Consider the following 487,587-nt stretch of genomic DNA (forward strand, 5'->3'; position numbering starts at 1 on the left):
TTTTGATGCTGAATTTTTTCCAGATTTGACCAAGTGGAAGCCCTATAAGTTGGTTCTTGTGTTTTATTGGTAAGACCTCATAATACTTTTAGTAAGTGCTTCCTTGCTTTCTGGCAAGATATCCCATTATATACTTTCCCTTCCCCAGATTTGCAGTCATATCTGTCACAGAGAAACTCTGGTTCCTTTTATTAGCGAGTGGTATTTAGATGCCAAGATCCAGATGTGAGGAGTGATAATTGCTACTGCAGTTTCCTTGCTTCCAGATGCTTTCAATGGATAGAATTAGGAAACATATTTCAAAAAAAATCATGAGTTTATAATATTTCTAATTCAAATTTAACACTATAGTTTACTTTTTATTCTCTTTGATTTTATATATACATCTCTTCCTTTTTACAGTAACAATTTTAGTTCCTAATAACATTAACAAATTTACTTATTTGCTTTACTCTGCAGTCTTTTAAACAATAGTGCCAATATTACTACTACAAAAAATGAAGTGAAGACTTCTTTACCTTTATACCTTTTTTTTGGCCTTTATAACATATCTAACTAAGATGGATAGCAGTGTACTTAGCTTAAAAATCACTTGAGAAATTTTGTCCTCTGTGTGATTATGTTAAAAATTTGATAAATGTATTTCAATTTGCTCCATTTCGTTTTAAATCCAGCATTCAGTTCCTTTCCTTCTTCAGTTAATTTTATTTTTGTATTAAAGTGAATACTTATATGAGTCAAAGTCAAAATTAGTAAATATGTAAATTCAGAGAAGTCTTACTTCCATTTTTCTTGTCCTTTTTAAAAATTAGTTTCTGTTTTATTATTCCATGTTTATTTTTTCCGTAACAGGTAAGTATGTATTATCCTCTTGTTTTTCCTTCACAAAAAGTAGAATACTATAAACTCTGTTCCATAATTTGTTTTTTGTTTCATTTAACTCCATATTGGTATATAGAAGTCTTTTTCATCCTGTTTTTGTGGTTGCGTGATTCTCCATTGTGTGGATATTTCATAGTTGATTTATTCATTTCTTTATTGACAGACAGGTGGACCTGTGGAAATATTTTTAAATTTTTGATATTTTTAGATGGAAATTTTTAAAAATGTGTCTTAGTCTTTTTTAGAGTGATTTTTTTCTTGATGCCTCATGTTCTGATTTGTTTTTCTTTGAACTGCTTCAGAGAATAAATCTTGTATGTCTTTGGGGGGTAGTTAAATGTTGCTGCCTGGCTGCTTAGAGAGGAGGAAACTGCGCTCTAATTATTTTCCATACAAAATATTCAGCCAGTCTTTTACCACTTGCTTCTCTCCCACTGCAACTGAGACGACTGATTCTGAGCCTTCCAGGGACTTTGGGTGGGGGTGAATCAGCATTTTCTCATTGTTTTCTGTTCCACACGCATTTGGATTTCAGCTTCCTTCAATTCTGCCAGTCAATTTTGACTTCTTTATCTGCTTTCCACTTCCAGAAATTTTATTGACTTAACACACTGTCTTCTCTGGTTCTTTGTCCTTTGTCTTTAACCCTTTATGGTCATTTTAGTGGGCTTTTAAAAGTAAGCAAAAATAATGCATAACTGAAAGCCCCCTCAAGCAATTTAAATCTTCACTATTTACGGAGAAATATTTTATTTTTGAAATGTTTGAAGATCCTCTAAAGCCCCACCATGAATCCTAATATGTATTATACTATAATTACCTAATTGTTACCCTGGTGTTGGACACTTAGATGGATTCCAATTTGTTATTACAGTAATGACACAATATGAGCACATTTGTACATCAATTATCACCCACAATTATGGCTATTTTTCTATTTAAGTTGTTTAAATTTGCATTTCTTCAAGTATATATTTTTTCTCATACATGTATGAGGATCTGCATTTGTTCTTTTGTGAATTACCTATTATGTATCATAAAATTTATGTTATATATTATTATAATGTTTAGATATGTTAAATCATTGTACTTATTGCATTTTTTCTGGTTTATTGTTTGTCTCTTCATTTTTGCTTACTTTTGTAAGTGCAGACAATTCTTATTTTGCATAAGCACACCAGAATTTTCTTATTTCTTCTATCACTTTGAAGCTTAAAAATATATTTGCTTATAGATATTTAGTAAATATTTTCATAGATTTTCATAGATAAAGATGTGAGAATCATTAGCATAGAGGTCAGAACTGAGATTGCACAGCTCAATATGGGGAAATATGGCAAGAGAAGATTTGGGGTTGATGAGAAGTGAGGTTTGGGAAATACCCACAGTAAGGGAGAGGAAGAGAAAGTGGACTTGGTGGAGAACTAGGCGAAGAGGTGCCTGAGAGAGCTGTGTTGTGATTTAAGTACTCTGAAGAGCGTTAAAGCCTTATGAAGCCTAAGAGGATCCTTCCTGAGTGTTACTCTTTCTTGCCAACATGCCCCAAAACCACTCCTGCAAACGCTTAGGTGCATCTGACGACAAACATGTTGAAATGGAGAAAAGAAGTGGCAAGTTTCTGTGTGATGTAAGAGCATTATACCAGGCCCTTTTGTGTAAATTTACCAGACCCTTCTTAGCAATTACAATCACTGTCTTCTCAAGCACATCTAGTGCTGCAGATGAAAAATGTCAGGGAACCCAGTCCTCAACTATTTCTTTTCCTCTTCCTATTCAAGAAGAGTTATTAAGTAGCTGAATGCCAAGGCTGTTGTTTCTTTGTTTTTGTTAATTTTTAAAAATTTTAATTTAATTAAAAAATTTTATTGGAGTATAGTCGATTTACAGTGTTGTATTAGTTCTCTGTACAGCAAAGTGAGTCAGTTATACGTATATTCAGTCTTTTTTAGATTGTATCTCCATATGAGTCATTACGGAGTAGTGAATAGAGTTCCCTGCATAGTTTTGTTCTGTTTTAAATTGAAGTATAGTTGAAGATGACTGTTTCTCAAATAGAAAGTTTGGCTTCCCAGAGCATTGGTGTGTACCTTCCCTTAGGAAACGTGAATAAGAGCTACAGAACTTGCCACAGTTGATGGAGAGCTATGATTCTCCAAATAGGATATATATATTTTTAAATTTTATTGAAATACAGTTGATTTACAATGTTGTGTTTAATTTCTGCTGTATAGCAAAGTGACTCAGTTATACATATATGTGTATTCTTTTTCATATTCTTTTCTACTATGGTTTATCACAGGATTTGAATATAGTTCCCTGTGCTATTATAGTATACCTTCTTGTTTATTTATCCTCTAAATAATAGCTTAAATCTGCTAACCCAAGCTCCCAGTCCTTCAGTTCTCTGTCCCTTCTTCCCCTTGGAAACCACGAGTCTGTTCTCTTTGTCTGCAAGTCTGTTTTTGCTTTGTAGATATATTCATTTGTATCATATGTTAGACTCCACATATAAGAGATATCGTATGGTATTTCTCTTTCTGACTTACTTTGCTTAATATGGTGATGTCTAGGTCCATCCATGTTGCTAAAAATGACACCATGTCATTCTTTTTTATGTTTAATATTCCATTGTATATATGTACCACACGTTCTTTATACATTCATCTGTTGATTGGCATTTAGATTCTTTCTATGCCTTAACTATTGTGAATAGCGCTGCTGTGAGCACAGGGTTGCATGTATCTTTTTGAATAGCTTTGTCTGGATATATACCCAGAAGTAGGATTGCAGGATCGTGTGGCAACAATATGTTTAGTTTTTAAAGGAACTTCCAATACTGTTTTCCATAATGGCTACACCAATTTACATTCCTACCAACAGTGTAGGAAGGCTCCCTTTTTTCCACACCCTCTCCAGCACCGAATGGGATATTTTGACCTTGCTTCTTCCAATTCTTGGACCCATTCTTGGTATTTTCCTCTATTTCCCAATCTTTACCATCACGACTCTAATGAGAAGAACTCTATACCACTGTTTTGCAATAACAGCAGCTGGAAAAAAGCCATCTGTATTTTTATGGGATTGCTTAGACTGGAAAGTGATGCTGGATTTATGAGGTTGTGGGATTTCCCAAAAGGGCAGAGCAGATAAGGGCGGGATCACAGGAAGCAAAAGCTGTGAATCTATTTTTGTTGAAGGTAATAATTGGCCCACCATTTGTCAAGTAAACTAGTTATTTTGTAGATAACTTCAGTGTAAACTATATTCACAGTGAGAGATCAGAGATCACTTAGGCTGTTGACGACATTTTTTAATAGCATCACTGCTTAGTTCTGTTCAGTCAGGTCAGTCGCTCAGTTGTGTCTGACTCTTTGCAACCCAATGGACTGCAGCACACCAGGCTTCCCTGTCCATCACCAGCTCCCAGAGCTTGCTCAAATTCATTGTCCATCGAATTGATGATGCTATCCAACCATCTCATCCTTTGTCATCCCCTCCTCCTCCTGCCTTCAGTCTTTTCCGGTGAGTCAGCTCTTTGCATCAGGTGGCCAAAGTATTGGAGCTTCAGCATCAGTCCTTCCAATGAATATTTAGGACTGATTTCCCTTAGGATTGACTGGTTTCATCTCCTTTCAGTCCAAGGGACTCTCAAGAGTCTTCTCCAACACAACAGTTCAAAGGCATCAATACTTTGGTGCTCAGCTTTCTTTATGGTCCAACTCTCACATTCATACATGACCACTGGAAAAACCACAGCTTTGACTAGACAGACCTTTGTCGGCAAAGTAATGTCTCTGCTTTTTAATATGATGTCTAGGTTGATCATAGCTTTTCTTCCAAGGACCAAGTGCCTTTTAATTTCATGGCTGCAGTCACCGTCTGCAGTGACTTTGGAGCCCCAAAAAGTAAAGTCTGTCACTGTTTCCATTGTTTCCCCATGTTTGCCATGAGGTGATGGGACCAGATAACATGATCTTAGTTTTCTGAATGTTGAGCTTTAAGCCAACTTTTTCACTCTCATCTTTCACTTTCATCTAGAGGCTTTTTAGTTCTTCTTCACTTTCTGCCATAAGGGTGGTGTCATCTGCCTATCTGAGGTTATTGATATTTCTCCCGGCAATCTTGATTCCAGCTTGTGCTTCATCCAGCCCGGCATTTTGAATGATGTACTCTGCATATAAGTTAAATAATCAGGGTAACAGTATACAGCCTTGACATACTCCTTTCCTCATTTGGAACCAGTCCGTTCCATTGTTCCATGTCTGGTTCTAACTGTTGCTTCTTGACTTGCATACAGATTTCTCAGGAGGCAGGTAAGGTGATCTGGTATTCCCATCTCTTTAAGAGTTTTCCACAGTTTGTTGTGATCCACACAGCCAAAGGCTTTGGCAGAGTCAATTAAGCAGAAATACATATTTTTGTGGAATTCCCTTGCTTTTTCTATGATCCATCTGATGTTGGCAATTTGATCTCTCATTTCTCTGCCATTTCTAAATCCAGCTTGAACATCTAGAAGTTCTTGGTTCACATACTGTTGGAAGCCTAGCTTGGGGAATTTTGCGCATTACTTTTCTAGCCTAACAGAGTAATGACTAGTTCTGTTGGTGGTGGTGATTTAGTCACTAAGTCTTGTCCAACTCTTGCGATCTCATGGACTATAGCCTGTTAGGCTCCTCTGTCCATGGGATTCTCCAGGCAAGAATACTGGAGTGGGTTGCCATTTCCTTCTCCAGGGATCTTCCTGACCCAGGAATTGAACCCAGGTCTCCTGCACTGCAGGCAGATGATTTACCAATTGAGCTATGAGGGAAGCCCTCACAGCTAGTTCTGTTAGTTTCCACTAATTTCATTTAGATTAGTGACGTATTAATGGTATAGCCTACCATCTTTCAGGGGCTAAATGCAAAGTATTCCCAACAAATTACCCCTGTGATGATTCTTTGGGTGTTCTAAAGATTGCCTTTTAGTAACAACTTGAACATTTGGGTTTCCATGGCCTTAAAAACCAATGCTGGTTAAGGTGACCCAGGCCTAAACCTTGGCTCTTAGTTTTCCGTTCTTATGAGAATGACTGTGATGAAGGAGCAGTGATTTGAATAAGCAAACATTTACTGAGTACCAACTGTGTGCAAGAGCTAGTCATGCCATTCTTGTTGCACTTTTTGAGGCGAACACCGTGTGTGCACTGATGCAGGAAACAGGCAGGGAGGGTACAGGAAAACTTGGAAAGTTTTCAAGATTAATTAGCATGAAGGTGGGGCTTTTGGGATATCTGGCACCAGATAGTAATCAACAGTACTAATTATACCCTCATATTAAATCAGTTATGGTGGGTGAATTGGAGTTATTCAGGCAGTATGGTTAAGGATGCTGCAGCTGTTGTAAGCTTCTCTTTAAAATGTGTTTGCATGTTTCTATAGCTCAGGTAGTAGTGTACTGCATTTTACTTTGCTCAGTTTTTCTTAGTGAAAATGATCCCCATTTTTTCAGTTGTAATAGAAAATTGAAATGTGAGTGTAAGATGGACTAACATAAAAATCACCTGGAATGATACATTCTCCATCAAATCACTGCTACATAGTCAACACTTTTCATTACAGTTTCGTGAGGGTGCTCACAGTGCTGTAAGGGGCATATAGTGGATCTTGGGGCATAAATTCTAAATTGTATGGCTTCATTATTAGAGGGGAGAAGACTCTGTAATGTGTTCTTTTCATTAGTGTTTCTGTTGGGAGATTAGATGGCCTTTGAGGCTGTGTAGTGCTGGCTGGTGGGTAAAGAATGGCTGTTTCACTCTTTGAGCACATGCATTCTTCAGTAACATCTTTCTGTCAGGTTCAGGTGAATGGCATGTACAGCCTGGTGTGACCTTTCTTTAACTGGAGTTGGTTTTTAATAGACTATAATTGGGCTTTAGTCTTTGGGCACTGATTTCTGTGCCATTTTCATGAAATTTAATTCAATTCGCCTAAATGTGTTAAGTGCACAGGATAGGCATTTAATGCATTTAGTATGCTCACATAGCACATAAAAATGAAAAAAAATATCCTGTTCTCTTGTTTTTTAAGAAAAAAAAACCCTGTGATTAAGAATGTTTATGGTCAGTGGTGACATATACTCACATAGGATTCCTCTGAAGAGGGAGAATATTCTGTCCTCTGTATTTTCTGTAAACTGGTAGTTATATCTAGAGTCTGTTAACTCTAGAGGATTGATCAGGTTTGAACTGAGTCATTTTTGGCAAGAACACATCCATCGGTGGTAGTGAGCATATGTGCATTAAGTCATAAATTCCTGGTTGTCTTTTTTCTGTCCTGTTAGCAGTCCTTGATGCTATTTGCCTAGATTCCTTAATTCATTAGAGGTTGCAAAGTGTTGGAATTTTAATTCTATCTCTCCTGCTTCATTTATTAACTGGTATACTCTAGAAAGAGAAATGTCTCATCAACCATTTGATTACCACGAGATAATAGTTTTTATAGGGACGTCAGGATAAATACTTAATTTGGGGGCTGAATGGCATTATTATTTTTGCTTGAAATAGTCAATAGTATTTTCAGAAATTTATAAAAGGTCAAATATATAATATATATTATATATAATATAAATTTATAATATAAAAGGTCAAAACTCTTTTATATCTATCTAGGTAGTTACTTTTCCTAGTGCTCTTAATCTCTTCTTGCAGATCAAGGTTTCTATTCCATAGTATTTGCCTCTAACTTTTGGAATTTCTTATAGTGCAGATGTTTGCAATGAATTCTTTCAGTTTTCGTGTATTAGAACGTCTTTACAATTTTTGAAAAATATTCTTGTGGGTTATAGAGTTTTGGGTAGGTAGTTTTTTTTTTTCTTTCAATTTAATAATGTCATTCCATTGTCTGTTGTCCTTCATTGTTTCTGACGAAAAGTCAGGTCTCCTGTGTGTAATATGTCAGTTTTCTCTCACTGCTTTATTTTTATCTGTGGTTTTTAGCTGTTTGATTGTGGTATGCTTAGGTGTTGTTGCTGTTCTAATCTTGCTTAGGGTTCTAGTTTTAATTTGTTTTAATTTTGCTCCAAGTTGATATATTTAGTCAATTTTGGAAAATTCTTGACTATTATCTAGTTAAATATTTCTTGTGTCCCCATTTTCTCTCTTTTTCTGTCACTCTAATAACACATGTATTAGAATATTTAATATTGCTTCTCAGATCTCAGAGGCTTTATACCACATTTTTACATTGTTTTTCCCTTTTGAATTTCCTTTTGCATAGTTTCTTTAGACCTCTTTTCAAGTTGCTAGTTACTTCCTACTGCAGTGCCCAATCTGTTCTTAAGCCCTTTAAGTGACTTCTTCATTTACGGTATAATTTTTACTTCCAGCATTTCCGTTTGTTTCTTTTTATAGGTTGCTTTAATCTGCTGAAACCCTCCATGTGTTGTCCACACTGTTCTCTAGATGCTTTGACACATTTATCTTAAAGTCCCAATGTAGTAATTCCTCCATCTGGGTATGTTTCCAATGATGGTTTTCTCTCTTGACTTCTCATGGGTCACATTTTCTTTTTACTTCATGTTACTTGTAATTTTTTATGCTATACCAGCTACTTTCTTTAAAATAACAGTAGAGATCGAGATCAAGAACATTTACTCCCATAAAAGAATATACCCATTCTTTCAGGCAGCTAAGTAGGGAGCGCTAATCTGTAAATCAGTGGGATCTGGGCTTTGTTGTGGCTTTCTCTGGATTCAGTTCTCCACTGGCTTTGGATATTTCAAATGTAGGACTAGAACTTTCTCTTCAGTGAGGATTAGGACTGAACCCTGGTGGGATTCCAGGAATCTCTTTTTACTTTACAGGTGAATTACCTGACTTTTGAGCTATGGGAGAGTTCTCTGTGCATTATTGGTTGGCTGTCAGCTTTTTCGGTCTTTGCGGAGTTCTCTTTGTTTTTCCAGTTCTGATCTTGCCTGAAGACAAAGCAACTTTTGGAAGGCTGCTTCAGAATACTCACACAGGCTGGAGGGCCTCAGAGGCATTTCTTTTGGCTCTTCTGTCCCACCCCCAGCCTTTGGAAACTTCCCTAGCATATTTAATCTTCTAGAACAATTAAGACAATAACTTTGTTTAAATAAGAGTGATGCAGAAATGTGCTTTGACTGTTGAAATATAGAATCTGACTCTGAAGGGTACACATCACGCTACATGGAGATGAAACTCCATGAGAAGGCTGCCCCCTTCCTTAAGAACACCTGTTTTCCCCTGGGGAATGTCTCCTCCACTGTGAATGGACGAAGTCTGACACCTAGAGGTGCTGTGCTGGTGGATTTCCTGCTACCTGGAAGGAAGCATCAGGAGAGAAAAGCATTACTCTGAACACTGCTTTCTGCCCTTTGCTTTCACTGCTCCATTTCCCCTAAGGTGCCAAGCTCGTTCCAACTTCTGAGTCTTTGCCTTTGCTGTTCTCCTTGCCTGGAGTGCTGCTTCTCTAAATGGTCTGGAATGGGGTCCCCAAGCCCCTGGCTGCAGACCAGTAGGAACTGGGCTGCACAGCAGGAGATGAGTGGCAGGAAATGAGCAAAGCTTCATCTGCTGCTCCCCATCGCTCACATTACCCCCTGAATAGCAGCCCCCCATCTGTGGAAAGTTGTCTTCCATGGAACTGGTCCCTGGTGCCAAGAAGGTTGGGGACCACTAGTCTAGAATGTAAGCACCACAAGAGCAGAGACTTCATCTGTTTTTTTCACAGCTGTCTCCCTAGTGCCCAGAACAGTGCCTAGCCTGTGGTACAAACTCAAAAAGTGATAGGACTATGTAGATCACAATAAACTGTGGAAAATTCTGAAAGAGATGGGAATACCAGACCACCTGACCTGCCTCTGGAGAAATCTATATGCAGGTAAAGAAGCAATAGTTAGAACTGGACATGGAACAACAGACTGGTTCCCAATAGGAAAAGGAGTATCTCAAGGCTGTATTTGTCACCCTGCTTGTTTAACTTATATGCAGAGTACATCATGAGGAACGCTGGGCTGGAAGAAGTACAAGCTGGAATCAAGATTGCTGGGAGAAATATCAATAAAATCAGATATGCGGGTGACATCACCCTTATAGCAGAAAGTGAAGAAAAACTAAAAAGCCTCTTGATGAAAGTGAAAGAGGAGAGTGAAAAAGTTGGCTTAAAGCTCAACATTCAGAAAACTAAGATCATGGCATCTGGTCCCATCACTTCATTGGAAATAGATGGGGAGACAGTGGAAACAGTGTCAGACTTTATTTTTCTGGGCTCCAAAATCACTGCAGATGGTGATTGCAGCCATGAAATTAAAAGACGCTTACTCCTTGGAAGGAAAGTTATGACCAACCTATTAAAAAGCATATTGAAAAGCAGAGACATTACTTTGCCAACAAAGGTCCATTTAGTCAAGGCTATGGTTTTTCCAGTGGTCATGTATGGATGTGAGAGTTGGACTGTGAAGAAAGCTGAGTGCCTAAGAATTGATGCTTTTGAACTGTGGTGTTGGAGAAGACTCTTGAGAGTTCCTTGGAGTGCAAGGAGCTCCAACCAGTGCTTCCTAAAGGAGATCAGTCCTGGGTGTTCATTGGAAGGACTGATGCTGAAGCTGAAACTCCAGTACTTTGGTCACTTCATGAGAAGAGTTGACTCATTGGAAAAGACCCTGATGCTGGAAGGGATTGGGGGCAGGAGGAGAAGGGGATGACAGAGGATGAGATGGTTGGATGGCATCACCGACTCGATGGACATGAGTTTGAGTAGATTCCGGGAGCTGGTGATGGACAGGAAGGCCTGGCATGCTGCGATTCATGGGGTCACAAAGAGTCGGACACGACTGAGCGACTGAACTGAATTGAAAGGAATAAGCCTTTTTCTCCCCTTCCCCAGTACAACCAAGTTGACCTGGGTGATTAGCAATGGATGACTTACAGTTGACGTATCAGGCCCTTTCCTGGGATTCTCACTCTTGAGCAAAGGTGTTGGAATGATGAGTGGAAGTGGGGGACATTGGAGATCATTCACTGCTGCACCTGTAAGGTGCCAGGAGAACATATTGAAACTGGTCCTTATCTGTGACTTATGGAACCAGCCTCGTTACTCTGTAGCCTACACTTAATATTTTCCCTTTACAAGTACCACCTGAATATAGCTGGACTATTTAAGTATAGGAAGCTTTCATCATTCTGTTTGCTTTTTGATTTTGTTTTTCCTCTTCCTGGCTTGTTACATACAGTTACCCAATCCCTACTCTTTGACATTTTAGCCCATGCTTGTTTTTGCTAGGTACCTTTTATTCTTTCCTTCAGAGAAACTCCGTTTAACACGAAATGTCTTTCCTAATAACTAGATTTTTGTATGATCATTTACAGCTAATGGTGACCCTCAATGTCTTGCAGAAATAAAGGTTGAGAATGGCTAGTGTAGAAGCCCAGTTTTGGAAATTTTCTAGGACTTGTGACCATTGGAAGAAACGGCGGTCAACCTTCCTTCCAACCTGAATATTGTCTATAGGCTGAAGAAAAACCATTATTCTGGAATAGCCATAAGCTAAAAACTCTGAATTGGCTTTTGAGGAATGTATACCATGGATGTTAGACAGTTTTCTTAGTAATGCTCCCCAGGACCACCAGACTTTCTCCCCTATATTCAATACATATGAAAATGTGCACTACCAGTAAACACTAAGTGTTTTGTTTAGATATTAAACTTTAAAGTGTTGCATCAATTTTTAATGTGCAAGCTATCCTTTAAAGGCTCTTCTAGGTTGCTGTTCTCTCTCAGAGAAACACTCTTAGCCAAGCTCTCGGGTTACAAGGAAAAGGCCTACTTCAATGTGAACCCTCTTCAGAGTGGCTCCTGAAAGCCGACATGTAAGCAGAGGGCAGGCTGGCTCCGAATCACTTAAAGCCTCCATTTCTAAAACTGCGTTCGTCCGCTGGAAAGTTGCAACCCCAGGAATTTCTTCAGTCAACAGAACTTAGGGCTCGTTTCTTGCAAGCAATTGTAACTGGAGGAGAATCGTCTAGAACATGCCTGCACAGCAGTTTTTATTGGTGGAATTAGGGGCCCAGGGGAGGAGTGTCTCTGGAGTGAGGCTCATACCCTTGTTCCCCTCCCAAACATGTCATCTGATGAGTTTCTGCAATATTTGAGTGAGGAGCCGTGTCTTGACTAACTGGGTTTCTATGGTAAGTGTGGCCATAGATGGACATTCCCCACTGTTTATCCTTAAGTGGACGGTGGGTTTGTAAAGAATGGGTGCCAGACAAAGTCAGGACCACAGTACCTGACTTGGAATCAGGAGTAATGGTGGAGAGGAGCACCTATTATGAACTTAGTTTACTTCATCCATTTGTCTGTTCATCTGATCCGTCACTTACTATAGTATTTATTCAGTGCCTTGAGGCCAGAAAGCCCTTCTGCTGTGCTTTAGGAATGTCAGGCAGCTAGGGTGTTTGAGACTTAGTGGGATGTGGGCAGAGGGGTGCAAGTTGAAGTTGGGTAGTCAGCCCGTGGTCTCCTATGGAGGTTACTCTGTCATTGGCTTATGACCCATTAGAATAGCCTCCGCCTCTTCAGCTGCATCCTGAGAATAGGTAGGTTCATCTGAGCCTCAGAAAGTTCTGGAAAGCACATATATGGTACAGTTTCAGACTTTGGAGGCTGTGCTTTAATAAGACTTTGCTGCCAAGTTGTTTGGAATATGAACGTGACAAAGGATTTGAAAGGCAGGAATAAGAGAGGATGGGATTTCTTGAAAGCTGCCTATTGAGACTTTGAGAACTTTGTGAATCAAAGGTTTCCTACTGATTTGCCGCTTTGGTACAAACTGAATATAAGTAACACAGAAATGAAAGAAAAGTTTATGCTTTGGCTGTTCGGTCTGGATCTTCACTAACCACCCAAGCGGATGGGACTGTGGTTGAAAATTTATGACTCCTATATTATGTGCCTCCATTAGCTTCACTGTCTAATAGGGTAGCCACTAACCACATGTGGCTACTTAAATTAAAACTAAATACAAGTAGAAATTACTGTCTCTGTCACAGTACCCACATTTCAAGGGCCCAGTGGCTACATGTGGCCGGTGGCTATTGCATTGAAAAGCATGGTTAAGACCATGTCTGTTACTGCAGAGTGCTACTAGACAGCACTGTGAACAATCATGTGAGGTTAAGAAACGGAGATGATGCAGTGTTTCTTTGAAATGCCCTCTCCTGTTCCCTTAGGGGTTATTCCAAAACTTCAGCTCACACAAGCTTTGTACCTCACCTCTTCCTCCTCTCTTTTAGCAGCTGGTTGTGACTCCTGCTATGGAAAATAGACAACATTTGGCTTAGACCTTTTATCTCTTGGCCGTCTATCCGTACCATCTGCTTCATTGCATCTATACCTATATCCTTATCCTTTCTCAGGAAGGAAGCAAATCCCTCCATCTGTGGACTAGAATCACTTCTTTTGTCATCTATATATATAAGTATATATGTGCATATATGTATATATATACACACACAGACACACATAGTTTTTATTCTTTTTTAAAATTTATTTTACTTGACTGTGTTGTTTCTTAGTTTCCACATGTGGGATCTATTGTTTACACATAGCTTTTTATTTTGAAATAATTATAGATTCACAGGAAGTTTGAAAAAATGTAAAGTGGAGTCCTGTGTATCTTTCACCTAGTTTTCTCCCATGGTAACATCTTTCATAATGCTAATAAAATAATAAAATAAAAATAAAGCAAAAATTCATCGACGTTGATACAATCCACAGAACTTGTTCAAATCTCAGCACTTTCACATGCACTCATTTGTATGTGTATGTGTATGTGTGCCTATGTATTTAAAACATTCAGGAAAGTTAATAATGTATTAATAATATAATAGCCTTTTGAAACTGGCTTTTTTTCACTCAGCATAATTCCCATGAAATCCATTCCAGCTTTTTGTATCAATAGATGTTTTTGCTGAATAGTATTCCATAGTGTGGAAATGCCAGTTTCACCCTTTACCCATGGAAAGACATCTGTTTGTATTTTTGTTTTCCCAGTTTTCCAGGCTATTACAAATAAAGCTGCTATAAACATTCATGGTTTTGTTATGTGGTTTTGTAACTGACATGGGAATATGAGTTTTTATTTCTTTGGGATGAATGCCTAAGTATTCATTTGCTGGGCTGAATGGTAAGTCTAGAGTAGTTCTGTTTAAGAAAGTACTTCCCAGAGTGGCTGTACCAATTCACATTTCCACAGCAATGGATGAGTGATCCAGTTTCTCTGTATCACCACCAGCATTTGGTGTTATAACTGTTTTTAATTTTAGCCATTTTAATCGGTGTATAGTGATACCTTATTGTGGTCTTAATTTTAATTTCTCTTTAATTTCTGTAAATGTGGCTAATGATATTGAATAACTTTTCATGTGGTTATTTGCCATATATCCTCTTCGATGAAGTATCTTTTCATGTCTTTGATGAAACGCCTCGCCCAGTCTCTATTTGGATTATTTGTTGACTACTGAATTTCAGGAGTTCTTTGTAAGATAGAAGGCATGCCTTTGCATACTCTTCACAGTTTGGTGGAGCAAAAGTTTTGAATTTTGATAAAAGTCTCTCTCCTATATATTTAACTTAAATGTTTAATCTAGCCTTTTCTTTTCTTTTTTTTAATCTAGCCTTTTCTATTGCACTTTTCCCCTTAGTGCATCATGGTACATCTATCTTGAGAAATGCATCTACCCTGAAGCATGTTTTTTCCCCCTGTTGTTATATCAGCTAACAATGCCACAGTTTAGCCCCAGAGAGACACCTGAAAGTCATCCCTGGCTCCTCCTATGCTTTAATTTCTATTCTAACCACCCACCCAAATCCTGTCTAAACTTACCAAGCATTCTCAGTTTAACTCTATATCGTATTTTTATCCTCAGTGCTGTTGTCTTGATTCAGTGCTGTTGTCTTAAATCCTTATTATTTCTTGTCAGAATCATTGCACTGAGTTTCTAATTATATTGCTGGCTTCCAGTCTTGCCTAAACTAAAGCCATTTCTATATTGCTGCAGAATGATCTATCCCAAATGCAGCCCAATCATGTTATTCTCCTGCTCAGAAAATTCCTTAAACACCCTTAAATAGCTTACTATCATATCCAGAGTAAATTTAAATTTTTACACATGATGTACCGTGGCTCTGTGGTAACGAATTTGCCTGAAATGCAGGAGATGTGGGTTTGAATCCTGGGGTGGGAAGATCCCTTGGAAAAGGATTCCGTTATTCAGTTGCCGGGCCAAATGGTAAGTCTAGAGTAGCTCTGTTAAGTCACTATTTCCTGGAGTGGCTGAACCACTTCACATTTCCACAGCAGTGGAGGAGTGGTCCAGTTTCTCTGTATCCTGGCCAGCATTTGGTGTTACTCCTGTTTTTAATTTGGAGGACGAAACAGCAACCCACCCCAGTATTCTTGCCTGGAAAATCCCATGGACAGAGGAGACTGGTGGGCTGTAGTTCATTCATAGGGTCGCACAGAGTCGGACACAGCTGAGCACCTGAACACTGTACCTGCCTCATATCTCACTGCTCCCTCACATCTAGACATTGGCTCCAACCATTCTGGTTTATTTAAGTTTCTTTCCTTTTTAAAATTTTTTAAAAATTATTATTGTTTTTTTATTTCAGTTTCTTAAATGCATTGTGATTTCTTGATTCTGATGCTCAGAATGTTTTTCCATGCTTCTTTGCTTGCGGCCTCTGATCTATATTCAAGATTCAGCAGATGGGCAGGTCCTCCAAGGAGACTTCCCTGATGACCCTGGGTAGGTTTACCTCCTCTTTGCTTATCTAATGACTCAATCAGGGCAGGCACTGTATTTGTACATATGTATTTATTCCTAGGGTTTAACAACGTACTTGGCATATAGCCTACAAAATTATGGAAGAAATGAGTGAATCTTAGTCATTAGATCTCAATTTTGAAAGTACCTGTTTCTCTATCCTCACTGGATAGTAATCACTCGAGGGCTGGGACTGTCCCTAGTCTCTATTCAGAGTATGTGCAGAATGCCCAGCTCACAGGAAATTCTCAGTATTTGTTGGATAAATCGATGAAGGGCAACGTGGTAGACTCTAAGTTAATTTTTTTCCCTTTGCTTATCCTCAGAGGTGGGCACTGAGGCTAATAGTAAAAAAACAAGTGTGGGAAAAAACAGCAATTATTGATGGCTTAATTTACTCATATGTCTGAGTGAGTGCTTCTGGTTCAGGTACAGTTGTATCTGCCCTGAACAGCTACAGGAAGGCAGAAAGCTACTTTTGTTGTTCATAATTTAACAAGTACATACTGACCTTTCTGCCATTGGACAGCCACTGAGTAACAACAAGAATCCGTTCTCATATAACTTGAAGTCAGATCCTGTTTTGAGCTATTGATGGTACTAAAAGAGATGTTAACCTTTTGTATAATTCTTTCTGAAATAGATAAGGTTCTTTGTGGTCTTATTAAAAGAACTGATGATGCTAAAATCAAATTTATCTGACTAATTTTAGATTACACTCTCTCTTTGATGCATGCTGAGATTCAGTGTACAGTATGTAAAAGTCAGGGCTGATCCTAAGAGAATACTTAGAAGGCCTCCCTCATTTCCCTCATCCATCCATTTCTTCTATAAACCCTCTTACTCCTCTTGCAGAAGGGCCCCTTACCACCTTCTCACTCCCCAGGTTCCCACTGCCAGACCTCAGCAGCCCACCTAACCCAGGCATCCTGGGTTAAATGGGACCTGTTATGCATTTATATGCTGTAGGGGTGTCATCTCATGTCCTAAAAACAGTTCAGTTCAGTTCAGTTGCTCAGTCATGTCTGACTCTTTGTGACTCTATGGACTGCAGCATGCCAGGCCTCCCTGTCCATCACCAACTCCCAGAGTTTACTCAAACTAATGTCCATTAAGTCAATGATGCCATCTAACCATCTCATCCTCTGTCATCCCCTTCTCCCACCTTCAATCTTTCCCAGCATCATGGTCTTTTTAAATGAGTCAGTTCTTTGCATCAGGTGGCCAAAGTGTTGCATCAGTCCTTCCAATGAATATTCAGGAGTGATTTCCATTAGGATGGATTGGTTTGATCGCCTTTCAGTCCAAGGGACTCTCAAGAGTCTTCTCTTAACACCACAGTTTAAAAGCATCAATTCTTTGGCACTCAGCTTTCTTTATAGTCCAACTCTCACATCTATACATGACTACTGGAAAAACCATAGCTTTGACTAGATGGACCTTTGTTGGCAAAGTAACATCTCTGCTTTTTAATATGTTATCTATGTTGGTCATAGCTTTTCTTCCAAGGACCAAGAGCCTTTTAATTTCATGGCTGCAATCACCATCTGCAGTGATTTTGGAGCACAAAAAAATAAAGTCTGACACTGTTTCCATTGTTTCCCCATCTATTTGCCATGAAGTGATGGGACCAGATGCCATGATCTTAGTTTTCTGAATGTTGAGTTTTAAACCAACTTTTTCACTCTCCTCTTTCACTTTCATCAAGAGGCTCTTTAGTTTTTCTTCACTTTCTGCCATAAGGGTGGTGTCATCAACATAATTGAGGCTATTGCTATTTCTCCCGGAAATATTGATTCCAGCCTGTGCTTCCTCCAGCCCAGCGTTTCTCATGATGTACTCTGCATATAAGGTAAATAAGCAGGGTGACAATATACAGCCTTGATGTACTCCTTTTCCTATTTGGAACCAGTCTGATGTTCCATGTCCAGTTCTAACTGGTGTGTCCTGACCTGCACACAGATTTCTCCAGAGGCAGGTCACGTGGTCTGGTATTCCCATCTCTTTAAGAATTTTCCACAGTTTGTTGTGATTCACACAGTCAAAGGCTTTGGCATAGTCAATAAAGCAGAAATAGATGTTTTTCTGGAACTCTCTCACTTTTTTGATGATCCAGCGGATGTTGGCAATTTGATTCCTGGTTCCTCTGCCTTTTCTAAAACCAGCTTGAACATCTGGAAGTTCACAGTTAATGTACTGTTGAAGCCGGGCTTGGAGAATTTTGAGCATTACTTTAGTAGCATGTGAAATGAGTGTAATTGTGTGATAGTTTGAGCATTCTTTGACATTGCCTTTCTTTGGGTTTGAAATGAAAACTGACCTTTTCCAGTCCTGTGGCCACTGCTGAGTTTTCCAAATTTGCTAGCATATTGAGTGTAGCACTTTCACAGCATCATCTTTTAGGATTTGAAATAGCTTAAGTGGTATTCCATCACCTCCACTAGCTTTGTTTGTAGTGATGCTTCCTAAGGCCCACTTGACTTCACATTCCAGGATGTCTGGCTCTAGCTGAGTGATCACACCTTCGTGATTATCTGGGTCATGAATATCTTTTTTGTACAGTTCTTGTATTCTTGCCACCTCTTCTTAATATCTTCTGTTTCTGTTAGGTCCATACTGTTTCTGTCCTTTATTGTGCCCATCTTTGCATGAAATGTTCCCTTGCTATCTCTAATTTTCTTGAAGTGATCTCTAGTCTTTCCCATTCTATTGTTTTCCTCTATCTCTTTGCATTGATCACTGAGGAAGGCTTTCTTACCTTCCTTGCTATTCTTTGGAACTCTGCATTCAAATGGGTATATCTTTCCTTTTCTCCTTTTCTTTTGGGTTCTCTTCTTTTCACAGCTCTTTGTAAGGCCTCCTTAGACAACCATTTTGCTTGTTTGCATTTCTTTTCCATGGGCATGGTCTTGATCCCTGACTCCTGTACAATGTCACGAACCTCCGTCCATAGTTCATCAGGCACTCTGTCTATCAGATCTAATCCCTTAAATCTATTTCTCACTTCCACTGTATAATCATAAAGGATTTGATTTAGGTCATACCTGAATGGTATAGTGGTCTTCCCTACTTTCTTCAATTTAAGTCTGAATTTGGCAGTAAGGAGTTCATGATCTGAGCCACAGTCAGCTCCCAGTCTTGTATTTTGCTGACTGTGTAGAGCTTCTCCATGTTTGGCTGCAAAGAATATAATCAATCTGATTATATTCAAAGATTATAATCAATCTGATTTCAGTGTTTACCATCTGGTGATGTCCATGTGTAGACTCTTCTTTTGTGTTGTTGGAAGACGGTGTTTGCTCTGACCAGTGCGTTCTCTTCGCAAAACTCTATTAGCCTTTGCCCTGCTTCATTTCGTATTCCAAGACCAAATTTGCCTGTTACTCCACGTGTTTCCTGACTTCCTACTTTTGCATTCCCGTCCCTTATAATAAAATGGACATCTTTTTTGGGTGTTAGTTCTAGAAGGTCTTGTAGGTCTTCATAGAACTGTTCAACTTCAGCTTCTTCATCATTACTGGTAGGGACATAGACTTGGATTACCATGATGCTAAATGGTTTGCCTTGGAAACAGAACAGAGATCATTCTGTCGTTTTTGAGATTGCATCCAAGTACTGCATTTCAGACTCTTTTGTTTGCTATGAAGGCTACTCCATTTCTTCTAAGGGATTCCTGCCCACAATAGTAGATATAATGGTCATCTGAGTTAAATTCACCCGTTCCAGTCCATTTTAGTTCGCTGATTCCTAAAATGTCAACTTTCACTCTTGCCATCTCCTGTTTGACCACTTCCAATTTGCCTTGATTCATGGACCTAACATTCCAGGTTCCTATTCGATATTGCTCTTTACAACATCAGACCTTGCTTCCATCACCAGTTCCATCCACAACTGGGTGTTGTTTTCACTTTGGCTCCGTCTCTTCATTCTTTCTGGAGTTATTTCTCTATTGATCTCCAGTAGCATATTGGGCACCTACTGACCTGGGGAGTTCACCTTTCAGTGTCCTATTCTTTTGCCTTTTCATACTGTTCATGGGTTTCTCAAGGCAAGAATACTGAAGTGGTTTGCCATTCCCTTCTCCAGTGGACCTCATTTTGTCAGAACTCTCCACCATGACCCGTCTGTCTTGGTTGGCCCTACGCGGCATGGCTCATAGTTTCATTGAGTTAGACAAAGCTGTGGTCCGTGTGATGAGATTGGCTAGTTTTCTGTGACTGTGGTTTCAGTCTGCCTGCCCTCTGATGCCCTCTCTCAGTGCTTACCGTCTTACTGGGATTGCTCTGACCTTGGACGTGGGGAATCTCCTCTTGGCCACTCGCCGCTCCAGTGTTGCGCAGCTCCTAAGGACAATGTGGAAAAATAAATAAGCTAGAATTATTAGCACAATTTCTGGAAAAGAGTAATGGAATGTATTTGTCGTTTTCCCCCAAACTTTAACAAGAAAAAATGACACATATAAATGTGTATATTTAATGTGCACAATGAAATGATTATATATACATGTACACTGCGAAATGACTACCAAGATCGAGATAATTAACACATCCAACAACTCGCATATTTAAGTCTGTGTGTGTGTGTGTGTGTGTGTGTGGTGAGAATGCTTAAGATGTGCTCTCAGGGACTTTCAAGTATATAATACTTTATTATTAACTGTAGTCATGCTGTGCCTTACAGCCTTCAAATTTACTCTTCTTATAACTGAAAGTTTGTATTCTTTGTCCTGTATCTCCCCATTTTCCCCTTCCCAGCCCCTTGCAAGGGAGGCATTTTTCTTGGTAAGCCTTAAAACACACAAGAACACCAAAAGGATAAGATATGGCTCTTGAATATATACAGTCATTTGATATGTGGTAAAGATGACATTACAGATCATTGGGAAGTTATAGAATTGCTCTTTTGATTGGCAAAGATTAAAGATTACTAATATTCAATGGTGGAGAAGATGTGGAGAAATGTATAGATATGTAAATAGGCATGAGGTTTATGGGGAACATTTTCTTAGTATCTCTTTTGGAAATATATGCATGCCTTAACTCAATAATTCCACCTTTAGAGATTAATCCCAAATAAACCTTTACATTTGTTCACAGAGGCCTTAGAGAGTTGTTTTTAATAGGAGAAAATAGATTATGAGTATCCTTATAAGTAAAGAACTGTGTATCTAAGGGGGCTTCCCTGGTGGCTCAGTGGTAAAAGAGGAGACACAGTGGTAAATGCAGGAGACATGGGTTCAGGCCCTGGGCTGGGAAGATCCCCTGGAGAAGGAAATGACCACCTGCTGCAGCATTCTTGCCTGGGAAATCCCATGGACAGAGGAGCCTGGAGGGCCACAGTCCATATGATTGTGAAAGAGTCAGACATGACTTAGTGACTAAGCAACAAAATATATCTTTACTGTACAATATAATGCAGCAGTCAAAACAAATGGGGCAAAAATGAGAAAGTTCACATAAAGTGATATGTGGCATTTCAAAGACTAAAATGTTATCCCTCCCCTGACCCCTTTCATCTCTGGTAACCATAAGTTTGTTTTTTATGTCTGTAAGACTTTCTGTTTTGTGAATAAATTCATTTGTATCATATTTTAGGCTCTACATATAAGCGATATCATATGGTATTTGTCTCTCTTTCTGTAACTTACTTCCCTTAGTATGACAATCTGTAGGTCCATCCACGTTGCTGAAAATGGCATTATTTCATTCTTTTTATGGCTGAGTAGTATTCCAGTGTGTGTGTGTGTGTGTGTGTGTGTATTTCAGGCTTCCCAGGTGGCACTAGTGGTAAAGAATCCACCTGCCAATGCAGGAGACCCTGGAGATGCATGTTTGATCCCTGGGTGGGGAAAATCCTGTGGAGCAAGAAATGGCAGCCCACTCCCATATTCTTGCCTGAAAAATTCCATAGACAGAAGAGCCGGGCAGGCTGTAGTCCATAGAGTCACAAAGAAATGGACATGACTGAGCACACACAGATATATATATGTGTATATATATTTATTTATGTGTGTGTGAATGTACACACACATATATACACACACACATATATATGGGCTTCCCAAGTGGCTCAGCAGTAAGGAATCTGCCTCCAAAGCAGGAAACACAGGTTTGATCCTTGGTGGGAAAGATCCCCTGGAGGAGTGCATGGTGAATTTCTTTCCTGGAGTATTCTTTCCTGGAGATCCCTGGCAAGGGACAGGTGAGCCTGGCAGGATAGTCCCTAGGGTTGCAAAGAGTTGGACATGACTGAAGTGACTGAGCATACATACATGCACGTACATACACACACAACCCCCCCCCCGCCACGTCTTCTTTATCCGTTCATCTGTCCATGGACATTTGGGTTGCTTCCATGTTTTGGCTATTGTAAATAGTGCTTCTATGAACACAGGGGTGCATGTATTATTTCAAATTAGAGTTTTCTCCAGATATATTCCCAGTAGTGGGATTGCTAGATCATATGGTAACTCTGTTTTAGGTTTTCAAAGGAAAGTCTGCACCGTTTCCTGTATACATTGGCAATTTATGAAGCTACTCATCTCTTGCCGTTTGTGGAGCTTAGTGGAGAACTCTGGTCCTGGAAGGCCTCTGTAAGCCCTCTCTCCACAGCTGTATAAAGATTAAGACAGCCTGAGAACTAGGGGAAGGACTGCCTGAGACTCCTGGGGTTGAGTCTTTACTTGATTCTTCTCACTTTGAAAAGCCTTTGCATGTTTGTATGCTAGTTTTTATTCATTCCTGCCCCGACTCTCCATGACAGTTTTACAAAATAATTATGTATTTTAAAAAATAGATCATTTTATTAGATTGAAATAAAGGATCCCTGGATGGCAGTGGGTATGCAAAGCCTATCTCAACATCCATCTGTTGAGATATCAAATCTCTGTGGCCAGTCAAAGCAGGCACTCCATCAAGCTGCTGTCTTCTTTCTTAAGGCCCAGGCTCCTGGGATATCCCAAATCTCAAACTAAATAAGACACAGAATGAAGACATCTCTTGGCTATTAGAAGGCAAATGTATGTATGAAGGTTAGCTCTAACTGATTATAAAAAAGCATAGCTAGTTCTCTTCAGAGGATGTGCTTCTGTGAGAATGAATGGAATTGCCTAAACTGTATGGAAATATTTCTTGGAGCAAAGTTGTCTTCTCTAGAGGAACTGGAGGAGGGATATTTGGTTGACAATGAAGCATAGATCTCAAAAGATGGAGATGGCATTCTGAGGTTCCTGGCATCCTTGGAGCATCCTGGCAGGTCCTGGATATGTACACAGGCTCCCTGGGGGCATGGAAGGAGGATGACATGGCTACAGTTTTTAATTTTGGGTTTTAAAGATTTTCCTGGGATGTCTGTCTCTCTGTTTAGGAAATTCGCAATTTGACTTAAAAAAAAATGACATGCATTTCTCTGATAAAAGGTGAGAATTAATGTAAAATTATAATCAAGAAAAAAAGAGCACATTTATCACAGGCTTCATTGTAAAGCTGCAAGTAATTCTAATACAGAGTCCAGTTTTAAAAACAGATTTTATGAGATTTTCATTTCTATGATTTTAACAACTGGCTGCTTTGAAAGGCTCCACAAAACACCTAAATGATGAATACATTAGAACAAATATAGTTTAAGCTCAGTAATAAACTCGATAAGTCCTAAATTTTAAAACACAAAAACAGATAAAATAGAGCCGACACTAGAGTGTGAACAGCACAGTTGCTTACTCCAGCGCTGATCTGGGGGTTGGAATCTGGCAGCAATCCATGCTGTTCCACCGTCTTTCAAGAAGAGAAGCTTCTTTTAGTTCTTTTGTGTTTCATTCAACCTGCTGCATATACATGAAAGTACAATCAATGGTCTTTACTATTATTAGCAACAAAATGTTTTATAAATGTATTTCTTTTCAAGGACATCATTCCACTGTATGGGGATTTCATGTTTCTTAAATGCCTAGTGTAGAAGTTCTAGCAGCTGTCTGGCATTATTTTTTCTTGTGGATAAATAAGGCCATCTGAGTAAATATTGTAATTAGGACCATAATGGCTCGTTTTGATTGCTTTTAATAAATAACACCAACCAGAACTGTCTCTTAGATGTGACACTAATGATCATTAATGGACAAGCGGTTAGATTTACATTAGAATTTCTTGGCTGAAAATCTTTCTGAATGCAAACTACAGTGCTGTTAAAGGAAACAATATGCAAAACTTTCTGCAAATGTTTGATTATCTTATAATAATCTGCAGGAACTCAGAATAGAAAAATGCAAGAGACTAAGACCTGGTGTAACTCAGCAGGTGTTTTGTGAAGAAAATATAAGTAAAACTGAGATAAAGAGAGCAGGATTGGACCATTGCAAGCAGGTCTAGGATCGGTTCAGTCTTCATTTTTAGAAAAGGTTGGTAAAATTTGGTTAAAAATAAAAAATCATTTGGTTAAAAATAAAAAGTCATTTGGTTAAAAATTTGGTTGAAAATAAAGTGTTTGTACAGTGTTAGAATCTGAAACGTTCTAGCCCACTTGAAACCTTAAGATGATAGAATTTTACTTTCTGATTCCCTAAATGGTCAGATAAAGATGGCTCATGGTGACATCACAAGCCTGTGACTCTTTTTGCAGTTACATCAAGTTACAATTATATCTTTATGAAATTTAAAAAAGATGACAACACCTTCATTTATTTGAAATTTGCCCTTCCACTCTCCTTCCTAAAAATTAATCTTTCCATTTCTCTCACCTTCTTAAGAGTCATTTTAAACAGATTCTTTAGAGACTTAAAGTTTATTTTAGCTTTCTTTGGAAAAGTAAAGAAAAAGGAATTGGGGTTTTTAAAATTAAAAATGGCAAAAGTGAGCTCTGTAGGAGTTCCCAAGAAATCCCCGTGGTGACACTGGTAAGCATGTTCCAAGCAGAAGGTGAGTCTGAGCTACAGACAGCAGCCAGCAGTAGCACACGCCCGGTAGCATCAGAATCTGGGATCTGTCCTTTCTAGTGAGCCAAACTGCTGCCATTCCTTTGGGCAAAGTAGGCTTTGGAAATATTGAGAAGGAAACTGTTTGTCGTCAGTACCCTCTCCTTGTCACCCCATTTCTGTCGCCATCTCTTTGCAGATGGAGCGCCTTATCCTATGTCATAACTCTCTGAAGCCCCCTTTCCACCATCCAGGACACCCTACCTGGGTCTGTGCATTCATTCACCCTATTGTATGCAGGTTGACTGTGTACCATGAAATTAAAAGACACTCCGACATAAATCACAGCAGGATCCTCTATGACCCACATCCCAGAATATTAGAAACAAAAGCAAAAATAAACAAATGGGACCTAATGAAACTTAAAAGCTTTTGCACAACAAAGGAAACTATAAGCAAGGTGAATAGACAGCCCTCAGATTGGGAGAAAATAATAGCAAACGAAGCAACAAACAAAGGATTAATCTCAAAAATATACAAGCAACTCCTCCAGCTCAACTCCAGAAAAATAAATGACCCAATCAAAAAATGGGCCAAAGAACTAAACAGACATTTCTCCAAGGAAGACATACAGATGGCTAAAAAACACATGAAAAGATGCTCAACATCACTCATTATCAGAGAAATGCAAATCAAAACCACAATGAGGTACCATTACACGCCAGTCAGGATGGCTGCTATCCAAAAGTCTACAAGCAGTAAATGCTGGAGAGGGTGTGGAGAAAAGGGAACCCTCTTACACTGTTGGTGGGAATGCAAACTAGTACAGCCGCTATGGAAAACAGTGTGGAGATTTCTTAAAAAACTGGAAATAGAACTGCCATATGAACCAGCAATCCCACTTCTGGGCATACACACCAAGGAAACCAGATCTGAAAGAGACACGTGCACCCCAATGTTCATCGCAGCACTGTTTATAATAGCCAGGACATGGAAGCAACCTAGATGCCCATCAGCAGACAAATGGATAAGGAAGCTGTGGTACATATATACCATGGAATATTACTCAGCCATTAAAAAGAATTCATTTGAATCAGTTCTAATGAGATGGATGAAACTGGAGCCCATTATACAGAGTGAAGTAAGCCAGAAAGATAAAGACCATTACAGTATACTAACATATATATATGGAATTTAGAAGGATGGTAATGATAACCCTATATGCAAAACAGAAAAAGAGACTCAGATGTATAGAACAGACTTTTGGGCTCTGTGGGAGAAGGCAAGGGTGGGATGTTTCAAGAGAACAGCATCGAAACATGTATATTATCTAGGGTGAAACAGATCACCAGCCCAGGTTGGATGCATGAGACAAGTGCTCGGGCCTGGTACACTGGGAAGACCCAGAGGGATCGGGTGGAGAGGGAGGTGGGAGGGGGGATCAGGATGGGGAATACATGTATATCCATGGCTGATTCATGTCAATGTATGACAAGAACCACTACAATATTGTAAAGTAGTTAGCCTCCAACTAATAAAAAATAAAAAAAAAGATTTGTTTTTTAGAAGCGGTGTTTAAAATAAATTACTGAATTAGTAAAAAAAATAAAAGACACTCCTTGGAAGGAAAGTTACGACCAACCTAGACAGCATATTAGAAATCAGAGACATTACTTTGCCAACAAAGGTCCATCTAGTCAAGGCTATGGTTTTCCCAGTGGTCGTGTATGGATGTGAGATTTGGACTATATAGAAAGCTGAGCTCCCAAGAATTGATGCTTTTGAACTGTGGTGTTGGAGAAGACTCTTTGAGAGTCCCCTGAACTGCAAGGAGATCCGACCAGTCCATCCTAAAACAGATCAGTCCTGGGTGTTCATTGGAAGGACTGATGTTGAAGCTGAAACTCCAGTACTTTGACCACCTGATGTGGAGAGCTGATTCATTTAAAAAGACCCTGATGCTGGGAAAGACTGGGGGCAGGAGGAGAAGGGGACTACAGAGGATGAGATGGTTGGATAGCATCACCGACTCAATGGACATGGTTTGGGTGGACTCTGGGAGTTGGTGATGAACAGAGAGGCCTGGCGTGCTACGGTTCATGGGGTCGCAAAGAGTTGGACACGACTGAGCGACTGAACTGAACTGAACTGACTGTGTACCAGTCATTGTCCTCACTTCACAATGAAAATGTGATATTGAACTGGGTCTTGAGGAACAGTTAAAAAAAAAAACAAAATCCTATGAGATAGAAATGCAGACAAGGTTGTTCTAGTTGGAGAGAAGAGTGTGAACAAAGTCGTGGAGGTTTACAGCTACCTGACTTATTGAGAGAAAGGCAGGTAGTCCGATGTAACTAGAAGCAGGTTGTGTGGCACGTGGAAGCTGGTTTGGGGGTAGCAGGAGGAAGAGGTGGATCTGGAAGGGTAAATGGCTGCTAGACTATGAAGGGGTTGAGCACTAGGTAGAGAAGACAAAAGAAAATCATTCCTTCTCTCCCCAGGAAACTGGGCTTTGAGAGCCAACATCTCCATCAAGGCTTTGTCACCAAGCTGTTAGCCTGGTGAGAATTTTAGGGTAAGTTGGAGTGGTGAGGTTTGCAGCAGGGTTTGGCAAACCAGAGCCTGTGGACCAAATTCAACCTACTGCCTGCTTTTGTACAATCCAGGAACATTTAGGAATAGTGTTACATTTTAAAATCAAAAGTCAGGCATTGGGAGTTTATAAAAACTCATTTGTTGCTCATTGACTGCTTTTGTGCTACAAGGATGGGATTGAGTAGTTGGGATAGAAATCATATGACTCACCAAGCCTGTGACATTTGCTTGCTGGCTCTGTTTAGAAAGGGCTTCCCTGATAGCTCAGTCGGTAAAGAATCCGCCTGCAATGCAGGAGACCCCGGTTTGATTCCTGGGTTGGGAATATCCGCTGGAGAAGGGATAGGCTAATCACTCCAGTATTCTTGGGTTTCCCTGGTGGCTCAGCTGGTAAAGAATCCATCTGCAATGTGGGAGACCTGGGTTCAATCCCTGGGTTGGGAAGATCCCTTGGAGAAGGGAACAGCTACCCACTCCACTATTCTGGTCTGGAGAATTCCATGAACTGTATAGTCCATGGGGTCCCAAAGAGTTGGACATGACTGAGCAACTTGCACTTTCTTCTGCTTAGGAGTTACATTGAGTCCTGTCCTAAGCCTTTCCAAAACAAAAGAGTAGAATATGAGTGAGGAAACCAGAGCAAGATGAGCCCGGACAGATAGTGGAGGTTTTCTGGAACTTGGTTTAACTCATTTATTAATTCCAGTGATGTGATTTCCCCAGCATTTATTCTCTTGTAACATGGTTGGAAGTTGTAGCATATCATGTTTTCTTTAGTATGAGATACATGGGTTAAATTTTGGAAGAGGAGGTTTAATTTTTTAAAAAAAATTCAATATGATTTCTGGGAAATCTGGAAGCCTATGTTGACAGTTGTGGGTGACACACATTTTCAGAAGCATTCACATGGTTGAAAAGTCATGAAAAAGTATCTTCAAGAATCGGGTATCTAAATCAATATAAGGAAATTGCTGAAAGCTTTTCTAACCTTTAAAAAATCCATCTCTCTTTGTGAGAGCAGTAATGCCAATCATATTTCTCCTCCAGTGTGGGTAATTTTAAAATTCTTTTCATAAGGCTAAGAGACATTACTTTATACAATGTCTTTAAATTTTTTTAAAGCAATCCTTACTTGCCAGACCCTCCAAAATTATAATGACATATTGTTCCAGTTAGAGGAAAAACCATAATTGAGAAGGTCCAGTTAAAGAAAGGAGAGTAAAGCAGCCATGGGAGAGATAAATTGGTAGGTTGTGAGACCAAGGTCAAGCTGCCTGTGGGCTGTTGTACCTGATCTCAGAGCATCCACTGCTCCCAGCTGGGAACTTCTGCCTCCTCTGGGGTGGTAAGAATAGAGGTTGTATCAACCAGAGATCAATTATAGTAAAGGAGAAACATTTCTAGTTCTTTTAAGCAGAACGAGTTTTAATAGCAAGACTTCTTAGGAAATCAATGGAAAGCCTGAGGAGCAGGGTCTAATGGGCCTTTGGGAATAACTCTCAGGCACAGAAGAATTTAGCAGCCAGGGGAACAACTATTTCTTCCACAAAGGTGGGGAGTCAGTAGCCTAAAGTTGGATCAGAAATCTTCAGTTGCTTCCTCTGCTACCAACTCTGATGCCTAGTGCTTTATTTTCTTGGGCTCCAAAATCCCTGCAGATGGTGACTGCAGCCATGAAATTAAAAGACACTTGCTCCTTGGAAGAAAAGCCACGACAAACCGACAGTGTATTTAAAAAACAGAGACATCACTTTGCCAACAAAGGTCTGTTTAGTCAAAGCAATGGTTTTTCCAGTAGTCATGTATGGATGTGAGAGTTGGACCATAAAGAAAGCTGAGCACCGAAGAATTGATGCTTTTGAACTGTGGTGTTGGAGAAGACTCTTGAGGGTCTCTTGCATGGCAAGGAGATCGAACCAGTCAATCCTAAAGGAAGTCAACCCTAAGTATTCATTGGAAAGACTGATGCTGAAGCTGAAGCTCCAATATTTTGGCCATCTGATGCAAAGAGCTGACTCGTTGGAAAAGACCCTGATGCTGGGAAAGATTGAGGGCAGGAGAAGGGGGTGATAGAGGATGGGATGGTTGGATGGCATCACCTACTCAATGAACATGAGCTTGAGCGAACTCTGGGAAATAGTAAAGGATGGGGAAGTCTGGCGTGCTGCAGTCCCTGGGGTTGCAAAGAGTCGGATATGACTGAGCAACTGAACAACAAGCCTAGTGCTGCTGTAGACATACATCTCCACAATGGTCTTCCAGTGACATTCAGCCAAAGCAGCCCAAAGCCTCACTTTCGTGTTCCGAAGTGTGCACATTTTGACTTAATGTTTGACTTAAATATTTTGGATTAAGTATGTGATCAGTACCCCAGCTGCAAGGAATTCTGGGAAATGTAGGTTTCAGGTTTCTAGCCTCTGTGTAGGGAGGCATACTGGAAGCAAGTGAAAGAGAAAGTGGAGGCTCATCATCTGTGTTTATTTCCTATTGCTGCTGTAGCAAATTATAGCCGAACAACATACATTTATTATCATACAGTTCTGGAGGTCAGAAGTCCGATGTGGGTTTTCTAGGGCTGAGATCAAGGCATCAGTAGAGCTGTGTTCCTTCTGGAGGCTCTGGGGATAATCCATCCATTCCTTGCCATTCTCAGGTTCTAGAGGCTGCTCACCTAGAGGCTCAGCGATAAAGAATCTGCCTGCCAGTGCAGGAGATGTGGGTTTGATCCCTGGGATCCCTGGGTTGGGAAGATATCCTGGAAAAGGAAATTGCAACCCACTCCAGTATTCTTGCCTGGGAAATCCTTTGGACAGAGGAGCCTGGTGTGTTGCAGTCCACGTGGTCACAAAGACTTGGACGCGACTTTGCAACTAAACAACAGCAAGAGGCTGCCCTTACATCTTGCTCATGGCCTTTTCACGCCATTATCTGCTTTCATCATCTCCTTCTCAGTCTCTAACCTGCATGTATCCTTCTTACAAGGACTCTTGTGAGTACATTGGGCCCACCAGATAATCCAGGATGATCTATTTTAACAGTCTTAATTTAGTCACATCTGCAAAATCCCTTTTTCCATATAAGGTAACGTATTCACAGGAATTAGGATGTCGCTATCTTCTAGAGGGGAGAGAGAATTATTCAACCTAATTATCCAAATTAGTGAGGAAGGAAAATGATGTTTATTGAGTATCTGCTATGTTCCAGGAATGTTATATATTATACATTATCTCATCAAACATTCGCAACAACCGTTCAAGGTAGGCACTATTATTCCCACTACAGATGAGAAAATGATATTAATAGAATTTCAGTAACTGGCCCACCATTTAGTTATAAAAAGAAGTGGGCTATGAAAAGACATTGAGGACTTCCAAGTGAATATTACTAATTGAGAGGAGCTAGTCTGAAAATGCTGCATACTATATGATTTCAAGTATATGACATTCTGTAAAAGACAAAATTATGGAGATAATCAAAAGATCAGTAGTTGCCTGGAGTTAGAGGAAGAAATGGATGAATAGGCCGAGCACAGATAATTTTTAGGGCAGTGAAACTATTATGTGTGATACTATAATGGTAGATACATGTCATGATGCATGTGGAAAAGCCCATAGAACTGTACTATACCAAGAGTGAACTCTATCTACATGATAAATTCATTAATAATAATTTATCAGTGTTGATTCATCAACTGTAACAAATATACCAGACTAATGCAAAAATGTTAATAATAGGGGACGCTTTGGAACTGGGGAGGGAGTATGTAGAACTGTGTTTTCTGTTCCATTTTTATGTAAACCTAAATTGCTCTAAGAAATCAAACATATTAATTAAATTAACAACAACAAAAATTAGCCCAGCTGGTATGTGGCAGAGCTAATAGTTAATCTCAGAAATGTTTGGTTCTAAGAATGCATGTGATTCAAGTGATCCTGTGAATTTTGGAGGTTCTGGTGCCCTCAGAATTTCATAACGAGAATCTGGAGGCTGACAGTGATGCTTCATCACAGGAGTCACAGTGTGCTTCTTCTTTGTCACCAGAGGTTCTCCTTAAGTATTCACTGTCGATAGTTTTGACAGTATTTGAGAGGGTAACAGGCAGGAAGGCCGAATCCTGTGAATTTTGGAGGTTCTGGTGCCCTCAGAATTTCATAACGAGAATCTGGAGGCTGACAGTGATGCTTCATCACAGGAGTCACAGTGTGCTTCTTCTTTGTCACCAGAGGTTCTCCTTAAGTATTCACTGTCGATAGTTTTGACAGTATTGAGAGTGTCAGTGGGGTCTAGTGTGTTTACTGCCTGGTCTTGGCTTACTGATAGGAGACTGTTAATTCCATCGTCTTTAAGTAGACAGTTACAGGTTTCCCATGGGTGTCATACACCGTCTACCCATGAAATCTGCTTCTTCCAGAAGTGAATGAAGTGCTTTCCGCATAGACTGGTCCTACTTGCCTGATGACAGCTTAATAACAAAAAAGCATCATTTTAGGTCTGGACTTTGGGGGAAGCCTTTGTTGGTAAGAATAAAAATGTGGCCAGTGTTTAAACTAAGAACTACCCTTTTCATTATTCACTCTTCACCTTCTCTTTGAGAGGAGAGAATGGTGTTGATGCACTGAAGCACTTGAAACTCTAGTTTTTCTGCCCTTTGTATAAGTCATGCCCTTTGTATTTATGTCTTCAGTGAGATTCTTTTATCAAAAGTCTTAACTACGAATTCTCTCCCTTCCTTTGTGTGTGCGTGCATGCTAAGTCGCCTCAGTCATATCAGACTCTGTGACCCCATGGACTTTAACCTGCCAGGCGCCTCTGTCCACGGGATTCTCCAGGCAAGAGTACTGGAGTGCGTTGCTGTGACCTCCTACAGGGGATCTTTCTGACTCCGGAAGTGAACCCGTGTCTCCTACATCTCCTGCATTGGCAGGCGAATTCTTTACCAGCTGAGCCCCCTGAGAAGTCCTCTATCCCTTCACCTTGTACCAAGTGAAATATATATTTTGGTAGAGCATATAGGTTAGAAAATATAGGTGAATAAAAAGACAATAAGTAAAAACCACAGAACTATTATCTCTAGTTAGAGATAACTGTCAACTTAGGTGTACATCCTTCTAGATTTATTCAATGCAAAAATATGCATATATATCATAATTAGGTTTATCTCATAAACTAATTCTGAAGAGAAACTGTCCAGGGACCCAGGATCCCCTGATTTTGTTGTTCCTTTATTCTGTATGCAGGTTTCCAACTAAGTCTATGAAGAATACCTGCTCTCAAACTATAATATCTATTCCAGCCTGCAGCAATGGGGAAGGGGATGGGGTGAAAAAACACACCACTCCCTTTAGCGGCACTTAAGAATCTGCCTACAATGCAGGAGCAGCAGGAGATGCGGGTTCAATACCTCAGTTAGGAAGATCCCCGGGAGGAGGGCATGGCAACCCACTCCAGTATTCTTGCCTGGAGAATCCCATGGACAGAGGAGCCTGGCAGTCTACAGTCCATGGGGTCCCAAAGAGTTGGACATGACTGAATCGACTTAGAACACACACCACAACCTGTTGGTCACAATTTAGTCATGTTAGCTACAAGGGAGGTAGGGAAATATTTTCTTTATGTGGCCCTTAGCCCAATTAGCCTTCAGAGATAGCATTAACTAAGAAGGAAAGAGAAAATAGATACTGGTAGATGACGATTTTTGCCAAACACTCATTTATGAAAAAACCAAATAAAAAATAGAATCATAACATTTTTAAAAATTAGATTAAATTATTTTTGGCTGTGCTGTATCCCTGTCGCTTCTCTGGCTCTCCTCTAGCTGGGGAGAGGGGCGGCTGCTCTCTAACTGTGGTGCACGGGCTTCTCCTCTTGTGGAGCACGGGCTCTAGAACACAGGCTCAAGAGCTGTGCACAGGCTTAGTGGCTCTGTGGCATGTGGGAATCTTCCCAGACCAGGGATCAAACCCCTGTCTCCTGCATTGGCTGGGGGAAGATCAGGTTTTTCCTATATTCCTAACATAATTTTTTCCTTATCACAGTATAATGTTCATGTCTTCCAGAGTTCTATGTGTGCATATATGCATGTGTGTAGATATGCATGTGTGTCCTTGCTAAGTCGCTTCAGCCATGTGCAACTCTATGAGACCCTATGGACAGTAACCTGCCCCCAATGGGATTCTCCAGGCAAGAATACTGGAGTGGGTTGCCATGCCCTTCTCCAGGGGATCTTCCAGACCCAGGGATTGAACCTGTCTCTCATATATACCTGTAAATGTTTTTTTAATGATATTATTTTTTATAGTGATCCATTATCTATGAGCAATGAGTTTCTTCAAATTTTTGATGTTATAAACAAGTTTGTAGCAAATATTCCTGCATATACCTCTCTTCAGATTTCTTTTACTGTTTCTGAGAATACATTCCTAAGAGTAGACTTTCTGAGTCCGATAGAAGGCACATTGTAAACATCTTTTATGTACATTTTTAGAAAAGGTTGGTGACTGGAGCCAGCATGTAGCAACTCCTGAGCGTCAACTGTCTGCATTTCTTTCCAACTTCCTGTTCATTGATGTCATGTTGGTATCTTGAAATTAGCCGCAGTGGGAGCATTTACACCATGGAAAATATCAAGTACTGCACATAAGAGCTTTTTTTTTTTTTTTTTCTTTTGGAGAACCGATTTTTAAACATTTACTAACACACTACTGGAAAGTAGGAATACAAATCTCCAGTCCTCACAGTTTATAAGGATCCATTATTTTCTCCTCAAAATCCATACTAGTGCTTAAACAGTAATTATTCTAATTGTAGTATGTATATTCTAATATTGATAATTCAGGATATCTGTTGTTATCTCTGGCTTTTCTTTTTATAAGTTGTTTAGAGAACGAAAACAACTTGGGGTATATTTGGGTAAATTTTGTATTCAGCCTGATCGGTATGGTCCATTAAGGGCAACCAAGTTTTGCAGAGACTTGGCGTGATTATGTGATAACTCCAGAAATTGTCTGTACTTTAGAAAGTTGTTATTTATAAAACCCTTTTAAATAATTGCTTTGGCACACATTGTCGATTTGTAAGGAACATTAAACTTGGTGACTCATAGAGAAAAAAAGAGGAGAAAGTGGTTGGAATTCCAGGAGGGCATTCTCTAACTCTCCATGGCCCTCCCCTCCCCTCTATTTAAGCCCACAGGTGGGGTTCATCCAGACCTTGACCCCTGCCCACCTGAGTAGATGGCAAGCCACTGTACTGATGAGGTTATATAACTTACGTTGCAGTGGAATAAAAGTTTGAGTCACTGGGTAGTCTAGTCCTAAGAAGCTACTATAATTCTATGAGAAATTATAAATGAAGGGGAGGGAGCCTAGCATAATGAAAATAGCACCAATTTGAGAGTCAAGGTCTCCAGGATTCTAGGCTCTACTCTGCCATTGGGCCATGCAAAGAGTCTGATGACGTTATCACGTTTCTGCTTCACAGATTTCACTTACTGATCTCGCCAACTAGATTGGTGCTTCATTTTTCCCCACCACTTCTACATGTTTCCTGTGCTGTGCTGTGCTGAGTCGCTCAGTGCTGTCCGACTCTTTGTGGCCCTATGGACTGTAGCCCGCCAGGCTCCTCTGTCCACAGGAATTCTCCAGGCAAAAGTACTGGAGTGGGTTGCCATGCCCTCCTCCAGGGGATCTTCCCAACCCAGGGATCGAACCCAGGTCTCCTGCATTGCAGGTGGATTCTTTACCATCTGATCTACTAGGGAATCCCTCATGTTTCCGACAAGCACCTACAAGGAGCTACTCAAGAAATCCCCGTGTATAAGCAGAGTAGTTTTCCACCTCATACATGCATGGGGTAATGACTTAACCTCTAGCTCACCATATGCTTTTAGACAAGCCTCAGTTTTCTCATCAGTAGAATGGGAATGTAGGAGGATTGGATTCAATTTGTGAGCCCTGAAGTTTAATGATTCTATGAAACCAATTCATCTGCATAACGAATGTAGGGGAATCAAAGCCTCGCCAATAGAAACTAAACTCCCTTGGAAAGTCATTTGATCTAGCTTCCACAGAGTGTTCTATGATGCTAAGATTGTATTTTATATATGCTATAATTTGGTTCTCACTGGAAGAGTGCAGCAGTGATGCAAGAGGCTGTTTGTAAACTTATGCCATTGGGGAACGCTTGTGCCTTGTGATTGTAAGGCCTATAACTCATTTACACACAGACATCAATATTGCTTCAAAGTCTTTGGGGAAATTCCAATTATCTTAAAGCCATCTGTAAGATATGTATCTTTTACTAAGTAATTTGAATATGAGGTAAGGTCATGTTCTGGATGTAAGCTGCCCTCCATAGTGATCACCTATGGAGCATTTCAAATGGTATTCTCTCTGCAATTATTTTCTCTTATCAGAGGCAGTTGCCCGTCCAGTCCAAGTCGGATGGTGCAACTGAAATCATCACACACTGCCAAATATTTCTTCCACCACTACTTTTGAAATGTTTGTCATCTGAGATGGTATTTTGGGTTTCTATCTCTACCATCTCCTTGGTAAGAACACTGCAATATAAATTGATCACTAACACTTGCCTGAGATGGACAACACAGTTGCCGAGTGTGTCAGTTTTCTAGGGTTAGTGTAAAAAACTACCGCAAATCTGGTGGCTTAAAACTACAGAAGTGTAGTCTGTCACACTTCGGGAGGCCAGAAGTTCAAAACCAAGATGGAGGCAGGATTGCTCCCTTCTGAAGGTTCTAAGGGAGTATCCGTTCCATGCCTTTCTCCTAGCTTCTGGTGGTGCCAGAATTTCTTGGTGTTCCTTGACTTGGAGATGCTTCACTTCGTTCTCTGTCTCTGTCTTCACATTGCCTTCTTTCTGCCTCTGTGTCTCAAATCCTCCTCTGCTTTTCTCTTACAAGGACACCTGGTATTAGATTTAGAGCCCACCCTTAAATCCAGAATGATCTCATCTCAAAATCCTTAACATAATTACATCTGCAGAAACCCTATTCTCAAATAAACTCTCCTTCATAGGTTCCAGGGATTAGGACATGAACATACATTTTGGAGGGAGAGGGGGCACCATTTATCCCACTTTACCAGAGGAAACCCTGACAAAAAAGCACCTAGGATAATAAATTTTGACTGGAAAAGATGGCTAAAAGATTTAAATGGTGACATTAAGATATTAGGTTGAAATTGGGGATAACGTTGGGGATGGGAGAAGGAGATGGAGTTTGGCTCTCACGCTGCTGGTACCAACTGTGAACCTGGAGATGTGAATAGAACTGAACCATTATGTGCGTGTTGTTTTTTGGCTCTTTGTCTATTTATAAATTTGTTTATCATTCATCCATTTAGCAAACCTTTAATGAGCACTTACTATGTTGCAGGACATGGTAGCCTATCTCCTTCCCAAGTGCACTGTTGGCATCTTCTGTCTCTATCTGTTGACTGGATTCAGGGTTCTGTGGAGTTGCAAATGTCAGATCAGCCACTAACATTACAGTCAAATACAGTTAAAATTACCCTAAAAAATTCCTTAAGACATCTAGGAAGTACACTCACATGGTTCTCTCTATGTCTGATTAACTGGTTCAGACATAACAAGCAATCATAATAGGGAGATGAGCTTTCTTCCTCATTATTTCAATTGGTTTATTTTTTCCTTTGCCAAGCTTACAGAATAAAATTTGTGAAAATTATACAGGTGTTTCATGTGACTGTAGCTAAAACCACATGAGTAAGCTGGTGGAGATGTAATAACGGAAACTTTCAAAACTGTGTGAACCAGAGAAAACCGTAGGGATATTTTATTTGCTTATTTAGAAGTCGGTATTGTATGGTTGAAAGAGACATGGACTTGGGGGGTCGGATAGGTCTGTGTTTGAGTCCAGGTTTGATTACTCTCTTCTGTGTGAAACAGAATTCCACAAGAGAGTTATGAAACCTACAAAAAGCTGAATTGCCTCATGTTTATTTAATGGTGCCTCAGAAAGGGAACACCAGTCAGGTATCCCCCCAAACACAGAAAGCAGTTGACATCTTTACTGAAGATGTTCCACAGTAGAAGTTTGTCTAGGCACATAGTATACTTACTTAAAATTCCTTCTCTCACATCCCTTTTTCAGTATTTCACACATCACAAATGGCACTTAACTAAAATTCCCACTTTTCATTCACTTAAATTTTGCAGATTTCTCCCCCAATTCTCTACTCTGGCTTCTCTCTCTTCCCTTCATCTGGTTTTCCTGATCTCAACTTCCTGTCCTTCTAAAGGTTTATCTATGAGGTGGTTTTAGGTTTTTTTCAGTTCTCTTGACCACAGTTTTCTCCCATACTGCTGCTAAGTCACTAAAGTCGTGTCCGACTCTGTGCGACCCCGTCCCTGGGATTCTCCAGGCAAGAACACTGGAGTGGGCTGCCATTTCCTTCTCCAAAGCATAAAAGTGAAAAGTGAAAGTGAAGTCGCTCAGTCATGTTCGCCTCTTCATGACCCCATGGACTGCAGGCTACCAGACTCCTCCGTCCATGGGATTTTCCAAGCAAGAGTACTGGAGTGGGCTGCCATTGCCTTCTCCGTTTTTCTCCCCAGTTAGATCCAAAAAAACACAAAGCAAACCTACACAGAAAATTTTGGATTAAGTAGGATTTGAACCCAGTAGTCTAATTTTGCTACTTTCTAACTATGTGACCTTGGACAACTCAACCTGATCATTCTGATCCTCCATTTTTTTTTCTCTCAATTTTTAAAGTAAAGATTTACCAACTCGGTAAAGGTGATTTGAAGATGAAATGAAATAAAATAATTTATTTTAGATTTTCTATCACAAAACTATTTCAAATCCTAAAAGACGATGCTGTTAAAGTGCTGCACTCAATATGCCAGCAAAGTTATAAAACTCAGCAATGGCCACAGGTCTGGAAAAGGTCAGTGTTCATTCTAATCCCAAAGAAAGGCAATGCCAAAGAATGTTAAAACTTCTGTACAATTGCGCTCATTTCACATGCTAGCAAAGTAATGCTCAAAACCCTTCAAGCTAGACTTTAACAGTACATGAACCAAGAACTTCAAGATGTACAAGCTGGATTTAGAAAAGGCAGAGGAACCAGAGCTTAAATTGCCAACATCCGTTGAATCATAGAAAAAGCAAGGGAATTCCACAAAAACATCTACTTCTGCTTCATTGACTACGCTAAAGCCTTTGACTGTGTGGATCACAACAAACTGGGAAAATTCTTAAAGAGATGAGAATACCAGACCACCTTACCTGTCTCCTGAGAAATCTGTATGCAGGTCAAGAAGCAAAAGTTAGAACTGGACATGGAACAGTGAACTGGTTCAAAATCAGGAAAGGAGTATGTCAAGACTGTATATTGCATTAACTTATATACAGAGTACCTCATGTGAAATGCTGGGCTGGATGGATCACAAGCTGGAATCAAGATTGCTGGGAGAAATCTCAACAACCTCAGATACACAGATGATACCACTCTAATGGCAGAAAGTGAAGAGGAACTAAAGAGTGTCTTGATGAGGGTGAAAGAAGAGAGTGAAAAAGCTGGCTTAAAACTCAACATTCAAAAAACGAAGATCACAGCATCTGGTCCCATCACTTCATGGCAAATAGATGGGGGAAAATTGGAAACAGTGGCAGATTTTATTTTCTTGGTTTCCCAAATCACTGTGGATGGTTACTGCAGCCATGAAATTAAAAGATGCTTGCTCCTTGGAAGAAAAACTATGACAAACCTAGATAGCATCTTATAAAGCAGAGACCACTTTGCTGACAAAGGTCAGCTTCATCAAAGCTATATCTTTTCCAGTAGTCATGTATGGATCTGAGAGTTAGACCATATGGAAGGCTGAGCACTGAAGAATTGATGCTTTTGAATTGTGGTGCTGAAGAAGATTCTTGAGAATCCCTTGAACAGCAAGGAGATTAAGCCAGTCAATCCTAAAAGAAATCAACCCTGAATGTTTATTGGAAGGACTGATGCTAAAGCTGAAGATCCAATACTTTGGCCACCTGATGCCAAGAGTCGACTCATTGGAAAAGACCCTGATGCTGGGAAAGATTAAGGGCAGGACGAGAAGGGGGCGACAGAGGACAAGATGGTTGGATGGTATTATCAACTCAATGGACATGAGTTTGAGCAAATTCCATGAGATATTGAAGGACAGGGAAGCTGGGTGCTGTAGTCCATGGGGTCACAAAGAGTTGGATACGAGTTAGTGACTAAACAATAAATCACAATGTTAGCTGGTCTTCGGCAATCAAGAATATGCCGTCTTCTTTCTCTTTACTCTATAGACAGACCTCTGTGAAGAGACAAATCATAGTCAAAGGCTGCCTGGTCAGTGTGGAATCAGATCCCATGAATGAAAGCTCTGTGCATGCTATACTAATTAACTGATAAATCCATGCCACCACTAGAATTGTTTTGCAATGGCAACTACAGGCCACGGGTCTACTTCCCACCAATAATTTGTTTTTGAATAAATTCCCAAAATAAAGGAAGACTGTTCAAATACTAGCCCATCAAGATATTTCCAATGTCTGCTACATTAAATCATTTTTATTTGGTCTTTTTCATCTCTTTCTGTAGATTCTTTTTTGTGAAATTAGTTGTAATTACTCTCACTGTTGGTAAGTTTCACAAGACTGGAAAATGCTCTATTAGTACAATGTATTAGAGTGGTACTAATGTCATATTAAAAAGCAGAGACATTACTGTGCTAACAAAGGTCCGTCTAGTCAAGGCCATGGTTTCTCCAGTAGTCATGTATGGATGTGACAGTTGGACTGTGAAGAAAGCTGAGCACCGAAGAATTGATGCTTTTGAACTGTGGTGCTGGAGAAGATTCTTGAGAGTCCCTTGGACTGCAGGGAGATCCAACCAGTCCATCCTAAAGGAGATCAGTCCTGGGTGTTCATTGGAAGGACTGATGCTGAAGCTGAAGCTCCAATACTTTGGCCACCTGATGCGAAGAGCTGACTCATTTGAAAAAACCCTGATGCTGGGAAGGATTGGGGGCAGGAGGAGAAGGGGACAACAGAAGATGAGATGGCTGGATGGCATCACCGACTCAATGAACATGAGTTTGAGTAAACTCCGGGAGTTGGTGATGGACAGGGAGGCCTGGCGTGCTGCGGTTCATGGGGTTGCAAAGAGTCGGACACAACTGAGCGACTGAACTGAACTGAACTGAATGTCATAGTAAAGCATTAGAAGTATTTAGTCACTTAATAGGTTTTGGATTTATTCTACTTTCATGTTGACTTCACCTTCAAAATCTATTATTACTGTATTGCTATTGTTGCTGTTATGATCTCCTTTTCTCCTTCCCCATTGGTACATCTCTTGATATAAGCCATCACTGTCTTCTGTGTAGATGACAGGCTTGATCACTAAGAGGTCTGTAACTCTTCCTAGATAGCAGGATTGCTACCGCATAGCAGTTGGAGTGGCCATGAGGCCATGTTACTCCTCTGATAGTTATCCACCTGCTATTTTATCTGGAACCAAACTTTAACCTCCTACAGTGACCTCCAGTGGCCTAATGCAATGGTTTTGCCTCTCTAAGTCATCTCTTGCTTCTCTGTTGATGCTGGTGTTGGAGCCATGCTGGCCTGACATCTGCTAACAAATTGTCCCTCAGGTTCCCTCTGCCTAGAGGCCTTCCCTCCGTCTTTACGTGGCAGCTTCTTGTCATTCGGGTCTCTGTAGAAACTCCTTGGTCACTTAATTTGAGTTGACCTGGCCCTCCCCCAATCATTATCATATCATTCTGCTTTTCCTTCATGCCATCCACTACCCTCTGATATTTTGAATTGGTTATATAATCACTTATTGTCTGTCTTCCTACAACTGAAGTCTCTAAGAGATCACATGCCTATATGTATCTCCAGTGCCTAAAATAGTGCCTGGAACATGATAGGAGCTTGATAAACACTGTCCCTATAAACAGAGATTTACCATGGACATATGTGTGAAAACCAAACAAATCCTTGGTTCTTTTTCCCTCCTTATCAGAGCCTTGTCCTTATTTGGGAGTGTCCCTTTCCAGAGCTGCGGGGGGCTCTGGGTCTTCACTAGGCTTCCTTATCACGAAGGGAAGAAATCCAGGTTTTCTGCATCCTCCTCCTCCCCCAGTCAGTTTTCTTTCTCCAGGCTGCTTCCGCTGTGTGCAGAGTTCAACTCTCTGCCTCAATTTTAATTATTCAGTGTTGAATGGGCATATTTGCATACGCAAATATTTGAGAAATTGAAAGGGCAATTAACAGATGTATATTCGAGATTATTTAAAAGTATCTTTGAGTCTTCTGCTTTCTTTACTTCGGTGGCCCAGTCGTAATTCTGTTTTTAGTGATTCTGAGTTTCTCCATCCATCATGTTTTCAGACCTATGCTAATCTGAGTCAGAGTTCTGGAGGATATTGTCTTAGAGTACAATTGAAAACTACCATTTCAATTCCTTTACAGAACCTAATAAAATATTTCAGAAGTACTTCCATTTTTTCCTATTTCTTACCTGGTTAATGACCCTCTCTTCCTTAAGGCTTCAGTTATAGAGAAACTGATCAATAATTATTACTTTAATTATTTAAGGACCTATATAAATGGGCACTATGTTGGATGCAGTGGCAGATACAGAGAGGAATAAGACCAAAGCCCAGCCCTTTGGCACCTTATAGCCCCACAGGAGGCAGGTGATGTGGAGACTAATTACCTTCAAGTTGGTATTTGGAGGATGACACAGCATTTAGCGTAAAACATTTGCTATCCCCCAAAGCTACCAATTGAGACTGGTTTTGGTGATTTCCATGACATTTCCCGGAAAACAATGACTTCCCTCTTGTGGTTTGTACACAAATTTTTTTCAACTAACTACACCATTGAAGGAAAATGGATCTATATCATTTTATTGTTAAAATAAGCAAATGACCAAATGAAGTTCTTATTTCCATTTCAGACTCATTAATAGAGCAGGCTTGCCCCAGCTGCTGACTCCACATTCTAAAAAATTTTTTAGAGATTTTTTTCCCTTTTATTCACAGAAAATAAAGTGTTGGAGGGTAGGGGCATGGGAGAAGGAATCTAGAATCCAGAAAAGGTAGTGTCTGTTCCTGACTGCAATTTCTGAGCTAAGTGCAGTGGAATATTCCCCTGAATCCTTGAGAGGAGACGAGCACTTAGATGGCAGCAGTTCCCAAGGGTACTTAATTGCCCGTGGTGTAACCTAGGGAATGGGTGAAGGAGACCTTGAGAGTGTCTGTTGGGAAGCAAGTCCTTTGCTGCGGTGCTCAGGCTGAAGAAAATATAGCCAAGAAGTTGATGCTGCAGCTGGGCACTAGGGCTCCATGTTAATGGAATTGAATTTTCTTCTTCCTTTCCTTTTGGAACTCCAGTAGTCTTGTGATGCAGAGATTTAGAGTAGGCAATTGCAGAGTGAATAACTTTTTGCCCTCATTTAAACTGACAGTTTGTAGGACTTCTTAAAATACCAATTTTTATTTTTCTACTTTCTATACATTATTTCTAGAAACACATCAAATACTGAATTTCTTTTTTCTGAGTGAAATATCCCCACTGTATAAGAAGAACAATCAATAGTCTTTGTTAAACAACAATTTAGCAGCATCCTTTAACCTGAAATTTGAGTCTTTTTCAGGCTTTGTGTCATGAATAGATAATTCTGCTGATATCTGACTTTGAAGTGTAAGAAACCAGATAACTTTAATCAATCCTGATATTTAATGTTTCTTTTTTCAATCCTTTTGGTTTACATTTCTTCATTACTGAGCTATAAATTTGATATTCTTTAAAGCACATTATTATTATTTTTTTTTGCAGGTAAACCTTTTAATGCAATATTAACATAATTCATCTGAGTTTTACACAAACAAATGAAGCTACAAAAATATTCAAAGACTTTTTATTGAGAGTAACACTTAGGTTTTCCTCATGTTTTTTCATGTTCCTAATGGATATATAATGATTCTTTGATTTAGTTTTATAACTAGAATTTTAAGGTTGGAGGCATCTACTCAAATCTTTCAATTTTCCTAAGAAACAAAAACCTGGAGATGCTAAAATCACTATCCAAAGGACTAAACCTCAAGCCTTTGGCCATCAGTACATAGTGTTTTCCATTCAATTGAGGGGGGCTGGGTAAAAAAGAAATGACTGTTTAGCTGAGTCATAATCCATGGTAGAAATTTTTAATAACTTATGATTCCCAAGCTTTTGCAACATTTACTGCTTTCCTTCTGGTGAATTTGCTAGTGTATCTGCGAAGAGCAGGTGTGAGAGCTATGTGGTCAAGGGTATTGGGTGGGTGAGACCATGACTAATCTCATTCTTAAGTGCAGTGGAAGAGCAATTGAAATAATAGCAGATGAGAACTTATTTCTTGCCCAGGCTCCACGTTAGGTTAGTATTTTCAGGTGTACATTTTTGGATGTTGTCACTTGAATTGGAGTCCTGGTTTGGCCATGTCCGAATTGGATGACTTTAACCAGATTACATCTTTGTACCACAGTTGGCACATCTTTAGAATGAGTATAATAATCATTCCTACTTTATACTGTATCCTTCCCCCTAGTCTCCCCACCTGCCCACGTCCCTCCCCCATAACCATAAGTTCACTCTGTAAGCCTGTGAATCTGTTAATATTTTATAAGGTCATTTGTATCATTTTTTAAGATTGTACATATAAGCAATATCATATGATATTCATCTTTCTCTGACTTATTTCACTTAGTATGATAATCTCCACATCCATCCATGTTGCTGCAAATGTCATTATTTTCTCCTTTTTAATGGAAACGGTATGTGTATACATCAGTGGAATATTATATCTATATCCATTCATCTGTCGATAGACATTTAGGTTGCTTCCATGTCTTGGCTATTGTAAACTGTGCTGCAATGAACATTGGGATACATTTGTTAATGAAAAGTAAAATGCTATTAATATTAGTATAAGATTAAAGTGATATTTCATGCTTGTAAACATTGGCCTTTTAATAAAAAGTGTTTGGAATTTTTAAAATCTGTTTTTTTATTCCCTATGGTGTACAGTAAAGTTTGGAAATTTTAATTCAGTGTCGGGATTTTGTTGGACACGTTGATAAACAACGTGAGCCTCAGTTTTACTATCTCTAAAATAGAGTCAGTTGTAGTCTCTGTTTATCTGGACCTTGTAGGATGTTGCAAGGATGACAGATCATATGGGTAGGTGCTCAGCACTTGGAAATGGTTATTATTCATTCCCCTTGCCAAATGCTTTCCCGGTGGAAAGGCATGATCCATCATGCCTAAGTTAAAATTTATATTGTAACCCTGAAACATAAAGGATTGTTTTGAAGGGAACTGAGATATCTATGTGCAGGAGGAGAGTGGGTAAACCTTGAACCACTGCCCTGAATAGTGTAGGTTGGGAAGAAGTGATGACAGGAGGACCATCACCCCACATCTTGCAGCAGACTACAGATCCAAAAGCTCGGCCACTGCCTCATTATCCTGATGACTCACAGAGCCAGAGTACTTTCCCTCTCTTCTGCTGTCCTTTTAAATTAAATTCATTGTTCTACAAGATGTCTGCAGTTCCCAGAAATGACGCAAGCTGTATGTGCCCTATTCAAAGTCCTGACATTTGACTCTCAGGACGCTCTCCCAAGAGACCTGGATTCTGCCACTCACCACTCCAGCTGCTGCCATTTCCAGTAACTGCTCATCTCCCTTCACAGAAGCTTAGAGAGGATTGTGAATAGATGGATTCCTTTTTAAAAAGTCTTGCAAAGCCTACCTTTAAATTTGGGGGTATCTTTGCTAAAATAGAAAGAAAAAAGTCAATTCCTTTGATATTATTTACCCAAATGGGTACTATTTGACTGCCTAGAGAGCGCAAAGCAGGCATTTTACAGTAGTTTAAAAGCTAAAGGAGAGGCACTAATTAACGCATTAATTAACCAGTTAAGGCACATTGGTCCTTCTTCAGCCTCTCGTCTTTGAAACAGGCTCAAAAAGCTTTTAAGTCTTGTAAAAATGGGAGGCACACTTTCTTGAGCATCTTTTGTAACATGGGATAATTTAAAAACAGCAAGCATAACACATCCGCTCCGAGACCACACTTATCGGAAGTGTGGTTGGTCAGTAGGGAAGCTGTCCTGGAGATGTGCCCAAAGAGTGAGTCAGCAGCTGCCATTCCAGCCGCATCCCATCTTTAAAAGGATGGCATTTGTCATATAGTTTTTTTTGGTTTGTTTTTAATTTACTTATTTTTAATTGAATGATAATTGTTTTTCAATATTGTGTTGGTTTCTGCTGTACATCCGCATGAAAGCCATAGGTGTACATACATATGTCCCCTCCCTCTTACCTCCCACCCACTAGGCTGTCACAGGGAACCGGTTTGAGCTCCCTCAGTCATATAGCAAATTCCCACTGGCTATCTATTTTACATATGGTAGTGTGTATGTTTCCATGTTGGGCTTCCCCTGGTGGTTCAGATTGTTAAGAATCTGCCTGCAATGCAGGAGACCTGGGTTCGATTCCTGGGTTGGGAAGATCCCCTGGAGAAGGGAATGGCTACCCACTCCAGTATTCTTGCCTGGGAAAACATGGACAGAGAAGCCTGGTGGGCTACAGTCCATGGATCACAGAAGAGTTGGACATGACTGAGTGACTAACATTCTCACTTCACTTTCCACTCCATTGCTGCCCTGCTAATCGGTTCATTAGTACCATCTTTTTCTAACCAAACAAAAAGATTGCCTTGTTATTCTCCCTTCCATTGTTAGTATTTTCCAATATAAGTAGGGATGTTAGCATTTGACATTGTACAACAGTCCTGTTATACAGTAATAAGGGCAGGCATGATTTTCCCCATTTCACAGATGATCAGAGGGGTCAATGACTTTGACCAAAAGCACACAGCCAGCACGCAGAGCTGGCTGTGACGTGGAGGACTTCAGATGCCCTCACTGTGGCACCGAATGCATTCAGAGCCCCTTGAGGTGGATGCACAACTGTGGTGAGAGCCTGTCAAGGCAAGACCCAGAGCTCTGCGGGGTGGAGAGTGGTAATTTGGGAATGTTAAAACGTACAGACTGCTGTAAGGACCTCCCATTGCGTCAGTGAGCAGTGCAGGTGGATGTGTTACTGCAGAGAAGCGTCACTGTACCTGGAGCATCTGCAGTGTCTGTCTCTGAAACAGACAGCTCGCTGCGTGAAGACTAGGTTTCCTAAAGAGTGTAACGTTTAGAAGGTGGTGCTGGGTGTAGGATATACACAAACTGTAATACAAATTATATCATAAAATATATAGTAAGTATACATAATAGATATATTATGCTTATATAATATAATAATGTCACATTTTTAGTGACTGCTGATCCATCCACAGTTGATCCCTCTTTTGAGTTCTCTTCATAGAGGTCTCTGCTTTCTGCTTCAAGCTAGTGGATTAAGTTTTTCTTTTTTTTGTTAGACCCTTTGTAAAGACCAGTGGCCCTGCTACAGGCCAGGAATAGGGCACTTTGCCTGTATTATTGTGTTTAACTTTCACAATAATTCTACTTTTTAAATCTATTTTATGGATGAAGACACTGAAGCTTAAAAAGATAACTTGCCCAAAGTTATGTATGATGTTACTGGTCAGATGTTCTGGTCATCTATTGCTGTATGACACATTGCCCAGGGATTTGATGGCTTATCATAACAATTGTTCTATTGTGGGTCAAGAATTTGGGCAGGGCTTAACAGAGAGAGCTTAACTCTGTTGCACGTGGCATTGGCTGGGTGGTTTGAGTGGGGCGAGAAAGTCTTATTTCCAGGATGGTTGACCACATGACTGTGCTGTTAGTCAGGGTCCTTAGTTCTTCTCCATGTGGCTGCTATGTGGTTAGGTTCCAAGAGTCTGTACTCCGTAAGACAGAAAATGGAAGCTGTCAGTCTCTTAAAGCCACATCATAGAAACTGTCATGATGATACTTCTGCTGTATTTTATTGCTGAGAAAGTCATGGAGCTGTCCAAGACTCACAGAAAGGGAACATAGACCCAACTTCTTATTGGGAGGAATCTCAAAGAATTTGCATATTCAGTCAACCACAGCAAGGATGAGACTCCAGACTGTAGTCACTAGACCATGTAGCATCTCAATTAGTACATTACCCTATGCTTTTCTCAGTCACTGCATCTCTTTGTATTACAGTGACTAGACTGTGAACTCTTTGAGGGCAGGGATCTTGCCTTATACATTTCAGTTTGGGCATAATATCTACCTGAGCATAGTTAATGATCCATAGATGCTGAAGGAGTGAACAACGGAGAACTGAGCTTCAATCCTGGCTCTGCTTCTATGTAGCTCTGTTAGCCCAGGAGGATACTGAATACTCTGGGACTTGGCTACCTGCTCAGTTAAATAAGGGTATGGCATTAGATGATCCTGAAAGCCTTCCTTTTCCCAGCACTGCTGCTGTATTAGTCCGTTTGTGCTTTTATACAAAATACCATCAACCGGCAACTTACACATCAGATGGTGAGTTTTCACAGTTCTGGAGGCTGGGGACCCCAATATCAAGATGCTGTTCCATTTGGTTCCTGGTGGGAGCCCTCTTGTTCCTGGTGGGAGCCCTCTTGGCTTGCAGGTGGTCACTTCTTACTGTATTCTCACATGGTGGGGAGAGAGAGAGGGAGAGAGTGAGCACTCTGGTCTCTTATATAGGCTGCTAATCCTGGCAGGAAGGCTCTACTCTCGTGACCTCATCTAAACCTCGTTAACTCCCCAAGGCCCCACCTCTTAATGCCTTCACTTTGGGGGTTAAAGCTTCAATATGTGAAAGGCATGCCGTCCATAACAACCATTCTACTAATCTACTCAGATAATTTCAAAATGAAGAGTGCTCAGAAACCTGAGCAGGAATCAAGAAACCTGAGAGCAGCGAAGGGTAGAGGAAGTGGGAATGTTCTACAGCCAAGAGCAGAGGCCTTCAGAGCGAAGGGGAGCTGGCCTTTGGGCTCAGATCTGATACCTGAGTTACAATAATGGCACTTGGGATAGAAAGAAAGTTGGAGGAGGCTTCTTCAAAGGTTGAAGACACTGGACTTGGGAATTAATTGGCAACAAGGGGTAGGAGAAAGTTGTAAATCAAACTGAACCCTGGATTTTGTACTTGGGTGACTGGGGGAATACAAATTTATCTAACAGCAGTGGTCCCCACTGAAGTATTCTTGGGCTTCCATTGTAGCGTGGCTCAGCTGGTAAAGAACCCGCCTGCAATATGGGAGACCTGGGTTTGATCCCTATGTTGGGAAGATCCCCTGGAGAAGGGAAAGGCTACCTACTCCAGTATTCTGGCCTGGAGAATTCCATGGATTGTACAGTCCATGGGATTGCAAAGAGTCAGACACAACTGAGCAGCTTTCACTTTCAGTGGTCCCCAACTTTGAATATACAGAGGATTACCTGATGTGCCTGGATCCCTCTCAAGACTACTCACATCAGAATTTCTAGAGATGGGCTGGAACATCAATATTTTTTCAAAGTCCCTCAGATGGTACCATTGTGTAGCCAGGGTGGATGATTTCTAATTTAGAGTTAAAGGCACTAGATTTCTAGATGCTATGGAATAATAAGAAACTGAGGATCAAAGACTAATAACTCCCAAATAATTTGGGGAATGAGTTGTACAGTATGTAGAATAATGGCTTCCCAAAGATGACTGGTGGCTCAGTGGCAAAGAATCTGCCTGCCAATGCAGGAGACACAGGTTCAATCCCTGGGTCAGGAAGATCTCCTGGAGGAGGGCATGGAAATCCAGTCCAGTATTTTGGCCTGGAGAATCTTATGGACGGAGGGGCCTGGCGGGCTATAGTCCCTGGGGTCACAAAAGAGTCAGACATGACTTAGTGACTCAACAACAAAAGATGACTACATCCTAATCCTCAGAACCTGTTAATATGTTTTTACACAGTAAAGGGGGATTAAGGTTGCTAATCAACTGACCTTAACATGGGGAAATTTTTTTTTTTAGGTTATACTCTTAGCTTTTTTTTTTTAATTTTTTTCCATTTATTTTTATTAGTTGGAGGCTAATTACTTTACAGTATTGTAGTAGTTTTTGTCATACATTGACATGAATCAGCCATGGATTTACATGTATTCCCCATCCCCATCCCCTCTCCCACCTCCCTCTCTACCCGATCCCTCTGGGTCTTCCCAGTGCACCAGGCCCGAGTACTTGCCTCATGCATCCAACCTGGGCTGGTGATCTGTTTCACCCTAGATAATATACATGTTTCGATGCTGTTATCTTGAAACATCCCACCCTTGCCTTCTCCCACAGAGTCCAAAAGTTTGTTCTGGAAATTATCCTGGATTATCTAGGTAGATCCAATGTAATAATAAGAGTTCTTTAAAAAGTGGTGGAGAGAGAGAGAAGGAGAGAGACAGAGAGGCATATGTGCTATGGAAAGATAACCAGGGAGATGCAACATTATTGTTTTTGCACATAGAGGAAGGCAACCATGAATCAATGAATGTGAGCTGCTGCTAAAAGCTGGAGAAGGAAAAAAAAAAAATAGAGGATATTCTAGAAACTTCAGAAAGGAATGAAATCTGTTGACACCTTGAATTCTTGAATTTGACCTGATGAGACCCGTGTCAAACTAATGACCCACAGAACTGTAAGATAATAAATTCGTGTTGCTTTGTGCTTTGCACTCAGTCGTGTCTGACTCTTTGTGACCCTATGGACTGTAGCCTGCCAGGCTCCTCTGTCCACGGGAATTCTCTGTGCGAGAATATTGGAGTGGGTTGCCATGCCCTCCTCCAGGGGATCTTCCCAACCTAGAGATCAGACCCAGGTCTCCTGCATTGCAGACAGATTCTTTATTATCTGAGCCACCAGGGTTGTTTTAAGCCACTGAATTTGTGGTAATTTGTTTCATCAGCCTCAGGAAACTAATATAAGTGGTCAGTTCAAGAAGGCTTCCTGGAGGAGGTAAATCTTGATAAACCTTTTTTGCAGAAACATTGTTGGTGGAGAAAAACTCAGGCAGATAGGTGTTATACATTGAGTCCATAAGAAGAAAAAGTCAAGAAAACTCAAGGCTGTGTAAAACCAAAGGGTTTAAAATAAAAATTCAGAGGAACAGAGTGATTGTCACTAAATTCCCCAATGGAGTCAGAGGCAAAGCATTCTCAGGAATTTTTCTCAGTAATGTTACTTGAATTGTGATTAACTTCACAGATTTAAAGGCTGACAAGACACTTGTTTTACCTGGATGGTTTTAAATTACTTAAGTCAGCAAAGAAAGCTGATAGAATCTGCAGCTTCAATATAGCTCATCGCCTGAATGTAAATCAGAGCTTAACATTCCCATCACTCTCTCTTAATCAGATCTGTAGACTCAACTGATTTCTTTTTATTGGGTCCTCCTGAATAAAAAAACAGTTGGATAATTACATACACACACAAGATGAGAGAGAGAAAGAGAGAAACCTTTCATATGTACATTTATTCATTAAGATATATTTATTGAAATTTGTGTATGAAATGAACTGTGTTAGGGATACATCAATGAATGAGACAGGCAATGTCCTTGTTCTCATAGAACTCACAGCCTGGTGGAGAACAGACAAATAATCAGGCAATTTATAGTATAGCAGGCATTGTAGGTTACTGGGAGAGAACATGAAAGGGGCAACTGACTCAGTATGGGGGTGGAAAGGGAGAAGTAGATCAGAGGAGGCTTCCTGGAGGAAGATAACTTCTAAGCAGCATCAGCAAATCCTGGGAGATAGTTAAGAATGGAAACTCTCAGGCCCTTTAAACAGACCTATGAAGCCTGAAATTCTCTGGGTGAGGCACAAAAATCTGTGTTTCAGTACATCTCTGGGTGGTTCAGGTACACACTAAAGTTTGTGTATCAGATGCTCATACCTGGGCTGCATGTAGGAATCCCTTGGAGCATTTTTATACCAGACTGATGCAGTCTCCCTGCTCGCAGGCAACTGATTCTATTGGTCTGGAATATAGCCTGGGAAGCAGTATTTTTTTCCAAGCCCTGGGTGATAGTAATGTGATTTTGAAGCGTAGTCAGTGTTGAGGTCACTGCTCTGGCAGCTGACGCAGGAGCTAGCCCGGCTGCGGGGCTGGTGGGAGGGCAGCAAGGGCATTACAGGCACGTGTGCCAAAGCCCAGGTATATGTGGGCCCCTGATAAGGCAGGCTAGAGAGTCCACATGACATATCCTGTGGCTTGAAATAAGGTTCATGGCTATGAGTTTAAGTGTTTATTGCAGTACTTCTTAAACTTTAATGTACAGAGAAACGATCAGAAGATCTTGTACAAACACAGACCCTTATGCAGGAAGGAGGTTCTGTCGCCCTCACTGTTGCTGAGCAAACATGTCAGAGTGGATGGGGACTGCGACTGCAGAAGGATGTAAGGATCCGTAGCCCCAGGGTCAACATAAGGGCACCCAATTAGGGTGAACTGCAGAGGTCTGTTGCTGGGCAGGTATGTTTTGAGAGCAAGGAGGAAAGATGCAACCTACCGCAACCTCCTAGCCTGCTCTTCCTATTATTTCCCATCAAGGTCGTACTGCTTTTAGCTGAGCAGTGACCCCTCCGCCCCGCAATCTAGCTGAGTGTCCCCTGGCCAGGCCAGCAGAACCGGCTCCTTAAGTGGCCGCTGGAGCTCTCTGTAACTTGCCAGCCAGCCAGGAAGGCGCTGGCCGAGGAGGGGAGTTCTCTGGGGGCCTCTCTCCCCTCTCTCCACCTCCCCTGGCTGACAGCGGCGGTGCCTGCGGCAGAGCCTCCCTCTGCAGCAGCCCCTTGCACTTGGCGCGTACTTCTGGGCGCTGTCCATGGTTGCAGCATCTTTCGGCGCGCCACGTCAGGAGGCCGCGGCGGGGCCCTGCGATTGGCGGAGGAGCCCCTCGCCATCCGCCAACACGCCCGCCCCCGCGCCCCAGCCCCTGAGCTCCGGCCCCACAGGCGCGTGCCAGCCCGCGTGCCAGGCGCGCCCTGGGGCTCCCGGGCGTCACACCCACTTTCCTTATTAGGGGAGAGTCGGACGCTCCGAGCGGGCGGCGGGGCTCGGGGTGGGGTGGGGAGCCCTGGGAGGCGACAGCCGAGAGCTCAGCCACAACCTCAGCCGCCTCCGAGCGGTAGGAGGGAGCAGCCGGTCGCTGCGTCCCGGGCGGCCACTTTCCGGGCACCCGGCTCCTCTCGCCCGGGAGGAGATAATCCTCTGCGCCCTCCGGGTATCTCCGGTCCATACCTTTCTCAACAACATGGAAGAATTTTTGCAGCGCGCCAAGTCTAAATTGGTAAGTTGAGGGAGCAAAAAGCTGTGTGCGTTGGTTCGCGCGCGCGCGCGCCTTGATGGATGGGCATTACGGCAGAGGAGGAAGAAACAACTTTGCCGGTTAGTTGTCAGGGAGTGCGGGCTGTCCTCTGGAAAGAATCTCTGCGACTCTGGGGCTTACGCCAGGCAGTCTGTCTCCATAATCCGCGCCCCGGAGCCAAAGCGGCGGCTGCGGTGGTGGTGACCTGGTCGAAGTTGGGCGCTGTGTATCCAGCTCGTAGCTGGAGAGACGCAGATCCAGCCAAACCTACAGTTTGCCCCTGCAGGCTAGAGAATAAATGGGTGTGGTGTTCCTTGCGATAAAAGAGCCCAGACTTGTGCAGATGCGGTATGCTTAAGTGTAAAAGGAAAAGAAGCTGTACTTTAGCTGGAGGGGATGACAAAACCTAAATGAGGGAGTGGTAACACCGACCTAGAGGAATGTGTGAGAATAGCAGTTTACCGGAACGTCACTTACGAGGGGCTTGCTCCTTCCTGGGAGGGAGTCAGGGGTATTCTAGCGTGAATCGAGTCTCTCTAGGCCCTATTCAGATCTGTCTCTTGTGGCAGAGGCAGAAGGGGAAAACCTCAACTGTTGCTGTTGCTTTGGGGTTTGCAGATTGTCTTTCTCCTGGAAGCTGACCAGCTTGTGGCGGACTCCGTTTTACTGTACTGCTGTCCAAACAGTGAGGGTAGTTTCTCACTGTGGATATTGACAGTTGCTATACATTCTGGAACAACAGATTCTAGCAGTTTCCTGATTCCAAATTGTTTTGGCTCTCCAGCATTGCAGTAATGAGCATAATGGAAATGTTTCTCTTTTGGCACTTAACAAAAAAGCTTTTGCCCATTTGGAAGCAATATCTTTAATGAACACTGAAAGCACCTTTTACAGGCCTGGCATAGGAGGAATCGCATAATTTATGTTGCCTTTAACCTTTAAACCTTCATAAAAGCCAAAATACAAAGTCTGCATTAAGATGACGTCTTAATCACAAGGCACGGTATTTGCAGGGTTTTTTTTTTTTCTGTAACTCATTTACCCTTGCACAACAAAGGGAGTGGAGACGAATGCGTGATTCTTACAGAGATTTAACTGTAAGTATCCTTTAAAAGATTATTAAAGTTGATTCTTACAGAGATTTAACTGTAAGTATCCTTTTAGAGGCCTTTAAAGTTGACTAATGCTAATATAAATACTTTGTTTTCTACCTTAAGCCTCCCAGAGAGTTGATAATCTGTGGGGATTTCAGAATTGAGGAGGTTTGCGATTGTTTCTGTGTTTACTGCTGACCCTCTTATAGGTTTACTTGAGCACATGAAGGAAAAAACTGAAATACTTGCGTTTCTTTTTTTCTTTTTTGCATTTCTGATAGCATAACTGTGCTCTTTGTTCTTTTTCTAACATTGAGTGAGAAATGATCAAAAAAGACCAATTTTGGCAACTTATTTTTTTCATGGATTAAAAAAGTGGTGACCAACCATCACGCAATTGTAAACTGCACCTGTTTTCCACTCCTGTAGCATTTATTTTAATAATAAGCATTTAGATTGTGGGGTCTGATGTGAGCAAGAGGTTTGTCTCATTTCTGAAGAGCAATTGCTGAGGTGAAAAATTCCCTGTTTCAGATTAATTAGGTAGAAGTCATGCTTAAGTTTATTTACTGAGTCCTTTCATTAGAGGAACAGTTGCTCTTCATCATTAAAAAAAATGACAGGAAAAAGAAGTGATTGTTTGTAATACTATTCCCAGTTTCCTGCTTTATCTGGAAGAATAATTACTGCTAATTTTATCTTTTTTCTTGTAATAGCCTTTTTGTTAGCAATCACAAGTAGCCTTTCATCTTTAGCCATAGTAAAGGTGGTTTGGTCACTTTTAATGTCACATTTCCCCTGACAAATTATATTTTCTAGGTAAATAAAAATTTTACTTAATATACAACATTCAACTATAGTAGTAGGTAAACCTTTTACTTTAGAGGATATATATATATACACACTCTTTGCTTAGGAGAAAAAATTAAGTCAGTAATTATGGCATTCATTTGTGAGAAGTTTATTCACAATAGAATGGTAGGGTTTTTAAAAATTAGGTTAATTCTTTGGGAAACACTTTAGGGAAAAGAAAATTATCATACTGGTTCTCACCTAGACTTTATTAGATCAGAACTAGATTGAATTTAGGTGTTATCTTTAAGTCATTTTGCATCAGAAGTTGATATAGATTTATCTTTATGAAGCCTAAAAAAATGTCTAATGGGCAGGGATTATTTCCTGTCTACTTGACTTCTTTCTTTGATATTCTGTACATATGATATATATCTTTTAATGATTTGAAATAACCAATTCCCTTTCAAAGTCTTAATGTTACCAAACCAAACTTGGGTTGGCTTGCCTGCGCTCAGTAAAGCCGATCTACTGACACTGGGTTATGGTACAAGAAAATGCAATGTTTACTTCAGGTTCCAAACAAGGAGTCCAGTATTTAGTACTCAAAAGGCCTGAACTCCCCAATAACTTTTAGGGAAAGGTTTTAAAAGTCATGGTGAGGGACAGGGGTGTTGTGGGGTACATGATCAACTCATGAGCCTTCTTCTGATTGGTTGGTGATGAGGTAATTGGGATCTCGTCAGTTTCAGACCTTCTCTGGTTCCAACCACTCTGAGACCTATGTGCTTGTGGGCAGCATATAGTTAACTTCTACCTGATGGGGGTTTCAGTGTCTGAAAAACAGCTCAAAGTATATAGCTCAGAATATTATCTATAACTCTGAAGAAGGAGCTAAAGGTCCTTGACTTTTTTGAATGGCTAAATTCTTATTATTTTGTCTTGTTTGTTTTTCTTTCTTTCTGCATTTTTTTCCCACTTCTAAATTTATTCCCACAATAATTTATTTATTAATTAATTTATTATTATTATTATTTATTTATTTAATTATTTATTAATAATTTATTTCCCACAAACTAAATTTATTCTTTGGAACTCCAGGAAGGCCTAGGAGGCTAAAGTTTTTCTACAGAGGCAGATGGAGAACATGGGCAGGGGAGGAGTCTGTTCCAGGTTGGCCCTGCTGTAGGGTCTTGTTCTGTTACATGAACATAACCTCTTCATCACTGGAGCTAGCTAATTTCAAAGACCAAAGAAATTTTAAATTGTAAAATGGAATTACTATTAGCCATAGATGAAATCTCCAATAACCGAAACTTTGGAGAAATTGTGTGTATGCCCTTTCTTCTGACTAGGAGCATTTATTATTCATCTGTCATTGTGAGGAGCGCTCTGCTGTTCTAGGCCAGGCCCTTGGGTGGAGCAGAAATCTTTGAAGTAGAAGGAAGGTTTTTCATTTTTAATCAGGTAGCTCGAAGCTTATTTCTGTTCAAATTGGGAGAGTGGTCTCCTAGTTCTTTTTTTCACCTCAGTTCTGCTAGTCCTCAATCTGAGGCAGATTCAGTTACTTAATCCCATCCGACTTTTCCTTAAATTTCCCCTTCGGATACTTCCCCTTCATTTGTGAGAATATGTGGCATTTATGAGAAATGTCAAAAGTAAACCTCAAGTGTGGTCTAAGAAGGATCACCCTCTTCTGGACCTCAAATGCTTCTCAGGGGGCCTGCCTCCCGTCTGGTAAGAACAGGCTTAGGTACCTGCAGTTTCTCTGTAAAACACCTTAGCTGAAGGCGGAGACAGCAAGGGAAGTACTCACTCCTTCCAAGCACAGTCTCTAGAAGTGGTGCCTTCCTGACAACTAGGGGACTGATTCAGTTATTTTTAAAACAATCAAGACAATAGACTAAACACCAGGAGAGCAAGACCCGCCAAGGCAGTAGGGATGGAAATCAAAGAATGATGCTTGTTACCTGGGTTCCCTTCCCTTTATGAGAACCCAACTATGTTTCTTTTTCTTTTTTAAAAAAACTAGTATTTATTTTATTATACAGGAGGATGAATATATCTTCCTGTTTTTACTGACCACTTAGAATTTTTTCCCAGTCTATTGAGAATTGTTTTGCAAAGCAAAAGATGATTGTTTTGCAGAGAATTAGTTTTCAAAGTGATCCTTCAGTTGCTATGGTTTATACCTTTCTAAGTTTTGGTCATCACAGATCAGTCTGAACAAGTCATTTCTGAGGGATAAAAACACATAGGTAACCCTTATTTTGAAAAAGTCATTATTTGATCCTCCAGCTATGTTTCTCATCTAAATACTCACTGCTCAAACTAGAAATAAGAGCAAAAACAACTTTTCTTTTTCTCCTGCCAGTGTCCACTTGACTTTTCCACCTGCTCATTTTGAGCTGAAATAGGGACAGAGATCAAATCCCATGGTGCCAGATCTATCCTTAAATTTTAGCCGTACTTTCCATTTTCAGTTATACCATTTCTGTAGTGGTGTCTTAGTCATTCTCAGACTTTTTCTGTGGTAAGAGAAATTGAAGATGGGGAGGGAACGAGGGCTTTGAGCCCTAGCCTGTGATTTGGCAAATGTCCTCCAATGTCATAGTGGTTAGCTCAAAAAAGTGTTCAGGCCAAGACAGCCTTATGATGTCAGTTAATGGTCCAAGTTCCCATGAACTTTGGAGAAAAAGAGGAGCTAAGTGACGAATGAGACCCCTGGAATTCTGAATGGCAGGAAGCCAGGGTCTCTACACAGGGCAGCCTGGCCACTGAGCCTCTCCCACTGCCAGACTGCACCAGCTGATACAAGTCAAGAGGTGCTCAGGGCTGGGGGTTGCTGCAGCCCTTTGACCTCAGAGCTGGGTCATGAGCCAGCATTGGGGGAAGTGTCAACTGCCAGCAGAAGGATACAGGGCACATCAATATCCCAGGAATTCTGTGGGGAGAGGGTCACCGTTACCACCAGAGTCTGGGGAATGCATCTGCCTTCGAGCAGTGCCGGCTGCAGACGAAGGGCTCGTTTCTGCAGTGGGAACTGGTCCATATGTGGACTTCTGTAGTAGAAAAATCCTGGGTGACCTTAAATGTCAACTGACACTCTGCTATGTGGCATAGGGACAAGGAAGCACATTAAAAACTCCAAGGGACCAACCACATCAGAATTGATAGAGGAGATGAGCTTTCAAAAAAAAGAAAAACACTGCAGTGTGTCTGCAGAGGAATCATCTTGATTGGAAATTGAGAAATATATCCTTCCTGACTTCCTTTATAGAAACAAGGTAATATGTATCAATAAAGAGCATCTTTAAAATGAATGTTCTATACCTTTTAAAGAGCCACAGTGGTAAGGACTGAGAAGGATGGAGATGCTGGTAGAGCAGTTTCATTTGGAAAGCTGAGCTCATTCTGATCACAGACCGCAGGATCAGCTCCCTCGCCATCATAAGTCAGGGCTGGCGCACTTGAGACTGTGCCTCTTGTCAGAGCATTCCCAAGCAAAAAACTCAGGAATCCAAAGCACTTCTGCGAATGTGGTGTCACTGCCTTAGGGGCTGATGAGAAAAGAGCCCTTGATTGCTTTAGTCCTAGAGTCAGCTCCATTTCTCACTGCCTGAACTTTTAAATTGGAGAGCTGTGGTTTGTCCTGGCCCCTGGGCCAGAGAACGAGACTTTTTCAGGGTAAATCACAGAGTGGATTGGTCTTCCTCAAAGATAAAGAATTGGTGACTGCTGTTTGGACAGCATCTCGGGCCTGGGAAGATGCAATCAGGTGAGCAAGGACACTCTGTAATCAGATATTTGGGGAATATTTTATAACTAGATAAAAAAAGTGACAGCTTTTATATAACTTGTTTGTTCCTCTGTAGCATTAATTTGGGCAGATATTAGCAATGTTTTAGATTTGGTATATCCCCCTGGGGAGCTCTTGTATGCAATAGCGGTCTAATGATGGACCGGTCACTCTTCCCTTACATCTACTTCTCCCTAGGGTACTAGATGAGCAGAGAAAAGGGTGAGGGGTAAACACCTGGGTCTGAATGAAGGTTGCAAAAGAGGAAAGAAGCTCTGGGATCAGAGAGGTCAAGTGCATGGTGTTGCCTTGGTCACTGATTCTTTTTGAACCCTAGAGTTATGGAGCTTGGAGTCTTTCTTTGAAAAGAAACTGGGGAGGGGCAGGGCTGATGTATTTATTCAGGAGGCAGCATCCACAGAAACTTTGCTATGACTGGTGCCCTCTGGGTTTGTGCAGCATGCAATCACACATTGCATTATGATTGTAATTGTAATATTACAATATTACATTTGTGCACATTGTAATTATGCACAATCACACATGGCCGCCCTGCCACGGGTCCCAGAGTAACCTACTCAAAGTCTCTGGCATCGTTCCAAATCCATTTCTATCTGAGCTCTGTGGCTTTGGGCTTTGGTTTCTAAGGAAAAGTCATCTTTCTTCTTAAGAGCTCTTGGGAGGCTAATTGGGCACTAGATCGCCCTGAAAAATTAGATCCATAAAGGTTGGGTCAGAAAAACTAAACTGATGTTACAGCTTTGGGTTTTTAATCTGAAAAATGAGATAATGATACCAACTTTGCAGCCTTGTCAGAAAGCCAAAATAATGTACCTACAGCCCTCGGCACAGAGCTTGAAACAATGGCTACTTCTGTCCCTTTGCAGCAAGGTGTCCTTTCCTGCAGCTCCTTGTCTCAGTGAATGACATGAGTATTCATCTGCTTTCTCCAACTGGGGACTTCCTTTTCCTCTATCCCTTCCCCACCCACTGTATCTCAGACATCCAGATGACTCCAATGGCCAGCTAGCCAGTTGATCCCCTGCAGACCACTCTCCTTCCCACTGCTGCCAGCCATTGTGAAAGTATCTTTTATTTCTGTCACATCACTCCCTTAAATCCTTCTTATCACTTCCCTTTGCTCATAGGAGAACAGACAAGTCTCTTACCCTGACCCTAGGATCTGACTCATCTGCTGCCCAGCTTCTGCTGGCTCCTTCTCCTGGTTTAATAACCCCTCCCTCTTCTTCAGATCAGGGGAAGATGAAGGGAAAACTTTGCTAAATGACCCCTTTCTCCCCAACCTCCCAGTTCATGAGTCTAAGTCAAGGTTTTGGGTGATGTTTTTAGATCATTTATCTCAGCTTGTTGTTATATCCTTATTGGGCATGCTGGTTTGATTAATGAGAGTAGGGATCAAGGTCTCTCTGTGTGGATTTGCTCCAGAACCTGGTTCAGTGCCTGAAGCTCAGTAAATGGCTTTTGTTTGTTTGTGAGAGGCTTTTTTGGGCAATTAATCATTCCTCATTATCTTTAATTAAGCCCTATGTGAGTGCTAAGTTGCTTCAGTCATGTCCAACTCTTTGCGACCCCGTGGACTGTAGCTCACCAGGCTCCTCTGTCCATGGGATTCTCCAGGCAAGAATACTAGAGTGGGTTGACATGCCCTCCTCCAGGGGATCTTCCTGACCCAGGGACTGAATCCATGTCTCTTACATCTCCTTCATTGGCAGATGGATTCTTTACCAATACCACCACCTTGGAAGCCCAATTAAGCCCAAAGACCCTTCCAGTCATGTCTCATAGAGATCATTTGACTCAATGCTCTCTTTAGCTGCCAATCTCTTGTCTCTTTGTTCAGCAATGGTTAGCCAGATACTTTTTTCTCAGAGAAAAGAAATCCATGGTTTGTTGCCTTTGCAATAACAAAAATGTTGGAGAATGGGGAGGCAGCGATGCTGCTGTTGGCGTCTTTCACGTGAACCACACCAAGAGGACCAGGTTGTCTCTTTCTGTTGGTGATCGCAGCAGAAGATTGTTCAGTTCTTCCCACAGTAGTGACTCTGGTCATCATATACAGGTTACCAGTATCAAACTTGTTGAAATCAGTCATCTTGCCAGATCTGAAATCAATCTCAGTGGAGTCATTCATTTTGAAAGGGAATCGGGATAGTGGATGATATGAGCATCATGGGTCACCAGATGAGGGGTTCTTTTGTGCCACAAAGATCTTTCTTACTTTGCGCAAATTGTACTTGGCTCCTTAGGTGTCATTCAGTGAACAACAAAGCCACCCTTGTGTCACAGATCAGACAGAAATTCTCCCCTTTCTTGCCAATGCTGGTGACGTCCTTAAAGCGAGCCAGTGCGCTGTATCAATTTGGACCTTGCCATCAGTCTTAGTGAACCACTGCATGCAGATCTTCTTTACTTCACACCCTGTCAGTGAATACTTAAATCTGTTCCTTAGTAAAAGATGAGGGGAAGATACCCTCTCAGTTTGTGGGGACCAGTTGATGGATGAGGAGCGAACACACTGGTCAGTTTGCTCAGCATCGGATGCTTTGGAGCCGCTATAGCCTTCAGGGGCTTCTGGGGACCATGAGTCATGACTGCAGTGTACTCAGTTGCCCAGTTATGTCCCAGTCTTTGAGACCTCATGGACTGTAGCCCATGAGGCTCTTCTGTCCATGGAGTTTTCCAGGCAAGAATACTGGAGTGGGTTGCCATTTCCTACTTCAGGGGATCTTCCTGACCCAAGGATCAAATCCTTGTCTCCTGCGTCTCCTGCATTGGCAGGCAGATTCTTTACCACTGAGCCAGCAGGGAAGCCCTGAGCCATGACTGTGCTAAGCACAAAAAGGTGGAAATGTTTTAGAATGAATGGAGCCATAAGATAAAAGGCTTGCAGAACTCATAAGACACTGTAGTGGCCAAAAAATGAATAAATGGGTGAGCAGGTGCAGACGTTTAGAGATTTGAATCTGCAGAAGGACCGGCCATAGTGTATGGGAATTCGGGTTGGTTTTCGAGAAGGAGATGAGAAATGTTAAGGTCAAGGAGTGCGATACAGTGATTTTATGTGGTACACACTTTGTACAAAATGTTACTGTAAAATAATGAGCCTAGTTTTTATTCATGATTGCTTGGAATCTGTAAGAATTGGTGGATTAAAGCATGTATGGATTGGAGAGAGGCAGGGAAGGGTATGGGCACTCTGCAAAACCACACTGGGCATCAGTAGGCAGAGTGGAACTATTGGAGCCTTAGATCTTCCACTATGTGATCCAAAGGGGAAAAATTAGACTCCCCCAATCCCAGCCATTTCACCAAGCTGGCCCAGCTTGTTCTGCTGCTTCTGGGCCAGCACTAATGTCATGAGACTAGCAGGGAAGATTTTTCAGTCCTTGATAGGAAAGTTGAAGGCCTTCCAGACTGGCCTCATCAGTCAAATGATATTAAGACTATTGCAGGTGTCTATGTACTAAGACAAGAATAGATCTTTCACCCCCAGTAATAAAAACATGAAAATGATCACGGTGAACAAGAGAGCCAGGAAGCCCTATTTACATTTTATAGAAACAGGGATGATTTTAACTTGACTGAAATTTGTTGACTATCTGTCTTATCTCTAAGAAACATATTTTTCCACTTAATACTCAAAACAGCCTTGTGAGGTAGCTATTATTTCCCTTTGCAGTTGAGGAAACTGAGGTTCAGGTGGGCAAGAATTTTACCCAAGTTTTCAGGTCAGTAGAGGACAGAGCCAGTGGTTGCTCCCAGGCCATCTGACTCCCATTCCAGGACCCACTCCCACATCTGTGTCTTCTCACCAGATATCCTGGAACATTTCATTCTCTTTAAATAAAATGCGAGCAACTTGGCAGGTTTACGGGAGGGTTGGGTAGTGAGTTCAGTTTGACCCAAGAGAGGTTCATTTCTCTGTTTTTGACTATTTTATATTAAAATATCCTTGGATAATTGACTCATAAATCAATATTATTGAGAACCTCCTATGAGTTATGGTGTGGGACGATCTATGATTTGGTTGAATAAATTGGGAGACTGTTTCACTGTATGCCCAAGTGAAAGAAAAATAAAAGACTGATAAACTACTTGGAAGATAGGGTCTGTGACTAGCTTTTAGAGTGATGAGGAATATTGTGGGTATTTAGTGAATTTTTGATAATGAGAATGGTCGTTTTAAAAAGTTAGAAGTTGCCCCTTAGTTTCCATCAAAGTTGTGAGTACAACTTTTGGTTTTCCAGATTCCTTCTTTTTTTTTTTTTTAACAAACAACTGAGTTTTTAATGTCCTATAGTAAGCTTCCTTCTGCTCTTTAGATTTCTTATGTTAAGAACTGATACATGAAAATATGTACAAACATTATTTCAATTTAGAAACTTATTTAGATTTAGTAGTATTATGTATAATATTAAAAGGTGCTTGCTCCTTGGAAGGAAAGCTATGACAAACCTAGACAGAGTATTAAAAAGCAGAGACATCACTTTGCTGACAAAGGTCCATGTAGTCAAAGCTCTGGCTTTTCTATCAGTCATGTATGGATGTGCCGTAAAGAAGGCCGAGTGCCAAAGAATTGATGCTCTCAAACTGTGGCATTGGTGAAGACTCTTGAGAGTCCCTTGGACAGCAAGGAGATCAAGTCAGTTAATCCTAAAAATCAAATCAGAAATCAACCCTGAATATTCATTGGAAGGACTGATGCTGAAGCTGAGGCTCCAATACTTTAGCCACCCAATGGGAAGAGCTGACTAATTGCAAAAGACCCTGATGCTGAGAAAGATTGAGGACAGGAGAAGGGGGTGACAGAGCATGAGATGTTTGAATGGCATCACCGACTCAATGGACATGAGTTTGAGTGAACTTCAGGGGATAGTGAAGGACAGGGAAGCCTGGCGTGCTGCAGTCCATGGGGTCACAAAGAGTTGGACATGACTGAGTGACTGAGCAACAACGACAGCAATATAGTGAAGTTCTCAAAACTGCATTTTTAGCCAAACCTTTTCTCTCTGTAATTTCATCATTACCATTTTATTTATGAATAATGTACAATTAAATGTGAGCTCCAGTTCAAATTCCAGATTCTGAATATAGTCAAAAGAATTCTTTTAAACTCACTATTAATAATTTCCATATGATTGCTAAACATATTCACATACATTATCTTTTTAATTGGAGTGTAGTTGATTCACAGATATTCACAACTTAGCGTTGTGTTCGTTTCAGGTGTATAGCATAGTGATTCAATTTCATAGATATGTATATATATATTCTTTTTCAGATTCTTTTCCCTTATTGGTTATCAAAAATTATTGAGTATAGTTCCCTGTGCTATACAGTAGGTCCTTGCTGGTTATCTATTTTATATATAGTGCTGTGTATATGTTAATCCCAAACTCCTTATTTGTTTTTCCCCTCCTTTCACCTTTGGTCACCCCAAGTGTGTTTTCCATATTCTATGGATTTATTTCTGATTTGTAAATAAGTTTATTTGTACATTTTTCCCCTTCATTATTGTCACTCTCTTGCTGGAGACAGAAAAGTTGAGTTTGACTGAGTGAGTGAGTGTAGATAGAGTGAACACAGCCTGGAAGGCGCAGCTGGCAAGAGCTGAGATTAGGAGTCAAGATTTCTGCTATTTGCTTCACATCTGCTCTCCAGACTGCCAGCTTAGCAATGGTGCAGAAGACTACTGGTTGTAGGAGGGACACACACATTGGAAGTAAAGGAGAAGAAGGAGAAAGGAAAGAAGAAAGGTGGGGATGGAATTGGAAGGAAAGTAGGAGAAAAGCAAAGAAAACCAGGATTCGAGGGGAGGAAAGTTTGAAAAGTGGTGAGACAGAAGAAAATCTTTCCAAAAGCTCAGGATGAATGATCTGCAAGAGTAAGAGCTCATGTGTCTGGAGTTCAGAGTTTCCAGAAAACTGAAAATTACACAAAGGCAGCCTTCCTTCAGACAACTGCCATTGAATACTAAAAACCTGCTTGGAGAATCAGTTCTTATCTCATAGGAAAATCCCCTAAACTGTCTTTCTGAGCCGATTGGTATGAAGCTATCTGAAAGTCATTCAGAGAATGGTGGGAGCGCAACAAAGACACAAATGCTGGCACCGATTTTATGTCATCTTCATTACTTAACTTGGGCTTTGATAGGATTTGTTTCTCTGAGCTGGCTGGTGGGAGTAGTTTTAGCCAGAGGTTGCTACAGCTGGTAACGTACAATAGGGGAACTGCACGTAAACAAAACCATAGGCAAACAAACTTCCAAGAAGTGGACCCAGATGCTCAGCAAGTGTCATTCCATCTGATGTGGGATAAACAGTCCTAAACACCTGCACAGACTCTGGAGGCCGTAACATCAATGGCAGAAAGTTCACAGTAATGACCCGGAATAATCAAGAAAGAAACATGATTTAAGCTTGGTGTCCTGTTTAAGAGAAGGTGGGGGTATGTAAGCAATTTCAGAAAAAAAATCCAACTCAGATAATTAATGTTAAAAAAAAAATAGAACAGCAGTTGTTACATGGAGGGAAAGCTTCAGTTGTCTGGAAAAGTCCCTTGCATGGCTGAGTTCGTTCTTAAGTGAAGCCAGATGTGTGAAATGTCATGGTTTATAGCAAGTGATCCTGAGTCAGGACGGAGTGTGATGAGGTACTATAAATGTGAGCCTGATGTGGGGAAGCATAAATAGGCCCGTGGCACGTATGAGATGTGAGAAGCCCCACTCTCCACTCCCATTGTGAACCAAGAACTTTACTCTGGTTCTGGGCTCCATAAAGAAGTTGCAGCAATGACCTTGGGCCTGTAAAATCAGATCCCTCAGAACAACTGGAGAGGGAGGGGCTGCCTGCTGATGGATTTTATTTTATTTGGAAAGTTTTAATGAGATTTTCCCCATTGTAGGACCCATTTCTTTCTTTCAGTTGGAAACAATAGGACTTTAAGAATTAAAGTGGCTTTTTCGGTTTACTGTATAGTAAAAGGAACTGTATAGACAGGGACCTGTACTCAATATTTTGTAATATTGGGAAAATAATTTGAAAAAAATTTATATGTAACTGAGTCACTTTGCCGTACAGCTGAAAATAACACATTATAAATCAACTATATTTCAATAAAAATTAAAAAAATAAAAAAGAATAAGTGGCTTATTTTCAAAGCAGCCCAACAATCCAATTAGGTCTTTTTTTGCTGTGAACAAATGATCTGTTGGAGCTTCCCTGGTGGCTCAGTGGTAAAGAATCTGCCTGCCAATGTAGGAGACACAGGTTTGATTCTTGATCCAGGAAGATCCCATGTGCTTTGCAGCGACTAAGATCATTCGCCATGACTATTGAGCCAGCGCTCTAGAGCCCAGGAGCTGCAACTACTGAACCCATGTGCCACAACTACTAAAGCCCCGGTGCCCTAGAGCCAAGGCTCTGCAATGAGGGAAGCCACCCCAAGGAGAAGCCTTTGCACCCCAAAGAGAGAGTAGCCCCACTCACTGCAACTGGAGAAAAGCCTGCATCGTGAGACCCAGCGCAGCCATAAATAAAGACATAAAATTATCTATTAATTGAAGGGTACAAAAAAGAGATGTACATGTTTGCTTCTTGCTCTCCAAAATGGAAAAGAAGGAAGGGCCCCGGGAAGAAGCTCAGCCTGATGGAGGAGCGTTTTGCTTGTCTTGCACTCTTCATATGCATTTTCTCTAGCAAGTGGCCCATGTTGCTGGCCAGACCAGTACCTTTCCTTGAGAGGACAGGAGTATCGTGACAGGTGGGTAGGTTAGCTGCCCCCTGCCACTGGTATGTCTGAGAGCTCACGGGCCCAGTTGCTTCTCCAGGACAGCAGCGTCCCCAAGTCCCTCTCCAGGGAGGCTGAGGGCAGGTCGCTTTCTGGCCTCCATCCTCTGTTTTGTTAACACTTTCATCTCTTCTCTGCCCTTAGCAACCTGGCTTGGTTTGCATGCAGCATCTACCAGCTGAAACATCAGGTAGAATTCTCTCACCCTTCGGCAGCTACCATATAAGCAGACTCCCAAAGCCATTGACTTTGGGAGGTCTGGATTCTTTCAAAGAAAGGTGAGCAGAATTTTGACCAATCCTTGTGGTTTAAGATCAAACGAGTCAATCCTAAAGGAAATCAGTCCTGAATTGGAAGGACTGATGCTGAAGCTGAAGCTCCAATACTTTGGTCACCTGATGTGAAGAACTGACTCATTGGAAAAGACCCTGATGCTGGGAAAGATTGAAGGCAGGAGGAGAAGGGGACAACAGAGGATGAGATGGTTGGATGGCACCACCGACTTGATGGACATGAGTTTGAGCAAGCTCTGGGAGTTGGTGATAGACAGGGAGGCCTGGTGTGCTGCAGTCCATGGGGTCACAGAGAGTCAGACATGACTGAGTGACTGAACTGAACTGACTGTGGTTTAATATAATACAAACTTCATTTTCAATTTTTACCATGATCATCGGGATAACTTTTTTTTTCTTTTTAGATTGTAGGCAAATTGAAAACATGGTCTTAGGAAATGTATACAGGTCATATGTAAAGTCTTGGTCACTCAACTGGTATCCGACTCTTGGCAACCCCATAGACTGTAGCCCACCAGGCTCCTCTGTCTATGAATCTCCCACGTAAGAATACTGGAGTGGGTTGCCATTTCCTTCTCCAGGGGATCTTCCTAACCCAGGAATCAAACTCGAGTCTCCTGCTTGGCAGGTGGATTCTTTTCTCTGAGCCACCAGGGAACAGGTCACAGAAAAAGATAAACCAGAGGGAGAATTTTATCCTGTAGCTGAATTTTTGTGAATCTGACATAAAGCCATGCAGAAAGCAGAGCAACCTCATTGGTGTGCAACTCGTCATGAGCTTGTCACTTCGCTGCTTACCCTTGGACATCGGCCTGAAGCTCCATCACTCTTTTTTCCAGTCTTCAAAAAATCCAGACATAAACTCACTGTGGTGGATGCAGATCAAAATGCCATTCCAGAACTGGCTTTTAAAACATTTTGAAAAGTTCATTAGCTCTCCATAGTCTTATATCACTCTGAGCCTTGTGATGGGGAAATGTATTTCTCATCTGTGGGATTATTCCATGCCAAAATAGCCTGCTGACCAAGCATGACATCGCTGTAAAAATCAGTTCACACACACCGGGTTTCATAGACTGGCATTTACATAGACTGCTCTGATGTATCTCAGAAACATGGAGTCATGCTTCTGACTACTGGCTTCTTCATTGGACTTTTGCTCTCAGAAAGGTTTATATGCATCCACCCTGATTGCTGTGTTACACTGGGCACACCCTGGCCCATCACTTCTGGGAGTGCTATGGGAACAGGCACTGAGATTCTGTGTGTTTAAACACAGCATTCTGTAGCTGTAAACTTTTATTAGTGATTTCTTGGCTTGACACTGTGGGTTATTTTAATCACATACCTTTACATTTGAGACTATGATACAAGGATAGATCCTTAACATTGAAATAGGTGACTTTAGACTGTCTATTTTAACCTCCTAGTATGATGTTTTAGACTTTGTTTATTTATAAAATTATAAACATTAAAGCAAATTTGGGAAATGGAGGAAAGCTGAAAATGAACTGTAAACAATAGAAAAAAGCCTATAAATGACTCATTTTCATTGGAGCATGGCTATTGGCAATATTATGGCAAGGAGTTTTCTTATTCTTTCCTGCGTGTAGGATTAAAATAGGATATTGATACATTTTGGACTTCCCTAGCGGCTCAGCAGTAAAGAGGGTAAAGAACCACGCCCTCCACCACCCTGCTCCCCTCCGGCCCCCCCAATGCAGGAGACACAGGTTGGATCCCTGGGTCGGAAAGATCCCCTGGAGTAGGAAACAGCAACCCACTCCAGTATTCTTGCCTGGGAATTTCCATGGACAGAGGAGCCTGGTGGGCTACAGTCCACTTTTAGCTCATTCATACATTCATACATTTGGGTTCCCTGATTTTTATTTTACTTAACATAGTTTATTAAATATTTCCCTATGTAATAACATAGCATTCTGAGTCAACATTTTAAATGATAGCATATATTTTTGTAAATAAAGATATACTGTGGTTAAACATTTTGATTGTCCTTTTTCTGCTATTAATAATACTATAACAAATATCTTTGCACCTAAACATGTTGTCCTATTTAGGATTAGGTTCTTAACATAGTTTTTCAAATATGTAATTATTGGAGCAAAAGATATAAATAGTCTCCAGTTTCTTGCTAAATCTTTCCAAATTGATTTCTGAATGAAACCCACCAAATTTTAAGACTTAGAGAGACTCAGAAAGGTGAAATTGTTCCACAGAACATTGTGAAAGAGGCAAATAAAATTTTCAGGTCTCTTGACACCTAGGTCTGTGCTCTTGACAAATATGAGAGACTGTGCAGTACTACACTAATTTAAAAAACATGAATCTGATCAAATATTCTGAAGCTGCCACGCTGTGAAATTAAGACAATCATAATACAATCTATGTCACGTCAGTTACAAATGTTGCTTGGGACTAAGAAGCAGAATCTGCGTCTTTCTCTTTTTCTTTTGACTTCCTCTCTGAATTATTAAAAAAAAAAAAAAAAACAAAACAAGCCTGAGCTTTTTTGAGCAATCAAGCTAGTTGCTATTATACTTGGTATGGTAATTCAAGCCATAGTATTACACTTCATAACTGCCTCCACCTATGTGATCTTGTTTGATCAACCTTTGGTAGGACATGTTATTATATCTACATCACAGAGGAGAAGAAAAAGGCCAGAGGTGAACTCCAGCCTTGCCCAAGGACATGCAGCTGGTAAGTGGCAGAACTGGGCAGAGAGTGTCTTCTGAGTCCCATGCCTTTGCTTCCAATCTTATCAGGAGGTATAAAAGCTGGTCTACACTTTCAAAATGTAGTTTGAAGGTTTCAGCTGGAGTTTGCTTGCTTGGTTCCATCTCCATAAGAGAAAATGACTGAATAAAAACGTAGAGCCCGTGTCTAAGAGGAGAATATCCAACGATGAAGCACATTCAAACTGAAGTCATGTTGCAGGAAACACACAGCAAAGCAAGTCAGTTGAGCTTTGCAGTATTGTGAGATGGCCTCTGATGAACAGCTTGCAAATATGAAATTCGTGGATGTGTCATTGGTGGAAGCATGCTGAGCCCCCCAGGCTCTGGAGACCAGGTGTCACCTGTGGCAGAAGAGAGGCACCTGAGAGGCAGGTCTCTGGAGATCATGTGGACAGCATCCTTCATACCTGCGGTGGGGCACCAGGTACCTGGATATCACTTATGTCAATTTTGGCTGAGAGATCTTTGTAATGAGGGGAAGGGAATTTAATTGACTGAAACAGGAGCTCTTTCCTTCTTATGAAGGAGGTGTCAGTCTGTCAAATTCTCTCTCTCCATCCACCTTACACTGTTTCCCCATTTGGATCATATTCGTTAACTGGCCAAAAACCTAAGTGCACTCCCATATTGATGCAATAGAGTAATTTTAGTTTAGTGCAATTTAATGTAGTTTAAGCTGAATTCTTCTCTTTCAAAAGACTTGCACTAATAAACACATAGATCTCAAGACTAACATTTCTTATCTCCATTGCATGACAGAGGCCACATGGTTGCTGAATTTAATATGCACAAAGATTAAGATGCATTGGACACATTAGCCCTTGAATAGAGGGCCTGGGTTGCCCGTATCTTTCTTAAGAGTTTGATTCATTCATAGTGGTGAAAAAAATGAAACATCCAAACAGAACTGAAAGGAAATTTAGGGAGACAGAGCTCAAAGTTAGTCTGGGCTTGAAATTCTGTAATTAATGAAATTTTCAGGATTATAGGCCACCAGTTTTCCTAAAAACCTAATATGACTTTTTAAAAAGGAGGAATCTATTCTCTAACAGGATGAGTCATATACAGTACAGTACTTTATTTATAGATATTGTGTTGGGAAGCTTTAATATATGCTGAGGGAAATGTACTTGGGTTGATACTTTCCTGTAAGTGTTGGGGTGTGAGTGGAAATCACTGACTCTGAGAGACTTGGCTGTGTAGTTGTTAAATTATGCACATCTGCTAAATAATTAGCATGCCTGTGGGGGAGGAGGTGCTTGAAGTAAATCCTTGTGTGCCATGACTTCTAGCATCCAGCTTCTTTCTGAATACACTACTGTTTTTCTGAAGACAGAGGGCAGAGAACAAGGAGGACCAGATAAGAGTATTCAAGTTAAGCTAGTGTCTTCCCATCAACAGTATCCGTAGCCTGGCCTTCTCTTTGCCCTCCTTTCCTCAAAACATCTTTTGGCTGCTTCTTACCCTCACCACTCACCCCTCAGCAAAACCTGCTCATGGCCATCAAGTAATAGAACTGACATCTATCAGTATTTACTCTGCAGCTTACATATGTTCTTTAATTTGGTCTTCACATCAGTCCTTTAAGAAAGGTATCATTGTGCTCAGTCTATAGGGGGAAACTGAGGCTCAGGGGAAGTCAAGTGACTTGTTTAAGGGCACATAACTAATGAATGTTGGAGCTAAATTTCTGGCATGCTCTACCTGAGAGTCTTAACCTATATTCCCAATTTAACATACATCAGGGGCATAATACACTTACTTTGGGAAGAGTGATCATTATGGCAGCACTTACTAGGCTTTCCCGTGTTGGAAAGTCATCCTGGAATTGTATTACAGTGCAGATTCTGCGTCATTGCAGTTTGGGGTGGGACCTGGGGTTCTCCTCTTGTCACGAGCTCTCAGGTGATGCTGATGCTGCCAGCACCCCACCTCCTCCCCACCATAATTTCAGCAGTGAGGGCCCAGGGCATTGATTCCCCGGAGGCAGAAGGCACCATTCATGGCCCCTTTCAAGTGTGTGTCAACCCTGAATAATCATTGGAAGGATGGATGCTGAAACTGAAGCTCCAATACTTTGGCTACCTGATGCGAAGAGCCGGCTTGTTGGAAAAGACCCTGATGCTGGGAAAGACTGAGGGCAGGAGGAGAAGGGGACGACAGAGGATGAGATGGTTAGATGGCAGCACCAATGGACATGGGTTTGAACAAACTCAGGGAGATAGTGAAGGACAGGGAAGCCTGGCAGGCTGCAGTCCATGGGGTCCCAGAAAGCTGGACACAACTGAGGGACTGAACGACGACAGAAGCTGGAGGTGCCTGCCCCGAGTTGGAATGGAAATGTTTCCCAGAGGACGGGCTGCCTTACTGAACTTTCCCTTCCAGCAGGGGACTTGATGCAGCAAACGCAATGTTGGGGTCCAACTTTGTTTTCTCTTAAAGCTGTTCACACTTCTTCTCACCGCTGTTCGGTCCCTCTCTTTTCTAGTCTTTATCTGATACGCCTTTCAGGCAGCTCTTTGCTTGTTTCCTTTCCCTCCCCCCTGGTGTTAGTGGGCCAGTGTGCATGCACCACTTTGTTATGGAAGCAGTTCCTTTATTATTTACGCCCTTTTGTTGTTGGCTTTGCTTTGTCACTCTGCTTCTCCGATGTGTCCTTTGTTCACACAGTTTCCTACAGCCCACTCTGCCCTCGCCAATGCCTTTTCTCTTAACCAGAATTCTGTTTCTCTCGACACTGTGGGAAGCCCAGAAAGGCTTTCAGGATGTCACTGCCCTGCGGATGACCGGCCGCCATCTTGGAATTTTTAGGAGTCATCTTAGACACTGCTTTGCATCTGTCAGCTTTCACTAGGTTGCGTTCTGGTGGCACAAATCCTCAGGGTCAGTGACTTTCAACAGATAAGGCATATTTCTCACTTGTGTTACAAGTTGCTGAGGGTCAGCTGTGACTTCAGCCCGTCTTCATTCTGGGATGTAGGCTAAAGGAGCAACGATGGCTTGGAATTGGCTGCTCTTGGGGCAGAAGAAAAGTAAGATTGCTGGTAGGTTCAGCAATGGTTCTGAGAGCTTCCGCTCAGAACTGAAATAAAGTCCTGCTTCTGTTCCATTTATCACATGACGCTTTCTTTCTCTGTTGCCCCCCTGAATCACACCAGCCTGGAAGATAATATGCCATCTCGTAAAAGAAGCTCCAAGTTACAAGAATGGTGGCACAAATCAGCATTCTTCCCACTGCATCATTGTATCCCCTTATGGAAATCCTTAATCCCAGTCATTTTTACGGGAATCATTTTTACGTATACTTTAAAAACTACTTTGAATGTCATCTGTCTTTAAATAGTTCTTAATATTTTCCCCCTTTATGTGGTGTCAGAACCTTCTCTTGGAGTAAATTAATCACTTAGACAAAAGGTGTGGCGCTTACAGAGCAGCTGCCGTGAAGATTTTAAATACATGGTAAACCTCTATGATTGTTGCCTTGATTCTGTCTCCTACTGGTGACTGGTTCCAAAGTGTCCCTGTAGCTAGGGCATGTTCTAGAGGCAGAATTTTGTCATGGAAAACAAAATGGTTACAGGGAATGAGAAGACCTGAATTTTAGTGATTTTCCTTTTACATGGGAACAGTATGGCTTTGGCAAATCCTTGATTCTGAGTTTCTGTTTCTTCAGTTGCAAATGAGGAGCTGGGACTAGTTCAACAGTTCCAAACCAGGAGCTCTAGTACTTTGAGTTCTCCTAAGTCAAGGATTCATTTTAGCATTTCAAAACTAATAATACTATTACATGATAAATGAAAACTCTCAAAACATGGAGTCTACAAAGGAAAGAGGAAGTTAAAGGGATTCTATTATTAAAAGATTGAGGAACAAGAATCAGTACTTATTTAACTTTCTTATAGCACCTTCCACAAAATTGGGCAAATTATTCATATCTTCAAGCCTCAGTTTTCTCATCTGTAAAATGGGGACAATTTAAAGTCTGTCTCAGGGAGTTCAGAGGGTTGCTGTGAAGATTAAATGAGATTGTGCATGTGAAGCACTTCGACAATGACACTCAATAAATTGTTTCTGTTTTCCTGTTTCTTCAATGTAGGTTCAAAATTACCCAATGAGAATATTTTTGATTAAACTAGCACCAACTAGTTTATGTTGTAAATGTCTTTATCTCCAGGGTGCACCTGGAGTTGTAGTGAACCCAAGGTTGGCTGGATTGATTACTTTCTTGGAAACTGTAACCTGTATGTATTTTGTGTGAGCTCTTTATCTGGTTATGCCACCTATCAACTGGTCCAATAGCATCTGGGCCCAGCCAGAAGATGAGTGGGGAGAGGAGGAAAGACATGAGGGAAACATATGAAGACCAAAATTCCTGAAACAGAGAGCAGCATGCCTATTATATGCTGTTTATGCTATATGTACTCTAAATGATAATTGTTACCACTTAACTATGACTTATATGCCTGGCCCTGAGCTAAGTACATTGCACACACTGTCTCTTTTAACTTTCTTTTTTTTTTTTTTAACTTTTTAATTTATTTTTAATTGAAGGATAATTGCTTTACAGTATTGCATTGGTTTCTTTTTTTTTTAATTTTATTTATTTATTTATTTATTTTTTCATTCAGTTTTAGTAGCTTTTTTTTTTTCCATTTATTTTTATTAGTTGCAGGCTAATTACTTTACATCATTACAGTAGTTTTTGTCATACATTGAAATGAATTAGCCATGGATTTACATGTATTCCCCATCCCAGTCCCCCCTCCCATCTTTTAACTTTCTTACCCACCCTATGAGCTCTTTCATTTTCTGTCTAAAGCAAGTCACAAGGCCAGTCCAGATTCAAGGGGTGGAGAGATAGACTCACCTCTCTTCTTGATGGGAGAAGCTGCAAAGTTATTCTGTAGGTGTATGGATAAAGAGAGGTACCATTTTTGCAATCAGTTTGCAACAGCCTTTGTAGTATAAATAGTACAGAAGATCATGCATTTCCCTATAGTAAGATGTGTGCCCAAGAAAAGGGGAGTCAGGTGCCAAGGGCCTCCTAGCATCATTCCCTTCATTACAGACAGAATCCAAGAGGCAAATGAAACTGAAATGTGACCCAATTGTTTTGTGCATTCTGGAGCCTGGGAAGTCAGAGATCATAAATATACCCTTAAAAGAATATGTGATGATGAATGATTAATTAAAAGTAAATATATATGGAGTAAAGCACCCACAATCCATGTTACAGTGAAACTTTGAAAACACTGTGTGAAGTAAAAGAAGGCTGTCACAAAAGGTCACATATTATTGATTCCATCTATATTAAGTGTCTAGGATATGTAAATCCCTAGACACAGACTGCAGATTGGTGGTTGCCAGGGGCTGGGAATACAAGTGGACAAAGAGAAGGATCTGTTTAACGTGTGCTGGGTTTCTCATCATCTGTTGGGATGATGAGAGTGTTTTGGAACTAGGTAGTGTGATGGTTGCCCAACGTTCTGAATGTACTAAATGCCACTGAATTGTTCACCTAAAAATAGTTAATGTGTTATATGAACCTCAATGAAAAAAATCCCAAATGTAAAGCTCCCCTGGTGGCTCAGTGGTAGAGAATCCGCCTGCCGATGCAGGAGACATGGGTTCGATCCCCGATCTGGGAAGATCCCATATGCCACAGAGCAAATGAGCCTGTGCCCCACAACTATGGAGCCTGTGCTGCAGGGCCCCCGAGTGCCGCAACTACGGAAGCCCGAAAGCTCTGTGGAGCCTGTGCTCCCAAACAACTGAAACTGCTGCAGTGAGAAGCTCACGCACCACAGCTAGAGAGCAGCCTCCACTTGCCACATCTAGAGAAAAGCCCATGCAGCAACAAAGACCCAGAAAAGCCCCCCCAAAACCCTCAAATATATAATAAGTGTATGTATTTACTCATATATGTGCCCATGCATGGTATTTTTGCTCTTCTATTAGTATAATGTTTCTCAGACTTCTTAGTCTAAGGACACTTTACACTCTTAAAAATGATTGAACATGGCATAAGCTTCTGTGTATGTATGTTACATTTATCAATATTTACCATATCAGCAAGTGAACTGGAAAAAATTTAACATTAATTTATTAATTCCTTAAAAATAACATAAATGTATTACATGTTAACAAAATAACATGTTTTATTAGAAATAACTATATTTTCCCAGACAAAAACATATAGTGAGAAGTAGCTAGTCAGCTACTTATTTGCAGAGTACATCATGCAAAATGCCAGGCTGGTTGAAGCACAAGCTGGAATCAAGATTGCTGGGAGAAATACCAATAACCTCAGATATGTAGATGACGCCACCCTTATGGCAAAAAGCAAAGAAGAACTAAAATAAAGAACCTATTGGTGAAAGTGAAACAGGAGAGTGAAAAAGCTGGCTTAAAACTCAACATTCAGGAACTAAGATCATGGCATCCAGTCCCATCACTTCATGGCAAATAGATGGGGAAACAATGGAAACAGTGGCAGACTATTTTCTTGGGCTCCAAAATCACTGCAGATGGTGACTACACCCATGAAATTAAATGACACTTGCTCCTTAGAAGAAAAGCTATGACCCGTCTAGACAGCTTATTAAAAAGCAGAGACATTACTTTGCCCACAAAGGTCCTTCTAGTCGAAGCTATGGTTTTTCCAGTAGTCATGTGTGGATGTGAGTTGGACTATAAAGAAAGCTGAGCACTGAAGAACTGATGCTTTTGAACTGTGGTGTTGGAGAAGACTTTTGAGAGTCCCTTGGACTGCAAGGAGATCAATCCTAAGGGAAATCAGTCCTGAATATTCATTGGAAGGACTGATGCTGAAGCTGAAGCTCCAATACTTTGGTCACCTGATGCGAAGAACTGACTCCTTAGAAATGACCCTGATGCTGAGAAAGATTGAAGGCAGGAGGAGAAGGGGATGACAGAGGATGAGATGGTTGGATGGCATCACCAACTCAATGGACATGAGTTTGAGCAAGCTCCAAGAGTTGGTGAAGGACAGGGAAGCCTGGCATGCTGCAGTCCATGGGGTCACAAAGAGTCAGACATGACTGAGCAACTGAACTGAACTGAGTTAATCAGCTCATAATTTAATTGCACAACTCCTTTGCCTTCTGGACAACCATTGGTCTTCAGAAGGCATCAGAAATATTTTATGCATATGCCTTATTTCATCACAGAGTATTAAAAGATGTGTTTACTCCAGGTTTGAGATTTAACTAAGTGTTTTCTTTAACAGTTTCATTAAGGACACTTGTTAATTAAACCAGCATCAATTGTCCTGCAGGGTCATGGTGGGGAAGAATGCAGGGTCTACTGGTCTACCTTAGTGCCACTGCTTTGATTCTTGCCAAGGTCCTGGCAGTTTTATCCACTATTGCTTTTGTTCCACTGTGCACATGTCTACTCAGCTAAAAGGGCCAGTAATGTCTTCTCATTAATGAAAATAGATTTGACTTCACAGACTCTCCTGAAAGTGTCCCAGGAATCCCTAGGGAAAGTGTCTGAAAAACCACAAATGCAAGACTCTGAGTCCTTACAGGAAAGTACAAGACTCATGAATTTTGTGTACTTAAAACATGCATGGCTTCTATTTTTTTTTATTATTATTATTTTTAATTGGAGGATAGTTGCTTTACAATGTTGTCTTGGTGTCTGCCAAACAGCAATGAGAATCAGTCATAATTATACATATATCTCCTCCCTCTTGAGACCCCCTCCCTCTGACCCACCCCCCATCCCACCCCTTTGAGTCATCACAGAGTGTAAGGCTGGGATCCCTGTCTTATAGAGCGGCTTTTCACTAGCTGTACACAACAGTGTATATATATCAATGCTACTTTCTCAATTCATCCCACCCTCTTCTTCCCCTACATGTGTGGCCTTTAAAAATGTTAGACTTGTTTTTTAAAAGACTGACTCATCTCTATAGTAGAGATAAAAGCGGGGCCATGTTTTAATCAAATTTGAACCTTTCTTTCTGATACAGTCCCACCTATGGGCTTTTGCTGTGTTCTTTGCTCAGACTGCTTCTTTTCCAGATATGTGATAATTCCTCTCTCACCTCCTTTGGGGCTTTACTTAGCTATCACCTCAGAAACCTTCTTTGGCCACTGCCTCCAAAACATTGTCCCTTCCCCAGCATGCAGACGGACAGACAGACACACACAGAGTTATTAATACATTTCCTATTTTTTTTCCTTCTTAATATTTATCCCTATTTTATTTATTATTAATTTTTAAATTTTATTTTCCCCATCAAAATTGTAGGCTACATAAAAGCAAGGATTTTCTTCTTTGTTAATTGCTCCTAGAGCAGTGTCTGGCACATTGAGGATCAGTTAACATTTGTCAGATGTTGTTGAATATAGCATAGCTAAAATGCAACTGTGGATATTTATCATGTCTTAGCAAAATGATAATACAGGGGCAGTCCCAACATGAATGCCATAAGATGTGCAATGGGAAAAGGGTTTTGTGATACAATAAATTTGTGAAATATTCTCTCACTCTCTCTCTCCCCTCCCCTACATGGAGATTTGTAATGAAATGAACTAACATGAAGAGTCTGAAGGGCCTTGTGGTACATATGTTTAAACATTGTTAAACTCAGAGTTTTCCAGACTTTTTGCTAGTGTTCTCTGTAGCTCTAGTTCCCTGGGGAATACTTTCCAATACACAGTCAGCATGACTGTGATGGTCAATGGGAATTAAAGCTAGGGATTTGCCTAATATACCTTGAGAAGTGATTTCAATGTAAGATACTGTCATTAGATCATCCATGTGAAAAATAAAATGTTTCATTTCATAATTCTTGATTTTATGTGCTGGTAAAACATTTAGGTGATACAGAAGACTGAAAGAGAATCTGTATGTATCCATGTATTTTAAAATGTATACTTTCAGATAAGAGTAATGCCTGGTAGTTCAGATTGCTTTTGGGTGGGTGAGAAGGTGGGGTTAATCAGAACAAGTAGTTGGACTTTTTTATAATTTTAGAAAAGAACTTGAGAAATGCTCTATTCTAATGACACCTGTCATGGAATCAATTAAATTGCTCAGAGAAATAAATACTAAAGGGAGAAAAATCCCTGCAGTCTATTTAATAATCTTTTTCCTCATAAGTCCTTACTGTGCACCTTACCGCTTTTCTTTTTAAACTTTTCTAAAGTCTTTTTATTGAATTTGTTACAACATTGTTTCTGTCTTATGTTTAGATTTTTTGGCCACAAGGCATGTGGGATCCTAGCTCCCCTACCAAGGAATCAAACTGGCACTGTCTGCTTTGGAAAGTGAAGTCTTAACCACTGGATTGCCAGGGAAGCCCCATGCCTTCTAACTTTTCTGAAGTGGGTGATCTAGTCAACAAAGTGTTGTTCTAGGGGTTCAAGAACTCTAGATACTGGCTCACTTATGGTCCTCTCTAAGTAACTTTTCATTATGCAGCCAGAAGCTCAACTTGACTGTGAATGAGAAAAACCAAGCCGAGGGGGCAGTAGCTTCTTCTTAAGAATGGTGTGGTTTACATTCTTGCTCAGGACCATCTTGCTTGTTGTTATTTTTTGGTCACTGAGTTGTGTCTGAGTCTTTGCTACCCCATGGACTACAGCACAACAGGCTTCTCTGTCCCTTCACTATCTCCCAGAGTTTGCTCAATCTCATGTCCATTGATTCGGCCATGCCATCCAACCATCTCATCCTCTGTCACCCCCTTCTCCTCCTCTCCTCAATCTTGCTCCTGTCCTCCGAAAGATTCCCACCTTCAAATCTCTTCCACTGCCATGTGCTTTAAGAGTAGAGACTGCTCCACTGACCTTACCTTTCCCGTCTTCTCTTCTTCAATAGAATTTAAAGAGGAAATTCAGTGCTCTAACTGGCTGCACTGTCCTTGAGGTCAGTCTGCATTCTTGCACTCAGAGTCATTGATGTCTTGCATCTCCAGTGGCCTTGGGGACCGTCTGATTGACCATAGTGCTGACCTTTCTTTTGTGGAAAGGTTTTTCTGAGAAATCAGCAGGACCCGCCTCGTCTTGCTGATGTGGCTATTGATCCCTACCCCTGCCTTGCTGAATAGCTTGATCAGCCTCAGAATCTGTCAATAACAGCACCACTCCAAAACCCTCTGTTCCTGCTGGGTCTGGATCATACTAAGGGTCATAGTATATCTTTATACTACACCTGAGTGGATTTTATTTTCTGTCTTGAGCAAGTGTATCCTCTAGACAGATATTCTTTCCAAGTCCCAGTGGTTGGAAGTGATATTATAAGAGGTAGCAGTTGCTTGTCCCTTTAAAAGCCTTTAATTGTGCATTATTTATAAACAAAAATTTCCTTCCCTAAATACTAGATTGATTATTCATTTGCCCATACTTGGTTTCTGTACCCTACTGTACATTAAAGCATTAATCAAACAAACTCAAGAGAAAGTCACCAACCAAAGGAGATCTCTTTTGAGTGGTATGATTGGAGGGATCCCTAAAAGGTCACCTTAAAGTCTTGAGTGCAACCATACTTGGAATTCCCCCATTAGAAAGTCATTCCTTTGATTTTTTAAAATGAAAAATGTGTAAGTTCTCTTTTAAATTGCAAGTGCCCTGGGATCCCTCTTTTACATCTACCTTCTTTTGTAGACTTGTTCTAGATCATTAAAACTGAAAGGAATCTTAGCAATCATGTGCTCCAACCTTCTTATGTTGTTGTTGTGGTTCAATCAGTAAGTTGTGTCCGACTCTCTGTGGCCCCATGAATGGCCACGTTCCTTATGTTAGAGATGAAAAATCAGAAGCAGAGAAGACAGGAGTTCTGGAACGAGAATTCCCAGCTAATTAGTAGTAAAGTTAGAATCAGAACCCTGTGTCTCTTGCCTTTTTGCCTGGAAGCATGTTGTATCCTATGGTATCCTGAGAAGACAAGTTTCTTTTATGTGTCAACCTATATTAAATTCCATTCCTAAAATAATTTCATATAATGCAGTTTGATTAGCATTTCTGTGGAGGTCACCACAATTCTAGAGATGGTAGGCATTGGGGTAACCATATATAAAACTTCCTCTTGGGTTTAAGTCACTTCTGAGATCCACTGGTCCCCCTCCCCCCACTGGTTATTTTTAAATAACGTATAAAGTGGCATGTTTGGGTTGCAGTGATATTCGAAAGGGAAGTGCTGGAAAGATGGGCAGGCACTGAAGGTCTGTTTGTCAATTTCACTCAAGATGGGATGGCCTCTGGCCCCACCCCCACCCTCCACCACCAAGTGTAATTGGTGGTGTCTGTAGGTGAGGGGAGGAGCCCTGGTTAACACAGAAAGCGGAGATAGAGCAAATGAAGGTGAGTGAAACTTTAAAAGGCAGTTGTTCATGTAGGTGGGTCCATGGAATCAGCATCACCCATTGTCTACTGTGGAAAAATTCTGAAAAATCCTGTGGAAAAATACCGTGGAAAAATCCTGAAAGTTCAAAGGAAACTGGCCCCAAAGAGGGGCAGTGATGTGTCCAGGAGGAACTCTACCCCTAGTCCCTCTGGCAGTGTGAGTCAGGGGCATGGAGGGTTCATATTCCTCAGCAGAATAAGCTATCCCTTGCATTTATGAACTGTCTTTAACTGTTTTCTGTAATTCACCTCAGTCAAATCCAAATGAGATTTTGAGTTCTGAGTATTAATTGTATATTTTTATTTCTGTTTAACCATTTAAATCGTTTATTTCTAAAGCCCAAGACTGCCGCTCTGTGTCCATTGAAACAGGTTTTGCAAGGAGACTTTTGGAAGTAATTTCTTCTACTTCAGGGAAAGAGGAATTTCTAGTAGTAACATGTCATAGAGCCATGGTTCTTAAATTTCAACGGGCATCATCTTCACTTGGAGAGCTTGCTGAAAACACAGGCACCTAGGCCCCATTTCAGATCTCCCTGATGAGAATATAGCAGATGGGACCAAGACTGTGTGTTATTAAAAGTCCTTCTTCGTGCCTCTTGCCCCGCCCTGTGATTTTGATGTTCTCCCATTTAGGTATTTGTCAAAGGGATGTGGGGCTTCCCAGGAGGCTCATTGGTAAAGAATCTGCCTGCAATGCAGGAGTTGCAGGAGACACAGGTTTGATCCCTGGGTCAGGAAGATCCCCTGGAGGAGGGCATGGCCACCCACTCCTGTGTTCTTGCTTGGAGAGTCATATGGACAGAGGAACCTGGAGTTCATGGGGTTGCAAAGAGTCGGACATGACTGAAGCGACTTAGCACGCATGCATGCACAGAGGGACATAGATAGGAAAGAAGGATGGTTGGCGGTGATACAGTTTTAACTGTTGGGAGAATCCCTGTGCCAAAGTTTCTAATTCATTCATTTATAAATATTTATTAAGCACCTATTCACTGTGTGCCCAGAATGTGCACACATTTGGGGCTTACCCAGATCATAAAAATAAATTGCATGCACGCAGAATTAATGTTTTTAAATTGGTTACTAACCCTTTGGTGTTAATTTATTATTAATTAATGCAGCCCCCAGACACTCCAGTGCTCCCCCGGCCCCTTTCTAATCTCATTTTGTGAGAAGAGTTAATATGCTCCTTCATCTATAAGCTCTTTCTACTGTTTTCCTTTATCTCTTCTTTTATATTTCTCGTATATACTGATTCTGAGGTATTGCTTGAGTCTGCAGTTCTAGCATTATTCCTGTGATGTTTGAGCCAGTTTATTAGAGTTTATATGTCTGGTACCTTTATACGTTAATTCTAAATTAAGCAGTAATGCCAAATGAAGCTCCAGTGACAGGATGGAAAATGTCAACTGTATTTTACCAATTAGATTGACCTAGGAGTGTAACTCACATTTAAAAAATCATTTTCATTTCTCTTTAATGTCAGGAAAACTTAATAAAGCCCTCTCTAGATTTTTAAAGTAATGACCAGCAGAGTCAGTCTTGATAATTGCTTATTTTGTGTTATGTTCATGTCTTCAGTAACAATAAAAAAATACTTCCCCTGGTTCAACACTTTATACTTCCCAATATTCTTTTTATTAATTTACTTTGAAATTTCGGCTGCACTGGGTCTTCATTGCAGCCTGTGGACTTTCTCTAGTTGCGGCATGCAAACTTACTTGCCCTGTGGCTTGTGGGATCTTAATTCCATGACCAGGGATCAAACCTTCATTCCTTGCATCAGAAGGCAGATTCTTAGCCACTGGGCCACCAGGAAAGTACCCCCCAATGTTCTTTTGCCTTCACCCCTGCACTTTTTAAATGGTTTTGCTTGGAATCCTGTGAATTTCAAAGAACATTATTGTTCTTTTCCTAGTGTAACAGGTGAGACAACTGAGACCCAGCCTGACGAACAATTTGCTGTAGTGATTCAATTTTTGATGTTTAATGTAATTCTTACTTCATGTGATTCTGGAGGCAGTAAACTCTCCTTCCATTTAAAACTCCAAATAATGCCACAACCAAATGAGAAGCTTTCTATGCTGGTGTTGCCTTTTGGTAGTCATAATTAAGATAGCATTTATTGGTGCTAATAATTCAGGATTACGTCTCCCTAATAGATGTACTGAGCAAGCACCACGGTGACAAGATAAGTTGCCCTGTTTTGTTCCATATGTCTGTGTTCTAAGTGTTCCATAGTTTTAATTGGTTCCCTGCAGAATAACACTTACAAGCATATGGTATGGAAAATGCTGACTGCTTTTGTTATCATGTATTTTAGTATTTGTGGTGGCCCTGGTTCACTGGGCCTTTAAATGTAATTATGAGGTTATTTAATTCATTTCCTGGTATACTTTTTCTTAACCTGTGTACCATGTGTTAAATGCCATCAAAATAGTATATCCGGTAGTCTGTAAACATTGGGCAGAAAACTAATTCACAAAAGCTTTCTCTGTGGATCTGTGCTGTAAGACGCCTTCTCCCATCTCGCCTCATGTACGGTTTATAAAGGCACCTCAAGGCTGCCTGCAATTATGCTTCAGCAGAGGATGCGCTGTTTGGAGCCCAGAAGAGCCAAGAGCTCTCTGGCGCCTTGTTTGGGAGATTTACCGGCGATTCCTTGAAAAGGGATTGCAGATGTGAAATTAGACTCAAGGATTGAAGAGGGGACCAGCTGTATTTTTGGATATCTGAGCTCCTTTGGTACTCGGGTGTTTTCCTTAGGGGGTGCTGTAGCAGAGTGCAGCTGAATTATTAATGTTTCTGAGACTATATACAAGCCATCTTTTTTTCAACCTTTGTATTATGGAAAATTTCAAACATATACGAAAATGGAAAGCATCGCATAATGAACCCTCAGTGGATGCAGGATTTAGTGTGTTTCCCAGGCTGCCAGCACAGATTACCTACAACTGAGTGGCTTAAACAATAGAAATGTATTGCCTTACAGTTCTGGAGGTTGGAAGTTTGAGATCTAAGTGTCCCAGGGCCATGTTCCCTCTGAGGGACAAGGGAAGGGTCTGTCTCAGGCCTCTCTTCTAACGTCTGGAGGACTCAGATGTTCTTTGACTCATAGATGGCCTTCTCCCTGTGTCTTCATATTGTCTTCCTTCTATACGTGACTCTGTGCCCAGATTCCCGCTTTGTACAAGGAGCAGTCATCTTGGATTAGGGCCCACCCGAATGACCTCATCCAACTTAACTAATTACATCTGCAACAACTCCGTTTCCAAATAAGTTTAGAGACACTGGAGTTTTAGAACCCCAACATAGGGATTTTGAGTGGGTGAAACTCAACCCATAACACTTATCATCAGTAATTACCAGTGCTCTGCTGATCTGTTTCATCTCTTTCCACAGCATCTTCTCTTGCTTCTCCCTCAGTTGCTTCAGTTGTGTCTGACTCTTAGCAACCCTATGGACCGTGGCCCACCAGGTTCCTCTGGCCGTGGGATTTCCCAGGCAAGAGTACTGGAGTGGGTTTCCAGTCTTCCAGGGCAGCTTCCCGACCCAGGGATTGAACCCAAGACTCTTATGTCTCCTGCATTGGCAGGCAGGTTCTTTACCACTAGCGTCACTGTACATTTTTGCTTCCTGGGGGATTTGAAAGCAAATCACAGACATCGTGCCATTTCACCTGTAAACTCTCATTTTACTTGAATCTCCAGCTAGTAAGGAGTTTGTAGGAGTATGTGTGTGTGTGTGTGTGTGGGTTTCCCATAAACTTTGTGTCCAGTGGGGTTTTTGACTTAATGAGAAGCATGGAAAGAAAGTAGAGGCTCCTGCTGCTTCTCGGTCTGGGAGTGTCTCACCTCTCTTTTCTGGAAGAAAGATTTTCTCAAGAAGCTTCTTGACATTTTAGGGCAGTTAATGCTCCTGTCCTCTGTGCCCCATATTCTTTTTCAGTGACCTGTGACATATGAATAATCTTACTGTTTTTGTAGCAGGGTGTACAAGAAATGAAAACAGACTGTTTTCTCATACCTCATTGCTCCCCTCTCCTATTCTCTAGAAAGAGGGATTTTCCTTAGAGCTCATGGGGGATCAAAGAGCGGAGAAGAAACCCATGGAGGGTGGGCCGAGAGAAGGGTCTGGAATGCGCCGCTGAAGCTGTGTTATGGCGGGGCTGGCTGATGCTGTGTTCCCAGTGGAGATGACTGCACGTAAGCATCAGTTCTCCAAAGGACCGATCTTCCAGTTGACAAGGGCTCTAGTGGGTATGACATGGTGTCCGTTGTTGCCAGGTGGGGCCAAACAATGGAAACTTTCTAAATATGCCATTGTCTGTGCTAATCTGTATAATGGTTTATAGCTTTTATTTATTACAGTGGAATTACCTATCATAATTGTTGTTGTTCAGTCGCTAAGTCATGTCCGACTCTGTGACCCCACGAACTGCAGCACACCAGGTTTCCCTGTCCTTCGCTATCTCCTGGAGTTTGCTCAAACTCATGTCCATCGAGTCAGTGATGCCATCCAACCATCTCATCCTCTGTTGTCCCCTTCTCCTCCCGCCTTCAGTCTTTCCCAGCATCAGGGTCTTTTCCAATGAGTCAGCTCTTCACATCAGGTGGCCAAAGAATTGGAGCTTCAGGTTCAGCATCAGTCCTTCCAATGAATATTCAGGGTTGGTTTCCTTTAGGATGGACTGGTTTGACCTCCTGTATCGTAATTACCAAATACCATAGTAATTCATGTTTGTTGCGTTTGCCCGAGATAATAAAAAGTTGACCATGATCATTTTAAAACTTAAATGAAACAACCTAGGAGGCAGAGGGAGATAGGACTGTGCAGAGCCTTGGAGGCACCACATTACTAGAGACAGTCCCCACTGCCATCGGCCCATGGGCAGGGAAGCTGTCAAATGCACGGCTTTGGAAATCCCCACCCTGGGGCAATTACCTCCTGTGATCTCTGCTCACCAGATTTAACATGGGAATACTAAAGGATCTTCCACCCAGGAATTCTGAGAATTTTGTAAAATGATGCCAGGATCAGAGAAACTGAAGCAGTGGCTCTGGAATTGTCCTGTAGGCACCATCACCTTGAATGCATGTGAATGGCGTCCTGTGGGCACAGTTCCATGAGATGCAAATGGTGCTCCCTGGAGTTGTGAGACAGTGAGGTGCTCTCTGCTGTCACTGTTGTTACTAACTGGTTGTTGCCTCTCGAGTTTTTCTCTCTGGTTAGCTGGGGTTTGCTTACTAAGCAAGTGGAAAGAGAGGACCATCTCCCCCATCCAGTGGTCCCACATTCTCTCCATCTTTTCTTGCTCCCATCCCACGTACTACCGGCACCTTCCTACCACCTCAGCCAGAAGCTTAAAAATATTTTCTCCCCTTTTTTCCAACCTGAGATTTTAAAGATCTTAAGACATGGCTGAATTAAGAAGTCACACCACACACACACACACACACACACACACACCCACACCCCACATTGAGGAGTCTTGCTCGCTTTTTCCTTTGATGAAAATTTCTGTTACATGATCTAAGGGCTCTTAGTTGCTATAGCCTTCTGAAATACAGTCAACCAACAACAATACAACAAACCAACAACAAAAAAGCTTGGGAGGGGCGCGTGTGGCAGGACTGATTTGTGAAGATAAACAATACCCTCTTAAACAGTTGAAGGTCACTGCTAAGATGCAGTGACTCCTTCAGGTCTCCAAACCAGAGTCATTTCTCTAGTTGTTGTTGGGTGAATAATTGACAAGTATTCCTAATAAGACTATTTACTTCTACATTAGGACCTATACTCAGGGCAGTAGGGTTGCAGTTGTCATAAGGCAGAAGTATTAGCTTATAGTTTCAAATATTTGGAATTTTCAGAGCAGATACCACAGTATTAAGAAACTAAGATGTCATATTCAGATTGTTATTGGAATTTTAAACTTCTGCTAAAGACATTACTCAGAAAAGAAAATTCTATTAAGGAAAATAAAATGGTAAGAAAATTCAAGACTTTAATTAAAAGTTTTACATAATTCATCATTGAATATAACCAGTAGCCCAAAATGAACAAAGTTATATTTTACAGGATGAGTGAAAAAATTTAAAAGCTGATGTCGTCCATTTTACAACTATTTATTATGGTGAAAAATTTGGTGGTCTGATACATTTTTATTATGCATTGTTAAGGTTGCCAAATATTTTTAAACCTTCATTTGTCATTCTTTGATATGTATTTTTTGTATTGAAAGTTCAATGTGACACCTATTTAAAAATTAAAATAACAAAAGAAGCTTTCTTTTATATGACTAATTTATTTAAAACATCAAGGCAGAAAGCTTTGTTCAGATATTTTATATTAAAGGTAACTTTTTCATAATCAATTTAATTGATGATGCCCCTTAAAATGACAAAAATAAAATTCAAATGAACATATTGAAAATTTTCCATATTGAGGGGCTATGTCTGGACACGCCAAGCAATTCTCTCAACAGAAGAGAGTTGTTTACTATGGGCAAAATGTATGGGCAAGTGAAAAACAGGTCATTTTGTACTTAGTATCATAAAATCATATTATCCTAGGGTGGGAAGGAGCTGATGCTTAGAAAACTGGAAACTTTTCATTGGAAAAGCTTGTTCTTCTCAGAGGGTGATACTTCATTTGTTTCTGCTTTGAAAACATATGAAACAGTACGTATGCACATGTTTCTATATCTATCTCTTCTGTATCTATATCCTATGGCAGTATTCTGGGTCACCAGACAGGTATTTTAATAAATCTTTATTAAATACCCAACTACTGTGTGCCGGCTGCAGTTTAGTTTTAAAATGAGTTTTGTATTTTGAAAATATTGAAAGAAAGAGTGAATGAGAGGTCACCGGGAAGCTGAGAGTTCTTCTTTCAATGAAAAACACACAGTGTAATAAATAATGGCATCATTAAAACTGTCATCTTTGCAAAGTACAGTCATTGCCCTGCATATCCCTTGCACGTGGTCCCCCCAACCTGCATCACCACCTCTTGCTGGAAATGCAGCTTCTCCTCCTGCTTCTCCCAGCTGCTTGTCAGTTCATTACCGTCATCTCTGAGAGGTTTTCAGACATTCCAGGTGTGAGGTGTCACCTGCCCGACGTCCCTTCCAAACGCAGACATTCACTCGCGTGAGTATTAAAGCAATAGATCTTTCTGATGACAACAAAAAGCTGACTGCAGCAAAGCAAAGCTTCTGGGAAAAGCCTTCCGAGCACATCTTGGCTTGTTCACGGGGAGAGAAAACCTGACTAATTAGCTTCAGCCCTCCCAACCTGAGGAAGGAGAAATAATGAACAGATCAGAGCAGCCTGTGCCACACAGCGCGCGGCTGGCTTTGGAAGAGGCAGCAGGTTAAGAGGACTTGATCTGAGGAAAGACTCATCAAAAGGAAGTTCTGAGGACTTAGTGTAGTGAACAGAAGCCTTTTGTTCTTTTCCCTGAGGACCAACTAAAGAAAAGTTAAAATACTTATGAATGACAATTTTTCTGGTGAAAAAGGAAATACTCCCCCCACCCCCACCCCCCCACGTAGCACAGTGTGTGGGATCCTAGTTCCCTGACCAGGGATTGAGCTCACGTCCCCTGCACTGGAAATGTGGAGTCTTAACCACCGGACCACCAGGGAAGTCCCAAAGGAAATACTTTTAATTGAGGAAGAAAAGTAAATTCCTATAACTTATAAAAACTTTAAAGATGGGAAAAGTAGCAACAAAAATTAGGGCTGTTACTTATTAAATATTACTCTTCAGGGCAAATTTGAGAAGCAGCAGCAGAAGAACAGCTTTCTAGTCTTGTCTTTTCTAACTAATAATGTGTTTTGAAGCTCATTGGGTTGGGTGTTGCCTCCCCATCCCTGGGGAAAGTACTTTGTCCTAGAGATGCTTCTTCGAGTTGCTCCAGCTTGTGTGAATGACCCCGATGGGCAGGCTTTCATTTTATAGAATCCCCTTGGTCCCTGTCCCTCCTCTGGAGCAGCTATTGGGAAAGAGGGTGGTTAAACTAAAAGGATTTTTAGCTTCTCAATTTCTACATAGGTGTTAACAGGAATGTCACTTCCTCATTATTCCCATATGCTCCTCATTCAAGGGGTTACTCATAACGATGGACTTGATCAAACTGAACAGCCCTGGGAGTGTGTATGTGTGGATATATGCTACAGAACCATCAATACCTGTCTGCACCCAGATATACATCCTATTTTCAGAAGGCTCTGTATTCTTAGCAGAGAGCCTTGAAACTGTTTAGATGGGTAGAAAATGACAGGTAAAGTGAAATAGTTCAAAAGTCACCATACTTTTTGTTATTTTGGATCTTTTCCCTCTGTTATTCATATAAAGTATTTACTACAAAAATTTTGCAGAAGCATTTAGTAAATGTCATATATTTACTGAGTCATCCTAAGTTTCCCATGATATATTGATTAAAAAAAACAGTTTATAAAGACCCCCACCCTCTTGGCACCCACCTCACGTTCAAAGTGCGTTTCTTCCTTCCGTAGATGAGAAAAGTAAAAAGGAGGGAAGCAAATCTGAATGCTTTAGTGAATCATGATTGAAATCAATTGGGGGCTATTTCCCCACCTCTTAAAAATTATTTTGACTTATTTCAGGCAGGATAAACATTCAGATACATGCACATAGGAGTATAGGAATAACATTAGACTGCCAAGATGAAGAGGGAAGAAAAGCAAGCCTGCAGAAGTAAAGCAAAGTGAAGGCTCTCAGTTCTTTATTTTCCTCCAGTAATTTTCCTGATGCAGATTTAACCTGACAGCCCTTGAAAAAGTCTCACTGGTTCAGCTCTCTAAATCCTAGTTCCACTGCAAACATTTTCTTTGTTCAATGACATCACAGAAGATTCCATCGGAATCAGGTCAGGATCTGTGGATTGGCTTTCTCAGGTCTAAGACAGTTTGGTTTTCCAGTGTTGTGTGTGGATAGTATCATAAAGGCTGCTGTTCTTCTCTACCTCTACCTATACAACAAAGATAAAAAAGAAAGTCCAAAAGGGCATAGGGTGTGTGTGAGGGCTTGTGAGCGTGAACGGGCCGAGGAAGGTGAAGGGCTGAGGACCAGGCAGACACATCACCTTCCTGGTTTGCTGTGCTGGTCTCAGTCTAGACTTCAGCTGCCTGTGAGCTCAGAATTTGGGGTTCTTATTTATTGCTTCAGGCAGTCCTTTCAACTGATATTTAGTCGAATGTTTTTACCGAGTACAAGTCTAAGTGCTGAGTCACCCCTAAGGATGCAAACCAAGACATACTCTGACTAGCTGCGCAGAGTGTGAACGGCCCAGGCTTTCTCCAAGACCTGGTGAAAAGGGCTTTCTCTCCCTGCTCCCCTTCCTTCTCTTTCCCTTCCTCCCTCCCTCTCTTTTCGCTTTCCTTTCTCTTCCTTCTTTCTTGAAAACCTCTTTGCTCTCTTGCCTCAGTGTCTCATTTACTTTTAACTATGTTTTTGAACACACACCACAGAGAGGCCAGAGAAAACACAGAGTCTTCATCCAGCTTGAGAAATTATCAACATTTTGTGAAAAGGGCATTCTGAACTTGAACACTTAATTTCCTGCTTTGGGGAAAGCAGGTATATGTCTTATTATCCTATTTACGAGTAGACAGTAGGAAGTAATTTGCACTTTATGACACATTTGCCACATTTTGTCAACCAAAAGAAATAGGACATAACTGCAAAATAGATAGAAGTGCACCACGTGAAGTTTTGAAATTCCTTGGAAAAATAGTGCCTTGGGGCAACAACCTCACTATCTCTGATTGTTAATGCGATAAATACCCCTTTTGTCTTGAAATCGTGCAAACTGGAGTTTTAAAATTACTCTGCACTGGACATCCATTAACCACTTAAGTGCTGGAGCCACATCTGAGTAACACCTGGTAACTAATTACAGTGAAACCTGTCTGTGGGGGTTAATGGATCAGGGCCCAGTATTGGGCCTGCTTCACACACACACACACACACACACACACACAGATAGCAAGTCATGTTTTCATAGAATTCCACAGTGTGTTATTCTCCCCCGCTTGAGACATTTAAAAACAAAATTATTACAACAGTTATATCATCAGAATAATGAATAAATTAGAATGTATAATAGAGTCAGAAGTCAAGTGTTTAAAATCATAAGAGGAAAAGGGAAATTTGTGATAATATATGATAAATAATAGTCATAAAATCTGTTACTATATACAAAATCACTTTAAAGCATTTTTTGAACATAACCCATGAAGTAGACAGAATGAATATGTCATCACACTCTGGAGTGTGTGTGTGTGTGTGTGTGTGTGTGTGTGTGTTGGCGGGGAGAGATTCAGAGAGAGACCTCACTGTGAAATGAGAGTCTTAATGCTTGAGAGAAGTATGATTATTTGCAGTCTGTAATGTAATTTTTAACTTTGGGGCTATTAACAAAGTATTAGTCCATACTACTGTTGTTTTACAAGGACATGATAGATATAAAAATTAAAAACCCTCTTCTGCCCAGCTGTTATATCCAACCATTGTTTTCACTAACAAATGCTGCTTCAAGCATCTGCTGTGTGCAGAACACTCACTGCTTTAGGAACTCTGGGGGATACCAAGTTCAAGATGTGTCCAGGGCTTGCAAGGAGCTATTGATCTAGTAGAAGTGAATCTCTGATATTTGAATAGCTGACCCCTCGATGCATGGATGACTAGGAACTAAAGATTGCACACACCAACAAATGAAGAGATGTACTGTTTATTTTAATTTGTGTTGTTGACTTTTATTTCTCTGTACTCCACAGCAGAAGTAGAATATTGCACCAAAGAGGAAGCCTGGTGGACTTTAGATGGAGGATGAAGTTATTACTTCCTCTGCTCTTTATTTCTCAGTTCTTAGTTTCTGCTCAATAAAAAATGGTCTCATATTGTTTTTCTTATACAATAGCATTAGTAGAAGTCTTTTGAGTTCATTCTCTCAAGATGTATATTTATTTCTGAATTCTGTGCATGTATTACTAGACTAGGATATAACACATCATAAAATGTAGTTTTTTAAAAAACAAAACTTCAAAGGATGAGATAAATAGGAGTTTATGTGGTTTGTTTTTCCTCACTTTGGAAACTATTGATGGGTTTCAACTGGGTGAACCCAAGTCCTTTTCTAACTGTAGACCTGAGTAAATCTAACTTTAGTAAATCTAACACCAGTAGTTTCCTTTGAAACTGTATTTAATCTAGGGTAACTCTAGCAGTCCTTTTCAAAACCCAAATGCAGATTTGTTCTGCTGTTGACAAAAGCCAGATGGTCCTTGGGAGCTTAATCTTGGGTCCTCTTTAAGGCCATGGCTCCCAAACATGCATGTCACATTATTCTTAGACTTTACTGAAGACCTACTAATTCTGAGTATCAGGGATGGGCTCAGTAATCTTCATTACAAATAATGTCCTAGTAGGTAATCCTAGTGCAGTCAGCAAGATGTTACTGTCACCCAAGCGGAAACCACAGCAGCATTCTTTTCTTCTGAGAAGCAGGACCCAGAAAGAAAGAGACAGCCATGTGAAGTAGTGGGAAAAATATTGGAATACATCTTTCCAGGTCTGTATAGTGATCTAATTCATTTGTCTGATAATAGGTGCTTTGATTGTACTTTATGGATAGTCTATAATTTATCAAATGATTCCTTGATTGTTTTACATTGATGTTTCTTATTTGTTTTTTCCTTTTGCTTCTGTTACAAATATCTGCTTCAACAAACGTTTCTCAGGATTTTGTTGAATATCCGTATTTAACAATGGATTTTTAATTACAATGAGGAATTTAAAATACCCATATTTATTGGTGATTTTATTTTTATAGAATAGATACCTAGAAGTGAAATAAATGTTGGATCAAGAAGTGTCAACATTCTGCATCTTAAAGGGTACTGTCAAATTATCCCACATTGGTTGTAATATTCCTTACTACTGCCTGTAGTCTAACCAGCAGTGGGTGTGAGCATTCCCAATTTTTTTGCCAATTTGATGGGCAAAAAAATAAATAAAATTATTGTTGGTCTAATTTGCATTTCTATGACTATTAATGAGGCTGAATTTCTTTTCATTTCTTTGTTTTTTTCTTCTATTAATTGCCTATTCACACTTCTACTGATGATTTCATTGGTTGTTTGTCTTTTTCTCAATGTGTAGAAACTTTTTTGTGTTAGAAATATTGCCCTTTTAATAGCAAGATGGTACAAATATGCAAATATTATCTCCTACTCTTTATTATTTATCATTTCCCCCACAGAATTGAAGTAGCTAAATCACGTTATATCTATGTATTTTTATTGGGATGTACATGTAATACTGTATTATATTATATTTTATTATACTATATTCTCAGAAGTATAACAGTGATTCAATATTTGTATGTGTGGGGAAATGATCACTACAATAAATCTAATTAACATCCATCACCATAATAATTATAATTTTTTTCTTTGTGATGAGAACTTTTAAGATCTAGTCTCTTAGTTCTGTCATACTTTTTGGCCTATCAGAATTTCACTCCTTTTAAAGATACTTAATAGTGAATGATCTATTCAACACTTTAGATTTAAATTTAAATTGCATCATCATTTTTATATGAGTTTAATTGTAAGAAAAGTAAATGCATTCCAGTCAAAGCTAGAAACTAAGGCAGAGTCTGACCTGTATTATTGCAACAATTTTCAGTAAACATAGTAGGTAGATTGAGAATAAGATGGTCAGATGGTACAAAGTGTATCATTGCTCTTTGGTGCTTGAAAAGATAATGTCATATTAAATAATGTATGCTTATTGCATACTTAATGCAACTTATTGAACAAGCTGTTCCATAGATGCCTGAGGCCAGAGGACAAAGTAATATTGATGTTTCCAGAGTTGAATTTGTTAATAATACAGTATTTTAATTCAGCAGTGAGGATAGAATAAACATCCTAAAATGATATGCAGTGAAAAATTCACAAAAAATATGTCCATATGTAGACACCAGTGTCCACAGGAAAAAAATGACCTAAAGCACTTATAAGTATAATAAATACAATATTAAGGTACTATTTTACCTAGCAATAAGATATGCTTAAACAGAGCTGAAGATTTGAAAATCAGTTATTTCTGTAGGTGAAAATGTAAATGTCTACTTTTCTGGTAGGCATTAAAATATTTACATTTTACATTACCTACATTACCCAGAAATATAAAATTCAGAAGTATATCTTGAAGAAATAACTAGAGATGGGCATAAGAATACTACGTTCCTAATATTCCTTGCAGTCTTACTTATATTATCAAAAAATCAACTTAAATCTTAAGTTAATTTAAGGTTAACTTAAAGCCACCCATCAACTGGGTGACTTAAACGCCATAAATGTATTTCTCACAGTTCTGAAGACTGGAAGTCCAAGATCAGGGAACTGGCATGGTTGGGTCCTGGTGAGAACCGCCTTCTGGTCTTATAGAAAGCCTCCTCCTGATCTCACATGGTGGAGAAAGAGAGAAATAGCACAAGCACTCTGCTGTTTTATGAGCTCTAATTTCATCTTGAGAGCCCCACGCTCATGACTGAGTCTATAACCAATTCTTTTTCAAAGATCCCGTCTCCAAATACCACCACACTGGGGATGAGGGCTTTGACATTTGAGTTTTGAGGTCCACAATTCAGTTCCCAGCAAGATCTCAGCATAGCAAGAGGGTTAAAGACAGCAGGAGGTCAGAAAGCTGTGTGGACCCAGATGTACATCTCCATGAGGCTGGATGGAAAAGACTACAGTTCTCAAGTCTGAAAAGAGGAAGGTTGAGAGATTATTAAAATCTGTGAAACCATGGAGGACAGACTTCTGGGATAGGGCATCTCTTTAAGCTGGAAGGAAGCAGTACTGAAAGGAAATTAAAAGGCTACCCCACCAAGTTGGTAATAAATGTATGGACACAGTTCCCCCCAAAGTGGCATGGCTGAAAATGATAATATGTAGGACAGTTCGTAAAGGGGCTCTTCAGAAAAGGTAAGGATTTGTGGGGGATCATCCTTGACCGTTTCTGGTTGAAGCTGTGGGGAAAAAATAATGTTGTTGTCCCCCAAAACTGTCCTTTAGGACATTGTCAGTAAGAGGATCTTGAACAAAAATATAAAAAATTAAATGTTTTAAGTAAAGTAACAATTCCAGCCCAAATCATTATTATGATTGAGGAAGTATGAAAACAATATATGAAGTCATTCCTTTTGAGAGCATTGTATTTTCAAGATGGGTAGCAAACAGGTTGAGGAAGATGGATTCAGCTGAGAAGAACAATGAATGTTTGAGTCCGTGTCAAATGCCCCAGCTAAAGGGATCCTGACCCCAGGGGCTCTGGGGACCGAGATGCCCACCCAAGAAGAAGGGCCTTGGGCAGTAATAGCTGAGTGTAGCTTTTGGCTCCCCGACTGCCTTCTCACAATGGCCTCTACTTTGGACCATCTAGAAGGGGTACAGATGCGCAATCTGAGCCACTTATAGCTGAATTTGCTCAGATTGTCCCTTATCTTTCCCAAATGAGAGATACTTAAACAGGGCCTCAAGCGTGTCAAAGAGAGGCTGAAGGAAAATGTTATTGAGGTCAGGTGGGAGGGCGGTGAGCAGGGAGGTTATAGACTATGCTTCTCTGACTTGATTAAGTTTCAATTTTCTCAGTACTGACTGAGACAATTAAATTATGACAAAATCATTTGGGTTTCGTCATTGAAAGCTTTTTGCCTTTTCCTAATTTGTTTGTTTATATTCATCCAGTACGTCACCAATTAAATTTGGACATCTATGAGAAAATTACATATAAAATGTCTATATCCTGAATTTGTAGATTCTGGTAAACGTTTTTGTTTTTACATATAACCTGAGGTACAGCTCTCAGAAGAAATCAGTTACAGCCTCCCAGTCACTTATTATTATTTATTAACTAAACGTTAGAATGAAACTGGACTAAATGAGGTAGCCAGTGGGCCAGAGTATTCTATTTGGCAATAGCATAGCGATTTTAAAAAAAGCACGTATGTTGATGCAAGGAATTCTATATACATATACCAACTCCCACACCCCTCCTTCATACATATAGATGTATCCTCACAATTGATACCATTAAGCCAGCAAGAGTGATGAGTATCTATAGTTTGGATCATGGAAAAAGGTCCATAGTATACTGTTAAGTGAAAACAGGAAGTCTTTAAAGACTGGGAATAGAAGCTCTCCATTTTAAAAAAAGAAAATATTTTTACTTGAAGGATAATTGCTTTATAATACTGGGTTGGTTTCTGCCACACATCCACAGGAACCAGTTATAAATATGCATATATCCCCTCCCTCTTGAACTTGCCTCCCATCTCCCACCCCATCCCACCCCTTTAAGTTATTACAGAGCCCTGGTTTGAGGGTTTTATTTTTGTCTTTCTGACTCACTTCACTCTGTATAATAGGCTGTAGGTTCATTCACCTCATTAGAACTGATGCAAATGCATTCCTTTTTACGGCTGAGTAATATTCCATTGTATATATGTACCACAGTTTCTTTATCCATTCATCTGTTGACGGACATCTAAGTTGCTTTCATGTCCTACCTATTGTAAATAGAGAAGAACCCTGTTTTCGTAAAGTATATGTGTCAGTATACTTGTGTAAATTTAAAATGTGGAATATTCAACAATATGTTAACAGTGGTTATCTTTGTTTTATTCCTTTTTGTTGTGTCTGACTTTTTATAATGACATGTCTTTCTTTCCTTACCAGAAAAAGAAACAAAAATAAAGAATAAAATACAAAATTTTCAGTTGGTGGAGGAAATTCCTGTGTTCTGGGAACTTTGCATAGAGTGATAAGTTTTCCTCTTTGCTTTTTTAAACTTTTAATTAATGTCATGCTGTTCCCTCCAGCCCGTGCTCCCTCTGAGTCCCAACCTTTTCTCAGATAGTGATAAGATTATGAGATGTTCAGGAGGTCAGAAGTTCTAGACATCATCTTAAACCCAAGGCCAGTAACGAAAGGCATCTCGCTCATTTGCCAGATGAACAAAGAATGTGACTTTATCCATATCCGGTAGAGGTGATGGGGCTTTTGTCCTGGGCTTTGGAGGACCAGGCTGCTCTGGGCACGCCACAGCTCCCTTGGTCCCTGCTGCTCGTTTGGCTGTGGTTCCTCATGCATCCCTCCCTCCTGGCTTTCCTGGTGACTGTGACTGGCCTGGAGATAGGGACCGAAGGGACATTAGTGGCATGCAAGATTTCCTCTTGCCCATCTGTGAGTCTCCTGATTTAGAACCATGGCAGCCTTCAGTACACAGGGCTCCTCTGGGGAGGAACTGAGCCCTTTTCTGTGCCACCCAGAGCCAGCCTCCAGGAAGGAAGACCCCTCATTCTGACCCCTCATTGACTTGGAGTTAGAGTAGTCAACTGCCAGCTGTTTCTGTTCCTGGATTCCCTTGGCGATACCATCCAGTAAATTCAAATGACTTCTTTTTCTCTGGCATCTTCACTTGCTGGTTAAAGATGAGGGACTAAGAAATAGGCTCTGCATCAGTGTGCGATGAAGGAGACTCTCCAACATCTGCAGGCTTTGTCTATAATGATCATTCAGTTCATTATTTTTGAAAACGTTTGCCTAGAATTTTTAAGAAAAGAGAGTTGAGTAGAATGGGTATGGAAAAACCATGGTATAACTGTGTCGCAAGGGCTTCTTGACTCAGGTTAGTTGTGGGACTTTGGATGTAAAGTTCCAGGTGGAACAGGTCTGTTTCTCAGAGGGTAGAGTTATTAAAAAAAAAAATGATGGAGCAGCCTGGGCTTATGACGGGGCTCTGGAAACCCTCTCTCTGATCAATTCTGTTCAGAGTGTGTTTGAAAGTGCTTTTCCCTGACAAGTACAGTTTGCTTTCATGGGTGGTTGAATCTTAATGCTTAGATATTTCTCTGCTTTTAAAAAGAGGTAAGAAACGTCATGAAGAAATCTCATTTTAGTGATGTATAGGATTATCCTTCAAAAGCATATGAAGATTGTGATCTGGAATACTGGTGTATTCAATATATTTTCTTTTATATGTTGATTATGGAGAGATTCTGTCCATCTATTCAGAAGTTCAAGGTATAGTACAAGTTGAGTACAGTATCTATTTCAACCCATTATGAAGATTCTATTTTGTTTTGGGCTTGCTCAGCACTGGATGTAGATAGGAGATGATAAATCTCTGTCTCCTGAGATTCCTTAATGCTTGGTGTGCTTATCAAGATCAGGGGATGACTGTTTTCCTGCCAAATCTATTCTCTCCTAGCTGGGAGTTTATAAAGTCACATTTTGAAAATGTATATGCTAGGCAATAACTATTTGTTGGAACATTCTGGGCATTGTCTCACTTTGCCCCTTGGCCTGAGATAACTGGAGGTCCCTTTTCTTCACTTTAGATCTTTATTAATGTCACCTTCTCAATGACCCTCATCCCAGGGCACCCTAGCCTTCTGTTCATCCTTATCTAATTATTGGCTCTTTTTATTTCTTTGAACTAAAATGCAAGTGCCATGGGGGCTGGGATTTTTGTCTGCTTGGTTCGTGCTGTATCCTTACAGATTAGTATAGTGCCTGGCACACAAACAGGATTTTATTAGTTGAACGACAGTGATTAATTGAATTGATAAAATTGTACATATGTCACTTTTATTTGGGCATAATTCGTCTGTTTGCAAATACTCTAGACCCCAATTTGAATTGTGTCAGGGACATAGACTTTAAGATTGAGCATCTATGAGTCTATGAATATATGGGGACATGACACAGGAAGGGCCCGCAGGCCTGCAGTGAGAAGCGCAGGGTGTCACTGCGGTCAGGAGTCTCTTCTCAGTTCTGTGAGCCAGTTTCACTGTTGTCCCTGCAGGTGGAGCCATGCGGAGCGGACCAGGTGCCTCAAGGATACCCTGTTACCAGCCCCACACCCCCGAGCTCAGTGCCAGACTTTTCTGACTCTCTTTGACCCCTGTTTTTACTTTGATCATATGGCCATGGTCATTTGTGATAGGAAGTTTGAAAGTGGGACCTGTATTCTTTGGCTGTTGACCTCTGTTTTGAAAAGCCAAATCCTGCACGTTCCTTGAGTTCACCTACTGGTTGAGTTTGTGTAACTAATTTCATGTTTTATTCCTCTAAGCACGCAGATATCTGTCTAAGCCTGATTACTATGATACTTGACTTTTTCTACCTTTTAATTATATCTTAGTGGGTTTGGGTAGGAATCAGGCTCTTAGGAACATCTGGAATGTTTTTTGAGGTTGAATCTACCATTTTAAGGGTCACCAAAGGAACCTTCTGATTGTGATGTCCCTTTTGTTTAATCTTAACAATTTTAGCCAGCCTGAAATTTCTAGTCATCTTTTTGGATTGTGGCATAATTCCTGGAAGGTCTCTTTAGAATGAAAGTATGTTACCTTGGTGAGTAACACATTAACCTGGGAGTACTCATTGGCGTGGATTCATTATGGAATTGCTAGTGAAGAGGCAGATAGATCCCTGAGAGGATGGCCACCAGAATGATGGAGATGGGAAGATAGTGTTGGAGCCTGGGAACTGGGGCATTGACTGGAGATGGCAGACGTAGTAAATGATGCTGGAAGATGCCATGACTCTGAAGAAACTTGATATATGGGAAGAAGGGGATTCAGGAAATAAGAGAACATGAAAACAGAGGGATGTGGGCACCAAAAAAAAAAAAAAAACCTCTTGAAGGTTTGTGTTGGGATCTTCTACAGCCTGACCTGCAAGTTTATACATGCTTTTTTCTCTTTAAATGAAGGATGAATAAATCCTAATCGTAGAAGATTCCCCAGTTGTGAGAATTGGCTCATCATGTTTGGGCTCACAATTTTATTTAGCTCCTTTCTCTTTCTAATTAATAATTGGTTTGGGCTTAGAAATGCATTGACTCCCAAGTCTTCTTATTTTCCCCCATGTCTTCTTTGTTGCAAGTTGAGTGTTGAATGCAGAGCTGTGCTGAGGAATTACTGAACCTAAACAAGGAGGCAGATAGATCAGCTTTGGAGTAATTTTAATGCTTTACTTTTATGAAGCCTTGCTCTATTTAATAGGCATATTTAACATTCTCTTTGCCCCCTCAATCCCCATGCCTGCTCATTTTGTAGATACTGAAGTCATTATGACATTATGGTGTGATCAGTGCAGGGCAGAAGAGACAGAGCTCTTTGTACTGGGTCATGGGCTCTGGGAACAATCCTAGTCCTCTAACAGCCTCTACTGACCTACAAAAAGTGTTGTGAATCTTCTTACTGTCTGCCTTCAAAGAGATATGGGAGGAGAAATGACGTAATGTCTACTTAGATCTTCAAGCTTCTCGGAAGAACAGTCTACAGTAATATGATTTCTTAATGCATTTGTTTGTGTTGTAATGGAGTATAATTGCATTTATCCCAATTTCTTTCTATACCTCTAAATATGACAGTCTTGCGCAGGGGAAGCAGTCTAGCTTTGGGAGTAAGAACTGGGTCTAGACTAGAATCTTCAAAAAGTACAAGTGGACTAGCTATAAAGTTACGAGGTTGAGGGAAGGAAGGTGGGAGAGGAAGGAGTGGGAGCTACAGGTGGTGATGGCGGGGGGCAGTGGTTATAATTATCTTCAGAGTGTTTATAACATTTAAAAATCCTATTATTTTACTAAAGCTCAACATATCAATATATTTTAAAATATACATATTTGTTTTAATTTACAATATTGCACACTGGACAATTTATATGCAATATTGACCCTGCCATCATTCTCTATGTTGATAGGCTCTTTGAGCCTCCTCCAAGATTTACCCTATTATGTTCCTCGGGCCTCAGTTTGGTTGTTGAATAACTAGTTTCTGAGTCTGATATGGTAGTTCTCTACAAACACCAACACATTTGTAGATTCAGTTGTAAGAGGCCTAGTAAGTTACTAAATAATCCTTTTTCTTTGTTCTGTAGAAAAAGGAATAGCAAGTTTTTTTTTTTTTAATTGAAATAATCATGAGCAGTGGATTTTTTGAGTAGCTTTTTGAGCAGTATTACAATCGAGTTGGCTTTCTAGTAAGTCATGAAAAGAGAAATTAAAACAAAGGATAAAAAGCTGAGGAAGTATACATAAGTGTCATCCCTGACATTCCATAAATATGTTAATTTGGGTTATGCTTATCATTATTGGACAGTTTTGTTGTGGAATTTTCTGGTTGTGATCGGTTCTTTAGCACTTCTAATCCAGTGTTTTATAAGGAGGTTAGCTTTCTGTAAAGAATTTTAAGCAACTGTTGAGTTAACCAGTAAAGAAAACAGTGTGTATGTCTTCTCTTTCAGAGAGGTGACAATATACACTCTTTAATAGCAACTGATTTGTATTTTTGGAGCAATAATACTGATCATATTACTTTCTCTGGAGAGAAGAAAAGCATTACAACCACTTTTATTTGTTAAATTATAGAATATAATGCAGAGAGAGCATATCCTGTCACTCAAAATGTGGCATGAAAAAAATAAATTTCTACCAAATAGTGTTGCATACCAGGGACATATGAAAAAAATCATTTTTTCTCTCAAAGTGAGAAGAACATCTTGTGTAAAGAAATGATATAAAATACTCTGGAACTGTTCTTTAGACCAAAATAATCTTTTACGAAAAAGTGTTGACTTGGAGATATAGTTCATATCAAATTACTTTGTGGATGATCTTAATACAACCACGTTTTTGTTGTAGGAGGTCATTGAGAACATGTGACTACAAGTTGACCTGAGAGCTAGACTCGGGCAATTGGAGGTTCCTCTTCCCCTCCCCTGTCCTTGAAATGTACAATCTGCCCATCAATCCCACAGCAGGACCTATCTTTATGGACACAGCCTTGAGTGAACAATGTGTTGTTGAGACCATGTGTCATGGAGGCCAGTTAAGGCCTCTAGGTAAACTTTTAAGGTTCTGGTGGGCAGGTGTGGAGACACACCTGTCTTGTGGCTGCCCAAGACAAGCCTTGTAAGTAGGTTCCCTTGCTTGTTGAACCTGCCACCCACCCATCTGGAGTGGGCTGCGTCTTCTTCAGTCTCCCCTTGTTCTGTGTGCATGGGGACCAGTTTCAGGTTTCACCCAGGAAAGCTCGCAAGGTTGTAAACCAATAATTTTCTGTTCTTGACAACTAACTAAAATCTGAATGAGCATTTCTGAATGTTAAACATATTGTACCATTTTAGGCCCTTATATAAAACCTCAAGATACATTTATGGATTTTTGCAATTGTGTCTGAATATAGCTAAGGCATACATACTTTTAAAAGTTGAAAAAATCCACTTTACGTTAATCTGTTGTTAAGTTGTGATGTTTTATTTGCATTTGTTTCAGAATCGAAGCAAACGCTTGGAGAAGGTCCATGTGGTTATTGGACATAAGTCCTGTGATTTGGATTCTCTCATTTCTGCCTTCACATATGCTTACTTTCTAGACAAGGTGAGTGGAAAGAAGATCATGTATTTTTTTAAGAAATTACTCATTTATTTATTTTTATTTTCGGCTGCGCTGTGTCTTCATTGCTGCTCTGGTCTCTAGTTGCAGCGAGCAGCGGCTTCTCTAGTTGCGGTGCGTGGGCTTCTTACCACGTGGTGGCGTCTCTAGTGGAGCACAGGCTCTCGGGTACTTGGGCTTCAGTAGCTGCAGCTCCTGGACTCGAGAGAACAGGCTTACTAGTTGTGGTGCACAAGCTTAGCTGCTCCATGGTATCTTCCCAGATCAGGGATCGAACCTCTGTCCCCTGCCCTGGTGGGTGGATTCTTTGCTACTGAGCCACCAGGGAACCCCGAGATTATGCTTTTTATATTTATGATGTAACTTTTATAAACCGATGTTTTCCAGAAAAACAAGGAAGCTACTAACTTAATTTTTCATGTTCTGGCTTATTGTTGCAAAGAATAAGGTATTATAACTCATTAATCAACAAATATCTATTGGTCACTTACTACATGTTAGGCATTGTTCTAATTATTTCTTACTGAGTCTCTGCATAAATATTTATTTCAATAGGATCGATTTTTTCAACTAAAAAATTTTAAAAATTTACAATTGTTGATTACTTTTGTGGAAATTCAGAGAACTGACAAAAGTAAGTGTCAGAATTTCTTGTTTGCCTTTATCATTCTTGTTAGATAATCTTGCCCTTGGGAGTAGAAAAATATGTGCAGAATAGTCTGTGATCATTACATGAAGAATAGTGCACACTGGCTGGAATTTTCAGTAATAGAGGTGTTACCTTCCACATCTATATTCTGTTTTTGCCTCTTAGCCTGACTTTGTACATCAAGGTCATTCTCAGTTAACAATAATTTCCCTTGAGTCAGAGTCTTTGTACTCTGTGAAGCCATACTATAACATGCCAGTGGAGGTGGAAAAGACTTTTCTTTCAATAATTTGTTTAAAAATATCCATTCCATAAATTTATCAACCCACATTAAAGCATCACTTTAAAGCCTAAAAAAGTATATTATGAGTGTCTTGGTGCTATGTCTAATTTCACACAGTTTTTAGTTTTCTGGAGTACAATTTGTTTGACTCCAATTCTGTTTGAATCCTTGACTCTGACAGTGTGCATAGCTGATCTACAGTGATTTACATTCATGTGAAACCCAGCCTTCCAGAATGAGCTGTAGGTGGCAAGAATGGTTTTAGGGTGGCAGCTCAGAAGTGCCAGGTAAAATATTCTGATGTCAGCATATGACTTTCTATCAGATTTATCTTAAAATTTGCTAAATTTCACAAGGGAGATTAATTGGTATGAAGAGAGGAATATGCCTGTGTCAAGACATGTATTTAAATACTAATCTTATTAATGGGATTTTTTTCTTATTTATTTTGTATTGATCTATAGTTAGTTTTCAGTATTGTGTTCATTTCAGAGTACAGCAAAGTGGTTCAGTTATTTTGCTGTACACTTGATTTTCAGATTGTTTTCCATTATGTCACAAGATATTAAGTATAATCCCCTGTGCTATACAGTAGGTCCTTGTTGATTACCTATTATATATATATAGTAATGTGTATCTGTTAATCCCAAACTCCTAATTTATCTCCCCCACGTCCTGCCCACCCTTAAGTGGGTTTTTTGACTTCTAGGAAAAAAGCATTGCTTGTCTTGAGAACATTAGAGTTGCTTGAACTAGACTGGTTTTTAGACTGATCGTGGCATGGATTCTTTTTTTTCCTTAATGGGATCGGAGAGGTTGCCTTAAGTTGTGGAGTTGTTGCTCAAAATCTCACAACTTTGTCTAGAGGAAAGTTTCTTTCTCATTTTCCACGCCACGGTGAACCAGATACCCTTGTACGGTCATTAGAATGCGTGTGCATACACACACACCTACCCACTCACTCCCCCCACATATAGAATCCTTCACAGGGACAGTTCTTAAGTCTTCAAGGAAGTACAGTTTACACCTACTTAAAGGAGGAAAATTTTTTTCCTAAATTCATCCTTCTCTCTACGAAATGAACATGTCAGATTACCATGTCATGGACTCTTAGGAAGTCATACAATAATAATGACAGTACTGCCACTAACTTTGACATCTTGAATGAATATAATAACATCCAGCAAAAGGAGTGGGCAAGGTAGTTGTCATAGTAAAATAAAGAGATGTGTGGCCTCTCTTCTCCTTCTTGCAAGACTCACGACTAAGCATAGGGACAAATACGGAATTATTGAAGGGTCACATACTGGGAACTTGTTAAGTTCTGTGTCTTCCTCTTAGTTTGCTGCACCCTGCTCCCATCATGGGTCTGCATCTTCATTTTAATTTTTCCTGAGAATCTGGCTACTCCCTCTCAAAGTATGAACACATAGAAGGACAGGGTTTGCAGCTTCACATGTCTGACTCTGTTTAATTACTTTCCATCCTGGTAGGTAAGCCCCATTCTATGGATGGGGAAAACTGAGGCTCAGAGAGGAAAATGGCTTTCTCAAAGTCAGACAGCAGAGTCAGGACCAGAACATAGTTTTTCCGACCACCACTCCAGAATAGGTCCTGCCAGAATAGGCTCAGACTGCATGGCTCTTGACTTAAGTTTCAGTATCAGGAGTAAGGTATAACTCTAGCAAGTAATAAGGAAAAACATCTTGTTGTGTATAAACTGGTTATGATTATTACATGGTTGTGATTCTGTATTAGCCTAATAGGTGAGATAAAAACCATCTTGTTGGGATGGCTTTGTATACCATAATAGTAGGTGATTCATTTATTTCACTCGAAAAATATGTATTAAATATCTGTTTTGTGCCAGACCATTTTATGCACTTAGAAACATGAACAAAACTGACAAAAATCCCTGCTAGGAAGGGGAGATGGATGATAAAGATGTTAAGACTGTGTAATAAACACTATGCTTGTGAAAGAGCTAGTGATGATGTGAGAACAAAGGCCATTTAGTTCACGCAAAAATCCAGTCTTTCCAAACCCCACATTCTCTCAGTGATATTTGAGTTTATTGCTATAGCGTTATAGTAATTTTTAAATTACTTCATTTTTAAAATTCTCATGGAAAAATAAGTTTATTATTGTGAATCTGAAATTCTCTAACATCTACCCATCTCCAGTTTTCCCCATCATTACAGTTTTTTTAAAAAGAGGTTTGTTAACATAATTTTTTTTTAAAGATATAAAACATTAACAGAAATCATAGTCTGGTAGTCTGTGAGCCAAATCTGGAGTTTTCAGTAACCTACACAGTATTTTTAATTAAAAGGCTTATTGTGACATTGTAACAATTAAACATTACAGATAACACCCCCCAAATCTAGATTTCTAGCTTCTCTTAAGTAAAGGATTTGCCTATCCTGGACTGGGAATTTTTTGCGTGGAATCAGTCGACTGGAGTTAAGTGGGAGGCATCCCATATAGATGTGACATCCGGGTCTTTCTGTGTCAGTGGGGTTTCTACCTGGAGCTCCTCTATTGGCTCAGCTGGTAAAGACGCCTCCTGCCAAAGAAGAAGACACAAGAGACACCAATTTGATCCCTGGGTTAGGAAGCTCCCCTGGAGAAGGAAATGGCAACCCACTTTAGTATTCTTGCCTGGAAATTTCCATGGACAGGAGAGCCTGGCAGGCTATATAGTCCATAGGGTCACAAAGAGTCGAACATGATGGAGCGCACACACGCGCACAACACACCGTCTTCCCCTGCCCTGACGTCATCATTCTAATTTTTTGCTGATTCCATAAAGATGGGCAGATGTGTTTCCTATGAAGAGAATGTGTGTATTTTAAAATTGTAGAGAGGGTGAAATGAGACATAAAAAGTTTCAAGAAAGGCAAGAGAAGTTTCATGTGGAGTCACAAGAGATGAACAAAAATTAGGGACCACTTAATCCGTGGAAAATGCTCTGCTCATTGGGTTCAGGAAAAACTGGTACTGAATGTGAAGTGGTTTAGCGAGACCAAAGGACCTTCATTCCCTTTGCAGTTACCCTCTGGCTTGAGAAAATGTAATTGTGTTTTATCCTCCCGCTGCTGTCAGTGACTCCGTCAACTTTTTTCTTGGTAGGTCAGCCCTCCAGGGGTTCTCTGCTTGCCGGTGCTGAACATACCGAGGACTGAATTCAGTTACTTCACCGAAACAAGGTTTATTTTAGAAGAGCTAAATATCTCTGAATCATTCCACATATTCCGAGATGAAATCAATCTGCATCAGCTAAATGATGAAGGGAAGTTATCTCTAACACTTGTTGGCAGCAACGTACTGGCAAGGTAAGGCTCTGGAGGGAGGTTTGATATTTTAAAAAAGATTTTTCTGGGCCAAGTATTACCTTGTTCATGTTTTTTGTGGTTTGGGAAGATGTATTAAAGGCAGAGAACATTTCGAAGAAAGGGAATGTATTTTTTCTCTTACAGCAAAATTTGGGCTATGCCAAGCCTCTGTTTTTACTTTGGCATTCCAGATATGACATCTTTGAGTGGAAAATACTTATAAAATAGGCCCAAATTTTAATTTTAAATCATATCAAACACTTTCTATATAACAATGCAACTTTATACTGCTGCTGGAAATGTATAATGAAGATTGAAATTAACACTAAATAAAACTGAAAAATTCTTAAGAAAGAAATCTTGGTAGTGAAATGGAAAATTATGTACATGGGCTAGGAAAGCCATTCAGTCATTGGCTCCTTTAGTCATAGCATTTACTATAAAAGCAAGATGGATTCTGTAAAGTTCATGTAATTTGAACTCCTTATTTTATGGACAAGAAACCCAAAACCCATTCGCAAATGACTTGCCCAAAGTACAACATGCAGTTAATAGAAGGGTTTTGATGAGAACACAGATCTTCTGTTTCCTTCAGTAAGTACTTAGGAGTTGCTAACTGGTGCATGAATCTACAGATATTGTACATAAAGAGGAATAAGACAAATTTCTTGCCTTCACAGTTCTTACAACCCATCACAAAGAGTTGCATTTGGTAAGTTCTCTGTTGCTAGTGAGTGAAGAGTCCCCAGTTAAACATCTCAGCCATCTGAGGTGATAGTTTTTTGCAAACTTTGCCCATTTTCTCATCATTGATATGGCATTCACCCATGGACATTTACCTTAGTATACATGAAATAAAATGTAAAAGTATCTGATTTTTTATCTACCTTTCTTAAGGAAGCATATTTAGGTATGAATACATTATATTGTCAGTTGTGAAGCTCATTCAGTTATAAAGAGTTTGGAAAATGATCTGCCTCTGTAGGGTTGTTTTTATCCCCATGATACTCAAAACACTCAAAATTCTTTTGAATAATACTTATTAATTAGTTGTTAACTGGCTGAGAGTTATTCATAGGTTATTTGACTGAATTCCATTATCATTGTTCAGGTTGATCATGTGCTTGTCTAAATTTGTGTGTTAACTTTTTCAAACTAACTATAGCACAAGGAGACGTGGAAAGAGGCAATGCAAGATGCCGAAGAAGGGAACTATGAAATTTGTGTCAGTTAAGATTTTAGGAAGAGTTTTGTTACCAATTAAAATGGAAACATTTATTCTGATTTTGAGACTGAAGTTGTGGAGCCTTGCTTTGGGATTGTTTACAAAACAGAATGTTTTTCAAAAATAAACTGCAATTTTCATTTCCTTCATTGCCATTCTTTGAGTTTTGGCAGACAGAATCCAGTCAGTTTTATCCACCTCTTTCTTCCTGCCTTTGATAAAAGCCAACTATATCTCATATAAAAAGAATGATGCAGAAATAAATAAGCTAGAAGTATTTTTTTTCCAGCAACATAACTGAATGTGTAAGTTTTGGATCCAGATAGTTAAGAGTTTAAATATAAGTAGTCTACTTACTAGGGCTTCCCAGGTGGCTCAGTGGTAAAGAGTCTACACGCCAAGCAGGAGATGTGGGTTTGATCCCTGGGTTGGGAAGGTCCCCTGGAGAAGGAAATGGCAACCCCCTCCAGTTCTTGCCTGAAAGATACCATGGACGGAAGAGCCTGGCTGGCTATAGTCCATAGGGTTGCAAAGCATCAGACATGACTTAGGGACTAAATAGCAATGGCGGCAGCAGCAGTCTTACTGGCTGTGTGGTCTTGGTCACTGTTATTTAATTTTATTTTTACACAATATTTAAAGGTTACACTCCATTTACAGTTTTTACGAAGTATTGGCCATATTTCCTGTGTTTGTAATGGTCACATTTCTTAACCTTTCCATGCTTTTTTTCCCCACCTGTAAAAATAAGAATTTTAATAGAACCCACTGAGTAGAGTCAGTTTATATTATAAAATGTAATAATACTGAGAAAGTATTTATTACAGTGTCCAGCCTGTAGTGGAAAGTCAATAAATGTTAGCTATAGCAATGATTATTATCGTTGTTATTATTATTTTCCAACAGCCAAACAAGAGATGGAAGTGCCAAGGTGTGAAGGTCTTCAAAGACTCTTGGGGATGTAATTAATTAAAATGAAATGTGAAAACACATAAAGAATAAGTCATGTGAACTTATTTTTGGTTATTAAGAGGAAGTCATTTGTGTGGAAACAAGAGATTAAATAATTCCAGAAAGTAAGAAAATATGCCCTCTTTCTTTTCCTCTCCTCCATTTGCTTTCCAGTGAGGACAAAACTTTAGAATCAGCAGTCGTCAAGGTTATTAATCCGGTGGAGCAGGGTGACGCCGGCTTTGAGTTCCGAGAGCCGTCGTCGTCTCTGGTGGCGAAAGAGATCCTCCAGGAGGCTCCCGAGGTCATCACCGAGCAGCTGGCTCATCTGCTCAGAGGTGAGAGATGCCTCTTCCCATTAAATACTGGAAGGCTTAATGGAGTGTCTCTAGACTCACTCATGCACAAAGAGTGCGACCCATTCTTGGGTTAACAGTCCCCTTCAAGACCACGGGAAGCTTCAGCAGAGAGGCAGGGAGTAAAGAGTTTGTTAAAGAGTAGCATTATATTGAATATTAAAAATGTGCATTTAGAAATAGGCATGAAGGATCTTTGCTGTTTCACCAGACAGCAATATTAAACGTTCCCACTCCACAGCAGCATGGATATGGGCCAGAATTCCACGTTCCTCACTGAAATGTCTCCTGGTACTGATCCACGCTCGTTTATGTAACACTACTCGGATGGGACCGTCAGCTGCCTTCCTTTTGATGATACTGTGCAGGAGTTATATGGTTAAACTGCCACCTCCTTCTCTCCCCATCACGTCGTGTTTCCATCTTCACCCAGTTAGCTTTAAGTACTGTGTTCTCAGCGCGCTGTCATCAGTTACCCTCCTCATCTCTTTTTCATCTTCCTCAGCGGGGTCTATCACTTCTAAACGGTGGTTTCTAAGCTGGAAATTGTCCACTGACTTTGGTGCCACAAAATTACCACAAAAATTCCGTATTGTCTCATGTAGGACAGTTTTGGGTTTTATAGAAAGCTGTTTTTCCTCCTTTCAACCATCTATCTTGAACATGATAGACCAAGTTTTTCTCAGGAGTATTTGACACAAGGAAGTGAAAAACAGTGATTAACAGGCTGAAAGAATTAAAAAAGGAAAGAGAGGTCCAAGAATATGGTGACTACTCCTTTAAGGCTTATTTTTTTTTTTCCTTTTTCTTTTTCTTCCTCTGCCTCTACCAGAATTTGGAGGGAAAAGGGTCCAGGACTCCTATAGTTACTATAAATGTCTTAGAACCAGTGGCCGCAGTCAACCTGTTTTAAATACTTTTCTGGCTATGGACATCTGTAAAACTGCTCTCTGGAAAACTGTGCCTTCAACTAAACTAAGTAACCACAACCATTTATCTCTGACAGAACAGAAGGGAAATAAAGGCAATTGGGGATCTCGGCCAAAAGGGAAGTTGTTTGACAGTGCAAATATGTGGTGCAGGCAAACACTAGAGAATATGTTGTTTAATTATTTTGAAACTAAGAAGTTTGGTTTATTGTTCAAAAAGATACATGTGTCATTTAGTAGGGAAAAATGTAGTCAATGAACAGTTCAGCATGATTTTCCCTAAGTAATAAGGTAATACCAAGCTGTAGTACTTGGAACAAAGATATGATTTTGTTGCTGATGATGACAGTGACAACGGTGATAATAATGGTGATATTCAGATTTAGGGAATTAGAATATTGTGGCTCAGATAGCAAAGAATCTGCCTGCAATGCAGGAGACACAGGTTCGATCTTTGGGTCAGGACGAGCCCCTGGAGAAGGGAACAGCTACCCACTCTAGTATTCTTGCCTGGAGAATTCCACAGACAGAGGAGTGTGGCAGGCTACAGTCTGTGGGGTTGCCAAGAATTGGACGTGACATGTCCAGTTGGACATGAGGAACCAACCCTTTGATGGATATTACACTTTAGACCCTCTTGTTAGTTCCCTTAGTTTTAGTTTGCAGAGTTGCCAAGAATTAGAACTGTGGTAAAGGACCTTGGTTTTTTTTTTTTTTCCATCATCAGAGATTTTTCATAACTTTGGGTTTGAAGTGGCCTTGGGAAGCTGGCAGAATAAGACTGTCACTTCCTTGTTGCTTGGAAATTGGAGTTTGGACAGACACAGTCCGTTTACCTATGAAGACTGCCCACACAGACACTGTCAGGAGAAAGCTAAGGTTGCTGAAGCCTGGCCGTAGAAGACATGGGTGGTTTAACGTAGTAGAAAGAGAGCTCTGGAGACCTTTGACCGAGGTGTGACACGTGCATATGCATGTGTACGGTATGTGGAGGGGAGATGGAGCATTTTGGAACAGTTTGGCCAAGATGAACTGAAGAATGATGATCCTGGGAGTTTAACTTTAAAAAGGTAACTTAAGTGTTTGGAGCAAGAAGGGCAATGGCCACTTTGTAAAATCTCCTGACTTTAATAAATATAAGAAGGGAATCAAGTTGAATTTTGCTGTACTCACTAAACTGAAAATTAGATTTTATGGCTTTCTAATCATGTATTAACACCAAACCTAAAGGAGTGTTTTAAAGGGAAGTTTTTTTTATATGCCTATACATAATTTTAGGATTTATTATTTTCATAATGTCATTCTTTCTGAAGGGTTTTCTGTAGAAACAGCTATGATTTATTTTGCATTTTGGGGTGCTCAAAATGATCATTAATTTGACACACATTTCTAGACCATGTATTATGCATTCTTCTAGGTCTTGAAGGGATGCAAATTTCTACACACACCTTTGCCATAAAGAATTCTGAGAAGTGTCTGTTTCCAGATGACATGAAATTAAATATTTAGTCAAGATTTGACTTGCTATACATTGAAGCAAATACATTGCTGATTTGGAGACTTGCATGTCATCCATGCCTTCTTAGGGACAACATGTTTGTATAATATTAGAGGTTCTTTTCTACTGTTTTCATGAGGAAAGTGCCGAGTAACCAAAATACTTTTGCAAATTCTTAAAGTAATCATGAGGCAAAAAAAAAAAAAAAAAAAATTTAGTCAAGACTTGAAATAGTCCTTGAAAGCATCATAATTGGACCTCTATGGAAGATATGTTATTATAAACTTTGTGCCAAAAAACCTGAATATACTCCAAACTAAGGACTTTGTCAGTCTAACTGTTCTTTGCCTTTCATTCCCATGGTCACACCCTAAAATCCATCATGCTGAGGCTGGTGTGCTGTAAATGGATTTCTTGAGCCAAGATATTGATCCCCTCAGTCCTTGGAGAGGACCGTTAGTATGCCTCTTAGCATGGTACACTGAATAAAAATACCTGTAATTTTCAGTTTGTTCCTTAATGTGCAAAAAGGTTGGGCCTATTCTTTTTTAGTATTGCTTGTTGGTACCTTCTCTTCTGCTCAACTTCTAAATATTGCAGTACCCTAGAACTTTGTCCTGGGGGCATTTTTTATCTGTACAGTACTTAGATGGCCTCATTTAGTTCCAAAATCTTAAATGTAACACACAGGCTGTGACTCCTGTATCTCTAACCATAACCTCTCTTTAGAATTTGCCCACTTGACACCCTCACGTGCATGTCTAATTAGCACCACTACTTCAACAGGGCTGTCGTGGAACCCTTTGGTTCCCTGTACCTCCAAACCTACTTTTATCCCAGTTCACTAATAGTAGTGAAAGGTACTGACAGCCACGCAGTTGTTCAAGCCATTCAAGCTAAAAGTGATTCTTAATTCTTTTACCTTTCCTCCCTCGTTGATGCGTCGACATGTCCTGCTGACTCTACATCTAAAACCTAACCTGCATCCATCCACCTTTCTCATGATAACTACTAGTATTTCAATCCAAGTCACTCTCTTTGACTAATGCCATAGCTGCCTGACTGTTGCCCTATTTTCTTCATAAAATCTATTGCTTACAAAGTGATCATAAAAGTTTAAACCAGTCAAGTCAATCCCCTGCATAAAATCCATCATACTCAAGATCCAAGCATTACAATCCACAATCCACAACACAACCTTGCCTCTGCCAATTCCAACATCATCTCATGCCTTTTTCCCGTTTTCCCATTGTGTGTTCTAGGAAGAGAGGCCTTTCATCCTTTCAAATATGCCACACTCTTCCACTCTTAAGGATTGACATAAACTATACCTTCCTTCTGAAATGCTTGTTTCTACCCATCTACTTAGCTTTATCACTGTATCTTCTTCTCCCTCTTGGTCCTTTATTGCAGAATATAAGCTTCATGAGATAAGAGACCATACATGTTTTGTTCATTGCTCCACTGTAGAAGAAATGGAGTAGCCATCATAGTCAACAAAAGAGTCCAAAACGCAGTACTTGGATGCAATCTCAAAAACGACAGAATGATCTCTGTTCATTTCCAAGGCAAACCATTCAATGTGACAGTAATCCAAATCTATTCCCCTACCAGTAATGCTGAAGAAGCTGAAATTGAACGGTTCTATGAAGACCTACAAGACCTTTTAGAACTAACACCCAAAAAAGATGTCCTTTTCATTATAGGGGACTGGAATGCAAAAGTAGGAAGTCAAGAAATACCTGGAGTAACAGGCAAATTAGGCGTTGGAGTACAGAATGAAGCAGGGCAAAGGCTAATAGAGTTTTGCCAAGAGAACTCACTGGTCATAGCAAACACTCTCTTCCAGCAACACAAGAGAAGACTCTACACATGGACATCACCAGATGGCCAACACCAAAATCAGATTGATTATATTCTTTGCAGCCAAAGATGGAGAAGCTCTAAACAGTCAACAAAAACAAGAATGGGAGCTGACTGTGGCTCAGATCATGAACTCCTTATTGCCAAATTCAGACTTAAATTGAAGAAAGTAGGGAAAACCACTAGACCATTCAGGTATGACCTAAATCAAATCCCTTATGACTGTACAGTGGAAGTGAGAAATAGATTTAAGGGACTAGATCTGATAGACAGAGTGGCTGATGAACTATAAATGGAGGTTTGTGACATTGTACAGGAGACAGGGATCAAGACCATCCCCAAGAAAAAGAAATGCAAAAAAGCAAAATGACTGTCTGAGGAGGCCTTACAAATAGCTGTGAAAAGAAGGGAAGCGAAAAGCAATGGAGAAAAGGAAAGATATTCCCATTTGAATGTAGAGTTTCAAAGAATAGCAAGGAAAGATAAGAAAGCCTTCCTCAGTGATCAGTGCAAAGATAGAGGAAAACAATAGAACAGGAAAGACTAGAGATCTCTTCAAGAAAGTTAGAGATACCAAGGTAACATTTCATGCAAAGATGGGCTCAATAAAGGACAGAAATGATATGGACCTAACAGAAGCATAAGATACTAAGAAGAGGTGGCAAGAATACACAGAAGAACTATCCAAAAAAGATATTCACAACCCAGATAATCACGATGGCATGATCACTCACCTAGAGCCTGACATCCTGGAATGTGAAGTCAAATGGGCCTTAGGAAGCATCACTATGAACAAAACTAGTGGAGGTGATGGAATTCTAGTTGAGCTATTTCAAATCCTAAAAGATGATGCTGTGAAAGTGTTGCACTCAGTATGCCAGCAAATTTGGAAAACTCAGCAGCGGCCACAGGACTGGAAAAGGTCAGTTATCATTCCAATCCCAAAGAAAGGCAATGCCAAAGAATGCTCAAACTTCCGCACAATTGCACTCATCTTGCATGCTAGTAAAGTAATGCTCAAAATTCCCCAAGCCAGGCTTCAGCAATACGTGAACTGTGAATTTGCAGATGTTCAAGCTGGTTTTAGAAAGGGCAGGGGAACCAGAGATCAAATTGCCAACATTTGCTGGATTATCAGAAAAGCAAGAGAGTTCCAGAAAAACATCTATTTCTGCTCTATTGACTATGCCAAAGGCTTTTACTGTGTGGATCACAATAAACTGGAAAATTCTGAAAGAGATGGGAATACCAGACCACCTGACCTGCCTGTTGAGAAATCTGTATGCAGGTCAGGAAGCAACAGTTAGAACTGGACATGGACCAACAGACTGGTTCCAAATAGGAAAAGGAGTACGTCAAGGCTGTATATTGTCACCCTGCTTATTTACCTTATATGCAGAGTACATCATGAGAAACGCTGGGCTGGAAGAAGCACAAGGTGGAATCAAGATTGCCGGGAGGAGTATTAATAACCTCAGATATGCAGATGACACCACCCTTATGGTAGAAAGTGAAGAACTAAAGCCTCTGATGAAAGTGAAAGAGGAGAGTGAAAAAGTTGGCTTAAAGCTTAACATTCAGAAAACTAAGATCATGGCATCCGGTCCCACCACTTCATGGCAAATAGATGAGGAAACAGTGGAAACAGTGGCTGACTTTATTTTGGAGGGGGTCCAAAATCACTGCAGATGGTGATTGCAGCCATGAAATTAAAAGATGCTTACTCCTTGGAAGAAAAGCTATGACCAACCTAGACAGCATATTAAAAAGCAGAGACATTACTTTGACAACAACGGTCCATCTAGTCAAAGCTATGGTTTTTCCAGTGGTCATGTACAGATGTGAGAGTTGGACTATAAGGAAAACTGAGCAGAGAAGAATTGATCCTTTTGAACTGTGGTGTTGGAGAAGACTCTTGAGAGTCCCTTGGACTGCAAGAAGATCCAACCAGTCCTTCCTAAAGGAGATCAGTCCTGGGTGTTCATTGGAAGGACTGATGCTGAAGCTGAAACTCCAGTACTTTGGCCACCTGATGCAAAGAGCTGAGTCATTTGAAAAGACTCTGATGTTGGGAAAGATTGAAGGCAGGAGAAGAAGGGGATGACAGAGGATGAGGTGGTTAGATGGCATCACTGACTCAAAGGACATGAGTTTGGGTAAACTCCGGGAGTTGGTGATGGACAGGGAGGCTTGGAGTCCTGTGGTTCATGCGGTCACAAAGAGTTGGACATGACTGAGCGACTGAACTGAACTGAACCACTATTCTTTTCTCTTGTGCCTGCAACAGTGTCTGTCATGTAAAAGACCCTCAATAAATCCTGCCGTGAAATGAATTTTGCAAGAGTTTTTTATATCCTTTTTGTTTTATGACTATATTGATTTAGTTGATACTATGATATTATATTAATAATTTCCATTTCATTCCAGCCCATCCCTCCAATATTCTTTATGTCCAGAATTTGAACATTATTCCTTCCAATAATATCCTCCCCCCTTTTTTTGCTTTTAGAAATCTTTGTTTTGGTATTTTTCAACTGTTTATTTCTATTATCATCTTTATATATGTATCTTATATATATACATATATATATATTTAATTTTAGCCTTTCATGGAATATAATACATGTACAGAAAAGAATACAAAACATGAATAGAAAAATTTAAATATACAGCTCAGTGAAATATCACAAAAGAGACATCTTTTTAACAATTAATCAGGTAAAATATGGAACAAGATAACGTCCTTGTGCCTCTCCCCATCACAACTCTGTCCCTCTTTAAAGATAACCAATATTTTGATCTTTACAGCACACAGCTTCCTGATTTTCTTTAAATTTTACCACCCCAGTGTGTTCCCCATAACACTAGAGATTGGTTTTTGTCTCTTTGGCATATTATATAAATTGGATCATATAGTGTAACTATTTTTATTATATCCCTGCTTTTATATTAAATGTAATATCTGTTTGCAAAGGCCAGTCATCTGTCTATCCATTTATTTATTTTTTGTGTCCTTTCTTTTTCCATAGAATATTTGAGGTGGCTACAAAAATGCATGTAAATATAATAAAACAGAAAAAAAGAGTCAGGGTCAGGAAACATACCAATAAATAAATTTGGAGGAGTAAAAGTGATGTTCTGTTTGAAAGTTTGAATGTGAGCCTCCTGGAGACAAGAAATAAATAGAAATATAATTAACTGTGAAATTCATATTATTAGTGAAACAAACACATATACCAGTTCCTTATTAAAAGAGTATCTAGGTCTGAAGGTTTTTTCATTGCATCATCCTTATTGAAAGGACACCTAATAACATCATAGATATTCTCCAACTCTTACATATGTAATAGCGTTTTATATAGGTACTGGGCAGTGTATCACACACTTTTCTGCTCCTCAATCAGCATGTGGGGATTGTTCTAATCAGCTTGATGTTTAGTAAAGACTAGACTGTTCCTGTTCCAAGTCTCTTTTTCTATACAGGCTGGTGTTTATTCTAAATATAGGAAATTAATACTTAAAATTAGTCATATTGGAATCTTTTGTAGTCTTAGTCTTATACTCACTGCTCTAGCTATGTGTCAGAATGTTTGCATGATGGGATAATATTATATTCAAATATGGGGGTAGAACCTGATTAATATGGATGCTGTTAAAAGATCATTTGTATGCCAATTAAAAGTAGATATCAAGCTGCCAGTGAAGAGATAACCTGCTGTGTTTATCTAATCATCTGCCCTGTCACTCTGTCATCTGGACCTTGGCAGGACAGTTATGGATAAATGCCAACAGGTGACACAGCCATGGCTAATGTGTGTTCAGGCTCTTTAGGGCATTTGAGGAAGTTGACATAATTTGCATTTTCTTGAATTAATACTTCTTACAATAGTTAGATCTTGCTGTTGTCTTTTAGTAGGACATATGTCAAACTTAGAAATTTCAGGATGCAGCTCATGAGCATCAGCTTCATCTGAAAGGCATAGATTGACTTATGGAGACTGCTTTCTAATTATTTGTGTAAGAAATTATCTGAAAAGAGAATGTGCTCATTCAGATGAGATCACAAATGACCTTGATTTTTGGAGATCTGTCTTTTCACTTCTTCATCCCCTCCCCGTCTATATTTTTGCTATTGTGGTTCTTGTTCTTTGTTTTATTTCTTTTCTCCTAACTTTTCATCTCCTCTTCCTCTTCTTATTTTCTTCCTCCTACTATTTGCTTCTAAGGCTTATTATTATTTTCAAACAAGTTACCGTCTGTTCTAAAAGTCACATACAGTCATTGTGGCCTAAAGTTGGTGTTTGGTTACACCCTGAGTTTGTACCAAAAGTAAACAATTATAGACCTGTCAGACTCCTCAACCTGTATTCGTTTTCTGCAGAAATGTTTACTAGAGGGCTATTGTCAAACATAAGGTCCATTAAATTGCTGAATCATCGCACTGAGGATTTGTGTGCCCACATGTGTATTTGTGTGTGTGTGTGCGCGTGCTTTCCAGAACTAACTGGCAATGATGAGACTGCAATCACCGATTACCAGGCAGGTTTCCATCAAAACCACAGCTCACTGGACCTTTCATGTTTCTTTTCTTTGTACAAGGCCTTGACAGAGCCATAACTTGAATAGTGAAACAAGTAACAGCAATTGTTCTTAGCTGAGGAAGTGGAAAAAATATGCCCTAGCTTTTAAAGAAATAATTCTCTCCTTCTGTTGGTTCCATTTGAACGTTAATAAAGAATTGTTGCTTGCTATTTTCATAGCCTGGATTAACAGCTTCAAAAAGATCCTTTTAAGGAGGTCTAATAGGAAAGGAACAGAGCCAGACCATTTTTTTCCCTCTCTTGCCCAAAGAGTGAATCATTCATCTCCCAAAATGGTTACAAAGTCCAGAAGGAATTACAGGGCTGTTTTCCTTTGGCCTGAGTTGGGGGAAGGGGAGAGAAATTATTTTTTCTGCTAGATACAAAACCAGAACAATTCCTCAATCTTAGTGTGTTAATTATTTCTCTTGCTTTATAAAGATGAATTTTATTCTTAAATTCAGGCATTTTAAATTTATAAGATTATTAAGCACTTGAATAACTTGCTCCCTTTTTAGCCCTTGGCAGGCAAAAATACAAGTTGTAGTTTCCATTTTTTTTCTCCTTCTTTCTCCCTCCCCACTTCCTCCCTCTCTCCATTATTTGGCCCTTAATTTTTTTGTTTCAGTATGAAAAAATGATCCCAGGTGAAACAGGAAAGAGGTTTAAATCCCTTCTTTTCTGCCAAGAATTTATCATGCAGAATATGCCTTGACTGTGGTGAATGTTTTCCCCAAACAACTTCTGACTTCATTAGTTCATGTTTAATATTAATGCACTGCAATTGCTTTTGGGAAGAGGTCCTTCACTTCTCCATCTTTTGAACAAAGAATATGTGGTTGATTATTTTTCTAATGGAATGAAATATTTACTATTTTATTATAATTGCTTTCTTTGTTACTTGTTGGTAATTTCTCATATACATATACATGTATATGAATTTAAGGATTTTTTTAGTTCTGCAGATTTAACTGGAAGTTAAGTCAACTCCTATGTCAAAAATAGGTTTGATTTTGCTAAGAGGTGCTTTTGGCTACTCTACATCCTGCTACTGATACTTAACTTAAGTATGTTACTAAATGGGCCTCTAGAGTGAAGTAGAAAAATTTGCTATAGATGAATCCCTTGAATAAAGTTGGGCCATAGCCCAACAGTAAAACAACTCAGAGTGTGGTGAGCATCTTTTTGACTTATTTTTTTCCTACTTACATCAGAACTTCATTTCTTTCTTAATTGTCAAGTCAAAATGATAATGTCAGAAGTTCCTTTTCATTGAATTATTCTGTTGGATTCTGTTTAGTGCAATACCTATTAGATTAATTTCTGAATACTGTCTTTTTGTGTATTTTAAAATTAAAATCATTAAACCGAAAAAATTGGAATCTAGGTTTGACTGTAAGCCAGGCATATTTTTGTCAAATTTATTACTAAATATTTATATTTTGATGCTATTACAGTTTAATTTAAATTTGATTTTCTAATTGCTCGTGATTGTTTATAGAAATAGAAGAGTTTGTATTACTGACATTATACCCAGCAGCCTTGCTAAATTTATTTACTGTCTTAAGTTAATTTGTGTTATTAATTAGTTAATTCATTTGTTACTGAATAATTAATTTATTTGCATTTTCATTTTTAAGTTGATACACATATCGTCTATGAAGAAGTCAGTTTTTATTTCTCCTTTTTCTTTACACTTTAACCTTTTTTTGTTTTTACACTTCTACTTCTTTTACTGTCTATTTCTCTGGTTAGGACTCACACTGCAGTGTTCAGTAGAAATAGCATGCATCTTTGTCTAATTCCTGATTTGAGGTGGAAGTCTTTCATAATTCATAGTTAAGGGTAATGTTTGTTTTTCTTATTTTTTTTTCCTCTTTCTTTTAAAATTGTTTTGTTTTTTAAATGTTTATAATATTGTGTTGGTTTCTGCCATACAACAATGTGAATTAGCCATAACCTTACTTAGTTTTTATAAATGACCTTCATCAAATTAAGGAAGTTGTCTTTTATTTATACTTGGCTGAGATTTAATATGATTAAATCTTGGATTGTATCAAGTAGTTGATAGACAACTAGACCTTTACTGAGGTGACCATTTGATATTTCTCTTCTACTAGGGTGCTAAATTATGTTAACTTTGGAATGTTAACTTGACCTTTAATTCCTAAAAAGTCCCTATTTGGTGACAATTCAATATCTTATTATATATTGCTATCTTGATTTGGGGCTAGCTTAAAACATTTTTTTGCAACTATACTTATGAGAAAGATCTGCCTCTGCTTCTTCTTTCTTGTACTGTCTCTACTGAGTGTTGGTATAAAGATTATGCTGGATTCAGAAAATAAGATGGGAAATATTTTCTCTTTCTAATCTTTGGGAGAATTTGTGTATAATTACTGTATTGTTTTCTTAGATGTGTGGAACTATGGATATTAAACTATGGATTAAAATAAATACAAAACCATCCCAATTTTAAATTTCTTTTCCTATCAGTTTGGCAAGTTGAGTTTTTCCAGAAATGCCCATTTCCTCTAAAATTTAAAATCTATTAAGATTATATTTATCTTTTAAAAAATATTTATTTATTTGGCTGAGCCAGGTCTTAGTTGGTGCATGCAGGATCTTTAGTTGTGGCATGTGGGACCTAGTTCCCTGACCAGGGATTGAACCGTGGCCCCATGCACTGGGAGTGTGGAGTCTTAGCCACTGGATCACTAGGGAAGTCCCCTATACTTATCTTTATAGTCATTAGAATCTGTAGTATGTCACTGTTTCATTTTTAATGTTGGAAAATTCTACCTGCTGTCATTTTGTTTTTTAATCATTTTCAAAAACCATATTAGTCTTTTCCAAGAATCAGTATTTTGTTTTATTTTCCTTATATGTGTTTCTTTTTCATGTTTTTAAGTTTTGCTCTTATCTTTATTATATCCTTCCTTCTACATTTTTTTAGTTGAGGTGTCTTTTTTTTTAACATCTCATGCTTTTGAGGTTATAAAATTTCCTCAGCACATCTCTAGTTGCATCTTACAAGTTTAAATGTAGTATTTTCATATCATTCAATTAAAATGTATTCTAATTTATGTTGTGATTTTTCCTTTTACCATGATTTGGAAGTGCATTGTTTATGTTTCAAACATTTGGAAATATTCTAGTTTTGTTTTATTATCGATTTTTGGACTATTTTCATGATGGCTATAGAATATAACTCACTGTAATCCTCTGAAATTTGTTGAAGTTTGTCTCAACAAGTGGCCAATTTTGGTTAATGTCTCATTTGTGTTAGAAGATAAAGTATAGTCTGATGTTGTTGATAATGATAAATTTATGTCAGATCAACTTTGTTACTCATGTTGCTCGCATATTCTATATATTTACTGATTTTTTTTTCCTGCTGGTTCTTAGAGTTGCTGAGAGATGTGTGCTAAAATTTCCCACTGAGATTGTATATTTATTCTTCATTCAGTTATGTCAATTTTTGCTTTAGATATTGGGAAGCTATTAGATAATGTTATTAGTAATGTTATTAGTTCATGTAACATTAGGATTGACGTATCTACCTGAAGGTTGATTCTTTAATAATAAGCACATATTTGTCTTAAGCTCAAGTAATTCTTCTTGTCTTTGAGTATCTAATATTGGTATATTATACCAGTGTTACATCTTTTTCTACTTTTTTACTTTCAGTCTTTCAATATCGTTATATCTAAGGTGTACTCATGTAAAAAGTATATTGCTGTTGTAGATTTTAAAAGAGTTTGATAATTTTTGTCTTTTAATTGAAGTAGCTCAGCTGGTAAAGAATCTGTCTGCAATGCAGGAGACCCCAGTTCAATTCCTGGGTCGGAAAGATCCGCTGGAGAAGGGATAGGCTTCCCACTCCGGTATTCTTGGGCTTCTCTGGTAGCTCAGCTGGGAAAGAACCTGCCTGCAATGTGGGAGACCTGGGTTTGATCCCTGGGTTGGGAAGATCCCCTGGAGAAGGGAACAGCTACCCACTCCACTATTCTGGCCTGGAGAATTCCATGGGCTGTATAGTCCATGGGGTCACAAAGAGTCAAGCACAACTTAGCGAGTGAACAACGAGCAACAACAAAAAACACATAACATTAAATTTACCAACTTAAACATCTTTAAGTGTACAGTTCAATAAAGTATACCCACATTGTTGTACAACAGAGCTCTAGAACTTGTTCGTCTTGCAGTACTGAAACTATATCCACTGAACAGTCATTGTCTCTTTATATTAATGTAATTGCTCTTACGTTTGGGCTTAATATGTCATTTTGCTATTTGTTTTCTACTTGTCTCAGATTTTCCCCTTTTTACTATTATTACACTAAATAAGAATTTTTACTACTACATTTTCCTTCATTAGCGTATTAGTTATGAATTCCTTTTTAGAAAATTATTTTAGTAGTTACAATTAAGATTTAAAATACCATTAATTTATCTTATAAATCAATATTTTTACCAGTTGCCTGATCATCCAAGAACCTTAGAGAAATTTGTCTCTGCTTAGTTCAATCTGCTATTTGTTACTGTTGAAATGCATTTTAATTACACATCTATTTTAAACTCCATATTATAAATGTTTTATACAGTGGACACTGATTTATTCTCACTCATATATTTATATTCTCCAATACTTTTTCCTTGCTGTTGTTTTTTTTGCTACAATCTATAATAACTTTCTTCTCCCTTTACTGTTTTTTGAGTGTGAATTCTTCTTATGACAAATACTTCCAATTTATATTTCTGAAAACATCTTTATTTTGCCTTCATTTTTCTTATATTTCAGTATGTATGTATGTGAAAGTCATTCAGTCATGTCCAATTCTTTGCAACCCCATGGACTGTAGAGTCCATGGGATTCTCTAGGCCAGAATACTGGAGTGGGTAGCCTATCTCTTCTCCAGCGGATCTTCCTGACCTAGGAATTGAACCAAAGTGTCTTGCATTACAGGCAGATTCTTTACCACCTGAGCTATCAGGGAAGAATTCAATGTCGGCAATATTTTTGTATCAGCACTTTGAAGCTGTAATTTCAGTATATTTTGACTTTCATCGTTTTAGATGAGATTAGGGCTCAGTTTTATTGTAGTTCCTTTGACAGTAATATATTTCTTTTTCTCTGATATATAATTTACTTTTCCTCTGTGAGTTAGCAGTTTTACTGTCACGTGCCTAGAGGTAGTTTCTTTGTATTTATTGTTTTGGATTCATAATTTACTTCGAATATTTGAATAATCTCTTTAATTACTTTTGAAAAATGATTGGCTACTCTTTTCAAATATTGTTCCATCCCCTTTTCTCTCTCCTTTCCAAGGGGAACCCTGTTACATATATCTTAGACCTTTTATCGATGTCATCTATGTTTCTTATGATCATCTCGGTCTTTTGATAATTTTATTATTGGTTAGTTCTAGTTAGTTACCTTCCATCCTTGCACTGGCCAAATCTCCCACCTGAGTGCCTGTACGCATGCTCTGCCTGGGTCAGCATCTCCCGGTACCTTGCCTTTGCCGTAAGTCACTTGTTATTCAAGTCTCGGCTTAGCTTAACTCTCTCTAGGAAAACTTTTATGACCTCTAGATTCTTGCCTCGATTCAGAGTACTGTGTTTTTCCGCAGTGATATTTCTCAACCCCCTCATATTCAAAATGTATGTGGGACTTCCCTCGTGGCCCAGTGGATAGGAGCCCACCTGCCAATGCAGTGGACGCGAGTCCGCATCCTGGTTTGGGAAGATGCCACGTGCCTCAGGGCAGCTGAGCTCGTGCACCACCGCCACTGACCCTGCGCTGCAGAGTCTGTGAGCCGCGACTGCCGAGCCTGCGTGTCGGAACTGCTGAAGCTCAGGCATCTCGAGCCTGTGGTCTGCAATGGGGGGAGCCTCCACAGCGAGACGTTCTCGCACCGCAGCTAGAGAGTAGCCCTTGCTTGCCGCAGCTAGAGAAAAGTTCGAGCAGCAGCGAAGATCCGGCACAGCCAAAAACAAACAAAATAGATACATTTTCAAAAAGCAAAAGAACATGGATGTTTTACTTATTTGTAGCGCCTGAACAACGATAAGCTTCAACCGGCAAGGCTAGCATTATTCCAGTCATGAATCGCTGGCATCTAGTATAGCACTTGGCTCATAATAGGTGCTCAGCAGTTCTTTGCTAAAGGGATGAATGAATGAATAAGATGCTTTAAATGTATTTGGCAGTATTTATTTCTCATGATGATGTTTACATTTATTGATTTTTTGGTATGTAACCTTATAAGCTGGTAAAATAGCATTATTTCTGTTTTTAAAATAGGCAAATAGAAACAGAGAGGCCAGATGACTTGCTTGGGGCTTTTCCAGGACTTTTAATGGTGAATGTGTATCTAATCTCTATGTACTGTAGATTTCCAGGTTGATGTCAAGATTATGTACCAAAGTTTTCTCTCACTCACTACTTCATTTCTCCTTTTACATTTTTACCACTGTAATTGTCATTTAGGATGCCCTGAAAGCTAGAGAGATGCATCACCCTGATTAATCAATAATTTTGAGGATTTTTAGAGAGTTTAATCATTTATCACTAAGCAAAGCCTCCTTTCCCCCCGTGACTCTGTTAGTCTGGGCCCAGGTTACAGGGAAAGGGCATGTGACAGGTGGTAGCTCTTCCCTTTTAAGGTGAGATTATGTATAGAAATTCTAGGAGATTGTGAGAAGTTAGTCATTCATATCATCGAAGTGCTTTGTAATTGAAACCTGTGAGTTAAGATCCAGCTTATGAATCATTATAATTAGATGTTAGTAAACAACTTCAAAACTGTGTGTCGTACCTGGGAGACTGGGGATGGATTCAAGGTTCACTGCCTTATCAGATTCTTCTGCTGCTGACACTTTGGCTAGGAAATCATTTCATTGTTAAGAGGAGAGAGTTTTTATATAAAATCAGTAACGTGTTTCATTGTTAAGAGGAGAGAGTTCTTATATAAAATCAGTAACGTGATGAATGAAATGATCTTCTCTGTGATCTCTTAAAAGTATTCTTAAACAGAAATATTAAGTCATATTTAATATTTTTAAATAGTTTATCGTTAACTTCCATCCTGAGAATGTTTAAAACTAATGTGTATCATTTTTGTGTATTTGTGTGGGATGGGGAAACATTTTATTTCTTTATCTGTAACTGTGCCTTACTCACTTCAGTTGTTGAGATTACTACTGGAAGAACAGTGAGGCAAGACAGACAGTATCTGAAGGGTTTTCTAAAAGTTGCCTCTTGAATGTCACACAATGGGGGCCCCTGGTTTAGACAGGAATCTGAAAGTGGAAGCAGAGTTCGAGAGACTAGAAAGCATTGACTTTCCTGAGCCCCATCCTAGCTTGACTAGAAAGCTTAAGGGTGGTTTTATTCATGCCTTTCAGGTAGCATCCTTTTTAAGTGGATGGCCATGGAGCCCAAGAAGATCTCAGAAAAGCAGGAGGAAATTCTTTCTATCCTGGAAGAAAAATTCCCCAGCTTACCTCCAAGAGAGGACATCACCAGTATCCTGCAGGAGACCCAGTCCAGTGCTCAGGGTGAGTGAATGCTCCCCAGCTGTGTCGTAGCAGCCACGGAGGCATAGTTTGGGGTGTGGATTGTTGCTGGGCCCCGGGAGGTGGACTTGTGTGTGCCTTCGCTTTCTTCCCTAATATTCATGCTCGGGCAGAGTTTTCAGGAGCATTGTGTTGGCTCATCTGGAACCAGACAGTTCACGCTGCACGCTTTCCCCTGAGGCCTTTGTACCTGGGTGTGTGGTTAATTCATGTGTCTAATAGGCACCCCGGATGCATCATTACAGGATCCTTGTGCTGGGAGGGCTGTATTTTGAGAATATGGCATGAACAATGTCAAGCGCAATGGGATATCATAAATTAATTTGAGAAAAAAATGAGAAGATTCTTAAGCAGATAAAATTATTCTGTAAGTCTGGGCTTTATCAGGAGAGTGGATTCCCTGGTTCAGTTGTTTAACAATAGTAATAATAACAGCAGCAGTTCATTAGGTTTCTAATATACACGAGGTTCTGATGATACAACTTTGTATGAATTTTCATAAGGAGTCCTCACGACAACCCTGCCAGGTGGAATTATTATCCCCAATTTTCAGATGAAAACTCTGAAGCACAGAAAAGCATCTTTGCTTTCGCATCATCACACACTCAGCCGGCAGGTGGCCAGGCCAGGATTTAAACCCAGACAGTCAGTCTGACTTAAGGTGTACAGCTTTCTCCCTTAGTTTAGAATCCTGTAGGGGCAGAGTCTGAGGCAAAGCGATATATTTGGGAGGTGATCCCAGGAAACACTGATAGGGCCTGGAGCACTTTAACCAGCAAGTTATCTTTGTGGGAAATCAGGCCTTTTATCCCACTAAGGACCTCTGGAAAAGAGTGTAAAATTGCACTGCAGTGTTTTCCTACCCAAGGGGTACAGTGGCACGTTGGAACTTGTTTATCGGAGCTCCAAGAGCTGACGCCTAAATTTTCAGGAATTTTGTGGTGGGTTGATGTTGGGTTGGCAGGTTGGAATCGGCCATGGTATGAGTATTGACAGCACAGAAATTCATGCCATGAATCAGGTTTTGTTAGGAGTATACCACTGGAATGTTGAGGGTTACTTAGTTCCAGGGACTGTTAATTTTCCTGGGGTGGGCTTTGATGGCCAGAGAAAGCCCTCAGGAAAAGAGATGCAGGTGCCGGCGGTTGAGCGACTTGCTAGGGCATGAAAGTCAGAGGAAATGTGGGCGGGCCACTGACACATCTGTTACACATACACATGTGCAGATATATGTGGATGTGTAGCCGCATGGTGATGTGCATTTTGTCATTCATTTTCAAAACTAGGTCAAACTTTTCATGTCACTATATATTCTATAAATCATTTTATGCTGTTGTATGATAGATGGCAGCTTTTCAACCTTTGAGTGGAAAAGAAATATTTAGTAGCTGTTTCCCCCTGCTGCTTTGATTGATAGTGTTATAAGTTGAGAGGGCAAATATTAATAATTGGCAAATAATGATTGACTCTGCTGTCTTAATGTACATCTGAGAAGGAGATACATGCTTTACTGGGCTTTAATATAGGTCTTCTCAAGAGTTTAGACCTGCTCTGATGTAAAAATGTAGAGTGAGAATTTAGTATTAAGCCAGACCCTTTCCTGTTTTCCATGATAGATTTTATTGAAGCACATTGATCTGCTGGCTAAAACTATGCAGTTTTAGATAATCTATCCCTTCTGGATTATTCTCCCATCATTTAAGAAATCCCATAGCTCCTATTGCCAGAGCTTATTACAAGGGTGGCCAACTTAATTACGATAGTTTTATGGGCCATATTTATAAAGTGCATTGTGAGTAAAATTACAATTGAAAACATGAGGCTTTTCTAAATGCATTCTGAAAGCAAATTTTCACTTTCCTAGGTATTATTTGGTTGTTTGCATGGTTATGTTGGTTTTTCTTACCTACTGCACTTTTCTACTCTGCTTCTGTCTGCTGTGGGTTTCCAGAGTCTGACCTCTGAGTGTTTAATCTTCTGGGCTCCCCTGAAGATTACTGGTTTCAGTTGAATTTGGTCCACAGAAGAGTTAGAAATATATGGGGCGTAGGAGTCAAAGGAAGGGGAAGAGACTGTTGTATTTCTTCCCTGCTCCCTTCCTGCTTGGTGCTTAGTCCCTGGCAACCCCTCTCTGCTACTCCAGATATCTGTTTCCTTCACCCAAACTTCTGCTAGTATCTGGATGCCTCTTTTATTAATTTTCTCAGTCCCACCCACATCTCTGCAAGTGTCTTACCATTAAAGAATCTTCTTCAGCATCCTGAGAGGTGAATTCTGTTTCCTGCTGGGATCCTCACTGATGCAAATATTATCACTATGTCATTTTTTGCCTTCATGTGTGTTTATTATGGTTAAAAGAGATATGAGAGGGGAAATACTGAAATTAACAGGGTGACATCTTCAAATAATCCCTTAATATTACCAAAAATCTTCAAATGTAACGTAATGTTTTTTCTCTCACCCACAGGTTTAGGTATTGAACAGACAATGCTGAAGAATCTAAAGGAGCTTTCAGATGGAGAAATAAAAGTGGCCATTAGCACTGTGAACATGACCCTGGAGGTAAGGGTGGGAAAGCTTTTTTGGCAATGATGGATTTCATACAGCTGCATCTTAAGCAACTGGAACAGTTCTCTCTATTGCATAGTTAGTGTTAGTCTTTTGCTACGAATGCTTCTTTATGGTATATTTGACTAGAAATGTGCCTTATTATTTTGGATGAAAACACTGTGCTAAACCAATGAAAGATGCCAGAAAACCTGGATTCCCAAAATGAGTGCTATTTCATTCATCTCAGAATGAAACAAAACAAACATCTTAGAAAAACAAAACAGACTCACATGTGTATACATGTATGTGTATTTATATGTATGTAACCTGTTTAGCAACAGTGATTATCTATGTGTTTAGAGAAGGAAATTTAGATTCACTTCCTTTTTCTGTGCCCCACCCTGCATTGTCCGTAGATCTTTGCTAAGAAACTAAGTTGTTCTTTGGATTCTGTAAGCTCTTTGGATGCATGTCATTTTGATAATCAATGATGAGAACTCTAGAATTAATAAGACCCTCCTTCCAATCTGTTAAATGAATGATCCAGAGTGAATATAGCTCTTGATTTTGTGTATTTCCTTGGTAAATTGTCTTTTGTCTACTTTGGGGCTTTTCAGTGACTTGCATGTTAATCCTAACTAGCCTAACTAATGGAATTATATTTTACAGAGGCACAGTTGTGTGGTGTAGAAGTCTGAGTTTTTTGGGGTTTTTTTACTGTTACATTGCCTTGATCAAGTGATCCATCTTTAATTGAGGCACTGAACTCTCAAGTCAAGTTTATGGGAATAAAAATTGCTGAATAGGACTTGGCGTTTTAGGTTTTAGAACTGTATATTGCTGTTCTTTTTATTTGTTTCATGGTAGTGATTACCATATCACTGTATATTTCTAGGGCATGTGTAAAGGTTCCATGCCTCAGGAAACCCAAGCGCATACCAGGCTCTTTTTTTGTGAGTTCTTTGTCAAATTGTTTCTATTGTTTTTTGATAATGCAGTTTGACTTGTAGATCCATATGAATACCAGGAGGTTGAGTGTTGTCACTAAAGACTCTCACATGTAGTGGTGATATAGTGCCTCACAGTATATAGTACACATTCTTGTTGCATGTAGAAGCTCAACTGTTTCTATGGACTTCTGCATTGATAAATGCTCCATATAATTAGACGAAGATGTGATTCAATGCAGGAAATACATGCAATTTGGGATGTAGTAACCAGATAATCACCTTCAATTAGAAATCTGCTTTGTGTCTAGAAATGCAAGGAAGACATGGATCTTGCAAGGGTCAGTAGCTCTGAGAATCATTTCTCCCAGTTCAACCCTTAGGGTTTTCTTTCTCTTTCCCTCCTCCCCTGTCTCCCTTCATTTAATGGCAACTTATTAGGTTTTAAATGCCTTGTTTGGAATTCCTTTCTAAATTAACTTAGAGCATCTTCTAATTGCTTAGGGAACTGTCTGTAGTTGGCAAATTATTTTAAGGCTATTATTATTATTATAGACTTACTGTAGCTTTAAGGTACCTTCATTTATAATTTAGGTGTATACAAATAGCTTTGTCAGATATGTTAAACTGTAAATGTTTGTCAAGGTGAATAAGTGATAAAAAGATCATCTTAATCTTGAGAGTAATTTACATAGAGGTCCAGTAATTAATCAGGCCTCTAAATAATCTCTGGAAGAGCTATATGATCTTCTGGGAGGAGGGAGAAGGATATTTATACATATAAGAAGGGTATGCAGATTAAACTCTAATCTACTGAAAGAGAGCTTTTCACTTTTGCGTGGATATTAAGGATGACTGAGCAATGGAAAAGGAACTCCTTAGTAACATTGTGTATCTTCTTTGAAAGGGAAAATGTACACTGTTTATTTAAGCTTTTAGTTGGAAAAATCCCCAAGCTAAGGGCAGAGTTTGGTTTTCTCCATAGATCAAGCTGTGATACAGTGGCATTTTCACAATCTCTGTCTGTATTTGATTATATTTCAACATTCCTTTCCCATCCGCATTTAAAAAATCATGATAGAATCCCACCATCTTATTTTGTGTATTTTGGAACAGCTGTCTAATTGCCCTTTAAATCTAGATATAATCTCAAAGAAATGTCCTTAGTTGCTATGGCTTTCTAAATCTTGCTTGTCCTCCAAAGCATGGTTGAGACCTAGCTACTTCCTGATGACTCCTAGAAATTCTCCATTTCCTATTACCACTTGAAAAATTGACCAACTTAGGACTTAAATATATATTGTATCTTCCATTAATTTTGAACTTGTTTTAAATATTTAGTCATAGTTAAACAATATTTTAAGTTAACAGGGGATAAAGATGGTATCGTTGAGTTCTCTCTCTCTTTAATTTCCTGGCACAATGCTGGAGACAAAGTAGGTACTTGGTAAACACAAATCCATGTTGGTGTCTGCCCTTTGTTCCTTTGATATCTGATTTTTATTTCCTTTTAAATTTAAGTAAGTCAGCTAGGAAAGCAAAGCTATCTATCTCTGCATCGAAAACAACTTACTTTGTTTCCTTCCAGTCAGTTTCAACTATAGCTGAAGGCTCAAATCAGATAGGTAAAATATAGCCCATATATTTGTCAGTAGAACTGCTTCTCCACCTGTCCAAAAATGGAATTGGTTACTTGTCCCTGGAAAGGATCACCTAGAAGTTCCGTGTGATACCAGGGCAATAAAAAAAGAGGATTCCTTACATTTTCAATGTCCCTTTGCAATGCTGCAGCTCCATAGTTGTATGTATCATGACCTTTATCTGCCTGGTGACCCAGTTAATTTTGGGGGGTGGAAATATTGAGAAAATGAAAAGAATTTGTCTCCTTGTGACACATATAGCATGTTCATTTGAGGGAAGTACTGGTTTAGGCTGTAGAAACCACTGCCTTTAACAGATGGGTTAATTCTACCATATAAAGAGAAGGCTGCTAAACCTTTTGTCTCTTATTTGTATTGCACTACATCTCACAAATGATAGTTGTTCTTATTAAGGTTATCTCGGTTACTGAAAGGGCTTCCCTGGTAGCTTAGCTGGTAAAGAATCTGCCTGCAATACAGGAGACCCCAGTTTGGTTCCTGGGTCAGAAAGATCCACTAGAGAAGGGATAGGCTCCCCACTTCAGTGTTCTTGGGCTTTCCTGGTGGCTCAGATGGTGAAGAATCTGCCTGCAATGCAGGAGACCTGAGTTCAACCCCTGGGTTGGGAAGATCCCCTGGAGGCGGGCATGGCAACCCACTCCAGTATTCTTGCCTGGTGAATCCCCATGGACGGGGGAGCCTGGCGAGCCACAATCCATGGGGTCACAAAGCGTCAGATGCGACTGAGTGACTAAGCACAGCACAGCACAGAAAAATCTACCCTGAAAAGTAAATAATTACAATAATATTCTTTCAGTGCTTTGTTCAATGTATGAGGTCAGAATGAGTATGACTTTGAAAAGCAGTAGATAAAATGGTCTCATCACAAGCATGACCAGAGTGCTGGTTCTTGCAAAGTGTACTGAAAGCTGGACTGTGGAAAAGATACTGCCATCCCATTTCACATGGTTTCCAGTTCATTATGAGTCTGAATACAATGCACATCCTGTAGGGTGTATACTCCACATATTGGAATCTATTTCATTCATTATGGTTGTGCCTGATCCTTTGTGACCTTTTCATTGTTTGTCAACTAGATTATCAGAAAAGAGACATGGATGGGTTTTATTTTGTTCCAATACTTCATTTTAGTGGAGGAACTAGTAGAGAGAAATGAAGGTTATCAAAAACAAAAATCTATGTTGAAAACTTTAAATAATAAATCTTAGGGGAAAAAAGAAGAGAATTTATGGATATTAAAGCATGTGCTTACCTGGGAGAAACTTGGCCTTTATGCTGTTGTCAGCAGAATGGAGTGATTGTAAATCTTGGACCTACTTTACTCCTAGTAAAGCAGTACATTTAGATGTTAAGGGAAGGGGACAACATTTTCCAGTCCAGTCCAGTGCCACTGAAGCAAATGAGATCGCTTATGGCAGTACCACATGAATAGTTCCCTTGCCAACACCAAATATTATTACATCTCCATTAAGCATCTCCCAAAAGGCTGTGAGTAATTACCATCTTTCTTCAGGAAGAACAATAACCAGGCACTGACTTGATCCCTTTTGCTATAACTAATCACATTATGAACTATCCCATAAATATAGTATATCAGTCTGCTGCCATAACAAAGCACCACAAACTGCATAACTTTATAACTTTATTATGTCATGGTCTGCAGACTGGAAGTCCAAGATCTGCTATTGGCAGAATAGGTTCCTTCTGAAAGCTGAGAGAGACCCTGATCCATGCTGTCCTCTAGCTTCTGGTGGTTTGCTGGCAGTCTTTGGTGTCCCTCGGCTTGTAGAGGCATCTCCTTGGTCTCTGCCTTTGTTGTCACATTATCTTCCCTCTATGTATATCTCCAGATTTTACCTTTTTTAGGCGTATTGGATTAGGGCCCAAGTGTAATGACCTTGTCTTAACTATTATATCAACAATAACTCTATTTCCAAATAAGGTCACGTTCTAAGGTGCTGAAGGTCAGGAGTTCAACACATAATAAGACTGTGAATGAACCTACTGTCTGTTAAGCATGTTTCATCTGTCACTCACACATGTTTTTATTTTAAATCAGTTTCCTTTAAATGAGAAACAGTGGGAATTTCCAACTCTTGAAGTTTTGTCTCCTTTATTTGGAGCTGGAGTCCAAGGGAATAGCTCCAACTTGTTTTCTCTCTGGGGCCCCCTCATGACCAGACACTATGCTATTTGAAACCTGGAATAGAACACATGGGATGCATTCTGGTAAAGTGACTCAGACCTCTGACTCATTCTGCCCTGCATAGAGATTACCAGACGAGCTGCACCTTGGAACACTGCAGAGGGAAAAATACCAGCCTTTTCCCTTAGCATTCAGAGCACAAACCAGAAATTATTCCCAATTCCCAATAAACTCCTTCCTAGTAAAAGTTGAACATCTACTCTGACTGCAGTGAAGTATCTCTGCACCATTGTCACTGGTGATTTCAGACCGAAAGAACCAGTCTGAAACCTGGTTTACCAATTTTAAGCATCAAATATGATTTTTCATTGTTTGAGCTTGGAGTTTTTTGGAGTTTGGGATGAAAGTACCTCGAGTAGTTACCTATCTTATTCTGTCATAAAATGCATAGTGATATTTGAGGAAGTAGATATTACTTTTGATTAGCATATTCTTTAAAATGCCAAACACTTATGCTGGAGGTGATTTTTCGAACCTGTTCAGCTTATCAGTGGAACTATGTGTAACCACCCTCTGTTTCCTTTTGGGTCCGGGGCTGCCAACTCCTACTTGTTGAGAAGGAGTTGACATTTGATGATGCCTGCTCACCATATATCAAGGCAGTGAACTTGCAAGCATTGTCTTATTTAATCCTCACAGCAGCCCCATGTGCTAGAGGGGCTATGATTACCTCTGTATCGGTTAAGGTAACTTTAACAACAGCAACAGATGAACCCCAAATCTCAAAGACTCAGTATATAGCTTATTCATTTTTGGTTATGCAGCAAAATCCAGTTTAGTGTTTCCGGTTGGGTGGCCAGGGGTGATTCAGAGACCATCTTTTAACACGTGGCTCCCAAGGTTGCCTGAGACATCTCCATCCTATCTCTCAAGATGGAGAAGAACTTGGAGGGCCAAAATTGGAAGGTTTTATGGGTCTTGTCAGAACATAGCATCTGTCACTTCTCATGTTTCATTGGCCCAGTCACATGGTTACATCTGACTGCAGGGAGGCTGAGAAATGCAGTCTAGTTATGTGCCAAGAAGGAGAACCAGTTTGATGAACAATTAGCCAGTCTCTGCCACAGTCTCCATCTTGGACGTGAGGGTGTTGGAGTCTGGGAAGGTTAAATCATTTGTCTAATGCAGAGCTGGGATGAAAATCTGGGTCTGTTCTGTCCAAACACTGTGTCCATTATGTGGGATATGGTGCCCACTAGGGTTCACTGGTAAGTCACCAGGTGTCAACCATTGTCCGAACTCCAGGTGTCAGACAGCCTAGACAGACATCCTCAAGCAATCCTCGGTTGGAACCCTTGTTCTCCATACTCTTGGGTACCAAGCCTCTTCCTCTTTATGTTCATATCTTTGCTTCTTTTAAAAATCATTTTAATTTTTGCCATGTAAATACCATGTGAAGTGAAGTGAAAGTTGCATAGTTGCTTCCAACTCTTTGACGACCCCATGGACTACATAGTCCATGCAATTCTCCAGGCCAGAATACTGGAGTGGGTAGCCTTTCCCTTCTCCAGGGGATCTTCCCAACCCAGGGATCAAACCCAGGTCTCCTGCATTGCAGGTGGATTTTTTTTTACCAACTGAGCTATCAGGGAATCCGTGTAACTTCTAAGAATTAATCGTAAATATAATTATCAGCTCCTCAGATAGAGGAGATTTGGACAAATAAGTCAAATAGGTAAAAATAATAATAATAAATAGTACTATGAGGTGAGGGATAGGACATGATGTAGGAAGGAAGGAATTCTGATGTTTTTTTCTCTGCCTGCCTCTAGAATTCAAGGACATGGGTATTCTGATTTACCTGCTTGTGATATTACTTTTTCAAATCTGTGTTCAGAATAGAGAGCAGCCCAATCAGTGGAAATTTTTAGTGATAGAGATTAAAAAGAAAATGAAACAGTGTTTCTTTTGAGCATTATTGTTACTCCTAATAAGGAAATTCTGAGCAGTTGAGGTGTTAGGAGTTCTCAGTTCAAACCTGACTGAGGAGTCCAAAGGAGTTTAAAGCAAATGACAAGCACAGTTAGGTGGCTTTCATTGTGTGAATTTAACAATCAGTGTGTGTGAGTCATCTGAAGTGTAAATTACAATATGAAACTAATTTAGAGCTAATAATTCATAGCTTCTTGAGGACAATGGCATAATGAAAAAGCGATACCTGAAATTAAGAGTGTAGACTTGTGTTCCTACTCTGAGCTATGCGCAGTTCTTGGTAACCAGACATAACTGAAATGAGGGACTCGAAATTCCCTATTTATGAAATAGTTTATCGTATCAGTGGCTACAGCACTTTGTCTGAAAAAATGTCAGCACCAGAAGTGTTTAATATTTAGAATCCTTACAATTTGTAGGTAGGTAGCTCCTTTTGCAGATGACCAAAAATATTTCAAGACACTACATGAAGTCTACAAACTAGTCTCTCTAGAGTACGATACAATGAAATTCCTGTTTTATACTTACAGTAAACTGAAGTTAGAGGCAACTTGATGTTTTCGTTGTTTTTACCTATTGGCCACTTTCAGATGGATTCTCGAAACTTGACCCAGCTAACCATACTTCTCTATATTTCCTTCATTGGTACAGAATAACGTAATACTTAACATTTAGAGATCATAAATTTCCTCATTATGTGCTGTGCTTTCTTTGCTATGGGATGGTGTCCTGGACCTTTCTCCTTCTCCTCGGAAATGCTATAGAAATGTATGCACATGGAGGGGGCGGAAAAGGAGGAACATAGAAAACGTGGATCCTGGGGACTTCTCTGGTGGTTCAGTGGTTAAGACTATGCCTTCAAATGTGGGGGATTCAGGTTTGACCCCTGGTCAGGTAACTAAGATCCCACATGCCATGAGGCAGCTAAGTCTGTTCCTATGTGCTGCAACGAAGAGCCAGAGCAGCCAAAAATAATTTTAAAAAAAGAAAGAAACACAGAGCCTGCTCCAGGCATACACTGTTTTCAGGACCCAGGAGTTCCCACTGACTTCCTGGGCAACTGTGCAGGGGAATGAGATAATGAGATCAGATGCTCTGAGGACACTGCTGTGTCCAAGAGGCTGTGTGAATTTAAGGGATGTGAACCTCAAACATGACTGTTGGACGTGGGTGCAGAGGCAGAGAGAAAGGAGGCAGTGGGAGGAACTTCATGCCACTCCAGGAAGCCCAGGTAAGTGGATGGCTGGTGAATGAACAGGGTAGAATCAGTGTCCCATTTTACTTGCTGCATCTCTGGTGGACACTTTGATTCAAATCTGTATGAGAATATGTATTATTCATAGCCATTCTTTCTTTTTATTACATCCCACTCCCAACATGTCCATACATCTACTTTGCACCAAGGCCATGGAAGAGAATAGGATTGGATATTCCAGTCCACCTGGCTCCCCACTCACTGGCTTCTTCTTCTTCTTAAAATAAAATGGTGTTCCAATTATTTGCTGCTCTTTAACAAGCCATCACCAGAACCTTGAGACTTAAAATATTATTATCTCTCATAGTTCTTTGGGTTTGGGGGGTTCAGATGGGTAGTGTTTACTCAGGGTTTCTCATGCAGTTGTAGTCAGATGGGAATTACCTGTGAGGTTGTTTAGGACTCACCCGGCTTGGGCTTCTCATAGCCTGACACGAAGATTCCAAGAGAGAGCCACAAGAATAAGCTTTCTAAGATGCAGACGGAAGCTTCAATTCTTGTTACATAATTTGAAATATCTCAGAATATCACTTCCGTCATATTTTATTGGTCATGCAGCTCCCTAAGGTCAGCCAAGATGGATGATAAAATAGAATTAGCAGTGGTGTGCTGGCAAATGTTTAACAGTGGGCTCTTGGGAGGGGGGGTATATCTGTGTGTATATGTATATCCACATATATTACTGGTATGCAGGATATATGGCACACAATTTACAAATGATATACTCTTTATTGTAAACTCTATAGTATTAGTTGATTCTTACAGTATGAATTAATTGATTTTAATGCAACTCTTGTATTACCAATTGATAAACCAGTATAGTTCCAACAAGAATGTGGTTGATGTTTTTGGCTTTTTAACAAAAAGAGTGAAACAATGAAGATTTTTTTTCTGAACTGTGCCTGTAACAACATGAATGACCTCTTCGCCGACTTAAAGAATAGTTTTCAAATACTGGAATAACATGTCCTCAGAATTTTTTTTTTTTTTGGGTGCTATTCACAATGTGATGGCTAGAAACACAATCCATTTTTAAGTGTGTAATTATTAATAACTTTTCCTCCATTACTTTCTTAAGACAGGCACAGTTTTTCTGAAAATAGCTAGATAGTAAATATTTTAAATTTTGCCAAAAAGAAAAATTGAGGATTTTATGTGGGAACTTATATAGTAACAATTGAAGAGCGTTTAGCTCATCGGCATACGGAAACAAGCAGTGGGCTGAATTTGGCCTGTGGGCTATAATTTGCCAACATCTGCTGTAGAAAATCAATAAAACAATTAAGCTAGCTTTGATTTGTAGTGTTTGCCAATTTTCATAACATAAATACTCTTACCGTGGGCAATTTCAAGGTACCAATGTGATATCATCAAAACACGATTAGAGGGGACTTCCTTGGTGGTCCAGTGGCTAAGACTCTGACCACCCAGTGCTGGGGGCCTGGGTTTGATCCCTGGTCAGGGAACTAGATTCCGCATGCCGAAACTGAAAGAGGCCATGTGCTGCAACTAAGACCCAGCACAGCCAAATAAATAAATAAATATTAAAAAAAAACACGGTTGGCTAAAAGAGTAGATCTGAGGTAGTATCACAAAAAAGAAAAGAAGACTAGATCATCATCATGTTATACACTTCCCAATCTGTTTTTTTTTTTTTTACAAATAAAATGGTAATGCAGTTAGAGTGTATAACAGATGCAATAGATGTAAATAATCTCAAGAACATAGATAATGTAGTAGAATAATTAGGAAGCGATGAGTTTTGAGAATTTATGATTTGTTTTTAATATGATTTATCTAATGTGTAATATTTAATTTTTATAATGGCTGTGTTTAATTTATAAATGTTTGCAAATATCCTGAAAATTTTACAGTTAGCTGTTACCAACCTGTACAAGTCAGTGCAAGCACACCCACTGGGAATTAGACCCCAATTCTTTTTTTGTATTTTTTTTCATTTATTTTATTGAAGTGTAATTGATTTAAAATATTGTGTTAATTTCTACTGTACAGCAAAGTGATTCAGTTTTATATATTTATACATTCTTTTTCATATAATTTTCCATTATGGTTTATCATATGATTTATTATTATGGGACTTCCCTGATGCCTCAGATGGTAAAGAGTCTGCCTTCAATGCAGGAGACCAGGGTTTGATCCCTGGATTGGGAAGATCCCTTAAAGAAGGGAATGGCAATCCACTCCAGTACTCTTGCCTGGAGAATTCCATGGACAGAGGAGCCCACCAGTGCTACAGTCCATGGGGTCACAAAGAGCTGGGCATGACTGAGTGACTAAACCAATACATTGAATATACCTCACTGTGCTACACAGTAGGAAATTGTTGTTTATCCATTCTGTATATACCAGTGTGCATCTGCTAATCCCAGACTCCCAATCCACCCCTCTCCCTTGCCCCTTCCTCCTCGGTAACCACAAGTCTGGTCTCTATGTCTGTGAGTCTGTGTTACTTTCATAGATAATTTCATTTGTGTCATATTTTAGATTCCACATATAAATGATATCATATGGTATTTGTCTTTCTCTGTCTGGCCTACCGCACTTAGTATGATAATCTCTAGGTGCATCCATGTTGCAGCAAATGACATCATGCCATTATTTTTTATGGTTAAGTAATATTTCATTGTATATTTGTACGACATCTTCTTTATCCATTCATCTGTTGGTGGACATTCGTTTGCTTCCGTGGCCCAGCTGTTGTAAATAGTACTGCAGTGAACATTGGGAACATGTAACTTTTGGAAATTGTTTTCTCTGAATGCATTCTGAGGAATTGAATTCCAGGATTATATGACAACTCTGGTTTTAGTTTTCTGAGGAACCTCTATACTGTTTTCCACAGTAGGTGTACCAACTTACATTCTAACTGACACTCTAGGAGTGTTCCCTTTTCTGCACACCCTTTCCAGCACTTATTTGTAGACAGAATGATGGCCATTCTGACTGGTGTAGCTGCTACCTCATTGTAGTTTTGATTTACATTTCTCTAATTAGTGATGTTGAGCATATTTTCATATGCTTTTTGGCCATCTCTATGTCTTCTTTGGAGACATGTCTGTTTAGATCTTCTGCCCATTTTGGGGCTTTCCAGGTGGCTCTAGTGGTAAAGAACCCACCTGTCAATGCAGGAGACATAATAGACATGGGTTCAATCCCTGGGGTGGGAAGATCCCCTGGAGGATGGCATGGCAACCCACGCCAGTCTTCTTGCCTGGAGAATCCCATGGACAGAGGAGCCTGGCAGGTTACAGTCCATAGGGTCGCGAGAGTCACACACGACTGAAATGACCTAGCATGCATGCCCATTTTTGATCATGTTGTTTATTTTTTTTATTTTGAACTATATGAGCTGTTTGTATATTTTGGAGATTAAGCCCTTGTAGTTATTTGCTATTATTTTCTCCCAATCTGAGGGCTGTCTTTTCACCTTGCTTATAGTTTCCTTTGTTGTGCAAAAGCTTTTAAGTTTCATTAGGTCCCATTTGTTTATTTTTGCTTTTATTTCTGAAATACTGGGATGTGGGTCATAGAGGATCCTGCTGTGATTTATGTCGGAGAGTGTTTTGCCTATGTTTCTACTCTGGAGTCTCTATAGTCCTTCTGGTTCTTACATTTAGATCTTTAATCCATTTGAGTTTATTTTTGTGTATGGTGTTAGAAAGTGTTCTAGTTTCATTCTTTTACAGGTGGTTGATCAGTTTTCCCAGCACCACTTGTTAAAGAGGTTATCTTTTTTCCATTGTATATCCTTGCCTCCTTTGTCGAAGATAAGGTGACCATAGGTTCGTGGACTTATCTCTGGGCTTTCTATTCTGTTCCATTGATCTATATAGATTCCACATATAAATGATATCATATGGTATTTGTCTTTCTCTGTCTGGCCTACCGCACTTAGTATGATAATCTCTAGGTGCATCCATGTTGCGGCAAATGACATCATGCCATTATTTTTTATGGTTAAGTAATATTTCGTTGTATATATGTACGACATCTTCTTTATCCATTCATCTGTTGGTGGGCATTTCGTAGTGTTCGTGGCCACTTTGTAATGTACTTCAGTGACTTGGAAATGTACTTTTGGTTATTAGTTTTCTCTGAATGTATTTGAGAGGAATTGAATTACAGGATTATATGACAATCGTTAGTTTTTGAGAACAAGTTTTTCAACATTCTAAGTGCCTAAGGTGTTTTTCCTTCAACTTATTTAGAAAAGAGTTGATGGGACTTAATTTATTTTGATTACATTTCTTAATTTGATTTAGCATTTCATATGTTTTTGGCATCTTATGCTTCTTTGGACTGGTTAGATCTTCTGCCATTGCCATGCTATGGTAAGAACTGTAATGGGACATATAGACATGGGTCAACCCAAGTCCTGGGGGCTACCCCTCAGTCTCTTTGAGTCCCTGGCAGGAGCCTGCAGGTGTCAGGTCGAGAGTCACTCACACTGAATGCAGATGCAGCTTTTGTCATTGTATGAACTTAGAGCTTTTTTTGGGTTAAGCCCTCGTAGGTATTCAACAAATAATTCCTCTGAGTTCTTTTTGTTTCTTTCTTGTGGCTCTTTGGGAGACTGACTGAAACATTGGTAAGTTTATGTCAGAGAATATGCAGTCACTTCTAAGAAATAGTTCAGTTATTTTTTGGGATCGCACTGAGCTTTAGTGACAATTCCTTGCAGCAATGGCTCTCAGAGAGTAAAAATTCTCACCAGGGACCAGCCAGAGTTTGAACAAGCTATCAATCTTGAGTGTAATCTTACATGTGAACCTATATTTTCTACATTGGCTGGCAGATTCTTATCCATTGTACTACCAGGGAAGTCCTTCTTAGAGTTTTGCGGTGTCAAATCCTATATTTAAGTCTTTAAGCCATGTAGAGTTTATTTTGTGTGTAATGTGAGGGTTTGTTCTAATTTCATTGATATACATGCCATTATCCAACTTTCCCAACACCACCTGCTGAAGAGACTGTATTTTCTCCAATGTATACTCTTGCTTCCTTTGCCAAAGATTAGTTAACTTAGGTGTGTGAGTTTATTTCTGGGTTCTCTGTTCTATTCTGTTGATCCATATGTCTGTTTTTGTGCCAATGCCATGCTGTTTTGATTACTATAGCTCTGTAGTATGGTCTGACATCCAGGAGGCTTATGCCTCCTGCTTTGTTCTTTTTCCTCAGGTTTGTTTTAGCAATTTTGGGTCTTCTGTGTTTCCATCTAAATTTTAGGATTATTTGTTCTTGTTCTGTGAAAAATGTCATGGGTAATTTGATAGGGATCACTTTGGGTAGTATAACCATTTTAACCATGCTAACTATCCCAATTCAGGAGCATTGGACCCCAGTTCTTGATATGAGGAGGAGTGTATGCTCTTAGGGAGGAAGGAATTGAAGGTGCCCAACTTTGGAGACCATTACCAAAGAAAGGGATTGCTCCTGGTACCCAAGACTGTGTCATCAGTTTCTAGGCTTTCTTCTGTGAAACAGGAAAAAGTAGGATCTCTAGATGGGTAAGATGGGGAGGGAGGGGGGAGGGATGTTCAAGTGGAAGGGGACATGCATAAAACTATGGCCAATTCATGGTGATGTTTGGTAGAAACCAAAACTGTAAGGTGATTATCCTTCAATTAAAAATAAAAAAAAAAGAAAAAGTAGGATCTTAATTTATGATTCCTAATTTACTTATCTGATTTTATGCACTTCAGTGAGTGATAGCATATTTCTGACAGTTAATAATCTTGGCCTGGATTAAGAGTGGGTAGGGCCATGCTGCCGCTAGAGATAATGGGTCATTTGCACAGTACTGAACAGCACTGGGTAATTAGTCTTTTGAGTCCTCGGTTCAGTTCCATTTAGTTCAGTTGCTCAGTGATGTCCAACTCTTTGCAACCACATGGACTGCAGAATGCCAGGCTTCCCTGTCCATCACCAACTCCCAGAGCTTGCTCAAACTCATGTCCATCGAGTTGGTGATGCCATCCAACCATCTCATCCTCTGTCATCCCCTTCTCCTCCTGCCTTCAATCTTTCCCAGCATCAGGGTCTTTTCCAGTGAGTCAGTTCTTCGAATTAGGTGGCCAAAGTGTTGGAGTTTCAGCTTCATCATCAGTCCTTCTAATGAATATTCAGGACTGATTTCCTTTAGGATTGACTGGTTTGATTTCCTTGCAGTCCAAAGGACTCTCAAGAGTCTTCTCCAACACCACAGTTCAAAAGCATCAATTCTTCAGCACTCAACTTTCTTTACAGTCAAACTCACATCCATACATGACTACTGGAAAAACCATAGCTTTGACTAGACAGACCTTTGTAGGCAAAGTAATGTCTCTGCTTTTTAATATGCTGTCTAGGCTGGTCATAACTTTCCTTCCAAGGAGTAAGCATCTTTTAATTTCATGGCTTCAATCACCATCCACAGTGATTTTGGAGCCCAGAAAAATAAAGTCAGCCACTGTTTGCACTGTTTCCCCATCTATTTGCCATGAAGTGATGGGACCAGATGCCATGATCTTAGTTTTCTGAATGTTGAGCTTTAAGCCAACTTTTTCACTCTCCTCTTTCACTTTCATCAAGAGGCTCTTTAGTTCTTCTTCACTTTCTGCCATAAGGCTGGTGTCATCTGAATAGCATTGATCTTGATTCCAGTTTATGCTTCATCCAGCCTGGTATTTTGTATGATGTACTCTGCGTAGAAGATAAATAAGCAGGGTGACAACATACAGCCTTGACATACTCCTTTCCTGATTTGGAACCAGTCTGTTGTTCCATTTCTGGTTCTGCTGTTGCTTCTTGACCTGCACACAGATATCTCAGGAAACAGGTAAAGTGGTCTGGTATTCCCATCTCTTGAAGAAGTTTCCACAGTTTGTTTAGACTCCTACTTGGATACAAACATCACAGCTATCCCCGCCTCTACTCATTAGTCACCTCGCATGCTGGGGACCAAGGCTCTTGTCCCAGAAGCCTCGTCTTCCCCCTCTGGTCTCTTCTGTTCTGCTAAAGACATTCAGTAATGTATCCTGGTTTGTCACCAGTGTCCTCCCAGCTTTTACCATCATGGGCTGAGCTAGTGAGATCTCATAACTTTCTTTGAACCACATTTTCCACAAATCTTTTTTTCCTAGTCACTTCCCGTCTTTCCTTTTCTTTGTAGGTTTCATGCTTTTTCCTTTTCCATATGACCCCTGCTCCTTTTCAGAAACCCTGATCCATTCTTCACTGCCACTTCTCTTGCCTAGGTATCACCACACTTTCTTCCCGTAACTTCTTAATTATTTGTAATTAAAAAGCCAATAAAAAAAATCTTTCTATATGTCATCAAAATGTCTAAGGCTCTTCACTTAGATGTGATATTTCTGGTAGTTCTGTCACCTTATTTGGGAACCTCTCTTGTAAGTTCACAATCACTTTGGGAAATGGGAATATTATGAGAAGGCATTTTGAATAAATTAATGTATCACTGCAACTTATGATAAATAAAAATTATACATTGCTAGACCTTCAAAAGTAATAAGCAGGCAATTCTGTTTTACTGAAATCCTTCAGTAGGAGCAGTAAGCTGACCCTTGCCTTGTGAAGAAAATGGAGCATCTATGCCCACCTTCCAGAGAAATGAGCTCCATTATACAGTAGAATTCGACACCTGTCTTCTTAAGACCTTTTAATAAATGTTGGTGTTTGGAGAGCTAATAGGTGTGCTTTGGTTCTAGTCATTGCAACTATCCCATAAAATGACAAAGAAACCAGAACATAGCCTGTTAAATTAGTTCATTCTCAACTTCAGCACTGCTGAGGGAATTAAGAAATAGCATTTCACAAAATATGTTGGTGACAATTTGAGCTTTTTATAGCATAATATCTAATTCTCTTCTGCATCTTTCTTAACAAGAAGGGAAACCCTCAGGACATAGCAATATGCTAGGATGACTGCTCCTTCACTCTGTAAATATATTTTTAAAGTGTACTGTAATGTCATTTTGATGGTTTAGTTTCTGGAAGGATTTGGCTAATTACATTTTTAGGAATGTAATTCCTCAGACCAGTTTTAGCTGCCCAGAGTTACTTTTAATAGCTGCTGTTACTTACCTTTTCTCTCACTTATTTTCCTCCCTCACCTGCTTTTGAAGTTATTTTGCTGATTTGGAGACCTGACCTTGGTTTAAATTAGTTTGTCTGTAACACTCCTGTGAATCATCTGCAATATTTTAATGGTTAATTACTGCCTTGCAACAACTTGTCAGAGAAAAGCAGGCAGTAAAATTGTTCCTTTTTTATGTGACAAAAGAAACATGTTCAAAAGAGAAGCAGTGAAGTGGACTGGTGGATGCCCCTTTCCCATCCGTGTAGGTAAATGCTGAATTGGTTCCTTAAATAACAAAGACTCTTAGTACATACTGAGCTGAAGTAATAAATTTACACCAAATAGCCAGTGGCAATTTAAATAAGAAGACTCAAACAAAAGAATAATTTAGGATTCTTTCCAGAATAGACATCTTGTTCCTTAATCAACAGTAATTGCAAAGACTGGTTGTGTGGATTTTGTGGGAAAGAGTGGGTTATGGTAGGTTAGTGGTGTCACCTAGTGGTAGAAAAGGTAAAACAGAATAAGGTGCTAGAACTAGAATATGGTAATTCTTTTTTAGCCCTTCAAAAGAATAATTTAATGTTCCTTGTATTCATAGGGTGGCACTAGTCAATACCTCAAATATTTCAAATTTTGAAAATAGATGTAGCAGTATCCAGCATTTGTTGAATGTTTCAGTTCAGTTCAGTTGCTCAGTGTTGTCCAAATCTTTGCAACCCCATGGATTGCAGCACTCCAGGCTTCCCTGTCCATCACCAACTCCCAGAGCTTGCTCAAACTCATGTCCATTGAGTTGGTGATGCCATCCAACCATCTCATCCTCTGTCATCCCCTTCTCCTCCTGCCTTCAGTCTTTCCCAGCATCAGGGTCTTTTCTAGTGAGTCAGTTCTTCACATCAGATGGTCGAAGTATTGGAGCTTCACCTTCAGCATCAGTCCTTCCAATGAATATTCAGGACTGGTTTCCTTTAGGATTGACTGGTTTGATCTCCTAGCTGTCCAAGGGATTCTCAAGAGTCTTCTCCAACACCACAGTTCAAAAGCGTCAATTCTTCGACACTCAACTTTCTTTACAGTCAAACTCTCACATCCATACTTGACTACTGGAAAAACCATAGCTTTGACTAGACAGACCTTTGTTGGCAAAGTAATGTCTCTGCTTTTCAATATGGTGTCTAGTCTGGTCATAGCTTTTCTTCCAATGAGCAAGTGTCTTTTAATTTCAGATGGCTGCAGTCACCATCTGCAGTGACTTTGGAGCCCAAGAAAATAAAGTCCGTCACTGTTTCCATTGTTTCCCCATCTATTTGCTATGAAGTGATGGGACTGGATGCCATGATCTTCGTTTTTTGAATGTTGAGTTTTAAGCCAGCTTTTTCACTCTCCTCTTTCACTTTCATCAAGAGGCTGTTTACTTCCTCTTTGCTTTCTGCCATAAGGGTGGTGTCACCTGCATATCTGAGGTTATTGATATTTCTCCCAGCAATCTTGATTCCAGCTTGTGCTTCATCCAGTCCGGCATTTCTCATGATGTACTCTGCATAGAAGTTAAATAAGCAGGGTGACAATATACAGCCTTGACGTACTCCTTTCCCCATTTGGAACCAATCTGTTGTTCCTTGTCTGGTTCTAATTGTTGCTTCTTGGCCTGCATACAGATTTCTCAGGAGGTAGGTAAGGTGGTCTGGTATTCCCATCTCTTTAAGAATTTTCCACAGTTTGTTGTGATCCACACAGTCAAAGGCTTTGGCATAGTCAATAAAGCATAAGTAGATGTTTTTCTGGAACTCTCTTGATTTTTCGATGATCCAGAGAATGTTGGCAATTTGACCTCTGGTTCCTCTGCCTCTTCTAAATCCAGCTTGAACATCTGGAAGTTCACGGTTCACATACTGTTGAAGCCTAGCTTGGAGAATTTTTAACATTACTTTATTAGCATGTGAGATGAGTGCAATTGTGTGGTAGTTTTAACATTCTTTGGCATTGCCTTTCTTTGGGATTGGAATGAAAACTGACCTTTTCCAGTCCTGTGGCTGCTGCTGAGTTTTCCAAATTTGCTGGAATATTGAGTGCAGCACTTTCACAGCATCATCTTTTAGGATTTGAAAGAGCTCAACTGGAATTCCATCACCTCCTCTAGCTTTGTTCATAGTGATGCTTCCTAAGGCCCACTTGATTTTGCCTTCCAAGATGTCTGGCTCTAGGTGAGTTATCACACCATTGTGGTTATCTGGATCATTAAGATATTTTTTGTACAGTTCTTCTGTGTATTTTTGCCACTTCTTCTTAATAATCTTCTGCTTCTGTTAGGTCTATAACATTTCTGTCCTTTTTTGTGCCCATCTTTGCATGAAATGTTCCCTTGGTATCTCTAATTTTCTTGAAGAGATCTCTAGTCTTTCCCATTCTATTGATTTCCTCTGTTTCTCTGCACTGATCACTGAGGAAGGCTTTCTTTTTTTTTTAATATAAATTTATTTAGTTTAATTGGAGGCTAATTACTTTACAATATTGTAGTGGTTTTGCCATACATTGACATGAATCTTCTGCCACAGGTGTACATGTGTTCCCCATCCTGAACCCCCCTCCTACCTCCCTCCCCATCCCATCCCTCTGGGTCATCCCAGTGCACCAGCCCTGAGACCCTGTCTCATGCATCAACCCTGGACTGGTGATTCTTTTCATATATGATATTATACATGTTTCAATGCCATTCTCCCAAATCATCCCCCCCTCGCCCTCTCCCACAGAGTCCAAAAGACTGTTCTATACATCTGTGTCTCTTTTGCTGTCTCACATATAGGGTTATTGTTACCATCTTTCTAAATTCCATATACATGCGTTAGTATACTGTATTGGTGTTTTTCTTTCTGGTTTACTTCACTCTGTATGATAGGCTCCAGTTTCATTTGCTCATTAGAACTGATTAAAATGCATTCTTTTTAATGGCTGAGTAATATTCCATCGTGTATATGTACCACAGCTTTCTTATCCATTCATCTGCTGATGGACATCTAGGTTGCTTCCATGTCCTGGCTATTATAAACAGTGCTGCCATGAACAGTGGGGTACACATGTCTCTTTCAGATCTGGTTTCCTCGGTGTGTATGCCCAGGAGTGAGATTGCTGGGTCATATGTCAGTTCTATTTCCAGTTTTTTAAGGAATCTCCACACTGTTCTCCATAGTGGCTGTACTAGTTTGCATTCCCACCAACAGTGTAAGAGGGTTCCCTTTTCTCCACACCCTCTCCAGCATTTATTGCTTGTAGACTTTTGGATAGCAGCCATCCTGACTGGCATGAAATGGTACCTCATTGTGGTTTTGATTTGCATTTCTCTGATAATGAGTGATGTTGAGCATCTTTTCATGTGTTTGTTAGCCATCTGTATGTCTTCTTTGGAGAAATGTCTGTTTAGATATTTGGCCCATTTTTTGACTGGGTCATTTATTTTTCTGGAATTGAGCTGTAGGAGTCGCTTGTATATTTTTGAGATTAATTCTTTGTCAGTAGCTTCATTTGCTATTATTTTCTCCCATTCTGAAGGCTGTCTTTTCACCTTGCTTATAGTTTCCTTTGTTGTGCAAAAGCTTTTAAGTTTCATTAGGTCCCATTTGTTTATTTTTGCTTTTATTTCCAACATTCTGGGAGGTAGGTCATAGAGGATCCTGCTGTGATTTATGTCAAAGAGTGTTTGCCTATGTTTTCCTCTAGGAGTTTTATAGTTTCTGGTCTTGAGGAAGGCTCTCTTATCTCTCGTTGCTATTCTTTGGAACTCTGCATTCATATGGGTATATCTTTCCTTTTCTCCTTTGCCTCTAGCTGTACCATACCTTTTATTTTTATTTTCTCATTGAACCCCCATGACTGCCCTTTGAAATATGTCCATTATTATCTTCAGTTTGTAAATTAACTATAAAAGACTATTCTAGAAATGGTAATTCATGACATGAAGTATTTGTGGCTATGTTTTGCCTTCCAACATTTAGACTAGCATTCTTTTCATGATGCCATTATGAAATCTAATTTTCAGTGTCTTTATAAAGCCTATTCCAAGAGCATCTGTTGGTGACTCTCCGTTGTTTTGGTCTCTAAGTGTGCTTTCATTTTAACCAAAACCAAATAGGTCATCTTGTACCTACCTGTCCATGGAACCCTAACAGTGAGGCTCCCAACCTACACTACAGTAATTAACATCCCAGCTCAGCTTGCAACATGTCAGGCTAGCTGATCTGGGTTGAAGAGGAGAGTTTGAAAGCATGTATTCATCTCATCCATTCACTTAATCACCCATTAACATAGTTGTTTGTCATCAAACAGTTTTATTGAGTAGCTAGTATATGATGAAATATGGACTAAATACTATAGTACAAGCTTATGAATGATTGGTCATTTTAGTTGGCTTTAATGGGCCAATACAGACACCGGAGTTTCTGACTCAGTAGTTCTGGATTGAGTCTGATAACTTGTGTGTCCAATAAGTTCCCTAAGACGCTGATGTTGGCTGGTCCAGAGACCACATTTTGAGTACCGTTGGCTTAGAGCCATTTGACTCAGGTTCCAACTTTTGGACACATATACACAGATACTGAGGAAGAAGAGTGGCATTCATCAGATTTCTAGCACTGTTAGCCGCTTTATATTAGTTGTCTTTTAAAATCCTGATGCCTTCCTTATGATGTACATTGGTTGTTATTATATTTATTTTACAGGTGATTAAACTGAGACTCAGAAAAGGGAAATAAACTACAGAGTTGGCATTCCAATTCAGGGACATCTGATTCCAAAGTTCTCAGTCTTTCCTAATTATTCTTTGTTGGGTCACAGAGGAGGAAGCTAATTGTTACTATCAATGATCACCTTGTCTGTATCTTTCTGGAACTGTGTTACTGAATTAGCTGGCTGTGGACATAATTCATAAGAGATAAGTTCTGGTATGAGAGATAAGAAAGTTCATGTATCCCCAAAACTTAGTGGCTTGAAAGAGCAACAGTTTATCATTTCACATAATTCTACTGGTCTTGTCTGAACTTGCTCCTGTGGTTACAGTCAGCTGATGGCTCTGCTGAACTGGTTGATCTAAGGTTGTCTCATTCACATGGGTGGAGCCTCAGCTGGGAAGGTTGGCTAGGTGGCTGAACCTCTCTCTAAATGTGGTTGTTCAGATTGGATTTCTTCACTTGAGAGCTGAAGCTTTCCAACATGGTAGAAGCAAGAACTTTGGGCTCTTGAAGTTCCACAAGGTCCTGCCACATCCTCTTGGTCAAAACAAGTCATGATATGGGGCCAGCCCACACAGAGTGAGGAAAGAGACTCCACCTCCAAATGGGAGAAGCTGGAAATAATCTAATCACTTAAAATCCACCGACTCTCTTATGTTTCTCAAGTAACATTATTGTGGTTTTGATTGTCTTAGATTTTATTCAGAAGAAGGCCATCCTATCAGATGTTCTTAATAAGCCCATTGGAAGAGTCAAGTTACCAATGAACATTGGGTGAGGACAGTCAGGAAGTGACGTTCTTGCTTTATAACTGGTCTAGCTGATAAATCTGCTTCCTACAATGTGACTAGGCTTCAGGGCTTCCAGATTTCTTTTCAGACTTAAAGGTCTCCAGTAGTAGAAAAGGTTTTATGAACTTCTTTTTTTTCAAGTTTATAAAGACCTGCTTTGAATTTGCAAGAGTTCATAAACACAGGAAATTTTAAAGAGTAAAAAGACAGGATGATCAGGTTAGAAATGTTTATTCAAAACTCTTCAGCTTAACACAGGAACCCAGCTTGGCACTCTGCGAAGACCTAGAGGGATGGAACAATGTGGGGAGGGGAAAAAGGGTCAAGAAGGAGGTGATAAGGCTTATTTGCATTGTTGTACAGCAGAAAACAGTACAACATTATAAAGCAATTTTCCTCCAATTAAAAATAAATAAATACCTGGGGGGAAAAATCCTAAGCAATATGAAACTGGACAAGTTCATATTTGTCTATGGCATAATTTAGTTTGAAAAATATGTTTACAAAATAAAGAATAAATAAAAATTAAAAAAAGAGAAATATGTTTGCACATCTCAAGCTTCATACTTGTAACAAAATAGTATCAGGCCCAGCAGAAACAGGTGGCCCATTCAATTAGTATAATTTGAGGTCTAATAAAGTGAGCTGTTTTATTAGGTGAAGGCAGAGTGAGGGATACTGCTAGGAAGAGGTTAGTGTCCCAGGGGCTGTTACCCTAAGCTTGAAGGGAAAGGGAAGGGAGAAGTTTCTAGAGCCTGAAAGGAGAAGGTTGACAAGATAGGGCTATCTCAGGAAGAGCCGTTGGTCAAGGAGTGCCCAAGTTCAGAGTGACCCCAAACGAAAGGAAATGGAGGACTAAACTCGCTGCCATCACTCTTCTCCCTCCTGCCCAGCACCTGTTCGGGTTTTCTATTGGCTGAAGCCAGCAGGAAACCAGAGTCTAGAGGAGACTCTTGATGTTGTCCAGAAGGTCATGGTGCCAGCGCTGGCAGAGAGCAGAGTGGACGAGGAGGGAGACCCGCTCTGCAGGGACCAAAGGAAGACGACTTGCAGGGAAACATTCAATTAAATGTGCAGTTGATGGATGGAGACAATAGATAACCCTCTCCAAAGTCATCTGTGAGACCTGTTACAAAATTTTCAAAAGTAGATGAAATCTGATTTTGAGGCTTTTTGGGCTTTTGAGGTTCTTACCATCTTAGAAGGGATAAAAGGACTTGAATTTGGAAATATAAAAGAGGAGACATTTGAGATGGGTGTGTCCCATGTGACTGGTGGGGAGTCATTGGTCCCTCCCTTGGAGCCTGGGCAGTATGTTCTGAAAGGCCACCCAGAGAGACTCATAGGTACCCCTTTCAGTTTGGGAGACACGGTGGGCATCTTCTCCTGCTTGCCTGGAAAATCTAAAGGACAGAAATGTGCTGATGGCTGTGTTGACAGTGGGACATAGAATAGGTGGCTGCATGCGTCACCTTCACCCCAAGAAAATTGTTGGGAGATGTGGGAACAGAGCTATTTATGCTAGGCCAGATCTGGGCTGTGCGTGCAAGAGAGCCAGCATGTGTTATTTTTAATAGCTATTGCACAAGTGGGCTGGCTGGAAGTGAAAACAAAGCAGATCTCACCTGAGATAAGCTGGAGTCAGAGCGAGCTTCTTAAGGGCTGGGGGACGTGAGAAGTGGATTCTACCCATCCAGGAGCACAGGGAGATTGGAGATGAGAGCAAGTGCAGACCCACAGGGAGCCCGTGAAGGGGACCCACCTGTGAAGTGCAGAGGACTCTAAAATTTAGGTACACGGAAAATAGTATTAGTTTCTCAGTCACATCTGACTCTTTGCGACCCTATAGACTGTAAACTTCCAGGCTCCTTTAGGTCCATGGAATTCTCCAGACAAGATTACTGGAGTGGGTGGCCATTCCCTTCTCCAGGGGAATCTTCCTGACCCAGGGATTGAACCCTGGCCTCCTGCGTTGCAGGCAGATTCTTTACCATCTGAGCCACCAGGGAAGCCCACACTAGAAAGTAACAGCCAAGTAATAACTTTCCTGCTTATCTGACTTCATCTTCCTTTCTTCACGTTCCAGTTCCAAAGTGGTCAGAAACTACAGTTGGCAAGATGAATGAGGAGTGGAAGGAAAGGTGGGGAATGAACTGATCACGCCCCCTCCCACCAGTACCTGGCCTTGCTGGGGGAGGTAGAAATTTAACTCTACTAAAGATTGCAATTTTGGCCACTCAGCTTGGGCTTCATCTTGCAAATGAAATGCCTGAGAAGCTTTGTTACCTAAGACCATGTGGAAAAATCATGAGGTTTGCCTGTTTTGTTTTTTTTTTACATAGGATCAAGGCAAGAACTAACCCCACAGCATGAACTAACTGCATATTTTTAGTTCTGCTTGCACTGCGTATTTGTACATATAGAGAAAGCCGAGCTACTGTTTCCTCTAAGATGAGGTGGTCTTGTCCCCGCTCCCCCATTTCATACATTCCTTTATGCCAGGTATTCATTCCTTTGTGAGTTCTTTCTTCTTAAAAAACCACCTCAGTTTTAACTATATAAGAATCTGTTGGAAGTTAGATGGAGAAAGCAGTGAAGGAGATGGCAAGCTGTGTGTTTTTGCTTATCTTCTAAGGATATCCCTGGGCTTCCCTGGGGGCTCCGCTGGTGAAGAATCTGCCTGCAATGCAGGAGACTCCGATTCTATTCTTGGGTTGGGAAGATATCCTGGAGAAGGGAACGGCTACGCGCTCCAGTATTCTGGCTTGGAGAATCTCAGGGACTGTATAGTCCATGGGGTTGCAAAGAGTCAGACATGACTGAGAGACTTTCACTAAGGATATCCCTGGGCCTGCAACATTTTGTGCATATGAACCTGATGCGAAGTGATTCAAAACTGAACCCTACTTGATAGGAAAGTGTATTGATGTCAAGATGAATATTAAAAGCTAATATGTGCAGGGCCAAGTTTGGGGTCATATTTAACGAAGTGACATAAAGAGAAGGAAAAAAGCTTTTCTTTGAAAGAGTAAGAATCCACTGTTAGAACTTTCCAATTATGAGTGTATATATTTGCAGACAAGTTTAAAATATATGATGCTTTCTCTTTTGTATTTAATTAAGGTTTATTTACAAGTGTGAACTTTTGATAGTCATCCTTTGTTTGATTTTAGGTTTAGTTGTTTGCCAACTCTCCTCCATTTTATATTCATGTGTGTGTCAGGCACCACAATGGTACATGAATTTGTTTTTGTTGCTAAAGAAGCAAGTAAACATGTTAACATTTAATCTTCCAGTAATGGAATCGGAAACAAAAATCTCAGCAACTTATAATGCTGTTCAGAGATATTTTTCCGCTGCCTGTTGTGAGAAGTTAGGGTATGTAAAATAAATGATGTATGGAACTGTAGGAATGCGACTTTTCCAGACTACCTTATGTCTAAGGAACATTAAACATAGGGTTCTCGTTTAGCAAATAAATAACCATTCATTTCAATGGCTGCATAGTCTGGACTTTCGTGCATATTTTTGCAAAGATAAGGAGAGGCCATTAGGGGCTTAATATAAAATAAATCGCCACGGGGTCTTCTTGTAGTCCTAGTCTGCCTGCCCCATGGTGTGTTACTAATGTGCACAAATGGGCTTAAATGAATGTGTTATCTGTATTGCATTTGCAGTATGTATATATTTATATATTATTTTTTAATTGTGTTTAAAAATAAAACATTAAATACATCATTTTGGAGAGTTGAAAACGTAGAATAACGTAAATCAATCAGCTTCAATTAGTATTAAAAATGTCAGTCTATTAGATTTGCCTATGGGTGTATTTACCCCACAGAGTTTAATGTATCTTAGTTTTGTCATCCATGAGGTAGTCATATGGTTAATTTGTCACCTTATAAGAATAGACTGTTACAATCCAAGCTCGATTAATGACATAACATTTATGCACCACTGAAAGGGTCCTTGTCTTGGTTGTTTTATTGATGCCCTAGGTCAGATTCTGAACATCGACTCTACCGGCTTCTGAAGGCTTTGACTAACTGAGGAGCTTTGCTGGTTTAATCTTATTTCCAGTACCACATTTACAGAAAGAAGGTGGCAGGATATGTTTTGTATCATACTAACTGGTTTGATCATATTTATTATTGGATCCATCTGGTAGCTCACTCCAGTATTCTTGGCTGGAGAATACCATGGATAGAGAAGCCTGGCAGGCCAGTCCATCAGGTCGCAAAGAGTCGGACACAACTGAAACAACTTAGCAGGCAGGCATCCATCTGGTAGTTACTGCAAGAGTTTACCTTTAGACTTTCTCTGTTTTTTACATTGATAAGAGGAAATTGCATTTTAAAGTGATAAATGGAAATTATTTCCATTATGATTAATAACTTATAATCTGGTAAGATTTAAAAGATAGATATGGTCTTCTTTATATTAGATTCTGGAATGCTTCCAGTTCATTTAAATATTACATGTTTTAAAATACAGTAACTCATCTCATAAGGAAAGCTTTGATGTCTGCTCAGTAGAAATAGCTCTGATTAAAGAAATCATCATTTTAAGAAATTAGTTACTTACTGATGCCAATTAATTTTTATTACTTTTCATTAATAACCTGCTAAGTCATGGTGAGTTGTATCCATGCTAAAATTTCTATATCTGTTTCATATTATTGCAAATGTAGACTCTGGTATAAGTATATTCTAATGTCTTCTGCTAATCAATTTTGTTTGTGACTACTTTTTTCAAAGAAAGCAAAAACTTTCTGAAAGGTATGCAGTTAGTGTTTTATTTTTAAGCAGTCTTAATGTAATATTATCATATGTAGAAATGTTCAATTAAAATATTTGTTAGATAACTATTAGACCTTGGTTAATATCTTTTACTCATGTTTGTTTCTGAATACAAATGAAATCACTGTTTTATAATCTACTACACGAAGAAAGGAAGTTGGGAGCATGTGCATGTAACCTTTGCATTTGCTTCTTGAGGAAAATGCTGCTTATTTTGACTTCTCTAAATTTGACCAATTTATCATGTGAAGATTGTTATTCTTGCTTTTATCACTGCTTTACTGATGATGTTTATGGGGCATGGGCTTTAACAGCAGGAGGTGTTTTTTGAAAAATGTTAAGTGTAAAATATATTTTCTAATTTATTCATATGTTATCCAGTGTTGGTTTCCACTCTATGACAATGTATGCACACAATCCAACATTACGAGTAATCTTAAATAGATTAAAATTGCTCTTGGTCCTCTATCAATCCAGGTGAATAAACAGAGGGCCTGAGGCTCAGTGCAGGGATGAAGTCTGTGTCCAGAAGACTCAGGTTCAGTGTCCTCCTTTTTCTGAAGCACTAACGGATACAAAAGTTATTTAACCTCACAGAGATTAGCAATTCATTGCCAAAAATATGCTACAGCGCTTTGGGCTAACAATTAAAGGTTAAAAAGATGAATTGGAATTTGGATATTTTAAATTTAAAATAATAACACCCATAAATGACAGTAAAAACAAAAGAACCTCATATGCATTTTGCTCTGCTATTTCCAAATAAATGATCAATTACGTCTCTGATAGTTCTAATCTAAATTGATCTCTTAGCTATTGCTGTTGCACATTTCAGGGGGCTATTTGCCACATAGGGGACATTTCAAGAAAATAAACTTTAGGGCAATGGTTCTCATCTCTTTTTTGGTCATTAACTGCTTTCTAGGTTTTTTGGTAGCTGTCACATGTGAGAATCAATAAATTACAAAATACTCTAAGTCAATATTGATTTCAACACAATTGTTACTGCACAAAACAGAGTTTATGCTATCAATGAAGGGGTCCAGAGTGATCACACAATTCCTGTTTGCCCTTGCAATTGTGGACCAGGACTTTCACCATCCTGGCCATTCTGGCTGAATGTGCTCATGGGCCAAAGTTCTTTAATGTTCTGATAGTCTGATACCAGGGGTGCTTTGTCTAGTGCCAGCGTGTTGCAACATGACTCCTCCTATTTTTAACTTAGAAAAAGTTACACCGACCCCTACCCCTACTCTGAACCTTATAGCCTCCCTGCTCACTATTCCATTAAGACTCTGTTGTAACAATCTGTATGCCCAATTGAGGCAAAAATAAATTTTACACATGGATCAAAATTTGGCAGCACGCCTCTGGCTTGCTCCTGGCACAGTCATTGAAAGTACTGATCTTAAGTTTGGATATCAGTGTCCTGCATATGAAGTCTTCTACCCTGGTGACCTGAACTGGATCCTGTGTGACTCTCTAAGGAGTTCTTTTGTCGAAGTTAGCAACAGGCAGGACAATAGATTGGGGAAGTACCTTTCCTCGGTGCCTCTCCTGACAGTGGCCTGAATCTTACGATTTTCAGCTTGCAGGAGTCAGAGAAAGTCAAGTTCGAGGAAAGAGAGATTTTCACACCATCCATTTATTACAAAAACCTTCCACTCCTAGATCTGTAGCCTAGTTGTGTGCCTGAGGACTCTCTCAGGATGATAGAGATAAAGAGGAAGCCTTGAACTTTCTGTGACTGTTTGGGGTGCCTGGTGTAGGTTCCTGAGAACTTTCAGATGCTTAATCTTTAGCCTTTTTCTTCCTGGTAAACACTTCATACTTAAAAATATACAATTATTCACCCATGTTCATACTAGCACTATTCACAGTAGCCAAGAGGTAGAAGCAATCCATGTCCATCCACACAAGCAAAATTGATATCTGCATACAATGGAATATTTTTCAACTTTAAAAAATAGGACATTCTGACACCGTTCTTTCCCAGAATCCTTTCAGCCGCCTGCCCTCTTGCGATGCTTGCTTCTTTGCATATCCTTCACGAGGGTCCCTGTTCTCTGTGGCCACTTCTCCCTGCTGAGGACCCTGGCACTTGCGTCCTTCTCTGCCCTTTATCTCTGACCCTCTTCACCTTCTACCAAGTTCTTTTCGAGCATCCATAAAGTCCTGTCACCTCTTATCGCCCAAAGACTCACAAAGCCCTCACCTCCTCCCAGGCTCAGTGCTTCTACCTTAGTTCACGTTCTCACTCTTCCTCCTTGGAACTGTATTGCAGACATTCCTTTCTGCTCTGCACCCCCAACCTTAGATGCGCCCCTCTCTAATTCTTCCTCTTCACTTTCTAGATTTCAAGTTGGGTCGTATTGTTCATTTGCTCAAAACCCTTCTGTACCTCTCCGTCGCCTGCTGAATCAAGTCCCACTTCCATTTTACTCTGGCAGCGTCTCCTGCCTTCCTTCCTGGGCTTCATTCCCACCATGGGAGTGACGCGCAGGTGATGAGGATTCTGTGTCCTCTCAGTGGCCTGTGCTCCTACCAGGACACATCTCTCACCACCACTGCCTTTCCTCCTCCTGCCTCTCTACGGGGCTTGCCAGGTGGCGCTAGTGGGAATTGCCACTAGCAGGAGACCTAAGAGACACGGGTTCCATCCCTCTGTCCGAAAGATCCCCTGGAGAATGGCACGGCTGTCCACTTCGTTATTCTTGGCTGGAGAATCCCATGAACAGAGGATCCTGGCGGGCTACAGTCTATAGAATCGCAAAGAGTCAGACATGACTCAAGGCGTGTAAAGCATATATGCCTGCCTACTGACTCCTAAGCCCTCGAGACTCAGAACCTGCTTCTCTCGAGATACTTGAGCAAGAATTGAGCTCTGCCTCTTTGCTCTTCTAGTTCTGTTTATATTATCCTATCAGAGTGTTTATCCCTTTATTGTAAAACTTCCGGTTTGCTTCACTTCTGGTTGCTCCTCTAGACTGAGACTCTGAGTAGGGAAATTGTGTCTACTTGCTCTCCTGTGAATTCCCAGCCCATAGCACAGTACCCGCGCTGAGTTGTCCCCTGTGAATTCAGCCCTAGTGAATCCATCAATCTCTTAATCCTCTGCCAGCTCCAGTTCTGTCTTCTAAGTTTCCTTATTTTCCTCATTCAGATCCTTTTTCCTCCACTTATTTCTATCATTTTCACCATTCCTTTCTTGCTTTTCCTGTGTGTAAGGGGAGCCATTATAGAGAAGTTTTATTTTATTAATAATAGTCCTTGTCATTCAATGATATTGTTCTTACTTTTGGTCTTTGAGCCAATTAGTTTCCTGACACCTTCTGCAGACCCTCTTCTTAGTTATTTAAAAAATTCTTTGGGAGTTGGCAGGATTTGTCGCTTGGGTCACTGTTAAAAGAGTATCATGCTTTCTTTGTCAATGTGTGTGGCACAATTTTATTAATGACCCCCATATCTTTTGAGTAGGATTTTTACACAAATTATACACATAATATTAGAACCTGGATTAAACAAAATGAGGCATCTATGAAGTGTTGGAATAATCAGTAAGTTCCCTTTGATTTATAAGATTCTGCAATTGTTTTACAATAGTCTCTTCATCTCAATATCGATTTATTTGAGAAATTCTCTCAATATGAAAAGTCAGAGTCCAGACAGAAGTGAGTAATTCAATACCAAATTAGTTCTGGTCATTTAATTACAAAGTTATATATGATTTTTATGTACTCCTGAGATTTTGAATTAATGGGATATAATCATCAAGTTATAAAAGATGGGATATATGACTCACTAAAAGTCCCGTATTTGGATGGTGTTAATGAAAGTCTGGTTTTTAACATGAATGAAATATTTATACTTCTTTCTCTTTCCTTCATCTGCCCTTTTTTGTCCTTCCTCATGCCGTCTCTCTTTCTCAAACTTGTTTACAGGAAATCATAAGGTAGAGATAATGTGGGCACATCACTTCTGGAGAACTTACCCTGGCTCTCTCAGGAACCATCACAACTCAAAATTAGGCTGGATTACAAACCAAGACAGGTTGAGTCCTGCACTCCCTGTGGACTGAGGATTGTCTTGTCTGTTTCAAGATCCAGTGGTATCTGATAAGATGTAACTTACAGGATGACCTCGGAGGGACCAGTAAGGCAGAATTTTTTCCAAAGGCAGGAATTTGTGTCAAGTGCTTGATTCCTCTCAACATGTGTCTGGGTCTTACCAGTTTGGTGACTGTAAAGTTAGGGTGCTTTGATAGTATGCAAATGTCCTTGAAGACCCCCACCATTGATGGTGGCGTTATCCAGGAGAAGGTAGACTTGATTTTAGGACACCTGTGTGCCCGTGGCTGAGTCCTACACTGAATAGGTAAATATTATTTACACAGTTTATGTAAATTCATCATGTAGGTTGGACAGTGCTCCTTCTCTGCATCCAGCAGCTAGAGCCCAGCCACCTGGCCAGTATTGTTCACTCACACCCCCATTCACAGGTGAGGACTGTCTGCTGGCCCTGGCCATATTTTAGAGCAGCCAGGGTCCATAACCTCCTCCTCCTTACTTCATGGCAGGCAGAAGAGCATTAGGGGGATTTTTTCTTTCTGTTAGGTCTAGATCAACATACCAGTCATTTGGAGAATAGTAATAGTAATTGGTATAATGTATCAAGTGATGTGTTTGTTCCAGACACTGTGTTTCAAACTTAATGTAGTTTGTCCCATTTAATTCTTATGGCTACTCAATAAGGTGGTTACTGTTAATAATCCCGTTTTATGGAGCAGATGTCTCAGACTTACAGAGGGTATATGGGTGTGTTAGTCGCTCAGTTGTGTTGACTGTAACCCCGTGGACGTAGCCCACCAGGCTTCTCTCTGTCCAAGGGATTTCCCAGGCAAGAATGCTGGAATGGGGAGCCATTCTCTTCTCCAGGGCATCTTCTTGACCCAGGAATTGAACCTGGGTCTCCTGCATTGCAGGCAGAGTCTTTACCATCTCAGCCACCAGGGAGCTAATGAATACCTTGTTTACAGAGGGTATATGTTAATAATCTCAAGGTTACTCAGCCTCAGGTGGTGGAGGAACTAAAATTTAAGCCCCAGCAATCCATGTCTAGAGGCTGAGCGCATGTTGCCTCTGAGTGCCTCCCAAGTGAGAAGGCATATGGCCTGAGTCTGAATTCCTGCCTCTGCCTTTCGCTTTATGAGCACATTTATTTATTTTCTCAAAACCACAGTATCTCATCTGTGGAAAAGAAATTTAAAAATCTACTTCATGTAATTGTTTTGGTGATTTAGTATCTGTGAAATACTTGGTAGTTTTGTATATGTATTAGTGCTCAATGATACTGACTAGTCTTATTTAAAACAAAAAAGAAAGAAACTTGCCTGGCTTTACACAAAGCAATGCTTGTTAAGAAGCCAGAGGGTGTCTGTAGTTGCCTAAGTCCTTACTGGGTAGCTTCATCATGTCTTTAAAGGCTCATTCCTTTCTGAAAGTCAGATTGGAAGGAATCTCAGATTTGCTAAAATTCTATATATGGAACAAGGAACCATCAAGTAGAAAGAAAAAGACCGAAATTCTAGACCTAGATTTGCGATAACCTGACTAGGTGAACTTAAGCCAAACGTCTCACCCCATCTGAGATTTGTTTGTTTTGTTTGTTTGTTTCAAGAATAGTCAAGGGCTCTGTGTGGGAATGGGGGATAGTAAGTTAGATGTGCTTTATAGACTTTGAGTAAAAAATTCTATATTCCAAATCTGAGCTAATTCAAACTGGTAATATTATAGTGGTTGAGTAAATAATACCTAGAGTTTCTGCTCTCTTCTCGTTCTCTTCTTGTCTGAATGGAGCTGTATCAGAGGTAAGGGATTCACCATCCCAAGGCACTTCCAGGAAGCTCAGAGCTAAGAAGATGCACCATCCCAAGGCACTTCCGAGAAGCTCACAGACAATATGTATTGCCATCAGAGGTTCTAAGGAGATGGTCCCTTGATTGGCAGGAATGACCTTACCTTAGCTGGAGTGATTTCATTGTTCTCATTAGTCTCTGAGGACCCTTTCCACCAAACATGTGTCAACCTTCTGCCCTCCTTTTAGAACACACTTATAACTTTTGCCTGTATTCCTTCTCTTTGAGTAATAACTATCATGTTTATTGTTTACTGTATGCAGTATGACTTACATTATTTACTTTATTCTCTGTATACCTATCACATTGTGTTTCAAAGAGTATCCTTTTATGCCACTAATTTTCAGCCTCTTCCACTAATTTTCAACCCCTTCAACCCCTCTCAATGGCCTGAAAGCTCCATCTGCATTCTCGCTTATCTGTATGTTATCTATACAGATGTAGCAAACCCCGCCTGGTGAAATACCTTGGATCTGAGCAATTCCTTTTACTAACACTTTATCTTTGGACAAGTTACTTAGCCATAGGCATCAGTGTTAATATCTTTAAAATGAAGAAGATCCACTTTTCAGGGACATCATGGGGATTAAAGAGAATGTCACTGAAATGAAGTACAAGCTAGCACATAATGAATGCTAGCATTCCTTGGGTAGCTAACCTAATAATGCCCAAATCTCAAAAGGGGGAAAAAAACCTTTACATTAAAAAACCAAAGTAAAAACAGAGTTGAGGAAATATTTACTATTTATTCACAGATTATAGTATTACTAATGAAGAATGACTACAAAGTATTGAGAAAATAGCCAAATTCCTAATTTAAAAGATGAACTAAGGACCCAAACTAGTGAAGATAATTAACCTTGTGCTGTGCTAAGTTGCTTCAGTCATGTCCAGCTCTGTGCGACCCTATGGACTGTAGCCCACCAGGCTCCCCTGTCCATGGGGCTTTTCAGGCAAGAATACTGGAACAGGTTGCCATTTCCTCCTCCAGGGGATCTTTCCAACCCAGGGGTCGGACCCAAGACTCTTCATTGGCAGTCAGGTTCTTTACGACTAGTGCCACCTCTGTGTATTTAAACCCTAATATATACTTTTTCTGATAGGATTATTCTTTTTTTTTTTGGAATAATGATAGCAAGAGTGGTCGATTCCAAGTATCAGGCCTATTTCTATCTGCCCAAACCATGTCCCTTTGGGGAACGTGGGGAAGACTCCTGCTGCCCCTCATCCTTCTCACCTCCTCTCCGTGAGGCGACAGTCCTTATCTCCTCTGCACCCCACACCTGTCCAGCCTCTGCCCTTGCACCATGCAGGGAGTGGACATCCTGCTCTTGGCTACTTTCTCGGGCCCTCTTTGGGAAGTGGACGCAGGTCAGTGCTGCTCCTGGAGGCTCCAGCCTGTCTCAGGCGTTCAGCCCTGCTCCTTCCGCCTTCCTCCTTCCCAGCCCCAGTTCAGCCCTTTTCCTGGATCCTGTCCACATCTTCCTCGAGGTCTCCCAGCACTGAAACTTTCTTCCTTCTCTTTCTGATTCTTTCTGCCTCCCTCAGTTAGATGCTTTGGGGCTCTTCTAGAGGCAGAGTGGTCTGGTTCTTTTTCTTTTTTTCCAATCCGTTGTCTATTCCTTGAGTCCTTTCGCTGTTACTCAACAGTATGGATGCCCTGTGATCTACTTCTGTGAGATAGAAACCAGAAAGTTAAATGACTTCTTGGGAATGAAAAGCACACTGTTTACTATATTTAATATTTTGGAGACTTCCCTGACAGTCTAATATTTAAGGCTTCACTTTCCAATGCAGAGGGTGCAGGTTCAATCCCTGGTCCAGGAGATAGGATCCCATATACCTCGTGGCCAGAAAACCAAAACATAAAACAGAAGCAGTATTGTAACAAATTCAACAAGGATCTTAAAAACAGTCCACACACAAAAAAAATCTTTTCAAAAATGTATAATCTCCTACTTCTTATGTGTGTACTGGGAGGTGAAGACCATATGGAGCAGGGTTTGCCTACATTTGGCTCTAGCTAAAAAGTTTTAGACTAACTCATATTCAGAGATCATCAAGGAGAAATAGGTTTCCTCCTTTTGGGTCGGGCTCACTGGCCAACCTGGGGTAACAGATTTTAGAACCCACAAAATGAAGGCAAGAAACAGTGGCTGTCAAGGACATTTTGACTCCAAAGATGAGTTATGAATATCCATTAATTGAAGGAGAGAGTGAGGAGAAGGCAGAAGTGAAGAAAGAAAGATTTAATTGAGCACCTGCCTCTGGCCAGCACTGTGATTGGGTTTTCACATGTGATCCTGTGGAATCCTTGTGAGGATGCTGGACAGTAGGTCCATGTTTTCACCCCCAATTTGTGGATAAAGAAATAGAGGCTTGCAAAAGGTCAGGGATTTCTTATGAAACGTGAGGAGGAACGTGTCCAAGTTAGGAGCCAAACCAGGTTTGTGGAAAGCAGAAGAATGGTACTGAAAGGAAACATATCCAGCATCACAATTTGTTTGTCTTGGTTGTGAAGACTTCAGAGTCTGAACTCTCCACAAAAACAAGGAGCAGTCTCCTGACAGAGATAAAGGGGCAGTAACACTTCTGGTTTCTCTCCTGAGTTGTTCATTTAGAAAAACAACTAAAGCAAAACAAACAAAACCCAAAACAAAAAAACCCAAATACCAAGAAAGAAAAAAAAAAAGTATTTTGTGTCAGAAAAATCTCTAGATCTAAGACAAAGGAAACCTTGGTTCTCTAAATATTTGTTCTAATAAATTTTGACAGTCTCCTTCAGACCTTTGCTTTCTATTCTACTTCACGGTAATAACAATAGACAAGTGAAAGAATCAGTCTTAAACTTGAACTCTAAGTAATTTAAAAAAGCATACTGTTCTTGACCTCAGAAAGTTTGGTCGTTGGCTATCTTTCATTGTACTTGGGAGCCTTATTGGGTTTCTAACTATGTTGTTTCTTGAGTGCTTGCTGAATATGATGACACTCAAAATAAACTGAGCAGAATTAATTTGAGAATATGAAAATAATTTCTACTTATGTGTCTCAATCTGATATTTGCCATATGGGAAGCTCAGCATCATTCTCGCAGCAGGCCTAATTTATGGCAAACACAAATCCACATTCAGTGAACATGGGAAAACACAGCCCTTCTCTTTATTTTTATAAGATTGACTGTGGACTTTTTACTTTGCTTTGCCTGCACTGATTCTGATTTGATTAAATGCAGATTTCCTGGCAATAGGGGTGGGAAGTAGGTTGGCGCTGATGGGTACAAGAATATCAACAACATCATGGTCTTAATCAATTCAGGCTGCTGTAACAGAATGCCATAGACTGGGTGGCTTATAATCAACAGAAATTCATTTTTCACAGTTTTAAAGGCTAGGAAGTCCAAATTCAAGGCACTGGCAGATTTGATGTTCCCTGAGGGCCTGATTCCTAGTCTTCTTGCTATATCCTCACATGCCAGAAGGGGCAAGGGAAGCCCTCTAGGGTCTCTGTTATACTTGCGTTAATCCCCTTCTTGAGGGCTCCATACTCAAAATCTTAATCACCTCCCAAAATACCGTCACAGTGGGGATTAGGTTTCAACAGATGAATTTTGTGGTGGTTGGGGTGGGGGGGTTGTTGTTGGACACAGACATTTGGTCTATGACAACCACCAAAGTGAAGGTGAAGTTTTCTGATTTTTATATTAGCTCAAGATGGGAATGTACTTATAAAGGGGCTTATCTTGAAGTTGTGCATTCAAATCATTCCCTGCAGAAATGTAAAAAATTTATTGTCCTCCTGAAAATATGAAGATGGAGGCTGAAGGAAATTCTGTGGAAGACTTAAGCTCCTACTTGGCCCTTTTTTGAGTCTTCCCGGGAAAGAATGGCTCTCAGGAGTTTTTACTTGCTCTCCTCAGTAAGTCAGGACAGCTACTGTAACTCTGTCTTGAGGCTTATGTACGCATCTTTTCCTGAGGCTCAAAACAACAAAATAGGGACTTAGATTTGGAAACTGACTCCTTGAATAAGATGAACCAGACCTGCCTGGGCCTGCATGCCAGGAACTGATCAGCTCCTCTGTACTTGGAAATCTAAGTTTTTCCTTTAAGATGAGTGATCCCTGCAGTCTCTAGTCACCAGATATAGACCCACTCAGGTTGTCATCATCTTCAGATGGGGCTTCCCAGATGACAATAGAGGTAAAGAACCGGCCTGCCAATGCAGGAGACGTAAGAGACGTGAGTTCAATCCCTGGCTGGGGAAGATCCCCCAGAGAAGGAAATGGCAACCCATTCCAGTATTCATGCCTGGAAAATCCCATGGATGGAGGAGCCTGGTGGGCTTTAGTCCATGGGGTCGCAGAGTGGGAGACGACTGAAGTGACTAAGCATCGCAGTCAGAATGGGCAGGTCATAATAACTAACGCATCAAAGTGCTTCAGATGTGTGAAGCACTGTTCTAAGCGCTTTCTCTGCATTTGTTTAATACAATAGGATATCATCACCATGGTCATCAACATCCCCATTTTACAGATGAGAAAGGTTGAGTTTTACCCCGAGGACACATGACTAATCTGGCTCTAAAAACATTTGACCACTTCATCTCTGGAAGGTTTACAAAGGGGAAATGAGTGCTTTGTGAGTTCAAGGTCCAGTATAATAACTCTCAGTTAGATTCACAAAATGTTTTTAATATTTTTTAAAAATACGTTTACTTGTGCTAAGTCTACGCATGGTAAGACATGTGTCTCTTTTGATTGGAATAGATCTGGTCAGCAAGTTAATATTGATGACTTCATCCTGTTCTGATTCTTATACCTTCAGTAAAACTAAGGAAATGATTACTTAGGAAATGTTTTGTCCTTAGAAGACAATCATTTTCAGAGTAGGGTACTGTGAGTTCTGAGGCTCTTGTCTGTTTCACAAATATTTTAAAATCAGATGAGGGCACAGACAACTTAGTTGATGATGCTTTCAGAAGCAAGTGACTCTTGAAAAGAATCTCAAAGGATGAAGAAAAGACAGGTAGAAGAAGGCATCCAGACAGAGAATATTGTGAGGGCACCTATGAAAAAGGAAGCATGGTGACTGGGAATTCCGAGAAGCTGGGTATAGCTACAGGATAATGTTGGCCTGAAACCAACAGACTGCCAGATATTTCTCCAGCAAAGATGAGTTTATTGGGATCAGCAGGGAATTGCAGTTAGGGGTCTGTGGCTACATGCAAATCCCTGCATGGAGGGAAGGAGAGTGCGTTTATAGAGGGAAAAGAAGGCTGGGATGGCTAAGATAAGCAAAGTCCATGGCTTTTCATTGGCCGAGTTCTTGCCAGGAAAGAAGAGGAGTCTTTCTACTTCCTGATTGGTCCTGCCATCATCACAGGATGTGAGAACTCCCCCTTGGTCTCCCCATTCTATTTAATTGAGGTTCCCGTGAATTATTTTTTTTATAATAGGAAGAGTAGAAATCTGTAGTCAGAGGTGAATAGATAAGGAGGAGCTGGGCTGTGAAGGACGTTAGGTACCATGTTACTAGATCTGGGTTTCTCTTCTGGGCAGTTGGAGATTAGAGTCCAGGAAAGCCTAGTGGCCATGGGTGCATTGCAGAGGTGGTTGGCATAAATAGGCCAGGATGGAGCTCCTGAAGGCCTAAATCAAAGAAATGCTTTTGGGTATGGAGAAAAAGGGATGAAAGTATGAGATATATGGACTTTTCTGCCTCAAAAAAGGAATGAACAGAAATTAGTGAGAATGAAATATATACAAATAAATACAAAAAAGGTAGTAAATATGGCACGTGGTTAAATTCTTTAAAGTCAGCAATACGGATTAATATATACTAAATTGAATAAATTGATACTTGAGAGATTAAAATAGTAATACATATTATAATGATGTAATCTAATAATAAATAGAATAAAAAATACGTTGTTGATAAGAGAGTAAGAAAAATTGTAACAAAGAATCAAAGTGATATAGTATACCAAAACACTGTAAGAAAGAGTCATTTGAAATTAGGATTTTTGAAAAAACAATTTTCAACAAGTTTAACAAATTGATAGGACAGATATAAAAGTATGAGTTCCCAGTTGCAGTTCTCAAATGTAGCAAATTCTGTGACTTCTTGGTAGACCAGGGAGGTAGGGAGGGCTCAAGGGGGCAGGGAGCATCTGAGGTCTTGCTCGTGATGGTTGTGAAGGTCCAAGAGTGATCTCCTATCTTCAGATAGTGTAATCTGCTTCTGTGACTGTCTCCCCTCATACCTTGCATGCGTGTACTACAAAGAGCCACTGGGTTTTTAATTTGCATGACTCCATTGAGGATTGTGCTGTTAAGTGCAATCAGTAAAAAAATGAAAAGGAGACCATCTAGGAGGCAAAAGAAAGAGGGGAAGATAATGAGCTTGATTTGGAATGTTTTGAGTTTGAAATAACCTGAAGTTCAACTAAGGTAATATACTCAGTAAGCATCTGGGCATTCAGGTTAGTGGTTGGGAGGGAAATCAAGTTGTGTTGTATAGTTGCTAAGTCACGTCCAACTCTTTTGCGACCCCATGGACTGTAGCCCACCAGGCTCATTTGTCCATGGGATTTTCCAGGCAAGAATATTGGAGTAGATGGCCATTGTCTTCTCCAGGGGATCTTCCTGACCCAGGGATCGAACCCACCTGCTTGGCAGGTGGATTCTTTGCCACTGAGCCACCTGGAAAGCCCACGGAAATCAAGACTTGAGAGTTTTTGTTGTTCCTGGGGAGAAGGACCAAGTGACTGAAGAAAAGATTAGTCAGTTATGTGCTGGAAGTAAAGATAAAAACAGGGAAGCAAAAGCTAGAAGCTAACGTACATCAAAAAATAAAAGAAGCCAGAGATGGTCGGAAGCTAGTATTAGTATTATGAATTAAACTCGTGACATTGGGCCGATGGACAGAATCCCTGTGCTGGGCCTGCTGTTGACTGGGACTTATAGAGACAAGGACAGTGATTTATCAAAGTCCTTTGTGCCCTTGTTTCTGTTGACCAGTGTAAGCTTAAATCTAATATTTTTCTGATCTCTGCTGTTGGTATCGTTTACGCTTCTTTTTTTTTTTTTTTATTCCTCATGAGCATCAGTTCAAAGATAACCTTTATTCATTGGGCCATCAGTGAGCAAGGAGGGATGCAAGTGCAGAGCTATCTGTGGGAGCACCTGAGCTGCCTGAATCCTCTCCAAGCCTAGCAAATGAGTCCTAAAAGATGAGAGGATTCAAAATCTGGCTTCCGCTGAGAATTGAATATTCCTCCAAACTGCCTGATGCACGGCCCCAGCTGGGACCTAATGCAAGTATTTTGCTTAAGAGAACTTGCAAATGCGAGGTGCTTCTAACAATATGTGTCAAGCAGTGTGTAGCCGATGGTAGGAGTTAGATTTATGCATATTGTGGTTGTCCATTTCCAGCTGCTTTTGTGAAGTCAAACTTTTTTTATGTTAACGGATCACATTATTATCACATTTAGTGGAGAATAATGAGATATGATGGTGATACATCATTGGCAGCTCATAGTGCCATTTGAAAACATGCTTGTTTTTAAGTCTGCAATAATGGGTCAGAGAGAGAGAGAGGCAGTCTGACGTGCACACAGTCACAACACAGCTCTGAACAGCTAGTCCTGAGTAGCTCTTTGTAAGTGTTTTTTTGCCAGGAGGGGACCTCAATAATGGCTCACAAGAGCGCCCTGTTTCTCTCAATTAAGGGGATAAAGACATCTCAAAGTTGAGATAAGTGACCTATGGGATTTGCTAAAATTCTGGAGAGCACTCCATATAGAATGAAATGGATAGAGGCTAACTCTGGGGATTAGCATTGCATGGATTCTGTAAAAAGCTTGTTTGATTTTGTAAAAAACCAAACATTCAGCTCACCCAGAGGCTATGGGAATCAGAGGAGAACATGGCACTTGCCATCCTGGACTGCCAGAGCATTCTCTACAACCAGTAGGCTGTTCTTCTCTCTGTGTCTCTCCTTCTTCTTCCTCTGTCTCTGTTTTATCCTTGGAGGAGGACTACGGATGGAAAGAGAAATGCAGTATATTATATAGAATGATATAAAGTTCTCTGTCTTGGCCCCACTCCCAAAGCCTAAGGGCATGCCCCCACAAAATCCCCTATGTGGCTCTTGCATCCCATCCCATAAATTTAACTAAACCTTTTGGAATCAAGCATTTCCTCCCAGCATTTACTATTTCATTGATAATAAATCCCGTAAGTGTCCTTATTTTTTGTGAGGTAATATAGGCTCATTATTGGGTTGGCCAAAAATTCATTCGGATTTTTCCATAACATCTTATGGAAAAACCCAAATGAACTTTTGGGCCAGCCCTATATTAAAAACTTTACATCATTCAAGATTTCGGAGGTGAGGAAAAGCCTCTTAGACAGAGAGAATAATGTATGACTGATTTGTCTGGAAAACTAAAAATTGGAGAGATTTTGTTTGAGCACGTGAGAGGAGGTGATGGTGATGACAAATGAGGCTGAGATAGAGAGAGGCAAAGAGATGGAGCGCCTCAGTGCAAGGCTAAGCATTTGAACTTTATGCTGGAAAGAAACAGAGGGGAGGGATAAAGGACTCGATCATCTTTGGGTTGTAAAATACCAATAGTATCCCTCAGGAGTTTTCTAGTTCCAGCAGTGATTATTTAAAACAACGTTTGCATAAGGCCGTGGAAGAGAGAATATGTAATTAAATTCCCATAGCTGTATGTGGCATAGAATTTTGCAGTTAAAAAAAAAAGGTTGATATGGTGGGCTTAAATGGAACAACATTTTGAGCTTGGAAATGGGCACAAAAGTGAAAAGTTAATTTCATTGTGGACAAAGGCACTTAGGATGTTTGTGCTCAGATAACTCACTCCACAATCATCATCATGTGTATGCTATTGAATATAGCCCTGGGAAGGGTCTGAGACTCAATGGAAGACAGTTTATCAATGCACTGTGCCAGTACTCTACTTTAGGAAAAACAGTCAATAAAATAGTAGTCAACAACATGAACATATTTGGTCTTTGAACCAAATAGAGAATTTTATCCTACTAGTGTAGAAAGGCCACACTGCAGACCTGGAAACTAAACTTTGAAAATTAACATGAGTAGGTTTACAGAGAATGTTGGGACCAGAGGGGGCCTTAGAGATCAAGTGTTGTCATGCTTTTATTTTGCAGGTTAGGAAATGGAGGCTAGGAAATGGGAGATGGCTTGGTCATGGACAGGCAGCGGGGCTAGAATCCTGCCCTTGTAACCTGTGATTATCTCCTTACCGTCAGCACAGTCTTCGGTTTGGTTTGTTACATGTCTTGTGAATCCATCTCGCCTATTTCTCTCATTGGTAATGCTCACTTAGTGACTGCATTTCAAATTCTGAATCATTTTTCACATAAACATCCACAACGGGATCTATTTCCTTGTTTCCCCATTAAGGAACACATAAATTTATGTTCTAATATTCTTCCCCGACATAGGGGAAGGCATAGGGCAAAACTTGTTGATGTCCCAAGATGGCGGCAGGGTGCCTCTTCCTGAGATGTGGGAGCGTGAAGAACCAACACCCAAGGACAAGAAAGGAGCCAAAGGAAGGATCTTAGACTCTGTGAGATAAATCCAAGAGCTCCAGACAGACCGTAGGAGCCCAGGCACGGAGAGTGGACAGTACGTCCTGGGAGGCCAGTAACTCGGAAGGATAGAAATGAGCAGAGGAGGCCATTAAGAATTTTTGAGGAGGAAATCCAGCGCTCAGTGTTGCTTTACAAAGTTGCTGTTTCTGTGCTTCCTTTTGTATTTGTGTGTGGAGTATCTAAAAGGGCAGGAAACATGCAAAATCATGTCTCTTCAGATATTACACTTTCATCTTGCTGTTTCCAGTGACAAGCTATCTCAGCTGCACCGGATGTGTGGCCTCTGTTGCTTGAGTCATCAGCCCCTCTTGTTTTCCTCCTGGAAATGTAGGCAGCCGGGGTCCAGCCTCGGCAGGATCCAGGGGATACCCTCAGGATGAACGGCGTCGGCGAGAGAGAGAGAGAAGACACGGGAGACCAGCCTTGATAGGGCCAAGTCTGCGAGGCAGAGAGAGAGAGAGAGAGAATGACCAGACGGGGGTGTTTGCAGGGTCTGGCAGAGTCTGGCAATGCTTTATTTTTTACTGTGGCTTTTATACTCTAAATTAGTACATTTCTAAGGGGAGGATGGTTTAACATTACATCAGCTTGTTCTTCATGAAACCAGGGTGTTTTCTGCATACTTCTTTGTTTATGAGGGTCTTGTACATTATCTTCTGGCCTTGGGGCCTGTTGACATTTTATGACCCAGGTGAACGCAAAGCTGTTTTCTGTAATCTATTCTTTAATGAACACAAAGGTCAGTCCTTTTGCAGAAGTTATCAGTTAAATTTATCTAAAAGATAAATCTAAAAGATTATCTAAAAGGATTTACCACACAAAGACTCTGCAGCTCCAGTGAGGCAGCCCCTGTTTAGCATTCCTGGTTAAAATTAACAATTTTAAACTCTTATTTTTCTAAATCTTTAACTATAACCACTTTTAGAGTAATATTTTTATATTCTCTAATAGGGTTTCCTCACCCCCGAAGGGCTCTGTGCCTATTGGGGCCTTTATGTGATCAGGTTCTTTATGCTATTTTATGATTAGGGTATTATAAGCAATCATGCATATTAGTACCAAGGGCATAAACGCATTTGCCAAACAAACTAAAATACCAGCAAAGGAGTTTAAATTAAAACACTCCTTTCTCCCTGGATAATCTCATAAAATACCACCACCCGGAAAACTTATTGATTAAAGTTCTAAATTGATTCTTATTTGGAAAGAGATCGGGAAGGCCTTCTGCCTGTGTCACAGAAATTAGGGAGTAGTCTATTGAAGCAAGCATCAGAAAGACAGTTATCATCTTTAAGGTGAGCGCCGGGGGCAGCTTTTCGGAATCCCTGAAAACCTGATCCGCCTTGCCCGTCAGGTTTTCTCCCTCATGACCTTGTCATGGGTGGGATCTCATGTGCCGGTTCCCGGCAGTAGGCCACCATGGAAGGTGACAAATGACAGATATCAGCACTCCCTGACCTTTTAAAGTTGGGAACTATACATGAGTTGTCAGCCTCTGGGCCTCACCAGCGCTCTCTCTGTTGCCTCATGGAGCACATAGAATGTTATTACCTGTCTCACTGGGCTGTTGGCAGGAACACATGAAATAACTTTTGTAAAGCTTCTCTCGCAGTGCCTGGCACATATCTGGTGCCCCACACATGCCATTCTCCTGAGCTCCCCTCCACAGATCCCACAGGTCATAGGACTTCTGGTTAGAAAATGCATAATCAAATACGGTTGATGTTTGTTAGGTATCTCCTTTGCTTTGGGCTCTGTGCCTCTCTGTTTAATTACCATATCTTCTGTATGCACTGCTTTGGGCTTTTTAAAAGAATCAAAGGAAATGTAAGACACATAATATGAGAGGTTAAGAAAGATGTTGAGGTTGTCTAACTCAAAGTTCTTGTTTCATAGACAGTAATCTAAGGCCTAGAATATCTGCTGAGGTTACACAACTAGGTAATCGCAGGACTGTGGCTAAAAGCCATGACTTCTGGCTTCTGGTCTGGTTCTCATTCTGTCTCATGCCATCTATCAAGACATCCAATAGTCTTTGGTGCACTGACTAAGAAGAATAGTGCAATCAGTGATAATCCAGAAATGCATCACCACTGAGACTCGGAGTGAACTAGCTCTTTGGTCATTGACCTTGATATTTACTGGTATTTACTTGGTATTTTCACTAAGTATGTGTTATCAGTCTTGTGGTAAAAGGGGCTTGTTTAATTCAGTGAAGCTATGAGCCATGCCATGCATGTGTTATAATTCATTAAGCTATAAAGTATATAGTACCCAAGGAAGTATCTCCAAAGATAAACTGCTTGTAACTCCAAAATTTTATTTTTATTTGATATACTTATATAGAACTTAACACATGGCAGGTACTCTTCTATAGGTTTTACAAAAATTAACTCAGTTAATCCTCATGATGATCCTGGGAAGAAGTTCTATTGTTATGCCCGTTTTTCAAATAAAGAGAATAAAGCACAGAGAAATAAGAAATTTCCCAAGGTCATCTAAATATGAGGAAGCAGAATCTGGCTCCAGAGTTCATGGTCTTAACCACTCCACTGTATTGCCTCTCTAAAATGATCAGAAATGCAGAATGTTTCTCTCAGTAAAGACGTTCACTCACTCTCTCCCTCTCTGGAAGTTCTGCTGTCTCATTTCTTCTCTAAGGGGCCTGAAGTACTTTTGAGCTTTCCCAACATTTTCTAGGTTTCTGTGTCTCTGATTATCTTACCTGCTGACATCCTACCTCCAACATCCTACCATCCAACATCTCCATGGTAAAACCAAGTAAGCCATTTTACTTTACATTTTACTTGAACTAACTCCTTCGTCCATTCAGTATGCTGTGTGCTTGTTACTGGGGATAGAAGGAGATCAAATATACATGATTTTTATCCTCAGGGAGCTTTCAGTCTAGTGGGAGAGCTAGATATTAAACAAATAAATGTGTATTTCAAACTAATTTAAGTGGTGTGAAGAAAAGCATCTTGGAAAAGGGAATGGCTGCCAACTCCAATATTCTTGCCTGGAGAATTCCATGGACAGGGGAGCCTGGCGGGCTACAGTTCATGGGATCAATAGAGTCAGACATGACTGAGTGATTAACACTGTTTTAAAGAAAAGCATAGGGTGCTGCTTTGAGAAAATATAACAGCAGTATAACCTACTTTACATTACATGGGGAGGTTGTGTAAAACTTCCTTGAAAAGGTCATTTTTAGGCTTATAAATCAAGGTACACCAGAGTAGGAGATTAGGGTTAACAGCATTGCAGGCAAAGGGAACAGCAGTGCAAAGGCTCTGAAATAGGAGATAGATTGACACATTCAGAAAGTTGACAGAGCATCCTTTAGGAACTGAGTGGGGCATAGTGCACATGGGGAGGAGAATGGCATGACATGGCTGGAGAAGTGGTCAAGTCAGATCCTCCAGTGCCTCACAGTAAACAGTGGATTTGTGAAATTTTCTTCTAAGTACAATGGAAGCTAGTGAAACACTCTAAGAAGGTAGGAACATGGCAAAGTTCAGTGGGAAGGAGGCAAGGACACAAACAGATGGAATAGAGGCTTCCATTACAGACCAGGGGAGAGATGGCAATCTCCTGAAGCAGGATGAGGGGCAGTGAAGCTGTGGTAGACCAATTTAAGGCGTACTTTTGAGTTATAACTAACGGTATATGTTGATGGACTGACCGCAACATATGAGAAAAATGATGCCTTAGATCATTCTCAGGTGTGTTGGGGGATATACTGGATCATTTGCTGAGATGGGAAACCCTGGAGGTCAAGGGGGCAAGCACAGCCCCAGCTTTGCACTGCAGTCTGTGTGGCCCTGGGCAGATCTACAGATATCACCTGATGCCCAAGCCTAAAAAAACCATCTTTGTTTTAGCCTCATCTTGCTTCTTGGTTTTAAATGAATCTTGAATACAGGTGGCCAAATTGGTCTCACAACTTTTCTTCCAGTTTAGGATTTTTGATGTTTGATATTTTTTACTTTTTTCAGTGAAAATTTAAGTCTGAATTAGTGGTCATGGTAGATTATTACTTCATTATTGCTTTGCTGGCTGATAACCAAATAAAGGTAGACAATATTAATATAATTGGATCATGTCGTTATTACTAGCTAGTCTAAAAAGACTTTGGAGGGATATTGTATAGGCCTGATGATTTAATTGCACCACTTTGGGAATCTCTTTTTTTGCCTCTATTGAATTAAAAGCTAACAAAGATAATTCCTTAAGAAAATACCATTATTTTTCCTAACTATGTAACCAACAGTCCTTGTCTCAAAATGGATTTTACAAGTTATGAGAATCTACCTATCTTCTGGATTAGTTCTTGTCCTTTCCTGTAATAAACTTGTATTTTATCACTAGTCCTCCCATGATTTCTTTGTGAAAAATATTTCTCTCCATAGAAGAAAGTTTATCATTTGGAATGTTAAATGCAATTATATTGACATATGGTGATAATGGGATAAAGCATACGGGTTAAAGGTTGCGGGAACCATGGCTTGGCAATTAGCGATGTAAATGAAACATTCATTATCCATCATGCTGAGAAGTTGATGAACTGTACAGTAAATCTGAGCCCACAGTCAGGACTGAGATAAGTCATTTCAGACAATACAGTGAGTATTTATGAGCATCAGGGACACTGTTCCAGATTCCTGTTATAGAGATTTCTTTACATATTGGTTTATATTAAATAAAGACCTTACAAAGTCCAAACCACAGTGCTTTCCTTCCACAAGAATATGTATGAGAATCTAAAACCTTCTCTTAAGAGGAAGCATTTTGAGAGCTGAAAGTGACTAGATGTTGACAATTAATATTTTCCATAAAAGTCCATTCCAGAAAAAAAAGATGTTCAGTAGATTACTTGTCTTGAAGTACATCCATGACATTTCACAATAGAACCTTGATTTTTGAAGAAAGTTGTAGATTCGGAGATCTCAGTCTTTAGAACCTTAATCTTGCAGGTTGGATTATGCAGAAGTAACTGCTATTTTTCCATTCTCTACCAAATAATTAAAGGAACATTAAGATACTTCAAAAAATAATGTTTAAACTTTTTACTTTACCTATTGCCCATTTAATTATCTTGTACATATTCTGAAGTATTTCCTGTGAACATGAGTATTACCCATCCAGAAAATTTAAATCTACATTGATTTTATATTTTACTGAAATCTATTCTTTCAAAATTTTTACCATATAAAATAGTGCCTTCAAAAGTGAGAAGGAATCACTGAGGAAATACTGAAATATCTTTTATTTAAGATAACGTGTGACTTATTTGAAAAACTCAAGAGGTCAACTAGGAAAAACATATTGTACAGCCTTGGTACTTAGTCTTTGCCCAGAACCAGAAATGTCTTTGTTAATAGCTTAACTTTTATTTTTTTTTAATTGGAGTATAGTTGCTTTAGGGCTTCCCAGGTGGCGCTAGTGGTAAAGAACCTCCTGTCAATGCATGAGACATAAAAGGCACGGGTTCAGTCCTGGGTCGGGAAGACCCCCTGGAGGAGGGCACGGCAACCCACTCCAGTATTCTTGCCTGGAGAATCCCATGGACAGAGGAGCCTGGTGGGCTACAGTCCATGGGGTCACAAAGAGGCGGACACAACTGAAGCAACTTAGCATAGCACCGTGCATAGTTGCTTTTGGGACTTCCCAGTGGCTCAGTGGTAAAGAACCCACCTGCCAATACAGGAGACATGGGTTCAGTCCCTGAGTCGGGAAGATCCCCTGGAGAAGGAAGTGGCCACCTACTCCAAAATATTCTTGCCTGGGAAATCCTGTGGACCGAGGAGCCTGGCGGCTATAGTCCATGGAGTTGCAAAAGAGTCAGACACGACTTAATGACTGAAAAACAACACAGTTGCCTTACAATGTTGTGTTAGTTTCTGTTGGAAAGCAAAGTAAATCAACTGCACAAATACAAATACTCCCTCTTCTTTGGATCTCCTTCACGTTTAGGTCACCACAAAGCATTGCATAGAGTTTTCTGTGCTATACAGTATGTTCTCATGAGTTATCTATTTTATATATAGTACCAATAGTGTATATATGTCAATCCCAATCTCCCAATTCATCTCACCCCTCCTTTTTCCCCTTGGAGCCATCCCTTTGTTCTCTATGTTGGTATTTCTCTTTCTAATAACCCAAAGAAGATCATATTATCACCCCACTTTACAGATGAGGACCCTGAGGCTCACAAGTGAGAAATGACCATCTAGTGACCCAAGTTCACACAACCAGTCAACATATGGGCTGAGCCTTAGACCCCACCCTCTGCAACCCCAAGTCTTCATCAAACCACTTTGCTACTGAGCTTACTCCGAACTAATGTCCACCCACCTCTGACAGTTCTATCATTCCAGGTTTGCTCCAGTTTGGGGGCCCTCTTCTCGTTATCATTGGCATCCAGTGCCTTCCGCTTTAATCATCTCCCCCTATCCAATCAGAAACAATTAGCTTTTAAGACTGTAAGAAGCCTCCCTGGTGGTTCAGTCGTGGAGTCCCCCTCCCAGTGCAGGAGGCGCAGGTTCAATCCCTAATCTTGGAAGGCTCCACGTGCCATGGAGCACCTTAGTCCATGTTCCACGACAATTAGCCTGTGCTCTAGAGCTCAGGAGCCACAGCTACTGAAGCCCACGTGCCCTAGAGGCCATGCTCTGCAAGAAGAGAACCCACCACAGTGAGAAGCCCATGCACCACAGCTAGAGAGTAGCCTGTCCCGCAATGGAGACCCAGCACAGCCCTCCCAAAAAAAGATTGTAAGAGAAAATTGGCCATGTCAATGAGCTAATTCATTGTTCCATATCTTTCTGGGATGGAAGACCATGTTTCTGCCTCAAGAGAATGCTGGCTGCCTCTGGAGAAATAAGAGACTGAGAAATATGAGAATTTTATATGAGAAAAAAAAACCTGCAAACCATATGGAAATTGTAGATGCTTGTGAAGAATAGAGGAAAAATAAAATTTTGACTTATTGGCTAAAATTAGTATCATTTTTTGAGTTGCTTAACATTTCTTGTTAACTTCCAGGTACTAGCCTTATAATTTTCTATTTTGATAACAAAGTTGCATTTGATTACAACAGGGAAATATATTCAGTCATCATAGTATGTGGCTTATTCAGGGGGGTCTTTGGTCTATCACATAAAAAACTCACAACAATGACCAGGAAGATGAAGGTCCTAGTAATTTTGGCCAGTAACCCAGTCTAAACTGAATGTCTCGAGGGGAACACTTGTAAGGCCTTACTGATTATTCATGCCTTTGTCTTCCTTGTAAAACAGCCCTAGATATTTGGCTGAAATCAAAGTTCATTTGTGTTTACTGAATTATTAATTTTTTCTCATGAGTTGATTACGCTGGAAAACTGAAACTTGGTTTTATAAGGAATGAATATTTAAAAATAAAGTCAGTATTCTTTAACCTGTCTTTTCCAAAATCTGATACCTGAAAAACTGATTTGAATTCACTGAAAGCAAATAAGAAACTGTAGAGGGCTTCTCTGGTGGCCCAGAGGTAAAGAATCTGCCTGCCAATGGAGGAGACGTGGGTTTGACGCCTGGTGCAGGAAGGTCCCACATGCCGCCAAGCAGGTAGGGCCATGCACCATAACTTTTGAGACTGCTCTAGGGCCCATGCTCCACAAGAGAAGCCAGCGCAATGAGAAGCCCATGTACTGCAAAGAGTAGCCCCTGCCTGCCGCAGCTAGAGAAAGCCGCAGAGCAACGAAGACCCGGCACAGCCAAAAATAAATAAAATTATTAGGGGAAAAAAAAGGAAAACTATAGAACTAGGAATGTTCCTTAGCAATGGACATCACAGGATTGGAGAGTAATGATAGCAGTTACAGTAGAAGGGGTAGGACCTGGTGTTGTGCTGAGCCAAGAGCAAGAGAGTTTGGGTCAGAAATGTCGTTGTGTCACTGGCCTGAGGACCAGGTGAGCAGTCCCTGTGCATTTTTCAGAGGGTGTAAGATGTAGGAGGATTGGGCTGAAACGGATGTTATAAAATAAAGTTTACCCTCAAGAAAACTTCAAGAGTTCTAGGAGAAACGTAAAGAGATAATAGTCTTTCCCAGATCACCAGCCCAGGTTGGATGCATGAGACAAGTACTGGTACACTGGGAAGACCCAGAAGGATGGGATGGGGTGGGAGGTGAGAGGGGGGATCAGGATGGGGAATGCATGTAAATCCATGGCTGATTCATGTCAATGTATGGCAAAACCACTACAATATTGTAAAGTAATTAGCCTCCAACTAATAAAAATAAATGGAAAAAAGAAAAGGAGATAATAGTCTTTCCATACCTGAAATATGGGTAGAGAAAGAAAATGCTTTTTAAAATGAAAAAAATATAACAATAGTATTGTTCTCCTTTGACATCAATTTCAAAGAGATGTGTGCTAGCTGACTGTTTTCATCTACAGTCCCAGTATCATAAGATTTTCTGTTCAGTCATTAGATCTTCCACACAAGTGTTTCATGAACAAGGATGTGTTTTTCCCACGCACACTTGATTTTCTGTCTAATCCTATTCAGCTCAGTTTGGCAAGTGACAGGGAGACTTTTCTTCCTCTTTGGGATTGAGGTATTGTTTTATAATGCACGGATTGATCCCAGTATGCTAAGAACTTGACATAAATGATCTCTGATTTTTACAGCCTCTCTGTGGAGTCAACATTAGGGTTCCCATTTGATAGATGAGGAAATTGAGGCTCTGGGACAAAAGTTATTCACAGCTGCTAATAGAATTTGAACTTACATTTGCTGTCCCTAAAATCTGCAGCCTCTTCACTGCCAAAGGCTCTAGATCTCACCTGGCCCCTCCATTTTTAACTTAAAAAACAATCTTAATTTCTCTCTGATTTAGAGAAGTGAGCTTATTTCTTTCCCTGAACTCTGCCCAGGTTTTCAAATAGATAATCTAGTTGTTATTTGAAACAATCTAATTAAGTTTAAAAATACCTGTCCTTTCCTAGCCTTGTAGACTTAAAATAGATCTGCTGTCTCCTACACAGTCATTTCATTGTGTTTTCACTTGCTCCTTCTCTTTATAGTTCCCATTTCTCTACTTTTATTTCATCATTTGCATTCCACCCTCTTTTTGTGGGGTTATTTCTGCCAAAACTAATTAACACACAAGGTTTCCTAAGTAAGTTTCCTTATTGTTAAATTCTCTTTACCAACCGGTTGTAATGTAGGAACAGGCAAGCTAAGATTCAACATGATTATTGTACACATTTGTTTAAGACATATTGTTGAATAGTTTGTATGTGATGTGATGGCAGGATGAGTGTATGACAATTTAAAAAGTCAGGTAACATGAACAAAGACTAGATTGTCCAACATAAATCAACTTTTCTTTCAGTTTGTTCGTTCTGGTATCCTCCCAGGGTTTAAAAAGCTTTCTAATTCTTCAATAGAAAAGGTGCTGTGGCTTGTCTTTTCCAATCCTGCTCAATTAGTGCATATACAGATTCCAAGTTTTCCCTTGAGCTGGTGAATACCAGTGGTGACAGCAAAGTCCACTTTGGTAAAGTAAAAATAAGTTAGGAAAAATAAGTGTGTATAAAGTAATAGGAAATAAAAGAAGTGGTGGGATCAGGTAACAAATTCCAAAGTAAGAAATTGTATTGTTTGTTTGCTTTGATTTGGTTTTTATTCTTGATATAAATTGTTCCTTTTCTCAGACAGAAAAGTTTTGGAGCAAATATGAACTTTTCCAGTTAACAGAAAAGAGCAAAAAGAGCAAAAAGACCTGGTTGTGCTTCTCACCTTTGTTAGACCGCTAGTTTTTGTTCTTCTTCTTGAAGTGTAATTGATTTACAATGTGGTGTCAGTTTCAGATGTACAGCAAAGTGATTCAGCTAGACATATATGTATACATATGTGTAAATATATGTAAGAATATGTATTAATATATAAAAATATATGTTAGAAAAGCTATGACCAACCTAGACAGCATATTAAAAAGCAGAGACATCACTTTGCCAACAAAGGTCTATAGTTAAAGCGATGGTTTTTCCAGTAGTCATGTGTGGATGTGAGAGCTGTACTACAAAGAAAGCTAAATGCTGAAGAACTGATGCTTTTGAACTATGATGTTGGAGAAGACTCTTGAGAGTACCTTGGACTGCAAGGAGATCAACCAGTCAATCCTAAAGGAAATCAGTCCTGAATATTCATTGGAAGGACTGATGCTGAAGCTGAAACTCCAATACGTTGGCCACCTGATGTGAAGAACTGACTCATCTAAAATGACCCTGATGCTGGGAAAGATTGAAGGTGGGAAGAGAAGGGGATGACAGAGGATGAGATGGTTGGATGGCATCACCAACTTGATGGACATGAGTTTGAGTAAACTCCGGGAGTTGGTGATGGACAGGGAAGTCTGGCATACTGCAGTCCATGGGGTCACAAAGAGTTGGACATGACTGAGCAACTGAACTGAACTGAACTGAATGTTCTTCTTCAGCTTCTTTTTCATTATGGGTTATGATAATAACACATGATAACCCAGTTACAAGATATTGAAAATATTCCCCTGTGCTATATTCAGATTTTTTCCAGCATCTTATCCATTACAGGTTATAACAAGATATTAAATATAGTTCCCTGTGATGTACAGTAGGTCTTTGTTGTTTATCTATTTTATGTATCATGGTGGTGGTTTAGTCGCTAAGTCATGTCCGACTCTTGCGGCCCTGTGGACGGTAGCCTGCCAGGCTCCTCTGTCCATGGGATTTTCCAGGCAAGAATACTGAAGTAGATTGCCATTTCCTTCTCCAGGGGATTTTCCTGACCCAGGAATCGAACCCTGCATTGCAGGCATATTCTTTACCGATTGAGCTATGAAGGAAGCCCATTTTATGTGTAGTTGTATATACTGTTAATCTCAAACTCCTAGTTTATCCCTCTGTCCTTTATCCTTTGGTCAGCATAAATTTGTTTTCTGTGTCTGTGAGTCTGTTTCTGTTCTGCAAATAAGTTCATTTGTATCTTTCATTTAGATTTCACATGTAAGTTATCTCAGATGATGCTTGTCTTTCTCTGACTTATGTCTCTAAGGATGATAATCTCTAGGTCCACCTGTGTTGCTACAAATGACATTTTGTTGTTCAGTTGCTCAGTCATGTCCGACTTTTTGTGACCCAATGGATTGCAGCATGCCAGGCTTCCCTGTCCTTCACCATGATCTTGCTCAAACTCATGTCCATTGAGTCAGTGATGCCGTCCAACCATCTCCTCCCCTGTCGTTCCCTTCTCTACCTGCCCTCAGTCTTTCCCAGCATCAGGATCTTTTCTAATGAGTTGACTGTCTGCATCAGGTGGCCAAAATATAAGCACTTCAGCTCAGCTTCAACATCAGTCCTTCTAATGAATACTCAGAATTGATTGACTGGTATGATCTCCTTGCAGTCCAAGGGACTCTCAAGAGTCTTCTCCAACACCACAGCTCAAAAGCATCACTTTTTCGGCATTCAGCCTTCTTTATAGTCCAACTTTCACATCCATACATGACTACTGGAAAAACCATGGCTTTGACTAGGCGAACCTTTGTTGGCAAAGTAATGTCTCTACTTTTTAATATGCTATCTAGGTTTGTCATAGCTTTTCTTCTAAGGAGCAAGCGCCTTTTAATTTCGTGGTGGCTGAATAATATCCCATTGTATATATAGGTATATATCTCTCATCTTTATCCATTTATCTGTCATAAGCCACCTAGTTTTTGAAATTCATGTGTATGACTGCCTATCAATAATTTGAATGCGTGTGTGCTAAGTCGCTTCAGTCGTGTCTGACTCTTTGCAACCCCATGGTCTATAGCCTGCCAGGCTCCTCTGTTCATGGGATTCTCCAGGCAAGAATACGGGGGTGGGTTCCCCTGCCCTTCTCCAAGGGATCTTCCCCGCCCAGTGATCAAACCCGCAGCTCCTGCAGCTCCTGCATTGCAGGTGGAGTCTTTACCACTGAGCCACTGGGGAAATCCATCAATAGTTTACATTGTCAAAAGTTGCAGTTAGCCCTTCCCCAGGTGAGAAGACTTTTGCAAAGTCACAGAGGCTGTCCTCGGTTTTTCTTTAAGAGTTTGCTACAGCTTGGGGACAAATAATTCCGAGTCTCAAGACATATGTATGAACTGTAACACGTGATTGGGTAGTATCAAACTATGTCTTGCTGTGTTTGCAGTGGCCCAAAATGACTAGTGTAGGTTTTTTAAACAACTAAATAAGTATTTTTGACAAAATGATTGTGAACACTGAACTGAAAAATCCATCTCTCAGAGAGCCTTTATGTATCAATAGCTGAAAAGCCATAGCAACTCTGTAACCTTGTCTGTAGTGGGCAATGGTGTCTGCAAGGGAGAAGCACTAGAATAGGTCAAAAACAAAAACCAAGCCACAAACACAAAAATCTCTTTTCCTTTAGCAGCCTAGGGAGCTGAGGCTGTTCTGGTTTTCTTTTGTCTTTGGAGACCTTTTGCAGTTGACTCCACAGTCTAAAAGCCTGGAGTGGAGTTCAAGGATTTGTGAATTAAAAGGTAGCTTTGTATGGGACCAAGTGTGCTGTTCTCTGACTTGTGTGGCCAGTTTGCTGCAGTGTTGCTTTGTATCTGGCCTCAGTATAGTGGAAGCATCTTAATGAACCCACTGAGTGGCATGCTCTTCATGCTGTCCTTCTCACAAAGGAGCATTTATGCTGCCATTTGACGGAGTAAGCTGGAGTGGCTTTTCCTGCCTCACTCAGCATACTGTCTGCAAAACACACTTGACTGGTCTGTGGTCTTCATGTGCAGTACAGAGTATGGTGATTTCTTCCTTGGGAAATGCTTGAAAATAAAGGCAGAATGCATTAGCAGATTCTCTGATCTACTCTTCAGCCAGAATGACACTTAGGTTCGGTTTTCCCCTTTTCTGGTTCTTGCTGAATTTTCTAAAAATTGATGAGGTGAATGAACATTTAGCAAATTTTTTAAAATGTGAATGACCAAAACCTGTTTTTCATGTATACATTCTACAGCCATTCAGGACTCTGTTCAGAACACCATCCTTAAACTCTCTATTTAAACTTACCATCCTTACTCTGCCCCCCAGCGAGCCCTCACCCCGCCTCCATCTTACTTTTCATCATTGCACTTATCTTTCTGTGACCTTGTTCTGGTTTGGGTATGTCTCTGGCTAGTATGGGGGATCCTGTGAGCTGGGACTTGGTTCACTTCTACAGTCTTACACCTAAAGAGTGCCCAGCACATAACAGGACCTCAAACAATCTTTATAGACTATTTGAATAAGTAATACATATTTAGCAGCTTTGGAGTATTTGACTTGTGAAAAGTTTTTACTTCTATAATTAAAATTGCTGATAAAGTAAAATGTGTTTGGTAGTAGGAATTGTTCAAAGTGAAGATGTACAAGTTTTTTTTTTAAAGATGTAGCATAAAATAGAGATGCTAGTTCTAATCTAGCAGCTTTCTAGGGAAGAAAACCATACCTGTGTGATCCTTCTCTTTAGGCAGCAGTGCTGGGCTGGCAAGGGTGGAGCCGGAGGAGCAGGAGGAGATGGAACCACCTCTGACCTGCTGTGATACATGTAGCTGGAGAGCAACTTCCAAATCCTGGAAGGAAGAATGCAGAGGGTCATAAAAATGTGACTGTACAACTCATCACCACCTCTAGCCCCTCTTGCTCTTTTGGGAGCCTGAGCGAGGGGCCCAGAGGATTAGAAGGACAGTGAAGATGAGAATAGCAGACAAGGGACCTGAGAGGTAAATGGGAGAGGGGACTGAATGAATACAGGAGCCAGTGTCTTCTTCCACTAGCTGAGCTTTTAAACCGCTGGTAGAATTGTGCTGGGAAGGCTGGTTTCATTTAAAGACTCATGATGGAGGGTTTAACACCTATAGAGGGAGCTGATGAGTCTTTCCTATGTTAGGAGAGGAGAAAGAAGAGAAATCAGCAAAGGAAGCAGGGAAAGAATAACAAGAGTGTTGTCATGCTGTCATAGAAGCTGAGGTTCTGGAAAATTGCTTTAGAAAAGTAAAGAGATGGTCACTGTATGGCACAGCCAACTAAACTCAGTGCTCTGTGGAGACCTGGATGGGAAGAAGGTCTAAAAAAGAGGGGATATATCCATAGCTGATTTATTATGCTATGCAGCAGAAACTAAGACAGCATTGTACAGCAAATGTTTTCCAATAAAAATTCATTTTTAAAAAGAGACAATCAATGGGATCAAGAGCAACTAGGCAGTGGAAAACGTGAAGAAAAGCCATCCTGTTTGAGTGGGTCATTGGTTACTATAATCAGTAGTATTAGTAGATGGGAGGGTTTATGCCTTGTTCAACAAATATTTATCCATCACCAAGTATGTCTGAACACCAAAGAATGTTCAAACTACCGCACAATTGCACTCATCTCACACGCTAGCAAAGTAATGCTCAAAATTCTGCAAGCCAGGCTTCAACAGTACATGAATGATGAACTTCCAGATGTTCAAGCTGTATTTCAAAAAGGCAGAGGAACCAGAGATCAAATTGCCAACATCTGTTGGATCATCGAAAAAGCAAGAGAGTTCCAGAAAAACATCTACTTCTGCTTTATTGACTATGCCAAAGCCTTTGACTGTGTGGATCACAACAAACTGTGGAAAATTCTTAAAGAGATAGGAATACCAGGCCACCTGACCTGCCTCCTGAGAAATCTATATGCAGCTCAAGAAGCAACAGTTAGAACTGGACATGGAGCAACAGACTGGTTCCAAATCAGGAAAGGAGTACATCAAGGCTGTATATTGTCACCCTGCTTATTTAACTTATATGCAGAGTACATCATGAGAAATTCTGGGATGGATGAAGCACAAGCTGGAATCAGGATGCTGGGAGAAATATCAATAACCTCAGATGTGCAGATGACACCACCCTTATGGCAGAAAGTGAAGAAAAACTAAAGAGCCTCTTGATGAAAGTGAAAGAGGAGAGTGAAAAAGTTGTTTTAAAACTCAGCATTCAGAAAACTAAGATCATGGCATCCAGTCCCATCACTTCATAGCAAATAGATGGGGGAAACAATGGAAACAGTGAGAGACTTTATTTTCTTGGGCTCCAAAATCACTGCAGATGGTGACTGAAGCCATGAAATTAAAAGACGCTTGCTCATTGAGAGAAAAGCTATGACCAACCTAGACAGCATATTAAAAAGCAGAGACATTACTTTGCCTACAAAGGTCCATCTAGTCAAAGCTATGGTTTTTCCAGTAGTCATGTGTGGATGTGAGTGTTTGACTATAAAGAAAGCTGAGCACCAAAGAATTGATGCTTTTGAACTGTGGTGTTGGAGAAGACTCTTGAGAGTCCCTTGGACTGCAAGGAGATCAAACCAGTCAATCCTAAAGGAAACCAGTCGAATATTCATTAGAAGGACTAATGCTGAAGCTGAAACTCCAATACTTTGACCACCTGATGTGAAGAATTGACTCATTGGAAAAGAGACTGATTCTGGGAAAGACTGAAGGCTGGAGGAGAAGGGGACAACAGAGGATGAGATGGTTGTATGGCATCACCGACTTGATGGACATGAGTTTGAGCAAGCTCCGGGAGTTGGTGATAGACAGGGAAGCCTGGCATGCTGCAGTCCATGGGGTTGCCAAGAGTTGGATACAACTGAGCGACTGAACTGAAGTATGTCTGAGGGCTTCCCAGGTGTCGCTAGTGATAAAGAACCAGCCTGCCAGTGTAGGAGACTTAAGAGACACGGGTTCAATCCCTGGGTCAGGAAGATCCCTTGGAGCAGGGCACAGCAACACACTCCAGTATTCTTGCCTGGAGAATCCCAAGGACAGAGGAGCCTGGTGGGCTATAGTCCATAGGGTCACAAAGAGTCAGACACGACTGGAATGACTTAGCATGCATGCGAGTATGTCCGAGACACCATCCTAGATAGTCGAGAATGTAGCCAAGAATAAGACAGATGAGACTATGACTTCATGGAGCTTACCTTCTCCTTGGAGAAGGGGGTGAAACAGATGTGATATTGGTGATGGTGGAAAAGCTGATAAATAATAAATAAGGGAAATAAGATAACTTTAAATACTGATAATTTGAGTGTGTGTATGTGTGTGGGGGCATGAACAGATAGTGACAGTGGTAGGATGAAGGTGAAGGATAATACTTAGATTGATTTAGAGAAGAAATCCTCACAGAGGAAGTGATATCTGAACTCCCTGTAGAACAAAAAGAAGCCCAAAGAAGAAGGGCTAGGAATAGAACATTTTAGGCTGAAATGGGGCAAATGCAAAGATGCAAAAGCCGGAACAAGATTGATGTATTCAAGAACAAGAAGGCCAGTGTGACTGGCCATCAGAGAGTGAGGGAAAGTAGTACAAAGTGAAATGGGAGAGGTGTGTAGGACCCAAACCATGGGAATGAAAGCAAGATTCTCCAAAGAAATGGATGGGAAGACACATTGTCTGTGAACATGATCCCATTGTCTAAGAAGTTTCATTTGGCAGAGAGAAATAGAAAGTTAACTGGGTTCAGATGCAGACCCTAGTAACACATATTTTATTTAAAATAAAGGAGAATTGAGCATCCCTAAAGACAAAAAGGGAAGACTCCACAAGCAAAGAGAGAATTGACTCCTTTTCCTTCAGTGACCATTAGTAATATATTCTCCCCCCAAAGCACACAGCCACCCACTAAATGCTGGCATTAATCTCATACAGATAGGCTTTGCCTGGAGAGTGAACATATGGCGTCCCCTGAAACTTTCAACTCTGCTTAGAGCTCATTTGTAAAATCTAAGAATGACACTGTACTTACATGGATGTATTTATCCTGACATTTAAAACTCCTAAAGAATAGACACTGGGAAAAAACAGAAGAATAGACACTGGGTCAAGGATTCTAAAGCTAGACGTTAGAAACCATCTAGTCTAACCTCTTTGTTTTATAGGTGAAGGAGGAGACTGAGACACAGAGAGGTATTGGTTAGACCAAGTTCAGAAAGCTAGACATTGATGGTGGAGACCTGATTCTGTCTCCTAATTCCTGGTATAAATGTCTTCTCACGAGATAAGGCTGTGCCTTCAACATTTAAAGTCTGAAAGTCCAGGGATGGATAGATGGGTGGATGCATGCATGGGTTATTCCTTTATCTATACAAGAAAGATTGAGCAACCACCCAGTCCAGCAGTGTGCTAATGGCTAGAATTGGAAGTGTGAGAGCTGTTTATTGCTTTTTACCACTTCATGCCCTTTCTTTCCTCAGTCTATTCCAGGCAGGTTTATAATCCTGCCATTCTATTAGGATTTCTCTGATCAAGGTTATTTAAAACTTCTGTTGTCAAATTTAAGAGTAATTTACCTGTTCATATCTTTCTCGGCATCTCAGCAGTATTCAAACCAATTGATTGCTTCCTGCTTCATGACAACCATTTTGTTTTGGCTCATAAGACATAATTTTGTTCTGCCTTCTCCCTCCCATCTTCTAGAAATTCCTTTTCTATTTGTTTTGCTGACTTCTACTCATCAGCTTTACTTCTAAATGTTGGAATTCCCAGCTTGATTCCAGCTCATCTACTTTTCTGCAACTCCGTGCCCACTCTAGGTGACTGTGTCAGTGACCTCTAAATGAACATCTGCTACTCACCTCAAAACTCCCATCTCTCACTGGCCTGTTTGGCACCTCCGTTTAAATGTCTGATAGGTAACTCACATTTAACATGTCCTAAACAGAACTTTTGACTTTTTCTTTAACTCAGCTTTGCACCATTCTCGTCGCTTTTTCTCATTAAATTCATTTTTAGCAAGTGTTTTCTATATACCAGATTCTATTCTAAATATTGGGTATATAGTCATGAACGAAACAGACAAAATCTGCTGTGGTCAAGTAGTTTATGTACCAGTGGAGGGAGAATGAGCTCAAGGAAGCCAAACCGATGACTTGTTTAGTCCAAAAAAAGTCGTAGTCAGAGTCACCACCTCTTGCCTTGGCCTTTGCAATAACGTAACTGGTCTCCCTGCTCCTACCCTTTTGCTGTCCAATCTCTATAAAATGACCAGAGTAATTTGTATGAAGCTCAAATAAAAACAAAAATTTTAAGTTGGACTCCCCCTCCCCAGCTTTAAACCTCTAGTAGCTTCCCATTGCTCTTTAATTGGAGGATAATTGCTTAACAATATTGTGCTGATTTCTTCCATACAACAACATAAATCAGCCAAAATTGTATATATATATGAAATCCGTGGTGGTTCAAATGGTAAAGAATCTTCCTGCAGTGCAGTAGACCCAGGTTTGATCCCTGGGTCAGGAAGATCCTCTGGTGAAGGGAATGGCTTCTCACTCTAGTAGAGTAACACTTCCACTTTTCATATATATACCCTCCCTCTTGAGCCTCTTCTCCCCTCCCCTTGACCTGTAGCTCTTAGAATAAATTCCAAACTCATTCCCATGACCCACAAATCTCTGCATCATCTGGTCCTTCCTGGCACTCAGAGGCATCCCCCATGGCCCTTGACTACAGCTGTGTCAACTTGCCCTGTTTTCTAATCCACTGAGTTGATCCTAGGGCCTTTGCATGTGCTGAAATATTCTGGAATACTCTGATCTCTGAATTTGACGAAGCTGGCCATTTCTTATCATTCAAAGATGTCAGCTCAAATATAACCTTATCAGTTCCCAGCTTTCTCAATTTAAACCTGCCTTTCAACTTCATCATGCTCTCTCATCACAGTATGTTGTATTCTATGTGGCACTTAATTACCATGAGAACTGACTTATTTATTTGCCTATTATCTGACTTCATGCACTAAAATGCACCCCCATGAGAGGAGATGTAGTCTGTCTTGTTGACTACCTTATCACCAGTACCTCGAACAATACCTGACCCATAGAAGTTGTTCATAAATATTTGTTCTGTATATAATATACCTAATATACACAATATTCTAGTGAATAAATGAATATATTAATGAATGAGGACATTGCCTAACATATAATCGTACAAATTTAACAAAGTTGAGATCTACTGGTCAATTCTAGAGTTGTCCCCTAGTGAAGCCTAGTTTGGACAGGAATTCCCGTCTTTAGTAGCATCTCCCAAACGGTGCAATATGCTGGAAGTGCATAGCCCATGGCAATAAACTGGTGTTTCCTTTATTCTGTTCCTTGACTCATGGACACAACTCACTACTTAAGCACAAAAGAAGTCTTCCTCTTGCCCACACTGTCCCATCCCCTGATCTTGCCCCATCTTTCCAGTTACTACTTTCTTTTTCAATTCCAAGCCTCCCAGTTCATCCCTTCCTCTCTATCCACTCTTCTCTGGTGTTCCCCCATGTGGCTTTTAATCTCTCACTCCTCAGAGAGAGCAGGGAGCAGGGTAGCTAACACCCAAATGCTCTGCTGGGGATGGGGCATATGAAACCTCCCCCATTATTTTTGTGTCATCACAGTTCATTGGAGGAACTGGGCATGTGAACTGTCAACTTCTGGTTGATGTGCTGAGAGTTATGACTGTGTTTCCTCCGGGAGAGGAGAGAGGAGCCACATCTAATTCAGCCTTGGGGTGAGCACTTCCAGAAGAACAGCTAACTTATAAGCCAGAGCTCGCTCAGTGTACTACGGCTTCCAACATAACTTAGCAACCCAAGTGTATCCATTTAGACGCCTCACATGTCAACAGTCAAGCTCATGGAGAAGGGCCTTGCTCTGAGGCTCAGTCTGATACTGTCTTCAGCTGCTATGCACCCACACACGAGAATCAGGAGTGAAGGATACGTAATTGGTCATTCTGCATGGCGTACATTTTGAAAACATCAAAGAAATGGGGGTAAACTTGGAGACTTTGGAAAGGGATGGGCAGAGGATGGCAGTAAACTTATAACAAATATCTCACAACCTCTCTCTGAATTTGTTAAGAGATAAAATGAACATTTGTGAAACCTGTGGGCTGATGCAGAATAACTGGGAAAACTGGAAAAAGTGAATTTTAAAGGTGGGTTTTCTCCAGAAAGCTGAGGCCAAGCAGACAATGTCTGTGCACAGTCTCTCCCTCCCTATGTTTCTCCACCCAACACTCTTACCTCCTTTATCAACAGGTTATCCAGAGATGGCTTTGGATGACTTCTTCCTATATTAACCCACACTATAATGTGTTTGGAAACACATTACATCCTTGCAGAACTCAGATGCAACACTTTTGATGGGTTAACTGAACATAGCACAGTGAATTACAACATCAATATGGCAACCTCCAATTCGGCTAAAAGATCCTTGTTCCAACAGTCCTTTTTGTTTAAAGTTGTCAACCTTAAAAATGATCAAGGAGTTTTTCCCAGACCTTCCTGGTCTGTTGATGTATAGTTTGGAAGTATTTTAAAGCAATGAAAATTCTATGACAGTATTTTGAAGTATTTTTTAAAATATGATAGACCTGATTGTTTGACACAGATGGTCCCCAACTTACCATGGTTCAACTTACAACTTTTCAACTTTATGAGTGTGAAAGCAATACACATTCAGTAGACATCATACTTTGAATTTTGATATTTTCTCAGGCTAGTAGTATATGGTATGATACTCTTGAGTGATAGTGGGCAGTGGCAGCAAGCCTTAGCTCCCAGACAGCTATGAGATCTTGAGAGTGAAAACTGATACACTAATAACCATTCTGCTCCTTCCAAAAGTTCTGTTTTTCTTTTACTGTCCAGTATTCAATAAATTGCATGAGATAGCACCTTATTGTAAATAGGTTATGAGTGAGATGATTTTGCCCAACTATAGGCTAGTCTAAGTGTTCTAAGCACATTTAAGGTAGGCCAGGCTAAGCTATGAGGTTCAGTAGATTAGGTATACTGAATGCATTTTCACATTATGATATTTTCAGTGCATGGTGGGATTATCAGGATGCTGAGGAAGATCTGTAACATTATTTGAATCATAATTTATGAGTCATTTAAAAATTGCATGTATAACCAACACAGTAGCTCATGCTCAGTCACTGAGTCATGTCCAGCTCTTTGCCTTGTTATCCACCAGGCTTCTCTGTCCACGGGATTTCCCAGGCAAGAATACTGGACTGGGTTGCCATTTCCTTTTCCAACAATAGCCATAAATTTCATGTAATGCTATAAATAATGTATTCTGAAAATTAGATAGGGTAAAGGAACTAACACATTGCTGTTTGGAGCTCATGGGGTTTTTTGTTTTTTGTGTTTTACTTTGATCAATGTTCTTTTTTTTTTTTTTGGTACCAAATTACTTTATTTGAAGGAATGGTACGAAAGAAAGAACTTAAGTAGATGTTTTGTTACAACTTATAGAAAAGGTGAAGGTAACCCAATCGATGTTGATCAATGTTCTTAAGTCAAAAAAAAATTAAAGACATATTTTTAAATTATTTAGTGAAAATTGTGTATTTTCATCAGTCTTTTAATGACTTATTTTCCAGTGGAAATTCAGAGCCATCTAGTGACCAAAAATAAAATGTCTAAAATAAACATAACCAAAAAATACATAAATAAATCCTCCCAAGAAGGAGAAAATTAGTTATTTAACCCTGGTCTTTGAGGCCCAAAGATAAAATTATATCCAGCTCATGCCTACAAAATCAGAGTTCCCAAATTCAATAGAGTTAAGTCTTTGGTTCCTTTGGGGCCCAAAGACTACAAACAAAGACTTGGAACATGTCTTACTAATTTTTGCCGTGTTCGAATACAAATATCACCGTATCAAATGAGATATGTGTGACCTACACAAATAAAAGCTACTCTTCCTCACAGACTCTTTTGTTCTAAAGAGATTAAAAAGCATGCATGTATTGTTTTATGTAATTTAAATAGTTTCTTTTTGGCTGCGCTGGGTCTTCACTGCTGCCTGAGGGCTTCCTCTAGTTGCGGTCTGCGGGCTTCTTAGCGTGGTGGCCTCTCGTGGAGCCTGGGCTCTAGGGCTCATGGCCTCAGTAGCTGTGGCATGTGCAATCTTCCCTGACCAGAGGTCTAGCCCGTGTCCCCTGCATTGGCAAGCGGATTCCTAACCACTGGACCACAGAGAAGCCCTCCTCACATGTTCTTATCCCTTTTCTTGATGGTGTGTTCTGCTCTTGAGCAGTTGATGTATTTTCTTTCTGGAGAAAAGAGAAGCTGTGGGCCTCTTTCAGGAGATAAAGCTGATGGTGGAAGGAGTGAGGAAGGGTGGGGCGGTGCTCAGCTCAGTTCCCAACTGAGGATTCTATTCATAGTCATTTTGACCAGAAGGATTTGGGCAATTCTGTTCATTCAGGGCACCTCTGTTGAATCTTGTTAAGTACAGGTTTCTTGCTAGGCACAGATGTGGTAAATCTACGATGTGTTTGGGGAGCCAGCATGTTCAGCTTGGCTGGTGGAGAGCAAGTCTGAAAAGACAATAGGAGGTGAGGGTGGAGAGGTGAAACATAGCCATGATGTAGAATACTGGGACACTTACGTTTTACTTTTTGAGAACTTTGACTAACTTCATGGTAAAATTTAAGAAGATTAATGTGATTGCAGCATGCTGGGTAAAGAAATGACAGGAAGAGCAGTTAGGTTGTTCTGATAGTTTTGGACAGAAGTCATAAGCATACAACCTAGAATTATTAAAGTCAGAAACAGAGGTCAGAGAAAAGATGGATCTTTGGTACTGAGATGGGGGAAGAATGGGCGGTGCTGTAAAGTGTCAATGCAAAATTTCTGTCCTAGATGATAAGGAAAAGAAAGATAATACCAGTGATAGAAATAAAGACCCCCAGGGAAGTAGCTGGTGTGCACGGGGAGAGTATGAGTTTGGTTCATTCATTCAGAAAAATGTTCCGCGTGCCTGCTCTGTGGGTGCCGTCGCTGCAGTGACAAGAGGCTCCAATAGCCAGTGACCCAGGGAAGAGCAGGTTAGTTCCCCTTTTACACCTGGGGGTCAGATTAGATGCAACGGATCAGCTCTTTTCCAGGTGCATCATTTTATTGTAACTAATTTATTTAAAATCCAAACAACTCTGAGCAGTAGCTATTAATATGTGAATTGTACCAAGGAGACAACTGAAAGTCAAAGAGATGTAACGATGATTTCACAGTCACACAAGAACGCTATGACAGAGGTGACTTTGGATGCACTATTTCCAGGACACCTCCCTAAGTTGTCTCCAGCAAGACCCAGACAAAGCGGTGAGCTAGGCCTCTGGGGTTGAGAACGCTGCCTGCACCACTATCAGTGGCCTCTAGCCAAAGGGCTTGTTTCTTTTGATCTGGAGTCTGTGTCTCCAGCCTTACCTTGCACTGCGGCAAGTTCTTGTCCCATTTTGCCACCTTCTGATCTGCCACCTTCTGCTCTTCTCCTTCCTGAGCCCTCTGAGCCCTCCCAGGCTTCACTGCCTGATCTGGACCCCTGGTCAGGGGTGGCCATGGCACAGAGAAGGGTCAGAGACTTGACTTTGAGTTCTTAGCCATTTGCTGTTTTTTTTGTGTGTGTTGTTGTTTGTTTGTTTTCTGGACCAGTCACAGAAACTCCTTGGAGCCTCAGTCTTCTCATCAGTAAAGTGGGAGAAATGCTACCTGCCTATCAGGATGGCAGGGGTTAAATGAGATAACGTAGATATAAGCACTTTTGTGGATTATGAAGTTCTATGACATGTAAGATGCCTGCATCCTTTCTGATACCCCGACTCAACAGGGCCATCATTTCCTCTCCTTGTTATGCCCACTTGATTCTTTGTCAACTCCGCATCACAACCCAGGAGACCCACCAGCACCTGCCAGACTGAGATTTATGCATGCAGATGCCTCTGAATCCGAACCGCTAGTGGCTAGACAGGACTGAGGGTTCAATCCTACTTCTTAGTTTCAATAATCCAATGTTTAAATAAGTTCTATACGGTTTGCCCTGAAAGCCTTAGTACAGTTTTACACATTAATAATAGTGTCAGATGTATAAAAACTATAAACTTACAAAGAACTTGTTTTAGAAGTGTAATTATTTTTCTTTTTTTTTTTTACATTTATCTAGTTTTGAAGGTTTTGAGTAATTTTTTTTATTATTGGAGATTAATTGCTTTACAAATGCTGTGATAGTTTCTGCTGTGCAATAAAGTGACTCAGCTATACCTATATATATATATATATATCCCTTCTCTCTTGAGACTCAAGAGTTTTGAGTAATTTTGAAACTTTATCTTTTCTTTTAAAATCTCCTGAAGATAACAAGTGTTCACTGGAAACAGAAAATTATAGCTGAAAATTATTTTTTTCCAAATTTACAAAACTGAATGAGTAGAAAAAGAATAAAAGTAAGCTTTCAAATCATGTTTTATGTACTTTTTAAACCATGTATACTTCTGAAGTCATTAAAGCTTAAAACTGCACTAAGACTTTTGAGATAGTTTTATAAACTAATGCTGTTTTTCTCAGATTTTTTCAGAGTGTGGTCCCTGGATGACAGGCACCAGAATATTGTGGAGTGCTTGTTAAAATGTGAATTCCTGGGTCCTGCCTCAAATCTCTGGGGTAGGGGCCAGGAATCCACATTTTAAACGCATTCCTTAGGTGATTCCTCATGAACTCATGAACTAATACTTATTTTCAGTGCTATAATCTCTTAACCATTCCACAAGAAACAGTGCTTTGGGTTTCATTGATATATTCTTCCTCACCCTGATTATTATCACAATTATTAATACCAATCAGGCCTTTCACTTTGGCCATGACTGATGGGCATTTTCTAATACTATTCATCTCCAATAGAAAAACTCAGAATAGCTTATGGATCCTTTTGTTTCAAAAATCTCAGCCTTGTGAAGTAAGTCAGACACAGAAGAAGGAATATCCTATGACATCCCTTATATGTAGATTCTAAAAAGAAATGATACAAATGAACTCACACAATAGAAAGAGTCTCACAGACTTAGAAAACACACTTACAGTTGTGGCGGGGAGGGATATTTAGGGAGTTTGGGAAGGTCTTGTACATACTGCTGTATCCAAAATGGATAACCAGCGAGGACCTACTGTATAGGACATGGAACTCTACTCAAGAGTTACGTGGCAGCCTAGATGGGAGGGGGTTTTGTGGGAGAATGGCTACATGTATATGTATGTTTATAAGTCCCTTCACTCTTCACGGGAAACTACCACAATATTGTTAATTGGCTATACCCCAATACAAAATAAAAGGTTTAAAGTCTAAAAAAAAAAAAAAAAAACCTCAGACTTAATCCTTGTCTAGAGTCATTACGACTCTACATAAAAGACAGTTTTTGACAACTCACATCACTCAGAATGTATCCAAGCAATCAGTGAAAGCTTCTCTTTAATTTGGCCGGTTGACAGTGTTTATTCTGGCAGTAGTTAGTACATCTAAATATTAACTAATTAATCTAGCTTGTAATATTCGCCGCTGGTTTTGTTGAATGAGGTGGGAGTAGGTCAAAGCTGCAGACCATTCGCTGTCTCCAAATGCAAACAAAGTAGCATTTGTTTGTAGGTGGAACCAAATGATTATAAATGAACAAGCCGGCCGTCTCCTGGGATTGGACAAAAAGGTCCTGTAAACGGAGAATTGTATCAACAAACAGCTGTTGGGAAAATACTATTATGCTGTAATAGCTGCTATTAAAATCCATTAGCAATCTTGATGGCCTGTTTGAATTTGATGCATCATTTGCTCTGAATAGCATTTTTTTCCTAAAGTTTTGTAGTAGAATTTATGCAGATTGATAGGCGAGAGCAGTGACATTCTGGGAGATTAATACCGATTATACACTTTGCCTGCACTGGCTAATCCCGCCCTGAGAATGCTGCAAGGACTGCAGTTTAATTATCACTGGGGGAAGAATACACAGCATCCAAACATCCCCAGGGTCTACTCACTTACTGTGAAGCATCCGATTTGTTTCTATGACAAACGTTATACCAATAAGCAGGTCCCCTGTTTCCCACTCTTAACAACCTGGCTTTCCTCATTCCAGACTCTAGGGAGTTCTCCAGGGAGGACGCAGTGCTCTTGGCACACACGCCTGGCCAAAAACATTATATATCTAATGAGATTTTAAAAAGCGCATGTGTTGGCAAACAGAAAGCAGCTGTTGGAAGGTGGAGGGCGCGTCTAAAGGTTGGGATGAAAACACAAGGCGGTGGAGCTGCCAGGAAGAGTGGGGAAGTAGCGCCACCTGGCTGGTGAGCAAATCAAAAAGCTTCTAGGAGTTTGATTAATCCAGAGAGGAGAGCGGTCAAAATTCCCAGTCTGTGCCAAATTCCCAGTTCCCCTGCGGCCCATGGGATCAAGGATATAGTTCGCGCAGATTAGAAGAGACACAGGGTAAATATCCTATCCACGTTGGAAGAATTAAATCACAACATAATTTTGTATCTCAAAAAAGTACTACTTTCTGACAAATGCATCAATTTACAAGATCTCTCATCAGCTGGAGGATTTTCAGGTTTTCACCCAAAAGGTTCTGTAAAGACCTGCATTTTAATAAGACTCTGGGTGTTTGAATGCATTTTCAAGTTGAAAAAGCAAGATTGGCGAGGATAGAGCAGTTATCTGGATTACCTTTTCTACAGTGAAGGTACAAACCTTAGGTAGGCCCCGTATAACTTTTCTTTGAGCAAACTCTCGTGTGATTCTATTTATCAATGTTTTGTGTGAGGATAGAAAAACATTGATTTAAAATACAGATTTACTTGAAATTCTGTATGATCAATGGTATGAGTACTTTTAATTAGATCTTATGCACATCTTGAATCAGTTCCTTCCCCAAATTTTGGACTCTGGGACTTCAAGTTAGAATCTAATATTTAACTGGTTGAGAATTTTAGTTTGTTTAATGAATGAAAAATTTTAAATGGCATTTTAGAAGTCCATCCTTTCTGTTCCTAAAAACTGAGTTCTCTTTTTAAAAAATCCCATTTACCCTATGGTCCAATAATATCTGCTCAGGTTATAAGTGAAACAGCAAGCTGGCAGTTGTGGAATGGGGCTGGAGAAAGTAGGAGTTCATTGTTTTTAAACTACATTTTATATTTAGACTACTCTTCAGAGGCACTTTGTTGATTATTCTGGCCTAAGGAACATTGAGTGATAAGAAATGGTCCCAACAACTTGAAGCACCAGCTAGTCCTGGAATTTCATATGTTAGTTAGGTTGAAAGGCCACAAGGAAGTAGAAGGGCAAGGAATCTCCCTAAATCATTAACTTTGTGTTGTTGGCTGTTTGATACTTAATATTATTGCACTTTAAATATTTTTGTGACAGCTATTTTTTGTTGAACACTTATAGTCAGCTCTGCTGTTATGCTGATTTTGGAAATGTGGATTTATTCCAATACAACTAATATATTAGGGAACAGCTTCAGCATAATACAAATTTCATTTTTAATTGTTCATGATTTTGTCCTTGAGAAATACCAGGCGAATGCAGAAAATAACACCTAACTGAATGGAGCCTAGTAGGAAGATACAAAATACATGTGCATGTGCATGCACACACAGACATCCCTCCAATGTGGACCAGCTCCTTCAGTTCACAGCATGTGTTATAACCCACACCCATCCTTGTCTGGTGTTAGAACTTTCAGTCTGATTTCAGATAACCCTCCTTCAGCCACTTCACAGTAACCCCCAAGTTAGAACTCTTCCCAATGCCCATTTTGGAAAGCAAACTGTAGGTCTTCTCAAAGTGTTGTGTTTGTTATAGTGTTTATTAGTCACTTAGCATGTACAAAACTGCTACTATTTTTACTGGACTCCTTTCTTTTTATTAATGTGTCACTAACGAAGTCTTGTGGGTTGTGCCCCATCCTGATGTTTCCAATAACCTCTGTAGTTTTTAATGTGCAGTTTTGCATAGGAATTTTTTAGCCAGCTTGTGCCACATTCTAGCAGATCTAACTGTACTGTATGACTAGTGCTTCGTATATATTAATTTATTTATTCCTAGCAGTGACTCAATGAAGTAATTACTTTTTAAAATCCTCATTTTACTGATGAGGAAACTGAGGATGAAGTTCAGTAAACTGTTCAAAGTCAGTTACTGACATTTAAAGTTTGGTTTCAACCCACCGTGGGCTTCCCTGATGCCTTTGGTAAAGAATTGGTCTGCAATGCAGGAGACTCAGGTTCGATCCCTGGGTTGGGAAGATCCCCTGGAGAAGGGAATGGTAACCCACTCCAGTATTCCTGCCTGGAGAATTCCATGGACAGAGGAGCCTGGTGGGCTACAGTCCATGGGGTTGCAGAAAGTTGGACATGACTGAGTACCTTTCACTTTGAAACCACAGTGGGTATTTTCTACTGGCGCACGTTGTTGCCGTTTAGTTGCTAAGCTGTGTCTGACTCTTTTGTGATCCCGTGGACTATAGCCTGCCAGGCTCCTCTGTTCATGGGGTTTCCAGGCACAGATACTGGAGTGGATTGCCAGCACATCCTGGTCATAAGACAGAAAGTCACTGTTGAGCATCCATCTGTGGATGAACTCTTTTTGGAATATTATTCTGAAATCTCCAATTCTGTCTGTTCCTCATTGCTCAAGAGTCCTGCCCTTTGCTCTCTCTTCTTCCCGTTGTAAATGTCAGCCCTGCTTGGCCACTGGGTGAATTCCCTGCCTCCTTTACATCTCAACTCAAATGCCAGCTTCAACAGGGATCCTTCCCTGACTTCTCCAGGCAAGCTTGTAGATTCCTTCCCCTCAGTTCCCAACCGGGCTTCCCAGGTGGCGCTAGTGGTAAAGAAACTGCTAGCCAATGCAGGAATCATGAGAGATGCAAGTTTGATCCCTGGGTCAGGAAGATCCCCTGCAGGAGGGCATGGCAACCCACTCCAGAATTCTTGTCTGGAGAATTCCATGGACAGAGGAGCCTGGTGGGGCTACGGTCCATAGAGCTGCAAAGAGTCAGACACAACTGAGGTGATTTAGCGCACACACGTGCAGTTCCCAATTAATGCTCTTTGTTCATACCTCCATGGGACAGCTTAGAATCTACTATTCTCAGTTGCGGTAGGATTGCAAACTCCTTCAGGAGTTTAGCATGCGTTTTTTTTGTATCTCCAGAGTCAGGCACTTGATATTCCCTTCTCCAGCCATCTATCCATCCATCCACTTCTTTATTCATTCATCTATCCATTCATTTATTCACTCACTCACTCACTCACTCATTTATTTATTTATTCAGTAAATATTTATTGAACATATACCATGGGCCAGACAGTGCTTTCGCTATCAAGGACAGAATATGAACATGATAAAATTTCTGCTGTCATGGACCTAACATTCTGTCAGAGGCAAGGGAGATGAACAATAAAATAAGTAAGTAAATATAGAGTATGATTTCATATGAAAAATGCCTTGAAGAATAAGAAATCAGTGTCAGGGAATATAGCAGGCCTTCACTACATATCTGTTTAATAAGTAGTTGAATAAATAAAAAATACTTAACAAGGTAGAAAAGAGTGAAAAGGATAGCTGTCTTTAACAAAATTTTAAGAACCAAAGTGATGGATTTATGAAATGTCCTATATAGATCAAGTGGAAAGCAAGTGCATAAATTGCAAGAATACCTCTGCAAGCATCTGAAGAAAGAAAATAGGAGGAGTTTGGCATGTAAAATCCAGCAAGAAGTTGAGTTAATGTTAGAACTACTTGAAGGTACTTTTTATAACAAATGATGTTCATGCTTACCCATATGAAAAAGTGAATCAGTAGGAGATTCGTTAGGCTATGGTAGAATGTTTTCTGTGGAACTGGTGAGTTTGGGATGTCCTGGAGCATTTTTTAAAAAAATTTTTACTTACTTGTTTATTTGTTTTTGGCTGTGTTGGGTCTTCATTGCTGCATGTGGGCTTTCTCTAGTTGCGATGAGTGGAGACTACGCCAGTTGCAGTGTGGGCTTCTCATTGCTCCCTGGCTTCTCTTGTGGAACACAGGCTCTCGGCGCACAGGCTGTAGCCTTGTGCCCCTGGGGCTCTAGAGTGGGGCCTCAGGCGTTGTGGTCCACGGGCTCTGTTGTCCTACAGCATGTGTAGTCTTCTCAGACCAGGGATTGAACCTGCGTCCCCTGAATTGGCAGGCAGATTCCTAACCACTGGACCATCAGGGAAGTCCATCCTGGAACATTTTAATTCATGAGAAAGAGAGTAAATGCAGAGATGGGCAGTGCTAACATGTCATAGATTGGCTGGTAAAAATGCTTGTTGGAAACAATTCCAGACTGTTGAGTCATGAGACCTGAGGTCTGGTCTTTTGCCTCCTGACAGCCATGTGACCCTTTACAAAGTTACAATCTGAAACATGGTGGATTTTGACTAGATCCATGGTTATCAACTTTGAGGACAAATTGGAATCATTTAGGCAACTGAGCGACTTCACTTTCACTTTTCACTTTCATGCATTGGAGAAGGAAATGGCAGTCCACTCCAGTGTTCTTGCCTGGAGAATCCAAGGAACAGGGCGGGGGCCTGGTGGGTTGCCGTCTATGGAGTCGCACAGAGTCAGACACGACTGAAGTGACTTAGCAGCAGCAGCAGCAGGCAACTTTAAAATTATAGTATTAATACTTTGGAGTCAGAATGCCTGACTCCTAATCCTGAATCTATCCCTTTTAGAATGTGTGGTCTTGGGAAATTTATTTACGTCTGTGCCTCAGTGTTCTACCTCTGTAGATTGGAAATGATATTAATATTGATATTTACCTATCCAAAAGGATTATCTTGAATAATAAATAAATGAATCTATGTAATATGCTCAGAGCAGTGCCTGCCATGTTGTAAACACTCAACTACTCATTTTTATTATCAATATTCAATTAGGGAGACTCAAAATAAATAGGAAAAAAGCTTAAGGAGACAATTTTGCCTCCATATAAGGAAAAAAATGTTCTAATGAACCTATTCAGAAATGAAGTGAACCATCTCAGCTGGTCTTGACTTTTCCTATCTGTAGAAATGTTCTAGCCCAGATTTTATAACCACTTGGCAGAATGAAGTATATGAAATTCAATATTTAATACTTGGGTGGGTGATTGAACTAAACAACCTTTACAGCCTATCTCAAACCACCATTCAATCTTATTCTCACTTTAATTTTAAAATTATGTGATTTTATGAAGAACATAACTAATCTGTCTCTCTTGAGAAGAAATTTCAAAGGATAATCCCGTTGAAGGATGTCCTGGGTTTTCCTGAGATCTGGATATGGTAGTTCTCAACATTTAAATTGAGTTGTAGAAAAGTTCACTGCTTTGAAAGTCATCACTAGTTTTGTATAAAATATGATTTGGATATTCCCTATTTCCTTTCTATCACAATAACTAGTCAAATCTATTTAGGTATTCACATTGGCTTGAAGTTGGATGGATTAGTGAGACTTTCTAGTAATATTTTCTATGAGAAATTTTTTCCAAACATGATCATTTCAACAAACCAAACAAGCATTCTGCCATATTCCATTATGGATTTGTCTGGTATGCTTACCAAGAAGATACACATTTAGAGTTCTTGTCCTTCCACTGGCAAGGGCAGAAAGGGATCTGAGGTATAGAGAACAGTCATCTAATGATCTGATTGTGACAGAGGATTTCTTATTCTTTAAAAGTGAAGTATAAAATGGAAAGTGGTTTTGTTCATAGCAACTATCCAAAGTAAAAAACTGTGCAAGGAAGCTGGAAGAAATGCTAACTTAAGTGTGTTTTTCATCCCAGGACTTTCTTCTGACTCTAAATCTCTCAATTTCAGTAACTTCATTGATGAGTATCAGTGCTATCGAACTTACTGAGGTTTCGTGTGTGTGTGTGTGTGTGTGTGTGTGTGTGTGTGTACCCTAGGGAATCGCTGCCATCTGTCAGTGAAGAATATCTAGCATTCTTGCAATGAACAGCTGTTTATATCCATCCAGACTGCTTAGCAGAGTGTATGAGAAGAGGCAATTTATGAGGCAAAGGCAAGTTCAACTTCTTTTGCCTTATGTGTATGTTAACGGTTCAGATTTAGGTGGGCTCATGTGTGGAGCCAAAGAGCTTGGCAAATTGATATAGCAGGGACCTTCTGTTGAACATTAATCATTTCTTTTCTTAAACTTTATACTTCTCTCCTAGTACAGCTCAGTAAATAACAATGCATTTCTATGCCTTTGCATTTTTGCAGCAGAGACCCAATGTCAGTCCACATTCCCACCAACTATCCTTTGGTTATACATTAGCAACTTCCAAATTCTGACTTTAGACATGTCCTTCAATTCATTTCTAGCAAGGTAAAGATCTCTTGAGAGATATCATATAGCTCTCTTGGTTTTCATACAAGTACCTCAAACTCACAAGGCAAATGTGAACTTGTTGCCTAGTTTCTCATCCGAATGCTACTACCTTCATTCAAGACTTCATCGTGTTTCACCCAGAATATAGCGACCAAGACAGCAATGAGGCCGTGGGTGCCTTTGTGCAAATTAGGGCAAGATCCTTTTCTTCAATTGAGAGTGCCCCACTCTCCAAAAATGGCTTTGTGAGTGGATCATGGCCTGGATCATGGAGGTTATTTCAGCCCCACTCTCCCCTCTTGTTGGTTACTCAAGCTCAGAGCACAACCTACAAGTGGCAACCCTGCCAGTGAGACTCTTACAGGCCCCGTCTCTTTTAATTGGCTTTCTTATCTTGAATACAAATCATCTACAGTCTGCCCTTCACAATAAAATGTAAATCTAACCGTAGCCTGTCCCCTTCTTACAATGTTCATGGCTCTCCAGACATTCTGACTCAAGTGGAACTGCCCTGTGTGGGAGACAAAGACTCTGAGCTTCTGATCCTTGTACCAACCTGCACTCCTTCAAATAATATCAAGATTTCTTTTCATTTTCTTAGGAGAAGGAAGCCTTCCTAGGGATGGAAATGTCTGAACTTTGGCCAGAATTCCTAGTAGAACAAAAGTGGAGAGAACCCAAGGGAGAGGAGTGGAAATGAAGGAAGATAAAAGAGCTATTTTCAAAAAGAAGAAATGCCCCCAAAGGGATTTGTCGCCATCCTGAAGCAGTATTGCTTCAAAAATTCCTTCAAGGGCTCATTTCTTAAGAGGACCAGTTGATTTTCATCCTTTTGAGTTATCTTTCCACATCCAGGAAGCAATTGCCGAACAGAAGCCCAGGTAGTGAAGCAGAGGGCAGGACTTTGGGGTCCAGTAGAACTGGGTGTGAACTGAGGCTCCTCCTCTGACTACCTGTGTGACATTAGGCAAGTCGCTACCCCTCTGAGCCTCAGTCTCCTTACCGCCAAAACAGGTAAGGTCATAGGATTTTTGTGGAAAATAAATGAAAATGAGATGATGTGTTTAAAGACTCTAGTACAATTGCTGGCACACAGAAGAATCAGTAGATGTCTGCTTTTACATTAGCTGTGTGTGTGTTCAGTCAATCATGTCTGACTCTTTGCAACCTCATGGACTGTAGTCCACCAGGCTCCTCTGTCCATGGGATTTCCCAGGCAAGAACACTGGAGTGGGTTGCCATTTCCTCCTCCAGAGGATCTTCCCAAGCCAGGGATCGAACCTGTGTCTCCTGTGTCTCTTGCATTGGCAGGCAGATTCGTTGCTGCTGCTGCTGCTAAGTCGCTTCAGTCGTGTCCGACTCTGTGCGACCCCATAGACAGCAGCCCACCAGGCTCCCCATCCCTGGAGTCTCCAGGCAAGAACACTGGAGTGGGTTGCCATTTCCTTCTCCAATGCATGAAAGTGAAAAGTGAAAGTGAAGTCGCTCAGTCGTGTCCGACTCTTCGCGACCCCATGGACTGCAGCCCACTAGGCTCCTGTGCCCATGGGATTTTCCAGGCAAGAGGACTGGAGTGGGGTGCCATTGCCTTCTCCGGGCAGATTCGTTACCACTGAGCAAAAGACAAAACCCACTTGACTCTAGTTAACCATCCCCTCGCCAAAACAGGAAGAAAGAAAAAGAAAGGTTTCACTGGCTCTATATTGCTAAGCCAAGGACTCTCCACCTCTCAGCTTTGCTTCCCTCTACGTCTCTTTTGTTCTGTCCTTCACAGGACAGGGGCTGTCTGAAGGTTCAGAGAACCTTCTCTAAGCTCGGAAGGACATTGACTGATGCTGGTAGGGACACACGCCCCTTCCCGTTACCTGTCCCCAAGAGTCAGGTACTATGATTAGTTTCACCTGGACCAGCTGCCCATCCCTCTGGCCAAAGAAAAGGATCTGTTAACAGGAGAGTAAAGTGCTGGTTGAACAAAAGCAATGGGCAGCTACTACTATTTTCTTTCCCCTTTGCTGGAAGGTGAAAATCAGGACCCACTGAAGCAATAGCTGTGTGATCTTAGTAAGGCAAGACGGTTGTTTTCTTGCCCTCTGTACACCCCCTTCTTGATCAGTCTCTGCTTCACCTACCCCCTCCTCACCTGAATGACCTTCTCACAGCACCTAATCAGTAAGAGGACTCCATACTTGCTCCGGGCCCCAGCTAGTAGTTGTTCTAATCTTTAGATCTCCATTGTGATAGCTATCAAAGGGGCCTGGGAGGGGCGTGCATCTCTGCTGGTTTCCTTGGTAACCGATGGGCCAACCTGATGTCAATTCCCCATATAACTGGTCACTGCCCTGCCCCTCCCCAAACAAAGGCTGCTGCTGCGGCTTCCTGGTCGCTGTCGCTGTCTGCTGTCTGCAGTAGGGTTGCTGCCCCAGGACCTGGCTTCAGACGTGTAAGCTCCCCCATCCATGACACATGGATGTCTCTGTAGCTGACTCTGGGCCCTTTCCTCAGTCTTGAGGCTGGACAGGTATAGGGCTTGCAGGACTCTGGGGTGCAGCCCCGCAGGCAACTTGGTGCTGAGAGTGGGTTTGACCTGAGGTGTCCTGCTGGAGCAGCGGTCCCCACCTTTTTGACACCAGGGACCGGTTTTGTGGAGAACTGTTTCCTTGGACTGGTGGTGGGGGCGGCAGGGGCAGCGGGGTTGGGGGGGTCTGTTCAGGCAGTTATGGGGGCCCTGGGAGCAGCAGATGACGTTTTCCTTGCTCGCTCTTGGCTTACCTCTTGCTCTGCGGCTCAGTTCCTAATGGGACAGACCCATAGTGATCCGTTTCCCAGAGGTCGGGGACCCCTGTGCTAAAGAACGGCCACTACTGGGTAAAGCCTCCCCACCTGGGAGGAGCCAATAAATAAAGATGCTCATCAAGGCCTGAAATGGTCGACAGTGTCCTTCGATCTGGTCCCTGAAACTAGGTCCATTATAGAGCCATATGGAGCCCTGGCAGATAGGTGAGGCACAGCCATGGTGAATGAAGGTGAGAGCTACAGGTTACATTGGCCAGGACTCAGGAGTCAGGGCTTCTTTTCTGAGGAGGATTAAACTAAGAGGCATTCATGGTGGGGTTAGAAGAGGGGAGAGATTCTCCACCACGGGGGGAACATCGCGCAAGCTTGGAAGGCAGTGCTAGGGTATGCCTTTGTAAAGCAGATGAGCAAGTCCAGCAAGTTTATGTTGTCCCACACCCGGATATTTAGAGTGGGATGGGTGTGGAGGCTGCCTAGGTTTAAGGCTGAGAATGCAGGAGGGGGGGAGAGGCATGGACATGAGGTGGGAGCAGACAGCTCCACCCTGGGGGTCGACAAAACCTTGGTCTGTGTAGTCCTCCAAATCTCTGCACACCTTGTCACCCAGCCCCTACCAGGGCGGTATCTCCCCACTAAAGGAAGTCTTCTGTGAGTCACCCTTTATCCTAGAAGGAATTTCCCCTAATCACTCATCTAGTGCTTTAACTTCAACCCCATTTATTGCTTTGACCTTATAAGGATATTTGTGAACTGAATAGAGAGTTAAAATAGCACAGACTCAATTTGGCGTAGGAGATGCATCTGCAGAGTATTTTCTTGTTTGGATGGATAATGACTTGCATTTTGTTCAGCAAGAACTGACTGTTTAACAAATGAGTTGCTGAAGGTGCCTCAGTTAACTAGCCACAAGGGCTTATTAGTGCACTTGGACCAACTTGAGCATTTTACCCAAACTCTCTACAGTCTAAACCAAAGACAAGCTCATGGTTCTTTTTATTAGTCTCTCATTTTCTTTTTATTGTATTTTTAAAATTCCAGATATATGTATATTTGTTTTATTAAAATGATGTGTAAGATACATAACAAAACATGTAAATTATCCTGCACTCCCACACCTTCTGTTACCTGTCCCCAAGGTAATTAAACTTAACAAACTCTGTTTACACAATCACATACCGATGAATATACATACATATGGGATTATGGAATATGTAATTATGTTAACAATATGATCATACTATATATATTATTCTGGAATTTTCTTTTTTCTCTTCATAGTATGTCAAGTAAAGATCTATACCTAACTCAGTCTTTTAATATTAGGTGATCTTTCTGTGGTTGAATGGGACATGACTGTCCTTTTAAGGAAGAGAGACTATACCCACAGAGGGACAGTCAAACTGTTTCCAACTTTTTGCTACCACAAAACAATGCTACATTAACTATCCTTGTACATATATTCTTTTTTTTTTATCCTTGTACGTATATTCTTATATCATATTTCTTTTATTAAATAGAATAGTTTTGCAAAACTATTGTTGATTCTTAAGCAATTTTTGGTATTAATAATGTCAAAATATTTTCTAAAATTTTGTTGTATTCCACATTCTTTCTAGTTATATTTGAGAGAACTGCTTTCCTGTACCCTGAACACCTCTGGCCTTTTTCTCCCTTTAAAATGTGAGACATCTTGATAGAAAAAATGGTATCACATGTGTGTGTGTTTAATTTGCTTTTTCCTTTATTACTTGTGAGATTGGACTTTTTTCCCCCACATGTTTGTTGACCATTTATTTTATTCTTAAATTTTAAGTTTATTGCTTTTTTTTTCAATTGAGTGGTCTGCCTTTTTTTTTTTAATTGGTATTTTGGAAGGTTCTGTGTGTCAGGGGTTAATAGTTGTTTTGTCATAAGTGCTACAGATAATTTTTCCAGTCCATTATTTGTCTTTTATTTTGTGATGTGTTAAAACACCACTTTTAATTTTTTTTAATTTTATAAAGAAAAATAGTCGTCTTTCTTTCATGGTCTTTGAGTTATAGTGTTATGTAAGTAGTATCCTTGATTTTCTTCAAATAGTTTACTTTTTAACTTTTTATATTTACATCTTTAATCCAGTGGGAATTTAAGTTTAGCGTTCTTTCTTCAGATGTGTACCATTTACGTTGACATCATTGATAAATCAAAATACTCATTTCCCAATGAGTTTGAAGCACCAGCTCTGTTATATAATAGGCTTCCTCGACTCTTTATTCTGGCTCATGAATCTATAGCTGATGTTTAGTTGGCATCTATTCCTTGACAGTCTTTTTGTGATTATACCAAACATATCTTTGGCATCACGAGAGATCACAACTTAATTTTGTAGCTTAGGGAGGAATTACATAAAGAAAAAGAGTCTTCTGATATTTGAGAACTAACAAATTGTTAGTGTGTTTGATCTAAAAACTCAACTGATGGAGAAATGAATACCACCTACAGCTAAGATGCATCTATAGACCATATTTTTTATTGATCAGCAAAGGTATTATACTTAAGGGAAATTTCTAGTTCATATGCATAAATAAGTTACTTTAAAATTTTTTATGGGTATAACCTGAGCCATTAAGGCTTGGCTAGAAATTCTCTTTGAAATCTTTATTTGGTCCCAGCTCTAGGAAAGAATTCATCTGGTATGGAGTTCAAACCTTATTCCTTTAGATAAATGCAAAAAAAGTCAAAATAAATGAGATGTGATTACTTTATATTTTTTATAATTCATTGTTTAGTTTTGGTTATGATGGGTCTTCGTTGCTGTGTGTGGGCTTTCTCTAGTTGCTGCAAGCAGGTTTCCTCTTCCTTGTGATGAATGGGCTTCTCATTGCAGTGGTTTCGCTTGTTGCAGAACACAGGTTCTAGGCGCACGGTCTTAGTTGGTCTGCAACATGTGGAATCCTCCTGGACCAGGGATCAAACTCGTGTCCCCTGCATTGGCAGTTGGATTCTTAACCTACTGTACCACCAGGGAAGTCCCTAGAAATTATTTTTAAATTAAAAATGTTTTATAACTTCTGGAAACATAGAAACTTTGAGTCAGACAACGTATAACCTAACTAGAGGAAATTTGTCTGTCTACCTTGATCACTGAGAAATGTCTACTTAAATTTAAAAATTTTAATTAATAAAATGTTAAATATAAAGGTTTTATAAGTTATTCTAAAGCAACTAAAGCATTCCTCCTGCAGTGTGTGGGAGCCACTGAATGTCTTCATTGAGAAAGTAAATTTGGGACAGCCCATCATTTGAGTTAAGAGTTTATATTAATGAGACTTCACTTTAATACCTTCTGGCTCTCTCCGCTGACTCATGTTGGTGGTCAGTCGGATGCCCTCTCAATGCCTCATTCTGAATTTGTCAGCATATGATTGGATTGCTCTCTTTTTCACTGAGCAATGGATATTCAGTACTTAACATCAAATTGGTGACTCACATAGTAAAGAATCTGCCTTCAATGCAGGAGACCAGGGTTCGATCCCTGGTTTGGGAAGATCCTCTGGAGAAGGGGATGGCTAACCACTTCAGTATTCTTGCCTGGAGTATCCCATGGCCAGAGGAGCCTGGCGGACTACAGTTCACAGGGTCACAAAGTCAGACACGACTGAGCAACTACCACTTTCACTTTCTTTCCACATCTGTAAGGGTTTCCCTGGTGGCTCAGTCGGTAAAGAATCTGCCTGTAATGCGGGAGATCCAAGTTTGATCCCTGGTCTGGAAGGATCCCCTGGAGAGGGAAATAGCAACCCACTCCAGTATTCTTGCCAGAGAAATCCCATGGACAGAGGAGCCTGGCAGGCTACAGTCCACGGGGTCACAATAATTGGACACAACTTAGCAACTAAACCACCAACCACCACCACCACATCTATAATTCCTTATCTGCCATTCTGAAATCAAAAAACTCTTTGGCAGTAAACTCTGACCTGATATTTACAGTCTTTATCCCACTGTATACATTTTGTTGCATAAATATTTGTGTGTTTTCAGCAACAAATTGTGCCCTAGCATAATTTTCGTTATGTGCTGCATATTACCTTTCTCAAGTAAGAAATAAATCATGAATTACAAAATACTTGTATTTTGGGAACAGCTCAGTGGAACTTTCAGTTACCTTTATTAATGAAGGCATTAAAGCGTATTAGTAGCATCATTTATTGAGTACTTACTGAGTATAAAGGCACTGCTTTAAACTGTGAGCTTGAGTCTTCACATGGAGACACTTAGAGACAGAGTTGTGTTGGATACAACTGCTATCCCAACCAGGAATTCTGGCATTTATTCTCACTTCTGTAAATTTACCCATGAAATGTTTTACTTCTGTGTCTCTATTTCATTTCTGCAAGGTGGTATTCTGTGTGGAAAATAGGGTTGTAAAAAAGTCACATCTTACCACATTGACCCACAAGATTCTTGTTAAAGGCAAAGAGATGGATGGCTTTGCTCTTGGTCCCTCAAAGCACTTTGAAGCATTCATTTCTGCCCTGGATGAGAGTAATGGAATGTCCTAAGGAATCTACTCATCTTGTCCTTTGGTCAAGGTCCTTAAACCCTTAGCTCCTCTTTGCCTCAGTTTCCTCACTTATCAAATGAGCTCAAAAGCCACCTTTGCCCATTTCACAGGGTGATTGTGAAGCTCTGATGGGGTAACATATGGAAAGGACTGTGAAAAGTAAAGAAAAAAAAGTGGTCTGTGACACAATCCCTTTCACTTCATCCCTTTCATCTTGAATTCTAAAAGACAACAGTCAGCAGTCCTTATTGTTCAGAGTTCTAAATGTAGGTTACCTTGAGTTGGGTGCTCAATAGGAGGAAAGCAATGAAAGCCAGGATGATGCTGAGTACGCATTGACATGCATGCTCCTCAACAGCCTTAGTTTTGAGGCTAAAGTTATTGCTTAGAAACCTGCCATCTTCAGAGTGTCAGTGAGCTTGCAGACCCGCAGTGGTTAAATCAATAGTTAATGATGTTCATCATGTAATTTGAGCCTCTAGTTTGTTTATGCTAGACCAACTTTATCCATACTCCAAACAAATTATCTCTTATAATTACCAGCCTGAAGATAAATCTCTAAATGTTTTTCTGATGATAGTGCTGTGGTTGGCAGGTGTTAAAAGTGCCTCCCAGGGACAAAGATTGAAGATGAGCTTGTTCCCACAAATCCTTCAGGCGAGGATGTTGCGCTTTCTAGCCTGCCATGTGCAAAGGCGCCTTGTATGGTGCCCTGTTAATGAAATCTAATAGGCAAAGGTCGTATATCTTTACAAAGAAAAATGCAAAGCTGGGATGTGATAAATGGGCTCCGTGGGGCTCAGTGGATGAGGTTTGGTGAGAAAACCCATGTTTGAACAGTCGGCATGGTTTCTCTGTAATGTTTATGCCTTGAATATCAGCCTGTAGTGATTCTTCTCACCTGGTAGAATGATTAAAATAAATACAAAAATAAGAAATCTCTATGTCTTTAGTGCTTTGAACCATAGTGACTGGTCATCCAATGTTAACATTAAACATTATCCACCGGAACAGTTTGCCTTAGAGAAAAACTGTAGATCTTTAAAGAAATCCTTTTGTAAACCTACCTATTACTAATGTATCAATGTTTCTTAAATGCAGAAGTCTTATAATCTATATGTGTTGATGAGTGCTATCAGAATAGTAAATAATGCATGCAGATGTGCAGGGCTCTATCCAAAAATTTATGCTGTTTGGAAGTAGATTGAAAATCAACATGCTTGATTTTTATCATGCTACAATGTGAGAATAAGTTAAATCTGGAATTATAAAGAGTTAAATAAATCAGATATCATTGAATTGAATCACTGCTGGTTTTAGGAGAAGTTACTAGTTCATTTGCTGTAGTTGTACTGCTGAGCTAAGAGACAGTTCAATAAATCAACTCAAGCTTGATGGATTCTTCAATTCATTGAAATGAGTGCGTAGAAGAGAAAAGAAATCTCTTAGTATTCCCTCTTTGACAAAAGGGTATGCAAAGAGCCTGAATGGATGAATGGTTGATTAATTTTGCCAGAAATTTTCTTGACAGCAGGAAATGTGTTTTGCATTACTCTGTTTGCCTGGGATTTATTTGGTAGAATATGAATTATTGCATGTAAATTTGTACCTGAGGCTATGTTGCTGAAGTAGATGGCTCCTGGTGAGGTTTCTGACTATGAGACCTGTAGTATTTCTTTATGGTTTTGCACTCTGCCCCCTTATGGGTTGCCCTACAGCAGTTTATATAAATGTCTGCTCTCACTGACATTAGTAGTCAAGTCAAGCACTGACAGTGATTCAATATTGAGCTTGGTTTGGGTGATCATCTATGGCCCTCCTAAGGAAGGATGAGGCTGGAGGCTACCAACCGCCGATGTTTGATAGTTTCTAGACTCATCAACTGGCAGTTTACTTAGGCACTTACCTTTACGGACGAGAAGACATAGGTTCTTGTGCTTCTTCTTATATACAGTAAGCCTACAAATAAATATGTTTCTTAGTTTTGTCTCATCAAGAAGAGGTACAACCACATATGGAAAGACCTAGGCTGCTATTAATGACACTGAACTTAATGAGACTAGAATTAGGAGTAGCCTCCTACTTTTCGCTTTCATACCTTTCCCATAAAGGTCAGTGTTCTGCGTCACCGTGGAGAGTAGGAAAGCTTGTGGTTCTTAGTTCTCTTCTGGAGATGTAGGTGATGCTATAATTGCTTCCACTGAGGACTCCTCAGCTGCCATATTCAGATGTGGGAACATCGGAAAGCCCAAGGATGAGTCTACTTATGAATTATTTAGCAGATTTCCTGTTCATTTTGTTATCCTTCTAGGGGTAATACAGAACTTCCTCCTTTTATGTACCAGACCAGAACTTATCTATAGCACATGGCACATCATATAACATTTTGCCTAATTTTGCAGTCTGTATATGTTTTGTTTGCATACCAACACCATTTCCCAAAGGCCTATCACCATGGTGCTAATACTATTTCTGAAAATAAATGTATAGAGAAACTCTTTTTTATGGAAGTATAGTTCATTTATAGTGTTGTTAGTTTCAGGTGTATAGCACAGTGATTCACACACATATATATATATAATCATATATATATCCTTTTTAAGATTCTTTACCTTTATAGGTTATTACAAAATATGGAATATAGTTCCCTGTCCTATACAGTAGGTCCTTATTGGTTATCTGTTTTATATATAGTAGTGTGCATGTTAATACCAAACTCCTAATTTATCTGCCCCCTCTACTTTCCCTTTTGGTAACCACAAGTTTTCTGTCTGTGGGTCTATTTTGTAAATAAGTTCATTTGTATCATTTTTTTAGATTCTACATATAAGTGATATCTTATGATATTTGTCTTTCTCTGTCTGACCTACTTCACTTAGTATGACAGTCTCTAGGTTCCATCCAGGTTGCTGCAAATGGCATTAGAAAAATTTTCTTAAAATAAGTTTACACACACACACACACACACACACACACACCCTACTAGACCATGAGGCTGCAAAATAATTTCAACCTACTATGCAAATTTGACTTTTGATATTTTCCGCTTAGATTACAATAAAAGAATGAAAAGTGATTAAAAGACAACTGACTTAAGTTCCCTTTTGTGTCCATATCAGTTATGGCACTCAGAGTGAAGTAAAGACAAATAGCATACAAAAATGTACTAAAACAAAACTCAGACTTGGTTCTAGTCACTGCTCTACCAGCAAGTAACTACATGTGATACTAGGACTATTCCTGAAGCTTCTTGAACCTCATTACTCTTACCTGTTAAGTAAATATTGCAATTTTTTTTTCTTGCTACTACCTAGAGAATTGATAATAATCAACTAAGATTAATTTGATCTTATGTAGAAAATCCAACACTGCTCTATAAACATAAAATTTTACTTTCTCTTGAAGTGTCATTATGCCTTTAGGTTTTGATTCCTTTGTTCAATGACAGCTTCCTAGGCTGGTGCAACCTAACAAGTGATCCTAGAATCTCTTGTGGTCAGCCTTCTAGTTGCTTTTGCTAATTCACTGTCCTTGGTTACCAGGAGTCCAGCAGGTAGACTCCCCAAATTCTTTGGATCCCTCGATGACTTAATTTTCAGCCACTGAAGGGCTAGCCACTATCTGTGATTAATGAGAAGAAAAACCTCTCTTCTTTCTCTATTTCTAAAATGTAAAAAGTAATGATTTAGAAGAAAGGATTGTCTATTGAAGTGGCCTCTCCTGCAAATGTTGACTTCTTTTATTATCATTTATCAGGTTTTCATAAGGTATACACTTGTCTGTCTCTCTCTGTAGTTCTTTGGTTGTGACAGAAACTCAGATTTGCTTAAGGAAAACAGGGAACTAACTGCTCTAGTAAATGATAATCCCAGGTGGACTGAGCTTCTGGTACTCTTGGACTGGAAGCCAAACTGTATCATCAGAACGTGTCTCTTTTTCTCTGCCTCTCACCTCTTTGTTGGCGTCTGTCTCAGGTAGCTCTCCATGATTCCCCATGATGGCCAAGGGAGCTTCAAACAAATGTGATCCTTAGATCTCAGAGGAAAGAAGAAAGAGCTTCACGTAACTCCTGTGAAAGCTCTGACTGACCAGCTCAGGTCATATATTTTCCTGGCACCAAGTGGGTTATGTAGCCAAGTGGGTGAAGTACAGTTTGGCTGGTTCTGAGTCACCCGTCATACCTAGAGCTCAGTTTAGGAGCAAGGACAGCCCCACACAGCCACACCAAGTGACAAGAGGTCCTCCCCAAAGGAAGGAATGATGGACAGAAAAAATGCGTGTGTCTATGGCAAACTAAGGACTTCCTTTGTGGCTCAGCTGGTAAAGAATCCGCCTGCAACATGGGAGACGTGGGTTTGATCCCTCAGTTGGGAAGATCCCCTGGAGCAGAGAAAGGCTACCCACTCTAGTGTTCTGGCCTAGAGAATTCCATGGATTGTATAGGCCATGAGTTTGCAAAGAGTCCGACTGGACTGAGCAACTTTCACTTTCATGGCAAACTAAATTGCTCTTAAACTTAGTATTTATTATTTTTAATATTCTAAGCACTGTGCTAGGATCTTGTATTAACTATTTCATTTAATCCTCTATAAATTATGAATTAGGTATTATTATCCCCATTTTGGATGTAGAAATTAAGGCTTCGAGGCTAAGTAAATGACCCTAAGTCATATAACTATAAATGGTATAGCTCAGAATTAGAGTTTTGTCTCATTCACAGCCAAGGGTCTTTATTGCTTCATGTATTATGTTTTCTCTTGTAGGCTCAATGATAGTAAAATTTAAACATTTTTTGTGTCTTTGTCACCTTCCCCACTGTCGCTGATAACCCCTAGCTTCTGAATACCCTTTCATTTTAGGATTGTTACATCACTGAATATCAAAACTTGAAGGGACCTTACAAATGCCTGCCCACATCCCCTCATTTCAGTGTAAGGAGAGATCATTTGGGGACAGAGAAAAACCAACTTGTTCTCTTGTTGCCCAGACTTGATATGCCATTCCACCCAATACTACTTAACCTGAGTCTTCTAAATAAAAGGATTTCAATAAATATTCTTTTTTTGATAATCAAGCTATCTTTCAGCTACAGAATTCTTTAAATCATTAATATTATCTACACTTCAGAAAGAGAAAACCTAAAACTTTTTATAAGCAGATCACTTTAAAAAATCATTTCATGGATCACAAAATGAATAACAAAAACTCTAAAAGAGCAAAATGGTACTGTGTTTTATGGTGTATCATCAAAAATCATGTCAAAATTAGGACAAGTCAATGAAGTCTCTGACCTCTGGTGTTGTAAAGAGTTCATAGAATGTCCTGAAACCTTGCAGGTGAGGATTTTAATCATTTGTCTTATCCACTTTTTTTTTAAACCCCTTTTATCCACTTCGAATCTTAAAAATTAAAGAAATATCTGTGGTTTTAGGATAATTCCCAAGAAACCGCATAGTCAAAGAATGAAGACAGAGGCGTCTAGTTTGGAACAAGGTCTGTTGGTCAGGAATGTCATTTACAAGTACAACTTAAGATGCTGCTGTCTGTCTTTCAGATGTTGCTATTGTATGTCTCTGCTGGGATGGGACTGGGGGAGGTTAAACCCTATGACACAAGAGGGGAGTAACTTGCCTCTTTTCCCCTCTTAAGGACTCACCCCTGTGGCAGACTTAGTCGGCTAGCAGAGTGGCCTTTCTCAGCAGCTAGAAAAAATAAATGACTCTACTATTATTTTCCCAGCTTCCCTGGTGGCTCAGCAGTTAAAGAAAAAAATCCACCTGCAATGCAGAAGAATGGTTTGATCTCTGGGTCGGGAAAATCCCCTGGAGAAGGAAATGACCACCCACTCCAGTATTCCATGGATAGAAAAACCTAGTGGGCTACAAGTCCATGGGGTCGCAAAGAATCAGATGTGACTGTGCAACTAAATAACAACATGATTTCCCCAGCTATCCAGCTGCCTAACTACTTGCAGAATTACGCTCCTACTGTATAGCACAGGAACCTATATTCAATATCTTGTAGTAAACCATAATAGAAAAGAATATTAAAATGTATGTATATAGCTGAAGCACTTTGCTGTATAGTAGAAATTAATACAACATTGTATTGGGTTGGTCAAAAGGTTTGTTCAGGCCCACCCCAGACCTACTAAAGTAGAATATGCATGTTAACAAGTCTTCAAGGTGATTTGTATTAAAGTTAGGCTCTGGGTTAACATCTTGTGACTCAAAAATCCTTAGTTTTGAGAGGTGAGGAGGTAGAGTTGTATACTTTGCCTCTCCTAGTAAAAGCTCTCTTGATCTTCCTATCAATATCATGCAGAACTAAACACGTTCTCCATTCAGCTCTAATATCTACTAATGATAACCTCAACTGAATGCTCCCCATTCACTGACAAGTCTTCACAATGCATGGGGCATGTGTACCCTTTAACTGAGTCCAATGTTTACCAAGAGTCAGCTGTGTTTGCTCTCAAACCTGTTGGGACCAGTTGTACTAGTTCATATAATTACACAATTTAAAGAAACTGATGAAATAGGAGTGGAAAAGGATAGCTATTTCTAAGATGAATGCTTTGGAAAGACTCAGTGAAATGAAATGTGCTCTCTGAAAATATGCTCTCAAATTTGGGTGAAACAGCTATAAAAAATTGAGAGGGGATGATAAAAATGCACAAGGAATCCACATTCAGAGTGTTTCACATATGTCTAAGTTTTTATTCCACATTAATGAAACTGAAACTAGAAATGGCACATTATATGTATGGTCTTTGCAACAAAGAGAATGGGAAGCTCATATAGACCCATGCTCAAAAAATATTTAAAAGGCCCTGGCTCTATATGAAAAAAATATAAATGCATGCATTATTTTAAATTGAAAATCATATAAAATTGCTATTTTATTTTATAATAGAACATTTATTTTTAAATTTTCCTCTTTAACCAAACTTTAACTAACCAACTGCCTATCCTAATTCTCTTGGCTAATATAAATTAAAACATACAGTTGAAGGCTCCTGTATAGCTTTATTTTTAAAAATTTTATTGAAGTATAGCTGATTTATAATACTGTGTTAATTTTTGCTGTCCAAAGTGATGCAGTTATACATATATATATATATATACATTCTTTTTCATATTCTTTTTCATTATGGTTTATCACAGGATATTGACTATAGTTCCCTGTGCCTACAGTAGGACCTTGTTTATCCATCCTGTGTATAATAGTTTGCATATTCTAATCCTAAATTCCCAATTCTTTCTTCCACCCCCACCCCAGCAATCACAAGTCTGTCCCTCTATGTCTGTGGGTCTGTTTCTGTTTCAATGCAGATATGTTCATTTGCATTGTATTTCAGATTCCACATATGAGTGATGTCATATCATATTTGTCTTTCTCTGACTTAGTATGATAATGTCTAGGTCCACTTATATTGCTGCAAATGATATTATTTTATTCTTTTTTATGGCTGAGTAATATTACACTGTGTATATACTGTATAACTTTGTTTTTAAAGAGTAAAGTAGAAGCAAAAAGTTATGTTGCCTTCATGGACTCTTCCTTTTTAAGATTAGGAATTTGAGGTCCAGAAAGATGAAATATCTTGCTTTGGCTTCCCAGGTGGCACTAGTGTGTAAAGAACCTGCCTGCCAAATCAGAGACATAAGAGACGTGAGTTTGATCCCTAGGTCAAGAAGATTCTCTGGAGTAGGAAGTGACAACCCCATTCAAGTATTCTTGCCTGGAGAATCCCATGGACAGAGGAGCCTGGTGGGCTATAGACCACGGGGCTGCAAAGAGTCAGACACGACTGGAGCGACTTAGCATGCGGGCGGGTTTCAAAGTGTAGCCCCCAGACCAGCTAAATCAACATCGCTCAGGAGTCTACTAGAAACCATGATTTGGAGCGGGCCCAGGACCACCAGACCCTGAGAGTGGGGCCCAGCTGTTTGTGTTCCCATAAGCTCTCCAGGTGAATCTGATACAGCCTAAGTTTGAGACCCATCAGACCTGAGAAGTAGAACCTGGAGAAGAACATACTTCTCCATCAGTCTGGCCGTTACGGTATCTGGCTGATTTGTCAGGTACTTTCTTTGAACCTGCCAGTTCTTTCCATCGGAAATTTTAGAGTTTACATAGTTTAAACAATGGGCTGCAACAAAAAACTCTCAGATGGAAGAAAGATTCTTTTCAACATACAGAGTAAAAAGAAATGCTAAACTCTACCTAAGGATCCGTAATTTCTAATGACCTAATTGACAGATAATACAGTTGTGGCTGCTTTTCTTTCTGCTGCTCTCATAGGGTTACAATGTTTTTGTTTTTGTTTTTTAGGGTTACAATGTTTTGAGGGCTGACTCTGAGAGATACCAGGCTGAGTGTTTTTATAGACTGTTTCATTTTGTAAAGGAGATTATTATCTTCATTTTTTCAGATGAAAGAATTGAAGCTTAACATGATCAAGTAACTTGCCTGAAGGTGCAGAGAAAACAGGATGTGGAATTAGGATTTGAATCATGGACTGTCAAATTTCAAAACCCATGCATTTAAGCACTTGCACATTTGGGGAGGAGTTAGAATTGCATTTTTAAAAATGAATTTGTGAGCATCTGTTTTTGGGATTTGTGTTTTCTCCCTGACTCTGAAAGTTCACTCAATAACTATAGAGTAGAAACAAGAATTGTTGATATAGAAGCTATGTCTACACAGCATGAATTAAAAATTGTTTCTTTATATCTGTGTATAACACTGTTCTTCATCTTAGCTGCACATTAGAATAATAGCTGGAATCCTCTGAAAGATATTCTGATGCCCTGGCCCTACCCTTAGGCAGTCAAATTTAAATTTCATGGGGTAGGGTCTGAGTATTTTTTTTATTTTAACAGCTCCCTGGGTTATCAGCTCCCTAAAGTATAGCCATGGTTGAGATGTATGATATACAGATTCAGATAATTCAGGCTGAGAAATAAATTTTGATGAGTCTTCCCATGTAGCCTGTTATCAGTCAAGGATGCTAGCCATTCACTGAAAGCTCACGATGCCCCAGTCAGATTGCATTGCCCTCCAGTATCTGCCGTTTTCTAGGGTTACTATGTTTGAGGAAAGGGCAACCCACTCCAGTATTCTTGCCTGGAAAGTTCCACGGAAAGAGGAGCCTTCATGGGGTCACAAAGTTGGACACGACAGAGCACAGCAACAACAACATGCATATTATTGTCAGGGATCTCAAATATAAGATTTGATTTAAAAAATCCCCTATTTACCCTTAACTGACCTGGATTAATATAGTTTTTCTAGACTTAAACTCTGGGAAATATCTAGGAAAACATCTTTTTCCTGGCACAGGAAGTAGATGCTTTAGTAAAATCCTGGCTCTGTCTTTTAAATCATCCTGCTTTTTCTTTTGTTTAAGAGAATCAATATGCTGTTTATTTTATGAGCTTGCCAGTATAAACTCAAAGACAATTGATGAGAATTTAAAAATTTTACCAGCCTAGAAAAGGGAAATATTTGGCCAGTTAGTACAGAGTATTTGTGTAAAAGTTTCCTATCTAATTTTTTTCAAGTCTTCCTGCCTCTTAAACCAGAGAGAATTACTGAGGTATCCTGCTTATGCAATAATATTTCTGAAAGAGTTGGATGAGATTTGTATTATTTAAGTTTGCAAGATTCTTCTATTATTCTCTGTTTTTCTTAGGTAGGGTATTTTGGTCTTGCAGTTGACGTTTGACAATATCTGGAAACGTATTTGTCACACCTAGGAGAGAGAGTTTAGCTCCCGGCATCTAGTGAGTGGAGGCCAGTGATGTGGCTAAACATCCAGCAATTCACAGAACAACTCCCACAGCAAAGAATGGTCCAGCCCCCAAAGTCAGTGAGGTCAAGTGAGAAACCCTCCTCTAAAGTTACTGCTTTCTACCTGTTATGAATTTAGATCCCCCACCCTCGCCCCTGGGGTATTTGGCCTGCTTTGAGCCTTTCTATAAATAGCTCTTATATAATATAAAATGATAACATAGAAATACAACTCTTGTCCCACCAGATTTAGCCCAAATACTCTCTGCCTCTTGGGTAGGGCCTGAAGATAATTTCTGACTTGTATTTAAAGCATTTTGATGCCCTACACATACAGTGCAAATAGCAATGGAAGTTTGCCAGTTAAAGGTGAGATTGAGCAGGAGCCAGAAAGAGTATCCCTCACCATGACCTGGAAGAATAGAGATTAGGGAGGCTTGGCCTCTTTATCCTGGATTGCGTAGGTATTATTATGTATCTTTTGTTGATTAAGCATAATTTTCATTTTATAAGCATAACAGTTTCAAAGATTTTTTTTTGACCATTCTTTATAATACCTCTCTTAACTTCCATGAAATGAAAGTTATAAACTTCCATGAAATGAAAGTTAACTAAGGTTATCTCTCCAAGCTTCATGTGTCTCCCTATAACTTGTGCTTGGTTGGTTGGAAATAAAACAGGGATTTGGGGAATAATGTATATCTGTAGTTGTGTACGGATGTGTCTGTATGACAGAGAGAGATTGGGTAGTTCTTTGTGCCTGGTATCTAGGGTGCTCACCTGAAGGTTTGTCTGCTCACTACCGTACCTCCTACACCACCCTCCCAGGAAAGGACTTTTATCTATCACTCTTGTTCCAACATGTACCATAGCTGTATTATGTGGTCTTTCTAATCCACCTCAATTGCTAGGTATCCAGCCCAAGTGGGAACAACCAGAATTCTTCCACAGTTTTCAAACTCAAGATCAAGAGGGAGTGAGTCTTGAATAAAACTGAAAGGTCTACCCTGGAGCTGCTGCCACCCATGTTTCCTGCCACAAGGAGGATGCTAATTGGTGGCAGGAGAGGAGAATGATGCCAGGAGAAGAGGATGGAGAAACTGAGTGGCCCCCACATCCCGAGCAACCCTTTCTTTCTCCCCAGTTTGTCCTCCACTTCCTCTGCTTTTTTAGAACACTCACCATATCTTTCTGAAGTTTGAGTGAAAAACGCCAGTTTGAGTGAAGTTTCTGTAACTTGGGGCCAAGAGAGTCACAACAATACAGTGTCCTTACCTGAAAATGAGTTCCTCAAGCTCCCCCCACACAGCCGTCTCCAAATGAAAATGAAACCACAAACCCTGGAGTGTTATCTGTTTGCAGGAGGGGGTTTCTGGTAATTAGATTAGAATTGCGACAAATGGCACACACAGACTGTTGGCTCTGCATGTGTGCTCTAAGATTGGTGTTTACCCTATTATATTCCAATTTAAGAATGTCAGAAAGTTTATCACTGAGCAAATGGAAACTAGAAAGAGCAAATATGGATGGTGAGAGGTGTATACCTTGATACATAGATATTAAGGACTTTAGAGGAAATCACTTTTTTGGGGTTGATAGCAAAGGGAACACAACCATATTCCCCACTTAAACTTGGTGGTGGCTGGGTATTTTTAGCAAATGAGTTGTCAGCAGAAAGGCTTCATTAGACCCATCAGGATATCTGCCCATGAAGAACGAATCCCAAACTGTACTGACAGTTTCCTTGAGCCAAAATGATGAAGCACCTCTGACAAGAGCCATATTGTGCTCCCCATGTGAGGAGCAGGAGGAACAAAAGAAACAGTTTGATCTTCATTTGGTCAGGTTAATATTGACACAGCTTAGAGAAATCAGACGTGTGTGCAGTGTACATGTACAATAAGGGCTCTCGGGGCTTGACTGGTGGTGTCCATAAATCAGAAAGGGGTACCCGGAGAGGAAGGAAGGTTTCCTGCTTTCTTGAAATATTGTTCAAACGAGATGATTTATTTTTACCAAGGAAAATAAATAAAGCCGTGTTTAAGCTCATGGTTTAAAACAGGCTAATGGGGATTTTTTTTAAACATCTTTACATAATTATGGAAATAGTTTATTATTATTTGGTAGCCAGTGTGTTTACCGGGTTTTCACATTTCAAAAATAAAGGATGCCTCATGAGTGGATTTCTTTGGAGAAGGAAATGGCAAACACTCCAATATTCTTGCCTGGAAAATCCCATGGACAGAGGATCCTGGTGGACTATATTCCATGGGGTCACAGAGTCAGACACAGCTGAGCATACATGCCTGAGTGGATTTTCCATTATGCATAGGTCCTGAGTTGTTCAGTCCCATATAGAAATCCTTATAAACATACAAAATATGGCCCACTGGAGAAGGGAATGGCAAACCACTTCAGTATTCTTGCCTTGAGAACCCCATGAACAGTATGAAAAGGCAAAAAGATAGGACACTGAAAGATGAACTCCCCAGGTCGGTAGGTGCCCAATATGCTACTGGAGATCAGTGGAGAAATAACTCCACTGAAAGAATGAAGAGATGGAGCCAAAGCAAAAACAACACCCAGTTGTGGGAGTGACTGGTGATGGAAGTAAAGTTCGATGCTATAAAGAGCAATATCGCATAGGAACCTGGAATGTTAGATCCATGAATCAAGGCAAATTGGAAGTGGTCAAACAGGAGATGGCAAGAGTGAACATCGACATTTTAGGAATCAGCAGACTAAAATGGACTGCAACGGGTGAATTTAACTCAGATGACGATTATATCTAATACTGTGGGTAAGAATCCCTTAGAAGAAATGGAGTAGCTATCATAGTCAACACAAGAGTCTGAAATGCAGTACTTGGATGCAATCTCAAAAACGATAGAATGATCTCTGTTCATTTCCAAGGCAAGCCATTCAATATCATGGTAATCCAAGTCTAACCTCCAACGAGTAATGTTGAAGAAGCTGAAGTTGAATGGTTCTTTGAAGACCTACAAGACCTTCTAGAACTAACACCCAAAAAAGATGTTCTTTTCATTATAGGGGACTGGAATGCAAAAGTAGGAAGTCAAGAAACACCTGGAGTAACAGGCAAATTTGGCCTTGGAATACAGAATGAAGCAGGGCAAAGGCTAATAGAGTTTTGCTAAGAGAACACACTGGTCATAGCAAACACCCTCTTCTAAAAACACAAGAGAAGACTCTACACATGAACATCACCAGCTGGTCAACACTGAAATCAGACTGATTATTTCTCTGCAGCCAAACATGGAGAAGCTCTATACAGTCAGCGAAAACAAGACTGAGTGCTGACTGTGGTTCAGATCATGAACTCCTTATTGCCACATTCATAATTAAATTGAAGAAAGTAGGGAAAACCACTAGACCATTCAGGTATGACCTAAATCAAATTCCTTACAATTATGCAGTGGAAGTGAGAAATAGATTTAAGGGACTAGATCTGATAGAGTGCCTGATGAACTATGGACAGAGGTTCGTGACATTGTACAGGAGACAGGGATCAAGACCATCCCCAAGAAAAAGAAATGCAAAAAAGCAAAATGGCTGTCTGAGGAGGCCTTACAAATAGCTGTGAAAAAAAGAGAAGCCAAAAGCAAAGGAGAAAAGGAAAGATATACCCATTTGAATGCAGAGTTCCAAAGAATAGCAAGGAGAGACAAGAAAAAGAGGAAAACAATAGAATGGGAAAGACTAGAGATCTCTTCAAGAAAATTAGAGATACCAAGGTAACATTTCATGCAAAGATGGGCTCAGTAAAGGACAGAAATGGTATGGACCTAACAGAAGCAGAAGATATTAAGAAGAGGTGGCAAGAATAAACTGTACAAAAAAGATCTTCACAACCTAGATAATCATGATGGTGTGATCACTCACCTAGAGGCAGACATCCTGGAATGTGAAATCAGGTGGACCTTAGGAAGCATCACTATGAACAAAGGTAGTGGAGGTGATGGAATTCCAGTTGAGCTGTTTCAAATCCTGAAAGATGATGCTGTGAAAGTGCTACACTCAATATGCCAGCAAATTTGGAAAACTCAGCAGTGGCCACAGGACTGGAAAAGGTCAGTTTTCATTCCAGTCCCAAAGGAAGGCAATACCAAAGAATGTTCAAACTACCACACAATTGCACTCATCTCACACGCTAGCAAAGTAATGCTCAAAATTCTCCAAGCCAGGCTTCAACAATATGTGAACCATGAACTTCCAGATGTTCAAGCTGGTTTTAGAAAAGGCAGAGGAACCAGAGATCAAATTGCCAACATCCTCTGGGTCACAGAAAAGCTAGAGAGTTCCAGAGAAACATCTATTTCTGCTTTATTGACTATGCCAAAGCCTTTGACTGTGTGAATCACAATAAACTGTGGAAAATTCTTCAAGAGATGGGAATAACAGACCACTGACCTGCCTCTTGAGAAATTTATATGCAGGTCAGGAAGCAACACTTAGAACGACATGGAAAAACAGACTGGTTCCAAAAAGGAAAAGGAGTATATCAAGGTTGTATATTGTAACTCTGCTATTTAACTTCTGTGCAGAGTACATCATGCTAAACGCTGGGCTGGATGAAGCACAAGCTGGAATCAAGATTGCTGGGAGAAATATCAATAACCTCAGATATGCAGATGACACCACCCTTATGGCAGAAAGTGAAGAAGAACTAAAGAGCCTCTTGATGAAAGTGAAAGAGGAGAGTGAAAAAGTTGGCTTAAAGCTCAACATTCAGAAAATGAAGATCATAGCATCTGGTCCCATCACTTCATGGCAAATAGATGGGGTAACAGTGGCAGACTTTATTTTTTGTGTGCTTCGAATCACTGCAGATGGTGACTGCAGCCATGAAATTTAAAGATGCTTACTCCTTGGAAGGAAAGTTATAACCAACCTAGACAGCATATTAAAAAGCAGACATTAGTTTGCCAACAAAAGTCCGTCTAGTCAAGGCTATGGTTTTTCCAGTAGTTGTGTATGGACATGAGAGTTGGACTATAAAGAAAGCTGAGCGCCGAAGAATTGATGCTTTTGAACTGTGGTGTTGGAGAAGACTCTTGAGAGTCCCCTGGACTGCAAGGAGATCCACCCAGTCCATCCTAAAGGAGATCAGTCCTGGGTGTTCATTGGAAGGACTGATGCTGAAGCTGAAACTCAAATACTTTGGCCACCTGATGTGAAGAATTGACTCATTTGAAAAGACCCTGATGCTGGGAAAGATTGAAGGTGGAAGGAGAAGGGGACGACAGAGGATGAGATGGCTGGATGGCATCACTGACTCAATGGCCCTGAGTTTGGGTAAATTACAGAAGTTGGTGATGGACAGGGAGGCCTGGCGTGCTGCAGTCTATGGGGTCACAAAGAATCAGACATGACCTGAGTGACTGAAGTGGAGCCCCAGTCCAGCTCTTTCCTCACTGAGCCCTTGAATCCATACTGCGTTGAAAAGTTTTGATGATTATGGATATGTCCTTAAAGAAAATGTAAATTAGGCTGAGCTGGTAAATAAGGTGATAACATACTTATCTTTAATTATTTGTGAAACTTATCGAAGTATTCTGTTATTAACTAGTTGTGAGAGACTGCCTAGGACCATCCTCTCATGAAGCACAGCATATAAGCGTCTTTTTCCAGGGCAACTCTGTTGGACTAACATTGGTTCTCTCATGATGGAGGTGGTGAGCATGAGGCAGGATGCCAACTTGTTTAGTTTCAGGTTGATCCAGCTTTTAAAATCCTGTTCTTATTCTTTGAGGCATATTGTATATTTCACTGATGGAATGGATGGTTCTGTAAATGAAGGGATATGTAAACTTGCTACTGTACTTCAACACCATCAGTAGTCACTGTGAACCATTAAAAAGAGTGTGGCAATTTGTTTGTGCCTTAAAGGAGGACTCAGAACCACAACGTGCAACTTTGTGGGGACCACATAGGTTCATTGATTGACCTTCAGCTAACAGTGCTATGTTTGTGTGCCTGTTCATCACTTCCAGCATTTCAAGATATCCAGACACTACTACCAACCCTTTCCTGTGCGTTAACCTCTGCATGTGAAACCTAACAGTTGCTGAACTTTACAAATACATGAATTTTAAAATTTAGGTAGATGCAGTTTTTGTCTGTTGACTGCTCTTCTCAGCTTTATTTGATAAACTTGCATTTTGAGGGTTGTATTGGCAGTTTTAACTTTAAAAAAAAATCAAGGTCGTGGCTTGCCTGTGTATAGTGACAAGGGAGACTTGTTAATAATAATAAACAGAGGTAAATGGAGTAGCAAAACTTCTATGAATTAGAAGTGGCATTAGTATTATCTTTGAAGAATTTTCTCACTTGGGAAAAGCGAAGGTTCGAACCTGGGCCCTGCAGTCAGATGCACTTGGGATCGAGTCCCGTTTTCACATGTGTGAGCTGCGTGAGACATCAGTTACTTAACTTTCTGCAGCCTCTGTTTTCTCAATGAAAACAGAAATGCTACCCACATCATCTGGGCACTTTAAAGTTTAAATGAGATGATGCAAAGCACTTAACAGAGTGCTTAATGCAGAAATGGTCTGATTAAATTGTTTTAGTCAGTATACCTTTGGTTTAAATGAAAATTATATTCATATGTACATTTGTATGTTCATTTATATATTGCAGTTAATTTTCACAAAATATTTTTATGAAAGGGTTCTTTTTTTAATGATAATATGTGCTGTTTGGCTCTATTTTCAAAATATGATGCCTAATATAGTTTAAATAGACCCAGGGAAGTTTTTGCTACTAAAATGAGTTGGCTAGCTTATGGGAATAAGAACAATAGAGCTTTTTTTTTTTAAATGACATGGGGTAAAAACATGGTGAATATCTTTGCCTACCAATTAAAGTGTGTATGAAAAACAGAATAAAAAAATCTCTTTAATTTATGCATTTTGTGTTCTCATAAATCATTTTCCTGTCAAAATTATCAGACTTTATTATTGCTGAATATTTTAAACATCATAATGAAATTTTGGTAGCATAAATCATGAAGCTTTCAGTAAGAACATTTGTGTACATACCTCAGCATTTTTCATGTATCTTGGTTAAAAAAAAAATAGTCCTCAATCTAAAAGTAAATCCACACAGAGTATAAATGTCAAACCATACTCTTAAATTTCAGTAACTCAGCAATCCATGGTAGGCATTGTGCTTACAAGGTAGTTATGGATTGTCATACTATGTTTCTAACACTCACTCTTCTCAAAGATGAAGCTGTGTGAGCTTGTATTTTAGTGTTGGTATTGATTTCTATACAAGCTTCCTACCTACAGATTTTATCTACTCACTTTTTCTATGTCCTGCAAGAAGAAAAATATTTCAGACATGATAAATCTATAACTTGTTCTTGACATTAGAAAATAATTTATTTTTATTTAATAAAAGCATTACTCAATAAATTTCACCTGTAATTTGCAAGAGAGACAACTGGTTTGGATTATGTGTGTAGTCTAGAGTATTAGATCTAAATGGAAGGTACTAGCATGAGGAGTAAACTCCATTGAAGGTGATACCAACCAGGGCTCTTGGCCTTCCTTAAGCAATGGAAACTGGTAAGAGGCAAGAAATTCAGGCAAGGCTTTATTGGGGCCCCTGCTACAGCAGTTGGGGGACAAAAACAAGTAGCAGTTGCCCTTGCTTACTCCCTCACTGGGGTGTGATGAGCTGGTTCCTTAAAGGAGTGAATGAGGGGTGTGTCCAGGGATCCAGCCAAGGGGTGGCTTAGGTGCTTGGCCCATGCCTTTGGTGGTGAGTGCAAGGGGCATGCGCAGTATTTGATTTTGCTCCCAACACCTTGTTTTTCTCCCTGCTCTTCAGAAATGGCACTTGAATTTTGTGGTCTTTTTGTGTTGTCTTGTCCATAGTTTGCCCCAACTGCCCAACCGTGTATTTATTTTTAGTCCCTTATCATTTCTTTGCATTTTGTTGCTTAAGGAGACATTTGTCCAGGTGCAAGCACTGCAGCAATTGGTCGAGGTCCCAGCCTGTCACAAAGGTAGTGTGGTGCTTGGAATGATGCAGAAGACTCTATCCATGGTGATTTGACTGAAGAAAAAAATCACTGTACATTTTTTTGTTTTATTTGTGTAGTGGCAAACTGAAGCTCATTCATTGACTTTAACCTGGAATTAAGGATAAAGGATCCATTAATGAGAAACACTGCCTGATCCAGAGTTTTTAATGTTCTTTTACTTTTTAAATGGCTTTGCTTCAGGAGCAACTTCCTCTATAATCTCCCATCTAGGAATTTTACATGTGATTCACTTCAGTGACGTGTGTTATTATGATTGCAAAGTTCACAGTATTAGAAAGACTATAAGGCAAGAAATTGTAATATGAATAATCAGTTGCTGTATCAAGAATGTTTGAAATACTTTCTATGAATCTAATTATTCCCGTGAATCCTGAGAATGACCTTTTGATAGTTAGAATAGGGAAGACATTTAATGTTTATTGTCCATTATATGCAAGGCATTGGGCCTGCTTTTTGACACACATAAGTTCTTAGTAATCTTAACAGACTTATGAGGTGAGGGTTTACAGATGAGGACTTTAGAGAAATTAAGTAAACTTACTTAACTCAGCTAGTGAATGGCAAAGCCAGTTAGCCTCCAAAGATTTTAACAAGAGCTTTGGAGAAAGTGCCCTAAACTAATAGAGAGACACAGTCAGATTTTAGATTTAGCAATTTGACTAAATTATGCCCACTTTAATATCAAGATGTCTTAATACCCATTGTATTTTAATTTAAATATATATTATTTGCATACATACAGAAGTGACATTCTAATTTTATATGATTATAGAAATTATTTTCTAATTTATGATGTTTTCTTGTGTTATTAAGTATTCTTTGATAGTGTGATTTTTAATACCAACATAACATTCTTTTATGTTACTATTCCATGATTTATTGAACTATTTCTCTATTGTAGGACGTTTAGATTGTTTCAAAGTTTTAGTTATTATAGTAATAATCTAGTGAATAGCTTTGTCCATAAACCTCTCATGTGCATGTATGATTATTTCTTTATATTCCTAACAATGTATTAGAATGCCCATTCAGCCATCTTTACCAATTATAGGAAAAGAGAAGATAAAACATTATCAAAGGATTTCTTTGATTATTAATGATTTCAGGTATTTCAGTTGTGAATTATTTTTTATGTTCACCAACTGTTTTTTTTCCATTGCTATGTCTACTTTTTTGCATTGGTATAAGAACTTAGTTTCAAGGACATTAAACCTTTCTCTTCCCTGTTTTTTTTTTTAAAAAGAAAAACATTAGTAAATAATTGCATTGGGAAACTCTTGAGTGAGTTTTAAGCTCATGAGTATCATGGTTTTGGCTACATTTTTCAAAGCTCTGTCTTGGTCCTGTGTGAAGAACTAGTCACAGGGAAAGGAGATGAGTCACTTCAGAGAGACCAGTTGGGAGATTGTTGGACCCAAGTTCAGGGGAGAGATGATGATAACTGTGGCTATGACAGTAATAGAGATGGAAAGAAGTGAGAGAAGTGTTTGGACTTGAGATATGCTTTAGAGGGAAAGTTAATAGGAGTTGCTGGTGGATTATGTGAAGAATGAAGGGGAAAAGAGGATAAAGCATAGTTCCTAGATGTTTGGTTTGAGGACCTGGGTGAATGGTGGTACCATTTCATGCTGTGGAGGAAACTGGGGTGGAGGTAGGTTGTATTTTATTTGAGACACTTATGAGATATTGATGTGACGATATCACATGGGTAAATCAGGTTAGCATTCAGGTGGGTGTGATTTGGTTGTCATTGGCAGATAGATGATTTGAAAGCCATGTGACTGGATGAAATCACTGAGGAGAAAGTGTGAACGAGAAAGAGGTTAGGAACATTTAAAAGCTGAGGAGGGGAGAAGCAGTAGCAAAGATGACTGAGGAGTAGCCAGTGAGTTGAGAGAAAGGAAAGTGTAATGACAGGGAAGTGAAGGAATTAAGTGTTTCAAGAAAGAGGGAAAATCAACCTCATGAAATTATTGGCAGAAGTCAATTAAAGTAGGAAGAGGAAATAGATTTTTGGATTTGGTGACCTGGAAATGATTGATACTTTTGAGCAGTTTCAGTGGAATGATTGGAGGGGCAGAAGTCTGACAGGAGGGATTCAGAAGACAATAGAATATGTACATATGAGTGTTATAAGAAGAGTGGTTTTTCTCTCAAAGAATGTGCATGTTTAAGGACTCGGTTGTTTATAAGACATTATTTAGATCACTTATTTCATGTGATGCACTAAAGCTAATAGGCATATAGAATAAAAACAAAAATTTTCAGAGTAATGAATTAAGAACTAAAATGGGATTTTGTGAGAGAATGGAATTTTCCATTGCATTTGTCCAAGTACTTTCAACCACAAAAGTAGTATGTCTGTTGGACACTATCACTATCTTGGTTTTCATATTAGTTAAAATATAGCCCTGTTATTTCTGTTCGCCTGCCCTTTGTTCTTATGGTCTATCATCAACCTCTTCTGGGGGCCCTCGACATCTACACCTTGGCTTTTGGCCAAGAAATAGCAAGACCTTTTTCTCCCTACATTTTTAGGCTTTCTACTAATTTCAAAACCAAGAATTGCTCAAGTGAAATAACTCATGACCTCTGAAAGATCTAATCTCTGGATCCGTGAGTGACAAAAGACTGTGGCCGGGAGCACTTGCCTTTCTTCCTAACTGATATGTTGGAATAGTCTGGGCTTTCACCAGTCAATTTTCAGGTTTAACAATTAGTAATATAACTTCCTAAATTTCATGCAACGATCTCAGGCTGGGATCATATTTCAAATATGGAGGGTTGGATGATGGGTGTAGAGGTGGTAAATGAAGGTTGTATTCCTTTATTTTCTAAACCGTTGGCAAATTGGGATATATATATGTATATAATTTTTAACTCAAGGTGGGGAAAACATTTTGGAGATACTTGAGCAGATTAACAAATAGTATTTGTATACATGTAACTAAAACAGTAATTTATCAGGTAGAAGGCAGATGGGGGGAATAAAATGCCAACCTGTATCTACAGTTGGGTTGTGTTCATGATGAAGTGGTATTTATTCAGGGCCAGCCTGGCTTGTCAGGAACATAAGAGGTGTCGCAGAACATGACTCCCTGTGTAGCTAGAAGACAGTAATAAATTATCTCCTATGCAAACAGCACCAGCATAAAAGCGGAACAAACAAACCCTGCCTCCCAGACTCCTGAAGAATCTTACTCTCTTGCTTGTTTGACTATGTTTTAAACATGAAATTCCTGGCATTATCCTAAAGCCAGTGAGATTGAATCTGGCTGGGGCAATTTTATTAGGGTGGATAGGACGTAGTTGTTGACGATCTCTGTTTTGGGATTACTGCAAAATGTAAGTATTTTGTTTCTCTGAGTCACATAAATCTTTGTTTCGTCAATACTCTGTGTGATCCTGTGGAATTCAGGGCCACCCAGAGGAAAACTGGGGAATTATTATACAAAGGAGCTTGATTCTAAGAATCACTTGAAATACATAATGAAATTACAGATTCTTGGACCCAATCCTGGGCTGCTAAATGAGAACCTCTGACAAAGTGGCCCAAAAGTACACATCGCAAGGTGATGTTAATCACGAGGCCGGAATGAGCAGCAGGGAGCTGAGGGCCTGAGTCAGTAAAAGACATGTGACCGCACTGAGAGAGTGCAAAGGGTTGGTTCACAGGAGAATATAGAAATTAAAAATGGCTCCCCAGAGCAGTGCTTTTCAGGTTTCCATGTGCATTTGAATTGCCTAGGATTTGTGGGAAATGCAGACTCTGCTTCAGTAGGTCTGGAGTGTGACCTGAGACCCTGCTTTTCTAACAAGATGCCTGATGGTTCCGTGCTGCTGGATTTGACTTTAGCAAGATCCTGGGGCCATCATTTTAACACAGACAAGTCCAGAGAGACTGGAGCTCAGCCAGCATTTTTGAATAGCACATATTCCATAAGTAGGGCTTTGAATAATGCTGATTCTACTGAGTACTAATTTTGCACTCAGGTACCAGTAAAATCTGCTTTCTCTTGCCTGAGGGGCCCAGCTAGAAGTGTCATGGTAATTACTATTGTGTATCACAATCTTTTAGAAGTGGTATGTCTTCTTTCAAGGATTTATAAATATGTTGGGGGGAATGAGTTTATGCACATCATGAAAAAAATATTTTGAAAGGAAAATTCTAAGTCTTTTTATGCCAAAGCCTTCAGTCATCAGAGATAAGATGTACATGGTTGTTGTCCATTATTGTTTTCTTTTGAGACCTCATTTTTGTTTACAATTCATAACAGCAAGAAGCTCAGCATTGAGATTCTTGATAGTTAACATCAATAATGATTTGAAATAATTTTATCTATTGGAGGCACATTGTGTATAAGGTCCAACGAAAAAACTCATTCTAAAAATCTACTTTTCTAAGTGAATTAATTTTTGAAGTACTTATTTAAAGATTATTATTACGACACTTGGACAGTAAGTTAAATGCATGAAAGCTGAGTGTGTGCATACTTCCAAAAGCTATTGTATGTGAGCATCATACACTTCATTACCAGGTCAATACAACAGATCCTTTGTGTTCATCAGCAATCTATCCTGAGATCTTTCTGAGTTCCCTTGTGCACTTCCTGGTAACCAAAAGTGAAAGTAGCCTCACGAGATGCCTCGTGAGAGCGGTGGCCACAGGAGTAGACCGCAAGGCTCCCAGAGGCAGGGAAGCCGCTGATGGGTTGGGTCCACCCAATGGCCAGGTTTCTCCTCTTCTCTCTTGGTGACCTCGTCAACCTTGACATTCAGCTCAGCAGAATTACAGAGTACATGTATTATTGGATATTTCAAATGGCTGGTAAATAGTCTAAGCTACAAATATCAAATCCACAAGTGTTAAAGAGCTACCATATACATTCATCTGGACATGAAAAAAGTCTGCACCTATATGCACCGCACTGTTTAACTCTTCCTAATGGTTATTTGAGGTGGAGGTGTGTGGTGTTTCCACTTCCTATGGGCTGTTTTTCTGTACTACTTTAATGTTTTACCAGTGGCATGCATAATTCTGATGACTTTGTAATCAGAAAAAAATTAACAATTCTTTATATCTCTTGAATGCACATTAAGGTGATTTTTCATTGAGTAGAGCTATGGATTATCAGGTGATGATTATATGATTGTCATTTACAGATGCTATTAGTATTATATATATACATATCTTATGATAAAGGATTATGTAGCACAGGTTGATTTTATATGTCTCTCCAGTCATTCAACAAACTTTTCTTGAGCAACTAGTATATGCCAGGCATTGTGCTAGGGGGTAACATATGGTCTTCAGTGTATTTTTTTAAGAAAGAGAGATAACCATACAGACAAAAAGTGGGTCTCGTTGTAGTTAATAAAATTCTAAAAGACCAGGACATTCCCACAGATGATGTGAGTCACAGGTCTGGATACACTCTGTGATGATGGGTCCCCTTTCCACAGTTATTCCTTCCTCTTTAGATGTCACATAGAAAGAGCAAGCAGTTCTGACATCACATCCCTGACACAAATCTCTTAGACTTCTACATTGGAATAAAAAGCATTTGATAAACTCAGCTGAGTATATCCTCAGGAATTCTGCTTGGAGTTAATAATCATTAGAAAACAATTATAGAAAAAAACAATAACTTCCTACTTTTCTAGTGGGTTATAATAATATTCTGCAGTCATTCCTATGTCATGTGAACAATAAAAGGAAAAGTACATTTTACAAAGTCAAACATTTTAGAGAAAAGATGGTAAGCTATTTGTTCCTCTCTAAACTGTTCTTAATGATAACAGCAAAGATGCCTTCCTTTCTTGGTTTAGGAAAACAAAACTAAACAAGGAATGTATACTTCAAGCCATAGTGTGAGAAATTTGCAAACTTTCTCAAAGCAAAGTATTTATTTCATTTCTATCTAATAATAAGTATCATTGGTAATACATCTTAAGACTGGACAATTTTGTGGCATGATTCACCAGAGCCGAGCAACTTGACATTAATATCAAATTGCCTGTTGTTTCAGAACTGTACATTTCACAGCAGTATCACCAGTGATTTGAAAGCGTTCACAGACAAGTTCGGTTTTGATGTCCTCATCCTCCTGGCCAGTTACCTGTCGGAGGATCAGCAGCCCAGACAACAGATCGCTGTGTACTCCGAGAACCTAGAGCTGTGCAGTCAGGTAAGAACCTCCTTGACCCAGCGATTTCACTGAACCCCCATCTGCTGGCTCTCAGAACCACGGAGTAGAAGATGGCAATGGACTGGTGGCTTAGAGAAATTGGTTCAAGAGATAAGGTCCTAGAATTTGAGTTTTAAGAAATGTTGGAGGCTGGGTTTCCCTGGTGGCTCAGTGGTAAAGAATCCATCTGCCAATGCAGGAGACACTGGTTTGATCTCTGATCTGGGAAGATCCCACATTCTGGGGAGCAACAAAGCCAGCTACATGTGCTCAATGTGCTTAACTATTGAGCCTGAGCTCTGGAGCCTGGAAGCTCCAACTACTGAGCCCACATGCGACAACTGCCGAAGCCCATGTGCTCCACAGCAGTGCTCCACAACAGGAGAAACCACTGCAGTGAGAAGCCCATGCACCGCAACTAGAGAGTAACCCCTGCTTGGTGCACCTAAAGGAAAGCCCAGCGAAGACCCAGCACAGCCAAAAACAAACAAATAAATAAATTGATGGTAGCTTAAGTGTTACTTCAAAAGAAGACATGTTAGGGGTATTTTGCACATTTGGCTAGTTATTTCTCAAATGAATTAACTAATTAGTTTTAAATGCTTTAATTCAGTTTTTAAGTTTTTAGCTGTTATGCTCTGTTACCAAAAAAATCATCTAACTAGAATTGGCAGTGAGGTAAATGTTGACTTTTTTTTTTAATTGAGATATAGTTGACAGATAGCCTTATACTAATTTCAAGTGTACAACATAATGATTCAGTGCTTGTATACATTGCAAAATGATCACCACATTAAGTCTAGTTAACATCCATCATATATATAATATTTAAATATAATTATATATTTTTTATAATATATAATTTTTTTTTCTTGCAATTAGAACTACTCTCTACTCTCTTGTGTGCGAGCTAAGTCCCTTCAGTTCTGTCCGACTCTATGCGACCCCATGGACTGTAGCCCGTCAGGCTCCTCTGTCCATGGGACTCTCCAGGCAAGAATACTGGAGTGGGTTGCCATTCCCTTCTCCAGGGGATCTTCCCGACCCAGGGATCAAACCTGAGTCTCTTATGTCTCCTGCATTGGCAGGCAGGTTCTTTACCACTTGCGCCACCTGGGAAGCCCTTCTACTCTCTTAGCAACTTTCAAATATGCAATACAGTGTTGGTAACTATAGTCACCATGCTGTACATGACATCCCCATGACTTACTTATAACTGGAAGTTTTTACCTTTTGACTCCCTTCACCCATATAGGGACTTTAAGAGATTCCCATAACCATTTCTTTTCTTGGCTGAATCCATAAAGAGAAAGATCGTATCTTTTTCACCCAAATAAAATTCATTGTCCTTTGGCTACTGTTTGCTTTGAGGACTGCTACCTGGTAATAACTAACAACCTGTTTGGTTCCCAGTGTTTAATAACTGATCTCAAGCTTTAATCAAAGTTGTATTTTGACACAGCCACTAATCAAATACCTTGGACATGGCAGAGAGAAACATACATTTTTTAAAAAAAGTTTTTCTCCAGGTATAATAAAATTCTGTTTGGGTAATCAGATCTTCTTGGTGGAGAGCTGAGTCTTTTAACCCAGTTCAGTTCAGTTTGGTCGCTCAGCTGTGTCCGACTCTTGGCAACCCGATGAATCGCAGCACACCAGGCCTCCCTGTCCATCACCAACTCCCAGGAGTTTACTCAAACTCATGTCCATTGAGTCAGTGATGCCATCCAACCATCTCATCCTCTGTTGTCCCCTTCTTCTCCTACCTTCAATCTTTCCCAACATCAGGGTCTTTTCAAATGAGTCAGCTCTTCACATCAGGTAGCCAAAATATTGGAGTTTCAGCTCAACATCAGTCCTTCCAATGAACACCCAGGATTGATTTCCTTTAGGGTGGACTGGTTGGATCTCCTTGAAGTCCAAGGGACTCTCAAGAGTCTTCTCCAACACCACAGTTCAAAAGCATCAATTCTTCTTTGCTCAGCTTTCTTTATAGTCCAGGGTTTCATAATATATGGGCTTCCCTGGTGGCTCAGAGGTTAAAGCATCTGCCTCCAATGCGGGAGACCTGGGTTCGATCCCTGGGTTGGGAAGATCCCCTGGAGAAGGAAATGGTAACCCACTCCAGTATTCTTGCCTGAAGAATCCCATGGACGGAGGAGCCTGGTAGGCTACAGTCCACCGGGTCGCAAAGAGTCAGACACGACTGAGCGAGTTCACTTTCACTTTCATAATTTAAGAAGTAAATAAAATTAGGACTTCCCTGGTGGAGCAATAGGTAAGAATGCGCCTGTCAATGCAGGGGACATGGGTTTAATGCCTGGTCTGGGAAGATTCCATGTGTCATGGAGCAACTAAGACCCCCATGGACTATAACAACTGATCCCACATGCTCGAGCCCACGCGCCGCGGCTATTGCGGTTGCACGCGGCTGTTACTGAAACCCGAACGCCTGCAGCCTGTCTCTGAGGCAAGAGAAACCACCGCAGTGAGAAGCCCATGCCCCGCCCTGAAGAGTGGTGGCCCTGCTCACCACGGCCAGAGAGAGCCCACACGGCAACAGAGACCCGGTGCATCCAAAGTAAATAAGTGATTTAAAAAAAACCACATTCCTTTTAAAAAAGTCACTGAAAATAGGGCAGTGGATATACCAAATCAGGCATATTTAATAACTCATATGAGACTATACGTAATTCTTTATAATATGGATGACACAGATATAGAACCATTTCATCACTTACCTCTCCTCACTAATGTCTTAGACACCTGGTCTACTCACAGATGGCTAGAGGTGAAGTCTCAGCTCCCTTCTTTTCAACATCCTCATTTTCTGTCCCCCAAGAGATCCATTTCTTGACACTCTCCAGGTTCCCTGTGTCCTTAAGTCCAAATATGAACAAGCCCCCTGCTCTTGCTGCAGATGCATTTGATACCCTTCTGACCCACATACATCCAAATTGCATCAGCAGCCTGTGGCTTTCTCAGTGCTTTGTTCTGCACTGAATTTCAAAGCTTTTGTTATGTCTTATAAATAAAATTCTATTATATCTTTGGTCACTGGTTTCCTAGGGACAGGACTAAGGTCTCCTAAGCCTCTAAAACAGTGGTTTCAAATCACTTTTTGTAGCAAACTGATTTAAATATTGGTTAATCTAAAACAGACAGAAGTAGAAGATAAATGAAGGAATTAGAAGCCCTTGAGTTGACTCCACCCTGTCTCTTCTCACCAGCCCTCCCCATCTATCACTTAAGAGACATCTCCTTGAGATCTTGAGCAGCACAAAGTCAGGACTGCTCTGGAGGAATCCTTCTTTGACCATGTGGTCACAGTTGGTTAAGGGTCAGCCTCTATAGCTCAGTTGCCTGAGTTAAAAAATGTGGCTCCATCTGTTGGTAGCTGCGTGTTGTTGGTCAAATTATTTAAACTTTCTGTGTCTCTATTTCCTCACTGGAAAAATGGGGATAAAATTCCTACTGGGGGGCTTCCCTGGTGGCTCAGTGGTGAAGTAACCACCTGCCAGTGCTAGACACCCAGGTTCGATCCCTGAGCCAGGAAGATGTCACGTGCTGCAGAACAACTGAGCCTATGTGCCTGAGTCTGGGAGCCACGACTGTTGGGCCTGAGCTGGGAGCCACGACTGTCGGAGCCTGCATGCCCTAGAGCCCCTGCTTTGTAACAAGAGAAGCCACCTCAATGAGAAGCCCGCGCACCTCAACGAAGAGTACCCTCAATTGCTGCAACTAGAGAAAAGCCCGAGCAGCAGTGGAAACCCAGTATGGTCAAAAATAAATAAGAAATAACTTTTTGAAAATTTTCTACCTTGTAGAATTATTGTGAGGATTAAAGGAGATATTGCACATAAAATCCTTAGAACTCTGCCTGGCATATGAAAGCAGTCAATGAATGTTAATTATTATTATTGTCTATGTGAGCTCTGTATTTATAACTGTTTTTGTTGTTATTACCTCCACTAATCCTCTGGGGCCATTTCAAAGGCCCAGTGTGCAAAATGTCGTCAGCATTTCCCAGGAAGTCATAGAGCTACAGCGCAGTTTTGGCCTCACATCTCCCTACTTTCCACGGAAGTTCTGTCTGTTCTAGGCTCGGTGTCAGCGCTTCCGGGGGCAGGAGGAGATGGCTGGAGCCTAAGTGCTGTTGAGAAAGCTGCCCCTGGAAACTGCTTCCTCTTCCTGCTTTCTCCTTTACCTTAAAGCAGGTCTCAGCTGCCTATGACAAACAGGAGTCTTCCTTCTGCACCATTTTCCCTAGTCCAATATTTTCCCCCCAGTTTTGTCTACAACTAGCATTATCTCTGCCTTTCACAAAGCTGAATTTTGTTCCTGTTGGACGATGGCATTAAGTTACACTGAGGAAAAGGATTTAAATAGCTTTATCTTTCTTTACGTATAACTTTTTAGAGCCAGCAAAACTGAGCAACTGGATTTGGGGTTCAACAAAAAGCCAGTTTGGTTGGATTAGAGAATGTGGTGGTAAATTAAGTGGGATTTGGCATGTCTTGCATTCTACAATTCTCAGTTCTGTCCTTTTTCTAGACAGATGAACACAGATTAATTTTACATTACAGAAAATTAAGAAAGACAAATTGCAAAGGGCAAAGAGAACCTGAGTGCTAACACAAATCCCTGCTCCTTCCCGACAGATCTGCTGTGAACTGGAAGAGTGCCAGAACCCTTGCCTGGAGCTGGAACCCTTTGAGTGTGGCTGTGATGAGATCCTGGTGTACCAGCAGGAGAACCCTTCAGTGACTTGTGATCAGGTGGTTCTCCTCATCAAGGAAGTCATCAACAGGAGGTGTCCGGAGATGGCCTCCAACAGCCGGACATCCTCCACAGAAGCGGTGGCAGGCAGTGCGCCACTCTCCCAGGGGTCTTCGGGGATTATGGAGTTGTACGGTTCTGATGTAGAGCCACAGCCCAGCTCCGTGAACTTCATGGAAAACCCTCCTGACCTCGGCGATTCTAACCAGGCCCCGGTGGATGTCAATGCGGACCTGGTGAGCCCAGACAGCGGGCTGGCCACCATCAGAAGCAGCCGCTCGTCCAAGGAGAGCTCCGTGTTCCTCAGCGACGACAGCCCCGTGGGAGAAGGGGCAGGGCCTCACCACAGCCTGCTCCCCGGCTTTGACTCCTATAGCCCCATCCCCGAGGGAGCAGTAGCGGAGGAGCATGCCCGCTCTGGAGAACACGGGGAATCATTCGACCTTTTCAACTTTGGCCCAGCACCCAGGGTTTCTGGGCAGTCCCAACCATCCTCCCATTCTGCCGACTACTCCCCAACAGATGACTTCTTCCCCAACAGCGATTCCTCAGAAGGACAGCTCACCATGGGGTCTAAAGAACTTGACAGGAGGGGGATAGCCATGCCTAATTATTCATCCAGTTCTCTCTTGTCGGGGGCTGGCAAAGAGAGTCTCGTGGAATTTGATGAGGAGTTTGTCCAGAGACAAGAAAGTCCCGAGGATAATTCAGAAAGAAATTTGAGCCTGACTGGTTTTATGCAAGATGAATCTCCTTCTCCAGAAAGTCTAAAAACTGTTGGAAAGAGGATCCCACCGACACCTATGAATAGCTTTGTGGAAAGCTCACCATCCACTGAAGAACCAGCTCTGCTCTATTCAGAAGACATGACCCCCAAGACAGTCAACACAGGTCACCCAGGGCCACCTCTAACCCGGGTGCGATGCAGCAGCTGGTGGGATGGTTTGGAAATTGACTCTAAAAATATCGCGGATGCATGGAGTTCTAGCAAGCAGGAATCTGTCTTCCAGAGCCCCGAGTCCTGGAAAGATCATAAACCAAACCCAGCTGATAGGAGAGCCTCAGACTCTATATTTCAATCCAAGAATCTCGACTTCCCAAAGTCAAGTCCCTGGGAGTCAGAATTTGGTCAGCCTGCGCTGGGCAACAAGAAAATTCAAGACTCAAATGAGAAGAACTTTCAGTTTCAGGACATGCCCCCTGAGAAATCACATTTGGTGAGTGTTTCTCCTCGCGGAACAAACCACCTGATAGAAGACTTCACTGCCCTGTGGCGTTCTGACCGCTCTCCCACAGCCATGCCTGAGCCGTGGGGAAACCCCACAGATGATGAGGAACCAGCTGCTGCAGCGTCGTTCCCAGCCTGGAGTGCATTTGGTGAAGAAGGTGACGCCAACGCTTTGAAAAATACTTGGAATCTACACCCAACGAGCAGCGAGACACCTTCTGTAAGAGACCCAAGCGAGTGGGCCATGGCCAAAAGCGGGATTTCTTTCCCTTCAGAAGACCTCGTGGACAGTTCACCCAGCGAGGCAAATAACGAAGCAGTTCCAGAAATCTGGGGCAAGAAGAACCATGACCCCAAGGACGATATTCTCATATCTGGAAATCCCACATCTGATCTGGATCATCCATGGAATAGTTCTAAGCCAGCAAAGGACCATCAGAAGAGTGTGGTGGACCCAACAATTAGGGGCAAGATGTACAAAAATATAGATTCTTGGAACCTTTTCGAGGAGAGTAACAAGGAAGGAGGTTCAGATGTCCCAGCACCTTGGGAGGATTCCTTCTTATCCTATAAATGTTCTGACTACAGTGCATCCAACGTAGGGGAAGACTCAGTGCCCTCCCCCTTAGACACCAACTACTCCACCTCTGACTCTCACACTTCCCCAACATTGGCCAGAGAGGAGAAAGAAAGCAAAGACAAGCCACTCACTGAAGAGGAGGGTTTTGAGTCACAAGATGCTAACTGTTCTGCAGGGGGCGCCGACGTGCCTCCTCAGTCCCCGCAGCAGCCACCAAGAAGTCGAATTAGTTCAGGTCCTGGGACCCTGGAAATGTGGGCTTCATCTCAGGCAGATGGTGGCTCAGAAATAAATGCCACTCACAGCCCAGACAAAGATCTACTCCAGGTGGAGCCCACGGATGATCAGAATGTCTCCCTGGAGGATGACATGGGGGAAAGCAGCCAGTCCAGTTATGACGACCCCAGCATGATGCAGCTGTACAATGAGACGAACCGACAGCTAACCCTTCTGCACAGCAGTGCTGATGCCCGGCAGGCAGCCCCGGACAGCCTCGACACATGGAACAGGGTGATTCTGGAGGACACGCAGTCTACTGCAACCATCTCGGATTTGGGCAATGACTTGGACTGGGATGACTGCAGTGCCGGTGTGGCCATCACTGGTGAAGGTCAGGCACAGGGGTACATGGTGGAAGGTAGCGAACCTGAAACCCGATTTTCAGTGAGACGGGTAGAACCCTGGGGCGTGGAGTATCAGGAGGCAAATCAGGCAGACTGGGAACTCCCTGCCTCTTCTGAGCACAGCCTGGACATGGCTCCTGATGAATACCACCTCCTGAATGAGAAAAGTGGGCAGCTGATCGCAAATAGTATTTGGGATTCTGTCATGAGAGATAATGCCATGTCGTCATTAATGTTACCCAGCCCATCGTATGCTACAGATACAGAACAGAGCAAATCACCTGAAACAACCAGCTCATTAGAAAAAATTCAGGACAGTCACATTGCAGACATGCTGGAAGCTTCTGGAGCCAGTGAATCTGAAACAATCGATCCTGACAAGCAGAACACATGTGGAGGTACCCTGCCAAGTGATACAGCATATTTGTTGACCAGACTTGAGAATCCAGAGCATTTTGCGTGCTCAGAACCCCAGAAGGGTCCTAGCTATGGACAAAAGGACAGTGAAAAGGAATTCCGTGGAGCTGCTGATAAGGAGCACCCCAGTGATGAGCTGATGTATGGAGCCTCGGAAGCTTCTGGAAAAGGGCAAGCTAGCCAGGAATGCCCATCCCCAGCTGCATCTGATCATCAAGAAATCTCCAGTGAACCAGAATTTTCAGTGACTTCCAGTCCTCAGACCAAGGAACCCAAGGAAGTATTAGAGCAGGAGAAGAGGTCTTACACTCCAGACCCCTGTGATGTGCAAACAGAGGTGTCCACAGATCACTTGCTGGTAAGAGAGACCTATGAAGAGCACCTCATGAGCCCCAGAAGAAATTCAAGTGAAACTACTGAAATTCCAGGTAGGCCAAATTCCATAAAAAGTGTGTCTCTACCTAAAGTGGATGTGGAGAAACCTGAAGAATGTGACATTCTGGAGCCAGAGAAAATTAACCAAGAGACAGCTGATGAATGTCCCCAAGGCCTTGACTCTTGGGATGGCCCTAATGACAGTGATGTGCTGGTGAGTGGCGCAAGTTCTGAGATAACTATGAATCTCGAAGTTACGAATACTGAAAACAGCCCTCTAAGAGCCAATTTATCAGGAACTGATGACAGAGATAGTATTTCTAGTGAGTATACACTTTCAAGTGCATCCAGTCCTGACATAAATGATTCTTCAGCTGCACTGCCTTCCTGGGACCAAGGACCCAATACTGGGCATCAGAAGGAAAATCAGAATGATTGGAGTACACAGAATCACCAAGAATCTGAACTAATGACCACTGATGGTCATGTAGAAGTAGTTGCTGAAATGCAGGGTTTGGAGAAAAACAGAATGGACAGGTTTGAAAGGAGCTTAGATCACAAGGTTCCTAAATTTTTAGAGTTTTGGGGTGACTCAATAGATGGTGATTCCTTTTCTTCTTTATCCAGCCCAGAAACAGGTAGATATTCTGAATATTCAGATGCGTATCAGGAAAGAAATCTAGTGATCAGCCATCAGGAGAAAAATAAGCGTGGTCTTCCTGAAACTGTACAGCCAGAGGACACCAGCTTCATTTCAACAAGCTCAGGTTCTGATGATGATGGTGAAGGCTATGAAGAGTCAGTGGAGAAAGAGATCCATTCGGACACTTGTCAAGTGACTCCAAGTGAACTCAGAGCTTGGAATTCATTGAATAAATCTAATAAGTCCTTGGCCACAGCAGATCCTGAATCTGAGCAATGTTCTGTCTATAGAGGCAGTCCAGAGCGAGCAGAGAATGAGAATAAGTCAGACCCATCCTGTGATGACCAACAAAGCAGCCCTGATCACTGGAATTTCTCTCCAGTAAGGGAGACTGAATTACAGGTGACACCAGTGGATAAAGAGACAAGGTCTTCTCCAGAAACAGGGAGGACAGGAGATGTCATATGGCAAATATCTCCCAAAGCTGAACCAAATAATGAAAATTACTCTAAATTGGAGATGGCTGACTTCTCAGCTGAGAGCACAGAATGGTGGAAAGCCTCCCGACAGGAAGGGCAACCAATCGAGAGTGCGTTTGAAGGGGAATTATCTAACTCAAGTGCTGTGCTAGAAATGAATTCCTCAGTGTGCGAAAACATGGGTCCTTGGGGAGTGCCCACTCAGGGTGATACTGAATCCCTGGCACTGCATGGTACCAATCCTTTCAATGATAACCATCAGCCACCCTTCCTAGATCATAATGGGGAGAATGCCCACGAGCAACTTTGGAACATTCAACCAAGGCAGCCAGACCCAGAAGCTGATCAGCTTAGCCAGCTTGTAATATTGGACCAAATTAAAGACACAGATTCCAGAGAACAAACCTTCATGTCTTCTGCCGGTGACGAACTTTCCTCCGAAGTACCTGCCCAAGAACAGTGTCAGAATTCAGTGCTGTCTGCCTGGGACCAGCCAGACTCGTCTTATACTTACACAGATGAAAATGGATGCATTGTATCTGGTGTAGCAGCAACTGAGTGTCAAGAAACAAATTGGTGGGAAGGAGAAAAATCACACCCAAGTGAAATGACAAATTCAAACATCACCTCTGAAGATTTCCCTGTTGTCAGTTCTAGCCGGTTGATGAACAAGTCAGGCTCTGAATGGAGTGACTCTACCCCTACTGAGGGCCCCCAGGGCACATTTGTTCCAGATATTTTACATGGCAACTTCCAAGAGGGTGGGCACCTGACCTCAGCTTCGCCTGACTTGTGGATGGGTGTGAAACAACCCTTCAGTGTGAAGACAGATGGTGAGAATCCTGATATACTGACTCACTGTGACCACGACAGCAATTCCCAGGCTTCCAACAGCCCGGATGTTTGTCATGATTATGATGTAAAGCCAGAGACTAAGCAGTACATCGATGCTGGGCTGGGACCTGAAAGGGAAGCCAGTGAGTTATCTCTCACTAAGCCAGAGATAGACGAAGAACCCAGACAGGAGCCTGGGCAGGAGTATGTCCCTTCTACTTTGGAGGTGTCCTCTGAAAACGTCATTCCACTGCCTCCAGCCAGCGAGCAGACAGACACAAATGACTCATCTCAGCCGCCTTCTTACGAGTGTTTTCCTGAACCTTCTGAAATTAATGGTGAAAACGATACAGGCTTAAAAGCATCAGAGCAAGGAGCCAACCCATATGTGGCACCTATTTTGGAACCTGTTGACAGAACAATCTCAATGATTGAAAACGTGGAAACTGGTACTTGTGTAACTTACCAAGAGCCAGCTGTGGACAGCAGCAGGTCCTCGATATCAGAAGACTTCCTTCCTCAGAGGCAGACAGAGGCAGGGGTCTTGTTGGACCATGAGAAGCCCTTTGCTACTCAGAATCCTGCCGTGGTTCCTGATGCTTTGCTAGCCTCGGACACTTGTCTGGACGTCAGTGAAGCTGCCTTAGACCACAGTCTCAGCGATGCCTCAGGTCTCAACACATCCACGGGAACAATAGATGACATGAGTAAGTTGACGTTATCAGAAGGCATTCCTGAAACACCATTTGATGGGGAGACAGGGAAGCAAGACATCTGTTCATCTGAAGCCTCATGGGGTGACTTTGAGTATGATGTCATGGGCCAAAATATTGATGAAGACTTAATGAAAGAGCCTGAACACTTTGTCTATGGTGGCGACCCTCCCTTGGAAGAAGATGCCCTGAAGCACAAGTTGGCACCTTACACACCTCCCTTTGATTTGTCCTATCTCACGGAACCTACTCCTGGCATCGACGCCGCGGAGGAGGCTGGGACTCCGGAGGGTGAGTCTCTGGGGAGCGAAGCCGCAGAGATACTGCTTTCTGCCCTTCCTGATGAAAGAAACCCGGAAAGCCATGCTGAGACCACAGATGGGCAGCCCGGAGGCCAGCCAGTTGTGCTGCATATTCACGAGGACTCTGAGTCCGTTCCTTTTGCGGTAGGAATCCATGCCGACCCCGAGTTGTCTCCATCACACATTGACTGGGAGGTAGAAACAGATCGTTCAGATTCACCAGCAGGGGGAGACATAGGACCACCAAGTGGTAAGAAGCCTTTCATTCCTCCACGCTCGAGAAATTGCTGCTTTCATTCCATTAATGCATTTGTAAAATGCACTTTTCCTACCAATGTTGGTACAGAGGAACTAACTACATTTCCATTGCATGCTTAACCAAGTCTTGACTTACTGCAGTAATATCTACTGCTTATATAATAACTATCCTTGAGAGTGCATGCAAATTAAACAGCTCTACAAAATAAAAGTAATTTTTAAACTCTCTCTCTTTAGATAGATCATTTGCAAAGATCACAAGTCACATAATGTGTTAATGAAAACTTGTTTTCTCCTTCTCACCTTCATTTTTCACTTCTAGGTGCCAGTGAGGGAATATTAGAGTTGGAAGAAGAAAAAATAATTCCTACCGAAGAGCCTGAGCAGGTAAAATCAGAACATGGGGAGGAACAGTACACTGAGAAGAAAGAAGATTGTCATGCATTGCACATGGATTACATACTTGTAAACCATGAAGAAAATTCACTGCCAGAACCAGAGGCCTGTGAGGCTAGAGAAATCACATCGGAATTAGAAGAGCTTCACGTAGATTCTGAGGAAAAGGGGCTGCCAGAAACTCAGTTAGCCAGCTCCCCGGACACATGTCAACCAGCTTCCTTAAATGAAAGAAATCATCTGTCTACAGAGAGAATGTCTTCCAAAGATGGTAAGAGATCATCTTTTAAAAGCCCTGGGCAAGACCGGAGTTGGATGGTCTTGGGCCGTAGTGAGGTTAGTGATCCATCATCAGAGACCATGGATTCAGGACCTGGATGGTCTGGTGAGGCTGTGGAGCCAGCCTCTGATCACAGCTTGGGCCAGAGCCCCCAAATACAGATTCTGGAAGAAATGAAGCCTGTAGAATCTTTAGCACTAGGGGAAACCTCTGATCGGGGCAGCCAATCACGGAGGAGCAAGAGCCGAGGCAGAGCTGGCCCTGATGCAGTTATGTTGCAGCCTGTCACCCATGACAATGAATGGGAAATGCTTTCACCACAAAACATAATCCCTGAAACGGAAATGGAGGAGGAGACAGAGTTTCTTGAGCCCGGAACAAGGAAACCAAGACCAAATGGGTAAGCAAAAAACTACATTTATTCTTTTCCTGGAAACTATTTTGTTAGAGACTGGGGAATCAGTGAGGGATTATGGAGTATGAAGAATATCTAGATGATAGGAGCCTTGCTTACATGTATTGCAAAGCATAACATCAGTGAAAGCAGCTGCTAGATAACCATAATGATGATGAGGATTTGTGTATATTTTCAGCCAAAAAAGTCCCTTTAGTTTCCCATCCAGAGTCTTACACTTACCTTTCTGACTTCATCTAACTTACCTAAGTAAACTAACTTCCTTCATCTACTCAATATCTGTTTTACTTTTAAATAGTTAATTGGTACTGGAGGGGAACAGACACACATTTATTCATAGTGCAAGGCAGTTTGCACACATTATCTTACTTAATTCTTAGAACAACCCTCAAGTGGTAGGTTTTAATTTTTATACATACTGGTGGAGGTTGGGGAGTTGGGGCTCAGAAAGTTTCTATAACTTGCTGAGAATTAAGTAACTAGAGTGGGCACTCTGAGATCTGAGATTCAAAGTTTTCCATCTCCAAAACCTGTGTTTTCTAGCAGACACACTGCCTATCATACAGAAAAGGTGATTCTGTTTTTATGTGAGTATCTAACTTACTATTGGGAATGAGGAGACTCCATAGCAGGCCTAAAATCTTCATGTGAAACATACTTTCCTTAATTGACTGAAAATTAGCAAATAACCATCAAACCAGTAATTCATTCATTCATTTGCCATTTGGATTTTGAGAATCTGCTCTGGCCAAGTTTCTGGGTAGCCAGTGGACATTGTTCTTGCCCTCAAATATCCAGGCCCTGCTTTCAGGGACAAAAGGACATGTTGTGAAAAGTATCTTCGGTTACCTATTTCCTCCTTAAAGTAGTGGAGAAAAAAGTACCTTTTTCTTACTCTTGTTATTAAAGTTTAATTTTTAGCTTATATTGAAGTACAGTTGACTCACAGTGTTATGTTAGTTTCAGTTGTACAGCAAAATGATTCACTTATATATACACATATATCCATTCTTTTCCAGATTCTTTTCCCATATAGGTCATTACAGAGTATTGAGTGGAGTTTCCTGTGCTATACAGTAGTCCTTGTTGATTATCTGTTTTTATATACAGTAGCATGTATATGTTAATCCCAAACTTCTAATTTCTTACCCCCCCCCAACATTTCCGCTTTGGTAACCATAAGTTTGTTATTGAAGTCTGTGAGTCGGTTTCTGTTTTGTAAATAAGTTCATTTATATAATTTATTTTTAGATTTCACATATAAGTGATACTATATGATATTTGTCTTTTCTGACTTACCTCACTTCATATGATAATCTCTAGGCCCATCCCTGTTGCTGCAAATGGCATCATTCTTTAATGGCTGAGTAATATTCCATTGTCTGTGTGTACCACATCTTCTTTATCCATTCCTCTGCTGATGGACATTTAGGTATCCTTCTCCTACTCATTTTAGGAGCATAAAGGACCTTATACACTATGCCCACTGTGGGTTAAGGCAGCTGGATTTCAGCCTGGCTCTACCACTGCCACTTACGTGTTTTATTAACCCTAGACTTAAGTTTCCTCATCCGTAAAATTGGTGTGTTGGACTGTAGGATCTCAAGTCTTCCTTCAATACTGAATCCTGCTACTTTAATTTGTGTATAAATAGAAAGTGTCCAGAGAGCTTTGACATTCGCATTTCTCCATGAAAGCAGCAGAGAAATCAGAAAGAACAGTGGAGGAATATTGAAGGTTAGCAAAGTGCTATCAAGAGTTAAAAGCTGTGCCCTATTCAAGTGCAGCTTCGTAAATCCAGACATTTTCAGTTGGCCTAATCTTTCTTCCTGTCAAGCTGTTTCCTTCCAGAGAGACCTAAGATCCGTTATCAGAAAGAGAGTAGCAGATGGATCCCAGCGGCCCTGCTGGCATTGTTATAGATTGAGCTCAGAACACAGGCAGCCTTGAGTTGGCTGAGCTATTGTTTGGCTTCTTGTCTGCATTTTGCACATGCCACTGAAATCCAGCAGATGATAGTGTTCAGTGGTGCCACTTCCCCCTTTTAATGAGATTTCTTTGCTCATCTCTTTCTGCTCAACCCCTGCAGGAATGAAAATTTTCTCACAATTGGGGAAGTGGACAGATTTTCCCACTGGCATTTGTTTCTCCTTTTACCTAAATAATTTACTGTGAAGTATTTGAAAGCTTTTCTCTGTGCTAGATTTTGGAAGGAGGCAGAATTATCTAAAACAGTGGTTTTCTAAATGGGGCCCTAAAACCAGCAGGCCTCAGCATCATCTAGTACTTGCTAGAAAGGTATATTATTTGCTCTACCCCATACCTCCTGAATCAGGAACTTCGCTCATCTGTTTCAATACCTCCTCTAGAGCATTCTTATGCACAGTAGTTTGAGAACTGCTGGTCTGAAACTTAGTCCCATCCTTCTAGGAGTTATTTAATAAAAGAGTTCAACATAAATGAAAAGGTAGATAATAGTGTGATATTTAAATCAAGATAGTTGATGGCCAATGTCTGTTTAAATATAAATAGCTATCAGTTATGGACATTTGCCCTGGACCAGGTTCTAAGCATTGTATATGCAGAGTCACATGTTACCATGGCAACTGCATGGGGTAAAGATTACACAGGGGAGGAAACTGATGTTTAGGAAGTTTGAATCACTTCTCTGGTTTACAGTTAAAAAGTGAAGAAGCGAGGATTTGAAAGAGCCTCTTTATGTCTGGAGTATGTGTTCATGCTAGTAAATTAAGAGAGAGGCATTTGTGTAGACACTTTTTTTTTTTAATTGGAGGGTAATTTATTTACAGTGTTGTGATACAACGTGAATCAGCTGTATGAGCACATATATCCCTTCCCGCTTGAGCCTCCCTCCCAGCACCCCCAACCCATCCCATCTGTCTCGGTCATCACAGAGCACAGAGCTGAGTTCCCTGTGCTATAACCGCTGCTTCCCACTAGCTAGCTGATTGACACATGGCAGTGTATGCATGTGTCTATTTACACATGTGTGTATGCATGTGTCTATGCATGCAGTCAGTGCTGCTGTCTCCATGGGCCCCACCCTCTCCTGCCCCCACTGCATCCACAAGTCCTTTCTCTGTGTCTGCATCTCCAGGTTCATCAGTGCTCTGTTTTAGACTTTGTATATATGTGTGTGTTAATTGTGTAGAATACTTCTATGGAGGAGGAACAGGATGGCTTATTATCCAGCCACATCAGGAGGCAGGGTGCCCAGGACCCATGATACTTTAAGAGGCCCATGAGAAGTTTTTAATTTTCTTTTCAAATCAAAAGAAAAAGTGATTGTATTCCTATGTGATTTATATTCTGGTGTGGATTATATTTCTTTATAATAATGCAGATGTGAAACAAAGTTTTAGGGTTTTGCTTTGTTCTACTAAGAGAAGGGGCCCGTGGAAGCAAAAATGCCAAAGACATACAGAAGTCATGTTGCGGTCCTGAGAGGTGTGATTTGAGACAGGCATTAAAGAAAGGTCATAGTCTGGAAGGGTGAAGAAGTGGGTGAGAGGCTCCTGAGTTAACTGGGGGAGAGTAGCATAAAGGAAATCTGGAGACGGGAAGGTGATCACTGAAGCAATGAGAAGATAGCCATATTTTTCACACCAAAAACCTGGAGACGTCTCATGCTTCATAGGCCAGTCAAGACTATCTAGTAAAAAATATATTAAAACCTAATCTTCCAAAATAAAAGTAGGCTAATAGTATACGTAGTAAGATGACACACCAGCTGCAAACTGACTTCTTGCCCTCACATCACCCAGCCACACCCTCTCTGAGCTCCCACACTGTTTGGAGAGCAGTAAAAAATGTTTTCAAAATCTGAGTGAGCATTGGAAAGATACATTTTCTCATCATACCCCACCTACTGTCTCTTGTTAACAAAACTTATTGTTGAGTGCTGGGAAATAAAAGTCTCCCTTGATATCTTCACCATTGTGTTCTAGTTCCTAGGATTCATCTTCCCAGAGGCTTTTGCCAACAGCTTGGTCATCTTCCAGCTGTAGACCCACCCAGGATTGCATGCCAGTTCCCCTGAGAGTGAGGCATATGCCTGATCTTCCCTGTGTGTCCACAGAGAACGTCTGCAGAGTAATCTGCAGCACACAGGCTTTTTCCTAAAGCAAAGAACCGTGTATATGTTTATTTTAAGGAAGGTGTGGTTGCAAGAGTGTCACGTGAAGAAAGGGTAAATGGTATTAGTGTTCTCCAGAGAAACAGAACCTATAGGAGCAATATATATGTATGAGGGAGGGAGAAGGGAGGGAGGGAGGGGAAATTGTTTTAAGGAATTGGAATTGGTTCATGTTGTTTTAGAGGCTGACAAGTCTGAATTCTGTAGGTCATGCTAACAGGCTAGAAACTCAGGCAAGAGTTGTTGCAGTCTTGAGTCAGAATTCTGCAGGGCAGCAGGTTGGAAACTTAGGCAGAGTCTCTTTATGGCAGATCTGAAGAGAGTTCCTCTCTTTTCAGGAAACTTCAGACTTTGCTCTTGAGGCCTTCAACTGATTAGATGAGGTCCACCCCCATTCCAGAGGGTAATCTCCTTACTCAAAGTCTGCTGACTTCAGACTTTCATATCTAAAAAATATCTTCAAAGCAACATCTGAACTGATGTTTGACCAAACAGCTGGGCACGTAGCCTGTCCAACTTGCCACCTAGCATTATCAGAGGTTATATTCAGGAATCTGAACTATATACTAGGAACTAAGAGAGGATGGAACATTTGTAAACTCACCATCAGAATTATGTAAAAATGGGATGATTGCTGTACAACCGTGTTGGCTTTCTATAGGTGTGGGGCAAGGATATAGCTGTGTGGGATGATAAAAGGAAATAATTTTCAAGAAGACTCGGAAAGCTGGTAATACTGGCTGAATCTTTTGGAGATTAATGCAACAGAGGACAGTGGGTAAGAAAGTGGGGAGAGGGATGGAAAAGATGGGGAGCTGTTGCCACGTGTCCTTTTGGAACAGAGTGTTTAGAAGTAACCTAATCCTTATATTTATGGAGCTGTACCTTTCAATTTGGGGTATAGTTGATTTACAGTGTTAATGTTAGTTTCAGGTGTGAATTGATTATACATGTATCCATGCTTTAGATTCTTTTCCCCATATATAACAGAGTATTGAGTAGAGATCCCTCTGTTATAAAGTAGGTTCTTATTATCTATTTTATATTAATATATAGTAGTATGTTTGTCAATCCCATTGTCTCCTAGTTCTACCAGGTGAATTATTTGATACTCCCTAAAATAAGAAAAGGACTTCTCTGATAGCTCAGTTGGTAAAGAATCTGCCTGCAATGCAGGAGACCCTGGTTCAATTCCTGGGTCAGGAAGATCCACTGGAGAAGGGATAGGCCACCCACTTCAGTATTCTTCGGCTTCTCTTGTGGCTCAGCTGATAAAGAATGTGTCTGCAATGTGGGAGACCTGGTTTGATCCCTGGGTTGGGAAGATCCCCTGGAGAAGGGAAAGGCAACCCACTCCAGTATTCTGGCCTGGAGAATTCCATAGTTTCTATAGTCCATGGGGTCCAAAGAGTCGGACATGACTGAGCAACTTTCACTTTCACTTTTTAAAATAAGAAAGACCTTTTAAATACAATATGCTTCATATTTCCCATGAACTGCTTCTTACAGTGATCTCTATGCTTTCTTTTTTCTTTTTAAACTAGTGATTTGGGGCCCTTTTATCCCTGCCTAACAAGACTATGGGAAAGAATTTGTCTTTCTCCTTTTAAGTGACACCATTAGAAGATCTTTTTACATTTTTTCATGAGACCTTCTGTAATCAACTTTTTCTGTCTCTGACTTCTGGTTGAGAAGTTAGTACATTGGGTCTTACACCATGTAAATGTTGAAAATGAAAAACGGGAAAAGGAATAATCTGTCCACTCTTTCTCTCAAGGCTGGTTAGTGATCTGTTTGGGCTTTCAGAAGAATCAGGTTCTTTGAGTGCACACTGCCTCCTCTCTAGGTTTTGCTGTTTGAACGGGCTCTATCCCAGTTCTAAACATTTGCCCTTTCTCCAAGGTAAATTGATACTCTGTAAACTACAGTGTTCCCTTGTTTATTCACTGTTTTCTGGTTTTGCCCTGAACCAAACCTGGAAGACCAAACTTGGCACTGACTCTGTTCATTTATTTTTGTAGTTATATTTTATCATCTGTTGTGTCATATTTGGTGACCTGGTGGTAATAATTAAGTGTCATTAAATGTCCTTTAAATTGGCACTTCATTCAGGCCTTAGTCTCTCTCTCTCTCTCTCTCTCTCTCTCTCTCTTTTTTTAGTTATTGTGTCTCCCCACCTCCATTCCACTCCTGCCCCAGCCACCTCTGCACTTCTGGCCAGCCCTTCCCAGAGTAGACTTCCAATAAGTGCTGGCAGATAGACAAATATATTTTCTTTGGTCCATCCAGTTTCCATTTGCAATAGACATGGCAAGTTTTATTATCCCAATTTCATAGACAAAAAAACTGATTCAGTAAGTGAGCTGTTTAATGTCATCCAGAAATGAGAAAATGGTGAAGCTGAGGCTTGAACCTACGTCTTCTCCCTTCTAGGTCAGTGCCTGTCAAATGAGACAGAGAGTAACGTTTTTTGAATTTCTGTAGGTTGATGTACTTATTCCTATTCTCCTGTTGTCCTGTGGAAAGGTTCAAGAGCCAAAGTTCCCAGAGGGAGATTTTGAGACTAAGTGAGTCAGAGCTCACCTCTGACTTTTTTCACAGTCGCGTGACCAGTACTGGGCTCTTTTCACACTTGAGCGCTTATTTCCGGCCTCCACAAATCAGTCATGGCTACTGCCGTGTCAGCGAGCTGCTTCTCATCTGTGAGCTGTGGCGCCAACTCCAGTGGCTGGAGGCCAGAGGGAGGCGAGCGAATCAGACCCCTTGGTGTAAATATGTGTATCTGTACAGATATATATATATTTTTTAATATTTTATTTATTTGGCTGCACTGGATCTTAGTTGCAGAATGCGGGATTTTTAGTGGTGGCATGCTAATAATTCTTCGTAGCGGCATGTAGGGTCTGATTCCATGACCAGGGATCGAACTTGGGCTCCCGGCATTAGCGGCGGAGAGTCAGCCACTGGACCACCAGGTAAGTTCCAGATGTGGTATTTTGTGGTGAGGAATTTTATAGTGAGAGACAGCCACGGGCACCAAGATGAGGTTACGCAACCCAGCTGTCTTGTGGGAGAAACACCCACAGAGGAGCCCTTTTGTGCTGTGCTGGCTTCTCACTCGAGGAAAAATCCAAGGATCCAAGGTACTTCTCTGACCGAAATGGGCAAAAGGTCAAACCTGAGGTCAGAAAAAAAGACCTCCAGGATAAGTGATGGCTTTGAGGAAGACAAGAAGTCATGTCTTTTGAAAGCAAGATGTACTAATGTGTGAGGGACTCAGCAGGAAAGAGATGACACATTCGAATAAAGATAATCGAAGAAATATTTAATAAAGGGAGTGTTTACAAAGATAGTGGCAGTTTTTGAGGAACTCACAAGGATCGTGGGGTAACCCAGGAATAGTGACAGAACAGCTGTTGTTATTCCTCGGCCTCAGGGGTGAGGGGAAGCGGTGAGTCCCAGATCCAGGAGAACTTTGGGTAGAAAGGGCCATCCTGCAAGGAGCAGGGCATGGTTAGCCTGAGGCATTCTGGAAGGAAGGAGGCTCCCTTCCTCCTCTGATCTCCCTCCAGTGGCCCTCCTGGGTCAAAAGCAAGTGGAATTTAGAGTGAAGGGAGGGAGCCTCCCAGGGAGAAAAGCAAGGCGGAACACACTGGAACGTGGGCCTGAAGAAGCCAAGAGGCAGCACAGCTGGCTTGATTGGAGAGTGATGGAAGCTTAGGTTCTGGAAAGTGGGCGGAGTTACATAATCAGTTACAGGATCAGTTAGGTATGCCTCCAGTGCATTGGAGGATTTGTTTTCAAAATACTCATGAGAGTTCCTTTAAGACAAAGGCTGTCAAAAAGTCCCTCTAGGATTAGGTCACCCTTTGTAGAAATCCAGGCTATACCAGTGGAGGAAATTAGAAGTTAAAATTAGAATTCATTTTAACTGTTGGCTGAACTGTTGGCTTTTTTAAATTGTTGACATAAGAGAGTTTGGTTGTAGGTAATGGACTGTTGGCTTTTTAAAATTGTTGACATTAAGAGAATTTGGTTGTAGGTAATGGCTGTGAGTGTGTTTTTTTTAAAGTTTTAAATTTATTTTATTGAAATATAGTTGATTTACAGGGTTGATTTACAGTGTTAACTACTGTATAGCAGAGTGATTCAGTTATACATGTATATACATTCTTTTTTATATTTCCTATTATGGTTTATCATGGGATATTGAATACAGTTCCCTGTGTTACAGTAGAACCTTGTTGTTTATCCATTCTATATATAAGAGTGCATCTGCTGATCCCAAACTCCCAGTCCATCCCTCCTACACCCTCTCTTCCCCTTGGCGACAGCCAGTCTGTTCTCTATATCCATGAGCCTGTTTCTGTTTCATAGATAGGTTGTTTGTGTCATATTTTAAATTGCACATATACGTGATAACATATCATATTTGTCTTTTTCTTTCTGACTTCACTTAATATGATAGTCTCTAGGTCCATCTGTGTTGCTGTAAATGGCATTATTTCATTGTTTTTCTTTCATGGCTGAGTAGTACTCCATTATATATACATATCACATCTTTATCCATCCGTTGATGGACATTTAGATTGTTTCCATGTCTTGGCTACTGTGAATAGTACTGTTATTAACATGGAGGTGCATGTTATCATTACAAGTTATAGTTTTGTCCAGATGTATGCCCAGGAGTAGGATTGCTGGATCATATGGCAACCCTAGTTTTGTTTTTTTTTTTAGGAACCTTTGCATTGTTTTCCATGATGGCTATACCAGTTCACACTCCCACCAAGAGTGTAGGAGGGTTCCCGTTCCCCTACATCCTCTCTAGAGCTTGATATTTGAAGACTTTTTAATGATGGCGATTCTGACTGGTGTGAAGTGGTACTTCATTGTAGTGCCAATTTGCATTTCTCTAGTAATTAGCAATGATGAGCATCTTTTCATGTGCCTATTGACCATCTGTATGTTTTCTTTGGAGAAAGGTCTGTTTAGGTCTTTGGTTCATTTTTAGATTGATTTGTTTATTTTTTTGTTTTTGAGTTGCATGAACTATTTGTACATTTTGGAAATTAAGCCCTTGTCAGGAACACCATTTGCAAATATTTTCTTTCAGTCCATAGCTTGTCTTTCATTTTGTTCATGGTTTCTATTGCTGTGCAAAAGCTTGCAAGTTAAGCTCCTTTTGCTTATTTTGCTTTCATTTCTAATGCCTTGGGAGACTGATCTAAGAAAACATTGGTATGATTTATGTCAGAGAATGTTTTGCTTATGTTCTCTTCTAGGAGTTTCATGGTGTTATGTTTTATATTTAAGACTTTAGGCCACTTTGAGTTTATTTTTAAGTATGATGTGAGGGTGTGTTTTACCTTCATTGATTTACATGTGGCTGTTCAGCTTCCAGGGAGTAAAATTTTTAATTCACTTACTTAAACTATTCAACTGAGAATTAGAATTTATGTTAGATTGAATGAAAAATATGTAATGCATATGGTCCTTTATGTGTTCCAAACCACACCCTGGATTAAGCCCGGCCAGCTGAGAACTATCTATGTACCTTACCGTATTTCAGAGAATCACACACAGTTTCTTTATCCTGCTTTTTTAAATTGGAATATAATTGCTTTACGATAGTGTGATAATTTCTGCTGTACAACAAAGTGGATCAGCTATTTGTATACATACATCCCCTCTCTCAGACCTCCCTCTCACCTACCCACCCCCATCGCGTCCACCTAGGTCATCACAGAGCCCTGAGTTCCCTGTGCTTTATAGCAAGTTTCTACTAGTTATCTGTCTTACACATAGTAGTGTATTATGTCAAACCTAACCTTCCAATCGTCCCACCCTCCACTTCCCCCCTGTATCCACATGTTCATTCATTCGTTCTCTATGTCTGTATCTCTATTCCTGCTCTGGAACTAGGTTCATCTGTGCATTTTTTTATAGATTCCCCCTGCATGCATTAATAAGTCTCCCAGTTACTGCTTACATCTCTGATCACCAAGACCACTCCTTCCATCAGCCCTCAGTCCTTCACATCACACCTTTCCAGTTTGGTGACTTTGGGCCAGCCCTTCTCTTAATCTAGAACTCTCCTAACATGGCTGGCTTATTCTCATCATTTGTGGTTCTCCAGAGAAACCTCCTATAACTGCTCCATCTACAGTAGCAATAACTGTATACAACCAAGTTATTCTAGTTCTCAGCCAGGGGCACTTTTGCCCCTCGCACCTAGGGGACATCTAGCAATATCTGGAGACACTTTTGGTTGCCACAACTGGGGCCAGTACTACTGTCGTCTAATGCGTAGAGGTCACACATGCTGCTGACATCCTCCAGTGGACAGGAGAGCCCCCACTACAAAGGGTTATCCAGCCCCAAGGACCGGCAGTGCCCAGGCCGAGAACCGTGCTCTATCCCACCACCCTGCTGTTTTCCTCCTACCACTGTTCCTTATCTGGAAAGGCCTTCTGTTTATCGAACTGATTTTATTGTGTCTGTCCCCACTCATGAGAACGGACCCTCCAGAAAAGCACACATTTGATTTGCTTTTTCATTACTATACCCCTGGTGCTTAGAACAGCACTTGCCACATATTCCGGGCCCCATAAATACACCCAATTGAAGGATTGGAAAAGAAAGTCAGGTTTGTCCAACATAATTTGCTTTTAATGAAGATGATAATTACTAGTGTTTGCTGCTTCCCTTTCCAAAGGAGACATGCTCAATTTAGTTTGGCAGTGATGTAGTTCAGGTTGTTGTAACAAATTACCATTGATTGACTGGGTGGCTTATAAACAACACAAATTTCTTTCTCAACGTCCTAGAGGCTGGAAATTCAAAGTCAGAATGCCAGTGTAGTTGTGTTCTGGTGAGAGCCCTCTTCCAGGTTTCATACTTCCAACTTCTCATTGAATCCTCATGTAGTAGAAAGAGTGAGAGAGCTCCTATTCATGAGTGTTACTCTCATGGCCTCACCTAATCCTAATTCATTTCCAAAGGTCCCACCTCCTAAAACCATCATACAGGAGAAGGTTTAGGATTTCAACTGATGAATTCTAGAAGGACATATTCAGTTCATAATAGGAATATGCATCTTTTCTAATGTTGCAAAAATCCATCTTTCTTTTGAAATTTGGTTACCTATTTTGATGTTCTCACTCTCTTCATTATAGTTCTTCCAAGATTCTTACAGCTTTTCTGTTTGCTTAGAGTCCTGTTACCCATTTCACTCAGTCAGCCTCATGGAGAAAAACAGGCGTGCCTGTTGAGTTTTTTGATTTTGTTTCTGCTTTTGTTATCCATTGCCTATACCAGTTTAAATCTCCAGGGAGGAAAATTAGTCTATTTACTTTGTCATCTGTTACATCATCAACTCAAGTAGTACTTGGCAATATATAATCTTCAAAGACTTTTCATATTATTGCTTTTTCAAACTTCAATTCATTAAATAATAATTTGAAAGTGTTAGGCTCTCAAAGAATAACTAAAAATCCCCAGGATTGACATCTAACATGTCCTTTTCATCTATATAATAATCAGGAAGCTACTTATTACATTTAAGCAGCAATTCTTTTTTTAGAAAAATAATTGTAACTGCTCCAGTGAAATGAACAAGACAGTATATGTCCTCAGATGCCCAGCTGTCACTGAGCTAGGGCTATTTTGCCTTGACACAGCCTGAGAGAACATCCTGCAAGACAAGAGGAAACGCTGTTGTTGGTAACAGATGTCCCATACTTCCCCATTTAATGAAGTGCTACTTGATGTTTTAAAGGTATCTATGATGGACCTGATTACAATAACTTAATCATTTTCCATGTCAACTGTTGACTTTTTTTAAATTTATTTTTAATTGAAGAATAATTGCTTTACAATGTTGAGTTGGTTTCTGCCGCACAACAGCGTGAATCAGCTATATGTATACATACATCCCCTCCCTCTTGAGACTCCCTCCCACTCCCCTATCCCACCCCTTCAGGTTGTCACAGAGCACCCAGCTAGCCCCGTGTGCTATATAGCAGCTTCCCACTACTATCTGTTTACACATGGTAGTGTCTATTGTTAGATATTGAGGACAGGTTCACTTTCAGTGTCTGTTCTGAAACAGACACTACAACAGGAGCTACAACATGTAGCTCCTCTTTCTGCAGCTCCAACCACTATGTTTTTCCGCCTGAGGAGGGACCCCCTAATGAGCCAGCACTTCACAAAGCAGAGACCCCGTTTTCAGGCTTCACCCTGAACACCCGGGGTACAGTCGCTTCTGGAGCCATCTCTTCTCTGATGACTTCTGGCTCAGCTTGACTTTGGAAACTGCACTGGGTTTTCGCTGAACCCTGCAAAGTCATGACCCTCTAGGGTCCCCACCTCCAATTCTCCATAACTAAACAATAGAAAGCATATGAGAAGTTATTTTCATAACTACTCATCACTTGGGAGAATTTTTGTAGACTTTTAGTTTAAGTAGATGTATAAAAATTCACTTCTTCCTCTTCTCCCTTCCCTGCTGCCCTCTAACCACCCCCAGCAGCCATGGGAAAGACATGAAATGCCCTTCATTTTAAGACTAGAAGCTAAAGTTTCTTAAATATTTACTATAGCCAGGTCCTCTGTTGAGTAATTCAATTTCCTCTTTTACTGGAGTTAGCTCAATTGGAGAGGACCCCAAACTGCCCTATTCTACCATAGCACCCTCCCCAACTCAACTACCCACTATCTCCCCCAAGAAACAAAAAGATGATGTAACATGGGACTTCTAACAACCTAGTTCTGAAGATGGTGCCTGTAGTTACTTTGCACATTGATATGTTTCCTGATTGTGATCAGGAGTCTTCCTTTGATTTGTCTGACAATATGTGTTTCCTTTGAAGATGATACTAATAAATGTATGCTTTTCTGTTATGTAAGCTTTTCATTCATATTTCATTTGACATCACTCCATCAAATATTTCTGTTGACATTTTTAGAATTAATAATAGTAGCTAATAAGTTCTTTTAACCCAGGCTTTCTAAAATCTCTACCTAAAGTAACAGTGTTGTTATTATCCATTTGTGAGTCAGCAGTCTGTAGTTTAGTTTAATAACTACTGGTCAGTAGTTTAGTAACTATTGGTCCAAACTTGCCAATAAGTAGTGGAAATTAGATTTCAAACTCAGGCCCTCTGACTCCAGGGTCTGAGTGCTTACTGGTCACGTGCCTTTGTTTCTCAATAGCCAAAGCTGTATTGATCTTGGGCACACATCCTAACTTTTTCTTGAACCTCCAGTTGGATTTCTTTATGTATCTCACTGTGCTTCCATAGTCCATTTTTATTATGATTTTGACCACTGTCTGTGAAATGAAAATAATGACACTACTATCTTACTGCGTGTGCTGTGTAGCCGAAGGATTTTTTTTTTTTTTTTGAGAGGTTTCAGGGGAACTGTATTGTTTCCAGTCTGTGCTCTAAGCCCATTCACATTCAGACTTACTTAGGAACAGGAGTGACAACAGTGTTTCTGAGCAGACACAAAAATCAAGGGAGGGGCGTTTCTGACTCCACACCCTGACTGAAGAAGTAGTCTATATTCCCAAATGAAACTCATCACAGCCCCAGCTCCTTCCCCTCGCAGAAGCAGGCAGCGGTGGTGAGGGCTCACTGGGAGATCTGGGAGGCGGGTGATCCTCCGTATTTAGATGTGCCCTTGATCACGTGACCAGAAAATGGAGGCGACTCTGTATTCCCAGTTAACTGCTCCAGACAGGGGATGCTGAGGAGCCTTAACCGAGCATCCTTCTCAGTCTGCAGCCTCCTCCGTCCTCAGAAGGTAGGTGTGGGTCCTGGTGCGGCTTTAGGAGGGTCGTTGAAGGAGGTCGGATTGCGTTGGAGAGTGTTATGCTCGCAGACTGGGTTATTTCAGCTGGGAAGTTGGAGGGGCGAGAAGTGAGGGAGTGACAGGATGCAGAGCTCTGCCCAGTCCCTTGCAAGTGACAGCTGGCAGCTGCGTTTCATTCCATGTCAACTCAGGCTGGAAGGGCTTATGGTCCTGCGCGCTATCTCCTACCCCTCCCTTGACAATCAGGTAATGAGGTAAATAGACTCTGCACAAGCTATAAAGATTTTTTATTCGTGTCTGTGATGAAAATGGAGATAGAAAATCAAAAGAAATGACAGTTTGGAAACTGTTTAGGACTCTTACCTAATGGGTATTGAAATGTTTATTTGGATTATTTGACAAACAGAGTGGCCCTGATATGATGGCATTTTAATTTTTTATGTTATTACTAATAGTTATTGAAGCTAGTAACATACCCTTCTCTTTTTTTCTGATAGATCTTGTAACCTTTAAATCTCACCCAAGTTCTAAGCTGCAGAAATAGGTCATCTTTAAAAATGGGCTTATGTTGTTCTCTATTGCTTTTTTTCAAAATCAAGACAGAAAATGATACTTAGAGAATATCAGTATTTCACTGAAAAGCTAAGTTATGTTAGAAACTAAAAAAAAGTTATCACCTGGTTAATTTCAAACAAGAAATACATAAGTTATGAATTTCCTATGTGGAAACCAAAAAACTAGACTCATATCTAAAACGAGTGGTCTAAAACTATGATTCTGCCTGAGATCAGAATACTGGTCATGGTGACTTAAGGGGTGGAGGACATAATTTCTATAAACTGCTCCCCGCCCCCCCCCCCCTTCCTTCATAGGAGCTGTTAATGTTGTGTGGATCTTATGTAAATTGCTATTTGAGCAGAGTTTCTGGGCTCATTTCCCACCAGATGGTCCCCCCCACCCCGACCCCCTCCTAGAGAGAAAAATAGAAGGCATCACTGAATGAGTCCATTTCAACATGTTCATTTGAGAGTTTTCTTAAAATCATGATTGATCACATTCATACATTGTAAAAACTGGAATCATTAGATTAAACTTTCTTGTAATAAGAAAACATGACCCCTGATCTTTCTCTTTAATTTAAAGAGACAGATTATCTGGAAGGCAGAAAGTGCCTTTCTGGAAGTGTCTGCATCAGTAAATTACACTTATGCAGGCCAGTAGAAGCTCTGTAGTTTAAAGCAGCTTGGACTTCGCTCTGCAACTCAAAGACAAATAAATAATATGAGGCTGTTGGCTGTTGTTATTCACAGTCAGCAACACTTGAAACATCCTCAGGAGATTTAGCTTTGTAATGCAAAGTTACCCTTTGCGTCCTAAATACGATCTGAAGCTTTGTAGGTGCTTAAGGGTAATGAGCCAGTTTCTCCTTCCTATTAACAAGAAGTCAAATTAACTTTTTCCCAATGGTTAGAGCTCTCTTTGGTACTGGAAAGTACCAAATTTCCATTTGGATTTTCATTCTTGAATGTCTTTGTACTCAGGGAAGGATTTATCTCATATTAAATAAAGGATCACAGTACTTTTTTTGACCTTTAGACTTCATATTTTCTAGCTAGCTAGAAGACAGTGGAGGGTTTGTACATAAGTTCAGGTACTCAATATGGGTTATGACAGGAAAGCTTGAGTTCACCTATAGCAAATAAAAGCTTGTTTTTTTTTTTCTTAGCTAGCCTGGAATTGCTTTGACGTGCCAAGATTTTGCAGACAGAGGCTTTACTTGAATCAACTTCCTGCTAGAGTAGTATTTGAATTTGGGATGGGTTCTCAATTCCTCATCCAGTCTAGTCAGTAGGATAGCTGGGGGAGAGGGGAGAGGATAAGAGGGGGCAGATGGAAAGGTACTGAAGGACAGACTCTGTCCCTGGTATCCTGCCTGTATCAGAGTTGACAAACAATATTTGGTTACAGCTTTGTTTCTGGATTAATAATGGAAACATAGGGTATGGTGGATAGGTATACAAAAGGGGTGCAGGAGAAGAGGCAGGAGTGGACTCCCCTGTCTGAACATGATGATCATGTGAGGGCTCAGTTAAGCCAATTTGCCTGTGATTTTGATGCGTGATTCTCCATATTATTCTCCTTCCTGAGTTTCGATTGCTAAGGTAATATGAGCTGAGAAAAATCATAGAATTCATTTTTGACTCACTTCCTTGCTTTATAAGCAAGCAAGTTGAGCTCTAGTTGGAGTGAGGGACTGGCTCAAGATCAGTCAGGGACTGTGCCAGGATCAGAACTCAGGAGGCCTAGCTCTTTTAGATATTTTGTTTATTTGGCTGCACCCGTTGTGGCACACAGGGTCTTTAGTTGCAGCGTGAGAATTCCCAGTTGTGACATGCTGGATCTAGTTCCTGACCTGGGATGGAACCTGGGCCCCCTGGGTTGGAGGTGTGGAGTCTTAGCTACTGGACCACCAGGGAAGTTCCCCTGGTGGGCTGGCTCTTGATCTAGTGCATTTCCTTTCATCCCAGGGCCTTTGGGAAGCCCTTAGTTAAATCCGAGTTTACCTGGTAGCTGAGATGGTGAAGAATCTGCCTGCAGTGTAGGAGACCTGTGTTCAATCCCTGGGTTAGGAAGATCCCTTAGAGAAGGAAATGGCAGCCCACTCCAGTATTCTTGCCTGGAGAATCCCATGGACAGAGAAGCCTGGTGGTCTACAGTCCGTGGGGTGGCAAAGGGTCCGACACAACTAAGTGACTAACACTTAGCTAAATCTAGTCCTTGTATTTACATTTCTCAGAATTAAAAAACAAAAACAAACAAACAAAAAAACTCTATTGCTCTTCTATTTTAAGGGTAAAGTGGCATTTCCTAATTCCTTTACAACCCTTAGAAATTTGGGAGAAAGGAAACTGAACTCTATTCTCAGAGCTTGTGCATTTATTATGAACAAGATGCTATCTACCCCTAAAGACTGCATTAATGCAAAAGCAAAACAAATGGCTCTTAAGGGCAGTGAATGAATGAGTGCTAAGTCATTTCAGCCATGTCCAACTCTGTGTGACCCTATGGCCTGTAGCCTACCTTAAAGTCAATTCCCTAATAGGTGGAACTGAGGGGCCCTGGGCCCTCAAGTGAGGGAGAGCCTCACTCCTTCTCTCTGGTTGTGGAGGAACAGATACAGGATTCATGGTGGATTAGTTGGAGGAAAAAACATTTCAGCAGATGGGACTATAAACCAAGACAGTTTGTATAAATCAAGACAGTTCTTGAGAACTGTCTATAAGACTTGGGAATCTAGAAGCTCATGTCGTCCAAAAGGTAGAACATTTGGAGATGCTAATGGTGGGTTAATCTAAATGATGGAAAGTCCTGAGGGTCAAAGAAATTTGTATCAAATTGGGAAGCTAGTGTGTGTGTGTGTGTGTGTTTTTTTTAAGTAGGGAGTTGTGATTGGCAATAGACTGGCAATGATGTAGAAGAGATTCTAGGCAAGATGGGAAGTTGGTAGTCCATGTGAAATAGAATGGATTGAAACTGCCTAGGATGAAAAGAAGGGAAGTAATTACAGAACTGCAGACATGGAAGAAAGGCATAGTACTTGAAAATGGAGGACGAAGAATCAGCATACCCTGGGATAGGTTATCACGTCACTCCTCATGATTGAGAATCTGCAGCCTTGCTGCCCTCAGTATAAGTTAATATAAGTGAGCTGAAGAGAGCGTGACGCTCTCTCATCTGAACAGTATAGAGTCAACTTTGGCAGAAGAAGCACTTTCAGAAAGCTAAATCTACATCTGATTAGTCAGCCTTAGGTCATGGACCCAGTATTGGGCCGTGGTTTCTATGACAACACTTTCTTTGTTACCAAGAGCAAGCTTCTATCTAGATCTACAGAGGTGGACCTGTTGGAGTAGGATCTAAGGAGGATGGTGCCTTTTTCTTCCAGTTGTCCCCTTCCTTCATGGGCAGTGGCAGTTTGAGGACAGGGATCAGGCCAAATGGCGCTCCTCACAATCTCCAAGTAGATTCTGACTCCTAGAGTAGAATAGAATAAATCTTGACAGTGTGCTTGGGGGCTGGGGACAAAGAAGGGAGGAAAGGAACAGGAGAGCTCAAATGTCATCTATCACCAATTCATCTCCAGCCTGTCCACAAGATCCAGTTCCAATATCTCTTGTCTGGAGACTTCTAGGTTCATCTACTCTGCCCACATGTGGAAGAACTACTCCTGTCTCTGAAATTCCGTGATTATTGCTCATGGGTTTTACTCTACTGTTTTGTGTGAACTTGCATGTCTTTTCCTCCTTAGTCTCCTAGATTTTAAATTCTTAGACACACACAGAATGTGTGTCTGAATCATTCTCTTTGTAATATACCCTCCTCCAGACTAACACTTTCCACGTGGTTCTAGGACTGAAACATTTGTTAAATTCCTACCCCAAAAGAATAATAGCCTGAGAAACACAGTGAAGACCAGAGAAGCTATTGTACATCTATCAGGGCTTATGGGAAACTGGTTTGAAAACCTTAGGTGGATAATCAGATTTGGTTAGGGGTAGTTTTGCCTTGAGACAGAGATCTTTCCAAGTCCCTACAATCCAAAAATTCAGAACTGAACATTGGCTTCCTGTATGGTGGCCTATAAAACAGGTTTTAGTATTGTCCAAATTTAATATGGAAACCCCATTCATAAAGCTACCATTGCCCATGAAGCAAGAGAAGAATAAAAATGTTGTCACTTAAGCAGTTACATTTTTCTGTGATCACCTCCCAAAAATACCCAGGAAAAGTTGATGAAGTTGAAAGTTTAGAAATAGCTTTCTAAAATAGGAGTAACACCTGTGATCTCAGGAGAGCAGCTGTGCAGAAGATCTGTTAGGAGGGCAGGTAAAATGGAGATGAGAGGAGAGCTAGAGGGATTATTGAGCTATGGAAATGTCAGCATTGATAACTGAAAGAAGGATAGCTTGGCATGGAGTAAAGCCCCACTCCTGGGCTGAGCGAGGGGAAGTTTTCTTTGTTAATTAGAGTAAGTTCAGGGGTGATCAAAGGTCATGTTTCTGATATAAGGCCTGAGACTGAATTTCCCAGGAGAAGCCTCTAATCAAAATTTTCATGCACTTAACAGTTTATAGACTCAAGGCTTGTTTTTGACTTGCTTGGTTATAAGTGGCTGGTCTTAAGCTGTTAATTTTATTTCCCCACACTAACTTATTTATCAGCAGGGACTTGGTAATTAGATAGTGTGAGTCATATACCAGACAGAGTCTTGGAATCCCGTATAATGCTATAAATCTGTGAACAACAATTATTTAAAAACATAAGCACATTTTTTCCCCTAAATAGGTATCTACATTTATACAATGAAAACATACCCATGTTAAAAAAAAAAGCTGAACGAATCAGCTCTCCCTGTGACATTGGCCTAGCTGTATGATTACTAAATATATCCCTCAGGAGAGTAGGAACTTAATCAAGTCTCATAAATTAGCTTCATGGAATGTGATTATACTGTACAGCGGGACATGTGTAAGTAAAGGTAATGGCTTTTTTCTCTCCACAATGAGGGACTTCACATGGGCTTCCCTCCTCACCTCTAGATCTGCCAGGTAGCTGTAGAAGGGCTTCTAGTTACAGGAAGGATAGAAGGACTGGTGCACCCCTCCTTGAAACCCATGCTAGTAAAGATCAGATACTATATTCATTTGCTTGAGCTGCCAAAACAAAGTACCACAGACTTGTTGTTTAATCACTCAGTCATGTCCAGCTGTTTGTGACCCCATGGGCTTTAGCACACCAGGCTTCCCCATCCTTCACCACCTCCCGGAGCTTGCTCAAACTCATGTCCATTGAATCAGTGATGCCATCCAGCCATCTTATTCTCTGTTGTCCCCTTCTCCTCCTGCCTCCAATCTTTCCCAGCATCAGGGTCTTTTCTAATGAGTTGGTTCTTCACATCAGGTGGCCAAAATATTGGAGCTTCAGTTTCAGCATCAGTCCTTCCAGTGAATATTCATGGTTGATCTCCTTTAGGATGGACTGGTTTGATCTCCTTGCTGTCCAAGTGACTCAAGAATCTGCTCCAGTCTGTTCAAAAGCATCAGTTCTTCAGTGCTCAGGCTTCTTTTTGGTCCAACTCTCACATACATACATGGCTACTGGAAAAACCATAGCTTTGACTAGACGGTTCTTTGTTGGCAAAGTGGTGTCTCTGCTTTTTAATATACTGTCTAGGTTTGTCATAGCTTTTCTTCCAAGGAGCAAGCGTCTTTTAATTTCATGGCTGCAGTCACCATCTGCAGTGACTTTGGAGCCCAAGAAAATAAAGTCTGTCACTGTCTCCATCGTTTCCCCATCTATTTGCCATGAAGTGATGGGATCGGATGTCATGATCTTAGTTTTCTGAATGTCAAGTTTTAAGCCAACTTTTTCCCTGTCCTCTTTCACCTTCACCAAAACGTTCTTTAGTTCCTCTTTGCTTTCTGCTATAAGGGTGGTGGCATCTGCATATCTGAGGTTATTGATATTTATCCCAGCAATCTTGATTACAGCTTGTGCTTTATCCAGCCTGGCATTTCGCATGATGTACTATGCATATAAGTTAAATAAGCAGGGTGACAATATACAGCCTTGATGTACTCCTTTCCCAATTTGGAACCAGTCCATTGTTCCATATCCAGTTCTACCTGTTGCTTCTTGGCCTGAATACAGGTTTTGCAGAAGGCAGGTATGGTGGTCTGGTATTCCCATCTCTTTTAAGAATTTTCCACAGTTTGTTGTAATCCACACAGTCAAAGGGTTTGGCATAGTCAGTGAAGCAGAAGTAGACGTATTCCTGGAATTATCTTGCTTTTTCTGTGATCCAGTGGATGTTGGCAATTTGATCTATGGTTCCTCTGACTTTTCTAAATCCAGCTTGAGCATCTGGAAGTTCTCGGTTCACATACTATTGAAGCATAGCTTGGAGAATTTTGAGCATTACTTTGCTAGTGTATGAGATGAGTACAATTGTGTGGTAGTTTGAACATTCCTTTGCATTGCCTTTCTTTGGGATTGGAATGAAAACTGACTTTTTCCAGTCCTGTGGCCACTGCTAAGTTTTCCAAATTTGCTGGCATATTGAGTGCAACACTTTTACAGCATCATCTTTTAGGATTTGAAATAGCTCAGTTGGAATTCTATCACCTCCACTAGCTTTGTTCATAGTAATACTTCCTAAGACCCACTTGACTTCATGCTCCAGGATGTCTGGTTCTAGGTCTGTGATCACACCATCGTGCTTTTCTGGGTCATTATGATATTTTTTTATAGTTCTTCTGTGTATTCTTGCCACCTCTTCTTAATATCTTCTGCTTCTGTTAGGTCCATAGTATTTCTGTCCTTTATTGTGCCCATCTTTGCCTGAAATGTTCCCTTGGTATCTCCAATTTTCTTGAAGATATCTCTAGCATTTCCCATTCTATTGTTTTCACAGACTGGAGAGCTTAAATAGCAGAAATGTATTTTTTTTCCCAGATTCGGGAGGCTAAAATTCTGATGTCAAGGTGTTGGCAGGATTGACTTCTGAGACCTCTTTACTTGGCTCATAGATGGCTATCTTTACCTGTGTCTTTATGTGGTGTTCTTACTGTGGGTGTCTCTCTCCTAATCTCCTTTTATAAGGACACTAGTTGTATCAGATTAGAGCTCACCTCAGTGACCTCACTTTAACCTAATCACCTCTTTAAAGATCTTATCTCCAATTATACTCACATTCTGAGGTTAGGATATCAACACATGAATTTGAGAGAGAGGTGGGGATCCAGCCCTTAATAATGGTTACTTTAGGAACAGGGCAGTAGATGTGCCAGGAGTTCCTGTTGGTTCTGTGATTTGTGACTGACCACACACTTGATTTGTCATTCTTCAGTGTTGAGTCAAGGGTCACTTCAGGCGTTCCATAACCACCTTGAAGATTCAGTGAATGTGGCAGGCTTAGTTGAGCCCCAAATCTTCTAACAATAATAAACATAGTATTAAACAATATAATAGAACTTTTGCCAAAGTCCTTATTCATTATCTCTGAAATCTCACACTAATCCTCTTATCATACTTATTTGGCAGATGAAGAAACAAAGTCTTAGAGTGGTCAACTAACTTTACCACAGGGACATGCTTATTAAGAGGTGGGCATGGAGTGTGTTGATTGTATTAACTCTTCATGACAGATCACCTGTTTGTGAGTACTGGTTTTTCTTAGTTGTCTATGGTCTGAGAGCCTAAAGTGGAACTCCTTGTAGGAGAATAACTCTGGGGACAGAGGGATGAAGGATCTTTACAGCTTTGAATTGGGGATCTAAAGTAAGGGAGGCCATAGTCCTCAAAGAACACTGAAACCTTAAGTGTGATTCAGAACTTTCCCACTGCCAAGAGATCAGCTAACCTAGATCTGTTACACCCTAACCACTCGGGAGATGGAAGACAGAGGAAATGAGAACAAGAGGCAGGAATGGGATTCAGGGACTTTGGACTCTGGAGCTCAGCCCTGGGGTTGAGCGTGTATCAGCGTCTCCTCCAGTTTGATGTTGTCCTATTTATCTGGTTTCGCTTTTGTCTGTGCTTTTGGTGTCACATTCAAGAAATCATGGCCAAATCCAGTGTCATGAAGCTTTCCCCCTATGTCTTTTTTTAGCAGTTTTATAGTTTTAGGTCTTACTTTTAGGTGTTTAATCCATTTTGAGTTAATTTTTACATATGGTATAAGGTAAATATCCACCCTTGTTCTTTTGCTTGTGGATATCTTGTTTTCCTGGCGCCATTTGTTGAAGAAACTGTCCTTGCCTCCCTGAGTGGTCTTGGTATCTTTGTCAAAAATCATTTGACCATTTATGCGTGGGTTTATTTCTGGTTTCTCTATTCCATTGGTCTGTGTTTCTTCCTTTATGCTGGTACCACTCTGTTTTGATTACCATAGCTTTGTAATAAGTTTTGAAGTGAAGAAGTATAAGATTTTCAACTTTGTTCTTTCAAGAATTGTTTTGGTTATGTGAGATTCCTTGACATTCCATATGATTTTAGGATGGATTTTTCTATTTCTGCAAAAAATACTCTTGTGATCTGAAGCACCTGCCTTTGTAAACCACTTTTCTATTCTAATTTTTAGCAAAATTACTGAAATAATAACAGCAGCAATGTCTTAACTCTTCTGCAGCATCACCTAAGTTGTGCCATGCAGTGTTCTCTATCCTTCCTTAAATCAACTCATTTAATCCTTACAACAGCCCTTGATGTAAGTGTTGATAATTTCCCTATTTGCAGATGAGAAAACTGCAACACAAAGGGAAATTCCACATCTTAACTAAGGTCACACATTTAAAAAGTTCAGAGTAGGATTCAATGCAGGTGGTCTGACTCCAGAGTCTGAGGTGTTAGTCGCTATTCGTACTTTATCTGGAAGAAGAAAAAAATAGCATACAGGAGTTCAGGCTGCATTGGCTAGACTCTTGGCAGGTGTGCTCCAATTCCTGCAGATGTTATCGAGAGGCCCACACATCTCACTGGGCTGTGTCTCGGACCTGTGCTTCCCAAATGTTGTTCTGCATTAACACATTATGAAAAGGTGTGGGGGAGGAAGAGAGGGAAGGAGGAGGAAAGGGAGAGGGAAGGAGGAAAGGAAGGGAGAGAGGACAACAAGAGAAAAGAAAAAGGGTTCCTTGGTAAAAAATCAAGTAAGCAAAACCAAGCATTTTATTTTCTATAGAACATCTCACAGTCTGTGACAGGGATTCACATGCATTAAAAGTCCCCAAAGTGTTAGTCGCTCAGTCATGTCCCACTCTTTGCAACCCCTTGGACTGTAGCTCACCAGGTTCCCCTGGCCATGGGATTCTCCAGATAAGAATACTGGACTCAGTTGCCATTTCCTTCTCCAGGGGATCTTTCTGAACCAGGGATCAAACCCAGGTCTCCTGCATTGCAGGCAGATTCGTTACCATCTGAGCTACCAGGGAAGCCCAGCGTCCCCAAAGGATATAATAGATGGTGTTTCCCAAACTCACTGGGCATAGAACCCTCCTGCAGGGACCTGTAGAACCTCTCCTCTGGGACAGGCTTTGGGAAACGCCGGCTTAAACAAGCGTCTGGACACACCCCTTCTGTGTGTCTTTTGCCAGGAGGACTGTTGGGAACACTCAGACACAAGTCCTCCTGTGTGTCTGCTTCTGTGTTTGTCCCTGTCAGTCGCAAGCCTCAGTACATGGGGAGCTGACTGAGAGAGAAATCTGCCCATATTTTGCAGCAGCCTGCTTCCTGGGGTCACAGGGGGCTGATAGGTGACTCCATTTTCAACCACAGCCAGTGACTCTGTGAGAATAAAAAGATAAAGGAACTTTATGCTAGAGGAAAGCAAGGAACAATTGGGCCGCTAGGAAGGAAATACCAAAAATAAAAATAGGGTGGTATTACCAAAGGCATAGAATGCTGAAGCTTCCACCATGTGTTTATTCAACAAAAGCTCACTGGATACTGGCTGCTAGACATTGCTCTCAGACCCCCAGGGTCTCTGTGGGGCACAGAATACTAGCGGACCCTTTAGGACCCAACCATTGGCCCATTCAGATGGAAGTGTGTTTATTTTCTGCCCCAGTTTCTTCATCTGGCAAACAAAACAGAAGATGATACCTTCAAAGGATGTTATCAAAAAAGTTTTAATTTTAATGATATAAAATATGAAGACAGATAACTACATAAAACCAAGGAGTTGTTTTTTTCTTTAAAGAAAAAAAGAATAGTAAAATTTTCAAAACCCAGGGAAAAAAATTTAAGAACAAAATTAAAAACTGGAAAACAAAAAACAGCAAATGTAAAAAAATAAGGAGATAGTAAGAGGAACCAAAATGAAAGAATAGATGGTTGGAAAAGAGAAACTGTTATGAGATAGAGTGCAGCTATAGACTGCAAAACAGGATTAGATAAATTTAAAACAACCCACTGCAAAAGAGAATCATCAGTCACCATGAGGAGCAGATAGTGGCTGTGGCTTATTTATTTTAATATCCCCACTGGCTTGCAGAGATCAGACCTTCAGAAAATACCGGTGAGGATGAATGGATATGATAGACAAGTGGCCAGAGGGGGCAGCAGGCCCTCTGCCAAGATCAGTTTATCAAAGGCTTGACTTCTCTGCCTTTTTTCAGTGATGTTAATATTCAGTTTTCTATGCACTTTCTGTGCCTGGTGCTTCCTACTTTAATTTGGAAAACATCAAAACCTTGATAATATGACAGTGGGCTGTGACAGTCTACTATTGATACTGAGAAACAACTGAAATTATTGCTATCTAAGCACTTAATTTCTAATATCAATGAATTTGTTCAAGTGAGAATTTCTAGAAACTCTTAGGGAATCTTATAATATTTAAATTCATCTTCATTTTAAAGTGTTACCCATCTTGGTGTTTTAAAAATTGAAACAACATAGAAAAGTAAATAAATAAAAAGTAAGAAGTCCCTTTCTCCCTATATTACTCCATGTGTATAGCCATTATTAATAGTATATTTCTATTCTTTCTAGATATTGTCTATGCCTAAAAATATGTATAAATGTGCATGACTTTATGTAAGTTATATCATTCTAAACAAATACCACCTTGTGATTTATTAAATATATTTTAGTAACCATTCCTGTCAGTACATTTAGAAAGTTTTTGCATTGATTTGCAGTGATGACTTTCATGCTATATTTAATCACTCAGCTGTTGAATGTTTAGATTATCCTTTATATGTTTTCAAAAAGAACTGAGTGGGAAAATTCCTTTAGTGAAGTACTAATTAGACTATGGGCTTCCCAGGCGGTGCAGTGGTAAAGAATCTGCCTGCCAGTGCAGGAGATGCAAGAGATGCGGGGTTGATCCCTGGGTCAGGAAGATCCCCTCGAGAAGGAAATGGCAACCCACTCCAGTATTCTTGCCTGGAAAATCCCATGGACAGAGGAAGGTTGGCAGGCTAAAATCCATGAGGTCACAAAGGGTTGGACACAACTATATTTAGACTTTATTTCCTTCGGTCTATCTGGTGGAGAAGACAACTCGGGTTCAAAGCCGAGGGCAAAATGGTACAAAGTACTCAGTCTCCCTGAGAGAAATGGCAAGAAACTCTCAATGATTGGATTAGATACTTCTCCCAAGGTGGTTGTGTGTGTGTTTTAAATTGAGGTATAGTTGATTTATGATGTTGTGTTTGTTTCACGTGTATAGCAAAGTGGCTCATATATGTGTGTTAGTCGCTGTCAGTTGTGTCCAACTCTTGGCAGTCTCATGGCTTGTCCATGGAATTCTCTAGGCAAGAATACTGGAGTGGGTTGCCATTCCCTTCTCTGGGGGGAACTTCCCAACCCAGGGATAGAACTGGGTCTCGTGCATTGCAGGCAGATTCTTTACCATCTGAGCTGCCAGGGAAGGAAAATGTATATTCCTTATCAGATTCTTTCCTATTATAGATTATTATAAGATATTGAATATAGTTTGCTGTGCTTGCTATACAGTAGGTCCTTGTTGTTTATCTATTTCATATAGAGTAATAAGTATCTGTTAACCCAAATTCCTAATTTACCCCAACCCCCTTCCTTTCCTTTTTGGTAACCATAAGTTTGTTTTCTATGTTTACTAGGCTGTCTCTGTTTTGAAAGTAAGTTCATTTGTATCATTTTTTAGGATTCCACATATAAATGATATCATGTGATATTTTTCCTTCTCTGTCTGACTTCACTTAGTATGCTAATCTCTAGCTGCATCCATATTGCTGCAAATGACATTATTTCACTCATTTTTAGTGCTAAGATTCCACTGTTTATATTTACCACATCTTCTTTATCCATTCATCTTTTGATGGACATTTGAATCGTTTCCATGTCTTAGCATTGTAAACAGTGCTGCTATGAACATTGAGGTCCATGTATCTTTTCAAATAAGAGTTTCTGTCTTTTCTGGATATATCCCAGGAATGGGATTGCTGGATCATACGCTAACTCTATTTTAGTTGTTTTTTTGAAATCGAGGTACAGTTTATTTACATCGTTGTGTTTGTTAGTTACTGCTGCTGGTACTATGTCACTTCAGTCATATCCGACTCTGTGCAACCCCACAGACAGCAGCCCACCAGGCTCCTCTGTCCCTGGGATTCTCTAGGCAAGAATACTGGAGTGGGTTGCTATTTCCTTCTCCTTGTTAGTTACTACTGTATAGCAAATGATTCAATTTTACAATTACATTCAATTTATACATTCTTTTTAAAATTCTTTTCATTATGATTCATCATAGAATATTGAATATACTTTTGTGCTATACAGTAGGACCTTGTTGTTTATCCACTTTATATATAAAAGCTTACATCTGCTAACCCCAACCTCCAATTCCACCCATCCCTCAAACCCCTCCCCCTTGAAGGCTACCAATCTGTTCTCTGTGATTCTATTTCTCTTTTACAGATATGTTCATTTGTGTCATATTTTAGATTCCACATATAAATGATATCACACAGTATTTGTCTTTTTCTTTCTGACTTACTTCATTCAGTATGATAATCTCTAGTTGCATCCATGTTACTGCAAATGTTATTTCATCCTTTTTTATGGCTGAGTATTATTCCATTATATATGTGTACCACATCTTCTTTATCCTTTCATCTGTTGATGGATATTTAGATTGTTTCCATGTCTTGGCTATTGTGAATAGTGCTTCTATGAACATAGAATTGTATGTATCTTTTTGAGTTAGAGTGTTGTGTGGATACATGCCCAGGAGTGAGATTGCTGGATTAAGTGGTAATTCTATTTTTAGTTTCTGAAGAATTGTTTCCACAGTGGCTGCACCAACTTACCTTCTCACCAACAGTGTAGAGGGTTCCCTTTTCCCCACAGCCTCTTTATCATTTGTTATTTGTAGACTTTTTAATGATGGCCATTCTGACTGGTGTGAGGTGGTACTTCATGGTAGATTTGCATTTCCCTAGTAATTAGTGATGATGAGCATCTTTTCATATGCCTTTTGGCCATCTGTAGAAATGTTATTTTTAGTTTTTTAAGAAGCCTTCATACTGTTCTCCCTAGTGGCTGCATCAGTTTACATTCCCACCAACAGTGTAGGAGTGTTCCCTTTTGAGAAATGAAATTTTATTCAAGTTGTTTTCATACAGAACGAGGGTCAGCAAACTATGGCCTCCAGGCCAAATCTAGTTGGGCACTTATTTTTCTACCTTGTTTTATTGGAACACAGCCACACCCCTTCATTTGCATGTTTTATGGCTGTTTTTGTGCTACAACACAGTTGAGTAGTTGTGACAGAGACCGTATGACCTGCAAAACCTAACAAATTTAGTATCTGGACCTTGACAGAAATTTTGCTGACCCTAGATCTGAAGAAGGCAATGGCAGCCCACTCCAGTACTCTTGCCTGGCAAATCCCATGGATGGAGGAGCCTGGTGGGCTGCAGTCCATGGGGTCGCGAAGAGTCGGACATGACTGAGCGACTTCACTTTCACTTCTTACTTTCATGCATTGGAGAGGGAAATGGCACCCCACTCCAGTGTTCTTGCCTGGAGAATCCTAGGGACAGGGAGCCTGGTAGGCTGCCGTCTATGGGGTCGCACAGAGTCACGACTGAAGTGACTTAGCAGCTTAGCCGCAGCAGCTCTGGAGAAGTCAAAGACTTAATCACCTGCCACGCCCTAGGGATCAATAAATATAACTGCTTGAGCAGCAGTGAAAGAGTATCTCTTTGGGCTCCTGTTGTTCATATTTCTGGCACCAGACTGTCCACACTCTTGAGTGACTAAGGGGAAGTAAAACCAAGGCAGTGAGGCCATTGCATTGCACTGCTGGGGAGAGGAATTCTTGTGACCAGATCTCCTCAAGCGGGAGGGGATCGTGGGGAGGTATCTATAGACTCATTTGCACAAACAAGAACTCCCAGGTGGTGCTGAGCTGCTGGTGAGGATGATGGGCAGGGTTTCTGGAGTCAGTGCTCAGACTCTGGACACTTGGTCAACCTCCAGAAGCTGCTGACTCTGGCCCTGAAAACTGCATTTCTGAAGACAAACAGAAATTTCCATTTCTCCTTTTCTTCATTTCACAAAAACCTCATCCTTATTTAGCATGCCCGCTCCCCCACCTTCCCCCTACCCCAGGTTGCTCCTAATAGCATCAGAGAGGTATTTTTATCACTGTGGGAGAAAGCGCTGTAAACTGTACACTGAACTTCACCTAATTATGTTTAGAGCAATTGCTCTTCTGTGATAATCACTTTTGTAAGAATCACCCACATTTCTGAGTTATGTTTCTGTGTTTAATTTTTTAAAAATTGCTTTTTATAATATTGTATGTTTCCATTGTACTAGCTATTTAGAGGGGTGAGATGGTGTGGGAGGAAGGCTTAAGAGGAAGGGGATATATGTAAACATTTGTCTGAATTATGTTTTGAAGAAAGTTTAACTTGTTATGAAAGGTGATTTGTTGGTAGAGAATTTTGGTGGTCGAGTTCTGTTATGTGATAAGACCTTATGAGGAACACTTTGCTAGAAGACCAGGGCACCCTCACATCTCTAAATAAGAGTGTTTATGCAATAGCTAGTTATTCACCTCCGCCACATGCTAGGCCGTTTGTCAATTACACATGCTAAGCACTGGGAGAGCCTGCCCTCAAGGACCTCTGTGTGTAAGTGTGGAGGTGGGGAACAAGGGTGGTCATGAGTGTAGGAGGGAGGGCAGACAAGTTAGCAACCGATCGTTGTAAATCATGAAAAATATCCATTTGATGTGAGCTCAGGGTACTGTGGAACTTGACCTAACTGTGCAGGTTGGGGATGAGCTCTGTGGCCGAGATGTCTAAGCTGAGTTGTAGATGACAAGCACTCTGTGGCCAAGATGTCTAAGCTGAGTTGTAGATGACAAGCACTCTGTGGCCAAGATGTCTAAGCTGAGTTGTCGATGACAAGCACTCTGTGGCCAAGATGTCTAAGCTGAGTTGTAGATGACAAGCACTCTGTGGCCGAGATGTCTAAGCTGAGTTGTAGATGACAAGCAAGGGCCAAGTAGGGAATGGACAACTGCCAGGGTGGGGAGTGTCTGAGGGGAGAGGAGGCTTGGTTGTATCCTGGGAAGCCAGACCGTGAAGCCTGGTGAGCCACACTCTGGAGCCAGGACCCTTCCCTTGAGGCAGTGGGGATGTGAAAGGACTGAAACAAGGTTAGATTGAGAAGGTTGGATACTGAGCAATGTGGAGGGGGTGGGGAGTGAACACAGCAACAGGTTTCTGCTAGGAAAAAAATGAACTAAGATCGTAGCAGTGAAAGTAAAGAGGAAAAGATGAGGCCAGTATGTAAGACTGGGTTGTCAGGCTGGTCAACTGGATTGGGAAGAAATGGTAGAAAAAGAAGGAAAAGAAGAATGAATGCTCATTTGGGGGGTTGGGAGCTCAGGTGATCAGTAGGGACAGTCACTGGGATGGGAAGATGTTAGCTGACTATCACCATGTAATAAATTGTCTCAAAATTTACCTTAACACAACAAAGATTCTCTCATGGTTTCTATATCAGGAATTAAAGAGCAGATTAGGTAGTGGTTCTGGCTCAGGGTCTCTTACAAAGTTGCTATTGAGACATCAGTCATCTGAAGACTTGACTGGGGCTGGAGGACCTGCTTCCAAGATGCGCCCCTCACATGGCTGTTGGCAGGAGACCTCAGTTCCTGCCTGGATTTTTGTAGGAAGCCTCAGTTCCTCACTCATGCTTGAGCATACTCTGGATGTGGCGGCAGCAGGCTTCTCCCAGGGTGAGCAATCCAAGACAGACCAGAGAAGAAGCAAGGCACATGCTTCTTGGGATCTAGTCTTAGGGGTCACACGCTGTCACTTCTACCTTATTCCATTCTTTAAAAGCAAGTCACTAAGTTCAGTCCACGCTTAAGGAAAGGAGAATTAGGCTCCAACTTCTGAGAGGAATGTCAGAGAATTCATGCATATTTTTTAAAACCACCACAGGGAATGTAGGCTGTAGCAGACCCGTGTAAAAGGAAGCGCTGAATTCAGTCTTGTACGTGTTGAATTCAAAATGCTTATGAGTCATCCAAGTTGTGAACTGTAGATTGGCTTCAGAAACAAGTATATGCCCCTCACCAATGTGAGATTACATGAGTTAATTTAATCTTCTTAACAACAAATACATTATTGATGTCTTAAGGTTTTAGAAAAAATGTGGAAATGGGACTAATCTATACCCTGCAGGCAAGAGGTAGAATTGTTCATGCAGCCCCATTCACAGCCAAGGATCTAATTATTATCTGAAAAGCAAAGGTTTTAAATGATATTTAGGCTTTCCTTCTATTCCTCCTCAGCGTTCCTTAAATGGTAGTGCTCATAAAGCTACCACAAAGGATTTTATACACAACGACATATGCTATAATTCACGGGTCGTTTGGATGACAAGTGATTTTTGCTACCTGCCTATTCTGAGAATTCAACTCTGAGCTAGGAGACCATATTATGTCTGCCTCCTCTGAGAATCTGAGAACAGATGGCTGTGGTTTGTGGGGTTTTGCAAATCCCTAGAGAAGGTAGTAACTGGGTGAGTGCCAAGTGCTTCTCTCCTTTCATTTTCTGTCTTCTTTCCCTGTCCTCCCTTCCTTATCTGCCCTCAGCTGACTGGCCTATAGGAGTCACCACACTTCTGTGTTCTGGGGTGAGTGAGGTCCCATGGGGTAGCCAGTTGTTGGCAGGAACCTCATTTCATGAGCTCAAACTCAGCTTCCTAGGCACCCATGCTTTCCTGAGTATCAGCTGGATTAAGCTGTGTGTGATCCCCAGTGCAGCCTGTCTTACCCCCAGTTGAGGAATGTGGTAAGAGCTCTGGGGCCTGCAGAGTAGCGTGTACCCTTACCTTAAATTACGCTGCCTCCTTTATCAGACTGCCCTGATAGTTCAGTTGGTAAAGAATCCGCCTGCAATGGAGGAGACTCTTGTTTGATTCCTTCGTCGGGAAGATCCCCTGGAGAAGGGATAGGCTACCCACTCCAGTATTCCTGGGCTTCCCTTGGCTCTCAGCTGGTAAAGAATCCGCCTACAATGCAGGAGACCTGGGTTTGATCCCTGGGTTGGGAAGATCCCCTGGAGAAGGGAAAGGCTACCCGCTCCAGTATTCTGGCCTGGAGAATTTCATGGACCATGTAGTCCATGGGGTCATGAAGAGTTGGACATGACTGAATGACTTTCCCTTCACTTCACTTTATCAGACAGGGATCCTAAAATGGCAACTCTCCAACACTTGGTTTAAAGGGCTAATTTATGTATTTAACAAAGGCAGGCAAGCACCTGGTGAAAGGTTTTCTTCTTTTTTCATTTTATCTCCACGCCTAGAGAAAGCAACCTTACAAGCCCAGTGTGTCTTATTTGACTAGAAGGAAACCAGAATTTTAGGAACTGTGTCACAAAAGAACTTTCTCTTTATGTAATCATTTCTCAAAATAAATACACATAACTATTCAGTATTTTTCTAAAGAACAATTAACATCCTTAGCCTGCTACCCTATTTCTATGGAGCTGTATTTCTTAATGGTCAGTCTTATAAAAATGATGATTCCCTGGAAACAGTGTTGTCTGCTGCTGAGTATGCACACCTGTCAGGAAACCTGAGCATCTAGAATGCTGTGTGTGTGTGTGTGTGTGAAGTCTTGGTTCACTGCTCATTTGCTGTTAAAAAGAACCTGGTCTTGGACAGGGCTAATCCTACAACAATTAAATCCCTCCAGCTTCAGAAATGCTGGAAGGATATACAATGTAGAATGGGCTTACCTTTGTATCTGCTGCTGCTGCTAAGCTGCTTCAGTCGTGTCCGACTCTGTGTGACCCCATAGACGGCAGCCCACCAGGCTCCCCCGGCCCCTGGGATTCTCCAGGCAAGAACGCTGGAGTGGGTTGCCATTTCCTTCTCCAGTGCATGAAAGTGAAACGTGAATGTGAAGTTGCTCAGTCATCTCTGACTCTTTGCAACCCCATGGACTGTAGCCCACCAGGCTCCTCCATCCATGGGATTTTCCAGGCAAGAGTACTGGAGCGGGGTGCCATTGCCTTCTCCGCCTTTGTACCTGGTCTAAAGGCAAAAGGGTGAGTTTAACCAGGTACCAAAGTTTTGCTTTTGTGATTGGTCTTTTACTCTGTGGTGTCAGGACTGCCATGCTCCACAGCATGCTGGTTTCTTTATGAAGAAGTAAGTACCAGAAACACAAAATCTGGTAATAAAAATTCTTCTAATAGAAATGGGATCCGTTCTCAAATTGAAGAATTCCGTTTATGTCACTGCCCCCCACTTGGTGGTGTTTGTGATGAGATAGGTGCCCACATTTAGTATAAATAGCATGACGTTACCTAAGAGCATGGTTCTTTTTCTAACTTCCTGGATTGTGTTGAGCCCTTAGCTAATCCATTCATTTTATTTTCTAATATTTGAGCTCAAGGCTATTTATTTTACTCTAGGAATTTCTTTAGCTGCTTTCACAAGTTTTGATACGTCTTGCTTTATTGTTCAACAACTTACAAATGTGTTCTCCAGTTTCCAGTCTTTTATAATTGATTTCTTATATGTCATCCTGAAGTCAGAAAATAAAGTTCATGCAGTATAGTGGCTCAGATGGTAAAGAATCCGCCTGCAATGCAGGAGACCTGGGTTTGATCCCTAGGTCAGGAGTATCCCCTGGAGAAGGGAATGGCTACCCACTCCAGTATTCTTGCCTGGAGAATTTCACGGACAGAGGAGCCTGGTGGGCTATAGTCCATGGGGTCACAAAGAGTCGGACATGATTGAGTGACTAACACTAACTAATACTGACTTTTGGTATTTTACATGACATTTTATACAATTTTAATGAGTTAAAAAAGATGTGTTATTTTCTTGAATGCAGATCTGTCCATTAGATTAAGCTGTGTTAGTACTTTGTTCAGATCTTCTGTATCTTTATGCATTTTTTTCAGCTTTATAAATTCTTGAGACATACTCAAGTTCCCCCATGAAATCAATTTCTCCTTATAATTTATACTTGACTTTTTTTTGGCTTATGTTGTTAAAAGCATATTGACTCTGGATCAATATATCTTCTGAGAAATTACTCCTTTTATCATAAAGTATTAACTTTCTTAACTCTTAATAATACTTTTCTGCCCAAAGTCTATTTTGTTTGATACTAATTTTGTGACACTTGCTTCCTGTGGCTAATGTTTTTCTGATATTTCTTTTTATAATGCTTTATCATCAACACTTCTGCATTATTATTTTTAGATGTTCCTTTTTTAAGCAGCATGGCTACTCAGGGTAAATGACATTACCTGCTATGACAGACAACCCCTAAATCTCAGTGCTTTAACACCATGAAGATTTAAAAATTATTAATTATTATAATCTTTCATATTATTCATTTATTAAAAGACTTTTATTGCTAGTTCTTCTGTTTGCCGCATCTGCTGTCAATTTTTCATACTGTTTTTCCCTAGTGTAATTTGTAGCTTGGGGGGTGTTGGTTGGGGGTGTTGGTGTGAGTTCATCTTTTAGATGGTTTTTAACTTTCTCCTAGGAGGATTTCCAGTGAATCCTAGTTAGTGAAAGTAGCACTGCCAAGTAGTTTCATATTTGATTCTCCTGGAACCCTGGGAATCTAGGCTTTTAATGGTCCTAGGTGAATTTTAATTTTAATCTCTTGACTTGGGTTTGCTACATCATTCAGGTAATATAAATCAGACACACTTGGCATACAAATAGTGTGTCTAATTTTCACTGGTTGCTTTTTATTTTCCACCCAAGATTCCAGGCAGACTATGCTTTCTGAGGCCAGAGGATAGAGTTTGTTCTCACTCTCTTTTCACTGAGAGGGTGGTTCTTTAGGGAGCATGACCTTATGTGGAAGTTCAGATCTAGGTCTTTCTTCTAGCACCTGAAGATCACTTCTCCTGTGGGGCCCTAAGGCCCATGTCCAGTCCAGAATGCTGCAGACTGCCTTTCACCAGCTTTCTAGAATAACTGTTCATTTCTGGCACCTGGAATTTCCCTTGGTCTCTTTCAAGTTTGGAATGTATTGATTACTTTTAGAGTGTTCTGTCTTACAAAGCATTTCTTTGTATTTATGATGATAAATGACATTACAACTTGTCAGACATGTTCTTATCTCTTTTTAGCAAATAAAGTCTCAGAGTGACAGCTCAAAGGTTTCTACCTTGAATTTAATAGCACTGTTTTATTTTGATTAAACTTAGGCTACTGTTTCCTTTAGGTGAGTGATTCTAAGTTTCCATGTGTAGTGATACAAATCTTTCTTTCGGAGCAAATTTGAATAAGTCAATTTAAATAAAAGTATTAAGTAAATTGATAAGGGCTAGGTGACTGAAAAATCCATAAAAGTAGTATGTTAATATTCAAGTTTATAGGATACTTAAAAGCATTTGATGCTCTTCTGAGCTTTGTCCTCATCTTTTAAAGTGTTCTTTTATGTTTTAGCGACCTAGACAGGAAGATGTGTACATCAGCCTGAGCCTGGGCTGAGAGTGTGGGAAATGGGTTATGGAAATCAGGGCATAGTGTGAGTCAGATTCTCCCTTTAAAACCAGCAATAAAGACCGGAATTAACAGTAGTACTGCTCAGAATGGGTTGGATTAGCATGTGGTAACAAAGAAACCCAATATCTCTGGGTAAGACAAAACAAAAAATTCTTTCTTGCTCATATATCCAGTGAGCTTTGTTTAGTAGAGGCTCTGCTCCTCACAGACATCGGGCTGAGCTCCTCCATAGGCACCAAGGTAGGGAACAGTACGCGGTACCCATGCTTTCTCCGAATTCTTCCTAGAAGTGAAATCTGCCACTTCGGCCACCGTTTCATTTGTCAGAGCGAGTCGCATGCACACCCTAATTTCAGACGGGGACAGGGAAGTACACGTCTACCACGTGTGCAAAAGGTGGAGAGCCAGAACTGTTTGATGAAGATCAGTGATGTTTGTAAAACCACCCAGCAAACAAACAATTCTGGATCCATCCTCTAGATGGAGATGTGGAGCTAAGCGTCTTTTGGAGAGGATGGCCACAGTAGAGTCAGTCTTGTGTTTGCAACTCCCCCCAACATGTTTGGTACCTCCCTGCTGTATGCAGAAAACCCCAAAATAAGTAGTGACTACCGATGGATACAGTAAAATACTCACCTTCAGGATGGATTGATTAGTTACCCAACCGATCCTGAGAGGCGTCCATTACTGATGTAAAAGTCCATGCTATTTCATTGCCAGTTATTCTGTTTGGCCGCTTTATTTCTACAGTTATTTATAGGCCTAATGGATGAATGTGGTAGTATTGACAATGGCCGCAACTTGGGTTTCTCCCAGGTTTGCCTCTAGGCTATTCTGGTTCAGTGTTCCTTCTCTCTTTCCTGGGGTTTCCTAAAAAAGTCCGTCCCCATGGCCTTCTGTAATATCTGTGGGTTTGTGGGTCCCTGGCTTCTGATCACTGCCTGATCACAGCTTCAGTTTTTCTCTTCCCTCAGGCATGTCACTTTTGGTTTTCAAGCACCTCATTAACAGGGTCTCTGCTCTGTGTTGCAAAAAGACATTGGGAGACAAAGGCTCTATTTACTAACTTCAGTGCATCCAGGGCACTTACAGTCTCTACAGAGATCTGTAGATCTCGGTATTTAGCACTGAAATTTACCCTTATCTGGGCTAATAACTCAGATTTTAGGAAATTTAATTATAATTTGTCTAACCATGACACATACTTCAGTTAAATCACTGATCCTACATTATGTTTAAAGTGAGGGGATATAATACCTTAAACTTAGTCACTGCTTTATAATTTTCAGAGTACTTCCTTATTCTGTTTATCCTCCATAGTCCCTGTAGTGTTGGGTATTTATCATCTTCCTTTAAAATCACAAAGGTAGTTCATTTTCTCAAGGTTAATCAGCTTGTCAGTACTAACAATAGAACTATAACCCATAACTAGACCCTCATATCTAAGACTCTTTCAATTATTCCATGATGTTGCCCATAGCTTAGAAACATCAACAAAGCCTGCAAAAATTTAAGATGGATACTATCTATTTTAAAACTTCCTATTGGACCTATGGCCAGCACCCTTATGTGCCCTCTGAAGCAAGTAAATATGATATCTTTTTTTTTTTTTTTAAGGTTGACTCATAGGCAACTAGTGAAAATCATGTACATGTGCATTTAGGGAAGTTCAAGTTCAGTAATTCAATCCAACACATATTTATTGGGTGTTTATACCAGGTGCTGGAGATATAATAGTGAAGACGACAGATACGGTTTCTGTCCTCATGAAGCTTCAAGGTTAATGGAGAAAGCAGTTACAATAGACAGCAAGAGGAACTTCAATAAAGGAGACAGCATTTTTTTCTTTCAATATTACTTTTAGGCATTGCACAGTCTCTTTTATTGGTGAGGGAATGGAGGCACAGAAAGATTAGATAACTTACCATACGACCCAGCAAGGGATGGAGCTAAGATTTGGATGTCACGACTCTCAGCAGCGTTTCGCTGTGTCACGGGTACTACAGGGCTGGTGTCAAGGGGAACACACCCAGATGATAAGGCATCATTGTAGGCAGATTTGGAAACCTGCAGCAGTATGCGAAACCCAGACAACTCTCCCTCTGGGTCCCAGGTCTTTCAAAACCAGGGCCCCTAGAAGGCCTTCTCTTTGCCCACCACTCCCACCTCCACTGCTGGACAGTTCAGTTTGCTGCCTCCCAATGCAGTGATTCTTATTCCTGCCATTACGTTATTGTCTTTGACTCACATGCTGACCCCTCGCTCTTTTCGACTAAGCTGCAGGACTCATTTCAGAGAACATACACGGCAGAAGCCATAGCAAGTGTATGGAGAAAGAAACTCCTGATGTTTTTGAAGAGGTCTGTAGGGTTGACAGGTAAGGATGAAGGCATTTACTTCTCTCAGGAGCAGCTCTGAATTGTTGGTAACAGTTATCATTATTTTAACTCCATCATCCCATTTTCACGACAAGAATGGGGCAGGTCTATTTCAGTCTTCTGTATCCTTAGCACAGAGTAAACACACAGTACATATTTGTTTAATAAGTGAAGCAAGTAGTTATCACTAGGGACATAGGATTTTGTTTACATCATAGGCTTTATTGACAATAAGGGGTTTAACTTGGATCCTGAAAATATTGATCATCCAGGTTAGCAAACTTCAAGTGTGTGGTAGATCTGGATTGAGGTGGAGAGGAGTCACAATAAGAGAGGGAGGGACTAAATTTAGGACTTTAACACAAAGGTTTATCAAGTTTAAATTTAGAAGGGTGCCTACATCAGAGGTATTTACCCTAGATGAGAGAAATTACATGAAAGCCCCCAAGAAGAAAAATATATAATTGTGACAAATGGGGACAAATTCAGATGTACTGAATGAAGGTCAGGAGATAAAAATAAGTCAAGGGGAATTTATTGTGAACAGTGGTTCAATTCAGTTCAGTCAGTCAGTCATGTCTGACTCTTTGTGACCCCATGGACTGCAGCACGCCAGGCCTCCATCACCAACTCCCAGAGTTTACTCAAACTCATGTCCATCGAGTTGGTGATGCCATCCAACCATCTCACCCTCTGTCATCTCCTCCTCCTGCCTTCAATCTTTCCCAGAATCAGGGTCTTTTCAAATGAGTCAGTTCTTCGCATCAGGTGGCCAAAGTACTGGAGTTTCAACTTCAGCATCAGTCCTTCCAATGAATATTCAGGACTGTTTTCCTTTAGGATGAACTGGTTGGATCTCCTAGTTGTCCAAGGGACTCTCAAGAGTCTTCTCCAGCACCACAGAAGTCTTCCTATAAAAGCATGTAAATTTGCCACACTTTCCTCAGTAGTTGTCTGTTCCCTTCCACTAGTCTTACCTAATGGGCTAATATAAACAGTCCCAGGTTCAAAACTGATTAGAAAGAAAAGATAGTAACTCGTGACCAAAACCATCTTCACCAATGTGTAATTCACAATGAATTTTTCAATATTCAAAGGAGAGAAAATATTAACAGTTGGTACCTCCTCAGGGATGTCAGGCACTTTCCATTCATTGCTTAACCTTTCAGCGGCTCAGTGAGGTAGGTGGTATATCCCTATTTTACAGAGAGAGACCAGCAGAGCATGCTTTCTTATACCCATAGCAGTTTAAGTAGTATGCTCATATTTACACAGAGGAAGAGATACATACAAAGTCAGGTCTGTCCTTACTCCAGAGCATATATTACATCTCTTGTTGGAAAGAAAAAAAGTTAAATGTCTCCTTAAATATATTTTATTAGTTATTTACTTTTCCTGTTTTGAATTTCGTGAGGTGTGTTTACTTGTGTGAACTGAGAGAAGTGACTCGCTATGTGCACAGAGGAAAAGCTGTGTCCGTGGTTCTCACTCACAGTAACTGCAGAAAGTCTGTTTTCTAATTTGGGGCCACTTACAGTGAATTCAGTACGTGTACTAGGTTTATTGAAAATACTGTCCTGGAATCTTCCTTTTCAAAGAAAATGAAATCCCACACAGTGTTTTACACTCCTTGCTTTTTTTCTTTTTTCCAGACTGCTGTCAGAGGATGTAGGAATGGACATCCGCTTTGAGGAGGGAATGCTGAGTCCCACCGATGCAGACATGAGGCCAGGTGAGAGAGTGTTCGTTCATTTCTTTCAGTGGTGTTCTATATCCAAACGTGTTCATTATTCAGCGACAGAACCATTTCCTCTGCATCCAACTTGTGATTTCAGTGATAGAGGTGAAGAGAGGGGAAAAAAAAAATGTGTGAGGAAGGTGTTAGGCTTGATGTAGTTAATTACAGAGTTGACTTGAATAACCAACGAACGCAGGCTACCCTTTGTCTCCCAAGCCATGCCTAGATCTGCCAATGTTTTCAGTTCCTGTGATAATGGTTGCTTTTTATCATAATACCAAATTCTAACCAACATCTGAGTTCACCAGATTTACACTTAAGTGTGAGAATGTTTAAAATTAGTGATTTACAGAGAAATGCAAATCAAAGCCACAATGAGGTACGATTTCATGCCAGTCAGAATGGCTGCTATCAAAAAGTCTACAAACAATAAATGCTGGAGAGGGTGTGGAGAAAAGGGACCCCTCTTACACTGTTGGTGGGAATGCAAACTAGTACAGCCACTATGGAGAACAGTGTGGAGATTCCTTAAAAAACTGGAAATAGAACTGCCATATGACCCAGCAATCCCACTTCTGGGCATACACACCAAGGAAACCAGATCTGAAAGAGACACGTGTACCCCACTGTTCATGGCAGCACTTTTTATAATAGCCAGGACATAGAAGCAAGCTGGATCCATCAGCAGATGAATGGATAAGAAAGCTGTGGTACATATACACTATGGAATATAACTCAGCCATTAAAAAGAATACACTTGAATCAGTTCTAATGAGGTGGATGAAACTGGAGCCCATTATACAGAGTGAAGTAAGTCAGAAAGAAAAACACGAATACAGTATACTAATGCATATATATGGAATTTAGAAAGATGGTAATGATAACCCTATATGCAAGACAGCAAAAGAGACACAGATGTATAGAACATTCTTTTGGACTCTGTGGGAGAAAGGCGAGGGTGGGATGATTTGAGAGAATAGCATTAAAACATGTATATTACCATATGTGAAATAGATCGCCAGTCCAGGTTGGATGCATGAGACAGGGTCTCAGGGCTGGTGCACTGGGATGACCCAGAGGGATGGGATGGGGAGGGAGGTGGGAGGGGGGCTCAGGATGGGGAACACATGTACACCTGTGGCTGATTCATGTCAATGTATGGCAAAACCACTACAATATTGGAAAGTAATTAGCCTCCAATTAAAATAATTAAATAAATAAAATTAGTGATTTAATATTAAGAATGCTTAGTATCCTGATTATTAAAAAAAGAAAAACCCAAAACCACACTCTAAGAATTTATGACCCAAGGCGTATACAAAATGGAATTTAAAGTTTTTAGTTGCAACTTGTATGACTTCTACTTTGTACTAGGTTCTCTCCTTTGCACTATACCAGCTGTAGGATCTCACCTAGATCCTGAACTCTTGAGATTATTAGTCAAGCCTAGAATTGAAAAAGAAGGGAGTCTTTTTTTTTTCTCCTGTCCAGGTATTTAAAGTATATTCTTCAAAGTACTAATCATGTGACATAACTCTTCTTAAGTGTTCCCTGGCAGAGTAAGCACGGGAGCCACTGCCCCACTCTTCTCCACTCTTCAGAGTCACAGTTCTGTCTCTTTTCTCTTTTTGTTATTTTGGCCATGCTGTGTGGCTCGTGGGATCTTAGTTACCTTACCCGGGATCAAATCCTGGTCTCCTTCAGTGGAGGTGCAGAGCCCTTACCACTGGACCATCAAGGAATTCCCACAATTCACTTTTTAAATTTAATTTTTATTCTATATTAGAGTGTAGTTGATTTACAATGTTGTGTTAGTTTCAGGTATATAGCAAACTGATTGTTATGCATAAACATAATCCATTCTTCTTTGGGTTCTTTTCCCATGTAAGTTATTCAGAATATTGAATAGAATTCCCTGTGCTATACAGTAGGTCTTTGTTAATTATCTGTTTTATATATAGTAGTGTGTACATGTTAATCTCAATCCCACAATTCACTTTTGAATAATAAAGATGCTAAAGCTTTCATTGTCCTGTAGGGTAGCTGTTAGCCACATGTGGCTACGAAAGTTAATTAAAATTTAAAATAAACTTGAAATGTACAGTTTGTCAATTGCACTAACTTCATTTCAAGTGCCTGTAAGCCATATATATAACATTTCTACCATCACAAAAATTTTTTTTTGGACAGCACACCTCTGAAAATCCCTGTGGAATCCCAATGTTTTACAAACTTACTAGTCAACAAGTGTGTTAATCAGTCAGTCATGTCCAGCTTTTTGTGATTCCATGGACTATAGCCTGTCAGGCTCCTCTGTCCATAGAATTCTCTAGGCAAGAATACTGGAGTGGGTTGCCATTTCCTTCTCCAGGGGATCTTCCCGACCTAGGGATCAAATGCTGTCTCCTGCATTGCAGGCAGATTCTTTACCATCTGAGCCACCAGGAAGCCCCTCAATGTTTTACAAACTTATTGGTCAATAGAAACTTTCTTTCCAAGTAATACATAAAGATATTACATGGAACACAGTTTAGGTGGTGTTCTATATAGAAAAAAATCTTAATGACAAAGAAACAGTGTTAGTTTCCTTGGGACAAGACCAGAGTTAGAACTGCAGAATTGATAGGTATACTAGATGGCCTTCAAAACCTTTTGTTATAGGGAATCCTGAAATTTTTATTATTAATGTGTCTCTGTACCATTGTTTAGCTGGGATCAACTTGGTTAAAGATTACTTCTCCAGTTCTGCTTCTGATAAGTGAAAGGCACTTGAGCAACAAGATGCATGTTACAGTGGAAGAGTGGAAACTAATTCCATGAGCCTTACACAAGGAGACTATCACTATGGTTCAAGAACCAGTGTCAGGCAATATTGGCATAAGAAGTAATGACTGCTTGACCAAGGAATGTAATCTGGGAGGATACCTCGGTTTTTTTTTTTGAAAAAAGAAAGAATGCCAGCCAAGGAAAGTTCATAATAGAGTTGTTAGGAACTAAAGAGACGTATTTGGGGAGTATCTGTAAACATAACATAAAGTTCATATCCTCATTGTAAGTTATATGTAAAGCTTAATTGTTTCTCTTAATATGCATCATAAAAAATTTAATCCAATATTATGTCAGTGCCAGGTTTTCAAGCCTGAACAGGGCAGTTCTAAAGACTAGATCTCTGCCCATTTAGCAAAGACTCCCGCTTCCTATTTCTGCATGACCAGAGCTGATGTGGCTGGAGCAAGCCAGTACTCAGGCCTGCTGGTTAAGAAGGGGGCCAAACCCTAAGTAAGGACTTTTAGCAGGTGGAGCCTTTGCTGAAAGGGCTTTAAAATTGTTTCCCACTGGGGCCACACCCACTGTTGGCAGTCCTGTGTATGATGGTCTAACACTTACTGCTGCTCTTTATCTTCTTTAGAACCTCCTAATTCTCTGGATCTCGATAGCACTCATCCTCGGAGAATCAAACTCACAGCCCCAAATATCAATCTGTCTCTGGATCAAAGTGAAGGGTCTGTTCTCTCTGATGATAACTTGGACAGTCCAGATGAGATTGATATCAATGTGGATGAACTTGAGACTCCCGATGAAGCAGATTCTTTTGAGTACACTGGCCATGGTAAGTTGCCAAGTTGGCAGGCGGAAGTTAAGTGAAAGATTATCTAATCACATCTAATGGCATCTAAGTGGCATTAGGAACAAACCTCCCATTGTGTTGCTGCTGGCTGCTTTTTTGTGATTTCTAGAAGCTTCTATTTGTATCTCAGGTTATAGGTGGCCATGATTGATGGTTTAGATCTAGACAGAACAGGTATGGTTCACAGAGGTCATACACAACCATCACGCCTTTGTCAAACCCCTGCTCTGTGCCAAGCCTTGTGTTTGGCTGAGATTGGAAGAAAACTGTTACATTCTGTGTCATCAGAAAATTGGGACTGGGTTTACAGAGAAAGAGAATTTAATCTGGAAGATAAAACTTGAAGTGGAAAAATTAGAGCTTACCAATTTCTCTGTACAACCTCCCATGGTCTGGAATGTTCTTTCCCACACATTCTACATGGGTGGTTCCTTGTTTTTATTCAGATCTTAATCAGATGTCACCTCCTCAGAGAGGCCTTCCTTGACCTCTGTAGTCAGAGGTACCCACGCCACCCCCACCATCTAGTCATACTCTACCTCAGTATTCATTTTATTTTCCATGTGTCACACTAATTGAAATCATATAATTTAACTGTTTGCATCTTACTTATCTTTCTCTTCCTATTAGAATGCCTATTCCATGAGGCCAGAGACTTTCTTAGGCTTGATGCTATATCACCAATAAAGTACGAAGGAAGGAGGGATGGGGTAGGGTGTGGTGGAGGGAGAATAATAAGTCAGAAGATTAAAAACTTGCTTATCAAACCTGGGCACTTCTGATATGATTACCAGTCTTATTATATGATTTGATATATTATATCATATTATATTATATGATTACCAGTTCTTTCTCTTGCTCAATAAAATTGCTTTTGTTAAGAAATATATACACAGTATTTGCTTTAAAAAAAATGGCATCATGTAGTTTCAGCTTTACAGGGTGGCATTCTATGACTTTATAAATTTGAATTTGAAAGTAAGAGAATCCTGGCTACATCTACTGCTTTGATATATTGTGAAAATTAGTAAAAAAAGAAATACCACAATTGAACAGATGCCCTGACTTTTACAGCCATACTAATTCCAGAAGTTTCATTCATAGAAAAACATAACTAGGAAATTAGGAGAGTCAATATCAAATGACTTAATTAACTCAACCAATGGTCATTGAGCAACCAGGGCTACAACCACAACCAGCCTCGATTCAGACCCTGCTTTCACAGTGTGGAAAGCTTTGCTTCCTCCAGCTAAGAGAACAGGATGTAGCTAAGCTACTTGTATTATAGTTTATTATGTTTAAGTAGAGATTTGATATTGCATTTTATCATGTTCTTAGATTCGTATAGTTATCGGGATATTTGACCCTGTGAGTTGAAATACACAAACAGAAGGTGAAAGGTCTTGACCTCATATTCTTTTCTGCCATCTCAGACACTCTTCCTCAGACACTCCATCCTTTCCAGCTGCCCCCAGCTGTCCCAGTCCCTTTCCTGCTAATAAACCTTCAAGTGTAAAAATCATGCGTTGACTTAAAATCTCAAAGAAGACAGCTGTGGCATGACCCTGCAGGTCCCTCCCTCTCCTCACCCTGTACTTCTCTGTTGCCCTGGGGAACTGTGTCACCCCACATCTGAACCTTTTATTTTTATAAATAGTAAAACTGTCAAGCCAAGTGGTGGTGGCTGAGCAAACTGGTAATTAGAGCTGCCACTTGCTGACATAGTTCTTTTTATTTAGTCAACACAGTTATGTTGAAAGAACCAGTTTAACAGCCACAACCCTGCTTAAGAGAAAATTTTAGTGTAAGTTGAATTTTAAAGTCCACCTTGATTTTCACATGAAAGGAGTATGTTCAGTCACCAGCATTAAATGTTGAAAACACTAAGTATATCTGAATAGCTATGTTTTGTAATGCAGACACAGATTACTGACTATAAAAGAGTCTAATGTATATTAGAGTCTCAAAGTATGAAAGTAATGCTTGAAAGCTGCATAGTTTTGTTGGTTTTTGTTTCTTATGCGAGTGTTCTAACTAGGCATATAGATTCTAAACAAAACTGGAGTTTTTAAGTCACAGGGTTTTAAAAGTGTTTGGTCAGTAATTAATTTTATTTAATGAACACTTTTCATAGTGCTTGCTGTGTGTCAAGGATCTGTGCTAGCTGCTTTATAAATATTAACTGTATTAATCCTCATGTCAACTCTGTGAACAGGTATTATGTTACCCCCAGAGGTTTAGTGATTCACCTAAAGTCACGTAGCTTAGTAAATGTCAGAGCCAGCACAAAACCCGAGTTGTTGTCTGCAACTTCTAGGCCATGCTCCTTCTCCAGAAATACACTGACAGTGAACAGGAGGGTCTTTTACTGTGTTAGGATAGCATGCCTGAAGTCAAGCCTAATGACCCACCTTCACATTTGCATGCTGTTTTAATCCCACCATTTTGGGGTGACTTGAGGGCCCTTAGTTTCCCAAGTGCTTGAAGGATGTTCACACTATTTGCCTGTTTTAGTCAGTAGCTGGTGACCAAACATTGATGCCAGATTATTTTGCCCATCGTGTGATTTTGCTTATGGAAAAGATTTTGAAGCTCATTATCAAAAGATGTTAAGTTGGTCATCCCTTCCAAGCAACTTTAATAATTGTGTCCGAATAGCTGGAAAATACCAAAGGATGATATAATGGAGGCTTGATGTCCTTTGATATTTATAAATGCCAAAGATAAAAAAAATATGTAGATAGTGAAGGATTTACCAGATTAGTCTTTTTTTAACTAAGGGAGATCTAGCTTTTTAAAAGATACTGTATTAAACTAATTCTATAAACTTTAAATATTCAAAGTCAGAAAAAATTATGATGACCTATTTCTGTTTTCAAACTGACCGCAGAATTATTTTTGCCATAATTCAGATCTGAGCAAAGGCATTTTGTAAGGGAAATGGAAAAATGATAAAGAATTGTAGCCTGAATATTTCTGGTAAGAACACTGTAAGAAACATTCATGTGCTCATGTATTTTTTCTTCCTAGGCTCCTAGCAATGTTTAGTGACCTCATTTATCTTTTCTAAAACTAACCCCTAATGATGGACAGTTTCCTATGTGAATAAGGTGGCCTCACATTTTTTCAGATAATCAGGTAGTCACTTCATTTAACTTTGATTTCTGTGGTCATTATTTTCACAACCTGCAGGCAACCACCTTATGAAATCAACTCCCTGTTTTAACTCTGCTTATAAACCAGTCAAGTGCGGAGCTTATTCTGTTGTACCCACAAACATGATACATGATACATGATAATGGTGATGTGGTCTGATAAGATAATTTTTCCTTGTATTTTTGTGTGCTGAGTTTTCACATTCCAATTAACTACATACCTGTTCTGAAGAACTTTAAAGACTTTCTTAATTGTGTACAGGATGTCTTTCCTCTAACAAAAAGTTCAAATGGAGTGGGGGACAGGGTGTGGAGTATGAAAAGATGATAGATCATCAGAAAGTTACTCTTGTCTTGTCATCTGGGAAAAAATGTGCCTAGGACTCTAGAAATAGCAAGGAGAACGGAGAAAGCCCATTTGAATCCCAGCTCTGCTCTTTCCAACGGGACTGAACCATACTTCGACAGGAAAAAAGTATTTTCTCAGTTTGTGATACTGACAGAAGATGAAGCTTCATTCTGTCAGGGAAAGCCTGTAGAGATATGTCAATATGCTTTTGAACAATCTGGGGGAAAAAAAAAGAAGATTATTTTCCTTAAAAAGCTCCCTCCCCCTAAAACCATATATGCTTTTGGCTCAACAAAACCTTGATACACATTGGATACTAAGTAGCAATAAAAGGGAGATGAAAGGTATATTAAAAATGAAAATTAAAAACTAGTTAATAAATCTCCTTGGGTATTTAGCATAATATTAAACATGTCTTGAATGATGAAGTGTCATTTAGGAGGCACTCCTACAAATTAAATTAGTAACATTCAACCTATTCTCTAGGTCAGTAGTCTAGATTAATACATAGTATGTTCAAGATTCATATATTAATAACTATGCCTATGTTAGTGATCACATATGTCATGAATAATAATATCTAAACTCATTTTCTTCCTGGGAGTGATTTCTAAAGATAATACAAATAAGGGCGGGGGGAGCTCTTTGGCTTAAAAAAATTAGAAGTTCAAACATAATGAATGTCTTTGAAGGCATTTTTCAGATTATTCCCATTATCAGTGCAAGGGCATAACATAGAGACCAAGTGCCCTTTACAGATGTATGTCCCTACTGGAGGCCACAGCTGACCTCATCTTCCATTGGTTCATATGATCATCGACGGTAGATTCCTCACTGTGATCTTTCAGCACAGGGTATTCAGAGCCTGTGTCCTAAATCATCTCATCAAAGACAAAAGAAAATGTTCAAATTGACTTCTCCCTTGTGTACCAGGGCTAATTGATTTCAACAGTAAGCAGCAAGGGAGAAAAGCTTGTTATTCAGAAAAGAAGACAAAGAAAATCAAGCATTTCTTAGTGATGAGAGCATGAGACCAAACATTAAATTTGAAGGGCCTAGGGACAGAGATTTAAATGAGACCCGAAACTTTTGAACATAGTGAGAAAATGATGGCAGGGGGAAAGATGGTAATTTATAGTTGTAGCAGAAGGATTATTAAGATCAGGAAGATACTGTTAATTCAAGGGAGTAAAACAGCTTACCTTTACTTCCTACTAGCTGAAGCGACTTAGCAGCCAGCAGCAGCAGCAGCTTACATTGTTGACTTCTAGAATTCAGCACCTTAAGAGAGTGTACTGTCCCCCTACCTGTTATAGAACTCTCTATTTAATTTACATCAATCAAAGGAGGTGGGGAAAGGAGGTCCCAAACAGGGTAAAGAGGTGTTGGTGATGATGCCTACAGTGTAGATAAGAGCAGGTATATACTGGAACCTCAGAAGACAAACCCACACCTGAGCCCAGAGGTCTGAGGGAACAGAGACAAATAGGAAAACAGGATCCTGGGAAGGGGAGCTGTGAGGGGCATCCAAGGGCCCTAACTCAAGTGGAAATAGCTGGAAGGGATCTCAGATAGGGAGTCCAGAGCAGATGGATGGATTTGCACAAGTGACACAGTGCTTAGTCAGAAGCCAAGGTTGCTAGTTTGCTGTCCTGAGTAAGCAGCGAGTGCTGGTGGGAAAGCAGAGAAAGCCAGAGTGAGGCCAGGCTCTGTAGGTGGTGGTAGCTATTGGTGTTGGCAGAAGGCGCTAGGACTGCTTCCCAGCTGGCTTTCACTTTGCTATTCTAAGTCACAGGTAATTAGACGTATTTGAATCTGTCTTGCGACATCTTCTGGAACATGACAGTCCTGTTGTGGCTCCGTTACAGATTACCTATATTTCCAGGAACTTGTCCAAGTTTTCTTGACTCACTCACCTTCCCAAGTTCTACTGAAAACTCTGTGCAGGTTTCCAAGCTGAGTGTGAAGTGGGTTGGTGAAGGCAGATATTAAAGATGGAATTGGCATGATTCCTTAGCCCAAGGAACTCACTGCCTTATAGTAAAATAAATGAGGCTGAGACAATTACACATTCAGGGTGCAGTGTGATAGCTTAGAAGAGTAGAAAAGGTAAGGGTTTGATTATATTTCCTTCCTGCTTCTGTGATCTGAGGTAATTACTTCAGAGTTTCTGCATTGGTATCATGTCTGCCACTACATCTCCTCTGTGCCTGATCATTTGGTAGATGCTTAATAAATATTGCTGTTACTGTTATCAAAGTGCCATTAAAAGAATGCAAGTGCAGTGTAAATCAAAGGCAATTTCTTATGAAATGGAAAGTTAAGAATGATAAAACCTCATAGAATTATTGTGAAAACTATAAATAAGCCATTATTACCAAATTACATAAACATACAAAGAATAACCATTGTTAAATTCTATTAGTACTTGAAGTAAAAAGGGAAACAACTGTTGCTTGTTCTTTAAAAAAAAACTAAATATAGCTGCTTTTTTTTTTTTTTTTGATGCACAAGAGTGAGTAGTAAATTTTTCCCCAGGAATGCTCAGTGGGCTTTTTCATTACCTTGGGCACCCACAAGTAAGAGTCTTGTGAATTTGGGGGCTTGGAGCACTTCTGGTTTATAAGGTTGCTCCTCACTTACTATAAAATCTTTGTGTAGCATATTTTGAAAAACTTATAAGAAGTTATATCAAATTAATCCCCAGATGTGCTCCCAATAGAGGAGGTTCAAGCCCACTGTTAGAGTCTTAGAGTGGAGCTCTAGGCTGGCAGTATCATCAAGATACTGAGCTGAGCGGCCCCAGAACACTCTGGGCACTCAGGTTATACCAATAAATGTGGCCCAAGGAAAATAAGGCCTGATGAGTAATAGCTTTTCACACCATCAGAAAGACCGCAGGCCACAACCTGTATGATCAAGAGAGGAGTTAGCACCCAGTCTATCCCCATCTTGGACCACTACAGACACAAGATAGCTCCCGCCCTTCTCCTAGCCCCACCCTCAGCTTAGCCTTACCAATGGATTGGTCATTCAGTCTGTCAATCAGGAAGACCTCACTGAGGGTCCTTGATGAAGTCCCGATGGTGTCAAGCTCCCTGGGAGCCTCGGAGCTGCACAGAACAAGTTCATCAGGTTGAGTCTGCCAGGAGATAGCTAGTTGTTGGACTGCCTCACCTGTAGAGGTCCTGCCCATTCATCCTTGCTCTGTGCTTCATTTACAGAGGATTCCACAGGCAACAAAGATTCTGGCCAAGAGTCGGAGTCTATTCCAGAATATACGGCGGAAGAGGAGCGGGAGGACAACCGGCTGTGGAGGACCGTAGTGATCGGAGAACAGGAGCAGCGGATTGACATGAAGGTCATCGAGCCCTATAGGAGAGTCATTTCTCACGGAGGTAGTGGATCGGGAAGCCGGGAGCCCAAATTATAAAACAAAACTAGGGCTCTCTGCAGCATGACATCCCTATTAATGTTAATGCTATTAGACAGTCAACATTCAGGGCACTGTAGAACTGCGTGTATTATTCATATGCAATTCAGTGAACACTGGAAAGCCTACTATACAAAAGTAACTTTCCAACGTGAAAGATGCCTTTCACACCACATATGATAGCTGTCATCTTCTGTGCAAACTTCCTGAAAGCCACAGTTGTCTAATTCAATAGCGTCTGTATGGAATTCCTATGGATTGCTTGTAGGGTTTTAACTGAATTGTTTTCAAGTCTGTTTTTGACATGGCCTGCAATAAGAGGTGCTTTTAATTCCAGAACAATCTTTTGAATCCTCTTCAGAAGCTTTAGGAAATCTTTTTGAGACTCAGCCTGGTCCCTTCCCCACCCCACCCCCACTTAAAGTTTGCTTTTCTATAAATTCCATTACCTCTGTGCCTGACAGTAGCTCGCTCTAGCCACCATCTCCACCTGCTTCATGAGGGACAAGGGAGATAAAAAGCTCTGTTTTGTATTTTCACTGCTGTCTTGGAACTACAGGAGCCTGAATTTTGGACTCACAAAAAAATAAATAACATGAGCACAAATGATACACTGAAGATTGTCAACTTCAGAAAATATAAGTGGCTTTTTGAGCTTTTTTAAATTTTTTTGCTGCTGCATGCACAACTCCCCTGCAGCCCTAAGGCACCTCCCTAACCACTCCGCTGTTCTAGGAAAAGTGCAAGCTGACAAGGCAATTGTTCTGTCTTCCTTAACAAGGACAGGGGAAGAAGTGTCTTGGCACTGCATTAAACCTCGAGCTTTGGTTTCCTATCAAGCAGAAGGATGTTTTGCTTTTTCCTTCCAAGTCCCCTTCACCACAGATTTTGCACTTTCTGCCCCATGCATTGCTCCCTCCATGTAAGTATCAAGACCACCCAGGGCTCCCACCCATGCCAGAGAAGGGATACGCCTATGGGTGCTCCTGGCCCGGACCTTTCTTTTTCACTATTTGAGCTGAAATGGTAACATGGCCCAGGGAGAGCTCCTCTAAGAAAGACCTTTCCCACAGGCCTTTGGAATGAGAACAGGCTTAATCTTGCTGAAAATGACAGGCAGCTGGCCATAGAGTCAATCCCGTTTTCTTCTAATGAAAACCACAATCCAAAATCATCTAGATTTCCCCAGAAGATCCTTTACACCACCCGTCAGGTATTTTTGATTTGTTTGCTTTTTTAGAAAAAAAAGAAAACAAAGGCTACTATAAACTAGCCTGTGTACATTCTAAAAAGTGCAAGAAATGTAGAAAAGTCTGTCAAAGTAAATCGAAGGCGCCCAGTGACCTTCCCTGTGCATTTTTACCATTCAGGTCATAAATTAGTAGTCCCTTTGTTGTAAAGAAGGCAGGCTCATGGCTCCTGTGATTTTATAAGGCCAAGTTCTCATTAGTTCAGCAGACTGGCCTGCGTATTCTCTCAACCACAGTGAAGCTGGGTGGATGGAGCCCATGGTTCTATTGCCTGAATCAGGATAGAGTGATTATCATCAGTACACTGGAGTCCAAAAAAGCGACTGCTTCTGCCCATCATGTTCTTTGCAAAAACCCCTGCTGGCTCAGGGATAACCTGGTTTGCTGTGCTTCCTCCCTGCCACCCGCTCCCACTGGCACTGGCTCCTCTCCGTTCCATGTTGTGAGCTCCTTATTTGTCTGCGTGACCGTCTGGTTTGCTGGAGAGAGCAGGCCGCCTCCCCTCTCTGCCTGGCTCTGCCTCGGCCCTCTCCAGGCGCCGGCCTGCATGACGTGCCTCTGGCTGCACCCAGCAGGTCATGAGCGCGATGCCACCTCTTCCTCCACCATGACCAGCCTTTTGCTCTGTAGGTAAAGACAGTTCACACATTACTTCTGAATTTGCCAAAGCTTGGCTGTCTTGGAAACTCATATCACTTTCTCAGACCTTAACGATGACACTCCCTAGTTCTCAGTCCATTGAGTTTGTGACCCTGGCTTCTGATGAGCATTTAAAAAGCAGCACCCAGAGTGAACAGAGATGTCATTTTGGTGTCTGGCACTTTGCTCTGAGGACGTTTTCTCACTCAGGCCACTAAGAAAGTGCCAGCTGTCCAGCGCTCTGGAAAGCTAGCTGGGAGTGATTAAAAGCACTGCTGCGGTCTGCTGCAAAGCCAGGCCCTGCAAGTGTCTGCACCAGTTGGGAACATCTGTGTATGAGAGCAGTATTTGAACAAATAACTCAGCCTTCAGCTTTGGTGACCTCATATGAGCTGTGGCCAGAATCTCTGTGCACAGTGTAGAAGAACAGTTCAAGACCCACCTTGACCACCACTCACACTGTGACCTTGGTCATCGCTCGACTCTCTTGGGCTGTGGTTACTTCCTCAGTAAGAAAAGGGTGATCTCAAAGCCAGTGTCACCTCCTGCAAGCCCACGAGTAACATTCCTGCCATCTGCTTATACAGAAAAGCAAGGAGACGTCTGGGTGGTTTGGATTAGCCCACAGTGTGGGGTCGCTTTGATGCTAGAACTGGCATTTTGGAACCTGAAACAGGGAACACAATTAAATAGCCAGGGGCAGTCATGCCAACGCGTTGTAACGAGGAGTCTCCTGTCTTGTGTTTTTACTTCTCATTTCATTATAGGAGACTCAGGTAACCCTCTGCAGTGTTGCTGGACAAATGACCCTGGAAAGGCTGAGGAGAAGAGTTGCAGGCTGGTGTGTGTGTGTGTATGTTTTGGTTGCGCCTGTGGCATTTTCCTTCTCTCTCCATTCCATTTGCTGGCCAGCAAACTTGTGTTCCGTCCCTTTCATGCCTCTCTGTCCTGCCTCAGGTAAGGTTTGTATCGTTGCTTCCGAGGGTCCCAGGAGACACCACCGTGGGATAGCTCACACACCTCAGCACATACACTCTGAATTCACCTCACTGTTATTGAGAAGAGAATCTGATAAAATACATGGTCTAAAAAGCCAAACTTCACTTGAACTCTGCACTCGCTGACAGGGAACTTCACTTGAGTAAGCTGCATATTTAGCATAGAAACTGGGTTAGCTGACCTCCTTGGAGGCATTGGCAAAGAAAAAATTCAAACGGTCCTATTCATTCATGTTACTGCACTTGGCCAGAAGTCGCTGTCTGGAATAGCTCCAAAGCCTGACAGTGATGGCATGGCTCTTGATTTAGAAGGAAAACTTTCATGACAAAATCTTTCTTTTTCTCTTTCCTTCCTTACACACTACATCTCCTCATTGCCTTCTCTTTCTTTTGCCTCCTCTTCTCTTCCTACAAATCTTCTGCCCACAAATGCAAAGTCCATCATTTGTCAATTTCAGTGATTACTATGGAAAGAGCCATTCCCAACTTAGTCACTGATCAGGACATAGTAAGTTGACCATTCAGTATTCCTTTGGCTAAATAAACTCAAGCAAACGCAATACTACAACATTCCAAGGACAGACATCAGTGACACAAAGAGATGAACTGCCATTTAAGATGACTTCTGAAGTGGTTTATAAACCTCAGTCTTTCCTTAAAAAAAAAAAAAAAAGACATTCTTAGAAATTCTCTAGAAATAGAAAAAGAAATCAAACAAACTGAGTGGTCATGATCTCGAAATTATCCTGCCACTCTGCAGCCTGACATCTACATTTAAAGTTTTTTAATTTTTATTAGAGTATAGTTGATTTACAATGTTGTGTTAATTTCAGGTGTATAGCAAAGTGATTCAGTTATATATATTCTTTTTCAGATTCTTTTCCCATATTGGTTATTATGGAATATTGAGTAGAGTTCCCTGTGCCAGACAGTAGGTCTTCGTTGGTTGTCTGTCTTAAATATAGCAGGTGTACATGTCAATTTCTCCTTTTATGGCTGTTAGCATTTGCCTTATATATTGAGTTGCTCATGCATTTGGTGTGTATATATTTACAACTGTTACATCTTCTTCTTGAACTGATCCCTTGATCATTATGTATTGTCCTTCTTTCTCTCATAACAGTCTGTTTTGTCTGTGAGTGTGCTGCTCCAGTTTTCTTCTGATTTTCATTTGCATAGAATACCTTTTTCCATCCCCTAACTTTCAGTCTGTATGTGTCCTCGAGCTGAAGTAGGTCTGTTGTAGACAGTATTTATACATGTTTTGCTTTTGTATTCATTCAGCCAGCAGTCTATGTCTTTGGGTTGGAGCATTTAATTCATTCACATTTAAAATTATTATTGATATGTATGCTTTTATTGCCATCTTGTTAATTGCTTTGGATTTATTTTTGTAAGTTTTCTTCCCTTTTTTCTCTTGTGATTAGATTACTATCTTTAGTATTGTATTTGGATTACTTTGTCTTTTTTGTGCATTAATCTATTGTAGATTTTTGGTTTGAGGTTGCTACCGGGTTTTGATAAAGCAGTCTCTCTCTCTCTCTCTCTCTCTATATATATATATATATATATATATATATACATACACAAGATTGGTTTAAGTTGCTAGTCTCTTAATTTCAAATGCATTTCCAATATCCTGTATTTGTACTCTCCTTACAATTGCTGGTTTTGTTATATTATTTGTGTGTGGATCATTCATTTACTGTATGTTTTGCCTTTACTGGCCAGCTTTTCCATTTGTGATTTTCTTGTTTCTTGTACTGGCCTTTTCTTTTCTGCCCAGAGAAGTTCCTTTAGCACTTGTTGTAACATGGGTTTGGTGGTGGTGAATTTTCTCAACTTTCGCTTGTCTATAAAACTTCTGATTTCTCTGTTGAATCTGAACAAGAGCCTTGCTGGGTAGAGTGAGTATTCTTCATTGTAGATTTTGCCTTTTATCACTGTAAATAATCCTGCCAGTTCCTTCTAGATTTCAGTTTCTGCTGAAAGATCAGCTGATAACCTTATGGGGATTCCCTTGTATTTATTGCTTTTCCCTTTTTGATTTTTAATATTATCTCTTTGTCTTTTTGTCAATTGGATTAATATGTGTCTTTGAGTGTTCCTTCTTGGGTTTATCATGTATGGGACTCTCTGCATGTCCTGGGCTTTGAGTGTTTCCTTTTTCATATTAGGGAAATTTTTGGCTATTTTCTCTTCAAATATTTTCTCAGGCCCTCTCTCTCTCTCTTCTCCTTCTGGACCCCTATAATGTGAAAAGCGTTTGTCAGACAATCATGTCTGACTCTTTGCAACCCTATGGACTATAGCCTGCCAGGCTTCTCTGTCCATGGAATTCTCTAGGTGAGAATACTGGATTGGGGAGCCATTCTCTTCTCTAGGGACTTTTTCTGAACCAGGGATCAAACCTGGGTCTCCTGCACTGAGGGCAGATTCTTCACCATCTGAGCCGCCAGGGAAGCCTGGTAATGTGAAGGCTGGTGTGTGTGATAAATGGCAGCCCACTCCAGTATTCTTGTTGGAAAATTCCATGGACAGAGGAACCTGGGGGGCTACTGTCCTCGTTTCTTTTCATTCTTCTTTCTTAGGTTCCATGGCAGTGATGTCTACCATTCTGTCTTCCAGCTTACTTATGCGTTCCTCCTCATTTCCTCTGCTGTTGATTCCTTCTAGTGAATTTTTCATTTCACTTATTGTTCATCTCTGTTTGTTGTTTAAAGCTTCTAGGTCTTTATCAAACATTTTTTGTATCCTGTCTGACTGTACCTCCATTCTTTTTCCAAGATCTTGGATCATCTTTCCTATTCCTACTTTGAATTCTTTTTCAGGTAGACTGCCTATCTCCACTTCACTTAGTTGTTCAGGTGTTTTATCTTGTTCCTTTGTTTGGAAGATATTTCTCTGCATATTTGTCTGTCTTTGTGGTCATCTCCATTCCTCCATCTGAGCCACCAGGGAAGCCCATATTCTTCCAGATGCAAGATTGCAATTCTTCTTGGTCCTGGTGTCTGTCCCCTGGTGGGTGAGGTTGGTCCAGATTCAGGCTTCCCTGGTGGGAGGGACTGGTGCCTGCCCACTGGTGGGTGGAGTTGGGTTTTGTCCCTCTGGTGGGCAGGACCGTGTTAAGGGGTATATTTTTAGCTCACTACCTGCTGGTGGGAGGGGCTGTGTTTCCACTCTGTTGGTTGGTTGGCCTGAGCATGCAGGTTGCTGACTGGGCCCAGGTCTCAGTGCCAAAATGGTGACCTCCAGGAGAGCTCATTCCCATGGGTATTCCCTGGGATGTCCACCACCGGTGTCCTTACCACAATGAGCTACTGCCAACCATGCCTCCCCAGGAGACCCTCCAAGACCTGTAGGTAGGTGCTTTGCCCTGGGCCCCAATGCACATTAAACCATGGTGTCCTCCCAGAGTGGAATCTCAGTGTCCCCTGGCACTATGGAACTGCTGTACTGAACGCCACTGGCCTTCCAAGACAAATGCTCTGAAGGCTCCTCCTCCCAATACCAGACCCCCAAGCTGGGGAGTCTGATGTGAAGCTCACTCCTCTTACTCCTGTGCGAGAACCTCTGCAATATAATTATTTTCTAGTATGCAGTTCACACACCCAGGAGGTCTGAAATTTGATTATATTTTGAAAGAGTCCCTTCTACTGTCTCTTGTGGCTTCTTCTTTGTCTTTGGGTATAGAATATCTTTTTGGTGGGGGGTGGATAGGATTGAGTCTTTTTTGTTGATGGTTGTTCAGCAGTTAGTTGTGATTGTGGTGTTTTCATTGAGAGGAGATGAGCTCACGTCCTTCTACTCTGCCATCTTGTCTCAGCCTCTCCTGATGTCTCTCAACAGGATGATTTTGTACTTGTATTTAAGATGGATTCATTATGCCTATTTCCTCTTTTAATGAACTCTCTTCTTCATTGCACTGAGCTTAATTGCATATTTTAGTGGAGTTAGGATTAATGTCATTAAGCCACCCTATCCTTTGTGGATTTCTGTTCAGTTATGAATCTTCCTAAATGAAATTGTTTGTGGAACAAACACTTCTTGGATGAAAATATATCTCCTTATGCCATTTCCCTTCATACCACCTTCTTTAAAAAGTTGGCAAAATACCTACATATTGGAAAAGATGGGACTAAAGCAAAAAATCCAGAGGGAAGCTACTGCAGTCCTGTTTTGCAAACGTGTTGCATCAGGTATACACTTACATAGGTAGCATCTTCTAAGATATGTAGCATTATCTGCAGCAGCCTCAAATTAGTAATATACACAAACCCATAATTTGATGTATTTTTAGTTGGTATCACTTTCTTCCCCCACCTCTTTTGTGGCAGAGTCATACTCTCTATCCTTGTAGAAAACATCTCATTAAACTGCTTTTCGAGAGTTAAGCCCATCCAAATCTATATCTAGCCAGTATTTTACTGCCTTGTAATCACCAGAGGGGTATTTAGAGTTCTGAAAAAATGAAACATGCCAAATTTTGATCAGGCTTGAGGGTGTGTTCTGTCCTCCTACTCAAAGCTTTGAGGAAATCTCTAATGTTTCTAAAGCCTAGAACGATGTTATATGATACAATCACAAATATTTTTAAATAGATGTTAAAAAAAAAGTACAGTGCATTGCTTCCATTTTTAAGGCTGGAAGGCATGTGAGATTCTATAGACAAATTTGTGGAGACTTGACCAACACCTGCCACATGTTTCAAAGATGAGTTTTCAAGGAACACAGCATTTACCACAACTAGGACAAACTAAAAAGGATCAAATAGAACCTCTCTCTTAGTCATTAAAGGAAAGAGTGTTAGATAGATTGGCTTTTTTATTATATAAATTAGAAGCCCTTAAGTAAAAAAGTGTTGCCTCACCATCCTTTAAGTTGAATATTTATAACCCACTTATACGACTATGTATAATACATATAATCATCCATAATACATGGGTGCCCTATATATGCAAATGTATTCACACTATGTATTGTATCTTAACCACTGCAAGATAATTATATGTGTATATACTTATGGAAGTATATAGTCTTTATAATAGTCACTTAAAGATATATCTAATACACCCACATACATACACTTGCCAAGGCTTCCAGATATATCCTTTAGGTTAATTATTATCGTGTTAAGAGTTTCAGTTGGTTACAAATGTCTTTTTGTTTGTCCCCCAGGATACTATGGGGACGGCCTAAATGCCATCATTGTGTTTGCTGCCTGTTTTCTGCCAGACAGCAGTCGGGCGGACTACCACTATGTCATGGAAAATCTTTTCCTGTGAGTGATGCTTACAATAAAATGGTTTGCGTTAATGTCTGTGGGGATGCAATGGCAGATAGAACATCTTAAATAAAAGGAAACAGATGATGTAGAATATTCTAAGCCTTTGACTAAAAGTCAATAAAATCTGTATCAAGGAAAATTGCTCAAGAGACTAAAAGCTTCAGAGGAGCTGTTTTGTCAGTAGAATGCACTGAAAACAAATGAACACAGTTTGGCCTGTATTTTAAAATTCTGTAACATTTTTTTTGGGTGAAGTGTTATTTTGGTTCCCTGATAACATGTTCTTAGTCAACTGATAATAACCTGACTTCATTTATATCTGCCTTTATTTAATCTGACTTGCCCTTTAGTATATGATAACACTGCTGATATTTTTGAAAGTTGGGTTTCTAACCCACAGATTTTTCAAGTGTACCTGCATTAAAAAAAAAAAAAAAGGAAAGATAACTGTGCAAATAAATGAGTAATACTCTCAGAGAAGTGATCTTAGGTAACTTAGGCATTCTTCTCAAGATGAAGAGGTAATATGTGCAACCAGTCTTAAGTGTTATGCACCCTATCATTTAAATATTATATAATTATGATGAAATAAGATGAACTCTATCATGTGGAATCTGAAAACACTTCTCTTCCTTCCTGTGATCAGATATGTAATAAGTACTTTAGAGTTGATGGTAGCTGAAGACTATATGATTGTGTACTTGAATGGTGCAACCCCAAGACGGAAGATGCCAGGGCTAGGCTGGATGAAGAAATGTTACCAGATGATTGACAGACGGTATGTGGGGCTCCATTAGCTAATCACTATTTTGACTTCCTCAATAACTCCCATCTCCAGTGACCTTTTAATTTACAAAAAATGCAGTCACAATTTAGGAACATTGAATTAAGGCTGATTTGAGATAATAAATTTTAAAATATTAATCAAAGTATCACTCAAATTTTAAATAAAGCAAATCTTCCCCAGATTTTGTTAAATGTTACTAATCTCAAACTTGGCAACAAGCATTTTAAAGTATACTTACGCGATTGCCATATAGAGGTGCAATTTGAGCTGATAAATCAAAGTCCATGATTCTTCACTGGTATCATGTGACCTTGCTGCCCTTTTTGTAAACTGGGACTATTGTGACTTAGGCAACCCATGTACCCTTATTTCAACATTCACTGTTAATTCCAGCTCATTTGGTGCCGTGTGTGCCCCTTCCTCAAGATACATCACTTCTATTCATACTGGTTTTATTAGAACCAAACACATTGTTGCCATCTACAGGAAAACTGTCATAATAAGCATACAAATTGATGATGTCTTCTATAGTGTGGCTTCCTCTCAGATGTGGCTCCCTGCAAAGCAACATGCGAGTGCCCTGATATAGTAACTAAAATCCATTAATCATCCAAACATACATACAGTAGCATTGCTAAATCTGAAAAATATGTCAGGATATCCAAAATGTTAATCTGAAGGCCAAATAACCACATGCTTTCATTATACAGAGGAAGAAACCCAGGCTCAGTAGAACAGGGTATTCATTTCAAAATACTAAAAATAATGCTGACAAAAATGAATAGCATTGTCAAACAAAAATATGCCATGACGATTATAGATTTATGCACTCCAAGAGTATGGAGTGCATAAAATTCTATTTTACATTTATTTCTGTGGGAAAATGAGGTTTGAATTATGCAAGTTTCAAATTATATCTCAAAGGCATTCTTTGTATTAATCATTGCATACCTGCCTAACTTACATAAGAACTCCATATATATATATACACACATACTTTAATTCCCATTCAAGATAGGTTATGAGTAATTTTTTTCTTTTTCAAAATAGGTTGAGGAAGAATTTAAAATCATTCATCATTGTTCATCCATCTTGGTTCATCAGAACAATCCTTGCAGTTACACGACCTTTTATAAGGTATAGTCATTATTACAGTAAAAGTACTAGTTTTTTAAAGTATGTAATTCATTGTTCCTCTGTACAAAAATTCATAAACCAAGAGAGTATTTAGGATAATATGTTTTGCCTCTGTCTTTCCTGAAAATATACTTTGGACTGCCCAGCAAGAGATTCTAAGAGTGAGTATATTTTCATAGTGATTATTTTTCCCCTATAATTATAAAACATGACCGCTATATTGCTTGCTATAAACACAGAAAATGAAACAGTGAGGTTTCCATGCCATATGACAAAAGGGAATAGATAGTACTATTAAAGAAATAAGGGCTTCCCTGATAGCTCAGTTGGTGAAGAATCTACCTGCAATGCAGGAGACCTGGGTTCAATCCCTGAGTTGGGAAGATCCCCTGAAGAAGGGAACAGCTAGCTACCCACTGCAGTATTCTGGCCTGGAGAATTCCATGGACTGTATAGTCCATGGGGTCTCAACAAGTCAGACACAACTCAGCGACTTTCACAGACATTAAAGAAATATGGTATTTTGTAAAGAATCAAAGAGGTGGAGTAACATGACATTGGAAAGTAAAGACACATCAAGGACAGAAACATAAAGCAGACCTTAATTGTTTTGTTTCTTCTGAACAAATACCATGTAGGTCACCTAAAGTGGGTTAAGAGTCTGTGCAGCCATTTTGAGAGCTTTGTTTTGATCATCCATGAGGCTTCTTGGTTTAAATTCACTTCAAATCAATAAATATTTGTTCATCATCTATTTTGTGTTAGATGCTATATAACCTTACATTTTGGGGATGAAAAGAAAAGTAATATATGCCTCTTACATAGTAAAACTGAGACAGTTAAATGAAAGGGACAATATAGATTTTCTAGAAAGCTTTAAAAAATAGAAGAGGGAGGGCCAAGATAGGGGTATGGGATTAAGAGGTACAAACTACTAGGTAAAAAAATAAATAAGCTACAAAGATACAGTGTACAGCACAGAGAAAATAGACACCATTTTATAATAACTTCAATGGAGTACAGTCTATAAAAATAATGAATCACTAAGTTATAAGCCTGAAACTAATATAATATTGAGAATCAACTATATATCAGCTAACTAGAACTTGCCTAACATCAGGGTACAAATTATATAAACTGAAATTTTTCTGTCTCAGTGTTATTAATGAATCTGTAAGAAAATTTTGATCACTTGACTTCTGGAGAAAAGATTAAAGGTTAAAATCTTTTATATTCTTTTATTACTATATATATATAATTTTATTGAAACATAGTTGGCTTACTGTGTTTCAGGTGCCCAGCAAGGTGATTCAGTTATACACATACACAATTACTTTTTAAATTATTTTCCATTATAGGTTATTACAAAATATGGACTATAGTTCCCTGTGCTATACAGTAAACCTTTGTTGTTTGTTTCATATCTATTTTTTTAAAATTAGAAATTGAGCACTCTGTGCCGTCCAGAATCTTCTTTTTTTTTTCTGTGTTCACTTATGTTTATTTAGTATTCCCATCCGCTACGTCCAACAACTGGGTAGCAGGATTCGACTACTTTTCCTCTAGCAGGAGAGCTCTTTAAATTACTTTAAAGCATAACACAAGCTTTTAAGATATATAAAAAGAAAGCTACTAATTTTAAGATTAGCAGAAAATGCTTTGACAGAGAGCAGGAATAAATGTACAATGAAGAACTTATACAAACTTTTAATGAGTAAAAAAGCAAACATTAGAATTGATATTGAGTCACTGATGCTTGTTTAATAATTCAGCTCTATTTTAAAATAAATATATTTCTCCTTGGTAAATATTTATTATGGCAAGAATATGAAAAAGAATTATAATTCAACATTTATTGAAGGGAGTTTCAAGATAATAATAATTCCCTTCTCTGGGGATCTTCCCAACCCAGGGATCAAACCCAGGTCTCCCACTTCACAGGTGGATTCTTTACCAGCTGAGCCACAAGGGAAGCCCCAATAATTATGACAAAAATAATTAAATTATAGCAAGTAGTGTTGTGGTAAATTATATATAATAATGGTTTACATTTATTGAGTATTTACATGCATTATTTTATTTAATCCTAATGATGATGCTCTGAAGGAGGCACTGCTTACTATTTCTGTATTGTAGGAAAAAAACCCTAAGGTTCAATGAGGTCAAATAAATTGTTCAAACCAGGAGCCAGCAAGCCATTCTGTAAAGAATCAGATATTAAGTATTTTAAGTGTTATGGGCCATAGAGTTTCAGTCACCACTACTTAGCTCTGCCATAGTAGGACAAAAGCCATAGATAATATGTAAATAAATGAGTGTCCCTGTGTTCCAGTAAAACTTGATTTACGAACACCGAAGTTCAGTTTTCTGAAGTGTTTTACATGTCATGAAATAGTCTTATTTTGATCATTTTTCAACCATTTAAAAAAATGCAAAACCAGTCTTGGCGCAAAGATGTAAATAACCAGTAACAAGTTGGTTATGGCCCACAGGCCATAGTTTACCAACCCCAGGTCTACGGTAACATAGCCAAGAAATGATAAACTCCGGCTCTGAACCCAGTGTCTACCTAATTCTAAAGAACACATATTTCAAGTACTTAAACATTATATTCTACAGTTTCATCATATAAAACCCTCTTTAAAGATCCCTCTGTGAATCAATCTACATCAGCATAACAAATTTTTTGACCTGAAAAAAGAGGTCACTAAAATGTATTATAGGTCTTTTCACTGCTAAAGGGTAACACCTATGATAGAGGTATATAGCAAATGCTTTTTTTTTAACTCATGTGTTTTTAAACTGAAGTATAATTAATTTACAAGGTTGTGTTAATTTCTGGTGTACAGCAAGGTGATTCAGTTTCTCATATTCAGATACATATTTGTAACTAAATACGAAAAATAATTTTTTCCAGTTATATATTCTTTTTCGTATTTTTTCCATTATGGTTTATTGCAGGACACTGACTATAGTTCCTGTGCTGCAGAGTAGGACCTTGTCCTTTATCTGTTTATTTTAATAGAGTAGCTACTATCTGCTAATCCCATCCTTCTAATTCATCCCTCCCTCCTCAAGTTCATTTTTTTAAATCAATTGTCTGTCTGTGTCAAGCACTGGGTTAGGTGCTGCAAGTTGAGAAATTAAATAGCTCAATTGCTTTCCTCAAAGAGGTCACTGCCTGGCAGCTGACACAGGGAGACAAGAAAGCAGCTACAATAAGGGTACAAAGAAGGCTAGTGAGGGTGATAACTCAGAGTGGGGGTGAGTTTTAAGGTAACCAGTGAAGCGTGAAGACAGAGAATCTGCATCAAGAGAGGCTTTCTCGAAGAATGCATCCTCAAGGTGAGTTTTGAAGAATAGGATTGGCTAGCTAAAGCCAGGTAGAGGAAATAGCAGGTACCAATACACCAAGAAGAAAAAATTGTCTTTTTCATATTCAGTTACAAATACGTATCTGAATATGAGAAACTGAATCGTTTTACTGTTTAGAGAACTGTACATTTCAGTGTGGAGGTGTCCTCCTGGCCTGACTTCTTCTGCCTTCTTATTCTATGCCCTCCATTTTTTAAATTAAAATCTGAATTTAGCTCAAAAACTCCAGAGGAAGGAAGTGGCCTAATGTGGCATGTCGTTAGTAGTGTGTGTTCACCCAAGGCTTTTGAGGACTTGAAGTGACTGTTCAAAAATGAAGGTTGTTCGCAAGCCACACCCAGTTGCCCATAGTCAAAACTGCAAGTAAAATGTGAAAGCTGGATGTATGCTGAAGTGACCTTGACAGCATCTTTCCATTAGAGACCATTCAACGGAGGTGGACGCCTGATCAAGTTCCCTTTCAAGTGGAATGATATATTTTTAGAATTAGTTTGCTGTTACACTAGTAATACAAAAATGTCACCTTCTTATAAAACAGCCAATCATTATAGATAAGTGGCACTGTCTGCCACTGACTGAAGGTGAAATCTGGGCAAACACTTAATTCCCTATGTCTAAATTTCCTTGCCTTTAAAAAGAGATAGCACCTACCTCATTAGATACTACTTTAATAGTACCTACCTCATTAGGCTAGCACAGAAAATGAGTTATTATGTGTGTGTGTGAGTTGCTCAGTTGTGTATGACTCTTTGTGGCCCCATGGACTGTAACCTGCCGGGCTCCTCTGTCCATGTGATTCTCCAGGCAAGAATACTGGGGTGGGTAGCCATTCCCTTCTCCAGGGGATCTTCCCAATTCAGTGAACTAACCAGGGTTTCCTGAATTGCAGGCAGATTCTTTACCATCTGAACCACCAGAAAAGTCCCAAAAGTTAATATGTATTAACCAATTAGAACAGAGTCTGGCACATAGTAACTACTCAAATAATATAGCTATTCTTCTAAGTAAGAGTGCTGGGGGCAAGGTGATAAGGATTTTCAAGAAGAGGCAGAAGTCTGAGGGATGGAAGAGTGACTGAAATCTTTTTTCTTTTCTTTTTTTCAAGTTCCAAATTCAGCAGTAAAATTAAATATGTCAGTAGTTTATCAGAACTCAGTGGACTGATCCCAATGGATTGCATCCATATTCCAGAGAGCATCATCAAGTAAGTCCTGATGGTTCTGAAGATTTGGTAAGAAATACTGCATGTCTGGAGAAGGAGATGAGAAAATAACTCACTCCTGGAATATGGGGAAATGGCTTATCTTTTGTTTTACATTTAAAACAAATAATAAATATTCTCCAATAAATATATTTCTTTTCTTATAACCTAGAGATAACTGTTCTGTTCTTGCAGATCTACTTTCACATGATCTTCTATGGTGGTGTTGAGATTTACTCACTTTCACCTTGAATTTACAACCATTTTGGGGAAAGCATAAATTTAACACTGATCAGTGTATTTGTTACCTCTGTCTTGCATGCCACACAAAAGGTAGATTTTGTACATAGCCTGGATTTCTACATTGCCTTATATAAAGTAATTTATCTGCTTGACCCAGGGAAAAGAGAAAAAAGTTACCCCTTTCTCTGATTTCTTCTAAGTCCTTTTTCTTCATGGTTGCCTCCAGGTGAAAGGTAAAGCAGAGCGGTGGGTGGTGGAGTTGGGAATGACTTCCTTACTCAGTACCTGGTAAAGCCTGTAGGTAGAAAGCATGGATACTTAAAGTTGTAGCATTATGCTGCAAAAATAGTAAAAGTCAACTGCTTGGAGCTGGGGCTTAAAAATGTGATGCTGGAAAATGAACCCTCCTTACTGGTTAATTGTTGCAAAGAACTATCGTTTACTGTCGATCATGTTTTTCTTTCACTATGTCTAATTTACTGGCTTTCTGTGTGATTAGAAGTGGGACGAAGGTAACCATCAGTTCAGAGAAAGCAGTCAAGGATACCCTATCTTCCTCCATAAGATGGAGAGCAGAATGGACCTCCCAATTTGGGCTTCCAAAAAAGAGTCCCCTCACTTAAAAAAGGCAGAATTGGAAGGAAAAGATCCCCATTTAATGTGTGTCTCCTGTTCTGGGTACAAGTGCTCTATTTATATCCTTTATTTAATCCTTACAGTAAACGCCCTGTTTATACATAAGAAATGTCACTTAGGAACGGGATGTTTACTTATGCAAAGTAGAAGCAGGAACAAGGAAGAGATGGAACTAGAATTTAAATCCAGCTGAGCCTGGAACCAAAAATTCCCATGCAGATTTCTTCACCTCCTATAAAATACCCATCTAAATAATGGGTATATTTAGATAAATATAAGGGGTATATTTAGATAAATAAAATACCCATCTAAATAAATACCCATACCCTTCTGAGTCAAAGCTCAGAAGTAGCTACAGTTTGGTTTTCCTGCATCCCAATATCAGATATGAACAGAAGATACAGATTGGGTTGAGAACTGCCAGTTGGCTTAGCTGAATCAAGCTGAGCGTGCATAAGCTCCTAATGGTGGATGTAATCCTCACTAGCTTCACAGAGTCCCTAGACTAACACAACTGACAGCTCTGGCCTGCTGCCTCAAAAAGAAGGCACCCCATCTCCAAAAACAGTACTAGAGCACCCACCTCCTATTATGCAAAAGATGACAAGGATATTCCATCTTCAAGTGGAAATGAGCACTGGCCACTTTCTAAGTGAGTATGCTCCCCCCCCCCGCCCCCCCAACCAGCCTGGCGCTGGGAACAGAGAAGAGAATGTGCTTTGGAGGACCAGCATTAGATTTGAAACTTCTCCCCACCTTGCCTCTCTGACACTTCAGGAATCCTATTTAGAACTCTCCGAGTCTCACCCTCAGCATCTGTAAAATGAGAAAACAAGGAGCAATTAATTCATGGCAAGGTCCTGAGAACAGAATGAGAACCATGAACATAAAGCACTGAGGCGCCACCTGGCACAAAGATGACAATCCAGAATGTTATTTATTGTAATTGTGTTGCTTTTAGAGACTCACTGTTCACACAGGGAAGTTGGGTTGTGAAGTTACCCTTGCTCTAGGTGCTTTTCATTCATCTACAAGTCAGCTTTTCTATTTGGGAACAGTTCCTTCCAAAGGAAGGTTCTATTTGGAAAGATTTTCTTCTGGAGGAAGAAACTTACAACCGTGCATACCCTCCCCATGTGTCCTGTCTTTCATAATTCATCTCCTCTTGCTGTCCTTTCTCATTTCTGTAACTCACCCTTGTTGCCTCATTTTCATATTATGCCATGTTCAAACTGGTAACAAACCATAACTCTTTCCCATTACACAAGAGCAGGATCTCATCCAATCCCAAGGCCAATATTCAGCTGGGATAGAGTGCATCAAAGTGCTTAAAGGAAAGAAAATTGAGCCCAATCTGAAATCAGATTTATAATCACTGACTACAGTCAGTTCTTGTTATTTGTGGCAGTGATGTTCCTACAGATCTGAATAACATACTGAACCATTGTTTCCAGGGGGAAAGCGGGGCTAAGTTTCTGTGAGTACTTGGTCGCAGCATTCTCATTTGCCAGTTAACATACAGCCTTGTTTTAGGTCCATTTCTGTTTCAAGATACCTTACTTGATCTGTATTGTTGATTCACTAACATTGAACTCAGGGCCAACAACACTGTAACTTGTTGCCTGAACAAAGCTTATCTAACACACACATACCTCACTAAGGCCCATCGCAGCCATCCTGTGCTCAGGAATACTAGATGATACTTAAGCATGTTTGGGGAACATTCTTAAATAAAGAGATCACTAGCAAAAAAGCACAAAAATAAGAAAAACATGGCATGCCAGACTGTAAAAGGCCATTTGTTTGCAGCCTGAGAGCTGAGATGAGAAGGCAGAGCCCCGCTGGGGTCCCCCTCAGCTGGGAACCCACACATCGGGTGACTGAAATGTCTGGGCGCTCTGTTAAAGTCCACAAGTGACCGTGAAAGTGCCAAAGTATTGCTTAGGAGGTTGCAGCTATGGTTTAGCAAGTAGGTGAATTTGTGAACGTGCAATCTGCAAATCCTGAGGATCGGCTGTATATAACTATAAATTCGAAATAATCGTATCGCATATAAATAGGATTCGTCCCCAAAGGCAATCTGAGTATGATTTGGGTAGGCTTCTCCTCTCACATGTTGACTGTCCTGTCATTTTTTCCATCTGTCCACTCGTTTTCCTCACTGCATTCGTTTTTTTTATCCTGTAAGGTACGATGAAGAGAGATCTTATAAGAGAAGTGTGAGGTAATCATCTGCTGATCTACAGTTCACACTGGGTCCTGTGTGTGCGTGTACACCAATGTCTTACTTGTGGGTGACCTCAACAGGCTACCAGAGGGAGAGGTCCTGCTATCAGTCCCTTGTAGTATATCATTTCCAGTCTTTGTCGTGTGTCTAAAGCCGTTGAGGTCAACCTAATTTGCAACTGAAACCTACTAAACCAGATACATCCCAGACTTGGCCCAGGCTGCAAGCTAATTTTAACTAGCCCTGACAACTGCTGTGGCTGTTTTCAGCTTTATTTCAGCCAGCATGCTTCCAGTCTCCTTGCAAGTTTTGTTATCTCCCTTTATGAAGGACTTTGCAAAGGAAACGTACATAAACACAGACTTGGGAGTTCCTAGAACACCAGATGTAATTGAAGGCATGTGTCTTAGCGCTCCAAAGGTTGGTTTTTAAAAGCACATTCGCTCCACTTTGGTTTGCCTCTGCTTTGACTTTTTTGTGACTCTCTCACGCTCTGCTTGCTTCTTGTTTCTTTTCTACACTGATAATTTTTGCTCATGCAGACTGGATGAAGATCTGAGGGAAGCATCTGAAGCAGCTAAGTAAGACTTGGTTTCCATTCAGCAGTTGGCAGTGATGTTGGCTTGCATTTCAGGAATGAGTTGGGAGAACCTGCATGCCTGGTGTTTTATTCTTGCATCCTGATAATAGTGCTGCCTTTTCAACGTTTCCTTTGTTCCATGAGAGATGTGATTTCTCTTATTTGTACTACAGTCTGTTTATGCCCCTAATGATCGTGGTTACCTTGTTACGTTAAACATTTTTAAAAAATATATATGCAATTTTAGGCACCACAGCAAAAGAAACACATCAGAGGCAGTGCCATGAATAGTGTAACAGCCAGATGATCACTTGCATACAGTGAGGCAATAAAACCTCACTAACTCATATACAAATGCAGAAAAATGGTAGCAACTTGAAATACTTCTGTAGAACCAAATTCCTGAATTTCCAAGTTTTTTTTTAAAAACTCTTTATTCAGTGACTGGGAAATATATCTTAACTAACAGCTTTTGACTTATTTGCATGAGTACAAAAAATATTGCTCACTATTATTATAGTTTTCAAAAAGCAAAATCATAACTTTAATGCAAATATAAAATGAATACATGCCAATGATTTTATTCAACTAATTATTTAATCAAGGAACCAGTAAGCTGTTAAAACCAGTTGAAAGAGTATTTGAAAAGCTAGTTATCTATAAGCAATTTATAAAGGAACATTAGGATAAAAATGTTTGTTTACATACAAAACTGATTAATGTTCAACAGGGCAATAAACTATACCTCAGGGTGGTCTTTTCCACTGGACAGAAACTATTGCATCTCTGCTCAGTAAAAATCAAGTTAATATTTGCCTCTTACAGAGCTGTAAGATCAATAGGAAGTCAACTCAACAGTGCTTCTAAAGAACATCCAGTAATTTTATTTCCAGTTCACAAATAATTTTTCTGACACTGTTAAATATAAACAAGAATATTCGCTGCATCAAGCTTCTCCATTGCAAAAGTTGCTTACACTGTTAATTTTTATAACTTGTTCCTATTTTAATAGATATTGCAAAAGCAGAAATCCTGGACAATGTCTAAACAGCTACAAATTCTGAATAAGTAAGATCTAAGTTAGTGAAGTTTTTCCTAGATAGGTATAAATGCCAGTTCGTCATGAAAACATTAAAATATTTTCCCCTATATTTTTGGAGCAGGAAATCTGTAGAATTGTTTGCCTATAGCATGGATCTTTTGGGTTAAAAATTCAAGGAGAGGTTTTTGCTTTAGAAAGCTTAGCATTAGTGTAGTTACTGTTAAATGTGCCTACACTGTATACTGGTACAGTGCACCCTGTTAGCATTTATCTGTGCTTAAACTGCACTGTCATGAGATTCCCCACAGAGAGAGTGAGCAATTAGTTTCCCTTTCAAATTTTCTTCTTCTTTTTTTTTTTAGGATAACAGATTTATTTAATTAAGAAGCTGTTTTCAAGACAAAAATATAGGGAGGGAACGTCAATAATTTTCCAGCCAAACCCACTATGGAGTCTTAGTCATGTGCTCTCATTACTACACTAAAATCTCGCCTCCTTCAATAGATACTTTCCCTCTATATTTCTACTCTTCCTGCTTAACTACCATAAGAGAACATTTATCACTTTTGGCTTAGTTGTGTAGCTTTCTTTTTTCTCTCAAATTCATTTGTTCACTTATCTACCTCCGCAGACCCTCTCCCCAAAGATCTAAATGATCTTGGCTGGTCCTGAGATGTCTTGATCGCCTTCCTAAAGGAAGCAGCAAGCTCATGCCTAGTACATAGTCGATGCTCAATAAATTTCTGCTTCATCATTTGGTGAATGTGCATAAGACTAAGATCACTGCTGAGGCGCAGTGCTTCTCAAACTTAACTTAGTGCATCAGAATCACCTACAGTGTCCTGGGCCTCACCCCCAAAGTTTCTGATCAGCAGGCCTGAGAATCTGTATTGCTAACAAGTTCACAGTAATACCAATACTGCCAGTCTCAGGACCTTGCTTGGAGAGTCACTGCCTTAAAGCAAATGGCTGAATAAAAATAATCAGATTAGTCCTCAGAAGTCTATGCTCTTGCTTTGAATTCAATGGGTAAGCCATCTGTCCAAATTCTCCATTCATTTTACTTCTTCTGATGGTGACATTATAGCTAGGAGGAACCGAAAATGTGGAAGGAGAAAGAATTTTACTGTTGACCCCACAGATGATCGAAATCCCACAGAATCCTACATTTCCACATGCTAAATATATCTTCTCAACTACCTTTGAGGCTCTGAAGTGGTCCCCCGATCCTTGGACAGACTGTAGATGATATCTTGCAGTTCAGAAAACATAATCACTGCAGATCTGTGGTTACAGGTTCCTTTTATGAACAGATGCCCCCTGACTTTCCACATGACCTTAACTAGAAAGCTTCAGGCTGTTTCTAACAGAAGCAACATATCCCCTGTCAGGGAACAAAGCCTATCTGTTCAGTGTTTGGCTTTAGTCGTATTAGTGTTTTTAAACATTCACCCTCTCCCCGTATACACACATAAGCCACCTTCACCTCTAACTGACTTTATCAGAAGGAGATTCCCTCAGCCAGTCTTACTTTTTCCTTAAACCTTAAGTTCTGAACAGGAAAGAAAATATTTTAAAAAGGATAAATTGTACATAGAGAGTCATTCTTATTTTGCAGATGGTGAGGAATCTATCTGTTGCCTTCAGAGTGACAGTAGTACATGAACCCTAACTTGCTCCTTGCTTTGGAAGGATTATGCAAAGTTAAAAAGCAGAAATGCTAGGTTTGGAAGACTGCCTTCCCTTTCTTGATTCCATTGCAGCTTTACTAGGTTTTTCTAGCACCCTGTCAATGCTTGCCTGACTGTCCCTGTTCACTAGAGTTGCCAAGTATCTTCTATAAAAATACCACCACCAGTGAGAAGGGTAGGGAGTGAGGGGGGAAAGCCTTCTGACTTTCTCAAGGAGCCAGCCTTCTGCTATTTGCAACAAAATACCTAATGTTAATAACCACACCTCTTATGTGCAGACAGAAACCTTTGCTTGGGAATTATCACATTACAGAAGGAGCTGTCACATGTAAGAAGGAGCACTACGCTGTGCTGCGCTTAGTCACTCAGTCTTGTCCAGTTCTTTGCGACCCCATGGACTGTAGCCCGCCAGGCTCCTCTGTCCACGGGGATTCTCCAGGCAAGAACACTGGAGTGCATTGCCATGCCCTCCTCCAGGGGATCTTCCCAACCCACGGATCAAACTCAGGTCTCCCGCATTGCAGGCGGATTCTTTACCGTCTGAGCCCCCAGGGAAGTGCAGAATCTCTTAAAATAGTGTGTGTTTGCTGAAAATAAAAGTAAAAAGTTGAAGTGTTAAGTATTAATTGGAAATTAATATAAAGCAGATTTGAAATTTGCTAACAGAGGAATCACACAGAATATAAAAGCAGCTTAATATTACACAAACAAGCATAAACATGTTCGTACACAGTAATAAAACTCTCCTTTTATGGTTACATGTTTCTTTCTGGACATGATCAGTTTCAGTTAATGTCAGGACTGGCTTGTTTGACCTGAACACAGCTGAGCTGCGAGGTATTTTTTGTGACAATAAAGGAAAGCCGACACTGGCGTTTTCCCTTTTAGTGTCTTGGGAAATCTTCATTGTTGTGAAAACTGAAAGTTAACTGGGTTCATATATGAATAAAATTAGAGGCATTGTCCTTTGTGCATAAAATATTATGTGGGTTACAAATAAAAATTTGTAATATTCTGTTCACCAAACATGATAGATTTAAAATTCATGAAGAAAATAACAAGGATGGATGAGACATGGAGGTCTTGGGAGTTTTCAATCTTCCTTTTATGTTTCTGAATCAGGAGCAATTACTGTATTTAAAAACTGATGGTAAAAGAATCAGAGCTTCGCCTCATCGTCTGTTCAGGTATAGATTAGATGTGTTCAGTAGTAGCAATGGGACCACACTAATCAATTTCAGTTCAGTTCTGTCACTCAGTCGTGTCCAACTCTTTGCAACCCCATGGACTGCAGCATGCCAGGCTTCCCTGTCCATCACCAACTCCCGGAACTTGCTCACACTCAAGTCCATTGAGTTGGTGATGCCATCCAACCATCTTATCCTCTGTGTCTAACCAGTTTAAAAAGTTCAAATCTGTCCTGTTTATAAAGTGATAACAGTAGAGAGAATGTTTACTGCTTCCTTTTTTTTCCCCTTGCTCTCAGAACTAGCTGCCTTTACAATGATCCAGAAATGTCTTCTATGGAGAAGGAGTAAGAATTCACCATCAGTAACAATTATGTGGTTACTCATTGTATTGTATGGCTGGGCTCTGAAAGACAAAAATACATTGAGGATTGGGTAAACACCGTTTAGATGTTCAGCTTTCACGTTCTCTATGCCTGAAATTAGAAACTTAAAGAGAAATGTGTCAGCTTAACACCATCTCATTCATGATCACCATTAGATGTCTTAAGAAAAACCCAAGTCTTTACTTGGTGTTCTGTTTTTCCAGCCCCAAAATGAGGAGAAAATGAATATTAGAGCCAGATGTAAAAGCATTTGGGCAAGAAGAATCCAACTGTTTTCTGAATTACATCATCCATATTTTAATTAGTGAAAGTAGGGACTTCCATTTGAAATTGTTATTTTGGTGGGTGGAAGAGAAAACATCCTTATTTAGAAAATTCAAGAGGAAGCTGAGCCCGGATGGAACTTTAGAAATGATCTTGTCCATCTAGTCTCATCCTATGAGAAATAAAAATTGAGCATGTGTTTACCATGTGCCAAGTTGTGAGTAAAAAGCTGCACCCACCCTATCTCATTTTTATCCTCAGAATAAGCCAACGCGATACACTGTACAGATAAGGAAGGGGAACCATAGAGAGAGAAGCTGACCAATCCAATGCCGTTCAGCTCGAAGAATGGCCTGGAACTGAGCCTGGAGCCTTTGCAGCGCAGTTCCAGACCCAGTGGTTGTGGTTTTAAAATCAGAGACAGGTGGCTTTGATGCTGGAATGGGTGTTCAACCTGTGATCTAACCAGGGACTACAAAATTTACACCTAAGTCAAAAGAGTTCACTGCTGTCCCGTCAGTTTCAGGGAATAAGCTGTGGTCACCATCAGGTTCTCAGAGAGAACTTGCCCATCCAATCAGGGGCTCTTAATTGGGTGTGAGCTGTGGAGAATTGAACATTGTCCTCCTTCACTGGAATCCAGAAGGAGGGGCAAAGATCCGTATTTAAATAGATCCGCTATTGTCACTTTTTGTTCTCTTGTGACCTCCTTTTCCCTGGAGGAGGTCTGAAGGGAAACTGGAAAATCCCGGTGCACTGGCTCTGGAGTTGCCATGGTGACCTTACAAGGAAGTTTATGTACAAAAACTCAAGGGAAGGTCTTTACAAAGAACAAACGCCGTAAAGGAGACCTTTGAAATCACAGCTACTTTTCTGAAGGTTTTACTGGTCCCACCTTTTTGAGATGAAGACAGCAACTGCTTCGAGCAAACTGCCACGCGGAAATTCCACAAAACAAAAATACCATAGTCCATCTAAAAAAAAAAAAATTTTTTTTTTTTTTTTTTGCAAATCATCCCTCTCTCAGCAAAGCAGCGCCCCCTAGAGCAGAGTCCTGCGCCTACAGCTAACGAGCTGCGTGGATAGAAGGTCCCTCACTAACCTTCAGCTGCTACATCTGCGGGCTTACCCACTCCTCTGCCTGCCTTGTCTGTTTTGCTCCCCGTCTGTATATGAGGCTCTCTGGGTTGGGAAGAGGGCAAAACACCGCTTCTGGTTGGGCTTCATTCCGGGGCTGGGGCTGCGGGTGGGGGTGGGGGGGGGGGGGATATGCTGCAAATTGTTAATGTTACTTGCCATTTCTTCGAAAATATTAGTCTCCCTGCTTCCCCTTTCATCAGCCCTCTCTTAAGTTCTTTCTTACCAGGCACATGATCACAGTGTGGAGGATGAGATCTGGGATGAGGGCCACAGTGGCCAAGATTTTTTTTCTGCTGACTTCCCGCCCTGGATTTCTGGCTTTATTTAGTACCAGACTAAGAGGCTTCATTTACCTTCTAGTTTCTGAGTGGAAGCATTTTACACCTTCTATAGCTAGTATTAAATGAATAAGATGAAAAATGGGCAAAGACTCTTCCAAGGAGCTCAATTTGGCCAAGAATAAGATGTACCCTGTGCTGATGCTCTCACGGCCTCTCATTTCCTCAGAGAGAGAAGGGAAGGTTAAGTCTGTCTCCCACTCTTCCTATAGAAAACAGGTTTATCATTAAACAATGTTGTCAGATACTTTGTAAAAAACAAAGAACAAAAAAAAACCCCTCATTTAACATATATTAGGAGCCAAAAATAGCCTACAGAAAATTATCAGAAAGTTACTATGTCTGACTGGAAAATTAGATTATAGAAAGTGAAGCCCATCTGCCCTGTGAGGAATGCTCCTTTCATGTTTGAATTCTGATTAAAAGTAAGTTTTTCCCAAAAAGCATACTATTTTGAAAAGTAATCCCAATGTTTGTCTCCTTCACACTCAGGTTTGGATTTTATTTTTTTCATTCATCTCCTAAAACTTGCAACATGACTTTTTATATTCTTACATAAAAAGTGTACATGGTCCAGAAGTGGTTCTATGTGGGGAGACTTAAATTAATAGCATTATCCATAGCTTCATTAGCTCCACAAGACCACTGCTGTCTTGTAATCTTCAGGTGGTTTCCTGCATTTACTTAAAAATCATCCACTTTTGACTATCTTCTTGCTCTTTCCATAAACTCAATTATTAAATTTCAGTCTCTCAGCATCTGTGTACCAAAAACTGAAGGGATAAATTAAACCCTAAAAGGTTTACAAAAAAGTCAGAATGAAAAATGAAGTGTTTCAAAATGGTCTGTTATTTTCAGATTTTTATCAGGTGCCTTGATGGTGAAACAAAGTGACCATGTATACTTTAAACTTTTCAAGATGATTTCAAGTATTTTGACCCAGATTCTACTTTTCAGACAGTAGATTTAATACATATTCTCTTGGTCTATGTAAGAAACTGAGCCACTATCATGTAACTAGCAATAAAATGCCAATCACCAGTCAAACAATATATTATTTCGGGAATAACTGTAGCTGGGAAATACATTTTTAAAGCAAAAACAAGAAGGACTTGTTTTTTGGAAAAGCATATTAGAAAAAGATCGAGGGGTCAGAGTGGATAAAAAGAAGACAGACACCTTCATGGTAAAAACCCTGTTGATAAGGAAACAAGTCAGATCCTTGAGGGCATAAAAAAGAGATTAATATCCATGACAACCTGGCCTCTCCTAATAGTCAGAATGGCTGGGCTTGAAAACTCCCGAAGGACAGAAGATTATTCCAAGTAGAGTAATTCAGCAGTGAGATATGGCTTTTTCATTTCACAGAGACACTGGACCGCTACTATTACTTACTCTACTGCTGAACTGATGTTACTGCTACTTACAATAGACATGTAGTGTATGTTCATTATGTACGATTGAAAACACTTTAGACTAATCCTTAGCAAGCTGTTCTATTTTACAGATATAGAAATGGAGACTTGGAAAAGACAGGTAGCCTGGTAGAATTGCTGAGGGTATCTCAAAGGAGTATATCTTACTGCTGTACCCTGGATGGGTTAGCTTTATTTGCAGAACTACAGAATGAACAGGGCTCATTTGCTGCAGATTCCACAAGTAAAGCACAGTAACCTCTGCAGCATATAAACGCAAGGCCTCCCTCCCTCCAGAGAGAGGAAGGGCAGATCTAAGCAAAATCCGCACATACTTCCCAAATTGCCCAATTCAAACAGAACATTTTTCTTTCATTTCCTCCTCTGTGTGTTCACTGGCTGTAGTCAGTTTCTCTGGTAGGTGTCAGGAAACTGTGATACGTTCACAAGAGGTAGAAGAAAGATACGAGGCCCAAAGACATTTTAGGCTTATTCCCTAGATATTTGGAAACTCAACAGACATTCTCTTTCCTTTTTTTGATCTTTTTTTTTTTAATTGAAGAATAGTTGATTTACAAAGTTGTGTCAGTGTCAGGTGTATAGCAGTGATTCTGTGTGTGTGTGTAGATTCAGATTCTTTTCACTTGACCTAGAGATTATCATACTAAGTCAGACAAATACCATATGATATCACTTATATACGGAGTCTAAAAAAATGATACAAATGAATTTATATACAAAATAGAAATAGACTCTCAGACAGAGAAAACATTTCTTTTGGTCACCAAACTCAGACTTTCTTTAAAACAAGTTTTTCTCAGGTTATAAGAATCCATCTCATTAAGGTAGCCGTGCCCTTTTCAGGCAAATCCTTTGGCTTTAGAAAATTTGGAGGGTGAGAGTGGAAACAGTGGAGTCACAGCCGAGTCCCCAACATGTACCCTGGGGGGGGGAAGCAGGTCCCTCACACCCAGGGACATGTCACACACACTCTTCAGAAGCACGCAGAACCCAGCACGTGCTGTCATGGAAATGACAGGAGCAAGGTGGCCTCTCCCTGTAGGGAGGGATGGGTGGCCCAGGGTAATGTTTGCACTTGGCTTTTTAGTTTAGTTTTGTTTTGTTTTCTAAATTATGATAAAATACAGCTAACACCAAATGTACTATCTTAACCATTTTCAAGTGTACAATACAGTAATATTAAGTACATTCAGGTTGGGCACCCAATCTCCAGAACTTTTTGGTCCTGCAAAACTAAAACTCTGTTCCCATTAAATCACAACTCCCACCCCACTGCACACCACCCCTTCTACTGTCTGTCTCTATAAATTTGCTCTAGTGGAATCGCATATTTGTCTTTTTACAACTGGCTTATTTCACTTGCCATGATGTCCTCAAGGTTCATCTATGTTCTAGCAACTGTTAGTTTCCTTCCTTTTAAAGGCTGAATAATATTCATTATCCTGGAGAAAGAAATGGCAACCTATCATTATAGGTATACACCAAATTTTGCTATCCATTCATCCATCAATGGACACTTAGGTGGCTTCCTCCTCCTAGCTTTTGTGAACATTGCTGTTATGAACATGGGTGTAAAAATATCTGTTCGAGTCCCCGTTTTCAGTTATTTTGAATGTATATCGAGAAGTGGAATTCCTGGGTTATATAGGAGTTCTACTTTTAATTTTTTGAGGAACCTCCATACTATTTCCCTTAACAGGTGCACTAATTTACATTCCTAACAACGGTACACAAGGATTCCCTTTTCTCAGCATCTTCGTCTGCACTTTATTCCTGTTTTTTCAGATCATAGCCGTGTTCATGGGTGAGGTAGTACCTCAATGTGATTTAGAGTTGTGCTTTTTAAAAACAGCTTTATTGAGATAAAATTTACTCATTTAAACTACACAGTTCAATGGCTCAACAGTGTCACTGAGTTGTGCAAGCAACACCATAATCAATTTTAGAACATTTTTCTCACCTCTAAATTACTCCGTCACTCCCACTTCCCTCCCACCCCAAGTCCCTGACAATCACCAGCCTACTTCCTGACTATATCTGCCTCGTCTGGGCCTTTCCTATGAATGCAGTCACATGAGCTTTAGGACTGGCTTCTTTCAGTTAGCCTCATGTTTCCAGGGTCATACATATAGTAGCAAGTTTATAACTTCATGTTAGAAATGTACTTTTGATGAATTTAACATACAATTTTTAAAACTCCAAGACACACTATCTAGGAGGAAGCATCAAAGGTGCTATGCATGAAAAAACATCAACAATGGTTTTATTTGGATGATGACCCAAGTAACTTTAAAATTTTATTTTTCTTCATCGTTTTCTGTAATTTTCAGAAATAAAAAAATACACATGTGCTTCTTTTATAATGAGAAAAAATGTATTATATGTCTTTTCAATGTATCCAGTCTTTTGTCTTTGATTTTATTATTCATTTACTTGACTGTACCAGGTCCTAGTTGCAGCATGTGGAATCTAGTTCCCTGACCAGAGATTGAACCCTGGCCACCTGCATTGGAAGTACAGAGTCTTAGTCACTGGACCACCAGGAAAGTCCTGGAAAAATAAATTTTTTTTAAAGAAAATACTGGAGGGTTTTTTGCCATTGTTTTATTATTTACCACTGTCATAATTTAGCACTTGTCAGATATTCCTTATTTCAGGCAGATCATTTATTTGCCTCTAAAGAAATAGTCATTTACAAAAAAGGAAAGGTGGATTTCCAAAATGCAATGATATTCCTTAATCCATTTAAAAATGAGCCTGCACAAGAGTCTTTTGCCCTCTAGATCATTTTGAAAGGTGTAAAATGCTTCTAGGAACAGTTTGGCAAAAATAAACAGACTCCATCTTTTAGAGAAAGCCTTGGCAATTCGGGGAAGACTGTATTTTTGTCAGATTGGTCTAGTATAAGAAACATGCATGAATTATTTTCAATAAGTCCTCAGGAAAAGCAGCAACAATCACAGGCTCCCTGAATCATTACTGTTTCTTAGTCAGTTTTTCCTGTTGCTCATTTTTTTTTTCTTCCTTTATTTTCAAAGTATTAATCTGAAGCTGAAAGAAAAGCCCTAGTTGGCCACATCTGGACGAAGGGGCCGCTCTTCTGCCTCGTGGTTCTGTGGACGCGAACCCACCTGGAAGAGACGGCTCTGACGGTCCTTCGTTTCCACTTTGCACTACCTGGTGCCCTTCTAAATTTCTAAGGGGAAAAACAGTAAGAGAATCTGTTCACTCTTAACATGTTTTATGGAATTGTGTGTATTTTCCTATTTTGCCAATTATGTGCCTCAAAGATTTTAGTTGGACCTTTGCAAGAAAGTAGGACCTTCCATTTCAATATTTCATTAAGCCTCGGTACAGCGGTATTTCGTCTCTTTGTTGACTGCTGTTGACCACTGAGGTTAACTTCGGTCCACTGTTCATTGTGAGTGGATTCCTCCTTGCTGATCACTTCAAGTTTAAAATACACAGGACTCAGCAGTCCTTAGGAAAGTTGGCCCCACGTAAACTCCACCTTTCAAATCCTAAGCTTGCTTAAGATAGCCATATCGTAGACACAGGTGCGACACCACGTCAGTTAAGCGCCCACTTGGTTCTTGTCCACATTTATTCTGACATCTCCAAAGGAAACCAGGTTTCCTAATTCACACCAGTTTTATTGTAGTTATCAAATTGGGCATTGTGTTTTCTGGGAATTTGGTCTTAAAAAAAAAAAAATCATTTCTTCAGTGAATGTTGAAGACCTCCAAACTGGGAAACTTAAGGATCAATGTTCACATTTCTGGTAGCTGTCTTTCATTCAAGCCATGAGCTTAGTTCAAGATGTCACACTTTAGTACTAAGGATACTACGGAAGGCGGCCCCTCAGAAATTCATTCTTCGGTAACATTGAGTTATCTGAATCTCTCTCACATGTATTATAAGACATAAGCTGCTTTAACACACTCACAGGCTTAAAATTAAATATGAGTATGTACTACCCTTTGCAAAATAGTTCTTTATAGTCTTCATATGTTTTTTAAAATACCAGCATGGTTTAGAACCCATGGGCCTCTAGAGGAGACAGGTGTTGGTAAATCTAGCACCCCCACCTGTTTCCACATGGCCTTCAAGAACAGTTTTCATGCTTTGGGTTGAAAAAATTTTTTTTACTATTTCACGACATAAGAAAACTATCAAATTTCAGTCCCCATAAATAACGTCTTATTGAAACATGGCCATACAAATTTGTTGACAGACTCTCTGCAACTACTTTCATCTTACAGCAGCAGAATGGAGTAACTGCCACAGACCACGTGGCCCACGGAGCCTAAAACATTGACTCTCTTTATAGACAGCGTGTGCTGAGCCCTGCGCCAGCCCATGCGACCTTCCTTGGCCTCCCATTTGTAGTCAGATGCTGGTTTCTCTAACTATGCACAAATTAGGCTGCAAATTAATTTACTCTTAAAAAAAGAAACCTTTGGCATCCACAGATCAGTAAGACTCATGGCCTGCTGACAAAGGCAAGGAGTCCCAGCCATGAACACATGGATCAGGTTGTGTTTACACAACCCAAAGTGAAGCCTGCTTAGAAGGCTTTTGGATGTTCAGAGGTGTTGCTGAGGTCCTGTCCTTACCCTGGAAACTATTCACAGACTCCACTATCACATATTATTAACACACTCTTCAAAATTAAACTGTAGTGGAGACCAGGGTTCCATCACAGTCTGAGAGTGATAACTATCTCCAGGAGAGCTTTCGGGGACATGTCGAGCCCTGGGTATCATGAGCTTTGAAGTAGACATCTTTGCACAAGTTTCTGAATTTCACTGCCTTCATCTGCTTCATGTCTGTCCTGCACCCACCTGCCAGACATGCTCTCACACACACAGGTCGGCTCTCTCTCCTCCGTAAGCCATAGTTACTATGTCCCCTTCTCAATTCCTTTCAACTTGGTATCCTATTAGATCATTCTTCTGAGTCTCCACCCTCATAACGTCTGGCTTGTCTGATAGAAAAATCCTGGAGCACGTCTTCTTCCACAGCCCACCTCCACCTTTGGCAGCCCAAACTGTGCCTTTCCCAGAACTTAGCATGGACAGAAGTGCAATGACCCGATTTCCCAGTTTGTTCACTGTTGCCCTGGCATCATTATTAATAATGCTCTCTCTCGCTCAGTAAAGTTTTTGGAAGATGAATTATGTGGTCCCCTTAGCCACAGGAAGTAATAAAGAATTCAGTGTTCAGCTGAGAGGTATGAACTGGCAGTTCATAAAAGGTTCTTGTGACAGTCAACCAGAAACAACAACAGCCTTAGCATTTACATTTTCTCTGAACTTGTCCAGCCTGTTCATGGAGGGCTACTCAGGTGGTATTGTGTTTGGAGTTTTATCTTCCTATGTGGAAATTATGAGCATCTTTCCCAATCAATGATTTTGTTTGGACTGTTCAATGGGCTGTATAACCATTCTGATAGTTAGGCATCTGCTATCTTATTATCTTAAAAAGAAACTTTAATTGCATGTGCTAGAGAAAAGCCACTATGTAAATTCAAACCAAGTGAATAGAAGCCTAGAAGAATTCTGAAAAAAATAACCCCTCAGCAAATAGGTAGACAGATGTAAACATTCACACCATTAGCTATCTCGCTTTGGCATTCTGAGCATTCTTGCTTTGGTTCTGACTTCTGGGAACTGTTTGCACTTTTCCTGTAGATATGTCGTTAAGGGAACCAAGGGGTCATTGGGGCAAAAGTATTGTTTTCCCAAAGTGTCAACTGCTATTCACTCAGCTCCTTGATTAAGAGAAAGAATAAAAATCTGCCCAGAAGATGTTGTCAAGGAGTAAGAAAGTCTGTCTGAGGGCAATAGCTGAGGGTGGAAGAAAACCCGGAAGTTCCTGTTGAAGCCATGCAGTGTTTTATGGGGTTATCTTCTAAGACATAATACCGACATATGTGAGGAAGTCACTACTCCAGGCCTTTGTGTTATTAAGGTCTCATTTTAAGTATTCAGTTATGGTACTGAGTTTGCAACTTTCATCTAATTAATCATAATGCCTCTGTAGTTTGCTCCCTTAGAAATGTTTAGATGTGCACAAATGAATCTTTTATATGTTTAAAGGTTTTTTTCTACCATGTATTGAATTGCTCAGAATAAAGTATCTATTAGACCTTTGTTTTAGTAAATAAATTCTACATAAATAGTGTGAATTGATAATATAAAAATATGTAACAACACTATATATATATTCATATATATATATATAGCCTCTCTGTATAATTCAGAAATAAAAAAAAAAATGATTCCACAAGTGATGGCATTCTTTCTCTGAGTCAGTAAGAATCTATTTCCAGCTTCACTTTGCAGGAGGTCTTATCTGGATGTCAGTCTAGCTGGGCCCTCAGTCCTTGAGAACAGTATAAATTTTGGCATTTTTGTCATCCAAACTTTATTCCCTTTTCATTTTTGTTTTCCATGCCTCAAACAGCTACACTTTCAAAATGTGTTGTTTGCTTTCTGAGAAAGCAACTTCTCCACTTGGGAAGCATCTCTCAGTTTCATGGTTACTTGATTTTGTCAACTTTTCCTTTCTCTGTCCCTTATCTTTCCAGAGCAGAGGTTTATTTTTTAATTAAAATGCATTAAATACCACTTTAAATTTAGATTCTTTAATTTTTACTTTCACAACCATCAAACAGCATTGGAAATCACCACTGAGCTTTTTTTTTTTTTTAAACCTAATAAACAAATGTGTGCCTCTGCCTCTCAGAAAGTTGTTGGAATAGCCAAATGAGAAGTTGCTTTACAAAAAGTGAGACACTTCATGTCTTCATGATCTAGGATTTAGTGCTGGTGGATACTGTCCTCAGATATATCTAACTAAGAGAAGAAGGACAGGTAATTACAGGCAGATGAAGGGCATGATATTACAAGGTGGACTGTTATATCCATTCTGCTCCCATCACCTAACTATGGTTGTGGGAATGGGAATGGGCTAGGCATCCAGCACTAGCGGAAAGGATGGGTGAAATGTGGAGGATACACACTATGGTATTGACACAGCTACTAGAAGCAACAAATTATACACTGAGAGAGCAACACTTCAATCTTGGGGTAGAGTGGAAAAATAAGAACTCAGTATTTATAGCCAAGTGTCATTTATGTAAATTCTAACCCCCCTACACAATATTCTACAAAGCCCATGTGTAGTTAATGACTTGACACGCTCATTAGAGTGAGTACGGGGTAAGGGTAGGAGTGGGGACCCAGAATGAAGCTAGGAGTCTAATTAAAGGGGGGACTGGGATGGGGAATACATGTAAATCCATGGCTAATTCATTTCAATGTATGACAAAAACTACTGTAATGATGTAAAGTAATTAGCCTCCAACTAATAAAAATAAATGGAAAAAAAACAAAAAAAAAATCAAAATTAACAATAAGCTTTTTAATACGCTGAAGTTAAAAGTAAAGAAATGAAAATACCTTAAACTTTCAGCCATAAGAGAAGGCTGGGAGAGGAACGGGAGAAGGCAATGGCACCCCACTCCAGTACTCTTGCCTGGAGAACGCCAGGGCCGGGGGAGCCTGGTGGGCTGCCGTCTGTGGGGTCGCACAGAGTCGGACGCGACTGAAGTGACTTGGCGGCGGCAGCGGCACAGATCACAGAAAAGCCGTGTTGAGGTGCTTTGGGACGTCAAGGGGCTGTTCCCTTCTACCGCTTCTCCTGTGGTCTTACCGTTTCTCTGCACTGGAAGCATCAGTGGTCTGCAGCTGCCCGAAGCCTGTCCTGGGCCACCCGACCCTGAACAGTCATGGAGCTTTTAATAAAACTGGTGACTTCTTACACATCAATCCTCACACAGCTGTAGGCTTTATAAAGCAAGGAGACTGCCCTGTGAAGCTAATTTTCCTACACTTTCATTCACATCCATTCAAAACAATTCTCTTTAGTCAAGCGAAATTATTTCTTTTCAATATATAGCCATTTTAGTGATACTCAGATGACAGACCCCAATAATTGCCATCCACTAACTCTTGTCTTTCCCTCAGTGAGACACCTACACCCTCAATGCTTAATCATGCTTTCCTGGTGAAACTCTTCTCCCATAGATTGGTGAATTGAATTGTCCTTTCTCTCCCCATATTTGTTATCTATTGGTACATAATAAATTACAGTGATTTCTCATTATTTGAGGCAGTTAAATCCTACTAAGGCAATGAGAACACTGAATCAGTGCATACTGATCCACCACTCCTACAGGAAAACAGGGTTAGGTTCCTGTGAGCCTCTGGTCACATTTCCATCAACTGATCCATAACTAATCTTATTTTATTTGTGTTTCTGTTTACATACACTTTCTTTAATATATCTTGTTGAGTCACATTAACATTGAACTCACAGCCACAGTGAACTCACAGCCAAATCCTGAATATAACTCATATCTGAATGAAGATCATCTATTACATGAATTTTCTCTGTAAGGCACATTTCCTTGCACTTATGAACATTAGGCGGCATTTCAGCTCTATGCTTGGAGACTATAAACAGTAAAATTAGCAAGAAAAATCACAAAATTCCAAAAACATGACACTAAATAGACCATGAAAAAGTTGTGTATTTATTTACAGTATGAGAACTGGAACCAGAAAGGTGAGCTTTGCTTTGTTCAGCCTCATCTGGGAACATGTGCATCAGACAAGTCAGATTTTCATCTTTCTGTATCTGTCTGTAAATGATCATGAAAACAAGATGAACATGGATTTGGGGTTAAAAATAAATTTTAGTGAATAGGAGAATTTGCTATTATGGGAATTCTTAAATAATGAAAATCAACTGTGTATGCCAAGACTTAGCAGCCTGAACATCACACATTTATTATCTCAGTTTCTGTAAATTGGACATCCTGATACATCTTAGCTAGGTCCTCTACTTTAAGGCGTCTCATAGGCTGGCAACCAGTGTTGGCTCAAGGTCTCTCACAAGACTGACATCATCAAGATGGTGACAAAGGTCATTCCTGACATGGCTCCCTCTTGTAAGAGGTTCAACTGGGAAGGAATCTGCCAAGTTCATTCACATGGCTGTTGGCCAGATTCAGTTTTTCGAAGGTTGTTGAACTGAGGGCCTCATTCCTTGTTGGCTGTTAGATGGAGGCTATCCTCACAGTCCCCTCCAACATGGCATCTTGTTTCACTGACAACAAGAAGAAAGAATTTGCTGACAAGAGGGAGGGTGCCATTTTTATAACCTTATCACAGAAGTGACATCCTGCCAATTTTGCTGCATTCCACTGATTAGAAGCAAGTCACTAGATCCAGCCCCACCCAAGGGCAGAGGATTACACAGGATGTGAACACTGGGAAGCAGGGACCTTTGGGTGCTTCTTTTAAGTCATCCTATCACACCCCCTTCGCCTTCTGCAAACTCTTCTTTGCGCTCTTCTCACCTGTAAATGATGGTGTTTCTCAATGTTTCTCTTCTTTATGGTTCTACCCTTTCCCCAATGACTTCAACTAGCCCATCTTTTCAAATTATTCAAGATCCAGTTTCAACCCCAACCTCCAAACCCCGACCATCATTTTCTCAGTCTCTGGGCTCCCTCCATGCTCTGGGAAAAAAAATAAATTATTCCTCTTCTATGACCCGATAGGACCATTTCTCTACTATCCCATTCTCACTGAAATTACACATACTGGGATTTAAATCCTGCTTCTGTTACCAGTTATATTATTTTGGACTACTCAACTTCTTTGAACCTTATTCATTTTTAAAATGTGGATAAAACTCTTATCTTACAAACTTATGTAAGAGCTAAATGGGATTTAAATGTCCAGCCTAATACTTAATAATAGGAGGCATTCAATAAATATTAGTTTTCCCCCACCCTGTTCTTCATCTTCACACTCACTCAATCTTTTGTCTGTTAACTTGGCAACTCCTCCAAAACCAGTGCCAGCCCCACCTTTACTTTCTGTCAATGATGTTAGCCTCTTGTTTCCTCTCCCACCTCCTTTTTTAAATAGACTAATTCTCCTTAATCCTCTTCCTCTTCTCTCAGATATAGCCATTTTATGCCACTTCTGCCTTACTCTACCTCTAGCTCCTTCCGACTTTTCCATCTCTTATTTTTGCTCAGTTTACTTCTGGGTTTTTACTTTTTATTTGGAAACAATCTCAAACTTGCAAGAACAGAAGGAAAAAATTACTTTTCCTGAAATATTTGAGAATAAGTTATCTACACAATGCCTCCCCACCTCTAGATGTTTAATATACTTCCTATAATCAAAGACATTCTTCTCATAACCTAATACAACTATCAAAGCCAGGAAATTGACACTGAAACATTACTACCATCTAAACCACAGATGTCATTCAAGTTTCACCTGTTCAAATTTATCCTTTAAAGTAAAAGGATCAGTTCAGAACCACACGTGATATTTAGTTGTCACATCTCTCTAGTTTCCTTCAATCTAGAACAATTCTTTGGCCTTTCTTTGACTGGAAAGACTGGTTTTGAAAAACACTGACACTTAAGATCTCTCACAGTATTCTGTAGAATGTGTCTTGATTTGGGTTCTTTGTTGGATTCAGGTTATTCATCTTCTTCAGCATTTATAACTCAGAACTGACTTGTATTTTTCTCATTGTATCCTGGTGATAGTCATTTGAACACTTGAAGAAGATTCTGTCTATATGGCTTTTGATGGGGATGTGTCAAAAAATACAGAGCTTGAAGGGGCTCCCACTGGCCAGATTTGGGACAGTTTGAGGATCAAAATAAATAATTATGCTAATAGATTATAATCTATTGAATAAAATAAGATTCCATGAATTTATATCATACTGAACAAAAAGACAGTTACATCCACTCACAGCAATTCCCCAATACTTATTGTGAAAGGAAAAAAAGTATTTTTTTTTTTTTTAAGCAAAGAGACTCATAAAATGGTTTTCCTATTTGAAAACTCAATAGAGGAAGAATTTCCAATATAAAAAACATCTATGGGGACTTCCCTGGTGGTCCATTGGCTAAGACTCCTTGCTCCCAATGCAGGGGTCCTGATTTGGGTTTCCCTGTTGGATTCATGTTATTCATCTTTGGCATCCATCCCTAGTCAGGGAAGGAACTAGGTCCCACATGCCACAACTTAAGAGTGCACATGCTACAACTAAAGTCCTTTATGCCACAATGAAGACCTGGTGCAGCTAAATAAATAAATAAAAGCATCTGTACATTTTGTTTAAAATTATTTCCTCACCAGAATAATAATTTCCAAACATCCATACAGGTTAGCACCATTCTCTTATAAAGAGAATGAATGAATTTTGTATAGTTTCATATTGGTTATTTGCCATCATTAAAAGTAATTCATGATCATTTTCTAAAAACTGGAAAATATAGAAGAATAGGAAAGGAAAGCAGTCTCCCCTGGTCTCACCACCAGAACGCAAGCACACATAACATTCTGGTAGGAACTCGATGTTTATGCGATACACTCAAGATCACACACCTGGTGAATCAGCACTGGAACAAAAATACAGACCAATGGTCCTTGCATATTTGAATTTTCCTGACGTTGGTCACTGATACCTCTTGTTCTAATTGATTTTCTCAACATACAAAATAAAGTAGCTTCATTTTCTGTTTCAGGAAAGATTCATGCTTATTGAAAGATAAACAATATAGAAAGTATAGAGTAGAGGGTAAAATCACCCAGTCTTACCATTCAATCACATCACTGTTTATTAATACATTATAATGCATTTATCTGGAAAATCTTTCCATATATATCATAAATTTTTTACCTATGTAGAGAGAAAGAGAGGCAGAGTTTGTGATCTGATTATCTTTCCATGTCCAAAATTCTTTTTGATAATTTCCTAAAAGTAGTATATCTCAGCTGAAAAAAATTTAAATTGTTGACAAATATTGCTAAGCCACCTAAGGAATAATTACATTAATTTAGACTGTCACTGTGTGAGACACTGCATTTCTCCACATGCTGTCAGAGATGAACAGAACTGGATATTAGTTAAAATGGCTAACAAGTAATATGTTACTGCAATAGGGAAGGAGGTTCAGTGTAAACTGAAAACAACTTTGATCGGTACAGAGGTAACCGGGTGTTTTAAAGAGAAAATGAAGGAGAAGAGAGGATGGTGAACTGGGGCTCAGCAGAGTCAGGAAAGTGAAAAATCACAGAGTGGGTCAGCGTCAGTGCCGATTATGACAGCTGCATCTGCCAGCTGGCAGTTACTGAAACCAGGAGCCACCCCCCCTCACAGAGACTGGGGAACAGGCCCCAGACTTCCTGATGAATGCACTTTAGTGGAATGGCTTTCAGGTCCTTTTTAGAAAGACACTCCTGAATTGTAGGGGATAGGATATATCTCAAAGGGACAGAGGAAGGATGCCCAGTTGTAAGGCCTTTTTACTAAACACTCCAAGAAAGGGGGTTCAGGGGTCAAGAGTCAGATGTTGGCTAGAACCAACAGAAAACTCTTTTGACAGCCTTGAGGTTTCTCAGGCAGGCAATTTAAGAGGAACTTGGGTCATCCTAGGGATGTGACCTGGAGCAGTTAGAAATTGTGCCAGTGCCGAAGTCTTTTAATGTGTCTTTTTTTTTTTTTATCAGCACAAAACCACTTGTGCTGATAATTTGTAGTTTTCACAGGCCAAGGTTGAGACCCAGTCGAGAAGAGGGCTGAGGGAGCCTGGTTAGAATCTAGTCAAGGAAAAAAATTCTTTGTCAATACTTGTTGATATTGGGCTTTGATATGTTTTTAATTTTGACCATTCTGAAAGCAAAAAAAGTTACCATTGTTTTCTTTTTCTTTTTGATACCATTGTTTTTAGTTGCATTTTCTTGAAACTAGTAAAACTGAACTCCTTTATATATATATCTCCTGTTATCTGTATTTCTTCTTCTATGGATTGACTGTTTATATCCTTTACCCATTTTTTAAAGTTGAGATACTTATTTTTCTACCCACTGATTTGCAAAAGAGAGTGTTTTAGTTTGAAAATTTGAGAATTTTTCTTAATACACTTGGCATTTAATAACCTGTCCTAGGCCACACTGCCCTGAAGACACTCAAACACAAACTGTGGCTGTAAGGATCAGATCAAGAGATGTTTCAGCAATAAACTCAGTCAGTTGCCCTACTATCTACACCCACATTTTGTCCCCGAGGTTCTCCAAAAGAAAGGCCATGATGGGGCTCCTAGCTCCTAAAGGCATGTATAAGTCTCTGGATTGTAGAGCAGACTCATAAGTTCAACAAGCTATGCTTCTTTGACCTCTGATAAAGCCTAAAAATCCTGACTACAAGCCTCTTCCTCTCCGGGCACCTTTCCCTCCTCCCAGGCTATTCAGGGCACAGAACAATCCATTATATATAGAATGGAAAGAATGCAATGCTGTGATAGAACGCAAGTCCATCTCAAAAAGCTGTCAACTTCCTGTGTTTCTGGTTGACTAGTTAATAATGTTATGGACAGAATGACCTAGAGTCTGGTTTGCAGATATATTAATTCAATGGATTGACAGTCATGAAGAATAAAGAAAGGATATATTTAAGGACTGATCTGGCCCACTTCTGTCTCATGCTAAAGAGATGAGGAGAAGTCTTCAAGCTCATGAGAAGGTTGGAGACACCAAAGGCCAGCCTTCTGAAAATGCAGCTCCCTCTAAGGTCACGAGGAATGTTGACATTCTCAAGTCACTCCTGAGGAACGCTGGAATGACCAATGGGCTCAGAAGAAAAAGAAGCCTCACTCCCAGTCTCCACCTTAAATAAGTAGAGATGCCTCACAAATGAAAAATATTATGCAGGAAAAGACTTTCTTTAAACCAGGAACAGGAGTCAAGGGTCTACCCACTGGCCCAAAGTTTAGAGAGTATGGTATGAGTAAAGAAGCAATGATCAAGCAGGAAAGAAAGTGATCCACAGGTTCAGCACTTGATGTGCTGTGCTTAGTCATTCAGTCATGTCCAACTCTTTGTGACCCATGGACTGTAGCCCGCAGGCTCCTCTGTCCACGGGGATTCTCCAGGCAAGAACACTGGATTGGGCTGAGATGCCCTCCTCCAGGGGATCTTCCCAACCCAGGGACCGAACTCAGGTCTCCCACAAGGTAGGATTCTTTACCATCTTAGCCACCAGAGAAGACCACAGCACTTGATAGTATTAATATTTACTTTCTTTATAATCTATATGTGGCCTCCATCTTTCCTTTTCTTTTCTCTCCAGTGTGAGAAGATCTAAGAGGTCAAGAGTTACTGTCTTAACAGTCTTTGATGAAGAAATGCCTTTTGACCCCCTAGATGACTTGGAAATTAGATCTCACATAAGGATATAAGTAATGGAAGCACAAACAGAAACTCCTGCTTTATTTTTTATTTTAATCTTCCCCCCAAAATTTAAAAAAAAAAAAAGGTAACAGCTGTTTGTTGTAAAAATTTCAGGCAAAGATATATTTAAAGGAATGTCCTTTGTATAATTTATTTCTATATTACAAATGACTTCAAAACAATAATTTACTCACTTCGCTCATTAATCTACAATTTGGGTAGGGCTTTGTAGGGATGGCTTATCTCTGTTCCACACAGCATCTGCCAGGGCAGCTTGGCCGGAGGCTGGGGTATCCACTCACAAGTCTGACTCACCTGGATGGCAAGCTGTTTAAAAAGTCAGACAGATTTAAAGCTACAACTCTCATGAGGATATATTACCCAGATGGTTTTTAAAGAAAAATGAGAATCATAAGTAAAAAGATTCCCACTTGTTAAAATATAATATTTTAAAGTTAAAAACTTGACTTTCACAGAACTATAAAGTGAATAGGTGCTAAAGATTTATTCAACTCATTAATTAATTACATTAATGATTAAATAAGATGTTAAGGCTGACTAAATGGATTAAAAACCAGTAATGTATATAGCAAGAAAAAGCAAGAGAGTTCCAGAAAAACATCTATTTCTGCTCTATTGACTATGCCAAAGCCTTTGACTCTGTGGATCACAATAAACTGTGGAAAATTCTGAAAGAGATGGGAATACCAGACCACCTGATCTGCCTCTTGAGAAACCTGTATGAGGTCAGGGAGCAACAGTTAGAACTGGACATGGAACAACAGACTGGTTCAAATAGGAAAAGGAGTACATCAAGGCTGTATATTGTCACCCTGCTTATTTAACTTATATGCAGAGTACATCATGAGAAATGCTGGGCTGGAAGAAGCACAAGCTGGAATCAAGATTGCTGGGAGAAATATAAATAACCTCCGATATGCAGATGACACCACCATTATGGCAGAAAGTAAAGAAGAACTAAAGAGCCTCTTGATGAAAGTGAAGGAGGAGAGTGAAAAAGTTGGCTTAAAGCTCAACATTCAGAAAACTAAGATCATAGTATCCGGTCCCATCACTTCATGGCAAATAGATAGGGAAACAGTGTCAGACTTTATTTTTTTGGGCTCCAGAAACACTGCAGATGGTGACTGCAGCCATGAAATTAAAAGATGCTTGCTCCTTGGAAGGAAAGTTATGACCTACCTGGACAGCACATTAAAAAGCAGAGACATTACTTTGTCCACAAAGGTCCGCCTCGTCAAGGCTATGCTTTTTCCAGTAGTCATGTATGGATGTGAGAGTTGGACTATAAAGAAAGCTGAAGGCCAAAGAATTGATGCTTTTGAACTGTGGTGTTGGAGAAGACTGTTGAGAGTCCCTTGGACTGCAAGGAGATCCCAGCAGTCCATCCTAAAGGAGATCAGTCCTGGGTGTTCATTGGAAGGACTGATGTTGAAGCTGAAACTCCAATACTTTGGCCACCTGATGCAAAGAGATGACTCATTTGAAAACACCCTGATGCTGGAAAAGACTGAGGGCAGGAGGAGAAGGGGAGGACAGAGGATGAGATGGTTGGATGGCATCACTGACTCGATGGACATGGGTTTGGGTGAACTCCCGGAGTTGGTGATGGACAGGGAGGTCTGGCATGCTGTGGGTCATGGGGTCACAAAGAGTTGGACACGACTGAGAGACTGAACTGAACTGAATGTATATAGCATATCAGGAATGATCAAATTTATTTTCTAATAGATTCTTAATCAGTTACTATCCAATGAGGCAACAAAATGCCATGTTTGGAGTTACCATTTCTACTGGAAGAAGTCAATTGTATCTTTACTGAATAATGCTCATTTCTGGGGAAATGAATTCCATTGCTCAGTCTCGGGTGATGTACAGAATGAACTGTCCCTCCACAAACCCATTGTCCAAGATGGGCATGTGCCCCAGGCCAAGTCAAAAGGAGCATTGCATTCTCTCATTGAAAGATGCAGACACAAATGTGTCCCCCAACTGGAGGCTGAAAGACACAGTCAGACTTGGCTGGGACTTTTGTAGGAGCCACTGCATTTTCAGGGGCACTTGATCCTGGAAGGTTTATGGTCTGAACCTGCTGCCAGGTGTCCTGGTATTACATAAAGCCTGAAAAGGCAGAAGTACATGAGGATGGAGACAGACAAGAAAGGACAATGGCATCTTGATGACTTGAATTGCACCCTGCATACCTGCTGCCTGACTACAGCCCTAATCCTAGACTTCTCAGTTATAGTCAATATATTTCCATTCTTGGTTAATGGATTCCTCACAATAGAGTTCTCCAGCCCTGGCTTCTCCTTCTATGCTAGCTCACTAAACATATATTCATATTCACTTCTCTGTGCTTCAGTTTCCCTTCTATCAAAAGAATAAGCAATACATACAAAGAGTTGTCAAGCTTAAATACATAAACCCAAATATAATATACTTTTACAATGCTAAAGCAAAAGAAATATCACATAACTTTTCCTAAATTAAATTCTATCTAGTACTGTTCATTACTACAACATGAACCCTCCCAATATCAGCCCTTATTGGGTGTTCTTTAACTCTTGAGTGTTACAATCTGTCAAAAAATTACCTAGGAAAGACTGTTTGGTCTTTGCTATACCGTGGTTGCTACTGGGATGTTTGATATCCAAGGCCATGCATTCTACACACAGGCACGTGGCTCTACAACCTTTTTGTCATCTAGGGGATTAAGCAAATTTCATGCAGCTCCTGAGACTAAAGTGCCGATCACAGAGCCATAGCAAGTATATCAGCTCATCCATCAGGAGTTCAACGGGCTGCTAGGACACTTGCATACAAGACATTGATGCACTTTTCCTCCAGCCCCTGGAGCCACTGCTAATATTGGACAACTCCCTCTCTTTCAACCCAGTGACTCCATCTCCAGGTCATCTCTGCCCACTGAGGAACACCCGGCTAAATTCACCTCCCACACAAGAGCCTGGATCACATTCTATAACAGATGCCCTGTAACTTCTGATCTGGGCAGGGAAACACACAAATTAACCGGCGGTAGGCAGCCTCCAAGACCCCGTGGTCCCCACCTCCTGGTCTTCACACCCCTGTATAATCCTCTCCCCTTGAGTGGGGCTAGACCTAGTGACTCACTCCTAACAAACAGAACACAGCAGAAGTGATAGAATGATGCCTCCAAAATTAGCTTATAAAACAACAGGAACGTCTGGTCTTGTTTGATCTTACTCTCCCTCACTGCTCTGAGGGAAGCCCAGAGGCCAAACTATGAACTTCCCCAAAGAGGATCCCACGTGGCAAGGAACTAATATCTAGGACCATGGCCAGAGAGAACCCAAGGCTTGCCAAAAGCCACGTGAATGAACTTGGAAGCAGATGGATTCTCCCCAAGATTCGCCTTGAGATGACTACAACCCTGGCCAAAGCCTGGAGTGCAGCCTCAAGAGGGACCCAGAGCCAGCTACGCGGCTGACTCCTGACCGACAGAAACTATGAGGTCAGAAATGGTGCTTCTTTTAAGACTTACTAAGATTTGGGATAAGTTGGTACACAGTATCATATTACTAATATGCCACTTTCAGGATCACAAGTCTAGAATTGCCTAGAAAAGCAAGTGAATTTACCTTTTCCTTTCTTTGAAAGTCTATTCAGACAGGGACTGGGGAACAGCAATACATAGCTTGGTAACTTACCCCATAACAACCACAAGGAAATTACTTGAAGTGGTACAAGCGGGCTAACAAGAAGCTCTACCAAGGGAAATTACCACCTCCTGGCATCGACAGCCCAAACTCCATCCCACAGTGAAGATAATCAGCATGCTTCTAGGCCCCTCCAATGGAAGGAAGAAACAAGAGCCTGAGGCTCAGGGGAACGGCAGGGAGGCAGGAGCTACAAGCCCCTTCAACTGGCCACTGGGACCCCTAAACAAAACCAGACCTGTTTCTGTGTCCGTGAGAAAATAACAAGTTTCAGTCTAGGTGCTCAGGGTTAATGGAATTTCTAGGTAAAAGTCCTCAAAGGCTAGAACTCCTGTCCCTAAAAGAGAACCCTGTACTAAATGGGAAGATTCTGGGGCAGTTCTGAGAATGAAACCCTGCCATAAAGACTGCCTCCAGGAACAGGATCCCCTTAGACAACTCTGGACACAGAGGGAGTAACTGTGGGTCTGAGAGGTGGGATTATGGGACTCAGCCATGGTCTCCCCCACCAGGGAATCAGAACATTCATGCACAGGGTGTGGGGCAGGCTTTCTCTGTAGGCTCCCCCATTGCCTTGGTGCTTAATGTCAGGGGTTCCTGCAGAAACCCAACCCTATACAAAACTAATCATGGAGGCTAGATTGGCACCACACTGTGAGCCCCGAATGTGGACAGAATGCATCTGAAAATGTTTCCCGGTCAAATATGTTCTTAGCGCTCCATCATTATTCAGTAAACAGCTTTCCTGCTTGTGTGAACCCTCCTGTTTATCCACGTGGGCAAGAATCAGGATAGGGAAGGGAAACCCAGTGCTGGAAGCAAACGAGACTGAGGCATCTCTCCTAGATGTTTCTGCCTTGCCACCCACAACAGGTCTTGTACTATCCCCTGGAGAATGGAAATCCTGTTTGCGTAGAGAAGCAAAGATTGGGATCCAGTAATGACTTCCTCAGGGCCAGCGTCTGAGGTATTTTAAGCCACTGCCTCACCTTTGGTGAGCATCTGGTATATGAGAAAGATCACTGACATGAAAGTCACATCCCCTGAGTTCTCCAGGCATGGCTTTTCTACCTAATGGATGGGTGACCGAACATCTCTGAACTGCAACTGAAAAAAATCAAATTAAATGAGAAAACTTCTGGTTTCTAGTCTATAATGTAAGGAACTTGGTAGTTGTCTCTCCTGTCTACACACACACACAAAGATGAACAAACTGCAGACTAGTAACCCTTATCTCCCCAAAGAACTGAGGTCACAGGCCAAACATCTTTCCCCCAAACTGAAGAGACCAACAAACAGATACAGAGAATCATAATTTATTGGAACAGAAATCCAAGAGCAGAAACCTTGGAGGGAACCAGAACCCAGGCAGGGAAACCTAAATATAACTGACAAATTGCTGGAGGCTCAGTGTGAACAAATCTGAGAGTTAGAGATCCTCACCTTTTGTTAAGTTTTATGTCCAGGAGCCCCACTAACTTTTCACAGTGAAGATTAGAGAAAAATTCCCTAGTGATTCCAGCAGGAAGGGAAAGTGGCTGTTTTTATTTATGCCCAGAACATGTTGTTCTACAAAGGACTGCCTTTAAGAGTTTTACTAGACCCTAACCTACTGGGATTTTACCAGAGCCTGGAGATGGAAAATATTCAAATCCAGTCCCCTCTAAGCCTTCCTGTCTCAGCTAACAGAGAAAAACAAAATGAAACTGAGAAGCATTGGTGAAGGTCAGCACAGGCTCACTGAAGACTGAGACCTAATCATAGGAACACAGAGCACTTCCTCCCTCCCCTCATCCACCCTACTCCCACCCCCCATCGCATCACAGGGCTCCTGTACTGATAGGGGAACACGACGGAAAGAACTGTGTGTCTCAGGAAAGAGTTAAGAAGTCTCTAGGGAAACTCAGGGACAATGAAGGAGACAAAAACAAGGATGTCAGTGGACAAGGAGCTTCTCACAGCTACAGCAAACAGACTAATGCCTAGCCAGGTCAACATAAATCCTAGTTCAGCTCCTTTTCCTCAGTACATCCTGCCCAGTATTCAACCCAAACTTGTAAAACATCCTAAAAGACAAGTGAAATGATGGATGTGCAATATTATAGACTAGATTATCTAAAGCAGAAATGAATTTTTCTATATCTTATGCTAGTTTGCTCTCTAAGCCTGCCCCACCTGACAGGAACTAAGGGTTGCTTTTCTAGGGGCATTTCCCAGAAGCCAGAGTAGGTGAATAGCCTGGGGGAGCCAGGATGAGCGGTACTGCCCTAGCTTCTCCACTCCTCTGGAGCATAAATGGCAGTGTTAGTATACCAGATGGCCCCAGTGGCTTGTTTGTGATACATTCAGGCTATGGACTTGAAGGTTGGCCTTTGACTTAGCCTGGAGCTTGAGACCTAAGTCCACCTGCCTACACCCTGGAATTAGAACCCCAGAGTCTAGTCAGCCTGGCTCCAAGACACCTCAGTGGCCCTAGTGGGGTAGGCCTGGGGTCAGGGTTCGTGAGTTGGTACTTAGGCCAGGGTCATTTGTTTTGCCCAAGGATCAGCAGCTGGGTTCATGTTCTTCTACAACCAAGAACCTCTCAGCCCTCCAGTTTGGGGAAACAAATGGAAACCCAAGGCAATATTGGGAGGCTGTCCATGCTGGGCCCTTCCCCTTGCCCTCCTGCTGCTTGCTGAATAATAAATAGAACTGTATTCTTTAAATAAGTTTTTTTAGGTGGGAAATGGATAACCTGATAAGATGAAGTAAGATGGGAAGACTGGGTCAGGAACCAAGTGTAACTGGGTGACACGATGTAGTGTCTGAATGATTTGTGGCCAGATAGGAAAGGACATGTCATCAGAGTAGGAAACAGACCACTAAGAAACTGAAACACAGTGCCAGAGAGACCCCCCTTTGGTGAGGGCGAAGAAAAGGATACTGATGGGGTGTGTACAACATAAGAGAGGGTGGTGGCCGAAGATGAGAAGGTCAAGGTTAGAGAGGACTCTGGCCAGGAAGCTGGGTGTCCCAGGGGGACCTGTCGGGAGCAGTGTCTTCCATCAGCTTCCACAACACAGGAAGTTTAGCTCCCCTAGGTGTTGGGCGGCACCCCTGGCTGCAGTGAGCTTGATGGAAAGTCTGCAGAAAGCTGCCTTCAACAGGGAGTTACCAAGGTGGCCAATGGAAACAGAAAGAACCCCCTGCAGCCAGGAGCACCGCAGGGAACAAGACAGCAGCCAAATCCACATGCCCCCATGTCCCCATGTCATTATAGCCCTTCCCACTCACCCCAAGGCTTGCTTTCACCCCGTCCTCCCTGGGAGTCTCTCTGCTCTGTTCATCCAGGGTCTACTGGCTTGTACAGGGGCCCTGGGTAGCACAAGCTGTGCTGGGAAGAAGGATACAGGAAGGAAGGGAAGAGATGAATCACCATTTCCACAGAGACAGTGAGTCCTGGCTCAGGTCAGCCGCTTTCAGGCATGTTTCCAAGCGGGGAAATAGGAGCCCAGGTGACATGGGGTGAAGACAGAAACAAAAGGATCCCACAGGAGGCTAAAGAGCCCTTTAGGGAAAGATTCTCCCGCCCCATGAAGTGCTGACTCACCCCCAACCTCTCCGCTTCACCTCCGACAGCCTCACTTTAACTCAGACTCAATGGGACTTGATTTCAGTCCTCCCAGACAGTCCCAGGGGGCTTCCTCTGTCCCTACAGTCATGGGTGTGATGTTTAGCCTTCCCTGGAGGCATAGATGTGGTCCACCCTCTTTTTTCTTTTTTTTGTGTTTCTTTTTTTTTTTTTCTTCTTCCATTTATTTTTATTTGTTGGAGGCTAATTACTTTAAAACATTGCAGTGGTTTTTGTCATACATTGAAATGAATTAGCCATGGATTTACATGTATTCCCCATCCCGGTCCCCCCTCCCACCTCCCTCTCCACCCCATCCCTCTGGGTCTTCCCAGTGCACCAGGCCTGAGCACTTGTCTCATGCATCCAACCTGGGCTGGTGATCTGTTTCACCCTAGATATACATGTTTCGATGCTGTTCTCTTGAAACATCCCGCCCTCGCCTTCTCCCACAGAGTCCACAAGTCTGTTCTATATATCTGAGTCTCTTTTTCTTTTTTTGCATATAAGGTTATCGTTACCATCTTTCTAAATTCCATATATATGTGTTAGTATACTATAATGGTCTTTATCTTTCTGGCTTACTTCGCTCTGTATAATGGGTTCCAGTTTCACCCATCTCATTAGAACTGATTCAAATGAATTCTTTTTGATGGCTGAGTAATATTCCATGGTGTATATGTATCACAGCTTCCTCATCCATTCGTCTGCTGATGGGCATCTAGGTTGCTTCCATGACCTGGCTATTATAAACAGTGCTGCGATGAACATTGGGGTGCACGTGTCTCTTTCGGATCTGGTTTCCTCAGTGTGTATGCCTAGAAGTGGTATTGCTGGGTCATATGGCAGATCTATTTCCAGCTTTTTAAGGAATCTCCACACTGTTTTCCATAGTGGCTGTACTAATTTGCATTCCCACCAACAGTGTAAGAGGGTTCCCTTTTCTCCACACCCTCTCCAGCATTTATTGCTTGTAGACTTTTGGATAGCAGCCATCCTGACTGGTGTATAATGGTACCTCATTGTGGTTTTGATTTGCATTTCTCTGATAATGAGTGATGTTGAGCATCTTTTCATGTGTTTTTTTGCCATCCGTATGTCTTCCTTGGAGAAATGTCTGTTTAGTTCTTTGGCCCATTTTTTGATTGGGTCATTAATTTTTCTGGAGTTGAGCTGGAGGAGTTGCTTGTATATTTTTGAGATTAATCCTTTGTCTGTTGCTTCATTTGCTATTATTTTCTCCCAATCTGAGGGCTGTCTTTTCACCTTACTTATAGTATCCTTTGTTGTGCAAAAGCTTTTAAGTTTCATTAGGTCCCATTTGTTTATTTTTGCTTTTGTTTCTAAAATTCTGGGATGTGGGTCATAGAGGATCCTGCTGTGATTTATGTCGGAGAGTGTTTTGCCTATGTTCTCCTCTAGGAGTTTGATAGTTTCTGGTCTTACATTTAGATCTTTAATCCATTTTGAGTTTATTTTTGTGTATGGTGTTAGAAAGTGTTCTAGTTTCATTCTTTTACAGGTGGTTGACCAGTTTTCCCAGCACCACTTGTTAAAGAGGTTGTCTTTTTTCCATTGTATATCCTTGCCTCCTTTGTCGAAGATAAGGTGGTGGTCCACCCTCTTATCCACTGCCTCTTCCTCCAATGGGAGCTTGTTTCTCTCCATTCAGCAGAGCCTCTCTTGAGAGGCGCTGCAAGCAGCATGAGGAAGCTTCTAGACTCTCTCTTCTGCCTTGATGAACAGGAGCAGCTGGAGAGAAGAGTCATCAATGGAGACAATTTCCGAATTTAGGAGAATGAGACAAGATAGGGCTGAGGTCAGGCCACCCAGTAAGGTCTGGGAACATCTTAGAGACACTTGTTGACAACAGGACACCACAGTCGTCCAGTCCTTTGGGATCAATGAAGGTGAACGAGTATCCCACCCATAGGCTGCAAGGGCAGCAGGCAAGGAGCCAGTTCTTCCAGGGTGTCCTCGTCCGCTCAGCGAGTCGGGGTGACAGCTGTCCTGTTCTTTGGTGGTTCTTTTCCACTGGAGTCCCTTCTGTCTTACTCAGGGGACATCCCATGGCCCTTCAGTCCTAACACAGGCGAAGGGATTCCCACTCCTTCCCTGCCCAGAGCCTGTCCAACCCCAAGGTCCCAGAAGTCACTGTAGGAAGAGTCAGGAAGAGATGAGAAGAGACACACAAGAGCAGTTCTCCTGAGCCAGGCCACAGACGAATGACAGATCTGTTATAGACAAAGCTAATATGGAGGGAAAAAACTAGACAGGGAGACAGAGAAAGATAGACTATGTACCATCAAATATGTAACCTCGTTAGTTACATGTTAGAAGTATTAACAGGTTAATAGAAACAGTATAAACAATAGGGATTTTTGCTGAGAAGCTGCAAAGTAGGGGGGAAGATTTAGGAAACCCTTTATAGAGAAAGCAACCATAGTGTGAATAAAAACAAAAGATATTTCTACATACAACTGCAATTACTCTCTTAAGAGGATTGATTATGATAAAAGAAGGTCTCACGTGTCATGTTAGGATAGCACAGATGCACAAGTTGATAGTGATTTGGGAGAAATGAATTGTGCTGTAGAAAATGAAAGAGGAATGGGAGTGATGGTGAGATAGAATTCACAGCACTTAGCCCAAGAGAGAATCTGCAGTAAAACAATCAAAGACAAAGAGTTTAAATTTTGATTGTGGGGAAGGCTCACACCTCGTTGTTACTGTCTTTGTTACCCTGATAGTTTCTTTAAGAAAGAGCACTTTGCTCTGTGTAGAAGTGGATTCTTTGGGGTAAACTTACGAAAAGTCCTGTGGCTAGCTCAGTGTAAGGTCAGAAAAGGTCACATGGGGAAGTTGTCCTTGAGGACAGCAGAGACATAAATGTAATTGCCTGGGAATTTGCAAAAAATCCTGGGAAACTTCAAACTTGAAGGCTGTGGAATTAGTAAAGATCACCAATTGGTAAAGTTGGACCCTGATATAATCGGGGTTATGTGTGGAAAAAGTAGAATACTGCACTAAAGTAAAATGAATATAATGGTGAAAAGTTGAAAGCCTTTCCACTAAAATCTGGAACAAGACAGGGATGCCCACTCTCACCTCTTCTATTCAACACAGTATTGGAAGTCCCAGCCAGAGCAATCATAAAAGAAAAAATAAATAAACATTAAAAGGTATCCAAATTGGAAGGGAAAAGGTAAAATTGTTCTTATACACAGATGACATGATACTATAGATAGAAAACCTAAAGATTCCACACAAAAACTACTAGAACTGATAAACAAATTTAGCAAAGTAGCAGGATACAAGATTAACATACAGAAATCAGTTGTACTTCTTTACACTAACAATGAAATACCAGAAAAGGAATGCAAACAAACTATCTTTTAAAATTGAACTCCAAAAAATAAAATACTTAGGAATGAACCTGACCAAGGAGGTAAAAGACATACACACTGAGAACTATAAAACATTAATAAAGGAAACTGAAGATCATTCAAAGAAATGGAAATATATTCCATGCTCTTTGATTGCAAGAATTAATATTGTTAAAATTGTCAAACAACCCAAAGCAATCTACAGATTTAAGGTGATCCCTATCATATTACCCAGGACATTTTTCATAGAACTAGAATAAATAATCCTAAAATTCACATGAAACTAGAAAAGGTCCAGAATTGCCAAAGCAATCCTGAGGGGGGAGAAAAAAACATAGCAGGAGCCATAACCCTCTCAGACTTCAGACAATATTACAAAGCTACAAAAATCAGAACAGTGTGGTATTGAAACAAAAACAAAAACATGCGTGAATGGAATAGACAACCCAGAAATAACCCCCTGCACTTATGGTCTATTAATCTTCTACAAAGGAGGCAAGAATATACAACGGGAAAAAGTCTCTACTGCAAGTGGTGTTGGGAAAGTTGGACAGCCACATGTAAATCAATGAAGTTAGAACACAGCCTCACACCATCCACAAAAATAAACTCAAAATGGCTTAAAGACTTAAACATAAGACATGACATCAAAAAACTCCTAGAAGAGACCATAGGCAATACATTCTCTGTAATAAATTGTACCAGTGTTTTCTCATATTAGTCTCCCAAGGTAATAGAAATAAAAACAAAAATAAACCAATGGGATTTAATCAAACTTACAAGCTTTTGCACAGAAAAGGATACCACAAACAAAATGAAAAGACAGAATGTGAAAAAATATTTGTAAATGATGTGATGGACAAGGACTTAATTTCCAAAGTATACAAGTATATAAGCAGCTCATACAATTCAACAACAGCAAAAACACATACAACCCAATCCAAAAATGGGCAGAAGACCTAAATAGACATTTCTCCAAAGAAGACCAATAGGCATATGAAAAGATGCTCAATATTGCTAATTACTAGAGGAATGCAAATCAAAACTCAGTGAGGTATCATCTCACACCAATCAGAATGCTCATCATTTAAAAAGTCTACAAATAACAAATGCTGGAGAGGGTATGGAGAAAAGAGAATCCTCTTACATTGTTGGTGGAAATGTAAGTTGGTAGAGTCACTATGGAAAACAGTATGTAGGTTCCTCAGAAAACTAAAAATAAAATTACCATTTGATCCAGCAATCCCACTCCTGGTCATATATCCAGACAAAATTATAATTCAAAAAGATACAAGCACCCCACTATGCTCACAGTAGCACTATTCACAATAGCCAAGACATGGGAGCAACCTAAATGTCCATTGACAGACGAATGGATAAAGAAGATGTGGAACATTGGTTCCCTGGCAGTCCAGGTCAATCTCTAACCACAGCAGAGGAGGGATGGACCACTGGTTCAGCTCCAGCATCTGCAGAGAGCAAGAAGATCTAGAGGAGGGGACTGCCCTTTGAATTTCTGGCTGGAAGGAACTACCAACCACATTTTATAAGATAAGGAAACCAAAGTATATGAGCAAAAATATCACATATAAAATTAGACAATTATTAAGACATAAAGATAATGTTTCCCTTTCTCTTATGTATTCCTTTAAGGAATCCCTAAGATCACAGAAACAACTTGCAGGTGGTAGTGTCTGCAATTGAACCCAGATCTGTCTGGCTTCAAAACCTGCCTCTAGACTCTCATTTTCTCAAAATGTGGCCTGGAACATGAGCATCACCTAAGGGTAGGGCCAGCTCTATAATATGTATGGCTCAGTACAAAATCAAAATGTGAGTCCTTTGTTCAAAAAGCAGGAAAAACATACCATGAGAGGTACTGAAGATAAAGTTTTTTCTTTCCTCCACAGCCCCTCAAATTGTTGTGGTGTTTTATATTTGCTATTTAATGTCATTCTAAGTATAGACATTTTAAGATTTTACATTTCCAGCATGGATTTCCCATTTATCCTTTTATCATGTAATGCCAGTTTTAAATGGAAAAGTAAATATAATTCATATGTGGAATCATACTATTTGTAATTGTACACACAAATGAATTTTGTTCTTCACAGAACAGTGGAAACACTGAATATATCAACTGTTATTCTACCTCTTAATAAGCACATATTCTATGAACAATCTGTACCTTCTCTTTCCTGATGAATAAGGAAGGAGTGAAAGGAAATGAAACTTTCCCTTTCTTTCTGCAGCATCATTTTTAGCATAAGTGGCTGGCTTAATGCAGAGAAGCAACATAAAAAGGTATGAAATGGTTCCTTGGTTATTCATGTGTCTTAGAACGTCATTTCCTTCTATCTGGTTCACAGCATACTCTGGTTCCAGGCCTGTCGGTGCTCCTAACCTCTCTAAGTCTTGACAAAACACATTCCCCTCTATTTGCTTTGAGACCTGCGGAACTCCCACCAGAATTCATACTCTTGGGTCATTCCCCATTGCAATACCCAATGGTGTCATAGCAAGAGACAGGGGACAAGCATATTCATACTGCACGGCATGCATCTCACACAGGCCACACTGGACCGTCCAGCTTTACCTTCAAAACACACGTTCAAATTGAAAATTATTAACAATTTCAAGAGGGTGACAGTAGACCGTGAAACCAAGCTGAGTTCCCTTCTGAGCACAGGGCCTTGTGAGACTACACAGGTTTCAGCCCATGGTGCTGGCTTTGGCACCATGGGAGCTTGCTAGAAACGCAGGTTCTCAGGCTTCCCCCAAACTTACTGACTCCATCTGTGCCTCAGTAGGACCCTCAGGTGGTCTGTGGGTGTGTGCAAATCTAGTCTAGAAGACTCTGTCTCTCTGGCTGCATGCTGACCTCATGGTCTGGCTAGGTAAGTGGAAATGTTTTCTCTGGTCAGCTCCATCCCTCTGTCTTCTCTCCTTTGGGCCAACCTGCAGCTTTCCCAGGATATTATCAACCTGATGGTCTGCTAGCTCTTCTGAAAACTTATGTATGAGGCTCTGCTGAAATCCCAGGTTTCATCTGCCTTCATCTAAGACCTGTGTACATTCATGAATCCCTGAGGCAAGAAAGAAACCACAAAATCATATTTCAGGGCCTGAGCCGAGGTGATGCTCTCCCAAAAGATGAGAATCCTGTTTTCCCCCATGTTTGCTATTTCATTCCATTTATTTCCCTACTTTTGCTAGTTTTAAATTTTCCCAGAGTGTATGAGGATTTACTATACTTCTCTTTTTACTTTTGCTTGAGACTTCCTCATGATCAAGTCAGAGAGATAGTAATAACCTTCCAGAAAATCTTAAAAAGAAGAAGAAAGGGAGAGAAGAGAGAGGAAAATGTAATTCTCTTTAACAGTGAAGGTGTTTCTAAAAATAATAATTTTTAAAAAAATAACTTGAATCAGAATTAGGAAGCTTTATCTTCTTGTTTCACTTTCAACCTCAGAAATAAAATAGAATCACTCTTCAGCTAAAATGGAATCACCCCTCGGCTTAGGAGCAGAGCTTCAGTGCACTTCTGTATTGTAAACCAATACGGGATTTTCTTGCACAACAGTAGCTCCTCGCCATCTGTGCGGGAGAGCAGTTTTTTTGTTTTTTTTTTTTTAAAGGAAAACACAAAAGGAGACACAAAAAGAGAAGAGAAAAAAAGAGAAGTTTTGAAAAGACACCCATTATTCCTTTGACAGGAATGGCCTCTGATCCCCCCAGAACTTCATAGTTAAGCCCACCAGAAAATATCCTCCAGTGGCCAAGCTGGTCAGAAGCCAATATTGGCTCAGTAGCTGCTCATAATCTTTCAGTATCTTTCTTACATCTAGACACCTGAATTAAAAAACCAAGCTTGAGTGTTCCCTGACCAGAACTGGAAAAGGCATACAGAAAGGTCGCACCCCCGCCCTAGGATTAGGAATGCGGAAGCAGCACAGAGGCAGTGACGGGGCAAGATCTGGATCCACAGACAGGGAGTGGGAGCAGCATTCCCTGGACTCCCGAAGGCCTTGAGCTTTTCAAAAGAGCCCTCCTCTCCTTCCCCTACCCCCAACCAAGGCTGGAGCAACAAAGAAACAGCTCCTTGGAGCTGGGTTTTCACCGTATATGTGTGCTATGAAGTATTTCCTTATACATTTTCCTGCTTGCACAATGGCCGCATTCTCTTTTAGATCACCACCTCGGGACATTTAGTAGCATGAGTGACAGGGACATTTTAAATTCATGGGCAACACAAAACCCCCTTTGTGGGCATTGGTTTCAGCTGCCGCCTCAGGTAACAAGAGTTGAGCTAAGTTTTCCTTCGTTTTCTTTCCTTATACACTGGTTCTCTGGCCAAGATGCCATCAAGTAGCCTGCTGACCCATAGACCAGGGGAGAGGAGGAGATGGAAAGCAAGTTAATTCACCAGATGGAGAGCTGGATATCTGGATCAGGAGACAACTGCACTTCCAAAGCCAGATCAAAGTCAAGTTTAAACAGTTAAGTCCTGCTTCAAAAGCTGTAGGCAGAGAAATACAAGTGGATCTGAGCTGGACTGGGGAACTCTCATTTTCCCTCCTCCATTTTTCCAGGATCTGGAGCTAGCAGGTTCTACAGTGGAAGTCCCCACTTTCTGCAGTACAGGCAGGCCCTCCAGTGCGTCAGACCTTGGTTCAAATCTTGTGATTGCCCTTGGGCAAGTTAACTTCTCTGAACCTCGATATCTTCATTCATAAGATGGGGACCATATCATCACCTATCTCATTGACTTTTTGGGAGGAATCGATGAAAAAATAGATGCAGTTGCTGAACAGACTATATAGAGCTTAATAACAAATAAACAACTAGTGGTAGTTGTTGTTTTAAAAGGGAAGGTACTGTAAATCCATGGCTAATTCATTTCAATGTATGACAAAAACTACTGTAATGATGTAAAGTAATTAGCCTCCAACTAATAAAAATAAATGGAAAAAAAAAAAAAAAAAGGGAAGGTACTGCCCAGAAGCATAGCCCCACATGTTTACAAAGGACAGAGTGGAAGGGTCATCATGAGCTGGTGAGGCCCTGAGTTACTCACTCTCCATGCAACTAACCCAAGGTCTGGGGGGGCAAGCTACAGGCCTGGGTCATCAGCAGGTGGATCCACACCACTGCCTTCATGAGCAACAGCTTCTCTTCCTTCTTGCATGATTTCCTGCTCCCTCTTCTACCCATGTCTCTCCCTTTTTCCTTCCCCAAAGGCTCCATCAGTTCCCTCTTTCCTGACAGAGTAGTTCATGGTGCTGAACCCATCTGCTTTCTAGAAACAATGGAGACAACAGAGCAGATGCTCTTAATCTCTTTGGAAACCCACATCCCACAATTATCCATTCCTCTTCCCTCTTCCCCCTTCATTGCCCTTCAGCCCTCAAACTCCTGTGAGAAAACATTCTAACTGGTTGAGGTTGAGTTAGAAGTTGCTAGGAGGTATAGCAATGAGAGAGAAAGAATTCCCCAGGGATCTCGGGCTTCTTTACTATGAAAGCAGGACTGGGTTTCCAAGTCCTACCACCACTGCATGATTTGTGGAAGAGGAGGAGGTAATGCCTCAAAAGAAATCAGAAAGGAAAAACAGACATTGGAGCTGGGATGACACAAGAAGAAAGAACTACTATAGCCACTGGGCAGAAAGAATAAAATCGGATGCATGTTTCTTTTCCATTCAAAAGTTTATTTATTAACTTATTCATGTATTCATCTTTGAGGGTCTAGACCACTGGCAAGGTAAGCTTAATCTGAATCTCAGGCTGTTTAGAAAGGGTCATATTGAAAAGTTCATGAAAATATTTTGTGGTAAATGAATAATATAGGATCCCCTCAAAAAGTAGAGTAGATCCCAAGTACTAATTGAATCTGTCCTCAAGGTTGACCACATCCTTGAGGGATGGCTATATAAGACCTAAGAAGGCATCACATTCAGAGGGCCCCTGGCATATGAACCAGTCCTCTAGTTCTCAACCTGGGGTGATTTTTGCCGCCCCCCCCCCCCCCCCATCCCAGAGATATGGAAGGCGGGGAAGTGCTGCTACTGGCATCTACTCAGTAGAGACCAGGACACTGCTACACATTCTGCAAGCCAGCTCTCCACAACAAAGAATGATTCTGCTCCAAACATCAATAGTGCCAAAGTTGAAAAATCCACAGCAGATAAACAAGAGGCGGGCCTTTCAGTCCAACAATCTTGATTCCTCCTTTTGAGTCTGAGAACTTTCTCTTCATAAGAGCTTTTTGGAGTTACAATCTAGTTTCCTCAACCAGGTGCTGACTCTTCAACTGAGGAAGTCAGTGGGTCCCGAAGCATCTTGACCCCATATCCTTCCTCTTTCCTCTCTCGTATCGTCAAAGTGCAGACATAGAACCAAGCTCATCCAATTCAAACTTTCTACAGGACTTTGAATGTTAAGCTAAATATTTCAATGTAAAAAACTAAGTTTTCTAGCAACCAGGCACGTCTGATGTGAAATTCCTGCTTCTAAGTCTCCCTCGAGGGGCTTCCCTGGTCGCTCAGATGGTAAAGAATCATCCAGCAATGCAGGAAACCTGGGCTCGATCCCTGGGTCAAGAAGATCCCCCGGAGGAGGAAATGGCAGCCTACTCCAGTATTCTTGCCTGGAGAATTCCATGGACAGAGGAGCCTAGTGAGCTAAAGTCCATGGGGTCACAAAGTCAAGACATGGCTGAGTGACTAACACTTTCACTTTTTCACACTTCAAGGCTCCTTTGAGCTGCCTCATCAGTTTTAAATCTAATTTCCCAGTTTCTCTTGGATCTTCTGAGCTGCACCATATTGTTTCAGTTAATTACCTTTTTGTTTCAATTAGCCAGTCAGTTTATTTTGCCTGCAACTAACTAAGAAAAGAAATTTTCAAATACTTTTATGACTTCCAAACTTTACACAAACATTCCAAGGATATCTCATCCAAGAAATACGGGACCCCAAAATATCGTGACATACAACCTGCCTCTCTGGGATCTGCCATTTGATCACTCAACTAACCAAGGATCAATGGGTATTGAATGACACTCATATGTTTTAAACAATGCCAGCCTAAGGAAAAGTCAAATAGAGAAGAGGGACTAATATTTATTGGGTGCCTATGTAGCCAGGTATATTGCTAAGGTCTTTATATCTAGAATCTTAGCCTTGTCACTATACTAGCTGTGGGTATTACTATCCCATTTTACATTCAAGAGAAATGAGAATTGGAGAGGTCAACTAACCTCCAGAAGACCACATACCTAGAGCTTCCCTGGTGGCTCAGTAGTAAGGAATCTGCCTGCCAATGCAGGAGACATGGGTTCAATCCATGATCTGTGAAGATCCCATAGGCTATGGAAATAAGCTGGTGCACCACAACTATTGAGCCTGTGCTTTACAGCTGGGAAACGACAATTACTGAGCCCATATGCCACAACTACTGAAGCCCACGTGCCCTAGAGCCCATCCATGGTCCACAACAAGAGAAGATATCTCAGCGAGAAGCCCACACATCGTAATTACAGAGTAGTCCCCGCTCAGCACAATTCAAGAAAAGTCCTTGCAGCAAAGAAGACCCAGGGCAGCCAAAAATAAAAGTAATAGATAAATAAGTAATTGTTTTAAAAGCCCATAGATCTAGGAGCCATTAGAGCTAGGACTAGAGTTCAAGTTCATGTGTCTCTCCATAGACTCGATTTTTTTTTTTAACCTCTCTACCAGAGTTGGCAAACGGTGGCCCCTAGGCCATATTTTGCCCACCATCACCTTTTTTTATAGGTTAAGTTTTATTCTAACAGCCACAACCATTCTTTGGCTTTATAATGGCAAAAAACCCTACTGTGTCACCTGCAGTTGATTTTCAGGACTGCCTGAAACAGCTCCCTTCCTCCTCCTGTTTATGCCTCTCCAGATCCCCCATGTCTGGTAAAGATCTAGGGGTGCCATGAGGACTTCTACCAGCACATCTCTCCCCTGTTACCCTGTGAGGAGTCAGATGTTCTGCCCTTAGATTCATTCTTAGTGCTTTCTAGAAATGCTTCTTGTATAACTGGTTTAAGATGTTGTGTAACTTGGGAATAATTCTATGTTAGCCAGGACCAGAGCTTCCAATCCACTGACTCCTCACTGGAAGGAGGACCCAGACAGAATGGTCTCAGGAGGCGGAAGGCCTGTCATTCAGCTCCTTGGTGAGAGGCTCTGGGCCAAATGGAGATGCTGAGTGGGAGGAACAAAAACGTGGCTACCACTCATGGGTTGAGGGGGGCGTAAGCACAAAGAGCAGACTCCACACAACTGCCAGGCACCTACCCCATCTTCCTCCTGTACCTGGCGCCACGGCCCAAGCACTTTCATTTTCAAAACATACAGATCTCCAAAGACATACAGACGGCCAGCAGGCCCAGGAAAAGATGCTCGGCACCGCTAATTATTAGAGAAATGGAAATCAAAACTAAACTGAGGTTATCACCTCATACCAGTCAGAATGGCCATCACTTAATAAGTCTACAAATACCAAATGCTGGAGAGGGTGTGGAAAGAAGGGAACGCTCTCACACCATTAGTGGGGATGTAAATCGGTGGAGCCACTATGGAGAACAGTATGGGGGCCTTGCTTAAAAAAAAAAACAAAACTAAAACTAGAGCTGCCATATGATTCAGCAATCTCACTCCTGGGCATATACCAGAGAAAACCATAATTCAAAATGACACATGTACCCCAAGGTTCATAGCAGCACTGTTCACAACAGTCAAGACATGGGAACAGTCTAAATGTCCATCAACAGATGAATGGATAATGAATATGTAAGGGACAACAAAATTAGAAATGGAAATGGAGAGATCATAACAGACAACACTGAAATACAAAGGATCATAAGAGACTACTACCAGCAGCTCTATGCCAATAAAATGGACAACTTGGAAGAAATGGACAAATTCTTAGAAGAGTATAACTTTCCAAAACTGAACCAGGAAGAAATAGATCTTAACAGACCCATCACAAGCATGGAAATCGAAACTGTAATCAGAAATCTTCCAGCAAACAAAAGCCCAGGACCAGATGGCTTCACAGCTGAATTCTACCAAAAATTTAGAGAAGAGCTAACACCTATCTTACTCAAACTCTTCCAGAAGAAGGTAAACTTCAAAACTTATTCTTTGAGGCCACCATCACCCTAATTCCAAAACCAGACAAAGATGCCACAAAAAAAGAAAACTACAGGCCAATATCACTGATGAACATAGACGCAAAAATCCTTAACAAAATTCTAGCAAACAGAATACAACAACATATTAAAAAGATCATATACATCATGATGAAGCGGGCTTTATCCCAAGAATGCAAGGGTTCTTTAATATCTGCAAATCAATCAGTGTAATACAACACATCAACAAATTGAAAGATAAAAACCATATGATTATCTCAATAGATGCAGAAAAAACCTTTGACAAAATTCAACATCCATTTATGATAAAAACTCTCCAGAAAGCAGGAATAGAAGGAACATACCTCAACATAATAAAAGCTATATATGAAAAACCCACAGCAAACATTATCCTCAATGGTGAAAAATTGAAAGCATTTCCCCTAAAGTCAGGAACAAGACAAGGGTGCCCACTCTCACCACTACTATTCAACATAGTTTTGGAAGTTTTGGCCACAGCAATCAGAGCAGAAAAAGAAATAAAGGAATCCAGATAGGAAAAGAAGTAAAACTCTCTCTGTTTGCAGATGACATGATCCTCTACAGAGAAAATCCTAAAGACTCTACCAGAAAATTACTAGAGCTAACCAATGAATATAGTAAAGTTGCAGGATATAAAATTAACACACAGAAATCCTTGCATTCCTATACAATAACAATGAGAAAACAGAAAGAGAAATTAAGGAAACAATTCCATTCACCATTGCAACAAAAAGAATAAAATACTTAGGAATAAATCTACCTAAAGAAACAAAAGACCTATACATAGAAAACTATAAAACACTGATGAAAGAAATCAAAGAGGACACAAACAGATGGAGAAATATACTGTGTTCATGGATTGGAAGAATCAATATTGTGAAAATGACATACTACCCAAAGCAATCTATAGATTCAATGCAATCCCTATCAAGCTACCAACAGTATTCTTCACAGAACTAGAACAAATAATTTCACAATTTGTATGGAAATACAAAAGACCTCAAATAGCCAAAGCAACCTTGAGAAAGAAGAGTGGAACTGGAGGAATCAACCTGCCTGACTTCAGGCTCTACTACAAAGCCACAGTCATCAAGACAGTATGGTACTGGCATAAAGACAGAAATATAGATCAATAGAACAAAACAGAAAGTCCAGAGATAAATCCACCTACCTACGGACACCTTATCTTCGACAAAGGAGGCAAGAATATACAATGGAAAAAAGACAACCTCTTTAACAAGTGGTGCTGGGAAAACTGGTCGACCACTTGTAAAAGCATGAAACTAGAACACTTTCTAACACCATACACAAAAATAAACTCAAAATGGATTAAAGATCTAAATGTAAGACCAGAAACTATAAAACTGCTAGAGGAGAACATAGGCAAAACACTCTCCGACATAAATCACAGCAGGATCCTCTATGACCCACCTCCCAGAATATTGGAAATAAAAGCAAAAATAAACAAATGGGACCTAATGAAACTTAAAAGCTTTTGCACAACAAAGGAAACTATAAGCAAGGTGAAAAGACAGCCTTCAGAATGGGAGAAAATAATAGCAAACGAAGCAACAGACAAAGGATTAATCTCAAAAATATACAAGCAACTCCTGCAGCTCAATTCCAGAAAAATAAATGACCCAATCAAAAACTGGGCCAAAGAACTCAACAGACATTTCTCCAAAGAAGACACACAGATGGCTAACAAACACATGAAAAGATGCTCAACATCACTCATTATCAGAGAAATGCAAATCAAAATCACAAGGAGGTACCATTACACGCCAGTCGGAATAGCTGCTATCCAGAAGTCTACAAGCAATAAATGCTGGAGAGGGTGTGGAGAAAAGGGAACCCTCTTACATTGTTGGTGGGAATGCAAACTAGTACAGCCACTATGGAGAACAGTGTGGAGATTCCTTAAAAAACTGGAAATAGAACTGCCATATGACCCAGCAATCCCACTGCTGGGCATACACACCGAGGAAACCAGAACTGAAAGAGACACGTGTACCCCAGTGTTCATTGCGGCACTAAGTTTATAGTAGCCAGGACATGGAAGCAACCTAGATGCCCATCAGCAGACGAATGGATAAGAAAGCTGTGGTACATATACACCATGGGATATTACTCATCCATTAAAAAAAATACATTTGAATCAGTTCTAATGAGATGGATGAAACTGGAGCCCATTATACAGAGTGAAGTAAGCCAGAAAGATAAACACCAATACAGTATACTAATGCATATATATGGAATTTATAAAGATGGTAATGATAACCCTCTATGCAAGACAGAAAAAGAGACACAGATGTATACAACAGACTTTTGGACTCTATGGGAGAAGGCGAGGGTGGGATGATCTGAGAGAATAGCATCGAAACATGTATATTATCAAGTATGAAACAGATCACCAGTCCAGGTTGGATACATGAGACAAGTGTTTCAGGCTGGTGCACTGGGATGACCCAGAGGAATGGGATGGGGAGGGAAGTGGGAGGGGGGTTCAGGATGGGGAACACATGTGGATCCATGGCTGATTCATGTCAATGTATGGCAAAAACCACTACAATATTATAAAGTAATTAGCCTCCAACTAATAAAAATAAATAAAAAAAAGAATATGTGAGATTTATATATATATACACATATGTATATGTGTATATGTATATATAAAATGGAATATTTCTCAGCCATAAAAAGAATGAAATAATGCCATTTGAAGCAACATGGATGGACCCAGATATGATTACCTTAAGAGAATGAAGTCAGAGAGAGAAAGATAAATGTCATATCACTTATACATAATCTAAAAAAAATGATACAAATGCACTTATTTACAAAACAGAAATAGACTCACACACATAGAACAATATTATCGTTACCAAAGGGGATAGTGGTGGACAGGGGATGGTGATAAATGAAGCATTTGGGATTTACATATACACACTACTATATATGAGCTTCCCAGGTGGCACTAGTGGTAAAGAACCTGGCTGCCAATGCAGGAGACATAAAAGATACGGGTTCAATCCCTGGGTCAGGAAGATCCCTTAAAGGAAGGCATGGCAACTCACTCCTCCTGGAGAATCCCATGGAGAGAGGAGCCTGGAAGGCCTGGAGGGCTTCAGTCCACAGGATCAAAAGAGTCAGACATGACCAAAGTGACTTAGCACATACAAGAATTCTGAAGGCCTTGAGCACTTAAGTTGCTATTTTTCAAACAGATGGAAAAACAACCACACTTCTTATCAGAATGAGATGAACATATACACACTACTGTATGTAAAAGATGTAAACAGCAAAGACCTACTGTAAAGCACAGGGAATTATACTCAATATTGTGTAACAATCTACAATGGAAAATAATCTGGAAAAGTGTGTGTGTGTGTGTGTGTGTGTGTGTGTGTGTGTGTGTATCTGAATCACTTTGCTGTTTACTTGGAGCTAACAACACTGTAAATTAACTATACTTCAGTTTTTTAAAAAAGACACAGAGGTAGGCCGTGGTTGTTTGCGTTTCCTCTACATGGACTATGGAGACCTCTAAAGATATCCTTCTTTAGGTGAAGCTGCCCTGAGTCTTTCAATGATGCCTGGGCTCCTGTAGAAAATCATCCCACCTCACTGGCAAGATAAGCCTGGCCTGGGCACCCTTCCAGCCCCATTCCTGGACACTTTCCTGCTCACACCCTTTAGTGCAGCCACCTCAGGATATTTTGGTTTCCCCCTCATGGTCCTATCTGCTGTTCTTGCTGGAAATGTCCTTCCTTCTACGGAATCCAGCTGGCCCTCTGCACATGTTTCCTCATGCCTTCTCCCAGCCTGTTTGTTTCAGGGCCACTTGGACACCCTTACCCTCCCGGGCAGAGTCTATCCTGCTCTTTCCTGCTGCACAATAAGCATTTCCCCTCTTGGCTGACTTTTCCCTTGGACTATATCTCCTTACAACAGCAGGGACTGGCACTAATCCCTGTATCTAGTGTTCAGTGAGTGGCATCTAGTGTAGGTAGTAGCCAGACAGCCCAGTATTTCAGCTTTCTGTTTAGTGAAACAGGCACAAACACACACACAAACACATACCCGTTTTGTGCGTTCAGTCTTATTCTTATGGCACAATATTACTTCCATGCATAAGCAGGGCTGAAAAATTAGCCATAATATAGACTGTAATTAAAAAAAAATGTTGTTTTGTTCTCTGAATGATTAGAGGATTCCCTCTGATGTCTGGTGGCTCAGGCTTCCTGCTCATATTTAAAAGTAGGCTCTGGAAAGAGCTGAGAGCGTGACTGAGGCATATCCACAGCAGTTCCCCTGCAGAGAGACACAGATGGGCTATTTTCCTAAAGAACGTCCACTCTCAGAATGGGTCTTAGTTTAGGTTCCCCTAAAGCAGACCCAGGGACAAGGAGCTGAGTACAGTAAATTAATTTCAAAGTGATCACAGGAACATTCAAAAAATTAAGATCATGGCATCCAATTTCATCATTCCATGGCAAATAGATGGGGGAAAAGTAGAAGCAGTGACAAATCTTATTTTCTTGGGCTCCAAAAGCACTGCAGATGGTGACTATAGTCTCAAAATTAAAAGACACTTGTTTCTTGGAAAAAACACTATGACAAATTTAGACAATGTATTAAAAAGCAGAGACATCACTTAGCCAACAAAGGTCCATTTAATCAAAGCTATGGTTTTTCCAGTAGTCATGTATGGATGTGAGAGTTGGACCATAAAGAAGGCTGAGCACTGAAGAATTGATGCTTTTGAACTGTGGAGCTGGAGAAGACTCTTGAAAGTGCTTTGGACAGCAAGGAGATCAAACCAGTTAACTGAAAGGAAATCAACCCTGAATATTCATTGGAAGGACTGATGCTGAAGCTGAAGCTCCAGTACTTTGGCCACCTGATGCAAAGAGCTGACTCATTGGAAAAGACCCTGATGCTGGGAAAGACTGAGGGCAGGAGGAGAAGGGGGGTGACAGAAGATGAGATGGTTGGATTGCATCACTGACTCAATGGACATGAGTTTGAGCAAACTCCAGGAGACAGTGAAGCACAGGGAAGCCTGGTGTGCTGCAGTTCATGGGGTCACAGTTGGACAACACTGAGTGACTGAGCAACAAGGCAGAGAAGTGAGACAGGAGAAGAAGAGTGAGCAAACTCCACTCCACTCCACTCCAGTTTGCTCCAGGGTGAGCAAACTCAGTGCTCTGCAAAACTTGAGTCCCTATGGGTCCTGCAGATCAGGGTTGTCTACCCAGTGAAAGAACCAGGCAACTGGGCTCTTTATCCACCAAATGCAAGGACATCAGTTCCGGCATTTCTGGCTGGGATGTGCAGGCTGAGAAGTGCATTCTCCCCAAGAGAGTTGCAGGCATTTGCAGGAACCCATCTTCATGCAGAGAAGTGAACGTTGGGAAATAACAGGGTCTGCCAGGGTTTGCCTGGGGCTCTGTAGGTCTTCTCCTAGGCTGTCCTGGGCTGAGTGTTCCCCTCTCCAACCTGAGGTTAGCAGACCAGCTGCCATTCTGGGATCTGAGTGAGGGAAGGGACTGGGGTCTGACTATTTCGTGTTAGCTTTCACTTGGCCATCCCGTTTTCAGTATGGGAACTCCTTGACTGTGCTCTTGCTCCAGAGTCCCCCTTGGTTCACACTCTCTAGAACAATGCTGTCCAACAGAAACATACTGGGAACCATGGAAATCACCTTAAATTTTCTCTCAGCATATTAAAAAAATGTTTTAAAAAGAGGAAAATGAATTTAATCATATGCTTTCTTATGTAACCTAACATATCAAAAGCACTATTGTTTCAATGTGGAATCAATATATTTTTTTAAATATCAAAAGGTTATTTCACATTTTTTATTGTGCTAAGTCTTCAAATCCGGTGTGTATTTCACATGTATAGCACATCTTGATTCAGAAGACCCACATTTCAAGCGCTCAGAAAACCACAATGTGCTGAGTGGCCACTGTGTCTCGCCGCACAGCTCTTTAGATGAACCTTCAATCCTGTGCAAAGGTGGGGAAGCGACCCTCGCCTGTAGGACATTGAGAAGGGAGCTGGGGGTCTAACAGCTTCTCAAAAACATTTTCAACCTGTTTTTCCCCCATTTTAGAGAGACCTGGTGTCACGGATTTCTGAGCATTTCTGGGACCTGTGGTGCAAAGTGAATTGAGGACTCCCTTCCCACTGCAGTCCCCATAGGATTTCACTTCTTTGAGTTGGCTACGTCACTTCCCACTCATCTACTGGCTTTCCATCTTGCCTTCTTTCCTGTGGTTTCTTCTACTCTCTGTTCTGATGCATCTGTGCTTTGAAGTAAAGTTCACTGTTATTTTTAATGGAGTCTTTCAAGAAAACCAAGATAAATATATGCGTCCAGGCCACCACCTCTAACTAAAACGTATTCAAATTTATTGGAAATTTAGGTGTTGCTTTCTTTAAAAAAGAAAAAAAAAAACTTAGTCTATACATTTTTTATTGTGTGTCTGGTATTTTTGGTTTAAACCACCTGACGACCCTATGTATGTAATAACTACTCCCTAAAGGAATGAATGGATGGATGAAGAAATATACACAAAATTAGCTTAATGTTGAGAGGTCATGCAATCCAGCTGAAACCAGTGCCATATAGTGAGACCCTCTGGGTCATCCTGTAGCGAGTCGTTCCTCCTCCCATTCACTGCCCAGCTCAGTTACCTACATGGCTCTTATGTGCTGAGCTAAGAAATACCTTGCGGTTACAACATACTTACAGAAATAACTAAAAATGTGTAATGACACTTGGCAGCCCACCAAATGAAAGGGAAGCCCATGAGTCAGTGGTTTTCATCTCCTTTCGACCTTGCTGCCCATTCTCTGCTAGAGCTGACCACTTCCTTGTAATGTTTACGCTGCCTTTAGCTTTCTCAAATGAGGGGATTTCTCAACTCTGCCTTTCCTAAAATTTGCCCACATTTCTTCTTTTGAACAGAACTTAATTTTTCTTGGGGTTTTTCTAGAATCTTAAAAAAACAAAACCCAAACCCCTCTAACGGAAAGTAACATCAGAAGCCAGTTGTTACTTGTAATCCATACGGGTTGGTGGCCTCAGGGCCCTTTTCCGGTTTAGTTGTAGGTATTAATTCATCATCCTAGCATTCAAAACTAAGTGAAAAGTAATTTAAATATGCATTAGAATCACTTATAAAAATGCCAGAGAGGGGTTCTGTTCATAATATTCTTAAATTCATTCTTTTTGCATAAATGGAAGCTTTGGGGGTCAAGGAATTTTCGGATTCAGAGGCCCCCATTGAGTTGGCTTCTTTTGTTGAAACAGAAGATAGTTCAATTACACACCACACACATGGTAAACAGTAATGAAAAAGGAAGTTGTAGAGGCAGATGCACCAGTTATCAGTACACAGGAAATTTCCACAGAAGAGACAAGGAAGTAGACTTGGGGACTGAGGTATCATTGAAGAAAATAATCTTGCTCTTAGAAAGATTATAATGAAACAACTGATAAATACGCAAACTAAATTAAACTGGAAGTTCTTCAAAGTTCTTCCAAAAACTTACAAGTTTCTGGTTTCAGCAAGATCTAGCACATGTTGCCCCAACCCCTACCCAGAGTCCCATATTTTATTTCCCCAGCACACATTTCCAGCTCTGCATATTTGAGTATAACAAAGAAAATGGGATATTTCCCTGCTAAAACTTTTGTATTAAATTAGTGTTTCCTGATGAAATATTTTTCTTATAAAAAACATCCTATATGCATAGGTTTCTATAGTTCTCAAAACATTTCAGAATGTCTTACATCAATTCATATTCACACCACTATCTCTACTTCATATGTGCAGAAAAAGGATTCCTACTGGGCATCTTACCTATTGATCATTTTGCTTCTTTATCACCCCATTTATACAAAGGGCTAGAGGTGGAACAGGATTCCCACCCCTGATAAAGTGCAGACTCAGGACTAGAGGCCAGGCCTCCTAACATCTAGCCTGGTGCCCTGTCTGCTGAAGCTCTTAATCACCCAGATTTTCAACTCTGTGCCCAGAGATGGTCTCCAAAATAAACTCGATCAGAAGCGTAGAGTCTGACGAGTCGACCTGGGATTTTTCACAGTGATGATAAAGGGCTGTGAGGTTTCTGCACTTAATTCCAATGTGTGGGGGGATTGTGCTCATAACACCAAGCAATTCACAGACACCAGCTGGGTGTTCTACAATTCAATTCAATTCTGACACTATGTACCTAGAGACAGCATGAGATACCACAGGATAAGGGCTCAGTCCCACAAGACTATCCTCCTCTCAGATGCCAATCAGAAGTCCAAGTTGCTACCTGTGCTTCTGAGCCACTGGTTCTCAATTGGAGGTCCCACCATCCCCTCCTTGGGTCTGATTCATTTGCTAGAAAGGCTCACAGGACTTAGGAAATCAATCTTATTTACTTATTAGATGCCAGTTTATAATAGAAGGTATCAAAGGACACAAATCAACAACCAGAGAAAATGACACAAGGGTGAGGTCGCAAACAGAGGAGCCTCCGTCCTTGCAGAGTCTGGGGTCTGGCACAGTGGCATATAGAGGTATCTGGTTCAGCAACCTAGAAGCTCTCTGAACCTACTCCTTTCAGGTTTTTATGGAGGCTTCACTACATAGACGTCATAGATCAAATCATTGGTCATAGGTGACTGATTCAATCTCCAGTCCCTCTGCCCTCCTCAGAAATCAGGGGGTTGGACTGAAAGATCTAACCCTCGAGTCAGTTGATTCCTCTTCTTCCAGTGTCCCAGCCTTAGGTGCTTTCCAAAAGTTAACATAAGCCCAGTTGTGGTGGGAAGGGATTTGTTATAACAGATTTCAGGAACTGAGAACAAGAGACCAATATAAAAATAATGGTCCCATTACTCTTGTTGCTTGGGAAATTGCAAGGATTCGGGCAGCTGTGAGCCAGGAACCATGGATGAAGAGCAAATATATATGAGAAAGATATTTTGGTCATCAGAATCACCAAATACACACACACACACACACACAATATTGCAAGCTAAGAAAGACAGTCTCTCTTCTTATTCTTCCTCTCCTTTCCCCCTTTCCCACTAGAACAATGCAGCCCTAAAGCCAGTCAGTGAGGCGGAGAAAGTTGAGGACCAGTTCTAGAAGAGGTGGTGGTGGCCCAGAGCAGGGTGGCTGGCAAGAACTCAGTGAGTCAGGCCTCCTTTGGGAGAGTGAGGTTGTATCAGGGCCGAGGTAGGCAAGGGGGCCCTCGTGGAAGAGGCGCCCATGCTGGGTATGGGACTCCCAGCACAGTGACGGGAGCACTGCCATGCCACGATGGCCTAGCATAGACGCAGAGTCCAAACAGGCTGAGAGGGTCAGTGGGGAGAGCGGAGGCGGATCCTTCCTCCACTCGTCCAGGTCCTCGTCTGAGAAACCTTCTGCACTAAAGGACAGATTATCAAGAGAAAAATGGGGCTTCCCTGGTGCCTCAGTGGTGAAGGATCTGTCTGTATGTAGGAGCCATGAGTTTGATTCCTGGCCCAGGAAGATGCACATACTCCAGAACAACCAAGTCCCTGTGCCACAACTATCGAGCCTGTGCTCCAGAGCCCGGGAGGCGTAACTACTAGGCCCACACGCCACAACTCCCGAAGGCCGAGCACCCTAGAGCCCATGCTCGGCCACAAGAGAAGCCCCCACGATGAGAAGCCAAGCAGCGCAACTAGGGAGCAGCCCCTGCGAGCTGCAACTAGAGAAAAGCCCATGCAGCAACAAAGACCCAGTACAGCCAAAAGAAAATAAATCAAATTTTAAAAAATAAAATTTAGGCCAAAGACTGTGTACTATGATGGTATATTTGGTCAATATAAACCACAAGTCCTTAGATTTACATGGCATCTTTTTGAACGTTGCTGCTGCAATGAGAAGCCCGTGCAGCAACGAAGACCCAGCACAGCCAAAGTAAATTAATAAAATTATTTTTAAAAATTCATAGGACAATGTATGGCAAAAACCACTACAATATTGCAAAGTAATTAGCCTCCAACTAATAAAAATAAATGGGGAAAAAAAAGAAAAGAACAAGCAAGAAAAAAAATTCATAGGAGACAGATTAACAGGAGAAATCACATAAAAGTTTAATAACATGTACACACGGGAGAGAGCCAGAGGAACTCAGTAACTCACCAAAATGGCTGAAACCCTCATCTTAAATGCCATTTTCAGCTAAGGACAAAAGAGGATGTTGAGGGTTTGGGATTTTAGCGGGAAGGAAAGTAATGCACATGAACATGGAAAAGCAAGTGTTTGGTAAACAAATGTTTTCTGGGTCTTGCAGAGACCATGAGACACAGTGAGGAATTTTAACAGACTTTACTTGGACCCTCCCTGTGTAACACACACAGCTCATACTATAGTTATCTGTGACGAGAGTTCCTTTCCTGGAACAGGTTCTCTACCTACTTTCTTTTAGGCAAATAAGGGAGAGGTCAAAGTTTCTTTCTGAGTCTTTTGGGCCTTGATTGTTTTTAGTTTCAAATAATCTACATAGCAGAGAGACACTCTGAGACGGCAAGTTTTGTTCCCCTATAATCAATAAATATACAAATAAATATAGGTGAAAATGTGTGTAAATATATATAATATTTTATTTATTTATTTTTATATTTGTGTGTGTGTCTGTGTGTGATTCAGTCATGTCCAACTCCTTGTGACTCCATGGACTATAGCCCACCAGGCTCCTCTGTCCATGGAATTCTCCAGGCAAGAATACTGAAGTGGGTTGCCATTCCCTTCTCCAGGGGATCGTCTCAACCTAGGGATTGACCCAGGTCTCCCACATTGCAGGTAGATTCTTGACTGTCTGAACCATCAAGGAAGCCCATTTTCAGACAAAGTTATGGAATATATATACATAAAAATTTATATAGGTATATACATATATCCGGCTAAGACAGCCTTTAATAGCAATCAACACAGTCTAGATCTTATACTCTTGAAATCATCCTCTACTTCCTGAGAAAATGGTTGATTGCAGAACTGAGGAAAAGAATTTAGAGGATGAAATTTGAATCAGAAAGCAAGGAAATAAAAGGGACATATCAAAAGAACACAGAAGCTAGCTTCAACATGGAGATATATCATCATTATAATGGATGATAACTTCTTGAATAAAATATAAAACCATGAAACCTAAGGAATATAAATAGACAGATACACTGAAAGTTTAATGAAGAATGGGATATTTACACAGAAACTTCCCAACAGAATATATATTAATGACAGCAAGAAAAGAGTAATTTCCTAGTGGAAACAGAGGCAGACATTACCTTAATCAAGTGATCAAAATTAATATCATTGGTAACAGAGAAAACTGAAGTTGTATATTCCTGATTGGATGCAATGAGAATAAAACAGCACGTGAGAAATTCCTGTCAAAGATGCATAAACTAAATTTTGTATCAGAAGGATCCAGATTGAGTGATGTCTATAAAACAATAGGCCTAGATACATGCACCTAAATGTCCATCAACAGACAAATGGATAAAGAACTTGTGATCCATATACACAATGGAATATTACTCAGCCATAAGAAAGAATGAAATAAGGCCATTTGCAGCAACATGGATGGACCTTCTTAGATTATCTTACTAAGTGAAGGAAGCTAGAGAGAGAAAGACAAATATATGATATCACTTTAGGCAGAATCTAAAAAAATGATACAAATGAATTTATTTTCAAAACACAAATAGACTCATAGACATAGAAAACAAATTTGTGATTACCAAAGGGGAAAGGAAGGAGAGAGGGTTAAATTAGGAGCCTGGGATTAACAGATACACACTACTATATATAAATTGGATAAATAACAAAACAGTGAGGACCTACTACATAGCACAGGGAGCTATATTCAATATGTTGTAAAAATCTATTGGAAAAGAATCCTGAAAAGAATATATATAATATATATTATACAAGAATATATATATATAAAACTGAATCACTTTGCTGTATACCTGAAACTAACACAACATTTTATTATTTTTTTTTTACAGACCCCTTTGACTTTATTTTTTTTTTCCATTTATTTTTATTAGTTGGAGGCTAATTACTTTACATCATTGCAGTGGTTTTTGTCATACATTGAAATGAATTAGCCATGGATTTACATGTATTCCCCATCCCGGTCCCCCCTCCCACCTCTCTCTCCGCCCTGTCCCTCTGGGTCTTCCCAGTGCACCAAGTCCGAGCACTTGTCTCATGCATCCAACCTGGGCTGGTGATCTGTTTCACCCTAGATAATATACATGTTTCGATGCTGTTCTCTTGAAACATCCCACCCTCGCCTCCTCCCAGAGTCCACAAGTCTGTTCTATACATCTGAGTCTCTTTTTCTGTTTTGCATATAGGGTTATCGTTACCATCTTTCTAAATTCCATATATATGTAACACAACATTTTAAATCAACTCTGCTTCAATTTTTTTCTAAATGGGTCTCAAGAAGATGAAAGAGACTGATAACTAAATGCAACAAAGGGTTCTGAAGTGGATTCTTTTGCTATAATGTACTCAAGAAGCTAAATAACACTTCAGTGGGGCCTGGAGTTGTAATGTAACAATTTTGATCTGCAGCTTTTCATGAATGTATTGTGCTTTTGTAAAAGGATGTCTTTGTTTTTAAGAAATATCTACTGACACAATGGTGAAGGAGAAGGATACTGTACCACATAGTCAGCTTAGCATCATATGGTTCAAGAGAAAAAAATTCTTTGTATATTTCTTTCAGTTTCTGTGAGTATGAGATTGTTTAAAATAAAATTCATTTTAGACCAAAATTAGTTGTTAGTGTTAATAAGAACAACAGCAACAGAAGAAAGAAAATACTATATCACATCCAGAGATGCAACACAATGATGACAGGAAAATGTTAAGCTGTAAGATTCCCACAGGGATGTGCCTTTCCTAGCAAACAGAACACCCTTTCCAGTAAGTTACCCACTCAGGTGGAACAAGGTAAAGTTACGCCCATTCCAAACAACACAATCCAGAAGCTTTTCTTATTCCATAACCACAGACAAGCCCCAGAGAGACTATACAAAAGCAAGTTCCAGGAAAAAGAAAAGGTCACATTCCCCCTCCTAATATTACCAAGAAGGTGATTTGACTTAATTGTTTTACAAATTCCACATTTTAATTGGTAAAATTAGTCTTCTTTAATTCAAAGAAAAATGGCATCCCAATGAAAATGTCATCTGAAGCAGGAAAAAGTTTCTTCCAGCATAGTTTTAGAAAACAGAGAAAAATGACAGACACAGACACAATGACTAGTATGTACTTCATGTGCTCCTTTGAATCTTTTTATGCGCCATCTTCCAACAGGTGTAACCCTAGCATACGATTGTTTTCTGAGTGTAAAACACAGATTACAGACAGCCTTTGAAGCTGACTGACCAAGTTCTAGACCTGGCCTCTGCCACTCAATCTGACTCTGTGTTATTTTCTAAACTGCTGTAAGCCTCAGTTTCCTTCGGTATCAAATAGGGATAATATTCTCCCTTATCTTAGGATTTATGAGAGGAGTAAAGATAACAAATGTAAAACACTTAGCTTGATATATTGAACATTTCATGTATTTGGTAAATAACATTAAATTATAAGCACTTTTCAATTTTTAAATCATCATCATCATTACAATTATTGTTGGCTGATATTAAAGAGATATTCACCTTACCTACCTCCTGAGAAATCGGTATGCAGGTCAAGAAGCAACAGTCAGAAGCAGACATGAAACAACTGACTGGTTCAAAATTGGGGATGGAGTACATCAAGGCTGTATATTGTCCCCCTGCTTATTTAACTTCTATGCAGAGCACATCATGAGAAACGCTGGACTGGATGAAGCACAAGCTGGAATCAAGATTGCCATGGGAGAAATATCAATAACCTCAGACATGCAGATGATACCACTCTAATGGCAAAAGTGAAGAAGAACTAAACAGCCTCTTGATGAGGGTGAAAGAGAAGAGTGAAAAAGCTGGCTTAAAACTCAACATTAAAGAGACTAAGATCATAGCATATAGCCACATAACTTCATGGCAAATAGAAGAGGGAAAAGTGGAAGCAGTAACAGATTTTCTTTTCTTGGGCTCCAAAATCACAGCAGATGGTGACTGAAGTCATCAGATTAAAAGACTTGCTCCCTGGAAGGAAAGCTATGACAAACCTAGACAGCATATTAAAAAGCAGAGACATCACTTTGCTGACATAGGTCTGTATAGTCAAAGCTATAGTTTTTCCAGTAGTTACGTATGGATGTGAGAATTGGACTATAAAGAAGGCTGAGTGCTGAAGAACTTATGCTTTTGAATTGTGGTATTAATATCTTTTAAATAAAATATTAATAAATACTTTTAATAAAAAACATTAATATCTTTCTCAGGGGTTGGTGTGGCAGAATCCACTATCTGTCCAGCAGAATAAGTTTTCTTTGCTTCCTGAGCACACAGCTGGATATTTCCCTACATCCCTGCAGTTAGATATGTTCTGTAACTGCGTTCTAGTAAGTAGAATGTGAGTGGAAGCGGTGTGTGCCACCGGTGCTCCCTGAGACTGCAATACACCATCTCGACAGTGTAGTTTGAGATAATATTTTGAAAATGACAAAGCCAACATTTGGTGAAGTCCGACAAGTCTGCATAGAGCAAAACCTTCTTCCCCTGACGACCAGAAACCCCATTCTGGGCTGTAAATGAATGAGAAGTGAAATTTTACTGTGTTTAAGTTATTACCCATTCTTGTTTATCTTTGTTACAGGAGCCAGTGTTACCCTAATATGAATTTCTTGGGCACAGTTCCAAAAGAAAACAATGAAGAGCTCTGAAACATTTTGAACCTCTCCTCTAAATTCTGGGAAAAGAAACAACAAAAAGGATATTTCTTCTTTGGCAGTCCAGAAACTATATGCTCTCTCTGGAGCAGGTTTCTGAAGTGGTTTACTTACAATGCTAAGCTGTGCTTAAGTGATTTTGAAAGTTCTTTGAGCAATTTTCAAAAGGTTGGTGGAGAAGTGATGAAGTGGTGGTATCACAGAACAAGGTCAGATCCTAACTCTGCCATTATTTGGAGTTTCAGTGTCCTAGAGCTATCTGCCTCACAGGACTGAGGTCAAGAAACAGGGAGGTCAGGTATACACAATGCATAATAAAGAGTCTGGTCTGGAGTATGGCATTTAATACACACGTGCTTGTCTAGTTTCACCCCTAAATGTCACATTTTCTGAAGCATGTTTCAGCAGCAATCATCCCATGATGTATCCTCTTAACTATACCTCAAAAAAAGACTCATGGTCAAAAAATACTGAGACTGGTCAGAACTGTGACAAGCTGTTGCAGTGCTCCCATTAGTACTGGAAATTAGAGAAGAGGCCCTGCAGTTAACTTCTTTCATTTTTCTTTGAACCAAGTAACTATAAAGTCAGCTTTCCCATAACACAACTATTAATACCCTGTTAATGCCCAGCTAATGTTCTGCAGGACAAACTGCAAGAAATGGGCACAGTGCTTGGCACATGGGGAACAATCAACAAACGTCTACCCAATGTGAAAAGGTTGTAGACCACTGAAGTGACTTACGGAAGGAATAAGGGAGCTCCCTGCCTTCTGACCCTCCTCAGTGAAACAGCTACAGGAGTCTATAGCATATGGGGTGCAAGCAACTTTGAGGGGCTGGGAGAAGGAATATATGCAGGTGTTTCACCACCATCAGAGGACAACTGCCTGGACCACAATGCAAGAGCCAGATGAGGATCAGAAAGGGGATCCTGACCAGAGCCTGGCGGGGGATCGAAACTTGCCCACATAAATGTGTCCATTCATCCTGAGGCACGAGATGCTGAAAAATCAGGCCATGCATGGGTTGGGTTTTCTCAGCTCCCAAGTCTGAGCAAATGTAAGAAGATGAAAGGGGTTAAAGAAGTTTCCTCTGGGTTCCTCAGCAGGAACTGGCACCCGCCTGCCTTGAAACAACCACGGAACAGAGATCAGGTTTTCTGTACGCAGCTGTGGATACTCAGACTAGTACAGCTCATCCCCAACAGGCAGCAAAGACAAATACATAAGAAAGATGAAGATGGACATGAGCAAGCAGAAGACATACCTAGAGAAACAGCACTGCTGTAGGAGGAAGATTATATCTTAAATATGAAAACAGTTAAAAGTGCTTAGATTCAAGTTTAGTACACAAAGCACTCTGTCCTCTAAGAAATAATTTCAGAACAAACAAAATCAGTAAACAAGCGGAAGGACATTGGTGAGTCCAAACTGGAGAAAACACAACAACACACCCCACCCAGGCCTGCACAACGTCCCCACCTTCCGACCCGAATGCACTTCCTTTCTTCTGGTTTCTCTGGCTGAAACATGGGTTCCTTAACAGAGGTCAGCCCTGCCACTTGTGGCTAGATTTCTCAGCTACACAATGGTGCTGCTCCAGAAACTGGCTCCATCTTGCTGCTGCGACATCAATTTTTCTCTCTTCACTGCCTATGCCATAATAGTCCCCCGATTCATAAAAGAAAGATTCTCCATTCACTTCCTCATGTCACTGCCCCATTTCTCTGCTGTCCTTCCCACTAAAACTGCCCACTTTTCTACACAAATATTCCAAAATTGGTACTTGGTTCTGTAAAGTGTGTTTGTGGGTGTCTTCAATAGCTGGTTTATTTGTTTTTGTTTTTTTTTTTATTCATAGTTGTTAAATTTAAATAGCAGAAGTTACCTACCAGGGTATGATTAGGTTTCAGTACTAAGAAATATAACAACCTTTTTATTTGAAGTGCCAATAATAATAATAGAAAAAATGCTTAATCCCTTATTCACTTCTCTCTTAAATCAACACCAGTCAAGCTTTCATCACCACCCCTGCAGCCAAACAGTTTTCATCAGCTCCACCAGTGACTTCCATATCAGCAAATCCAACGGTCCCTTCTCCAATTCAACCTACTTCATCTCAGCTGCCCCTGACCAAACTGAGCACTCCCTCCCTCTGGAGGCACTGTCTTCACTGGGCTTTAGGTCATCCATCTCTCTCAGCCCTCCTCACATCGCACAGACTGCCTTCTCTCCGCCGCCTTTGCTTTTTCATTCTCCTTTTCCAGCCTTAAATCTCTTCTTGTCTATACAGCACTCATTCCTTAGGTAACCTCATTCAGTATCATGATTTTTTTTTAAGTTTTACTGAGGTATAATCAACAACACTGTAAGATATTTCAAGTGTACATTGTGGTGACTTGATTGATATACCTGTACACTGTGAAAAGATTCCCTCCATTGAGTTAATTAGCACACCTATCACTTCACATATTTACTTTTGTGTGTGAGGACATTTAACTTCTGCTCTTAGCAAATCTCAGTTACACAATATGGTGTTATCAAATATGGCGTTATCAAATATGGCCACCATAGCACATAGTTCCTCAGACCTTTTATTCATCTTATAGCTAAAAGTTTCTACCCTTTTACCAGCCTCTTCCTATTTCCTCTACCCCCAAGCCCCTGGAAACTACTTTTGTACTTTCTGTTTCTATAAGATCAATTTTTTTTTTTAGATTCCACATATAAAGGATACCATATAGCATTTGTCTTTCACTGTCTGGCTTGCTTCACTTAGCATAATGCCCTCTATGCTCATCTCTGTTGTTACAAATAAAAAAACTTCCATCTTTTTAAAGGCTGAATAATATTCCACTGTGTATGTACCATGATTTTAAGTACCATCTATCTGCTAATAATTCCCAAATTTCTTCTCGCCAGCCAACACTTTTCCTTTGAATTTCAGCAGAGAGATCCAACTGCTTACTCAATATTCCAATTAGGATAGTTAAAAGAAATTTCACATTTACCATGTTAAAAGTAGAACCCTTAATTTTACTCTCAAACTATGTCTCCTGCAGTCATCTTAAAATCAGTAAATGATTCAATTCATCCAATTTCTGAGGATAATAACCTTAGAGTTTTCCTATAATCCTTTTTCTCTTTACCACAGTCAATCTAATGGCAAATTCTCTTCATTCTATTTGTTCACTTACAATTCACCATTATCCCCATGACCCCAAAATGTTCACCATTCACCTAGGTTATTGTATTGATCATAGCTTCTTAACTGGACAACTTACTTCAAGCCTCACTTCCTTCTACTCTATGGATTCGTTAAAAATGTAATTCAGAGTTTTGAGGACTTTTTCATTCTTTCACTCAGCCCCAAACATCTCATTGCCATTGTACATTAAGGTCATAAAGTACATGTTCCAATTCCTGATGAAACAGAAAGAACATATTCCTTTGGTGAACACTGTTAACTATGATCAATGTGCACCTCATTGTTTGTTGATGTGATGTGATCATTACTATTGTTAATGTGATCACTGATGAAAAAAGAAATCCAGAAAACACTAGAAAGTCATGAGTTCAAATATCCAACACAAGCATATAGCACAAAATCAATAGCCACAATAGAAAGGCAAATAACCCAATTAAAAATACACCACTTGAATAAACATTTCTCCAAAGACATACAAATAGTCAATATATGTATGAAGAGATGTTCAACATCACTAGTCATTAAAGAAAGGCAGTATTGTGAGAAAAGACACATTTTAGCCAAATTTCAATGGAAGTCTTGAATTCTAAGGATAAGGAGAAGATTTTGCAAACTTCCAGGTAGAATGAACACTAACTACACTGGGAAAATAATCAGAACAGGTATCACATTAGACCACAAAGCTGGAAGCCAGAAAACAGTAAAATATCATTATATAGTACTGAGAGAAATTCCATACCCAGGCATTATCTCATTAGTCTGTGAGAGTGAAAGAAAATACATATGAGGAAGGACATGCAAGCTTTCAGAGAGCATACCAGTATACCTCTGAGGTACTCTGAGGAAAATACTCAGAAAAAGACTAAACAAACATCAAATAAATCAGAATATAAATCTCACTATGGGAAAAGATATTAATAAAAAAAGAAGAGTGACTGGTAAGCAATGCATTTTTATACATGTATGTATATACATATATCGAATAGATAGAAAGACTCTTGAGTACAGATAGGGCTCTTGAAAGATTTAAAAGATTCATAAGAATAATTCAAATGACAACATAAAATTAAAACACTAAATTATATCAGAAAAATCTAGGTATTTAAAGTTGGGTGGGAAAAGAGAAGGGAAATACAAATGTTTAAAAACCTACCGGGCATGAATTTCTAACTAAATTTTATCTAATCCTTAAAGTAAATATTAATTTTATTTAAACTACTCTGAGCCATAGAAAAGGATACAAAGACTCCAATTCATTTTATAAAGTCAAAATAAAGCTGATAAAGATAAAACTGAAAATTAAAGAAAATTTCAAGTATAGATTCGCAAAATCTAAATAAAACATTAACAGGTAGAATTAGTCATATATCAAAAAGCAAACGAAAACCAGATCATGACTTCTTCCACGAAGTCAAGGGTGGTTCAGTAACAGGAAGTTTAAACACAATCTCTTATATCAGTCCTTTGAAGGCAGAAAACCATATGATCATATTTTTAGATGTTTAAAATGTATTTAGTAAAGTGGCAGCCATTCCCAAGAGTAAAATAAGAATTAAAGAAATTAGTTAATATGTAAAGGTTATTTATCAAACTGATGGCAGATAATATCCTAATGTGCAAAACGCTAAAACCATTTCAATTAAACAGAAACTACATAGGGATGCTCACCATCATCATTACGACTAAAAACTGCCTTGGAAGAGATCCCAAACTTATTAACACAACAAAATTAAATACAAAATTGTATAAATTACATAAAGAAGAAAGGCTTCAATGCAAACTAAAAGAAAAAAAATACTATGAGAAAACATAGAGCATATACCATGTAGACATGAGGAATATCTTGCCTGGGGCTGGAATCCCAAAACATATTTTTAAAGACTCAGACATACTTAAACACAAATAAATGAAAAACTCAAATCTGGGAAAAGGGCCAGGTAAAAACCAACTGACAAAAAATCCGGTTCAAAGAAATGAGTAATGCCAATGCTAGGTATTAGAGTTTCTACCATACAAAGAGCTCTTGCAAATGGACAGGAACGAGACAAATGATCCATTAAAACCAGAGTTCACTGTGTGGCCGTAAGTAGCTCCATTTTCCCATCTTCCTATCTCTAAGAGAGAGGTTGGTTCATCCTTGGGCAGAATTTTCAGAGCTCTAAAATACTATTATTTTTATAATTTCATAGCTGTCAGAACCAAGTGAATGATGACTTTCCTGGTGACTAATATGAAAATGGTTATCTGTTCTTGCCAGTAAAAGAATCAAATATTTTTTCACTTCTGTCTGACGCTGTTTAAACTGAAAGAAGAATGTCCTTATTCATTTGGTTTCTTTCTCTTTCTCTCTGCTAGGATCACCTAAAAGTTTCCATGATGAGCTAAGTTTGGGGGTTGTTTTTAATGAACCTAATGTTATTTGGCTTTGCAGAGTGATTCTCCCATCCGAATTTTGGATTTTAAGGTTGGGTATTTTGTTTGCTGTAATATGTCAACTTTTCCCCTCTTCTTTTATGCAGGAAGCTTATGCTAAACTTGAAAAGAAAGAAAATAATGACCCAAAGTTGGCAAAATGTGAGGAAAATAGAACCTCAGCTTGTGCCTAAGACTGTAGACTCACTTACTTGTTACACCCAAAAAAGAACTTTCTATTTTGAGTCAAACTCTCTCTCCTTCCAAACATAAATCCAGACTGAAGACATCATGTGTTGCAGACAAATCTCTATTGAAATCCATGTCTAGAATCTATAGACATTCTACATGACATTTGTGGTGACAAGGGTCAGAAAGAGACAAAAATATTCTTTAGGGAAACAATACGATGGGAGGAAATATGGAGTTCTATGCAGTGCAGAACATCAGCCCTAGGGTCACACATGCCTCAGTCTGAGTTCTTATTGTTTCACACTAAGCCTCCACTTCCTTACCTGTAAAACTGGAAGGAAAAGAGTATCTGGTGCTCAAGGTTGTGTTAGAGATTAAATTATACAATCAAGGGAAAAGCCTGGCATAGAGTAAGACATCAAATGTTCGTCATTATTATTTTGGGTTTAGGAACAGCCCTGAGCCCTACATTAGGAGAATGGCTGTATGTCCATCTCTCTTCTGGGAGCTCTGCTAGACAAGGTGGAGGCCAAGGAGCAGGTTTTCCAATTCTGCTCCCCACAGCCTTGAAACTCCACAGAGGGCCTTTGTGGGTGGTGGAGGCATAAGCGAGAGGCTGTGATAGCGTGTGAAACTCCCACTCTCACTTTGTTCTGTTTTGTTTTTCTGTTTTATATAAAAGGAACCTACCTAACATTTCACCTCAAAAACCACTGGTGCAAAAAAAAAAAAACCACTGGTGCTCATAATCTGCAAGGCGATTACAATTCTGTTATTCAACAGGTTATTCCTCCTTTTTAAACAACTTTTCCCGACTTTTTAGTAATCCCTGTCTCTGTTGTCCATCAGTAGCTACCTGATCCCTCCTTAGAGAAAGAAAACATTCGAGAAGCCCCGTGTGTTTCAGTCTGGGTTGCTTTGATGTATTTTGCCTTCTGGAAGGTGCTTGCATTTTCAAAAAGTGTAAACAAGAAGAGAACAACAACAACAAAGAGATGGCTTTTCTGTTCACAGAAATCCTGGCACTGCAAGGAAGACATTTACAGGGGGAGGCAGATTTTGTAGACTTACTAAAACGCCAGCTCTAACCACTGCCTTAATGAAATAATAATGATGGGCATTTGTGAGGAGAGGCAGGTTTACACAACAATCTCGGCTCCACTTTCTCAGCTGATGAACCACAGCTTCCTGTGATGTGCTACCTTTTTTTCCCATTTGCCTTTCCAAGATGAGGACATAGAGGCTCTGGGTGGCTCAGTGACTGGCCTCAGTTGGCAGAGTCAGGCCCTGACTCTTGAGTCTTGGGCTGCTCCCCAGGCTTCTCCGACACCTCCACCCATCAAAGCAGCCGGGCCCACCGATTACCCACCAGGCCCAGACTCTCCAACAATGCCTGTGCAGAACTGGCACAAGCCAGTCAGCTGGGTTTTCTGACGCTCTCTCCATGGGGATAAAGGAATGGCTGAAGCAAGTCTGTCAGCTCTCAATGAGCTCTTTGTGGAATAAATTCCAGAGTTTTTATGAACGATGATGGCAATGGAGGCCACTTTTTCCCCCAAGTAGTCAGAAAGCTGATGCTTCAGCCGTGCTTGGCATTCCTCCAGAAAACTCTTGGCCATTTGCACTGTGAGTTGCAGACTCCTGGATGAGTGAACTCAAGAGACTGGATAAAAACAGACAGAAAAAGCTGAGGGCAAACCAAGAAGTCCTCATTTTTAATGGGCAAAATTTTCTTTCTCTGTCAAAATCCCTGGTGACACAACTTTCTAAATTTCAAAAATGTAAGCATGAAAGGCATCAAATCAGTAGAAAAAAAGACTTATCTTTTTCTATCATATTTACACAGAGCACAGTTGTCTGATTTATATTTATACACTCATATCAGGAATGGCTGGTATGAAGGCAGATGTGTAATAAGATCTTGATACATATTTATTGAATGACTGAATGAATGAATATGCCCTTTAATTTGGGGCCAAGAAATTATGATAGTAGAAATAACATAATAACCTCCTCTGTGATTATCTTTCCTTATGACTACTCCTTGGAAATGCCAGCAAATAGTTGTGAAGTTATTTTTTTACTGTATTCAGGGAGACTGTCACCTTGATAGAGTCTTAGCAGTATCTCTGGGTTGAGAGAATCAAGTTAAAGTACTGAATATTTATGAGGTGTTGAGGTCCAACTGAAGGCAGGTCTTTCAATGCAGGATTGTGATACAATAGTTTAGGACTGGGAGACACAGCAATTTGAGGGTTTTGCAATACATTTTGAAGAGTCTTAGAAAACCAGCATATGATGCTATTCAATGAAAAGCTCAGCAGTTGAATGTTCACTCAATTGAGTCTTTCCAAAGCTATTTGCAACTTTTATTATCTTGAGCATGAATTTCCTGGAATAGAAGTCATGATGATCAAGACAGTGGAATAGCAAGGTCACGTTAATGAAGATAGCAGAATTTTATAGCCACAGTCATCTAGATGAAATCTGGTCTGTGACCTGTTTTTGAAAATAACATTTTCTTGGAATATAGCCACGTTCATTCCTTTAAGTACTGTCTGTGGCTGTTTTCACACTACAAACACAGTTCAAATACTGTCATGTAGATTGTATGGCCATCAAGTCTGAAATAGTTACTGTTTGGCTCTTCACGGAAAAAGTCTGCAACCCCTGATACAGACAGTAAGCTGTGTGGAAGTAGATGGCTTCATTTCTCATTGCATCTATTCATTCATCTAGTATTTATTAAGCACCTACTGTGTGCATGCCACCTCCATAGAGCTGGAAATACAGCATGCAATAAGACAAATCCAGCTTTCATGGAAACAAATCTGTAAGTAATGTAAATTAGACAGTGATAGTGCCCTAAAGAAAACAAATATGGAAAGAAGATAGGTTACAGGGTTGGTAGATGGGATTGAAAGGGACTCTTTGTGATGTGGTAGTCAAGGAAGTCTTCGTTGCGAGGTAACATTTGAGTAAGACTCTCAATGAGGTGGACTGACTATGTGAAGATACAGGATGGGAGAGACCCAGGGAGAGATTTCCACACAGAGGGTACAGAAATGAGAATAGCTGGAGCTGGAACAAGCTTGGTGTGTTCACAAGAGCAAGCAGACCAGTGCAGCCAGAGAGCCCAAGCAAAAGGCAGAGTCGAGAGAGCGGAGACTGGAGAGGGAATAAAGGCCAGAGGAAGCAGTAGAGCTTCATGGGAGGTGGCAGGGTTTGAAATTTATTCCCAATATGATAAGCTAATTGGAGGGGTTTAAGCAAGGGAATGACTGAGTATGATTTCTATCATAAAGACTTACTCTGGCTGCATGTAGAGAGAAACTGACTGCAGAAGGATAGAGTGGAGGCAAGGTTGCCACCACAGAGAGAAATCACGCTTATGTAACAGGGCAGGGATTGGAGATGGACGCACAACAGTGTGATCTGGAAAGAATTTTGAAATCACGCTTATGTAACAGGGCAGGGATTGGAGATAGACGCACAACAGTGTGACCTGGAAAGAATTTTAAAAGCATAGCTAATAAGCCCTGCCCATGAGTTGCATGTGAGGTATAAGAGAGAGAAAGAGTCAGGAATGATTCCGAGGGTTTAGAACTTAGTGACCAGGTGAACAATGATGCCATGTACTGAAATAGTAGAAGATGTGAAGGGAAGTGGGGATGAAATCAAGTGTTCTGTTTTATTCCTGTTAAACTTCACATGCCTATTAGACATCCAAATGAAGACGTCAAGTTGGCAGTTGGATATGAATATGTGCAGATGGATAAACTGGGCATAAGATCTAATTTGGGATTCATCAGCATAGGGATGGTATTTAAAGACATGGAATGTGGGGAGATCACCTAGGAGATGACTACCAAAAAAAAAAAGTTTGATTAAATTCTAGAGCTAGGGGTGAACTGCTGGTGAGAGATGATGAAGTGCATCTCTTCCCAGCTCCCCATTCTGTAACATGATGCAAATAGCTTGAAATCAGCCATCATGGAGATATTTGCACCATGAAAATTGGCAAACACCACACATCAGGGCTTTTTTTCCACCCATAGAGTCAGATATTAAACATTTACCAGTATATCACTATCTGGACCCCTCACATTTAGAGGTCAAGGAAATCAAGAAGAGACAATGTAAGTGATTGAGAAGGAATGGAACGTGAATTAGGTAGGAGGAAAACCAAAAGAGCATTTTCGCCATTGTCCAAGATTATCATGTAATACTATGTCTTGTCAAAAACTCAAGTAACTAACTCCTGTATGTTAGTTACTCTCCCCTCCCTCTACAAAAGCTTTCAGTACCTAAGAGTTGCTAGAACATGTCAATACAGAATACAGATCTTTTTGTTTAACTCTCTAATCTATTCTTCACCTCATAAGTTTAACTCATCCTGTACACCCTGATGCTCTCAAAGCTGTTATATGAAAGAAAAATGTCCATGAATTTTAATGAGAAGAATTATGATGTATTCCAGCTCAAACAACCCAAGCAAGATACTTAAAGGATTTCCAAATATAGAAAATAAACAATTAGAGATAAGTTTAAATAACAGAGGATAAGTTGAACGTAAATAAAGACTAACCATAAAACATAAACTAGTGAAAACGTAGACTACTTTAGTCATCGATAGAGGAAAAACAGTCTTGAGAATGGATGATGGGTGGTAGAAGAAGGTAAATGGGAAATATCCTTTGGGAAGTATGTCTGACAGATACCTGACACTCAAATGCACTTAAGATTGTAACATGGAAAAACAATTTACAGACTGCTTTGAAACCTATGGCAATAATATACATGCATAACAGGCATGAAGTATCTAAGAAGATGCTCCCCATTCATCCTTCTTGCCCACCTCACATGTGCAAAGCAAAATATCTGAGTTTGTTCACATATGGCACACAATAATGTTCTCTTAGTAGAAATTGTTGTGTCAAGTGAATTGGTTAGCATGGCTTTGCCCAAAACCATAACATCAAATTAGTACTTCTTATAGACTCTATAGTCATTGTGTTTGGGGGTGAAAACTTGCTATATACCCCCCCCAAAAAAAAGAAAAAAAAAAAAAGATTGTCCAGAAAGCAGTAAAACTTTCCAACACCACTGTATTGAAAGAGTCACTAACAGGACAGTGGTTATGGAAGGCAACCCTATTTTCAATTTCGTTGTTTGTTCAAGAAGAAAATTCTCTCTGCCATACAGCAATCAGCAGCACCTGTCCCTTCTGTAAGTAGGTTAGTAAGTTCCGCTTTTGAAGGACTTCATTCTCACAGAATCCCTGTTAGAATTATCATCATTGTTATAGCCGTTTATTTAGACCCTAATGCATATCAAGCAAGGTAAAGGATATCCTCCATGATACAGAAGAAGCTGAGCATCAGAGGAAAATAAGTAATGCAAGAGGGGTGACTAAAGCAGTCAGTGTCTTCTGAACAATCAGAATTAGAAGAAGAAATATTTTAAATAATAATTGTGCCACTAAAAACTAGTTCATATGCTTCTTTGTCATCATCCACATTGCTTCAGCAGTAGGGAACAAGAGAGCAGAACATATATTAAGTAAGAATAACTCTTGAAAATAGGAAGTTAGAATGAAGGTGTATTATTAGTCAAATCCACCAATGAGCCACGCATCAATGACAACAGCAATTGAGACACCATTTATACTGGTTTTCTGAGGCACCAAACTGGCAGTTCGGAGTTGTGCTCAGGGATGAAGCCATTTACTTTAAACCAAAAAGCCAGTACTTGATAAAGTAGAAATTCAAACACAGCTCTCTGTTGTACCAAAGCTTATTTACTTTCCATCTCCTCAGGCAGCTGTTTTGTTTTCTTTTTTACACAACCTACATCCAGATCTCTGATTGTCCCTTTATAGCTGTGACAGCATTGCCCAGGTCACAATCCCAAGCCCCCTTGGGTTCTAACATTCTCTCCTTTGCCACACTTTCTCTTCCACTTCACCTTTATGTTTTGCCTGAAGAAAGAAAAGCTCAGCCAATTTCAAGAGATCCGCACATTCTGCTCCATGGAATTCTAAGCACAGGACCTTAGAATTCATTGGTGGCCCTGTTAAGACTCCAAGCTTCCATTTCGGGGGACACAGGTGCGATCCCTGGTCAGGGAACTAAGATCCCACATGCCACAAAGGACTATAAAGTCACCTGACTGGGTTCAGAAGTCTCAAACAGGAAGTAGACACCATGGTGATTTGCCTTTCCCAACCCTATCAACAACACCACAAATAATATTGTCTCTTCCAACTACAAGGATTACTGTCAGTAGTATTATATCCGCTTTTAAAATATATGTATATTTAATTTTATCTTTATTTATTTGGCCACACCAGGACTTAGCTGCAGCATGTGGGATACAGTTCCCTGAGCAGGAATTGAACCTGGGCCCCCTGCACTGGGACTATGGAGCCCTAGCTACTGGAGCACCAGGGAAGTTCCCATCTTCTGCTTTGACAAAAGAGTAATTCAGGCCATCTGAGAGTGAATGTCTTCATTTGCACTGTATGATTCGCCTTGGTCCTCCCACCCACTAGTTCTCAGCAAGTGGAGAGAAGTGCTGACAAACAGCAGTTACACAAGAAAAAGGAAATCATATGTTCATGTCATTTCAAAAGTTTGTGTGATCTGTGGGTTCCCCTCAGTTTGGGGCTGAGTCTTTATATTTTCTTCTATCCACGCTCACCACCCAGCTTGTTTCCCTGTGCCACAATGCCCAATTTACTGTCTTCTCTACCCTAGAAGACTCAGAGGTGGCAACACAAGGCTTCCCAGGACAGAATACCCAGAGGATGCCCTAGACAAAATCGAAGTCAGAGTCGGCAGGCGCAAGCTACTGTCCACTGGTCTCAGCAGCCTCACCCGCTGGGAGAGGAGCCCAAAGGAGGGAGCCTTCAGCACAAAAACCATCAAGCTGGAAGGACATCCATTCCTACCCTGTGAGGATGCTATGGCATGCAGCAAAGACAGAGTAAGACAATAGACAGTAAGGTCTGAAACACCCGCGTTTTAATCCTACCCTTTTCACTTTGATTAATACATTCTTTTGTTTATTCATTCACTCAGTAAATATTTACTGAGGACCTACTGCATGCCAAGCATTGTTTTACATTTCAAAGATATAATGAACAATGAAATTTTCCTGCCCATGAGAAGGCTAAGATAAAGAATATACCTGATGTGTGATGTTGGTCAATTTACTTAAACTCTTTGAAGGATAAAAAATACTTACCTCCAGATAAAAATTCAAGTGAAATAACAGGTGCTGGGGACATGGTAAGCAGAAGATAAATTGTAGCTATTATTACTAGGTATGTATTTCCTGGCCCCAATCCATTTCCCTGGTGCCCAAGTTCCTCCTTCAATGAAGCCAAATACTCCTTAAAATGCCTTTAACTCTGACAAACAATAGTATTTCAGACTAAGTGCCTGTGGTCCTGTGATTTTAAAGGCATAAGTACTTACTGGAACTAGGCTGGAAGAATTCTCTAACGTCTGAACCCCAGGTACACTGAGGCCATGTTTCAAATCTCCCACCAGGGTAGGAAAACAACAGTGGAGTAGAGGAAGTTGAAAAGAAGTTTAAATTGTCTGGAGTGAAGATTCTGTTACCAAGCAGGGGCCTGTGTGCCCATCATGCAGAAAGTCAACCCTAACAGCAGGTGTTTGCAGCAAAGTAAAGCTTTATTTGCACGGTGCAAAACAAGGCTTAAAATTCAACACCCAAAAAAACTAAGATCATGGCATCTGGTCCCATCACTTCATGGCAAATAAACAAGGAAACAATGGAAACAGTGACAGACTTTATTTTGGGGGGCTCCAAAATCACTGCAGATGGTGACTGCAGCCATGAAAGTAAAAGACACTTGCTCCTTGGAAGAAAAGCTATGACCAACCTAGACAGCATATTAAAAAGCAGAGACATTACTTTGCCAACAAAGGCCCATCTAGTCAAAGGTATGGTTTTTCCAATAGTCACGTAAGGATGTGAGAGTTGGACCATAAAGAAAGCTGAGCACCAAAGAACTGATGCTTTTGAACTGTGGTGTTGGAGAAGACTGTTGAGAGTCCCTTGGACTGCACGGAGATCCAACCAATCAATCCTAAGGAAATCAACCCTGAATATTCACTGGAGGGACTGATGCTGAGGCTGAAGCTTCAATACTTTGGCCACTTCAATACTATTCGAAGCTCCGATTCATTAAGAAAAGACCCTGATGCTGGAAAAGATTGAAGGCCCAAGGAAAAGGGGACGACAGAGGATGAGATAGTTGGATGGCATCACTGACTCAATGGACATGAGTTTGAGCAAGTTCTGGGAGATAGTGAAGGAGGGGAAGCCTGGTGTGGTGTAGTCCACGGGGTCCCAAAAAGTCAGACACAAGTGAGTGACCGAACAAAAACAACAACAGAGCAAGGAGCTCATGCTCAAAAGACCTGAACTCCCCAGTGGCTTTCCAGGAAGGGATTACTAAGACAGGGACTTATTGTATAGCACAGGGAACTCTACTCAATGTCTTGTGATAACCTAAATGGGAAAAGAATTTGAAAAAAAGAATAGATATATGTGTATAGACATAAATGAATCACTTGGCTGTACACATGAAACTAACACAACATTGTAAATCAACTGCACTCCAATATAAAATTAAAAAAAATTTTTTTAAGTGTCAGGGGAGAGGTTTGTAGGGTAGGTGATCAGTTTGTGGACTTTCTGATTAATGAGTGGTAAGATAACAGTGATCTTTTGGGAATCTCAATGATCAAGCTTCTGGTTCCAACCAGTTTGGGATCTATGTGCTTGTGGCCTGAAGACAGTTAGCATTTCCCACCATGGGTTGGGTTCTTGGCTCCTGCAGAACAACTCAAGATATGCATCAGATTGCTATATATATCCCTTCAGGAGGAACCAAAAATATGCGACTCTATTGTTCTAATCATCAACTGCTTGAACCTGCTCTTTGGAACTTGGGAATATCAAGGAGACTGAAGCCTTTTTTTTTTTTTTTAAAAAAAAAACAAACAAGAAACTGGGGACACTAAGTGGCTTTTATACCTTTTAAACCCTGCTTGATTTCAGTGTCCTGTTTTCCTTGATACTCCTCAATCCTGAGGGCAACAGGGACAGGACAACTAAGAGAATAAAGTTTTGGATAGAGAGGTTCATCAGAAGCCCAGTAGGGGAACTTGGTTTCTAGGGAAATTGGTTTCAACATCATGAAATTTAACCACAGTGATACAAAGTTATTCAAATGTCTCAAACACATAGGACAATCTAGAAGAGAGACACTATATATGTTTATAATATTCTTATGCTGTGTTTTAAGTCATTTGAAATGATATGCCTCTCAGACTTACTATAAAATCCAGCAAATGCTTAGTCAGCAGCTGTGTCCATCAAAGCTGAAATTTCCCAGTTTCTACTAACTTGTGGCATGACCTTAAGTTTAAGTAAATGTTTATGTGTAAGTTTCCAGAAGTCAGCTGGCATAGAAATAACTTTAGACGTAGAAAAGGGGAATTTTTATTCTAAGCTAAAAAACAGACTGTGGAGTTGGTCTTTTTGTTGTGGGTTGTACCCCTGCCCCGCCTTACTATTTCTTCAAATATTCTTGCTGTAGTTGTGAAACAAACATGCCTTTATATCTACCAGTTGAGTAATTTGATCCTCAGCCAAAAAAAATGTAACTGGCTCCTAATAAGCAGGTATGATGTAAAGAATGTACCTAAAGGGTTACTCTACACATAGGTTACTCTACACATCAATGGGGTGGTTGTGTGAGTCCCATAAATTTTTCAATAAAGAAAACAACCAAGGGAAAAAGAAGTTTCTGCAGCAGAAACCTCTGACCAAGTTAGAAACAGATCAATTTGATACTGCATTCACCTGGGGAATTATGTAGTCAAATCCAGTATATTCTTATTTCATGAGGACCTGCAAAGTGTATCACTCAGGACATTCCTGCATTAAAAGCAACACAGGGCAGAAGGCAAGACCCTTTTCATGTGTCAAGAGACCACACAACCCCACAGACCAGCTGAATTGACATTACCCTCTATGTTTACTTGAGGTAAACTTTTAAAATGCAATTTCTCTTTCTAAGGTGTGTGAACCTGTCTTCGCTTTCTGACATTTAGAAGTGACTCCTGAACCAAAATTATGAATTGTGAGTTGACAGAAACAGTGTGTAAATTGTTTTGGAGGTTTAAGAATCTGGTGAAACAGGGCAAGTGCCAGGAAACAGTATCTGGCAACAAAATTCCTTTCTTAACTTCAAAGATTTTAACTCAGAATCCACCAAACTACATTTAGAGACCTTTTGTTTGTGGCTGACATAATGAATTAGCTGGGACCGAGTACAGTATGTAAAATTTTAAATAGTGTCAGTGTGCTGATGTTGTATTGGTGAGAATAAGCATTATCTTTGTTTTGTCAGATTAATTATCTATTAATGTCCATCTGAAATACAGAACTGATTTCTTTTTCCTAAGTCAAGTAGTTATTATTATCAGAGATTGCTGTTCCTGTTTCCACTGCTTATCTCCAAAAGAGAACCAACAGATTTTCTTTTAGTGCCTCCTAACTGGAGAGCAACAGAAGATTTATGTTTACATGAATATCTGTGTTCCTTCATTCATTTATGCTTACATGAATATCTGTGTTACTTGGGCAAAATGGCATGTTTTCATTAACTAGAACCCCAAAGTGTGGAAAGACAAAGAATTCATCATCAAAGAAAAAAATGTCGAGAGATGTCACAAGCTCTGCTGCTTGCTATTTAATAATATTTAGTCTTCCTCCATTCCTAACTAAGAGATCCATATCTTGTTTAGATCTCTATCCATCAGAGAGGGTGGCTCTATTCCCAGTTCAAGATTAAATCTGACACTGTAAACTTTTTAGTCTGTAACTCAGAGTAAGAAACAAATATATGGCAACCCAGGACACATATGTATTCTATGTGATTTTACAGAAAATTGAAAAGAAAGCTTAATAGAATATCTATTTTTATAATGTACATTGTTTTAACATGCTTCTTCGACTATATATTTTTTTCAAATGATAACTCTGATCCACTAAATGTGACTTCTGAACCCACTAACAAGTCATGAGGCAAATTTCAAAACACTGGTCTAAGCCTGTCGTGTCAATCCTACTCCTCTTGGTAATGACAGGCTTTGAGCTTAGTGGCCCACTCAAGTTCATGAGACAAGAGGAAGTCTTTCAGGAACTTTTCTTGAAAAATTTCCTCATTCTTAGTGTGAATTAAGAGTGCATTAATTCTGAAAGTGTGCATTATACTGAGCCCATGGATTAGAAGAACTGAGTGTTGTTAAAATATCAATTCTCTCCACATTGATCTATAGCTTCAACACAGTCTTAATCAAGCCTCAGAAAGAAAGATTTTTCTTCTTTTTTTGTAAAGACTGAGAAGCTGACTCTAAAAGATAACAGACTCATACTACTCAACTTTAAGATTTACCTTTATAAAGCTACAGTAATCAAGAAAATTTGGTGTTGGTTAAAGAACAGACACTCAGGTAAACAGAATAGAGAGTTCAGAAACTAACCCACACAAAGTCAACCAATTTTGACCAAGGGACACAGGCAATTCAAAAATGAAAAGACAGCGTTTTCAACAAATGGTGTTTAAAAATTGGACATCCCTATGTGAAAAAAAAAAAAAGAACCTAAATCTGTGCCTCTCACTTTGTACAAAAAATACCTTAAAGTGGATCCCAAATATAAATGGGAAACTATAGAACTTTTTTCACTCTCTTCTTTCACTTTCATCAAGAGTCTCTTTAGGTCTTCTTCACTTTCTGCCATAAGGATGGTGTCATCTGCATATCTGAGGTTACTGATATTTCTCCCAGGTATCTTGCTTCCAGCTTGTGCTTCATCCAGCCCAGCGTTTCTCATGATGTACTCTGTACATAAGTTAAATAAGCAGGGTGACAATATACAGCCTTGATTTCTTTCCTAAGATCATGGCATCCGGTCCTGTCACTTCATGGCAAATAGATGGGGAAACAGTCGAAACAATGACAGACTTTATTTTGGGGGGCTCCAAGATCACTGCAGATGGTGACTGCAGCCATGAAATTAAAAGACGCTTACTCCTTGGAAGGAAAGTTATGACCAACCTAGACAGCATATTAAAAAGCAGAGACATTACTTTGCCAACAAAAGTCCATCTAGTCAAGGCTATGGTTTTTCCAGTAATCATGTATGGATGTGACAGTTGGACTGTAAAGAAAGCTGAGTGCTGAAGAATTGATGCTTTTGAACTGTGGTGTTGGAGAAGGCTCTTGAGAGGCCCTTGGACTGCAAGGAGATCCAACCAGTCCATCCTGAGGGAAATCAGTCCTGAGTGTTCATTGGAAGGACTGATGTTGAAGCTTAAACTCCATACTTTGGCCACCTGATGCAAAGGGCTGACTCACTGGAAAAGACCCTGATGTGGAAAAGATTGAGGGCAGGAGGAGAAGGGGATGATGGAGGATGAGATGGTTGGATGGCATCACTGACTCAGTGGACATGAGTTTGGGTGAACTCCAGGAGTTGATAATGGACAGGGAGGCCTGGCGTGCTGCGGTCCATGGGATCGCAAAGAGTCGGACATGACTGAGCGACTGAACCAACTGACTGACTGATAGAACTTTTAGAACATAGAAAAACATCTTTGTAAGCCTGGGTTATGCAAAGACGTGTTAGATATGACACTAAAACTATAATTGAACAGAAAAAGAGACTCATGTATAGAACAGACTTGTGGACTCTGTGGGAGGAGGCGAGGGTGGGATGTTTCAAGAGAACAGCATCGAAACATGTATATCATCTAGGGTGAAGTAGATCACCAGCCCAGGTTGGGTGCATGAGACAAGTGCTCGGACTTGGTGCACTGGGAAGACCCAGAGGGATGGGGCGGAGAGGGAGGTGGGAGGGGGGACCGGGATGGGGAGTACGTGTAAATCCATGGCTAATTCGTTTCAATGTATGACAAAAACCACTGCAATGATGTAAAGTAATTAGCCTCCAACTAATAAAAATAAATGAAAAAAAAAAAAGAAAACTAAAAAAATAAATAAATAAATGGGAAAAAAAAAGAAAATTGGTAAATTGGACTCCATCACAATTAAAATCTTTTGCTTCAAAAAACAGAGCAGTAGAAGAATGGAAAGACAATCCACAGGCTTTGGAGGATATACTGGCAAAACATACACAAGAAAGAACTTCTATCTAGAATATATAAAGAACTCTCAAAACTCAAGAGTAAGAATAAAAACATGGACAAAGATTTGAACAGAATCTTCACTATAGAGGATATGCAGATGGCAAATAAGCACATGAAAAGTTCTAAAATCATTATGCTTTGGGGGAATGCAAATAAAATCATAATGATATATCACCACACGTATTAGAATGGCCAGGACAAAGAAGATATCAATCGTTGCCAGATTTAGGGATGGGGACAGCACACACACACACACACACAAAATGGGGGTTAATGAAAGTGTTCTGTATCTTGACAGTGGGAGTGATGACGTGAGTATGTGTTTGTCAAAACTCAAAGAACTGCATGATAAAAAGTGAATTTTATGTAAATTTGAATATTTTGAAAGAAACGCAAAGGAAGACATGGTTTCTTTTTGCTCAGTGGAGGACTAGACAGGACTTGTGGAAGTAGGACAGGCATTTTGTTACCGTGGCTGAGCCAGAATGCAGATAAAACTGACATGTGCAGGGGGAAGAATGGAAAAGATGAAAGAAGCTGGGTATTCAAAGGTGTTATTGAGCTAACTGTTTATCCAAACCTGAAACCAACCCACCTTGAATCTTATTATATAAAATAATGATAATTTTCTTTGCTTAAACCATTTTCAATTGGGTTCTCTGTTATTTGAAGCCAAAAGTATCCTGCAGAGAAAGTCTCAATACCTTTGTTTCAAATCTTGCATCATCTCCATCATTAAAAAAATAGAGTTTAGGAATCTTTTAAATGTTTTGAGTAATTTGAGACTATGTTCCACATGGAGGCAGGAGATAGATGGGCCCCAGGCTGAGCAGCTGGAATTTGTCCCCTGTGGACAGATACTACGAAATAGCAGGAGGGAGGAGGCTGGGCCCTGCCCAGATAAGAGATAGAGAGACCACAAATTCCTCATTCTAGAAGTCAAGGAGACACGCCTGACCACACGTGCAGACAGACTCCTTGGAGGTCAAAAAGGGAGGGGGCGCCACCCCATAGTAAGTGATATCAATATCCATTCTAGCAATGGGTATTTCTAGAATCCACCTTGGCTAAGAGATGTGCGCACACACATGGGAAGACCTTGAGACATACCAAATACAGACTCAGAACCGGGCAAAGCAAGATGACTGGCCAAAGGAAATCTGGAAGAAATACTCCCTAAAAGTGATTCAACCTATGACTGTGCGACTCTCTCTGAGCCTGTCTGTCTATCCATACACATTCTTTTTCCTCCTAATAAACACTTTACTTATTTCTCTACTTTCCATCTCTATGTGAAAATTTATTTCCACACAGATGATGGGCAGAGTCTTGTCACTGACCACTGGTCCCTGGCAGTCTAGTGACTAGGATTCCATGCTCTCACTGCCAAGGCCTTATCTCTATTCCTGACCGGGAACCAGAACCTTGCTTCAAGCTTCTGCAGGCCAAGCCACCCTTGTATATTACCATTTCCTACAAGGAAAAAAACACATGAGCTTTCACAGTTATATCTCCTCAACTAATATAAAGAATTCTTAAATCATGTTCTTTATTTAGCATTATATGAAAGACTATCCTGTTGTCAGGAAGCATTTAACAGGAGGCTTCCTGTGTGCTGTTTTGGATCTGTCAAGAATCCTCTTCCTTATTAATTCCATTCAGGAATTAAGAGGAGAGGCTTGGGGACTGAGGAATGCATGCATTTCCTTCCTTAGTTTTTCCATATGGTGATAAGTAACTATTTACAACCCCCTTTTGATATGGATAGTCTTTTGGCCCTATGGCTTCTATTGCTTCTTGCTTCCTTGGTAAACTTGTAAAGTCTGGTCTCCTGATCTTTATCTAAAGAAGCTACTGGTATATATACTCTTACAGAATTCAATAAAGCACCCTTGTTCTATCAGAGCTTGGGTCCCCGTGTCTTTCTCTCTCTCCCTCTCTTTCTCTATCTCTCTATTTCTGGCTGATTCCCTGGAGCACGAAGGCCAGCTGCGTAACCCAGTGAATATCAGCCTCTTTTCTTCTTTCACTTTCTCAATGTTGACTCCGGACCACCAGGTTCCGGTCCATTAAAGGACTCCAACATCCTGTGACTTCTGAAAAGGAAAGTGAGTGAAATATGTGTTGGGATTGGCTGGTGCCACAGACTGGAAGGAGGCAGTCAACCCTGACCCATGGTTATCTATTTCTCTTCACAAGTACCTCAAGCACCTTAATTCTTTTTCACCATAGTTAAAGTACATTCATCACGATTAAAAAAAAAAAAAAAAGAATGTTACATATGAATTTAAGGATGAATAATTTTGGAACCAAAGAAAAAATGAATTTCAGTATATTTCCTTGGCATATACTTAATGTCAGACACTATGAGTTGTAGTAATCAACACTGGCAGTGAGCTGGACAGGACAAATAGAAATTAAACGGGTAATTCCAAATGTGACAAGTGTTATAAACAAAAGTAAGGACAGGACATTGTGGGAACATGTAACAAAAGTATGGAAATCACCTTGAACATCCCAAGAATGCCCCAGGAAGGCACACTCGGGCTGAGATCTGAGGAAGGAGCCATCAAGGACAAGGGTGGGAGTTTATGTACTCATGAACTTAATTTTAAAATGTAAATAGAGTGGGAAGGGGAAAAATAGAGGGAAGGCTACTTTGGTCCAAGTAACCCATAATAACCATGACTAGGATGAAGCAAAGATGTTTTGACATGGCTCTTTTCATTTAGGGAGTATTTTGGAACTGGAGCTTTGGACAAAGGTATCTTGATTTTAAAATCACTCTTACTACCAGGTATGTGTCCAATAGAATATCCTTACCTAACTCTTTGGTTCTCAGTGAGGGAGTTTTGTCCCCCAGGGGACAGGTGGCAAAATCTGGAGGCATTCTGGTTGTCACAACTGGAGCTGCGGAATTCCACCAGCATCTGGTGGGTAGAGGCCAGGGCTGTTGCTCACCGCCCCACAATGCAGTGTGCAGCCCCCACCACAAAAAATTATCCAATCCCAAAGCTCATTTGTGCTGAAGTTGAGAAATCCATCTCTAAGTGCCTTCCCTTGCATAATTTTTCACTCAGGAACTGAAATGATTATTTGCCACCTGATTATATTCTGTGTTGTTTGGATTATTTATGAATGAACATATAGTACTTTTAAAGAATAGTTTGAATTTTTTTTAATAGATTCTAAAATCAGCTTCTTCTAAAAGTAGGTTGTTTGTAACCCAGCAATCCTGCTCCTTGGCATATATCTGGGGAAAACCATAATTCACAAAGATACATGTACCTCAATGCTCACTGCAGCACTATTTACAATAACCTGGACATGGAAGCAACCTAATTGTCCATCAACAAAGGAATGGACAAAAAATATATGGCACATATATACAATGGAATATTAGCCATAACAAAGAACCAAACAATGCCATGTGCAGCAATGTGGAGGGATCTAGAGATTATCTTACTGAGGGAGGTCAGTCAGACGCAGAAAACAGATATCATACGACAGCACTCATATGTGGAATCTAAAAAATGAAGGTAAACATGAACTTATTTACAAAACATAAGTCAAGTCACAGATGTAGAAAACAAGCTTATGGCTACCAGGGAATAAAGGCATGATGGGACGAATTGGGAGATCGGGGTTGACATGTGCATAGTATTTAAAACAGATAACTAATAAGAACCTGCTGTATTACATGGGGAACTCTGCTTAATACTCTTTAATACTCTATAACGGTCTATACGGGAAAGAGTCTTAAAAATAAAACAAAAAGAGTGGATATATGTATACCTCATTCAATTTGCTATATACCTGAAACTGACACATTGTAAATCAACTATACGCCAATAAATTTTTTTAAGTAGGTTATTTTTCCCTCAAAACAATTATTTATAAAAGCTTATAAACAATTTTAATGTATAGACACTACTTAGCTAAAAGAAAACCATAAGAAATTTAGTTGAACATTCCTTTTTTTCTTATCAGAATGTTATCATTTTTAGCCAAAATTTCCTTCTCTCCTTTTTACCCCTGAAACACTTCTCTGCAGAGCTGAGTATACATCTGACGTGCATTATAAGGAAGGCTGCAATAAAAAGTACACATATTTTTATGTATGTGTACATGCATACTAATAGAAAGTGAATTGCCATTATTAAGGACATATAACAATTATTTAATTGATGTGCAGTCCATGAAGCTAAAGTGAATTCTCAAAGTCATCACTTGGCTTGACAGTCTTTTCCGAGCCAGGCAGTGTGGTGACCCTGCTCTCCTCTACTTGTGATCTTTCCATGGGTGTTTACTGCCCTCCCATCCTTCACCCCAGTTCATCACATCATGTGAGTGATGGATTAGTGATGGAAAAAGTCTCTGTTGAGACAGGGAGACTGACTTATCTCCTACATGATAATTAATGGTTGCTTTATAATTTCACAATTTGTATGGAAATACAAAAAACCTCGAATAGCCAAAGTAATCTTGAGAAAGAAGAATGTTACTGGAGGAATCAATCTGCCTGACTTCAGACTATACTACAAAGCCACAGTCATCAAGACAGTATGGTACTGGCACAAAGACAGAAATATAGATCAATGGAACAGAATAGAAAGCCCAGAGATAAATCCACGAACCTATGGACACCTTATCTTCAACAAAGGAGGCAAGATTATACAATGGAAAAAAGACAACCTCTTTAACAAGTGGTGCTGGGAAAACTGGTCAACCACTTGTAAAAGAATGAAACTAGAACACTTTCTAACACCATACACAAAAATAAACTCAAAATGGATTAAAGATCTAAATGTAAGACCAGAAACTATAAAACTCCTAGAGGAGAACATAGGCAAAACGCTCTCCGATATAAATCACAGCAGGATCCTCTATGACCCACCTCCCAGGATATTGGAAATAAAAGCAAAAATACACAAATGGGACCTAATGAAACTTAAAAGCTTTTGCACAACAAAGGAAACTATAAGCAAGGTGAAAAGACAGCCCTCAGATTGGGAGAAAATAATAGCAAACGAAGCAACAGACAAAGGATTAATCTCAAAAATATACAAGCAACTCCTGCAGCTCAATTCCAGAAAAATAAATGACCCAATCAAAAAATGGGCCAAAGAACTAAACAGACATTTCTCCAAAGAAGACACACAGATGGCTAACAAACACATGAAAAGATGCTCAACATCACTCATTATCAGAGAAATGCAAATCAAAACCACAATGAGGTACCATTACATGCCAGTCAGGATGGCTGCTATCCAAAAGTCTACAAGCAATAAATGCTGGAGAGGGTGTGGAGAAAAGGGAACCCTCTTACACTGTTGGTGGGAATGCAGACTAGTACAGCTGCTGTGGAAAACAGTGTGGAGATTTCTTAAAAAACTGGAAATAGAACTGCCATATGACCCAGCAATCCCACTGCTGGGCATACACACCGAGGAAACCAGATCTGAAAGAGACACGTGCACCCCAATGTTCATCGCAGCACTGTTTATCATAGCCAGGACATGGAAGCAACCTAGATGCCCATCAGCAGACGAATGGATAAGGAAGCTGTGGTACATATACACCATGGAATATTACTCAGCCATTCAAAAGAATTCATTTGAATCAGTTCTAATGAGATGGATGAAACTGGAGCCCATTATACAGAGTGAAGTAAGCCAGAAAGATAAAGAACATTACAGTATACTAACACACATATATGGAATTTAGAAAGATGGTAATAACCCTATATGCAAAACAGAAAAAGAGACACAAATGTACAGAACAGAATTTTGGACTCTGTGGGAGAAGGCGAGGGTGTGATGTTTCGAGAGAACAGCATCAAAACATGTATATTATCTATGGTGAAACAGATCACCAACCCAGGTTGGGTGCATGAGACAAGTGCTTGGGCCTGGTGCACTGGGAAGACCCAGAGGGATCGGGTAGAGAGGGAGGTGGGAGGGGGGGATTGGGATGGGGAATACATGTAAATCCATGGCTGGTTCACGTCAATGTATGACAAAACCCACTACAGTATTGTAAAGTAATTAGCCTCCAACTAATAAAAATAAATGAAAAAAATAATAAATTAATTTTAAAAATCAATGGTTGTTTTAGTTATTTATTAGGCTGCATCAATTCATAACAAAATCATAATAACCTCATCCACATCACTTTGGACCACAGAGTAAGTACTAGAAACTGGATACAGGAATGAGCGTGAAGAGACGCTCATTATTCAAATCTAGGATAATTTGAGCATAAAAATAAAAACCTGTGTGTAATAGAACCTGTGAGTTCATAAAGATACTTTATTAAAAACTTAAATGGAGTACCAAAGAGGAAAGTGAAAGCTCTTCTTTACAGAAAAAAAAAAAAAAAAATGCCAGCTAGAAGTGGCAAGAATACACAGAAGAACTATACAAAAAAGGTCTTAATGACCCAGATAACCACGATTGTATTGTCGCTCACCTAGAGCCAGACACTCTGGAGTATGAAGTCAAGTGGGCCTGAGGAAGCATTACTATGAACGAAGCTAGTGGAGGTGATGGAATTCCAGCTGAGCTATTTCAAATCCTAAAAGATGATGCTGTGAAAGTGCTGCACTCAATATGCCAGCAAATTTGGAAAATAATGATCATAGGACTGGAAAAGGTCAGTTTTCATTCCAATCCCAAAGAAAGGCAGTGCCAAAGAATGTGCAAGCTACCATACAATTGCCCTCATTTCACATGCTGACAAGGTAATGCTAAAAATCCTTCAAGTTAGGTTTCAATAGTACGTGAATCGAGAACTTCCACATGTAGAAGCTAGATTTCGAAAAGGCAGACAAACTGCCAACAAACACTGGATCACAGAAAAAGATAGGCAATTTCAGGAAAACATCTACTTTGGCTTCATGCCTTTGACTGAATCACAACAAACAGTGGAAATTTCTCAAAGAGACAGGCATACCAGATCACTTTATCTGCCTTCTGAGAAACCTGTATGCAGATCAAAAAGCAACAGGTAGAACCAGAGATGGAACAATGGACTGGTTCTAAACTGAGAAAGGAGTTCAGCTAGGCTGTATATTGTTATTCTGCTTATTTAACTTCTATATAGAGTATATCATGCTAAATGCCAGGCTGGATGAATCATAAGCTGGAATCAAGACTGCCAGGAGAAATATCAACAACCTCAGATATACAGATGACACCACTCTAATGGCAGAAAGCAAAGAGGAACTAAAGAGCCTCTTGATGAGGGTGAAGAGAAGAGTGAAAAAGCTGGCTTAAAACTCAACATTCAAAAACTAAGATCATGGCATCCAGTCCCATCACTTCAGGGTAAATAGAAAGGGAAAAAGTATCATCAGTGACAGATTTTATTTTCTTGGACTCCAAACTCACTGTGGCTGGTGACTGCAGCCATGAAATTAAAAGATGCTTGCTCCTTGGGAGAAAAGCTATGACAAACTTGGACAGCATACTAAAAAGCAGAGACATCACTTTGCTGACAAAGGCTTGTATAGTGAAACTATGGCTTTTCCAGGAGTCATGTACGGATGTGAGACTTGGGCCATAAAGAATGCTGAGTGCTGAAGAATTGATGCTTTCAAATTGTGGTGAAGAAGACTCTTGAGAGTCCCTTGGACTGCAAGGAGATCAAACCAGTCAGTCCTAAAGGAAATCAATCCTGAATATTCATTGGAAGGACTGATGCTGAAGGTGAAGCTCCAATACTTGGGCCACTTGATGCAAAGAGCTGACTCACTGGAAAAAACCCTGATGCTGGGAAAGATTGAGGGCAGGAGGAGAAGGAGACGACAGAGGATGAGATGGTTGGATGGCATCATTGACTCAGTGGACATGAGTATGAGCAAACTCTGGGAGATGGTGAAGAACAGGGAAGCCTGGTGTGCTGCAGTCCACGGGGTCACAAAGAGTCAGACATGACTTAGCAACTGAACAACAATAAATGTAGATGACATTATTGAATAAGAAAATAACCATTTGGGAACTTTCCTGGTGGTCCAGTGGCTAGGACTCTGCACTTGCAAGGCAGGGGGCCAGGGCTCAATCCCTGGTCAAGGAACTGGGTCCCAAATACCACAACTAAGACTCAGTGCAGCCAAATATATTAATTAATTAATTTGAAAGAATTGTCAGAAAATAACCATTTTGCAATAGCTGATATAGTCAATAGTCATTAAATGTTAAAACTTCTTCATGAAAAGATTTGGGGAAATTAAATATTCAGAATTTCACACAAAATATTACCTAATTAGAAAGCCTAAAATATCTTTATAATGGAGAAATGTGGCATATGTTACCAAGTCTGCTATCAGTAATGATGGGACAAAGTGATATTATGTGTCTCATGATATAATATACTGAGAAGGACATAAAATGACCTATATAGCTGTTATAAAATAAAGAATTTGTCTGGTCTTTATCCCTGGTTCCTGGCACAGAATTTCTAAAATTCTTGAAATTTCCTGAGTGGAAGAAGTACCTTTGTTTCCGATGAGCCCCTTGGATCACACCTGAGTTTATGTTAAGAAAGTGACTCATGTGGGTGCCCAGCTTGAGGATGAGGGCTGGTTACCAATCACAAGACCACTCACAAGATTAGAGGGTCGGGTCTTTGAGCCAGCCCAGTTTCTGGGGAAAGGGTAGGGGCTGGAGACGAATTCAATGGCCAGTGACTCAACCAATCATGTTAATACAACAAAACTCTAGGCTCTGTAGCTCAGGGGACCTTCTTGGTTGGTGAACACGTTAATGTCTCAGGAAGGTGATATGTTCTCATTCCATAGGAACAGCACACAGAAACTCTGCTCTCCCAGACCTCACCCTGTATGTCTTCTCATTGACTGCTCCTAGGCTGTATTCTTTATAACAAAATAATCAGTATAGCAAAGGGAAGCAGAACCTTCCTGCTGTTAGTCACTCAGTCGTGTCCGACTCTTTGCAACCCCCCTGGACTGTAGCCCACCAGGCTCCTCTGTCCATGGAATTTTCCAGACAAGAATACTGGAGTGGGTTACCATTCCCTTCTCCAGGGGATCTTCCCAACCAGCTGAGCCACCAAGGAAGTGCCACCCAAAACCATATTTGTTTGGCATTAGAATTATATTGAGATGGTCTTAAAAAGCAAACAAAAAAATAGCAGACATGAGGGAAACTCTGAAAACCAAATAGACGTTACCTTTTGTAAGAGACACTTGTATTTACGAGGGAAACTTCCACGTGTAAGGGTGTCTCCCTCTCTGTACCAGGAAGAGGATGACTAAAACTCTAGAAATTCTTATCAGTGGAGAAGGAGTGGACTTGCATCTGCAATAACAACATACCCGTGTTTACTATGCTTTGCCTGGTAAGTTCCCATAACTGGTGCCCCATGCCCTCCAATGTCTATTTTTGTCTTTAGCTGGAGATGGTATTTAAGGTGGTATCTTGGCTCATTTGGGGGAGTTAGTTTTCCTGGATCTCTCTCATGAATACAGGAGGTATACACACTTTTAAACTTTTATTTTTCTCTTGCTAACCTGTCTTTTAGCCAAGAACCCAGAAGAGTAGAGGGAAATGTATTTTTCCTCCTCTACAATAGCATCTTAATGAATTCTGTGAGTCATCCTGATAAATTACTGAACTCAAGGGGCATGTAATTAGAACCTCTGAATTTGCAGCTTGTCAGTCAGTGGATGGGTAGCCTGGGGATCCCCTGAACTTACAGCTGACATCAGAAGATTGTGGGATCTGTGCTGACTCCAGGCGTTAGTACCAGAACTGAGCTGCAGTATCCTAGGTGGTGTTAAAATAACAACCTTCCTACCAGCAATACTCAGCTTGAATCCAAACACAAGGGAATAAACAGCCAAACCACATCAACAAATACTCTGTAAAACAACTGGCCTGGGCTCTTCAGAAGCAACAATGTCAAAAAAGACCACACACACATACACATACACACACACACACACACACACACACACACACAGACACACACACAGACACAGACACACACACACACACACACACGAAAAATAGGTATGTGATCTAGATTCAAGGACACTGAGGAAACATGATGATCAAATACGATGTGATCTTTGAATCCTGAATTTTAAAAAGAACAGTACACAACAGTTTTTTTTGCCTTGAAAAGAAATGACCTTTGTTTATGGGGTATATGGAGAACATTTTAACAGTGACTTGTCATCATGATGTCTGTAACTGAATCTCAGATGATTCAGCAAAAAATCAAACTAGTACACTGAGAGAGAGAGAGGAAAATCAAAGAAAATGTTAAATGAAGAATCTACGTTTGTCTCAAGTCATGTTACTTTTCAGTTTCTTTAAATTCTCTCTAGAACAATATGATATGTAAATAAAATATTTGAGATTAAGCAAACAAACAAACAAATGGCAAATCTAGGTGAATGGCTATTGACTGTCCTGCTGTTTTGAAGTGTTTAAAACAAAGCTGGGGAAAAACGACGGCGTCAAGTGGACTGTCTTCAAATGTTCCCTGCGCCAAAAGGCTGTGTCAAGCACAATGCTGCGAATGCACTCAATGCCACTGAATTGTACATTTAAAAATGATTAGAACGGTACATTTTATGTCTACTTGACAATTTTATAAAAATATTATGTCAAAATATCTGCCACAGATCTTGGCTTCCCCCCACGGGGGAACAGCAAGGCTGGGCGAAGGTGTCCTGTCTGCCTGACACGGCGGGGCCAGGAAAGGAGGCCTGAAGGGAGACAAGAGTCAGGTCAGGCAGGGCCTCCTCAGGGTGACGCGAAGCCCTCAGAGGTTTCAGCCGGCGGACTCTTGGGGTGGGGACTCGGCCTCCCAAGACACCTCCGTCCAGCCTAGCTGCAGCACACCCAGCACCCCTTCCCTCCGTGGCCTAGTACGTGGACCCTGCCCCCTCCCACTCCCCTCCACTGGCGGGCATCTGGCCAGCAGAAGTGTGCTGGGCCAGTTCTAACCCAAGGAACACAGGGCTCTGGGATGTTTTCATTTTGTCTCGATTTTTAATGGAAAGTGAGTGAAATAACAACGTGGGCATAGCTCCAGACAATGTGCTATGGGCTTGGCAGCTCCTGGAAGCAGCCTGCTGAAGGTCAAATCCAGAGCTATTCTGGGTGAAAGTGGGTCCCATGGTCGCCCTTAGCCTGAGCACACATCCAACCTGGAAGAGGGAATGTGACCAAAAATGTTGTCCCCAAACATTGCTCTTTTCACTGCTTAGGCGGATAATTTTAGAACTGCCCAAGGAGCGTCCTTTTTCTTTTCAGCACATGTCACATCAAAAACTGAACAATTTCAGTAAAAGTAGAACAATTTTTACACATTTGTTTTTGTCGTATATTTATCAGTGGATGATATCCTTCCCTTTCCTTCCTACCCCTCCTTTCCTCTTTCTCTTTCTTTTTCCCTTTCTTTCATGTTAAAATATGCATAACATAACATTTACCTTTTTAACCATCTTTATATAGTTCAGTGGCATTAATATGGACCTCTTCCTTTTTATTTTAAACTAGTTTTTACAATTATTATTATAAAAAGTAATTCACACATATGATTTTTAAAATGTGAAGGCAACAAAATTGAAAAAAAATAAAAGTCTCCCACCCTATCCTTCCACAAAGTACAACTAACAGTTCTTGTGAAACCTGCCCTGAATCATTTTAATGGAGCATTGGTTTTTAGTAACACAGTTGTATTTATTTGCTCCTCGGGAATAAGGGACTCAGGTCTTAGAAGCAAGATGGCTACTCTTTCTTCCTGGAAACGCAGGTAAGTTTTCCTTATATAGCCTTATGAATATATGCCCACAAGCAGAAACATATATATACACATGTGCATATATTTTTATCACTGACTACATGTATATATGAATTTTATACATATACATTTTGTATTTATATAAAAACAGTAACATTCCTACTGCTTCATGCCTTGATTTTTTTCACTTAATATCTGCCCCACAATGACCCAATCTCAGAGATACATTTTATTCATTCTCTTCTCTAAAGCTTTAAAAAACACTTTTCAAAGATGCTCAACATCACTCATTATCAGAGAAATGCAAATCAAAATCACAAGGAGGTACCATTACACGCCAGTCAGGATGGCTGCTATCCAAAAGTCTACAAGCAATAAATGCTGGAGAGGGTGTGGAGAAAAGGGAACCCTCTTACACTATTGGTGGGAATGCAAACTAGTACAGCAGCTATGGAGAACAGTGTGGAGATTTCTTTAAAAACTGGAAATAGAACTGCCATATGACCCAGCAATCCCACTTCTGGGCATACACACCGAGGAAACCAGATCTGAAAGAGACACGTGCACCCCAATGTTCATCGCAGCACTGTTTATCATAGCCAGGACATGGAAGCAACCTAGATGCCCATCAGCAGACGAATGGATAAGGAAGCTGTGGTACATATACACCATGGAATATTACTCAGCCATTAAAAAGAATTCATTTGAATCAGTTCTAATGAGATGGATGAAACTGGAGCCCATTATACAGAGTGAAGTAAGCCAGAAAGATAAAGACCATTACAGTATACTAACACACATATATGGAATTTAGAAAGATGGTAATGATAACCCTATATGCAAAACAGAAAAAGAGACTCAGATGTACAGAACAGACTTGTGGACTCTGTGGGAGAAGGCGAGGGTGGGATGTTTCAAGAGAACAGCATCAAACATGTATATTATCTATGGTGAAATAGATCACCAGCCCAGGTTGGATGCATGAGACAAGTGTTTGGGCCTGGTGCACTGGGAAGACCCAGAGGGATCGGGCGGAGAGGGAGGTGGGAGTGGGGATCGGGATGGGGAATACATGTAACTCCATGGCTGATTCATGTCAATGTATGACAAAACCCACTGCAATACTGTAAAGTAATTAGCCTCCAACTAATAAAAATAAATGGAAAAAAAAAAAACACTTTTCACTGCCTTAAAAATGCTTCTTCATCTCTTTTCCTCCAGGTAATTCTACAAACCCATTGAGATCTAGCTCACATAGACCTTGTATTCTGTATTCTCCAGGTATTTGTTTCTATATAATAATTTAGTAGGTAATTATAATGATCATAATTCACTGGAAAGAAGGGTAAGCTCCTGAGTCAGTCATTCATAGGTCTTCGCCTAAGATCCATCACTAACTAATATAGAAGGAGTCTATGTAAGTCCCCTTGGACATTTTTCCAAATGCTTCTGGACCTATTTTCTCATACAGAAGCTTTAACTTTTTATAAAAAGAAGTAATTATATCATTGTTTTTAGAGATATTATACATGTGTGTTAGGTACGGGATTAGTCAGGATTTTCCAGAGAAACAGACCAGTAGGATGTATGTATAGATGGACAGAACTGGAAAGAAAGAGAGAAACTTATTTTAAGCAATGGCACACACAACTAGGGAGACTGGCAAATCCAAAATTTATGCCAGCAGGCTAGAGACCCAAGGAAGAACTGGCGTTCATGTCCAAAGTCAGTCTGTTGGCATAATCCCCTCGTTTGGAAGGGAGGTCAGTCTTTTTTATTGAGGCTTTCAAACTGATTGGATGAGGCCCACCCACAATATGGAGGTTAATCTGCTTTACTCAAAGTCTACTGATCTAAATGTTAATATCATCTAAAAAAATACTTTCACAGAGGTATCTAGAATAATGGTTGACCAAATACCTGACTACTGTAGCCCAGCCAAGCTGACACATAAAAGTAACCATCACAGTGTTTTTTAAACTTAAAAAAGCACAAAGAAGAATTTTTATTTCTCTTCATCCCAAATCCAAATGCCTCACAACAAGAAATCTCAATACATATCTGCTGCTGCTAAGCTAGTGACCCTCAAAACTTCTGTATAGCCAGCTAGGCAACTAGAGAGAGAAATACAGACAAAAGATAGAGAAATACAGACAAAAGATTAAAAGCATATACAGACGTCACTCTGATATTGTAGGTCTGTTTCCAGACCACTACAACAAAGCAAACAGCACAATAAAGTAAGTCACATGAAGTTTTCGGTTCTCAGTGCATATGAAAGTCATATTTACTCTATATTGTAGTCCACTAAGCACGCAATACATTATATATAAAAAGACTAAGTGCATATATTAATTTCAAAATACTGTATTGCTAAAACATGCTACCCATAACCTAAGCTTTTAGTGAGTCATAAACTCTTGGCTGGTGGAGGGTCAACGTCAACCGCTACTGACTGATCAGGGTGGCGACTGATAAAGGCCGGGGTCATTGTGGCAATTTCTTGAAAGACAACAACGAAGTTTGCCACACCACTGACTCTTCCTTTCAGGAACAATTTCTCTGCAGCAGGCAAAGTTATTTGATAGCATTTTATCCATGACAGAACTTCTATCAAAACTGGCACCAATCCTTTCAAACCTTGAGGTTGCTTTATCAACTAAGTTTATGTAATATTCTAAATGTTTGTTATTTCAACAGTCTTCACAGCATCTTCAACAGGAGTAGATTCACCTCAAGAAACTACCTTCTTTGCTCATCCATTAGAAGCAATTCCTCATCCACTCAAGTTTTATCATTAGATTAAGCAATTCAGTCCCATCTCTAGGCTCCACATCTACTTGTGTGTGTGTGTGTGTGTATTAGTCGCTCAGTCACATCCAACTCTGTGACCCCATGGATTATAGCCCATCAGGCTCCTTTGTCCATGGAATTTTCCAGTCAAGAATACTGGAATGGGTTGCTATGACCTTCTCCAGGGGATCTTCCCAACCCAGGGATTGAACCTGGGTCTACTGCCTTGGCAGGCAGATTCTTTACTGTCTGAGCCACTTCCACTTAGATCTCTCTTGCTATTTCCACTACATCTGCAATTACTTCCTTCACTGAAGTCCTGAACCCCTCAAAATCACCCATGAGAGTTGGAATTAACTTCTTCCAAACTTCTGTTAATGCTGGTATTTTGACCTCTTCCTATGAATTACAAGTGTTTTTAGTGGTTTCTAGATTGATGAATCCTTTCCAGTGGTTTTCAGCTGACTTTGCCCAGGTGCATCAGAGGAATCACTATCTATAGCAGCCATAGCCTCATGAAGTATATTTCTTCAACAGTAAGACTTGAAAGTCAAAATGACTCCTTGCTTCATGAGCTACAGAATGGGTTTTGAGGTAGCAGGCATGAGAACAACATTAATCTCATTTTATGTCTCCATCAGAGCTCTTGGGTGACCACATACATTGTCAATGAGCAGTAATGCTTTAAAAGAAATCTCCTTCTGAGCTGTAAGTGTCCACAGTGGGTTAAAACATGCAGTCAACCGTGCTGTAAACAGTGTGCTGCTACCCAGGCTTTGCTGTTCCTTTTATAGAGCACAGGCAGAGCGGATTTAACATAATTCATAAGGGTCCTCATAATTCATAAGTGGCCACAGGACTGGAAAAGTTCTGTTTTCATTCCAATCCCAAAGAAAGGCAATGCCAAAGAATGCTCAAACCACTGCACAATTGCACTCACTTCACATGCTAGTAAAGTAATGCTGAAAATCCTCCAAACCAGGCTTTAACAGTACATGAACCACGAACTTCCAGATGTTCAAGCTGGTTTTAGAAAAGGCAGAGGAACCAGAGATCAAATTGCCAACATCTGCTGGATCATCGAAAAAGCAAGAGAGTTCCAGAAAAACACCCATTTCTGCTTTATTGACTATGCCAAAGCCTTTGACTGTGTGGATCACAATAAATGGTGGAAAATTCTGAAAGAGATGGGAAGACCAGACCACCTGACCTGCCGCTTGAGAAATCTGTATGCAGGTCAGGAAGCAACAATTAGAACTGGACATGGAACAACACACTGGTTCCAAATAGGAACAGGAGTACGTCAAGGCTGTATATTGTCACCCTGCTTATTTAACTTATGTGCAGAGTACATCATGAGAAATGCTGGGCTGGATGAAGCACAAGCTGGAATCAAGATTGCCAGGAGAAATATCAATAACCTCAGATATGCAGATGACACCACCCTTATGGCAGAAAGCGAAGAACTAAAGAGCCTCTTGATAAAAGTGAAAGAGGTGAGTGAAAAAGTTGGCTTAAAGCTCAACATTCAGAAAACTAAGATCATAGCATCCAGTCCCATCACTTCATGGCAAATAGATGGGAAAACAATGGAAACAGTGTGAGACTTTATTTTTGGGGGCTCCAAAATCACTGCAGATGGTGACTGTAGCCATGAAAGTAAAAGACACTTGCTCCTTGGAAGAAAAGACAGCATATTGAAAAGCAGAGACACTACTTTGCCAACAAAGATCTGTCTAGTAAAAGTTATGGTTTTTCTGGTAGTCATGTATGGATGTGAGAGTTGGACTATAAAGAAAGCTGAGCACCAAAAAATTGATGCCTTTGAACTGTGGTGTTGGAGAAGACTCTTGAGAGTCCCTTGGACTGAAAGGAGATCAAACGAGGCCATCCTAAAGGAAATCAGTCCTGAATATCATTGGGAGGACTGATGCTGAAGCTGAAACGCCAATACTTTGGCCACCTGATGTAAAGAACTGACTCATTGGAAAAGATCCTGATGCTGGGAAAGACTGAAGGTGGGAGGAGAAGGGTATGACAGAGGATGAGATGGTTGGATGGCATCACCAACTTTATGGACATGAATTTGAGTAAGCTCTGGGAATTGGTGGTGGATAGGGAAGCCTGTCCCTGGGGTCTCAAAGAGTTGGATACAACTGAGCGACTGAACTGAACTAGGAAGGGTCCTCGGATTTTCAGAATGGTAAATGAGCACTGATTTCAACCTCAAGTTATCAATTCCCTTCATCCTAACAAGAGAGTCTGTCTATCCTTTGAAGCCAGGCACTGACTTTTCTTCTCTAGCTATGAAAATCCTAAATGGCATCTTCTTCCAACAGAACTCACAATGAAAGTCTGTTGTTCAGTAACCTTCATTATTTTAGCTAGATCTTTTTGTTAACTTGCTATAGCTTCTACATCGGCACTAGGTACTTCACCTTGCACTTTTATGTACGGATATGGCTTTTTTTTTTTTAACCTTATAAACCAACCTCTGCTAACTTCAAGCTTTTCTTCTGCTGCTTCCTCACCTCTCTCAACTCTCATAGAACTGAAGAGAGTTAGGGCCTTGCTCTAGATTAGGCTTTGGCTGAAGGGAATATTGTGGCTGGTTTGATCTTCTATCCAGAACACCAAAACTGTCTCCATGCCAGCAATAAGGCTGTTTCACGTCCTTAACTCTGGAGTAACACTTTTAATTTCCTGCAGGAATGTTTCCTTTGCATTCACTACTTGGCTGTTTGGTACAGGAAGCCTGCCTATCTCGGCTTTTCATGCCTTCCTCACTAAGATTAATCATCTCTAGCTTTTTGCTTTAAAATGAAAGACATGTGACTGTTCCTTTTACTTGAACACTTAGAGGCCACTGAGAAGTTATTGGCCTAATTTCAGTGTTGTGTGTCAGGTAATAAAAAGGCCAGAGGAGAAGGGGAGAGAACGGGGAAAGGGCAGTCGATAAAGCAGTCAGATAACATTTATTAAGTTCACCATCTTATACAGGTATGTTCACTCATCCCAAAACAATTACAACAGTATCAAAAATTACTGATCCCAGATCACTATGACAAGTATAATAATAATGAAAAGTTTGAAATATTATGAGAATTACCAAACTGACACAGAGACACAATGTGAGCAAATGCACTTTAAAAAAAAAGGTGCCAAAGACAGAAATACAGATCAATGGAACAGAATAGAAAGCCCAGAGATAAATCCACATACCTATGGATACCTTATCTTCAACAAAGGAGGCAAAGATATACAATGGAAAAAAGACAACCTCTTTAACAAGTGGTGCTGGGAAAACTGGTCAACCACTTGTAAAAGAATGAAACTAGAACACTTTCTAACACCATGCACAAAAATAAACTCAAAATGGATTAAAGATCTAAATGTAAGACCAGAAACTATAAAACTCCTAGAGGAGAACATAGGCAAAACACTCTCCGACATAAATCACAGCAGGATCCTCTATGACCCACCTCCCAGGATATTGGAAATAAAAGCAAAAATAAACAAATGGGACCTAATGAAATTTAAAAGCTTTTGCAAAACAAAGGAAACTATAAGCAAGGTGAAAAGACAGCCTTCAGAATGGGAGAAAATAATAGCAAACGAAGCAACAGACAAGGGATTAATCTCAAAAATAGACAATCAACTCCTGCAGCTCAACTCCAGAAAAATAAATGACCCAATCAAAAAATGGGCCAAAGAACTAAACAGACATTTCCCCAAAGAAGACATACAGATGGCTAACAAACACATGAAAAGATGCTCAACATCACTCATCATCAGAGAAATGCAAATCAAAACCATAATGAGGTACCATTAAATGCCAGTCAGGATGGCTGCTATCCAAAAGTCTACAAGCAATAATTGCTGGAGAGGGTGTGGAGAAAAGGGAACCCTCTTACACTGTTGGTGGGAATGCAAACTAGCATAGCCACTATGGAGAACAGTGTGGAGAGTCCTTAAAAAACTGGAAATAGAACTGCCATATGACCCAGCAATCCCACTGCTGGGCATACACACCAAGGAAACCAGATCTGAAAGAGACACATGCACCCCAATGTTCATCACAGCACTGTTTATAATAGCCAGGACATGGAAGCAACCTAGATGCCCCTCAGCAGATGAATGGATAAGGAAGCTGTGGTACATATACACCATGGAATATTACTCAGCCATTAAAAAGAACTCATTTGAATCAGTTCTAATGAGATGGGTGAAACTGAAGCCTATTATACAGAGTGGAGTAAGCCAGAAAGATAGGAACATTACAGCATACTAACACATATATATGGAATTTAGAAAGATGGTAATGATTACTCTATATGCAAAACAGAAAAAGAGACCCAGATGTACAGAACAGACTTTTGGACTCTGTGGGAGAAGGCGAGGGTGGGATGTATCGAGAGAACAGCATCGAAACATGTATATTATCTATAGTAAAACAGATCACCAGTCCAGGTTGGATGCATGAGACAAGTGCTCGGGCCTGGTGCACTGGGAAGACTCAGAGGGACTGGGTAGAGAGGGAGGTGGGAGGAGGGATTGGGATGGGGAACACATGTACATCCATGGCTGATTCATGTCAATGTATGACAAAACCCATTACGATATTGTAATGTAATTAGCCTCCAACTAATAAAAATAAATGAAAAAAAAAGGTGCCAACAGACACGCTTGAGGCCAGGTTGAAACATTCAATCTATTTCAAAAAATGCAGATATCAATATCAAAAAAATTCACAATAAAATGAGGTATGCCTGTACTATAAATGCTAGTTTTAAGACAAAATTTAAAAATTTAATACTTCTGAAAAAGGAGAAAAAGGAATTAAAGTGTAACTTCAAATAAATGTTTCCTTACAATGAGGTATGTTCATTCTCCAAAGATCCTTTTGAGGCTCAGTAAAGCTTTAATGTGAAGTAGCTCCTTTTTTTCTCCTGTGCCTGCACAGGTGCCGCTCACTGGACCTGGGGTTGCTCCTCTCGACCACCACCCCTGACCTTGGGCGAGGGGTAGCCTGTTGCTGCCAGCGCGCTTCTGCGCGGTCCGAGATGGTGATTGCAGCCATGAAATTAAAAGACGCTTAGTCCTTGGAAGGAAAGTTATGACCAACCTAGATAGCATATTAAAAAGCAGAAACATTACTTTGCCACAAAGGTCTGTCCAGTCAATGCTATGGTTTTCCAGTAGTCATGTATGGATGTGACAGTTGGACTGTGAAGAAAGCTGAGCGCCGAAGAATTGATGCTTTTGAACTGTGGTGGTGAAGAAGACTGTTTGAGAGTCCCTTGGACTGCAAGGAGATCCAACCAGTCCATCCTAAAGGAGATCAGTCATTGGAAAGACTGATGCTGAAGCTGAAGCGCCAATACTTTGGCCACCTCATGGGAAGAGTTGACTCGTTGGAAAAGACCCTGATGCTGGGAGGGATTGGGGGCAGGAGGAGAAGGGGAGGACAGAGGATGAGATGGTTGGATGGCATCACCGACTTGATGGACATGAGTTTGGGTGAACTCTGGGAGTTGGTGCTGGACAGGGAGGCCTGGCGTGCTGCGGTTCATGGGGTCTCAAAGAGTCAGACTCGACTGAGCGACTGAACTGACCTGAACTGAGAGCTTTAATGATGGAAAGCCACTAGGAAGGGAGAGGTCACCGTGGGCTTTTCCCTTTGTCATTTTTTTCTGTACTTGTTTCAATTTCAAATGGAATCAAGTTCCTATCATGAAAGATAAATTAGCACAATACAGGACCTCCTGACTCCCCCCCCTACTTTTCAACATTTGTTATTTGCATGATTATAGTACCTTGTTAAGATTTATAAAACTTAATAGACATGCCGGCTTATAATATCCACAGTGGTTTCATTTTAACACAAATACAGTCAATGCTTATTACCATTTCTTTTACAAAGGCTATCATATTTCTGACCACTTAATTTTGATTCTTTGTTGGCTTGATTCTGCCAACAAATCTTTTTTTTTTTAATTCTCAAATTTTTTTTTCATGAAAAGTTCATGACTGCTGTGTTGTTGTTGTTGTTCACTCGCTAAGTCACGTCTGACTCTTTGCAACCCTTGAACTGCAGCACGCCAGGCTACCCTGTCCTTCACGATCTCCCAGAGCTTGCTCAAACTCATGTCCGTTGAGTCAGTGATGCCGTCCAACTATCTCATCCTCTGTCATCCCCTTCTCCTCCTGCCTTCAGTCTTTCCCAGCATCAGGATCCTTTCCACCGAGTCAGCTCTTCACATCAGGTGGCCAAAGTATTAACTGCTATGTACACAGTAACAAACTATCCTCATTGATCTGGGACTATCAGGTTTTAACAATGACAGCCCTGATTCCCAGCTATGCCCTCTGTTCCAGGTAAAGAGAGACAAGACTTCTGAACAGATGAACTGCCATCTTCTTTGATGGGTCCCACAAGAGAAGAGTGAACCAACTCCCATGGGACCACAGAGGCTGGAGAGTCCTGCATGCTGTCTGGAAGGAAGAGGAGGAGGTGGTAGGACGAGGGAGTAAACGTCAGGGGAGAGGGCACCCTCTAGGGACTCACACTGCTGAGTTGAAAGCGAGCATATTCTAATGCTCAAAGAACAATGAAAACTTTGAGGCGGCTGGAGCATAATGCACAGGGAACGACATGTGAGACATGCAACTGGAGAAGCAAGTTAGGGCCAAACGATCACTAGAAAGGGGTGATGATGCATTTAAAAGTTCTTGGAAAGCTCATATATACTCAGTTCAAACTTTCTACCTATCACCCTACATCTTATGTCAGTAGCTGGGTTTTTTTTTTTTTTCTGGTTCATCCTCAATATTCCAGTGGATTATAAGAATTTACTTCTACTTTTGGTTTTTACATTCAATCTGCCTGAGATCTGGGGGGGGGGGTTATCATTCCCCCTCTCCTAAAGAAGTTAATCTTATCCATTTAACCTCTTTCCAGGGCTTCCCAGCTGGCTCAGTGGTAAAGAATCTGCCTGCCGATGCAGGAGACACAGGTTCGATTCCTGGGTTGAGAAGATCCCTTGGAGGAGGAAATGGTAACTGTCCAGTATTTTTGCCTGGGAAAATCCCATGGACCGGGAGCCTGGCAGGCTACATCCTTGGGTTCGCAAAGAGTCAGACATGACTGGGCATACACACACACAGTATAATGTAAGCAACATGGAGAGCAGAAGACAAATATAGAAATCTAAGGAAATATAACAGCTCTTTTCGGGGAACAAGGTGGGGTTTTATTTTGTTTCATTTTTCATCTGAGAGCCAACTTTTTGGCAGCACCTGCCCATCAAGGAGAAACTAGTACAAGGGGTCTCCTAAGGGTGGGCTGGCAGGAAAGTTAAGTACACTGACTCAGTTGAATTCGGTGTTTTCTGGATATCAGAGCCCACAGAATTGCGTTCCCTGGTTCCTGAACCCACACAAAAAAACTGGATTTGGGGTTTGGGGAAAAAAAATAAAAGTTTTTAGGGTGGAGGCACATGTACCCATAGAAAACTATAGCTCTCTGCTTTTGAGAAAATTTGTGTTGACTGTATAGCTGGTAAAAATCTTTCCAAAATAGCAAATCCATTTCAGAAAACAACAAGTTACTAACTTAATGAGTGTATGCTGGGTTTTTTTTTTTATAATTGAAACAGCTGGCAAATGATTAAACATAGCCCACTTACAGGGCAACTTTCCAGTGTCAGTAAAAAGTCTGATTTGGATAGAGATCAACGAAGTAGTCAGAAGGGGCCGTAAGTGAGAGGAGAGGAGAAAACTGCTGGAAAAAAACAGAGGGAAGTGGTTACCAGGAACAACGTATCCATTAGTCACAGTCGGCAACGGGCCCAGGGCACACGATGCTTTTAGAGACCCACAAAAGTGATTTAACTTTTATTTCAAAAATCAAAAGAAAAATATACATATATTATAATGAACCCAGCTTGGGTTATATTCATCTTTATACTAATGCAGCTATAAAGAGTAATTGTTTAAAAAAAATTTTTATGGAGGAAGGAACCCACGAAGGCAAAAGTGCTGAGGGGCCCATGGCAGTCTTAATAACAGTGCTGGCGGTTACTAACATGTTGGCTCAAAGGCCTAAGAAAACATAACCCTAATGTCTTCCATTGCATGAACACTGATCACGCTCACAGTCTGCTGGCTGGGTGGGCCTCATCCACAGAGCCACACATACTCAAGTTTCCCTGTTTCGAGAGACCCCTTCCACTTGCTCAGGGAAAAGGCAAGATCCCTTTGTGCTGCCCGCCCCCCTTTTTTTCTAATTTTTCTTGGATTATAGTTGTTTTACAATGTCGTATTAGTTTCAGGCGTACAACTAAATGAATCAGTTATATGTCTACATATATCCACTCGTTTTTAGATCCTTTTCCCATAGAGGCCGCTACAGAGTATGGAGCAGAGCTCCCTGTGCTATACGGTAAGGCCTTATTTGTTGCCTATTTTATATATAGTGCGTGTATGTCAATCCAGTCTCCCAATCTAACCCTCTCCTCCTAGCCCCTACCTGGTAACCCAAAGCTTGTTCTCTGCATCTGTGACTCTATTTCTGTTTTATAAATAAGTCCATTTGTACCATTATTTTAGAATCCACATGTAAGTGAAATCATATATTTGTCTCTGACTTACTTCACTCAGTATGACACTGTCTAGGTCCATCCATATTGCTGCAAATGGCAACATTTCACTCCTTTTTAAGGCTGAGTAATATTCCATTGTCTACATGTACCACATCTCCTTTATCCAGTCCTCTACTGATGGACATTTGGGTTGCTTCCATGTCCTGCTATTGTGAACAGTGCTTGTGCTGCCCCTTATTAACTTTCAGTGTGGGAAGCCACCCAGGAGATACCCCACTAATGCTCCTTTATTGGGCACTTCCTTCAGCTTCTCTCTCTAGGTCCTGTTTCCAAAACCTCAACATGTTCTGGTGCCCGCCAGCACTATAATGCCATCTATCCTGATACTGTGTAAAAGCTATGCTGTGTCCACCCAGAACAGGGAGACTCCTGAACCCATAAGTGTTCTAGGTTGTTTTTATTAGAAAATACTAGAAGTTTGAGGAAGTGAGGTTTATCTACATCCTCATCATCTATCAGGTTACAGGGAAAGCAACCACAACTCAAATTCTGCCACCCACATAGCTGTTTGTTACATGCATATTCATCAGCAGTCATCAAAGAGTTGACACTCTCTTGTTAATAAGATTCCAGCTCTGTACCCTTTCAGTGATCCAACCACACTGCAGGAAATGTTCACAGGTGGCAGATGCTTCAGAATCAGGAGTCTATGCCTCCTAATTGGTATCATTCAGAAATCCTCCTCCACCAATAGCTGGGCAAAGGACCAAGCAGGGATCAAGCCAGATTTTACATTTCTCTAAATGTTACACTCTCTTCATACAAGACTATGGAGCCTCTCTAAGGTATTTTTAGCCATTCTCATATTTTGAATACCTTTAATGTCACCATTGAGACTTCATTTCTAAGAATCATCATGCTAAGTAATTAAGTTTATTAATAAATTAAGCCACTAGTTTCTCCAATAAAATCCCCTTTCTGACATTCACTATGCTGATTAGCAAAGTACTGCTTTGACAGAGCCACTACTTCTGGACTGTAGCCTCTTTTTATTTAATCCTAGCCAATCATTCTTTGAATATGCATGCTGTACTACTTCTTGGGTTTGGGCTTAACCTAAAAACAGATACAAAAATATCATAATGTTTAGGCTGAGTATTTTTAAACAAATTATAACCTCTGTAAGGCTGTGGCATCCCCATGGGTCCCAATGCTGTGATCCACACATACAGATCTGCCATGACTTTAGACACCCTGGGTATCACACAAATGCCAAGTAAACACTGGGGGCCAAAGGAAAGCAGAGGACCAAGACAGAGAAAGACTCAGAAGCAAGATGACTCCTTCCTCACTCTCAATTATTGGCAGTGGCTTAAGAATCCAGGAATTTAGAACTAATTGAGAGGGAAGGCAATGAGGAAGAAATACCCTGGGAAAAGGGCCTTCCCCCTAATGGGATAGTTGTTTAACTTTGAAGAATCCAAAAAGCTAAGAACCTGAGCTATTAAAAGAATGAACAAATCTATTCACAAGATTAACAAAATTAAATGTTTCTTCCAGATAGAAAATGGAGCCATGATCTTCTACATAAAGCTGACCTACTTCAAATTAAAGTTATATTCTTGTGCCTCTGAATCTTGTGGACTGATGTGACTATGAAGTTACACCTGTTACAGAGCAACCGTGTATTCATGTGTGTAGAGTCCACACTCTACACACAAATAATAACTCAGAGTCGTGCGTGAGGCACAGGCTTATCCATCATGCCTGACATGAGTCCCACCAGCCCACTTGGGAGGAAATGTAGCCTTCGGATGTGAAGCTGGGACTGTAGCTTCAGAAGAACTCTAGATGAGGAAGTGTTTATGGGGATAACCTGCCCTGATAACCAGAGCACAGAAACATCTCGTGTCAAATATGAAACAGGAAAAGGAGCAGGTAACTGTGCTAGGATTTGAAGTTTGTGTTTCTCATATTTTCTGGCTTATTCATCTTCGGTTATCTTTGAGTATGTTTGGCAAGATGTTTTTTAAAATTCCAGCCATACTAAGGAAGTCAAAGCAATTTTGTTGCTGTCTGCTTGAGAGATTTAGAAGGAAACGCAGCTCTCCAGTTACCAGTCTGACGATGACAGCAAGAATAAAGACATTTCCCAAGTGGAGAGTAAAACTCGGGGGTACAGATGGGTCCCTCTTGTCTGCCAAATCTATCTGAATGGAGAATATTTATTTTACCTTATCTTAAAATTATGTAAGTAATTTGCATTCACTGAAGAAATGTTTGAAAGCACAAATAAAATGTTTTTAAAAGATCAAGTCACTTGGAACCTCCCTACTCCATGAGAACCATTGTCAACACTTTACAATCTGGACATCTTTACAGGTCTGTTTCTATGAATTTCATATATATATGTACGAATATTTCAAAACTAGGATGATGCTGTATGTAATTTTTTTGTAATATGCCTTTATTTAACTCATTATACTGTGGTCCTCTTCTCACATTAGCTTATCTACTCCAGTGTTTCTCATACTGGAGCATGCTCTTGAAGAGATCCATACAATACAAGGTGTTTGGTCTTCACCTGCCCAATCACCTAGTCTCCACTTTAGTAGCTGGGGAGACGGGACAAGAATTTGCATTTCTAACAAGTTGATGCTGACACTACTGATCTGGGAAGTACAATTTGAAGACTGTGGTCTACATCATCACATAAATGACTGTTTAACATTTCATTACATGGATGAATGAATTTATTTAGCTGTTGCCCTTTATTTGAATATTTAGATTATTTCAAACCCAAATGATGCTGAGAGCTACATCCTTATAGTGAAACCTGCGCTCGTTTTTATGAAAAATGAGTTTCCTTAACACTGAGATCCAAGAAAGGTAAAATACTGGGAAGAATTCTCACAACCATGAAGTGAGACAGGAAGAAAGATTAAAAGGCTCCTGGTTTAGGATTACTTAGAGCCCACTACAGAAGGTCAAATTTACAGGGTTACAGGATTAATGAAACTGCAGATAGAGAAACCTGCCCAAAGAACTCTTTGGCTAACTTCAGTCCATTCCTGACAGCCCTGTCACAAGTAGAACACTGTTATATGAGATGGCATGAGTTGATGAATAAAAAATTTTAAAAGCCAGAAAAGAGAAGAAAGAAAAGATGAAAAGTGATTTTGACAGCAATTACAACAAAATGAGTGTGTGTCAAAAAATCCAATGATCTTCATGTGATCAAGAGATTTCTATTACATTCAATTTTTTTTTTTTTTTAAAAAAGGAAAAGTGGCTCAAAATGCATTGCTTTGAGACTTTTCAGATTTTGAGCAAGTTTCAATTCTATAACAAATTCAATAAATAGGGATTTAAGTACATCTCAAAGCTAGATCTCATAAATAAAATAAAATGAGTATGAAGCAATCTGACTTTAAAAAGATCAGAAGTGGGACTTCCCTAGTGGTTCAACGGTAAAGAATCCAGCTGAAAACTAAATTGGTAACCTAAACTCCTAACAGCTAAACTGATGTGCCACAACTACCGAACCTGTGCTTCAGAGCCCAAGAGTCCCAACTACTGAGCCCATACACTGCAACTATTGAAGCCCATGGGCCCTAGAGCCCATGCTCCACATCAAGAGAAGCCAGTGCAATGAGAAGCCTGTGGACCACAACTAGAGAAAAGCCCGCTCAGCAACCAAGACCCAGCATAGCCAAAAATTTTTAAAGGGTGAGAAGTTATGAGTGGAGCTTATAGAAGTAATATAAAGTAACAGAAACCTAAGTCATACTTCATAAACAAATGCAACTCAACATGATGTTAGCTTCTGGTGTACAACATAGTGATTTGACATTCCCATATATTACAAAAAGATTACCAGATAAATTTAGGTACCATCTGTCACCACACAGAGATATTATACTATTATTATTGATGATTACAAAATGATCACCATGATGAGTGTAGTTACCACCTGTCACCAGACAAAGATATTCTACTTTTATTGACTATACTCCCCACATTGTATGTTTCATCCCGTGACTCATTTATTTTAGAAATGAAAGTATGTATCTCACAATCTGTCTCATTTATTTGGCTCATTCTCCCAAACCCTCCCCTCTGGCAACCACTTAATGTTCTCTGTATCTATGACTCTATTTCTGTTTTGTTATGTTTGTTAGATTTCACATATAAGTGAAATAATATGGTATTTGTTTTGCTCTGACTTACTTCACTTAGCATAAATACCCTCTAGGTTCATCCATGTTGTTATAGGGGGCAAGATTTTCTTTTTATGTCTGAGTAATATTCCATTATTTGTGTATGTTTGTGTATGAATGTGTGTCACATTTTTCTTTTATTTTGTAGCTATATAAGATGATGAGTGCTCCTTATTGCAGTAGTCACTCCATGAAGTATGTAAGTCAAAATCACTCTGCTACATGCCTTACATTTACACAGTGCGTGCATGCAGGCTTAGTTGTTCAGTGAGTGTCCAACTCTTTGCAATCCCACGGTTTGTAGCCTCCAGGCTCCTCTGTCTACGGAATTTCCCAGGCAAGAATACTGGAGTGGATTGCCATTTCCTACTCCAGGGGACCCTCCCAACCCAGGGGTTGAACCCATGTCTCCTTATCGCTATACCACCGGGAAGCCCCACTTACACAGGGCTCTGGGTCAATTATATCTCAGTAAAACCGAAAGAAAAAAAATTTTTAACTATTATCCTCCAAATATGCAAATCAAGTCATCATTATTTTCTCCTCTAGCAGATAGCAAATATTTAAAGTATGATGATGCTCAAAGTTGGTTAGAATATCAGAAATAGGTATTTTCAAATATTTCTCTTAAGAGGTCAAAACAGTACAAATCTGGAAAATAACATGGCATTTTTAACATTTAAAAGGTAGTATTATTAAGCCTATAATATTATTGCCAGGAATCCTATGGCGATGCTTTAAACTGTTCCCAAAAACATGTAAAAATACTCACTGAAACATCATCTATTACAGAAAAGACTGAAAACAACCTAAATATCCTTTAACTGGAGAGTCTCTTTATATAAATTATAGTTCATCTATGCTATATAATCTTTAAAAACAACGATGCTGGGACTTCCCTAGTGGTACGGTGGATAGGAATCTGCCTGCCAATGCAGAGGACATGGGTTCGATCCCTGCTCCAGGAAGATGCCACATGCCTTGGAGCAACTAAGCCTGTGTGCCACAACTACTGGGCCTGCATGCTACAACTACTGCAGGCTGTGTGCCTAGAGCCTGTGCCCCACGAGAAGAGAAGCCACCGCAATCAGAAGCTTGTGCACGGCAACCAAGAGTAGCCCCCGTTTGCCACAACTAGAGAAAGCTTGCAGGCAGCGACACAGACCCAGTACAGCCAAAAATAAATAAGTAAATACAGGAAGAAACTTCTAACAAACAAAAATAATGATGCTTTATACTAATATCCAACTATAAACAAAGTTGTCAATAAGTGAAACAAAGTACGTAGAACACTTTGTAGAGCATAATTCCTTTCGCATAAACAAACGTAAGCATATATGTTTACGGAGAAGTATATATGCAAAAATTTTTTCTCAAAGGGAACCTCCAAAATTGTTCATTGTCATTTCCTTTTCCAGATGAGATGATGGAGGAATACCAAATAAGGACATGGGTGAGCAGAGGTCAAAATCACTGATACTCACTGGGGTGGAAGAAAATTTCTTGGTTCGGGGGACATATTTGATCCAAATCTTAACAGATGAGCCAAATTTCAAAGTCTTCCATAGTGCCTGAGGACGTGGTTTCTTTTTTTAACCATTAAAAACTTCTCACGTTTACAAATATGCTTATAGCAGATTTGTTCATCATGGTGCCCAAATGGAAACAAGCCAAATGTCCATTAAAGGGAGAATGGGTAAAAAGTTGGGTATTTATTCAAAGGATACACAAATGCTATGGCATTCACAGCAATTTTTTTTTTTAAAAAAAGAATAAACCACTGCTGCATCAACATGCATATATTCCAAAGACACTGTACTGAGCAAAAGAAGCAAAATACAAAAGAATTCATACGTTTGTGTGTTGAAGAACAGGTAAAAACAAATCTGTAGTGGCTGCCATCAGAACAGCTTCTAAGGTGGCAGGGAGGTTACTAACTGGCAAGGGTGTGAAGGAGACTTCAGAGGTGCTAGACTTGTTTGGTATAATGATCTGGTATGGTTTTGCAAATACACACACACATAGGCAAAGATACTGAAGGTATGTATATTTTATTATACATTGTTATCAATACTTCAAAAAAATGTTTTTAACTCTTTAATATGTTTTGAGGCAACAAAATTTTTAAAAGAAAAATTTTTGGAGCTCAACAAGGAGCACCTGATGTGTTACATGTTTCCAGTAATTTTTCACTAATCTAAAATAAATAGCCCCTTGATTCATCATTTCTCTCTTGATTTGTATTGTTAATTTAGTAAAAAGGGTGTACTAGGATGAATCATGAATAACAGCTCTCAAAGATGTCCTCATTCTCATCCCCAGATCCCGCAAATGTGCTATCTTCACAGTAAATGACCCTGCAGATGTGAGTAAATTAAAGGCCTTGGTGTGGTGGATTGTCTCAGATTACCCTGGGTGGGCTTGATGTGCTCATAAGGCCCTTCCAAGAAGGACGCAGAGGAAATCATCAGAGAAGCAGATCTGAGGATGCAACTCTGCTGGTTGAGAAGATGGCTGGGAGCCAGAGAATGCAGGGAACACAGCCCAGGCAGAAACGCGATGGAAACCAAACTCCCCTCTAGAGACTCCGCAGAAAACAACCCTGTGGACACCTTGACTTCAGCTCAGTGAAACTGGCTGCAGACTTTTGGCTTCCAGAACCATAAGGGAATACACTTGTGTTATTTTAAGCCACTAAGTTTGTGATTATTTGTTACAACAGCAATACAATACAAAGGGGAAGCTAATACAGAGGGGGGAAAGGGTAGGGTGCAAATACTCTTACTCTTCTGAATTCTTTGGTTTGCTTTTCATTGAGAGGTGCAGAAAAATCCTTTTGCTGAGTCACTTTTTATGTCAAAGATGATTTCCATATCAACAAAGGTATTATTCTCTCCTGCTTAAATGATGCAGGCATTTCAGTGAAGAAATCAACACTAACATATTTAAGTTAATCCTAAGCATTTTTTCAGCTATAAAACTTCCATGTGATCCTTGCATAAACTAGATAAAGAAACCAAAAGTCTCCTTTAACAGCTCAGAATCGAAACTCTCTGGGCTGTCCTAAGCACTTTCACATCATGATCTGGGCTGACAGACCCCCTTGGAAGCTGGACTGAGCACTTTCAGTTTCCAGCATGTCACTATTCACAGTATTAATAGTCTGTGAACAAGAAAAGGAAGGTAGGATGGTTTCCTCCCTTCCTTGGCTTGCCTGCATTTGGCAAGAGGACAGGTCAGCGGGAAGAGCAATGCCCCCTGGGAAATCATCCTGTTCAGCCTGTGTCCCCGGGGGATCCAAGTTGCTCAGTGACCACCGTGCTGTCTTCTCCATGCTGGAGACTGAACAGGCTTGAGTGGGCTACGAGGGGAGGAATCTTCCCAGGTGGCACTAGTGGTGAAGAACCAGCCTACCAGTGCAGGAGATGTTAAGAGATGGAGGTCGATCCCTGGGTTGGGAAGATCCCTGGAGAAGGAAATGGCAATCCACTCCAGCATTCTTACCTGGAGAATCCCATGGACAGAGGAGCCTCACGGGCTACAGTCCATAGGGTCGCAAAGAGTTGGACATGACTGAAGCGACTGAGCATGCATGAGCTAAGAGGGAAGGTTGGGGGCTAAATGCTTCAAAAGTGAGAATCCTCAATCCCAAAGCAGGCAGGTAAAGGCATGTTACTGGAGCTGAGGCTGCGTGCTTTTGAGAAGGTTGATGTGTGTGATTTGGTACGGTGGAATTCTCTCTCTGCTACATTCCTTTGGGGGTGGGGGGCAGCGGTGGAAAGGAGGGGCATGGAGAAAGGTTCATGCTATCTGGCAATCATTAAAGTCATCATCAAGACTTGGGAGTAAAAGGGTCTCAACTCTAAAATATGGGTGCAGAATCTCTTCCCATAGTGTCTGCATGGAGTTCTGAAACTGGGAAAAAGCTTGTAAGGGGGCACTGTGTTTGTCTGTGTGTTCATTTGGGACCAGTAAGAGACAAGTTTGTGTTCACTAGTTCCCAAGGTATTTATACTGACCACTATTTACCCAACACTAACCTAGCAGCCTGGAAAGAAGCCCAGGGAGGATGAGGTAGCTCTTTTCCTTTCTGTCTAGAATACTTTCCTTTAAGATATCCAGCCCCTCTGAACCCAGGTGTGGACCCAGAGCTCAGGGTGGGCCAATCACGGTACCCAGCCACAGTGACTGGTCCAGGAAGGCACATGTGACACAAGACCTTCTCCAGGGTGCTTCCTTAGAAGCCAAAGAAGAGTCTCACCCTTCTCGTGTGTCAGGAGCTGTGCGCCTGTGATGTAGAAATGGCCAGTGACCAGGTTCCCAGCCAAGTAAGGGAACCTGGAGGCATCAAGTTCCAAGCAAAGCCTTCTGGGCTGTCGAGCCCTGACCTGTGTATGAGTTACAGACCACTCTGGGGTTCACTCATGCATGAGGCCCGCTCCACCCTTCTTGAGGTTTGGTTATCAGAGCTAGAATTTCATCCTTTACTGTTTCAGTTAATTCACTTTGCATATCTACCCAGCAGAATGAAAAAAGAAACTGGCGAGTAGACACTTACGGAAAGACAAGGCACAGATGCTGCCCTCAGAGAACTTAGGATTCATATGAAAAGACAGGGACAATTACAGAAGAAAATAAAAGTTAAAATATACTGAAGGGCTTCCCCGGTGGCCCAGTGGTAACAATTCCACCTGCCAATGAAGGAGATATGCATTCAACCCCTGGTCTGGGAAGATCCCACATGCCACGGAGCAACTGAAGCCCATGCGCCACAACTAGTGAGCCTGTGAGCCACACATGACCGCGCCCACATGCTGCAACTACTGAGGCCCATGTGCCCTGGAGTCCACGCTCCTCAACAAGAGGATCTGCTGAAATGAGAAGCCCGTGCAGCGCGAATGAGAATAGCCCCCGCTTACCGAAACTAGAGAAAAGCCAAAGGAGCAACAAAGACCCAGCAGAGCCAAAACCAAATTAAACATATATACATATACTAAAGCATCACATAGTACTTACTTCACATACACCTGCACAGTGAACAATTCTATTGCCAAATGTATGAAGGATGTACTAGAGTGGACAAGCTGAGCGGTCTACAACAAAGCCCATTATTCAGATCCGCTTGGGACTCAGAAGTTTCCGGCCTTTGTTTTAAACAATTTCACTTTCTGAAAGACAGTGGAATGGAAAGCACACAGACATCTGAGTGAGATGTAGGAAAAAATCTGGACCTGCCACTCCCAGCTACCTATTCATGTCAATCTGGATGCCTTCATCTGAAAATACCACCTTGACTCAAAAGGCCTGATACGATACAGAAATGGATTTTTCCAATCTGACAAGTCCAGGGGTGGAGTGACTTTGAGGTTAGTTAACGCAAAGGCTTATTCACGTCATCATAGACCCTGGTTCTTCAGCTTCTCCACTTTGCTATTTCGGGTCATAAGATGACTGTATTTATTCCAGGCGTCATACCCAGGAAACATCAAATCCAGAGATTCTACAATTGTTAATGTCCCCTTAGGAATTCTAAATCTTTTTCAGGACATCCAAACCCCAACATTAGTTTGAACAGAGTCACATGTCAAACTCCAAATTAATCACTTAAAAAAGGAACAACTTCACCCTGATTGTCTTAGTTAGGACTTACACTTGGAATATGGGCTAGGAATGCCTTCCTCTAAAGCATGTGAGGGTTAGGGGTAAGGGAGTGTGCAATATACTCAACATAATTCAGGCTCTACCAGCAAGGAAGAAGGGGAGATGCAAGCTGAGCTAGCAACTAATAATGTCTGAGGGAGTGACACAGGTTTCCTGCAAAGCTTCTCTGAGCCTTGATTTTCTCATCAATAGAATGGGATTCAAAATATCTATGATAAAGGTTTGTGAGGAATAAATAGAATAGTAACTTGCTTAATATATAGTAAGTTCTCAGTAGGTATTCACTTCCCCCTTTCCCTTCTCATTCAAAATACATGTGTTCAACCACACTTTTTTGAACATTTACTATGCACTAGGTATGACAGCCTGGTGGGCTGCCGTCTATGGGGTCGCACAGAGTCGGATACGACTGAAGCGACTTAGCAGCAGCAGCAGGTATCAGGGACATGGTTGCAAATAAGACAGAGTCCCTACTATATTTACATTCTGCAGGAGAGACAAATAAAACACAGCAATTGGTAAGAAAAGTAATTGTGATCATGGTAATGATGAAAGAAGCAGAAGGAGATGTCATGTTCAAGGAATCTTTTGATACTTTCTTTTTAATTTAGAGGGGGAAGATAAAAAAATAGTATCTCACTTCTCCTGAGCATCAAATTTAAAGAGAAACATTCACCATACACTGATCTTTGCTCCTTTAGGCTCAGTTGATTTTTCCAAAAGTGAAAGATTATTTCAGTTATACTTTCCAATCTTAATTCTGCAGTGGTAACTTAAATTTTTGTATACTTCCATCACATAGATTTTTAAAAAATCTCTCAGCTTATCTATGGTTAAAAGAATAAAAATGATTTCCTCAAGGAAAGTTCAACCAATGGTAACAGCCACAGTTGCACCACAAGGCATACGCATAGCTTTTAACATTTTTTTAAATTAGGGCAGGACAGTAAATCTAAATGTATTTCGAAATTTTTATAAGTTTTGTACTGTCACAAAAGCACTACCTCACATTCACAAATTATGTAATTCAGAGGTTCCTCGATTTGGCTGTGTATCACAGTACCACAGAAAACTTATTAAAAATATAAATACCCTCAATCTTCATTATTTGTGGATTCTATATTTGCAAATCCACATACTAACTAAAATGCATTAATGATCCCCAAAGCATCACTCATGGCACTTTTATGACCACTCGCCAACAAATACAAAGAGGTAAAAAAGCTCAGTCATCCCATATGCACCTTCCTGGCTGAGGTAGAAAAAGGCAAGGTTCTGTTTTCTCGTTTAGGCTTTCGTACTTTTTCCGCACACTTTCTGAAAAATTAGATAGTCCTTTCTGCAGTCTAATTAGTGGCCTGATTTTTGCATTTTTGTGCTTTTTGTTCAGCACCACCTCCCTTCCCTCGACCTGTGCAGTCCCTCCAGCAGGACTGAAATGTTATCTAGCATTCCTTAGCTCCAGAAGGCTGTGAGAGGACCTTGGTTCAGGTACAAGTGCTGTTGGCCATGAGTTCAATATTAATGAATCAACATCCAAAATAGGAAGAGGAAATGTGCTTATCTCTGTGTAAGGCCACTCGGGAAAGTGCTAAAGTAACACCTGTACTGCATAATGAAGCTATGGGAAAGATGGAGAAGTAGCTAAATTTGTGGGTTCATGATACAACAATAGTTCTGTTTTGTTTAAGCAGAGTGGGTAGCATTACTGTGAGGGTGAAAGCCAAAGAAATTTGTGGTCATGTTACCCAGAGTCAAGAAATTCTAAACCCTACAAAAATAAATAAGATACAGGATATATTGTACAACATGGGATATGGAGCCAATTTTATAATAACTACAAATGGAGTATGAAAGGGTGAAAGTGAAAGCTGCTTAGTCATGTCCAACTCTTTGTGACCCCATGGACTATACAGTCCATGGAATTCTCCAGGCCAGAATACTGGAGTGGGTAGCCTTTTCCTTCTCTAGGGGATCTTCCCAACCCAGGGATCAAATCCAGGTCTCCCGCATTACAGGCGGATTCTTTACCAGCTGAGCCACAAGGGAAGCCCAAAAAATAGTCATCCAAGCTACTTCCTTTCTAGCCTGTCATGGGAGGCCACAACAGTCTTTGTGTGAATTCAGGTCAAGTAGCTGACAATCAGAGCCTAAAGACACAGGAAAAAAAGTTATCTTTTTTTTTTAAAAATTGAGGTATAGTGTATTACACAAGTTTCAGGTGTACAACAATTTGTATAATAGACTATACCTCAATTTTTTTTAAAAAAAGATAACTTCTGTCCTTGTGTCATTAGGCTCTGTCAGCTTCTTGATCTGCATTCACAAAAAGACTGTTGTGGCCTCCCATGACAGGCTAGAAAGGAAGTAGCTTGGACACCTAATTTTTTTTTTTTTTTTCCCAAACACTGGCTGATTACTAAGAGAAATCACATCTACCTATTGAGACACCCTCCACCCATCTATCCACCTCCTCATCCACCACATGTAAGCATCAAATGGGCAGCATCCATGAATATTTGTCCACTAGAGTGACTCTAATAACTACTCCGTGATTTTTCACATAATAGTAACTCTTTCCAAGTTGTGAGGGGAACTGAATTCTTCCTGTAAATCAGTGGTTCTCAAAACAATGGCGATTTTGTCCAGGGGACATTTGGCAAATCTAGAGCCATTTCAGTTGCTACTGGCATCTAGAGCATAGGGGACAGGGATGCTGCTAAACATCATACAATGCACAGAACAGACTCCATCCCCAAAATAAAGAATGACCTGGCCCCAAATGTCAATCATGCCCAGGCTGAGGCAAATCTGCTTACAAGCATGGATGTAATAGTCACAGTAGGCAATTTCTCACCCTTGGACACTGCACTCCTGCCATATTTTACTGTTGAAATGACACAGCAGTTTTGAGTCACATTACCCCCCAACAGCATGCCTACCATGCAGTGTGTGTTAGCCACTCAGTCGTGTCTGACTCTTTGTGACGCCCACTACGCTCCTCTGACCATGGAATTCTCCAGGCAAGAATACTGGGGTGGGGTGCCATTTCCTTCTCCAGGGGATCTTTCCAACCCAGGGATCAAACCTGGGCCTCCTGCATTGCAGGCAGATTCTTTACCGTCTGAGTCACCACTATGCAGTAGTTGTATGGAAAGATGCCTGGGGAAGGTGTTTCTCTCTCCTGTGTTACTGGTTTATTGTTACTCATCCTAAGCCAAGAAGCCATGTGTATTTTTCTCCCCAAGTTTTCAGACATCTATCTTTCCCATCTGCACTACCCATCCCTATTTCCTTCTTTGCATATCACACAAAGTGCAGTCCAGCATCACAGGAAACAGGTGTACCCTGACCCTGTTTGTGAGTTTCCACAAAGGGTCTGGGGTGAGGGGAAGCACATCCAGGGGCCCATGACCACGTCCTATGCCTTCACCTCCCTCTTCTTCCTCTCCGGAATGAAGGGAACCTTGACCTGCCTGAGATGCAGACTCTGTGATAACACACGAGATCAGACCTGCTCTCCAGCTATTTCAGTCACATGCTCAGGCAGTGAGCAAAGAACAACAGATTACTAAAGACTGTACTCCCTGAACAGAAATATTTGCGGGCAGGGCAGAATACTTGAACTCAGGTGCAGCATTTCATTTTCAGTAAGGTTTTGTTTCACAATGAATATGGGATCTTCCTGGACCAGGCATCGAACTGGTATCTCCTGCATTGGCAGGCAAATTCTTTACCGCTGAGCCACCAGAGAAGTCCCCAAATAGACTATTTTTTTAGAGTAAGTTTTTAAGTTCACAGCAAAATTAAGTGGAAAGGGCAGAGTTTTCCTGTTTCCTGCCCCCTCGTTACACCCCTATCCTTCCCTACTATCAACGCCCCAAACCAGAGTGGTTGATTTGTTATAACAGATGAACCTACCTTGACATATCATCTTCACCCAAAATCCATAGTTTGTATTACGGTTCCCTTTCAGTATTGTCCATTGTGTGGATTTTGACAAGTGTATAATGACAGGTATCCACCATTTCAGTGTCATGCAGAAAACAGTTTCACTGCTGTAACAATCCTCTGTGCTCTGCCTGTTTATTCCTCCCCTCCCCATCCCTAACAACCATTGAATTTTTTTTTTTTTTTTTACAGTCTCCATACTTTTGCTTAATCATTCAGGATATAACTTTTTCAGATTGGTTTCTTTCACTTGGAAATGGGGGGGGGGGGGCAAAAAACCCCAGATGAGACCTATTCAAAGAGACATAAAATAGTATCACGTGTTCAGAAAACCAGGGCTTCCCAGGTGGTACAATGGTAAAGAACCTGCCTACCAACGAAAGAGAGGCAAGAGATACGGGTTCAATCCCTGGGTCAGGAAGGTCCCCTGAAGTAGGAAATAGCAACTCATTCCAGTATTCCTGCCTGGAAAATTCCACGGAGAGGAGTCTGGCAGGCTGCAGTCCATGGGGTCACAAAGTCAGACACAACTGACCGACTGAGCACACAGGCGTGTTCAGAAACCACATGTGATTCAAACAGAGCATCATGTACAAAGAGGAGGACTGGAGAGGTACCCAGAGGCCATATCAGGAAGGGGCTTGTGTCATTTGAAGAAATCAGGACTTATCTTTTAGGCAACAGGAAGTGATCGAAAGGTTTAAGAAAGAATGTGAAATTACCAAATTTTCACTTCTGACAAATTGCTCTGATGGTGGAGGTGATGTGTGACTTGGTCAAGTAACTTGACCTCTCTGAGCGACTTTATTCCTACATTTGTAGAATGTGGACAATTGTGTGCACACCGTAAGACTGTTGTGAGGATTAAATGTGCTAATATACTTTGTTATTGTTATTATTATTGTTGTTGTTATTGCTGCTGTTATCAGAAGACTGAGAGGTCAGAGGGAAGGCAGTGAGAAGCAAATTCATCTGTTCCCACATGGTCTTCATCAACACAACATTGTTAGTCCAGAAAACACTTGTCCTGAAAGGTAGAAGTGGCCAATAGCTTCATTTTTCACTGCAGGAACATCCTCTAAGACCAGTGAATTTTGCAATAAATAAAAAGCATCAAATGATGGTTTATACCCCAGGGCTGTTTGAACCCTTTGCTTCAAAATTGTCACCTTCGCTGCTTCCTCCAATCCTACACTACTCTTCACTGTCATTATCCAAGACCCCACATCATCAGACCCACCAAGCAGAATTCAAAACCTCTGAAATAGCCGGGCTAAGCCCTCTTCCCTCTAGATGCTACCAGGAGCCTGGAGATGGAGCCTTCCTTCACTGGCCATCGGCAAGAGGCTCTGCTCTGTCTTATGACCAGATTGTTGGTGACATTTTCAGGAAGCCAGCATTCAAGAACAGGCAGCCTGGCAAGTAGCAACGCTGCAGGTGAGGGAGGAAGAGAGACGGATGATGACAAGAGAGGAGTGACTGAGTGAAGCATTATCGAGAAACCTTAGGGATAGGCTGTGGGGAGAGAGGACACTTCAGGATGAAAATTGAGTAACTGGGTAGATAGATCATAGAAGGCTTTTCTCAAGTAGAGCCCACACAGTTTGGCGGGTATGATCTGGTATGTGCATTGACACCTATCAGAATCAGTTTTGTCGGGCTTATTCTGATTTCTACCCATTCAACAGGATGTAACCCCAAAGACCCCATCAGCAGTGGGAATGCCTGGATGCAAACAGTTTGGCTGAGGCTTCTCGGGTTCCATAAATGAACATCATCTCCATGCTCCGCTTGGATAGAATTCTCTCCTCAATGAGAAACTCCACCTCTATGTGGCTGGGCCTGCTTTGGGCCCTCTGTTCTTTCTTGTGCCTGCCTACAGGCTCTCTCATGTGCGGATGTGAGAGCTGGACCATAGAGAAGGCAGAGCGCTGAAGAATTGATGCTTTCTAATTTTGGTGTTGGAGAAGACTCTTGAGAGTCCCTTGGACAGTAAGATGATCAAACTTATCAACTGATCAAACAGTAAAGTCAATCTTTAAGGAAATCAAGCCTGAATATTCACTGGGAGGACTGATGCTGAAGCTGAAGCTCCAGTACTTTGGCAACCTGATGTGAAAAGACCCTGAGGCTGGGAAAGATTGAAGTCAGAAGGAGAAGAAGGCGACAGAGGATGAGATGGTTGGATGACATCACCAATTCAATGGACATGAACTTGGGCAAACTCCGGGTATTGGTGATGGACAAGTAAGCCTGGCATGCTGCAGTCCAAGGGATCATGAAGAGTTGGACTCGACTAAATGACTGAAGAACAAAGACCAATTTCTAAATTGCTAATGCTCAGAAAACATAAAATCCATTCTCACTGATGTAGATTTTCTTGAAAATTTGGGTGGAAAGACAAAGGAAGGGTGAACAACTCCTCCTGGTGTTAGCAATGGAGGTCTGAGGTCCCAAGAACCTCCTCCTCCCCCACCATCCCCTACCTGGGCAGAGCAGGATGACGGATCACCTGCCCATCAAGGAAAAGGTGAAGGTTCCCTTTGCAATCTCCCTCGGCCCTCAAGTTCCTCTCAGTAGGCTGACCCACTACCCTGCCCCCCAGTAGGCCTTTCCGGTCTTTCCAGCTGATAACTCCTCTTCTCACATTCCTTAGCAAAATCCGTGCATTTACATAATTCCCTCAGCAACACAAAAGCAAGCAAATAGGGCTCAGCCAAACAAAAATTCTCTCACCTTCCCCAGGCCACCCTTCTTTCTTTGTCTGAAGGTATACTTATTAGAGAAACAACGCTGACTACAGGAAAAGTATACTTAGATGAAGACTAGTCTCTGGAAACTGGAAGTTGGCACTTGTCATATTATTTTATGCCCAAATATTTCCCTGTCCAACCTCCCACGCCTTCAAGTGTTTAGATTGATGGCACTTGTTAAAACTGTTCCCCTTTGCGGCTCAAGACTCCTCTCTCCCACCTTTTCTTCTACCTTTTAGACTATAAGGGCTCAGATTTCTGGCCCATCTCTCCCCTTCAGTTGCCATTATCAAAATGAAGTTCACTATGCTCCTCTGCTCCTGATCTCAGGAAGCCTTGGTCTGCAACAGTTTGGAGCCGGGCTTGGGTTCCCAGCCAGAGGATGGGCTGGGTCACAGCGGTGAAAGCGCCAGATCCTAGCCACTAGACAAGTGGTCAGTCACAGGGCTCAGAAAATAGTGAAGGTAGTAAAGCAGTTAAGACGAAAGACAACAGTATGTGTAGATAGGCACATGAGCTGACTCAGAGGGAGAGTCCTTGAGTCACACCCTTGTGACCATTTGAATTACTTTTAGGGAGTATTTCTTCTGGGTTTCATTTGGCCAGTCATTTTGATTTGCCTGGTTCACAGTCTACATTTGATATATCTCAAGTTCCTCCCATGTGTGCGTACACATCTCTTAGCCAGGATGGAACCTACTGCAAAGGCATCTGGGTAGAGCATCCCTTGACATTGCTCCCCCTTTGGCCTGCAAGGAACCTGTTCTGTGCATGTGTGGTTGGGGAGGTCTCCTGAACAAGAAATGTGTGGTTTTGGCAGAGCCCAAACTCCTCCCTCAATTGTCCTGCTATTCTTGACTCAGTTTCGGTCAATAATGACTCTCCAATTACTTTACCCTGGAGGGGTGGGGGGATGGAGAGGGGGGCATCTACCTCCTGCCTCACTCCCACACACTCTTTTGGGAATAATTTCAGCAAGAGTCAAAGGTTCTTTCTTTTTGTTTCCATCCTTGGCATTTCTTTTTTAAAGTGCTACATTCAGAGCAACACAGAGTCTGGGGAATGGATGAGATAGTTGAGACAGAAAGGAGATGAATAGATAAGAAGAAAATCTTTTTTTTTTTTTAAGATGCGCCGTTTGTTACAGATTCACATACTTCTTTACCCTCTTTCTAAATTGAGCCAATAGTAGCTTCCAAGGTTGTTGTGAAGTAAGAAATATTAAAAAGTGCTTAGAACATGCAGAAAAGAAATGCTCAACAAATATTAGCTGTTGTCATTATTCTCTCAATGGGCTTCAAGGAACATATTTGAAGGGGCATTTTCCTTTAGAAAGAGAGGTAGGGAAAGTTTCCCCAAGGGAAAACATGTCTCCTTTGAATAAAATTAAATGAAGGAACTCTGACTGGGCCAGCAAGAGTTTACTAGTAAGTTTGACAAAGAAAGTAAACTGTAAATAGCCAGTAAGTAATGTTTAAGCTCTTGATTAGCTCTGCAGAAGTAAATCTTTAAAAAAAAAAATTGTGTGTTTTTTAAAGAAAGCATTGGTTTTTGTTTTTAGCTAATCTTAAAGGTAGTGAAGCCTTCACATGAAATGCATGAAAACTATGGAGTTAAACAAGATCCTCCTTCTGTACCAAGACTGCTCATCCAAGTGACTCCCACGCGATCCATCTGAATTTTTTCCTGTCCTGCTGAAGAACATTTGTTTTGCATTGGTATGCAGCTAAAGGAACCAACTATCCTTACCTAGTAAGCAATTAACACTTATCTGGGATCAGAAAATGAAATTCCATCTATAGAGCACCTGGGATCCTGAAGTCAGGTTGACAGTCCTTTGAGACTGGTTCAATGACTCTTCTGGAAAAAGTTCTCTCCACCCAGGATATACAACTGGAGTATCTGACAGCGTTGCCTAGAGTATAAGGACTCGGGACACAGTGAAAATCACCAAAGCTTAAATCTAAAAATATTTCTGTAGGTAAAAGAGAATTGCTCCAGGAAATCAGGGCTCCTATCCCCCAATCCAGCAAGTAAAGGCCAGGGGTAAGGAGTCTCGGTAAGACTCCCTAAGGCAAACCATATGTGGAAAATGCTCCAAATAAATATTTGGCAAGCATCAATTTTATAGAACTGGAAGGAATAGTTCTCAAAATATCAAGATGTGATATTTCAGGGAAATTCTGAATGCTCCTTTCTGTTCAGCATCATTTTTCTTTTTTTAACATAATTGAGATCACATTATAGGTCCTACTCTGTTTACTTCATTTAACCTACACTAATTTTCCATGGCATAGGCATACTATAAGAATATTTCATATTCCCAACATATGTTTTGTAAAGTACATAATTATTCCTCTATCACTGGAGATTTATGTATTTTTACATTTCACCATAAATAAAGAGCTGATAAAAACTGGGTTTAAATGTGGATCCAAATCTCTGGTTATTAGCCTAGGATATTTTCCAAGAAGTGAATTATTGATCAAAGAATTTGACAAATCATAGAAGAAATCAAAAAAAGAAATCAAAATATGCATAGAAATGAATGAAAATGAAAACACAACAACCCAAAACCTATGAGACACTGTAAAAGCAGTGCTAAGGGGAAGATTCATAGCATTACAGGCCTACCTCAAGAAACAAGAAAAAAGTCAAATAAATAACCTAACTCTACACCTAAAGCAACTAGAGAAGGAAGAAATGAAGGACCCCAGGGTTAATAGAAGGAAAGAAATCTTTAAAATTAGGGCAGAAATAAATGCAAAAGAAACTAAAGAGACCATAGCAAAAACCAACAAAGCTAAAAGCTGGTTTTTTGAAAAAATAAACAAAATTGACAAACCATTAGCAAGACTCATTAAGAAACAAAGGGAGAAGAACCAAATTAACAAAATTAGAAACGAAAATGGAGAGATCACAACAGACAACACTGAAATACAAAGGATCATAAGAGACTACTACCAGCAGCTCTATGCCAATAAAATGAACAACTTGGAAGAAATGGACAAGTTCTTAGAGAAGTATGACTTTCTAAAACTGAACCAGGAAGAAATAGAAGATCTTAACAAACCCATCACAAGCAAGGAAATTGAAACTGTAATCAGAAATCTTCCAGCAAACAAAAGCCCAGGACCAGATGGCTTCACAGCTGAATTCTACCAAAAATTTAGAGAAGAGCTAACACCTATCTTACTCAAACTATTCCAGAAAATTGCAGAAGAAGGTAAACTTCCAACTCATTCTATGAGGCCACCATCACCCTAATTCCAAAACCAGACAAAGATGCCACAAAAAAAGAAAACTACAGGCCAATATCACTGATGAACATAGATGCAAAAATCCTTAACAAAATTCTAGCAAACAGAATCCAACAACATATTTAAAAAATCATACGTAATTAGCCTCCAACTAATAAAAATTTAAAAAAATAAAATTAAAATAAAATTTAAAAAGAAAAAGAAAAAAAATAAATAAATAAATCATACACCATGACCAAGTGGGCTTTATCCCAGGAATGCAAGGATTCTTTAATATCTGCAAATCAATCAATGTAATACACCACATTAACAAATTGAAAGATAAAAACCATATGATTATCTCAATAGATACAGAAAAAGCCTTTGACAAAATTCAAGACCCATTTATGATTAAAACTCTCCAGAAAGCAGGAATAGAAGGAACATACCTCAACATAATAAAAGCTATATATGACAAACCCACAGCAAGCATCACCCTCTATGGTGAAAAATTGAAAGCATTTCCCCTGAAATCAGGAACAAGACAAGGGTGCCCACTCTCACCACTACTATTCAACATAGTTTTGGAAGTGTTGGCCACAGCAATCAGGGCAGAAAAAGAAGTAAAAGGAATCCAGATAGGAAAAGAAGAAGTGAAACTCTCTGTTTGCAGATGACATGATCCTCTACATAGAAAACCCTAAAGACTCTACCAGAAAATTACTAGAGCTAATCAACGAATACAGTAAAGTTGCAGGATATAAAATTAACACACAGAAATCTCTTGCATTCCTATACACTAACAATGAGAAAACAGAAAGAGAAATTAAGGAAACGATACCATTCACCATTGCAACAAAAAGAATAAAATACTTAGGAGTATATCTACCTAGAGAAACAAAAGACCTTTACATAGAAAACTATAAAACACTGATGAAAGAAATCAAAGAGGACACAAACAGATGGAGAAATATACTGTGTTCATGGATTGGAAGAATCAATATTGTCAAAATGGCTATACTATCCAAAGCAATCTATAGATTCAATGCAATCCCTATCAAACTACCAATGGTATTTTTCACAGAATTAGAACAAATAATTTCACAATTTGTATGGAAATACAAAAAACCTCGAATAGCCAAAGCAACCTTGAGAAAGAAGAATGGAACTGGAGGAATCAACCTGCCTGACTTCAGGCTCTACTACAAAGCCACAGTCATCAAGACAGTATGGTACTGGCATAAAGACAGAAATATAGATCAATGGAACAGAATAGAAAGCCCAGAGATAAATCCACGAACCTATGGTCACCTTATCTTCGACAAAGGAGGCAAGGATATACAATGGAAAAAAGACAACCTCTTTAACAGGTGGTGCTGGGAAAACTGGTCAACAACTTGTAAAAGAATGAAACTAGAACACTTTCTAACACCATACACAAAAATAAACTCAAAATGGATTAAAGATCTAAATGTAAGACCAGAAACTATCAAACTCCTAGAGGAGAACATAGGCAAAACACTCTCCGACATAAATCACAGCAGGATCCTCTATGACCCACATCCCAGAATTTTAGAAACAAAAGCAAAAATAAACAAATGGGACCTAATGAAACTTAAAAGCTTTTGCACAACAAAGGAAACTATAAGCAAGGTGAAAAGACAGCCCTCAGATTGGGAGAAAATAATAGCAAACGAAGCAACAAAGGATTAATCTCAAAAATATACAAGCAACTCCTCCAGCTCAACTCCAGAAAAATAAATGACCCAATCAAAAAATGGGCCAAAGAACTGAACAGACATTTCTCCAAGGAAGACATACAGATGGCTAACAAACACATGAAAAGATGCTCAACATCGCTCATTATCAGAGAAATGCAAATCAAAACCACAATGAGGTACCATTACACGCCAGTCAGGATGGCTGCTATCCAAAAGTCTACAAGCAATAAATGCTGGAGAGGGTGTGGAGAAAAGGGAACCCTCTTACACTGTTGGTGGGAATGCAAATTAGTACAGCCGCTATGGAAAACAGTGTGGAGATTTCTTAAAAAGCTGGAAATAGAACTGCCATATGACCCAGCAATCCCACTTCTGGGCATACACACCGAGGAAACCAGATCTGAAAGAGACACGTGCACCCCAATGTTCATCGCAGCACTGTTTATCATAGCCAGGACATGGAAGCAACCTAGATGCCCATCAGCAGACGAATGGATAAGGAAGCTGTGGTACATATACATCATGGAATATTACTCAGCCATTCAAAAGAATTCATGTGAATCAGTTCTAATGAGATGGATGAAACTGGAGCCCATTATACAGAGCGAAGTAAGCCAGAAAGATAGACCATTACAGTATACTAACACATATATATGGAATTTAGAAAGATGGTAAGAATAACCCTATATGCAAAACAGAAAAAGAGACTCAGATGTATAGAACAGACTTGTGGACTCTGTGGGAGAAGGCGAGGCTGGGATGTTTCGAGAGAACAGCATCAAAACATGTATATCATCTAGGGTGAAACAGATCACCAGCCCAGGTTGGATGCATGAGACAAGTGCTCGGGCCTGGTGCACTGGGAAGACCCAGAGGGATCGGGTGGAGAGGGAGGTGGGAGGGGGGACCGGGATGGGGAATACATGTAAATCCACGGCTAATTCATTTCAATGTATGACAAAAACCACTGCAATGTTGTAAAGTAATTAGCCTGCAACTAATAAAAATAAATGGAAAAAAAAAAAAAATAAAAAAATAAAAGGTCAAAAAAAAATAATAAGCAAAAAAAAAAAAAAAAAACACTGCATGATAGGTTTTAATACTCCTCCTACAATAAGTGCATGCATTTCTCAATATAGTCTCATAAAATAAATAAAACCAAAACTGGTGCACAGGAATTGGGTTTTAGCTTATTGAATTTCAGTTTTTCATATTAGCAATTTGTATTCTTATTTCACCTTCTGTGAATACTTCCCTGTAGTTCAGATGGTAAAGAATCTGCATGCAATGCAGGAGACCTGGGTTCAATCCCTGGGTCGGGAAGTTCCCCTAGAGAAGGCAATAACAACCCACTCCAGTATTCTTGCCTGGCGAATCAATGGACAGAGGAGACTGGCGGGCTACAGTCCATGGCGTTGCAAAGAGTTGAACATGACTGAAGTGACTTAGCACTAGCACTCATTCATTTTAATCTTGGCATCTTAATACTTTTAAAAAATATATTAATATAAGGGGTTGAGAGGTAATGGTGAGTAATGACTAAAGGGTACAGAGTTTCTTTCTGGAGTGATGGAAATGTTCTAAAACTGATTGATGTTATACTGACTGATGTTATACTAAAACCCACTAAACTGGAAACTTTAAATGGGTGAATTATAAGGTATATGAGTTATATCTCAAAAAGCTGTTTTTAAAATAATATTAGCAAAAATAACTTCCATATTTCCCTCTTTCAAATTTATTATCAAATTTTCCAAGTCTGATTGTTTTTTGCCTTCTCATATTCAGGAAGTACACACTCTGAATTAAATCTCTTATCTATTCCTTAATGAATCTCATTGTTTTTATTTGGAAAATTCCCTTACATGCAAAGACAGTCACCAACAAGTTCTTCCAATTTATTTTCATCCTTAATCCATCTGGATTTTCGTGCACATTACAAAGTTACAATTTAATGTTCTCCAAACAGGTACTTATTAAGTTTATCCCTGTCCCCTCTTCCTCACCATGTTCCAATGATTGCTATGCAAGGTTTTATATATACCAGCATCTATTTCTGGGCTATTATTGCTTTCAGTCTGAGAGTTCAATTATAATACTCTCTTAACATTTATATATAGTATTAGTTGGTTTTATATATAGTATTAGTTGACTTCATTAATCCCTTTCAAAGCATTCTTAGCTATTCTTGCACATTTTTTCCTTCTGGATGAAATTTAGAACAATTTTACCAACCCTTTGAGATTATGACACTGCACTTATATTTGAATGATGGATTAATCTGGGCAGAAGGGACATATTTAAAATATTTACCAGCTAGGAGCAAAAATTTTTTTAATCTACAGAAGTATTTTATTCTTCAGGTCCCACACATATCTTAAGTTTGTCTGTACATTTTACAGAGCTTCTTGCCATGATCAAAGATAACCTACTCCCCTTACATCCTAAAACAACTTTTTTTTTTGCTTGAAAATGGAAAAACTGGTTTTTGTATGTGTGGCAGTATTTGCTAATGTCTTATTAATTTCAAGTCCAGATTTCTGAGCATTCAACTTGGACTATCATCTGCACTAATGAAAACAGCCTTTTCTTTCTCAATACTTATAACTCATCTCTAGTTCGGGTTTTATTACACTGAAAAATAGTAAATCAATATTCTGATGACAAGGTCTGAGCACTTGCAGCATATATTAAAATTAAATCCTTGACAAGCAAACTTAAAAAGGATACATAAAGCTCTCAAGCTTTCAAGAAAGAGCTGAGGTTAATCAACTGTGCCACATTGTAGAGTCCGCTTCATCTAAAATGAGACTAAAGATTATGTATACATATAGCTGATTCACTTCATTGTACAGCAGAAATGAACACAACCATTGTAAAGAAATTACACTCCAATTAAATAAAATAAAGTGGGGCTAAAGAGCACCCAGAGTCAGCCTACTGGCTCAGACGGTAAAGAATCTGCCTACAATGCAGGAGTCCCTGGGTTCGATTCCGGCGTCAGGAAGATCCCCTGGAGAAGCGAATGGCAACCCACTCCAGTATTTTTGCCTGAAGGAATTCCATGGGCAGAGAAGCCTGGTTGGGCTACAGTTCACGGGGTCGCCAAGAGTCAGACATGACTGAGGGACACTCATGAAGAGAACGCAGAAGGGTTTACCAGATCAGGTGAGGAGACACCCGGAGCTGGCACTCAATACTCGGGGAGAGGGGGGACTTCCCTTTTCCCTCTGGTGTGCTCTCCACATTCAGACCGCAGCAAGTAACAACCTGTTAGCATTCATGGTCACTGTTGCTCAACAGACCTAAGCTTCCTCAGCAGATATAAGCCAAAGCTAGTGATGCCCAGAAAGCAACAGTAGCTATTAAACTGCATTCTTCTAAAGGTCCCTGTGTAGCTCTTTTGGCATAAACTGTGTTACACTTTTTACCATTAACACCACCCTCTCTCAGACATTTCTGCCTAAGAATTAAATTTTATGCTTTGAATAACTACTCACACAAAACAGTTGTTGGTTACAAACTATCAGATCCAACTACTAAATTTAATATTGGGGTGCTCATAGGTAACAAAAAATAGTAACTTATGTAGCTAACAAAATAAGACTAACTTGTGGAGACAAGGCCCCAGTTTCTGAATAGCTGATTTTAATGGTGATATGCCTACTTCCAAATGCATTCAGTCACACTCATATTCAAGAGAGTAAAATCCACAGTAACCACACATGTCATGAAAAGTCTTGCATTTACTGATTTATTTTTACCATCATGAGAAATGATTTTTACTTTTCTAAGCCAACTAAAAAAGTTCAGGTCAGTTTATTCTACTGGTGAAATGAAGTAAAACATGGCTTCCTCCTCCCCTAGACGACTACAAGGAAAATCCACGTATGCTCTTTCATTTAAGTAAATTGTACTTGAATGACACAAATGTCAACACATGTTTAGAGACAATAGTTGATTTTCAAGGCTGAGTGGTGGCTTACCATGGTCTGAGAAAAGCCTAGGTAATCACCTGTCAAGGAAGAACCATTTTTGTTAACTCTTATTCTTAACATGAATCTTGATCAGCACTTCATTAACTAGAATACTTCCATTTAAAAAACTGCAGTTTCTGTACGTTTAAGGATTTATTTGGAAACATGATTTCTAATAATTCCCTATAAGAGACCTTAAATGACAGTAAAAGAAATTAGTGTTTAATAACTGACATATAGGAATTTAAGTAATATACCTTTCCCAAAGAACTTACATTTTTGCTCCTCCTGAATATAGTATGGGTTTCCTTTTGAAACTATCTTCTTGACTTTTCCAGTTGTTTGTCCCACTAGTATGAATTTAAGTTATGTTGAAAAGCATAAAATTAAAAGTCCTAATGGCTATATAATCCCTGTAAAGCTATTAGCAATAGGGTAATATTCAGACACCTTTAAGTAAGTAAACTTTCTAGAAAGAAAAGGTACCACAGTTTCATAAAAGATGGTGGGTCCATAGTTGTAGAGTGGGGCTTGGAGAAATGGATTCTAAAATCATTGTTTTTATGTCTATGGGGAGAAAAAAAATCCCTGCCAATTTAAACGTGAATAAGATTTAGTCACACTACAATAAGAGCAGTGCTATGAGTGATAACTTTAGATATTTATAAACTTCTTTAACTTTCAATTTTCAATTTTGTTAAATTCAAAAATCCATACAATTGAAAGCACACAGGCACGAAGCTAACAACCAGTGAGTCCAGGTGAAGGTTATATAATGTTCACTGTACCATTACCTTTAACTTTCCTGTAACTGCAAATATTCAAAATAAAAAGTGAAAATGTCTATAGTACAGTAGTCAAGACACCATGAATGAAGTTAAGAAAACACAAGACATAGACATGAAGTATGTCACTGAAAATCATGAGTTCTAGAATTTTTTTTTTTAAAAAAGGCCTAACTTACAGGTAAAACTTTTCTGCTAAAAGAGAGCATGAGAGAGACACGCAACATGCTTTAAAAGAACAAGTTGGATTAGAAGTCAACAGAGACAGAACGCTATGCATACAATGCCTTCACTGACATCACGTCTTGAATTTTCAATGCGGGTATATTTTTCTTGGTCCAACATTGGCTGCCATGTTAAATCATGCAAACCAGAGCAATCCACTGACTTGCACATTTACAAATGATAGGCTCCCAAAGTATGAAACTTCCATTCAGGAGGGTCGGTATAACAAATCTCTCCATAAGATAAAACTGTTTCCTAACTCCATGGAATAAAATGTTTTCTCAGCTGAATGCCTGAACACTGTGTGATATTATGAACTTCCCATATACTATTTAAGTTGGCTAAGTTTTAACAATAAAGTTCATAGATTTAATTTTTTTGACACCTCAGGTAATGATAAAAACTTCCTATGTCCTGTTAGATCTTCGGCTGAATGCTATCACCTTAGAAAAAGTGCAAGTTGGTGCTTTTTTAAAAATCTTCATTTACTTTTTTAGATATGAGATAGCAATAGCAATCACAAATCTCTCTTTTGGTGAAAAGTAGAGTAAAAACTATATGCTAAAAATAATATCAATACTGAGACAATCTGTCCCAAACCTAAAGTTCCCCTTTAGGATTCCCAGGCCTTCAAGCACAGTAGGTGGTACAATAGCACATCTTTCCCCTCCTCATAGGTTCTGAGAGAGAAGGGAACTTACAATGAAAGAGCTGAGGACTAACCAGTGGGCCGGTGACTTGAAGAAACAAGAAGTGGGCAAGCCAGTTCCTTTCTAACGGTGACAGAAGTGGCAGCTGGATGCAAGAGTCTGGAGCATGGACACAAGCTGATCCAAAGAGCAATATCCTTAATTTCTAGGGATAGTACAGATTGGTGCTTTTTAACACTCATTAGCAATTGTCTACATATGACTCTTCACCCTTTCTTAGTTCTACAGGTCAATTACTACCAAACATAAGAGAACTGAGGCTATAATATGGGTCACTATGAAAACTAGTTTATATACAGATGGATAGCAGGGTGTGGGGAGACTGGAGGAGAAGAGAGACATATTTGAAAAAACTGAGTGTTACTATGCAGACACTATAACAACCCAAGATACCTTAACTTCTTAAGTAACCTAAGATGATTCACAGAATCAACTAAACTAGAAATTGTTTCTTTTTTCCTTTTAAAAACACATATACATTGTTAAAAGCGAAAATGAGAAATATTCACATTCAGTCAAGCCCGTTTTTTCAAGTTCCCTGAGATGGCATATATAGATACACAACAAAGCTCAAAGTAACAGCAGAAAGTCAATCATTTACAAAGATCATTTAGATTAAAGCCAAATTTCTTTTTCAACAAACATAATCTACAAGATAAATTATATCCCAATTGGGTTATTGCTATAAATCTATTCAAATCAGGAAAACCCGTCATATTTAAAGCTCTCCAAGTAATTTTGGCACAAGTCAAATCTTAGAAGTTTTTAAAGTCCCTGAGCTCTTTAAAAGGCTAGCTTGCCTTCAGCCTGTTCCCCGGTCACCTTCCCCTACAATGCCTTGCAACCTGCCCGAGTCTCTCATTAACTCTAAATCCAGGCTTAAGAATACAGCCTCTCTAACCGACCCTGCGAAACCATGTCGCTTCTCTGGCTTGAAGAATACAGTTGGATTCTGGAGGTGGAAGCATCAAATGCGGGTAGATGTCCTGCCTCCCTATTAGTATTTCTAAACCTGCCTACAACGTTCAGGGTTTTAACGTCTCCAGGGCTTTATGCCTCAGATGCTCATCCAAACACTGGATGGCAAAGAGGTCGATGTCCGGGTCGAATTTGTTGGCAAACAAGTGGTGCACGCGCAACAGCCAGTTCAAGTCACCGGCTCCGAAAACGCACACGGAGCGCACGTGGACGCCGCCGCACGGCGGGTAGGGGGCGCCCTTGGAAACGTCTCCTTCAAAGTACTGCCATTTAACAAACCTGGCAATCGCCTGCATGTCAGACGTGTCGTACTTATGGCTCAAGGACAGTGAGCCTGGGACTTCGGGGATCCTCTGAATAGTGGCCCAGAGATACTCGTCAGGGCTGTATGTGTCTTTGGCCCACTCCATAAACTTTTGGATATTTTGGTTCTGGAGCACGTACTCCACATATTCCCTACTGACCACAAAATAGGCACTTCCTGAAAAGAGAGGTGTTTCAAGAGGTGGATGTATTTTGTCAGTTCCCGTGTTGGTCAGCTTTCCATTCACGACTTCATAATGCTTTTTCCACCTTTCTTTTTTATGGGATGGCATTCTCTCCGTTTCTAGGTTGTTCTCACCCATCAACAACTTGAGCTTCCTGACAATTTCCAGGTTGGTTTTAATAGGAAAATCCATTCCGCAGAGATTTATCAGGTACTTCCAGTCTGCATTCATCCTGGAGAGGTCCTGCATGCAGTTAAGGTCAGCCTGAACCCGGCTCCAGGATGCATACACCACGCTCTCCAGCTGACTGGCGACAAAGACATTACTGAAGCAGGATGCCATGCCCACAGCTGCAGCCAAAAACGATTCCTCTGATTTTGTGTCCACGTGAATACAATAGAAATTCTGAGGCATGTAGATGGCCCTCAGGAGCCTGTCAAGCATTTCAATTTTGTGATGAACCACTATAGAATATGCTATTGGAAACTCCGCCTCTTCTTTACTAAGTGGTTCTATAATATATTTGCGCTTCTTGATGAAAGAAGCACAATCACCAGTCATGTTTATGTAGTCATAGTTTGTCCATCGAGTGCGCTTCTTAAATTTCACTGTTAGAGTCTCAAGCTTCACCTTTTGGATTTCATCTACATCACCCTGTAGAATTTTGGTGCAATTAATATTACTACTAGGATTCTCTTCAAACAGCTCCAAATGTCCAAAATTTACAAATTCAGGCTTTTGATGAATTCTTAAAACAGTGAATGTGACCAGCGAAAAAACAAGAAATAAGAAGTAGTATTTAGTGGGATAAGAAAAAAGTTTCCTCCTCCACAACTTCCTCAGCATTTCAACAACGGGGGACTTGGCTTTATTAAGGGTCGTCTTTCAGGCTTCAAGCAGTACTGATTTCCTCTCTGATGTGGTGTGGAGATTTGTCAGTTTGCATTTATCAAAAGTGCAAAGGCATCTTGAAATGGACGATAGCACTAAGAGAAAAATAGAAAGGGTACACACACATATATAAATAGAATCTTTTACGACATCTTCTCATCAGGTTCAAAAACTGTCCTCTTTGCTACGAGGTCAGAAGACAAAAACAAAGTGGGTCAATCCAAGAAAAGTGTTAAAGGATACCCATCATCTCTAGTATTAATGCCAGATTATCTTTTTTAAAAAGTTGAGTACAAGGATATGCTAGAATATCCTATAATCAACACTTTACCTCTCAGGTATATTGAGGTACAAAATACAGTTGAAGACCTATAGGCTATAGTTATTGAATTCTCCATAGCTGGTGAGTTTTGGTGTTTATTTTGCAGGGGAGGGAGGGGTTATTGTTGCTTTTTGTTTTGTTTGTATTGCATAGCATATGGGATCTTAGATTGAATTGCACCCCCTGAGTAGAAGCATGGAGTCGTAACCATTGGACCACCAGGGAAGTCTCAGTTGGTGAGTTTTTGATCCTGGGCCAGTGGTAATTAGCATCCCTTGCCTAGAAATTGTTACTAATCTGGGTTTCTCCAGACACATCCATTAATGTCCATCAGTTGGCATCAGCAGCCCCAGATATTTGAAGAGATCAGATCCATTCTACTCTTCATCAACTTAGGAGTGGGGTGCACTTAAGGAGACGTTCAGAAATGACTGAGCTGCTAAGAGTCTCTGAAGGAAAAGCAGGTCAACTGGATTTTCCAAGTGGAACAGAAAGTTTCAGGTGAAAGCAGGTCAGATTTAGAACTGTTTTGGGTTGACCTCACTTTGTTCAATTCCATACCAGGCACCACAGGAAGAGAAAATATACACGACCCAAAATAGAGAAACTGCACTGGTATAACAGGCTATAATAGTTAAGTCTTGCTGAAAAACAACACTTGTATGCAAATTGTAACTTATGAAAGACTCTTTGTCTGCATTCAAATTCCAGGAGCCTAACCCACTTTTATTATGGAAAATGTTTACAAACATACAGATGCTGTTTCATTTTCAAAAGTCAATTTTATTACTTGGCAACTGGTTCTAACAAATAAACTCAAATACTATCAACTCTCTCAAAACCAGATTTATAGAGATTTGAAAAATTTTTAACACCAGAATTAGCGCTACAATTTTTTAATGCTTAATTAGGAAATAATTTGTGAATATTGATAATACAAATAAAAATAACTGACCATCATTAGTACAGAATAATATTACAAAAGTACTTAGACTTTACCATTTAAAATCAAGAAAAGTCAGGATCAATTAGTTCTCTGATTCCAGGTAACATCCTGTGCCCATGTAGAGTGCTTCTTATGCAGTCAGGTTTCTTAAATGTACCAGGCATCCAGCAGTGGTGTTATGTCCCATAAGTCTTTTTAAAAAAACAAAGAGTGAAACAAAAAGAAAAATTTTTGAAGAGATACATACGCCCATGTAAGTATACACACACACTCATAAAGCATACTGGTCTACTAATTCGACATATTCACTTTTTTCTTCAAAATGATGGCTGGTCATATTCACTTTTTTCTTCAAAATGATGACTACTTGATGTCTCTCTTTTAAAATTTTCTTCTCTCCAGTCTTTTTTTTTTAACTCTGTATTTGTGGATAAACATTTTAAAGGTTTGAGGACATTCTGCAATTTAGCTTGAACTTTTTTAAAGAAAACTCTGGTAGTATTTCCCAAAATGTGTACCTAGGAACAGCTTAATAGTCCTATATGATTGGAAAAGTCAACATACTTTATGCCTGCTGTGAGAATTTCCAGTGCTCACTGGCCTACTGAAGACAATCCTGCAGCTGAATTAGTTGCTTATCTCATCTTTTTTCAACTGTCTTGTCTATTATCCCATTCCAAATCTTTCATGGAAAGCAACATTCAGAGATACTGTTAAAATTCGTAAGCATCTTAACCATTAAGACTGCCCCAACCATTAAGGCTGAAGAAGCTGAACGGTTCTATGATGACCTACAAGACCTTCTAGAACTAACACCAAAAAAATGATGTCCTTTTCATCATAGGGGACTGGAATGCAAAAGGAGGAAGTCAAGAGATACCTGGAGTAACAGGGAAGTTTGGACTTGGAGTACAAAATGAAGCAGGACAAAGGCTAAGAGAATTTTGCCAAGAGAATGCAATGGTTATAGCAAACACCCTCGTACAACAACAGAAGAGAAGACTCTCTACATGGACATCACCTGATGGTCAATACTGAAATCAGACTGATTATATTCTTTGTAGTCGAAGATGGAGAAGCTCTACACAGTCAGCAAAAACAAAACCAGGAGTGGACTATGGCTCAGATCATGAACTCCTTATTGTAAAACTCAGACTTTAAATTGAAGAAAGTAGGGAAAACCACTAGGCCATTCAGATATGACCTAAATCAAATCCCTTAAGATTATACAGTGGAAGTGACAAAGAAATTCAAGGGACTAGATCTGATAAAGAGCCTGAAGAATTATGGACGGAGGTTCATGACATTGTACAGGAGGTAGTGATCAACACTATCCACAAGAAAAAGAAATGCAAAAAGGCAAAATGACTGTCTTTACAAATAGCTGAGAAAAGAAGTGAAAGACAAAGGAGAAAAGGAAAGATACACCATCTGAAGGCAGAGTTCCAAAGAATCGCAAAGTAAGGAAACTTAAGAAAACCTTCCTAAGTGAACAATGCAAAGAAATAGAGGAAAACAATAGAATGGGAAAGACTAGAGATCTCTTCAAGAAAATTAGAGATACCAAGGAAACATTTCACCCAAAAATGGGCACAATAAAGGACAGAAACAGCATGAACCTAACAGAAGCAGAAGATATTAAGAAGATGCAGCAAGAATACACAGAAGAACTATACAAAAAGAGATCTTAATGATCTGGATAACCACGATGGTGTGATCACTTGCCTAGAGTCAGACATCCTGGAGTGTGAAGTCCAGTGGGCCTTAGAAAGCATCACTACGAACAAAGCTAGCAGAGGTGATGGAATTCCAGCTGACCTATTTCAAATCCTAAAAGATGATTCTATTAAAGTGCTGCACTCAATATGCCACCAAATTTGGAGAACTCAGCATGGCCACAGGACTGGAAAAGGTCAGTTTTCATTCCAATCCCAAAAAAGGGCAATGCCAAAGAATGTTCAAACTACTGCACAATTACACTCATTTCACATGCTATCAAGGTCATGCTCAAAATCTCCAAGTTAGGCTTCAACAATATATGAACCAAGAACTTCCAGATGTTCAAGATGGATTTAGAAAAGGCAGAGGAACCAGAGATCAAATTGCCAACATCTGCTGGACCACAGAAAAACCCAAGAGAATTCCAGGAAAACATCTACTTCTGCTTCATTGACTACGCTCTGACTGTGAGGATCACAACAAATCATGGAAAATTCTTAGAGATGGGAATGCCAGACCACCTTACCCGCCTCCTGAGAAATCTGTATGCAGATCAAGAAGCAACAGTTAGAACCGTACACAGAACAACAACTGGTTTGACTTCCCTGGACCTCAGATGGTAAAGAATCTGCCTGCAATGCAGGAGACCTGGGTTTGATCCCTGGGTCAGGAAGATCCTCTGGAGAAGAGAATGACAATCTACCCCAGTATTCTTGCCTGGAGAATCCCATGGAGAGAGGGGCCTGGTGGGCTACAGTCCATGGGGTTGCAAAGAGTCGGTCAGTAATGAGAAACTGACATTACTACTACTGCATCAAGGCTGTATATGGTCACCCTGCTTAGTTAACTTATATGCAGAGTACATCATGAGACATGCAGGGCTGGATGAAGCACAAGCTGGAATCAAGATTGCCAGGAGAAATATCAAATAACCTCAGATGTGCAGATAACACCACCCTTATGGCACAAAGTGTAGAGGAAGCAAAGAGCCTCTTGATGAAGGTAAAAGAGGACAGTGAAAAAGCTGGCTTAAAACAACATTCAAAAAACTAAGATCATGGCATCCAGTCCCATCACTTCATGGCAAATATATGGGGAAAAAATGGAAAGAGTGACAGACTATTTTCTTGGGCTCCAAAAATCACTGCAGATAGGGACTGCAGCCATGAAATTAAAAGACTCTTGCTCGTTAAAGAAAAGCTATGACCAACCTAGACAGCATATTAAAAAGCAGAGACATTACTTTGCCAACAAAGGTCCATCTAGTCAAGGCTATGGTTTTTCCAGCAGTCACATACAGAAGTTAAGAATTGGACCATAAAGAAGGCTAAGCCAAAGAACTGATACTTTCAAACTATGGTGTTGGAGAAGACTCTTGAGAGTAATGCAAGGAGATCAAACCAGTCAATCCTAAAGGAAATCAACCCTGAATATTCACTGGAATAACTGATGCTGAAGCTCCATTACTCTGGCCACCTGATGCGAAAAGCTGACTCACCGGGAAAGACCCTGATACTGGGAAAGACAGAGGGCAGAAGAAGGAGCAATAGAGGATAAGATGGTTGGATGGCATCACTGACTCAATGGACATGAGTTTGAATAAACTCTGGGAGTTGGTGATGGACTGGGAGGCCTGGCGTGCTGCAGTCCATGGGATCTCCAATAGTTGGACACGGCTGAGCAACAGAACAACAATGAGAAAGGTATTTAACCAAACTGAGAATTTCAATTAAAAAAAAAAAAAAGAAGTTATAAGAAAGAACCAATAGAACTGATTATATTGAAAGTATAATAAAACAATCGAAAAACTGACTAGAGGGGCTCACAGCAGGTATTCCTTCCACAGAAGGAGTAAGTGGAAATGAGGAAAGGTGAAGTGAGAGTACACAGCCTGAGGTACAAAAGAAGAAAAGAAGAAAGAAAGAGGACAGAGGTTCAGAGATCTGTGAGAAAACATTAAGCACATCACCAAATGCATAACAGGAATGTCAGAAAGAAAGTGGAGCAGAGGATGGGAGATAAGGAAGAAAGTTACTGTTGTTCAGTTGCTAAGTCGTGTCTGATCCCTTCGCATCCCTACAGATTGGAGCATACCAGGCTTCTCTGTCTTCCACTGTCTCTCGGAGTTTGTGCAAACTTAAGCCCAATGAGTCAGTGATGCTAACAGGGGGCTGCATTCATGCATGGCGGAGGGTGAAGACAAAATGTGAATAATGGCTGAAAACTTTCCAAATCTGACTTTTTCTAATTTTTACTTAAGTATAGTTGTTTTATGAGTTTTAGGTGTACAACACAGTGATTCAATATTTTATATATTATGCTCCATTTAAAGTAACTGCCCAATGATAATTACATTTTCCTGTGCTGGACAATATATCCTTGTTGTTTACTTATTTTATATATAATAGTTTGTATCTGTTAATTCCATATACCTATTTTTGCTCCTCTTCTGCCTTCTCCCTACTGGTAATTATCAGTTTGTTCTCTCTATCTGTGAGGCTGTTTCTACACTGTTTTTTATATTGATATATTTTTTTAGATTCCACATAAAACTAATAACAAAGTCTAGTTTTTCTCTGCATGACATATTTCATTAAGCATAATACTGTCTAGGTCCATCCACACTGTTTCAAATGGCAGGATTTCATTTTTTATGGCTGAGTATAATATTCCATAAAATTTATTTTGTTTCCGTATCTTGGCTATTGTAATTAACACTAATATGAGTCCTGGGGTGCATGTATCTTTTCAAATGAGTGCTTTCATTTTATTCTGATAAATATCCAGTAAAAGAACTGTTGAATCAAATGCTAATTCTATTTTTAGATTTTTGAGGAATGTCCACACTGCTGTGCACCATCACATAGTGACTGCACCAACCGACACTTCCACCAACATCACACTAAGATTCCCTTCTCTCCACGTCCTCACCAGCACCTATTATTTGTAGATTTTTGATGATAGCAATTCTGACCGGTAGGAGGTAATATCTCATTGTGGTTTTGATTTGCATTTCGATGATGATTAGGGATATAGAACATTTTTTCACATGGCTGTTGGCCATCTGTATATCTATTCTGGAAAAGTGTCTATTCATATCTTCTGCCCATTTTGTGATTGAATTGTTTGGTTTTAGTTATATTGCGTTGTATGAGCTGTTTATATATTTTAGGTAGTAACTTCTTATTGGTCATGTCATTAGCAAACACTTTCTCCCATTCAGCAGGTTGTCTTTTTGTCTTGTCCAATGGTTTCGTTTGCTGTGCAAAGAGCTTTCAAGTTTACAATTAGGTCCCATTGTTTATTTTTATCTTAATTCCTTTTACCCTAGGAACAGTTCCCAAAAAATATTGCTATAATTTTTATGGGAGTATTTTCTGAATGTTCTTTACTAGGAGTTTTATGGTTTCAGATCTTACATTTAGGTCTTAATCTATGTTGAGTGTACTTTTGTATATGGTATGAAGAAACAGTGTTCTAATCTTGTTCTTTTATATATAGCTATCCACTTATATGCAGAGTACATCATGAGAAACGCTGGGCTGGAAGAAGCACAAGCTGGAATCAAGATTGCTGGGAGAAATATCAATAACCTCAGATATGCAGATGACACCACCCTTACGGCAGAGAGTGAAGAGGAACTGAAAAGCCTCTTGATGAAAGTGAAAGAGGAGAGTGAAAAAGTTGGCTTAAAGCTCAACATTCAGAAAACAAAGATCATGGCATCTGGTCCCATCACCTCATAGGAAATAGATGGGGAGACAGTGGAAACAGTGTCAGACTTTATTTTTGGGGGCTCCAAAATCACAGCGGATGGTGACTGCAGCCATGAAATTAAAAGACACTTACTCCTTGGAAGGAAAGTTATGACCAACCTAGATAGCATATTAAAAAGCAGAGACATTACTTTGCCAACAAAGGTCCGTATGGTCAAGGCTATGGTTTTTGCAGTGGTCATGTATGGATGTGAGAGTTGGACTGTGAAGAAAGCTGAGCACTGAAAAATTGATGCTTTTGAACTGTGGTGTTGGAGAAGACTCTTGAGAGGCCCTTGGACTGCAAGGAGATCCAACCAGTCCATCCTAAAGGAGATCAGTCCTGGGTGTTCATTGGACGGACTTATGAAGCTGAAACTCCAATACTTTGGCCACCTCATGCAAAGAGTTGGCTCATTGGAAAAGACTCTGATGCTGGGAGGGACTGGGGGCAGGAGGAGAAGGGGACAACAGAGGATGAGATGACTGGATGGCATCACTGACTCAATGGACATGAGTTTGGGTGAACTTCGGGAGTTGGTGATGGACAGGGAGGCCTGGCGTGCTATGATTCATGGGGTCGCAAAGAGTCGGACACGACCTAGCGACTGAACTGAACTGATCCACTTTTTCCAACAACATTCACTGAAGAGACTGACTGTTCATTATAAATTCTTGCCTCCTCTGTCATAGATTAACTGTAAGTAAGTGGGTTTATTTCCAGGCTCTCTGTTCCACTGATCCATGTGTCTGTCTTTGCGCCTGTGCCATGTGGTTTTGATTACTGTAGCTTTATAGTATATCCTGAAGTCAGGGAGTGTGGTATCTCCAGAAAAAAAAATGAATAATGGCTTAAATATTCCAAATTTGACTATAAAAAAGTTAACCCAAATATCCAAGAGACTCAGTGAGCTCCAAGTATGCAAAAAGGGACAATCACTTTGGCAGACAGTTTGGCAGTTTCTCACAAAGCTAAATATAAGCTGATCATTCAACCCAGCAATCACACTCCTGGCTATTTACCCATATTGAACAGTATATACACATAAAAACAGGCATGTGAATCTTTATAGCAGCTTTATTCATAATTGCCAAAACTAGAAGCAATTAAGATGTCCTTCAATAAATGAATAAATAACTGCGGTACATCTATAACATGGAAAATTATTCAGTGATTTTTTTTAAATGAGCTACCAAGTTATGAAAAGACATGGAGGAAGCTTAAACATGTACTGCTAAGTGATAGAAGCCAATCTGAAAAGGCTACACACTCTATGAGTCCAAGAATCATAGACAAAGCAAGGGAATTCCACAAACACATCTGCTTCATTAAGTGCTAAAGCCTCTGACTGTGTGGATCACAATAAACTGTGGAAAATTCTAAAAGAGATGGGAATACCAGACTACCTTACCTGTTTCCTAAGAAACCTATATGCAAATCAAGAAGCATGAGCTAAAAGCAGACATGAAACAACAGAATGGTTCAAAATTGAGAAAGGAGTCTGTCAAGGCTATACATTGTCACTCTATTTAACTTCTATGCAGAGTTCAATTCAGTTGCTCAGTCATGTCCAAATCTTTGCGACCTCATGAACCGCAGCACACCAGGCCTTCCTGTCTATCACCAATTCCCGGAGTCCACCCAAACCCATGTCCATCGAGTCGGTGATGCCATCCTACCATCTCATCCTCTGTCATCCCCTTCTCCTCCTGCCCTCAATCTTTCCCAGCATCAGGGTCTTTTCCAATGAGTCATCTCTTCACATCAGGTGGCCAAAGTATTGGAGTTTCAGCTTCAACATCAGTCCTTTCAATGAACACCCAGGACTGATCTCCTTTAGGATGGACTGGTTGGATCTCCTTGCAGTCCAAGGGACTCTCAAGAGCCTTCTCCAACACCACAGTTCAAAAGCATCAATTCTTAGGCGCTCAAATTTCTTTATAATACAACTCTCACATCCATACATGACCACTGGCAAAACCACAGCCTTGACTAGACTGACCTTTGTTGACAAAGTAATGTCTCTGCTTTTTAATATGCTGTCTAGGTTGGTCATAACTTTCCTTCCAAGGACTAAGCATCTTTTAATTTCATGGCTGTAATCACCATCTACACATCATGGGAAATGCTGGGCTTGAAGACTCACAAGCTGGAATCAAGATTTCTGAGAGAAATATCAATAACCACTCTATGCAGATGATATGTAGATGATACCACTCTAACGGTAGAAAGTGAAGAGGAACTAAAGAGCCTCTTGAGGGTGAAAGAGAAGAGTGAAAAAGCAGGTTTAAAATTCAATATGAAAACTAAGATCATAGCATCTGGCCCCATCACTTCATGGCAAATAGATGGGGAAAAAGAGGCACTGATAGGCTTTGTTTTCTTGGGCTCCAAAATCACTGCAGACAGTGATTGCAGCCATGAAATTAAAAGACACTTGCTTCTTGGAAGGAAAGCTATGACCAACCTAGACAGCATATTAAAAAGCAGAGACATCATTTTGCCAACAAAGGTCCATATAGTCAAAGCTATGGTTTTTTCAGTAGTGATGTAGGGATGTGAGAGTTGGAACATGAAGAAGGCTGAGTGCTGAAGAATTGATGGTTTTGAATTGTGGTGCTGGAGAAGACTCTTAAGAGTCCCTTGGACACCAAGGAGATAAAACCAATCAATCCTAAAGGGAATCAACCCTGAATATTCACTCAAAGGACTGATACTTTGATTATCAGTCAACTGTATCAAAGTTCTTGAATATTACTGAAATTAATTTGTATTAATCTAAAGGAGAATATTTTAAGTTAAGAAGCTTTTTTTTTTGGTAATTCCAAGGGCAATCACTAAAAAACAAACAAACAAAAAAAAAAACAAACTCAAAAACATATAGTATTTGAAATTAGACAACCTTATGTGTACACAAATGAGTGGAGTATGGCAGAAGTAATTAGGTCATGTAAAACCATGGAGCTTCTACCTGGGTGTCTTGGAAAATGTACTCCCCAGAAGCTCCCTGTCAGAGGAAAAGTTCTCTTGTCATGTTGAAAGAAGCTACATGGACGGGTCATACATGTGTACCCAAGTCAACAGTCCCAGATAAACCCAGTCTCAATTCATCCCAGTCCAGGTGCCAGCCATGTGAGTGAAGAAGCCACAGATGACCCAAGCCCCTAGTCACTCAAGTCATAACTGAATTCCTGACCCACAGAACATGTGAGTAATAAATAAAATGACAATGTTGTATGTTACTATGTTTGGGGTGGTTTGCCTCACAGTGATTAGAAAAAACAAGAAACCACATAAACAGAACACTTGGCAAATAAAAAAGCTCTTAAAACGTAATGACATGACAGCAAAAATTGAAAAACTCAATAGAAGCATTGGAAAATATAGTTGAGAAAAATTCTTGGGAGGTAAGCAAACAGGCAAACCAATTGATGGAAAATTAGATAAAAAAAATATATAGTAATTTGGGGAATTAGACCAGGAGATCTACCATCTGAATTGAACCTCCAAAAAGAGAAAACAGAAGAAAAAATGAAAGTAAATAATTAAATCAATTAAATAATTCCAAGATTATATCTCAAAACAAAGGAATAGTTTCCAGACTGAAAAGTCCCTTGGAATACCAGCATCATGGGTGAAAAATAGGCCCACTCCAAGACGTACTTATGGGGCTTCCCTGGTAGCTCAAGGAACTGTGCTGAACTGTGTTTGAAGGACTGTGGTGTTGGAGAAGTCTCTTGAGAGTCCCTTAAACTGCAAGGAGATCAAACCAGTCAATCTTAAAGGAAATCAGTCATGAATATTCATTGGAATTAAGCTGAAACTTCAATACTTTGGCCACCTGATGCAAAGAACTGACTCCTTGGAAAACACCCTAATGCTGGGAAAGACTGACAGCAGGAGAAGGGGACGACAGAGGATGAGACGGTTGGATGGCATCACTGACTCGATGGACATGCGTTTGAGTAAGCTCCAGGAGTTGGTGATGGACAGGGAAGTATGGCACGCTGCAATCCAAGGGGTCGCAAAGAGGTGGACACGACTGAGCAACTGAACTCATAGCTCAGGGCATCCCTGACAGCTCAGTTGGTAAAGAATCCTCCTGCAATGCAGGAGACCCTGGTTCGATTCCTGGGTTGGGAAGATCCACTGGAGAAGGGATAGGCTATCTACTCTAGTATTCTTGGGCTTCCCTTGTGGCTCAGCTGGTAAAGAATCCACCTGCAATGCAGGAGACCTGGGTTCAATCACTGGGTTGGAAAGATGCTCTGGAGAAGGGAAAGGCTACCCACTCCAGTATTCTGATCCAGAGAATTCTGAATAATCCATGGAGTCACAAAGAGTGAGACATGACTGAGAGACTTTCACTTTCAAGATGTACTTATTAAACACGAAATGTCAAATCACAGGGGAAAAAAGAGTATCATGTAGGTTTCTGGAGTGGGGGAGTAGAGATAAACCACATGAAAAAGATTCAGAAGCAAAATGTCTTCATATTTCATAAAAGCCAAACAAAGAAGCCAGGTGATAATGGAGCAATGCCTCCAAAGTATTAAAAGAAATTGAATTCCAGATGAGAATTCTTAGAACTAGATGAACTACCATGTAAATTAAGCATAAAATAAAAACATTTTACATATTAAGAGAGGAAAAGCTTCAAAATATTTACCCTTCTGCATCCCTTTTCAGGAAGCTGAAATGAACTTTGATGAGCTCCATCAAAACTATGTTGTAAGCCAAGGAGGAGGACAACTTAAGAATCAGAAACTGTATCACAACACCAGAAGGAAAGAAAGGAAATACCAGGATGATAGTAAAGGAATACCTTAGGCTGTGTGTGTAACAGGCCAACAGACAAACATAGCATACAGCCGTGGCAGAGATGTTGAATGGAAAGAAAATGAAGTGAATGGAATAACTGATGGGAATAAGCATACTTAAAGCCCATTTAAACAACTGGCAGAGTTTGGGGGTGAATCTGTAATAACTATTTTGAAGACAAAGCAAACAAAGGGGGTTAGGGAGATAATTATTATTGACCCCAAAAAATTAGAATCACAAAATGATGGAAAAAAAAAAATCACAATGCAGCCCATGGCTTGGTTCAGAAAAGCACCAGTCTTAATAATGTAAACACTGTTTTTCCCTTGAGATTCAATAAAACAATATTAGGAGCACAGAGCAATGGGAGAGATGGGTGCTGAAACACAGGGGTTGTGTACTTTGCCCAGCATCACAAAACTGGCCACAGCTGGGTGTTTAGGATTACACTGCTGTTCCAAGCAAAGGCCTCCTCCTAATTTTATTCTTCTCCCAAGTGCTCTTTGTCTTCAGCAGCTCAAAATGGTAAGGAGCTAATCAAAAACATAAAGTGGAGGTAAAGGGTAACACTCAAGGTAGGCTTGTTTACACAGTGATAAACAGATAAGCAGATGCCTGTAAGAGAAGTCCAAAACTCGTTGAGCAACAAATCCAGATTTCAGCTTGGAATAAGTACGAAACATTAGAAGATTTCACAATGTGGGGGGAAAAAAAAGTGCTATAGTGGCATTTAAAAATTAACATCTACTAGATATCATCAGCACATGCCACTGTATTTTAAAATGAACCCAATTCTAAATGATGATATTCATCTCAATCACACATTAGTTTAATTTAGAGAACTATCACCATATAAATAAGACAACAAGGACTTCTCTTGTGGTGCAATGGATAAGAACCCGCCTGCCAATGTAGGGGACACGGGGGTTCAATCCCCGGTCTGGGAAAATTCCACACGCCTCAGAGCAACTAAGCCCACATGCCGCAACTACTGAAGCCTGTGCTCCACAAAGAGAGAGGCCGCTGCAATGAGAAGCCCGCACACCACAACAGAGTAGCCTCCGCTTGCCACAACTAGAGAAAGCCTGCTCACTGCAATGAAGGCCTAGAACAGCCCCACTATTTTGGAATGCTTAATATTTGCAAGGAGCTCTTCTAAAGGATTTACCTAGACAACTCTTAGGATCTTCAGGATAGCTCTAAACAGAAGACACTATTTTCCAGATGAGGAAACTGAGGCATAAAGAGGTTAAATAACTACCAAGGTCACTAAGGGAGTTCTTATCCAAATTCCACTGGAGGGGAATATACCAACAAGCAATTCTCTAGACACCAACCAGGTGTCTTACAAGTTTGCTTAATTCTGACAATATCTAACCAGAGACAGTGTCAATTTCATGGTTTAAGAGTTCAGTCTAAGTCTGACCTTCAGACTATAAAATCAGAAATTCCCACAATCCCTTCCTCAGGTCCAATTAATTTGCTAGAGCAGCTCACAGAACTCAAAGAAACATTTTACTTAGTAGATTACTGGTTTATTATAAAAAGATATGATAAAGGATACAGGTGAACATCCAGATGGAAGAGACGTACAGGGCATGATATGGGGGAAAGATGCAGAGCTTCCATGCTCTCAGAGTACCACTCTGCAAATCTCCACACTTGCACCAAGCTGTCCTGGGTTTTTATGGAAGTTTCATTACATGAACATGATTTATTAAATCACTGGCCATCGGGGGATCCAACCTCCAGATCCTCTCTCCTCCCCAGAGATGGGAGGTCGGGATGCAGGGGGTGGGACTGAAAGTTCCAACCCTCTAATCACTTGGCTGGTCCTCCTGCAACCAGCCCCCATCTTCAGGTGGGATCCAAGGGTCACCCATCAACATAATAGACAATTTTTGTTGCTCTCATCACTTAGGACATTCTAAGGGTTTTACAGGAGCTGTGTGCCAGAAATGGACCAGATGAACAAATATACATTGATTATAAATCACAGTATCAGTCATAAAGCTAGTAAGTGGAATAGCTAACATTCAAACCTACACAATCTAGCCCCCCAAGTTTATATTATGCAGCTGGCATGCCACATCTGTGGGCTCTGTATCTGTCAGTTCTGCATCCTTGAATTCAACTAAACTCAAATCAAAACTATATGGGGAAATTCCCTGGCAGTCCAGTGTTTAGGACTCTGCACTTTCACTGCAGGGAGCATGGGTTCAATCCCTAGTGGGGAAACTAAGATCCTGCAAGCCATGAGGGCAAGGGAAAAAAAGAGAGAGATATATATATTAAAAAAAGAGAAAGAAAGAAAAAAATTACACTTGGCTCACATCCTATTTTTATTGGACACTGGGGTTCGAGGGAGCAGGAAGTTCTGGGGGCACTGGGAAAGGATTATTTTTCGTAACTACAACTTTTTGTTAAGAGACAACTGTCCATGGGTCCCTCATATTTCTGCACATCTTGCAAGTGAGGTACTAACTGCCTTTTCATTCTGGACTATTTTCTTAAGGCTATTTGTGCAGTGAACAGCCTTGAAAGACAGACAGTGCTTCCGTCACTAGCAAAGGGCCAGTGTGCTTACAGTTGGGATAATAAATGCAATATCTCTGGGAGCAAAGGGAAAGCATGTTCATTGCCCACCATAAAAGCTCAGGGTTCCTTCCTTGTAATGCAATCCACTGTCTGTGCAGATTATCATCTGGCTGTGTTCATACCGCTCTATAGGAACTAGGACTTAGGAACCTACATGAAAAATGCCAATACTCTGCTCTGTTATTGCTATAGGTAGTAAACTATACCTTGTGCTTGGCCCAGGAGTCTTAGGTCTTCTGCAAGCATCCATGAAAACTGACAGACTTGCTAGCTTTCCAAGCAGGGTAAAATCTAAGACCTTTGATGTTACACTCTTGTGGAAATATCTGCTTTTTCAAACAATGTGCATTTATAAACTTTGATTAACATAAAGGCTACATTTTTCTAGCCTTAAAGGTGGTGATAAAATTAAGAGCTACAATGATAGTCAATGGGTTTTTAAACATAACAAGTATAAATTAATATTCTCAAGTCTTGGTAAATAGAACAATTATTAAAACTTTTCTCCCATTTTTGTCTTCTTTTTACATCTTCATTAACTATTTAATCTCACATCAGAACATTTAATAATTATATAAAATTTTAAAGTACATAGTAAATATAATTAATGCAAGTCTAAATGACCTGTCCCTAATTTTAAATGAGATGAAACTAAGTAAAACTAGGTTTCATCCGTGTGGTCATCTACAGAAGAAAAGTAAATAAAAGGTTCTCCATGCCTGAATTAGAAGTATGAAATGGCAACCCACTCCAGTATTCTTGCCTGGAAAATTATACAGACAGAGGAGCCTGGCAGGCTACAGCCCACAGGGTCACAAAAGTGTTGGACACGACGGAGTGACAGATCACGCATGCCTGAATTAATGACATGAAAAGTTCTACAGAAAATTTTTTCCATTTACTCATTACACTACTATAGGACAAAATGTCATTTAAATAACTAACTCTTGCATTTCATTCATGCCTGGAAATGGTATTCATTCTTCTCAATTGCCATCATTTTCTCCCCTGAGGCTAGGCAGCTGAAGGCCTAAAACAAGAACTAAAACCTACCATTTCTGCACACAGGCTTGGCAGGACCCATGAAATACACCCCAGTCTGCACTATTTCAGAGGGGAAAGCTTTAAGTCCATCTAGAGGAAAAGAAAGGATCCACAGAGGCTTCCTCGATAACAACCCACCTGAATCCTGAAAATGGGTAGGATTTAGATACTAGGAAGTAGGAAAGAAAATTTTGCTGATGGAGTGAAAGTCTGAAGCAAAAGGAAGCCGGAAAGAAAAGACGAGATAGTGATGTGTAACAGAAGCAGCTTTAACAAGAAGGGGAAGGTAAGAAATATTAGCTGTTTACCACTCACGTTCCTTAACCCTAGGGACCTCCTTTTAAATTCTGTTATGACACAAGGTCTGTTTCTCAGTTATAGTGAACCACAACAATGAACAGATTTTTAAGCACATTCGTGGAAGCTAAGGCCAGGTTTCAGTGAAGAAATCAGAAGAGTGATGATAAACAGGGACACATACCCACCCCAAATGATTAAAACTCTCACTCATAATAAAATGTCCTCTGAGAAGCAGCCCAGAAGGCAGTAGAGAAGCCCAGCACAGAAGGAGCAGGGGTGGCAGCCCGGCTCCAGGCCCCAGCTCTGTCCTTGCTGGGCTGGCCTCCCATCCCATCCATCCAATGCGCTTTGCTCAGTAATAATGAGAATGCTCAACCCCAGAAAGGAAGGAAACCTGGGAAGAACCAAGATACTGCTCTGAAAATATCCTCTGTGGATATAAGGCAAGCAATAAGTGCACAGAGAGATCACAGAGTAGACTCGATCTGAATGTTCTCTGAACGTTTTCTTTTCCTCATACACCCTTTATTATACACACACACCCCCTCTGAATGTCCTTCATCTGGATCTCTCTTTACGTACTCAACGACAGCTTGAAAGAGGGAAATAAAACTTAACAAATGCCCTGGGTTTGTCCTTTTTTCCAAGAACCTAGACTTAAACATTCATGGAGTCAAAAAAGAAAGGTGGGGAGGGGATGAGGGCATCAGCAGCATCAGACACAATGAATCAGAATGAATGAACCGAGGGCCACCCCTTCCCACTCTGTTCTGGGTCCTCTGGCCACTAGGGTGGGCCTGTGGCTAAAGAAGCGGAGCTTGACGACTCTGGCCCCAGCTCATGAGGAAATGAGTGCAGGGAAATACAGCGGCTCAGTTCAGATGGGACTCTACACGGACGGACGGGGCCCTTGAGAATTTTTTTTTTCTCTCTCTTTTTTTTTTTCTTTTTCGCCCTTGAGTCTTACTGTGTGTTTTCCACAGCAAAGGAGGTCCCATTAATCCCAGCACAGCCGGTACCAATAGTTTCTCAATATCCTTCACTCAACTTCTCTTCAAATTTACAATTTAGTGGTAGAAATACATATAGGTTTACCCATACAAGTGGTATCCATTCCCTTAAAAGGCAAAAGAATGCCCATGACTGTACTAAAATATCAAAATTAGTGCATTATATTAGCAATTAGGAAAAGCAAATGATAAAATGAGGTGTGTGTGTGTAAGAGTGGAATATTCTTCAGCCTTCAGAGGGAATCAAAATCTGATACATGCTACATTCATATGTTAAGTGAATAAGCCAGTCACAAAAACACAATACTGTATACTTCCACTTATAAGGGGTACCTAGAGTAATTAAATTCAGAGGTGGAAAGTGAAATAGCAGTTACTACAGCAGTGGGAGGGGGAAAGGAGAAGTTATTGTTTAGTGAGTACAGAGTTCCTGTTTGGGATGATAAGAAGTTCTAGAAACGGACAATGCAGATGGGTGTACAACACTGAATATAACGCCACTGAATTTTTCCTGACTCCATTAGTGACACAGTTTCATACTTGAGGGTTATTTCTTTTCAGCTCGGTTATGATTTTTAAAAAGATGCCACTGGCTTGTACCTTGACACCTTTACAGTAGGTATGTACATTTAGGCAAAAATGTTACTTAGAAGAGGCTTTTTAAATTCAGAGAAAGTTGTTAGGAGTATAGGCAGGAGTGGTCCCAGGTGGTTTGAACACACAAAGACAGACATTTTCCAGTCTCGTGCCATGAAAATTTGGAGATAAAGAACAAAGATCATCTGGCTGGCTGTCTCTCAAAAACCAGTGTGTTTCTTATTGCCTATGAGACTAGAGTATTATCCCAATTTCCTTCAAGTAAGAGTAACGGCTAAATGTGAAATGCAAAAACCCTATCCTCTAAGGCACTAGGTTCATTCAGAGAGGTGGGCCTCATCAGAGTTGACTAGAGACAGGTCTATTTATGCACAGACATACACACACATGGAGTTTGTTTTTTGAAGGAATCTTCAACCTCCTTACCACTACATGCCAAAATAAGTATAAAAGGTCTCATTGTTCACTTCAAAATTCCAGACTGAAGAGTAATAAACTTTTTTTTCTTTCCTTTTTAAAAAAATGAAGAGTAGGTGGTTTATAATACTGAAGAGAGCACTGAATAGAGCATAGCTTCAGAGAAACAAAATTTTAGATTTCAAAGGTATCTTAAGGTTCAATCCCCCCAACTCTTACTAAATAATTTTAAAGATGAAACAGCACAGAGTGCACACACCTGGCAAGGCCGCCCAGCAAGAACAATTTTTAAGCAGAAACAACTCACCAGTGGCTCTGGTTTCTGTCCCACCCAATCATCATGAAGCCCACAGATCCCGAAATTTTTGAAACCTCAATTTTAAATACTCTCGGGTTTAAACGCTTCCTGGGTTCCAAAAATTCTCGTTCTAAAATACTAGATTCTGTCTTGCTTTTAGAAGAATTCCCAAATTTCCAGATCATACCACCTGTCTGGATTTTCAGCTTGCTGAGCAAAATCGTCAGAGCAGATATTCTCAATCCATACAGAAAAATAAACAACCAACCATCAGCAGGAATGAGAAGTGCTCTCTTTGCCCAGCTTCCTTCAACATGTTAAAACCCAGCTCCACCTCTTGCACGCAGTGGCTTTTCTGAACCACAGTGATTGCCGTCTTCTTTGAAATCCAGGATCACTCACTATAGGAAGCCACAGAGGAAAACAGCGGTGTGCAGTCAAACACAACTGACAATAAATGCTAACCATGCCAAGTCCTAATGAGCGGTTTCAGTAAGCTACCTAACTTCTCTGAGCCTTAGTTTCCTCATCTGAAAAAAGAAGCTTATAATCCCCTATTTGGTTGGTGGTGATTCAAAACACAAAAACAACCTATAAAGTAACTAACGTGGTAATTAGTATGCATCAGTTCATCAATAAACAAGGGTTATCACCATCACTGGTCACTTAATTCCACAGATCCCCATCTCTGAACTGATCTAGGCACCTGCTTGGTCAGCTCCTAGTAATCAGTAATCTAGTCTCACCCTTCATTCCCACCCCTCCACCACCACACCACCATCCCTGCCTCACCCTACTCACATTGCCCCGTGGGCCTTGCATAGACTTATGCAACCAGTAAGGACTCAGAACGAACAAAACAAACAAGTCTAAATATTGCAAAATCCACTCCCTTCCACCCCAAAAAAGGTAGGGCGGTATCTTGGATGCTTCTTATTAACTGGGCCTCTCCCTCAGTCTTTTCCAGATAAAGAAACTAAAGCACAGTACTTAAATGCTCCAAATTATAGTCTGCCAGTGAGTGTAACATGAATTCAAAGCACTCTGTGTTGGATCTTACAAAATGAACATCTACAAACAAAGCCCAAAGGACTGGCCTCATGCTGGGTGGCTCCCATCCTGTCTTCAGGACTGACCTACCTTTCTTAACCTGTCGCACTTCAGTCTCCTCATCTGTGCACAAGAGCAGATGAGTTCAGTGAGGGGAACCTACACCTGAGTGATAAAGCATTCTGTTGCTGTTCAGCAGAGGGATGACGGACAGGGACCAGGCACAAGAAGGCTGAGTTTTGACTGAGTTGAGGGTCAAGAGAGCACAGAATGGTAGGGAAGTCCCACTGCAAGACAAATCTTAATCAGAATGTATTTCCACAAGTCTGAGATCTTATTTTTCTTCCCACATGGATAGCTTTGAAAATGACAGGCATTTGATGCATTTATACACTATGTGCTCATTACTATGGTGGTTTCTTTTTTGTAATTTCCTTTGTTGTTGTTGTCCAGTCATCGAGTCGTGTCTGACTCTTTGCAACCCCATGGACTGCAGTTATTTCCTTAAAGACTGATATTAAGTTGATTATTAAGTGCTCAGACAAATGAAGTTATTGCAGAATTAAGGAAATTTTAAAAATTTTAAGGAAATGTCAGGCAAGTTCTTTTTACATACATTTTTCTCTTCAACAGTTAAGGAAACTGAGGCATTCACTGCTCTGATGACCATCTGCTGGTGATCCGCTCCAGCTAACCAGCAGGAAAGAGGTGAGGTGGGGCTCAACCCACAACTGACTCTGGGGAGACAGAAGAGGGAGCAGAACAGTCTGACTTTCTAGCCAAGAACCACACTGGATCCAGTTATTAACAGCTTTGAATTATACCTTGCCCTACCTCCTCACCTTACAAGGAGCCCCAGAACCTTCCAAGTCTTCCCTCAGGTGTAACTATGACACAATCTCCTCCCAAAGACTTCAGACCAAAGGTACAGCAGAACAACCTCTTCAACCCTCAGATACACATATCTGAGCTGAGTCAACGTTCCCCAGAAGCTTCATAAACTTGAGGGGCAACATTTATCTATCATTTTATCTAAATGACATTTAAGTCCAGTTGTTGAATTTGAAATTATTGCCCAAGAGTGAATGAATTCTCTATGTAATGACAGAAAAAATGGTATTTGAGATGAATTGGCATTCAGAGATGAGCTATGGACATGTACGAATATACTTATATCTTTGTTTTATCTTTTCCTTGGAATTCCAGGAGGACTCTTAGATCAAACTTTATCAATTTCTATGGCTCTTGATGCTCTTTCAAATAGACTATAGTATTTACTTAAACTGAGTACCCTAATATCTGAATATCATTGTCTCTATATTGACTCTATAATTATCTTAATTACATAGTACATATTCATATACTGTGCAATTATTTTTGACCTATTCCAACTGTAAAATGATACAGCAGAGAGGTTTCATTTTATATTTCTTTCATTGCTAATGGCTCAATATGAGTATCTGTACATGTGAGAGAAAGGAGAGTCTGGTAGCAAGGATTTCTACTCCAGAGCCAGACTATCCAGTTCAAAAACTGGACACAATCATTTACCAACTCAGACTTTAAGCCCTTAACTGCTCCAAGTTTCAGCTCCTTTACTGGTTAAAATAATAATAATTTTAAGCAATTTAATTGGGTTAAGGATCCTACATACGTTAGTTTTTAAAGACAGTGAGTGAGTCAACTGGTAATATGCTTACACTATACTTGATATGAGCAATGCTCAAAATTCTCCAAGCCAGGCTTCAACAATACGTGAACCATGAACTTCCAGGTGTTCAAGCAGGTTTTAGAAAAGGCAGAGGAACCAGAGATCAAATTGCCAACATCCACTGGATCATTGAAAGAACAAGAGAGTTCCAAAAAAACATCTATTTCTGCTTTATTGACTATGCCAAAGCCTTTGACTGTGTGGATCACAATAAACTGTGGAAAATTCTGAAAGAGATGGGAATACCAGATCACCTGACCTGCCTCTTGAGAAATCTGTATGCAGGTCAGGAAGCAACAGTTAGAACTGGACATGGACCAACAACTCCTTTTCAACAACAACAACAACATGGAACAACAACTCCTTTTCCAAATAGGAAAAGGAGTAAGTCAAGGCTGTATATTGTCACCTTGCTTATTTAACTTATATGCAGAGTACATCATGAGAAATGCTGGGCTGGATGAAGCACAAGCTGGAAATCAAGATTGCCAGGAGAAATATCAATAACTGCAGATATACAGATGACACCACCCTTATGACAGAAAGTGAAGAAGAACTAAAAAGTCTCTTGATGAAAGTGAAAGAGAAGAGTAAAAAAGTTGGCTTAAAGCGCAACATTCAGAAAACTAAGATCATGGCATCCGGTCCCATCACTTCATGGCAAATAGATGGGGAAACAGTGGTAACAGTGGCAGACTTTATTTTTGAGAGCTCCAAAATCACTGCAGATGGTGGCTGCAGCCATGAAATTAAAAGACACTTAATCCTTGGAAGAAAAGTTATGACCAACCTACACAACATATTAAAAAGCAGAGAAGTTTATTATTTTGCCTACAAAGGTCCGTCTAGTCAAGTCTATGGTTTTTGCAATAGTCATGTGTGGATGTGAGAGTTGGACTACAAAGAAAGCTGAGTGCTGAAGAATTGGTGCTTTTGAACTGTGATGTTGGAGAAGACTCTTGAGAGTCCCTTGGACTGCAACAAGATCCAATCTTAAAGGAAATCAGTCCTGAATATTCATTGGAAGGACTGATGTTGAAGCTGAAATTTCAATACTTTGGCCACCTGATGCAAAGAACTGACTCATTTGAAGACTCTGATGCTAGGAAAGATTGAAGGTGGGAGGAGAAGGGGACGACAGAGAATGAGATGGTTGGATGCCATCACCGACTCAATGGACATGAATTTGAGTAAACTCTGGGAGTTGGTGATGGACAGGGAGGCCTGGCGTGCGGCAGTCCATGGGGTTGCAAAGGGTCGGACACAACTTAGCAACTGAACTGAACTGACTGAACTGATACTTGATACATAATGAACCTTCAATGAACATTAGTGTTTCATTATTATTGTTTATATTTCCTCACCTGGACACTGTTCAAATCTTTAACTCATATCTAACACAGGGATCGAACCTGCGTGGCCTGTGTGTCTTGCATTGCAAGTGGATTCTTTATCCACTGGGCCATCGGGGAAACTTATAACTTTTTTCAGAGCCCCCCAAATGAGAAACTGTATTTGAAGTTTATTAACAAATACCTAAATACACTTAATTTAACTCCACAGGAGTAGCTATTATACAAAACACTATATTACACAAAAAGCTATTATACAAAACCTATTATATAGGTTCTGAGGAAAATGCATCTCCCTAATCTCAAAGAATTCACACAAAGGCTATTTGCTCAGGCTTCTGGGGGAAATTATAGGCTTGACCAAAAAAATATAGTAAAAATAGTATTTTGGAAACAATGCATCCATTGTAAAGCTGAAAGAAACTTGAGATTGCATCTATTCCTGCTAGAAACACCAGTTTCGGGGGCAGTTACTAGGTTGTAGAGGTGGGGTAGATTCTGTGGTCCAAAAAATTGCGAGAAATGTGGTCAGAAACAAAGATGCTGCATTCCTGGGCTTCTTCCTCCTCATAGCTCTTAAGATAGCAATGCTTACCATGAATATTTAAAGACAGAAAAAAAAAATTAATAAATAAAATAAAGACATGTACAAGGGACAAGAGTATTCAGCATTTCCCAAACTTATTTGACCAAGAACAATCTTTAGAGCCACAGATTACCAGCCCATAAGGAAAAAATTCAGCTAGTCCCAAGTCCCACCCTCCTCTTTAACTAAAGCGGGGCCACAGAGAAACAAATGACTTTTCTAAGGGTCAACAACGAGAGGAAGGCTGTGTTCGCTCTGAACTTCACCTTGTCAGAATGTGACTTTTCACATGCTACTGCTTTCCCTCAACCCAGTTTGGTGGGAGAGGGGAGTTGGGGGATAAGGAGGGGCCAGCCACAGAAGCCCAGATGGAAAATCTGATTCCTATGAGGTCAATGGCCATTGAATATCTTTCTTTTTTTTCCCATCTGCTTTCAATACAGGTCAAATTTCACAACCAAAAACAGAAGAAAAAAAAAGAAAAAATCTCTGTATGAGTCCGACAAGAAATCTAGTGTATTTTTCTTACATTACACTATATTTTTAACCTCCCCATTCCACCCCACCCTCAATAGTATTAATATTAACAAGGAGCATGTTAAGTGTAAGGCTGACTTTCACCATGTTCCAAAATCACATCTACCATCAAACACTGGGCCCTTTGCTAATGGGTCCAATTTAGCCCAGAGGACAATCCTCAAAGTGACCAGAATCATCTAAGGATGGTATAGAACCAAACTCGGGTCCACGCATCTGTGCCAATCTACTGACACTGGGCTGCGGGGAAGGAAATTGCATCCTTTATTGTAAGTCTGGGGCTGCCAATGCTCAAAATAACCCTGAAGTCCTCAATGGTCTGGAGGGAACAGTTTTCGTAGGCAAAATCTGGGGATAGGTCTGCAGGGTATGTAACCTTCCTCTGATTGGCTGGAGGTGAGGAGGAAACAGGGTGGTGTCCCAACAATCTCAACCATCAACCTCCAGGCTCTAACCAGTCTGGGGCCCACAGACCTGTTCTCAGCCTGAAGTTATCACCTTTCACCTGCGTGGGAGGCCATGTTACTGAGCCTTCAGGAGGAACAGGGATGGCTGCACCAGAGTCTCTCGACTGCCTTTCCTGTTTCTGCTCACCCTCACTCCCCTAATGAGTAACTATTTGAATCTGCCCTTTGGAACTCAGGGAAGGTCTAGGAGGCTAAAATCTTTTTCCTACAAGCAAGAAGAGGGGGTGAAGAGGAAACGTTAGAATTTTACATAACCTCCTATTCCTTCTGCCTCTCTAACTCAGCTTGCTCCCTGCAAAGCCTGGATCATGTAGGTCTCAGAAAGTGGGGAATACACAATACTAGGAACAGGAGCTTATCTCACTCACCCCTGTCCTGCTCTTTGCAATCGCCCAGCCCATGCAAACCCACAAACCCGCGTAATCACACCTGTCCATGTATTAAAAACTCTTTCGGGGCTCAGAGCTTGGAGTGTTAACTCCCCTGGGCCCGCCAGCATAATAAAGCTGAGTTCTCCAACTCTCCAAGTGTGGTGCTTGGTTTCTGGAGTACTGGTTTCTGCAACATTTCTGGAGGCCCCAGTGACACTCCAACCATGTCGGCCCCTTGTGCCACTGGACTGGTGGCTCGGCCAGGCTGGAGCGAAGGAACCCTGAGGTGAGCGAGCAGGACACCGCCTGACAGTATTCTGGGTTCTTTCAGACTGGCGTTCCGACTCTCTGGACAGCTGAGTCCCGACCAGACTCATTGGAGGGACGGGCCAACTCACCAGGAATGGCCACAGGATCAGGTAAGGCCCCGGGGCCAGTCCCCAGTCGGGCCTGCCCCAGTGGGTAGGAGAGGAGACTGATCAGCTCCTTGGAGCTCCCAGGAAGGGAGCATCAGTTAAGGAAACCTGAGGACTTGGGAGAAGCGACGCACTGTGGTAGACTCTGAAAGATTGTGAGTGCGTAACTGCTGATTGAATGGAGTGAGAGAAACTTTTTTTCTTTTTGGAAACTGCAAAACCAATTCTTCTTGTATATGCAATTAAAAACAACTAGCTTGTTGAAAGGCCTGCCTAGGGAAAAGCTTGAAGTTAACCCTTTCCATGTCCTTGAAACACACACCCAACTTTGCCTGAGACCTCAGTCTTGGGCAAATCAGAACTTTAAGCAAAGAAAAAAAAGGGGGGGTCAAAGAGGTATTTTAAATCTCAAACAGAAAACTGTAAGTTTTCTGTCTGTCTGTATTTATGTATGTCTCAGTGTATGTCTTTTGTTTTTTTCTGATAATATTGTTGAAGTTGTAAATGAGTTCTAATTTAATTGGCATAAAAAAAAGTAAGCGCTTAGAAATCAAACAATTCTAAATACAAGAAAAATTAACCTAAATAAATTTCAGATTCATGTAAACTGGGAAATATTCAATATTAAATATCTAGTATTAATGTTTGTTTGCTAATCTAATAAGGAAGTAGGATGTATGTTTTTAATAAAGAAGATATAAAAAATAAAATTACATTTTATAAAGGGAAAAGAAAGTAGGTCTGACTTATAGGTGGCTGTTACAGAAAGTATTAAAAAGTTTGTGGAAAATTGTGCATGGTTAGAACTAAGTTTAAAATAAATTTAATTAAGTATACCTAAATGAGTTTAAAGTAAGCTGGTGTAAAAACTTAAATTTGCCCTTTCTCTCTGTTAAAAGGACATACTTTCTTCAGATGTTGAACTGCTTTTAATTATAGATTTAAGTTTCCTTACCTCTTAATTGATCTGTTCTATATTTACCTTTGAAATCTTCTGTTAACTTTGGTTAAGTAAATAACTTTTATTTCACAGTGACTTATATGATCCTATCTGACTGTTACAAACCCTTCTGATATTTATTGACAAAACTTCCTAAATAACTTGACTTCCAACTAACTTTGAGATGCTTCAGAGGGCCCGAGACATCCCAAAGAGCTATTAAGCTGCCTGGATTCATTGGACATGTTAAATTACATGGGAAGTACTGTTAAAGGGGTGAAAAATCTTTTTAGGTTATACTGCACGGTTGATGTTACTAATATAGATATCCTAAAATTGTGTGAAATTCATATAGATCTGATATGCCCTGATAAAATATGGTCAATTATAATTCTAGTTATCATATTAAAGTGTTACATATCACAAGAATGACCAGGTTTCTTTGCCAATTACAATAGAGTCAGATTTTAAACATGCCTTCTACGGTTTTACTCTCATGCCTTTAAAAGAATACTGCTAGTTCTTCAGCAGACCCTAACACACTATGTTCCAAAGACAGCTGGCTTCCCAAGGCACTCAGCGGTAAGGAATCCGCCTGCCAGTGCAGGAGACTCAGGACCAATCCCTGGGTTGGGAAGATCCCCTGGAGGAGGGCATGGCAACCCATTCCAGTATTCTGGCCTGGAGAATCCCCTGGACAGAGGAGCCCAGCGGGCTACCGTCCATGGGGCTGCAAAGAGTCGGACACGACTCAACGACCGAGACACCAATGCCAGTTCAACTCCACCTTGAAAAAGGGACAACCGGATGGAAAGGATGAAGACGTCAGTCCCTCGGCCCAAAGGGAGCACCCCCTGTCGGAACTCAGAGAAGCAAAGTTCCAGTCTAACACAAGGATGGACCTTCTCGTCCTCCTGGAGCCCTGCCAAACGCCTGCCATTAGCACCTCTTCCAAATAGGCTTTTGAAAAGTTTGCTAATATACGACTTCAAAGCTCAGGCATTTCACAAGACCTCATCCCCTCTACCTGAGGGCTATGGCCTCCCCCTCCCTGAGGCCCTCAGGGGTATCAGATTTAACTGTGTACAAAAGAAGGTTTATAGCATCGATAAACTGAGGACCTGGTGAGTGCTTGCTGCCTTCCTTCCAACTGTGTGGTTCCTATTTGTAAATTCTGAATCTAGGGTCTAATATTCTTCTACTTCTATGGTTACGGAGTCTTCTCTAGTTCCTCATATTTAATGCAAGGGACACAGATTTCTTTCTAAAGGTAGTTGTAGGAAACCTGCTTTTAAAAATAAACATACAAAAAAGGAAATTTTAAAAAATAAAAAGCCAACTTAAAGAATAATGCTAAGTGAGGAAATTCTTTGGCAGTCCGGTGCCAAAGTCCAATGCCAATTATTTGGCAGTCCAATTGTTAGGACTATACAATTTCACTGCTGAGGGCCGGAGTTCAATCCCTGGTCATGGAACAAAGATGCCACAAGCCATGAAGTATGGTCCCCCCCAAAAAAGAATAATGCTAAATGAACAGCAGTACAAGAGTCTGCAGATATGACCGAAAGTGTGATGATGGCACATGAGTGCCCTAAACCAGACCGTGAATCTCTAGCGCAGGATTCCCAAGAGTCCTGGCAGAAGAGTGCTTGAGTGACTTCACAACTGCTATGATGCCTTATTCCTGGCTCCTCAGCATGTGGTACATAGACATTTCAAGTTGCACCATCAAAGCAATGAATGGATAAAGATTCTAGAGACACTAAGGCAGAAATCTGAGCAATGACTGGGGTCAGGGAAAAGGGTTTGAACCATATTGAGAGTGTGTCAAGTTCTAAACACACACATATCACATCAGGATTTCAAGACCACGGTGGGCATTCATCAACCACACATTTTCACTTCCCCTGAAGCAGAATGTAGCTTCAGAATCCTTCTCAACGCTGCACTCCAGGCACCTAATCAGAAGTAATGGGGACAGAGTAACTTGGAAATATACATTACCACATGTAAAAACAGATAGCCAGTGGGAATTTGTGTATGACTCGGTAACTCAAACCAGGGCTCTGTAACAACCTAGAGGGGTGGGATGGGGAGGGAGGTGGGAGGGAGGGGATATATGTATATCCATGGCCTATTTGCATTGATGGTTGGCAGAAACCAACACAATACTGTAAGGCAATTATCCTTCAATCAAAAATGAATAAATTTTAAAAAGAGTAACATAAATAAATAAATAAATACAAGAATACTGCTAGTTCTTCAAGATATATGGAAAAGACTTTCTAAGATTAAACAGATAAATTTTGTTATTAACAGTAAGCAGGTACCAGACTGGAATTTTGGTCCTCTCTCTGCTTAGAGAACAAAGTTTACTTAGAATGCAGCTTTTGACATTAGATTAAAAATTTCTTTGCCTTTAAGTGATTTATATTTGTTTTTAAAATCTTTTTGTTACTTTGGTAAAGTAAATAAAATTATTTGAGATTATGATACATGTAGACAAAGTTCATCCTGCTTCTACAAAAAAATAACCCCTCACAGTAAGACTTTTGCTATCCTGATGTCCTTAAAACATGGCAATAGTCTGCCCCTAAATCAGGAAATTAAAAAATGGATAAACAGCAGCTAAAAATCAAAGAGCCAGGGCTATGGGAAATCCAAGATGGCCAATTAACTTTTCCCGGCTCCCTGATGGATCTCATTTTTATTTGATGGGTTAAAGCCTTCCCTGGCTACAGTGTTAAGGCCCTCACAATGAGTTCTCAAAAAAAAATTATATTTCACTGAATATTAAGTTATAGTTTTGTTAATTAAGGTCTATGCTTACTAAGACTCTCTTCTGAGATAGCTCCTTGTTATGTTATATTGCTAAAAGTTTCAATTAAGTTATTAAAAAGGACACTCTAAGATTGTTTCTAAAGCTTCTCTCAGTAACCAATCTTTGGATAAAGGTCAGATGCTCCATGATGTACAACCAGGAGATTAACACTTGCCTATAATCATTTAACTGAGTCAGATGACCTGGGGTATACCAGGCTACACCCAATGGAAGTTCTTGACCTAAATTCTTCTTTGTGACCTTACTAATAACTGCTAGCTATATTATTTTCTATGTAGCTTCTTTCAGAAGATTATTTCTTATGGTACCAAATGTGTGACTGAGCCTGTGATAAAATGCTGATATGCAGTTCCATATGAGAGCAGTAATTGTAATAATGTAACTCTAGATACGGGAAGAAGCAACAAGAGGAAATATCTTCCTGGACCAAAAGGCTAGTAAGACAGGTATGGCTCAGAGACTTTTGCTACTTACAAGGCCTGGTCTAGTGACAACACATTGAGTGGCCTGTCAATGGAATCTTTGTTAGACCTGGGAATGAGCCTTCCCAGCACTGTGGGACACAATGACCATGAAATGCCCCCAAAACGTGGTCAAATATGTGGCTATGAAGGGGCCCTGTTGACTGGAAGTTGGCCCTTGCCAGCCACCTCTACAAAGATTAAATCATGACCACTACAAGATGCTGACCTTCAACACCCCCTTGAAAGGAGTTCAGGGTAGAGACCAAAAAAAAAGGCGCTCTGTGCTCTGGGAAACACCCAGAAAAACAGGCCTTCAGATAGTCAAATGTTTTCAGGGAGAGAGTTTTTATGAGTCCAAATTCTTGCATCCTCTCATACGTAGAGAAACACTAATGTCATGAACCAATGTCTGGACCTGGATCTCCTGGATAGCCCCACCACAGCTCTCCTACTTCTATTAATCTTTGGGCCATATATCTTTAACTTTCTTAAGCTTGTTTCTCCAAGTAGTAGTACAACAAAAATATCCCCCAGCCAACATCCAGACAATGCTCAAACAAGCTGCCTTATCATTCGGTGGACTCATCTCCCTCTGTAAATGCACCCCGAGGTCCTCAGGCTACGCTCCCTTTGAGATCTTATATGGGAGACCACCCCCAGTGATAGAAAAAAGCTCAAGGGAGACCACCACCAACTAGCTGCTGGAGATGTCCCGACACCTCCAGGCCCTGGGAAAGTCTTCCGCCATATCAGAAAGGACACCCGTTCCTTTGGGCAATTGGGTTCATCTCTATCAGCCAGGAGAAGAGGTATGGGTTAGATTAAAAACAAAACAAACACTTCAGCCAGTTTGGACAGGCCCTCACAGGGTCATCCTGGCAACCTCGACTGCTGTTAAAGTTACAGGTGTCATCCTTTGGATCCACCACACCAGAGTCAAGAAGGCAGTGGCTTCCTGTGATGACACATGGAAAGCAGCTCGGGACCCCACAAACCTCAAGGTCCGGTTCCAAAGACAACAGCCCCCACCCACGAAGGACGCTGAGCCCTGCTCTAGTCACTCCGGAAGCCGACTAGTCAACACACAGCAGACGCTTGAGGATCCTTCAGCATTGTCCCAGCCATGTTCCGGCCGCTGACTGGTCAACGCATGGCGGAAGCCTGAGGATCCAGCTATCGAAATATCAATGGATTCTCATTGTCAACCCTGGCCTCTATCCCTGATCAATATTATGACTGCTCTTCATTACAGGACCAACTAGACTCCCTGGCTGAGGTGGTTTTACAGAATAGGAGAGAGCTAGACCTACTGACAGCTGAAAAGAGAGGACTCTGCCTCTTCTTGAATGAAAAATGCTTTTATGTAAACCAATCAGAAATAGTCAGGGACATGGCCCAAGAGCTAAGGGAACAAATCATAAAAAGGAGAGAGAAACTAGCTCATTCCTGGGGTAACTGGAATATCTGGAGCTGGCATTGTGGCTTTTCCCTTTAACAGGTCCTTTCTTCACGCTCTTTGTGGCGCTCTTGTTTGGCCCCTGTATTCTCAATGCAATTACCCAGTTGGATTAAATCCATAAAGTTACAAATGCTAATAGCTCAATATAGCCCCCTAAATGATGGGGAGCTCTGAATGTCCTACCAAAACATGAGATGACGCTTTCTACAATGCGTAATAGAAACATCAAGAAAGGGGAATGAAGAGGAAACGTTAAAATTTTACATCACCTCCTGCTCCTTTTGCCTCTGTAACTCAAGCTTGCTCCTTGCAATGTCTGGATCATGTAGGTCTCAGAAAGTGGGGACTCTCAATACTAGGAACTGGAGCTTACTTCACTCACCCTTGTCCTGCTCTTTGCAATCATCCAGCCCCTGAAAACCCACAAACCTGCTTAATCATGCCTGTCCATGTAGAAAAACTCTGTTCAGGGCTCAGAGCTTGGAGTGTTAACTCCTCTGGGCCTGCTGGCATAATAATCCTGAGTTTTCCAACTCTCCAAGTGGGGTGCCTGGTTTCTCGAGTACTGCTTTCTGCAAGGGGCACAGAAAGGCTTTGTCTTTGGGAGGGCCCCACAGGGCCCTGCTTCGTTTCATGGATACTCAAAGGCACTCATTTTGATTTGGGCATGTGTTTGAAAATCTTGGCTTTTTGTTTTTTGTTTGGCCAGGCTGGGCAGTGTGCCCCATCTTAGTTCCCCCACTGGGGCTAGAACCTGTGCCCTCTGCAACCAGAACTTGGAATCTTAACAATCTTTACCAGATGAGATCAGGGTGCTCCATCTATATGGATGGATTAGGGATATTCTAGAGGTATGTCCTATGCTTACACCAAAAGGACACATAAGCCTGGCAAGGTAAGTAGCCTGGGATGGTGCTGAGGGCACATTCCCGAGTCCAGCTGCTGATTCCACAGAATTTGTGATTCCTTGACTCCAACACGTTTGTCAGCTGAATGTAACAGTCAGCTGACTCCTGCTGGAATGTCTGATGCCCTGTGCCTCAAGACAAAGTTTCCTGGGAGGGGCAATCAGAGCCCCAAGACAGGACACAGCTAACCTGACCCTGGCTTTTTAACCTTCACCTGCCTGAAGAACTGCAGCCCTCCACCAATCTCTGCTTGCCAGAACTACCCAAACTGGCTTCTGTGGGTTCAAGGACAACATCACTGACAGTGGTTAGTGGATAAAAGGATGGACAGCCACATGACTGAGAGCATTTACTTGTCCCAGAGCAAAGAACTGATGACAAGATTTCTGGAAATTCCATGGCTTTTTGTGTTTGTATCTTAAAGTGTTCAAACTGGCTGGTTGAAAGGAAGTTTATATACACATTTCAAGAGAAACAAGACAGTATTCAATACTTTCCAGAGTGTGAATATTTATTTTTACTCTTATAACAATTTCATTTTCCACTGAATGAACTACAGGAGCATGGGGAAGAGGCAGTTTTAGATTAAAGTTTACAAGGAAGCAAGTTTTCAGGTTACTGTGGGGCAGGGGGTGGGGGAGACAGCAGTTTGGCTCAAAGTTTTTAATGATAAGCTTGCAAAATTTTTACTACAGACAACTAAGTAAAAGCTTTGAGTTAAGTACATTCAATATATGCATATTTCTTTCAAAATTACAAGTACTACTGTACATATGTATCTTTAAATGATGTGCGTTACAAAATAAAAAGATGAAACAGAGGAAATAAAACCTATTAGCTTAATTCAGTTCAGTTCAGCTTAATTACTTAAGGCAAAAAACTTCTTGCTCACTACAACTTTGTAACTAATATTTTTAATGGAAGCAATAAATTAAGTATGCTTCATTATCTTTGAAAACCCCAGTTAATTACTTTGCCATCAAGTGCTTGAATGACTGCTTCCAAGCTCAGTGTCCTGAAACATTTTGCTTTAATGGCTGTCGAGGGTGACAAGGATAGATATACTGGAAAAACAGAAGAACACGCTTAGCTCTCCTTCCTAAATCTTGATACTTCTCTGTCTATCTACCAGTTATACAAAGCTCCTTGATGAGATTCAACTGGTCAGTTTTGATCAACTGCTCTTGCAAATGAGTCAGGTGTGACTTTTTTTAAATTCAACAAATAGACTCAAAACTTACTGACACTCTTCACCTAAAACACTTTAACAGGTAGACAATTTTGCTTCCAAGCTTTTTCTTTGTGGAGGGGGAGAGTTTTGGTTTTTTAAAAACTTTTTATTTTATATTATAGCCAATTAAGAACACTGTGATAGTGTTAGGTGGACAGCAAACAGACTCAGTCACACATATATGTGTGTCCACTTTCCTCCAAAGTTTCAATGACTCATAAATCTAGCATATTTCTTGGCAACATGCTCACAGTCACTGCAAACATTTCCAAATGGTTATTTCCAAATGCCTCTGTAGCATAAAGTACTTTTGAAATGTGGCCCCTCTCCCTCTCCTTGTGTGAACTTCACGTTGATCTTGGATTGTTCCTGCTCTCAAAGTAACAACTTCTGATGCGTGAGGGGTGTGTGTGTGTGTGTGTGTCCTGCTCGCAAAGTAACAACTACTACTGATGTGTGTGTTGGGGGGGGGGGGGTGTGCGCGCGCGCTCAGTCACATCCCCCTCTGACTCTATGGACTGTAACCCACTAGGCTCCTCTGTCCACGGGATTCTCCAGGCAGAAATACTGGAGTGGGTTGCCATTTCCTTGTCCAGGGGATCTTTTCGACCGGGGATGGAGTCTCCTGCGGCTCCTGCAGGTTCTTTACCACTGAGTCACCTGGGAAGACAACCGCAACTACCAGAAGTGGCAACATGGAAACCTTGTCTTTTGCTAAAGAAAAATGCAGACACCGGGAAACTCAATTACTCTTAGATGTGTGTCTGCAAGAGAACCAGGGAGGATAAGTGGTGGAGAGATGGTCACACCCCCTGTCCAGAGCGTTACAATGGATAATAAAGCATCTGCCATCTGAAGCTGCGATGCTTTTTGGACACATATCCAAGAAGGTGACTGCTCAACTTCAGCCCCCTGGCTGAAGGGAGATGGATGAGAGAGAGTGAATCTCAGGATACCTGTAACCCACTCACAGGTAAGTCTCCATTCACTGTTTGAGAGGTGCCATGATTTAAAAGCCTTTGTGTTTATAAAACCTCATAACTTCATGATATGGTCACTGGCAAATTGCAACACTTCTCAATATGCTGAGGATTCCTCACCCCTTCCTCCTGAGAAAATCACACTCCCCAAACAAGATACCAAATCTAGAAGGCACCACTGACAAGAGACTTGACATAATACAGCTTGACTTCTTTCTTAAATATTTGCAAAATTATAAATAGGTTTCATATGTTCCTTCAACAGCCCATAGAATTGTCATGCGCCTCCTTCTTTGGATGCTAACCTATTTCATTCATAAGGGTCTGAACCTAATCGCTCATACACAAATTCCAGGCAGTGGGCTGGAGCTCAATGGGGCAAATGGCTTTAACTGGCCTGGTATCCCAGTGAGCGGCTCTCAGCCTTGGCTGTACACACATTAGAACCACTGGGAGCTCTCAAAGAATACCAATTCCCTTACCCGAGAGACTCGATGGAATCAGTCAGGAGTGTGACCTGAGTGCCCGGAATTCTGAAAGCTGCCAGGTGCTCCTATTGTACAGTCAACACCAAGAACCTGGACATGAACTTGCAAACTGACACAGGAGCTAGGGAACACCCTTCCCTGCCCCCAGGCAGGGCCCTGATGTTCATCAAAAGTAAGCTCTCAAGTGATACCTTCAGTCATCAACCACAAGGCCAAAGGTGATTTCAAGAAAAGATACTGAGAGGCTATTTCAGGTGTATGGGGCTGAGCTGTTTTTACAACACTTCTGACACCAAATGTGGATTTTTTTTCCTCCAGACACCAGCCAATTCTGACACCAACTGGGTACCCAAATATTCATTTCAGTTCTGTCAGAAACTAGCTGAAGTTAGCCCAGACCCCACATATTAAGGGCTTAGTCCCACAAGAATGCCCTCTGCGGGCATCAGCTGCAAATGGGGTGCCCAGGGAGATCATAAATTTGGCAGTTCTGTGAATTCAGGGCTCCTCATGAATTCCAAGGTATGAAAATTTGCTTGCACAGCTAAGATTCCAGAAAACATTCTACTTACTACTGCAGTTTATTAGAAAGAATACGACTTAGGAGCAGTCACATGGAAGAGATACAGAGGGTGAGGTATGGGGGAGGGTCGGCAAGCTTCCTGGCTTCTTCTCTGGACAGCCTGCCTCTATTAGTATCTTGATGTGCCTATCAACCCAGAAGGTCTCCCAACAGCTTCTTCCAGTGTCTGTGTAACTCAATCCCTAGCACCCTTTCCCTTCCCAGAGGTCAGCCTGTAGGGCTGAAAAGTCCCAACCTTCTAATTACTTGGTCTTTCTGGGGACCCTTGATGATACAGTGGAAGTGACAAATAGACTCAAGGAACTAGATCTGATAAACAGAGTGCCTGAGGAACTATGGTCTGAGGTTCATGACATTGCACAGGAGGCAGTAATCAAGACCAAATGCAAAAAGGCAAAATGGTTGTCTGAGGAGGCTTTACGAACAGCTGAGAAAATAAGTGAAAGGCAAAGGAGAAAAGGAAAGGTCTACCCATTTGAATGCAGAGTTCCAAAGAATAGCAAGGAGAGATAAGAAAGCCTTCCTCAGTGATCAAAGGAAGAAACAGAGGAAAACAATAGAATGGGAAAGACTAGAGATGTCTTCAAGAAAATCAGAGATACCAAGGGAACATTTCATGCAAAGATGGGCTCAATAAAGGACAGAAATGGTATGGACCTAACAGAAGCAGAAGATATTAAGTGGCAAGAATATACAGAAAAACTATACAAAAAAGATCTTCATGACCCAGAATACTACGATGATGTGATCACTCACCTAAGAGCCAGACATCCTGGAATGTGAAGTCAAGTGGGCCTTAGGAAGCATCACTACGAACAAAGCTAGTGGAGGTGATGGAATTCCACTTGAGCTATTTCAAATCCTGAAAGATGACGCTGTGAAAGTGCTTCACTCAATATGCCAGCAAATTTGGAAAACTCAGCAGTAGCCACAGGACTGGAAAAGGTCAGTTTTCATTCCACTCCCAAAGAAAGACAATGCCAAAGAATGTTCAAACTACCACAGAATTGTACTCATGTCACATGCTAGCAAAGTAATACTCAAAATTCTCCAAGCCAGGTTTCAACAGTACATGAACCATGAACTTCCAGATGTTCCAGCTGCATTTAGCAAAGGCAGAAGAAACAGAGATCAAGTTGCCAACATCTGCCGGATCACAGAAAAAGAGAGTTCCAGAAAAACATCTACTCCTGCTTTATTGATTATGCTAAAGCCTTTGACTGTGTGGATCACAATAAACTGTGGAAAATTCTGAAAGAGATGGAAATACCAGACCACCTTACCTGCCTCCTGCAAAACCTGTATGCAGGTCAAGAAGCAACAGTTAGAACCAGACATGGCACAATGGACTGGTTCCAAATAGGAAAAGGAGTATGTCAAGGCTGTATATTGTCACCCTACTTATTTAACTTATATGCAGAGTACATCATGCGAAATGCCAGGCTGGATGAAGCACAAGCTGGAATCAAGATTGCCGGGAGAAATTTATCAATAACCTCAGATATGCAGATGATACCACACTTATGGCAGAAAGTGAAGAGGAACTAAAGAGCCTCTTGATGAAGGTGAAAGAGGAGAGTGAAAAAGTTGGCTTAAAACTCAACATTCAGAAAACTAAGATCATGGCATACGGTCCCATCACTTCATGGCAAACAGATGGGGAAAGAGTGGAAACAGTGGCAGACTTTATTCTGGGGGACTCCAAAATCACTGCAGATGGTGACCGCAGCCATGAAATTAAGACACGCTCCTTGGAAGAAAAACTATGACCAACCTAGACAGCATATTAAAAAGAGACATTACTTTGCCAACAAAGGTCCATTTAATCAAAGTTACAGTTTTTCCAGTAGTCCTGTATGGATGTGAGAGTTGGACTATAAAGAAAGCTGAGCACTATAAAGAAAGAATTGATGCTTTTTGAACTGTGGTGTTGGAGAAGACTCTTAAGAGTCCCTTGGACTGAAAGGAGATCCAACCAGTCCATCCAAAAGGAAATCAGTCCTGAATATTCATTGGAAGGACTGATGCTGAAGTTGAAACTCCAATACTTTGGCCACCTGATGCAAAGAACAGACTCAGTGGAAAAGACCCTGATGCGGGGAAAGATTGAAGGCAGGAGAAGAGGATGACAGAGGATGAGATGGTTGGATGGCGTCACTGACTCAATGGACATGAGCAAGCTCCGCAAATTTGTGATGGACAGGGAAGCCTGGCATGCTGCAGCCCATGGGGTCACAAAGAGTTGGACATAACTGAGCGACTGAACTAATTCTGGTGACCAGTCCCATCCTGAGGCTACCTAGGATCCCTCCCCACCCTCATCTAAGGCATACATTAGCATAAAATCAGGAGTGGAAAGGTGCCCCACTGTGAATAACAAAAGATGTTTTTACCATCCCTATCTCTCTGGACATGCCAAGGGTTCTAGAAGCTGTGTCAGGAACCAGAGACAAACACCAAATATATATTTCTTATTATATCACAAGGGCCAATACTAATGCCAATCAACATCATTCCTAATACTTCCCAGGAAGCCTACCACAATGTCTGGTACTAGAAAATGCTCAATAAATACTGCGCTGACGAAATATTTGACTTTGTACACGAACACACCCACCTTGGCAAATAGTTTTGCCACCTCTTTCAGGGAAAAAGTCCTCACAATTTTGGTCCCCAAATCTGAGACTACTTCATCCATCTTCTCCCTCCCACTTTCTATCAAAGCCCAATTTCCCCACCTGTGTTCTCAAAACCAGTGTTCACCTTCTCTGAAGCCTGGCCCTAGCATTTGTTTCTCACTCACATATCTTTAGCCTCTCCCTCTGTACCAGAAACTTTCCATCAGCGTTAGAATATGTTCAAGTCTCTTCAATCTCAGTTTGAAAAAACAAACAAAGGCAGGCCACAGACCTCCCCACCCCAATTCCTGCCTACCCTGTAGGTGTACCTGGCTTCTCAGTCTTAACCAGTTTCTCCTCTTCTTCTGAGCACAATGATCAAACTCTCCAAAGCCAGCCTCCCCCCATCGCATTCTACACCCATCTTTGGGTGATCTTTTTAAAGGATCTCTTCCTCTTAGGAACTGAGCTAGGGGTGTTCTGGAGATCTTTTTCATATGGTGTGTGCTGCGCTTAGTCGCTCAGTCGTGTCCGACTCTTTGCAACCCCATGGACTGTAGCCCAGCAGGTTCCTCTGTCCACGGGATTCTCTAGGCAAGAATACTGGAGTGGGCTGCCATGCCCTCCACCAGGGGATCTTCTCAACCGAGGGATCGAACCCAGGTCTCCTGCATTGCAGGCAGATTCTTTACCGTCTAAACCACCAGGGATATGCAAGGACTATTTATTTGCAACGGCCCCGAAATACGTATTTCCATCCCAGATCTCTTTCAGGAGTTCCCTCTGCCTACTCCCTGACTCCACCTGGAATGCCTCAAAAGCAAACAGACTCAAGTGGAATTACCTTCCCTCCCCCACCTGTGCCAAACCCACTCCTCCCCTAGTCCCCTTCAACTGAAAATGGTTTCACCATCCTATTCCACTCAGGTATTTATGCCAAACTTTTAAATCAGCTTTGATAGCTTCCCTCCAACAACTATACCCAAACAGTAACTACCTTCTTACTGATTTCTAACTACAAACTCAGTATCTCTCACGCTCTCCATCCGTCCCCAATCTACTCCCCTCTCTACCCCTGGGTGCCTGCAAAAGCCTTTCCACTCTCGGGCCACGCCCCATTCTCCCCCTCCCCAGCGTGTGGACAGGCTGTGCCCACACAAAGTGACTGGCTCAGGGGACTGCCTCTGGCCTGACCTAGTGGGACAAGCAGTACATCTTTTCTAGTTGGTCCACCCAGAAGGGAGTCTTTTTCTGGTTTGCACAGACAACATGTATGCCAATAGGGCCTCACAGCAGTGAGGATGATCATTTTTAAAACCCAAATCTAATCATCTTATCTCTCATTTAAAAGTTTTCAATGAGTTCCCACTACCTTTTCATTAAAAGTGCAAAGTCCAAAAGATGACCCAAGAGGACTCATCCCAAGCTACATTCCTTCTTTGGTCTCAACCATTTCAACCTGGAACACTAAACCCTAATTCACCTGACTTCTACTCATTTTTAAGGCCTCATTTTAAGTACCTCTTTTCAGCAAGACCTATCCTAAGAAATCCCCTCCCTTAATCTGGGTTAGGTCTCCAGGTGAAATGGCCTCCAGACACTTGTGCTTTTCTGAAGTACCACTTATGACTGTAATTGCCTATGTGACTATGTGCTTGTCTGTCCCCCTGTCCTTGAGACACTAGACTAAATGGTTCGTAAAGGAAGAGAATTTCTATCCCATTCACAGCTGTAGGCCAGAAATGACAATGCCTAGAAACAGGTGCTCAGTAAATAGTAGTTCAATGAGTAAACAGGTCTTTCAAGTTCACAGGACCCTCCCATACAATCTGGCTCCCTCTTTAGCAAAAGAAAAATTCATCACGGGAGGAAGTTCTTAGTAAATTTACTGCACTGATTATCAAGTACACGTAGACTCCTGATTGGAAATACTAGTATGATCAATGAATCAGAAATTCTGGGTGCTTAATGGTTCTGGATTTGTATTTGTGATTATAATCCTCTTTTAAGCTTCCAGGACCAGTTTCCTGTGTGCAGTCACACAGGACCTATGCTCTGCTTAATGCTCAGTTGTCTGTTACCATCTTAAAATTCATGTTTAAAGAAGGGGACCCACAAGCTCTGTAGCCAACCTAAAGCCTTACAAATTAGTCTGATTTCTGCAAGGGGCCCAATGAATAGCCAGTCCCTAGCTAAAGATGCATCTTTTATAACCAAGACAATGTTTTTAACCTCCCTAAGGTCTATAGTATACTTGCAGGATTATACACGAGGATTATACTTGCAGGACATTATTTTCTTCTGGTAAGTAAAATCATATATTACTTAATAATTCTCTTCTGTAAAATTAGTATTTCTCAGACTACAGAAACACAGAGTTTTCCTAGTTATTGATGTTGGGCAAAAAAAATTTAATTTCTTTTAAAACTAAATTCTACTCTAAACATAATTTACACCAAGTCTCATTATTAAATTTTTGCTTAGAATTTTGTATGACGTTCTCATATGAGAGACTGTGTTGATTTTTTCAAATCAACAACCATGGTCCATTGATACTTCATCAGCTTAAAAAACAATTGAAAGACATCAAGCAATTAAAATAAGAAAAATGAAAACTGCTGTAGGATTCCCTTTTAGCTTCCACATTTTAAACTGTAGAAATTTGACAGCCACATCAAACACTTAAAATTTCTTTGGAGACAAAGTCTGGCAAGATATACATGGCCATTCAGAAAGAACACTGATTCAGTCATCTTTATTATAAAAATATTTAAAGTGTTAGCTTCTCTAGTCATTAGGAGTTTAAAGTTAATTATGTTCAGTATACAGTTTAGTTAATAAATGTCTAAAGCATTTTAAATATTCACTCATTATTTTTTTTGTCAACTAGGTAACTATGCTCCCCAGGGGACATCTAACAATGTCTGGAGACGTTTTTGGTTGTTATAACTAGACAGAGGGGACCAGTGGCATCCAGTGGGTTGAGCCAGGAACACTGATACACAGCTTACAATACACAGGACAATCCCAACAGGAAATTATCTGGCCCAAAATGTCAGAAGTGCCAGTGAAGGAACTCTGGTCTAAGCATACATGTATTTGCCACATACAGGCAACAAGGACATATGACAACCTTACGCCATGTCTCCTGTGTCAAAGCCAGTGTGGTTAAAAATACAGACAGACCCCAGGAGAAACACCAGATTTATAAGAACAGTCATTTGGGAACTCCCTTTTAAGACAGGGAGTAAGGCAGCTGACAGCTTGAATTAGAACTATAAATAAAGAGTAACACAATTCCGTGGTTGGCCCATAAAAAGACTACTTTTGGCAGTGCAGGTGACCTAATCTACACGTCATAGAAAACAGAAATTGAGACTGAGATCACTTTCAATAGTATTAATTTGTTTCCTGCCACCTCATTTCAGAAAAATGTACAACATATATATCATAGGTCAGAATTTTTCATTCACTTGAGAATGTGATCACCAGGTGTAGCAGTTTATAAGAGATTTGAAAACACGATGAATAAATCAAATTTGATTTCTTGTGTTTTAACAAAGAAGAAAAGCCAATATTTAAAATCACTGTTTACTTTTTTTTTTTTTTTAATAAAGTTTGTTCAATTATTGGGTAGGGAAGCTCTGGTCACACTGGGCTAGAATTTCTGTACAATTAGAGGGAGAGAATGGCCGCTACCTGCCCAGGTGTTGGCAGGTCCTCCACAGGTCACCTGGAACCAATTACAGTCCATTTAGCTCCTCCCATACATTACCTATTTAGTTCCTGTAGATCTGTAGTGTATTTTTTTTTTCCTGGCCAAACCAAGCAACATGTGGCGATCTTTGCTTCCATACCAGGGATTGAACCGGTGGCCCCTGCAATGGAAGCTCAGAGAGTCATAACCACCGGACCACCAGGGAAGTCCCTAAATTTCATTTTGTATATAGTCAATCCTGCTTGTGCTCAGTCACTAACTCCTGTCTTATTCGACAATTTGGGCTGTAGCCCACCAGAAGATAGTTCAGAGTTCTCAAGAAAAACAGTTCTTCAGTGTTAAGCCACAAAACTGCAAATGCAAAAGAACTAGAGGACTTCTCGGTGGTCCAGTGGCTAGGAATCCGCCTGCCAATGCAGGGGACACGGGTTGGCCTCCTGGTGCAGGAAGATCCCACGTGCCACAACCACTGAAGCAAATGCTCCTCAGCAAGAACCCACCGAAATGAGAAGCCCACACACTGCAACTAAAGAGAAGCCTGCCGGCGCCAAAGAGAGGAAGTCCCCGCAGCGACGAAGACCCAACATGACCAAAGAGTAATAAGCAGTAACTAGTGACTGGAAGCTGTCCTATAATTAATCGAGGATGAACTATATTTAATGAAGAATGAAATCCAGTACACGTTTAGGGCCAAAGCTGAGAAGTTACTTTCCAACGTCAGGCTGAAGGAAAGGCAGAGGACCTAACTGCAACCTTCCAACCCTCACGGTAAGATGGAAGGGAAAAAAAAAAAATCAACTTCTTTTATCTACCAATAAAACTCTGTAAAAGTAAATTCATCGTGTGTTACCTTATTTTTAAGCATGGAACAGTCAGCCATTTCTGAGAACTCCAAAGTTTCCCTGAACGGCCATCCTGAAGACCGGCTAAAAATCCGTGAAGGTTTAATGATTAAGCCACAGCAGAAAGCCATTTTCCTTAATCCGGGGCAGTGGGGTTGGAACTGCCTGGGCTCCTAGCAGGTAACTTACACTGATCTTTAAAAACCATTCAGCCCTCTTCCTCCCCTCTGTAAAACAAATCTGCCCTTCAGAACAGCTCTAAAAGGGGGTGGGCGGGTGGGGTGGGCAGGATGCCCAGAGAAGCTTACAAGTGTCCGGCCGGATGCTCACCTGGCCCTCACCAAATGCAGACCACAAAAAGCTGTGGTCTTGTTCTCGTCTCCAGGCACCACACTTTACATCCCCTCAATTTGCCTCTTGTCCTACTACTTGTAAAATGAAGACTGACTTCCCCCTAGAACGAAATAGCAAAGCCAACGAGTGTGCAGGAGGCCCAGGTGACTACAAGACTCACCTCCAACCGGGCAGCCCGCAAGGCCCAGCCTGGATGCACGGGCGACCTATCATCCACCGAGAAAGATGAGAAATGTGTAGCAGGCTGGGATGCCTGTGTTTTGCTGGCATCCAGGAACAGAGCTGCAAGGCAGAAGGGAAAAGAGCTGTGAGGGAGAGCTTCTTCCACCTTAAAAAGCTAATCAACAAAAACTGGAAACATCTGAATCAGAAATTGGGCGCTAACAACACAAGACCAGAAAGAAACCTAGGAAGGGAATAGAATGCGTTCAAGAACAATCACCTGTTTCACTACCGAGCCAGCAGCGCGCGTTTTCTAGACGTGGCGTGAAGCATGCAGAGCAAACGGGGAGGTGGGGAGACGCGTGAGGGCTTCGGAGCCCCTAGAGCAGCGTCTCTTTTCCAGTGGTTAGCCTCTAGGGTGAGTCATTTAACATCCCGGCGCAGGCTTCTTTCTTTATCAGTAAAATGTGGGTAGTAAATACCTCTCCGCAGCGCCACGTTTAGGATTAAGCGAAGTTAAAGCCTCTGGCCCCCAAGACACCACAGTGAGTAACTGTTCGCTCCCGGCCTCTTCACGCCCGCAGCCGCCAACTCCAGATTCCTAAGCTACTACTCGCTACGTGAACCAGGGGGAAAGACAGCAGAAATAAGTGGCTTCCAGGTGATACTGGGCACCAAAGTCCTAGCCCCAGGCTCCCCGAACCGGACGGAAGAGTTGGGTCGAGGCAGGGCGCTCTGCACCACCCCCGGTACCGGACGCACAAGCTGGAAGTGGATTCCCACCGCGCATCCTCTTTCTCCTGCTCCGGCTCCGCGTCCTCTTTCCCGAAGGAGCTGACCCCACTCGCTGCAGCCGGGCCCTGGCTAAGTGGCGGCTTCCTCCTTCCCGCCTATCCTTCCTATTTCCTCCCCTGCAGCCAGGCAAACGAGCAGGAGACCTGGTGGGGCGTTGGTTACCTGCAGCGAGCGCCTGGCCCGGAAGACGCTGGAGGGTGCCGGGCAGCGCGGGTCGGCTCTCGCCCGGCGCTGCTCCGCGCTAGGCTGACTGAGCTCGTGGCGCCGGAGGACCTCGCGGCGGGGCCTGGGGCCGCCCACCCTCGCGCCGGTGCACCACGCCCTGGGCCCGCCCCTCTGGGCCCCGCCCCTCTAGGCCCCGCCCAGCGCATCCCTGCCTCGCAGACTGCTTCCTTGGGCCTCCTGGCCCAAGTCAGCGCGCCCTCTGGGCATTTCGTTGTCTGGAGGAAGTGCTGAACTCTGCGAGCTTCCTCTTTCTCTTTCCTTAGGTTGACTTGGGTTCTTAGTTGGGAGAACCGCTTAGGGACTGAGCCCTTGAGTGGGGTCTTCAGAATTTTATACCCCCTTCCTGGGAGGCAGGAACGGCGGGAAGCGCTGTCTTTTCTAATTTAAAAAATAGGTTTTATAACCAAAGGAAAAAAAATTTTCTGGAGGTCTTTATATTGTGTTAAAATTAGATGTGACCATTGGGTTTGTTTGTTCGTTTTCCTTGATGAGAGATGCCTACAGGGCCCTGTGGGTCTCCTGAACACAAGGCCTTTCTGTGTCCCCCAGTTCTTTGATTATAGGAAACAGCCTCCATTCAGCCTCCATGACCTTCCCTGAGTTCCACTGGGCAGATTCAAGCCGTTGTTAAGACCAGGGAGAAACAATCAAGAGCAGCCCTGGGGAAAGGTCCCTTTTCCTCATCAACAAATACACACACAATATCTTTGAACTGTTCCACAAATACCCAAACGGGGTATACTGCCCAGGAGCATGTAGACCCCAGAGCCGTTAGACCTGAAGGTTGATGATGCTGACTTATCTCACCACCAACCCATCAGAAAAATGCCTGCGAGCTGATCACACCGTCTTTGAACAGGTAATACAAAACTTCTCACTATCCTCCCCAAGTTGGGACATACAGTTTTGAGGGCAGTTAGCCCACTGTGTCCCCCTCTGTCTGGAAAAGTAATAAAGCGATCCTTTTCTACTTTACCCAAAATTCTGTCTCCAAGATTCAATTAGGCAACAGTGTACAGAGAAGCTGAACTTTCGGCATCATGAGATTTACTTACTAAAAAATTTAGTATTTTTAAAAACTCATTACGTTTGTGTGTGAGTGTGTGTGCACACGTGCCAAGTCGTGCCTGACTCTTTGCGACCCCATGGATTGTAGACCACCAGGCTCCTCTATCCATGGGATTTTCTAGGCAAGAATACTGCGTTGAGTTGCCATGCCCTCCTCCAGGGGATCTTCCCAACCCAGGGATCGAACCCGCGTGTCTTATGTCTCCTGCTTTGGCAGGTGGGTTCTTTACCAAAAACTAAAGCTGTGGAATAATCCTCAGTGCTATGCAAAGTAGAAAACCCCCCTCCTGCCCTCACTGCGGGTAGCATTGTGTCAGTTATAAATGTCGGCACAATCTCCTTCATAGCAAAAGGAATATTGTGTCTGTTTTTTATTCCATTGGTTTTTTAACTCCTGGAGTGCAGAACAGGTTACTTATCTTCATATCACTTAATTCATTCAACACATATGCATTGAAGTAAATGAAGGAACTAACTGAATACAGTCAGTTCCCTACCCACAGGTTCCTGTGGGGGCTGTGGGGTAAAGCTGAGGTGCTGTGGGTGGGTGGGTTTCCCTGTAACAGGAAGTTTGCCTAGTGTCCTTCATTCTAATCAAAGGGGGTCATTTCTCAGGGGAGACGCGTGAACCCAAAGAGAAGGGCTGGGACCCACTGACTCTCTGAGGCTCACCTTCTTGGGCTTTGGACTTGATGGTGTTAGATGCCCTCGGGACAGGGGTGTTTGCATAGATATGTCCACACAGAGCAGAAGATGACAGTGCCA

At 40.5% G+C, this 487,587-nt stretch overlaps 2 protein-coding genes and 1 pseudogene across 14 annotated transcripts; 1 reads left to right on the forward strand and 2 right to left on the reverse strand.

The window, feature by feature from the left end:
• The first annotated feature begins 52,322 nt into the window (after nt 1–52,322).
• Nucleotides 52,323–327,990, forward strand: PRUNE2 (prune homolog 2 with BCH domain). 5 transcript variants are annotated; one of them, XM_070480322.1, is made up of 19 exons: nt 52,323–52,558; nt 101,893–101,997; nt 106,077–106,279; nt 108,630–108,793; nt 125,095–125,247; nt 127,733–127,827; nt 233,292–233,450; nt 238,112–244,673; nt 245,004–245,757; nt 285,342–285,421; nt 288,837–289,037; nt 295,784–295,957; nt 304,058–304,160; nt 304,813–304,944; nt 306,004–306,090; nt 310,571–310,669; nt 313,734–313,769; nt 318,572–318,619; nt 324,875–327,990. In XM_070480322.1, the coding sequence occupies exons 1-19, from the start codon at nt 52,523–52,525 to the stop codon at nt 324,903–324,905; spliced, it is 9,222 nt and encodes a 3,073-aa protein (XP_070336423.1). In that variant the 5' UTR covers nt 52,323–52,522; the 3' UTR covers nt 324,906–327,990. The 5 variants fall into 5 exon arrangements, with proteins under 5 accessions (XP_070336423.1, XP_070336422.1, XP_070336424.1 ...); XM_070480321.1 differs by lacking the exon at nt 313,734–313,769 and adding an exon at nt 314,315–314,353; XM_070480323.1 differs by lacking the exon at nt 318,572–318,619.
• On the reverse strand, nt 60,055–60,871 carry LOC110127404 (small ribosomal subunit protein eS4-like; annotated as a pseudogene).
• On the reverse strand, nt 283,891–485,837 carry GCNT1 (glucosaminyl (N-acetyl) transferase 1). 9 transcript variants are annotated; one of them, XR_011492759.1, is made up of 7 exons: nt 485,692–485,837; nt 484,733–484,854; nt 483,434–483,536; nt 312,302–312,361; nt 311,087–311,204; nt 295,578–305,510; nt 283,891–285,511 (listed from the first exon to the last, which is right to left on the reverse strand). XR_011492759.1 is itself a non-coding variant. In XM_070480327.1 (6 exons), exon 6 carries the CDS (start codon nt 442,780–442,782, stop codon nt 441,496–441,498), a length of 1,287 nt encoding a protein of 428 aa, XP_070336428.1. In that variant the 5' UTR covers nt 442,783–442,922; nt 444,149–444,286; nt 462,322–462,442; nt 483,434–483,536; nt 484,733–484,854; nt 485,692–485,825; the 3' UTR covers nt 438,514–441,495. The 9 variants fall into 9 exon arrangements, 7 of the variants coding, with proteins under 7 accessions (XP_070336428.1, XP_020733274.1, XP_070336427.1 ...); XR_011492760.1 differs by lacking the exon at nt 295,578–305,510 and adding an exon at nt 462,322–462,442; XM_070480327.1 differs by lacking the exons at nt 283,891–285,511; nt 295,578–305,510; nt 311,087–311,204; nt 312,302–312,361 and adding exons at nt 438,514–442,922; nt 444,149–444,286; nt 462,322–462,442 and having other exon boundaries at nt 485,692–485,825.
• Between the last annotated feature and the right edge of the window lie 1,750 nt (nt 485,838–487,587).

This window comes from Odocoileus virginianus, chromosome 18, assembly GCF_023699985.2.
Source record: "Odocoileus virginianus isolate 20LAN1187 ecotype Illinois chromosome 18, Ovbor_1.2, whole genome shotgun sequence".
Classification (NCBI taxonomy): domain Eukaryota; kingdom Metazoa; phylum Chordata; class Mammalia; order Artiodactyla; family Cervidae; genus Odocoileus; species Odocoileus virginianus.

Bases quoted from the DNA above. Each gene is read 5' to 3' on its own strand.
- PRUNE2 (XM_070480321.1), top strand. From the start codon at position 52,523: ATGGAAGAATTTTTGCAGCGCGCCAAGTCTAAATTG. The intron at 125,248-127,732 runs GTGAGTGAATGC...TCTCACCCACAG, and splicing joins GACCCAGTCCAGTGCTCAGG to GTTTAGGTATTGAACAGACA. The intron at 304,945-306,003 runs GTATGTGGGGCT...TTTTCAAAATAG, and splicing joins TACCAGATGATTGACAGACG to GTTGAGGAAGAATTTAAAAT.
- GCNT1 (XM_020877614.2), bottom strand. From the start codon at position 442,782: ATGCTGAGGAAGTTGTGGAGGAGGAAACTTTTTTCTTATCCCACTAAA.